This window comes from Felis catus, chromosome E1, assembly GCF_018350175.1.
Source record: "Felis catus isolate Fca126 chromosome E1, F.catus_Fca126_mat1.0, whole genome shotgun sequence".
Classification (NCBI taxonomy): domain Eukaryota; kingdom Metazoa; phylum Chordata; class Mammalia; order Carnivora; family Felidae; genus Felis; species Felis catus.
The window spans coordinates 58,516,810-59,017,564 of record NC_058381.1 but is presented as its reverse complement, the minus strand read 5'-3'; the positions used below and the strand labels follow the sequence as shown (position 1 = coordinate 59,017,564).

General features: G+C 58.3%; 3 protein-coding genes and 3 long non-coding RNA genes across 21 annotated transcripts in view; 3 read left to right on the top strand and 3 right to left on the bottom strand.

Moving 5' to 3' along the window:
* The window catches only part of LOC111557856, a 44,461-nt gene extending 26,579 nt beyond the window's left edge, over positions 1-17,882 (top strand). The window contains exons 2-4 of the mRNA XM_045044184.1: positions 16,004-16,332; positions 17,148-17,251; positions 17,394-17,882. Of these exons, the coding sequence (XP_044900119.1) occupies positions 16,004-16,332; positions 17,148-17,251; positions 17,394-17,466 (506 nt within the window). The 3' untranslated portion in view covers positions 17,467-17,882. The remainder of the gene's footprint in view (positions 1-16,003; positions 16,333-17,147; positions 17,252-17,393) is intronic.
* Positions 17,883-25,871: 7,989 nt separating this feature from the next.
* Positions 25,872-474,236, top strand: RBFOX3 (RNA binding fox-1 homolog 3). Of its 9 annotated transcripts, none has more exons than XM_019818344.3 (15): positions 25,872-26,167; positions 161,004-161,163; positions 290,826-290,933; positions 351,055-351,094; positions 452,626-452,880; positions 458,311-458,448; positions 460,414-460,467; positions 461,290-461,382; positions 462,864-462,924; positions 466,069-466,122; positions 466,325-466,457; positions 466,942-467,104; positions 468,015-468,076; positions 469,177-469,255; positions 470,898-471,191. In XM_019818344.3, exons 5-15 carry the CDS (start codon positions 452,659-452,661, stop codon positions 470,940-470,942), a joined length of 1,104 nt encoding a protein of 367 aa, XP_019673903.1. In that variant the 5' UTR covers positions 25,872-26,167; positions 161,004-161,163; positions 290,826-290,933; positions 351,055-351,094; positions 452,626-452,658; the 3' UTR covers positions 470,943-471,191. The 9 variants fall into 9 exon arrangements, with proteins under 9 accessions (XP_019673903.1, XP_023099975.1, XP_023099976.1 ...); XM_023244207.2 differs by lacking the exon at positions 25,872-26,167 and adding an exon at positions 56,617-56,757; XM_023244208.2 differs by lacking the exons at positions 25,872-26,167; positions 351,055-351,094 and adding an exon at positions 56,617-56,757.
* On the bottom strand, positions 200,343-203,894 carry LOC109494494. The gene is made up of 3 exons (XR_002738139.2): positions 203,707-203,894; positions 201,183-201,298; positions 200,343-200,445 (listed from the first exon to the last, which is right to left on the bottom strand). It is a non-coding gene; the product is annotated as an uncharacterized LOC109494494 (long non-coding RNA).
* On the bottom strand, positions 439,856-472,783 carry LOC109494493. Its single transcript, XR_002738136.2, has 8 exons — positions 472,706-472,783; positions 457,131-458,927; positions 453,921-455,000; positions 450,946-452,358; positions 448,096-448,240; positions 446,847-447,029; positions 446,114-446,697; positions 439,856-444,042 (listed from the first exon to the last, which is right to left on the bottom strand). It is a non-coding gene; the product is annotated as an uncharacterized LOC109494493 (long non-coding RNA).
* A 2,656-nt stretch (positions 474,237-476,892) lies between the features above and the next one.
* Positions 476,893-486,151, bottom strand: ENGASE (endo-beta-N-acetylglucosaminidase). Of its 8 annotated transcripts, none has more exons than XM_045045280.1 (14): positions 485,856-486,151; positions 484,251-484,318; positions 483,897-484,098; positions 482,985-483,055; positions 482,097-482,254; positions 481,400-481,548; positions 480,946-481,111; positions 479,945-480,048; positions 479,520-479,628; positions 479,159-479,349; positions 478,469-478,617; positions 477,897-478,117; positions 477,491-477,605; positions 476,893-477,368 (listed from the first exon to the last, which is right to left on the bottom strand). In XM_045045280.1, the coding sequence occupies exons 1-14, from the start codon at positions 485,960-485,962 to the stop codon at positions 476,911-476,913; spliced, it is 2,268 nt and encodes a 755-aa protein (XP_044901215.1). In that variant the 5' UTR covers positions 485,963-486,151; the 3' UTR covers positions 476,893-476,910. The 8 variants fall into 8 exon arrangements, with proteins under 8 accessions (XP_044901215.1, XP_044901214.1, XP_023099965.2 ...); XM_045045279.1 differs by having other exon boundaries at positions 482,985-483,133; positions 485,856-486,147; XM_023244197.2 differs by having other exon boundaries at positions 477,897-478,002; positions 482,985-483,133; positions 485,856-486,142.
* Positions 486,152-486,231: 80 nt separating this feature from the next.
* Positions 486,232-491,917, top strand: LOC109494492. Its single transcript, XR_002738137.2, has 4 exons — positions 486,232-486,600; positions 487,642-487,857; positions 489,168-489,282; positions 491,317-491,917. It is a non-coding gene; the product is annotated as an uncharacterized LOC109494492 (long non-coding RNA).
* Positions 491,918-500,755: the final 8,838 nt, after the last annotated feature.

The following is a 500,755-nucleotide window of genomic DNA, read 5'->3' as shown; positions in this document are numbered from 1 at the left end:
ACATACATGGAGACCAGACCTGGGCCCAACCCACAGTCTGGAGTCAAGCTCAGGTGATACACAGTCTAAGGCAGAGCAAGACCTGCCGAACCCGTCTTTGACCAGCAGAGAGGAGGTCTGCCTGCAGACAATGTCAGAGGGAGAGAAAATTCTTTTGAAAGTCACTGACTTTGGGGGCGGTTTGTTATGCACCATTATGGGAGCAGTAGCTGACTGATGCGCTGGGTCTAGAAGAGGCTGGGTTTTTGAGAAGCTGATGTGGGGGAGAGGAAGGAGGTTGTCCTAAGATGTTGGTGTGGGGGGAATCATACAAAGGCACAGAAGCAAGAAGACAGAAGTCTGAGTGTGAGCTTAGCAGGGAGGCTGGAGAGGGTCTGGGGAGGTGGGAGGGAGAGCTGGAAAAGCACATTGGAAGCGGGCCGTGCAAACGGGGGGTGGTCTCAGAGAAGATCCCCTACCCCTGGGCACTGTCCTTCTCCCCTTATTACGCCCTTTGTATCCAAGCTTTTTCCTGAATTGCCATAGTCCTTGGGAAAGAGGTATTTCCTCTGGGTAACTACAGGAAACCTGGGGAGCCCACTGGAACACCTGGGTGTTTCAGTGAGGGCCTTGACCCCCAGAGGGATATTCTGAGCAGGTCCAGACGCTGGGCTTTCACTTGGTTCTCTTGCTTTCAGCCCTCAGCCCGGCTATAGGGGCCGCATCCAAATGGTCCTTGGGACCCTCCTTCCCAGATGTCCCGGCCAAAAAGCGGTGACACGGAGGCAGGTGCCAGGATCGGCGAGTTGCCTGGTGGGAAGCAAGATGGGCTTGGAAATCTGGACGCGGCTCCTGGAACCCATGATGGTCTGAATAAGAGCCACGATGCGGACGGCACGTGGCCCCAGCAAGAGATTGGGTTCGGGGGGCTGGTTGAGGGCAGGGGGCTGGGGAGAAGGAAGGGCACACAGCTTCTCTTACCACCAGCTTCCCGAGGCTCACGATCCAACCTGAGTATCATGAATCCAACTGACACGGTAAAAAGTTTCCAAATATAAACAGCGCACAGCCCCATCAACATGTTAATTAGGGCTCATTAACTGTGAACAAGCCCCGTGCAGCCTGAGGACGCAGCCTCGGGCGGAGGATGTCTCCGGAACCTTCTGTCCGCCCCCCGGCGACTCAGGCACGCGCCCATCTGTTGGGACCCCTGGGCTGCCCGGCCTTCTGCTGTGGTCGGCCAGCACAGATGCCCTGCACACCCTGTCCTGTTGGGCCTTATTGTTTTGGTAGCTTGGTTTCCGTCCGTGCTGGGGTCTGTGTGCATGACTGACGCGCGAGGAGCCGCTGCCACAGCACAAAATCCATACGACGTCTGCAGGAGTGGTGGTAATGAATTGAAAGAACCGTAGGCTGCTCACGGCCGCAGATCCCAGGTCGCGGCAGGGCCTGGAGCCCAAGGCCCTCGCCAAGCTCGCGTCACCAGATGAGGGCGAAATCTATTTGGAGGGGAAGAGAGGACGAGATTTCTTGCTGCCCTGCCCATTTAAATAGCAGCCGTTAAGATTAACTCCGCTTAGAGCAAAACAAAACAAGAAATCAATGCAGCCCGGATCCGGCTGCCTTTTAATTATTGTTATCGTTATTTGCACCGCTAAACTTGTCATGATCAAAGGTGCCTTCCGGAAGGTTTGGGGCAGCCTGGAAGGTGCTGATGATTGCCATCACTAGGTTAGGTCTGCCGGGGGGCGCGACCAGAGGGCCCAGGCAGAGCTGGGTTGTGTCGGCTCTCAGGACGAGGAGAGGATTTTGCCACACTCCCTTCGGCGCTTTGGTTTTCAAGCCCATTGGGTGCGAGGAGGAGGAGTCAGGGAGAGAGAGCCTGCCTGAAGGGTCCCGGCTGGAGTGGGTGCTGCTGACACCCCACCAGATCTGCCAACCCGCAGTGGTCCCCTCTGTGGAGAAGACCCCCCTCCCCCCCCCCCCCCCCAGGGACCAGCCGAAGACGGGCAGTGCAAAAGGCTGGCCCCAGCCTGAAGTCCCTTCCTGCCTCTCCCTGCCCCATGCATTCTCCTGGGAGCACTCACAGGGGTCACCCACCAGGAACCCCCAGGTCGGCGCTCCTTCTAGAGCACCCGCTGAAGATCCCTGCTGGTGCCTCTATTAGACGTCCTGCCGTCCTGAGACTTTCCAAGCTGCACGCAGGTCTCAGCCCCTCAACAGGTAACGGGTGGGTCACTTCTGAAGGAAGAGGGTTAACAGCCCCAGTGGTTACCCCTGCGGGTTGTGGCTCCCGAACCTTTTGCCCCTTCACCTATGACCTTTCACCTGCCAGCTGTCTTCCCTTTCCCACGGCCTGCCCCATGGGCCTCGGACTCCTCACAGAGACAGCTTCTCCGGCTCCCACAGGTGCCGTGTGGAGGCAAATCTCTGTGTAAAAATACACAATAGTGTGTGTGCATGTGTGTACCCATGTGTTGGTGCATGTGGATGCATGCACACGTGTAGACGTAAGTGTATATCTATGCACACCGCACATGTATATCGTATGCCTTTGTGTATACATGGGCACATGCATTTGGATATATGTACGTGCGCGCACTTCCATGTGTATATCTACACCCATGTGCATGCATACAAATATGCACGTGTGTTTCTATACATTTGTGCACACGCATGTATGTGCACGCCGGTGTGCGTGTGCACATGCGTGCGCGTGTCTACATAGATATGACTGCCATCCACGTGTATATGTGTGTCCTTGTATATATATGTATGTGTGCACCTGCATGTGTATGTATATGGATGTCTATATCTGTGTGTGCATGTGTATATGTGTGTGTGCGTCTATGTGTGTGTGTTTATGTATATATGCATCTATGTGTGTGCCTGTGTATATGTATGTGTGCCACTGTGGATGCGTGTACATGCATGTGTACATCTGTGTGTATATGGATGTGTGCATCTATGTGCGTGCACACCTCTGTGTGTATACAGATGTGTGCATCTATGTAGGTGTGTGCACATATGTGCACACCTCTGTGTGTATATGGATGTGTATATCTCTGTGTACGTGTATGTATACATCTGTGTAGATGTACGTGTGCATATATGCGTACACCTCTGTGTGTATATGCATGTGTACCTCCGTGCCTGTGTGTGTGTATGTATGTGTGCGGTGCACCTCTCTCTGCACACACGTACGTGCAGGTGCACCTGCCAGTCTCCCGGGGCTCTGCTGACCCCTGGCGGATACACCCTCCCACCTTCAGGTCTCACACCTCCGGGCCACCTGCAGTTGCCGCCCTGTCTCCACCCCCGCCCATCACCTCCACCGCAGCGTCCTGTTTATCTCTTCATAGCACTCAGAGGCCCCTGCAGTGACATTACGACTTTTATTGCTGATATGCTCTGTGTCTCCGCAAGGGCTGGTGTTGTTCCCTGTGGGAAGCCAGTGACGGAGCAGGGCCTGGCTCTCCTGAGGTTGGAGTCTGCCCCACCGCCCACGGGCTTCCTCCTTGGCCACAGTGGGAATTTGGGGCCGTCTCCGGCCTGTGTGGCTGTCAGCCTTTTGTGTTCTTTGGGGCTGGTGACCAGGGTCAGACCTCTTCCCCACACAGAGGACGCAAGCTGGCCGGTCAGCATCCTCAGAAACGGCTCTCTGGATGCCACCGAGACGGAAGCCACTTCCAGACGCCCAATGTGGCTGGCCCAGCTGTCTCACCAGGAAATGTTTTCATTGGTGTCTGTTTTATTCCTGGGGGGCGAGGAGGGGCACGGCCTTGGGGCTGCCCGGGAGGAGGGAGCCGGTGGGTGTGGGCTGGCCCTTGGTCCCCCACTGTCCCCTGGGGATGCCCCACCTGAGCTCCAGCTCAGGCTGCCTGCTTTCCCTCCGGGTGGGCCGATGGGGCAGTGAACACCCTGGGGCAGCTGGGTCCTGCAGTGGAGAGAAATCCCTTTCCTTCACTCCCTTCTTGCCAGGAGGATCTTCCGGAGCCGACCGCTCCAGCCCCTGGGATAAACGAACATCTCGAGGATCTGGTCTCCAAAACATCTCTCTCCTGCAGAGGAAGGAGCACAGAAGTGCCGGGGGAAGGATCCTTCGTAGAAGAGCGTGAGAGCCCCAGACGGGGCCTTTGCCTCTCGCTGATGCTAACGAATTTCAAGTCGGCGCGGCAGGATAACGGGGTGCACGTGCACCTGTGTGCGTGCGTGTATCCTGGGTTCCAGGGGCTGAAGTGGCACCCGAGGGCTGGAGCGTCTGTGGGTCCTTGGCAGCTCGTGGTTGGGGGGCCCAGCGGTTGGGCTGGGTGCGTGCCTGGCTGGACAGCTCCCCCTCCCACCTGGCCCTCTTTCTGTCCACAGGCCTGGCTTCCGTCCCCGTCACCACTTACTGTATCGGGGACCTCCCGAGGACTTCCATTTGCAGAGCTGGCTGGACACATTACACAACAAATGGCCGGCAGTGGTGAGTCCCAACTGTGACCTTCGCCCCGGAAAGGAGGCCGCTTGGTTTTGAAGCTGCGTTGAACCCTGTGTCGGCTGAGACCGGCCTTTTCTCCCCCAGCGACGAGATTAAAATGCCTCGAGGCAAAAGTGACAGCTGCCTCTTTATCTTGAAAATGCATGTCAGTGAGGAGCACACTGCCCAGGGCCCCTTTGGGTTGGTGTTAGGCCGCCGCCCCTGTGACCTAACCCCATCGATTTCCCCAATCTGCCTCTGACGAGGCGTGTGCTGCGATCAATATGCGCGCAGTCCTGCGAGTGAAGGCAGAGGGAAGGCAGGGGGCCACGGGCCGGGCCTGCCAGTCATGGGAGCGCCCACCCATCTGGCCAGAGCTGCCCCCCAAAGGCAGGACGGTGAGAAGCAAGGGTCAGCCACACACGGACCACAGGAGCCCAGGGGGCTTCAGGTGGATGCAAAACATAATTCACGCGGGCACCGCTTGGGCCCAGCTCACGTCGCGTCTGGTGTCTCCCTCCCGCCCTTGCCTGCGGGAGGGCTCTTTGCCACCTGAAGGGTCACGTTCAGTCTGCTCCCGGCCTGGGTTTCCACTCAGCCTCGTTACCCCCTGGCTCCGTTCAGTTTGGAGTCTCTGTGCCTTGAACCCAGACCTGGGCCCCCAGTGAATGATTGTTGAATGACCCAGTGAATTTCTGGTGGGACTGTCCTGCCCCCACCGACTGTGTCTGTCCCTATTTGAGCTTCTCTGTCCCTTGTCCCTCGGCCCAGGACATCTGTGTGGGGCATGTACCTGGGTATTTCCATTCGAGGAAACCTTCCTGCACATCCTTCAGAGATCCCCGCCCAAATGTCACCTCCTCCAGGAAGACTTCTGTGGCCTCCAGCTAGAGGGGGTCCTTCCCCCCCACCCCCCTGAGCTCAGGAGGGGCACTGCGTGATCTCAGAGGTGTCCCTTCCAATAATGGCAGCTGCTTCCTTTTTTGTTCTCGCTAAATATTGCAGCGGTGGTGGACTGTCCGTGGCCTCCTCTGGGGAGTTTTTTTTGAGAGGAAGCTGGCTTTCGAAAGCCCCTCATTTCTGTGCCTTGGCTGGAAATACCGCTGCTGTGCCAGGGCTTTGAAGCTAAGTCTTAGATCCGACCTCTTTTCTTCTGGGCGTCCGGGGCCGGGCCTTGGGCGGCTGCCAACCCCTTAACAGCGGGGCGTTTTCCGTGTCGTCTGGCCTCCGATGGCTAGTGGGACCACGGGCTACGCCTCTTCTCCCTGCCCAGCCGTGTCCCCCCAGAGCCAGGCTCCCGGCAGCTCGTGTTCCTCTCCTGCTCGCACCAGCCGTCGGCGGTCCTGGCTGTCCCCGCACAGCCTGCGGTTCTGTGTTGCCTGCTTGACTGCTGGTCTACCAGCTCCGGTTCCGCTGCGCCCTGCTGTCTGGGCCCCATGCGCGTCTCCCCGCGCCCTCTGCCCGGCGCGCCCCCTCCGCTGTCCGCACCTGGCCTGCCTGGGTGCGTCCTCAAGACCGAGCCGAGGAATCGGAATGGCTTCTGGAGCCTCCGCTTGGGCTGTATGTCTTAGACCTCATTTCACCACCTGGGCCCATTTGTCCCCCGTTAAGTCATCAGCATTCAAGGCCCAAGGCTGTGTTTTGTTCCTCTCTGTACTGCCGGCTCCTGGCCCAACCTTTGCTGAGCCCAGCACGGCAGGCTGAGCGGGACCGGCCTCCGGTAGCCCAACACAAGGCCAGATGGCGGGCTGGCTGTGTCCAGGGTGAGGGCGCTCTCCGCCAGGGCAGACGCCTCCCCCTGAGACCGACGCCTCACCCCCACTTAACCAGGCCAGAGGCCACCCCTGGGGTGTGGCCTTGACTGTGCGGGGAGATGTATCAGTCCGTCCTGCTGACCGCCGGACAGGCCGTCCTCAAACACCACTGACTTGCCACACTGCGTGCTCACTTGCGATCACACGGAGTCCAGTGCTGACATCTTCCCCAAGAGGGGCTCAGCGCCAGCTGGCTGTGGAGACAGGGTGGGGACAGTCCGTGGGGGCCGTGGCCACCTCCGTCTGGAAGTGAGGGCACATTCTTCCATTCTTCTTTTGGCCGGAACCAGACATCCAGCCCCAGGGGCATGCCGTGGGGGTGCGGTGGGGAGGGCAGGCCCCATGGAACACCTAGCGCTGGGACAGGCTCGCCGTCTCTGCCACGGGACTTTGGGGTCCTCCTGGGCACTGTACACGACAGCAACGTGCCCCAAACTTGCTAACTTTTAAAGTGAGCACAATAAAGCCATCATGGGGATTAAGGTCATACTGTCAGGAGAGGGGCTGTCGCGAGGCCTGCCACCAGCCACATATTTGCCCGTGGTGGCCCCTCAGAGTTCTACGGTGACAGAAGCACCTGAAAGAGGCGTCCGTGACAGCTCAGGACACTGTCCTGCTCGGCCAGAGCCCCCGTCCCTCCTGTTTACTGCTGCTTCAGAAGTGGGGGTCGAAAGCCAGAAAATTCACGAATGCCAAGTGCGTGTAGGCACTCAAGCCCAGGGTCCCGCACGTGGCTGCTGCGTGACCTCTTTTTGCCCGAGCGACTGTCCAGGGCTGTCAAATAAAGAAGGGCCGAGGCCTAGCAGAGCCGGAAGGGGCGGCACCCAATTTACAGTTGAGCAAAGAGAGGCCCGAGGACTTGCCTGAATCAGAGCAGGACCGGGGCTCTGACCCCGCTTTCCGGCTTCCAGGCCCTCCCTCTGGGCTCTGCTCCAGGCCTCCTTCCCAGTGAAGAGGTGTCTTACCGCCAGCTCAGGGCGTGTCAGCAGGATGAAAAAGTCTATGCAGGACATTCCCGTGTGCTTGTGTGGCAGAAGCTATCAGGAAAGGGGAGCCTGGGTGGTTCAGTCAGTTGAGCACCCGACTCTTGATTTCGGCTCAGGCCATGATCCCAGGATTGTGGGATCGAGCCCCGCATCGGGCTCTGTGCTGAGCGCGGAGACCACTTAAGATTCTCTCTCCTCCCCCCAGCCTTCCTCTGCCCCCTCCCTTGCTCTCTCTCCCTCAAATGAAAAACAGGGGCGCCTGGGTGGCTCAGTCGGTTAAATGTCCGACTTCGGCTCAGGTCATGATCTCACGGTTCGTGAGTTTGAGCCCCGTGTCGGGCTCTGGGCTGACAGCTCGGAGCCTGGAGCCTGCTTCCGATTCTGTGTCTCCTTCTCTCTCTGCCCCTCCCCTGCTCACGCTCTCTCTTCCAAAAATAAATAAACATTAAAAAAAAAATCTATCAGGAAATGATAAGAAAAATCGATAAAAGGAGACGTAAGAATGGGGGTGGTGTCTCAGGAGCAAAAACAAGTCTTGGGTATCCTCGTTGATTAAGGAGAGAGTGCAGCCGAAACCTGGGGGCTTGCACAGAGTCCTGTCTCACCTGAAGATGAAAATAACTAAATGTGCAAGCTAGATCGAGAAGTGTGCGTGGTCCCCGCAGCAGTCAAAAGGTGGGAGAGGCCAGCGTCCACTGATGGATGAATACACAACATGGGGAACAGCCACGCAGTAGACTATTATTCGGCCTTGAAAAGGAAGGAGATTCTGACACCTGCTACAACATGGATGGACCTTGAAGTTATGATGTGGAGTGAAATAGTCCAATTGCAAAAGGATGAATATTCTAAGATTCCACCTGTATGAGTTCCCTGGAGTCGTCAGATTCATGGACGGAAAGTAGGATGGTGGGAGCCAGAGGCTGGGGGAGAAGGCTGGGCGGTCAGTGTTTACCGGACAGAGTTTCATTTTGGGAAGATAAGGAAGTTCTGCGGATGGACGGTAGGATGTCTGCACAAGAATGGGAATGTCCTAGGTGCCACCGAATTGCACACTCACAAATGGTTAAAGTGCTCAGTGCTATGTGTATTTTACTACAATTAAAAAAAAAAAAAAAGAAAAGAAGTGTGTGTGTTTCTGTCGGTTTCCATGTCTTTGTCATGCTTTCTCCGCTTCCGGCTGGGGTGTTTCTGGTGGCACCAGGAGTCCCGAAGGCAAATGCTGAGGCTTTTTAAGGTTGGCAAGGTTGCGTGTCAGGGCGGGCCTACCTCCCTTGGTAGAGGGCACCTTTCCCTGACCCTAAGACTTTCTGGATTTCAGGTTTCATGCTTCTGTTCTCTCCCACGCTTAGTGCTCAGCACAAGGCTATAAGGGAGTTCTGGATGGTTGTGCATAAACCCAAACTTACAGAAGGTGCACTGGGGATGATCGACCAAGGTCATCCTACCGTTTCTACTCCTGCAAAGATTTGCTGCAGAGTTAACTTCTTATAGGGAAACTTCAAGTGCAGTTCACTCTGAGCTGGGTCCACGTGAAAGTCAGGCTTTCTTTTTGGTTGAGGGTTGAGGGTTGGGGGAGGCTGCACGCATCCTTTACTGAGAGCGAGTTCCCCCTGGAACTGTATCCTGCTTTCACAATAAAACAAAACCAGGCAGTCAGCGTTGTGGGAGGGGCGGGCAAACTGGTGAGGAATGGGGAGAGGGTGACCTGGGGCATCAGGTGCTTGCGAGATCTGCTCTGAGTGCAAAGCCCTCCTACACTCACATCTCAGAAGTCCTTGGCAAGGTCTGGGCCCCCACAAAGGACGTGGGAGGGAGACGGCCTCAGCCCAGGATGACTTCATTGTGGAGACAGAAACTAATTCCTCTCTAAGTGGAAAAAGGCTCTTTAGCTGCATTAAGAGGCTGAAATCTGATGAAAAGGCGAATAGATTCAATCTTCCTTGCACCAGTGGCCTGAGACTTCATCAGACTCAAACCGATTAGAAAAATTCACATTGAAAGCATCGTTTATAATAGACCAAAATCATAGAAAACATTTGGCCTGGAGGGAGGAAGGGAGAACATTTCCACCCAAGCCATAATCTTTCATTGCCTCCCCCCGCCTCCTTTATGGGGTCTGACAGCCCTGTCTCCTCCCCAGGACTAATCATTAGACTAATTAGTGGCTAATCAATGTTTAATTAAAACTCAGCCATTAATTACAGGAAGTGCCATGGCAACTTGGGAATAAACTGTGGTTGCAAGAGGGATCTGATTTCCATAAGCACGGCCGGTGACCAAGGAAGAAAACTTTCCTTCTTGCTCCTGTCGGTGCTTCTTTGCACTCTGGCTTGGCTGGATCTGGAGGTCTGGAGAGGGGATAAGAGAATGCGTGGGGAGCGGGATGGATCGATCCAAGCATCTTGGCTTCTGGCCCGTTACCCAGTTTCCCCACCCACTCCACGGGCCCTTTCCTCACGGTTCTGGCATTGCTTTTCCCACATCCTGCATTTAACCTATTTTTCTCTGAAAATCCCTTATTGGGTGTCTACACACTTGTATTTAAATTTTTTTTTTCAACGTTTATTTATTTTTGGGACAGAGACAGAGCATGAACGGGGGAGGGGCAGAGAGAGAGGGAGACACAGAATCGGAAACAGGCTCCAGGCTCTGAGCCATCAGCCCAGAGCCCGATGCGGGGCTCGAACTCACGGACCATGAGATCGTGACCTGGTTGAAGTCGGACGCTTAACCGACTGCGCCACCCAGGCGCCCCTACACACTTGTATTTAGACTGACGCTCACAGCTGTTACTGTAAACTACAAGGTCCTGTATCAGTGGTTCTCAACCCTGGCTGCAAGAGAGGTTACAAAAATTTGAATAGAAGGCTAGACAAATGGCCCAATGAAGAGAGCAGAGAGCCCAGAAACAGGCCCAGCACATATGGGCAAACAACACATGATAGAAGACAAAGGTGGCCCTGCTGCAGACGTGGCACGGGTGACCTTGGCTATAAACGGTGCTGGGTCAATTGGATAGCCACCTGAAAAAACAGGAAGCATGATCCCTACCTCACACCATACATGGAAATCAATTCTACCTTCTAGAAGATGATATAGAAGAAAATTTGGAATATTTTCATGATACAAAGGAAAAGATGGACAAATGGGGTTATATTAAAACTAAAGGGGTCTGTTCACCAAAGGTCACCGTTAAGAGAGTGGAAAGGCAAACACGAAGCAGGAGAAGACATTGCAATAGATATGACTTAAAAAAAGGGGCTCGTAGAAACCCGGGTAAGAGACTTGAACAAGTACTTCACAAAGTGCCTTACTAGGCATCAGGGAAATGCAAACTGAGATGCCACTATGACCCACCAGGGTGACTAAAATGAGTAAATTGGTGACCCCAGGGGCTGGTGAAGACAGAGGACGATGGCAACCTTCACATGTTGCTGGTAGAAGCGTGAGCAGGAACAGCTGCTTTGGAAAACTGTTCAACAGGATCTGCTGAAGCTGAACATATGGCGGCCCCGGGGCCCCACGGCTCCGCCCCCAGACACCCATTGGTGGAAATCCACGCACACGTGCACCAAGACACACACACACCAAGAGTGGGCACGGCACCATCATCCTTCATAGCTCCAGATGGGAAGGAACCCAAATGTCTTTCGACAGGAGCGTGGCTGAATAAAACTGTGGTGCATTCATACAACGGAATACATAACAGAGTTTCTACACTCAGTGGACCTCACAAAAATAATGTGGCAGGAAAGGACCCAGGCACAAAATTGGGGATAGACTGTTCTATTCCACTCAGACTTTAGGATCAGGCCAGACACAATGGTAATTATCTTTGGGAATGAAGAAGGGCAGGGGAGAACGGGGGGCCACCTGTGGGTCTGTGATATTCTATTTCTTTTTTTAAAGTTTACTTATTTATCTCAAGAGAGAGAAAGAGCAGGACAGGGGCAGAGGGAGAGGGAGAGACAGAATCCCAAGCGGGTTCCACGCTGTCAGCACAGAGCCCAAAACAGGGCTCCATCTCACGAACTGTGAGATCATGACCTGAGCTGAAATCAAGAGTCAAATGCTTAACCGACTGAGCCACCCAGGTGCCCCTGTGATATTCTACTTCTTGGCCTCAGTGATGGGTACATGGATGGATGGTCCACTTTGTGACTATTCATTGAGCACACACTTCTGATTTGTGCACTTTGGGACACAGGTGTCATTTTCTTAAAGAAAAAAGCAATAACAAATTAAGGCCTGGCTCCAGGCCAGAATAATTAGGTCGGGGTCCCTGGGGAGCCGGGGGTGCAGGTAACAGGAGGTTTCCGAGGGGTTCAGGTGACTCTGATGTGTACCGGGGCTCCCCACCCAACCTGGCTTGTGTGGCCAAACTTGCTCACCCCTGCCCTTCTCATTTCTGTCCCTTGAACGTGCCCGGTGCTCTCTGGCACCAAATCATTTGCTGTCTCCTGCCAGGCCCCCTCAAAGCACCCCCTAAAGTCACTCCCCTGACCTGTCTACCTAAAATGGGCCCCTCGTCCCGGCCACTTCCTGTTCCATCATTCTGTTTGTTTACTCTTCTTGTGGTACGACGTCCAATACTCATCTGATTCCATTTCGCTTGCATCTTCCTGGATTTCGCGGGAGACCTTCTCTTCCCACCTCCCTGGCAGTTAGGTTGGGGCCCGTGAGTTGTGGACAGAAGAGACACACGCCACCTCCAGACCTTGCCACAGAACCTCTTGTGGGATGGCCCGCACTCTCTATTCCTCTTCTACAGTGACCGAGGCGACCACCTCTGTTAGCTGAAGAGCCCAGGACGTGAGGAGCCTGGATCCTGGAGTCCCCGATGGGAGGAGAGTCGCAGAGAGGGGCCATGCTGATTGTAGGTGAGAAACGATCTTTCGGTTAAGCTCTGAGCTTTCAGGGTTTACTTGTGCCTGCGGCGGAGCAGAGACGGTCTTGACTTGGATAGCAGTTACTGCAGCCTGAGATTACCTTGTGGAATTTCTTGTCTATAGGTTTCCTTTCTGTCTCTTTGTCTAGAACAAGCACTCCTGTTTACAGCTTCATGTCTAGGCCCAGAGCATGATTCAGTATCAAGAGGACTCTGGAGACAGGGGTGATGCTCTCAGGGGAGGAGGGGGATGCAGGAGAGAGTGCAGGTCTCGGGTTCACGTCCCTCTGTGATCTGTAGTTTCTCCATCCGTAACAGTGCCTACGGCGCAGGCTTGTGGGAAGGACCACGTGAAATCCTTGCCTACGGGCCACCTAGCATGGTGCATGGTGGAGGGTCGGCAGGTACCTCTCCCTCGGATTGCAGATGCAGGAGAGCAGGAAGCAGACAGGGGACTTGAAGCCTCGAGTCAAGTTTGCTCGGCCAGCATCTGTGTTCAGTGGTGGGGCGGCTGCACCTTCAGCTGGGAGTGGCCTGGAGGTAGGCTCATCGCTGGGTGGGCTCAGGGAGAGGTGCCGGGGCACTCTGTCCCCACCCCGGGCGGTGCAGGGTGATGTGATGTTCCCTGTTGGGCGACTGGCCCTGGGCGCACCTGGAGGTCACAGCAGGGCAGCCTGTGAATCCTTGGGTCCCCTGTCTGCCTCCCCTTTCATGTTGTGCTGCTTCGGTGCCCTCCAGCTCCGTCTTCTACCCGTGTCCCGGCCCAGGCTCACCTGTCTGCAGATTCACCCTGGTGACACTGCTGAGTTTCACCTTTCCTGGGACACCTGCATTTTTAGAGATGACTCTGGAGATTGCAGAGCCTTTGTACTGAGCAGAAGACCAAGTGGTAATGAAGGGCATGCAAGGGCTTTTCACACGGTGCCACCTGGGAGGGGCAGGGGGCAGTACCCATCCAGGTAAGAATAGTAGGAACAGCGGGCCAGGGAGAGCTCCAGTCCAGGGGGTTCTAATCCTTCTGTACCAAAGCCCTTTGGCATCTGGTGAAGCCAGCAGATCCTTCTCGGAGAAATAGTCTTAAATCCATGAAAGAAATTTCCGAGGGTTATAGTATTAAAATATAATGATCAAGATATTTTAAAAAACAAGGCATTGTTGTATGTGCTTTTTTTGTTGAAGAGAAATTCTTACAACGTAAAATGAACCATTTAATTTTATCTTTTTAAGACTAAAATTTAAAAAAAAATTTATTTTATTTTTACTTATTTAAAAGTTTTAGAAATGTTTATTTATTTTTGAGAGAGAGAGACACACAGAGCATGAGCAGGGGAGGGGCAAACAGAGAGAGGGAGACAGAGTCCGAAGCAGGCCCCAGGCTCCGAGCTGTCAGCACAGAGCCCGGCTTGAACTCATGAATCGTGAGATCATGACTGGAGCCGAAGTTGGATGCTTAACCAATTGAGCCACCCAGGTGCCCCTAATTTAATTTTATTTTAGAGAGAGAGAGGGAGAGAGCACAATGGGGGAGAGGGGCAAAGGGAGAGAGAGAGAGAGAGAGAGAGAGAGAGAGAGAATCTCCAGCCAGCTCTGTGTTCAGCAAGGAGCCTGAGGCGGGGCTCAGTCCCACGACTGTGAGATCATGACCTGAGCTGAAACCAAGAGCTAGACTTTCAACCGACTGAGCCCTTCAAATGAACCATTTTAAAGCACACGACTCAGTGGCATTTAGTGTCTTCACAATATTGTGCAAGCACCCCTACTCGTGGTTCCACTGCGGCTGCCTGAGCCCCATGAGCGGGTCTCCCCCACTCCTCTCTTCTCCCGGAACTGCCAGTCTTTCTCCATGGACCCACCCATTGGACTTCTGTGACTGGGTTCTTCCACTGAGCGTCATGTTGACAAGGTTTAGCCACGAGGGAGCAGGTATCAGAACTTCCTTCCTTTACGTCCAAATACGATTCTGTTGCGCTCTCCATGTTCCCTGACTGATAGATAATATGGGTTGTTTCTACCTTTTGGCTATTAAATGTGCTTCTTTTTGAATGTGTTAACTCGCACGGTGGGCTGGTGGGTCTAAGAAACACCTACGTCTAGAAATAACGACCAGGGAGAGTGATATTTTGCTATGCGTGCGCCACCTGGCAGGTGCCATGGAAATACCCACGATTCCACTGGGTGGGGGCCTCCACCCGTGATTGGGACATTGAAACATTGAACAAGCAGAGGGGTGTGTGGGAAGGAATGTGCTGTTTCCTGATCAAGTTCCCAGACCTTCTCATTTCTCCCCAGGTTCGGAGCCCCCGGTCTCGCCTGACTCACCCATTCTTGTGAGAAAGGATCGGAGCCCCGCGCAGCTGGGACCAGGACCAGGGCCAGGGCCGTGGGGTTTCTGGCTTCTCTGGCTCAGCAAGACCCAAGTGTTTCGGCCGGGGGGCCACTGAGCGTCTGGCAGTGTGTCCTGATCTGGGTCATGGGCGTGAAGGTCAGCGCGCGGTGGGGACGTGCCTCCGGTGCCCCGTGCACCCACCCTCCCAGCCTCCTAGCCACCAGGCCTCCCGCCCCTCCTGCCCCCCACCAGCCCTGCCCTCCAGGCTGCCTCTCACTCCTCCTGCTCCTCTGGGGAGACGGAAGGTGTGAGGGCGGCTGTGGGTGACCCCGTGCACGCTGTCCTTTCTTGCTTTGCCCTGATGCTTTTTTAAAAAGTTGCAGCTGCGGGGTGAGAAAGAGGGAGCCTGTACTCTTCCACCGTGAAAAGGAACGAAGCCCTGATGACATCCTATGGCAGGGACGGACCTGGAAACGTGCTCCGAGAGAGAGAGAGAGAGACCAGACACAACGGGACACGTGGGGTGTGACTGCAGTTCCGTGAGATGTCCAGAACAGGCGGATGCGTGGGGACAGAGAGCAGAGCCCTGTTGCCAGGGATTGGGGAGGCGGGGAGGGAACGGCCCCTAGAGGGGTCGGGCCTCCTTCTGGGGGTGATGAGAAGGTTCCGGAGTGACACAGAGGTGCTGTCTGCACAGCACCGTGAGTGCGCTAAGTACACTTCAAAATAGTTAATTTTATGTGGGTTTGACCTAAATTGACAACCCCACCCCCGTAGCCCCGCATTTCCCCTGGGCTGCTGGGAGAAGTGAGCCGGACGACCGCTGTTCAAAACCCACCGACCCGCGGTTGGCCGCCCCGAGGTGACCTCCCTGCTCCGTGTGGGATCCGGGGTCCTGCGGGTGCTGGGAACGCTTCCCTCTCCTTCCGGTTTTCATCCGAGGCCAAGAGCTGGCCGAGCGGCTGTATCACCGTGCACGTGTGAGTCAGGAAGCAGAGAAGGGAGAGACTCCGGCCTCCCTTCTAAGACCTCCCCTGTCTGTAATGAGTTCCGTGACTCCTTCCTTGTGGCAGTAGCTTCTCAGCTGAGGAAAAACTCATGAGCAAAGTAAGTCCGTCCCCTGCGCTGCCTGGGTCGGGGCCACTGAAACGGAAGGGTCTCGTCTGTTATTTTTACAGGAGGACAAAATGTTCTCACCCCTTTCCCCCCCTCCTCGGAATTGTGAGCTCATGTGGTCTTGGGGGAGTCTGTCCAGAAGACACCACCTGTGTCCTGAGAGACACCAGGGGCCCCACTGAGATGTGCCCCTTGGTGTCCTCCCGACAGAGCCCCCGGAACACTCTGGGAAGCAGCCATTCTGATCGCTCACCAGACGCGGGTCTCACAGCAACCCCATGTTCTTTCCTCAAGGGGCAAGGCTGGTTTTTCTGGTGACGTCCATGCCGGCAGAATGCTGTGGGCGCTCGGGGTCCAGGTCTGTTCTCTATGGGCTTCTGGAATCTAGCCAGAGTGGGTATGTGTGGTCCGAGCGCTGAGAGTGCTGAGTATGTGGGGTGGGGACAGGGGTGCTTGCAGGCTTAGAGACCCCCTACAGTCTGCCCCCTACCCCTACCCCCGAGCTCCTAGAACAGACTGCCGGGAACCAGGTCAGAGGTTTCCAGGGCTCTGTGCATGTGCTCCCCGTGCCCTCCCACCCTCCTCCCATCCTCCTCACCAACAGGTACTGCATCATTTTCAAACGGGGACCTGGGATTCTCTTATCCTTCTATCCATTTGATGCCTTAATTCACCGCGTGCTTGCGGAGTTCCCGTTCTGTGCCAGGCACTGGGGGGACAGCGGGGGCGAGGCAGACCCCCTCCTGCTGTTGTACCAGGTGAGGCGGAGGGGACCCCCCAGCCGCAGCACTGTTGTGGTGGGCACAGTGGGGGGAGCTAGGAAGCAGGTGAGGGGGGCTGTGCCCTCACGAGGTGTCAGGGGCCCCGTCTCTGCAGAGGGGACCTCTAGCTGACACCGGACGGATGGCTGGGTGTTGGACACAAGAGTGGGGAGCAGCTGGAGAGACCGCCAGGCATGAAGACGTGTGAAAGGCAGGAAGCACATCCCCAGGGACGGGGGCAGCTAAGGGCTGGGTGTGATGATCAGAGTTGCCTTCGGCAAAGGTGACCCTCTGCCCAGAATAGGACAGGGGGGATGGGCAAGCCAGAACAGGTGTTGACAAACAGCCGTGGGCTGTTTTTGTCCTCAAAGCTTTATGGAACCCAGCTGTGCTCATTAGTTTACCTCTTGCCAATGGCTGCCTTCTAGAAGTGGAATCAACGAACCAGAGGCTACTGGTCCACAGTGCCTGACATGTTTACGCCGACCTTTTACAGAAAGCACTTGCGGACTGCTCTGTTACAAAGCTGCCTTAGTTTGGGGTGTTCTGGAAGCAGAGATGAGATAGGTGTGGGCACGGCTCTGATGGCGATAGGTGCAGGGCATGGGCCGATGGGACCTGGGGCTGGATGGGGTCAGGCAGGGAGACAGTGGACGTGAGCAGTGCTGACAGAGACCCTGCTTTGAGGGAAGCAGTTCAGGTCCGGGCAGGCCTTGACCACCTGACAGTTCCAGAACCTTCTTTTTGTTTCTTCATGAGACCGGCTCCTTGTCTCCGCAGCTGAATCATGCTCCACGGATCTTCCCTTCCAGGACTCGCTGATGAAACTGAGAGGTGTCTTCACCTTTCTCCTAAACGTGACGTGGGGTGATGAGAACCCATGGTTCCCGGGAGCACCTGTCTCTATGAGCAACAGGTTTGTCTCCCCAGTCTGGAAGATGGCAGTCTACCTAATTCCTAACTCTGCCCTGCAAGCTCACATTCTGTCGGTCCACCAGGACGTGGCACCGTGGGCAGTGAGCTGTGGCTTTAATGTTGGCGGTTCTGTGTCAATACAGGCATAGCGCATCTGCAGGCAACGTTGTACCCGTCTGTCCGGATCGCCACTGGAAATCACACGCCAGAAGCTGAGCCTGGGCCGGTAGGCGGGTCGGGGTTCCTCCGCACAGAATGACTCTTGCCGAGCGCACGGCCTGGAGCTCTCCCTCCTGAACCCGAGACCCGGCTGGGGACACCCAGACGGTCATCTCAGGCTGGAGGAAACCCAGCGGGGCTCTGTTTTCTGAATTCCTGGGGTCCCTTCACTTGTAAAAAACGCCTTCACTGAGATGTGATTCCCACTCACACAAGTCACCTGTGGCAAGCGCACAATTCAGTGGTTTTGGTGTACTCGCGGGTGGTGCCGGCATCGCTCCGGCGAGTTTCAGAACGTTGACGGTGAAGGGTGTCATCATCGCCCCATTCCCCCAGCCTCCGGCCACCGCTGATCTGCTTTGTCTACAGGTTTCCCTGTTCTGGGCGTTTCACATAAATGGCGTCGTCTAGCACGTGGCCTTTTGAGACTGGCTTCTTAGACTCGGTCTCGCGTCCTCCAGGTTCATCCGTGTCGTGCCGGCGTCAGTGCTCCCTTCCTTGTTACGGTCAAATAATACTCCACTTCAGCTGCCCCTTCACTTCTGATGACCGTCACGTTGGCACCTGCTGCACCAGCAGCTGCGTAAAACGGGGGGCTGGCGCACGTTTTCTAGAAGAGGCCAGATGGTAAGTAATTTCAGCTCCATGGGCCAGGCGGCCTCTGCTGCACCTGGTCAGCTCTGCCGCTGTGGCTTGGAAGTGGCTGCTTGAATCTGGGTGTCCGTAGTGTGCACTGTCACGCTCTCCAGCCCCTGGCCCCACCTGCCCCAGGGTCGGTAACCCACCTCCTTGGGAGTGTGCCCTCCCTTCCTGGCACACGCGTCCTAGTGAGACAACCACCGAAAGTGTAACGTGTCTGCTGGCGGCCAGAGCCCTGGAGAGACAGTGGACGGGGCCAGGGCCCTGAGTGTGCTGGGGTGCCTGTGGGCACATGTGGGTGCACGTGTGCGTGCATGGATGCTACTTTACAAGTGGGTTGGGAAAGGCGGCTGGGCAGATGACAGGGAACCCCTGCAGGGGCCAAGGGGCTGGCCTGGCGCTGGAGGAGCCTGTGGTCGGCACGGTAGGGGCAGGTGGAACAGGACCAAGGGGGCTGGCTGGGCAGAGCTGTGCAGGATACGGTGCAAAGGGCCTGGGGAGCATAGAGCCGAGGGAACACATTGGGTTGTCCCGTCTTCCTTGTGCGGCTGTGGGCCAGACACTTCACCTCTCTGAGCCTGACTTTTCCCGTGGGCTCCTCGCACCCCGGGATCGTTGCAAAGTTGAAATCAGGCAGCAGTCGTGCCAGGCACACGGTCAGTGTAGGTCTCCACAACCGGTAACGAGAACACTGCCCGCTGCCTGTGGAGGGTAGGGAAGGCCCCCACCCCAGGGATAGGATGCCCACCTCAAGGACCTTCCCAGTAACTAATCTCTCCTTCCTTTGGATAACTACTAATCTTGGAATTATCATTCCTTTCTGGGTTCTAGGAGGTTCTTTGTTCTGGGATGTAACATAATACAGATCTGCGTTTCTTTAACTAGGGCCTTGGGCCCTTAGGACTAGGTGGGTTTTGGGATTCCAGCTTGTCTGGGTTTTAGGAAGATACCGCAATGTGTCTACATTTCGTGAAAGGCTCAGTGGGTCTGGGGTGGCACTTTGCACCACAGGTGAGCATTTCTGAAACAAAAGCATGGCCTGTCTGTTGGAGGAGGTCACGAGAGAATGTGACCACTGGTTGGTCCACAAGCTGGCCCTGGACAATCAGAGGCTCCTCCTGTCCCCTGAGCTTGGAACGTATGTTCCATCCACTGTCCTGCTGTTCCCACTGCGAGCCGTCTGCAAGGACGCAGCCCTGAGAGAGGAAGGTGTAGCTGAGACCTTCTGGACAGTGGATGTGACCGAACTCAGTTACGGCCTCTCCATAAACTTCTACAATTCTGGTGGTGGATGCCAAGCTGTGCTTGTCCTGTGGTGCCCAAGACCCGCCTCATTGTAAGTCTCCTTGCTTCTTAGGCTGGCACCTACCTATCTGAGCAGCCTCCCTCTTCTCCCAGCTCCCCCAGCCCCCTGGCACGGGCCTGTTTCAGATTTCCTCCGGGAAGGCTCCCAGGGCGCAAACCAACACAATCCCAATCAACGAAGGGAGTGACGGCCTCCTGTCCATTCAGGTGGGGTTTTGGTGGTCTCGGCTCACACTGAGAACCTTCTATGTGCCAGTCACTGGGGTTTTTATACATTGCTTCATCATATCTGCTAGTCACTCCTGGGGGTGGGTACACGGTTACTGCCCTGGGCACTGGGTCCCAAGGTCAGCTGGCTGGGGAGATGAGGAGTGGGACCGTGAGCCTGGAGTCTGTCTCCAGGGCACCTCCAGCTCTCCTTCTGTCCCCTTGCCTGCTGCGGGGACACGACCTCACCTTCCTCATTCTGGTTGAGGCGCAGGGCTTGGCCTCCAGCCCTGGGGCCAGCACCAGGTACTGAGCAGCCTCAGCAGAGCCAACATTTGACGTGTGTGCTGAGCGTTTCCTGATGGCGGCCTGGCTGGGAAGCTGAGCACTCAGGCCCCTGCTGACGCCATGGTCAAAATCGTCTTAGAACTTCTGGTTCAGAATTCCACTTGGATTCTACAGCTCATTCTTTGTTTTATGGACCTTCTACGGAGTCAGATCAGTCCTTGGAGGTAGGCCTGCTGTGTGCAAACAGCCAGGAAGCATTATCTATATCATGTTGCTTCAGAGAGAGGTGGGTAGGCAGAGGTTGCTGATAAAGCCATGAGGCCCGCATTCCTGTTGTGGCTTTTAAATGGGCCCTGAAGCCCCCTGGAAAAGAGGTGTCCTCAGATGTTTTAAATAGGTGTCACTAAACAACAAAGTGCTCTGCAGGACAAAATTCTACTCCATGTCTGAGTCCAGTGCCTTTTATTTGAAAATTGGGGCATTTAGTTATGGCTGGAGCTCGTGCACTGGGATGAACCTGTTTCCATACAGGGAGGGGCTTGTGCCTGGGGTGGGGTGGCCGTGCCCATGTTTATTAGAGCTCCAATCTGAGCCAAAGACTTTGGGGTTAGATCTGTAAAGTTTCCAATTTTTTCACAAAAAGTTTAGGCATATGGAATGAGCCTTTTATTTTTTTTTTAATGTTTATTTATTTGAGAAAGAGAGAGAGAGACAGAGAGAGAGAGAGTGCATACATGAGCAAGTGGGGAAGGGGCAGAGGGAGAGAGAGAGAGGGAGAGAGAGAGAGTCTCAACCAGACTTCACACTCAGTGCAGAGCTGGATGTGGGGCTTGATCCTACAAGCTTCAGATCTTGACCTGAGCTGATATGGAGAGTTGGACGCTCAACCAACTGAGCCACCCGGATGCCCCTGGGGTGAGCCTTCTAGACATGCCATAGTCCATGTGGCTTTTCTGATGCCCCTCTCAAGGGTTTTAGGCATGTATGGAACGAATTTTCCCAGTGCCTTTGTTTCCTCTCCCTCCACTCTGTCCTCATGCCAGGTCATTGTTCTGGAAGACTCTTGTCACTGGGCACAGTCTTTGGACAGTGGTCCTGAGGGGCTCAGGTGCTCTGGCTACACAGAGAACACGTCCTGGGTGGGAGTCCTGGCTGTGCTGGTTAGGACCCACAGATGTGGGCTCGCACGACACCTCTGGGGCTGTTTACAAGTCTGTACAGGAAGTGCTCTGGGTCAGGAACCTGGGAGTTCTTTGCAAGCTCTACAACCCCACCATTCCGTCTTTGTTTCTTGCCCTTGCTTATCCCCTCGGCAAAACTGTTAGCCTGCTCTGGATTACCTACTGTGTGAAGCTGAAAAGAAAAAGAGCAGTATTTATTTCAAATTCACACCGTTCAGATGGTCTACTCATTTATACGAGCCACATACGGGACTTGAACGAATTGGCGAGACCTTCCTGTACAGGTACCCCAATGTTTATTTTTGAGAAACTAAAGTAACTGGAAACAAATCAAGGTGTAGGACAGATAGTTTTAAAAGTCAAACGGTGTCCCAAGGTTGCAGAAAACACCCACAGCCTCCCCTCTCCCCACCTCCGCTCACATTCTTATCTGCCCTTAGCAGTTTCTTCCAGAACTTACCTCCTTAGTTCAGGCTGCTGTAACAAATTATCATAGACAAGGGTGGCTTCAACAACAAACATTTGTTTTTCACAGTTCTGGATGCTGGGAAATCCTCGATCAAGGGACTGACAGATCCTGTGTCTGGTGAGGGCCTGCTTCCTGGCTAGGATCTTTCTTTTAGATCAGATTTTTAACTTACTTACACCCCTCCCTCCCTCTCTTCTCTCTTCTTTCTTTCTTTCTTTCTTTCTTTCTTTCTTTCTTTCTTTCTTTCTTTCTTTCTTTCTCTCTCTCTCTCTTTCTCCTTCCTTCCTTCCTTCCTTCCTTCCTTCCTTCCTTCCTTCCTTCCTTCCTTCCTTCCTTCCTTCCTTCAGTAATCTCTATACCCAATGTGGGTCTTGAACTCACAATCCTGAGATCAAGAGTCACACACTCCACTGACTGAGCCAGCCAGGCATTCCTCCCTTCCACCTCTTTTTTAAGTTCTTATACCTCTTTTTGATATTCTTCCAGCTTCTCCAAATAGTATCTCAATTTTTGGTTAAATCTACATACAGATTTTCTTTATTATGATTATCATAACTACAGCTTTTTTGTTTTGGTACTTTTTGTTTATTCTAGAATTAATCATCGCTTAGGCTTAGGTACACCTTCCAACATGCCTTTCCATGCCAGCTTCCACCTGGTCAGGCCTGTCAGTTTATCGGCCCTCTTTTCTCCTTGGAGACGTTGTTCTGGAACCGTCGGACTCTTGCCCTGTCATGCAGGTACCCTCCAGACTGCTACCTGGTTCTGGTCCAGAACTTTATTTTACTCACTCCTGTGATGGAGTTCATGCTTCCTGGATCTTGCAGCTTTATCTGTTTGTTTCCTACCTAGTCTTAGTGGAGTTCATTCTTCTCTAATATCTTCAGATGCCTTCTTCTCATGTTCAGTTCACAGTCGGCTTGAGTATGGACTCCTAGTTTTGAAATTATTTTTACCTAGAATTTCGAAGGCATTTTTCCCACTGAATTCTGGTTTCCATGCTGCTATTGAGAAGTCTGATGCCATTCAGATTTTTGATCCTATTTTATGACCTAATTTTCCTCTCTCTGAAAGCTTTTATCCTTGGTGTTCTGAAATGCCATAAAAGTACGCCTTTGTTCTTTTATTGTTTGGAAACTTGGTGTGCCCTTCAGTTTTGGGAAAGTTTCTGGTATTATTTCTTTGATAATTTTATTCTCTTGATTTTCTCTGTGTTCTCGTTCTTAAATTCCTATTTGTCAGATGATGGATCTCCTGGCTTCATCACCTAACTCTAATTAGAAAAAACATCTCCCATTGTCCATTTCCTTCACTTTCGGTTCTGTTTTCTGGAAAACTTTCTTAGCTTTATTTTCTGGTGCTTCTACTGACTTCAGATTTACGTTCTTATGTTTGTAACTTCCGGGCATTTTTTGTCTCTGATTGTTTCTTCTTGTTTCATCCATGCCTTGCCTTTCTTCATCTCAGGGAAGATAAACCTTTGTGGTTTTCTTCTCTTTGCAAAGTATGTACTTATACTAGTTATCAGTACTACATAGCAGATTACACCCGGACATACTTTTGTGGCTTAAAACAACATTTCCTGTCTTACAGTTTCTGTGGGCCAGGAATCTGGTAGGACCTAGCTGGGTGGTTCCGGCCCAGGATCTCTCCTGAGTTTGCGGTCAATGTATCAGCTAGGAACGGAGTGACTTAAGGCACGGATAGAGACGAGGATCTGCTCCGAAGCTCAGTCACGTGGTTGGTGGCTGGAGGCCTCCACTCATCACCACATGGGCCTTTCCATATGGCTGCCTGACATGGCAGTGGGCTTCCTCCAAAAGTGAGCGATCAGGGAGGGAGAGAGAGAGTACTAAGATAGAAGCTGCAATGTTTTTAATAATCTAATCTCAGAGAGAACGATCGTCTCTTTGGCCGTATTATATCAGTCATGCCGGCCAACCTTGGCAGGGGTTGGGGACCACACAGAGCATGAGGACCAGGAGGGAGCCAACCCGCAGGAGGCTGGCTGCCACAGCACTGGCTCTGAATGTCACCCATTTGTTGTTTTGGTTTCTGTTGTTCACCCTGGAGACTTTTCTCAAATACCTGGTGACCTCTGTCTGTCCCAACACACTTAAGAGTGAAGCGCGCAAGCTGATTGGAGGCTGTGTGTACGTGCCTGTGTGGGGAGCTTGTAGACTGTCTCTATATTTGGGTTCTTCCCAAATTGAGGATTTGACGGCAGGAAATTTATTTAGGAGGTGAAAGACACCCCAGTTGGGTAGTGGGTTGTGGAACACAGAAGGGAAGGCTAACAAGAAAGGGTGCGTTACGAGACCAACCACTGCTGCATGTGTTTGGAACTCGATCCTGCGGAGAACTCTGAGAAATGGGGCGAAACACACCCCTCAGGACTACCCCACCTGCATGATGATGGAGCAGGGGCATTTATGCCCTGTTCTGAATCACTGGTTGAGGACTATGGGGGAGGGTAAAGTCAGGACCTGTCCACCTGCTACAAGAGGGCAGAGCAGTGTTCTGAGGTTTCAGGGGAACCTGCAGACACGAGATACAGGTACCACTGTTGGATTCTAAAGGAGCGCTCAGGAGTGGATGAGGTCTGAGCACTGACACCGGCCATGGGCTTCACCGCAGGGAAAGACAGACGGCTTGCTTTTTACTTCGACTCCCAAATGTCAGTATATTTGTAAATCTTTCCTCTGGAGGACGTTTTAGTCTCTGCAGAGAAGGAGCCTCTGATCTCTTGCCTAGGGTGGGGTTGAGGTCCGGCTTCTGGTGTTCTGGAGCTGGCAGGGGGGTTGGCTGGGTGGGGCTGTTGCTCTCAACATGGACACTTCTATTCAAGCCTCTTCTTGTTTGACACTGTGCCCGACCCCACTCTCCATGAGCTGATATCCCTGAGTCTGGGTCTGTCTTGTTCACTCCCCCAAGAATGAGCCTCAGGTCACCCCTAGAGGTGTGGGTGGAGGGGGGGAACCTCATTGTATGGAGCTTGGGCAAGGTCCCCGGGACTCCACTGGACCTTGCCACACCTGTGCCTCACCGCGGCCTTCCAAGTATTCAATTTCCACGATTTGGGGAAGTTCTTTGGACACACACCAGCGAGGTTCCCCACCCCCCCCCCCGCCCCCAACCTGCAGGTCATGACCTTTGTCTCGGTCCCTGGCCAGGTCACCCAGCTCTCTCGGCCTCCCGACGTCCTCATGCTGGGGACTGCATGTCTCTCATTCGGTGTGTTTCTGCTTTTCCACCTCCTTGTTTAGGGGACCGTTGACATAAGGCATCGGAAAAGTCTCAGTCCCCCATTTCAGTATCTATCAGTCACTCACAAAAAGTTCTTTCAGTCCTTGGGAACTTGCAGTGACATTTCCCTTAGAAAACTTGTTTTCAATAAAACGGCTAGTCAACGCAGAATTAGACCGGCTCTTCCGCGTTAATAAACCCAGACGTCTCATGTCTTCACCCCAGTCAAGACTTACCCCTCACTAGCGCCAAGTCCAATGTAGGCTGCGCCGCCCCCATCCGACCCGTGGCTAAGCCATGCGTAGTGCCACTCCGCGGTGGCCACGGCGGGGCACACTGGGGTCGCCGTGGTGTGAGCGGGTGCACTTCAAGGGCCGGGGCCTGAACTGCCCACAACCCACCCGCCACGCGGTTCCTAGCGGCGCGGTAGGGCGGCTGGGAAACCATGAGGACGCAGGCGCACTCGGAGAGCACGAGGCTCCGCCCTGCGGTGAGGGCGGCTGGGAAACCACGATGCCGCATGCGTACTTGGAGAGCACAGGACTCCGTCCTGCCGCGAGGGAAGCTGGGAAACGACGACGACTCGGGTGCGTGTGAAGAGAAAGCGGCCCCGCCCTGCCGCCAGGGAGGCTGGGATACCGCGAGGACGCATGCGTGCTTGGAGAGCACAGGGCTCCGTCCTGCCGCGAGGGAAGCTGGGAAACGACGACGACTCGGGTGCGTGTGAAGAGAAAGCGGCCCCGCCCTGCCGCCAGGGAGGCTGGGATACCGCGAGGACGCATGCGTGCTTGGAGAGCCGGGCCAGAGCCCGCGCGGAACCCGCGGGTCAGGTCACCGCCTTCGGGGTGTCTTCCAGCCTCGGAATCAGGAAGGGCGCCGACCCGGAGGAGGTAGATGGGCCTGTGGCGGGGCCACGGCGGGCCTCCTCTGCTGGCACGCCTCCTCCACGGCCTACAGGGTGCGCCTGGCGTCGTTTTGCCGCTCAGGGTTTGCGGAGCTCAGAAAGCAGAACGGATACCGCGGCCGCCTAATTTTTCGGTGACCTGCCGCGGGGAGGACGGGGAACACTCGGCGAGTCCTGACTGTCGGCCTGGGCTGCTGGCGAGATCTCCGTCACTGCCCGCGACCCCCACACCGGGCTGCCCTGCGGGTCTGTTCGTGGGTCCGTCTTGGCCACGAGAAGAGCTCGCCTCGCGTGTCCCCAGCGACGCTCACCAGCCCATCCAGTGAGTCTCATGGTGTCCTGGGATGCTTCCTGTTGCCGACTCTGAGGCCTGCGTCTCCTGTAGGACCAGCTCTGCCGACCACCGCCGCACCTCCTGCATTTAGCTCCGACCTGTGCAGACAGCCAAGGCAGGGACAGGTAAGGCCTGAGTGACACTCGTGTGTTTTAACGGTTGCGGGCTTGCTGGGTGGGCAGTCACTGAGCGATGGCACCAGGACACGGGGGAGGAGGGTGTGTGCGTCGTCACGCAGGCTCCGTGGGCCTCTTGGGGCGCTGTCATTGGCTCACAGTTCTGCGCCGTGGGAAGGACAGCCCTAGCCAAGATGTTGTGGGACCGTCCCTCCGAACGGGTGTCTGGCTGGCCTGCGAGTTTGAGGGTGGAGACACCCTGTCCCCCCTCTGTGGACCTAGGCACCGATGCCCGCACTAGCTCTCAGACCTTGGCATGACAGAGGATTCTGTGGGTACGGGCAGTCTCTGGGGCATTGTGGGGTGGGGAGATGCCCAGGAGAGCCCAGTGGTTGGGGCCGGAGGGAAGTAGTGGACGAGGCGGTGGCCGTTATACTGTTGTGTTGGTAACACGTGTGCTGACTGTGGCTCGTGAAGACTGCCTCATACTGAATACGATTTGGGGGCAGGGTCAGTTGGGAGTTCATGATCATTGAGCCTCGTGCACTGCCCTTTCCTTCTTCATTGCCCTCCCCACCGTCCCCACAGCTGAGTGTGGGCTCCCCGGACCTTCTGTGGGTTTGGGGAGGGGCTCTTACTGTTCCAACAGCGGAACAGTGAACGGAGCGTGCAAACCCGCGTTCCTTTTGCGATTTGCATGTGCACGGTCGTCCAAACATGTGGAAGCGAGGAAACTGCTACAGAGCCTTCTACTTTTTTTGTTCAACGGCTTCGTCAAAATATAATCCACATACCCTGCGACTCGTTGTCTGAAATGTGCGGCTGAGTGGCTTCTGGAATGCTCACATAGCTGTGCAAGGACGCCTGCAGTAGAACAGTAGAACTTCCATTGCCACTAAGGGAAACCTCATATGCTCTAGCTATGACCCCCATGTCCCCCTCTCCCAGGGAGCTGCCCATCTGTTTTCTATCTCTGGATTGGCCTTTTCTAGACATTTCCCATCTGGGAGGTGGTCCCCAGATTTCTCATCTCAGTTTCCTGAAAGGAATATGGGGGTGGTCTTCTCTCCTCTCTTAGCCTTGCTAGTCTTGCACTGGGAGCCCCCCCCCCCCCCCCGATGAAGGAGCTAGGCAGGAGTTAGGGATAGGGCAGGGTGGGGCCAGGTGATTGGCGAGTAGGGTGGAGGGTTGAGATCAGGGTGAATGAACCCCGGAGGCCACCAGGCCCTGGTCGGTGCCGGTGTCTGTCAGCCCAGTTCAGTCGGGGAGGCAGGGCCCGTGAGCTGGGTGGTGTGTGTGGCCTGTGCCCATTGGGTGCCCTCAGGGGATGCCTACATGACCCGGGGTTCCCCCGGCTGGGAGTTAGGGCACTGACTACAGAGTTCCCAGTGTCTGATAGTGACAGCGCGGGGGGAGGCGGCTATGTTTAGAAATAATTACTCTGTCTTGTGCAGAGGTATTAAGGCATCCTCTCTGGCAGTTGTGGGAATTAGCTCGAGGCATCCCTGTGCAGCATCCCTCGAGCAGCAGTGACTGTTGCTGGCTTGTCACAGACATGGGCCACGTGGAGGCAGGGAGAGGGACAGGGAAGCTGGTGGCTGTGGGAGAGGGGAAGCTGTCCACGCTCAGAGGAACGTGTTATCCTAAGAGCCTTTACCACGGATGTGTGTGTAGCTGCTCCACAGGTGGACACCCCAGAGGGACTCTGACCAAAGCCATTCATCACGCACATGTTTATTAAAGGCGCCTGATGGCCGGACCCAGTTCTAGGCGCTGGGGCTACAGCCCAGCTGTGAGCAAAGTCCTTGCTCCCATTCTAGTGGGGGAGGACGAGTAACACACACACAGAGCAGGTGAAAACAAAGCCGGTGCATGTCAGGCGGCACTTGTGCAAGCCCTGAGTGAGGCCAGCGGGTGACCTGGGGCAGAGTGTTCCAGGAGCTGGATCGGCATGTGCCAAGGCCCTGTGGCAGGAGGGAGGGGCAGCAAGGGGGCTGGAGTGGAACCAGACGTGTGAGAAGTTGTCAGAGGGGAGCAAGTGGCCAGATTGGGTTTAACTCTTGGATCACAGAACTTTCTGTTTTCACGTCTTCCCCTTAATCTCAGGTGTAGCTGGCACGTAGTAAAAGGCTCTGATCTTAAGCCTCTAGTTTGATGAGTTTTGCCCCTTTATGGTCTCCCTGCCTCCCCCCCGCAGCCAGGCGCCCTCGGACCTGATTTCCAGCACCAGGCAGTATGTTATGTTCTAGAACCTTACGCATGTGGATGCGCACAGTGGGCAGTCTTCGGCACCTGGATTCGTTCGCTCTGTGGAGTGTACCTGAGATCCATCCACATTGCTGTGTGTGTCAGACGCGTGCCTCTGTTTCAATACCGAATGGCGTTCCGTACGACAGATGGGCCACGGCTTCTTTACCCATCTTCGCGCTGACGGACGCTTGCTCGTTGCCAGGTTTGGGCAGGTTTGAGTCAAGCCGCTGTGCACGTTCCCACACACGCATCTCTGGCCTTTTCTCTGGGGGAGGGGAGGTGGCTCTTGGAGGGTTTTGAGTGGAGGGGGTTCCTGATCTGACCTGGGTTGGGCTCTGGCTGCTGGGTTGAGAGTAGGACGCAGGGGCAGGTGGAGGCGGGGCCCTCTGCCCAGCACCCCTGCAGGTACGTGATGTAGGTTGAAGCACGTCGGCACGTGGGCCTCAGGCCTTCCCTCTCAGTTCGGGGATTCGGGGATCTGAATGCTCATGAGTGGTCTAGAGAAGCCAGGGAGGAGTCCTTCATTTATTCCTGGAGTGTGAGTGACTCCCCCCTTCCTCCAAATCACAGCCCTGCGTCCCTGCGGGGCCACCACACTTACGCCAGGGTTGCTCTGGAGGAGCAGAGGGCCCCGTGCGCAGGTCAGGACTGTTATGCATCGGGCCACGTGCCCCTCGTTAACCCCTGCAAGGTGAATGCCATCTGCTACGGTCGGAACGTGTGTGCCCCCCAAACTCGTGCTGAGATCCTAACCCCCAGGGTGATGGTATTAGGAGAGGGGATTTGGGGAGGGGCTTAGGTCATGACAGCGGAGCTCTCATGAATGGGATTAGTGTCCTTAAGTGAGAGACCCCAGAAGGCTCCCCCATCCCTCCCGTCCTGCAAGGACACAGCAAGAAGACGTTGGCTATGACCCAGGAAGCGAGCACCCATCAACACCGAATCTGGCGGCACCTCGATCTAGGATTTTGAGCTTCCAGAACGGTGAGAGTCGTTGTCTGATGTTTATAGGCCCACCCAATTTATGGTGTCCTGTTACAGCACCTGAGCAGACTGAGACACTATCCTTGGTAACTGACTGCAGGCTTCACGCAAGACATGAAGGGAGGAGGGGTCCGTGCTGTTCTGTGGACCCCTGCCTCTGGGGACAGGGCCACGTGCCTGGATATTAAAGGATGGTCTGGGCCTGCTGGGGCTCCCCGGCGGACCCGGAGGACAGGCTGCAGGCTCTTTGCCTGGAGGTGGCTGTGTTTCGGGAAGAAACACTGGTCTTTGCTGGAGAAGAAAGGCGGGGATGATGAACATGGGCCGCCAGCACTGTCACGTGAGGGCCTTGTGTTCTCTCTGCAGCATCCAGAGCAGAGGGGGGTGGGCTTGGGGGCAGAGGGCAGGTCCTGCTCCTGGGGGTCTGTCGATGCTGCTGGTTCCTTGTAGGAGAGCACTGTGCTCGGGCCCCTACAAGGCCCGGGGCGCGGCTGAGATGCGGAGCATGGCATTTGTAGGGGGACCGGAGAACCAGGGCTGGGGTGAGGGGCTCCCTGGGGCTCTGGGTATGAAAAGAGCCTCCCTCCACCTGCTGTCTGCTGGCATCTTTGTCTGTAGCCTGCTTTGTCTCGCGCCTATGAGTCTCCCCTCTGACTCAGTTTCACTCTTGACAGGCTGGTTGGCCTGGGGTTTCATGAGGTTTTACACACCCCACCCCAGGTGAATAACGGGGACTTTTCATCCTCGTGTTTTCTGGCAACACCTTCGAGGGAGCCACCAGTTTCTACACAACATCTGAGATCTGCAAACTCTGTTTTTAAGTACAGCCCAGGCTCGGAACACGTGACAAAATATGGAGGCTGAGTTGCCTAAGAAACAAATCAAATTGTGCATTTTGGGTACGTGAAAAGCCAGGTGGAGGTTTCTTTTTACAGGCAGGAGGTGGGGGGAGCAGGGAGGAAAGATACCAAAAGCACCAGCAGTGAGAGAGCAGAGGGGAGCAGAGAAGCTGAGGGAGGGGGAGCAGCTCTGGATGAAAGGGGCAGATGTAGGGAGACGGCTTTCGTGGGAGGAGCAGGGACCAGTCTAGGTGGACGCCTCTCGCCACCGTGCACAGACCTCTCACCTCTGCATCGCGTGTCGTGGTGCTGGGCCTTGCCGGGGCATCTCGCGGTTCCTTCCGCCTCGCCCCATCTGCCCGCCTGCTGGGGACCCCTCCCCAGTTAGCGAGGCTTTGTCACAACAGGCCAGTTTCAGCGGGGGCTACCCTCCCTCCCGGCCTCCCTTCACCCCTGCCTAGGTGGCGCTGCATCCTTCATAAAGGAGGTCATCGTGGTCCATGCGGGCCGGATAATGTCGGGGGGCAGGGAAAGCAAAATGCCCAGTGCCTGGGACCCCAAGAAGTAAGAAAGAGCGGAGGCAGCGTCAGAGAGCTAAGCGGGGTGGGAGAGCCATGGGCACCCTTTGCCTGCCCCTGGGGTCACCCTGCTCCTGGAAGGTGTTCCCAGCGTCCTTGGCTCACCCCACGGCAGGAGAGCTGGACGTCGTGACCGGGTGAGGGGGCAGCGGAACGGGTGAGGCTGAATCGGGCAGGGCTGCCTGGCAGCCTGGCAGAGCGGCTGGTGAGTTCCGACCCTCGTGCAGAGGCTGCGTGAGGGAGGAGCAGGCTTCCAGTCCCTTGAACTGATTTTGTGCCAGTTACAGAGAATTCCTAGTGCTCGCAGTGTGAGCTCTGGGCGTGCATGGGGCTTGCACTAGCGCTTTCTCTGGCCGTTTCAGTTGTGGTTTTCTCCTGTACGCATCTGTGCAAATTCGGGAACAGGAAGAGGTTTTCTTTGGTGCATATTCCTTGCAAAGGAAGGGGTGGTTTGGAACTAGTGACTTATTTGTGTGTTCTTTCTGTCTGTCTCGGCTGTGGTGATGGCAGAGATTCCCATTTTCTTTCTTACTGACCTGAAACAGAGTCCCGCCCCCACTGCCCAGCAGAAAAGTCCGTCAGGAACGCAGCGTCTCACAGACTCGACCCCCTCCCTCCCTGCCTAGGGTGGCAGGTACTAGAATTTTACTCCTTAACAGTTTCCTGTCCCAACTGGTATGTGGGCCGTGAGCCTGTGCAGGACAAGGATCCAAAAAAAATTGCTCTGGAGTCTGATTCTTTTTTTTTTTTAATTTTTTTTTTTTTTTAACGTTTATTTGTTTTTGAGAGAGACGGACAGAGCTTGAGAGGGGGAGGGGCAGAGAGAGAGGGAGACACAGAATCTGAAGCAGGCTCCAGACTCTGAGCCGTCAGCACAGAGCCCGACGCGGGGCTTGAACCCACGGACCGTGAGATCATGACCTGAGCCGAAGTCGGCCGCTTAACTGACTGAGCCACCCAGGCGCCCCTGGAGTCTGATTCTTTATTTATGTCCCCAAAATGCCAGGTGGGGCCAGCCCAGCTCACAAAGTGGGACTCTGAGTAGAAAGAATTTAACCTTGCCCAAAGACGGGTCAGCCCCTGCACCCCTAGGGGGTAATCTCTAAGCCCTTGGAAAGTCTAGGTCTTGGTTTGCCCGGGGGAGGGGGGAGCTTGGGCCACACCAACGCTGTGACAAAAGGTGGAGTTTCGGGGCATGGCATCATGTGACGTGGGCAGGGGCTTTGGGTCACAGGGTATCAGCTTTTGCTCCAGAGGTCAGCCATGTGGGCACTGAACCATGTGTCTCTGTGGCAGACCCTGGTAAAGACTGTGGGCACTGAGGCGTGGGGGTCTTCCCTGGTGGGCAGTGCTCTGTGCTTGTAGTCACACGTGCCGCGGGGAGCTGACGCTGTGCTGGCCCCAGCGGGACAGGGCCGCGGAGATTGTGTGTGGAATCACCCTGCGTTCACTTCTTCCCTCGGTTGACTTTAATTTGTATGCTGTCCCCGCGATAAACCGTCCTCGTGAGCGTATCAGCTTTTGTGAGCTCCGCGTGTCCTTCTAGCAAATTATCAAACCCCAGGGTGGTCTCCTCACTTGCACTTGGCGTCAGAAGTGAGGGTGGTCAGGGCACCTGGGTGGCTCAGTCGATTAAGCATCTGACTCTTGATTTTGGCTCAGGTTGTGATCTCACGGTTCGTGTGGTTGAGCCCCATGTCGGGCTCTGTGCTGACGGCGTGGAGCCTCCTTGGGCTCTTCCCTTTCCGTCTCTCTCGGCCCCTCCCCTGCTCATGCCTCTCTCTCTCCCTCTCTCTCTGTCTCAAAATAAACATAAAAAAAAGAAGTGAGGATCTTCTGGGGACTACTCCTGACCTCACGTGGGCATTACTGCAGGTCCCCTGCGGTCTCTGCACCCCTGGCTTATCCTGGACTAGGTAGCTCTCCATCTGGTCTCCCCGTCCTCACACTGTAGCTGGCGTGAGCTTCTGCAACAAGCAATCCTTCTGTGTCTGCCTGTGGAAACTCTCCACTGGTTGCGTTTGCTCAGACTCTAAAGCTTGTTCGGGAGCAAAAACCTCAGCGTAATGTGGCTTGTGCTGACCCGTCCCGTCAGCCCTGGCCTACCACCTCCAGAGCTGTCCCCGGCCCCCTTTGATTTGTAGAGCATACCCGAGCTCTTACCTCGGGAAGGCTCCCGAGGGCCTCAGAGAGGTGTCCCTGCTCGTTTGCCATCTCACCACCTGTTCGTGGCCTTCCCAGCACCCCCTCAGCGTGGACTCACACACTTGCATTGTTCCCTTACGTCTCTGTCTTCCGCATTTTCCGTGTTGGCCATTCCCCAAAGGTGGGAACCTTGGGGGTTTTATTTGCAGCTGTAGACCCTGTACCTAGATCTCAAGCCTCCACATGTTGGTTCAAGAGACCCTCCACCACTGCCACCACACAGCAAAATCCCCATACCACTAGCTGGTTCCCCAGGCCCCTTGATCAGACTCCCTCAGAACCTGGTCCCAAGCGTGCTCCCGGGGGTCCTGCTCCGTCTTCCGGCTGCTTGGGGGTCCAGTAGCTTTCCTTCCCCTTTCCTGGCCGGGTTATGCAGTGACTTAACCTGGTCACAGGCTGAGAGGCCAGGAGGGCAGGTGAAGGCAGATCCCGGGTTCAGCACATGTTGTCTTGTGGGGGGAGAGAGCTCTGCATTGTCTTCAAGCAGAGAGAAGGTGCACTTTTGTATGCATCTATTTTTGGTGTTTGTGCTCTGTGGGGTTCTTGCTGTTCCTTTGTTGTACTCTGGAGCTCTGTCACAGCTATTTTCATCAGCGTGTGGTGGTTTTTTTCCTTGTTTTTACTGTTTTTTTGTGGGGAAAACGAGCACTGAGACCTTACTAGTCCGCCATCTTGCAGACATCATTGAGACCTTTCTCCCCTCGGTTGGCCAAACACGTGATCGATCTTGGCGAACATTCTGTGTACAGTTGAAAAGAATGAGTATCTGAAAAATATAGCGTTTTATAAATGTTAATTCGGTCAAGGTGGTTAATGGCATTGTCAGATCTTGTATTTCTTTACTGATTTTTGGATGACTTGTTTTATCAGTTGCTGAGGGAGGGGTCTTAGGATATCCAACTATAGCTGTGGATCTCCCCCTTTAATTCTTTCTGTTTTGCCCATTATTTTGAGGTTCTGCTGCTAGCCCTACCTGCTCCTGAGTTTTATACTTTCCCAACAGATTAGGTACCTTTTGTCATTATGCAGAGTCACTTTTTAGCTCTGTTAACACCCTTTGTCTTCAAATCTAGTTAATCTGTGATTAATATAAACTTGATATAGCTGTTTTACATTTACTGTTTGCATATTTTTGACCATATTTTACTTTGAGTCCGGGTCCATCTCTGCAGTTGACAATCTCTGCCTTTTCACTGGAGTAAGGTTTAGTACATTTACATCTAGTGTAATTGTTATGGCCAGCATTAACTCTCTTATTTGACTGTTTGCTTTCTGTTTGAGTTCTCTGGTTCTTGTCCATTTGTACCTCCTTTTCTGCCTTCATTGTGGTTACTTTTGCTTGCATTCATGTTCCATTTTAATTTGTGTGTTGACTTTGTACCTTGTCTGTTGCACTGTTTTTAGTGGTTGCTCTAGGGGTTACACTAATGATGTTTAAAGCCATGGACCCAATAATGCGAGAAGTGACATCTTTCCTGTTTAGAAGGGATGATGTCCCCAGATTGAGTCCCTGGACACTTCCATGTCTGGAGCTTTGGGAGATGAGAAACTAGCAAGGTGCCTGAGGAGGCATCCTAGAGGGAAGGTGGTGTCCCAGAGGCCTAGAAAGGAGAGGCCTTCAAGGAGCAAGTGGGCTAATGGCCATGTCCACTTTGTCAGAGGGACTAGCCATGTTGGAGGGCGGCAGTGGTGACCATGACAGGTTTTTATGCAGAAGAGCGGCATTAGACTTGCTTAGAATCACTTTAGGAGAACACAGGCAGGCATGAAATGGGACCAGCACATGCAGACAACTCTTTCAAGGGATCTTCCTGCTAGGGGGAGGAGAGAGTCAGTGCAGTCTGGAAGACTGGCAGGGAGGGCCTCAGTGTCGCTGTTGCTGGCAGATTTTACAGCTTCTTTCTGTGCTCGTGGGAGTGACTCAGAATATGACAAAAAACACATTACAGAACCCAAACCACGTCTGTACACATACTCAGGTACACGCATAAACTAAGTTTGGGTAGATAAAACCCCAAGTGTTACCAGTGGTTGAGTTTCAATTCTGGGATTATGAATGGTTTTTTAGACCTGTGTCTATTTGAAAAATCCATACTTTACGCTTTTTTTCCCCTGAAAGAAGCTCATTTAACATTAGCCATAAAAAAGTGAAGTGGAAAAGATAATTAAGTTTACCGAGAAAACCCGAACATAGCCTTCTCATTTCCCTTAAAACCACTTTTTTTCTTTGAAAACAAATCAAAACTGTGGCAAAAAATTCAAAAAAGTATAGAAAAGTTGAAAAGCAGAAAAAGGTTCCTGGCTGACCCTCTCCTTTAAGTCCCTCTCATCAGTTACGTATATGGTTCTGGAACTTGCTGTTTCGGTGACAGTTCTTTTGTGGAGGTAGTGATGTACCCGCACATACAGCTTCCCTTGTTCAAAAACAAGATGGCATAATATGCGTCCATATGGGCGCCTCCTAATTTATTCCCCAGCAGGTGGCGCCCCCCCCCCCGCCCCTAACGCTATTGCTGCTGTGACGATGTTGCACTTAACGTGTGGCGTGTACGCACTGTGAACATAGATCAGCGGGAAAGAGTCCTACGGGTGGAACCAAAGGTACGTGTGACCAAAAACTAGTCAACTTCCCCGATAGCCCCTCCAACAGGTTTTACCGATTTAGTTGCATCTGCCGTGTATCAGAGGGGGTCTTTTTACTCCTTCCTTTTTGAATGCTGGCTATTTTAAATATTTTTGCCAGCCTGACGCTTAGTAACGGTGCTGTTAGTTAAATTTCTGTAGTTACGAGCAAGTGGAACATGTCTTCCTATGCTCGGGAACCGTTTACATCTTTCCACGCGGTTGTTTCCCTGTGGGTTGTTTGTCCTGCACTTACTGGTTTGCCTGAACTTTTTATTTGTGAAGGAAATCCATCATTTGGGAGTTGTTGACAAATAAAAAGTTCTGACGAATCAGTAAGTAAAGGACAGCCAGGGACCTTTTTAGTTAGAAGCCTTTTCCTTTTTTGGCTTCTGTGTTTTACCTCATATTTAATTATTTCAAGATAACTTTAAGAGTTTTTTTTTTTTTTTTTATAACTTTAAGAGTTTTAAGGTAACTGATTATGTCACTGTGTCTAGCGAAAGTGACTCGGCCTCAGTTTTCTCTGGCTTCACGGTCTGTGCTCAGGGAAACGGTCTGGGGGGAGGCAGGGAGGGCGTGTGGCCTCGCCTGGCCTCGCCTGGCCAGAGAAGCCCCTGGACGCCAGGCTCTAGGCTTTCTGGGCTCCTTTCCAGCCACCGTCTCCAGCCTCCAAGAGGGCAGAACCTGCAGGTTGCCATGTTGGTGCCTTTGAGGACTGGCTTCTCGTTCCAGGGCCTGTGCGTGCGGGCCGAGCCTCAGGGCCCCCAGGAAGCCTTCCTGGAGCCCTCCAACCCTTGGCCACGGCCCCCGCCCCCGAGCTCCGGGCTTGTCTCATCCCCGCCTCACAGTTTACACCTGAATTACAGCAGAGAATTTGGGGAGACCCTGCAGATCACCTGTGTCGGTGTCACTTTTATAGTCGAGGAAACGGGTGAAGTCGGGGAGGTGTAGACAGTAAAGGGCAGGGTGAGAGTCCTGGGTGTCACATCTCTTTGTGCCCAACACTGACCCGTCTTACGGCTTCTGTCCTCTGGGGGTCTGCTGCCCTCGTGTTTCTTGTTACCTGTGCTGATTGGAACACAGTGGGTGCTTTGTGAACCCTCGGGGCTGGGTCCAGTGAGCCTAGAAGCCACATTGGACGTGAGTTTGAGTCTGCCTTGGGGTGGGAGTGGGGTTCGCTCTGCTGCCGGCTCGTCAGCACCCGCAGGGAGCGGGGGCACTCCCACCTTTCCTTCCTGCTGTGGCCCCGGGGGTGAGCTGGGCAGGGGCTGATCCACGGTCACGTGCAAGGGGGTCTGTGGTTCCCCACTGAAGACAGAGCTCAAAGCAGCATTCCTGGGAATGCGGGAGAGGCATGGCGGTCCTTCTGGATTCAGGGGCTCCTCTGACTGATGCCCGAAGGCGGCTAGCCGGGTGAGCTTGGTGCCGCAGAGGCTGAGCCCCGAAGGCAGATGGGCGAAGGCTAACAGAGAGAAATTGGCTCAAGGGTTATTTCATGGGGTTTTAGGAGCTTGGATGGGGGCTACAGACTTGCCTCGTCTTTAGTGTGAACAGGAAGCTAAGTGGGAGAGACGATGAAAGAAAACAACAAAATACCTGTCTCAGGGTTCTGTTCGTCTAAGGGGGGTGGTTTGGGGGGCCACCATCAGGAAACTCCTTGTGTCCAGGTGGAGGGTCAGAAGATGGGAGAGGGAGCCTCAGCTGAACCCCGAGAGCTGATTCTGATGCAGCATGGAAACCTCAATTGGACTCACCTGGCATTCGGTTTATTGACTTTTAATTAGAGTTATAAAGCATGTGCCTGGTCTCCAGCCCCTGGAGTGTGAGGCAGACAGTCACTTACATATATGTGTATGTACACACACACACACACACACACACACACACACACACACACACACATCACTGCCGAAGTTTCATTGAGGCCAGGGCTCTCCCTGAAGGCTGGTTGTAGTACTTGCTGGGCCTGCATTTGATCTGGTGCCTCCTTTGTGCTCCACACTTCTCTGCTGGGAGCCCTGGGGCCAGGCAGCAACGGGGTGGCCCTCTGCGTGTCTAAGACTGGGCACCCCGGGGCGGGAGCTGCTGTGGCCTCTGCCTATCCCCCCAGTCCACACAGTCTGCTTCCTTCGAGGTGGCTTACCAGGGCCGGCGGATGCTGTCTGTGTGCCGGGGGGCCGCTTGGCCGAGAGGCTGCAGTCACTGACACTCAGTGGCCCTGATCTGTCCTCTGCCTCCCGCCCCAGTATGTGAGGACACTCGCTTGCACTGGGAGAGATTAGGTCAGCCGGTAGGGAGGACCAGAGAGGGGTGTGTGTGTGTGAGACGGCAATGACTCTCCCAGGCCAGCTCTGCCCCATTAGTGAGTTCCAAGGGATTCTCTTTCTGATTAAGCTGGGTGAAGTGAGCTGTCCTGTTTTGCACTTGGAGGCTTGGACCCCTCCTCACCGTGGCCAGCCCCACTCTTGGCTGGAGTGTCCCATCAGGAAGTGATCCTCCCCTCCTCACTGGGGAGAGTGTTGGCTTCCCTTCCCCCTGCCCTGTCCCTCCCCTTCTGCCTGCAGGGGTCCACACAGCTGGCCTTGGGGTTGGTGGAGCACAGTCCCCTTGGCTGGTGGCAGCCCCAGCCCGCTGTCCCTACGGCCACACAGTCCCTTCTGCTCCCCTGCTTGTGCTGCACCCAGAATGCCACGACCCCGAGCGCGTGCCCTGGCGGGGACTGAGGCTGACTCCCGGCCTGGGGCCCCCCGCCAGCAAGCCCGCAGGGAGAGGTCTGGTGTCAGCTGCTCGTCAGAGGTCTGGGGTTGGGCCCTGGTGACTGGGTGAGAGCGTGGGGCGTGGCTCCTGCAGGCTCGGCTTCTCAGAGGGCCTTGTGATGGTCTCTGGGCAGCACCCCAAAGGGCCAGACTCGGGTATCTCAGGGACTTGGTACAGGTGCCCACTCGCCTCCCTCGTCCGCCTTGGGGCTCAGAGGCGTTTGGATCCTGCGTCCCTGGGAGTACGTTGCCTTCCGGACCCTCCTGCCTGACGTGTGGCTTGGCCAGCGATGACACTGGTTACAGGAAGGGGGGCGCAGGAGGGCAGACTCTGGGGACCCACAGGGGTCATGGGTAGGGCGTCATGTCGCTGTAAGGGGTGGCCGTGGGGGCCTGTGGAAGGTGGGAGCAGAGCCGCTTAGGATTATGAGGAGCATCTCGCCCCTCGGCCCACTCCTGGTTCCTCTCCATTCCCTCTGCTTCCATAGCAGCACGTCCCCATGTGGCTCCATTTCCTCCCACGGGCTGGGACACGGACCCCAGCTCGCATGGGCCCCCGTGACAGAGAGCCCACCCACGACGGATCAAGGCCATCCATGCTTTCAAATATTAAATCTGTTCGGAATATTAAATAATTTCCTCTTCAATGATTCCAGTAAATTTAATTAGTGCTGTTCTCCCAATAGAGTTGTCTCCTGGCTTCTGAAAACCTCCTGGCTTCACGAGGAAGGGGGCTCAGACTCCTGTGCTCTGCGCAGCTGCACTGTCTCCCCCGACGGCCCCTTGGGCGTCTTCAGCCGCTGGGTCCCTGTGCTGGGTGGGAGTGGCCAGGTGACACGGAGCTCTATCCATCCTCTGATGGCTGTCCGCAAAGCGGGGCAGCAAGCACTTACGGGGGTCTAAGCGGAGTTTGGTTCCTTGGGCCCTTGTGGGCTGGGGGGGGGGGGTCACAGACAGCCTGTGGTCTCCATCCTGGACTCGCTCGTGTTCTCTCAGATGGCTCAGGCTGGGGGAAGCCCCCTGCCACGTCTGGAGCCAGCCCTGAAGGCCTGGGTTATTTAGACTCTCAGAGACTCCGTTTCCTTATCTGCAAGCTGGGGGCAACGATGCCAACCTCACAGCATTATTTTTTGAAGATTAAATGAGAAAATGCACATTTGGTGCCTAGCACGAAGTAGGAATTTGATAAGTATTATTTATTTCATTCTCTTTCTCTCACGAATCACAAGCTTTAAAAATACATATTTTGGGGATGAAACTTCCAGAACTTTAGTTCAGAATAATAACCCTTGGGGCACCTGGGTGGCTCAGTGGGTTCAGCATCCGACTTTGGCTCAGGTCATGATCTCACGGTTTGTGGGTTCGAGCCCCGCGTCGGGCGCTGTGCTGACAGCTCGGAGCCTGGAGCTGCTTTGGATTCTGTGTCTCCCTGTCTCCCTTTCTGTCTGCCCCTCCCCTGCTCACGCTCTGTCTCAAAAATACATAAACATTAAAAAAAAAAAAATAACAACCCTGGGCACGGGCCTTCTGAAAAGAGCCCCAAGGAGGGCCGTGATGGTCCCTGAGCCCTGAGGGCACACAGAGAGCTCCCCGCGGCGTGGCAGCAGCAAATCAATTTCAAGCCTGATCTGAAAGGAACGTGGGGGAAGTTGGATCTGCGGGACATCGCCGGACGTTTCCTTCGAGAATAAAGAAAGCTGTCCCTCGGTCGCTCCTCTGCAGTGATGTTTTGAGTCTGGCTACCAAGCAACAAATAAAAACAACGGCAGCAAAGACACATCTCCCTGATTAGCCCAGTGATGGATTTGCATAATCAGCGCCGGGTCAAGCCAGCTCAGGCGAGGTGCGGCTGGCAGCCGGCGTGTGCTCCCCGGGGCACTCCGTCAGCTTCCCGGTCAGAGGCAGGAGAACCTTCCGACCCTGCAGGCGGCTCCCCGCATTTATCAGGGCTGCTTTCATTCTTCCTCCTCCTGCAAGCTGGCGCTCCGGCCTCTGTAACGTGTCTAATCGAATTAGAAAAACGCTCCTTATGTTTTTCTTGATTACAAACACAATTCAGATCCAAGGTGGGAGACTTAGTGTAGACAGGAAAGTTCAAGAACAAATAACAAAATCACCCAGCGCCCATCTGCAGAGGGAATCGCTGCCAGCCCTGGAGGGTGAGTCCTTCTAGCCTGTTCTGGAGGCTGAAGGCATATAATTGGCCCTGTATGGCACAGTCGGGTTTATAGACCTTTTCATTTGATGGTTTACGAACACTTCGCCACGGCATTCAATATTCTTCCACAATAGGATTTTTAATGAGTGCACAAATTATTTACTGACCCCCTGGAGCTGGACATTCAGCCTGTTATCAGTCTTTTGATGCCATGAGCTGCAAATATTCTAGTACATAAATCTTTGGAGATAAATCTTTGCGTTTGCTCCTGAGTTTCTCCTTAGGGTAAATTCCTACAAGTGGAATTGCTGAGTTAAAGGTTAAACACAATTTGAAAGCTTTTGATCCAAGCGCCAGTCTGCCCTCCAGGAGGATTACCCAGCTTCGGATCCCACCAGCCAGCGTGCGAAGAGGGTCATTTCCCAGCAGAAGGGCTGGATGCAATCAGCAGCTTCAAAATCCAGCTGGTGGAAAAAACGGAAGTGTGTTTTTGTTTAGATTCGCATTGCTTTGGTGACTGGTGAGATTAGACACTTTGCTACCTTGGGGTCCTCTTAAAGTCGTCTTTTGTGAGTTGCTGGCTTTGGTCTCGTCCTGCACACATGTCCCTGTCTTAGGCGTGTACAGATGGCTAAGAGAGGGGCACCGGGGTAGTTCAAGTCGGTTGAGCCTCTAACTCTTGATTTCGGCTCAGGTCATGATCTCACGGTTCTTGGGTTTGAGCCCTGCATCTGGCTCTGTGCTGACAGTGCGGAGCCTGCTTGGGATTCTCTCTCTCTGCCCTTACCCTGTTTGCGCACGCTCTCTCAAAATAAACTTAAAAAAAAAAAGGCGCTGGAGAGACAGGTGGCCATGCTAGCCAGCATGGGAGCACAAGTGGAAATCCTCGTGGAGGGTGGCAGGGCCACTCCGTGGGTGGAATATTTCTTCACGTTCTTCTCAAAGTGCTTAGCACGTGGCGTTGTCATTTAGCTGTTTACTCCTCTGCATTTCCAGCTCATCACCCAGCTCCTGGGTGTCCGGGTTGAACCTTTTCATGCCCGTGTGTCACTGCCTGACCCAGAGCTGGACACTGGGAAGGTGCTCGAGGGGTACTTGTTCAATACATGGATGAATGAGGACCCCACGTGGGGAATTTCTTGGGGTAGAAGGCAGCTTAGGATTTTGCCCGTTCCTTCAAGCGACACTCTTGGAATGTCCCCCGAGTGTTGATGGGGTAAGTGGCGAAACCAAGAGCACAAGGACAGTGTGACAATCCCGTTCTGAAAGCACTCGTGCTCCTGACATAAAAAGCATGAGGGGACTAGGGAGCGTCTCCCTAGTGGGTACAGGGTCTCCTTTTGGGATGATGGAGACGTTCTGGAACCAGATAGGGTGATGGTGGCACAACATTGTGAACGTTCTAGATGCTACTGAATTGTGTACGTTAAAATGGTTAATTCTGGGGCGCCTGGGTGGCTCCGTCGGTTGAGCGTCCGACTTTGGCTCAGGTCATGATCTCGCGGTTCGTGGGTTCGAGCCCCGTGTCGAGCTCTGTGCCGACGGCTCGGGGCCTGGAGCCCGCTTCGAATTCTGTGTCTCCCTCTCTCTGTGCCCCTCCTCAGGTCAGGCTCTGTCTCTGTCTCTCTGTCAAAAATAAATACACATTAAAAAAATAAAACATCAAATGGCTAATTCTATGTTATGTGAATTTCACCTCAATTCAAAAAAAAAAAAAAAAAGGGACAGGGCTGTCCTCGCTGGCCCTGCTGCCAGCCACTTCAGCCTGGTCATCACTGCCTGGGACTCTGCCGCCTGCGACGCAGCAGAGTGGGGGACGCACCCACCTCCAGGCTGCTGTGTCTGCCCTGAGGTCACGGGTCAGCCCCGGCCCCACTGTCGAGGGGAGCGTATGGGGGCAGGACAAGCTGGGTCTGCCGAAAGCTGAGCAGGGGCCACGTCTGGGCCGGGTGTCAGTATGAGGTCCAAAGTGCTCGGCCAGGGTCGGTAGTCCCTCAGCCTGTCCTTGTCTGGGGCCACCAGGACCCTCCTGGTGGGTGGGACGGGGACGGGGGCTGGCCACGGAAAGGTCACTAGGTTCTTTTTGGAGCTGGGCAGGGGGAGGTACATCTGCAGGGGGCTTCTAAATGCTCAAATTCCCCGGTTCTTGGGGACTGGGTACAGCCGGGACCCTGGGGCAGGGGCAGGCCCGAGAACAAGGTTCTCTCCAGGGAGAAACTGCCTGAGGGGTAATGGTGAAGCCAACTAGAGGGGCCGGGGTTTCAGGGCCCCAGGGCCCCAGGTTCGACTTCGAAAGTTTGTAGCTTGCGAGCCATACCCTCCCTCCCTGACCCGCACCCCCCCCCCCCCCCCCCCAGCCCAGCAGGACTTGGCAGTGGAACTCCTGGAAGGAAGTAGGGAGGAGACGCAGACTAGCTGACTGGAGAACGAGGCAGAGAGCTAGTCTGGAGGAGAGTGGACTTCCTGTAGGAGGAGTGCAGGGAGGCAGCTCACCTCTCCTCCCACTGCCCCGAGGGTCAGTGTATCACACAGAGCTGTGGGGTCTGCCTCCTGGAGACGGGCTGGGGGCTTGTGGGGTCTGTCCCCAACCCTCAGCAGAGGAGAAAGTGGAGTCCTGAAGGTGTGAAGGTCATGATCCTGCCCCGCAGGTGTCTAGGCTGGGCTGGGTACCTAGGCCCTCTGTCCCCCCGCCTTGGACTGTCGCTCTCTCCCTGGGAGGTCACCTTCTGATTTCCTGGAAGCTGGCCGCGTGGGTTAGGAGCCTTGTAGCTGTGCTTGGTGAACAGTCCCTGTAAGTGGGCATCTCATTTGCAGTGTTATTTTTGTCACAGGGGACATCTGTTGTGGATGTCTCCAGGGGGCCAGCTGCCTTGAAGATGCATGTGGGGGACACGGAGGGGGCACTGGTCCAGAGAACCTGGGAGCTCAGGGCCACCATGGGGACAAAAGAGACCCAGCATGGCAGAGGGAGTGCCCCCGCACAGGCGCTGGTGGGGCGTCCGCTTGGCCCGGCCTCGTTGCGCGGCTGGGCAGTCAGATGGCCTGTCCTGGCCGTAGGTGTTCTGTTTTGTCCATGGTACATCGGTGCTCCCCGCCCCAGCCTGTCCTGCAGCTCCGGGCAGAGGCTCGATGCTGGGATGAGGCAGAAACGCGGTGCTAGTTAGGATGTGGACAGGGCTCCAAACAGAGCCTTCACGAGGTTAGAAGGGACTGTCCAGAGGGAGGTGGCCGAGTTCCCGGAGGTCACCTGGAGACCCAGTCTCTTCTCTTGGGGTCCCCGCCCTTAGGGTGCTGCCTTCACACGCTTGGTCTCAGAGGGCTCCCCTTTGTTTGTGTCCCAAGCCTCTGGTAGAGGGATTGGGAGGTGAGAGCGGGGTTGGGGGTCTCCCCCCCTCCCTTAAGGTCCTGACCCACAAGCTGTAGGTACCACTTTTTACATCCCATTGGCCCACATGTAGTCACGTGATCAGGCCTAGCTGCAAGGGAGGCTGGGAGGTTTGTCCCTGTCTCAGACACTAGGGAACCCGCTAAATATCAGGGCCCATCACATGACATGAGCACCTGCTGTTGCATGGGGGGAGACGTCTCCTAAGCCCTCCCGGAGGGTGGTGATCCTAAGGGACTGCCCATGTTCACACTAAGTAGGCCCTGGGGGCTGTTCCCCCAGGCCACGAATTTGGTGATTCCCCTGCGCTCTTGTTCTGTTCACCGCAGTGAACTATTTCCCACTGACAGTTGATTCGCTTGCCTTTTGCCTGAACAACCACAAAAAGGTAAGCAGTCTTTAGCCGCCCAAACACCCCTCCGCTCCCCAAAGTTAGGTTCTCTGCCGGTGATCGCGATGCTCTCTGCTGTAACCGGAGGCCACAGCAGTCCCGTCTCTGCAGGTTTGTGTGGGCGAGCGCAAGCCCCATGCCCGTCTACCCAGCTCGTTTCTAAAACGAGAGCACGTGTCCTTACGTTCACGGCAGCCTTGTCGGTGAGAGCGCGAGCTGGAAATCGCTCAGGTGTACATCCGTAACGGCCAAGCCGATCGTGGGATGTCCGCGCGGCGGGGCGCCACTCCGCAGCCGCGAGGAGTGAAGTGCGGGTCCACGCGGCAGCACGCCTGCCTCTCTGGGCAGTTACGCTAAGTGGAAGAAGCCGGACCACAGAAGAGAGCCTTGCTGAGTAGCGGTATTTATGCAAAATCCCAGAGAACGCAAAGCGATCTGGAGTGACAGGAGACAGGTCGGTGGTTGGCTGGGTGGTGGCGGGGAGGCAGAGAGGGGTGCGAGAGAGAGAGACCGCGACCTGCGGGGGGAAGCTTTCCGGGTGATACAGGCCACCTGCCTTCACCGTCTGGATTGTGGGGATGGTGTCACGGGTCCGTCCACACGTCAGAACTTATAAACTCCACCCTTTCAACCCGTGCGGTGTGCCGTATGGCAGTGAGCGCTCAGTAAGGGCTGAGGGAGCTCCTGGGGGGGGGGGGTCGGGTCTCTTCCCCCCCCCCCCCCCCCCCCCCCGTACTCATCCCGTTCATGAGGCTTGTGATCTCATCTCCTCCCGAGGGCCCTACCGCCTGGCGCCATCACCTTGGGGGCTAGGATTCAACCTGTAAATGTGCGGGGGGGGCACACATTTCCTCCACTGCACCGTGTAAGTGCTCGGGGCCAGCATCTGGCCCCTCCTCCTCCACATGCCGAGGCATCCATCGTGGGCTTGGTCCTTCCCAGAGGGGACTCCCTGCAGCTGGATGTACGTGCCAGGCTTGGCCCTGCGCTGGGCATCCAGATGCCGTGAGCTCCCTGGAGACTGTCTGGCAAGTTGTCCACCTGCTGGTGGGAGGCTCCCCGATCTGGGCTGGCGTTTGTGTGTCTGCGTGCTCCCTTGAACAGCGGGTACCCCTGGCCAGACGGGCTCGTGGTTCTGGGGGAGCTGGGCACTGCCTGTTCTGCTCCGACTCGTGCCATGGCCACGGTCTCGGGCTGCAAGTAGCGTGCCACCTGCTCTTTGACAAAAGGAGGGTAACTCGTGGCCCACCCACCAGACAGTGTGCGCAGCAGTGTCCTGGGGCTGCCGGAACAAAGTTCCACAAGCCAGGCGTCTTCACTCAGCAGAAGCAGATCCTGGCCCGGGTGTCGAGGCCGGGGGTCTGATGAGTAGGCCCGGCCCCCTCTGTAGGCTCAGGGAGGGCCTTTCGTTCCCTCTACTGTCTGTGGAGTTGGCAGCCAGTCCCGGCTTGGGGCTGTGTCACCCCACTACCCGCCTCGGTGGCACATGGCCTTCTGCTCTGTATCTGTCCTCATATGGCTCCCGATGTGGATCTGGCCCTGGTCCCCCTTCTTATAAGAACACCAGTCGCACTGGGTTACGGGCCACCCTGCTTGACCTCATCTTAACTTGATTACATCTGCAAAGACCCTGTATCCAAACAAGGTCACGTTCTGGGCTCCAGGGGGATTGGGACTTGGATGGCATCGTTTGGGCGCACGTTCAGCCCACAGCAGTACGTATCCCACTGTACTGTAGGTAAGGGGTTACACGCCCACGTCGTCCACGAGACAGGGGTGCCCAATCCTTCACGACACAGTTACCGGCCTCCCACATATCCTGCTCCTGCCCGTCCTGTGTGAGATCCCGGGAAAGCCCCATCCTGTCTGGTCCTCAGTTTATTCATCTGTAAAAGGGGTGACCAAAGCACCTGCTCGGGGGTGTTTGTGGGGAGTTCATGAGGTAAAATGCCGGCACAAGGGTACTGTTAGGAAAACACGTATGAGTGGAACGGGAGAGTCCAGTGCAGGACTCCGCAGGCCTGGCCCAGGGGCAGGGGCACTGTCCTCTTCGGTGAGGAGAGGCCGCGGAGGAGTCTGCCAGGAAGGGCAGGCTGTGAGTGGGGTGTTGGGGGCACCCCTGCTTTAGGTGTGCAGGAATGAAGGGCTATGAGCTGAGTGTCCGGGCTGCGGCCAAGACATGGGGTTGGGAGGACGAGGCACAAAGCATAGAGGGGGCAGGGGGTGCGGTGGTGGAGTGGGGGCAGGGGTGCTGGGGTCGCGGGCCGTGGAGGGAGAAGCAGGGACACACACAGGTGACGTGAATTCATGTGCTGCAGCCCTACCCCCGGGCACGTCAGGACGCACTTGTATTCGGAGATGGGGCCTCGGAAGAGGCAGCTGGGTTAAAGGCGGTCACGTGGTGGGTGGGACCTAATCCAGTCTGCCTCTTCCTTAGGAGAAGAGGTCAGGACGCACATGGGGGGTGGGGGCACTTCTGTTTGGAAGACGGCCATCTGCAAGCCCGGGAGGGAGGGAGGCGGCCGTCTGTGAGCCCGGGAGGGAGGCCTCAAGAGAACCAGCCCTGTTTGCACCTTTGTCCCAGACCTCCAGCCTCCAGATGGAAACAAGCGCCTGTGGTTCAAGCCACCAGCCTGTGGCGCTTTGCCGCGGTGGCCCCGGGACACTAGTGTGCAGGGCAGGAGTCAGTGTGGGCCGGCTTTCCGTGATGGACGCCTTCTCCACAGCCCTCTGGAGCTGGAGGGAGGCGGCCCTAGCCCCCGGCGGCTGGTCAGGCAGACGGAGACCTGCGGAGCCGAGAGCCTGGCTGGCGAGGGTGCCCAGTGGCTGCCACCTTGCTGGTGACGTGATGGGGTCGTGTTCGCAGAGGAGCCTGGGAACAGTGCAGTGGGATGAAGTGCATCAGTGAGGCCACAGTGTAAGCTGTCTTCTTGTGGAAGATCTCCAACCAGGGAGAATGAAGTTCAAAGTAAGCATGGATTCAAAGGCAAGAATGGTTCCGTCTTCTCCTCCCTGTGCCCTCGGGCAGCTCCTGGGCCATGTCCTGTCTTGTAGGATGAAGATAGTCTTGTGTGGGTGTGGGAAGCCACGTGGCAGCAGCGGGCGCCCACGGGAGCGGCACGGCACACAGCCACCCATGCTTTGTACGCACGGGAGCGCATCATGACCGGGGGACGTGGGCTGCACTTGGCCTCAACAGGACACTGGGTCGTGCCCCAGTGAAACTGACCCTGACCTGTCTCAGTGGCACCTGACGATGCCACCCACAGCTGCCGCTGAGAAATTCTCGGAATCACGAGGAGATAAAGAACGTGTCCCTTTGTGAGGTGATGGATGTTAATCTAGCTTGTTGTGGCGATCGCTGTATATAGGAATATCAAGCCACCGTTTCGTGTGTCTACAGCTAATACGGTGTCCTATGTCAGTTGTATCTCGGTGAAACTGAAGAAATAAAAGAAATTCATGGAGTAGCAAAGGTCTGAATTTTCCATTAAGGAGTTTGTTATATTCTAAACTTGAAGGATAAAAGCCATCCGGAATGATTTAGTGAAGCTTTCTTTCTACGTTCGCTGCTACGATTTAATAGCTGTACCCTTAAAAAGTACAGAGCCATGGCCACCCACCGGCTCTGCTCACCCCCCTCCCCCAGCGTTTCTCGCCAGCCTCGGTCAGGCTCTTCCTTCCTGCTTTCAACCCAGGGATGATATGAACTGATGGACAGGCTGATGTGTCAGATGACAGAGCCAGATAGGTGGGCTGTGGATTAAATTTAACAGGAGTCCTGAGGAAGCCCTCCCCGCCACCGTCCCCCCCCCCCCCGCCCCGCTCCGCATACGTTTGAACGTATGTACAGAGCAACGGGGCAGAAGAAATGGGCTTCAAATGAGATGGCCCATTGCAGCAACTATTAGGAACGTGTCGCCTCTTTGCCATTCAACTGCTGTGGGGCTAGATCTGGGTTCTGGGTATGTTCTGGGGCCTCCAGACGCTCGTGCAAAATTCCAGGGTGGTAGTTAGGGTGGGGAGAGGTCATTTGAAAAGCAGCTGTGGGACCGCGTGCGTACCTCTTTGCATGTGTGCACCTGTGTGTATGCTTGTGTGCATCTCTGTGCACATGCCCGTGTGCACCTGTGCATGTCTGTGTCTACCTGTGTGCATATATGTGTGCACCTGTGGGTGCCTATGTCCACCTGTGGGATCCTGGGTGCATCTGTGTGCTGTGTGTGTCAGTATGCACACCTTTGTGCACCTGTGTGCATGCCTTTGTGCACCCGTGTATGCCTGTGTGTGCCTGTGTGCATCTGTGTGCACCTGTGGGCATCTGTGTGCTGTGTGTTCTGGTGTTCACACCTGTGTGTATCTGTGTGCACCTGTAAGCATCTGTGTGCACCTGTGGTCATCTGTGTGTGCGTCTGCGTGTACCTGTGGGCATCTGTGTGCACCTGTGGTCATCTGTGTGTGCGTCTGCGTGTACCTGTGGGCATCTGTGTGCACCTGTGTGTACCTGTGTGAATGCCTGTGTGCATCTGTGTGTACTTGTGTGCACCTGTGGGCATCTGTGTGGTGTGTGCACCTGTGTGCACACCTGTGCGCTGGGCTTGACAGTGTAGGAAGGAGTCATGATCACTCTTCCCTGTTCCTCGTCGCTCCAGGAGGCAGAGGTGAACCCCCAGCCAGACAGCGAGCACGCGCAGTGGGTCTGAGGTCAGCATTGGAAGAATATTTTCCAGTAGGTACAGGTCCTCCCCTCGGCAGGGGGAGGGGGGAGTCCGTCCTGGGAGGTGGTGCTCAGGCCGAGCGAGGTGACACCCTGTTGGAGGGTTGTAAGGTAAGAGAGTTTCCCACAGAGGGAGGGGCTGGATCAGATGATGGCCGGCGCCTGCCTGCTCGGAAGCTTGTCTCGTTTCATTATTGATCCCCTGGACATGGTGTCTGTCAAAATTCTTGGTCGCCCAGCACCTCAGGAGGGGGCCTTCCCAGGAAGTAGGGTTTTTGAGGACATAGCTGGTTAGGATGAGTCGTTCTGGATTAGGTGGGGCCTAAACTCAATGTCATGCCCTTGTAAGAGGGGGGCGCACAGAGGAGGCCACGTGGAGACAGAGGCAGAGGGGAGGTGATGTTGCCACAAGCCAAGGAGCCCCAAGAGTGGCCAGCAGGCCCCCGAAGCTGGGAGGTGGCCTGGAACGGCCTCTCACCAGAGCCCTGAGAGATGGTGCGGCCCTGCTGACACGCAGATTTGGGACTTCTGGCCTCCAGGGCTGTGAGAGAAGACGTCTCTGTGGTCTTATGCCCCTGACGTTGGGTTCTGGCAGCCCCGGGACCCTGGCGCTGCTGCTGAGGCCCGGGGCACTCCCCGCGTGTCACGCAAGGAGGACACTCCCTCAGTCCCGCCCTCTCCTGCTCTGGAGACTTCAGCATCAAATGGGAAAGCCTTGTCATTTTTCACGATGCCACGTTTCCCGCCTTTTTCTGTTGAAAGTGTTTTACACGCCCAGTCAATGTTTCAATACCCACGAACCCCGCAACGTGATTGCTGTTCGTGCTGTGGGAAGAGTGCCGGAGCCTTGGGAGCACAGAGCCGGATGTGCCCATGACTCAGTGTTTTCCAGCCCTGGCTCCCCTTCTCAGCCCGTCTCCTGCCACGCAGCCGTCTTTCATCTGCCTCCAGCCTCCTGAACTTGCTTCCCTTCACCTCTTGCTGGAGGTGATGAAGAACATGGGGGGGGGTGTCCGATAAAATTCAGGTGTTTTGCCTACACAGTGCTACACACGTGGCTCTTGGGGAACACGGGGAAATCAGATTGATTTTCCAGGGTGCGTCCAGGTGTCTCGCGTCCTGTGGACACCCGGCGTCTTCTCTGTCCCCCGGAGAATCTGTCTGTCCAGGCGGACGCGTGCGCCTTCAGCTTGGGCAGCTCGCGCCTTCTCTCTGTTCGTGTCTGCTCAGATTCGGCTGAGCACATCCACACAAAAGGGACAAGAGTGCTACTTCTGTGGAACAAGCTTAGCACAGACCTTCTTCCCACAGGATTGCCTGGGGTTGCCTAGCAATCTGACAGCACTCTGCCTCGGCAGACACACGACTCGGATGGATTTTTCCTATTTTTAATTTGTTTTCTGGGTGGGTATTATTGTGCGATCACAGGCTGAGCTCAAAGATATGGCGTGCGTCCCACTCGAAACGAGTCGGTCTAGGAAGATGGGGAGGGACCGACTGGTCCTCAAACGGACTTCGGCATCTGTTCTAGGAGGCTCTCTGCTCCAGCCGCCGCCCCGGTTATGAAAGTTGGGTGGCACCTGGGGTCGCTGTGCCCTGTGCCCCTCGCACAGTCCCCAGGCCATCTCGGCTCTCCAGAAGCAGCTGCGTTATCAAGCAGGGTGACGAGAGAAGTATGTGCAATGTGGACACAGGACCCTGAGCTGTCTGGATCTCCCTCTGACATTTCCCATCCACGTGGGAGGAGACATGGCATGATTTGCAAGGGGTTCGCCCTCCTCTCGAGAAGATAAATGTCAGAACTGCAAGCAACCGGGTACTGATATAGAGCTGCACATTCTTAAATAAAATATCAAGTCTGGAAGTGTGTGTGTGACATTGGAGATACACCTACCTGCTCCCCTGCATGTGATGTGGGAGGTGCGGTGGGGGCGGGGGGTAGCCCTGCTCCCAGACTCCGAGGCCGGGTTGAGGGTCCAGGGCTTCCGCGCAGGTTCCCCGACAGCCTGGCTGCTCTGAGCCTCAGTTTCCTCCAACGTGACAGGAGGGGACTGTACGAAATGACCTCTAGAGCTGCTTCCAGTCGGAAATGCCATGAAGACATCTGGGACAGGAAGCCGGGGAAGGGGTAAGATCGTGGAGGAAAATAACGTGAACTGGAGATTGAGTCTCGGGGAAAGCTGGCATTTGGGGAGCAGTGAGGGAAGCAAGCGGCAGGAAGGAGGAGGGAAGAGCAGGAGAGCTTGCTGTCGCGCGGGATGAGGAGGAAGTTTCCAGAAAGGGAGTGGACAGCAGGGCCACCTGCCTTGAATGATCAAGCGCACTCAGGGTGGAGCGCGGGCTGGTCTGGGGACTCCCATCCCTGGTGGCCCTGGGAGAGGCATTCTGTGGGGTGCTGGGAGCAGGTGGGAACTGTCATCCATAACGGGGAGAGGGTGGCGGGAGCCGTGGGGAGAGAGCAGCGTCTCTGGATGGCGCTCACAGCCCGGGTGGGACCTGATCTGCGTTCAGGCCGGTGGGTGAAGGCCCCTAGAGCAGGAAAGATGGGAGAGGCGGAGGCATGAGAGGGCTGGACAGAGAAAGCAGGAGGGGCTCTGGGAGGAAAGGCAGAAGGGGAGGAAGTCTGAGCTCTCCCTGCCCAGGGACAAAGACGGTGCGGTCGACCGCCAGGAGCAAGGGTGGGCGGGTGGTGGCTCAGGTGTGCAGCCGGCCCAGCTGGCGTGGCCGGTGCTGTGGCTCCACGTGGGATGAGGGCCTCTCCACCCCCTGCGGCCAGAGGCCAGGATCTGGCCTCTGTGACTTCACTGGTTAAGTCAGTACTTGGAGTCTCTGACCCCCCAGGTTTCACCGTGATCTAGATTTCCTGGGGCCTGGGAGACACAACCCCCCGGAGCCCCCACAGAACATAAGCTTTTGCACGTCTGCCCCGCACGCAGGAATGTTAGTGGGTTGTTTCCCAGCCCCTGTGGGGCAGTCCCTGTGGGCCGGCCATGAATTCAGGCAGACACTTCTTCAGGATCCACAGCGCTGCTCAGACCGTGGCCCAGATGGGAAACCCTGCGTAGCCAGCAGTGGGGTGCGGGGGTGGGGAAACGGAAGCACTGTGTATTTATAGGTAATATAAATATGGTGTGGAGAGGGGAGAGAGGAGAGGGAGGAGGGGCCTCCCTAGCAAGGAAGTTATCGTTGCCTTAAGTGGCCTTACCATTTGCTCCGCTGGATGAAAAGACTCACCCAGGAAGCCCGGTGACAGGCTCCACCAGCACGCCAGCTGGTCATCTGCGGCTCTGACAAGGTCATGAAAGACCGACAAGGAAAAGAAGTCCCCGACACCCTGTTTTCCTCCCACCCTTCCCTCCTTCCGTGCGAAGTGGTCGCTCTAAAGGGCCACGGTGTCCTTTCTGCCGTGGCCGCTTCAGCTGTTGGTCTGGGATGGAGGGTCGGGGAGAAAGAAGACAAGGGGAGTGGTTTGGGGGTCCCAGTGTGGCCTCGGGCTGAGTTTATAAGAGCCCTTCTTAGGGAGTCAGTGAAGGCACCATGGCGTCTGTTCTAGGAGGCTCTTGGCAAGGCCGCGAGGGCTTCCCGGGGGACGGAGGGCCCACCCCAGATGGGGTGTCCAGCAGGTTGGAGGGGGAGGATAGGCTGATCTGCATTTTCTGCCTCACCGGGGCCACCCTCCTGTTTCTAAGAGGTCACTACCGAGGGATGAAACGAGTGCCTTCAGCTCATACAGGTGGCAGAGCTTGGACAGGAGAGCAGGGGCCCCATCAGGACCTGGCCCAGGCAGGCCAGGGACAGACCTGAACCTGGGCGGGGAGCGTTTGGAGTTAAACGGGCAGCATGATGCTAGAGGCATTTTTAAAATGTTTATTCTTTTGAGAGAGGGAGAGAGAGACAGGGTGCAAATTGGGGAGGGGCAGAGGGAGAAACAGAGAGAGAGAATCCGAAGCAGGCTCCGTGCTGTCAGCACAGCACTGACGCGGGGCTTGAACTCACACACCACGAGATTATGGCCTGAGCCGAAATCCAGAGTCGGACTCTCAACCGACTGAGCCCCCCAGGCGCCTCACGCGTCCAGAGACGTTTTGGTGAGCACAGCCCTCGACGTGTGTGTTGCTTCCATTTGGACCGCCACCACCCTGCTCTACTCTGACGGCTCCCCTCCCACGACCTTCCTCGTCTCTCCTGTACACGGCCCTCCTCTCTCCCTTTTCCTGGAGCCGTTGGCTCATCTGCCCCCACCCCATCCGCTTTCAGGCTTTCCTCCCCTGTTTTGTTGGAGCACACCCTCTAGTAGCTTCCTGAGAAACGGCGCGTAGGGAATAAACGTGTTTGAGACCTTGCGTGCGTAAGCGTCTTTATTTTAATCTCACGTTTGGTTGTTAATCTGGCTGAGGAAGGGATCCTAGGCCAGGAGGGCTTTCCCGTTGGCACCGCCTCATCTGTCAGCTTCTGCTCTTGAGACCCGCTGAGGCCCCTTCTCGTCTGGGCTCCTTTCTACGGGACCTGGAGACTTGGGGGGGTGTGTCTTTGTCCTTAGGGCTGTGCTTTCCGCGTTCATAGGCCTTCCTGTGGGTCAGTTTCCATCCGCTGTGCTAAGAACTCGGAAACTCTTCTCTAGGGAAATTTGCCTGGTGGCGTCCTCTAAGTGCCTTCCCTCGAAGGGCGTCCTACTCTCGGTGCGTGGGTGCCCGTCTTCTCTGCTGCCTCTGAGGACATTCAAGTGGCCGATTCTGATCCTTTCTCCTCTTTGTTTCCTCAAAGTTGCCCCCTCCCACCCATCCTGGGTTATTTGGTGGCTGTTCTCTGTACGGTTTTCCTACGTGTCTGGTAATGGGGGGGGTCTACTCATATTTAGGGGAGGGGGCTGCAGAGCCCATGGGAAGCTCTGAGGGCCGGGTAGGCGTGTCCACTGGGGCTTTCCTGGAGGAAGGCTGGTCTGCTCTGTGCCGGGAAACAGCAAGTTTATGTCTTTAGGTTTTCCCTAAAACCTGCGGGAGGAGAAAGGGGCTCTCCTGGCCTTGCCTGCGGGATGGGGTGCTCTGGGGGCCGAGCGGGGCTCCCCGCCTCTGGAGTACAGGATGCCTCTCTGGCCCCAGAGCCCCTGCTTCATTCTCCTCAGGGGATTGCCATTCTAGTCTCAGAGGTAAGTCTCCTTTCGTTTTGTCCCTAATTATTATCGCAAAGGACCATTCTCAGTTCCTCCTCCCTGTTCTTGCTTAAGAAAACCCAAAAAACAAAAAGTCTCCAAGTCAGAGGTTTGTAAAATCCTCTTGGGTGATATCCCAAGATGGACAGCCTCCTAGGTGCTCCTGATGAGAGGACATACAGATGGGTCCTGATGCCCTTTTCTGGCCAGATCCCTAGTTTGATGGCAGCTGCGGCCAGCAGGATTGTTCCCTGGGGCTCGAGGCCAGCCTCGCTGGGGCCTGTCCCCAAGGGGGGATCCCGGTGTGCAGGTCCTGTGGCCGAAGCGGCCACAGATGCCGACTTCGGCCCACACACAAGGGGCTGAGCACCGGCTGGAGCTTGGGAGCAAGATTTGGTGCTGTCTTCAGAGGGCTTTTCTGGAATGATCCGGAAGAGCGGCCTATAAGGAGTTGTGCCTTGCCTGTGAAGGAAGAGGCCTAGCCTGTAAGGAGACAGTCGGGTGATGGGGAGTGGGTGGGCCCAGCCACAAGTTGGAGGCCACGGAAGCCTGGACCATCCGACAGCAGAGGACAGACGGAGCCAGTTAGGTCTTTCCAGCAGGGATGTGCCATTTTAAATATGGGGGCCGGGGAAAGTTCAGTCAACCAAGCAGCTACCTTGCTGGTGGACAAGGCATTTATCCGGCGGTTAGCTGTAGGCCGAGCAGCCCACTCGAAATTGTATAGCACGATCCCCACTGGCCAAGACAGATCAATGATGCAGACAGGCTGGAGGGCCAGAAATTAAAAGCATTAAGCTTGTAAGTAGACAGTAGCCACTTGTCTTGGACACTGTCTGTCTTCACCCTGCAGGGAAGGCAGCTGGCCGCTCGGAGCCCCGGCCATGCAGGAACACAGAGTTCACATCCCTCCCTTCACTGCCTCTGCGTCTTCTAGGCTCCTAGCAAACCCCAGACTCCATGACATGCTTTCTCCTCACGCAGAGAAGCAGGACAGTCAGGTGCAAGGAGGAATCATGGTTCCAGCAGCAGCATCCAGAAGTAACAGCGACCTGGGACGGGCTCTTCGTTTGTTTTTAGATGGAGAACATCTTTGAAGTTACAGCTCCCCCTCCCCCCCCTCCACCCTGTGGCATTCTGGGCCCAGCATCTGTTTTTCCCTTAGAAATGAGAGCAAGGCCCTGCCCAGCGCTGTGGGTCTGTTTGGAACAGTGGGGGGCCTACTGCCTGCCTTTGGTGCTGACCTTCCTGACCCCCAAGGGTCTCATCCCGCTGCCCCACAGGATCCCCACTCCACTGGCCCTTTGCTTTGGCTTTCCATCTCCCCTCCCAGCCCCTAAACCAGAGCTCCTTCGCTGGGGTTGGGAGAGGGGGCTGGGGTGGTGGGGCGGGGACAGGACTGCCTGTTCTTCTGATTTTAGGTGCAACCTAAGCTGACCTGTGACAGTGACAGCCCCACTTCTCCAGCCAGGGCAGAAATGTTTACATAGGTTGGGTTGGCCAGTCTGGACAAACACCCCAGCAGTGACCCTGTGTGGCCCCTCCACTCTCCATCCAGAGAGAGTGGCAAGGCCGGGGATTTCAGGCCTGTGGGCAAAGAGGAAGAGGAGGCAAGGCAATGCAGACCAGCGGCAGAGGAGTGTGTGTGGGTGGGGGGGGTGGGGGGGCATTCTCTCCCCCTGCCTGAGTTGCATTTCTGGGGCGCCCCAGTGTTGTCCTTTCTGGGCCACGGCCAGGGAGGTGGGAGGGCAGGGGTCCTCATAGGAGCTGCCTGCCCCCGAGATCGCCAGGAGGGAGGGAGAGGGGGAGGGAGGAAAGGCGGGGCCAGGGCCGGTGGGCGGCGCTCACGGGGACCCCAGCAGCTCGGGGCTCCCGGGACCCCTGCGCCTCGCCCACTTCTTCCTTTCGGGGGCTCCTCGGGGGCCGGCGCTGCGGGCCGCCAGGGTGCGTCGGGCCTCCCCGCCCCGCTGCTGTCCCCGGCCGCGCGGCCGCCCGAGCCCCCTCCCTCGCCGCGCGCTGCGCGCTCCGCCCGAGCCGCCGCCGCCGCCGCCGCCGCCGCCGCCGCCGCCGCCGCCGCCGCGTGCTCCCGCTGTCTCCTCGCTCCAGCCGAGCGAGCCGGAGGAACTGGGGAGAGGGAGAGAGCGAAAGGGGGAGGAGAGAGAGGCGAGAGGAGAGAGAGGAGGGAGGGAGGGAGGGGTACAGAGGGAGGGAGAGAGAGAGACAGAGAGAGAGAGAGAGAGAGAGAGAGAGAGAGAGAGAGAAGGAGGAGGCGGCGGCGGCGAAGAAGAGCGAGTGCGGAGCGCCGAGCCGCGGGGCTGCTCCGGAGCCGGCGGAACCTCTTCGGATAGCCGCCCCGGCCCCGGCCCCGGCCCCGGCCCCAGCCGCTCGCGTGGTCGGAGGAGACGCGGCCGCCGCCGCCCGAGCCCGGCCCCGCGTGCCACTCGCCGCCGGCTCGCGGTGCCCACGCGGCCCCGGGACGCCGCTGCCCCCGCTCGGCGGCCGGGATGCAGCCGGGGCATGGCCGCCGGGCCCCCGTCACCTGCCGCGGGGAGCGCTGAGCCCGTGAGTAGCCCGACCCTCGCCGCCCGCGCATCGCCCTGCGGCGGCGGTCATTACCTTCGCGTGGAGAGGGCTGGGGGCCGGGCGGGGGGTGGGGGTGGTGGTGAGCGCGGCCCGGGGAGGGGCTCGCGAGACCCCGCAGAGGGAGGCGGGGCTGCAGTGCGCTGCCGGGGACCGTCCCGAAGGCGCGCGGGGAGGGGTGGTGCCCTCGGGGTCAGGGGTCTCCGCGCGGGGTCTGGGCTCCCTGGCTCCTTCCCGGGCTGGGGTCGGGACACGTGGCCCAGCCGGAGGCCGGAGGGGCGGATTTGTGAATGGGAAGGCCCCGGGGTCGGGCTCCATGGAGACGCAGGGGAGTCCCGCGCGCTGTGTGGCGGTGGTGGTGGCGGCGGCGGCGGCGGCACAATGCCCGGCGCGGGGAAGTCCCCAGCGGGGGGGGGGGGGCGCCGAGGCGCACGGAGATCCCGGCCCGGCGGGGCGCGTCCCGGAGGGCGGCCGGAGCCCGCTCGGGTGGGAGCAGAGGTTAGCGACCCCGTGGGGTGCAGTCCCCTTCTCCCCCGGCACCCAGGCCGCGGGAGCCCAGCCCGAGTCCTCGGGGGGTGGGGGCTTCACGGGAGGAGTTGACCCAAAGGAGTTGTGGGAAGGAAGGGGCTCCCACGGCTCCCTAAAGAGGACCCGGGCCGCCGCGCTGTGTGCGCGAGGGTAGGCAGAGGAGGGGAGGGGTGGGGGCGAGCAGCGCGCCGGGCCCTCCAGGGGGCGGGCTGGGGGCGCTCCCGGCGGAGTCTCCAGAGGAGTCAGGGAGGCTCCAAGCCGAACCGAGTCTGCTTCTCCCCAGCCTTGGCCGCTCCCCCGGGGGCCAGCGCAGCCCGGCTGCAGAAGCCGGAGCCGGGGCGGCGGGGCATACCCCTGGCCCAAACTTTCTGCCCCGGCGGCTCTGGGGCCAGTGGCGCTCCTCCCTTTGGGAGGGTTGTCTCCGCGGGGCCCCGGACGCGGCCCGAGGCCCAAGGTCGCATCCACTGCCGGGCGCGGAGCCTCCCCGGCATCTCCGCAGTACGCGCGCTGACAGGGGCCCTCACCCAGTCGGAGAGAGGACGAGGGGGCGGCACCTGGCGCGGAGGGACGTTGGGACCCCGTCCGTCCCAGAGTGGCCCTGGGATCCAGAGTGTCACGTGGGGTGGAGGGTGTCTCTGGGAGTCTGGAACTCCGGCCCCGCCAGCTAGCGCGGGGTCCTGCGGGGTGGGGAGAAACTCCTCCGTGACAGCTTTCCAGCCTTTCCGAGGGACTAGGTTTATTTTTTAATGGCCACTTTTAAAAAGGACTCCCGCGGCGCCGCACTTACTGACGCGCGAAACACCTGGCAGCGGAGGCAAAGGAAAGGGGCCGAAGGAACCGTCCCCCAGGAGAGACCTCCTTGTCCCCTCCTCACCTAGGGGTGAAGTCCAGCCTCTGCCTGCGCCAGGTTGCTAATTTCCTGTTGAGACACCCGCTTGGCTCAGGGACGCCCTGGGCGCCCACCGGGGAGCCCAGGGCACTTAGCACCGAGCAGGTACCAGGCTCATGGAGTCAGGTCGAACGTAATGAGGTCTTTCAGTCGGAAGACAGCTTTGGTTTTATTGGCCTGCAAAAAACAAATACGTAAATAAATAAAAAATAAGTAGAAGTATAAACATGACAGCAGTACCTGCTCATTAAGTGTGCATAGTGGATCTGGGCGGATGTCTTAATTAGGCGGCGTTGTTAATGGGGATATTACACTAATTAAAACTAGACCCTCCAGGTGAGCGAAAATTGTGGAGGGAGAGGGAGAAAAGTTGCACTGAGAGCGCTGCCGATGAAAGCAGGGTGCCTGCGGATAGGGGGAGTGCCCCCGGTGGGGGCTTCGGGGGCAGCGTCAGGGGCGGAGGGGCACCTTCTGAGCACCAGTTAGGCGAACCCGCTCTCTCCGCCTCCACCAGGGAGCGTTTAGCTGCCTCCAGAGCCGAGGACCAAGGCTGCCGCCCCCGTTCGTCCCCGGGGACTGGAGGCCTCCCTGCGTGGGCACCGACTCGCGGCACACTCCTGGGAGCGACGCTTAACCCCTCGTTCTCCTGCTGGGAGATTCTGGGAGGGCGACAGCGTGGGTGACGTGGGAAACCCTGGGGTTTAGGGAGCAGAGGTGAAGCGAACGGGGTGCACCCAGGCCTGGGCCTGGTGAGGCAGCTGCGTGTGAGGGGGAGGTCTGCCAGCGGTGTATAGGCTTTTGCGTTGGAGCTGTTGGGGCTTTCTGGCACGAGGCGCCCCTTTCCAACAGCGATTCCCTTCCTGCATAAAAAGATGACTTAAATGATTTATCTGATCCCCCCGCCAGAGGCCTGGGGCTTAGAGAGACCGCCATCCACTCCTGGGCCTTGGGTTGTCTCAGGACGCTGGGAGAGAAGCTGGGAGTCCAGGAAGTACCCCCCTCCTGCCCCTCCCCCTCCCGCCTGGCCTCTCTGTGCTGGGCCTTCATTGTGAATGCCCCTCACCCAGTGCCCTCGGGCAGGAGCAGCGTAGAGCTGGGTGTATTCACTGACCTTCTGCAGGGGCCAGAGGCCAAGCTGGAGGGAAGGAGCGGGGAGGCCTGGGCGGCCCCCTACTACCTAGGGCGCAGCGGGTGTGCAGCCGGCGGCAGCACCAAGGACAGGGCCCGGGGCGCGCTGCCTGCGCTCCTGAGCTCCCGCCTCTTGACATGTCCTGGGGCCGCTGGGGGCGCTGCCGCTGGAGCTCGCCCTCACCCTGCTAGGGGGAAGGGGAGGGCTCCTGAGGCTCGGGCAGAGCCAGGGGAGCCCAGGGCCAGCGAAGAGGCAGATTTCGGGAGGAGGCAGGTGGGAGGACTCCTGGGTGCCATTCCAGAGTGGGCCTTCTGTGGTGTTCCTGCCACTTACTCAACTTGAAGCGTTGCCAATGGCTTGTGGGAGAAAAGGAGAGAAATGATAGAGCTCTTTGCTATCTGGGATATACAAGATATGGCAGCAGCCAGAAAAAAAAAATTGTATCCCAGTTGTGGATCCTTGCCAGCCTGGTATAGAGCTCAGGCCTGTCTCTCCCTTGCAGACTTCTTTCCAGAGCCCCCTCCCCCCCCAACCATGGCCCGAGGCTCCTTTATTCTGTGATGTGTACAAGTTGCTTTTACGGTTCTGACCGTGGTTGATGTATCCCCACCTCCTCCTTTACATGCGTGCTATTGGGTGCCTGCTCGTGGACCCAGCAGCGAAGGAGTGTACGAATGAAGGCAGCTCCTATCCCACCCAGAAGTATCGGGGGTGCGGCGGGGGGACAGTGTAACGGGCCTGGAGGAGCGTGCGGGGGCAGGGGTGTCTCTGTGACCATGGAGTGACAGTGCCGAGCTCGAAACTGAAATGTTATTTTTCAGCAGTTGCAACGTGGGGCTCACCTCCTCCAGCCCGGCTGTCCGCCTGCCTGCAATTTTTGGTCAGTCATCTCTCTGTATTTATTTATTTCCACACTCCTTCTTGATACTCTGTTATAAAGACAAATGGAACCTGACACACAGCTGGCATTTGGTGAGGAATTTTTTGTTTTTAAACAAGTGAAGGGGAAAAACCATCTTGAAACTTTCCCCCTTGAACAGAGATGCTCCTTCCTGGGCACCTGCCTTTCCCTAAATCCCTTTTCTTCCGCACAAGGTGCCGGCTTTATGAACACATTCCATTTGCACCTCTGTCTTTTTGATTAGCTGCAATATCTCCCCACGTTCTTTTATGAAGCAGCTCACTATTTTCACAGCTGCGTGAAACACGCAGGCAACCGAAACATCTTATTTTCTGCAGCCTCTCTGAAGTGGGTTTCTCTCTGAACCGTCGCTGCCTCTTTTATTGATAACGTTTTGGTTCCATCTCCCCCGCCTTTTTTTCTTACTGTCTGTCTGTCTGTCTGTCTCTCCTCCCCTTTTCACGTCTTTGTTTCTCCCCCCCACCCCCGTACTTTCTGACTGGTGCAGGCACTCATAAGTGACTTTCTCCTGGCATTACCTGTGAGAGTCGAGGACAGCTTTCCATCAGCAGCTGGATGGTGGTAATGATTGAGTCCGTGGTGGGGTCTGTTCTTTGTGGGGGACCCGCAGACGGAAGGATGAACAACCTCGCGCCAAGAACTGCTTTGGCTTAAAAAACAGACATTTCAGAGAGCAGTGCACCGCGTGAACGACTCTGCTGTGGCAGCTTCTCAACACATGAGCCGCCACCAAATCGTGCCTTAGGAGGTGACTTGAGATGTTAAAGGACATAAAACGTGTTACTTTATTTGAAAGTGTTTCCTTCAGTGAGGGGCGGGGGGAACTCAGCATCCAAATTGCGTTTTGGAAAGCACTGCCTGTCTAGGTGAGCAGAACCGAATGCTCTCACTCAGGAGCAGGGTAGGCCACCACGAGGGATGGACGAGGGATGGTGAGCCGGCAGGGTCCTCAGGGCCTGGGAAACACCGTCAGTTTTTATTTTACGTTATTTTATTTCATTTTTTAAATTTACTTATTGGGGGGGGGGCATGAGCAGGGAGTGGCAGAGAGAGAAGGAGACACAGAATCCGAAGCAGGCTCCGGGGTCTGAGCTGTCGGCACAGAGCCCGACGCGGGGCTTGAACCCACGGACCGTGAGATCATGACCTGAGCTGAAGTCGGATGCTTAACTGACTGAGCCACCCAGGTGCCCCCTATTTTATTTTATTTTATTTTATTTTATTTTATTTTATTTTACTTATTTAAAAAAAAATTTTTTTAATGTTTATTCATTTTGGGAGACAGAGAGAGCATGAACGGGGGAGGGTCAGAGAGAGGGAGACACAGAATCCGAAACAGACTCCAGGCTCTGAGCTGTCAGCACAAAGCCCAATGTGGGGATCGAACTCACGGAACTGTGAGATCGTGACCTGAGCCGAAGTCGGCCGCTTAACCGACTGAGCCACCCAGGCGCCCCCCAATTTTATTTTAAATTGGGGGCCGAAAGACGTGCTCAGCTGTGTGACAGGGACGTCTTCCTTTGAGTCTAGTCTCCACTCCTGTGTAGCTCAAGGCTGGTACCTGCTGATCTCACTGGAGGTGGGTGGGTTGTAACTTGGTCGCATTAACTTCATGTTTGGGGGGGGGGTGGGGTCTTTAGAGGCTGTGGTGTTCTCTGAGGTTCAAGAGCAAAGCAACTCTTGTTGCAAGATTTACTTTTTAAGGTTTAATATTTAAAGCCAGGGCATATTCTCAGCAGAAAACAAAATGAGGGAGAACGTATGTGTTTTTAGCACCTATTGATTTGGTTAGTGGCTGTACTGAGATCTTCCTCCCAAGGTTCTAGAAGGATAGAGCCAGGGAGAAGTGAGTGCACCGTGGCTCGCCGTGCCGGGCTCCGTGTCACCTCCACCCCTGTCATCAGTGCTGTGTGTGCAGGTGTCTCTGCCAGGTGTCTGCTGAATGCTGTGGGGAGTGAGCCAACCCTCTGGTCCAGTATATACTGCACTGTGACTGGGAACCAGGACAAGAGGCAGGTGCTCAGGGATGTCTGTTGCACCCTTTTAGAAAACAGCCCCACTCCCAGGTGAGGGAACTACCTGGGGACAGACACCTGCTACCGGCCAGACCCTGCGCGGTTCCATCAAGTTCCTTCTGGGGGACCAGACAGGTCATAACTTGCATCTTTGGCACGTAAGAGAGGAGAATCTGTGTGCCCTTATTTCTCTGAGACATCTTACTGTCACTTCAAAATTCTCCTTCCACCAAAACAAAAAAGCAGAAAGTAACATAGTCCCCTCCAAAAGATCCCCTCTCACGGGGCTGCCAGTACAGTTGTGTGGGTAGTGCACTGCACAAGCCTAGGGCACATTTGGAGCTCTACCTGTGAATAGGTGGAACACTGCAGCCCTGCTCACCAATCAATGGCTTCTTGTCTGTGACATCAAATGAGCCTGGGAGGTGACGATGACAGGGAGGGTGACCCTCTGGGGCTGGGGCACTTCTCCTGACCCCCTTGCAGTTTGTGTCTTTGGGCTCCAGGTGACTGGGGATTCCTGGGTTCGGTATCATGTCTCAGGATAGTTTTCCTTCAGGCCAGGATAACGAGAGCACAGAGAAGCACATCGTTCTCAGCGCTGAAGCCTCTGTGTGTAAAAACAGGAGCCTCTGGGAAAAGCCAAAGAACACGCGATGTACTTGTATTAAAAAGGTGGATTCAACTGGATATTTAAAGAGGGACGAACACCCAGGTACAGGTAGAAATAGTTTGGGGTGCCCGGGTGTCTTAGTCGGTTAAGAGTCTGACTCCTGCTCAGGTAGTGATCACACTGTTCGTGAGTTTGAGCCCCGCGTCGGACTCTGTGCTGACAGCATGGAGCCTGCTGGGGACTCTCTCCCTCTCTCTCTGCCCCTTCTCCCGCTTGTGCGCATGCTTTTGCTGTCTGAACGTGTATAAAGAAGCTTACAAAACAATGTTTAAAAGCGTAATTTCTCACTAAACCAACGGTTTAAAACCCTTACTGAACATAAATTAGAAGTGTCTCTACTGGATTAAGTTCTGGAATCTTCTGGAAGTTTCCTTTTAGGGATTGGGTGCCCGGCATTGCTCCCTGGTCTGTACACGGGAGTTGCTGGGCACCTGCAAACAGAAGCTCCTGCCGGGGACTTCTCCCCGACCACGTGTTTGTTTTCTTTTCTGTTGGCAGTAGCAAGAAGGGCTTTGTAGGCTCCTGTCTGCCGCAGGAGGCGTGAAGGCGTTTTCCAGTGGTTCACGTGACATGGCCACGCGCACGGGGTTGCCCTGTTTCCCATTGCCTTGGGGCCCGAGAAGAAAAAGGAAAACCGGGATGCCTCTGTTCTGGCTCCTCGTGGGCTCCCCCAGTGCCTGCTGACTCATGCTCACAGCCTGGCCTCTCCCCGGGGGTCCAGTCTGAACCCTCCGTCAGTCTCCTTGTTAACAGGGACTCCCTGAGATTGGACATCACTGCCTCCTCCCATCAGCCGAACCCCCAGGACACATGCTTTTAGATGCACGTTCAGATGCAGCACAACTTGTGAACAAAGCTCGTTACCTTTCTGGAGGCCTTTCTGGAGGCAGCGGCACTGCTGGTCAGCGCGAGCGCCCGCAGGGCCGGCACGGGGGGGGGGGGTGGGCAGCGTGGGGCGGGTAGCTGACCGCGGCGTGCCGTGGGGAGGGCATACGGCCTTCTCCCCCCTGCGGGTGGGGCAGGTCCTCACACCTGTTTACTCAGCCGAGCAGCAGGGAGGTGGGACGTACAACCAGCTGGCACTTAGTAGGCACACAGCAGCCGGTGGCGAGCGCGGGCCTTTCTGGTGCCGCCGGCCTGTTACAGGAGCGAGTGTCTTGTCCAGGTCAAGGACACTGCACTGTTTCCTGTCGCCGTGAGGAGACGACATGGTTTTAAAATGGTTCCAGGTAGGGTTGCAGGTGCCAGGGTGGAAATGAGGCTTGGCGTCTCTCTGGTCATTTCTTGCTTGGGCGGCCAGGAGGGGCCCCCCGGAGGAGCCGGGCAGCTCATGTCGTCAGGAGCAGGCCAGGCGGAGGTCCTGTCGGTGGGGCTGTGGACCCAGGGATCACCGTCGCCAGGGCGCTGGGAGAGGGGAGGCTCGCCTGCTGGCGGTGGATTGCCTCGGGCCGCCTCCCCCCACCTCCACTTCCTGGGGGGCAATCTCAAGGACCGCAGTTGGGGGGGTGCGGCACCTGGGCTCTTTGCTTTTGCAGGAATGGCCTTGGATTGCTGGGCTGGGGGGGCCTAGGTCATTGCCAGCTGGGTTTCCATGCGGGGTGGGAAAGAAGAAGAACCTTGGCCTCGCCCCCGCCACCAGAGCCCTCTGAACCTGTAGGTTGCCACCGTGGCACTTACTCTCAGACAGAGGGATTCTCTTCCTTCTCTGCGTTCGGTGTGGAGATGAGTGAAAACCGAAACATGGTGTTGCAGAAACCATTAGCAGTAAACATAAAGTGTGCTTGTCTTTCTGGAATCTTGACTCTTCCTCATTGAAGGGACCACAGTGGTGCCATTAGGCATGGCTGGGGCCCCCACCGCAGGGACAGTCGAGGCGGAGCCGGGGCCCAGGGGGCTGCTTACACAGGCCTCCTGTAGACCGGGGACGGGGCTGCGGTTCACCGACTTCCCCGCTGCGCTCCCTGAGCTGCTCATAATGGACTGGATAGCACTCGCTGCCTGCCCCGTAGGGGTGCCATCCGTGGGCACATTAGTCAAGTGTTTTGGAATCTTAGCAGAAAAGAGAAGAGCTGGGGAAAACTCACAAGGTGAGAATTAATATTTTCAGCGCTGTAATATTATAAGCGGCACTCGCAGTCAGCGGATGCCAGGGTGCGTATTACCGCGAGTCTGCTCTTGGCTGAAGGGAGGGACACGGAAGCTGGACAGTGGCCTGACCTTTGTTTGGTGGGGCGGCCCGTTACCCTGCTCCTCACCGCGAAAGCCCTTCTGCAGGTGTCAGGGACGACTTTCCAGCGTGACTGGAAGCGAGTGCATTTTTCTTTCCCGCCACAGACCTCTCCTAGGACAGTTAAGTAGAGCCCCGTAGAATCCTTATTCTTTGGACTCTTCCGGCACTCCATGACCACGGCTGGGATCTTTCTACAAGTTCTCCCTTGAGTTGGAAAATGCATGTCTGGTGCTGTATGGGCGTTGACAGTGTTGCAGTGATCAGCATTTGCTTTCCTGACTTGGCCGTGCTTAAGCATGTAAAACCAATGTTGCGTGGGTTCTACCCCCGCCCCCCCCCCCCGCCCCCGACTTGGGTGGAAATCTCATTTTAAAAGTAGAAGTGTCTGCACAGAACAGATGGGTACAAATAAAACCAGGTCATTGACAATAGTATCTGTATTTACGTGTTAAAAATGCAGCACGGGGTCTCTGCCCCCCTCCCCGTGTTATTCTTTCTTGGCTGTGTGTCGACATCCAGATCAGCTAAGGAAGGATCCCCCCCCCCAACCCCCGCCGTATTCTCTCCCCCATCACGGACACAATAATATGTTTTTCTCAGATCCTAAGACGAAAACTCCCAAGACCAGACTTGGGAAATTTGGGCCCCCGAGGATGATTTTTCCGAAAGTAATAAGCGCTGGAAATGAGGGCTGTAAGGGAAGTCTTTGGGTAATAATCGTAACTGTGATGTGCACTGCCTTGAGATGCTTTAATACACACCAGAATTACAGAAGAATTAAGTCTGCTGGAAGGGGAAGGAAGTGTGCTCTGGGCCCCAGGCCAGGTCTTCTGTCCCCACGCCGCCCCTGGGGCTCTGAGCCTGTGGCCTGCCCCCGTCTCTTATGGGGAGGCCCCTGTGCCCCCGGCCAGGGTCAGTTGCACACACGGTGCAGATGGAAGAGAGAAATAGAATTCCCGCCCCAGTGGGTTCCTTTCAGGGCTGTGCTGTTTTCCAGCAAGGGGTGCGAACGCGGAGACTTCCCCAGCTTCTGGCCCCGCTTTAGTGGAGTCGGGCTGCCTGAGAGCTGGGGCGGGAGGGCGTGGCCCGGGGCACCCCCATGCACACCGCACCTTATGGCGGTCGGGGTGAGTCTTCTGCAGTGCTCCCCCCCTTAGGCGCAGGCAGAGCACGTGGCCTTACGTGTTCTTCTGCCCATCCCTCTCTCCCCCTCCCTGACCCCACAGCCTCTTTCTCTTCCTCCTGCTCCCCCTGCCTCCTGCCCCCCTCCACCTTCAGAGCTAGCAGGCTTCTCCGGTGGGATGTGGGGGGCGGGGGGGGGTGTCGTACGGCAGGTCCAGCGGCGCTGAGCTCACAGCAGCCGTGAGGAAAGATTTACGGTTCCTCCCTGCCCTGCTGGAGGGACAATTAAAGCCACGCACGGCTGGAGGAGAGCGGTGTCATTAAGAGTCAGGACGGTCAGAATAAATCAGTCACCTCCAGTCAGATGGCTGGGCTGGACTGCTTGCTGGGGCCTTTACGGTGGGAGCCCCCTCGGGGGTGGGTTTGAAGGCTCCAGGACGGGCCGTTGAGGGATCTGACGTGCTCCGAGCACCATAGCATTTGGGTCCCCAGGATCCCAGGGGTCTTCTCCCAGATGGGGGGGTGTGCCGGGGGGCCCCAGGGGCTGATTCTGGGTGACACGCTTGCAGGCTGTTTGTCCCCTCAGCAGCCGGCACCCGTGAGAGCCGCAGACTGGAATGTTCCGTCGGAGTAGCGGACGCCAACCTGAAGGCAGAGTGCGTGTGTGCGTGTCCGCACAGCCGGTGTGTGCACGGATGCACGCGTGCCCACGCGCATCAAGGACACCGGCGGGCCCCACGCCTGTCTCCCAGCCCACAGCCCCTTGCAGGCTGCCAGGCCCGGGCGCGGGGGGCCGGCCAAGCCCAGCGGCCGTCCTCCTTCATTTGTTCTGTGTCTTACTTCAGCGCCTCCGAGACTGGCAGGTTCCTCAAGGAAACTTTGTCTCTGTGGAAATGAGGTGCCAAGGGCTGCTCGGCCCTCCTCCTGGCTAATTGCTGATACGGTCCCGCGTGGGAGCCCCGTCACTCCTAGAAGCGCGCTTTATCCCGTGCTTGCCCGCCCGCTCCCGCCTCCCCACCGGGGTCTGCTTTCCAAGCCGGTGCCGGAGCCGCTCGGCGTGAGACGCGGGCGGTGGCATTAGTGGGTATTCAGCCGGCCAGCACGCCGGGCCTTTCGTTGACTCGGATACTACAATTATGCGCACCGAAACGCTGAGAGGGCCGTGTGGGATTTTTCTGCCTTTAAAAAACTACTCCTTTTTTTCACAGCCGTGTGCCCAGCCCGTCGGCACCACGGCTGTGACACGGAGCCTCGCAGTGGCCGTCAAGAGCCCTTCAGCGCACCTGTCTTGCGCGTGTAATAAACGAGACGCGAGCTACGGCCCGTGCCCCGGGCGGGGCTGCACCTCTGTTCCGCTCCGAGGGGCTGTGCCCGCAATCAGGGCGGCTTCTGGCGGAGCCGCACGGCCTCCCGCCGTGACTTACCACGCCGGCGCAGCGGCCCCTGAACCAGCAGAGGTGTGCGTGCGTGTGTGCGTGTGCAGGCGTGACACGTGAGGACGTCCCTCGGCATCGAAAGCCTGCTCCCGTTGGCTTCGTGGGGAAGGGCTGGTGCCCAGGGCAGTGGTTCCCCTTTGCCCCCTGCTGAGGCCAGCTGGGCCCGTGGAGGGCACCCGGCGTTTCTGAGCGTGGGCGAGCATGTGCTTTTTTAGGGAGAATGGTGTTTACACGCAGGCACGCTGGCCCTTTGTGCACGCGTGTGCATGCGTGCGTGTGGATTGCGAGCGAGGTTGGGATCTTGCGCGGGTGGCCTCACCCTCTCCCCACAGTGGGACGTGTGTGAATGGTGTCCTGGGGCCCGATGGGGACCCAGAGGGACTGGATGGCCAATGTCAAGACTCCTGGGGGGAGGGGCAGGTGCAGGGGGGGCATTGCAATACACAAGGGAGGTGCTGGCTCGAGGTCACCCCATGGAGAGCAACCCTTCCCAAGGACAGAGCCCACTGACTGGTGACTGGTGCTCAGACGTGATGCGTGCTTTCCCCTCGGAAGGTAATTGAATGTCTGGAGGCAGCTCCTGCCTTGGACGCTTACCCAAAACATTCATAAAAGTGTTATTCAGGGACCTTGTTATCTCGAAGAAGAAGGAAAGAAGCCACCCCACCTCAGCACCAAATAACAACCAACAACTCACAAACTTTTTTTTTTTTTTTTAACTTCCCCAAAGTTGCCATGGTTACCTGCGTGCGTGGTTCCCAGGTCTCCCGCTCTAAGTGGATCGGCTTGGAGCACGCACCAAAGCCTCCGTGCTGGGCCTCTGTGGTGTGTTCACCCATCTGAAGAGGCTGTCTGTGTCCCAGGATGGAGGGAAGGAGCTGGGACACCATAGAGATTTTCCAAGACCACAGAATGTGATATTCTAATGTAACGCTTCTGAGCTACTGGAGACAGAATTTGTCTCCCACGCTAAAATAATTATAGCTGGGAGAACAGAGAATACATCATTGCAGGTCCTTAACAGCGAGGAGCGTGTGTGTGTGTGTGTGTGTGTGTGTGTGTGTGTGTGTGCGCGCGCGCTTCAGCCCCTGCATAGGCTCTGGCTTCTTCGAGGAGCACACACGTGTGCCTGGCCATGTGTGTAAGGGCAGCCATAACCTGAAGCACCCCTGCACCTGTTGCTTGGATAGCGCATGCACAGATGGTGAATTTCTGCAGGGGGTTTTTGGGGAGAACTGATAGGGAAGGTGGGGAAAGGGTGGATCAAAGTGGGGGAAAGAAGCCAGGCAAGATTCCTTCTGGCCAGGCACTCATGTGCCCTCTGAGAGAAGGGCCCTCAGCGTGGGGAGAGGCACCGTTCTGCTACCTGCCGGCTCAGCCTGTGTGTCCAGAACACCAGCAAGATAGGAAGGAGACCAGGCTGTAGCTGAACATCGCCCTGACATCGCGCACCTTGGGGTCTGGCCGCCTTTCTCCCCTGGAACGGATGGAATGGCCATCTGCTTGTGTGCTGGGGGCCCTGGGGCCCTCTGCTCCCTGCCGGCCGTGTTCTCCCAGGAAGGCGGGAGGCAGCCGGGGTTGTGTGTGGGCACTCAACGAGCAAGAGTGGACACGGGGGCTAGGATTGGGCAGTGAAGTCTGGGTGTTGGGGGTTGTAGTGACCGATGAGGGCCCTGGTGCCAGACCACACGGCTAAAGCTTAGCACTGGGGACCCCAGAGGGCTCATTTTCAGCCGGGTCTCTGGTTTCCCTGCCTTTAGCCTGGCAGAGAGCGGAAGATGCTGTGCACGTGCACGGGGGTGGGGGTGGGGGGCAGCGCCTCTCTCCCCTCATTCCAGTGGCTGCCTGTGTGACTTGGGTGTGGCTGGGCCGGCACGGCCCCTTGCAGAAGCCGACTCCCCGCTTCGTGCCGGCCTCACTTTCCCACGGATGAGAGGCGGTCTCAGACTCCGGCATTGCACGTGTGGTCACGTCGTGAGCCCGTGGTTTAAGGGCCAGATGTTTTCTGAGGTTGAGTGAGGCCAGGAGCCCTGGGGTCTCCTCATGAAGTCCTTACATATGTGTGGCTGGCAGTGGCGTGCCAAGGCCAGGGGTGACCCCCATTTATCCCGGAGCATCCTAGGAGCTGCTTGGCTGGTCAGGTAGATGGTGAAGGCAAGTGGGGAGGTTCTAGATCCTTCCATGAGCCCAGGGCAGAGCTGCGTGTAGGGCCCCATCCAAGGTGGGTGGGCGTTCCTGATGCTCACGTGCTTGTGCACAGTGGATGTGAAGAATTGCCCTCCAAGCCCCTTTTTGAGGCTCCCTCTGCCCCAGTCTTCCTGACACGTGTCTGGGAGTCGTAATTGGCACTGATGAAGAATGAGAAATGACAGATCCCTGTAGGTGTTTGCACATCTGTCTCCCATATTAGATCGTAAATGCTTCGAAGGCAGGGACCCCGTTTTCTGCACAGCGCATAGGATGGCTGTCTACTCACGGTAGGTTTTCAGTCCATGTTTGTGGGCATTCTGACAGCTGGCGGGGGTGGTCCTGGCGCCTTTGAGCCCTCCATCCTGGCCGGGCCGGCTGGCGAGGGGCCCAGGAGGGTTTCTGGGCCCTGTGCTTTCTGTCGCTACCGGCCCCGTGGAGTCTTGCTGGTGTGGGGAGCTATGCAGGAGGCTGGGGCCCCACTCTGTGTCCCAGGGCCTGGGGGTGGGGAGTTTGCGGGGCGGGGGGGGGGCAGCGGCTGCCAGAGGGACCTGCTGATCTGTAGGAAACGCTTCGGAGGCTCCTGGCCTGCAGAGGCCTGGAGAGGAAGCAGGCCCTGTACTGCCCCTGGGTTGGCAAGAGTGAGGCGGTGCCCTGGGGGTTGGGCTGTGCTTCCAGCTATATCAGCTTCCTTCCCGTCGCCGGCGGTGAACCTTGGACCGTGTGCCACTGCCTCCCTAGAACCGGGGTCGGCTGCCAAAGAGAGCAGAATGCCTCTGCAAGGGGTGGGGGTGCTCCGATGCGCCTTCGAGCTGCCCCTCTTTGCTGGGCTGGGGGTGAGGAACAGATGTGAGGGAGGCAAAATTCCTCAGAATGTGCTGGACTGTTCTAGAAGACGGCGGGCTATTCTGGAAGACAGCCCGCGACTCCTCTAGGTGCATGACCCTGGGGCTGGCTGTGTCCTTTGGAGGGCAATGTAGCCATCCACAGGGGCGTCAGCTCGTGATTATTGATGCTAATGGAAAACAGAAGTGAAATGGATAATTCAAGATGGCAGACGAATCAATATTATTTATATTTAGCTTGTGAATATGCTGCATATTTCTCTGCTGGCAGATTGGTCTTCACAATTATATTTTGCGGAATCCAAGAATCTGCTGTCCGTGGGCCAAGGGCTGCCACCTTGCTCCCCCCTAGGAGGGTTGTTGGAACACACGAGGACCCCGCGTGACTTGGCGGCCAGTGCAGAGTGAAGTGCCAGCCTGTCCCGCCTTGTGCCACCCTCTCCCCGCTGCACGGTGGGCACACTGCCTCTCCCAGTCCCCCCACTGCTAACAGACCCCTGCAGAAAGGGGTGGGCTGGGCACACAGTGGGTTTTATGCAGCTGCTTTAGACGAGTAGGGAAGGGTGTATCCACAGCCCGTCACAGCCGGGACAGGGGAACAGTCGTTGTAACACGAGTAGACGCACACGTCCTGTCTTCATCGTGTCCACACACTTGCAGGGTGGATGGCTGGGCGCTTGGGACGGGAGGCCCGGTGAGGCAAGCAGGCCTCTGTGCGCGTGGAGGGCTGATCTGGCAAGCCCCCTCCTGTGTGCCCTGGACCGTGCAGCACATCCCATGTCCTCTGTGGGACCCAGGAAGGCCGTGCGGCCCCCACCCCCACGTCAGCACCTCAGCCTGGGCACCACTGTTTTTTTTTTTTATAAAATAAAGACCTTTGATTTCTTTTTTTTTTTTTTATTTTTTTAACGTTTAATTATATCAGAGTGTGAGTGGGGGAGGGGCAGAGAGCGAGGGAGACACAGAATCCCAAGCAGGCTCCAGGCTCTGAGCTGTCAGCACAGGACCCGACGCAGGGCTCGAACTCACAAACTGCAAGATCATGACCTGAGCTGAAGTTCGACGCTCAACCGACCGAGCCGCCCAGGTGCCCCAAAGACCATTGATTTCTAAGGTGCCTTACATTAGACACTGTATTGATTTCGATTTTATATTTAAGCTATTGGCCGAACTCACGCTGCCCTCCCGGAAGAGCACTGTGGGGTCCTGCGGGCTCAGGGACAGGAGCAGGGGCCAAGAGGCTTGCTGACTGCACGAGGCATGTCTCCTTAACACTCAGGGCCCCCCGGGGTGGTCTGCGTGTTCACTGTGCCTGTCCGGGCTCCTGTGGTGCCTTGATTAAATGCCCCACACGAATGACTGGTTTCCCAGGTTGACATGAGGGAGGAGAATGGGTCTTTGAGAGGGGCTGGTGGTTGATGACAAGGAAAACAGGCTTCCAGAGAACATCTTGGGATCTGGAGTTGTTCTCTGTCCTTGTGCAGCTCCCCCCCACCCCCAGCTCCACATGTGGTGCCTTCTAGAATGAAGGCCTTGCTCCTGGACTCACACCCTCAGTCTCCAAAAGGCCCCCCAGGCTTTAGGAGCACTCTGGCACACCTCAGCTGTTAGCTCTTGGATTCCGTCTGCTTCTGGCCTCACGCAGGAGGAAAGGGGCACAGCCGCTCGTGTCCCCGGCACCTAGTAGGTGCTTCATAAACATTGCAGCAGTGCATTGATGGGGCCTGTCCTTCTGTCCGGAGAATGCAGGTAGAAATGAGCCTCGTGTTCCTAAGCCGCATCTCTCCCTCCAAAGCCCCAAACCTTGACACTCCTAACTCAGGAAGGAGGAGGAGGGAGAGAGAGTTTGATTGACGGGTTCCCGGGGGTCCAGACCCACCCGTGTGCCTCTCCCCTGAGTGGGTTTGGTTTCTGTCCTGGAGCCTGCTGGCCCCGTTCTTCTATTTCCTCTGCTGGCCCTCAGGACCGGAGCAGCCTGGCAGGAGAGCACGTGCTGGGCCAGAGCAGATGACCGGCTGGCCAGGGCGGAGCCTGGACCCGCGCCCGGCGCGGCGGGCGGATCCTAGCGCTGCCCCTTCCTCCTCTTGTCGTTTACAAACCAAGAGACAAAAATAAAGCGAACACTGGTACGAGACGCAGTCGTATCATAGAGTTATCTAAAGCAGTCAGGCCGCTCTGGTTCCCAGAAATGAGATTAGTTTAGAATTCCATCACATTAAGGGAGGATTCCGTCTCCCTGCCCCTTCCTCTTTCTGACCCTCTCTCTCTTACTGCCCCCCCGCCCTCCCACCGGCCGATGAAAGATTTTCTGGTGGTGTTAAGGAGATGTGACCTGATTCTGTAATAAAGAGGAGGCTTATTAGAATTAAGGCCTAACAGCGTTAAAAAGCAATCTTTGCAAGATTGAGGCCACGGGGGAATTGTAAATTCTCGGCAAAGACCTCATTGAAGGATTGGAATAAAAACTTGACATGCGTGTGCGGGCATGCACACATGAAGGCATCCTCAAAAAACAAAAGCAGCTTAGTTAAAAAAAAAAAAAAAAGCAAAGTGGGAGGAGGAGAGAAGTGTGGGCATCTGGGGAAGGATGGGGGGGGGGTGCGTCTCTGTCCCTGGTCTGATGTGGGGAACTCCTGGGTGGACGCGGGCCTGTGCCCCTCCTCCCTCTGCCAGGCTCCAAGCAGTTATGTTTCCTCTGTGGTTGTTACTGCCTCTCAGCGGGCCGTGTTTTGGGGTCTGCTTGGGCAGGGTTGCGGGGGGACTTGGGAGCGGGTGTGCAGGGTGGTCGGTGGGGTGTGTGTGGCTCCTCCTGGGCAAGGAGGGGCGAGGGGCGGAGAACAACACGGCCCTGGGCTTAATTCCAAGGCCATGCTGTCAGTGGAGGAGACCGTTCTGGATATGCCGAGGGACATCTACCTCCTGTCTTAGTCCTTTGGGGCGGCCGCAACAGGGCACCACGGGCTGGGAGTCTTAGAAATAGCACACGGTGATTTCCCACAGTTGTGGAGGCTGGGAGTTCACGATCAAGGTGCCAGCTGTAGTCTGGTGAGGGCCCCCCCTTGTTCATAGAGGGCTGGTTTCTCCCTGCTCTTCTCACACGTGGCAGGAGGGGCGAGGGAGCTCCCCGAGGTCCCTTTTCTAAGGGCTCTAATCCCATTCCTGAGGGCTGCACCTTTGTGACCTTTCACCTCCCTGAAGCCCCACCTTCTGACACCATCACCCTGGGGGTTAGATTTCAAGCTACGATTTTGGTGGGGGGGGGGGGGCGGGGACACTTACCAAGGGTCTTGCGGTGATCTCATGGTGGGGTACTTGAAAAGCTGGTGCTCAGGGTTCGGGCTGGGGGCCGGGGGTGGGGGGAAGGCACATGTTCCCCTGGAAATAGACAACCACCTTGTTTTGGGCCTGTTGGGACCACCTCGGGATGCCTGTCCCTTGGGGCCTCTGGGCTCAGCTCTCATTGGCCACCGCTGGTCAGCTCCCCTGCCTCAGCCACCCCCGAGCTTCTCTGCCCCCAGGCTTTCTCCCAGGGGGAGAGGGGCTCCTTCAGGCTGCTAACAGAGCAAATGAGGTGTGGCGAGATAACGCGCCCAGGTGGCCCTCCACCTCAGGAGACAGGTTTGGCGGGAATGCCACCCCCACCCCAGCCTCCCACCGTCCAGGGGTGGGGCTCCTCCACAGGTTCCCCCCGAAGGTGCCCTGTGGATTGAGCCCCAGTGGCCCACACGGAGTGACGGGTTCAATAATACTGTAAAAGGAAGCGCACACACACACACACACACACACGCGCGCGCGCGCGCGCACACGCACCGCCCCCCCCCAACACCTTCCATCGTGCTCTTAGGCTCCTGACCCTTTTCTCCAGCTTCCTGGGATCACCCCCAACCAAGTGACTTACATCCCAGCCCTGTCCAGGCTGCGTATCAGGGGCTGCAGGTTAATGCAATGGCTCCACTGCTGTTCAGGCCTGAATTGGGTGGGTGGGTGGGGGAACGGAGCAGGGCACGGGCCTTTACAGGGATTCACTGTTTCCATCCCCTGGGGCCACACCAGGCACATGAAGTAGGTACCCCATAAGCTTTTGTGGACTGGTGAGTGTGCACACGGGTGTCCTTGCCTCTGTGATGCATGGAATCCCTGGGGGCTCTTCCTTTCGGTGCCAGGACTGGTCATGTGGATGGTATCCACCCCCATCCTTAAGAATTCTAGAAGACAAAGTGTTGTGACCCATACCTGGAAGACCAGCAAAGCCCCCAGAGCAGGTGGGTTCCTTCCCGCAGGCACTCCCAAAGCCTTGGCCCCTGGCTTCCCTGCCCCCATGATGGACATCCCTCCATGGCTGTCAGCCCCTGGGGCCCCGGGCAGGTGTCTCTCTTGGTTGCGCCCTTCATGGCAGGACTTCCTCCCCAGTCCTGGATCCTTGTCCTGGGACAGCGAGGTGGGGAGGTGGGGACAGCCAGGCCTGGGCCAGGCCAATGTGTACTGAAAACACAGCTGGTGGAAGGGACAGGGGACAGCAGTGCCCTTGGAAGCCCAGCGGTGCCTTTGGAAGTGGCTTGTCTTCAGAAGCTGTTCACGGCCTACTTTGTGCTCCTGGGGGGCGGGACCCCCGGCATCTCTGGCAAGTTGGCTCCAGTCTTGAGTGCCTCTGCTCCTAAGAGGTTTATTGGAGATTTCCGTGAGGTTTGGGGTGGGGTCTGTACTAGTCCCCTTCTGTGACATGGGTCACATTAGAGCCTCTCTCCCAGGCTGCCCTGGTGTCCCTGTGTCCATCCTTCTTTCGGTGAGAAAGGGGCCACCGGACGCCAGGGAATGGAGTTGGGACATCCAGGCGAGACATTTGCCAGGTGCCATTACCTGCCTCACCGTGAGCGGTGTGCGCCTGAAATGACCTTCATCAGTGTCCTTGACCTTCAGCTTTCTCTCCTGGGGGAGGCGCTCCATTCTCGTGGCCCCAGGAGAGGTGGCCTGCCTCAGGCCAATGTTCTAGCCCCAGAGGATCACCAGGGAAGGCAGTTTGCATTTGAGGCCATTAAAAAGATAGCGAGGGGGTTGGGAAGGAAATAACAGCCCCAAACTTGGCAACAAATAGACGGCAATTTTTGGAAGCTTATCTGTGTGAAGAATGCTCTGCAGGAATATTCATTTGCCTCTTAAACAAAGGGCAATTATGTGCAATCCTGTGCCTTTGTGGGCTTCCCAAGAAGGACTCACTGGAGACTCCTTTACAGTCAGAGTGTGGCTGTCCCCACAGGGGCCTGTCATCTGGGGTCCTTCCTCCCCGCCTCGGTCAGCGATCAGGAGTGAGGAATGTGTGTGTTGGGGGACAGTGCAGGGGGAGGGAGATTAGAGGGGGGCAGGTTGGGGCAAAGGGGGGGCAGATAGAACAGGAAACAGCCCCAGATACGTGGGTTTCTCTTTGGAGGTCCTACAGCCTGGGGGCTGCTGTGCCCCCCCCCCCCCATCTTTCAGGAAATGCACAGGGAGGGGTTGCCGGCTAGGGGTCGAGGGTGCTTTCCTGTGGCCCTCCTCCTCCTCCTTCCTTCCTTTTTTTTTTTTTTTTTTTTTTTTTTGTAATCTGAGGACTTCATTCTCCAAAAGCTGTCACTTTACATAAGCCTCTCCGTGAAGCACATCTATTCTCACTGGCATATCAAACACTGGTGTCCACCCTGGAACTGACTGCCTGCCCCCCACGGGTGCTGGGGCCTTAGGCCTGGAAAGGCAGACACCCTCGTGTGTGCAGGGTTGTGCAGGGACTGAGCAGGGCGCCCAGTGCCCGTAGCCTGTCCCATCCATCCCCACCGCCTTCCTCAGGCCCCTTGTGGGGTATCCCTGGTGCCTCCAGACTAGCCCTGACCAGCGTGTGCGGCTCGCACACCCTCCTAGGGGACGGGCACCTGGGGGAAGGGAAGAATTGTGTCCCCAGAAAAAGTTAGGTTGGAATCCTAACCCCCAGGACGTCAGAACCTGGCCTTCTTTGGAAATGGGGTCTTTACAGGGATGGAGTTAAAATGAGGTCATAAGGACCAGCCCTGATCCAGTATGACCGCTGTCCTTACCAGAGGGGACACTCGGAGGCAGACGTGCACACAGCCAGCTTGGGAGCCACCAAGCTCAGGACTGGGTTTCGGGGTGGAGTCCTGGCCGGGCGTTCACTTCTGGTGGGGGTGGGAGTGGGGCAGATCCTACTAGACCAAATAGAAACCTAGCTTGCAGATTCCTTTCTGATTCAGGGGCGGTTGATAAGCCCATCAACTATTAACTTATTTTCCTGACCGGGAAGGCCCTGTGCTTGTCACTTGGGGCGGCCCAAAGGATCACCAAGCCTGCCCTCAGGAAGTCTCCAGTCCCAAGTGGCAGGATGAAACCCCCGAGGTCTTCTTGCAGTAGAGTTCCCCCGAGGTGGGGGGAGTGAAAGACCCGTCGCCAAGGGGAACATTACTGTGGGCTCAAGAGCCAGATCTGGATACCTTCCCCACAGCCCTGCCACCTACAAACTCCTACTCGTGCTTCAAGACCCAGCTCAAGTGTCCCCTTCTTCCGTGACTCATCCCTGCCCTGATTCCTCCAGGGGCTTCTTTGTCTGGTCTCGTCTCCTGCCTCCAAGTGTGTCCTGTGATTTCCTGGCAACATATCCTGTTCCTCCTCTGGGTTCTCAGCCTCTTTTCTATGGCCACATTTCTCAAGGTGTGGTCCCTGGACCCCCTGCATCTGAAACACCGTGTTTCTTGAAAAATGCAGGTTCCCAGGCCAGGCTCCACCCTTGGCCAACAGAGTCTGAGGTCACCAGCTGCTGAGGAGCTCCCATCCCGAAGCAGTGCTGAGCCTGGAGGGCGGGGTTAGGTGGTGTCCAGGCGGGCTTCCGAGGCATTGCACCTGCCCAGGTGCATGGGCACCTGCCCAGGCTGGGCAACTCTGCTGGTTGGTGGATGCCAGCGTTCTCCTGGTCATGACATTGCCGTTACATCCTCTTCTCGCCCCAAACAGAAGGATGGGCCCATTAATGTGGCCGGTAAATCAGATGGCTCCAAGTTAGGATGAAAATGCAGAACCCCTGTGGGTGCCTCTTGCAAAGAGCTGCAGGGTAGTGGGGGTGCCTGGGTGGCTCGGTCGGTTAAGCATCTGACTTTGGCTCAGGTCACAGTCTCACCGTTCGTGAGCTTGAGCCCCGCGTCGGGCTCTGTGCCGACAGCTCGGAGCCTGGAGCCTGCTTCGGATTCTGTGTCTCCCTCTCTGTCTCCCCGTCTCCATTTGCATCCTGTCTGTCTCTCTCTCAAAAATAATTAAACTTTAAAACACCCCCAAAACTGTAGGGTAGAGGTCTTGGGATCGGGCTGTCACTGACATGCCATCTGACATGCCATGGGGTGTCCCACACCTCTGGTCCTGCACCCCTCACAAGGATGCTCTGCGCATCACAGATGATGGTGAGTGTGCAGGGCAGTGACTCACGACGTCAGCACTGTTCCCTCCTCCTATGCCGTTTCCACATTCTCAGGGCTGGAGGGGGTCTTGGCAAATCGATGCGCCAAAGGGTGGGTGTCCTGGGTCTCTGTTGTCTGTTGTTCTCCCGTGCATGCACCTGCCACGGGATTTTTGGGGCTGGCCAGTTGTTTGAGTCGGTTTCAGACGGCCTTGCCAGGGCCAGCTTTTCCATCTGCAACAGCAAAAGGAAAAAAAAAATTTTTTTTTTAACCTCCAGCATGGAATTTTCCCAGTTATTTTAAATAAGTTTCATTTATTTGTGCCTGGCATTCAGATAAGAATTACCAGCCTCGCACAGATGCAAATTCAGAGTCATAAAAGGAATATTGACACCAATTGCAACCACACATCACCATCTCTCATGCGATCAAATGCCCTGGCTGCCGTCAGAGCAAAATGGAGCATTTGAAAAGCCGCAAGAGAACACGCTCTCCCGCAAACAAAACACGCCTCTCTGGAGAAACCCAGGACAAGATGCTTCTGAGAACTTTGCAGGGGCCGTCCAACATTACATTTCTGATTGCAAATATAGTAAAAAAAAAAAAAAAAAAAAAAAAAAAATAAGTTAAAGTAAAAGACCTCACCAAGTAAATCAGTTCTAAGCCCTACCAGAATGAATTTAGCTGCAGGTCTGCATCGGGTTTTATCCAGTACTGAGAAGCAGGATGAGGTTGTAGAGCGTCCTCGTGCCCTTAGGGGGAAGCATGTATTAGTTAGCTAGTGTTACATAACAAACAAGTCCCCAAACGCGGGACAGTGAGACGGCAGTTGTTTCTTCTTGCTGATGAGTCTGTGGGTCAGCTGGGCATCTGTGCTGATCTGGGCCATGCTTGGTTGATCTCATTCAGGCTCACTCATGCATCTGTGGTCAGCTGGCCGGTGGGCTGGAGGCCGGCTGGACTGGCAACTGGTTTCTATTTCATGTGGGTTTTCATCCTCCAGAAGGCTAACTCAGGCTGCGTTCCAGGTGAGCAAAGCCTCCCGAGGCCCATGGCTGGAGCTAGCACACCACTTCTTCCGGGGCGTCTTTTGGCCAAAGTGGCAGGAGGCCAGCCCCAATTCCAGGGGTGAGGAAATATACCTGGCCGGTTTGTGGGCGGGGCTATAAGTTCCCCTTGCAAAGGGGGTGTTTACTTGGAGGTGTGAGCAATCAGGGGCATGTTTGCAGTCGGTCTACCCAGGATGGAACCCTGGCCCTGGGAATCAGCCCAGTCTTGAAGGCATGGCCTGGGCAGCGGGAAGGCTGGTCTGCAGGCGTTTGGGTTTGGCAGTGGGGGGATCGGCACCCCCGAGACACATGGACACTCAGTGTGGAGGATCGCGTCCAAGCAGGTCTCCCTGTCCAGTAGCAGCTCACTTCTCAACCCTCCACTGAACCTGCCCTAACATCAGCGTTCCCTTCTCAGGACCTGCTGCCCTCAGCCGTCCACGCCGCACTCACTTCCCAGTCTCGTCCTCTCCACAAGCCCTGGGCTGTTGGGGGCTCCTTGTACCTTGACCCTCTCCCCCTGCTGTCCCTGCGCTGGGATCTTGACACTGTCAGCCACCACCCTGCGTGGTCCTCTCCTGCATTACGTCTGAACGCCGGGGCCTTTTCCTGTGTCCTTTTCAGACTTGACAGGTCTAGACATTTAGGCCTTCCTCCCCCAGATCTGGTCCTCTCCCATTTCAGAGGATGACACCTTTGTCCCCCCCCAGTTGTGCAGGCCGATGCCCTGTGACTTATCCATCATCATCTCTCTCTCTGTCTCTCCAGTTCTGTTTGCTTCTCTCCTTTCCCAGAGACCCGGCCTTCTCTAGCCTTGACCGTATCCATCGTCTCCCACCTGCCTTGATGACAGGCTTTGGCTGCAGAGTGGGAAGTGGGTTGGGGGTGGGGTGGGCAGAGCATCTTTGAAAAATGCAAATCTGATCATACTGATTCATGGCTTAAATGCTTAAATGGTTTCCCCCGTTTCTCGGGATAAAGAGGAAAATCCTTAACCTTCTTGTTGACCTCAGCAGCCACCCCTGGAGCCACCCTTCTTCCTGGTCTTGCAGCTCCTTGGAGAGGCTGCACTCTTTGGTGCCCCAGGGCTTTTGCACAGACGGTTCCCTCTGCTTGTAGTGCTCACCTTCCTCTCCCTCTTTACCTTGTCATTAATCCCAACCCAGTCTTGCAACGTCACTTCCTTCAGGAAGCATTCCTCACCTGCCCCCACCCAGAGGTCCCGGTCAGCTTTTCCTGTACCCCTTATAGATCTCCTTGTAGCTCTGACCACAGCTGCAGTGCAGTCACTGCGTAATTTCACATCCATCTTCCCTCTGTAAGGCCAGGGGTCCTTGTCTTTATTGTGTCTCCAGAACCCAATGCGGGGTCTGCTCCCGAAAGGCTCAGCAACTGGTCGAGGTCAGTGAATGAATGTGTCCGGGACTTCCACACTTGCCGGCTCAGTGGGTCCCCAAAACAACCCAGGGGGATGGGCATCATTGGCCCCACTTGACAGAGAGGAAACTGAGCTCAGGAGGGTCAGGGTCACAGGGCGAGTGAGAGAGGTCGAATCCAGGCTCCTCTGATAGCGGCTGGAGGCTGGAAGTCTGAAAGGCACGCGGCTCCTCTAGACCATTGCCTTTTGGTGGATGTTACAGACCGGGGCGTTTGCAGCCAGGGTGGCCACAGCTGTGCAAGCAGCGGCATGCGGTGATGGCGTGGGCCGTGGTGAAGGTCCCCTGCTGGAGAATGGCAGAGTTCCGGAATGATCCACCGGTCGCTAAGTGCCACATGCCAGGCAAATCCTACCCCAGCTCCCTGTGCCTCTGGTTTTCCAGAAGAAGCTGTGTATAGGTTTGTGTTATTTTCTGATTATTATTTTTAAAGCCCCGCCGGGGAGTCCCTTTCCCATAGATGTTATGGATTCAGAGGACATCTCTGCCAACTGCCTGTGTTGAGGATGTGGAGGAGGCGTGTCGGTGTGCAGATTCTGTGGCCCAGAGGGGGCCCCGGGACGGCTGTCGGGTGCTAGCCTTCACCTCGTGCCTCCGGGGAAGGGGGCAGTCCTGTGTGTACACACCCTGAGTTAGCCACCTTCCTACCTGTGGCCACACAGAGGAGGAAATGCAGGTGCCTGAAGCCCAGGGGGCCTCAGGCTGGGGAAGCGAGCGTTCTGCTCACACGGTTTGCTGTGTACCTGGCCATCTGCCTGCCTGGCATTCCCTACGAACCAGGAGTTATCTGAGGATAGGACTTGCGCCTGGCACTCCCCAGACTCCTGATTTCCCCGGGCTTTGTGGTTGCCCTGGCATCGCCGAAACACCCGGTGGGTGAGGGAGACGAGAGGGAGGCACCCCAAGTGGCCCTTTCTGTAGAACAAGTTCCCCCCGCCCCCGCCCCCTCCAGCCATTCGCCTCCTGCCCACTGGTAAGCCGGCCAGTTCCCAGTCCCGGAAAGTGAGGACACTCTGGGGCCAGGTGGAGGGCCGCAGGATCCCGAGCCGAGCGGATGCTTATTTTTAGGAGCCTGTGGGCACTGCCGCCCATGCTGGGTCTACGCAGCGGTCCCCACAGACCCATCCCCTGTGCCAGCAGCGGTCCAGAGCCACTCTTGTGCCAGGGGATCCAGGCCGGCCACCGGTCAGAGCTGTGACGCAGAGGATCCTTCGGCCCGATGCTGCTTTGGTCCAGAGAGCACCATGCTCCCGTCTCCCTGAGGCCGGTCTCCCCCTGCCTTTCCCCAGCCCCTGCCTCCCCTTCTCTGGGTTTCCAGGGAGGAGGCGGGTTGACCAGCTGCTGTGGGAGCAGGAGCCAATTCTGAAAGAGGCAGAAATGATAAGGCACAAGATGTGTGTGCCAGCAAGGGGGATCTTAATTGGCAAACCACGTGCCCGTCGCTTTTAACACTGTACTTTCAGAGACTTCTGCCTTTGTCAGGGGACCTTGGCCCTTGAAATACAAGAGATCCCCCGCCCCCCCATATAATAACATTAGAGTTAATGGTTTTTAATTGAGTTCATTTCCTCAAGTTGGAGGATAAGTTTTTCGGTCATCTGCTCAGAGACCGTCTCGGACGATCCTCCTTTGCCCCGTAGGACATTTCCTTGCCCAGCCGAGTCCCCTCCGGCAGGCGGTCGTCCCTCACCTTCTTCCGTCTTCGGGGGCCCTGCGGCTCCCCTGCTGAGGGAACCCTGTGTGCAGTGCCGGGTTTCTCTGGCCACCCCACACCCCACTGGGTTCTCGGATGTGTTTCTCACTCCCTGCTTTTCTGTCCTAGCCGGAATTGCTGGGAAGCCTGACTGCCGGGGTGTTTCAGCCTTGGGCATGGGAAGATGGGCATGTTCTGCACCGGCTCTCTCGGCCCTCAAAACAAGGTCATCTCTAGGGTTTTGAGTCAGAAGCTGTTCTGGGGCCTCAGGGGGGCGGGGACCTTCCCGTCAGAGTGAAGAGCGCGGATGGTGCTTTTCTGCCACCCGCTCCCAGTGTGAGGGTTCCGCAGTCACGGGGCCCCCCTCCGTCCCCTTTGGGCCTGTGTGGCCTGGATTGGGGCTTCTGTGAATGCCACTTTAGTGACGGAGAAGAGGATGCTGGCGTGGATCACTTTGTGGCCAGGTGAGAGGAGGTGAGAGGCACCTGAGGTCAGAGTTGGGGGCATCTGAGCCAGGCAGGGTTCTCCAGAGACACGGGACCAGGAGTACAACTCTAGAGCCCCACCCCCGCGCCTGCCTGCCTCTCCACCCTCACCCCTGCCTCCCTCCCTATCCCCACCCCCACCCCTAATTCCCTCTGCATCTGCACCCCCACCCCTACCTCCTTCTCTATCCCCACCCCACCCCTACCTCCCTGTCCATCTCCACCCCCCACCTCCCTCTCCACCCCCCACCTCCCTCTCCACCCCCACCCCTGCCTCCTTCTCTGTCCCCACCCCCACCCCTACCTCCCTGTCCATCTCCACCCCCCACCTCCCTCTCCACCCCCCACCTCCCTCTCCACCCCCACCCCTGCCTCCTTCTCTGTCCCCACCCCCACCCCTACGTCCATCTCTATCCCTACCCCTACTTCCCTCTCCATCTTTATCCCCACCCCCACCTCTGTCTCCACCCCACCCCCACACAATCCATATCTGTATAATCTATATCATTACCCATATCAAGAGATTTATTTTATTTTTGAAAGATTTTATTTTTTAAGTACTCTCTGCACCCAATGTGGGGCTTGAACACCGCCCCCCCCAAGATCAAGAAGCACGTGCTCTACTGACTGAGCCAGCCAGGCGCCCCAAGACATTTATTTTATTTTAAGGAATTTGCTCACTTGATTTTGGGGGCTGGGAAGTCTAGAATTCCTCTGGTGGGCTGGCGGCTTGGTCAAGATTGATGCCGCGGCCTTGAGCCATGTGGCTGGGGCTCATCCCTTTCCCTGAAGTTGGAAGGACCCCACCCCATCTTGGTATGAAGGGGAGGCACCCCACTTCTCTAGCTTTTCAGCCTCACTTAGTTTGCATTTTTCAAAGGGTGAGTGATGGAGGTGCAACCGCTGTTTCCTTTTCTGGTGCAACTCTAACCCATTTCTCTACGAAAGTCGGTAATCTTTTTCAAAAGTAAATCTGATCTTGTTATCCTGCATTAGAAACCCCTCCAAGGGCTCCCACAGTTTCGGGAAGATGGCTCAAGCTCCCTAAGGCCCGCCCGCCCGCATCCCCTGCACCTCAAGCCTCTTCCCTGCATTTCCCAGACTCCAGCTCCCTGTCCCCCTCCTGGGCCTGCACCTCACCCTCACCCCTCACAGCCTCAGGGCCTCTGCCAGCCTGGTTCCCTGTGTCCCCGTCCTGCATACCGTCACCCCCAGCATCTACTCATTCAGAGCGTGGAACTCAAGACCCCTTCCTCTGCTGTCCTCACAGCCTTTGCAGATCTTCACAGCTGTACCACAGCGACTGATGGTTTGGGGAGCTGTTTAAAGAGCCACCTGTCTCATTAGAGCAGTGGTTCTTGCCCTGGGTGCTTTCCAGAGCAGGCCAAGACCTCAGGCGAGAGGTCAGAGCTTCTGTGGGTGGGACGTGGGTTTTCAGAACCTCTCCGGAGACACCAGTGTGCAAACTTGGCACCCGGCACATCACTCAGTGTGTGTGTGTGTGTGTGTGTGTGTGTGTGTGTGTGTGTGTGTGTGTGTGTGTGTGGCGGGGGGGGGGTTGGGTGTGGATTTCAGGTCAGAGCATCTGCCCACCTGAGAGCCAGCTGGAGATGCAGCCTCCAAGCCCCGCCCAAGCCCGCTGACTCAGCATCTGCCCCTTCTCAGGATCCCCGTGTGGTTTTGGGGACACATGCCAGTCTGAGAAGGACTCAGCTGACTGTCCTGCTCACCCCTGTTTTTCCAGCACCCACACGGTAGCTGCTTCATAAATTCTTGGGAAATGAACGCATGAATGATTTTAAACAACTGTTCGCCCCCAGTCCCTCCTTTTGGGTCCCTTTCTCGCTCACTCTGTTCCCTGAAAGTGCTTATTCTCATGGAGAGCAGGTCCCCCGCCCCCCACGCCATTTCTTCACAAGCTGGGGCTGCTGGAGCTGGTGTTTCTTTTCTCTGCCTGGTTTCCCACCCCCGCAGGCTTGTTTGTTCCTAGAGAATGTTGTCCTTGGCCCGGGGAGGGGGGTTGGGGGGGGGGGAGGAGATGCGGCCTTTCTCCAGCTGGTGCACGTTCCCCTTCGCTCTGGTTTGGCTTCTCCTGCTGGCAGATTCATAAAGAAAACCAGAACCAGGATGGGGATGGGAGTCAGGTGATGTGTGGGGGAGGGGGGAGGGAAAGAACATTCCAGAGGAAGATGGGAAGGCGGAAATAATCCCTTAGACTCGAGGTGAGGTTTCTGAACACATCCAGGCTGAATCCTTGCTGTGGAAAATCCCAGATGTGGTCCTCTCTGCGGTGGTCACTCACACGGGGGATGTGGTCCTCTCTGCCGTGGTCACTCACACGGGGTGGCCACAGCTGTGGGATGCAAGAGCCCGGCCTGTTAAAGGCACAGGTGCCTCTTCCCACCTCACCTGCTGGGGCGGACCTGGTGCAGAGCATTAAAGGCTTCTCCTCTCCCTCTGCGGGAGGCCCCCAGAGGCAGCCAAGCCTCAGGCCGCACCTCAGACTGCATTGCCCCAGGCAGGGGTGTGGCCAGTATGCTGCCGCCCCTGCCAGACCCCCCTGCCAGCCAGGCCTCCCTCACCTTCCTTTGTTCCTGGCGTCTGTCTCTGTCTCTCCTTTTCACCTGCCTCAGCCACTAGGGAGGGCTCATGGTGCCTCCGCACCCTTCCCAGAGCTCCTGACAACCCTCCGGGAGGGACGGAGGGGAGGGTGAACTCCAGGTGGCCCGGCCTGCCCTGCAAGAGCCTTCAGTGGAGACAAGTCAGAAGTAAAGGGGGAAGTCAGCCAGGAACCGTGGAGGAAGAGGCCACGTGCCATGGGGGTGAAGGGTGCCACATAAAATCCAGAATGCCCAGGTCAACTTGAATTTCGGATAAGCGATACTTGTTTAGATGATCAATATCATGTAAGTGTCATATGGGACATACTTCCTCTAGAGCGTGTTGTGTGTGCGCGCATGTGTCTGTGGAGTTCAAACAGAGCGGGCCGTGTTGTATTTTCATTTGCTGTGTTGGCTACTCTGCAGGGGGGTGGGTGCGGGGTGGGGAGGGTGTGGGGACAGCACACTGTTGGTGAGGGAGGTGCGCCGTTGGTGAGCTCTTTGCTTTCCCTACATTCCCCTCATCATTCCAGGCCTCTGAGCTGACGTGAGGAAGGGGGCCAGAAACACCCATGTCTGGAAACCGCGGGCACTAGAGTATGACAGGCTGACGTCCCTCGTCCCCTGTTAACACCGAAGAAAACCACCAGACGGCAGGCAGGGCGGTGGGCGCCCACTGTAGACCGCCTCCTGAGGAAGGGGTCCCAGGCTGCCAGGGTCTTCGAGCTTGATCAAGCCCCGCCCCTGCCAGACCCCATCCCCACCTCCCAGACTGGATGTGGCTGAATGCCTTCAGGGCCCCCAGGAAGGGGTGGTGGGCTCGTCACACGTGGGAGGGGCCCATGGGGGGTGGCAGTGGCCTCTGTGTCCTAGGAGGCCTTTGATTGATTAAATTAAGGATTGAAGCAGGTAGCTGATATGATCAGATTTGCTTTGTCCGAATGGCATTCTTTGGCAGGAAGAATGGGCTGGACGTGTGGAAGTGGATGTGGATGTTATTGGCCACGCCCACCTCTTGTCCCAGCTCCTGTAGGTGTGGGGTACTAGGGCGTTGGATGTTTGCTGCTGCCCCGGGGAGGGTGGCCGTGCGGGGCCCTGGGGCTCATTCTGTCTGCTGGGAGCTGGGCGGGGGTGTGGGATCTCCACTCTCCCTGGGCCTCCGTGAGTTTTGGTTTCTTTTGGGGGCAGAAATGGAGCCAGGCAGCCTGGGGAGCAAGGGGTCCTTGGGTCAGTCCATGAGGGGCTGAGGAAGAAGCCAGGCTCTGCATGGCCAGTCCGTGTTTGTCCATCCTTGGCCGTGTTTCCTGAACCTGGATGAACCACCAGCTTTCCCCTAACAGCAGGAGGCAAGAGAGGCAAGGGCTGTGCTGGCGACTTAGAACTTTACGTTACAGGGGCACCCCGGTTGGTTAAGCGTCGACTTCAGCTCAGGTCATGATCTCACAGGCCATGAGTTCGAGCGCCGCATCGGGCTCTGGGCTGACAGCTCCGAGCCTGGAGCCTGCTTCGGATTCTGTGTCTCCCTGTCTCTTTGCCCCTCCCCCACTCATGCTCTGTCTCTCTCTCAAAAATAGACATTAAAAAAAAATTTAAAAAAAGGACTGTATGTCACAGATTTAAGACTCGAGGCATAATGCAGCCTGATAGAGTTATTCTAGTACACGCCAGTGTCAGTCGGGGTTTCTGGGATGGTAGAGAGAGCAGGGAAGCCCAGTGCGGGGGTGGGGCGGGGGTGGGGGAGCACCTGCTCTGTGATTTGCATGAAGGTGTCTGGCCTGGGTGGGGGGGATGAAGGGGGCTAGCAGAGGGGGCGGGGCAAGGCCTTGCAGGGGTCTTGATGGAGCTGAGTCCAGCCTCCCTGGGGCTGGTTCCACAGCGAGGGTCACACTCCACTTCTTGTTTCAAGACACACACGCATGAACTCCGCTGGTTTTCCTATTTTGGGGTGTGTATTTAGAAACCATAATGCTGCCCACTTCTTGAGAGAACTCAGAGATGCCTGGAGACCCCAAGATGCCTTAAGACTCTCTGGTAGGGGCGCCTGGCTGGCTCGGTTAAGCGTCGACTTTGGCTCAGGTCATGATCTCGCGGTCAGTGAGTTCGGGCCCCGCGTCGGGCTCTGTGCCGGCAGCTCGGAGCCTGGAGCCTGCTTCGGATTCTGTGTCTCCCTCTCTCTCTGACCCACCCCTGCTCACGTGTGCGCGCGCTCTCGCTCTCTCTCTCTCTCTCTCTCTCTCTCTCTCTCTCAAAAATAAATAATAAAACATTTTAAAAAATTAAAAAAAAAAAAAGAATCTTGGGTACCTGACCAGATCATCAGTCCAGAAGGTAAGATAGGACTAGTGAGAAGCATCCTTTTTTTCAGTGGGTCCGTGACAGCCAGGCGCAGGCAGGGGTGTGGGGTGGGATTACCGTCACCACCTAGTGCAGTGACTTCATCCCAGAGCTTCCGGCTCTGTTCGCTCACCTGCCTCTGTGTCATAGAAAGTATTCTCCTGGCACCTCCTTGCCATCCCCACCCCCAGGGTCCCTCCTAGTCCATCCGCTAGAGTCGCTTGTCTGTGATTTACAGCTTTCTCCATCCTTCCTGAGACACAGCATCCTATTTTTTAAAAACCCACAAGCCACGCAAAGCAGCCAGGCCCGCAGGTCCACTCCTGGGAGCTATGAGGTCCACACCAGGGGTGCCCAGCCCTGGCTGGTCCCCAGAGCCATCGGGGAGCCCAGGACAAGCATGGGCTGCAGGGCTCCTCACCTGTGGGGTAGGAGTCTTGGGTGGGGCCTGGAAAGTGTCACTTTGAAAGTGCTGTCCTGTTGGTTCTGAGGGGCAGGAGGGCTTGGGAGTCAGTGGCAATCATTGCTGTTGGTGGAAACATCACTCACACAGAAAACCTGAGATGCAGGGGCTCTTGACCACTCAGAAATTCTTAAACTGCCTGTGCCAGTCGATTAGGGGGAAGATGTGTCAAGGAGTAGTGATGGCATCTGCTTGTCCATCTGTCCATCCATCCATCCAACTATTGAGCCTTCCTTCCCTCCTTCCTTCCTCCCTTCCCTGCTTCCTTCCTTCCCTCCTTCCTTCCCTGCTTCCTTCCTTCCCTCCTTCCTTCCCTGCTTCCTTCCTTCCCTTCCCTTCCCTTCCCTTCCCTTCCCTTCCCTTCCCTTCCCTTCCCTTCCATCCTTCCATCCTTCCATCCTTCCATCCTTCCATCCCTCCATCCTTCCACCCTTCCATCCTTCCATCCTTCCATCCATCTGTCCTTCCATCCATCTGTCCTTCCATCCATCCATCATTTCTTCCATCCATTTATCCATCCATCATTTCTTCCATCCATCCATCCATCCATCCATCCATCCATCCATCCATCCATTTCTTCCATCCATCTGTCCATCCATCCATCATTTCTTCCGTCTGTCCATCCATCCATCCACCACTTCTTCCATCTATCTGTCCGTCCATCCATCCATCATTTCTTTCATCCATCCATCCGTCCATGCGTCCATTTCTTCCATCCATCCATCCATCCATCCATCCATCCATCCATCCATCATTTCTTTCATCCATCCATTCATCCATCATTTCTTCCATCCATCCATCCATCCATCCATCCATCCATCCATCCATCCATCTGTCCATCCATCATTTCTTCCATCCATCTGCCCGTCCATCCATCCATCATTTCTTCCATCCATCCATCCATCATTTCTTCCATCCATCTGCCCGTCCATCCATCCATCATTTCTTCCATCCATCCATCCATCCATCCATCCAACTATTGAGCCTGCCTGCCTTCCTTCCTTCCTTCCTTCCTTCCTTCCTTCCTTCCCTTTCCTTCCTTCTTCCCTTCCCTTCCCTTCCCTTCCCTTCCCTTCCCTTCCCTTCCCTCCATCTGTCCTTCCCTCCATCTGTCCTTCCATCCATCTGTCCTTCCATCCATCCATCATTTCTTCCATCCATCTGTCCATCCATCCATCATTTCTTCTGTCTGTCCATCCATCCATCCATCCACCACTTCTTCCATCTATCCGTCCATCCATCCATCCATCATTTCTTCCATCCATCCATCCGTCCATCCGTCCATTTCTTCCATCCATCCATCCATCCATCATTTCTTTCATCCATCCATCCATCCATTATTTCTTCCATCCATCTGTCCATCCATCCATCCATCCATCCATCCATCCATCCGTCATTTCTTCCATCCATCCATCTGTTCGTCTGTCTATCATTTCTTCCATCCATTCATTCATCCATCCATCTATCCATCCATCCATCCATCCATCCATCCATCATTTCTTCCATCCATCCATCTATCCATCTATCCATCCATCATTTCTTCCATCCATCCATCTGTCCATCCATCATTTCTTCCATCCATCTGCCCGTCCATCCATCCATCCATCCATCCATCCATCCATCCATCCATCCATCATTTCTTCCATCCATCTGTCCATCCATCCATCCATCCATCATTTCTTCCATCCATCCATCCGTTCATCTGTCCATCATTTCTTCCATCTGTCCATCCATCCATCCATCCATCCATCCATCCATCATTTCTTCCATCCATCCATCCGTCCATCCATCATTTCTTCCATCCATCCATCTGTCCATCCATCATTTCTTCCATCCATCTGCCTGTCCATCCATCATTTCTTCCATCCGTCCATCCATCCATCCATCCATCCATCCATCCATCATTTCTTCCATCTGTCATTTCTTCCATCTGTCCATCCATCCATCCATCCATCATTTCTTCCATCTGTCCGTCCATCCATCCATCCATCCATCCATCCATCCATCCATCCATCCATCCATCCATTTCTTCCATCCATCCATCCATCCATCCATCCATCATTTCTTCCATCTGTCCATCCATCCATCCATCCATCCATCCATCATTTCTTCCATCTGTCCATCCATCCATCCATCCATCCATCCATCCATCCATCCATCATTTCTTCCATTCATTTATCCGTTTGTCATTTGTTTCTTCCATCCATCCATCCATCCATCCATCCATCCATCCATCCATCCATCCATTTCTTCCATCATCCATCCGTCCGTCTGTCCATCATTTCTTCCTTCCATCCATCCATCCATCCATCCATCCATCCATCCATCCAGACAACCTCAGAAGTTCACCTTGACCACCGGAATTTCTTACATCTGGAGCAGTGTTTGCAGCAGTCACCCCTAAGAACAGCAAATGGGATAAATGCAGGTTGGTGGATTCAGGAGAAATCTGCTGGCATATCCCCAAAGGACCTGAAAGCAGGGTCTTGGACACATTTGCACACCCATGTCCACAGCTGCTTGAGTCACGACAGTGAAAGGTGGAAACGACCCAGTTGTCCATCGATGAATGAAGGGGTGAACAAGATGTGTATAATGGTATTTAGCCAGGAATGAAATTTCAACACCTGTGACAACACGGATGAACCTTGAAAACACGGCGCTGAGTGAAATAAGCCAGGCACAAGAGGCCAAAACTGGATTCCATTTACGTGAACCGTCTAGAGTAGGCTGATCGATACAGACAGAAAGTAGATCCACGGGGGCCGGGGCCCTGGGGCACAGTGAGGTTCCTGGTTGTCCTCAGGGGCCAGTGTGTGGCCAGGGCGGCTGAGGAGAAGCCTCTGTTGCTCCCTGGGCCAGCCCTGCCCCCTGTGGCTTCGCGCAGGACTGGGGGGTCTGGCAGGCTTGCTTCAGGCGGTGGTTGAACACTGGGGCTCAGGATCCTGGCTTAGTGGCTGCTGCCATCAGAGGGAGCGCTTTGATGGGCCAGAGGCGGGAGTCAGCTTCCTGTCCCTGCACGGGGTGGACACGGCTCCTGCTTCTGTCCAGCCTTGATGAGGAGGAGTGGCCTCTTGGGACTGGAGGGCGTGTGGTGTGGGCAGCTGCCGTGAGCGTGAGCAGAGACGTTGAGGAAACAGGCCTTCAGCCCGGCTTTCGCTGCAGTGGGAGGCGGGGAAGGCGGGAAAGCTTTGGTTCTGGACACCATTGCAAAGAAGTGGAGAGTTTGTCGTTTGAACACATGTGCTCGCATGAAGTATTGGAATTGGGGCCCCAGGGCTGCTTCACGGGGGCCGTGGTTCCTTGTTTCCAGGCTGAGGGGTGGCCCTCCTGCTCCTTGTGTGTGTCGCCCAGTGGGGGGGGCTAGCAGCCGTGGTGGAGGGGTCTGCTGGGGACATGGGCCTCCTTCCCTCCCATGGGCACAGCACAAGTGCACACGGTGTGACTGTCATTCAGAGGAGGGTCCATGCCGTCCCGGGAGCATCCGGGCCTTTGCATCATTGATTTGGTCTGCAAACCACAGAGGGAAAGATCAAGCACGTTCTTACATCTGAATTTCAAGTTGAGTTTTAATTTCTGAATTCATCGAATTGGAAGAAAAGTGGAATTTCTCTGTAGACTCGACTCAGCCAGCCCTGCCTCGAAGTGAGCCCAGAGCCCAGAGATGGAGTCCCTCGGGGACACGGTGTGACGGCCCCGGCTGCCACGCCGTGCTGGCTTTCTCCGCCGGACCTCGAGGTGGGCACGTGTAGTGGCCTCGTTTTGTAAAGAAGGAAACGGAGGCACAGACGAGCCAGGTAGTTTCAGTGAGAGGAAGCACAAGCCATTAACCGGTCTCTGAGCTGCCACGTGTCCCGTCCGGTGCCCGGTGACCCGTGGGTATGTGGACCACGGACGCTGCTTCTGACGCGTGGCACACACAGGCTGCTGCCCTTGGGGTCGAGGACAGGCCCGCACGCGGGTCAGCGTCTTGGCTAGGGTGCCCTGCGGGCCCGCAGGGCTTCACTTTTGCAGGCAGATTCTGTCCGTCTCAGGGAGAGACCGGCCCCCTCAGTGCTCTGGCTTTCAAGCAGCAGCGTGGCTGCAAGTGTGAGACGGAAGGCCTGGGCTTCCGGGTCCGGCCCTCGGCTCTGCCGTGGACCTCAGCCTCTTCCATCCGGGCCTCCGGCCCGCATGGCGCACGAGTGGGTGGGGGGCTGGGGCCAGCACTGCTCCTTCCCGGTGCTCCCGCGTGCGCCGGAGAGGCTCGCTGGAGCGCAGGGGGGTGGTGACGGAGCAGGTGCTGCTGAGGACCCCTGGCTCTGGCCACCTCTTCTGGTGGGCAAGTGGGAGATCCCAGACACGCGTGGCCAGGCTTCACTGTGGCTTGTGACACCTTTTCACGTGTCTTTGTCCAAAATGGTCATAATTGGTTGAACAACAAATGGAAGCTGATGAGCAGGTGGATGAAACGTGGAAGGAGGTTTCTAGTGATGGGCCGTGGGGCTGTATCGTCACCCTCTTCCTGCTTACCGTGGTGGTCGATGAGTCACATGGGGAAGGTGGCAGACTTACTCAATTCGGAGGTAACGCGAAGCTGGGAGCAAGGGTGGGCGCGTTTCATAGGCAGACTCAGGATCTAAATACATCTCAGCAGTCAGAATGATGGGTCGAATCTAGCAAGCTGCAGTTCAGTGGGAATAAATTTTATTCCCACTATTTTATTTGGGTCCAAACGGTCAAGCTTTCCAAGTCTGTGGTGGGTGAGACTAAGGGTTAAGTGGGGGCAAATACAAGACTTAGGCAGCCATAGTGTGAGCCAGCAGTGTGTTAGGGCTGCATCAAAAATTAGAGTGGTCTTATGTTGCATTAATAGAAGTACTGTTTCCAGAAGAAAGGAGGAGACTCTTTCTTAGGTAGCGCATTGGTGGGGTCTTGTCTTCTGATCTTTATGCCCTACTTTAAAAATGACTTTGAGGAGCTGAGTGGGCTTCCAAAACGAATTCCACAGCCAAAAAAAAAAATGTGCTAAAATTCATCCTTTGCTACTTAAAAGATTTGTGTGTGTGTGTGTGTGTGTGTGTGTGTGTGTGTGTGTATGATTATAGTAAATATTTTCTCTTTGTGAAAAATAGAAAAAGCACAAAAAAGTATAATAATGGAAACAAAAATTAGCCATAATCTTAATCTTCCTACCTAGAGATAACCATTTTGACGTCTTGGTATATTTCCTATCAGTCTTTTTAGAGATATACACTTTAAAATAAAATGAGGGTGGCGTTTATATATAGTCTGTATGCTGTACTCATTCGATATTATGTGGTGAGCACCATTCTATTTTTAAGCATCCACCAAAACCACGATCTGCAGGGACTGCTGACCAGTCTGTTGCACGGATTGTCCTGCAAATTCGTAATTTGTTTCCTCCTTCCCAGGCTGTTGGCTCGTCCGGTTGTTTCCAGTTTTTTCCATGTTATAAATAATCCTGTGATTAAGTTCCTTGTTCATAAATCTTGGTCTGTGCCTCTGATTATTTCTGTGGGATCAGTTCCTAGAAGTAGAATTCTGGGTTCAAGAGATGCAAAACATTTGTCAGGCTCTTGAAGTATTTTGCTCCGTGGTCCTGTGGGAAGTTTGTCCCCTCTGTAACGTGTCCATCAGCCCATGCCGGCAAGCCAGGGGGCCAGCTGTGCTGTCACCTTCAGAAGCGATCTCGCCTACTTTGGTGGCTGGAGATGTTACCGTGCCTGGGTTTCATTTGCACGTCCTTGATTTCTGGAAAGGCCGAGCTGCCCTTTGGTGGTCCTCGCCTGTCTGTCTGGTTGATGCTGTGCAGACGCCCGGCTCTTGCCATATCAGAGCACACCTCGCTCACAGCCCGGCCAACACGAGGCGAGGTCTCCCGATAGCAGGGACCGTGCCCCTTCACTTGGCCCAAAGCACCCAAGGAAGCCTGGCTTGAGGATAAGGGAAAGTCAGACCGGGGCCACCCCGCCGGGAGCCAGAGGGCTTTGGGCTGCAGTCGGGTCAGGGCAAGAGCCAGAACCAGCCTGCCTGGTCGAAATGCTGGCTGTCACCCCTCGCCTGGGTGACCTTGGGCAAGTTACGGACCTCGAGGAAGCCGGGGTCCTGCGTCTGTACTGGGGCTGAGGGTCACGGCGGGGCCGCAGAGATGAGGCACGTGAGTGTTAGGTGGGGCTTGGGCACCTGGTTGGTGATCATTAAAAAAAAATTTTTTTTAATGTTTATTTATTTTTGAGAGAGAGAGAGGGAGGGAGGGAGGGAGACGGGGCGTGGGCAGGGGACGAGCAGAGAGAGAGGGAGACACAGAATCTGAAGCGGACTCCAGGCCGTCAACACAGAGCCCGACACGGGGCTCGAACTCACGGACCGCGAGATCATGACCTGAGCCGAAGTCGGACGCCCGACCGACTGAGCCCCCCAGGCGTCCGGTCGGTTCTCATTTACCCTCAGGTGTTTTTCTCCCGAGTATCTTTTCTGTTTCCGTTGTCCATGTGAAGAGAGCTTTTGTGGGTGATGACAGAACTCACTTCCCCCCTCCCGTCCTCTGCTTGGCCTGCCAGGTATTTCGTCAGCGCCCCCTCTGTGTTGGAGAGCAAGTGCTGGACGGACAGACCGAGAAAAGACGCGCTCTCTGACCCGAATTCCAGGCCAGCGGGGGATTCGGACGGGCAGCTGAAGAATGTACTGGTTTAGCTTCCAGAGGAAAAAAGTGCGAAAAACGAGTGCGCTTTGCAAAAGAAGACCTGCTCCATTCGTCTTCTGTGTGGAAAGGCAATTAATCGCACCAGTAACCAAATCCTTACCAACTCGAACGACAGGGCACCCCTTTCCCTGTATCGGTAGCAAAGATGGGGAAAATGCTCAGTGCGGCACTTGCCATGGAATCAGGTGTCCTCTGTGGGTCAGAGAGATGAGTAGCCAGTCTGGTTCTCAGATGGCACGGAGAGCTGATGGCCGTGGGGGTGTCGGTAGCAGTGCGCTGGGCAGAAGCGTGGCCTTGCGTTTCCTGCCCCCACCCGGCCATAGTTTCTGACGGGGACCGTCTCTGCTCCACGGATGAGTCAGCCTTTGGCCCCGTTCATTCTCTTCCTTCTCCCCGAACGTTTCTTGGAGATGTCGATTTTTTTCCCAAAGACCCATTGACTACGTTTCCCACATTTTAAAGCATCTTTTTGTTGCGGTGGTTTTCGTGGGCTATTGATCTCGTCAGCTTGTTTTCCGAGCTCCGTTCCATTTCAGACGTTCTTAAAGGGAACTTCGGGACAAGTGAGGGCCTTCTGGCTCCCCTCCGCCCCCGCCCTGCGCTACCACGTCTGGGCCCCCGCGGAGGCAGTGGGCGTGCGCCGGTTGGCACAGGACCTCACCTTCAGGTTCTAATCTGAGCTGTGATTTCCCCAGGCAGGTGGGGAGGCTGGCATCCAGCAGAGCCAGGCTCTGCAGACGGGGGGGGGGAGTGCAGCTCTGTTGGGTCTTTGCTGCTGGAACACTGGGGTGGGGTGAGCCCCTCGCTCGGGCTCCTTCCCCCTTGATCTCATCACAGGGGTCCCCGATCCTATCACCCAGTGGCTGGGAGGAGAGGAGCTGTGGATGGAAGGCAGTAGGACTGTGGCCCCTTCCCCAGTCCCCCTCTCCCCAGCCGGCTTGTGGCCCATCCTCCTTGGACTTTCTCCGGCGCCCCCAGACACCCAGGCGGCAGCGACGCTGGGCGGTGCTTGTGCTGGGTGTGTATTTTCAGAAGCTGCGGGGGACGACGTGTGTATAAAATTAGCATTGCCTTGTTGGCCCCTTTCAGACTAATTCGGAGCGAAATGTTTTAGCAATGGTGGGCCGATTCTATCAGGGGAACAAGAACTAATTAAATTCTCCCTGACCATCAAGCAGTAAATTATTTATGTCCAGACAGATGCCATCTAATCTCCAGCATCCAGCTCATCTCAACATACATCCGACTTGATTTTTCAAGGGGAGAAGAAGAAAGAAAAGGCTCAAATATGCAAGACGGGAGCTAGGCGTTGGGGAGAGCCGCAGAGCCCTGGCCTGGAGGCGCCACGCTTCCCGCGCTGCAGGGGAGACCGAGGCTGTGGGGGAGACCAAGGCTGTGGGCGACGGCTCAGGGCTTCCCGTCTTGGTTCCCGGCAGCCATGGGCCCACACCATTCCTTGCACATGGGAACGGGAAAAAGAAGTCAACCACCCATTCGATGCGTCTTTGTTTAACTTGATCTCAGCTGTTTGGGGAAGAATTAATTTCACTAGTGAATCTGCTAATACACATCACAAAGACTTACTGATCCGCCCCTCCGTGGCCTTTGGTGGCTGCATCTGGGGATGGAGTGATTAGCTTGGCCCCACGTGGTGGCCGTGCTGCCCACTGCCACCTCCTTTGTTGCTCTTCGACGGCAGGAGGGCATCTAGGGTGCATCTCGGAATTCATGGAATCAGGCACGGACACCCCCCCGCCCCACTCCCCAGACCAGGGGACAGCGCTTTGCTGGACTGGTCCTGACTGTTCCTGCTGGGTGTGGGTGGGGACGGGAGACTGGGTTAGGATTTTGGGACCCAAGGGAAGGGCTCTTCCCTGAGTTGGGCGGAGGCTGGGCCCTCTGCCCTGAGCATTGCAGTGGACTTGAGGCCCACTGCTTTTCAAAGCAGTCACCCTAGGGGGCTTTAAACCAAAGCATCTGAGATACCTCTTTGGTGCACTGAATTATGGAGTCATCATCCTTTGAAGATAGAGCTGTTTTGGGGAACAGCCCAGAGCCACCTGGCTCTGTCTGGTGGGCTGCTGGCTTCACCTCTGGTTAGATATGTGGCCTTGGGCAGGCTCCTTAATCCCTGTGAACTTCAGTTTCCCAGTCTGTGAAGTGGGACCAATCATCCTTCCCACCTCAGAGGGCAGCTGGGTGGAGAAAATGAGCAGGTGCATAAAGGCCTCGGCACAGGTCCGAGCTCAGTAAGGACCCCGCCACGGTCAGTGAGCGGACAGGGTCGTTGTGCTCAGGAAAGGGGTGTGCTCTGGCCCTCTGGGGTGACGTTGCCATGGGCAGCACTGGCTGGAAGTCACAGATTTGGTGATTGGTGCCAAAGCCACGCGTTATGGTCACTTGATGTCCCCAGACGGAACAGGTGCCAGGCGGTCAGTAGCCTCTCGTGAGCTGCCTGCTGTCCCTTGTGAACACAGTGAGGCACTGACCATTTCTCAAGTGTCTGTCCTGGCTGGGGCTGGGGCTACAGTCCGAAGAAAGTGAGTGGCTGCCCTCTCAAAGCATCCCACCGGGAGAAGGAGGGTGCCTCACCCTTTGCGGGGTAGAGAACAAAGCACAAGCACCCCACACGTGTTCACTGCTGCGCAGTTTACAGAGTACCTCTGCGTATAGTCTTTTGTTTAACCCTTGAGGGAGCTGAGTGAGAGTTTCTGGCCTCCTGGGCTTCCTTTAGCATCTCCTGTGCTTTGCTCGGGCTCAGAGACCCTCTAGCCACTGGTCAGTCCTACTCCTTTCTTCACTGGGTCTCTGGGGGCTGGGATCTCAAAGAGTGATGGTTGGGACCAGTCCTGGGATGGATGTTTAAAGAATTGCTGAAGATGTAGCAGGGGCCCATCCATCCATCCATCCATCCATCCATCCATCCATCAATCCATCCATCATCCACCCATCCATCCATCCGTCCATCCACTATCTGCCCATCCATCCATCTGTCCGTCCGCCCATCCACCATCCATCCATATCCATCTGTCCATCCATCCATCCATCCATCTATCCTCACCCATCCTACAAATAATAAGCATCTTATATATGTAGTGTTTTAGGCAGCAGAGAGATAACAGTGAAAAAAACAAGACAAACTCCTTGTCCCCAAGGAGGTCACTTCCAGTAAGAACAGGAGCCATTTGCTAGAGAGTAGAAGTCATTCGAGTGCCACAGCCCGTTTGAGACTTGGGGAAAACTATTGCCTCCCAGGCCTGAGACCAGCCCTGCCAGGCCTCCTGGGGGTTTCATGGTGAGAGGCTTCCTCCGGCCACTCTGCCCCCACCTGCCGAGTGCACGGCCACCGGGTGGGGGCTGGCTGCATCAGGGTTCGTGGCTGTGTTGAACCTGATTCGGCCTCTTGGCCTCGGCCCCGCTCCTGGGGAAGCTGCTGCTTGCTCCTGCCCTTCCTGATGCCTGCACACCTGCCCTGCCCTGGCAGCTCCCCCTTTCCATCCACCCTTTGCCAGTGCCCTTCCTGTGTGGGCCTGGCCCAGCCCCCTGTAGCCCCTGTGCTCTGCTCCATGGCCCCCACGCACTGGGTGGTGGGAACGTGTGCTTGACTGGCTGACTAACCCAGGCCCCACAAGGCAGCACCAAATGGCTGCTCCAGTAAATTTCCAAATGCGTCCGGGGCTGACAGCTTCGTTCCTTTCGCTAGCGATGAATGGGCTGAACAGGGAGGCCTCTGCACTGATCACGCGGCCTGAGTCGGCCTTCTGGCCACGCTTCCTGTTGCCGGGTGGGCCTCGCCTCCACCCCAGCCGGAAGAGAGTCTGGTGGGCCTTGGCCTGACAGTGCGGCTCTAGGAAGAGTGTGTGCCCCTGACTGTCCTGGCTGGTGATCCGCAGAGCTCCCTGACCTTCCTGAGCCTGTCACGGGCGGGAGAGCACCGGGTATTGCAAGGGCTCTCGGGACCCCTGGCCCTGCTGTCCTCCTGTGAGCACTGAGGCCCCTCGGAGTGAGCGAGGCCTCCTGGAACGGCACCCGCGCCCCAACACCCCAGTCTGTCTGGCCAGGACTCCCATGGTCACCCGACATGGCCGCTGTCCTCCGTCCTGGGTTCTCAGGAAAGATCTGCTTCAGGCTGGGGTGGTTTTTTTCGTTTTTCTTTTTCCTCAGACTGGGACATTTGCACTTTTATCCAAACCAAATCTCAGTTTACTTGGGAGTCACTTATCTTCTCTCTTCAGGTCATTTCTGCCACCTCCCCTGACCCAGCCCACCACACCGCGGCTGGCCCCCTGCTGCTCTCCTGGGGGGATCTTCCTCACTCGGCTTCCAGATCATCAGCTCGGATATTGAGCAAAATCGGGGCCTCGAGGTGGCCTAGGCAGCCTCCCTGGAGACGCCCCCTCCTGCGTGGTTTGCTGGTGTTTCCCATCAGCCTTTGGTGGTGGTTTTCACACCTGCCTTCGGCCCGTGGCAGTGTTGATCCAGAGTCCATCGAGTCCAGATTTGCAAAGAAAGTGTCTCCAGATTTCTTCAAAAATGCTCCGCCAACGGTCGCTAACTTAGCAGTAGTGCAGGTGACGGTGCACAGGTGGTCAGAGGCCACGACTCATCTCCCGGGCCCCGCACCGGTGGGGGCTCCTGCAACCCCCAGGGTGTTGTCTCCTAAGAAACGTCGTGGGGAGGGGGCATGGCGTGGTCAGACTTGTCTTCCCTGTGTGTCCGGGACGGCCCGCCTTGGTGTCCGCCCCCTGCACTGAGTAGGGGCGAATGCACCACATGGAGGCGGGGAGTTGGGGCGCGGGGGCCGCGCGGCCCGGGTTCACCGAGGGGCCGGTGCTATCTGTCCCGTCTCTGTCTCCTGGTGGGGCTCTCCGAGGAGGACCGAGGCGGGCACACCGGGCTTGGCACCGCGGGAGCCCCGGTTGAATGGCAGCCCCCCCCCCCCCCTCCCCGCAGATGCAGAGCCCTCGCTCACAGCCCTCTGCTGGGCAGCCTGCGCCCGCGGAAGGAAATGAATCGGCCGGGATTGCCACCTCAAGGCGTTTATTTATGTGCTGCACGCTTTTCAGATGTTTTCTTATTTTGCTTTTTGTCAGTAAATATTTCACCCACCCTTTCTTTCTTGCTCATATTTTTTTCATGCTCACCAAGATCTGAAATTAGCACGAGCCCTTTAAGCTGCCATTAATTTCATCTCATCCCTAATTTGTACACTTAATTTCCTCTCCCCAGCCCCGGGGATGTGTTTACAACTGCTGCTCCCGTCACTCACTTTTGCTGAACTCTGCTCGGGCTGCCCCCGGGTCCCCTGCAGGCCTCCCCCCTGGGCCGCCCTTGCCGTGCTCCCTTGCGCCGACGCGTCCAGCGTGCTCTTGCCTCCCCTCCGGGGCCCCGTGCTCGGTGCTCTGCGAGGCCGGGTGGGGCGGCTCCCCCCTCCCCCTGCCCCGAGTGCAGTCCCTACTTTCTGTGCCTTGTGTAGACGTGTCCCTCCCGTGTTCATTGCTTCGGGTTCCACGTTGGGCCCCACACGGCGTGGGTGAGGGGACAGCAGGGAGGAACGGGAATGAATGTGGAGGAGAAGGGCCCATCTAGTCCCTGCGGGGCTGACAGCAGGTGTGAGGCGTCTTGCACGCTGTTCTCCCGCTCTGGTGCCCGCCTTCCCCGCTGGTAAAGTCCTGCGACTGTGGACGATCTTGAGGATCCTTTCTTGCTCTGAAATGTTGTGGTCCTTCTGTTTCTTCGGCTCCGTGGGCCTGCCTTTATTTGTTTTCCGAATTGAGCCTGTTTTCTCACTCTGTGAGGGTGTCGGGTGTCGGGGGTATCGTGATCGTCGCAGTTGTGGACGATGTCCACACATTATTGCGGCCGTGGCCACCACACCATCCTCACCACCGCCATCACCTTCCTAGAGGCCGGACGTTGTGCTTAGTCTATATCTGTGATCCCGTGTAATTTTTACAGCAGTCCTGTGGGGGGTGTGGGTATTTTCTCTCCATTTTAGAGATGAGACACGGGAGATGCACAGAAGTTTCGTTATTTGCCGCGGGTCCCACAGCTAGTAGTGGCAGATCTGGATTCGGACTCCCGTCTGTCTGACACCACAGCCTGTGCTCTAACCACTGTGCCATGTGGGCTCTCTCTGTTCCCCACAGGCTTGTCTCCTTTGCCCTTCGTTATCAGCACCCAGGGGCATCGGCTTTGGGTCTGTGAAGCCGCGTTCTGTGGGTCTGCAGTGATGTGAAGCGGGGAAGTCCTTTACTTCTCTAAGCTCTGGTTTCCTGCCCTGTGAGTGGAGAAGAGCAAGACCCACCTCACGGAGGTGGACAAGAGTAGGTAAAATGGTGCTTCCCAGGCATCCAGCACAGTGCCTGGAACCGATGAATACTCCAATGTGGGTTTTACAATTGCAGCTGTCGTATATCACAAGATGATCAGTCGCTCCGTGTTTTCTGTAAGCTTCTACTGACGACCTTTGATGTGTCAGCCCCTGTGTTGGGTGCTGGACATCCAGAGCTAAGTAAGGTAGCCTCCCTGACCTTGAGCAACCCACTCCATTGGGGAGGACAAACTGTCGACAAATACAACACCGGAGGGTCGGGCTCACAAGGGGGTGTGCAAAGCACCCACAAATGAAGGGCCCTGGTTGGATGTGAGGGCAAGTGTGCACAGAGGAAATTCATAGCCTTAAGTACACAGTCAGTAAAAGAGAGAAAGTTAAAAATAAATGAATTAAAAAAAAAATAAATGAATTAAGTATAAGACTCAAACAGGAAGAGGACAAAAGAATAATAAGCTGAAGGAGAGAAGAAGGAAGGGCATTAATGAAGTTCATGGATAACGAACTAGTCACAGAAGAGCAAATGGGGCTAATAAATAGAAAGCTGTTTTTTTCTTTTCTTTTTTTTTTAAAGTGAATAGCTGAACTGCTAACTAGGTTAGAACGGAAGAAAGCACAAGAAACACAAAATAAGAAGCGGGAGAGATGTAATTTACCAAACCTGACCAAGTTCCATGGCAGACAGTTTTTAAGCTACTCCCACACAGAGAAGGATGTCCGGGTGGTTCCCCCGGAGAATCTAACCCACACCTTCGAAGAGCAGGTACTTCCAGTGCTAATTAAACTGTTCCACACAGCAAATAAAAAGAAAGGAAACATCTATGTAATTTTCACAAAGTGAGAATAACAACGTTTTTCAATCTGGAAAAGATTGTACAAAAATAAAACTGCAGACCAGTCTCACTTATGAATACTGATGCAAAATTCTAAATAAAATATTAGGAAATAGAATCCAAGCCTCATTTGAAAATAATAAAATCCTATATCCGTTTGGAGTTTATGCCAGGAATTCAAGAATGGTTCCATATTAAGAAGTACACAATCGATCATTTCAATCAACGTAAAGAGAATTATCGTATGACTGTCTTTTTTGGTACCGAAAAGACATTTGACCGAAGTCAACGTCCATGCTTGAAACACTTACTAGGAATTGACGGATACTTCTGATACTTCCTTAACATGACTAAATGTAATCGTGTCCAAAATCCATTCTTTTTCTTGATGTGGAAACAGCAAAGCAAGGACACAGCAAGGATGCCTACTGTCACCACTGCCGTCAATTTCATGTTGTAGTAGGAGCGTCGGCCGATGCGATCAGACAAGAGAAAGACAGGAGAAGAGTAAATGTTGAGAAGCAGGGAATAAAAGTATCAATCTTCTGTAGATGGTATAATCGTGTGTTTGGCAAAGCCAAAGGAATCAATGAAAATGCAGATAACCAATAATAACTTAAATACAAATACAGAGGTAGAAAAGGTCCCTATTGAGAATGACAAACCAAAACACCTGGGAATAAACTTAATAAAAAAATGTTCAAAATGCATATATAACAAACATACAATGCTCTTGAAGGACATGTTATACCTGAATAAACTCCCAAGTGGAGTTTTAAAGTCCACTTTAAATCCGAACATTTAAAGTCATTCATTCAGCAAATATTTCTTGAAGGCTTTTCACATACTGGGTCCTGTTCTGGTCCTAGAGATAGAGCAGTGAGCAAACAAGATAGAAATTGCTGCCTGCATAGAGCTTGCATTCCAGGTGGGAAAGAAGCAGTAAACGAAACAAATAGTAAGATGGTATATTTTAGAAAGTAACACTTCTTACAGCAAAATATACAGCTGGAGGTGTGTGGGGAATGGTGGAATTGCAGTGTTAAGTTGGGGGGATCACGGAAGGCCTTGCTCAGACCTGATGGTTGCAGTGTTCCTTAAGATGGTTTAACGTCTCACATCCCAAAGTAACTTGTAAGCTCAGCGCGTTCCCCAGCACATACGGGCTTATGGTGAGAACTCAATAAATTAATCTGTTTAAATTTTCAAATCTTGAAGATTTGAACATTTGTTTTAATATGCCAAATTCCCTGTATCGAATCTTAGCCTTCCCAGGTCTTCCTGTCCTGTACCTGCAAACCCTTGTTTTTCTAGGATGGAAAACTTTCTAAACTTTTACAAACACTTACAAACATTTATGTAGAAATGTGGTCCCTGCAACCAGGATCCTCAGCATCACCTAAGGGTTTGTTAGAAGTACAAATATTTGAGTCCTACCCTAGACCTACCTGAATTTCGGGATCTGCCTTTTAACACGATTTTTGAGTGCCTTGTGTGGACATTAAAATTGAGAAGCATTTGCCTGTAAGCCTCAGGCTTTGCAGGTTTCCTTCTTGTTCGATGAAATGAGGGGCTAGACAAAAATGGAACTGCCCTGCCCCTGTCGGTCTTAGCTTCTCACAAAGTCAGGCTCCCCAACTGCCCTTGTGTGGCCCGTATTCCCAGCCACTCTTGGAGGACGTGCAGTGGTATGTTGCAAAACTCTAGAACTGTGCTGTCCAATATGGTAGCCACCAGCTGCGTGTGACTATTTGAATAAAATTAAATATTTAGTTACTCAATCACACTGGCCGCACTTTAGGTGCTCAACAGCCATATGTGGTTAGCGGATACCATATTGGATGGCACAGGTATGGAATATTCTTGCCATTACAGAAATTTCCATTGGGGAGCACAGATCTAGAGCATACCGGGTGTTAGATTTTGAGAGATTTTGAGTTACAAGATCGTGTCCTCAGTGCTTTGGATTCTGAACTCCATTTTGTTTCCTTTGATGTCAATATCCACCTGTCTGCCCGTTGGTCCATCTGTCCATCCACTTAGCCAGTCAGTCATTCTGCCAATGATTGTGGCATGAAGTGCTACTTTAATGAATATTTATTGAATAAATCACGGCATGGAAGGTCTACCTGTCCTCAGCCCCGAGCTGGGTATCTGACGTGTAAGTGCCTCGCTTCCTGGCCATAAGCATGTGGGCTTGCATTTGGAACTTTCTACCGTGACCTCTGGGAGCCCAGTTTCCTGTATTAGTTTGGCTTTCCTTGCACCAAATGCACTCACTCCACCACTCCCCCTGGCCAGCTTGTTAACAGGCTGACTCCCCAGGAAGAGGTCTGGCTCCAGGAAGCTGCCTCTCCTACAAGGGTAGACCCTACCAGTCAAGCCTTCATGGGGACGCTCCTGGGCATGGGGTGCCCCCTGACCCCTTGTTTTCTTGGGCCCAGCTGACCTCTTCGGCTTAGACCTGCCTGGCCCGTTTTTTCTGGCATAGAGTTTTCCTAGCGTAGACCCCAGGAGATAGAGAAGGAAGGTCTGAATGGAGAAGGTTCAAGTGGGGGTACGTGAGTGCTCTAGGTGGGTGCCCAGCATGGATGGTCACGGGGCCATGTTGTGCCCCGAAGGGTTGGTTTTCTGCAGAGTGTGTGTGTGTGTGGTCTTCTCAGAACACTGGGGCTTTTTAGGCAAGCTGCTTCATCGGTTATGTCACCGCGCCCGGAAAATTCTTACTTTTTATGATGATTCAGCCCCTCTTATTTTAAAGTTAGCTCTGCTCGAGCAGAGTCTGCACCCGCAGCTGCACGGCCTCCCCAGCCCTGGTGTGTGACTGCGCGGGGAAGGCAACGTTCACCTCCTCCCGACACCCCGACCCCTCCTGGGGGGACGTCGGCTTCCTCTCTCCTTTCTCTCGTCTCATCCCTCTCTTGGGGAGTCCTGTCCCCCGGCACAAGCAAAGCCTCCGGCCCGCCCTGCCAAGGCCCCCCATGTCCCTGGGGTGTCCCCAAGCCTCCTACCGCCCCAGCTCAACACGGACACAAAGGGTTACTGTGATCTTAGATTCTTCTGGTTGGTCTAATGCTGGTGTCACACAGATCACTCCCCAGTCTCCACAGAAACCTGAGTTCTGCCTGCCCCCCTGTCCCCTTCTGCTCACGGCTGAGGGCTGCGTGGGGTCCCCCAGCTCTGGAGGAGTGGGCACCAGCCAGCCCACTGTGGAGCTGAGTGTTAGAGGCCCCCACCTGTGGGGCCGAGCCCGGCCGTCCTCATGGCCTTCCGGGATCTCCCTCAGGACTTCCAACGTAAAACACGCTTGTACCTTCTAGAACCCAGAGGCACCTGTGAACACCCGAGGCTTTGCTTTCTTCCTCTCCTCAGCCCTCACGGAGGGTAGGCGAAGGGTGGCCTGGCCACAGGTGGTGGCAGTTCCCCTCTGGGCATAAGGGACTCCGGGCAGTGCTGTCCGTCCCTGTCCTGAGCCTCGGTTTCTCCGGTTTCTCCGTCTGCACAACAGTGCTAATAATTGCGCCACCTCATGGCCTGGAGGAAAGGAAGAAAGGAGGTAATGCAAACGGCGCCTCTGCGGTCAATCCGTATTTGTTACTGCAACAATGATTATTGTCCCCAGTAGGCTAATGATGGCTCTTACTAGCTCACAGGGTTTTTACGAGGATAAAATGAAATGCCACGAGGAAGCACTCGTATATTCATTTCGCAAATATTTGTCGGGCACCTACTGGTGCGGGGCCCTGACGTAGGCACTGAGGCTCCATCAGTAAACACAAGAGAGGTGCGGATGGGAGCAGCCTATCCCCAAGCCTAGAGGGGCCCAGGGGAGTCCTGGGGTGTCGTGCTGGAAGAAGAAACTGGGCGTCGCCTACTTTACAGAGGAGCAACTTGGGGCCACAGAGGCCTGAGCAGCAGAGCCAAGCAGGCCTCTTCCCCAGCAGCTCAGATGGTCTGTGCCAGCAACGCGGGCACACCCGGCATCCCCAGGGCTTTGCGGGTGGTGACAAAGCCCTGACACCAGGCTGTGCAGACCCTCGCGAGAGGGCAGGAAGCCGCCGTCACCCAGGCAGGATACCTGCTTGGACCTCTGAGCTGTGGGAGTCACAGAAGCCTTTCTTCTCTGGGGGGGTGTGGGAGAGGTGGGGAGTGCAGGGGGAGGCAGGCGAGAGTGTGCTCCTGGCAGGCGGGCGGCCTCAGGTCCTGGGGTCCTGGCTGCATCCGTGACCACCTCTGAAGCAACGTCTGCTGAGAGTCCCTCCTAGGGCTGGCGGAACACCAGGCAGCGGCCACCAGCGCTGAGCGAGGCTCCGCCTGGGAACTTGGTATTTCTAGAAGATTTGAGGACACGCAAAGGAATGTTCCGAGTGGCTCCAGGCGGTTCCCCCCAAATTGCAGGAGGAGGGAAGCTGGTTTTCCTCCAGGGGCGGGAGAGGCCGCCAGCTTCATGGGAGCTTCAGGGGACGTGGGGACACTGGACGCCCTGGCACCGGGGCCTGTTCTGGGGAGCGGGCTATGGGAGGCCTCCCGAGTCTCCCGCCCCCCTCCCCTCTGCTTTCCTCTGTCGGCTTGGCACGCGCAGTTGGCGCTGGTCAGGTAGCTGCTGAGTGGGATAAACAGACCTTCGTCCCCCCGTTTCTCCCGGGGCATGACCTCACACAGCGAGGCCCGCACACTCCCCGCCCGTGCTCGGGGCACCTGTGTGTTTTGGCAGGTGGACCGAGCCCCTGTTCCGAGGAGAGAGGAGGAGATGACCCGACCCGGGCTTGGCTCCTGGAGGTCCCGTCCCGGGGCCTCGCCTTTATTCCCTCCCTGAAGCAGCAGAGTTTTAATAGAACGGGGAGTGGGAGGGATACGTTTAGCTCTGAGCCCCTGGGCAGCCGGGGCGCCCCTTTCCCTGTTCCGTCGTGGTGCCGTGTGGTTCTCCGTCACGCACGGAAGCTGTCGGCCTGCTGGTGCCCCCGGCGGGCTCTCTGCCCGTCCCTACGTGGGGAGGGCAGTGCCCAGCATGCACTGTCCCCTCTCGGCCCCGAGCAGGATGCCCGCCCCGTAGAGGGCCCCGGCTACGAGGACGGGGCGGCCGGGTGCCAGCAGGTGGGAGGGATGCTTGCCATGCTCTTGGTGCGCCTGGGAGGGCGTGGTGGGGTTGTGGACGGGCCATCAGTCATCTGTCTTTAGAAAGTCTTGGGGGGCTTGGCGCGGACAGAACTCAGCGTGCAGACAGGCCCACGTTTGGGCACTTTGTGGGGCCTCGGTGACGGCATTTCGTCTGAGACAGCCTGTTTGCCCCCTTGCATGAGTAGGGACGGCCGTCGTGTGGCCAAGAGGCGGGTGCCCTGTGAAACACTCAGCGGGTCCTCCTCAGACACGCCCTTTCTTTCTGGGGCCGATGAACCGGGTCCCTGTGTTTCGGCAGGAGGGCAGCCTGGGCCCCCTGCTCTCCCGTGCCGTCCTCAGAATTGTCCACGATGGGTTCACGTGGTATGACTCACAGCGCGGTGGCAACAGGTGAGAACGTAGGTCCGGGGAGACAAAAACCTGCCGGGATCCAGACCGCAGCCGGGACCTCCCCGAATCCACCTGTAACCACTCCCAAATGATTTGCTCTGCCCTTGTCATTATGCCCGTGTGCAAAACGTGGATTTACCTGAGTCGTAGCACAATAATAGTTCTGCATGTAGTATACATACATGTACGCACACATACACTGTCTTTCCAGTTACGTGGGGACACTCAAAGGGGACCCTTTCGAGCCCCACTAAGAGCCTCAGAAGACGATGCAGTGAGCCGAGTGTGCGTGCGTGCGTGTGCGTGAGTGTGCCCCCAGAGACTGAACCAGACTCTAGGCAGCAGCTGGGTGTGGGAGCGGGGACCCGGGTGGTGAGGGCACAGGGAGCTGGAACCACAGTCCGAGAAGTGAGGCTGAATTGGATAATAGGAATAGACAGCTTCTCTTGGGGAAGGAATGAGAGATTTCCCTCTTGTTTTTGTGGACGTGTCTGGAAGGGAAGGCAGGCTTCGGCGATGGGCTGGCTGGAAGGACACGGGGAGCCTCGGGTTCAACGGTGCTGAGCTGTCTGGAGTAGAGAAAGTCTATCGGGGGGTGGTGGTGCAGAGTCTCAGGGCAGCTGGGGGGCCCTGCTGTGCTCCCCCCACCCCGTCGGGAGAGGCTCCTGTGAGGCAGATCTGGGCTGGTCTGAAGACCCCAAACCAAACATCGTCCCTCCGTCTTTTCTGGTAGCTGTGCCCCTTTGGAGGGAAGGGAGTGAGGACAAGGCAGGGGGTCCCAAGCTGTCCCCCCTCCAGCTGCTTCCTGGCTCTGAATTCCAACACCTGTCATCACAGGCTCGAGGTGGGAGCACCGTGGCCAGGACCTGCCACCGGGCGACGGTGGTCATCCCTATTTCTTCAAAAATGAGAAATAGCAAAGGTGATCTCAGCAATGGAGGTGAAAAGCCGGGACATCCCTCGTCTGCTCCTTTCCTGCGTTTCTGCCCCCTCAGGATTCGTTACTGTTTTTCTAGAACAAGAAAGAAAGACTTTTACTTGTAGGAGCCTTTTTTTTCCCCCTTTCTTTCTTTTTTTTTGGCCCTTAATGATGCGGTGGGTGGTAGTGGTAGCATGTTTTTATTTTATGTTATTTTTTACCCTTTGCCGCTCTGGGGGAGGGTGACAGTGTTTGAGTTTGGGGTGCGGCTGTGGGGGAAGCGTTCTCTTGGAGAGGAACGCTAGGAGCAGATGTTACACCCCCACGTCTAGAAGGTGGGGGGAGTCTGAGGCGGCAGCTGCTTGGGGTGAGGGAGGACTCGAGTTATGTAAGGGCATCGAGGGGGTGGCTGGGGGCGCAGACGGAGCCCGAGGATGCAGGCTGGTGTCCTCCTCCGGGCTCTCGAGGAAGGCGGCCGGGTGCCGTCTGCCGGGAGCCGGGGGGCCGAGTGGCGGCGGCGGGTCGGGCGTGCAGGTGGGTGTCAGCACATCAGGGTCACGGGGCAGGTGGGAGGCATAGAGGGTGGAGGATTCTGCAGGAGGAGCAAGCTTCTGGAAGCCTTCGGGAGGACTCCCCCTTTCCCTCCATGCCTCTCTGTATCCCTGCTCCTCCGCGGCCCGTTCTCCAGACGACTGCCCGGCAACGGAGGAGACAGACCTCCCAATTGCCCATATGTCCTGCACGCCTCCTTCCCTCCCCGCTTCCCGCCCCAGCAGCCATCACCACGTGACAACAGAGCGCACACGGTGGAGGGTGAGGCCGGCCCCGAGCCTCACCACGCTCCAAGGGCAGCCTCGGGTACCTTCCCCTGGTATGAGAAAGGTCTGACCCACAAGGTAGGACGAAACCCTGAGCGGGTCACTGTAACGGTGACCGGCCAGCCAGGGGACAGCTTTGTCATCTGCTCGTAGAGCCACAGGGAGGATGCGGCCAGGGCACGTGTGGACCTGACCTCCACCTTAGCATGCGGGAAGGAGCCTGTAAATGCAGGCCGGGGTCAGGATGCTGTTTGAGCCCCTCTGTCCCACGATGCCCTCGGCGAGCTCCCCCTTCCTGGTCCTCCAGCTACCCCCCACGACCACTTTCTCAGGCTGCTTGGGCGCCCCTGCCTTTGCTGGATCACCCCGCGTCCCTTTCTTGCCCCCTCCTGCAGACTCTGGCCGGGCGGGGGGTGGGGGGTGGGGGGGGGTGGTCTCTCCTGGTCGACCAGTCGCTCGGAATTTTCACTGGGCAAGCATCATGCGGTGCCGTGGGATCCCAGCCCTGTCTGCACTAATGAGCTAATGGGCTTTGTACCTGGTAAGACCACGGGGCCGGCACGTGCTCGGCATGCTTAATCCTCAGCTGGTTTTACCTTCCTCTGTGTGCGTTTATCTGCCTGTTTACTTCCTCCCCTTGGAGGCCCCGGTGAAGGCGGCGAGGTGAAGGTGGCGAGAGGGGTCCTGATTTTGCTCTGTCGTGAGTGGCCAGAGTGAGAAGTAGAGAATCCGGTTTCCGTCGGGTTCCAAGCAGGTTCTCTGGGTCAGAAGGGGAGCTCCACCCCCCCCCCCCCCAGGGGCCGATAAACGATCTTTCGGTGTCCCAGTCCTCGTTGGCTCGACGTGTGGTTTTGGGCGGCCCCAGCCGAGCCTCACGGAGCCGTGGAGAGGGCGCACAGCGCATCACCTGGGGGTGTAAGGCGACTTGTTCCCGACACACAGGGCGCTCGCGAAGTCTGGGGACGGTGAGTCTTCGTCGTGGGCTCACGGTGATTTTGCAGAGTCAGTGGTTGTGAAGGTTGCAGAGATGCATTTCTGAGCGGTGGGCTTCTCCCTCCGCTGGCCAGCTGCTGAGTGCCAGGCTCCGTGCGGCCACGTGATTGTCTTTGAGGCTTCGGGTGGTTGTGAATGGCACAGTCGTGACACGAGGGGATTCTGTTCCTGCCTCGTCCAGGAGGGTGGCCGCCAGCCATACACGAGTCCTTAGCACCCAAAACGTGTGGGGTCTGAGTGGAGACGGCCTGTGAGTTTAAGTGTACGTGGGGTCTCCAAGACTGAGCACACAGACAAAGCATGTAAAATATCCCCTGAGTAATTTCTTATGTGGATTACATATTGACAAAGTAATATTTTAGATACAGTGGGTTACATAAAATATATTATTAAAATTCATTTCACTTGTTTTTCTTTTTCTTTTCTTTCCTTTTTTTTAAATTAAAAATCTTTTAAACTGTGGCTACTAGGAACTTTAAACTGGCCAGGTGCCTGGGTGGCTCAGTCGGTTGAGTGTCTAACTCCTGATTTTGGCTCATGTCTCCATCTCACGGTTCGTGGGATCGAGCCCCATGTTGGGCTCTGCACTGACAGTGTGGAGCCTACTTGGGATTCTCTCTTTCTTCCTGTCTCTGCCCCTCCCCGCTCCCCCTCAAAATAAATAAATAAACTTCAAAAAAAAAAAAAAGGTTCAATGTGTCTGGCCCATGTGTCTGGCATGATTTTTCTTTTTCTTTTTCTTTTTTTTTGGCATGATATTTCTGTTGGGCCAGGCTGGTCAGAACTGCAGTCACCCCTAACCTTGACTTCCTTCTCTGCGAGGACAGAGGTTCCTCCCGATGTAACCCAGGCTGACACTCGGGAAGCTGACGACCTTCCTCCTCTTCTGTGTTCACAACACCAGGGAGCCCCTCTCGAGTCTAGAAAGGGTAACTCAGGAAGTCAGAGCAGCTGATTTTGTGAGAGGTCCCAAGCTGTCTGTCTCCAGGTTGGTCCCAGCTCGACACCATTGGAGTTTTTGGGGAAACACTCTTGAGCTTTGTAAATATCCATTAAAAAAATAAGTAAACCCACTATTTTGCCAACCTTCACAAGGGAGTTTCTAAAAAGCCTCTCGCAGAGAGGTCTAGGGTGTCATACACTTAAAAAAAAAAAAAGTACACGCACGGAGAGTTTGAAGGCAGCGGGGAATGTTTTTGTTTCTGGAAAAAGAAACGCTAAGGTGTGTGGCAGGCCTGGAGGCACCGCGTTCGAGCATCAGGAAGCCCTGACAGGAGGCGGAAGAGAGAATCCAGGGGACTTTTGGAGAGGAGGAGGAGGACGGGTCAGCGTGGGGACCGCAAAGCTTCCACCGCAAAGTTTCTGCCGCAAAGCTGCCACCACGGCGGGGCCTGGGGCTCCGGGGGCCGGGTTTCCTGCTGCCGGGTGTGCAGAGCCTCTGTGGCTTCGCGCAGCCCGGGGCGCCCGGGTCTTGTGGGAGAACCCGCATCCGATCCCCTGTCCCCGGTCTCTGGAGAAGCTGGAGCACGGAGGCCGGGCAGACCCGCCGCGCCTGCTGAGGGCCGAGGCCCCAGAGCCGCCGGCGTTCTGCGCACGGCGCTTGCTGGTGCGTCGTGAGGCCCTCTTATTTTTTATTTTGCCATTTTTGACACTGTCCTTCAGTTCCTCTTCCACGCTCCCCGTTAAGCTGTTAAATCACTCCATTTATTTAGTGGGAGCGTTTCTGAGAGCTCATTTTTATCTTGGTGAAAACCAGGCTTGCTCATGGGCACATAATGAAATTGCATAAATATACCCTTAGCTTGGAATCTAATTTATTTTTCCTGTTCATTATGGGGTAGAAGGCCATTATGAAATGTATAACTTTTTTTTTTCTTTCTTTTTTTTTTTTTTTTTCTCCAGTGCTGGAATTGAAAGGCTGGGGCTTGGGCTCGTTTTATTCTGATGATTTCGTCCTGATTCAATTTAAAGCTGGTTAGAGCTCAAACACGGCAGCGTAATTGACAAAGATCAGTGTGGGTTGTAATGCTAATGTTTCGTCTGTGGCTTCCGAGGCTCCACGGGCATGCTGGGTTAAACAACCTTTCCAGCATGAGGGTACCTGGGCCTACAGAGCTGCGGGGCCTCGAGCAGGGGGCCCGGGAGCTTTCCGTGGCCAGTGGTCACATTCTCCAGCTGCGGGCAAGGCTGGGCGCTCGAAAGTGGGATCCGAGTGGTCCACGCTGAATGGGAGGGCGGGGGGCACAACCGACCCCAAACCCAGAAAGGGTTAGGAATCCCTTCGGGAGCACCCACCTGACCACTGCTTGTGCAGCCGAGGGCACTGAAGCTTAAGCTGTCTGAGCAACCCCACAACCTGGCCGAGGGCTCCTGGGCTCCAGCCTCCTGTCCTTGGCCCCGGTCACCTCATTGTGACAGCGAAGGAATAATGGGAAATGAGATCCAAATATAGGCTGCCTTTGGAAGCGGCGGCTTGAGCCGCTCTGTATGAGGTTTGGTGCACCGTGTGCTCCGTGCTGGGAAGGAGGGACACGGAAGGAGCTCCTGGCAGCTGCAGGAGGTCACGAGATGCTGACCTTGGCTACGAAGTGGGGCGTGACCCTGAATAGCAAACGGGCCAGGAGCTGGATGCTGCACGCCTTGAAGAGGGGTGCCGTCCTCCCTGCCCGGTGCGCCTGGAGCTCTGCTAATTGATCTCCCCGAGTTTGCGGACTGCCTTCCCTGTGCCTGGTACCACCAGGCTCAGACGTAGAATCCGAGAGGCGGGATCCTGCTGTAGGCGCTCACGTCTCCCCGGCAGGGTGCGTTTGGTTTCCATCCTGACTCTCAGATGGGAACCATACCGGCCACCACGTGCAGGTCAAAAGGAGATCCAAGTCAAAGAGTGTTCTCCTGGAGGGTGGCGAGTGACGATCAGAACACGTGTGTGTGTGTGCGCACGTGGTCCCCGGGAGGAAGACATCATCACGGATACGGCAGGTTTCCCCGGCAGCTAGAGGAAACGGGTTTAAATCTGGCTTGTGGAGATGGGGGGGGGGGATTCATTCCTTCTTTCTCCCTCCCCTGTAATTAGGGTTGCCAGATACACCTGGGATGCCCAGTTAACTTTGAATTTCAGATGAACAGCAAAGAACTTTTTGTAGAAGTTTGTGCCAAATACTTTACGGGACATATTTCTTTTCTTTTTTTTTTTTTTTTTAATGTTTTTATTTATTTTTGAGACAGAGACAGAGCATGAGCAGGGGAGGGGCAGAGAGAGAGGGAGACACAGAATCCGAAGCAGGCTCCAGGCTCTGAGCTGTCAGCACAGAGCCCGCCGTGGGGCTCGAACTCACAGAGTGTGAGATCGTGACCTGAGCTGAACCAGGATGCTTAACCGACTGAGCCACCCAGGTGCCTACGGGACATATTTCTATTAAAACTCTTCTGGGGGCGCCTGGGTGGCTCAGTCGGTTGAGCATCCGACTTCCACTCAGGTCATGATCTCACGGTCCGTGAGTTTGAGCCCCGCGTCGGGCTCTGTGCTGACCGCTCAGAGCCTGGAGCCTGTTTCAGATTCTGTGTCTCCCTCTCTCTCTGACCCTCCCCCGTTCATGCTCTGTCTCTCTCTGTCTCAAAAATAAATAAATGTTAAAAAAAAAAATTAAAAAAAAAAAAACAAAACTCTTCTGAAATCCAACTTAACTGGGTGTCCTGGGCTTCCATTCGCTAAACCTGGCAGGCCCACCTGTGACAGCACGGGCGGTAGAAAGGCTTTATTTCAAAATCATTTTCTTAGTCATTTAAAAAATTCAGCCACATGAATTTTAAAAGCCGTTGTGTATTCATTGTATCAGCTCTTCTAAGACCAAAGCCTCTAAAGTGGAATGAACAGTCTGCTTAGCTCCTCTCCATGACCTCTGACCTCTGCTAGCAGGTGAAGGTGCGTCTGCAGACCCTCCCCCTCTGCTCACACTGTCCCTCGTGTGTGTGTGTGTGTGTGTGTGTGTGTGTGTGTGTGCGCGCGCACGCGCACACACATGCATCGCTCCTGGCACTTTCTGCCTTTTTGGAGAAAGTCCCAGGTAGAAGTAATGGGACGAAAGGTGTGTATATCTTGAATTTTAGGAACCACAGCAGGATTGCCTTACAGAGTTGATGGGATCTACAGATGTCTCCATACTATGTGGGTGTCCTTCAAGCTACACCCATACCAATATCAGTTATTATTATTTCTTAAAGTCTTTGTCACTTGGAGGTAAAGATATCATTTTAATGTATATTTCTCCAACTTGAGAAAAGTTTGAGTGTCTTTCCTCTGTGTTTATTGCATTTAGCCCTCTGCGAGCTGTCTGTTCATACACTTTGTATTGCCAGGGAGGCTTTTTCTTAGTCACTTCTGGCTGCTTTTTATACGGGGGGGGGGGGGCACCCTCGTGCTCTATCACGTACAGTCTTGGGCTTGTTTCCGGACCACCTGTGGTCGAACCATCCATCACCTGGTCTCGGTGGCTCAGACCTGACCTGCTCACCATGGTGGTTTTCTGGGTCTCACGGCACTGTGGACCTCCAGACCCCACAAGGGCACTGAGAGCCTGCCGGCCTTCTCGTCTTGACATTCTTGGGTCTCAAGGAACCGCATGTGACTGGAGAGCCTCCGTTAGCACTTGTCCACCCTGGTGCTGCCCTGAAGACGAGGCTGTCCAGGATGGCCTTCAAAACCTGCCCACCTTTATTAACTTGCTTTCTCTGCACCTATGGCAAGCTTCACCCTGGAGGAGGGCACCGGGCCCTGGGAGGAAGGAAGGCAGGGGGATATGCTGTATATACCACTGAGGGTATCTGGCTGTGACCGTGGTCCTCCCTTGCAACTGGGGCCAAATTCACCCTGTAACAGGGAGTGACAGGGGCTCCCAGGGAGAGCGGGGAGAGAAGGGCAGGCCCTGGTCCCCCTGTTCCACTCAGCCATTCATTCCTTTCCATTCGTTTGTGCGTGCATTCATTCATTCATTCATTCATTCATTCATTCAGCAAGACTTTGCCAAGTTCCTACCGTGTACCAGGCACGCACACAGACTGGTCCCTGCCATCAGGGAGCTGTCAGCCTCTGGGAGAAGCCTGTCCTTGGGGGTCACGGGCAAGTCTTGAGCCCCCACTTCTACTAGGTTTTTCCGGGGCACCAGCGGTTGGTTCTGTGTCTCGATTTAGGAGAGCTAGTGGCTAGCCCACAAGCAGGGTTGTGAAGGGACTCACATCCATGAGACGGGTGGGCTTTGGAAGACACGGGAGCCTTGGAGGGCGGCACGGTGGGCCGGGGGTGGGGGACCTGCTGTGCATGAATCTGTGCTCTGTGTATTTGAAGGTGTGTCCTGTGGAGAAGGGAGTAGGTTTGTCCTTTTGTGTCCAAAGGCAGAAGCAGGGCCTGTGGGTGCAGGCTCTAGGGAAACAGAATCTGTTGCTCCGGCGAGGGCCTGAGTCCTGTGGAGCTCCTCTCAGGGCCCTGGCCCCTGCCCCCTGGGAGGAACCCCTTGGTTTTGGCCCCAGGATTTCTCCGGGGTTCTCTCCAACCCCACAGCTGCTTCCTTTGGGTCTTCTTGGAGTTGGCTCCAACTCTGGCCCCCAAGGCCTCTTCGTGCTCTGGGTTCATTTTTCCCTGCGGGAGAAGTCTGCTAACACGGTCAAGCGTGTGAGCGCGGAGCCCAGGCCGCTCTGCCCACGCCTCGTCCCATGAGCGTCCCGGTGGGGCGCTCCGGGGCATCTCGAGGACTTTGTACTTCACCTCCACTGTCACCGTGAGACCAGCAGAAAGCCTGTGCCTCCAGCAGGCCCCGTGGAGTCTGAGGGACGCGTCTCCCTGCCGGCAGAGCAGACGTGAATCCCGTGGGGCCGTCCGTGGGTTCGGTTCCCCACTCTTCCCACCTCTGCCTGCGGCCACCCCTGGGCCTCTCCCCCGGGGACGGCATGACAAAGTCCAGATGACTATGGTTTTAGTGTCGAAACTATCTCAGACCTCCCACCCGCGGCCTTCACCTGCCAGGCCTCCGGGACACAACACCACAGCCTGGGCAGCTTCAGCGATGGGAAGATACTTGTTCCCCGTCCAAGGCAGGAAGCCTGAGATCAGGGAGGGGGCTCCTTTCTGGCTTGTGCACGGATGTCTGCTGGCTGTGGCCTCACGTGGCGGAGAGCTCGTGAGCGCTGATGTCTCATCTTACAGGGGCACTAATCCCACCACAGGGGCCCCACCCTCACAACCTCATCTACCCTGATCACCTCCCAAAGTTCCGTCTCCAGGTACCCCTCATGCTGAGGGTTCGGGCCTCACTGTATGAATTTGGGGGCAGGGGACACAAATGCCCCGTCCATAACCCTGCAGTGAAAAGGAAGTCAGTCCTTCAGAACTTGGACGCGGTTTCCTTCTGAAGACATCACCAGCTGAGGAGAGCTCTCTCTCTGAGTGTCGTGTCCTCAAATCATAAGACACTCTTGCTTCTTTGATGTTGCCGAGTTTGGATTAAAGAGGGAAAAAAGGTGGTTTTTTTCAAATCCTATCTTTCTGTAATCGTATAGCTGATTTGTTTACAAAGGACGTTTTCCTTATTTAGTGCTTCGTCGAAATACCCTGTGTTTTAAAATTTGCCTCTCCTGCCCTCGGCTATCATTTACTGTTCTTTGCCTAATTCAGCTATTAAAAAAATGATGTTGTGGAAGAATACCTAGTGAATTGGTAGGAGACATAGTTAAATGGGAAAAAGTTACAAAATGGATTGTACAGTATGAGCCCACTTGGTACCAAAAATATATATTCTGTGCAGAGGAAAGTCTGGGAGGGTATATATGCTGAAAATGTTAACAGGAGTTATTTCGGGTTAGTGGGATTATGGGTTATTTTAAATTTCCTTCTTTTTGCATATGTGTAGTTTCTAAATTTTCTGCAGTAAATATGTATTACTTTTATAATAAGGACAGAATTATAACCAGGGATCTTGCCAAGGGCTGCTCAGACTCCCTGACCAGAGGGGGCCCCGGGGGGAGGGGGCGGGCCCTCCTGTGTTGTTCCCGTGGCGTGCTCACCCTGGGGTCCCTTGGAGCGTACACCGGGAGTGTCCCTTCCCCTGCGATCCTGGGCTGGGCAGAGCTGAGGCTGATTTTCTCTTGTGTGGAAATGCCCCCTACCCCCGTGACCCCTCCCTGGAGGCGGGTTTATCACCACCCTCCCAGGGCCGCTAGTCCTCTCCTCTGCCCATGCCAGCCAGTGGGAGTGTTGGGGGCGTGTCTGGGCGTGTCCAGGGCGTGGCTAGGTGGTCCAGTTGCGTCTTGGGTGTGTCCGGGGCGTGGCCTGAGCTATCCCGTGGGCGTACCCACCCTCCTGACGATGTGGGGAGCTTGGACCCCGTTCCTGGTATGTGGGAGGAAGGCTTGGTCCCCTGTGCCCACTGGTGGGTGGGAAGGATGGAGACCTCGGCCTGTCCCATCCTGCGGATGTCCTACAAGGGAAACAAAGAACAGGGGCTACACAGTAGAATAGAAATAGCATGGTGGGTGGAACCTCAGCTCTGCCACAGATTAGTTCCCAGACACCCCTCTGAGCCTCAGCCTCCCTCGCCTGGAAAACGTGGGGGATGCTGGGAGATGAAATAAGGAGGGTCAGGTGTCTTATGTGGAGCGGGAGACACGGCAGTGCTGAGCAAATACCCCTCCTGTTTCTTTAAGGGACATGTCATCCGGCTGGGGACCCCCCACATGTACACCAAGGGGACCCACAGGTAGAGCTTCTGCATGCGTGTCAGTTGATGTTCAACTCCTGCTCAGAGCTGTTTCAGTAGGATTCATCCTCTCCCCGAGACAGACAGACAGACAGACAGACAGACAGACACACACACACACACACACACACACGTTTTCATAGTCACCTGATCAAGCCAGGAGCAGGAACAGGTTCTGGGATCCAGGCTCCCATCCAGGTGATTGATAGAAGTCACCCCACGACTGTGTGCCCTATGCCCTCTTTCCAGCAGCATCCAGACTGGGGACGGAGGCCAGGACCCCAGGATTATTCCTGGCTGGTCTGTCCTTAGAGCAGCCGCAAGAACGGGAAGGAGGCTCCGTATTCTCCTGAAAGTGTGGGCCTCCTTCACTGGCCTAGGCCACCTTCTCCTCTTCTGACTCCAGTCCACTGGCTCTGGACCTCGGACCTGTCCACCTCTCTCCGTGTCCTCGGCGCCAGCACTCCCCGCCTCACCGCCTGACCCTTGCTCCTGCGTCTGTCCTCCCGAGAGGCGTCTTTCTACACAGACGTCTGCTTATGTTGGCTCCTGCCTCCCCCCCTGCTCTGTGCTGGCCAAGGGCTGTGCACGTTCCGGCCTGGCTCTGCCACAGGCCACCCCCACCCTGCCTTCGGGAGGTCACAGCAGGGAAACTGAGCCGGCCCTCTCCCACCCTCCCCCACTCCCGCTCTCAGATCCGCTAGACAGGCAGAGGACCCCGTGGTGGTGGACTTGGAGAAGCGGATGGGAGATGGGGGGGGGGGGACTTCTGGTGACACCTTTCTGAAGGAAATCAGGCGGGGTCTAAGGAAGCGCTCGCTGAACAGGGCACCGAACCGTTCACATCAGGTCTGCCCTGCTTCCTGGAAACCCAGGCCCTGACAGCAAAACGCGGGCGTGAGCGTTCAGATCACATGGGGACCCGCTCGAATTGGTGTTTGCTCAAGCCCGTCCCCGGTGGAGGGGAGCCGTGAAGGCCAGCCGCTGGCCAGGAGGGAAGCATGTCTGAGATGAAGGTGAATCACTGAGAACACGATAGGATTTACAAAAATTGGTTTGACACAAATTTTCAGGAATCCATCTGGGCTCCGTGAGAGGTAGAGTTATTCCCTTTTCTAGGTTCCCGGGAAGCTTATGTTCTGGGGAAACTGGGTGTATCTGCTGCTAAAAGGGGCTTTATTTTTAGCCACATGCGAGAAAGGGAAGGGAGGGGGCACAGGGGTGGGGGCTGAGGCCCCCTGGGGAGGGGATGCTGGTGTAGGGGGGTGGTCCTCGGGGCTGCGGGCGGGACTGGCCTCAGGGGCTGTTACCTTTTTACTGCTGGGAAAGCCAGTCCCTTCCTCGAGCTCCTGCGTGGGCTGGGCGGTGATGGCTGGGGGGGCGGGGGGGGGGGCAGCGGGTCTTCCTGCCCCCTCCCCCACCCGGTACGCTAAGCCAAACAGCAGAGCAACCAGCCATCACGCGCTCTAAATTTACAGGGCGCTCTCGTCCTTCACCGCTTGCTCAAAAGTAAAGCTGTCTGCCACGAGCAGAATGCCAGAGCTGGTGCGGAGCGTGGCAGCCGCCAACCTCCCGGCCCCACCTGCTCGCCTGTGCCTCCCTCTGGTGCACACGCCGCAGCCCCCTCACCCCCATGGGGCCCCTTGTCAGGGTGGAGAGTTTGCAGCAGGAGCCCCTTCCCCCCCCGGCCGCAGGCGTGGTCTGGTGGGGACTGAGAAACAGGGTCGGGGGGCTTGGAAAGGACCATGGTGCTTCTCTCTGCGGCACCTGCCGAGAAGGAGCATGCGGGTGCTCCTTCGCTCGGCGGGGGGTGCTGGGGCAGGGCAAGAGCCTGCTAAGTCCTGCCTCTGCCACCGCCCCCAGCCCCCAACTCAGACCACTGCGGTCTGCCGAAAATGGGCCCTCTTTGGAAGCGCAACCGGCCTCGGAGGAGGTGCTCCCCAAGCCGAGCAAGGCCACAGCCTCCGGGTCGCCCCAGCACTCTGCACACGCCTCACCGGGTCGCACTGTTTTGTGATTCCCTGTCTGGGCTTCATACCCCGCAGGCCGGGAGAGGGCCTCACTTGCCTCTGAAGCCCCGGGGCCCACACAGGCCGGCACAGGATGACGATGTGAATGAAGGCACCCCTGGGACACCCCGCCATCCACTCTGGCCTCTCCTGCTCTGGCTTGCGGGGCTGGTTTGCCTCTTGGCAGGATTCCACCACAACCTCCAAATAAAATATTGGCAACTCGGGCCCAGGTGAGCAGGCCCCGTGTGCCGGGCTGAGGCACGAAGCCGGAGAAGGCGGGCTTGGTTCCTGGCCGTGCACGCTTCGTGCTCTGGTGCAGGGGCCGGACATGCCCACGGTGTTGGGAGAGTGAGCGCCGGGGGCTGCGTTCCCAGAGGGCTTAGGGCCGGAGCGATGACAGGGTGAGTGAGGAATGTGGTGTCGGGAAACCAGCATTCTGAGCTGTCACCTCCCCTCTCCTCTGAAACACACGCTCAGAGCAGTGGCACGCCTCAGCCCTCCGTGGCAGGCCGGGCTGCTGGCTTCTCGATGCACAAGACCCAAGGGAAGAGGGCCAGAGCCCGGGACCCCTGCCCCTTTGCAGACGGAAGGTTGTGGACAGAACAACAAAGTGGGATTCGGCGAAGGGGTCTAGGCAGGCTCCGTGGGTGGGACCGTCGGACCCCCAGGGCCAAGAACCCTTGGGGTAGGGGTCCCCGGCTGGCTGTTGAGCATCACCCTCATTAGCCGGTTGGATGGTCGGTGGTAGGTAGTAGTTTCTCCCTAACTTCTTGATTTTGACTTAAGGGTGTTTTGGCCACTTGGGTCTTTATCTTCATTCTGGAATTCTCTTAGTTTGGCTCCCTGTCCTGAATCACATGGGGAACATTCTCCCACTCCATGGCGTGTTCCCTTCTCCGAAACACAGGTCTGAACTGGGTCATCAGTGCAGGTGCTCACCCTAGCTTGGCCTCCTGAGTTCACCAAGTGCCCTCGCTGTGTCGGCTTGTTGAGGTTTTTCTCCGGGGCAGGTAAAGGAACACTGCTGGCCTGTGCCTCCTGCTCCACGGGGTACACGCAATGTCTTTGCCTCCCATTCAAAAAAATCCCCCTATTCAGGGGCGCCTGAGTAGCTCAGTCGGTTAAGCGTCCGACTTTGGCTCAGGTCATGATCTCATGGTCCATGAGTTTAAGCCCCGCATTGGTCTCTGTGCTGACAGCTCCGAGCCTGGAGTCTGCTTCACATTCTGTGTCTCCCTCTTTTTCTGTGTCCCTTCCCCCCCACACGCTGTCTCTCAAAAATGAATAAACATTAAAAAAATGTTTTTGAATAATAAAAAAAAATCCCCCTATCCAGGCCTTGTATCAGTTCACACCAGCTCCCATACGGTTGGGCTGTTTAGAGCAGGGGTTTGCAAACCTGCCCTGTCGAGGGCCAGGTTAGTCAGTATTTTAGGGCCGGAAGGTCCCTCAACTTGGACGCCGGCAGGAAAGCCGCCACAGAGGATACATGAGGAGTGAACGTGGCTGAGTTCCAGCAACACTTTGTTTTCAGGAACAGGTGGTGAGCTGGGTTTAGTGCCTCATCTGTAGCTCGCTGCCCTGTTCCAGAGTTTCCAGGGATGCCTGCCTCCCCCCCTTTTGGGGATGAGCTGTGTTCTGGCTGTCTGTCCATTTCTCCCTCTTCTCCAACACTCCTCCGTGGCTCCCTGCGCCGGGAACCACCCCAGATGTGCAGGAGCATCACCTCCGGTGTGGGGGAGGGGGGGTTGTCTGCAGGTCCGGCTCACTGTCTCCTCTGCGGGGTCCCTCTTCTTACACAGACTTGGGTCCTCTACCGGTCTGCGGCCAGTTGCCTCCCCTTGACCGTGCACTAAGCCCCCACCTCCCTGTCTCGGGCCACCTTGGTGCCCACGGCCCAGTGCACTTCAGCATTGGCGTCCTCCTGCATCGGGCGCCTCACTGGTGGCCAGCTCGCCCCCCCCACCCCAGCTCCGTCTCTGTGCGTGAATTCCACTGGGCACTCCTGAGCCTCTCCTGCGAGCCGGAGAGCTGCTTCCCTGGGCTTTGGAAGGCAGGTTCTAAGTGACAACTCTCTGGCTTCTCTTCCCCTCTTACTGGAAGTCGGACTTTGCTTCCTGAGTCTCCGGCCCAGGCCCACAGCAAGGGCCAGACCCTTGCAGCATCTTGTCAAAGCGAAAGGAAAATGAGCTTTGCTCTTAAGCATTTTATTTGGAAATAACTGTAGGCTCACAGGGAGTTGAAAAATCAGGGCATGAAATCCTGGGCGCCCCTCACTGGGGTGAGAGTGAGCTTTGGTGGCGTGAGTGTCCTTGGGCATCACGTGAGGTCTCAGATGAAGTAGGATGGGGTTGATGCTGAGGGACGTTTCACACACACCCGCACCTGCTCACTGTGCTGCCTGGGGGCAGTGACTTTGCACTCCTGCCTCTGCCGTGCCAGGTTATTTGTTGAGCACCTGCCCTGAGGCACTGAGGCAGGGTCTGGGGGCACAGTGGGCAGCGAAAAAAGACACCATCCCAGGGACACCACTGCCGGTAAAGTCAAAGGTGGGAAGGAGAGGCCCTGGGGACATCATCCTGTCTGCAGCAGGGAACAGAGCCTGCCGTGGGTATCAGCGGGACGGCTTCCACCCCCCGCCGCTGAAATCTCTAGAGGGGAATCCGTCCTCGCCCCTCCTGGCTTCTGGTGGCTACGAGCAGTCCGTGGGGCCCCTTGGCTTGTGGCCACCTCACTCTAGCCTCAGGCCCTGTTGTCACGCGGCCTCCTCCCTGTGTGTCTCTGTGTCCTCTCTTCTTGTAAGGACACCCGTCACTTTGGATTAAATGCCCACCCCTGCTCCCACATGACCTCCTCTTAACTTACATCTTAATCACGTCTGCAAAGACTCTATTTTCAAATCAGGCTGCATTCAGAGGGGCCAAGGGTTAGGACTTCATCGTATCTTTTCTTTTAGTGGGGGAGGTGGGGACGCAGTTCAACCCGAGGCAGACGCTGAGCGAGCAGACAAGGGCGGGTGGGTGGCAGGATCACATGTGCCGCTCGGCTGGGGCCCCACCGCTCCCCCCCGCCCTCCTTGGAGCCCCTCCTGGCCTGTTGGAGTGAGGGGCTGCCTGCGGCCAGCTCACAGGGAGGCAGTAACGGGCACACCCCTCTATCGTAGCTGCCCCGGGGCACAATAATATTGTATTTATTTACAAAAATAAAGTTGTATCTTCTGCTGCATGTACCGCTTCCCCGAAAACAGGTTATTAAGGGGAAGTGGGGACCATCGGAAGCAGATGGAGGTGCCCTCGATTTGCATAAGGTGCCATTTGCGTGGCTCAGAAGCCCCTGTGGCAGCCGTAACGTAGAGAAATACACATACGTAAGCCCTCGGTTGGGAAACAGAGGCCCACCGATCAGCCACGGAAATAGATGTGAGAGAGACCGAGCTGGCAGGAGGGGGAGGCGGGGGGAGGGCTCGGACGGGAGAGGACAAAAAGCAAATCTGGCGGTCCCCCCAGTGTCAGGATTTCGGGGCTGATGGGTTTTATGTGTGCGACGGCAGGATGGGTGTTTCCACCAGACCTGGCTTTTCTTCGCTCTCCCAGAAGGGCGATTGTGGAAAGAAAGAGGGAAGAAAAAGAAGGTCACGGTTGCCGGCAAGCTGGCTTGACGATCCTGGAGGGAAGGAGGTGGTGTGAGCTCTCTGAGTCCCCAGGTGCGGATGGGGGACGAGGCGGAGGGGCAGACCCGTGCACAGAGGAGGCCAGGAGCGGGGTGGATAGAAGACGTGGTCCTGGAGGGAGGGAGAGGGTGGACTTAGGATGTGCGGGGTGGGGGCAGGAGAGAGGCCTGACCTCGGGGCGGCCGCCGGTGGTGGGGCGGGCAGGCGCCCTGTGAGTCTGCCGGCTGTGGAGTCCTCCTGGGTCCGGTCCCCCGAAGCCTTGCTGGCTGCAGGGCTGGGCCCGTGCCACATGGAAGCAAATCCCTGTCTGCACGAAGCCCTCTGCAGAGAACAAGGCCTGCTCAGTACCTCTGGGCCCTGACCGCTTAAATTCTATGTGCCGGGGCCGCAGGGTTGAGAAGCAGCGTCTGTTCCGCGTGCAGCCACTGGGACCTGGCTTGCCAGGACAGAACCGCCCCCCGACCTCCCCTCCCTCCTGCCGAGGCCGCCCTGCCATTTGCCACTCCCGGCGTCCTCTGCCTCGAACACCCTGTACTCTCTGCAGGTCAGATGCTTATTTTACAAGCCCGTTCAGCAGTGGTGCTGGGGGCCATCTCTCGGCTGGGCATTTAGGCCACTGTCCTGTCATCCGTCGCTTGCTTGGTGCCTGTCGATGAGAGCGATAGTGCCTGTATGACGCCCTGGGACTTAATACCTGGGGAAGTCCCCTGCCCGCTAACCCACTGACCGAGGAGGCAGCTGGATGCCCCCCGTAGGGGTATGATCCCCTCCGTGGTACTGAGTTGTGGCTGAGGACACTGGCCAGGGGGCAGCTCTCCCCGGCCCCTGAGCTCTGGGGGACATGTGGCTGGTTCTTCTGATGGACTGTGATGCCTCCTGACGCTTTCCGGCAAGCACTTGAGTGTGGGGGGTGTAGCCCAGGTCCCGAGGGAGGCTGAATGATGCCAGGAGCCACGAGACAGCAGAGACCCAGCCTGGGGTCAGCCGTGGCCCCAGTGCCTGCGTGGAGGCCAGCCTCGATGGATGTGAGGTGGAAAGGCAGGAGCTTCAGCAGCTGGCATGTCCTGATGAGTCCAACCACTTTGCTTGGGCTTCTCTACGAGGCTGCAGGTCATTGGTGTCTGTCCTGGGTGGGGGAAGGGCTCAGTGTTTGGCCAGTTCTCTCAAGAGATTGGGTCAAAACTCTAAGTAAACATGGGTTTTGCCTCTCCTGACTTGAAATGTATACACTCAGGGTGTCTACTCAGACAAGAAAAGAGATTCCCATTACAAAAACCCGAGCTTAGGGGCGCCTGGGTGTCTCAGTCGGTTGAGCGTCCGACTTCGGCTCAGGTCGTGATCTCACGGTTCGTGAGTTCAAGCCCCACGTCGGGCTCTGTGCTGACAGCTCAGAGCCTAGAGCCCGCTTCAGATTCTGTGTCTCCCTCTCTCTACCCTTCCCCTGCTCACACTCTGTGTCTCTCTGTCTCTCAATAATAAATAAACGTTAAAAAAAATTTAAACAAAAACCCGAGCTTAGAAAACCGATAATGACCAAGAGCATAATACACTTCCCACAGAATCCCAGCCACGTGCCTGTAGACGTGGAGCTCCTGGCAAACATGAACACCTCAGTTCCACGGCCACGTCCGAGATCACACGGAATTCGAGCCACAGGTGGACTGCTCCGTGGGGGGTGGGAGTGCGCTCAGCAAAGCTCGGCAGTGCAGATGTGAGCCGGGCATCGCCCGCTGCCAGGGCTCCTCCTGGAAGGCGGGGGGTCGCTGTCCCAGAAACGGGGACTGTGGGCTCTCACTTTCCGGTGCGCTCATCTGGAACTTGGTGAATCCAAGTCCAGAAGTTCTAAGTCAACACGACCAGGGGCCGCCGTGCGGGGTGGAGATCCTCGTCTTCTGGCTCCTGGGTTTGAGGCCGCCAGCGGCTCCCGCCACCAGATGCAGCCGGCACTTAGCTCACGGCGATCTCCCCCCACTCCACTCCCGCCCCAGGACATTTGGCCGAATCTGCAGACATCTTTAGTTGTCACAGCTTGGGATGGCAGTGGTGCTCCAGCATCTAGACAGAGGCCAGGGACCCTGCGGGACACCTGACAATGCCCAGGACGGGCCCTGCCTTAGAGAATGATCCGCCCCAAATGCCATTAGTGCTGAGGCTGAGAAACCCTGACTCGAGGGGGCGCCCGCCTGGGCCCTTTCCATGCCAAAACCACTTGCAGAACAGGCTTGAAGCGTGTGGTGGGCGCTTGTCTAATGGTGAATCACGTGCAAGAATCCTTGTCGTCCGAGTCTGCCTCGATCCTCAGCACGTGGCTCCTGGGGGCCCTCTGAGGGGGTCACTCCTCTGCTCTGAGGCACCAGGCTAACTGGGACTGTCTTCGCGGTCGCTCCCCAGCAGAGGTGATCGCCTCCAGGCGCGACGCCCCGAGCTTGGTCCAGACTGCACGCGGCTGGCGGCAGCCGTCTGGGACAGGCGTTCTGCACCCTGCCGGGGCCGGGAAGTAGCCTGAACCACTTGAAGCGGACATCCCGGGGAGTTTCTGGAGTGTCGCTGCACGGAACTGGGGGGGGCCGGTCTCCGTGGCGACCTTGAGAGCAGAGGTGTTCTGGGGTCGTCGTCTGAAAGGCTGGAGCCCGGAGCTCAGGCGGAGGAGAGGCTCCTCCGTTGGAGGCCCAGGAAGCCGCTTGCCCCCGTTGATGCTGAGACCGGCTGTAAACGTGGGTTCTAGGGAAAGGGCCCCGCACCCACAGCTTGTGTGCCGCGTGTTAGCAAGCCTGTCCAGACGTCACTTTGTGCGGTACTTTTCTGTCAAACTCACTTTATCCAGATGGGGAGCAGAACCATTTTATTAGCTCAGAACTTTCTGGAATCCCGAGTCCCCCCTCCCCCCACCCCCTCCCTAACAGGCGTGGAAGGGCCCTGATCACAGAATGAGGGCCTGGGGATCATTTGCTCCAACTCCCTGTTTTTTGTTTTTTGTGTTTTTTTAAATGTTGATTCATTTTTGAGAGAGAGACAGACAGAGTGTGAGCGGGGGAGTGGCAGAGAGAGAGGGAGACACAGAATCTGAAGCAGGCTCCAGGCTCTGAGCTGTCAGCGCAGAGCCTGAACTCATGAACTGTGAGATCATGACCTGAGCCGAAGTCAGATGCTCAACCAACTGAGCCACCCAGGTGCCCCATCCAACCCCCGGTTTTAACGATGGGGAAACAGAGGACCAGAAGGGAAAGCAGACAGGGAGTGACAAGAGCAGGACCCACGTCCCAGCCTTTAGTCTCCCAGGACAGTGCCTTCTGCACCCGAGGGTACGGCTCTGTGACGTCTTAGGGGTGCCCGGCCGTTTATTTGATGGCCCCGAGGCCGGGAGGTGAGGAGGGGGTAGGGCTGTGAACTGTGGGAGGCGAGTGGCCCGGCTGCAGGGCTTCTGTGATTCCTTCCAGGACGAAGGACACTCAGTAGCACTGGCTAGTTCGGAAGGTCCGACTTGGGTTAGTTCTGCATTTCATCAATTGTATTTGATGTGCGCGCTCCGGGCTTCCTCGCCCCGCTGGCGGGCAGCTGTCGCAGCCCTGGTCATGCTCCTGGCATTTGGGCATCGGCCCAGGGCTCAGCGCCTCCCTGTCGGATGAGCGAGTGCATTCCTTGATCACACCTCTGCGCAGCTCTCAGGGGCGCCGGACTTTCTGAAGAGACAAGCTCAGTGATGAGAACACTGGCCTTTTGACCAAAATGTGATGGACTGAAGGTGGCCGGCCTCCAGTTCGTACACCGAAATTGTCACCCCAAGGTGACAGTAATTGGAGGTGTTGGAGGTGGAGCTTTGGGGAGGTGAGAGGTCACGAGGGTGGAGCCCTCATGAATGGGACTAGTGGCCTTATAAAAGGAGCTCAGGGGGTTGACTGGGCGGCCCAGTCGGTTAAGCGTCTGACTTCATTCAGCTCAGGTCATGATCTCAAGGTTCGTGGGTTCGAGCCCCGTGTCGGGCTCTGTGCTGACCGCTCAGAGCCTGGAGTCTGCTTCTGATTCTGTGTCTCCCTCTACCTTTTCCCCACTCATGTTCTGTCTCTCTCTCTCTCTCTCTCAAAAATAAATAAAAATTTAAAAAATAAAAGGGACCCCAGGGAGCTCCCTTGCCCCTTTCTCCCTGTGAGGACGCAGCGGGAACACAGCCGTCAGGGAACCAGGAGGCCCTCACTGGACTCCGGATCTGCCCGCCCTCCTGACCCCAGACTCCCAGCCTCCACGACGGGGAAATCAAGCCCCCAGTTGAGGGCATTTCTGCCGTAGCAGGGCAGGGGGGCGCCAAGACAGGGGTGTGAGAAGAGTCAAGGGCGCATCGGTGCCGACATTTGGGGATGTCTCCGAGAGCACAGCATGACCTTTTCTTCCTCCCAACCCGTTGCCAGCCATCTGAACATGTGGGACCCCACCAGGGTTTGGGGCTGCCTGGTGACATCGAGTCAAGGTTACGTCCTATCATACTCGAATACTCTTAAACTTTTAAAAAATTGTGGTAAAATACACGTAACACGAAACTTACTTTCCTAACCACTTTTACGTGCACCAGTCAGGGGCATTAAGTACATTCACACTGTTGTGCAGCCGTCCCCACCAGAACACTGCCATCGTCCTGAACTGAAACTCTGTCCCCGTTAAACTTCAACTCCCCCTCCCTCCCCTCCCCCACCCCTGGTGCCCCACCATCCCACTTTCCATCTCTGTGAATGTGTTGACTCCAGGGACCTCACGGAAGTGGAATCCTACCCGCTTTGTCCTCTGGGGACTGGCTGACTCCACTCAGCACGTCCTTAGGGTCCACCATGTTGTAGCCGGTGTCAGGACGTCCTTTGTGTTAAAGGCTGAACCATATTCTGCTGCCTTACAGCTGGCTCGTCTGTTCATCTGTCCACGGACACTGGCTTGCTTCCTCCTCTCGGATACTGTGAGTAATGCTGCTGTGAATGTGGTGTGTAAGTCTCCCGAGATCCTACTTGCGTTACGCTGGGTCTGTACCCAACAGTGAAATCGCCGGACAAGACGCTTGAACTTGTCATTACCATCTGTTATTTCCGTGTCCCCCCCCCCCCCCCAATGTGATGTGGGAGATACGAAGACAGGACGCTGCTCTGTCCCTGTTCCCACAGCCCTGTAGGGGGGAAGCTCCTGCCCCGGGGCCTGAGGGGCCTGCTGGGCCTTCTTCTCTCTCTGCTCAGTCACATCCGACATCCGTGTCTGGGTTCCGCCTCTGTCCCCGAGGAGCACACGGCTGGAAGTCTTCCGGTGATGGCGTCCCAGCTTCTCCGAGTGGAGGGGTTGGAAGATCGCGGTCTCACCGTGAAGAAGCTAGTTGAGGTGGCCACCAGGTGGCCACGGCCCTTCCTGCTCTACACGCCCCCTGTCACCGGCTCAGACATTCGCCGAGTACCTCCTAGAAGTCACTCTTCTGGGGGCTGTGGGAAGGCAGAAATGTGTAAGACAGTTCTTGGCCTCAGGCAGCTCAATGTTTAATGACAGAGAACACGTGTGCCCAAAAAGCAATGCCGGGGAGACGTTGGCAAGGGCTGGGGCGCACCGAGGTGAGCTGGGGAGCTGGCATGCCAAGTGGCTGTCGGGAGCAGGTGGGATTTGGATGTGCAAGCACGGGTCGTCGGATTGTTCCCGAGACCAACGGAACCGTCACTCGAGAGACTCCTCATATAGCGTATCTCCTCTTTTGGATAAACGTCATCGGTGGTTCTCCCCTTTACTGTAGATGAGACCCAGCATCTCCAAGGCGGACCCCTGGAACCTCTCTGGGAAGGAGAGGCTGTGCGTGTGTGCACGTGTAGGTGTGTGCATGCGTGTGCATGTGTGTGTGCCTGCACGTGTGTCTGGGTGGGAAGACTGTACCTGAAGATGACCGAAGATCTCTTAAGGCACCAAAACGTGTCCTGAAAATAGTTGGAGGGAACAGATGGGTAAAAGGTAACTTGCGGGGGGTGTCTCAGCCGGCTCGGGCTGCTCTAACAAGAACGCCGTAGACAGGCGGCTTAAACAACAAACATCTATTTCTTGCCGTGCTGGGAAGTCCAAGGTCAAGGTGCCAGCAGATTCGGTGTCTGGTGACGGCCCTCTGCCTGGCTTGCAGACTTCTTGCCGTGTCCTCCCCTGGTGGAGAGACGTCACCTCTTCTTACCCGGGCACTGACCCCATCATGCGGGCTCTGCCTCCAAGTACGGCCATATGAATCTGGGGGGGGACACACACTTGGTGCATAGCAGGTGGCCCTACAGGGCTTCTCGCCCTAATGTCAGCACACAGTGTCGGGAACTCGTAGCTACGAGGAATGGCCGTTGAGGAGGGAGAGACCCTTTACACTCAGATTTGGGTCATGGCCGTGCAGCGCCTCTGTGGTCGGAACAGTTTCCAGAACAGGCGTTGGGAGAGTGGACAGGAGCGCGAGGGCCTCCAGACTCCGTTTTCAGCATCGGAGGCACACACACGTTTTAGGAGCATTTCGTGTGTCCACGCTCCTTCTCTCTGGTCACCCTCCGTCGTGTCCTAGGCCGATCCCTACCTCCTCCCTGTGGCTGAGGTCAGGGCTCCTGCCCTGCTCTGGGAGCAGTAACTTCCTGGGAACACTCAGACGTCTACTTCGCCATAAAAGGGATCTGTCAGGCTATACGGTTAAAGGTTAAACTGTATAGAATTTTTAACGACTGGAAGTAATTCACTTATTTATATTAGCAGAAAAAAGTACATTGAGGACACGTAAATATAGGACTGTATAAAAATACGCCTCGCTCAAGGTGTTCTTTCTGTAGTGGCTCCTGCTGGAGTGTGAGGAGTTATAAACCGGAGAGTGCCCATATATCCTGGGATGCCACTTCGGGAAATACGGGGCAGAGATCTTGCTAAAAATGCCCGGTGCAAGGATGCTCGTGTCCGCAGGGGCGGTGGGGATGCCGGAGACGGCCCGAAGGCCCCCGAGCGGGAAAGTAGTCAAACCTGCCACGTGGACTGTGTGGCCGTCGAGGATGACAAATACACTGATAGTATATTTGCAGAGAATAGTCTTTTGAACTAACATCCGCGTATAGCCGCGTAATGTGAAACAGATTCCCAGCAGTTGGGAGCGCAGGTCGGTGGCGGTGGAGCCGCATTGGCCTCTGCTCCAGCGGTTTCTGTCGGAGTGGCTGCTGCAGTCCGCGGAGGTGAGGTGTCGGGGGCAGTAAGTGGGTCTGCCAGGAGAGGAGGTGGTGTGGAGCAGGAGGAACCCCCGCGCTCGCCCCCCCAAGGAACGTGCGGGTGGCAAGGCCAGGGGCCCGTCCCCTTGGCGGTCGTCGGCCTCGTGGCCTCCTGTTCCTTTCCCCTTCGTGAGCGGAGGGAGCTGGGGGTCTCCGGGCACGTGCCAGCTCCGTGGATCTCCGGTTCGGGGCAGGAGGGCTGAGCTGACTTGTTTGCCCACCATCTGGGGGAGCTGCCCCTTTGAGCTGCGCCCAGGACAGCTGCTCTTCGGTGCTGTGCTGCTATTTCAGCAAATCCTGACCTGGGCTCACTCCCGCATATCTGAGGGGAAGGCGCTGAGCGTGTGTGTGTGCTGTGTGCACCATGTGTGCGAGCACGTGTGTGTGTGCGTGCACCTGTGTGAGCATGCATACATGTGTGCACATGCATGTATCTGTGTGTGTGCTCGTGTGCCTATATGTGTGTGCACCTGTGTGTGCACACACCTGCACCAGTGCATATATGTGTGCACGCACACGTATCTGTGTGTGTACCCGTGCACATGCATGTGTGTGCATGTGTGTATGTGTATACATGTGTCTCTGTGTGGGCCTGTGCACATGTACGTGCATTAGTGTGGGAGTCTGCACCAACCAGCCCAGATGGAAGTCTGGGTGAGCAGCAGGTCCCCGGCTGTCCCTGTTTTGAGGGGGGACAGGCTGGGTCTTTTTTGAGGGCCTCTCCTCTCTGTGTGCCCGGAGACTCGGCCCAGATGAGGACGAGGCTCTGACGGTTAGGGACGGGGTCCGCTTCATCCATGTTCCACCTGCAGAGCCACACGGGGCCCGGCTCTTGACCTGAAGTTCCTTTGTCATCTTGACATCTGAGCAGGGGCCTTGCGCTCTCACCTTGTTCTGAGGACTACGGTTTGGTAGCCGGTCCTGGTGGGAACCCCCCCCACCGTCCCCCGTCCCCGGTCGGGGCTAGAAGCCCCGCGTGGAAGACGCCTTGCCGTGTGCTCTCTCTGCAGCCTCGGAGGGAGCCCACCGCCAATCCCGCCCTCACACCCGGCCAGCCGAGGCCAAGTGGCAGGTGCTGGCCCCTTTGTGGCCCGGTGCCTGCTGCCCCCGGGCCCAGGTGCCAGGCTCAAGTGGCAGAGGACATTAATCACTCTCAGGCCGGCGTCCCCGTGCTGGAGGCGGGGCTGGAGGGAACCGGCTGCCCGGTCGGCATCTGGGGCAGGGAGGACAGTGCGGAGAGCGTGTGTCTGCATCAAGGAGCGAGTGCTGGGCTTTTCGTTTGTACTCCTGGCTCCTGCCCCCGGGCCCCCTGCATGCGCACGTGGAGGGGGCAGTTCGGTTCGCTCTGGCGCGAGGCTGCACCCTGTCTCAGCCCAGCACGCTCTTCTTCACCCCCACTGCCGTCCTGGAGACAGAAGGCCTTCTTGGCAGCCGCCCTGCTCCTCCCCCGTCTCTGGCTGATGGGGACCAGCCCTGGTGCCCGTGTCGCTTGGCCTGCCCAGGGCAGAGCCTGCTTGTCCTTTGTGTTGACACGCTGCCCAGGGAGCCCCTCTCCTGGGGGAGGAGGTGAGAACAAAGGCTGAGGAGAGGTAGGCCCTGACCCGGGGCGGGGGGACCTGTCCCAGCCTGCCTCCCCATGGGCCCGCATGGCCTTGGGCAGCTCCCTTAGCGCTGGTCTCGTTATCCTTGACTGCACGGGAGAGTTTGGGAGCCGGCATTTCTAATATGCCCTGTGTGCCACTGTAGTGCAGGGGTCCCCGAGACCACCCACAGGCTCCGTGATTCACCCTGAAGGGCTCCCAGAGCTCAGCAAAGCCGTATACTCCCATGAGGACGGCCCATTACAGCAGAAGGACACAGCTGGAGATCAGCAGAGGGAAGAGGTGCGTGGGGCCAGGGCTGGGTCCAGAGAGACCAGGCGTGAGCATCCGGGTGTCCTCTCCCCGTGGGGCTGTGAGGACCGGGCTCGGTTCTCCCAGAACGATGCGCGACAGCACGCACAGAGTGCTGCCACCAGGGACGCACGCCTGAGCCTTGGTGCCGGAGTTGTTATCACGTCTCTGTCAGGACTGACCGCCCACGAGGCTGACCTCAGTCTGCAGCCCCTGCAGGGTCCCGCAGGTACCGCGCAAACCCAAGGCCCCTGCGTAAACACGCTGTGCTCAGAGGTGACCTCCCAGAAGCCGGGGGCAAGGGCCAAGGCTTTTGGGGGGCAAGGCTAACCCTTGGCTGTACAGGCCCCAGTGTGACTGTGACAGCGCAGATGGGAGAAATAAATGGGAAGCCGATCCAGGGGAGAGAGGGCCATCTCCTGTGCCTAGCACGTGGCGACCGTGTGCAGGGATGGCGGCTGGGTGCAGAAGGGGCTGGGCCTCAGGGCATTGGCTCCTCTCAGTCCCTTCCATTGTGTTCCCTGGGCCTGACCCTGGGTATCTTGGCCCTGACCCTGGGCAGGCTGGGCTGTGAGGTCAGGGGCCATTCTGGAATGAGCAGGCAGAGGGAACTGCTAGGCACACCCTGGCTTGCCCGTAACCTGGTTAGTCTCTCCTTGCTTTTGCTTTCCCGTCCGGCCGTCCCCGGGCACCTGCCTGGGTGCACGGTACCCGCCTCTGCTCAGTGAGCAAACCCTGGGGTGGCAGTGGGGTGCGTGAGCTCCCAGGGACAGACCCATCTGCCAAGAGGGCCGTGCTCCCTACAGGAGAGGAGCGCTGTGGCCTTTGTTCCTGGCTGCTTCACGCCAAGCGTGGAGCTCAGCCTTCCCCCAACTCCCGAACTCTTTGGTGGGGAGGGTCTGTTTTGGGGGTCTGGTGCCCCCAGGTCTTTGGGGGACCTGCCAGCCCTGGCCTTCCCTTGGCGCTTCCTGAGCACGGCCGCCTGCAGACGCTTCTCCCGAGGCCAGCTCCCTCCTCCCGGGCGCGGCTGCCGTTTGCCCCGGCCCCCGTTTGGGGGAGATGTCCCATTTGTGCCATTTCCACCCTGCGACAATGGGAAAATAATTTTCCGAATTGTTTCTCTTGAAAGCAGGGAGCCAGGAGCCTGACTCACCGGGCCTGGTGCCAGCCTCGTGGCTCCTCTGTGCTTTGTATGTTCTGGGCGCTTTCCTGTCGTCCGCTCACTTAACTCTCAAGGTGGTTCTGGGAGGCAGGCGAGGGAGGCAGCGTCACCTGCAACTTGTAGATAGGGAAACTGAGGCCTGGTTGGTTCTTGCAGCTCAGCGTTCTGGGGCATCTTTCCTCCGAGCCCTGCCCCTCTGCTGCTGGAAAGGACCCCGGTGATCAAGCCGATTCACCCACAAACCGCCAGGCCCCAGCCCCTGCTGGCCTCCGGGGACCCTTCTGGCAGGTTTTCCCGCCTGAGCACGAGTCCCGAATAGGAGCCTCACACGCACCCCTCTGTCCTGAGGAAGGGAGACCCCGGCCAGGCCATCCTGTGGGCTGCAGGCAGGCAGGCGGCCCCTCTTTCCCTGGCCTCTCCCTTCTCACTAACAGCCCTCACCCCGCATTTCTCCAGCTGCCGTAGGAGATTTTATATAGTCAGTTGGTGCACTTTAACGAGTGATAGATCACTTTCATTGCTTTGCCTCGTGATTAATTTCCCATAATAGTCCTCTCTCACGCCAAGGCGAGAAGAGGAGAGAGAGAAAAAACCTACATGATCCACTTTGTGCTCGGAGTATAAATGAATTAGATTTAATTTCTGTTTAATTGTTTCCATAGCTCAACCTCTGCTGACTTCACAGGGTAATTTATTTTGCAGTCTTGGGGAAAAGGAGGCGGGAGGGAGGCCGGAGCCGAGTGGTCTGCCCGTGGACACTGTTTAATTACACCTGATAGCCTTATCTCCCTGTAATTATTGGAGCCTCCTCGGGCTTGCCGGCTGCCTCCCGCCTGCACCAAGGATCAATTCCCGGCCAGACCTCGGGCCGGCTGCCTTCAAGGAGGCCAGGGATCCGCGGGGAGCATGGTGTTGAGTCAGGCGCAGCAGACAGCGTTCCCGAAGTTGCTGGTGGGAAGGAAGGACAGAGGATGGCGTGTCTTCAGAAGTGGAAATTTCCTGATGTTACCGTTGACATTATGAAGGCAGCGGTTCCCCCGGCGCGCTGACACGCGGCTCGTCTCGGCGCTCCCTCCTCAGAGACGTGGGGCTGCGGTGGGGTGGGGTGGGGTGGGGTCCTGCCCCGCCTGGGAAGGAGGTCCGGAGCCCCACTTCCCTCCGGAGCCCAGCACACGCGCTTTCTTTCTCTTCTGCCGTTTCTTGTGGTGAAACGCACGCGACCTGACGTTTACCACTTTGGCGGTTCTTAATTGTACACGTCGGAGGCATGGGGCACGTTCACGCTGCCGCGCGCCCATCGTCACCATCTATTTCCAGAGCTTTTCCGTCTTCCCGGACTGAAACTCTGTCCCCCGGGACCAGTAACACCCCCCCCCCCCCGCCCCCCGCCCCCCGCCCCCCAGCCCCGGGCAGCCCCCTCTTCTACTGTCTGCAGATGTGATGACTCCAGAGGCCTCATACAAGTGGGATCACCCTGTTCTTGTATTTGTCCTGTTGTCACTGGCTTCTCTCGCTCCACAGAACGTCCTCAAGGTCCATCCATGTTGTAGCAGGCGGCAGGATGTGGCTCCTGCTTCTGGCTGATCCTCTGTCGTGTGGGCAGTCCACGTTCGGTTTGTCCTTTCGTGGGTGATGGACGCTGGCTGTTCCAGCGTGTCTTCTGAGAGTGCTTTCGGAAGGGTCTTCGGTCCGGGGTCCGCGGCCCCGTGTAGCTGGTCGAAGCTTCCCATCCAAGTTACCAGAGCCTCTCCTGGCTGTGTTCTCTCTGCCACTCAGGCCTGATCTCTGCAGTCAGCCAGGCAGGAGGGCCATCTTGGTCCCTGTCTGCGGATAGCCTCTGACTTTGGGGCTTCAACAGAGCCACGGCCACGGGTCTCCCCAGTGCCGTGGGCCAGCACCCACTCTTGCCGGGCTTGAGTATTCACGATACAGCTCTTTTGGAGCTGCTCCATTCCTTCAGTCATGACGGACCCATCAAGAGAGGATAGGACCTCCATTTTGGTGGGGGGGTGGATCTGAGGTCAAGGAGATCAGGGGTCTGGTCGGAGTCCTTCCAGAAGGGTTTGTGCCAAGCCCTGAGCCCACATCTTCTGGATGCAAATGCCTTCCATGTTTCTGTCAGCTGGCACTGCCTGGGTGGAATCAACAAACCCACCGTGCCGGAAACATCCACGTGGCCGGGAACACTGCCGTGCAGCACTCCACACGTCCGAGCCCTGGGCATCTGGACAGGCGCACGATGCTGATGGGGACTCAGTGGGTGCCCGGCCCTGGTCAGGGGCTCGTAGTGGCGGCTGGGGGAACCGCAGGACCTGGAATGGGACCGGTCACTCCGATACCAGATCGCTGCTTCTGTGTTTCAGTGTCTGTTGTCCCTGGCCGACATCCAAGCTTACGATGAGCAGAATGTGCCTCACTTGTACCCCGGAGCCTGGCACACAGGCGGAGCTTACGAAATGCCACAGGCCAGACGCAAGTGGAAGGTGTAGGTCCTGCTTGTTGTGACTCGGTGGCATTAACTCTGAGAACAAAGGGAGACGGGGGCAGGGCTTGGTGTTCAGATCGAGCTGTGCAGGCTCCAGGCTTGCGGGGGACGTTGGGTGAAGGAGGGCAGAGCCGGGAGGTCCCCAGGGAGAGGCATGCTTAGGTGCGCTGAGAAACCTGCCCTCTGTTCCCAGCAAGGACGGCCATGTCCCTCATGAACGATTCCTCTCAGATGCCCATCTCAGGTGGACTGTCCTCTGTGCACGGGCTGTTCCTTCCGTTTTATTCCCACTGTGTGTGGCCAGGGAGACGGCTCAAGGATAAACCTCACGGGCTGCACTCGGGGAGGCAGGACAGACACACCCAGGGAGAGGGTGAGAGGTGTGCTTTGTGCCCAAGGGTGGAGCTGGGGGGGGGGGGTCACCAGGGAAGGCGGGGCCCGGGGAGGGGTAGCGTGGCTGGCGGGCTTGCTTCTCCTCGATTCAATGCCTGTCCCTTCTCACTTTGTGTCGTAAACCCCGTGGGGATGGCAGTATTTCAGGCAATGGAAATAGTTCATTTTTCTTCATTTGTTGTGTTGAACGTTTGTCGTGCCCAGGGAATGCTGGCTGGCCAGAGCTCGCTCACTCTGTTGTCCTAGGAAGTGTTCTTGGCTGCGGGCACGCGGGACCTCGGGTTAGGTCCTGGAGTGGGCGCCTTGGCAAAACCTGGGTTTCTGGCGGGAGCGTCCGCGGTGTGCGTGTGCAGTTGTGTGAAGGGGTGGTTCTAGAACCTGCCTCACGGGCCAGCGTGAGGCCAGAGTGTGAGCAGTCATCCGGGCCAGTGCTGAGCGTGCCATGTGCCCTGTTGGTGTGGCGCCTTCCAGATGCAAGTTTTAGATGTGCGCCCCTGACGGTTCGTGCTCCTGGGGAGGCTGGGGTGAGCTGGCCTCCAGGCGCCTGGATGTGGGGACTCCGGGTGGTCAGCGGATCCAGCACGTTGGCCGCATTCCGACGGCCTCTGAGGGCTTCCTCTGCCTTGTTCAGGTTGGAGGTGGAGGAAGCATGTCCTGGGCAGATCTAGGCAGATTTTAGCCCAGTCTAGGGACCCCAGGGAGTGTAGGGCCCCTCCTCACTGCCCTTCAGGAAGGACCAAAATACCAAAAATAACCGGGGAGGAGACTGAGTGGTCTGGCTGAGGTCACGGGCCCACCCACGGACCAGTTGTGGTGTCCATAAGGATTAGAGGGCGTTTTGGTTAGAACAGAAGAAACGGTAATTTGCCAGCAGCAGGGGTGACCTGGTTACCAGACGAAGACGGGCAGTCACAGGAGACCAGCCAGAGCGTGAGCCCGGATGGACACAGAAGGAACCCCCTCACGGCAGGCATGGCAGCGGGTGCTGGCTCCGTGGAGATTCGAGAAGTGCCGGGCATGCATGTTGTGTGCTTTCTTCGAGGTGGGAGTGCCTGTCCTCCCCGTGGACCGCGGAGGAAACCGAAGCTCAGGGAAATCACGTGGCTCACATGGCCGGCCTGAGGTCACGTGGCTGGCATGCAGCTGCTCTGGGTCGTGAACCTAAGACCCGGCCCTTGGCCACCCTGCCGTGTGCCCCTGTGCCCTGAAGATTGCGGCGTGGCCCTGGCGGCCGTGGGCAGCGGTGCCGCCGTGTATCCAGGTGTGTGCTCCCTGGCCGCCACAGCGGTGCCCGCAGCAGTGGCACATACGGCTCAGCACAGAGGCCCCAGCTGACTTCAGGCTTCATCTGGGGTCACTTCCTCTCTCGTGCCTTCCCTGCCCCGGCCTCCGTCCCACGTGGACAGACCCCGTGACTCCCACCGTCCTCCCTGGGCAGGTCTGGCCCCCGGAGCAGGTCCTTCCTCTGCAAGGCTGAGAGCCTCTCGGGCAGCAATTTGTCCCCAGGTTGTCCTCGTGTCCTAGCACCTGACACAGGACGGCTTAATACCTGAATGGGTAACGTGGCCCACTGTGCGTCACCCCTCGACACACACTTGTGCTATTTCATCCGCGAGGGTCTGGATGGGATGGGAACATCCGTGTGCCCGCAAATACCCCACTCGCCCAAGGGCCCCTCAGCCTTCCCTTTCCCCCTGCACCCCCAGCCCCAGGCCCCTCTGCTTCCTCTGCCGCCTGAACCCTCCTGGTGGGAGCCTTTGCCCGTAAGCAGGGTCGCGTGTTACCCGGGGAGGGGCGAGGGGAGGGGCAGCCACAGATCCACAAGGTTTGATGAGGAGGCTGAATCTTTGGGCTCCTTACACGCGTGCCCCGTCTGGACTTGGCCTTCGTCTGCCTCTCCTCTCCTTGGGGAGCCGCTGCCCAGGAGCCTCCTCCGGCCTGGGAGAGGTAGAGCGAGGCCCACCCCTCCCCTGGGGCTCCCGGCCTCCCCCGCCCCCCCACTCCCCCGCGCCTGGCCAGCATGGTCACCGCCAAGAGGAAAAGGCTCAGTGACGGATGCCAGGGAAACGTCCCCACTCTCATCCCCTCCCATTAATCACAGGCTACCGGGGCGCCAGGCGCCTGTTTAAGACGCACCGCTGGTTGGAGGTGAGCGCAGGCACACCCAACCTCCGCTGTTAATCTGCTCCCGAGACAGGCTACCGGCCTGCTAATCACTTGCTGTAATTACAGCCCCAACTTTGCACGGGGAATGCTAATTGATACGTTGATGGAGGGGCTGTGCACGCACGGCGTCCTTCTCCCGTGGCCCCCAAATGCCAAGGTCACGGGATTTGGCAGGGCTGATGGTGCATAGAAACGAGCACGGAGGGTGGAGTGGCCGGCTGCCAGCAGCGGCCACGTGCCTTGCCCCTGCCACGTGCGCTGCATGCTTACCAGGCGGGGGCGGGGGCGGGGGCGGGGGCGGGGGCGGGGGCGGGTACAAGGTGGTCCACACTGGAGAGTGAGGGCGGGGCCGGGCAGGCTGGGGCTCCCGGCTTCAGAGCTGAGGCGTCCAGGTGGGGAGGCCCTCCTGGCTGCCTGTGCCATGGCCGTGGTCATCCTGCCTGTGGGACGGGCTTGGCGGCTTTTTTCCACGCACCCCTGTCCAGCCAGGCAGTTCTGCTGCTCCTTGCGCCGCTGGGAACTCGGCTGGCCGGTGGTAGAGCCGACCTCTGGTTGTCCCGAGCTGTGTGAGGCCACTCTGGCCACCACCTGGGGCCAGCAGGTAATTTTACGGATGCCCCTTCCATGGATTCCCGCCGTTAGGTTTGTTTCTCTGCCGTTGTAAAAGGAACATATGCTTGTAGAAAATAATCTGTTTTCAGGCTTTCATGCTCTTCAGTAGGATGGGAAGGGTTTTTGCTGATTGCCTACTGCAGTGCTCATCGTGACAGTGGGGGAAACTGAGGCTCAGAGAGGGACGGAGCGGCCAGCCCAGGGTCCCTGGGCCAGTGGGAACCCTTCTGGGACCTGGCTCCTGCTTCCTCCGGGACCCTCCCGCCTTGGCCTGGAGCTGCCCACCCTCTTGGCCGTAACCTTAGATTCTGGCTCGGGTGGCCGTGCGGGGCCTGAGCAATGACCCGGGTGGTGGTGGGGTGTGGACGAGCCCCATGAGGCCTCTTGGTGGTGAGGCGCCTGTCTTGGCCAGGACGCTCCTTAGCGTAAAGGAAGCTGGCGGGTAGTTGGGGCGGGGAGCCAGGCTTGCGGTGCATAGGAACATCTTCTTAATCTGCATGTGGCCCTTTAGGGTCCACAGGGGCCTGGGGCCCGGTTGAGGGCATAGGAAGGACTAGGGGGGCCCTCTCTGTCCCCAGGTCATCTCTGCAGGTCTTGTGTGTGTCCTGCGTGAAACTAGAGGGGCCGAGCCCTGTCCTCCCCTACACTGCCGGTTGGACGTCCTCTGACCCTCTTCTGTGTCCCGGCCTCCACAGGACCCTTTGCCCCTCGCCCCAGAGGCGACCCCTGCAGCTTTGTGGCACCGTGGTTGAGCAGCCATCGGCGCCTGGCCTGGTAGGCCTCACCTGAGAATCAGCCAGACGCTTTTACAACCACCGCCTGCTTCCCGGGACTCTGCGTAGGTTGGTCTGGGGAGGGTCTGGGCGCAAGCACCCCAGGTGTTTGGGTGTGCGGGCAGGGCAGCGCCCGGATGTGGGCTGAGGCCCGGTGATCTGAGGCTGCTGCGGAAGGTTTAAAGCTGTGGTGCCGAGGGAGGGGTAGGGGGACACTGCCCAGAGACCCTGCCACGGCGGGTCCCCTCGCCACTCTGCCCCCGCTGTGCCGCTGCAGGCCTCACGGAGGGCTGGCTGGGCAGGGTGGGGGTGCCCGCCTCCACCCAGCACGGTCATTAAAACCCCAGTCAGCTTCGGCAGAGCCAGAGCAGTGCTGTGAGGCCCGCGGAACAGAACGCAGAACGCTGCGGCGGGGTTACTGCGGAGAGGGGCAGGGAACAGACAGGGAAGGAGGGAGCTGAGGAGAATAACAAAAAGGGAGCCGGTGGAGGGCTAGAAGGGCACAGCAGCCCCTCCCAACAGAGGCAGAGGAGCCCCTCCCGACAGAGGCAGGGGAGCCCCCTCCCCCCTCCCAACAGAGGGAGGGGAGCCCCCTCCCCCTTCCCAACAGAGGCAGGGGAGCCCCCTCTCCCTCCCACCCAGAGGCAGGGGAGCCCCTTCCCAACAGAGGCAAGGGAGCCCCCTCCCAACAGAGGCAGGGGAGCCCCCTCCCTCTCCCAACAGAGGCACAGCAGCCCCCTCTGTCCTCCCACCCAGAGGTAGGGGAGCCCCCTCCCATCCCAAAGGACAGAGGGAAGGCAGGCACAGGAGGTCTGGGGCCAGTACTGGCTGGCTCAGGATGCCCCTGAACCCTAAAGTGGCCCCAAGTCGGAAACTTCTAGCAAGGAATGTTCCCCACCTGCCCCGGCCAAGTGATCACCCCACCGAGGGTCCCTTTCACCCTGGAATTTGCTCCTGGGATGGACTGCACACCCCAGTGGTGGCTCCAGTACTGCCCACCCCCATACCCCCTGCCCCGTGGAGCCCTGATGTGCCAGGTCAGAACCCCATCGTGGTGGCCCCAAGGAATGGCCAAAGGTCAAGGTCCACCAGCATCAGGAGTGTGGAGCCCAGGCCACTGAGGCCGGTGCTGTGGGGAGGGGACCCCGAGATGGGCAGGGGCCACTGCCTCTTCCCCATGTGAGACTCCAGGCAGCGTGGGCGTGTCAGAGCTCTGACATGTGTCTGTTTCCCCAGCTCTTGTTCTTTGGGGGACATCTTGAGAAAGGGGGTCTGTTTGCAGTAGGAGAGAAAGGGGCTGGCTGGCTTGAAACAAGAAATGAGGCCCTGGAAGCAAACTCTTGTGACTTTAAACAAGAAGGGACAAGAAGCGGGTAGGGCAGAGAGGTCACCTCCAGAGCCCACGGCTGCTCCCTGGTCATTCACCTCCCGCGGCTCTGCCTGGGCTCCACCCTGGCCTCCACCGCTGCCAGCCTCCTCTGCTCTGTCCTGCCCCAGTGCCCAGCAGAGAGCAAACACCCAGGGATGCTAGCTAGCATCCCCTGGGTGGGGGGGCTTCTCGGGCAGCTGCTTGATAGCCAGCGACAGCCCAGAATGCCAGTCAGGCTCAGCCTTCACTGTAGGCCTCCTGTGATGATGTGGCCAGTGGAAAAGTCGAGAGACATCAGCCCTTGTATGTCCCAGGCCCTGGGGAAAGGGTTACCCGCCTCCCTGGGCAGCATCGGAAATGGTCATCATGCTTTTCTGCCCTCCCCTCCTGGTCCATTTCTCCTCTGTGACCTGATGCTTTCGTTCTGCCAAGATTCGCTGAGCTGGCAGATGGGATCCCCGCCCCTGCACCCAGCTGCCCAACCTGTAACAGACAGGACAGAGCGAGGGGCAGGGTCCGGCTCAGTGCCCCTGTCCTCAACATGGCCTTTCTCTTACTGGCTGGGGCTCAGGTCTTTGATTCCTGGCTGAGATGCTCTGTGGGCGCCGCTGGGACGTGAGGCTGAGTGGCCCCCAGCTTGGGAAGTTTGACAGCGCTCGGAACCCCAGGAGGGGCTGGGACGTGGAGGTCACCTGAGCCAGCTTCCTGCCCAGCGGGCACCTGCTTCCCAGCTCCCCGTGACAGATGGCCACGCAGCGGCTCCTAGAACGTTCCCGGGATTCATGATTGAGTGGCCCCGGGAGCCAGGCGACAACTGAGAGGGCCGTGCCTTCTCCACATCTCCAGAAGGGTCCTGCAGTGCAGCCGGGCAGGACTCTGGCACCTTGGGTCCCTCCCAGGGCTCTCCACCCTCCTCCTGCCACCCCCTCCGGGTCCCCCTCTGCTCTCATGTGGAGGCACCTGAGAATTCCTTTAGCCGCACAGGGCCTGCGGGAGCTTAGTGTGTGTTTTCTCGTTCTTTCTTCCGCAGCCTGGGAATGTTAGCGAGTCTGCCATATGCATTCATGAGTGTGGTGGGATGAGAGTGGGGGACAGGGTGGGGGGCTGGCGTGGAGTCGGTCCGCTGCCCCCTGTGGGCCGTTGTGACCTGGCGGTGGGGGTTGGGCTGGTGTGCACTGAAACAGTGCACTGAAACAGTGGCGACGGGCATGCTACTGGCGGGTGCTAACAGAGCACCCTGGGTGGTGCCCGGGTGTAACCCCCTCCCCCGCCCCCGGCTGCCCCTCCTGGACAGCTTCGGGACTGCTCTCTCCGTGTAGAAATGCACTTCTCCGCCTGCCCTGCTCTCAGATGCCCGGGCTGGGGGTGCCTCAGCTCGCCGGGCGTTGGCCCATACTGGGCCCATACCGGGCACCTCCCCAAGAACCATCTCCTTGTGGCAAACGGCCAGCTTTGTCACCAGGGAAGGAATGCATCAGATGCAACTAATGGGGTCGAATCTAACCCCACCCCCACACGCGTGTGCACTCTGGCATATGGTTTGGGCGTGGTTGGCTGAATAGCGGGCGCCCGAGAGGCAGCCAGGCCCTAATCCCCAGCGCCTGCGAGTGTGACCTCACGTGGCAGAGACGCCCCGTGCCGATGTGAAGGGAAGGATCTGGAGGTGGGGGGAGTGTCCTCGGTTACTCAGGTGGGCCTGAAATACAGTCACGAGTGTCCTTATGAGAGGAGGCAGGGGGAGATGTGATCCACACAGGAGCATAGAGGCCGTGTGATGGCAGGGGCCGCTCTGTGGCCCCGTGAACCCCGCAGCGCCGCTGAGCCACCAGAACGGGGAGGAAGCAGGCTGTGGACTCTTCCCTGGAGCCTCTGGGGGGAGCAGGGCCCCACCACACCTTGATTTCAGGCCCCGTGATGCTGCCTTCTGACCTCTGGCCTCCTCTGCGAGAGAATAGACTTGGGTTGTCCCGAGCCACCCGGCGTGGGTTCGTCTGTGGCAGTCGCTCGTCCGGTGTCCTAACAAACCACACCACCCCGAAGGCAGGCGAGTTACAGCGGACGTGGCAGTCCTCTCTGGTGGCCGCTCTCTTGACTGTGAACGAGTCAGTCACGGATGGTTTCCTCTTGTTCCCCCTCTGCAGGTTTTGAAATGGGGACATGTCATGCTATCAAAGCTTTAGTGACCTGGCAGTGACACATGCAGGCAGCCCCTGATGGGGTAGCTGCAGGTGAGGTCCAGGCCGGGGAGCCCCTCCCACTGCCCCGCGGGCCCCAGTCCTGGGAGCTCTGTCACGGGACGGCACTCAGGAGCTCCAGGTGAGGGGCCTGGCCAGCCACAGCCTCCACTCCTCTTTCCTCGACTGGAGCCACGAAGGCGGGTACGCAGTGAGGGGTCGGGAGAGCAAAGGGAGCTGCTGGTGCTACCTCTGGGTGAAGGGTTTTGCGTCCCTGTCACGCCCCAGGAGGCCCCTGCTGAGCCCCCGCTGGATCCCCTAAGGCCAGCACCTTCTTTCCGAGAGCTCCCATTCTAGCGGCTGGCTATGAATGAGTTTGTGCGAGCCAGGCAGGGGACCTCCTGCTGGTTGGCTCCCAGGAGAGGGCGTCCCTCCCTGCTCCCTCTCCCCCGATTTTCCTGGTGGATCACTGCAAACACAGCAGGACCCCCATCTTCGCGGCCGCGGGCCTGCAGGCGTGGACTGGCACCGTCTAATGTGGCCTCCGTGACCACGCCAGGCTGCTGGGGCTGGAAGCGTGGAGGGTTTGGGCTGAGATGTGCCGCACGGGATCCTGAAGACTGAGTGTAGGACAAAGAAGGTAAAACCTCTCCGCGATCACTTTTGTATGGGTTATGTATTGAGACGATCGTATATTGAATATAGTGTGTTGGATTTAAAAATCATAAAAGTCACTTTTGCTTGTTCCTTTTAATTTTTTCTTTTTAAGAGTTTCAGGCGCTACTGACTGAGCTAGCCGGGCAGTTTAATTTTTTCTTTTTAAATATGGCTATCGGGGGCTCCTGGGTGGCTCAGTCGGTTCAGCGTCTGACTTTGGCTCAGGTCGTGATCTCGCGGTTCGTGAGTTCGAGCCCCATGTTGGGCTCTGTGCTGACCGCTCAGAGCCTGGAGCCTGCTTCAGATTCTGTGTCTCCCTCTCTCTCTGGCCCTCCCCTGCTCGCGCTCTGTCTCTGTCTCTCGAAAATAAATAAACGTTAAACAATTTTTTTTAAATATTACTTTCTTATCGGGGTCATTGGTAAATCACTATGATGTCACCTTGCATTTTTGTGATGGTTGTACGTTATCGTGGTAAGATACACGTAACATAAAATTTACTCCCTTAACTGTGTTTAAGTGCGTGGTTCAGGGGCATTAAGTGCATTCACACCATGTGCAAACTGTCTCTGGAACTTTTTCATCTTCCCAGAGCAAAGCTCTGTCCCAATTAAACAACAGCTCCCTGCTCCCCTCCCCCCAGCCCCTGGCGCCCACCACCCTACTTTCTGTCTGTGCATTTGATGACTCTAGGTGCCCCGTAAAAGTGGAATCACACAGTGCCTGTCCTTCGTGTCTGGCTCATTCTGCGGAGCGTAATGTCCTCAGGGTTCATCCGTGTTGCCAGAATATCGTTTAACGTTGTCAGAGCCCCTTCGTGTAGCTAACCTCACGCTGTTCTCTCACATCCTGTAGATAGGCTTATTCGTCCCATTTTGCTGATGAAGGCACTGAGGCTCATCATCCAGGCTCACTGGGACAGGCTTAGTGGTCACATGGCCTGACAATGGGGCCATGACTCTGATTCTCCGACCTCCTCCACGCTCTGTCCACTTCGCCCTGGCCGGGTGACACTGGCCTGTCCACAGCTTTGCCATCGCGACCCACTCCGCTATTTTAATAATGACTGTCACACAAGTGGAAAATAAAATCAGTTGTGGAAGAAAACCGTCTCGTTTTAAGTATCTCCCCCTGTCTCCCTCTCCCCCCTCCCTCGAGATGAGGCAGAGAGGTTTCTAAGAATAACTACAAGTGATGGGACAGGTCAGTTTATAAATACTGCATCACCTGAGATGATGGGTCCAATTTGAAGCCTGTTGACAGTGAGGCTTTGAAGGATGGGTTCCAGGCGGGGTGCGTGCGTGCACACGGAATACAAATCAATAATTTATAAGGAGAAGGGCATGTTATGCAAATTCAGGGTATGGGCGTCGTGTCTGCAACAGTTAAATGCTGGGATGTCACCGGGGGGAGGGGGCTGAGCTGCGGGGAATCTGCAGCCCCTCAGCTCTTAAATCCTCTTGGCTCTCGACCTGAAGCCGGCACGGGAGGGGACCCGGCAATGAGAGTAGTCTGTCCCCCGTGGGTCCGGTTTCCGGGAGCTGTTGGACATCTCTGTTCTTTGGAAGCTGTGAAGGTTCCACAGGCAGGAAGGAGGGCTGGAGCACCTCAGATGCCCTTCTGAGGTGTGGCCAGAGGCTCCTGGTATGAGTGGGAGGAAGAGCCCAGGACCCTTCGCCAGCCAGGGCAGCTGTGGCAGCAGCCTGAGCCCCACCCACTTAACTGGTTAATCTGTCTGCAGGGCACCTCTTGCCGGCCGGTGCATGTTGCTTAACCAACCTCATTACTCTTGTGCATTTAGCCGCTCGGAGGAAGATAATACCCTTCAGGTTTGACCCAATTTTAGTTTTTGTTGTCATAACCATGGAAAATTGACCTCTGAGCCCCTCGGCAGCAGGACTGAATGGGTAGTGATTTACGGCAAGTGTGTGTGTGGGGTCCCTGATGTGCTGGCGGCGGGGAGCGGGGAGAGGGGGGCGGTTCTGCCAGCCCTGATCTCCACTTAGCAGCACTTTCCATGACAAATTCTCATCCTTCCCACCGTCTGAGAGCCCACGCCCTGGAGATTCTGAAAACCACGTTACTTTGATTTCAAAAGTAGGTGGATAGACGGGTGTACAGAGAGGCAGATCCCTAGCACTGGTGTCCGCATTGCCAGGATGTGGACAGGACAGCTGCCCTTCCCTCCGTGGGAATGACGGTCATCCTCCTCCTGGGCTGTGATCTGTGATGTCACTTCCTGTTTCTGATGGGGAAGCAGGGGCTGCAGGCAGGGAATTCATGTGGATTGCCTGCAGAAGTCTCTCCTTTTCTGACTCATAGGGGAAACATAACTAGAAGTCACATGATGCCTTTTGGTACAGAGAAAGGAGAAGGGGGATAGGAAATTGAAGCAGGAAGGGGTGTATCAGTTTGCTGTGCTGCATAACAAGCCACTCCCAAATCAGTTGCTTCAAACACCAACCATTTCCTTTTATTTTTCGTAAGCCCGTGGGTCCATTGGAATCAGCAGAAGGACTTCGTGGTTCTGCTCTAGACTGGGTTGAGTGCGGCAGCCCTGCTCCCTGTGCCCTTCACCCCGCCCTGGGACCAGGAGCCCAACCATGGCAATGGCAGAGGCACAAGAGAATGAGTAAAAACATGCAAGTCTTCTTCTGGGCTAAGCTTCGAAATGGCTCACCATTTCTTCAGCCTCATCCTTTGGCCAGATAAGTCACATGACTGAGCCCAGATTAACGTAGGGTGAAAAAGACGCTTTGTCTCTGTAGTAGGAAAAAAGCGCAGTCATGTGGCAAAGGGCATGAAGCCAGGGAGGACTAGAGTCTCATTGATGCACGCCACCACGGTTGGTGAGGAGAGCTGCCTGAAACTGCTCCTGCTGACAGACGTGATGGAAGCCGTTGTATATTTAGTGTTTACCATGGAACAGTCGCTCAACTACGTGTTCTGTGTACATGGTCCTATTTGTTTTTTATAGTAACCTGATAAGAAAGTTGTTGTTACCCACTTAATAGGTGGGAAAGGTTAAGTAACTTGCTCAGGGACAGTGACAGGGCAGCCAGGATTTCCATCCAGGATTTCCATCCAGGTTTATGTGACTTCCAAGCCCAGGCTCAAAGACACTCCACCCCTCAGTCTTTGTAGTGCCACCTCCCGGCCCTTGCTCCTGTTCTGGACCTTCTCCTCCCCTTACTGGGTTTATTTTGTGGATGGGTGAATGCGTGGATAGGTGGATGGGTGGATGGATGGATGGATGGATGATGAGTGGATAGGTGGGTGGATGGGTGGATGGATGGATGGATGATGACTGGGTAGGTGGATGGGTGGGTGGTTGAATGGGTGATGGGTGGGTGGATGGATGGGTGATGGGTGGATGGATGGATGGATGAATGGGTAGGTGGATGGTTGAATGGATGATGGGTGGGTGGGTGGATGAATGGATGAATAGGTTGGTGGGTGAACGGATCAATAGACAGAAGAGGAACAAATGGATGGATGGCAGATGGACAGATGGATGGGTAGACAAATGAAGTCGATGTCTCCAGTGACCACAGCTTCTTTCTGATGTGTACTTCTCGTTTCGCCATGCCATTCTTCTTCCGGGGAGGTCTTCCTTCCTCGTGGAGCTCTACGTGAGCCAAAACTCATCTGCTGGGTAGTAAGAATGCCACCCAAAGGACCTCAGAAGGAAAAATCTGGTCCCAGGAAGGCAGATTTCATGGCCAGGGTCACTCAGGGAGAGCAGACTGGAGACCACAGCAGTGTCCAAATCAGCCTAGGCTTGTGTAGAAAGGCCAGACCTTGGTCTATGTTCCTCACTCAGAAGACAGGGCAGGAGGTGGGCAGAAGAGCCCCTTGCGAGTTAGGAGTGAGGACGCTGGCTGTGAGGGCCCTTGCTTCCCCGTCCCGCTTGTCTCCCTCTGCTCTCGTCTGTCCCTCAGCATCAACAGTGAGTCCAGCCGTGAGCCTTCTGAGCCCTCCTGCACACTGACTTCACCGTCTGCTGCTTCCAGGGAGGCCTGTCCAAGGCCAGGGCGCACTTGCTGCCAGACCGAGAGTCGGGGGGCCTCTGCGGTGCTGGAGCAGCCGGTCTTGCCCCGGGGAGATCTTGGGCAGATTCTGCTGTCGCCAGTGTGTTCCGGAGGGGAGGGGCAACAGCTGCGGGCATGCCCCGCCCGTGGTGTTCGCTGCCGCCGACCCCCTGCGTGGTGTGTCCCTTCCTCCCTGATCCTGACCAGCAGAGGCCCGACGTAGATCCTAGTCCCTGCCCCACGCGCGCAAGGCAGCCAGTCGGGCGTCTGGGATGAAGACGCTTCCTGTCTTGTTGTGTTTCCTCCCTTTCTCTTCTTCCTGCAAGAGAGCTGACCGAGGCTTTGGGTGGCACGCTGGCGGCTGTCGCCTTCCTCCCACTGCTGGTGGAAACCCCCTGGGGCAGGTGTCTCAGCCTGAGCGTGGGACACATGCAGTATCATTACACTGATTATTGCCTCTTCCCAGACGTATTGATCGGGCTTCTGTCTCTGACTCTGGCCAACCGAAAGGCTCTGCAGCCCATCAGAGCCTTAGGGACTGAGAGAGTGGCTTTGACTCAAGATGTATTATCAGCCCAGGAAGTGATTTTTTTTTTTAATTGAAAAATTGAGAGTAATTTACATATTGTGAAACGTGTGGCTCTTCGTACAGTCCAAGCAGTTTTGACAAGCGTGTGCACCCAAATAACCCTCACCTACATGGAGATGTGGAACATTCCCACATCTCCAGAAGGTTTCTTGATCTGGTAGGGGGTGCCAGAGTACCTGAGTGGGATGATGCTGTACAGGTAGGTGAATGAAGGCTTGGGCTTCAGCCTTACCAGGACTCTCATGATGGCCTCGACCAATGCAGAGCCACGAGAACCCAGCTCCTTTGAGCTAACAGACTGGTGGAGAGAGGGCAGCAAAGGGACAACCAGCCAGGAGAGAGGTCCAGGGCAGAAAAAGGGCCCGCAAGGGCATTGGCGCATTCCTCTGCTTCCACGCAGATCACACTCAGGTCTCCCAGGAAGAGGCCCCATCTCACATGGCAGGCACTGTTCTCGAGAGTACCCAGACCCACACAGGGCAGATAGACACCGAGTGTTCATGTGACAGTGTTGCTGAGCACCTGAGACCGTGGGTGGGAAGCTCAGAGGTGGACGTCGCTGTGCCTCAGGTTGCCAAGGAAAAGGGACGTGCGACGCCTTGTCCTGGGCAGGGGTTTAATGCCACGTCCTGCCAAGAAATCCTTTTGTGCACTGTTTCTGCCCCACATCCCTCTCGCTGCGTCCTGTTCGTGTTTGCCTCCTGTGCTCAGGGCAGGTGGGGACAGCCGAAGACCAGTGCCCACACCAGGACCAGGACAGGGTTCTCCTGGTGGCTAGAATTTTCCCAGATCAGGGCCCTTGGGGAATTCTCTCGGGATGGTTGTGCCATGCAAACGTTGTCACAGCAGTTGACCCCATGTATATATAAATGTTTATTTTTGAGAGACAGAGAGAGAGAGACAGAATGAGCGGAGGAGGGGCAGAGAGAGACAGAATGTGAAGCAGACTCCAAACTCTGAGCTGTCAGCACAGAGCCCGACGTGGGGCTCGAACCCACAGACCACGAGGTCATGACCTGAGCTGAAGTTGGATGCTTAACCGACTGAGCCACCCAGGCGCCCCTGCAGAATATATTTTTAAAGCACGTTACTGGTTCAAGTTCTTCTCCCGTGCTCAGGCTGGAGCTGTGTGCGCTGTGCCCAGGGAGGGAGGTGCGGCCTTGGAAGGGAACATTTGAAAAACTTGCCTGACCGACTACATCTGTGTGTGTGTGTGTGCAGCCGGATGGAGGTCCGGGGCCAGTTCTGGGACCCCAGGCCCCAAAGAGACCTCTGTGTCTGCAACACAGGGCCAAGGAACGCGTCCCCGCGCAGGCGCCCTGGCTGTCTTGACCCAGAGGCACCAAGGCCCACCCTGAACCCCTCCCACCACCAGCCCCGCAGGTGTCCTGAAGGGACAGCCCTGCCGGCCCCCAGGCCCCGTGTTCCCAGGGAGGGCATCCAGGAGTTTCTACCCTGCCCTCCCCATTTCTCTCCACTGCCTAAAAGTTAGAATCCTGTTAAGGTCGCGATTCCCTACATTCGTGACGTAAAGTCAGTCTCGGAGAAGACTTGGGCCGTTCAGCATCAAAATCCTATTACCGGATGCCGCGTTTCCCGTGCGAAGATACCTGGCGGCTGGGAGATCAGTGCGAACGAGCTTCTGAGTGCGGCCGCTGTGCTATCTGCCCGGCCCAGGCGGCTGGGGAGCCCGCCCCTCGCCCACCCTGTGCCCCGCCCCCTCTTCTCTGCACTTCTCCTCCCCCCCACCCCCCGCCCCGCCACCACCTTCTAGGTGGCTTCCTAAGGCCTCACGGTGCCAGCAGAGAGAACCAACTAGAAAGTCCCTGTCCTCGGCCGTGGTGACTTCCTTTCCCTGGTGCTACCCAGGAGGGTGTCTGTGAGCCGGGTGCCTGGCCTGCAGAGGTGCCACAGAGGCGGAAGCAAGGGGATGGGAGGTGCTGAGGAGGGGCTGAGACCCCGTCCTGGGCACGGGGCTGTGCCAAGGTTACCCGGGAAGCACGTGTGGGGGTTCACTCTGGGGGACGTGCTCTACCGCAAAGCTCTGTGGACAGACAGCCAGGGCTGACGGAGGAGGCTTATGGGGTCCACTCTAGGTTCTTTCCCCGCGCCCTCCTGTCCGGCTGGTGAAGATCACGCCCTCCAGCTCTGTGACCCCTGGTGGGTTCCAGACCCTGCCCTCTGGCTGTCTTTGTGAGAATCCGCCTGCCCCCCGCCCGCCGGCAGGGCAGGACTGACTCCTCACTTGGCCTTGTGACGCCTTCAGGCCGGGGCCACCTTTTCTCTTGCCACCTGCCCTCAGCTGGCCAGGCAGTTGGTCTGAGCCCCCCCCTTCAAACTGCCACTCTGCTGCTCCTTCTTCTCGAAGCTGGTCACACCCCAGCCGGCTCCCACCCTCCCTGTGACCACAGCGCTCTGTGCGGCCCTGCACAGCGCCCAGTGAAGTGTATTGTAATTAGTGTTTAAATCATGGCAGTGTGCACCCACGCTCCTGGCCAGGCCCGAGTGCTTTGCAGGTGAGGAGCAAAAGGGGGCCTGTCACCGCCTGTCTGGCGGGAGTGGTCCCCTCATGCGGGAGCCCGGGGTCTCTTGGGTAGGGGCACAAGGTAGGGGGACATCAGTCTCCAGGCCTCACCCCTGGGACAGCCCCATCCGGCTGCCTGCTTCCCCACTAGACTCTCAACCCGAGGGCCCGTGTGAGATGCACCCTCGGTCTCCCCCAGCCCAGCACGGGGCGTGGCACAGCCTCCCCACGTTTGTTGACAAGGGTGGGAAGAGCCCGTCTGGGTCACCCTCAGGGTCTTTGCTCTTGCCTCCCCTCTCCCAGCTTTGCTTCCCTTCCCAGCCAAGGCTGTGGGCCGTGGAGGGGGCCGTGGGAAGGGATGGTGTGTCCACCGGGTAACCTGGGCCACTAGGTGAGACTCAGGGTTTTGGTCTTTCCATTCGTTTATTCATTCACTTTTCATTCATCCAGCAAATATTTGAGGACCTTGTATGGCGGGCGCTGGGTCTACGGTGGTGAACAGAACAGGTATCCGGCCCTCAAAGGCCGTGATTGAGTAAAGGAGCAAATTAAAATGTAATTACAGGGGCACCTGGGTGGCTCAGTCGGTTAGCCGCTGACTTCAGTTCAGGTCATGATCTTGCATTCCGTGAGTTCGAGCCCCACGCCGGGCTCTGTGCTGACAGCTCGGAGCCTGGAGCCTGCTTCAGATTCTGTGTCTCCTTCTCTCTCTGCCCCTCTGCCTCTCCTGCGCTCTGTCTCTTTCAAAAATAAATAAACATTTAAAAAAAAATGTAATTACAGTTTACAGCAAGTACCACAAGGGAAGAGTGACGTCGGGTGGGGACGATGTCCGGTCGGGTCAGGCCTCTCGCTGGGGACGTGATCTCCACTTGAGGCTGAGAGGAGCTGGGGGGGTGGGGGCGGGGTCCTACAAGGACGTAGCGGGCGAGAAGGGCTCCCTTGGGGGACAGGGGACCACTGGGTCCCTTAGAAATCTGGTCCCTGCTGGACACTTTTGAAACTCTGGATACCTTCTCTTCCTGGGGTTTCTGTGGTGTTTCGCAGCCTGTCTCCCTTCTCTGTGGGGCCCCTTATTCCTCTGCACAGGCCTCCCCTACCCCAGCCCTGCCTCCCAGCGTGTCCCTCATCACCTGTCCTGTCCTCTGCACCCAGCCTGTCCTCTCACTGGGTGTTGCTGTTCGTGCCCTGGGGTTTGGCCACCGTCTGCATCGATATTTGTTGTAACCCCTGCGTCAGGTGTCTGTTGATCTAATGGTGATACCAAACCTTAGTGGCTTCAAACAGCAGTCACCTCTTAGCCCACAGTTTTGGGGGGTTCAGGAGCCTGGGAGTCTCAGCAGCTAAGGTCTTTAGCTCAGGGTCTTTCACGGGGTTCTGGTCAGCATGCTGGCTGTCAGAGTGAGGCCCCAGTTCCTGCCCTGCGGATGGATCTCTCCATGTGGCCGCTCAAGGGTCCCCACGACGTGCCGGTCAGCTTCCGCCAGCATGAGAGCAGACGATGTCATTTATGGCATGATCTCAGAACTGGGGGGCCGTCACTTCTGCTGCTGTGTCCAGCCCCCGGCACAAGGTAGGAGGGGACTGCGCCAGAGGACAGGAGGTGAGGATCGTAGGGGCCATCCTGGAGACGGGTGCCCCAATCCCCAAAGCAGGTGGACTGTCTCCTAAGCCCTACATCCTGGCACCCACCTGCCAACCACCCCCCCCCCCCCGCCACCAGATGTCCCAGGGACCCTTCAAACACAACACATCCAAATCTGAACCCAACCCCACAAGACTTGGGAAATCATATTATGTAATTGTTAATATATGCCGAGCTGTCCAGAATAACTCGGGGTCTGCACGTAACCATATAACAAACTCCATCATCAGCCCAGCTGAAGCCCCCCGAGTCTTTCCCGTCACCCTCGCTGGTCTCCATCCGCCTTATGTGAGTCTCCGTTTCTCATTTGCTCACCAGCGGTAGGCTCCAGATTGAGACTCCTGCCTTGGTTTTTACGCCTTCTACCCCGTCCACACAGGCACCAGAGAGAGCTGCTTAAGACACAAATCTGCATAGTTTCCTGCTTAAAATTCTTCAAGTGGCCGTTGAAAGTCCTTGGCTTGGTGTTCAAGGTGCTTCATGATCTGGATTCTGACTTACACGGCTGGTCTCATCTTCTCATTCGTCCAGTCCCGGACCCGGAAAACATCTCCCTGCCTCTCTTGGTGGCTCCCTACCTGCTAGCTCACCAGATCCGCCCCTCAGTCTTTAAGACTCCCTCTGGGGTGGGCCACCTCGTCCGGGAAGCAAGAACACCCACTCGGGATGAGCGAGGTGCCTCTCTCTAAGGTTTCCACATACCCTTTGCCTCCGTCACTGATGCTTTATCTGTGACGTGTTTACTGAGCACCTATTTTGTGCCAGGCCCTGTTACAGCTGCACCCAGGAGATCTGCCCTGTGGAGCTTGAGGTCTCTGCACGAGCCCTTATCCCACCTCTGCTGGGATTTCTTGTCACGCCGCCCTCTGCATTGCCATCCCCTTGGGGATGGGCCCGTGAGCTGTTCTCATCTGTGTCCCCAGCTTCTATCACAGGAGGGACTCAGTGGATTTTCAGCGCTGGAATGGTGCTTTGGGGGAAGGGCCAGACCGCAGGAACCGGCCGCCTTAAAGTTCCCTGGGTGTCTGAAGCAGGTGTCTCTGGCTCGATCATTGATTCCTGGACACAGGCACCCAGGCTGATTCGGTGAGGGAGGCAGGGAAAACGCACAGGAGCGCCTAAGAACACTTTGGACCGTGCCCTGGGCCGCTTCTTGTCATCGACAATTTTTGCACAACCCAGCCGTGCAGCTGGGCTGGAGTTCTGTCGCATTTTGGGGACACTTCTGGTCTGGGGCCTGGCCTCATGTCAGGGGTTCTGGGCCCCCAGTGTCAGCCCTGCTGTCACTCGGGTCACACAGCCCCCAGCCTTTCCTGCTTTCCCCGACCTTGGGGAAAATTGCTTCCCGAATTACACCCCTCCATTTCACAAGCTTTAAACACAGAGCCGGAGGACACATGAGTTACATAAGGGCCTCCTCATTCCCGTTGGAGATGTTGAATAATGTAGCATTTCAGCAATACCTAAAGGTGCACTGTTATTATTAAAACACACTGGTGTTAAAAAGAAGAAGGAGAAGAAGTGTAGCCACGTAAAATTGTCACAGACGCCAGAATAATAAAACCCAGATGATGATGATGATGATGATTGTTATTTTTGGCCGGAGACAGGATTTCCCAAGCCATGAGGGGAGTCAGGCACGAAGCTGCTTTCTGGCTTGAAAATGGAGGGAGGAGCCTCATTTATTCCGAATATTCTGTATCCCTTATAATCTTTACTATGGGAACAAAGTGCCATGTGGTGTTCTCCCCGCTAAAGACACAGCAAATTCTGCTTTCTTAGCGGGAGTCTTGTGCTAAGCTCGGAGCTTGGTTGTTGGCTTGTGTCTGGGAGAAGCGGAGACCGAGGGGGGTCGGGGAGGTGAGAGATTGCACGGGCACGTGCCAGCACCCGTGATCGGTGCCAGGGAGGGACCGGGGACAGAAGCCGGGAGAAGGGGGCACGCGTGCTTGGCGAGGGGTAATGGCTTCGGAGAGAAGTGAGGGCAGGACGTAGTGCCTGGCCTGCCGGCTGCAGTGCCCAGGGCGTGGTGAGGGCTCCGTGCCCTACTGAACGGCGTGGTCGGTGGGTCAGGTGGCTCTGCTGGGTCTGGATGTTTTGGTGTTTGTTTTGTTTTGTTTTGTTTTAAACGAACACCAAATCCTTTGTCGTTACTTTGAACTTGCCACGTTTTATCAAAGTGCAGCTGATGTGTAACTTTGCATGAGTTTAAGGTGCGCAGCTTGGTGATTGGTTGTACGTACAGATTGCGACGTGGGCGCCACACCCATCCCCTCACACATTCACACGCCTGTCTTCTCGTGATGGAGAGTTTTGAGGTCTCCTCTCTCGGCGACCTTCACGAACATGACACCGCGTTGTGGAGCAGGGTTGCAGCGCTGTGCGGGATTCACCTGGCGGTGGGAAGCGGGCCCCTGTTGGCCAGCCCCGCCCCTGCCTCTGGGAACCACCAAGCCACCAACCTGTTTGCTGTTTCTCTGGCAAATCCTCGCGGTTCCTCCCGATTTCCTTTACTTCCCGCCAGGCGGAACTGGTCGGCAATGAAATGAGCCAGCAAAGGTGTGGTTTTGGGGAGAAAGGCCCCGTTCTGAGGCGGGCAAGCTGAGTCCCCTGGGATTCGCAGCTGCCCTTTCCTGAGTCTCTCTGGGACGGGGAACAAGAATGTAGGTGCGTGTCTGGGGCGATTGGTGTCTTTATTACAGCAGATAGAACAGCGCGTGCGGGCTCGGACGTAGGAGGCTGTTCACGCGAGTCTGCAGAGGAAAGGATCGGGGACGTTCAGCTGGTCCCCCGTCACACAGCGTGTACGTGGTGGGGCCGGAGGAGAACTTGCTGCCCGCCCCGGGGCCCTAGAGCCTCCCGGGGAAGTTGCGGGCTGTGTCCGAGAGCCGGGTGGTCTGTGCCTTGTCCCCAAGCAGGTGAGAAATGGCTCTGAGTTCACGTCCTGAACTTGCAGGGCCTCGTCTGCCCAGACGTGGCCCGTGGGCCAGCAGCAGGCCCAGGGAGGGGACGTCAAATGAGGGGCAGTGACACGCCTGTGTTCCTCATCTTGAATCCCATACGTAAAGCCACTTCCCCAGATGATCCTGATTGGAAAGGACTGTTGCCGTCCCCAGCCTGCCCGTAGGTCCCCAAGTGCAGGTGAGTCTCTCTCTTCGGAGATGGGGGAAACAAGCCAGAAGGGATGCTTTCCTGCTGGGCCCCTCTCCGCATGGGAAGCGGTAAGTGTGAGGGGTCTCTCGTGGGCTCAGCTGTTCACACGCAGAGAGAGAAGGCATCGCCACTCACCCCCACCTCTGGGTATCAGAGACCATCCTGCTGACTCACCCGAAGGGATGGTGGTTACTTCCGCTTGTCGGTTTGGGAATTTTACAGAAAAGGTTCGCCCGTTGCACACGGTTCACATAGATGTGGCTCCTCCTTCCTTTCGTTGTTCGTTTCGCAAGCACCTGCTCAGTGTCAGCACCGTGCCGGGTAGGCACGGTGGTGAGAAAGACCAACCAACGTCTGTCCTCATGGGACCACGTTTAGTCTAGACCATGATGGTGATGATGGTGATGATGTTGGTGAGTGAGGAGGATGATGGTGGTGATGATGATTTGGCCAGGTTCTCCCTCTCCCTTCGGTCCCTCCCCCCCTTCCCTCCCCATCCCTTCTGGACCGACACAGTCCAGCCCTGCAGTGTGCAGAGGACAGGGCCCTCAGAGAGGAATGGAAGGGCCGACTGCCCAGTACTCATAGGACTGGCGTCTGCAGGGTGGCCAGAGGACCTTATCATCCACAGTCTCTTCCAGCAGGAACCCCTGCGGGGGCCACTGCCTATTTGCGTGTTGGCTTATTTTTGCAGAAGATACTTTTTCAGAAGTGCCAGTGTTTATTTTTCCATCTTCTCTCCCTAACGGCAAGAATCCCAATAGGAGGCCATTTGGGGCCAGGGCACCAAAGGCAGCCCCAGCCTCCTGCCCCCTTGGGAGCAGAGCTGGGAGCCTGGCAGGACGCCCAGGAGACTTTAATTGGCGGCAGAGGTGGGGGAAGGGGTGGGAATGGCTTGGACAGACCTTCCCTGAGACTGCGCCTTCCCAGCCAGCTCCCTGCCCCTGCCCTTGCCCTTGCCCTTGGTAGGACCACGCCTGGTATTTTCCAGCTCCAGGCCCTTCTCCGGTGTCATATCCTTCTGGGGCCCCCACCACCTGTGTCCAGCCTTCTGGGGAAACTTAAGTCTCTGTCCACCCCCAAAGGAATTTTGAGGGCTTCCCCAGCTAAAGCAAGGGGATTGAATCCTGAAGAAGCCGGTCGAGAGGATGGGGAAGAGTCCCGACCCTGGGGTTCTGGGCTGTCGGGGGCCTCAGAGTCCCCCACCCCCTACAGCACGAGGCACAAGGACATTGACGTTGATGGTCAGCAGTTGGAGGCTCCCTGCCTGCCTCTGGCCCCCAGGCTACACTCTGGCAGAGGTTAGAGCCGCGGGTACCTGGCACCGTGTTTGGCATGCGGTGGGGCACAGTGAATGTGGTTCCGAGGAGGGGGAAGACGCAGCTCTCTCCCCTGCTGGGTTTGGGACAACAGGCTGTGGCCTTGACCCTGGGCTTCAGCTGGACAGGCCAGAGCCGCCATGCGCTGTGAGCCCCACGGGCCTTCTCATCTCCCTTCCTTCTCCCTTTTCCCGGAGCTGGCCTTGGGGCCTTGGGGGACCTCATGGCAACTTACTTGCCTGGCCTTTTGTCTCTTACCTTCATCTGTTCTGTGAAGAAGGAGGTGGGGCCAGTCCCTCTCCCTGGCAGCTGGGGAGCTGGGGCACCGCACTGGGGTGGGTCCTGTGTCCCTGAAAATCCGGGGGCCGGGGCCCCAGCGTCTGCACCATGGGCAACGGATGGTGTCTCCTGCGGAGTGGGGAGAACATGCAGTGGCCATCAGGGACAAGCTGTTAAACGGTGGCCCATTTAAGAAAGCAAAGTGGGGCGCCTGGGTGGCTCAGCTGGTTGAGCGTCCGGCCTCGGCTCAGGTCATGATCTCGGGGTTTGTGGGTTCGAGCCCCGTATCGGGTTCTGTGCTGACGGCTCAGCCTGGAGCCTGCTTTGGATTCTGTGTCTCCCTCTCTCTCTGCCCCTCCCCTGCTCACACACTCTCTCTCTCTCAAAAATAAACATTAAAAAAAAAAAAAGGGAAAAGGAAACAAAGGGCAACTGTACCAATGATGAGGCCAAGGCCTGGCCGAGGTAGGGCTGCTCACTGGGCTATTCGTCCCTACCCCTGTCCAGTCTCCGTGAGCCCACAGCCCATGCTCCCCCGTCTTAGCAAGCACACAGCCCAGCAACATGAAGTAACCTCTTCTCTCTGGGCCTGCGGGGCTCCCGAGGTGGGCGTGCAGAGTCTGGGTACGGGGTGCACAGCTCAGCATGCGAGTGGGGGATGGGGGGTGAGGCATCACCCTGGAGAAGGTGGCCCGGATTTCAGGAATTGTACGTAGCAATCAGTGTGGGGCCAGAGGGGTTTGGGGTCTCTCTGGATTCCTCTACTGCCCCTCTCCCCTTCCCGTCTTTGCTCCCTGTCCCTTGTCACCTTTCCACCTTTCCGTCTTGGGTTTACCTGCCAGGGGCACTGTCCACGTCTCCACCTTGCTCCCGTTCCAGGGGGTCTGGTGCAGAATGAACTCCAGCCCTCGCCTTTTGTGCCCGCTGCTGAGAATCAAGCATTTGGTTCTAAGACAAGCCTGCCTACCTGCCTTCTCCGCCCCACCAGCTTGGGTCACCACCTGGAGCCTCCTGTACCTGGGGCCCTCTGCGTCCACCTGGCTCCTTTTACCTGGGCCCTGCCCCCAGCCGTCTCTGTCACTGCATTTAGCACTGACCTAGAACAACAGATCACACACTTGGCTTTTCCCACTGAAAAGTGGCCTCACAGAGCTCGGGGCTGTGTTCCGTTCCCTCCGATGCCCAGCTCCCGGTGCCGTGCGTGGCCTGGGCGGTCACTGCAAAGCCACGTGGTGCCTGGGCATCACTCTGGAAGCTTGGCCCTGCCGTTGGGGATGTGGGTGGTTCTCCTTTTAAGTGACTGGACTTTAGGAAGAGAAACAAACTGGTAGTCTTTCCTTTCTTAAAGCTCCGTCGTGGGGTTTCTGGGGACATGCCGGTGGGAGTCTCTCCACTGAGGCGGGCTGGGGGGAGCCCCTCCTGGCCGGCCTGACTCAGGACTCTGCCCCAGAGCCGGTCCCTCGGGGCTGGCCAGAGAGGATGTCCCCAGCGGTGTTTCTGTCTTGCCTGCTGATGGCACGCACACAGGGTTGAGTGAATTAAGCCAGGAAAGGACTTTTGAGGCCCAGGTGCCCCCCCCCCATCCGAAACAGCAGCCACCAGCCCCCTTGTGTTTCCTGGGAATTCGGGCTCCAGGGAGACAGTGGTCACTCTTGTACAGAAGCCTGAACGTGTGCGTGGAGGAGAATAAGGGGGGGGGGGGGTTCGTTCGTTCGTTCATTCGTTCGTTCGTTCATTCATTCATTCATTCATCCATCCCCCTGACAAATACCGAGTGAGCTCCGACCGGGTGCCAGGCACATCCCAGGCACTGGGGTCCCAAGTGCTCGCCCTCGGGGTGCTTGCATTTCAGGGTGGTGCATCTGTGGGGTGGCAGCTGTGAAGTCCTGGGGGAAACTCGGGGGGCGAAGGAGGAGGGAATGCCAAGGGGATGGCCGTCAGTTTTGATAGGGTGTGCTGCTTGGGGCTGGCCACCTTACCACACATCCCCAGGCCGGGAGGGGCGATCCACGCAGTTACGCAGTTATGTAGGTGCACAGGCGTGGTGCAGGGGGAGGCGCTCTCGTGCGCGGGGCAGCCAGGAGGCCTGGGACTGCAGGAGGTGCAGGCGCTGCGAGGGTCCCGTGGGCAGAGCGGAATTCACCTGGAAGCTGTGCACCCATGGCCCCAGCGAGACCCTGCAGCGTTATTTTTGGCTTTGTCACCTGAGACAGCCCTCCCCCCGCCCCCGCCACCCACCCCCCGCCGCCGAATCATGTAAGCGTCAGGGTCCCCAAACCTGGCGTCGCCTGGCTTGTAGGTCACTGTAGCAGCTCTGGGTGTTTCCTCCCAATGACAAAGGACACGGTTGGAGAGTGGCACCACCTTTCAAAAAGAGAGGGACAAGGGAGTTTCAGGAACGATAGCAGTGATGGGCCCTGGACTTTGCAGTGGGTGAGGCACGAAGTGATGGAACGGGCGAGACCGGACGGGGTGGGGTCAGCATTGGGGGGCGAGGGGGGGAGGGGGGCCAGATATCATTTAGGGGGCATCGCAGCGGGAGGGCTGATGGAGCAGCAGGGGCAGCCCAGCTGCCCTTTGGCGATAGGGTCCCAACGCTTTGTCTTCAGACAGGTTCCCCTCGCGTTCCCCTGGGGTGTGACCTCAGGCAGCCACCCGTTGCCTCAGTTGCCGTGTGGCACCCCCTCTTCTCTTGTTTGCTAACACCCGTGCTCCTTTGATGTCAAAAAGAAGATGTTTGCTTCAAAGGCATTTAAATCTTTTCCTTTTCTTTTCCTTCAGGTTGAGAATCTGTCTCTGAGAACCTGAAACTTTTCCTGCCGATACGCCGCCCGCCCGTATTTCCCAGCAGCCTTCCACCCCAGAACGTTCCAGAAAGAATCCCACAGGGAGGGGGTCACCTCCCTGCTGCAGCCAAACAGACCTCACCCACCACTACCAGGTAAGGCGCCGCCGGCCACCACACCGATCCTTCAGGGAGGAGGTTGCACTTGTGATTGAGAAACATCTTATTGACCCGAGGGGATTGCCGGCTGGGGACTTTTCTGCTTGCTCGTCTTTCGTGGCCTCAGGGTCGGGATGGGGAGCATTGGGGCAGATGCCCAGGAATGTGCTGGCTTGGGTTGGTAAGGAGTGCCTGCTATCTGTGACCTGAAACGTGTCAGCCTGGCGGCAGAGTTATCATCCCAGGAAGGAAGGTGGGCGGGGCGCAGCGTCTACCGTCTGGGTTCAGCGCAGACTGCTGTGGAGGCCGAGGTCGGGTCTGACCTTCCCCTGCCCAGATTTCCCTGCAGCCCGGCCAGCGGCTCTGGTGTCCCCACCTGGCTCCCGAGGGGACCGGACGATTGCTCCATGACACTTCAGCTGTACCAGGAGCTCACCCCATGACCCCAGGGTTAGCGGGTTAGCGGGTTAGCGAAAGACCGCCCCGCAGGCTCCGGGCCTGTCCCACCTCAGACGCCAGCCACAAGTCTTGGGGGCCACTTGCACTTCTGATGGACCAGCTACAAATTCCCGTGACCCTCCGTGTTGATAATCTGCTAGACTGCTAGACTGCTAATCTGCTAGACTGACTCTCAGAACTTAAGAGCCACACTCACGGTTGCGTTTCCGTAATAAGGGACACCCGTAGATGGGACGAAGTCTGCCCTCACCCTGCAGGGTCAGGACAGCTCACCCTCCCGGCACATCCACGTGCTCTCCCCTCACAAAGCTGCCTGAGCTGGGAGTGTCCAGAGTTTTACCGGAGTCCTATTATGTCATTGGCCCCAAGACTGGACTCTGTCCCCTGTCCCTCTCTCCCCTGAGCGGGGAAGTGAAAGCTCCAGCTCTCCAATCAGGGTCCCTCTGCCTAAGGACTCAAGAGTCACCCAGTCAGCGTGAAGTCGGGTGTGGGCATAACAGAGGACATTCCCATCCCTCGGGAGTTCCAAAGGTTTTAGAGGTTACCTCCCAGGAACCAGGGACAAAAACCAGGCACGTTATTACATCACCACGAAGATCAGTGCAGCCCGGTCCCCACTAAGAAACTGCATACAACTGGAGGGTGGGGCTCATCCAAGGCCGGGCAGGAGGGACTTGGGCCCTGCATGGCAGTCCGCCTCTGTGCTGACCCTTTTCTGGGCGGAGCAAACGATGCCCATAGGAATTCTGGGCAAAGAGCCGAGGACACAGGCTGGTGTCTCCAGTACCCGTTTCGCGTGCACGCCATCAGCTTCTGCATAAGGTACAGGAGCCTTGCCAGGTCCGCACTGCTGCCTTTCTTCCCACGATCCAAATGGGCTCTCCCCTCTGCCTCGGGGTGTCTGGGGGCCCTCTTTTGCCTAGGGTTGATCGTGTACCGACTGGTCCGTGTGCTGTCATTGAACCATACTCGCTGACTCTGTTGTGGAGGCTGCAGCTTGGTGGCGACAAAGCCAAGTCCTTGCCGTGTGTCCTCCGCTGGGGACGAGTTGCACATCTCACATCAGGTAGCGATAAGGCTGTGAAGAAGGGTGGTCAGAGGCAATCGAGGATGGTAGAGGCTGCTGTTCTCATAGGGCAGTCCGGGCAGGCCCTGGAGGCTGATGGGGGTGAGGGAGGGAACCAGCCGAGCCCTGGGAAGAGCAGTTCAGACAGAGGGCCTGGCAAGTGCAAAGGCCCTGAGGCATGTTGGAGAAGTAGCAAGAAAGTTGGTCTGCCGGGGTCCAGCGGGGAGCGGGGTGGGAGGAGATAGGGCAGACGGTGTAGGGCCTACCTGCAGAAACTTTTAGGCCAGGGGTGAGGACTTGGGGTTTAGTCTTAAAGATGGTAGGAACCGCTGTCCGACTTCGGCTCAGGTCATGATCTTGCAGTTCGTGAGTGGGAGCCCCGCGTCGGGCTCTGTGCTGACAGCTCAGGGCCTAGAGCCTGCTTCAGATTCTGTGTCTCCCTCTCTCTCTGCTCCTCCCCTGCTCATGCTCTGTCTGTATCTCTCTCTCTCTGTTTCAAAAATAAGTTAAACAGTAAGAAATTTGAAAATAAAAGATGGCAGGAGCCACTGAAGGCCTCTGAGCAAGGGGTTGAATCAGCAGACTCGAGTTGTGTGCAGATGACATTGCCTTCTGTGTGGGGAGTGGATGGGGAAGGAGGTCAGGGCAGAAGCAAGGCCACCATAAGGAGGTTCCTGCTTGTCCCGGGGGGGGGGGGGGCTATGCCACGGACCCAGGATGTGAAGGGTGGGTCTGGGGATGTGTTTGAGATGAGAATTTTCAACAACCACCTTTCTGCACGGAAATGATTCTGTCACATCACTGCTAGACCTTCGGGGACCCCTTAGAAAGCCTGCGAAGGGAAGTCATATACTGCAGCTGTGCTGGGCAGGGGAGCCAGGCCATGGGACCGTTCCAAAAGTCTCGATCCCATGGACCTTCGGAATCCTTCGGGATTGGGGGTCCCCTCAGTGCTACCATAAAACCACCCATAGTGGACGCACAGCTTGGGGCTGACCTCATTGCGGGCCAAGCCACCCTGGGGTCATGCACCGTCCCCTAAATCTCAGGATCCTGGGTCTAAGCAAGTGCCCGTGGTACTGCCCCAGGGAAAGAGCAGTAGAGTGCAGACCTCCTGTGGGCAGGTGACCCTGAGAAGATGCTTTTCCTTGAAGGTGATTGCAGGGCCCAGCTTTGGGTGAAAAGGTAAATTCTTGGGGGTGTCAAAGCCAAATGCACCAGACTGGCCGGTCCCGGCTGGCAGGTCTGGGAAACTCGGGGCTCAGTGGGGCCTGTGCAAGTCCCTTTGGGCCTGGAGCTGCGTCTCCCCTCGTTGATGCCAAGGCACACTCTGACATCGTGAAATGGGCGATGTGCTTTGGAGTCTCCTTCCTCCCCGGGGGGAGGCGGGGGGTGGGTCAAGGGGAAAGAAAGCACCAGGGGAGACTCGCGTGTCCCTGTTGTGCCGAGCAGTTTGAAGCCTGCAGAGGAAGCTGGGCTGTGTTCTGCCTTTTAGTCCACTTCAGGCGACTGGTGGGTCTCCGAAGGGAGAGGCCAGGCCCACGGAGCGGTGGTCTGGCGTGCCAGCCGCTGTTCTCGAGGGGACCCAGACAGGCCCTCCGGAGGGAGCCAGGCCCACCCCCGGGCCCCCAGTGCGCCGAGCTCTGATGTCTGGAAGGAAAATCGGGAGAGGCAGCAGGCATCCCGATCCCTCCCCCTCTCAGAGGCCCCCCGTCCGTGATTTCATGACGCCCGGTGGAGCGTGCCCCGGCCTCCGCTGGCAGGAGGAGAGCCAGCTGGGGGATGGAGGTTTGGGGGAAGCCAGTGAGGGGGAGAGGGTGTGAGGCGCTCCCGCACGCCTTCCACGGTGGTCGCCGGGGTCAGTCATGGGCAAGGTCAGTGCAGGCGTGAACCCGAAGGAGCCCGTGCTGCATCGCGTGGGGCTGGTCCATCCCCTGGGGCTGCGGGGCCATTTAGTGCACGCAGCTCCCCATCACTGCAGGGGCGTCCTTGCGTGCGGGGAGGGGACACCTCTTCTGCCTTGGAAAGCGTCCCATGGATTAGATCCCATTTTAAGGCTCATCCTTCCGATGTGGATTCAGTTTGGGTTTTACTGTGTAATAAATGCTGAGTCCCTATTGAAAACATGGGTGGAAATTAACCTGCTACAAAATGAGATTCGTTTCTTGCGTGCAGTGGTGGAGGCCTGGGGCAGATCGGTGCTTCAGGTCACTGGGGAGGGAGCCCGCTTACCAGTGACCTGGCGAAACTCACGGTGGGCATCTTGGCTCTTGTGTCCGGCCCTCTCCCCTCCCCCTTGCCGTTCTCTGAATCCTTCGGAACCACAACCACCCGGCCTCCGTCTGTGTGTCAGGCTCCTCCTCCTCCAGATGCTTTTGGACCGGGGTGGGGGGGCGGGGCTTGTTCTGGAAGCCGAGAGGACACGATAAGGCCCTCTGCCCTGACCTCTGGCCCTTCAGAGGCTGCCCCTGAAACCTGCAGGGGAGGAGACGGTCCAGCCAGAGCTCACGCTTCCTGCTCAAGAAGAAAGGCTTTGGCCCGGCCAGAGGTACCGCTTCGACTCCTTTAAACACGGCCACACGAGGGGGCGCATGTGCCCGAGAGCAGGGGCTGCTGCGCTCGTGTTGGGGCAGAGGGCAAACGTGTCATAACTGTGCAGCTGGTGCACGTCGGGCGTTGCCCCCTTCAGCACGAGAACCCGTCTGTCTACCCCGGCCGCCCCCCCCCCCGCCTTGGGGACGGACCCCGGAGCTGCAACATGCAACTTCCCATAAATCATCCCCGAATGGGCGCGCTTCCTGTGCCATCCATCACGCCCCGTCTCTTGTCTGCTTGTTTTTAAAAGCTGTTAAACTGGAATCCATCACATGGCATCCTCGGGGGGCCAAGCAGAAGCAGAGGCTGCCCGCATCAGCAATATTAATGCACACAGAGCTTTCTAGAGCATCGAGGCAAATATCTCCCCCGTGGTGGGGAGAGGGAGAGCATGGCTTTATCTAGTTACGCCAGAAGCTAATGGGATGTTTTTCTGACACTTGGAGTTGGTACATTCCTGCCACGCATGAGGAGGTCCTGGTGCTGCTGGTGGAGCTGGTAATGCCACCTGAACGGTGCCGTGGTGTTTCCGCCTTCTCGCAGGGGCACCTGACTTCCTCCTGTACCCGACAGTTGCTCTCGAAGATGGTAGCTTGAGCCAATCTGTGGAGACATGGATCCTTCTAGGAACATCCGTGGTTCCTCTTTCTTTCATGGCTAAATGTTTTTGGAAAGGAGGATCCGGGAAGGGTGTCGAGATCAGCTTTAATCCTTGTTTCTGGAACAGGTTCCGGGCATGTGCCCTTGAGGAAGGGAGAGGAGGGGGACCTGGAGCCCTCCCTCCTGCCTCCCCTACTCCCCTCCCCTTCCTCCATGGTTTAGCCGTGGCTGGAATCTTCCTGGCTGTCCTTAGCATCCGTGGAATGAACTCGTGCGGCTCTGTCTCTGGGAGCCCCTGTGTCTGTCCCAGACAGATCTCACAAACCTGGGGGCAGCAGGGATGTCTCATCCCACCTACATTTGGCTTCCCCGCTTTCCTTTCCTTTGCCCCATTTGTGTTGGTTGAAGGATAAACCTACTACTGTGGGCACTGGTGAGACATTTGTAAAACAGCAGAAGAGCAGGACAGTGTTTTGTCCTGGTGGCTTTGGAGCCCTGTGAGTGAGATGCCCTGGGTAGGTGGGGGGGGGTCTGGATGGGTCCTGGACAGGCGCCTGGTGGGAGCATTGCCCTCCCTCCGCCCCAGGAGCGGTCCAATTAGAGCCCATTAGTCACTCAGTGTGTTGGAGCATTTAGAACAATTCAAGGTGAGAAGAGTTTCCAGATGCAGCCTCAGTGCTGGTGCTGGAAGGCAGGCTCTGCTGTTCCTCCCCAGATGGCAGTCGTCTGGAGAGCCCGCAGCCCTCTCGCGGGAGCGGGCCTGGTCCCCGCGGCCCCAGAGCCCGCAGTCTCGGGAGGGTGAACCCTGAGGCGGCCCTGGGGCTGCCCTGACCCGGGAGCACAGCCTGGGGGTGGGGATTAAAACAGCAGAAACAGATCCTGTCACAGTGCTGGGGGCTGGGTGTCAAGGTGTCAGCGGGGCCGCACCCCCTCCCCCAGATGCTGGTGGCTGCCGGCAGTGCTTGGTGCTCCCTGGCTGGTAAACCCATCGTGTCATCCTCTGCCTCCATCACCACGTGGCTTCTCCTCCGCTCTGTGCCTGCCTGGCCCTGTGCCTTCGCGTGGTGATGCCCTCTGTGCGTTGTGCGCTGCAAATCTCCCTCGTCCGGTGAGGACACTGGCCGTTGGGTCGGGGCCACCCCATTCCAGTAGGACCTCCTCTCATCTTCACCCTCGACCACATCTGCAAAGACCCTCTTTTCAAATGAGGTCACATGCATGGGTTCTGGGGGTCAGAGGGACAAGATTCTACCTACTACATCTCCCAAGACTGCTGGGAGGAAGGTGAGCCCAGGCACCGAGCTGTCCCCCCACTGCCTCTGGCCCCATGGATTCCACTCAGACACTAGGATTCTCACCAGTTCTTTTATTGTTATTTATTTTAACGTTCATTTATTTTTGAGAGAGAGAGAGAGACAGAACATGAGCAGGGGAGGGGCAGAGAGAGAGAGGGAGACCCAGAATCCGAAGCAGCTCCAGGCTCTGAGCGGTCGGGACAGAGCCCGATGCGGGGCTCGAACTCGTGAACCGCGAGATCATGACCAGAGCCGAAGTCAGGCGCTCAACCGACTGAGCCACCCAGGCGCCCCTCGTCTGTCCTTTTAAAGACGATGATGCCTGTAGGCCAGTCAGGAAGTGAAGGCCAGCATGACCCTGAGCTGTAAGACGAGCCTTCTCAATGCAACCCTTCCCCAAGCTTACAGATCCTCCTTAACGACAGCAGGAGGCACCGGCACCCCGTGGTCATCGGCTGGGAGCCTTTCTTGTGTCCCCGACTTGCTCTTCTCCACCCACCTCCCGCCGTCCCACTGTTGACAGCGGTCTTGAGAACAGAAACCAAGAATTAAAAGGCCAGCCTCCCCCTCCCCCCAAATCTAGGCCTGAAAATGAACCGTTTTCGGTCCAGGTCTGGGTCACACGGTTTTGTTTTGCTGGCGAGGGTCTCCCTGCAGGAAGGAGGCGGGTGGGAGAAGGTGAGGGGGGAAAACCCGGGGGAGCCAGTGGGACCCTGTACGCGGTCGGGCTACAGTTGTGGAACATGCTGGCTCGGAAGACCAAGGAGGCCGGCAGGGCCCGGGAGGAATAAAGCCAAGCTGACAGTCGCAGAAGTGAGAATCCGGAAGCGGGGGGGGGGGCCTACAAGGACACTAGAGAGAGGGCCAAACGGCGCCGGGGACAAGGAGGAACACACGCGGAAGACAGAGCCTGGGGACAAGCTGTCCTGATGTTTACAGATGGAAAAGTCAAACGTGGGTGAGGTGGCCTCCTGGGAAAACTTTTGTTCCTGATGGTGGCTCATTGTCTTCCCGTGAGAGGCTGAGCATCCGGATAAGGGCCGTGTCTCCAGGCTGAGCTGGGAAATGGTTGTTGCCGTCAACAGGTGCACGGAGGGGAGGCAGGGACCATCTTCATGCCCCAGGATGCTTGTCAACACACGTGGGCACGCAGGACCCGAAGGGTCCTGTCACCCAGAGTTGCTGTGTGCAACGTGTGACTTAAAGATGTCCCAGGCGGAGCCACACGCCGGTCCCATGTCACCGATTCTGGGTTCAAACTGGGTTATGACGCCGGGGGCCATGAGGGTTTGTGGGTCACTGTTTTTGCTGATCCCGCTGCCCAGCGGGCACCCATCTGGTTCCGTGGGACCCTCACTTTGTTTCTCTGCATGGACACGCAGGCTGGCAGTGAACGGACAAACGGACAAGCAAGGGTTTTTATGGTCTGGGAGAAAACTCTTTCTTTTAATCCAGTCTGCAAGGATACATTAACTATCCCTAGGCCTGGCGCTTTCAAAGACATCTGTGTTCTGTGGGGCAAAGAGCAGACAAGGAGGGTCAGCAAATGTCTCAGGAAGAAAAATTAACCTAGAGGTAGAGGTGGGGACTGGCCCAGCTTTCGTGTTGGGTGTGCGCGTGTAGGAGAGAAGGCACAGGCAGGACAGAGTCCGTTCTCTCTGCTTCCGTGGGGCGGGAGAGGAGGTAGAGATTGGACAGATGGCGTTTCTGAGTGACCTTGTGTCGCCGAGCACTGCTGAGTACCGCCGGCTGGAGGTGCAGGAGGCTCGTGGGGTGTGACCACCCGCAGCTACCAGTGGGGGTTCATCAGGATGTCAGCGTTACCGAAGGCCCTGGAAGCCATCAGAAGATAAGCCCAAGTTCAAGGAAGATCAAACAGCACTGTCCTGGAACAGCTTCACGAGGGAGGCCTGGAGAGTCTGACGTATCGATGGCGTGGAGACCAGTCGGGCGGGTGTCCTGGGGTGACACGTGCACGCGGACTCTCCATCCGAGGTTCCCGTTGCTAGGTTGACATGTGTCATCCTTGTGAATCCTCGTGACAACCCAGTGAGCTGAGTTCCCACCAGGAAACTGAGCCACAGATGAAGGATTAGCCCGGGGTCGTCCAGACTTGGAACCCACGTGGCTCTCTGGGGACAGCACTGGCTCAGGACGCCTGTCTGGAATGATCCAAATCAGAGCTACTCGGGGCGCCTGGGGGGGGCTCAGTCGATTCAGCGTCTGACTTAGGCTCAGGTCATGATCTCATGGTCCGTGGGCTCCAGCCCCGTGTCAGGCTCTGTGCTGACAGCTCGGAGCCTGGAGCCTGCTTCCGATTCTGTGTCTCCCTCTCTGTCCCTCCCCCACTCATGCTCTCACTCTCTCTCTCTCTCTCTCTCAAAAATAAATAATACAACGTTAAAAAAATAATAAATAAGATACTTAAAAATAGACATAGTGTAAATAGTCAGCAGTAAGGGAATAACGAAACTATAGTCCATCAAATCCACAAAAGATTATAGTCTTGGGCACCTGGGTGGCTCAGTCGGTTAAGCATCCGACTTCAGCTCAGGTCATGATCTTGCATTTCATGAGTTCGAGCCCCACATCGGGCTCTGGGCCGACGGCTCGGAGCCCGGAGCCTGCTTGGGATTCTGTGTCTCTCTTTCTCTCCGCCCCTCCCCCGCTGGCACTCTGTCTCTGTCTGTCTCTCACAAATAAACGTTGAAAAAAATTTACAAACCAGAGAGCTACTCAAGGTGAGGTCTGTGGACAGAGCCTACCCTTGAGCCACTGCCCCTGGTCCCTGGAAGATGAGGGCAGGGCCTGGGAATAAGCACGGGGAGTCGTTTATGAGAGTGACTTCATAGCTCGTGGATCCATCCGTGAGAAATTGGGCTTTGTATCTTGTCTTTTTTATTCCGTGTTTCCCAGTAATCCCTTTCGAATGGCGTCTCCGTTCCTTACGTACAGAGCCCTTCATCACAGGTGCTTTGAGCAGGCCTGACTGGAGAGGGTACCCGTCACATCTCAAATAGGCTGTGACATGGGCCAGCACGCCCAGAGCGGGGTCCTGCTTCGAGAACGTGCCTCGGTGACGTCGGATGTGCGGGGGACTCTACTGTGCTGAGGCTGCCGTAACAAAGACCACAGCCCGGGTGGCCTCGCAGTTCTGGAGGCTGCATGTCCAGGATCCAGGTGGTGGCCGGGGTGGTCGCTCCCGAGGTCTCTGTTCTGGGCTCGCAGCCGGCCACCTTCTCCCTGTGTCCTCACAGGGTCGTCCCCCTGTGCGTGTCTGTGTCCTGATCTCCTCTTCCAAAAGAACACCAGCCACGGGTGGGTTAATGTAATGACCTCTAAAAGCCCCGTCTCCAGATATGATCACATTCTGAGGTGCTGCTGGGGCTTAGGGCTTGAACATGTGAGTTTTGAGGATACGCGGTTCAGCCTATAACAGAAGGGTACGTAAGAATTTCCTGTACTGTTTTTGGAATTTCTTGTGAATCGTAAATGATCTGAAAACAGTAGTTTTTTTTTAAGGGTACGCATCTCTCTCCCCAAACAGCATGGCCACTGTGTTTGTCTCCACAGGGTCCCTGAAGGCCTGCCCATCGTCCTCGGTTTGGGGGAACGGCTCCCTGGGAGGGATACCAGGTTGGCATGGCCCTGGCCTCACCCTCTCTGCTTTCTGTCCTCAGGTGCTGTCCCTCCCCCCGTGCAGAGGGCACCTGGGAGGCGTGCGCAGCGGGCTCTGGGGCTGCCCTCCTTCATTCTCTGCCCATGGAGGTTCTCTTGGGTCCCTGTCTCCCCTCCTCTGCTCGTCCCCGTTCCTCTTGGGTTTTAAGGGCACCAGCTTCTGCTGCTGCCTTGTTCCACCCCCCCCCCCCTCCCAGCTCTGCACGCGGTCGGTTTCCCGAAAGGCTTTCCATAGAACGTCCCGGATACAGCGTTTGGACGGTGGTTTAGTTGTACCTCTTGGAATGCTCTCCCCTAACTCTGGGAACAGTTGAATCATGGGTCACATGTGGCCCTCTGGGTGTGACGGAGGAACCACCAGATGGGGCTGTGACAGCAGACCTGCGTCTGCACACCTTTCCTCTGTGGCAGACCCTGTCCATTCCCCACTAGGCAGCGTGTACAGACGACTTACCCGTGTGTCCACCAGTCTGTGCATCCACTCGTCCACCCTTGTACCTTTCATCCATCCAAGTACGTATGTATCCATCCATCCATCCATCCATCCATCCACCCATCCGTTCTTCCGTGTGTCTCTTACGCGTATACGTACGTGTGTGGGTGTCTGTTCATCTGTCTGTCCGTCTGCCCATCCCCTCTTTTTCTCTGGAAGCCTTTGTTTATTTTCATTGCTCGTTATTACTAATATTGCAAAGATGATTTTGAAAACTTCATCCGTTCTTGATCTTATCGGGGTGGTCAGGGCAGACGGTCACAGTTGTGTTTCTTTGCCGAGCTGAGGCTTATGCAGCTCTCGGGACTCGGCGAACGCACGAGGGCAGGAAAGCTAAGAGGTGGGAAAGGAGAAGAGGAAGGAGGAAAGCCAGGAAGGGATGTGGAACTATGCCGGAGGAACCTTGTGGAGTGACGGTCGGGACTGAGGGGGGGCCTGTGACATCTGACTCTGACTTCCACGGTCTGGCCCCCGCCCCCTGGAACCTGTCCTGCCCCCCGCCTGTGTCCTGGCTGTCCCACCCACATTATTGCCTCTCTGTGGGCTCCTGTTCCCCCCTCCCCCGCCTTCCCACAGCTGGTCCTTCTGGCCAAGTGCAACTTCCATGGCTCCACGACGGCTTCGGACGGGGCAGAGCCGGGCCTGGGCTGCGGGAGAAATCGGAGGCTCAGAGAACAGGATGGGGGAGGCCAGGGGGAGGGAGGACAGACTCTGGAGACCCCGCTCAAGGTCTCCACCCAGGAGCACTCCCAAGACCTTAGTGGAGAGAAAGACTGAATTTTGAGAAAAGAGAGTAATGAGCCCGGTTAAAGTGGCCCACAGGACACAGAGCCTGGCATGGGCCGGATCTGGATGAAGTCCCACTAGATCCTGACGACTGGCTGCCACGGAGCCTGGGGCGGGGGGAGCGATGTGGGGCACAGGTACCACCACCCGCCTTCGCAGCTGGGGAACAGCCAGGAGCGGGAGCTGCCTGGTGGGGTTTGCAATCCTTCCTTTTCCAGACAGGCTGGCCACGGCGTCCAGCTGGGACACACTTCACGGACAGCATGTGGCTGTGTCCCCAGCATCCTCCCTGTTTTTATCAGGCCCTGAGCACAGTGGCCTTCTTAAAAGAAGAATAAATTGGCAACACGGCGTGAGATTTTCCCGCCTCTCCTTCTCCGTCTCTTCCCTCCGTGAGCCCAGCTCGCTGTTTTCTGTTCATCACCTAAGACCTCTGGCAAAGACACCTTGCTTTGGGGAACTAAAGACGGGGAGAGGGGTGACCCACGGCTCTCTTAACCACATGCCACAACAGACCTGCCATGCATCTTGTATACACATCTCCTGCGGCGTGAAGGTGGGCCTGGGCCGCAGTTCACAGACCCTGTTTCTACACCGTCGGGATGTGGTCAACACGGGTTGTGACCCCACCTGCCAGCTTGGAGCCCCGGAGGCCCTCCTTCCCACCTGGGGACGTCGATCCTCAAGGCAAAGGGAGCCTGGGCCTCACTCATTGGCCGCGAGACACCCCTTTTTGCTAGGATACGCTGACCCCTCAAACCAGTCCCTGGGCCTCGTAGCAGCCACGGCTGGCAACAGCACCCGTGTCCAGGAGAAAAATGAGCAAATTCGCTTGCTTTCTTTGGGGTGTGCGTGTGGGCGTGTGGAAGGGCTTTCAGGAAAATCCTCGTTCCCGGTTACAGAATAGGCTGATATTCCGAGCCCACCTTCTGGAAGCGTGGAGGGCCCTCAGGCTGCTGGCAGGGCGTCACCTGTGGTATGTCATCAGCATCTTGAATCACTGCAGACCACTCTGCAGTTCTCCCCCGTCTCCCAGGAGCGTTCCAGATCACCGAGGTCTGGGGAAGTACATGATGTCTCAACCCAGTGCTGGCCCGAGGGACCCAGGGCTAGGGGATGGAGAACAGCCACCAGCGCATGGTCCCACCCGACCCCTGGCCTGCTACACAAGGGCACCTGGGGCTGGAACATTCCAGAACTGCAGAGCATCTCCGCACAAGCACTTAGGGCAGGGAGACTTCTGGACCACCCCTCAGATTTGCAGACGGAGCAGTCTCCTGGGCTGAAGGATTTGGCCGGGTTGTTTCTGCGAGGCTCAGAGAGAGGTTGCCAGCCCCTGCAAACCCAGAGCTCAAAGGAGTGTCTGCTCCCTGCAGGAGTTCTATTCGGGTGACCCGACCCTCACGGTGCAGAGCCAGCGACCCCGTGTCCACCCCTGGGGCGGGCAGACAAGAGGCCGTGGGGGAGGCCGGAGCCCGGCCTCCCACTGAGGGATTCCCCAACCTCTTTCCTCGATGTGGGTCCAGGGGCAGGTCCTGGAGAGGCTGGGGGTGGTCAAGGTTGGATCCTTCTGGATGAGGGCTGGCCCCCCCTGGCTACTCCTCGTGTGGTGAAGGCACAGACCCGCCTAGTTATCATGCAGGGAGTGTTGTGCTTGAAGAAATTTAGATGTATTTTTTTTTTTTTTTTTGCGTGTGCTTGCATGTAAATGTGGGTAGGTGCTGTCCTGATTGATGGCAATTAGCATTTTCTAACGGGAACAGATGTTCCGATTGCCAGGAGGCTGGTACCTAACGCCCACGCTGCCATCTGCTCGCCGGGCAGGGCCGGAGGAAGCGCCCCGGCCCGCGGCCCCGCAGCCCCGTAGCCCTCCACGGCGGCGTGCACTCAGGATCGTGTGAGATTGTTTCTGGAGGGGGGACGCGGGGGGAGAGAAATAATAATAAAGATGTTTCCGGGGTTATAAATAGTCCATGCCGTGTGTGACGGGATGGAACTCTCTCTGGTTAGCAGCTCGGCGCACTGCGTGAACGGTGGGAGTGGGGAAGGGACACATAATGTCAGCCCCGCGTCGCGTCGGTGAGGGACGGCCTCGGAGGCCACGGTGGAGGGTCACGGCGCCGTGAACCGGTTCAGGGTTCGGAAGACCAGAGGGAGGATGGAGGTGATGGCGGTGACGGGGAAGGGGACGAGGAAGAAGGGGGGCTCCGCTCAGGGCTTGCTCGGGACCGGCAGCCGGACGGCAGCGTGGAGGGAGGGGCCACGCCGTGCTGTCCCACGTGCCGGCCGGCGGCCTCCCCGACTGGCTGAGGCTCCAGCCCTTCCACCTGGGAGACGGGGGAAGCTTCCCTGGGCTCCTGCGAGGACTCGGGGTGAGTCCCACATAGCGTGGCCTTGGGCCCGGCGCGTCGCTGGGGCCGGCTGGCACTGGCGACCTGGTGCCCGGCTGTCCGAGGGGCCCCGGAAGGGGGGCCCTGGCCTCAGCGTGCTTGGCTCCTGGCCTTCTCCCCTCGGCCAACCCAGATGGCTCCTTGTGTTCTCCCGGTAGCTGGCAGAAACGTACTCTCTTTCTTGCTTTCTTGCTTTCTTTTTCTTGTTTCCTTTTTGGCTTCTTAAAGCAAAACAGTTTGTTTGTTTGCTATAAAAAGAGCCGCCTCCCTTCCCTCCCCCCCCCCCCCCCGGGTGGCAGTCACCAGCTTGCAGTGGGCTCCCCCCACCCCAGTCTGCAGCCAGCACGCTCCTCCTGAGGCAGATGTCTGCGGGGGAATCTGTTGCCTGTCCCCAGGCCGCCCCAACACACGTACCAGGCTTTGATGGGGGGCCCGGGCGGCCCAGCAGCCTCCTCTGTGGGCTGAGGTCCGCGGCCCCGCTACGCTCCTTTCCTGCTCTCGTACCCGTTCTCGGCCTTGGCGGGTGTCTTCCCCAAGCCGCGGACCGTGCAGGGCGCACAGGGCGGGCGCGGAGGCCCGTCCGCCACAGACGGTCCCTTCTTCTGCAGGCGGTCGCTGACGTCTCCCCGGCACCGTGCCTGCTGCTTTGGAAGCGCTCTGGACGAGAGGAAAGAGACTCGTCCCGCCCGTGGCGCAGGGGGAGCGAGGGGCTTGCGGCGCGTCACCGGCGACGAGCCCTCCCCACCTGGGCCCAGCAGGGCGGTGGCAAACCTCCCTCCGGTAGTCGGAGGCTGCCGGGGCCTCAGCGTTGAAGCCAGGAGGAGTTCGTATCTAAAGGGTGGCCCTGGGAAACGGTGTCCTTGTCGCCGATGGTGCCACTGGCTGTGGGACGGTGGCGGGAATAGTGGTGGCCTTCGTGCCTCCAGAGGAGGCGGGGGTCAGACCGCCCCTGCCTGCGGGCTGTAGAACCTCCGGGCCGCCACTGGGTCAGGTCTTGGCCTCGTCTTAGGAACACAGCCTCTCCACATTTGTCACTCGGTGTCCCCGCTTTTACTCGGCGTCGAAGTCCTGCTTCTTCTTCTCTGTGGACTTCTCAGCCGGCCCTGTGGACATTTGGGAGGAGACTGGAGAGCATCCCTGGCCTCCACCCCTCCACCTGCTAGATGCTGCAGCACCCTTCCCACCTGGTGTGACAGGCCCCCCTGACACGCACCCCCCCCCCCTTGGGGGAGGGGTAATTGCCTCCATCGGGACCCACTGTTGATTTATGTTAGAGTGACTCCATTTCTGACGCTAACATTGGGGGGTTACCGTGTACCAGACACGCTATAAGCCTTTGTAGGCGTTCACACCTTGTCACAGCGCCACGAGGGAGTGGCTGTTATTATTTGCACCCCACAGAAGAGGAACCCTGGGTTCAGAGAGGCCCGGGGACCTGCCCAAAGTCACGCGACTGGTAGAGGGTGGAGCCGGGGTTCAGGGTGTGGCGGACTGACCCCCAGCCTGTGTGCTGGCATTCATCCCTCTATTGTCACTGATCTGTCACCAGGCGGTGGGCTGTGTGTAGCAGCTTGGGAGCCCTTGCTGGATAAAAAGGCAGAAACCTCTCCCCTCGTAAGAAGGTACCCTCTAGAAAGAGGAGGCAGATCATGAACATGGTAAATTATTTGGAATGTTAGCAAGTCTATCAGTTTCCTGGGGCTCCTGTAACAAACTTACCACAGTCTGGAGGGCTTCATACAACACGTCTAGTGGTCTTACAGTGGTGGAGGCCAGAAGTCCGAGGTCCGGTGCGGGCAGGGTTGGCTCCTTCTGGAGGCTCCGAGGGAGGATCTGCTCCGGGCCTGTCTCCCAGCCTCTGGGGGCCACTGGTAGTCTGCAGTGTGCAGCGTCGTGCCTCCGTGTCTTTACGTGGCCTTCTCCCCGTGTCTGCATCCAGATCCCCCTCTCCACTCTCTTATAAAGACACAAGCCATTGCACTTAGGGCCTGCCCTAAAGCTGGGATCTTAAGATCCATAGCTAATTCAATCAGCATAGACCCTTTTTCCAAATCAGGTCACATCCTGAGGTTCTGGGTGGACGTGAGGTTTGGGGGGGGGGTGTGCCATTCAAGCCACTAGAGCAAGTTCTGCTTGCCATGGGCGTGCCCAAGCTGTGTGCTCGTGATGGGGGGTGTATGCAGCGTAGACATGGGCTGTGGTTTTTCAGTGGTGAAGCTCCCCCTGGAAATGCCACCAGGGCTCAGAGAAGGAGGGACTGTTTGGAGAGGTGGCCTGTTCTCTCCACTCTCGCCTTTCCCAGCTCGGCTGGCTCTCCCTGGGAGGCAGGGGGACGTGCGCATCGTGAAACTGGACAGCGCCCATCTCGCCCGTCCCCGCCTCCCCGTCTGGCAGCCACCATTTTGTTCTCTGTGTTTATGGGTCCGTATCTGCCTTTTGTTTGCTTTGTTTTTTAGATTCCACCTATAAGTGAGATCCTGTAGTGTTTTTCTTTCCCTGATGTATTTCACTTAGCATCATACTCTCTGGGTCCATCCACGTTGTCACAAATGACACGACCTCCTTTTTCATGGCTGCGTCATATCCCGTTGCGCACACACGTGCCACATGTTCTTTATCCATTCATCTGTCGATGGACACGTTGGGGGCTTCCACATCTGGCCTGTTGTAAATAATGCTGCAGTAAACATGGGGTGCACATACCCTTTTGAGTTAGTGTTTTAGTTTTCTCCAGGTAGATGCCCAGTGGTGGAGTTACTGGGTCGTATGGTGTTTCCATTTTTAGGTTTTTGAGAAGCCTCCGCACTGTTCTCCTCTCTTACTCATTCTTCACCGAGTCCCAGGCCACCCGTGGTATTTGTGCAGTGAGAGGATGTGTCAGCCACCATGCTAGGTCCCGGGGCTCCCAGGCAAACAGGATGTGTTTCTGCCCCTGGGGAGCCTGCTGCCTCATGCAGGAGATAGTCATGCCGTAGCCTATCTGTCCTTTGTGCCAAGGACAGAGCTATGGAGAGGTACAGTAGATGCTTTGGGGGCCCACTGGAAGGGCTTTTCAGCTGGGTCTTGAAGGATGCGTTGGAGTTTTCTGGGGGGAGAGAGAGGTGGATAGAGAACCGCATACAGAGAAAAGGCATGGAGGTAAGAAAGGGCACAGCTTTTTAAGAGGGTGACAGAGGCTGGCTGGAGCGTGGGAGGTAAGGCTGGGTGGCTGGCGTCTTGGTACGGCAGTCCCGTGTGCCCTACCTGGGGAGCGGCAGCTGGACCTGATGCTGGTGGTTTCTGGGGAGCAGACCGTGGCAGTCGTGTGGGAAGGATGGACCACTGTCCTTTTGGGAAGTTGCTGCCGGGGTTGGGACAGAGGGGATGGAGCTTTGGGCTCAAGTGGGAGCAGGAGACTCCGAGGCTTTCAAATTGAGGTAAAGTTTACATAACATGATGTCAACTGTCCGTCATTTCAAAGTCAGAGTTGGTGGCACTTAGAGCCTTCGTGGTGTTTGTGGTGCAGCCATCACCTCCGCCTGGCCCCAGAAGGCTTTCTTCATCCCAGGGGGACCCTGGGATCAGCAGGGCCCATCGGCAGCCACCCCTCAGTGCTGGCAAGTGTTCTGTCTCCACGGGTTCACGTACTCTGGACATTTCACATAAATGGGGCCAGCATGCCTTTCGGAGCATGTAGTGCATGTCAACTCTTCATTTCTCTGCGTAGCTGAGCAACTCAGATGGTCCCTGACTTCCGATGGTCCGACGTGACGATTTTTCGACTTTGTGAGGGTGTGAAAGCCACATGCGTTCAGTAGAAACCCTCCTCGGGATTTGGAACTCGGATCTCCTCCCGGGCTGGTGACACGTGGTCCGGTCCTCGGTCGTGATGCTGGGCAGGGAGCCCGGCCGCCGGTGAGCCGGCGATCACCGGGGTCGGCAGCCGGTTCGGTGACAGCCATCCTGTCCCCACAGAGCCAGTGTTTGTCACCTTCCGCGCGGCATTCAGCAAGTCACACGTATCGTAAGATAGGCTTTGTGCAGGATGCTTTCGCCCAGCTGTAGGCTAACGTGAGCGTCCTGAGCGCGTCGAGGCTGGGCTGAGCTGTGGCGGTAGGTCAGGTGCGTGGCGTCCGTTTTCGACTTAGGCTGTTTTCAATTTATGGCGGGTTTAGTGGGGCGTAACCTCATCGCAAGTTGAGGAAGATCCCTATTCCATTGTATGAATTGACCACATTTTGTTTATCCATCTGTATGTTGATGGACAATTGGCTGCCATGAAGCACCAGAATTTGGGGGCAGATTCCGGCACAGAAAGCCTGTTTGCTGCATGAGGAGATAAAACTGTGGCCCTGAATCCCATAACCCTCCTCCTTAAGTCCCCTCCACACCACCAGAATCTGGATGTCCCACTTTCACGGAACAGGTGTCCCGGTATCTGCCGTGTGTTGAGGGCTCTTACTCTCAGACCTTAGGAGCTGGTGACCAGGAGTCTCCAGAGTGTGTGGGACATGACCCTCTCAGAATGCAGAACAGCCCCACCCCTCACCAGTGTCCCCCAGCCCAGAGCTCCAACTGCCTCCACACCATCAACCCCTGTGAGCTCTGACTGCACCGGGATCCCCAGGACTCCCGGCTCCTGGAGAGACACAGAGTCTGGCGTTCGAGGTGGGTGGATGGCAGAGCCCTAACCGCTCGGCCCGGTTGTCCCCCTCCAGCTGCCCCTGTGTCCCATATGCCCCAGACAAGACGGGAACGAATACTCAGACAGCCAGCTTCAGAACCCTGTGATGCCGCAGAGGTGACACCACTGACCCGTGAGCCCCGTGAGTGGGTCGGGCGTGTGGGATGTGGTGGGAGAGGTCCTGGGGACTTAAAACCTGGGTGCAGGCCTTGGAGGCACCGAGGGGAGGCGTTCGGCTGGGTCTGGGGGCTGCAGAGACCGTGCAGTCGGGAGATGGGGGTCCTCTCTGGCGGTGGGGCGGGCTGCACGGGGCCCTGGTGCTGTGGTGCCCAGGGAATCCGTGACTCTCACCTCCCGATGAATTCTCTGTGCATTCGGGGATCAGCGTGAGTGGCCCCGCCTTCTCCTCCCCTCCAGCCCCTCTTGATGCTGTCACATTGGGCATCAAGACGCCCGTCAGAAACCATGGGGATTTGTTCGCTAGTATGTTGCTTATCTCCACCCTCCGGACCCGGCCTCCTGAGGACAGGGCCCGGCCACCCTTGTGTGCAGACTGTGTTTAGAGCACCCTGTTTGAGAGCAGGGCCCGACTGAGTTCTCGGCTGCCCAGCACTGTTGCTGTCTGGGGCGACGGTAATTCCTCCCCTGGGCTTCCTTCCTGGGGCCCGTTCTGCTTAGGGGCAGGCTTCTGCAGGGCTGGGGGTTGAGGGTTTGGTCGGCTGGGCAGGGGAAGGCAGTGTTCTCAGATGAGAGAGGAGGGGCCGGGCAGGAGCTGCCCCAGGCGGGACAAGCCCTCTCCCTCCCTCTCTCAGCTGGCCTTTCTCTGAAGGCAGGACCGGGTGGACCAGGAGAATGGTGCGTCCTGGCTTGGGGTGAGTGGGTGTCACCTCTTAGGGGCGGCTGACCCTCTGAGCGCAAGGGCTAGGGGGTCAGAGGGTGCACAGGGGCTGAGGGGTGTGAGGCTGGCAGCTGAGAACTGCCCTCCTGGATGGCCGGTGGTGGTCGAGAGCTGTCGGTTTCCTGCCCCAGGACCCGGGCGCCCCCTCCCCGGGGCATGTGGCCTGCTGTCCACCCAGGGCTTCTGGGATGGTGGACCCGAGCCCTTGGGGACTGAGTCAAGTCGCTGGTCCCCATCCGCCACGGTTCAAGGCCCTCACCGCACCCCTTCCCCTCTTACGAAGCTGCTGTTTGTTCCAGGTGCTGGGGGACGGGTGGAGTGCGTCGTGATAGTGATGGTGGATCTCAGCCCCCCGGGCACCCTGGCACTGGGCTCCGTGCACCTCAGGGCCCTGGAGGGACAGCGTCTGCGGCTGTGACAGCAGTTCCCAAGACGCAGTCAGGAGAGGTGCAGCCTCGAGGGAGGGGAGGCTCTGGATCTTTGTTGTTGCAGGGGCACCGACACGTCTGCACACATCCGCACACGTCCACACACATCAGCACACACGTCCACACACATCAGCACACACGTCCATACACGTCAGCACGCGTTCACGCACATTAGCACACCTCTTCACCGTGCAAACACTTCCACACATACACACACCTGCGCACATTCGCATGTGCCCCGCACGCGTCCTCACGTTTCTGCACCCCCTGCCCACTTTCTTGCAGCGTCCCGTGGCCCCACGTCCCGTCTGTGACCTCAGTACAGGTGCAGGCTTCCCAGCATCAAGGACATAGCGGGAGGCCTCCCCACCCTCCCGGTCCTCCTTCTCTTTTCAACACCCCCGCCTCCTGCCAGCCTCCCGTGGGCTGTCCCTGCCCCCTTCCTGCTGAGCCCAGGATGAGGGGGGTGGTCCTGCTGAGATGCCGGCCCTTCTCCTCCCTGCTGGCCACACGGCTCCCGGTCACGAGGGAGGCAAAGCACACGGCCCCAGGATGCTCCAGAAGTGGCTGGTTGTCTGTGCCTCGGACCGTTGCAGAAACTTACTCGGGTCCTCGAACAACCCCGCGAAGCACCCCCCCGTTATCACCCCCACTTTACAGACGGCACATCTGAGACCCAGAAGATAGCGTGACTTGCTCAAAGCTGCCCACCTCCCGGGGAGCTGGGATGCCCGGCCCAGCTCAGTGCTCCTGTCCCCATGCGCAACCCCCACCCCCACCCCCACCCCCACAGGGATGTAAGAGGAGGCTCTCTTAGCTCCGTGGGGCTGGGAGTGCGGGCCCCAGGTGCCCCTGTGGTCTGCTGATGGCATGGCCCCTACCAGGTTGGGGGGGACGTCTGGGCACAGAGGGAGGGGTCCCCCGTGGCAGGTGTCGATGCCGGGCTTACGTATTAACACACGCTATCGTGCCATCCCCGTGACAATCAGATGACGTGGGTGACGTTCTTGAGACCTGTTTTCAGATGGTGGAGGGAAGGTTTGGGGATCAGACGGCTTGCCCAGGGTCTCACGGCAAGTGAGCGGCAGAGCAGGGATGTGAACTCGGGTGTCCCGTAGGTGCCTCCTGAGTCGGGTGTAATGGCCTGTGATGGCCGCAGGGACCTCATTAGAGGACGGTTTCCCTCTCGCCGGGTTTGATCCTAGGGTACGCCTCACCCCTGGTTCGGGTCCCCCGGTTGAGTTGCAGTCAAGGTGAGAAGGTTGGTCTCCCCAGAGGATTTGAACACCCACCGCGCCAGCTTCCTCCCCGTCCCCCAGATGACGTTTCTGCGTGCTTGTCTCTGGCCTCCAAACACAGTGAAGGTGACAGCTTCTTCCCAGCCCGTCTCTGCCTGTGACTGTTGCCACACTGACAGTCCCCCCCGCTTCGGGTTGACTCTAATGGCTGAGCAGAATAAATTAGCATAAAACAGTTAAAACCCAATTTCCTAATACCTTTTTTACTCATTTACTACCCAGGTGTTTGGATTCAATTTCTCGCAAATGACACCTGAACATCATTACAGCCTCCACTAATTGTGCATTTCGGTAGCAAATAGTCCTAATGACACCAGGCAGGCAGCGGGAAGGGTCTAGCCTATCTGTGGGCGGAAACTCCTGGGGGGAGACACAGCCTCGGGCTCAGGCGGGGCCCCTTGTGCTGGGGGCGGCGGAGTTGGGGGGCCTCGGAGGAGGCTGTCCCAGCCTCCCGCCCAAGACCACCAGCCCTCACTTGGCAAAGCCCACTTGGGGCTTTCCTTACAGTAGGTTCCACTTGTCAAATTTTCTTCCCTCTTAGGATCTGTCTTTTCGAACACGGGCGTTGACACTAGTCTTGATTACATGTGAAAACAGCGCCTCGTCCAAAGTGGTTTCCCCGGCGGGTCTCCTGGAGCTCTGTTGTTCACCAGCCCGGCACCTGGGCTATGGCAAGTTGCTGACAGCTGTAGCCTGGTCCTTTTCTCCCTCAGATGCACCTGGGATTCCTCTTGGAATTTTGGGGTGGTCCATTTTCCTGGACGCAGTACCCCGGGACCCAGTCCCTGGGGTGGGATGAGCACATCGGCATCGACGGCTTGGGACTGCCTCTCCCTGGCCTGTTTGCTACAGTCCCAGAGTCACTCCTGTTCCAGGCCCAGGCCTCCCGTCTCGGCCTGAAGAGTCACCTGCTCGCGACTGGAGCAGGAGCCGTCTCTCTCCCAGCCCCGCCCTCGGTTGGACAGGGAGGGTGCACAGTGTGGCACACCCCAGTGGGCTTTCACGTCCCTTGCGTCTGTGCTCAGGAGTGTTCCCGCACACGCACGCTGTCTGCGTTGTTGTGAGGCCCGCACAGCTTTTGGAAACTTCCGGCTCTGGTTTTTTTCCTCCTGCCTTCCTGCAGGCCTATTACTTGCTTTTGGGGTTGGCGTTTACTGCGCTAATGTCTTCCCCTCCTGGTGGGAAACGAGATAGCTGCGATTAGCCTAATGAGTGATTAATTAACAGGCGGGCGGGCTGGATCGCGGGGATGTGCTGACCCTGCTGCAGACCGGCAGGGCTGGGGCGGCCCGTCGTGGCCACTCTTGCCCAGATGCCCTCGGCTGCCACCGTGCACGAGCCCGAGGCTGTGTGTACGCCCGCGGGCACAGGCTGTTGGAGGTCTGGGGCCACTGCCCACCTGGCGTCCAGAAGCAGTGTCCACCAAGGGAGGTGCCCCGTGGGGTCTACACTGGCCACATGCAAACAGCGTGCACGTGTGTGTGTGTACGTGTGTGCGCGTGCACGCGCTTCCAATAAGCACGCGGGAATATTCACCCGTGATTGAATGATGAAAATGATCTTAATTGGCAATTATGCAAAATTTTGAAATATCTCTGGGTGGAAAAGATCGGAGGCTTCGGGATGGTTTTTGTTTCATAAATTGGGCTGGAGTGCATGGGGTGGGGTGGCTGGAGGGCTTGGGAAATTCTTGCTGACTTCCCTGAGATGGATTGAGCGCCACCATCACTGGAGATAGAGAGGGGCTGCCGCTGGCAGAGGTTGGAGGCCGGGGTGGCGGGCTCCAGCTCCAGGGAGGAGCATGGTGGGCGGGCGGGAGGAGGGAGACGGGCGGTGAGTGACAGGTCCCCACTGCCTTCTCTGGGCTGTGTTCTGTTCTGCTCCTACTGTAATTAAATGTTAATTTCCTTCATGGGAGCGAAAGGAAGCCCAGTGCCAGGATGGATCCGGGGCCTCCTCCCCTGCCTCCCAGCGTGGGACCAGCGTCGGGAGGTTTTGTTTTGCTCTCCCCCCTCAGGGAAGGCTGGGAGAAGGGCCCGGGCTTCTGGGTAACACCCCCCACCTCACCGTCCCGCAAAGCGGCCCCGCCCCAGTGGCTGAGGCAGGGGGACTCAACAGTGACCGCAGTGGGACCATGGCTGCCGGCGCCCGGAGCGTCCTCCTGAGCCGGTCCTCCGCCAGACTCCCATCGTGCTGGCCTTCTTTCCTGCCTCAGAGCCTCCACGAGGGGCACCTTGGCGGCCGCTGTCCCTTAGGCAGGGGCTGCCAACCCAGCGGAGAGGGTGGCAAGACCAGGTTCCTGTACTGACCCTGCTGCCCTGGGCACAGCTTTAAGTGGAAGTGCTTCACCCCAACCCTCGAGTATGTCTGTGCCAGTGTCCTGGGGCTGCCATTAACAGTAACCTCAGAACAATGGAAATGGAGTCTGTCACAGCTCTGGAGGCTGGAAGCCTGAGATTTGAGGTGCCTGAAGCGAAGGTTTGGGGAGGATCCTTCCCGCCTCCCAGCTTCTCGAGGCCCAGGCGCCCCTTGGCTTGTGGCCTTGTCCCTCCATCTCTGCCTCTGTCGTCATGTGACCTTCTCTGTGCGTCCTTCTCTTCTTCTGTTTCTTATAAAGATGCTGGCCATTGGATCTCATGCTGCTCTAGACTCATGTTCCAAAATGAGGTCACAGTCTAAGAGTCCAGGGGTAACACTTGGACGTGTCCCTTTGAGGAACGTAATTCAATCTCCTGTAATGTCCAGAGGCTTCAGTTTAGGTCCTGTGTCCAAATCGTGTCCCCCCCGCACCCCCCCTTCCTGTAGCTGCACCTGACCCGTGATAGGGCTCATCCCGACTGTGCCAGGGGACGCTCCGACGGGCAGCACAGCACAGAACAGAGGGAAGCCTTCCAACTGCTTCCCCACTGCCTGCAAGCAACTCCCCACGAGTCACAGGTGGGGGAGCCGGGGTGGTGGCTGAGCCAGTCTCGGGGCACCCAGCCCTGGGTTGAGCCCTTCTCCCCTTCCTGACTCGGGCAACTTCCCTGCACCTCACTTGGCCCTCCCGTACAGTGGAGATGCGCGGCAGCTCCTGCCCTGCCCGGCAGACGGGAGGAGGGACGGTGCCAGCATGACCTCTGTGTTCCCACCAGTAGACACGGCCGCCCGTGGGGCGGGGCTGAGGCTGGAAGTTTAATTTCCCTGCAGCTTGGAGCCCCAGCCCTGAAATCTGCTCGAGGGCGTCTCAGAAGCTGACCGAGTCGGGAGCTGCACCCGCTTGCAGAGCCCCCCCTAGACTGAAGCACCCTGGAAGCAGGTGTCCCAGTCGGGCTGGGTTATGTTTCCTGCCGACAGGTTCACTCTCTCGCCGCACACACGGGAGGCAGTGGCTGCACATCCATGCTGGTTCTGAGAGGATGTGGAGGTGAAAGGGAGGGGTCTTAAGGGGAGCTTTGGCCTTGGGTCCTGGGGTGCGGTGAGGTGTGTAGGACCCCAGGGTGGGACAACACCGCTCCGCTCCTCCCGCTCCCCACGACTCTGGACCAGGGATCTGCCATTCTGCTGCCTGGAGAAGAAAGAAGGAAACCTGTCCTGGGCTTGGAGCTGGGAGAGAAGCCTCTGGAGCCTTCTGGAAGTATGGGATTCTGTGTCCTGGAAGTAGTGGGATAGATGAGACCGCGCTGACCTCGCAGGCTCTCAACGGGGTGAGCGCTCTCTGCTCGGCCGGCTGGCCAGGTGGTTGAGGCTTCCAGGGACTCAGGAAGCTGTCACCTCTTGGGACTTCCCTCCAAGGGCGGGGTTTCTAAACCTAAACCCTGTCGATGGTTGGAGCAGAGAGTTCTTTGTGCGAGGGCTGTCCTGTCACTGGGGGATGTTCAGTCGCATCCCTGGTCTCTGCCCGCTGGATGCCAGTCTCCCAGTCATGACGCCCCGAAACGTCTCCAGGCATTGCCAAGCATCACCTGGGGGTGAAACTGATCTGGAATGCTCCACGTGTGGACAGGATTCAGGCTTGCCTCCCATGCCTCTACCTGGACCCAGACTGTGTGTCTGTGAAGGCAGGACCGGCCGTGTGGGGGAATGTTCTGTGTGGGCCCTGAGCTGGCGCAGATCTGGAGGGAAACCGCGGGGGAGAGGGGTGTGGGGAAGGGCGGTCCCGAAAGGCAGGCTGTCAGCGATGGTGAGGCCACTCTGTGTGGGCCGTGTGCTGGGGAAGCAGAGGCGGCCCTCCCAGCTCTGCAGGGGGTGGGGGGGGGTGGCTAGTGATTAGCAGAGAAAGGAGTCTGTGAGCCCTAGGGCACCTCTCTGAAGGCCAAGCCCATCCATCCTTCATCGAGGCTGCTTCCGTTTAGAAAACGCGTTTTGGGAACTCTGCTCCAGGGTCCTGGGCTTCATTTGGCTTTCCCTCGGGACGTTGGGACCTCTTTTCAAGAAAACGCACTCCCTAACAGACCCGAGGCCAGTGGAAGCACATGCACACAAAACAGCCTGTGCACGAACGTTCGTAGCAGCGTCGTCACAATCACCAAAAGGTGGAAACCGCCCGGCGTCTGTCAGCGGCTGGAGGGATAAACCAAATGTGGCCTGTCCGTGCAGTTGGAATAGTACTTGGCCTTGAAAAAGGGACGGGGCTCGGGGCGCCTGGGTGGCACAGTCGGTTAAGCGTCCGACTTCAGCCAGGTCACCATCTCGCAGTCCGTGAGTTCGAGCCCCGCGTCAGGCTCTGGGCTGATGGCTCGGAGCCTGGAGCCTGTAGCCTGTTTCCGATTCTGTGTCTCCCTCTCTCTCTGCCCCTCCCCCGTTCATGCTGTGTCTCTCTCTGTCCCAAAAATAAATAAAAAAAGTTGGAAAAAAAAAAAGAAAAAGGGACGGGGCTCTTACACCTGCTACGACACAGGTGGACCTCGAGAATGTGATGCTGAGTGAAAGCAGCCAGACACAAAAGGCCATGTGTCCTAGGGTTCCGCTGACATGAAATGTCCAGGACGGTGAATCCAGAGACAGAGAGAGGATGGATGGCTGCCAGCACTGGTCGGGATGGGGGAGCGGGGAAGGACTGTGAATGAGCACAGGATTTCTTTTGGGGTGATGAAAACGTTCTTTGTGTATTTTAGATATTTTGCGGTATCTGTAGATACCGTTTGGGAGCCAATACAGGCCCATAAAATACAAACCCAGACACAGGGCTTATGAAGAACAGGTCTGGGCCGTGCTTTAAAGGAGGAAGACAGGTCACAACAGGGGACAGTGGGGAAGCCTGGGAAGCTTGGGCGCTTGTGGGGAGGCGGGAAGGGGGGGATGGGCACAGAGGGCTTTGGTTGTGCCGCTCAGGGCGGACCGTGCACGTAGGGCCAGTGCTGACCAGCACACCGTGGGTGCCGTGTTCAGCCCATCCGCTCCATGGGTGTGGATGCATGTCACAAGGGAAGTGAGTTCAGAGCTGGTGACATGTGCCCGGCCATTCCCTGGCCTTGTTGAGCTCGGAAAATATCCTGTGAAGAAGTGTGAACTAGAAGGGATGGCTCAACATGAGTGTGATGACACACAGGCCATGGGAGAGGTGACAGGGTGGGCGTGTCCCAGCTGGTCCCAGCCCTGGTCCCACTGTGAGGTCACAGAAACCGATCAGCCCCGAGGGCCGGCCCGGAATCTGCCAGGCAAGCCTGGGATGGGTCTGGTCTGCAGTCGGCTTCTCATCGTCCCTGGGTTCCTTCTGTCTCTGTCACCTACAGTGACGCGCCCGCCGACTCCCTACTTGCGACAGCACTGCAGGGGCAGAGTGGGGGCTGCCTCCGAGCCCAGGATCCTCCCATCGCGTCTCGGAGGCAGGCTGTGAGGACTAACGGTTAGTGCCTGGCAAGTGGTGAGCAAACGCTCCGTGCTTCTGTTCTTGCTGCTGTCGCTCTAGGCTGCCCTGCGGCCTGGGGAGGCCGGGCCTGTCCCTGCGGTCATCCCTGGCGGGTCACCCAGGTCCCGGTCTTGCACTGCCCATGGGCCTGTTCGTCCATGCTCCCTTCCTCGTCTTGAACACGGTGGAGCCAGAGGCCACAGGGTGGCCCACAGACGATGGAAGAGGCTTATGTTTCCAGATGCACAGCGAGCGTGTGCATGTACCGCTACATGTACGTGGAGAAATAAAACTGGCGGTCACTTTACCAGCAGAAATGGGCTTATTCCAGAATAGCAGAGAATTGCATTCCTTGGCACGCAAGCTACAGGAGAACCACAGGCAAGTTTCTGAGAAAAACGCAGAGGAAGCTCTTTTATAGAGGAAAGGAGGATGCAGGGGCGGGGAGGGCTGTTGTAAACAGAAAGTCCATTGGAGTAAACTGGGAGTTGGAAGTATGGTGGCTTCTCATTGGCTGAACTGTGACCGTCTCTCATTGGCTGAGCCGTTGCCAGGGGCCGGTGGAAACCTTCCTCCCACTTGCTGGGGTATCCACCTACAAGGTGCTCTCTCTTCTCCGGTTGGGTCTGCAGTTAACAGCAAGTGATAGGGAGTGAGCTCCCCCTGCCACCGGACTGCATTCTGGCCGAGGCTTCCCTTTGTTAATTTTCGCAGTGAGTGTGCGTGTGTGAGCACGAGTGAGGGTGGGCGAGTGGCAAGCACACACACACAACACACACACACACATCCATCCTTGGCCTGGCTGCACCAGCTCAGGCAGGGGTCCGGCCCAGCAGCTTGTTGGGTCGGCACAGAGCAGAGGGCAGCAGAGGTCAGGGGAGGGTGGTTCAAGAGGGGTTAGGCGGCCCCTCTCCCCTAATCTGTGGTTCTCTCCGGATGGCGGGTGCCCGGGACTCTGGCCTCCAGGCAGCCGGAGACACTCCACAATGCCAGGCTGCCTGTCTGTCCCTGCCGGCCTGCTTTGGGGGGTCCAGCAGCTGTCAGGACCGAGAGCACGTGGAGGCCCTGTCAGTGAGATCTCCCCCCGTGGCTGTGTGGTCCTTCGGCCGGAGGCCAGCAAGTGGGGCTCTGCGAGTCCTGATGATGGTTAGAAAGCAAACCCTTCAGGTCCCGACCTCCTGGGACCCAGATTTGGTGGGGGGCGTCCCCCTCGCTTCCCCACCCTCTCCCGAGTGGCTGCCCCCCTCCACCCCACCCTCAACGTGTGTCTGGTTCCCACACCCCATCTGATCAGCCAGCGTGCTGTTCTCTGGCTCTGTCCCCCGGCACTGTCGGCGCCTCCCAATGAGGTCCGAAGGCCCTGCCTTTGGTTTTGTCCTTTAAATGTGCGTTTTGCTATGAAATATTAACAACAGCAGCCAGGGCCACTTGGAGTACTTACCATATGCTTCTAACTGCTGAATCCTGTCTCCTGCACCTGCCCTTCCCTCCCGCTGCCCTCCCCCTGCACTTCCCCTCCCCTCCTACTGCTCTCCCCTCCCCTCCCTACCCCCTGCACTTCTCCCCTCCTCCCTTCCCCTGCTCCCTCTCGCCCTGCTCCCCCATTGCACATCTTTTCCCCTCCCCCTGCACCTCCCCTCCACTTGCCCCCCCACTTCCCCTTCTCTCCCCCCTGCCCTTCCTCTGCTCTCCCCTCCCGTGCCTTCCCCCTGCACTTCGCCTCTTCCCTCCCCTCCCCCTGCCCTCCTCCTCCTCTCCCCCTGCCCTCCTCCTCCTCCTCCTCTCCTGTCCTCTCTGTGTGCCCGGAGCAGGAGGAAGGGGTGGGGGAGGTTCCTGCAGCTGTTGCTGAAGGCTGGGTGAGGGTCTTTTCCACCACACCCTCCCAAACCCGGGGCTCAGTTCTGACAGCTGATGGGGCACTGGGCAGGCGAGGCTCTCAAAGGCACCCCTTCCACCCCTTGGAGAACAGCATCTTGTCTTTGCTTGGAAGCTTCCGCAGATCCCCAAGTGAGTGGTTCCCACAGATGGGCTGAGGGGCAGATGGGGGCGGCAGGTGGGCCTGCCCTGGCTGTGGGCCAGGATTTCCGTGGCCAGTGGCCAAGGTGGGACCCGGGCTCCTGACCTCGCGATCCGTCCTTCACCACTGCCGTCTGTTTCGCATCAACGTGAGTCTCTGTACCGTGTCACGGAGCAGCTACCGTGATCTGGGCACTGGGCTAGGGGTGGAATCGGACAGCTCCTGGTCCTGAGCGGTCCCGGACCAGCGCTGCTGTGAGGAATCACCAAGAACAACAGAAGTTTGCTCTCTCCTTCCCTGTTCTGGAGGCCCGAAGTCCGCGTGCAGGTGTGGGCAGGCTCGGCTCCTTCTGGAGGCTCTGAGGGAGGGTCCGCTTCTGTCCCAGGCCTCCGTCCGGGTGCCGGTGGCTGCCGACGGTGCTTGGTGCCGGCACACGTCACTCCCATCTCTGCCTCGGCCTTCACGCAGCCGTCTCCGTGTTTCTCTGTGTCTCCTGTATGTCTCTTAGAATCCACCGCCATTGGATTTCAGGCCCACCGCAATCCAGGAGATTTCACCTTGATCCTTATTTTAATTACATACACAGGAGCTTTTTTCCAAATAAGGTCACATTCTGAGTTTCTGGTGGACATGAACTTTGGTGGGCGGATGCTGTCTAACCCACCACAGACCCGCAGGCCCCGAGAGGGAGTGCACCGGGCTGCAGCCCGACCGAGGCAGGCGCCCCGTCTGGAGCCCTGCTCAGCCCTCCACGCCATGCTGCTCGTGGGTGCAGATCTGCCTCCTGCACCTACAGCTCTTTCCCGGACTGCGTCTCTTCCTCCACAGTCCTTCCTCCGACGTCCCCTCCTGGCATCCTGGTCCCGTCTGCCCTTCTGTGTCCCTAGTGTGTGTGTGACCCGAGGAGAAGCTGCATGGGGTCTGGAGCCAGCTGTGGGGACAGTCCCAGCCTGTGCCCCAGCTGCAACCCGCCGTGGACGCCTCGAATCTGGTCTCAGCTCGCCTTGCAGGGGCTGCGTGCGAAGAGAAGTGCTAAGGCCCTTCCCGGGGTTGGTGGGAGAGCGGGACGCTCTGAGGGAGAAAACGCTTGGCTGAATGAAGGCGGTGAACGGACACAGGGATCTGGACCCTGGCAGTGGGGGGCGGGGGTGGCCCTTCCGCTGTCGTCCGTGGGAAGGGGGTCCAGGGTGAAGAGGCTGAAGCAGCGGTTGTGCTGGGGAAAGCAGAGCCGCCAGCCTCCCGGCCACATCAACGGGTGGGGGCCGGGGAATGCGGTCCAGGGATCAAACGTGAGTTGGCTGCAGATTCCTTGGTGAAAAGTGACGTCCCCTGGGGAGGGCCGGTAATCAAAGTATGAGGACGGAGCTGCTCCGATGGCGGTCAGCGGAGGGCGCCGAAGAGCTTCCTGCCCTGACCCTGGAGAGCCCAGGCGGAAAGATCCAGGCATGGCAGATGGGGCCCCAGCTGGCGGGCAGGTCAGGCAGGAAGTGGGGTCTGCCCAGGTCCGTGTGCCCCGGGCAAGTCCCCACCTCTCAGGTCCCTCATGTGCCAGATGGAGACTCTGAGGCTCCCGCCTTTCCAGAGTTACAGGGTCAGGAAATGGGAAGGAGACACCACTTGTGGAAAGGCTCGGGAAGCATTAGAAACGCCTGGCAGTGTTAAGGCTCACCCTCGGCTCACCGCTGCTTCTACAGACGGCTGCTACTAGCTCGTGATTACAGGCAAACAGCGCACATAGGTCCGGCCGTAAATCAGGCAGACGTTAGCTTCGTCCCGTGATTCCAGCGCACCCGGCAGAGACCCACCTGGGAGGCCTGGCTGTGGCCGGTGGGTGCTATCGCTAGGTGCTTGGGAGACGGTCCACCTGGGGCGTGTGGGGCTCAGGCTCCCCGTGGTCCGCTGGGGACGCACCCCCCGACCCCCCAAGCCTTTCCCTTGTCCTCCTTTGCTGCTGCTGTTCCAGCTTTACTGTCCCCGCTCACATGCCTTTTCTCACTCCTGGACACTCTACCTTACTCATGTCAGACTCAAGGTCACCGGAGACTAAGCTGGGCTGGAAGGAGAGCTCAGGCTCAGTCTGTGCCTCCTCGCTGGCCAGGCAGGCGCGTGTGTGCACATGCATATGCGTGTACAGACCTGCACGCACACGCTCACACACGTGCGTGCATGTGCACCCAAAACACGTATGTGTGTGTGCAAGTAGCGTGCTGAGAGCATCGTGGGTTTGTAGCTGTGTGCTGACACACATGTGCTCGTTCACACGTATGCACACCCGTGTGTTCACTGGGTGTTTGTGCGCGCTTGTGCACAGAGGGCAGAGAGCCCAGACCTCCTGGACACCTCGCAGAACCCTGGGCCCGCCCCCTGCCAGCTGCCACTGCCCATTGGATGGAGCCCTTGGGGGAAGTTACTGGACATCTGGGCAAAGCAGAGCAGAAATGAAATAACCGCCAGATTTGCAGCATGTTACCTGTTTTTATTAAAAATCAATGACACAATAGAGCGATTCCACTCTATCTTACTTAAACAATATCCACTGCGTGGGAGCCGGGAGGCGGGAGGGGGCCCTGGGGCCGGAGGGGGGCCATCTGGGGGGGGAGGCCGCCGGCTCTGTGAGCTGCTCTGTTTCCAGCCGCGCGCCCCCTCCATAAAATAACCGGCTCATCTCGGCCCCATCAGAGCCGGGATTTACTGCCGGGCCCACGATTGCCTGCCACACGCCTCTCTCGGTTTTATTCCCGCTATTTATCATGCCGGGCCCTGCCTCAGCGCCGGAGGGACAGTTAATCAAGGCAGACTTTCTACCTTGTCATCCGGGATTCTGCTGGCAGAAAATGTGAACCATAAAATTAAAATCACGGGAAGTCTGGAATTTGCAAGGAAGCTGGTGGTTTGGGGAGGAGGAGAAGAAAGAGATTTCCCCAGCTCCCTGCCCCGCATCCGGACACACCAAAACACTGAGCTGCGGGGACTCATGGCCCACATTCATTTCCCCTGCAGGCGAGTTCCCAGGCAGTGCCCTGCAGACCTCACCCCACCCCTTGCCTTCCTTCCCCTGCTGCCACTCTGCTCCTGCCCCGATATCCCTCCCTTCTGGAGGAGGTGCGGGTGAGAGTCCTGGCTGTACAAGAGAGTCAGGAAGTGGGCACCCTGGGGATTAATGACGATGTCTGACCCGGAGTCCGGAGGGAGACCGTGCAGGTCCCACCAGACAGGCGGCCTCCCCTGGCACCCGGATGAGCCTCCTGGCCAGCCTGTCCCCCTGCCCACCCCTTACTGTCCTGGGCCAGGTGGGGGAGGGGGGGAAACGGGAGGCCCCAGGGAGGAGAGGAGCCCACATCTGTGTAGCCTGGCTGTGCTGCGACATGGGGCGAATTTTCCAGCTGTTTCCAGAGATCCCAGAGAACCAGATTAGCATTTTGAGCTGGAGTAGGCAGAGCGCCTCTGCTCCGTGAGGCTGGAGCCATGCACAGGGGGCCTTGGCTCATCGTTTAATCTTAGAGAGCAGGGGAAATGGATTGCTTCCAGATCCTTCTAGACCTTTCTGTGGAAAACGGGCAGATTTTATTCCCTTTTTAATTTTATTATGTGGAGGAGCCGGCTGGGGCTGGGAAGGGGGAAGAGAGAGACAGAACATATAAAACCCAGTGCCTGCGGGCTGGCTGGGCCTGTGGGTTTAGAGCGGTCCCAGGGGCCAGCATAGTGGGAGCTCCACGGGCACGCGCCCCGTCCAGCAGCACAGAAGGGGGCTGTGTTGCTCTTAAACATAAAGTCCCTATAGCTCCACGTGAGCCCTGGTGGGCGTCGGGGTGTGGGCGCGGGCGTGTGTGCACGCGGGCGCGGGCATGTGTCTCCCCAGGCCTGCTTGTTGCAGAAGGTGTGACGGCGCTAGAATAAATGGTTTTCCAGATCCCCGGAGGACAGCGCAATCAGGCCGAATGTCTTCCAAAGACCCCCTGTTCCGGGAGAGAGGGGGTGCTGCCCAGTGCCTGCCTCTAGTGGGCATGTTGGGGGAGCCTTGTGTTTGGGAACGGGGTCCCCTGATTCCGGGCTGCCTGGGAGGCTCCCTAGTACCAGCCCTTCGTGACCCCAGAGCCTGGCGTCAGGGCCGCGTGATGGAGGGTGACAGCGATTTGCAGCTGCAGTTCAGAGGTGCCCTGGGCTTTCCCGCTCCGGCACGGCCTTCCTGCACTCATTATTTATTTAATCATCTCTTTATGATTCTGGAAGAGCCAGGGGAAGGAAGGGGATGGGGGAGGGGTCAGGCAGAACGACCCTGTCGTGCCTCTCACCCCTGATGGAGCCTTGAAAGAACAATGTTCGCATGGGCAGCTGTCAGTCACGGTCATCTGTCTCTGAGGTCGCAGGAACCAGCCAAGGTCACGGCAGGCCTCCCAGGAGTGGGGGCGGGGGGGCAGCGGGGCAGTGCAGGGAATCCAGAGGGCAGCTGGGGTAGGGGCTGGAGGTAACACAGGCACAAAAGTGAAAAGTCAACTTCAGGTTGGACTTGGCTGTCTGGGGCCCCCCACTTCTAACAGAGTTGGTCCCTGGGGCAGAAGAAGCTGGACCCGCAAGGATCCCCTTCTCCTGCCCCCTGCACCACCCCCCAGCCCCCACAGGAGGCAAAAGCACCACCAGGGCCCTGGGTGAGAGGGGGGTTACAGCAAGAGTCAGCTCTCAGGACAGAGGCCGGTTGACGAGCCTGGACCTCCATCCCGAGACCTCCCCTCCATGAGCTCTGTCTGAGCTGAGGTAGCTTCCTCTGCATAGCCCTGCCCTGCATGACCCCGACCCCGTCTCCCGGGTCCTCTGCTCTGGCCACATGGAGATGGGCTTCGAGGCTGCCCTCTGCCACCAGGCCTCTGTGCCTCTGCCCGGTCCCACCCCGACCCCGGGCCTCTCCAGGCCCGCCCAAGGCCGCTCCCCACTGCACGTGTGCACACACACACACACACACACACACACACGTGCACGTGCACATTTCAGAATATCCCGCCCTCCCTTGTCTGTCATGCAAGAGGACTGATGGACAGCCTTAGGGCAGCTACTCATGGACCGGCCTTCCCTACCAGCCACGGCCCTCCGCGGCACTCCCTGTGCATCTCTGCGGTGCCGACACGTGGCAGATGCCTGTCGGCTGCCTGATGAGTGAGTGGTTCCTGGCATTTCTAGAAGGACCCATCTGCTGTGTGTCCCCACCCAGCACGGAGAGCTCCATGGGGACCCCCCCCCCCCCAGGGAAGCCGGGATCCCATCCTGCTCTTATGCAGATGGCAGGGGGAGGAGCCTGGGGAGGGGGCGATCACCAGGGGAAAGCATAGCCATCACTTTTGTGCTGTAGAGCCCCCGAGACCCCTAGACGTCCCCCAGTGACGTTTTCTTGGATTTGGAATGCATTATGTGATTTAGCTGTTGTTATAGATTTACCTTCCTAATTATGTTTGGCTTAGAACAATGTTAAAATTGTTTTGCATTCCCTGGGTACACAGAGCCCGGGCGTGGGAGGAGGTGGCTGGGGATGCGCGAGGTGGCAGGGAGAAGATACTCAGGATGTAAGGGCTGCAGGGATGAGCCACGTGCCGGTAATGAAGAATTGTCTGTGCAGAGAGCGCCTGCAGACAAACGGCCATGAGCTCCTGTGGCTGCTGACACCCAGCAGAGCGGGAGGCGGCTGGGAGCAGGTCTGGAGCGCCAGGGCCTGAGCCCAGATGACCAGCGTCTGTCCGTGCCTGCTGTGTGCCAGCCCCTGCTCTGAGGATTGTCCTTGAATTGACTCACTCGACCCCACAACCACGCTGATGGGGTGCGTACCGTTGTCTTTCTCCTCTTTGCAGAGGGGTAAACTGAGGCCCAGAGAGGGGAAGCCACTGGCCTGAGGTCCCAAAGGAGACGTGTGGCCCCCAGCCAGGTGTGCATCCTCTGTGTTAGGCCCTCTCCAGCCAGGTGGAGGTTCTGAACTAGGAGCGTCCGCAGGCGACCAGAGACGGGCAGAGGCGCAGGGCGCGGCTTACTCACACGAGGCCCCTGGGAGAGGTTTCTTCTTCCTTCCCTCCCGGGCCTGGGAAGTGGAGACCGTCCCATTTGCAGAAGTCGGTTATTTTCAGGGGTGCACTCCCCCCCGCCCTTGCTGCATGAGAGTCTGCTGCTACTGATGCCCTCTGAGGGTTCGCTGCTTCCCCCAGGGCTCCAGCACTCAGCCCTTACCTGAACCCCCCGCGGCCCCAAAGCCCGTTTCCCCATCGGTGTTCCCAAGCAAGACAGAGCTCTCCCTAAAGTTCAGATTCATATGGATTTGAAGCAACATGAATTTAACCCTCTCTTTCCTAAGTAAGATACAGAACGTATCTGGTCCCCCTTGCCCTCTTGGCTAATCCTCTCTTCGAAGTCAGACAGCCAGACCCCTGGGTGCTGAGGACCACGGAGAGCCCCACGCTGTTCCCAGCTTCCTGGATCTGGACGTTCCGGAGAGCGTCAGACGGGAGCTGGGCTCAGAGAGATGGAGGTGAGCTGTTACTCTTTCGTGGGCTTGTCTGCAAAGCCGAGGCTTCACTGCCCCTTTTCTCCCAGCTCTGGCCACGTTTGTTATTTCTGAGTGGACCAGGCTGCTTAGCGCCCCTTCTGATTCCACGTTGTCCAGAAATTAGCACAGTTTCACTGTCGGCCTGGTCTCTGTGGCCAGATGCCTGTTCTTCGTCAGTACTGAAGTCTTTGCATTTTGCAGGCAGATCTGGTCCTGCACTAAGGAGCTTGGTCCAGGTCCTTTCCAGAGGACCTGGAGGCGATGCTGGGGTTTCTCCCCTCCCCGCCCGTCGAATCCCCAAACCCGCTCACAGCACCCCAGCGGACAGGCAGGAGAGGTGCTGCTGAGATGCTCCCCTCTGATTGTGAAGGCAGCACTGAGGATTTTGAAACTCCTCGGGGACAAGAGCACGCCTCTCCATGTTCTCTGCCTGCGTTCCGTCTACCTGGAAGCCGTGGCTGATGTAACTCAGCTGGAGCGTTTAGGGGTGTCGGGCATGGGGGGAGGCACATTATCAGGAAGAGGAGTTAGTGAGCTTTTATGTCCTACTATGATGTAAATGTTGGGATTTTTACCCTGTCCTAGAGTCCAGAAAGAGCTGATTTGCTTCCAGCAGTTCCAGATGTTTCCATCTTGGAAGTTGAGGGGCGTGGGTCCGCCAGGTCCTCATCATTTGTAACAGTCAGCTCTTGCCGCGTAACAACTACCCCATAAGTCAGAGTATTTAAACGGTTTTAATTCGTAATCGTCGATCCTCATTATTCGTGGATTCTGTATTTGTGAATTTGTTGTCTCGCTAACATTTATTTGTAACCCACAAATCAGTACTAATGGCACTTTTGTGGTCATTCGCGGGCACACGCAGAGCCAGTGTGGGTGCTCCCAGCTGAGGCAGGACAAGATGACACTCTGCCTTCTTGTTTTCGACTCTCATTCTGGAGACCAATAGTCTACTTAGTGCCAGAGTTTTTGCATTTTTTTTTTGTGATTTTGCTGTTTAGAGTGGCCCCCAGCATAGCGCTGAGGTGCCGTCTGGTGGCCAGAAACCCCGGCAGGCCGCGATGTGCTCTGTGGGAAAATGCGGGTGTTCGATAGGCTTCATCCAGGTACCAGCAGGCATTGTAGCACTGTTGGCGGTGAGTTCGATGTTAATGAATTGGCAACACATATTAAATAAGATAGCTTTAGCCAGAAGCACACATACAATAGGCTTATGTATTGGTGGGCTGACAAAAACGTTGTGAGAGTCCCCTCCGCTAGGAGCACTCGTTCAGTATTCTCCAGTTCAAGGTTAGTGACGACTTTCTGGACCATGACCCCAGGAACCCGCAGAACCGACCGCGTTTTGCTCATGCATCTGCGGGTTGGGCTGGTATCGGCTCATCTGGGCGCTTCTCCTTCAAGCTGGGGGTTGGCCAAGCGTGGCTACTTGCTCTGCGGGGGGCTCATTCTGGGTCCTAGCTGCCGAGCTGCAGCTTCCCGTGGGCAGTGTTGCTGCCCATGGCACAGGCACAGACGGGCACACAGGCCCCTTCAGAGCCTCTGCTTGAATCACACGTGCTGACCTCCCATTGGTCAAAGCAAGTCACGTGGCCAAGCCCAGGCGCAGGAGGTGGGGGGGAAGTAGGCGGGTTTCTACCGGAAGTGCTGCAAAGTCACATGACAGGGCAGGGCCGCCCGCCTGTGAACCTTTGGGACCATCCCCGATACTCTGCATAGGGAGGGTCTCCACGCCAGTTGATCCCAAACCTGGGTAGCTGGGATGGGGGTGGGGATGTGGCAAAGGAGTCCTGTCCCAGCGGCGGGTGGCCGGGGAGAAGAAGGCGTGGTGAGGCACCTGCTCCTCCCTCTCCCGGTGGCACCTGGGTGTCCTGCTCTCTGTCCGTGGAAGCACAGCCCAACAGGCAGGCGTGCGGACCTCGCCAACACCAACAGGTCGGAGGTGTCCGTCTCCCGCGCGGGTGACCTGGGGCGGGCCCTGGGAGGCGCGGAGAAGGAGGCAGGCTAGTTAATGCAGGGGGCTGTAGTGGGGACAGCAAGAGAGGAAATCCCGGATGCCGCGGTGGTGTTCTAAATGTCTTATTTAATGACATCCTTTATACGCTTAGCAAGTTAAGCGTGAAGTACAGATCTGTAGGGAGCCAGCCTTGCCAGTGGTGGGGCTTGTCCTACAGACCTACTTGTCCTACTAAGAAGAGGAGCCGGGCAGAATTTCTAGGATCCTTCCAATTAGGTCTCCTTTTGAAAGCTTGTGCCACACTCGCTCTTTTGTTTTTTTTCCTTCCCCTGCCTCAGGGCATTTCCCTGGTTCCTCATCAGTAAACGAATCTGTTCCCTTCACATCTGGGACGCGGGGCCTTTGATACCGGGATTCGTGGGAAGGAAGGAAGAATAATTAACAAATCAATTAATTATCCTTTATTTCCACTTCAAACAAATAAGGTAGTTTTTTTTTTTTTTTTTTTTTTAGCCAAACAGGTTACGCGTGGATAAAGGGTCATTAGTGACCATTTAAAATGAACATGTGTGTGCAGACTCCCCACCGTCCTAGATGCCCGACACGCATATGACTAGCTCCTTCTATGAGCTGAGCTGGCTCCGGTGGCCTAGCCCAAGAAGCGAAGCTCCATGTAGATGTTTACTTCTGTGAACCCAAAACGAAGCAAAAAGCCCACTGAACGAGCGATTCCACTTCCGCAAAAGAATCGGAAGCAGGGTCCTGAGGAGATACGTGCACATCCATGTACGTGGTGGGACTGCTCACGCTCTCCAAAAGGCGGGAGCAACCCAAGTGTCCGTCAGTGGATGAAGGGATAAACAAAACGTGGTCCACCCACACAGTAGAATATTGTTCAGTCTTAGAAGGGAAGGAAATTCGGATGCCCGCTACATAGATGGACCTTGACGACCTCTGCCGAGGGGTCAGCCAGTCCCAACAGGACAGGTGCTATAGGATCCCACTTACACGAGGTCCCTAGACTCGTCGAGTTCACAGAGACAGCTGTAGAGTGGTGGGGGCTGGGAGGCTGGGGTGATGGCTGCACAAGAACGTGAATGTACTTGAGCCGGGCGCTAACACATGGTTACGATGGTCGTGTGCTGGTGAGTCGACAAAACACTGACTAGAGGCATGTAGGACCGAAACCCCGTGTTTGCTCAGGACGGTGTTTCAGTGTTTGCTAATTCAGTGATTGCCGCGACTTTGTGATGTCTAAGTTCCATGAATGATGAGAATCGCCCGCATCGTTTGAATGCGTTCCATTTCATGCTCTCTGTGTGTGTCTTCGGGGGCCCTGAATCCCCCCTTCACGTTCCTGTGCTGACACTCGTGATCACGGGCTCAGGCCTGAGTTCTCATACTTTGCTGTAAAGAGTGGTTCACTGATTTGATCTGGGAAATTTCAAGCTGTCCTTCTGGCTGCAGATCTCAAGTCATTTCTGATCTTTGACACGTGCCCGCCATGTTTCCGGCAAAAGTGAGTCAGTAGGCTGATGCCCACAGGCACCAATCTGAACCTCGTGCTCTGGGCGTGTGTCGGCACATCAGCGCTGACCTCGTGCCCCGTGTTCTTATGAGGAGTCTGTTGGCAGATGAAAAATAATATTTGTTGAGAATAGAATAGGGTAAATCATATTTATACTTTACTCTAGGAACAAAAGTACTTTCCAAAGCATATTTGATTTTGAAATCACCTTTCTGATTAAGAGTCCCTTAAAAAGCACAGTTAAATAAACTACGGGTTGGAAAGGCTCCTTAGTGTAGACATGGTTTTCCATCTGTTAGTGGGTTGAACGGTTTTAGGCACGACACGTTTGAGCCGCCATCGTCCACTTTTCTCTTACCTGTTTTTTTTTTTTTTTTTCTTCTTCTTCTCGGGAGACATTTCAGACAGGCTCATGCTCTTGATTCTTTCCTGCCATTGCAAAACCAGTGCCCCCCCCCCCCCAGCAGCCAGGCTGAAATCAAACACCTTCTCGGAAGCCAGAGGCGCCCCTGGCATCCCAGTAGCAGAGGGGGGAAGCCCGATTGGTGCACGTGTCTCCAGGGAGCAGGTGGAGCACCAAAGATGACATCCCCAGGCCACCTCCTAGACCATCCGGTGGGATGTGGGGTGAGGGAGGCCCAACCTGTGCCCCCCTTCCTTCTGGATTCACAGAATTCCCGGGTCAAGGCTGAATATTCGTGCACAAGGCCGGGGGGTGATCAGAGGTGTGGGTACATAGATCAAAGGCCGTGTTTAATTTTTAAACTGTCTGTTTCCCCTTAAAAGAAAGAAAGAAATGAAGGTATCACAGGGGCTGGAGTCAAACCCTGGCCCCCACTCACAAAGTACGTGACCCCAACAAGACCTAGACTCTCCCAGCCTCGGTCTGTCCTCTGTGCACATGGTCCCCGTGTGGCGGTCTGTCCTCTGTGCACGGGGTCCCTGTGTGGCAAGGCTGCAGGAGGGAGGGCCAGTGCCCACGTGGCTCAAGCAGGTACCCGACAGGAGGCTGTTGTGCAGGGGGCACAGCTGAGGAGGGTGTGGGGTGGGGTGCCGGGAGGCCGTCTCCACCGGTCCAGGCCGGGCACCTCAGGTCCCTGGCTCGTGGGGACCTAGCCTCGCGGCCACAGGCAGCCCACTCCACCCGTCGCTTCTGAGTAAGGTACAGGCCCAGACTTCTGGGTTCTCTCTCTGGGCCTCCGTGTCTTTGCCACCGGCCTCACCTTGCTGCACCCCTTTCCCATGTCCCCCTCTGTCCCTGTCCCCAGAGGGGATGGTCTGGGGGGAGGATGGGACTCCGGACTGTCCGAGAGCCTTCCGCATGGAGTGGAGCTGGGTGTGGATACACGGTGGCCACTGGTCACCGTTCCTGGAGCGGGCGCGTGGACGTGTGTGCGTGTGTGTATGTGTGCATAGGCACGAGGGGCTGTTGGCCTCCACAGCAGAAGGGGACCGTCACTGGGGGGAGAGTCTTGGGGGAGCTGCTGGCAGGTGGAGGCGGAAGGTGGGACAGACCTGGTGGCAACTCGGGACATTCGAGCGTTTCTTGGTTCCAGGGCAGCAAGCTGGGGCGGACGGGAAGCATCATCTACCTGGATGGGTCCAGCACATCACTGGTCACGTCAAGGGTCCTGTGGATGATAATGCCACCACATTCAGAAGGAACATGGTCTCATTGGAGAGGCTTTTTGTGAGCCTCTGGGTGTGGTGGGTAGGGGACTGAGCCCCATGTGGGGACAAGTGGACAGTCGGGGCCAGCTTGGGATGGACCCAGATGCCGGCCAAGGAGCTGGATGCGAGAGGCAGGCTGTGGGCAGCCACCGGCCTGGAGGGTGGCTCTCAGGTGACGAGGGGGTGTGCATGCTCCTCCCCTGCCTCACACGGTGACAGGTGTCCCCAGGCGTCCCCTCCGGCTCAGCAGGGGCTCCTGCGGAAACCGTGGCTCCCAGGTGTGACTGTGGACACGGGTGGTTTATGGGGCTATCCCCGTGGGGGCCAGGCACCTACAAGGGCAGAGGGGGAGGGGAGGAGGGCAGCTGTGCCGTGGCCGCCGTTCTTCAGGCTGCGGGGACAGGTGGTCTGGACGCCCACTGTCAGGGGAGGAGGGGTGCGGTGCCGCGGCCAGGGGCCACCGGACACAGTGGTCTCATGGTGGCCACGTCAGGTGAAGTGCCAGCCGCAGCCAGCAGGCGGGGCCCAGCCGACGGCCACCTGTGTGGGACAGTTTGGAGAAACAGCAGCCTCACAGAAGCGTGTGCGTGTGTGTGTAAAAGTGAGTGTGAGGGCATGTGGCCGTGAGGCAGCCACGTGTCCCCACCTGGCCTTTGTGCGTGCTTGGGGGGAGCTCGGTGCTCTCTAGGGTCTCTTCCTACAAGGACACTAATCCTCCTGGGTCGGGGCCCCGCCCGTTTCCTCAGTCAACTTGAATTACCTTCCCAAAGGCCCGTCTCCAAATGGTTACCCTGGGAGTTGGGCATCAAAGCGTGAGTTTTGGGGGGACACAGTTGAGTCCGCGGCCGATGGGGACGGAGGGAGAGGAGCCGGGGGAGCCGGGGGGTCCCGGCTCAGGGCCCCCAGGCAGGCGGGGGAACAGCCACCTGCGGTTCTGAAACAGGCAGAGGCTCCAGTGTCCCCCTGTCTGACCTGTCCCGGCGCTGAGTGCTGGGCCTGGGGACCCTCTTCCGGGTCGTATGTCTGTCTACCTGACAGCTCCCAGGACAGGTGTGTGCAGCGGGGAGGAGCCGTCTGTGGCCGTTGGGGGCACCACCCGAGCCACGGTGTTCCCTGCACGCCGCCAGGGCCGCAGACCCAACGCGGAGGGCGGACAGGGTTGAGGGGGGGTGGGGCGTGGGGCACAGGGGCTGGGCTGGCGTCTCGACCACATCGGCAAGGAGGACGCCCGATGGTTTTATAAGGCAACTGCGTGTCTGCCGCGGCTGCCCCAACAAGTCCTGGGGCTGCGGGCGACCCAGGCTGCTCCCGCTGCTCCCCCACACGGCCTCCTCTGCCTCCCCGTCTTCAGGGGGGTTCTCGTGACCCATCGCCGCCCTCCCTGACCACCCCCTTCCCCCTGGGGCTCACCAGCCCAGAGCAAGGCGGGTGCTAAAGCGTGAATAAGGCCCCTGCTGGCCTCTGCTCTGCTCCCCGCTCCCTCCCCGCTTCCCTCTCTGGGTGCCCCATCTCCGCAGGGCTGATGGAGGGCACACCCTCCCTCCCAATGTCATCTGGGTGGGACTCTAATAAAGGTCTGGGCGCAGCTGGCTCCATGTCTAACTCAGCGCCCGAAGGTGGCCGTGGCCTTTGATGGATACGTGACAGGCATAACCCTTGGCAGAATGGCGTCTGGACAGCTCGCTCCCTGCACAAAGTCCCCGCTGGGCGGGGGGCAGGGGGGTGGTCCCAGAAGGGAGGGGGCCCAGGAGAGCCCTCTGCCTGAGGTCCAGGACAAGCCCTGATGAACAAGATCACTTGGTTCCACATCAAGGTGCTTTCTTCCTGCTTCCTTTATTTTTATTTTTTCATTTCTCCAGCCCTACAGGGTGGGGGGCACCTGTGGTTCTGTGGGGAGCAGCTGAAACTGTCGGGGGGGGGGTGTGGGGGGAGTGTTGCTGAGGGCATGTGGTGGCCACGGAGGGAGAAGCACGGAGGGCTGAGCCTGGGGTCTTCCCGACTTTATCTCCCCGGGTGTTTTCCTCACTTCCCTCCCTTCCTCTCTCTTCCTCTGGCCCCCCCTCCCCCCCCCCCCCCCCCCGCCGCCCAACACGGCCCCAGATGGAGGAGGAGGAGGCCACGCTTCCTCGCTGGGTCTGTGTGGGATGCGTGGGGCTTGGAAGTTCTTGGGATCCCCCCTTGCCGGGGTGATGAGCCCACATTTCCCACGTCCTCGACATCAGTGGCCTCCCTGGTCTGTTTCCCAGGGCCAGCCGTGTGTGCTTGGCCGTGATGTCGCTGGACGGGTGTGGCCTGCAGGCCTCGAGAGGCCTCAGGGGCTTGGCCAGCAGGGTGGGGCCCTGGGTCTGCAGGAGCTGAGGGGCCTCACCATGTGAGAAGCAGCCGTCCACACTAGACCGTCCTCGCTTCTGACACCAGCTTCAAGTTCAAGGAGCCCCAAAACCACTCTCAGGTTGCATAATTTGCTGGAAGGACTCACAGAACTCCGAGAAGTTGTACTCACGGTTAGGGTTCCTGACAGCTGAAAAATACGCCTTAAATTCAGCCAGTGGAAGAGACGTGTGGGGTGTGGTCCTGGAAAGTGTGACTGTGGGGCGGGGTGGGGGGGGGCGGGTCCACTCTGATTTCCTGGCCTTGCCCCAGAATTGCTGTGTGCTTGGAGACCCCCTCCCGGAGACCTCCCTGAGAGGCCGGGCCCCTCCTCCTGACAGGCAGGAGAGGGCCTGGAAGGGCTGGGATCAAGAAGTCCAAGGGGGCTCTCCATGCCTCCCAGGGGACCCTGCCAAGGCCTTCCTGGGGGCACAGGCTCTCCCTCCCTTCTCACAGACCCCCAGCTTATGGAGGCGTATGATAACGGGAGTCCCTGACCCAGCGCTGCGAGTATGTTCCGAAAAACCTATAGATGAACAGGTATTTTTAAAAACGGCAGTATATTTAAAATGCGCCCGGGATCTTTCCATTTTCACATTAAGAGAAACTTTGTGAAGTGAATCATCAGCCAATTGGTGTCTTTTAAACATCAGATTTGCCTAAAAGGAGACACACCTGCTAATCTTGTATCACTCGTGATTCTACTACAAGAAAGGATTTTGGGGGTGCCAGGGGCATCCAAACTTGCACAAAGTAACCATGCCTTAGAATTCCTTGGTGCTTTGGTATTTTTCCAGAATGCTTTTGTGTTTGTCAACACATCTGACTCCCACAATGGCTCTCTGAGGGGGCCTGCGGGGGGTAGGGTTGGGAGCTAAGTGGCTTTTCCCCTGGTGGAGATAAAGGCTCTGAGGGTCAGAAATTAAGGGGCGTCCCCAAGATCACGGTGTGTAAGGTGGCAGAGCTCCATGCATCGTGTGCCAGGAGGCCCCAGGGTGCCTCTACATTTCATGCACACACACATGCATACATGCACGTGTATTTACACATGCATGTGCACCTACACATATGCACGCACACGAGCACACATGCACATGCATATATGTGCACTTACACACATGCATGCTCTTACACAATGCATACACATGAGCACACATGCATACATGCATGCACACGAGCATACATGCACATGTACATGTGCGCTTACAGGCACACACCCACACACGCACATGAATACATGCATGTGCACTCATGTACATCTACACACATGCACACGAGCATACACGCACATGTACACATACGTGTGCACTTGCACACACCCACACATGCACCTACACTTACACATGCATGCACACCTACACAGTGCGCACGTGTGCACACATGCATGCACATGGCCACACATATACTTGCATGCACACACACGAGCGCACATGCATATATGTGCACTTACACACATGCGTGCGCTCACACAATGTATGCACACGAGCATACGTGCACACATACATGTGCACTTACAGGCACACATCCGCACATGCATACATGCATGTGCACTCATGCACATATACACACATGCACACGAGCATACACGCACATGCACACACACGTGTGCACTTGCACAGAGGCATACACCTCTGTACGTACGTACACTTATACATGCACGCACACCTGCACAGTGCACACGTGCGCACACATGCATGCACACGGTCACACATACACTCGCATGCATGCACGCGAGCACACGTGCACATGAGCACACATGCACGCACACGTTCACATACAGGCATCCATTGTTAATAGCTAGCAAATCCTTGTTGCCTCTGATGCATTTCTGAAGTTCCAGTTTGACCTTCTACGTCTGCATAAAACCTTCAGACACACAGGTCTTGACCGTGGTGGATCTCTGGTGTGTCCTTAGCTTTCTGGAAATCCCTCCGATGGCCATTTGCAGGAGGAGGATTGGCTCACGGCAGATGGGAGGTTGGTGGCAGCGTCCTGTGCTCTTGGGGGTGCCTGCTGTGTTTGCTTTCACTGTGGATCATTCAAGGTGTAGACAGGACTGCATCCTCTCACCAGGGGAGGCCTCCCGGGGAGGGGAGATCATCCCAGGAGCAGTCAGAGGGACAGAAGAGTCGTTCATAGCAGCATACGGCTGGAACACAGGGTTGCACACGCACACGTGCACACATGTGACAGTGCAGCCCACAGACACAGGGAGGTAGCGTGAGGGGGAGGGAGACTGAGGGAGGGGCTCAGCTGCCTCAGGGACGCTCCCACTAATGCACAGCGTCCGGGGGCCTCGGGATGCGGCTCTTGTCTCGAGCTTGGCCCACCCGGTCCCTCGGCACCAACAGCCATATCACCCCCAGTGAGTGAGGGCTCGTGGAATCTATTTGTCCCGCAGACTGTGGTATAATTGCTGCACATTAAAGACGGTTGCGTTTGAACCGGGCTGTGACCCAAGCTGGGTCAGCACAGACAAAGCTACATCGCCTTTAACCTGTCACACCCCTGTGCCCCTGTCGGGCCAGGTGTCCGCCCTGCCACTCGCCCACCCCCCCCCCCCCCGCCCAGGTCAGACCCCACGCTCACTTCGCGGGTGCGGACTTCTCTTGCACATCTCCTTCTGAGCAGAGTGCAATGCCACCGAGACTTCGGGGACGCTGAGGGCACTTGGCACAGGCCCCACTCACCTCCCTCTGTGTTGGTTCTGGTCTGGCCCCTCGGAGGCTCTCTCTGGATCTTCCTGGCTGAGAAGCAGCCTGGAGCTGGGCTGGTGGACCGAGCCGCATGCCCGGCCACCCCCGTGTGCACGGGGGACTGTGCACGGCACCTGGCTCACACACACGGCATGTCACTTGATCGCACCGGGTGAGCAGCACTGGCCAGCTTGCCGTCCAGATGCTTCTATTGCAAGATCGGCTGGGCATAGCCCGGATCCTTCTCTATGAGGTTGCTTTAGGAGATTATCTGATGGGGAAGAAGTGGGCAGCAGGTACCTTTCTTTCACTGTAGAAAGAACTCGGCTGACTTTTCGTGTGAAGAACAGGAGTGTGTGTGTTGGGGAGAGTGGGTGCGTGTAAAGAGGGAGACACCCAGCTGGATGAAGTGTGGGGCATCCCAGAGACTCTTCTACTTTTTAAAAAACTGGTAAAAAAAAAATGTGTAACATATAAGTTAGCATTTTCACCATTTTTAAGTGGACAGTTCAGTGGCCTTAAATACATTCACGCTGTTGTGCGTCCATCACCATCATCCGTCTCCAGAACTTTCTTCATCTTGCCAAACTGCCACTCTGTCCCCATTAAACACCAGCTCCCTGTGCCCCCTCCCCCAGCCCCTGGACTCCCCCCCTCCCCCCACCCCACATCCCCCAGCCCCTGGACTCCCCGCCCCTGCCTTCCCCCACCCTACATCCCCCAGCCCCTGGACTCCCCCTGCCTCCCCCCACCCCACATCCCCCCAGCCCCTGGACTCCCCCCCCCACATCCCCCAGCCCCTGGACTCCCCCCCCCCCACCCCACATCCCCCAGCCCCTGGACTCCCCTCCCCTCCCCCCCACCCCACATCTCCCAGCCCTTGGACTCCCCCCCCTCCTCCCCCCACCCCACATCCCCCAGCCCCTGGACCCCCCCCCCACCTGCACCCACTCCACATCCTACTTTTCTGTCCCTACAGAGGTGGGTGGAGCCAGCAGCGAGTGGGGAACTCTCCCTGGGATCTGCAGTGTGGCCCCCTCTGCCCCCGGCACACGCACGCTTGCTCTATGCGGAGACCCCTCTGTCGCCCGTTCCAGACCGTGCATCCCGCCCTCTGTGGGTACAGTTCTGTGGGCTAGGGGTTTGCCTCTTTGGAACCCACCTGGGCTTTCAAGCAGGTGCGGCCTGAGCTACCCAGCGGTTTCAGAAATCACCGGAGCGCCCAGATTCCGGTCCCTGCTGGCGACATTGCAGCCTGGCAGCCGTGTTGGTGGTGGTTTATTCGCCGGCTGGAGGCGGTGGCAGAGGAGGCTTCCCCTGCACGTGGGCAGCTGCAGAAATCGGCTTGGGAGCCCTCTGGGGACAGAAGGTAGGACAGTGCCAGCCTCTCCTGAGGCCCTAGCTCCGTCACAGCCCCTCTGCCAGGCCAGCCGGTGGCCCAGCGGCTCCTCCTAGTCGTGGGTATTTAGGAGATGGCCGGGCAAAATGGACAGATGCCACCCTGCCGTTGCCCTCGGGACCCTCGGGACCCCCGGGACCCACCTGTTCCGTCGTGCCCTCTCTGGGGCTGTGCTTACCCTCAGCCCAGCCAAGACCAGCTTCTGTCTGCATCCTTGGGATCCACGGCACAGCCTCGGAGCAGACAGGTAGATGGACAGACGGATGGGCAGACCGGGCGGGACGGAAGGGGTTAACCGTGACGTCAACACGCAGCCCATGCACGGCCCACCCTCAAGTGCACATTGAAACGAGCCCCGAAGGGGGGGGCTTCGCTTGGAAAGTTCCATGCTGATCCATCTTCCGTGGGAAGGAGGAGATTATTCACCATTAAAAAGTAATAATAACGGTGTGGAGGCACTCAGCTGTACGTTACCCAGAAAGACGGGGGTAGGGTGGCGAGCTATTTTTAATGGTCTCCACGGTGACAGAGACTTTGTTTATGGTTTTTTTAGTCTTTCGTTCCTCGGCGAGGCGATTGCTGATTTGCGTCTTGTTAGAAAACGCTGCTGGCGAGCCCCTGGTGTGCACAGGAATAGGGCCCCGAGGGCGCTTGGGAAGGGGGCCCGGGCAGATCCCCGGGCCGAGGCTGCCCAGACCCAGCCTGCGTGACCTCCCTGCCCCGTCCCCTGCCCGCCCCCGCAGGGGGGTGCCGCCTCGCCCGCCCCTTTGCACGGCCTCCGCACGCCCCTCTCTGCCGACCACACCCGCTCCCCAGAGCCCCTGGCCACCTGCTCAGGGCAGCTGGGCGGGTCCCAGCGCCTCCCCCTGCAGCCCACGTGGGGCCAGCGGGGCCGCTTGCCGAGGGCTCGGGGCCCAGGGCCGCCGGCTGTGCCGCAGATGGCACGGCAGCTGTGTGCCCCGCGGAAGCCAACTCGAGCGGCTGCTGGCCAGGCCCCAGAAGGAAGGCGCGGGCCGGGCACGCAGGTGTGAGCGCTTCCTGGGCTGGGGCCCAAGTGGGCTCGCTGCTGGCTGCCCACCGCCCAGGTGTGGGCCCGAGAGAGGGAAAGAAGGGAACTGCCGTTCGGTCTCTGGGGTCGTGGGTCGGCCGGCACCGAGAGCGTTCTTCCCCCCGGCCTTGGACTTGCTAGTCTGGTGAACACCTGCCTCCCAGGGGCCATCGGCCACGGAGAGGACGGAGCTCACTGGCCTCACAGCCGGGGGCGGCGGGGCCTTCTGGCGCCTTCCTACGGGTTCGTGTTGTACGCCGTCCAAGGACCCCCGGTGGTGGGCGTCATTTTGTGCTGCTGTCCCTCCCCCCCCACACCCCCCCCCACACCCCGTCACACCACGACTGATGGGAGGCACGGGGTTCAGAATGCCTCGTGGCTGCAGCAGGTGTCGAAGGAGAAGCAGACCCTGCTGGCCTCCCGCTCGGACCAGGCACCGGCAGGGCAGCTTGGACACAAAGTCGGGAACCTGAGAGAACGTGGCCTTCACAGCCCCCAGCTGCTTCGTAATGTGGGGAGGACATCTTGCGGGGACCGTGAGGAACAAGCAGGCGGCCCCCACCGACGAGGGTGACCTGGGTGGGCCGGGGGTTTTTGTTCTGGTCTCTCTCACCTTTCAAAATATTCCATCTGTGGGTGATGCTTTCAGGCAATTCTCCCTCCCCTGTTTTCTTTCCTTTTTTTTTTTTTTTTTAATTTTTTAAATGTTTATTTCTTTTTAGAGGAGAGAGAGAGAGCACAGCAGGGGAGGGGCAGAGAGAGAAGGAGACACAGAATCCGAAGCAGGCTCCGGGTTCCGAGTTGCCGGCACAGAGCCCTACACGGGGCGCGAACTCATGAACTGTGAGATCGTGACCTGAGCCGGAGTCAGACGCTCAACCGACTGAGCCCCCCAGGCGCCCCTGTCACTCCCATTTTCTTAAAAATCAGCAGAGGCCTTCGGGAAAATGCCCAATTTCCTTTTCCCTGAGAGAGGCTGGAAGATAGGCAGGGGAGGCCGAATGTGACGGGGAAAATCTGACGGGGTTGGGGGGTCAGGGGCCTCGGGGGTCCGCCACACGGTCGGCAGAGATCACATCACACACACTCACCTGTACATGCGGACACACACGCATGTACACGCATCGCACTCGTGCATGCACATATACACACACACGTCCACATTCTCATTTAATTGTCCCCACCGGGAGCATTCATTCACTCGTCTGCTCAGCAGACACCCCCTGAGTATGCAGCCACTGCTCCGTGAGGCCCGGATCTGGCTTATCCATCGGCCTGGCGCACTGTAGGGACTCAGTAACTATTTGTTGGGTGAATAAGTGAATGAGTGAATGAATGCTCTGCGTCAAAGCACCGTGGGAAGTAGACACAAGGCTGACTCTGGTGCTGTCCTCATGGATTTGCAGCCCTGTCGGGAGGGTAAGGATGGGCGGGAGCAGCCTTGCAAACCAGCAGGCAGAGGAAGAGGGACCGGGTGAGGGGGGCCATAAGGAGGGACGCCTCATCTAGCCTGGAGGGAGGTCAGAGGGACCCTGGAGCTGGCGCCTGTAAACTGGGTTGACTCCACGGGAAGAATGTTCCCCTGCTCAGGAAGCAGTACATGCAAAGGTCCTGGGCCCAGGAGAGCCTGGCTGCGGGGGTAACTATAGTCAATTCAAGAAGAGGATGTGGTGGGTTTGGGCACCTGCGTTTTCACCAGTGCTGTGCTATCACCCTGCTCCCCTCACCTGGATGCCTTCAGGGCACCTCAGTAGGTTGAGAAGCTAGGACAGACACATAGAAAGCAATTCAGGGGCAGGACAGTAATATATAAACATCACATGAGCGTTCAATAAGCCACCACTTACTGAGGACCGACGCTGCCGGGCGGTGGGCACAGGGCGGTGCCCGGGGGCACAGGAAGACATGCCCTGGCGGTGGTTATTACCCCTGCTCTTCTCTGGGGGGAGGGAACCGGCCCGCGCCAGAGGCGCAGTGGGCAATAGTGACTGCCCTGCCCTGGGGGGCTCAGAGGGGCCCACAGGCCAACTGAGGCGGGAGGGGCCGTGTGTGGGGGTCGGGGGCGGCTCCAGGCAGGAGACACCGCTTCATCTGGGCTTGGTGTTAGTGCCCTGCTTCCCCGCGACAGGTCACCCGCCACCCGCGCGTCCCCGGCCTTGGCCACGAGATGCACCCGCAGGGCCGGCCCGCCCGGTCTGGGGAGGACGCGCTGCGGGCTCCGGGTCTCGAGCCCACCTGCTCCGGGCGCGTAGCCACGGCCCTTCCCGGCTCCCTGCCCGTGCACGCCCTCTCTCGCTTAGACTTTTCCATACGGGCGCGAGGCATCACGCCAGCTGCCCCCTGCGTGTCACTTACGGATTTTGGAAGGTCGAGTACGTCGGGAGTCCGCTGGCAGCCGCCTTACGCACCACGAGAGTAACAACAAGCAGTAACTATTTGTTGGGAGGGCGCGGAGCAGGCGGAGCGTTTGCCACGTCGCGTGGCCGGCGGGAACGCAAAACGGTGCGCTGTTCCCCAGAAAGGCGAAAACACCGGAGTGCCGCGTGGCCCAGCAGCTCCCCTCCCGGATAGAGACCTTCTCAAAACCCAGAACAGACGCTCCAGGCGATGGGCGGCATCGTGTTCGTGGCAGCACCGTCCACGGCGTCCAGGGGGCGGGCAGCCCGAGGGTCCGTCGCGGCTGAACGATGAACCGCGTGTCCGTGTGTCGGCGCGGTGGGACGGGGGCCGGCCGTCGGAAGGGGTGGAGTCCTTCCTGCCGCCACCGGAGGGACCTCGAAAGTCCCTGCTAAGCAGGAGGGCCACGTACGGGGTGCTTCCATTTATGCGGGGTGTCCCAAGAGGCCAGTTCATGGGGTGGAAGGGAGAGTAGGGGGGACTAGGCTGGGGGCTGGGCGGCGGTCGGGGGGCAGATAATGGAGAAAATTGCTTAAAAGGTTAGGGATCTTGGGGCGCCTGGGTGGCGCAGTTGGTTGAGTATCTGACTTTGGCTCAGGTCTCGATCTCACGGTTTAAGGGTTCGAGCCCCAGGTCGAGCTCTGAGCTGGTAGTGCAAGCCTGCTTGGGATTCATTCTCTCTCGGTCTTTCCCTCTCTCTCCCCCTCTCTCTCTCTGCCCTCCCACGACACACACTCTTTCTCTCGCTCTCAAAATAAATAAACTTTAAAATAAAAAGCTTAAGGGGCGCCTGGGTGGCTCAGTCGGTTAAGCGTCCGACTTCAGCTCGGGTCACGATCTCGCGGTCCGTGAGTTCGAGCCCCACGTCGGGCTCTGTGCCGACAGCTCAGAGCTTGGAGCCTGCTTCAGATTCTGTGTCTCCCTCTCTCTCTGCCCCTCCCCCATTTGCGCGCTCTCTCTCTCTCTCTCTCTCTCTCTCTCTCTCTCTGTGTCTCTCAAAATAAACACAAAAAATACATGGTAAGGGATCTTATTGTGGAGTGATGGAAACGTACCAGATAGGGGCGGTGTTGCACGACATTGTAAATGTACTAAATGCCACCCAACTGTCTGCTTTAAAACAGTTAAATTTGTGTTATGTGTCATTTCACCTCAGTAAGTTTAAAAAAAAGAAAAAAGAATTACTTGACAGGAGAGACCATTAACTCAAGAAAAATGATGGTGATTATTTTATCAGTTCAGGTTAACCTGTTGTTTCAATTCTGGTTGCTATCCAGATGAGTTAGGGGCTCGCTCGGCTACCTTGGTGTGCGTCCAGGGGTCCTGGGTCCGGGAGCCAGAGCAGGAGCTGACACGGCCCGCGGAGGGCACCGGCACGCTCGGGGGCAGGAGGGGCAGGAGCCCCGGACATTCTGGGCTTCCCCACACTGCGTGGCTTCCTCCTGTGGTCTGCCTGGTGGACTAGCCTCGTCATCCTTCTGAGCTGACCTGTTGGGGCACATCTCTCCACGGTGAGAGTGTCCATTTGGAAGTCGCCGGTGCCACTGGGTGCTCACTGGGGCCGTCGCTCTGCCCACGTGCAGCCGGCATGGCAGCTGACCCTCGGTGGCCTCCTGACACCGCTAGGTCACAGACGGGGCAACAGAGACCTCGGGGACATGGGCACCTCCTCGGGTCTCAGAGCCACGGGTTGGAAGCTGGCCACAACACGCTGGCTGCCAGAGCCCACGCCGTGGACAAGCTGGTCCCTGCCGCTCCAACCAGCCATGGTCCCCGGAGGAGGAGCCACTGTCTGCCCTCTGCCCCTAGCCCCGTGCCTGGCGCACAGTGGGCAGTCACGCGATGTCGGCGACCAGGGGAACGAGTCCCCATCGCCCGTATTCTTACCAGACAAAAGCCTGCATTCAGAGCTCCTTCCGTGAGCCCCCTTGGGGGAAGCGCCCCTGCTTCCCCTGCAGCCCGACAGGGCCCTCCCTCCTCCATGTCGCCCAGTCCCAAGGGGACCCCCTGTTCCCCAAACAACCCTTGCCTTCTGATTCACATCCGAGCGAATGTGGGGCCTGACCGATGTCCCACCTTGTGAGCGAGTATGTGTGTTTCTGTCCTGTCTCCAGCAGAATCACATAATTCTGTGAGCGCAGGGGGACCAGCTGGCCGAGCATTTCACAGTACAGACGTGCATCAGAGGAAAAGTGGAAGCTCCTGTCCCTCTCCCTGCCCCCTCCCCCCCCCAGGGGTGACCTCACAACCACAGGGCGAAGGTCCAAGACCTTTCTTACGTTGCTGAGGAATTTATTCGTTCCCTCGAGAGGTTTGTGTTGTGGCTATTACTAAACGCACACAGGTGTGTGCGGAGGTAGGTACGCGTAAGCAGGTCTGGGACTCACCTTGCACCTCGATGGTGGCTCCGGAGCGCCCTCCTGTGGAAGTTCACGCTCATCCGTCTGCCTTGTTAGCTCGTGGGCGCTGGAAGACGGTCTCCTGTCTCTTTGCCCCCCTCACAACGCCCGGCATATTGCCCCGCACATGGTGGGTACTCAGCAAACATTCGGTATTGTCGGGTTGTCTCAGCTCAGGCTGCGTTAACAGAATACCGCAGACCGGGGGCCCATACAGCACACGACTGTTCTCACGATCACGGGGCCGGCTGATCGGGTTTCTGGCGAGAGCCGCCTTCCTGGCTTGTGAACAGCTGCCTTCTTGCTGTGTGCTCACACAGCAGAGAGAGCTCTGGGGCCCCTTCCTAGGAGGACACGGATCCCTTCACGAGACCTCAGGACCTCATCAAACTGTAACCCCCGCCCTAGGCCGCACCTCCAGATGCCATCATATGTGGACTTGGAGGCGGTGGGGGCACAGACATTCCAACATTCAGTCCACAGTATTGGTGTCAGCCCTTCCACGGAGGGGGCGGTCCACGTAAGCAAATGTGTTGTGTCCCCAGGAAGTGAGGGCGTCTGTTAATTGTCCCCGACCTTATGCAGATCCTGGGGCATGTCTCCCTTTCCGAAATTCCCAACAATTAGAAGTGATTTACTGGAGGGAGAAACAAGGCAGCTGGGGGGACGGGTCCTCACTGGTCCCGGAGGTGCTTGGCTGTCCTCCCTGGACAAAGAAGCCAGGGTGTAGGAGGGGGGCAGTTGGAATGGAACGGGCCAGCCCTAAGAAGTGGACATGACCTGGAGCAAGGTTAGCCGCCCCCCTCCCCTGCACAGTGGAGCCATGGTGTGGGGGCCTGGGGGCTGATCCCATTCCCGGAGGAGCTGGGAGAAGAAGTCAGGTGGGGTTTGCCTTCCTCTTGTTTATAGCCATTAAAGAAACACAGATTGCAAAGAAAGAATGAGAAGATAATTTCTAACAACAACAGAAAAGAAACCAAGAATCTTCATGGTAGCTCTAGCCAGACATGGAAACAACCCAAGTGTCCATCAGCAGGGGCGTCGATAAATAAACTGCGGGACAGTCAGGGAATATTACATGGCAGTGAAAAAGGAGTGACTGCCCCCTTAGGACCTGGAAGAACATGGATGAGCCTCAAAAACAGTTTATAGAAAGAAGCCAGATGGAGAAGAGCCAGATGGCTCCATTTACAAGAAGTTCTAGAAGAGACCAGACTAATCCGCGGTGGAGAAAAGCAAAAACCGTGTTTTCCCCAGGGAAGGAGTGGGGAGACTTCCTTGGGGGGGGGGGGGTCAAGGTCAGCATCTTGGCAGGTGAGGGCTGACAGGTGTGTGCATTTGCCAAACTCATCCAGTAGGACACTTGAGATTTGTGCATCTCATTGTAGATTTCTATCTCAAAAGAACAAGAAGGAACTGTAAACAAATGCTGAGCTGTGGTTAGTGACGAACGTCCTGTAGCATCTGTGGGGAAGCGTACGTACGTCTGCAGCTTACGCGCAAAGTCATCAGAAGTAATGAAGTCGGCTGAAGGGTGGCCGCGGGGTGGAGACGGGCAGCTCTTTGGTACAGCAGGTGTAGTAAAAACGTCAGGGGCGGAATCGAGGTGGTAGGTAGACGGTGTCCCTCCCAAACACCTTCAGCTTTTCCGTGTGTTTGAAAATGTTTATGATAAGAGGATGCCTGGGGGGCTCAGCCAGTTAAGCGTCCGACTTCGGCTCAGGTCGTGATCTCACGGTTCGTGGGTTCGAGCCCCGCGTCGGGCTCTGAGCTGACAACTCGGAGCAGCCACCGGACCCTCCAACAAGCAAACCTCACGGGTGGGTGGGCGAGGGTCCTGCTTTCCACCGGACAGAGGCAAGGCCCAAGGGAGGTCTGGTTGGGGCTCCAGGTGAGGCAGAAGGGAGCCTCTTTCTTCCACATCCCCGCTCTGTGCTCTCAGGCCATGGTGGGAGGAGCAGGGGGTAAGGGGTGCATCCTGGCGGGGCGTCAGCCCTCTACACAACAGAGTGGCCCGAGCGTGGCCAGGGCAGCCCCGCGGCATCCTGCTTGCATCCCGTGTTGGCTCCGAGGGGCTGAGTACACTGCACCTGCATTAGAGCCGGAAGGTTCGCTGGATCCAACCCAGGGCCACGTGACCCCGGAGCAAAGTCCCCACCACTCGGCCCTTAGCCCCCTCTGCTCATGCGACTGTCCCCTCGTACAGACGAGGCAGCAGAGAGCCAAAGAAAGGCAACCGCGTTCACAGCTGAAACCGCCCCGGAGCCCAGCGGCCAGGCCCCCCGACCCGCTTTCCCTGTGCAGCTCGTGTGGGGTCCCCATCAGCCCGTGTGGCTCCTCCTGCCCTGCGCACCCCCCACGCCCACCCCGGACCGGCCAGAGCCCTCAGCCCCTCTGTCGCGAGCAAACAAGCAGCCCACTCCCCTGACTTCACGAGGCTCCCGGTTTAATTAGGTTTTCCAGTTTTCCTGCCTGTCCTGGGCCAATCACTCCTTAAAACAGCCGAGAATTCATTTGCACCTGCTGTCAGAAAGCAGCTCTCCCCAGTCAGGAAAATAATTAAGCCATCATCACACCTCAGGGGTAATGAGCCACCATTTCTCATTCAGTTTGCAGGTCCTTTGTTTTCCTCGCACTGGCAAAGGAGGTGTGAGCTAGATTTGAGTCACTGCCAAGTGGACCTGCTTCCCCTGCGCCCCCCTCCCCTCACCCCTCTCCGGAGACCCCGCTTCTCCCTGAGTGCGCGGCTGGCACGGCAGCCTCTGAGGACTCGGGGCTCTCGTCGGGGCCCCTCCTGCTCTTTCTCAGGCAGCGGACTCCCAGACAACAGGGAGGGCGTCGCCGGAAGGAGACCGTAGGAGTCTCTTACAGCGCCATAATGGATGACCCCTCGCTGGGCGGCTTAAACCACAAGATGTATCATCTCGCGGTTCTGGAGGCCAGAATTCTGAAATCAAGGAGTCACAGGGCTGCGCTCCCTCTGCCTCTTGCAGTTCCTGAGGTGGCTGGCCGTTCTTGGCGATCCTTGGTGATCCTTGGCATTCTTTGCTGATTCTTGTTGATTCTTGGCAATCCTTGGGGATCCTTGGGGATCCTTGGGGATCCTTGGTGATCCTTGGCAATGCTTGCTGATCCTTGGCGATCCTTAGTGATTCTTGCTGATCCTTGGCGATCCTTGGTGATTCTTGCTGATCCTTGGCGATCCTTGCTGATCCTTGGTAGTCCTTAGTGATCCTTGCTGATCCTTGGCAGTCCTTGGCTTGTAGACACATCTCTCCATCTCTGCCTGTGTGGTCATGTGGCCTTCTCTCTGCCTGTCACATCTCCCTCTCCTTTTTCTGTCCCTGTTACTGGATGTAAGGTCCATCCTAATCCATGATGATTTCGTCTGGAGCTGCTTACCTTAATTATATCCGTAAAGACTCTACGTCCAAATTAGATCCCATCCACAGGTCCCAGGGGTTAGGACATGGTGGGGGTGAGGGGGCACAACTCAACCCACTATGGGAGCCAAAACTGTTCTCTTTCAGGTTGTTATGTTCACCAAGTGCTCCCACACCTGAATACCTCCAGACTCTTCATCTGTAACACCCAGCAACCTGGACCCTTTCTCATGACCACCTCCTTTTGAGATAGGCAGGCCAGCAGTTTGGGGACCTGGGACTGGCATATCAAGCCACTGCATCTGGGGCTGGTTTTCAGCCCCACAACGATGTCTGAATGGGCACTGTCCACTGGGCCAGATGCCGTGGGGCTCACAGATGGAGCGTCCCATCTGGAAGGTGACAGATCCGTCATGGAGCAGACTCCACAGTGCCCAGACCCAGGGCACTAGGACTGGAAGGTGGGATTAAGACAGGCTGGGGAGGGGGTCGTATCAGGTGTCTGCCCCTTTAAAAGGGACAGAAAAGGAAACTATGTCCCTTTCTCCCATTTTCTCTCCCTCCTCTGCCCCCAAGCACAGGGTGTCTGATGGGAATGCACGTAGCATGCTTCGGGGCACTTGTGGGTTCCCCCAGAGGGGCAGATCATGCCTGGTGACCCTGAGCCTCACCCCCTAGGAAGACAGGCTGGCCGGAGACCCTGGGACGTGTCTGCCGGGAAGGGAGGGTGTGGGAACGCGCCCTTGCAGGCACAGAGGCCCTGAATCACACCGTTAATAAACACGAAGATAATGTTTGTCTCGTTGACTCTCTTAAGGTGGTATCCTCCAGTGAGTGAGGGATTGAATGATTTCACGTGACCATGGTTCACGGAAGAGTGTTCTCTTCGGGAATGACTGGTTTTTCCTGCCTTTTCCTTTCTCCATTAGGGTTGAACTGAACCACCTGCGGAGGGCGGTAGTACCCATGTTCTGCCACCTGGTGGCGCAGGCCAGCCACCTGCTCGCAGGGAGGAAGGTTCCCAGGCTTTATCTTTCTGTGGGAACCTTCCCTGGACGTCACGGCCCCTCCAGCCCTTGCCATCCTAGAACTGGTTCCTGGGGTGACCCCGATCTGGCTGTCTGTTGCGAAAGCAGCATTTCGAGAGGCTTCACGGCTGCAGATGTAAGAATGGGTACATCAGGTTTCTGTTTTGGAGGAGGTTTTTTTTGCTGTTTTGTTTTAAGTGTGGTTTTCTGTCTTGTTTCCTTGGTATTGGGGAGACCACCCCCTCCACGCGGAGCGTCCAGTGGCTTCGGTGGGTGGGGGGGGTCTGGCCCAGCTCAGAGAGTGCAGGTCTTTGGTTTTGGCCTCAAAGGCCTCCGGGTGACCCGCGCAGGTCAGGGTGGTGATGGGGGCCGGCAGGGGTCCTGGGAGAGGCCCCACCCCCAGTGCACAGTGGGGTCACCACTCAGCACAGGGACTGAGAGCATCCTGACGCGCTGCTTCCCATGTATCTGCCTCGTCCTCCCGGGCCTCCCCACTTCCGTTGTTCTGTCCCGGCCTTCTGATGTCTTTTGACCTCCCTTCGTCCCTGGTGCCCACCCACTCACCCCAGCCACACCACGGGCAGCCCCCCAGGTCGGCAGGCTGAGTTTCAGGGCCCTGGTTTGTCTCTCCACGTGGACCTTCCCCGCCCAGAGAACCCTGCTCCCACCCGACGCCACCCGTGACCCATCAGTTGTGGACTCCATCCTGTGTCTGTGGGTGACACTGAGGGGCACTGAGTCTGGAGGTCTCCGGACTCTTTCTGAGCGCCGGTGAGCTCTTTCTGTGTTCCGGAAGCTGGAGCTGGTTTGTCTTGCGTCAGATAGAGAAGGACAACTTCGCGTGTTGTCCAGGGCGGAGCCACCAGGCCCGTGGGCCCGAAAAGGGGAGGCGGGAATGTGATGAGCACTCAGGGGATGAAGGTAGGCTTTCATCGTGGACGTGGTTAGCACTTGAGTGTTTTTCCCACAAAGGTAGAAGTGGACTCTGCCTTTCTCCTTTCTGTCTCCTGGGGGCGCCCGGCCTGCTGAGCACGGGCACGGCTGTGGTGGGGGGACTGTGCCCGATGTAAGGGCTCCCCCTGAACCACTGCTCCCAAGAGACAGAGCCCAACACAACCCTTCACAAGACCCTCAGGGAAACCAAACAAAAACCCCCGTGTTCTGCTCAGAAACGTAAGGGCCGAGAGGCTGAAGAGGCAGGTGCGTAGCTGAGTGAGCTCGGGCAAGTACCCAGAATGTCTCTGTGCCTCTGTTTCCCCATTTGTGAAATGGGGCAGTATTACCTATTGTTTGTATCCTGGGGCTGCCTTACCAGGTGCCGCGCACGGGGCACGGGAAACAGTAGGAATTAACCCTCTCATAGTCCGGAGGCCAGAAGGCTGAGAGCAGAGTGTCATAGGTCCTGGTCCCTCTGAGACCCCGAAAGAACCTTCCTTGCCTCCCCGCTGCTGGTGATCCTTGACTTGTGCCGTATCATCCAGTGCCCACCTCTGTCTCCGTGTGGCGGCCTTCTCCCCAGGTCTCTGTCTTCACATGGGGTCTCCCCCTCTTACAAGGTCACCAGTCACATTGGATCAGGGCCACCCTACTGACCTCATCTTAACCAGGTTACACCTGCAAAGACCCTATTTCCCAACAAGGTGACGTTCGCGGGGACCAGGGGCTGGGACTTCAGCATATCTTTTGGGGGACACAGTCTGACCTTCAGCGTCCACTGCACGAGTTGTTGTGGGCCGGTTAACGCGTCTGTGTGTGGACAGTGGCCGGAACCGTCCTGGCCCTTGGTAAACACCATGTGGGGACAGCTGTAGTATTGTGGTTGTTTTACGGGTTGGCGTTTCTCTTGGGAGCTCGGGCTCTGCACTGTTGGCGTCTGGGGCTGGGTCACCCTCAGTGGTGGGCGTCCCAGGCACCCTGTAAGGGTGTCATGCAATATCCCTGGCCTCCACTCACTAAATGCCCACATGTGACAGGCAAGACTTTCCCCAGATCGGGGACGCCTGGCTGGTCCAGTCGGTTGAGCGTCCTACTTCAGCTCAGGTCATGATCTCACGGTCTGTGGGTTCGAGCCCCGCATCGGGCTCTGGGCTGATGGCTCAGAGCCTGGAACCTGCTTCGGATTCTGTGTCTCCCTGTCTCTCTGTCCCTCCCCCGCTCATACTCTATCAAAAATAAATATGCATTAAAAATTAAAAAAAAAAAAAAAAAGAGTTTCCCCAGACGTTGCCAGATGTTTCCCGATGGTGTCGTGGTTCCTGGCTGAGAACCACTGACGTGGCCTGTGTGGCATGAGGACAGGTAACTGTAATAAGTGCAGTCACGTGGCCTCCTCATGGGCTTTACCCATCAGTCCATAGTTGGTTTCCAGACCCTGGCCCTCCAGCTTCTTCCGCTGTTCCAGTATTGCTGTGCAGACCAGTCAGATGAGGCCCCCATCTGGGCCAGGAATCCCTTAGTGCCGGAAGCTCCAATCCTTGCTGGGGGCTCAGGAACATTCCGGAAGCCCTCCTTGTACAGAACAGGACCCCCAGGGCCCGGCAGGAGGGGGCAGCTCTCGGTGCTACCACATTTTCTCTTCCGTCTGCCAAGCTGTAGACTGGTGGTAACGGCTCAGCTACCAGACCGCACTGGGGCCACGAGAAGGCCCCCGAGCCTTATCCTTATCTTCAGACATGCGTGGTAGCATCCGCACACGCGTGTCAGTACAAAGAGTTGGCAGGTCCGAGAGCGTGAATGCCCTGACAGTCTGAGACTGGCCGGGTGCTCGTGGGCTGGGACGTTCGCCTTCCTAGCCCAGGGCCCCGGTGCTGTCCCAGCTCCGGGCTCCACCCACAGTGCCCCAGGTTGCTCCGTGCTGGCCTTGAACCCCAGGGCGGAGGGGCCATTCCTAGTGCCCGTGTCCGCTCCACGGAACAGGGAGCCTCCTGCGGACACAGAGGGTCGCAGAGCCCCAGAGGCCCCCCTCCCCAGACACAGAGGGTCCCAGAGGCTCCCCTCCCCAGACACAGAGAGTCCCAGAGGCCCCCCTCCCCAGACACAGAGGGTCCCAGAGGCCCCCCTCCCCAGACACAGAGGTTCCCAGAGCCTGAGAGGCCCCCCTCCCCAGACACAGAGGTTCCCAGAGCCCTGGAGGCCCCCCTCCCCAGGTGACGTCCACTAGGAAGCTGGTTTTCCTCAACAGCTGGACCAGTTCTAAAGGACAAGGTACACGGGACGTGTCCAGGTACATCCCTGACTCAGACCTTGTGACCGACTGACCAGCTGGACGCTTACCCTTGCCCTAGAGAGGGTTTGATGACAAAACTAACTGGAAATGTGATTTCAGTGGCCTCATCGAAACGCCGCCAGGCATCAAACCTCCTTTTAGAGGAACGGCAGTGGTTTGTCTGCATGTGGACAGCGAGGTAGGAACGGAAGGCCTGTCCGGCCCCTGCACCGCCTGCACCGGCTGTGACACGGCTCCTGGACCCCGAGAGTACGCATGTGCATTCCTGCAAACTGCTCCATGATCCACCCCTCCGGATGCGTCTTCCTGGCAGCCAGGGAGCGTTTCCCTGAGCCCGGCGCTGCTGTCTCTCTGTCCTGTCGGCCTGGGCACATCCCTGCCGTGAAGGGGGCTCGTTCTTGCCCACACCTCCCTGGCCGAGCTGACACATCGCACCCGGGGCCAGCTTCTCGGGTGTGGCCCTGTGCACACACCCAAGGACCTGCCCTGGGGTTAACGGTCTGCTGTCCATCTGGAAATTCTAGATAATGTTTTAACCAGGCTCTGCTTTCTCCATCTCTGGGTCCCTCCAGTTCTGTGGCCGGTCTCCTGCCCCAGCCTGGGACTGAGGCCTGGGGCCGGCTGACCCACCACAGCCCTGCGTGGCGTCTGTCTCCAGCATCTGTGAGGACTGACGGGGGGTTTGGAGAGGGCCCGCGTGGGGTCAGGACAGACTGCACTCGGGAAGTTGTGGCCAGTCCTCCTGTCCCTGGCATAAACCCCCAGTTGGGCTGCAACCACTGTGAGGGAGATGGAAGTTCATGGGGCCGCGTCTCTCCTCCGCAGGATGAGGCCGTCCAGGAAAGGCAGGAGCCAGAGGGACCGCAGGGGAGGCCGGGGTGCGGACGCATGGTGTTTCCAGAAAGGGTGTTTTCTTTCTGTCCACTGGAGGCCAGCGGCTGGACCAGGAGGTGGGAGGCAGGTCTGGGAGGAGGGAGCCGGGGTCCTGAGCTCAGCCCACAGTCCCCCTCCCGGTGACGCGGGACCCAGTGCTGGAGCAGGAAGCCGGAGACTGGCAAAGCTGCGGGCACCTCTTTAGTGCACCGTGCCCGGGTTCCTGCCGCCGAGCCCCAGCCACGGGTGGGGTCTGGATGGTCCCCGTGGTTTATGGAACAGCCACACCCACAGCCAGCCGAGACCCAGGCCTGGGGCACCAGCCCCCACGTTCTTGTGCCAGCTCAGACATTCGTGTGTGGGCTTCCGGCAAAGCACTGCCACCCTGTGCCTCAGTGTCCCCCTCCGTGAAATGGGAGGGCGGCACTCCCACCGCCCAGGTTGGGGAGTCCACCCACGTCAGCTTTTGGGCCAGTGTCAGGTGCCTACTGATGGCTGAGAGTCAGCTGTCGGTTGTGACGGCCCCACTCTCCACTGTAAACTGTGGTTCTGGGCTCTTGTGTGGGCACCGAGGCTGGCTCAGGGGAGTGGACCCCGGGGTGAGGCTCACCTGTAGAAATAGCAATGCTGAGTGCGGCTCACAGACGTGACAGGGTGTACGTGCAGGTTCCTAGGATGTGGGCGTCCTCAGTCCTTGTGGCCGTGGAATGACCTGCCCCTTAGAAGTGGCCTTTGGGGGGGCGCCTGGGTGGCTCAGTTGGTTGAGCGTCCGACTGCGTCTCAGGTCACGATCTCACAGTTCACGAGTTCGAGCCTGGCGTTGGGCTCTGTGCTGACAGCTCAGAGCCTGGAACCTGCTTCTGTCTCCCTCTCTCTCTGCCCCTCCCCTGCTCAGGCTTGTGCTCTCTTGCTCTCTCTCTCAAAAATAAATACTTTTAAAAAATAATAATTAAAAAAAAAAAAGTAAGTGGCCTGTTAATGGCAGGCAGCGCAGGGCTTTGCCCCAGGCAGAGTCACCACACGCTTGTCCCTCAGCCGGACGGTGCCAGGACCACACATGCTCTGGTGGCCCCGCCAGCTCTGTGCCAGCCCTCGGTGGCACCTGGTGTCAGCCCATGATGGTTGGCAACAAAAAATAAATAAATAAACAGAAAGACCCTAGTGTTTCAGCCCCTGTGGTTTGCAGAGCTTGGGGCCCGGGTGCAGGGTCGATGCAGGGATCAGTTAAAGCTCTGTGTCGAAAGGCCCTGAGCCCTGTGAATGGAGACCACTGTGGTGCTACTGAGATGGCTTGTCCAGCCCCAAGAATACTCCAGAATGTTGTGCTGCCCTGGCTTCACCTCATTGCTTTACAGCATCACCTGAAATTCGCCTCCTCCTTGGGATGTTTGTACTTGGCCCTTCCATGTGTCTCCTCCCCCCCCCCCAACCTCCTTCTCCAAGAAGAAGGGACCTTCTCTCCCCTCACCTACCGTGGGTCACTCCCTTAGTGACCGGGACAGCCCCCTGGGTGGAAAGCCCCACTGTTTAGAATGGCCGTGTGTGCAAAGTGACTCGGAAAGAAAACTCCAGTGTGACCTGAGGCTTCCAGACGCGGCCATCTGTGTATACTGGACAGGTTTCCAGTTTGTCCTCTGGCTGGAAGGGCTGTGTCCGCTCCCTGCCTGACGGTCTCAGAGTGGACGGTGGCGGATGGGCCGAGCACTGCAGCGAGAGCCTGGGTGGGTGTCTCAGCAGGCTGGTGTGGGGAACCAGACCAACCCACTTGCCCTCAGAGGGCCCGGTGAGCCCACGGCCCCCCGCGGTGGAAATGGATTCCACTGGGTTTCAGCCTTAGGGTCCCTTCTGCATCGCAGGGGTGTCCGAGTGACTTCTCTCCGGCAAAGCCAGCTTGTGATCTTCTCCCCAGACCCAGGCGTGGTCCTTTCCCCCAGATGCTGGAGGGCGCCTGAGCCCACAGGCTGAGGAGTCAGATTTTTGTGACCATCAGCGTCCAGTGCGCTCTGGCGCTGGCAGGAGCCGATGACGTCCCTCCAGCCGGCTCCGAGCACTGCCGGACGGCGCCACTAGGTGGCACCAGTGACCACGGCAAAGGGACAGTGCATCCTTCGGGGACGCAGGCTGCGGGATGCCGGGATTTTGTCCTGTAGCAAACAAGTGGGGGCGTCCTTGGTGGAAGAGCCCCCCCCCCCGTTGCCTCTTTGCTGCTGGCAGGTGGTGTCATACGTGGTACTGGGACTGGATTGTGAAACCCCCAAATCAGTCTCGGAAACGGTTTTGGGGCCTTTGAGGAAAATGTGGAGCCGCTGGTGTCACAGCTCGTGGCGTGCTCCGGGTTACACGCCGCACTGGTAGTACCGCGTGGTGTTCTGACTTCGGGGAAGGGAGGTGTGTGTGCTCGTTGCTTCCTACCTGCTCATGGTGAGTGTCTGTTGAGGTCGATGAGGAAGAATGGTTTCTTCCCGGAAACCCTGGCGGAATAATAACGAATCGGCCCGCACAGGCTGGGTTATGCTCAGTGGGTGAGGTTCCGCAACAGGTGTGTGTATTTGTGACTCACGCTGCCTGGCGGGTCAGCCGGGGCGACCCTGCATTTCTGTCCCCGGGGCCCAGGCTCCTGGTCCGCCCGCGGGCTGCCAGCCGGAGGAACGGAGGAACGAGGGAGGGTGGTGCAGTGCACACGGGCTGGGAAAACTCCCATCGGAGAGGACACGCCTCCCCTGCCTTCCCATTGGCAGGCTGGTCACGTGACCGCGCGGCGGGGGCGGTCCTACCCTGGGCCGGGGGAGAGGGGTCCGAAGACTGAGGCTGTGCTCTTCGCTAAGGGGGAGTGAGGCCCTGGTGGGCGGTAGCGGACCCTAGGTGCTGGTCAGCAAAAGGACCACGGGCTGCACGCGATGGTCGCTAGGCCGTGGTGGGGAGCGATGCCACGCAAGTCCCTTCCTCTCGAAAGCCACCTGCCACCTGCAGAGTGAGCTTGGGACCCAAAAAACCGGGGGCTTCCAGGGGGCTTCCGTTGGGTCCCTTCTCTTAGGTCCAGGAAGGAGGCGTGCCGTCCTGAACACCCCAGGGGCCCCCGTTGCTCTACATAATCCCCTGTCCCCACCCCCCACGACAGAAACACGCATGCGCAGGCGCACACACACACACACACACACACACACACACACACACACACGTGTGCATGCACACCTCACCGTCTCGGCCTCATTTGCGCGTTCATCCGCCCCTGGATGGTTAGCATGGAGCCTGCGCAAAAGAGGTGGCGTTGCTCTCTCGCTAGGCAGACAAGCCCCGCATTTGACGTGTCAGGTAACAAGGCGAGGGAGGTATTAGAACGATATTTGAGATTCTTAATAATGTTTTAGTGATAGGTAACTATCCCGAGGAGGGAACTGCGGCTCGGAGGACTCGGTAGCCTGCCCCAGCTCTCCCCAGTCGTGCGAGGGGGCGTGCTGGATTTAAAACCCTCCTCCGTTCCCTCCCTTGGATGCTGCATGTGGTCAGGGGTCCGGTGAGCGGCGTCCTGGGACACCGGTGTGGGTGTGGTTATGGGGAGCAGGATGGATGGATAGATGGACACGGCGTTGGAGGGACTTCCGGGCACTTTCCAGGGTTGTCAGTCAGCACAGAATCCTGCAGGCTGCGGAAGCTTGGAAGTCTCTAGATTCACTCCTGTTCCCACTGCTGGACTTTGGCTGCAGCAGCTCCTGTGGGTCCTCTAGGGAGACGGGGAGCTCGTGGCTCTGCAGCAGCTGATGGGCGGACGGTGACTCGAAGTGTTCCAAGTCCTCCTCCTCCTAAGCCAGCATCTGCCCCACTCTAGAAGCACACGGAGAACGTGTGTTCGCAGCCCTTCCGTATTTGAAAATGGCCTCCCACCTCCCCTGGGTCTCCTGTCCTCCAGAGCTGTCTTCTTCTGGGCCTTAGAGGAAACCAGTCCAGGCTGATGAATTTGAGCAGCTGTTCCCAAGGTGTGGTCCCTGGACCGGCGGCATCAACCCCACCCAGGAACTTACTAGAAATGCAATGCGGCTGTTCCCACCCAGGCCCCCCCACATGCTGGTCCGCATCTGAGCTCCAGGGATGCTGTTTTGTGCTCACCTGTGTCCTAATAGCCCCTGGGGATGCTGGTGACGGTTCTTGCTGAGACCCAGCGAGCCAGGAGGCAGGTGGTCTTTTACTATTACTATTGTGATAATAAATGTTTAGTAACAAGGCTTCTCCAAACAGAAAAGGAGAAGAGCTGATTTGTAACATTTGCCCGTTCCCGTGGCGTAAATCCTCCCTCCACAGCTGGTGGAATTGGGGCCACCCACGTGCCGTCAGGTGTCACAAAAAGTTCCTGAAAGTATAAACCAATTCCAGCGCCCTGTGACAGAGGAGACCCCAAAGTAGCCCCAGAGACAATCCGGAGGAGAATTCGGGCCCCAGTGCAGTCTGGGACGGGATTCGAGGGCTGTGTCCCCGGGGGACACCTGGCTGCTGCTTGTTCGGGCACCTTATCTGGGGGTACTCAAGCCTTTGTGTTTCCGCTGCAGATTCCTGCATGTGTCCCCCACCCACAGACCTCTTGGGACCCCCAAGTTGAGCAACACAAGGGTCTCTCTCCTGTTTGAGGCGGGGAGCCCCAGACTCCGGGTTTGGTTCCCCCAGACCACCTCGGCACCCACCCTGCCTTCTCCGTGTGGCACTGAGTTCTCGGGGCGCGTGTGCTCGACGTGAGCGTGGGGCACGGATGTGCAGAGACAGGGAGCCAGGGTGGCTGGGGCCTCCCCTCTGCCCTCTGCTGGGGTCGGGACAGAATCCCGGAGGCGCCCACCTCCCTCACCCGGGCTGCCTCTTCCTCACTGTGGAGTGGGCTTTAGGGGAATCATGCCCGTCTGATGCCTGTGAGGGTAGGAAGGACAAAGGCTGGGCAAGGGACAGGCCCAGACAGGGGCAGGAGGGGGCGTGTGTGATCCGAGGAGGATCTCCAGTATGTTTACTCTCTCACCCCTCGGGGGCTCCAGGCCTCCCCTTTCCCTCTTGGGGGACTCTTCTCACAAAGGAGACACAGAGAGAGAGAAAGGGGGAACAGTCCTGCAGAGGTGGTGGAGAGTCTGAGAGAGGAGGGCAGGGGCCGGCCTGGAGCCCAGCTCTGGGAGGGGCAGAACGAGCCTCTGTCAGGCTCCCCAGCCAGGAGGTAAGGATGGTCACCGTCAGTGTTTCCCAGACCAGGCTGGGACTGTGCCCTCCCTGACCCCGGGACGCTGGTCCCCTGGCACGTGTGTGAACACACACACAGGGCGGCCTGACCTCCCCCCGGACAGGGTTGGGAACACACACCCATCAAGGTGGTCTGTCCACGCCTCCTCCGGTCTGCACACGCCCGTGCCCCTCTGAAACGCTTATTGCCAAAGGCCAAGGAGGCGTAGAGGTTCTCTAGCACTAAAGGGATTAGAAGACCAGTGGCCAGGAAGAGTAGAAGGGGGTTAAGGCAGGGCAGGTGATGCGGGCTTGCAGATGGGTGGGGTGACGGGGAGAGTGGCTGGGGGCAGAGCAGGTGGGACCAGCTTGAACCCTGGCCTGACTTTCAGACCTTCTCTTTGAAAAAATGACCGGGGGCATCCGGGTAGGGCAGTCAGTTGAGCGTCTGACTTCAACTCAGATCACCATCTCAGGGTTTGTGAGTTCGAGCCCCGCACCGGGCTCTCTGCTGTCAGCACAGAGCCCGCTTCGGATCCTCTGTCCCCCTCTCTCTGTGCCCCTCCCTGACTCAGGCTCTCCCTCTCTCAAGGGTAAATAAACATTAAAAAGAATGCCTGGTCTGGTGATGGAGGCGGAGCCTGTGGGTGGAGGCGGGCACCTGAGCACAGCCGGAACCCCCTTTACTGTGTTCTTGAAGAAACAGGAAAGAGGCTCCGTGAGTTAGGGAGGGTCCTTCCCCAAGTGCTGGTTCTAGCATACTCCTTCCTCCCTGGAGTGCTTCTGGGACCCCGGGAAGACCCCATTCCTGAGCCCTCAAGCCCTTCTGGGGCACAGCTCTCCCCGAGCCACAGCCCTGGTCACGGCCTGAGAACTGGGATGGGGCCCAGGGTCCAGGCCCCCCGGGCCGTGCACTCACAGTGCTGGCCAACACACACACACGCATAACTACATCACACATATGCACATGTATGTACACACACACAGTGCACACTCACGCTCCTAAATGCACCCACACCCTCGTAGACACCCACCCCACGTGTGTATGCACGCACAACACAGGTACCGTGTACGCATGGATATACAGGGGTGCTCGGTGCATACAAGCCAGTGCGACCCCGCCCCCAGGTGCAGGTTGGGAAGGACCAGGCTCATTCTTTACACCCAGGTGCCTGGACCCCTGGGTGCGGTGATGCGTTTTAAGAGAACACAGTTCAGAAGAGCTTTCTGGAGCTCAGTTTGTATCAGCCCGGCCAGGAAGCCATCCTTGGTGTCGGCCCCAAGTCCTGCGCTAGGCAGCAGTCCCGGCGGGGCCTCTGGGGCCCGGGCAGCAGCCCCCACCCCAGGCTCTTTGGACGCTGAGGCTGCTTTCCGTTTGCCAGGCTCCCGCAAGACTGTTCCCACAACACGTGTGCCCCCGTGTGTTTACGCTCACGTCTGGGAGTTGCTGGTAAGATGGGATTGATTGATTGTGTTTTGAGGATGCTGGGGGTTCTGTGGTGAAAAGCACACAGATACACAAACCCTGTGATAGGTTGTGTAAAACCCTAAGGGGGCTCCCGTGTGGCTCAGTCGGTCAAACATTCGACTCTTGATTTCGGCTCAGGTCACGATCTCACAGTTCGTGAGTTTGAGCCCCGTGTCGGGCTCTGAGCTGACAGTGTAGAGCCTGCTTGGGATTCTGTTTCTGCCTCTCTCAATGCCCCTCCCCACTCAGAATAAATAAATAAACTTAAAAATATTTTTTAAAAGCCCCAAAATAAGGGGTGCCTGGGTGGCTCAGTCGGTGAGCATCCGACTTCGGCTCGGGTCGTGATCTCGCGGTTTGTGAGTTTGGGCCCCGCGTCAGGCTCCGTGCTGACAGCTCAGAGCTTGGATCCTGCCTCTGATTCTGTGTCTCCCTCTCTCTCTGCCCTGCCCCATTCATGCTCTATTGTCTCTGTCTTAAAAAATAAATAAAACATTAAAAAAAATAAAAACAAAAGCCCCAAATAAACTGTTCCTTCTGTGTGAACAAGTGCTCATTACCGAATGTTGCCCAGGGACAACCGTGTGCATCAGCCTGGGTGTGACCGGATCTGGCTTGGACAGTGGGACCCCCTTAAGAAACTTCTGGAACTCAAGGGGGGCCTTGGGGTCCCAGGACCCACTGTCCTCGGGGAGCCTTTGAGCCCCTGGGTCCTGGAGGCACTTGCTGGGGGTTGAGGAAGTAGTTTTAAAAATCGTAAAAAACACTAAAAGCAGAATTTCTGCCTTCAGGGATCAATCTTCCCGTCCTGATTTCCCTTCTTTTTCCCCCAAGTGGACGCTTGCCCTAAACCGTGGGATCCTGGCGCGTCCGTGGGTCGTGAGCAGGTGTGTGTGCCTCCTTCGGCGGCCTTGTAGGTGGGGCTGCGGGGCTGGGGGTGGGGCCGGGTGGCCTCTGGAGCCCCTGCCTGGGCTGAGATGTGCTCACCTCCGTTACTTAGATCTCGAGACACAGCGAGGGCTCTGGTGTCGGATGGACCCGCGCGGGGGTCCCAGCTTCGCCACTCACCAGCCCTGACTTTCTCCCCCTCACATGCCGTCTCTGGTCTGTCCCTGGAAGGGGGACCGCCCACCCAGAGCGTGTCGGGTGGGCGGAGGGGCCGTGCGTGTGATGGAAGCTTACAAGTGTCTGTGTTGGGGGCAGGCTCAGCCCGCAGTGCTGACCTCAGCCAGGAGTGGCTGGCTAAGGCCCCCTGTCTTCTTAGAGGCTTGTCTGCGTCTGTGTCCTGCGCCCTCCCCGACCGAGATGGCTCCAGGCTCCTTCATGAGATCCTGTAGGCACCGACGTTCTTCCTCCGTTGACCTTTACGACTCACACCTGACTGGGAACTGGCCGGCAGTGGACCCCAGACCCTGTGCGTCGCAGTCACCCCCGGCCCCTGCTCCTGGTGCTTGTGTTCGATCTGCCCGCCCTGCCGTGCCCCTGGAGAGCTCCCCCTCTGGGCCCTGCCCTCTTCTGGCTTCCCTCCCACACGTGCTTCGCTTCTCTGAACAAGCTGCTGATGTGTGAGGCAGGTGGGCTGAAAAGGCCTGGGCGTTCCTGTGACTCTCGGGGTTTGTGAGGGCCTGGCAGGGGCTGGGGAAGTACTGTGCCTGCACAGGGCTCCCTGGCCTCTGAACTGGGCCCTGGAAGGTGATCCGAGGGCGGAGGGGCTCCGAGGGCCACCCTGCGGCCTTGGACAGCCTCCACTGGGGATTTGGGTAGAGCAGCCAGCACGTGGGTCCCCTGTCTTGCTTTGAAATAGTCCCCAGGAAAAGCTTTATGCTACCGCACTGTGGCCGACGACAGCTGGCCTGGTGTGGGCATAGTGCACCTGCACGGTGGGGTGACCTGGCTGGGTGCCCTGTCTGCTGAGCTGCTGTCAGGTACATAAGGCTGTGGTCTTCTGGCCCCTGGCCATCTGTGGCCTTCCTGTGGCACCTGGTCATGTGATTTCCTTGGCCCACTGATGGGCAGGCCACGCTGGGCCTGAGTAGGGGCTGGCGGTACCCCTGGCTTCAGATTCCTGCCCCAGCAGGCAGGGCAGAAGGTGACCTCTCCGTCGTGCTGGAGACGGACCCACTCCTGTCTCTCATCAGTCTCCCTGCACGACCACAAGAACGCTTGCCCTGCCAGGACGCGACTTCCTGGCAAGGCTGTTGGGGTCAGGGCGGTGTGGACAAGCGTCTGGTGAGTGGACTCGTCCTGTCCCTAAGAACGTCCCGCTCAGCAGACCCACAGTTAGCGCCTGGAAACACCGCCTCCCAGGGCAGTCCGCTTCCTTCTTCCCTCGCCCTACCTGGGATCCCTGTGACAGAGGGGATCAGGAATCCCCCAGCCCAGCCCGGCCCCCAGCGCCCCCAAAAGGAGAGAGCCCCCCTCCAGTCGGCCGGGTTTGGCCACTGCCCTCTGGCCACGACCACTTTGCAAGGGGCCTTCTCTGTCTTCTGAATCCTGCCTTGACGCTACACGTCTTACGCAGGGGCCCCCAGGGCAGGGGCGACTGCGTGTCTGATACGAGAGCCCCCACTGGCCTTGCCGCGGCTTCTCCAAGCCGGCGTGGGCTGTTCTGAGCACCAAGGGGCAGGTGCTGCTGAGCCCCAGGGCCCTACGGCCGACCAAGTCCCTTGGCACTCACAGACTCTAAAACCACGTATTCCAGACCTTTCCTGGCGGCCCCGGAAAGTCTCCAGGAGCCCCCAGGCCATCCTATGCTCTGATTCCTCAAGGAGCACTTTTCACAAGTTGGGGCAGGAGCCAGCCATCTGGGTGGGATTCCTCCAGGGAAGTGTGTTCCTTCAGCAGTGAAATTTCATCAGCAGTAATTAATTCTCTGTTGAGAAAGCCCACGGTTTTGTGCTGGAAGGGGAGAAAAAGTGTCTGAATCTTTGATCAAACAAGTCTGTGCTGAAGGCTGGATACAGTTAACTACTTTCTACTGGTGTATGGCTGCCGGCCAAGGCAGGAGGCGGAGGGCACCCCCCCCCCCCCCCCCGCTCCTCACCCCACCGCCTGGGGAGGGCGGGGACGTGGCCAGGGATGTTAGCCCTTCTGGCCTTGGCTGTCATGGGGGAAAGCTGAGAGCCCACAATGCGGGGCTTTAGGGAGGGGATAGGCGAAGGAGGGGATCTGTGGGCCTCGGGCCTCGGGAGGCTCTGTGACTCTGCACTGTCTCCTACTCCTTGAACCCAGCCATTTCCATCAAATTCTCTGTTGTGGTCTCAGGACGGATAGTAATCAGATCCTGGAGCCCAGCTCTCGTGAAGACTGCTGTATTGATTCTACACTCTGGCTGTGTGTGTGTGTGTGTGTGTGTGTGTGTGTGTGTGTGTGTGTGTGTTTGCGAGAGAGATCACCTGATTTAGATATGTGTCCACACAGGGGCACGTGGGTGACTCAGTTGATTAAGTGTCCAACTTCGGCTCAGGTCATGATCTCAAGGTTTGTGGGCTCGAGCCCCAAGTTAGGTTCTGTGCTGACAGCTCAGAGCCTGGAGTCTGCTTCAGATTCTGTGTCTCCCTTTCTCTGTCCTTCCCCTGCTTGCTTTCTCTCTGTCTCTTTCAAAAACAGATAAACATTAAAAAAAAAATGTGCCCATAGCACACAGTCCTCAAAATGTGGTCCCAAAGTTAAAGCCAATCATTAAGGTAATTTAAAGCAGCCACTTTAAAGCCTTCCTGGGCTATCCACCTTTCTGTGAGCTCAGAATGACCCTGCCTGCCCCTCCCCCCCCCCCCCCCCCCCCGCCTCTGACCTGACATCTGCCAGCAGATGTCTGGGGAACCTGCGTCCGGGTGGCAGCCACCCATGTCCCCTGTGCGTCGGACTGCAAGCAGCACATGGCAGGGATTGCCAAGGACTGCTTCTGGCAAACGGCTTTGGAAGCTGTTTACAAGGATGCTGGCCCGGAAGCCTCAGGATGCAGGCATGATTGTGGTTCGGGCCGCTTGGGAAAGGTCGTCGGTGAGGAGAAAGGGTGCTCGTGGCTGCATGGGGTTCAGATCCACCAGCAAGCAAGTCTGAGATCAAGCAAAATCATGCAAGTTTGTGTGCCCTTGGGAAAGCGCAATTTTTTTTTTTTTTTTTTTTTTTTTTTGGCCATTCTCAGGTTAAGATTCAGGCAGTTCTGTAACTTGATTGGTGAGACACAGACAGGAAAGTCTGAGCCCCCGGCCCTGTGTGGTCCAAAGCATACGAAAGGCCAGACAGAAGAGGCTGTCGTCTGGAGAGCTGGCGCCCATCAGCAGCAAATATCTGAACGCCTGTTGCACAAAATGCGGCTCCTTCGGCGCGACCGGCTGGCTCTTACCATTGCCGGCAGCAGAGGAGCCTTGAGAGAAACCGAATCTGGTGGCAGAGCGTGTCCAGACCAACCCCAGCAAGCGCTCGTGTCGGTTGGGTCCCTGTGTGTGCACAGGGATCTTTCCGGGTCCTTCCTGGCTGTCACTTGGCAACTTTTCCGGTGAGGATGGTGACCGGAAGTGGACCGGGCTGTGCGTGGGGACGCGTCAGTGACCGTTTGATGATCTGACACCGAAGTCGGCTCTGGGTTCACTTTCTTGGTGCTCGGTGGGCCCCGCCTTTGGACTCTTGTTCCTTCCCATCTGCGTGTCCAAATAGCCTCCTGTTAGTGCCGCGGAGACCCGGGAGGGAGGAGCAGGTTTGGAGGCAGGAAAGGAAGCCCCCTGAGACCTGCTTGGGGGACTTCCAGTGGCTGGGGGACGCCCCCAAGGCTGGAACATGGAAGAGGACGGGAACAGTTCCCTTAGAAGGAGAGTCCAGCCCCACCCCACCCCCACCCCCACCCTCGAGCGGAGTGTAGGATGGTTCGTTTGCTCGCGCACGGAGCGCTCAGAAAGCGCTGCACCCACCGGTGACAGCGCCGAACCCCAGTGCCCGCCTGCCCCCTCCAGGATCTCACGGCCCATCATGCACCACCCAGCACAGCAGCACGCCACTGCGGCCTCGGGGCACCCCGAGTGCAGCGGGTGGGGCCGAGGGGCGTTGTGAGCGCAGACCGCACGCTGAATATAAAGACTGCAGGAGGGAAGGACGGAAGCCTCTTTCTCCTCCTCAATAGAGTTCATGTGGGTTCCGTGTTGAAATGATAACGTTCAGGTCGCACTGAGCTAAAGGAAAAAAATCATTAGCGTTGATTCCACCTGTTTCTTTCTACCTCTTTGACGTGACCGCTAGAAAGGTTCAGGTTACACACGTGGCTCACAATCGTTGTGTCTCCACACGACAGCGCTGGCCCGGGAGCAGAGGCACACGTGGCTGGCGATGACCGTAGGTCCTGGAGAAATGACCCACAAGGCACAGTGTCAGTGGTGTGCAGAAGGTGTGGGAGGCGTGGGGTGTCTGGAGGGCACGTGGGCAAGGCTGGGGGTCCTGATTCTGCTGAAAGTCGCTGGAGAACCGTAGTCTGTCGCCAGGGCAGTGCGTCGAAAATTCCCAGCCCCACGAGTTCCCGCCTCCTTCCCCGGATGCCTGTGTCCTCTCCTATGTGCAAAGGACGGATCCCCATCTGCACCTGCCCTCAGTGCCCCTGCTCAGAGTGGCCCCTGGACATCACGGGGGGCCGGGGGGGGGGGCGTGCAGAGCTCTCCCAGGCCGGGAGGGCGGCAGCTTGGGGCCTTGGTCAGCAGTCCAGGTGAGGGGCCCTCATTGTGAATGCACAGCTGTCAGCGCCATCAAGGGAGCCCTGGATAAAGTGTGCCCGTGAAGAAGATAATTGAAAATCAAAAAAGACTTTGTTAATTTGATTAGGCAGAGCCGTAGTTGAATTGTTCTTCATCAAAAGAGATTTAATTTTGACATGCAATTAAATCCTTCTGCTGTAAGATCTGCCCCGTGTGCTGGAGATGGGCCTAGCAGGCTGGGGGAGGGGCCGGCTGGGGGGCTACAGATACGAGGATTTGGGGCGAAGACGGAAGCCGTGGCGATGGGGTTGGGAAGAGAGGGAGGGGCTTCAGCAGGTGGAGGCAATGAAACGGCGGAGCTGGGGCGCGTGGGGGCGCAGGGAGGGGGCTTTGCCAAGAGGAAGGAGAGGGTGGGCCCTCGCAAGGCACGTCCCAGATGTTGCACAGGCTCGTGCTTGCCGAAAGCACCATTCCTTCGTTCTTAGGTGGGTCAGTGAGGGGGTCTGGTCACATACAGGAGCCAGGATGGCTCCTTGGTGGCCCGAAATCAGGAAGTGTCCGGGAGCTACGCCGGGGTCTGGGATTCTATCTCAGACGGCGGCTGACAGCTCCTTCTGGGATTTGAGGGGGCCGAGCCGAGCGGCCCCCAGCCCCCGAGGCCCCCCATCAGGGCAGCGGGAGCCGACATCCAGCTCCTGTCCGCCACCCCAGCCAGGTCCCTGCTCACATGCCCCCGTGTTCGTTCACACATCCCAGGCTGGGGCACATATCCCCAGTTACAACGACAGTGGGGTCTGTCTGCTTGGAAAAGTCACCCAAGCTCCTTGCAGAGAATCCAGAAAATGGAGGGAAGCGTAATGGCGAATCCCCCGTCAGTTGTCAGGATTTTAAGACAAGACAAACAGAGAAGTGTAGACGTAGAACGCTGGCTCTCCCGGGGCCGTGCCTCACGGAGTCTCGTCCGGTCAGCTCTGGAAAGTGGGGTTTTGTCCCCCGTGCAGCGCTGCTGGCCGGGGCATCAGTGAGTGGAGGGTACAGACCCCCCTACCGGGACCCAGGGGGCTACAGATGAATCCACGAACATGCATCACGGTCCCCAGGAAGCGTGCCATGGGGGTGGGGGTGGGGCGGCTGTCACTGCATGGGGATGCTGGTTGCGGGAGCGAGGGTGGTCGGCACAGGTGGGTTTGGGGTACCTGCCGGTGAAATGCTTCCCGCATCGCAGAAGTCGGGCCCTCTAGGACCCGCTCCCCCAGCCGGAGCTTGGGAGGGCCAGGTCTGGAGTGATATCTGAGGCCCTTTGGCCCGGGGGCAGGGTGCAGAGGCCAGTGGCCTGTGAAGATGTCAGGGCTCTCCCCGTCGACAGGAGCTGCTGTGGGAGAAGGGCCAGCCTCCCCCTCCCATCCGGGGTTACCTCCAACAAGAATCAATACGTTGTAATTAGCAAATGTTATCTATTAGGCACGGGCCCAGAGAAACTTGGGGTAATTGCGGAAAAAGCTGTATTAACACAACCACAGAGTCTGGACGGGGAGGTGCTGGTGGAGGGGACGGGGCTGCGGAAGGGAGGCTTCTCTTCCTAGGGTCCCTGCCTCCCCGCTGGTGGATAGTGCGCAGAGAGCCAGGCTTCCTGCTTTGCACACCGGTGCAAGTCTACACGGTCCCAAAGGCGTGGCCGTGGGCCCTGTCCTGGTGCATCCGACGCCTTGGCAAATGTGGTATTGTCCGGGGCAGGCCTCTGTCCGACTCATGGATTACGAGTGAAATCTCCCTGTTGGATCTTTTGCACCTGATTCTCTTGTGCTAGCAACGCTTTTGGAAGGGAACCAGCCTTCTTCACCCTCCTCAGCCCCAAGCCGCCCGTATCATCCCGGGCCAGCAGGATGGAGTCTTGTGCTCCGGGTGGTGACGGGCTGAGCCCCTAAGCGAGGCATGCTGCATTGCAGGGCTCCGGGCTTGGGGCAGGTCCGAGGGGGCCTCTGGCTGACTCTCTCACTCCCCGCGCTCACGAGGCCACATGAACACTTGTGGGCCCCAGACACACCTGCCTTCAGAGGCTCCTTCTTCCATAAAAAAATACTAAAAGTTATCTTTTATGACTGCTGTTAGTATAAGACGATGTGTTAATATTCTATAGTAGGACGTTATCCTCAACCTAAAAGTTCATTTATTTCTTCCAGTTTTAAGAGAAATTGAAACATTTTCTTGGGTCCTGGCGGCACACCTCCTGGGCCTGATGGCGAAGTGTCCTGCCCTCCCTCAGGGGCGTTGGAGATCAGCCACGGCCCAGTGCCACGGAATTTGTAGAACACAGCCCAGCAGCCTCTGACCGGCATGGCAGTGACCCCGGGCTCTGGACAGCAGAGGGTGCGCGGTTCAGGGTGAAAGGGGGAGCCCCCAGTGCCTTCTTCACACAAGTCCCCTGCGGGGAAGCCTCTGGCTTCTCCTGCAGACCCCCCACAGAGATCAGGAGCATAGGGACAAGCAGGGGGAGCTCGAGGGGCTCTGAGACCCCCTGCATGTCAGTGCAGTCACACAGATGCTGGGTGCCCCCCGTGTCCCCCAGTTCCTGTCTGGTTTTTGAAGCTTCCTCCTCAGCCTGGTGCAGTTAAAGGCCTGAACACGAAGGGGACAGTCCCACCTTCCAAGCCCAGCTCTGCCTCTTGACGTCCCAACCAGGACCCCTGAGCCTCTGCTTCCTTACCTGTAAAATGGGTGCATGGGAGCCATGGTGGGCACGTCCCATGGCTCGGAGACGCCGTGGCTGAGCACAGTGGGTGTGTGCGGGCAATACGGGCACGCAGTGCATGGTGGCCTTGGTGGTCACAGCTTGGGGCTTGACATATGTGGGAAAAGGCAGTGATTTGCCAGTTCGGGGTTTTCTGGCATTCTTTCTGTTGGGCCCCACTGTCCGTGACAGTGACAGGGTATTTCATTGCCACATAATATCTAGGCAAAGGCCATGACTTGGGGTGTGTGTTGTGTGTCTCTGCATGTCCCCGTGTACCCGTATCCCTACGCGCACAAGCAAAGCCAGCCAGGTGGTGGAGGTCTGAGCAATGCCACAGAGTTAGCCTCCTTAGGGAGATGACTTTTTGGAAGGAGGGGGAATATTTTGTGCCTGGTCGAGGGTTATTTTTCCCCCTGTAGTTTCTTGAAAACTATGAGGAAAATAACACAAAATGCCCCAAACGTGACCTGACCGTTTGGGGAAGGCACGGCGGCCACTGCCACGGAAGCCTGGAGGGCAGGAGCGGGGCAGCAGGTGCTTAGGTTTGGGGGCGGGGCTGGACCGGAGAGAGGAGGGTGTGGGGAGTCGGGGCACTGAGGCCACGAGAAAGCTCCCCCACCGCAGGGTCCGGCCACGTGGACCTGTGGCAGGTGTGCAGAGAGGAAGGCGGCCTCTTTTGCTGCGTGCTGGGGCCGTCCCTGTGGTGGAGGGACAGGAAGGCAGTGGCACAGAGGGAAGGGAGGCCATGGTCCTGCTCTGAGCTGCGCCCTCCCCACCCGCTGAAGATGACGTCCTCACAAGTAGGGTCGTGTCCTTCCCCCTGGCACCTCCATCCCTCCCCTCCTCCCCTCCCCTCCCCTCGTCCCCTCAGGGAGACTGGACGAGCACGCTGCGGGCAGGGCCGCCGAGGCCCCGGGCGGGTCCATTTGTTCACAGCACAGTGTTACTGGTCTTACGGAACTTTGGGAAGGAACCCAGCTCCACACTTGGCTCTATGTGTATGTCGGGGACGGGGCTCCCGCCGTGTCCCCAGACTGAGCCGGGGGGTCCTGCCGGTCCTGGCGCTGGTCCTGGCCGGCCCCTGCTGCCTGTGTCCCATTCAGGCCTCCTCGCTGGCTCGCTGCTGCCGCGGTGGCTCAGAGGCAGCCTCGGGAACGGAAACTCTGTCTTGCTCTCCTCCCCAAATAAAATGTGGGGGCGCAGCCCCTCGTCCCATCCGGGAGGCTCCCTGGGAGTCCCTGGGGCCCGTGGGTGGCGGCCAGCAAGGAGGGCTGTTGGGGGGGAACCTCGCCCTGAGGCGGGGGAGGGGGGGTGAGCTCTGGGCACTTGGACTGCAGGTCTAGGGATCGCCAGGAACGATCGTGGTGAACACGTTTTGTGGCTCAGTCTGTGCTGGGTGTGGCTCCAAGCATTTACACAGAACAACTCACTCACCCCTCACGCACACTGTGAAGGAAGCACAACTGTTGCCCCTTTTCTGGTCAAGGAAACGGAGGCCCAGGGAGGTCAAGTAACTTGCCCGGGGTCAGGGCTGAAACCCAGACGTCTGGCTGCAGAGTCCAGCTTGGAACCACTGTGACACCCTCGGAAGCATCATTTTGTCACGGGACCAGGCGTCTTGCCTGGCGCGGCTTAAGGGGTCGCATGACCCTTCATCCGACAGACGTGTGATCCTACGTCGAACTGGGAGCCACGTGTGCCCTTTATGGCTTCCGGGCAGGTGGCCTCGGCCGAGAGCCCCACCCGTCCGCACCGCGTGTTCACTTTGCCCACTTGCCCAGATGGCGGGAGACCTTTCGTACACCTGCCTGCTTCACCCAGGACAAGACAGCAGTGTGTGTGGGCGTGTGCGGTTGTGTGTTCGGGTGTGATGTGCGAGTGTCACGAGCACGTGAGTGCGTGCGAGTGTAGGTGTGATGTGTGAATGAGTGTGGCGTGAGTGTGCCCCCACGTGTATATGAGCATATAAGTGTGTTTGACGTATGAGTGACGTGTAAGTGTGTGTGTGTCATGTGTGTAGGAGCGTGCGTGTGACGTGAATGTGTACGAGTGTGTGTGGTGTATGGGCGTGTATGAGCGTGTGATGTATGCGTGTGTATGAGTGTGTGGTGCGCGTGTGCGTGTGTGAGTTCTGCCTCCCCACCTGGGCGGGGCCCGTCCACCCCCACTGCCCTTCACCCCACTCCCGAAAGTCTAGCCGGGTGGGTGGATCCGGATCGAGGCTTGTCGACCCACTGCCCGGGAGCGACTGTCCTCCAGCGTCCCCTGTCATCTCCTCGGGGAAAACGTGTCTGGATCAAATGCCTGGAGTCTGGGGGGCTGTGTCTCAGGCTCCCTGGGAGGTCACGTTATCAGGAACACAGGTGACTCTCCGTGGCATGGAGCTGGTGTGTGTGTGGCAGCGGGGGGGGGGGGGTCCGGGGGCCCGCAGGGAGGGGACACCAGCTTCAGGAACTCACACGGGCGTCCCCTTTCAGGCTGTGAAATGCCCGGACCACCCTCAGGCTGCAGTTCAAACCTAGAACCGCCTCATCATCCTGAGCTGAGGATTGGTTCGAACCAGAGCCCCCCCCTTCCTCTGACCCGCTTCCTGAAAACTTGGCCGACGACACCGTTCTGAGGGTGCGCAGAGCAGAGTGGGGCAGGGTAGCCGCCGACCCTGCTGTTTCTCATTCTGTGGCTTTGGGCAAGCTGCCTCCCCCGAACCCCCTTCCTGCAGGCACTGACCCTGTTCCTGGCCCCGCCCTCATGACTAAGCCCCTCCCAAAGCCCCCCTCCCCGATACCATCCCCTTGTGGGTTAGGGATTCAACATCCCCATTTTGCGGGTGCGGCATGAACACTCAGTGTGGCACCCGTTCCCACCGCACCTGTGGCCCGTCCTGCTCGTCTCCAGTCTGGTCCCCTGCACCCCACACCCACCTGTGGGTGAGCAGATGCCCCTTGCCCAGCACTTCCTTTTCTCAAGAGCATGGGAAGGACGTCGCCATTCCTTCCCCGCCCGGGTCAGTGGAAGGCAGTGCCCAAGAAAACGTAGGTGGCCCGGTGTCCTGGAGCCCTCCTGTGGGCGGCTGGGTGGGGCCGGTCCACCCTGACTGAGCCCGTGGGGTGCTGGAGGCCCCCCCGGGAACAGTAGCCTGAACCAGGCCTGGCCCTGGAGCACCGGTTAAACAGAGGCAACAGGACAGGGGGGTGGGGGGAGCAGCGCTGTCTGGAGGGGCCACTTGGGGTTGACCACGCAGAGGGGCACCATCGAGCGCTGTCGCTGATGCCCGTCGAGGACCTGCCCCGTGCCAGGCACCAAGCCAAGTGTCCTGCAAAATGTTCCCCGAGCCAGGTCTGTGGGTTTTCGTTGGTCCACGCATCTCCTGGGCCACTTAAGAGCTTCGAGTGCATTATCGTCGCTTCTGCGTGAATTGAGGAAACCCTTTCCTCTGGGGCAGCGAAATCCCCAAATCTTGCTGGTTTGAGGCCACGGAAGCTCGCTTCTCAGGCGAAGTCCCAAAAGGCTGCTCCGAACGAGGGCGAGGGGCTGTGTTCCAAGCGTCCTTCTGGCCTCTCTGCTTTGTGGGGTCTGTTGTGTTTGACTCGTGGCTTCCACATTTTCCGGAAGAGGAGGGGGCGTGGGGTTCTGTCAGGGCCGGCCTCCCACCCATGCTCCAGTGGCGGCCTTGACCCAAGGGCTGGCGGGCGCCAGGAGGCTGAGGAGAGGTCCTGCTGTCCCCATTCCCTCCTTTCGATGTGGCGTCTCTCTCTGTGACGCCGGGGAAAGCCGTCCGGAATCAAAGCACTTAACTGACTGGTTCAGGAGGACCGTGGAGCTTAGAGACAGAGGTCAGCTTTGTCTGCAAGCGCCTCACCTGGCAGGGAGCAGGAAGACAGAGGCAGGACACCCCCTGGGTGACTGTCAGAGGGCAGCTTCCTGTGTGGTGTGAAGCCACAAGGTACTCACGGCCCTTCGGATGCCCTGGGTTGAAGGGACTGTCACAGTGCCCTGTGACCCGGGCAGGGAGAAGCCCTCCCCCATCACTGTCCTCACACAGGGGGGAGGGGAAGTGTCAGCTGGCCCCGGCAGCCCTCCCACTCCCATGCTCCCCTTTCCCCCCACCCCCACCCCTGCCTCCGCGCCCATGGCCTCCCACCGGGATTACCTGCACCAGGAGCACCCGGCGTGCCTGTCACCCCTTCCCCGGAGCCGCCAGTCTCTGTGCAGAAAGCGCCAGGTTCTGTGAACTGAGCACCTGAGTCACTTCCTCAAGATTTTCCCGAAGAAGCAGGTGTGAGTATGCGTGTGTGCATCTGTGTGTTAGCGCATGTCTGTGGGTGTGCGAATGTGCGTGCATGGGAGTCTCAGTGTGTGGGTAAAGGAGAGTTAGCGGTAGACAGGCTGTCGACACGGGCCGCCAGTGTCCAGGCCACAGGCGCTAATCCTATAAGCAGAGAGCAAGGCCCCAGCACAGGGTCCTGACGTCCTACGGGGACAGAAGACACCGTGCGGTGGCAGAGTGATCTTGCGAGCTCGGTTTCCTTGGGAAACGTGTCTGGGAGACTGCACTCCTCAGATGTAGGAGCCCCATCTCTGCTACTTCCCTGGGGATCGCTCTGTTGCCCCCGACAGGAGATCGTGGGGTGATGAGAGAGCGCACGCTGTCACCAAGGGGCAGGAAGCATCAGGAAGGGCATTTACCCCCCGGCCCCCTCCTCTGTGCAGCCAGTGAGACCCCAGGGATCAGACCGTCTCGCTGGATCAAGACCCTTCTCTTTGCTGGGACCGCAGATGCCACCCAATTGAAGGGATGGCTCCCTCAGTCCTGGAGGGCCCAATCGTTGTCCACGCCCAAGACCACAGGCCATTTGCACTGACACGGAGGCATCCGCTTTTCACACAGCTTTCCTCCAGGAGCAGAAGTGGGGACAGGAGGGATGAGGCCAGGAGACAAAGACTCAGATGCTCACTCAGATGCTACAGACCAACCTACATCCTTGGGGTCAGGCACTCTCGCCCCAGGCCAGAGAAGGAGCCCCGGGCCAGGGCACACCTGGAACCTCTCAGGTGGGGAGGTGGGAGACACAGGACAGCCACAACACAGTGTGACACACTTGGTCCCCAACAGTCACGAGTGGGGACAGAGCCAACCCACGCTGGCCGTGGTGGGCGTGCTGCCCGGGAAAGAGTTATTAAAGGTAAGAGGACCTCGGCTGTGCCCCCGAAACACACCTCTGGGTTTTGGGGTGGTGCTCAGAGGGGCTGTCTCCGTGGCCGTGCAGGGTGACTGGGACAGGGCCGCGTTACATGGCAACGTGCCTGGTAAGCGGGACCCCTCTGAACCCTCCCCCGGTGGGTCCGGGGCTGTCCGATGGGCCAAACCACTGCAGAGCTTGCCGGCTCCCTGGTCCCCACCCCGGACACCGTGGTGCCGCTGACACCGGGGCCGGGAGCTGGAGGCCCCTCCGGCTTCAGCGCTCCGTCTCCTTATAGGAGACTCAGCCCTGCCAGGGATTAGGGTGGGTGTGGGGAGGAGGAGAGGGGTCCTGAACAGCCCCCCACCCCTACGCATGTGGAGCCCTTGCAGAGAAGAGAGTCCGCGAGTAACAGCATCCACGAGAACGTGTGTCCCCACACTGTCCCCACACCTCTTCATCTCGTTAGGAGGAAATGAACACAGATGGCACTGTGGCTGACCTTCCCGTGTGCCGAGAATCTCCTGTAAGAATTTCGGGAGCCCCTGTGCCTTCATCGCTGTTTGTCCTAGGCTGAATTTAATTCCCTTCCCCTGAACGCACACGAAGGCGGGCCCGGGGCTCCTCAGACGGCGGGCGGGAGGGAGCAGTCCACCCCGGGCGATTGCTTGCTTGTCTGGGATCATCTCTCTGCCTGCACCCGGCACGGATGGCTGAAGGGTTTCCATGTTCCTGGCGTGTCCCGGGAGCCCTCTGGCGCAGCTCCTGCGTGGCACCGTGCCCTCGAAGACCTGCCTGTGCCGCCTGCTGGCCGTGTCTTCCCTTTGCCCGACTTCACACAGGGTGCCGGTGGCCCCGTTCTCTCCTCCCCTGCATCCCGCGGCAGGTTGTGGAGGGACGTTTCGGAATTTCTCGCTCTGCGTGCGTCTTACCTTTGCTGCCTGAGCTCCAGGGCCAGGGAGAGGGCTTCCTTCCATTTCCCGTGCATCTCCACTCTCTCGCTCATCGCCCTTCCAGCAGCTGCAGCCAGGGCTCACGTTTGGGGATCAGTAAATGCTGATCTGGCCCAGTAAATGCGAGTCTGGCCGACACGATTAGCGTTTTGAACAAGAATCAAGCGTTGGGCTGAGGTCAGGGCACCTGAGGGGGAGGAGGAAGAGGAGGCGGAGGGTAGGGGGCAGGAGGAGGAGTGAGGAGAGGGGAGTGGAGGGAGAGAGAGGGACGAGGAGAAGGCACCCCCCAGCAAGGACCAGGGTGGACAGCCCGGGCTCTGGCCCGGTCCCGGCTGGTGCCCGTGGACGGAAGCTTCCGGCTCCGCGTCCATGTTCCGTTCAGTGCTGGCGCCTTCCCCATTTGTCCTCCGCTAATTGAGCAGATGCCGGGCTGGTTGTTGCGGCGGCCGGCATCGGCTGCGTGTGACGGGAGCATCAATAAAGCCTCGCGTGTTAGGCGGCCGGCTCGCACGCTGGCAGACGGCTGGAGCTGGAAAGTGGCACTCTATTCATGATGCTTTGATTTCTCGGGCTCTGGGGACACTGACTTTGATAGATTGAGATGTGGTCCTGGCACCACACACCATAAAATAACAGCTCACTCCCAGAGCAGACGCACCCCCCCCCCCGCCCCGTTCCTTTAAAATTAAATAGATACTTTTAAAATAAATAAACAAAGCTTGGGGAGGATATAAAGCCGCAGCCGCAGATGTTAACAGTTCGGGGAGCCGGTGCCCGGTGGTGCCGTCGGTCACACGGGACGTGTCCGCTTTGCCGAGGATGGTGGCCGCCCACCCGCCAGGGAGACGAGCTCGGGGGGGCCGGTCGTGGCTCGGACTGCAGGCTGGTTACGGGCCGACGCGCCGGTCCGCATCAGAGCTGTGCTGTGGCAGCTTCTCTGCGCGTGATGCTCACGGCCTCTGTGGTGCGAGAGGGTGGTACGCGGGGAGGGCCCGGTCTCTGTGGTCACTGGGCCACCCGCAGGTGCACGCCTGCTCCTGGCCGGGCCCAGCCTCCTTGCCTCCGCGAGGGGCTGGGGTGCCCTCCTCCCCCCCCACCCCCAGTTTTGCGGACTCTAAATCAGGTAGCAGCTGTAAGTGTAGACTGTGGACTGTGAGGCCAAACTATTTAATCTGCGTTGTCAGTGTGGGGAAGATCTATCCCTTCAGTTTTATTTCTTCAGAAGGTGTTATCAAATGTGCTGGTGATTCATGTGTAGGAAATGTATCCCGTTACATTTTTCACCTGCCAGGAGCCGGCATCAGCGGGTTCTTCTGGTCCCCCCACTTGCCGTAATCCATTTATCTGGTGCGCGTGGGGGCCGCTGCCGGAGCACCGCTGGAATTAAGTATGAATTAAATGTACCATTAAAATAAAGCGTTATCACGGGCATCTGATGAGTTTTCTTCTTTAGCAGTTCTGCATTTCGTGGTGTTTGATGTCCAGACAGCTTCCTACTTCCTTTCCTCCGTGGATTTTCGGTTAGGAGTGAGCGTGTCCCATTCCTCGACATCGGAGGGGGTGCTACATCTCCCGGCGTTACAGCTGCCGCTCTTGGTTCTGCTGGAGTGAATGTTTCGTTCAGAATGAAACTCGAAAAAGCCAAAGTGATTTTTTTTTTTAAGGGAGTTAAAAAGAACAAGGAGCTAAGATTTCCCCCCCCCCCCCCCCCTTCTCAGAAATACTGCATGTGTGTGCTCGTCCAGAGCAGAAATCAAGGCGTTCGGGGCAGATGGCCTTCATCCAGGTTCAGTGGAAACCCAGAGACAAGGCTCCCCCATCGTTAAATCCGCTTAATTCGGCCAGGACCCCAGGCCCGCCGGGTGCCGCCTGGATCGGCAGAATCTCGTTTTTGTCTTTTTTTTTTTTTTTAATGTTTATAGTCTCGCTTTCCACTCCGTGCTTCCCCTAGACCCCGAGAGGTCGGATGTCCTGGGCCCGGGATGCCCACCTCCACGCTGGCCTACCTGAGCCATCAGCCACCAGCACGGGAGCCCAGAGCCTGGGTTTACTCGTCCCACCGCCAGTGGGCACCGTGGCTGACTTTGTGCCCGGAGGAGGGCGAGGAGGGACGGAGCAGAGAAGGCTGGCACAGCCCACCCCCACAGAGCCCTCGCTCCAGGCGCAGGGTTATTGAAAGCAACGAGCGAATGATCTCAGGGCCGCGTGCTGTCCCGGGAGTCTGTGAGGACGGTGGCTGGGGGGCGGCTGTGACCACTTCCTACGGGGATGGGACGGGCTGTCTCGGGGCACCTGGAGGACGCAGTGGAGTGGCACGTGCACAGGGCAGAGGAAAGAGCCAGGGCAAAGGCCGGGGGGTGGCGGAGGGAGGAGCCCAAGCGGAGTGTGTGTGCAGGAGGTGGGGCCAGAGGAGCCCCTGGGGTGTGTTGAAGGGTGACAGGGGCTGATTCGCCCTCCTCGTGAGGGCCCAGGCTGCGGGCGGGCGTTGGCTGAAGGGGCAGGAGGCTGTGTCCAAGGGCTCTGAAGGCACCTCTGGGATACCTGACAGTCCCAGGACGATCATGACTCCTGGATTTTCCCTGAACGTCGGGGTGAGTGCAGGTGCTATTTGTGGGGACCCCTGGGGGAGCCTGGGCAGGAGCAGGGAAGAGGAAACAGAAAGTCTCATTCTGGACACATCAGGCTGGAGAGGCCCGTGGGGCCCCCGTCAGATGCCAGGAAGGTGGGGGACGGAAGAGGCTGGAAGTCAGTGTGGGGGGTGGTGGCCAAGGCGGGCAGAGCAGCCAGTGCTGGGAGACCCCTCCACTTCCCAGAGGACGGACCACAGCTTCCTGGCTATCGCAGGAACCCTTCTCAGCGCCCGGTCCCTCGGCCCCTCTCAGAGGACCAGAGGCCGCATCTGGGGGCCAGAGTTGATGACACGTGACTTTGCACGGCCCTCCCAGCCCACCCGTGGCCTGGGTGAGTCCCCTCCTCCGCACTCGTAACTACACGCAGTTCTCAAGTGCGCTGCCGTGCGGTCTCAGCGCCACAACTGTCCGCATCTGCGGCAGGAACGGAGGGCTCTCTGATGCTCCCCTGTCAGCTCAGAGGCGCCTCCTCCGAGCTGCTCCGACGCGAAGCAGGGCGCGGGGCACTTTCCCACACGCTGGGACAGCCAACATCAGCCAGCTCGGTGGCCTCGGCAGGTGGCGAAGTCCTCGGTACCTCCTACCCTGGACTCAAAGGTCGCGAGGGGCCGCCCTGCAGCAGGCCGGCTCTCGCTTTCCAGGAGAATCAGGTATTTCAAGCCTCGTAAAGAGGCCTCTGGGCACCTCCGCCTGCAGGACATAAAAGGCCCCCATTCCCCCCCCCCATCGGCGTCCACACGGCTCCAGCTGGCGAGCTTTGGCGCTCAGCGCGGCCTGGCAGCGGCCCCACAGCCCAGCTCCAGGCCCGGCGCAGGTGGCTCCCCACGCCCGCCCCTCCCGTCCCCTGGCGGCCATCCTCTCCCTGCGCCTCGAGCTCTCAAAGACGCCACCTTCCCCACCGTCCTCATCAAACTCGGGGCTGGGGATCCCGGCCAAGGCCCGGAGCGCCTCATTCACACGGGTGAAGAGCTGACGATTCTGGCTTCAGAAAGATGCGGAGGGAGAGGCTCGTGTTGCCTCTGCAAAACCAAGGAAAGTTCTCCAGGGCGCCCCGCCCCCGCTCGATGACCCCAGCCTGTGGCAGGATTCGAACTCCGTTGGCTCCCCGCCTCGTCGCCACCGGACTGTCCACGGAGAAGCCACGCGGGTCCTCTCAGAGGGAGTGACGCGTTCCCGGCCGCGCTGGTGCTCTCGTGACTGGGTAGAGACACGGTAGGCAGGGAACATTCGTCCAAGGCAGCTGCATTATTTACAGAGAGGTTCGGGGAATCTCGGAGGAGAGCCAACACTGCTTGCATATTAAAATGGAAATGGCAATTAACTACCAAAATAAGACGTTTTTATAACGTTTTTATTGAAGTTTTAATGAACAAATAAACAGAAATCTGCATATGCCTTGTGAGCCATATAAAAATGACTAAATCAAGACGGAACGGCAAGACCCAGCGACTCCTCAACTTCCTCTGCTCCTCCGAATAAATAAATCAGCGCACCCGGTTCTGCCTGCCAGCGTGCACGCGGCCGTAGGCCCAAGGCCAGTGAGACAGCGAGGGGACAGAGTGGGGAAGGGGCAGGTGCGTCCCTCACAGGTGCCCCAGCGGCTCTGTGCGTGGTCGGTGAGCTTCTGGGTGCCTCCAAGCTGTGGCCCAGGGGGCCACGCAGACGCCCAGGGCAGAACAGGGTCCAGGGGAGCTCGGGACATCCTCCTGACTGCATTACGCGAGGGGCCTTCCGAGGAGGTATCTTCTAATTACCTTGGGGATATTTGATCCAAAAGGATGTGGGGATCTCTGCACACAGAAGGCAGAGGGGAAAGTCACGGGTGGGAGCTCAGTGAGCCATTTGTTGGCCGAGCCTCCAGTTAGCGTCATGGGCAACTTTGCCGGGGGGTGGGTCAGTGCACAGACCCACAGAGAGCGGGCCACGGGGGGGAAGGAGGGCAGAGGTGCTGTCCCAGGGTAGTGTCTGGATGGTGGGTCCGGTGGGGGGAAAGCTCCCAGTCACCCTCTTCCAAACCTGAGGGGCCAAATGAGGGTCCTTTCTTTTCTTTTCTTATGTTTATATATTTACTTTTTGAGAGAGAGGGAGCGTGCCAGAGAGGGGCAGAGAGAGACGGAGAGAGAAATCCCAAGCAGGCTCTAGGCTGTCAGCACAGAGCCCGATACGGGGCTCAGACCCACGAACCGTGAGATCGTGACCCGAGTCGAAACCAAGAGTCGGATGCTTAACCAACGGAGCCCCCCCAGGCACCCCTGACGGTCTTTTCTGACCTGTATAACTCATTTCCTTTCCTTCGATGAGAAATGGACTCCTCCCGTCAAAAGCTGACATTCTCCTGTGTCGGCTGGAAGGGGGCTGTCTGCTCCCAGCAATTAGTCCCGATACACAATATGCAGATTGGCTTACAGTCACATCTCCATTTTATCACAACTAATTTAAAACTCGTATTGTCACTCCCCTCCCCCCCCCCACATAATTTAATCTGGTTCTTTAAAAAAAAAAAAACTCAAGGAATTTGATCCAGAGCAATTTTTCTCAATTAAAATTTGTGATTACATTTCTGAGTTTCCACAGCAGAGTTCGGGGGGGGGGGGGGGGGCGCGGTAGAGTGTGATATAATTTAACTTCTCCTAAATTGCTGACACCAGTAACCCTATAAATTAACAGATGGTGGAGGGAAATCTCCTGGCTTCTTCCTTGCTGTTTTGTAATGGTTTGATTTTGTAATAGGGGTTTTGAGTCCAGGCCAGGAATCCCTCAACTGGCAGGGGTGAGAGCTTATTCTGTTTCGTCTCTGAAGCTGGCTGCGTGGATTTTAGTCCAAGGAAGGACGCAGAATCAGGAGAAGTGGCCATGCGGACGTCCCTGGCCGGCGGGGACACCCTTGCGGAACCTGACCCCTGGGAGCCCCGGGCTGGGCACTGGACAGCGCTGGACGGGAAGTGCCCGTTGTGCCTGATTCGGTGGCTGGGTTACATCCTGACCCAGCCGGGCACAGCGCCCCCTACGGGACAAGGCGGCCTCCTGGACATTTTCTCAGCCTCCAAGCTCACTGCTGTCACCCACGATTTGCCTTTGTTGGCTTGTTTTAATATCTGGGAAGTTCTTACGGCTTCGACAGTGTGTCTACCCACACGCCCCTTTGAGATTATCGATACCCTTCAGTGTTGAGCTCCTTTAGCTCGACATGGTTTTTCCCCAGTATCTATCTATCTATCTATCTATCTATCTATCTATCTATCTATCTCTTTTTTTTAATTTAAATTCGAGTTAGTTAACATAAGCTAAGTGAGTCTTGGCTTCAGGAGTAGAACCCACAGCTTGGCGCGTTTTAAATGCTTCATTAAGGTGCATTGGAGATCGGGAAGGATGACAAAAGGTGAGACACCCAGTCATCAGGACACTGGCTGCCAGTTTGAAAAAAATAAAGAAATAAAAAGGAGGCTGAAGAGCTGGAGGTAGTTGATGGGTGCACCTGGCAACACCAGCCCTGCCCGGGCCCAGCCTTGCCAGGCCCGCCTTGGTCGGGATGGAGAGGTGGGCTTCCCCTGTCTGTCGAGAAGTGTCAGCCAGGCCGTTCAAATCCGGTTGGCCTGCCTGTATGCGGAGGGCGGCAGGCAGCGATGCGGCGGGATGTGGTCAGGTGTGAGCCCCATCCTGTCAGGGCTAACTCCTCACCTCCGACAAGATACGCTGTTTAGAATTCGGGGGGCAGGGCGTGGGGAAGGTAAGTCGCCAGATAAAATCTAGGACACCCAGCTGCATTGGAATCTCAGATAAACAGCGAATAATTTTTAGTGTAGGTATGTCCCCTGTTACATTTGGGACATACTTACACTAAGAGTTATTTGTTGTTTACCTGAAATTCACATTTACCTGGACATCCTGCATTTTTACTTGCCAAATCTGGCCCGTAGAGGGGGGGGTGCTGGCAGTCAGCCAAGCGAGCCCTCGCCCCTTGCCCTGAGCATCTTGGGATCATCTTTAAGAGGTAGATTCAGGGTGCCTTCAAGTCCACCTCTCCCCCAAATGATTTCCTCACTCTCCGAGTCAAGTTGCTGTGAGGAAGGAATAGGTGATGTACCCAGCCTGGTGCCGGCCCGAAAGAGACAGACCCATTTCCGAGAGTGTCCTGTGGGGCTCTGTCCCTGTCTGGGCGAGGTGTGCGGTGTTCTCGGCAGGCGTGGAGGGTGGGGGGCGGGGGGTCTGCTCTGTGCCAAACCGCTCGTAGCTCCAGCCGACTATTTCCCATCTACTCCGTGCAGGCCGACAGCTCCGTGGTGGAAGCTGTACGTGGGCTTGGGACTCAGAAAAGGGAGCCAGCCGTGTAGACTACAGGGATCAAAGCCAGTTCCAGGGAAGAAGCAGGATTTTGAGGATTCTGAGGATTTGGGGTTGGGAGGGAAGGGCTGGGTAAATGGGTGTGAGGAACAGTCTTCCAAACAGTGGACCTTCCCAGTGGAGTCAGAACTTCCCCTCCTTGTCTGTTCTGACATCCCAGATTAAAAAAAAAACAAAACAAAACAAAACAAGAAACAAAACAGCTTGTTTGGAATCTGCCAAGTGGAAATTACTAAAATGCAGAAGGAAAAACCCTCGATTCAACGACCTTTGAAATGAAATCAGTTGAGGGGCACCTGGGTGGCTCAGTCGGTTGAGCCTCTGACTTCGGCCCAGGTCACGATCTCGTGGTTCATGGGTTCGAGCCCGCGTCGGGCTCTGTGCTGTGACGGCTCAGAGCCTGGAGCCTGCTTCCGATTCTGTGTCTCCCTCTCTCTCTGCCCCTCCTCTGCTCGTGCTCTGTCTCTCTCTCTCTCAAAAATGAATAAACATTAAAAAAATTTTTTTTAGTGAAATGAGTTGATAAACACTTTTATTGAATCAGAAAACAGCAAGTTAAAATAAAACTATCTAGTTAAGAAAATATTTTTCTCTTTTAAAAAATTCACCAAAGTGCTTCATTCTCCCCTCCTCCCCCCTTTTAATTCTTTTTAAATTCAGCACAGGGAAGGCAATCATCTCTTGCGGATTTTTAAATATCTGAATCAGGCTTTTTGCGCCCTGGCGAGTGTTCTGCTTCATTTTGGTCAGTTTGCAAGTCACCCTTTCTTTTGTCCGAAGGCACGTACGTGCAAACGCATGCATACACCCTGCCCCACTGCTTGTGTTTATAGCCTGCCCACCCTCTCCTCTCAGGAAATGTGCACACCTGCGTGCTAGAGCAGTGGCCACGGCCCCTGGGGAGGTGTGGAAGTGTCTGGGGCCCGGGGCCCAGGGCCCAGCTGGGACTGTCACGGGGGCGCGCCTGCTCCAGACGTGCAATTGACAGGTCTGCCCAGGTGGACACTTGAGAAAATAGCTTCACAAGCCAGAGGCAAGTGGCCGAGGGGGTCCCATGTCAGTGTGATGAAGGTTTGGGGTGATGGTGGGGTGGTCCGGAGCCGATGGCCAAGAAAGAATTCTTGAAGTTGTCTTTGGGGCAAAAAGATGATTTTGTTAAAGCACGGGGACAGGACCCACGGGCAGGAAGGAACTGCACCGGGGTTCCGATGGGTCGCTCATTGTATCCCCTCGGGTTGGGAGGGGGTCAGGGACAGAGTAAGTCTCTAAGGTGTTTTGGAAGCAAGGCTTCCAGGACCTTGAGGGGCTAGCTGTTGCTAGGAAAATGACATTTATCACCATTTAATAAAACCTCAGTCATGAGACTGACTCGTATGTACATCCCACATGTACATCCCATATACATTAGATGTATATGGGAGCCATAAGCTTGCAGTGGGATTGCCAGCATACATCTTGGGGCCGTCGAGATAAAGGAAGTTGACTTACAGGGTCCTCGAGGTTGGGATAATGTTAAGCCGAGATTCCCTTTTGCCCCCAGCGGAGTGTCACCGTCAAGGCCGCCGAGCTCCTAGAGGGCGGTTACTCTGCTTGTTTCAAGGGCTGCAGGCAGTAAGGGAATTTAGTTTTTCATTTGCCTTAGTTTCCCACCTCACCATGGCGAGCACTTAAGCCCTGTTCCTTTGTTCTTGGGTAGCCAGGAGTGTCTGGGAACATCACACATATTCTACCTGGGGTGGGAGTGTGCCGTTAGCCTGTACTCGGGCCTCAGCTTCTCCCTCACTCCTTCAAGTGCAGCTGGGAGCCTGGGTGGCCCGGCTCAAATGGACTCGGCCGTACCCTTTCAACACCGTCTAGCTGGGAAGAGAAATCCTCCCACCAGTTCTCCCCTCCGTCTCTTCTGCAACCTTCATTTCTTTGTTTACACGTCAGGAAACGAATTGCTGTTTCCCAACAGTTATTTAAACCCACCACTCTACTATGTCTTTTTATGGCGGCGTTAAAGTTACAGAAACTTTCCTATTTAGAGTGAGAAACACGGATCCTGCCGGAGAGGCACCCTCGGCCACGCTCCCCAGTCTCCCGCCCGGGTGTGGGCCTGCGGGCATCGCTGTTCCCGGGAGAACACGAGCCCCCAGGAACAGGCGGGACATCCCGGCGGCAGATGGGGCGGGTGTCTCCCTCACTTGCCTTCCGAGAGTCAAGAACCAAGGAGGCTGGAGTTTAGACCTCAGTTGGGGTGGATGCCCCAGAGCCGTACCCCCAGGGTTCTGCTGCAGTTTGGTGTAGGAGGGAGGAGTTCGTAAAGACTCGGTGCTGCTTGGAGCTGGGGACGGGCCAGGATGTCAGGCTATGGGAAGTTACCCAAGTCACACGTTACATAATTGTGTTCTGCCTCTTGTCAGATGCTGAGCAGAGCTGGAATTTTCCTTGCACTTACAAGAAATATAAGTTAAAAAAAAAGTTCATCAAGGGACTCGGGAAATATTCAGCTTCTGACTTCCCACTGCAGCTTGTTGGAATCGGCGGTCCGGGGGCTGCCGCTTCCCAGCCAGCGGTCCCTACGAGCTGCAGAAGGGCCCCACCGCCCCTGCGGTCGCCACGCCTCCTGGCTTCTGTTCCAGCCTAGGGACAGGGGTGTGGTCAGCCCAGGCAGAGAGGAGGTGCTTGCCTGGTGACATCGGTGGGACTCGTGCCAGGGGGCTGCACAGAACTCCACCTGCTTTGCAAACAACACACCTCCAGGAAGTGCTCGCTCCGTGCGTTCAGGAGAACTGCCCGCCCAAGTTCAGAGTCTAACTTCTGCCCTTCCTTGTGAGTCCTGGGTTACGTTGCCCTGCCGCGCCCTGCCATTTCTGAGTCATAGCCCTGCGCATTTCCACCTGAAAGACCCGCTCTGTCCATCACAGCGTCCTGTTTCAGACCGTGTGAAAGCATGTGACGGAGTGAATGACCCCGTTTGGGGACATGAAGAGACGAGGCCAGCCGGGAAGAGCCCTCATCAGAGGGGCGGGCTGTTAGCAATAACACCCATTAATAATCCTGCGGCGGGGGAGGGGAGCAAGCCATTAGGGTGACAGCAAGCCCAATGCAGCTCTCTATTAAACGAGCTAATTATATCCTTTCGAAGGATCAAGGATACCTTGCAAAAATGCAGTGCGTGTTAAGCTACTTGCAGTCTTACGGAACTAAAAATAATTACAATAATGATTAACGGCGCAATGTGGAAATTAACCCCGCTGTGGGGGGCAGGGGCGGGGCTCCTCTGCCTGAGCGTCTGCACGTTCTGGAGAGAACTGTCCAGGACGGAGGCCCCCTCTCCTGACCGGCCCCGAGAGCAGAAGCGACGGGTGTCCCTCATGCTGGTTTGGCCAGCTGGCTGCTTTTCCGCCTTTATTTCCGTGCTCTTCTGCAGACCCCTTGTCAGCAGCCTCTCTCCTCTGGCCCCGCTGCGTGAGGCTGTCGGGAACACGTCCGTGAGGTTCCCTCTAAGGGAAACTTCCAAACGCCATGAGTGAAAAGGCAGAGTTACGGAGACAGAACGGGACCAGTGGCTGCCAGGGGCTTGGGGGAGGAAGGATCGATGGACAGGAAGCCTGGAGTGTATTTAGGGCAGTGAAACCCTCCGTGTGATACCGTAATGACGGACGCGTGTCCTCATCTGTGTGTCCAAGCCCACAGAACATACAGCACCAAGATGACCCTGTTGTAAACTGTGGGCTCTGGGTGATGGCGACGTGTGTGTGGAGGTTTGCAGGTTGTAACGAATGTGCCTTCCGGGGCGATGTGGACAGCGAGGGAGGCTGTGCGTGAGTGGGGGCAGGGGGTGCATGGAAAACTCTCTGTACCTTCCTCCCAGTCTTGCTGCAAACTTAAAACAGCTCAAACAACGAAGTCTATTTTAAAGACACACACCCTGAGACACCACGTCATACCCGCGAGGGTGACCACAATCCTTGGATGTCACGGGTGGGAATGCAAAATGGTGCAGCTGCCATGGAAAACAGTTTGATGCTTCCTCAGAAAGCTAGACGTAGAATTACCATCTGACCCAGCAATTCCACTTGTAGGCATAGACCAACTCCAGAAAATTGAAAACAGGGACTTGGACGGATCCCTGTACCGAAACGCTCCCGGCAACATTATCCACAGTAGCTGGAAGGTGGAACCAACCCGTGTCCGTCAGTAGCTGAGTGGATAGATAAGACGTGGTGTGTCCATACAAGGAGGGATCATTTGGCCGTAAAACATGAAGCTCTGATACGTCCGTCCTGCCCGAACCTTAAAAACATTGTATTAAGTGAAACAGCTAACACAAAAGGTCACATATTGTATAATTCCATTTATGTGAAGTGTTCGAACAGGCAAACCACTAGAGACAATACAAAAACTACTTAGAGGCTGCCGAGGCGGGAGGGGGAGGGGGAGAGGAGTTCAGAAAAGGGGAAAACAGGCACAGGCGGGGCGAGGACTGGCGGGAGACGCACACGTGGCCATGACCAAGTGCAGAGGGAGCTTCTTTCTTCACAGCCAGTGCTCCGATGCCCCCACTCCGCCATGCCACACCTCAGGGCAGCCCGCCTTGACCCTTGGTCTGGCCCAGCCTTGTTAGCGGCTCCCCCAGGAGGGAGCTCCCGGCCTGGAGAAAACCCCCGGGCGGTGAGCACACACGTGCCCCTTAGGGCCAGCATGGTGGGACAGGCCATACAGGTTTGCCCAGAACAGAGGGGTTTCCAGGATGAGGACTTTCAGTGCTAAAATCAGGATAGTCCTGGTCAAACCAGGACAAGACGGTCACCCTATCAATAAATACCTGTTAAGTGAGACAGCCTTTTTTTTTTTTTTTTTTTTTTTTAGTTTATTTATTTTGAGAGAGAGAGAGAGTGAGCACAAGCAGGAGAGGAACAGAGAGAGAAGGAAAGACAGAATTCCAAGTGGGAACCGCACTATTAGCACAGAGCCGGGCGAGGGGCTCAAACTCATAAACGGTGAGATCATGAGCTGAAACCAAGCGTCAGATGCTCAACTGACTGAGCCACCCAGGGGCCCCATGAAAGAGCCTTTTAATCTCAGAATCGTTAGCCCTGTTGTGGGAGGTGTCAGCCAGGGTCCACCCAGCCAAAGGGAGAACACTGGAGGTGTTTCAGAGACACGGTTTCATCCGGAGAACCAGTTTCACAGATAGGGAAGAGTCAGACAGCCAAGCCGGACGGTCCAGAGATGAGGGTCAGCAGGACCACGAACACCCCGGGACTGGGGAGACAGCTGGGGGGTTCCAGAGCCTGGAACCTGTCAGCACTGCCTGTCAGGAGGGCCTGCCCAGTGGGGCTGGGGCAGGGAGGATGCAGGGCCCAGCAGTGCCCCACAGAGGACGTAATCCCCTCTCTCCCCTCCCCCATGCCTGTGCCTCCATTGGCCCATCCGCAAGCAGGGGCCATGGCTTCTCTACCCCGAGTGGAGTGGGGCAGGGAGCAAGGGCTGGAGCCTCCAGGACAGGAAATGCCTGCGGCTGGGCCTGGAGCAGGGGTGGGGGGCACCAGGCAGCAAACGTGGGCCCGCGGGGCAGCCCCTCCATCCTTGGGGTCTCAGCTTCCCCAAGGCCCTGACGGAGGTGGACGTTGCTGATTTACACAGCACACCCTGAGTCAGGGCCGTGCTGAGCACTGAGGGTAGAGCAGGAGAGACACTAATCAGGGGCTGTCTTCAGGAGGGGGCTTGGCCTGGTGGGATGGACAGACATCAGACAAACTGTCCCACAAATAGACACACCAAACAGAGGTAAACACAGCCAAGGAGAGGCGTGGGGGCACTCGGGGGTGTCATGGGGCGTGCCTACACTGGGGGGGGGGCATCTCTGAGAAAGGGAAATTTCGGCAGAGACCTGAAGGGTGGGTAGGAGTTGGGGGAAGTCAGGGAGGAGGAGGGTGACAGGGACAGGAAGTAGTAGCTTCATGGCCCCAAGGCAGTTGGAGGCACTAAGACCCCAGAAGGCCGGGTGGTGGACAGAGTGGGAGGAGAGAGAGCGTGGCAGGACCATGTCTGGCCGTGCAGCCCACGGCGCAGTGGAAGGTGTGAGGGGCTGAGCAGGGAGCGGCAAGGCTGGGACTGCATGTTGGAAGATCAGCCTGGCTGCTCTGGCTGTTGGAACACCCACTGAGGTGGCAAGGGGGAGGCAACGATACAGCTCAGGGAACCTGCAGTGGTGAGGGCAAGAGAGGCCCAAGTCTCCAGTGCTGGGGTGACAATGAAACCAAGAGATGGAAAGCACCGGACTCGCTGGTGAATTGGATGCGGGGGGAGAGGGCGGGGAGTGGCAAGGCTAGCCTTCCATTCCAGTGACGTGACCAACCAGGTGCCTGGGGACGCCTATTACCCGGATGAAAGACGCCCAGGGAAAAGCAGAAGTTCTCGGAGTGGGGAGGTCATGGGTTCTGCTTTGGGCATGTAACATTTGAAGTGTTGGGTTGGTGCTGATGCTCAACTAGCAACACCTCCGGGCCCCCTGTACCACAGTCATCCCCAGGGAACAATAGAAAGAAACCAAGGAGATGAGGGGTAGAAGGAGAGACGGGGTTTGGTCGGTGTGTGTGGGGCAGTGGCTGGCATGGGGCAGGGGTGGCCAGGCACAGCTGTGGGAGAACATGAAGCAGACTGTGGAGGTCTGTTCTGACCTATCTTGGCTCCTGCCACCATTGTCTTGGGACAAACTGGCCACACCCACACCTGTGCCTGTGCCCCCACCTGTGACTCTGCAGAAGTGTTCTCTCTGCAGAGCAGCAGAGAGCCTTGTGCTTATGGGCAGCCAAACAAAGCAGGTGTGGACCACCTGAACTCAGCAGTTGCAGACTACTAGGAGATCACACTAGTATAAGACGGGGGGGGAGGGGGTCCCCTCTTAATGCTGCCTCTCCCTGGAGGGGGAAGGTGAAGCTGTGATCCAGGTGGGGGAGTTCGGTGGGGTGAAGGGTGATTGAATATGATATTCCAGAGCCTTCACACCGAGAGCGCGTCCACCCACCACCCCTCAATTCACGTGGGCTCCACGGGCTGGCCTTCCTCCAGACGCCTTGCAAGGCCGAGCAGCAGATTTCTACCAGAGGGAAATGAGCTCACAGGCAAAAGAGCAAGACATTTGAGATGCACAAGCATTAAAAAAAAAAAAAAAAAGCAACAAACTGGGTTACAGATTATTCCAGATTCCACCAGATGCAGGAATATTGGAACAGAGAGACTGATTTTAAAAATCAGCTTAATAAACATAACTAAACGAGAGGAATGTTGTGAGCCAACGTGAGATGAGAACAAGAAAACACAGAAAAGAATCCAGCAGAAGTATTAGGTATTAGAATACATCCATTGAGATAAAAAGCACAAGGCAAGGGATAAAATACTAGAATAAATACAGCTGAGGAGTGAATTCATGAATTGGAGGACCAGGAAAGAGAAGGAAGGGAAAAGAAAGCGCGAGAGAAAGGCTAGAACACAAGGAGGAAAGAAGGTAAGGTGCTAACAGCTGAGTAATAGCAAATCCTATAAAGAGAGAAAAATTAAAACATAGGGGAGGATATTTTTGAAGAAAATGTTGGAAGGAAAATCTTTGGGATTAAAAAAAAAAGGACAAGGGGCCCCCGATTGAAAAGGTCTTGGAGTACCAAAGAGGAGAAATAAGGGGGTAAAAAAAAAAAAAATCAAACCTACATACTTACAATGCAATTTAAAAATAATAGAGATAAAGGGTGAGTTTGAAAAGTTTCCAGAGAGGAAAAGATCACAAAGAACGAGAATCGTGTGGACTTTGGGATTTTCAACAGCAACACTAGATGCAAGAGGTGGTTATTTTCAAAGTACAGAAGGCAAAAGAAGTCAGAACATAGAGTTTTATATGCAGCCTGATTGCCATTCGAATGTGAAGGCATAGTAAGATTTCCCATTTTATGTTGCCCTAGAGAGGAAGAAAAAGAAACTAGACGTTAGGACTGGAAGGGAAGGAAAATATGTTATCTTCAGATGATGTCATCATTTACATAGACAATCCCAAAGAATCTACAGAAAATCTTTTAAAAATTGGAGTTTAGAAAGCTGGGTGATATAATATTGATATACAAAAATTAGTTACGTTCTGTAGAGCAGTAGCAAAACACTAGAAAACATAACAAGGAGATCCCATTTATACAAGTATCATAAAATGTCAAATACATAGGAATACTCTTTTCTAATGTTTAAGACTTCTATAGGCACACTTACAAACATTTATGAAGTGCAAGTAAAGAAGCTCTAATAAATAGGAAGATTTTATATCATTAACATACCATTTTCCTTATATTGATCCACATTGTACTCAATGCAATTCTGGTCAATGTCCAAACAGAGCTTACCAGGGAACTTGGCAAGATGATGATACAGAAGAGTAGGGACCATGAATAGCCAGGACCCTACTAAAGAGAAGGGCACAGAGAAGGTATTTCCTACTGCATATCCAGGCTCATTATGAAACTATAACAGTTATGACTGTGTGGTGGTATCACAAGGATTGACCAATTGACTGGTTTCCAGAATTCCCGGAAATAGATCCAAGCACGTAGGGAACTTTGGTTTATAATAAAGTAGCGGGGCGCCTGGGTGGCGCAGTCAGTTAAGCGTCCGACTTCAGCCAGGTCACGATCTCGCGGTCCGTGAGTTCGAGCCCCGCGTCGGGCTCTGGGCTGATGGCTCGGAGCCTGGAGCCTGTTTCCGATTCTGTGTCTCCCTCTCTCTCTGCCCCTCCCCCGTTCATGCTCTGTCTCTCTCTGTCCCAAAAATAAATAAATGTTGAAAAAAAATTAAAAAAAAAATCTTTTATAATAAAGTAGCATTTCAAATCACTGGTGAAAGGAAGGGCTGCTTAACAAAGTGATCTGGAAAAAAAAATAGTGTTGTCACCCATATAAACAGTATGACACCGGATCCCTACCTCACACCATATTTTGAAAATCAACATAGTGTATTTTGGATGAAGGAGTTAAATGTCAGCAATCTCTCAGAGGAAAATATAGGTGGATCTTGGGTTGGGGAAAAAATTCTTAAGCAAAACACAAAAAGTGAGCATAAAAAAATGATTTGAGTATGTTAAAAATAAGGAAAAGTTAAGAGCATTTTTAAAATCAATATATCGAATCATTTTTTGAAAGCTGTTTAAAAACTGGAAGAAAATATTAGCAATATACGTAACTGATGAAAGATTAGTATCAAGAACATTGAAAGAAATCCTACAAATCAAGAAGTAGAAAGCATCCCAACAGAGAAAAGGGTAGAAGGCAGGCAGAAATTTCATACTAAAGGAAACACGTGACTAATAAGCCCAAAGAGATGTTCATCCCCATTGATGAGCTGGGAAATGCAAATCAAGGCCATAATGCGTAGCATTTAACCTCCATTTGAGTGGCAAAAATCAAAAAGCCTGACAAATTCAGGTGTCAGAAAGGACGAGGGTCATCAGGCTTCCTATTTCTTGTGGGAGAGCGTAAGTTCATGCACTTCCTTTGGAAGAAAGAAGGTTTGATATTATGTCCTGAATTTGAGCATTCACATCCCGTCTGACCCTGCGGTTGTACTCCCCCATCTGTAGTAAGAGAAACTCTTGCACATGCTGAGCGGTGAGAGTGGTATTACTGTTCTAACAGCAGAAACCTGGACACAACCACAAAGCCCATCAGTGAGTGAACATTCATACCTGTTTTCCTCAATGAAATATTGTACAGAAATCAAGACAGCTGAACTCCAGCAGCGTGCAACTGTATGGATGAATCCAAGTTTTAAAAAGAAAACACGAAGTCCCAAAACATTACTTTCGGCATCATGTTATTTTTATAAAGTGAAAAGCAGTGGGAATTAAAAAAAAATTTTTTTTTCAACGTTTATTTATTTTTGGGACAGAGAGAGACAGAGCATGAACAGAGGAGGGGCAGAGAGAGAGGGAGACACAGAATCGGAAACAGGCTCCAGGCTCTGAGCCATCAGCCCAGAGCCCGACGTGGGGCTTGAACACACAGACCACGAGATCGTGACCTGGCTGAAGTCGGACGCTTAACCGACTGCGCCACCCAGGCGCCCCAGCAGTGGGAATTTTTAAAAGACAGTTTGGCAAAATAGATTTAAAAAAAAATGACCCAACTATATGCAGTCTGCAAGAAACTCACGTCAAACAGTTGAACGTAAACCAAAGGGAAAGGAAGCAAGCATTAACTAAAAAATAGGAATAGCAATATTTTTATTGGCAATTGTTACTATAAAGCCGACTTCAGAATAAAGCAAATCAACAGAGACAAAACAAAAAGCAAATAAAAATCCCACACTGCATAATGATAGAAAGGAAGCTATGACACACCGGCACAGCAGTCCTAAAAGTATGTGCACCAAACCACAAAGCTTCATAATACACAAAAGAAACTATGATGGAAGAACCAACCATCAACCGACAAAATCCAATAGCCGTTTGTAGAACACTGAGTCTTGACAACAAAAGAATATACATTCTTTTCAAATGGGAACATTCACCAAGATAGACCCTGTCCTTGGTGATGAAATAAACCTTGATAAATGTAAAGGAATTGAAGTCACACAGAGTATGTGCTATGATGATAATGGTGAGGGAAGGCAGCTGCAATACAGATCTGAGGTCCAGCATCGAAAGTGAGTCAGGAAAAACAGAGTAGACGAGCTCTAGAGACACTCGGCTGGGAAGGAGAATAGAGAGAGGGCAGCAGCTCTGGCAGGGAAGGGGAGTTGGCAGAGATGTTTGGTCCTCCTTGTGGGTGTTGGTGCTTTGAGATGGGAATCACTGGAGCGCGTTCCAAAGAATGGGGGATCCGTCTAAGGATGCACCCATCTCAGGATGCACCCGGGGAGCTCAGGGATCCTTTCATTTATCCACACTCAAACTAGCCAGCTGAAAATACCCAAGACTCAAGGTATTTTTTTTTAATGCACGTGCACATCTACATTAGGTCCTGACCCTTGGAAGTCTGGGGGAGGGGCTGTTAGCCTGAGGACCCCGAGCACAGAACCATCTGGAGTGGCCCGTGTAGCTCTCTGAACCAAATTTAAAAAACCCCTTGGAGATTTGACTTGCTATTTCTCTAAGTGTGTTCTTTTTACATAGAAACTAACCAGCCAGGGGCATTTCACATCACCACCTAAATGGGCTGCGTCCAGGAGGAGCAGGTCTAATTCCATGGCCCTGCCCAGGGCAGCAACACTGTGGCGGGGCATCTCGACAGTAGCTAGGAATGCAGACTGTGTGTCCAAATCTCCTTTCTCTGTGGCTTTAGGCTGACCCTTAACTTCCCTGAGCCTCAGCTTCCTCATCTGTAAGATGGACGGCTAGTACCTGTCTCGTGGGGTTGTGGGGGGTGGTTAACGAGATCATATTCTTTGTTCTCTGTCTGGCAGACAATATGCCTCCCACCACATGAAGCCTTTATTATTAGGGGTCAGTGTGGAGCAAACCCAAGTGACACGGGGGCCCATGGGGAACCCAGGGAGAGAGGCAGACGTCCTTCTTCTAGTGGGATCTTGCCCAAGAAACTGAGTCACATTTTCTTCCCCCGGTTTTGAAAGAGTCACTGAACTTCTGTGCTGTCACCGGGGATGACCACAGTCTGGGTCCCACTTAATTAAGAGATGGCCGGGCCAGGCCTCTGCTGAAGGACAAGCCATAGTGAATCACCAGCAAATGCCTGGCGGAGTTTTTATTGACTAAGTTCTTCTAAGCCCCTTCTTGATTTCTGAAAAGAAAGAAAGCAGAGGGGGAAAAAAAAAAAACCCTCAGCATTCTTCAGTGTGAAATACAGTATCGCCTGCCAGCTTCTTTGTTTTATTTATTTTTTCTCTTCTCTCTCTCTTCCTTCCTCCCTCCCGTCTTTCCTATTTGTTCTTTAATAAAACTTGAAACATCATATAAAGTAATCTACATTTTAAATGCACTTAGAAGCATTACCAGAGAAATATGGCAATCCTATTGTAAAGAGAATCATTTGTCCCTAAGTTCCCTTGCTTGTAAGTGTGGATTTTCTTATTTGGAGTTTGCTTAAAGCCGTATTTAGCTTTTATTTATTTTTAATGTATCGGATTGTCTTCTCCGCGACCCTCTCGGGGATTTTGGAATCTGCACACCCGTCCCTCGCAGTGCCTTTACACACAGCCAGGTCAGCGTCCCCTGTGGGTTCCTTCTGGTCAGCCTCTGACCCTTTATGCACAGACTGACATCCCTTGTCCTGTTGGCCAGCACGTGCTGGTGTCAGCCCGCTCGGATGTGGACGCAGTGGAAGCCACGGGCAGGGATTAGCTGGGGGAGAAATCGGTGCTCACGTCACCCTCCTGCTCACTGTATTACCTTGCCCAGCAAGTGAAGGCTCCAGCGTTTAATCAGTAGAGAAGAGGGTCCAGCTCTGACCAACATCCACTAGCCGAAAGGAGAAAAAAACAAAAACAAAAATAAATGCCCAACAAAATACAAATAAATTTCTCTAAAAGTGCAGTCGTTGGGAAAAAGAAAAGGCAGTTCGTCAGGTTGACATCAGAGGAATTGCAGCTCACCCTGACAAGCCGCAAAGGCTAATGTTTTATTCACCAGGCCTGAAAAATAACTTCCCAACGAGGGCCCCATAAATAAACCAGTGCGATGGATATTACAAGAAATGAAAACTGATAAAGCAAGAGCCCTAAACACGAGCTGCACATCAGGTTAGGGAAGTGCGTGGTTCTCTGCCTCTAACACCTGGTGACGGGTTTGCAAAGCCACCCGCTCAACGGGCTGCAGGGAGGGGGCCGAGCACTGAGGACCCGTCTCCCCAGCTCTAGAGGCCAAGGGCGAAATTTTCCAAATGAATCCCATTTCTTTCATCTCTTTTCGTATTAGGATGTCACCTGCATGCACTGATACAGATATTTCCATACATTAGGAGCCACTGGCTGCAAATCGTTTTTCCCGTGGCCCTGGCTGGGGGTTTTCAGGAGAGCATTGCTTATGAGAGCAGACAGGTCCTCCACTCCTCGTCCTATTAAGACCATTATGCAAAGAGCCCGGAACCCAAGGAGGGATCAAGGAAGAGGCTGTATCCTGGGCTCTGGCCCCCACGCCCCGAGGCGCAGCGGCCACTTTTCCCGCAGAGACGAGGATCCTTAATGCTCCATCTGCACAGCCCAGGCGGCCCACGGGACTGCCCGGGAGGACCAGGGCAGAGGTGCTCCATCCATACCCAGCCCCTGATCCCCACCCTGCCACTTTGCCCTAGTCGCTGGACGAGAGGAGCAAGTACCCCTAGTCACATTAGCTACACAGGAGGAGGGCAGAACTTGCAGACAGATTTATTAACAACGAGAGGGCGCGGAGAGAGTTTGATACTTAACGGTACAAAGAGGTTAAAAAAAAAAAACACTGCAAAAGAAGATTGCAAATAGGGGAACTTTTATTTGGGCATTTCTGTGTACACACACACGTGCACTCACAGTTACATGAGCACACACCTGAATCCCCGTGTGTGTAAGTGCGCCCGTGCCCGCACAAGCCTGCGTTCCCGCGCGCATAGCTGTGCAATGCCTGTGTTTCTCGCTGTGCTGGCCTGAACGCTCTCCCACAAAAACGGAGATACCATTAACCATTTCTTTAAATGACTCTTGGGGGAGTCAACTGCCAAAATCAAGAGGCTCTCATCACGCTTGTTGGAGTCCGGAGCCTGACTGCAGGTGTAGCTGTTTCTCTGCAGTGTAGACAAGGAGCTGAATCCAGGGCTCTGCCATTTGAAAAGCTTTTCGGACAGGAAGTTGTGGTGTTCGGGGCACTTTTTTTTTTTCCATTTAAATGTTGCAGTTGTTTATAAGTACACCTTCCCCGGCCTCCCCTGGCACACTGACTCTGAGGAATCTGCTCACATGGTTATATCAGCGGAATCCACATGTTTGTTACAGATGCTTTCATCTTTTTCTCCTGTTTTTTTTTTTTTTCCATTCATCACATAATGTCAGGTCACCATGGAAAACCACAAGCACTCACGTCTCCGGGTTTCTGGGTGCTGGGACTGTGTCCGGAGCACCAGGAGCCACATCCCTGTCAAACACTTGGTTCCCTTTTCAGATGTGATGGGACGTGCCGTGGAGTCTCATGCCCCATCCAGCTGGGGGGTGGGAAGGGGGGCACGTGCCATTGTCACACCAACTCTAAACCTCAGGGGGTGGGGGGTGGGTCAGGTTCCAGCCCAGTGAGCCCAGCCCCATGTGGAAGGACACAGATAAGATTTAATTTCTGGGAGATGGGGCTGTGGAGTTCAGCCGCTCGCTGCTTGGCTCCCAGCGTAGATTCTGGCGTGTTCAAAAGCGTAGCATCGGCGGGGAGGGGAGGGAGGTACGAAAGCCCGTGGGAGGAAGGGGGGTGGTGGGACGGGTCCTGCTGCACCTCTTGCTGTCAGCTGCGGTGCTCCCTACTGCTCCCTTACAGCAGTGCCTAGAATGGTCAGGGACGGAGAGGACACTCACACTCACCCAATCCAGTCTTCTTATTTCATGCATGAAAAAATTTGACTCAAGAAGGGAGGACACTTGAGTGAATTGTCTGAGGTCACACAGGATTTGGGCAAAACCAGGATCCAGCCCCCAGCTTTCAGGCCAACCCTTGTGCTATTGTAGGCTGGGTTCCCCTAGGACCCTGCTTCTTACAGCATGGTGCCCAGAGTGGCAGCGGCAGAACCATCTGGAAATGTGTTTAAAATGCAAATTCTTGGGACGCTTGGGTGGCTCTGTCAGTTAGGTGTCCGACTTCGGGTCAGGTCATGATCTTGCGTTTTCTGAGTTTGGGCCCCGCGTCGGGCTCTGTGCTGACAGCTCGGAGCCTGGAGCCTGCTTCAGATTCTGTGTCTCCCTCTCTCTCTGCCCCTCCTCCGCTCATTCATTCATTCTCTCTCTCTCTCTCTCTCTCTCTCTCTCTCTCTCTCTCTCTCTTTCTCAAAAATAAATAAAAATGTTAATTTTTTTTAAATGCAAATTCTCAGACCCCACTGCAGACCTACTGAATCAGAAACTCTGTGGGCTTGGCCCAGCAGTCTGGGGTTTAATCGACCTTCCAGGTGATGCTGCGGAGGGTCTGTGATTCTAGCAAGTTTCCAGGTGGTGCTGGTGCATTGGTCCAGGGACCTCACTTTAAGAGTTGGTGCCCTAGACCAGTGGTTTTCCAAACGTGCTAGAAGCTATACAACCAAAACCTTGTAAATACCTGTGGGTTAAGCAAAGGGAGAGTAGAAAAAGGGCAAAGCAAGTATTAGCTGGCTCTTTATTTGTATCCAGGGCTCAAGGGGAAAATTACAGTCACGCAGAAAGGTGTCCTCCAAAACGTAAAGCCAAGCACACCTCAGTCTCCTTTTCCTTTGATGGTATTGAAATGCTTAGGGACGTGTGTAGCCATTTTAATACCAGAAGGATGGTGTAGTATGCTCATGAATTCCACTCGTACATAGTATATTCAGACTTCCCCAGTGAAGATAGTCGGCTGAAAACCAGTGCAGATGAAGAGCACCTTTTAAATATATGAAGTTTCGGGGCACCTGGGTGGCTCAGTTGGTTAAGTGTCTGACTTTGGCTCAGGTCATGATCTCACGGTTCGTAAGTCCCAGCCCCGCATCGGGCTCTGTGCTGACAGTTCAGAGCCTGGAGCCTGCTTCGGATTCTGTGTCTCCCTCTCTGTCTCTTCCCTCTCTGGTGCTTTGTCTTTCTGTCTCTCTCCTTCAAAAAACATTTTTAAAAAATTAAAAAAAAAAAGGGGGCATGTGCTGAGTCCTATTACCAAAGGGCGTGTGCAGAAAGCTCAGATTGGAGAAGTCCGTTCCCCATCTGTCATTGATCGATCAGAGAACTTTTAGAAATGTGTGTGTTAGTTTTAGAAATTCCTCATTAGAGGGGCGCTGGGTGGCTCAGGTCATGGTTTCGCGGTTCGTGAGTTCAAGCCCCGCGTCAGGCTCTGTGCCGACAGCTCGGAGCCTGGAGCCTGCTTCGGATTCTGTGCCTCCCTCTCTCTGACCCTCCCCTGCTTGCGCTGTGTCTCTCTGTGTCTCTCAAAAATGAATAAAAACGTTTAATAAATAAATAAATAAAGTTTGTGGGGATGTAACAGTGGGGGTGGGGCTAGAGGGGGTGAGTTATGATGGACTCACACGCAACTCTGGAAAAGCCGTTTCATGGGTGCTTTCTTCCACCTCACCATAATCTCCCTGAAATTCCACGGAAGGAGAGAAATTTCACAAACTACAGTAATGAAAGTGTCACAGGACTCTTCCTGTCTAATAAATAGTCTCTGCTTGCTGCAGCACCATGGACAGCTACAAACCCAGCATCTTACTCCTTGCTGCCCTCACTGTAGAACCTCACTTCCTTCCATCTGAAAGTCTCTGGGGGGGGGCGGGCCAGCAAACACGTGAAAGAGATGTGGAAATTTAGCAAGGAGGCATACGCAATTGCCAGTTTCTTTTCTTTTAGAGGTAGGCTGTGGGTAAGAAGTGTGCGCTTGTGTGTGTGCGCCCCGCTCCAGCTGGGCTGTCCAGGATTCTGCACCATGAGCCTTGGAGCCGTGGAAGGGGAAGGAGGCATTCCGGAGATAACCAGGGACGCCGAAGGGAGGCTCCTTAGGACCTGTGGCTGTGTCCCAGCTGTTACTCAGTTTTTGCCAAGGAAGCAGTCTTTCCTGTAAAAGTTCTAGCCCTGAGCCTGATCTTGGGAGGCGCTGGGATGATGCAGGACTTCCCTGTGGTGTGAGAGCCAGGACTGTTGAAATATGAGCTCTTCACTTCTTTATTGCACCTTTTTAATTGCCTCCTGAAGGCCATCAGCCAACAATAAAAGCCCCAAAGCCCCAGAGAATTTTCTGTTGTTATCCATTATGTGTGTCTCCTCGTTGAGAGCCACATCCCTGTCGAGGTCCTGGTGAATGAGCTGCCTCTCCAGGTAGACAGTTTCTGACCCAGCTGGGCTGGGAGAAAGGAGGTATGGGATCCACCTGAGGACCAAACTCTTCTATGTGCAAAGGCAAAGTCAAAGGGCCAACTTGGAGGAGAGAGGACAGGGCTAGGGGCCTTATCTTTGGAGGAGAAAGTCTACCCTTGGAAGCCTGGAGACCCGAGTGTGAGGTGCTTTGTGCTGTTGTCTCCATGTGCTGCTGGATGGGGAGGGGGCTTCAGTTTTTGGAACCTCTGTTGTCCCATCTGGGAAACTGGGATTCAAAAGAACAGAAAGAGGGGTGCCTGGGTGGTTCAGTCGGTTAAACATCTGACTTCGGCTCAGGTCATGATCTCGTGGTTCATGAGTTTGATCCCCACATTGGGCTCTGTGCTGACAGCTCAGAGCCTGGAGCCTGCTTCAGATTCTGTGTCTCCCTCTCTCTCAGCCCCTCCCCCGCTCATATTCTGTCTCTGTCTCTGTCTCTCTCTCTCTCTCAAAAATAAATAAACATTAGGGGTGCCTGGGTGGCTCAGTTGGTTGAGCGTCCTCCTTCGGCTTAGGTCACAATCTCATGGCTCGTGAGTTCGAGCCCCGCATCGGGCTCTGTGCCGACAGCTCGGAGCCTGGAGCCTGCTTTGGATTCTGTGTCTGCCTCTCTCTCTGCCCCTCCCCAGCTCACATTCTGTCTGTCTCTCTCTCAAAAATGAATAAACATTTTTAAAAACTTAAAAAAATAAAAATAAAAGGACAGAAGATGTTCTAGGAGAAAATGAAGGAATGATGTGATGCTGTCTGAACTCACAGATAAGGGTGATGGGGAGGAAGGTGTCGCTATGATATGGTACAGGTATATCACCAGGTGTTAAAAATCGTGTGTCTTGTCTTTTCTATAAGAACCAGTTGGATAGTATAACAGTGAGAACCTGGGTGGGATTTTTGGAAAATCCCAATACAGGACAGAAAAATCAAAGTTCCAGGTATGTGCTGCAGGCAACAGGAAGTCGGGGATGGGAAGATTGCCTAGTGTGTGGCAATCAGGGAAGTTTGGGGGTCCAAGTCTGAGACTTGGACAAAGAGAGGGCAGAAGCGTGTGCTCCCATGGGAAGAGAGGGTTCCAGGTGAGGACGAGGTCCTACGAGCACGAGCACAGGTGAGCAGTCGGGAGATGGCAGAGGCAGTGCCTGCCTGGTGTCCCTGGAGGTAACACGGGAGCAGGAAGCAGGAGCCAGAGCCGGGAGGCTCTGAGCTCTGTGCCGAGGACAGCGGACAGGAGACTGTGCATGCGTCAGGGTGAGGCTGAGCCCGGAGACCAGGCACTGATGGAGTCCTGAGTCACATCTGACCAGGTGTATAACCTCTCGGAGCCTCCGTCTCCACTGTAAGACGAGAGCGGTGATAATAGCATCTGCCTGTGGGTTGGTGTGAGGGCCAAATGAGATAACACAATACAGTGCTTGGCCCAGGGCCTGGCGTATATTAAAGTGAGTAACAACAGTAAACCATGCATCTGAAAACACACACACACACACACACACACACACACACACACACACACACACACGATAACTTATATCTAGGCCCCCATCAGGGTAAGAGGGAAATCCCATGCAGTGGTCCCCCAGAGTCTGTCCTCACCACCTCCCCCTTGGTCACAAACAGGGGTCTTCATCTGTTTTGTTCGTAAGTGAAGCATACACGTATTGAACACCTACCGTGTGCACCAGAAAGATGAGAATCTGGACCCAGCCGTCCCCATCCACCAGGACCCCATCCACTCCAGGAGAGCTGCCCCTGCCCAGCCCTCCGCTCTGGCATCTGGACCCAGAGCACACACAGCAGGGCACCAATAACTCTGGGAGCCCTGAGGAGGGACCCGCCAGCAGCCTTGGAGGCCAGGTGACATCGGAGCCAGTTTTCAGAGGACAAGTGAGAGCTCACCAGCAGAGAATATTCTAGATGGATGGAAACGTCCGAGGCTCAGTGGGTCAGAGGAGCCCAGCTTGTTGGAGGAACACTAGTACGTCTGTATAGGGTGGGCTGGGAGGGCTGGTAAGAAACAAGGCGCTCGTTGTATGTGGGGCATAGCTCCGCGTGGTTTACTCGCGTGCATCTTTAATAAGCTCACAACCACCCCCAGAGGCGAGTCCGTTGTTGCCCCCATTTTACAGATGAGGAAATCAAGGCTGGAAAGATGTGTTGGGGCCAGATTGTGATGGGCTTGGAGCTTGTCTGGAGAGCTGTGAGTCCCACAGGGCTCTTAAACCCGTGGGGTTAACAGATGGGTTCCTGTTGGTCCGTGAGCCTCCAGAAATGATGGCACCATTTAGTGCCTGTGCATGTATGTGCTTTTGCTAGGTAGAGGCCTCTTGAGGGTACCCCAAAGGTTAAGAAGCCCATCTGTATGTAATGGGGAGGCCCTGGAGGTTTTCAAGCAGTGGGTACAGGATCTGACCACTGAATATGCCCTTCGAAGATGCCAGGCACCACGCCGGAAGCAGGGAGCATGGCTGGATAGACAGAGAACAGAGAGGTGTGGCACCAGCAGTCACAGTGACCCTTGTGCATGAGGAGGGGGGAGAAGGTGGAGGTTCAAGTGACACGAGCTTGTGGTCTGGATGCCACGGATGCTGGTGATGCCATTGCCTGGGACAGGAATGCAGGGGGAGAATTAAGTGTGGATGAGGTCACCTTGGGCATGTCTCCAGGTGGAAATGTCTCCTGGGAAACTGACAGCACGAATCTCAGGAGAGAGGAAGGAGATCCAGGGGTGGGGGGAAAGTTGTGATTTTGGAAGAGGTTGAAGATGTGGGAAAGGAGGGAGGCCCTAGAGAAGGGTGGTGGGCAGAAGCGGGATCATGTGGGAAGACAAATCAAGGGCTGCACGATCGACAGCAGAGAGAGACGGGGCAGGACCGAAGGTGGGCTCGCCCATGAGGAGACCGTCGGTGACATGGGAAGTTTCAAAGGGGAGTGGGGAAGGGGAGCAGGGGTCCAGTTCCCAGCAGAGATGGGTGTGGAGTTAGAGGTAGAGGAAAGAGAGGAGACACCCGAGCGGCAGGGAGGGAGGGAAGGTCCCAGGAAGGGGGTCTCTGGAGGATGTGGAGACTGAGTGCACTTGTAGGTTGAGGAGGCAGAGCCAGGAACACCGGGAGAGAGAGAGGGGGCAGGGAGGGAAGGGAGGGAGTCCAGGAGGGGTAGAGGGACGGATGGTGTGGTCTCTGGGGAGACCCACAGCGTGTTTCCTATCAGAGCCCGCCTTCGGGACTCATGGCATGTTCTGGTGACAAGGATCTCTCTTCTTCTTGTTCTGTTCCCCACCCCCACCCACTGGCCACTTCTGTCCCAGAACCAGGAGACGACAGAGGCAGCTGGGTGGTGCTTCGGCTGGGTGGTCCCGAGCAGGACTGCTGCCTGCAGCCTCCTAGGCGATGATTTTGCCCCCCTGCTCCCTTCCTGTATGCTGCGCTCGGTCTCTGTTTTTTTTTCTCTTTTTTCTGGTGTAAAAATAATGGCTTTGGATGACATAACACCAGGTATTGATTTAAGGGATGAGAATTGAACAGTTCTGTGTCTCTGGAACAAAAGACAGCGAAGCTATCACCGCTCACGATGCCCGGTGAGGCCAGCATGGGCTTCGGGATGAGAGGAACCAGGGCGACAACTTCCTAGAAAGTGAAAATACTTTAGGAAGACAGAAAACGTGCTTTCCGACTCCTTGATGATGGGCGCCACCCTGTTGAGGCCATTAGATGATTGTCCACGTCCTGGTGGGGTTTCTGGGAGTCATTTTTCCCCTGGGAGGGTTTGCAGTCTCTCCGTGTCTCTCTGTCTCTGGCCTGTGTCTCCGGTTTCTGGCTGTGTCTCTCTGCTTTGCCTGTCTTTGTCTCTGTCTCTCTATCTCTGTCCCTGTCTCTCTCTGTTTCTGTCTCTGTCTCTGTCTCTCTCTCTTGCTCTCTCTCTCTTTCTGTTTCTTTCTGTCTCTGTCTGTCTCTTGTCTCTCTGTCTTTCTTTTTCTCTGATTTGGTCTATCTCGCTGGCTCTGGCTCTCTGTCTTTATCTATCTCTGTCCCTGTCCCTCTTTTTCTGTCTCTGTCTCTGTCTCTCTCTAGCTCTCTCTCTGTCTCTCTGTTCCTTTCTCTGTCTCTCTTTTTTTCTTTCTCTCTGATTTGGTCTATCTCTCTGCCCCTGTCTCTCTGTCTCTGTCTCTCTCCCCTTCCTCATTCCTTCCCCCGACCCCCCTCCCCATTTTAGCTTATCGACTCTGGTGTGCAGGTTGGACCCTGTAACTGGCCTCTTTCCCCAGCACCCTGGGGCTCCGTACTTCCTCCCTTCCCCCCCCCTCCCCACCCGGGCAGGGTATTGATTTATCACAAAGCACCTCCCTGACAGCTGTGCTCAGCCTGATCCTGCCTTGCTCAGCAGCATAAAAAAATAAGAGCTACAAATGTCTCCTTCCCCTCCTCGGGCTCAAATTCCAGGCCTGAATGGCTGGACTGATTTCCAGTTTGGAGACAGAACCCAAACCCAGACAGTCGCGGATGAGAATGAGGAGGTGGCTTGGGGGGATGGGCCTCAGGTGACTGTTGTCCCCTTGCCCCCTGCGCGCCGGGGGCCAGAAGCTTCCGGAGCTGCCTGTGAGTGGGGGGTGGGAAGGGGTATCTCATCAAACCCACAACCCTGTCTGGGCGTGTGATTGCTCAGACCGGACGTAGAACTGAAAACAGAGTTGTCCGAGATGGGCAGAGTGACTGGCAGTCGTGAGCTGGGTGTCACTGCGGAGGCGACCGGGCCAGGCTGGGAAGGGCTCTTTGCACCAATGTGCCTGGACCCTCCTGGCTTCCACGGCCACTGGGAAGAATGAGGTGACACGGGATTCTGTGATCTTCCCTGTGAAGCCCCCAAGGGAGAGGGACTTTGGCTGGGAGGTGTGGGGTCTCACTCCAGCGTGTCGACGGGCAGGGGGCGGGTGTCATACCAACAGTGGTGCGGCACAGTGCCCGTTCAAAAAGAACGTGACACCCTGCCTGCCTTCCGGGAGCTTCCACTCGCTTTGGGGATCAGACCCTGCAGTTTGTGAAAAGGTCCCTTAATAACGCTGAGTGGGTGCGTGGTGGTGCCTCAAGGAGCTTCTCCGGGGTCGCGGGAAAGGGACAGTCTCTGGGACCGGGGAGACACCTGTATTGGGCCTGCAGGGCCAGCTTGGGGCGCACCTTGAAGGCCACCCCAAGAACGATGCCTCTGTCTGGAAGCGGCAAAGCCCCCAGGGGCTCTGGGGCACGAAGGACTCGGGGATGCTGGGTGACGTGGACAGACAGCACAGGCAGGGGCCTGAGTGACAGAGGACAGAGAAGCCAGCCGGGCCACCGTGGGGACCTCCAAGGTCCAGCCGAGAGGAGGACGGTGGGCTTGAGAGACCGTGAAGATGCCAGTAAAAGACGAGCATGACAGCAAGGCTTCCAGTCGTGAAACCTGGAGAGGGTGACGTCACTAACAGCAGAGGGCACGCGTTGCTTTTTGCACATGCTGAGTCCCCTGGGACGGGGCGGGAGGCCACCGAGGGACGTGCTCAGAAGACAGTTGGAAGTAGAGGCTTGGGGGCTGGGGGCTACATGTAACCTTGAAACTCTTTCAAAACTTTAAATAATATATACATAAGCGTGCAGGGTTTTTAATAAGACACACACTCATGAAAAAAACCCCTAAACCCTACATTGAAGTAACACAGGAACCCAAGAGGCAGCTTGAGTCTGAACAGAACAAAGTGACCAGCGACTGTCCCAGAGGTCAGGGGCCCCAGTAGGCAGGGGCGCGGGATCTTCAGGCCCAGGGAAGACCCCCCCAGGCGAACGCCTACCATGTGACTTCGTGACCAAAAAACCCACACGGTGGCCACGCCCCCCTGGGACTGGGCACCCGGGTCTGAGAATAGGAGCTGGCTGGAGTCGGGGGTGGGGAGAGGGACGTGCGACATCTCCCAGGAGCCTTCCTCCGCCCTGAAATCCTGTGTAACAGGAACGAGGAAGTGCATCTAAAGCTGGACGCCCCTGTCTGTCTAAAGAATCCATGGAAACAATTCAAGCTTCTGCAGAGTTCAGAAGAAGAGTTCAGAAGAAACATGCCTGCTTATGATCAGGTGTGCATGCGGTCATGCACACCCGTGCACACGCACAGTTCTGGCATCTGATGGCCCACTTTTTTTCAGGGAAAACTTTGCTCATTAGCTGCAGACGGAGAGGACAGTCACAGCCCCCTCCCCCCCGAGGTGGTCACAGGTGGGTGAGGGGGTCTTCAGGCTCTGGCTTGGGTGTGTGACCAGAGACACTGCTGGCGTGAGCAATCTTTTCCACTCTGGAAGTCAGGACGAGAGGTCAGGGGTGAAGGGTCCAAAGGCCCGAGAAGGAGCCAGAATCCCCTGGAACCATGCTTGCCGCTTCTCCAAAAGAGGGACCCAAGTGAAAAGGCACAGGAGGTGGGAAGCCATAGACAGAGCCTTCTAGCAAGGGGGCAACTCTAGACCAGAAGCGGACGGGGGCTCTTGGGCGTTTGTTCTGATTCCCTGTTTCCCAAAGATGCACCCCAGGGAGGCCGTGGGGCCAGCCAGGCTTGCTGGGCTTTGTGAGAGAGAACGGGGCACAGACCACAGGATGTTCTTTAGAGCCCCCATGGGGCCTGCAAACCTTCTTGCAAGGGGAAGGAGGAGAGGACGTCAGGTTTGGAATAACTGCTGGCTTATATAGTGAGGTGGTAACGAAGGAAGTTCTCAGAGGTGATTTGAGTTTATGGCGTGACCGTATAATATCGTCGGCAGTAATTTTTACAGTGTGAGAAAAGGCATGGAGAATGAGGCCCTCACCTCCCCCCTCCCTGCAGGAGAACAGGACTGCCTGCGGGAGTTTGGCTGGGGTGGAGGGCAGGTTTGGGGAAATGGCCCTTTATAAGGAGCCCCTGGGACGGCCGTAATGGACACGACATTATATCAAGCATTAATGAAGATAATGGTAGTAATGAAGCAGGAGGAGAATTGGTTTCCATGGGGAGCAGAGTTGGGCCACAAATAATGGGGGTCCATAAATTCTCCTGCGTCTGAAGTGGGGAGAGCTCTGTGGGAAGGTCAGAGCTGGTGTGAATGTGCCCTGGAGAGAGACCTTCTCCCTGTAGCGATGGTGCCTTGGGGGCCAGGGTCTGGGGTATAATAGGTGGGCGTGGGCAAGCTCTGTCCCCTGCCCAGCTCCCCTGCTCCCTCTCTGCTGTGTGGTTCCTTCCCTGCACTCATGTTCTTGACCTCCCCTCTGCTCTCCTGCAGCCAACGCCAGGGGCACCTGCTGATTCAGCTCTCTGCCCACCCTGCTCTCCCCCACTCCTCCCACTCCCCGTCCCACATGTGGCAGCCGCCAGGGCCGGGAGCCTGAGCCCTCTTCTGCCTAGCTCCCTCCAGGTGCCCTGTCCTCCATCCCTGGCCAGCCACAGTTATCCCCATGCTGCTCCGTCCAAGCCGAGAATTTAATTTCTCAAAGTGCAGGCACTGGCCATTCATCAAGTCCATGCTGTTTTCACAGGGAAGCCAGATGTCTCAGGCTGCAGAGGGATACACCCACTTCCGTGGCTGGGGTACCAGCAGTTTGCTCAGGTTTCAAAGCTCTAGAACTTGAGGGTCCTGTTAACTAACACCTAGCCTCAGCCTGCACCTAATGGGGTCAGGCAGTGTGAGGCCCTGAGGCTGTTCTGGGCAGCTCACCATCCAGAACTGGGCTTTTGAAAACAGTGGCCCTTTAAACTTCAATGAATTACAATGAAAATGAAATATAATTAAACACCTCGTTCCTCAGGTGCACTGGCCACCTTTCAAGTGCTCACAGACCACATGGGCTAGAAGCTATAGAACTGCATGGCTCAGCCAGAGGCCATACCCCTGGTCACACTGGTCCGGAGGCAGACCCTCTGTCAGATCTGCTGTGACGGACGGTGTGGCCTGCATGGGGCCGACCCTGTGCCTGGAGAGCTCCGTGGAGTGGCTGACTCTTTGGGACAACAGGTCTAGGGGAAGGCTGTATATGAAAGGGGCGCTCACCAGCAAACTCTCCTGCTCACCAGTCTGACCTCATTCCCTACCCAGCACGCATTCCCCTTCCCTGCTCCAAACACGTGGAGATAGCATGCCACGGTCGCTCCCTGTGTTTGCGTCGCCAAGGCAGCCCTCCCACCCTCCTTCGTCCCCTGACTACGTTCCCTGCCCTGAAGACCCAGCTCAGCTCAGGTGTGACCTGGCTGCTGCCCCATGTGGGGCAGGGTCCTGTCCTCAAAGCCCACATGGATGACTGGGTGAGGGAACAAATGAGTGACTAGGGCAGAGTGGACGTGACAAGAACAGAACGTTCTTCCAGGTGAAAAATCCACCGGTGAGCTCCCAGGGTGAGACAAGCAGAAGCGTAGTTGAAAAACAAACAAGCAAAGATTAAAAACAACAAGAGAATGATCTGCTGAACCTTTGCTGTTCTCAGCTGCAACCTGATCACATTCCAGTCAAGACCTGACTCAGGACACTCGTCAGCTGGGTCACTAACGCTGACCTGGGCATCTGCTCCCGGCTTCGCCATCTTGGAGGATGGCAGGGTCCTGGCAGGAGGGAGTCTCTCCCTGAGTTTCAGGATCTTTGATCAGAGTCCTAGGGCTTGTATGCAGGGGTGAGTCCTCAAGGGCTCTGACAGTGAGCTGGGTGACAACATCCTGGAGGGGTGTGGACCCAGGAAAGGGCGGAATTAGGGAGAGAAGATCAGGAATTACAGAGGGAGAGCCTGAAAGAGGGCCGGTCCCCATGGAGGGGAATTCTCTAGAGCGGCCATGCTCAGAGCTGCCCCCTGGGAAGGCAAGCAGATCCTGAACACAGAGCCAGGAGACGTGGACTTGGTCCTAGCTGGACTGCTGGTTAACTGTGTGGCCTTAAGAAAACCACTTAATCCCTCCAGGCCTTAGTTTCTCCATCTTTAAAGTGGGAGTTAAAATACCTGCTTTTCCCTATACAGTGGTCAGATTAGGTGAGTGCCAGGAGGAGGCATCCTTTAGGAGAGGCACCAGAAAAGCAGAGGCCTCTCGGCTTCTGGCAGGAACGGGTTCTGCATCATCGTCTGGGCCCGCGGCAGTGGGCTGGTGAGGGTTGGATGGACCTGGGCTGCAAACCTGGCTCTGTTGTGCACCTCCATGAGCCTTAGTTCTCTCTCCCATAAAATAGGAATCAGATTAAAGTGAATCGGTGTGCAGAAGGTATCCAGCTCAGTCAGTGCCTGCCCTGGGGCTGGTGTGTCCTCTCCTCTGTGCACATGAATACGAAACTGCATAGCCTACCGGAAAAATCCAGATATTTTCGCTGCATCCCTCTGCTTCCTGGTTGTCAGTAAATCTCCACTAGATCTTTGCAGAGGCTGAGAAGGGAGGGAGAAGCTGGCACCTCCTATCTTCTTTCTCAACACGAGTTGCAAGAAATCAGGAGCCGTGGTGTGACTGGGGCACCAGGAAATGCTGGTGGGAACGTGCTTCGCCGGGCCCAGGGTACCTCCACCAGCTGCCCCACCCCTGGCGTCCTGACATCCTACCCCACCCAACACCTTTGATGGATGTGCTCTGGGCAAAAAAAACAAACAAACAAACAAAAAAAATTCCAAACACCCGCCCCAGAAATACGTAATTGATCTCCCCCCCCCCCCCCCGCCAGCTCTTAACCTGGGCTTTTCGGGAGGAGAAAAGATGCCTGATTAGAATATCTCTGAAGAGGGCACTGAGTTATAGTAACGGACACTCTTCTAGCTGTCTCTCCCACTCATAAATACATCCCCCTCCGAAAGTGCAGATGGTCCATAATCGTCCATCATGCTGGAGTTCAGCACCGGACAGCTCCCGGGTGGGTTTTTCCTACGAGGCTCCTTTTTCTGCAAGCTAAAGGGAACTGTGACTCCACACAGCCGGTCCCTGTGATGGAGTGTGAGCAGTCCAGCCGTCAGGAGTGATTTAGGAGGGAACGAACAATAAATATCCGAGAGGTTGGAGCTCAGAGCAGGGAGGCAAAGAAGTCGGGGGTGGGGGGCTGAGGCTCTGCTGCAGCTGTACTTACATTTTTGTTGTTCTGTTTATTGATTTTTAAAAATGTTTATTTTAATTTCGAGGGACAGCAGGTGGTAGCGTCCCAGGTGGCTCCTGAGTGACCTTTCTAAGGAACCCGTTCTTTGCCCCCATCCCAAGGGCGAGGGGAGGGGTGAAGGCAAGGGGACGTTCGGTTGGGGGGAGTGTAAGTGGCTGGGTAGCTGGCATTCAGGGATAAGTAAGCGCCCCGCAGTCTTACTGGCATCACTGGACAAGTCCCTCTGAGGTTAATTAAAGCTGTATCTTCTGATGAGGTGGCCCAAGTCATGCCCCAGATTCCTACCACACATCGGTCCGGGAAGGCCCAACCCAACAGGCTGCCCAGACCCACCTGTGGAATCCCCAGGGATGAGCCCGTCACTCTGTCTTCCCAGGGGAGGCTCAAGTGAGAACAGCTCACCTGTGGCCATTTCTTGTTCATCCCAGCTTCTTCCTCCGGCTGCTCCTCCCCTGTGCTGGGGCTCGCACACAGCAGGAATGGGGGGTGGGGGATGCTGTTGCTGAGGTGGAGGGGGTGGCTCGGGCCTCAGCATTACTGAAAGGCTTCGACATTGTGTACAAAGAGCCATGGAGCCTGCGAGTTGGACGTATTCAAACTCCGCGTTTCTGCAGCCCTTCCTTCTTTGATACCCAGGGAGCCTTCAGTCTCTGGCCTGTCCTCTCTGTGCACACGGCCAGAGGGCCGTCCTTGGGACCATGACCCCACCTTGGGCTGTGGGCAGCGTTTCCTGGCCTCCCGGCCCTCCCTGCTTTTCTCTCCCTGTCCAGAGGCAGGGGAGGTGAGGCTGGCTTGGAGAGCGGTGGACGAGGGGCTGCGGCCTACAGGTGCAGGCCTCGCTCTGCCAGGTGGTGCCTCAGAGCTGTGCTGCAGCGGGAAGGCTGCCTGCTCCCGCTCTCCACACCCCCACTCCCAGGGCCTGCCTCCCTCCACCAGGATCAGGCTCCTCTCAACTCCAGATGGGGGTGAGGCTTTCAGAGCGGCAGAACCAGGGGTCACAGGCAGACGCCTGCAGGTTCATCCACAGACGTGCTTGCCGGAGTCGGCTGCCTACCCCCCACTGGAGGGGCTGCCGAACCTCATGCTCTTCCCCCAAGAAAGAGGAGCCGCCAAGGGGAAAGCCTGGTGCCTCACTAACCCTTGGAAATGGAGTTCACCTCGGAGGCTTCCTGGGGCCCCTGGGGTCTCCCTGGGAACTAAAGCGATACTCTCCACTCATTTACCAGATGTCAGCCAGCTCCAGGGCCACTGGCAGGATCGCTCTGGAAGCAGAGGAAGTCACACGCCTCCTGGGTGTGACGGGCACACGAGCTCCAAAGCCAGCTTCTTCCGAGCCGCCTGCAGGGGCCCTGAGAGGGTGGCAGGAAGGCTGCCCACCACCTGCCGATCCCGGGCCCGACCCACCTACCAACACCTCGTGGGCAGAAGGTGCAGAAGGGGCGAGCTGTGCAACGAGCAAGCAGTGTCCCCACTGCGAGGTCCCGGCAAGCACCGGGCTGCCCCCTCCCCCACCCCTTACAGATGCACTTGAATGATTCAACCCCTCCTAGAAGGGGCACCTAAAGATGTGCCAACAGCCCGGAAATGCACCATCCTGAGTTCTCATCCCGCCTCGCCAGCTTGACAGCAAAGCGTCTGTCTGAACAATTGGTTTTCCTTCTCAGTTTGCATCTGCGCGTGAACGAAGGCTTGCTTCGGGCTCAGCGTTGGCGCATCGCTCCACGCACCACCGGCCACGGGCGGAACACGCCTCCCTCGCCAGCTCTCAGCAAGCGGGCATCTCTGGCTGGTGTGGAAGAGCGCTGAGCAGGGTCACCGCCGCCCCTGCAATCCTGGCCACCTCGAGCACAGGACAGTGAGGAGCGAGCTGAGCTGCCCACGACAGGGAGGCTTCGGGGGAGGGCCCAGGTGGGCAGGCAGGTGCGGCCACGAGGTGCCCGCTGTCTGTTGGCGGCCTTGCAGCGGCCATCACAGGCCCTCCTCCTGGCTGCAGAATGTGCCACCCTCACCGTCACCAGCATACGAGATTAGGGAAGCGGCGCTTAAGGGCCCAATTCACAACCCCGTTGACATCTGGCAACCAGTCTCCATCCCAGGGAAAACCGCCCTGGGGCCCACGACGAGCGTGGGAGGGTATCCATCTGTGGCAGCAGTGACAACGCAAACACAGAGACACGCTGGTTCCTGGAAATCGACTCTCTGCACCCACGGAGCTGCTTTGGGATGTCCCGGCCCGGTGTTTCTCTTCCCGAGGTCTGGATGTCACGGAAAACAACGGCACATCCTCTGCTGTCGCATACCTGTGCTGTGTGCCTTCCACACGTGTTGTTTCTAATCCCGGTGACAAGGGGATTGGGGTGTGCCTGAGGGTTAGGGGCCCGAGCCCCACTTCCGGGGAAGGGGTTCGGGCCTGCCTGGCTGCCGGCCCCTCACCTCCCTTCCTCCAGCCTGCACCCTACGTCCAGCCAGCGTAGATGGACCCCGGTGACCCGGTGAGCGTGGGGCCGGCGTCCAGAGCCCGGTGCCAGCCAATCCCGTTGCCTCTGCGAAGGCTTTGCAGGTGAGCTGTGTATACAGTTGGCACTAGAGCTGGGAAGGGGGCTTCCTGGCGAGGGACTTTGAAAACCCCCTTTGAGGACCCCAGACAGCTCTGGATATTCCGTCCCCAGAAGGTGCACGTGTGTGCACCCAGGTGCAGCTGGCGGCTTCGCGCACCTTGGACCCTGCTCAGGAACACCTGTGTGGGCGGCCGGGTACCTGCGCGCATATTTTCCCCACCCCGACCCTGGGGCGTCACGCTCAGCGGCCACCGCCTTAGGGTGCTGTGTGACGCGTGCTTCATCTCTGGGGGGAGACGAGGTCCTCTTAGAAGCCAGGCCCTTAGCTTTTCCACCCACCGCCCCCAGCCGGATACGCTCCGCGTGGGCAAGAGATAGGAGGCAAACTAACTTTTATTAAGGGCTCCGTGCTGGGAACTTTGCCTGGGCACGCTGCCTGGGCCATCTCGTTTAATGGCTTGGCACGTTCTTCCCAGCCCTTCAGCATTACGGTCTCGGTGAGACCATAACCTCCCCGCCTTCGCTCCGCCGCCGGGATGTCCCGCAGACCCGCCCTCCCTCCCTTCTGTGGTTGGCGTGCCCCGCTTCTGCCCCCGTATCCATCCCTGCTTCCCAAGCACAGCTCGGATTCCTCCCTTGTATCTCTCTATCTGAACCCACGTGTTTCTTTACCCCAACATTTTTCTGGGTTGCTTTTTGCCTTTCTTTTAAATAACCAGAGACACGCATGTGAAGCTGAGGTCAAGTCACAGAAGGTCAGTTTTAGCTCCTGAATTAGAATATGGAATATAGGCTCACAGTGCTCAGCCCCATCTCTGTGCTCGGTAAGCACTCAGGAGTTCTGTTCTTCCCTTCTCAGCTCCCTCTCTCCCTCCGCCTCTGGCTTGCCTCCTCTGAGGACAAGATGTGCAGTAGAGGCCCACACACAGTGCCCGGTGCCTCGAAGCACGCTTGTGTCCCGCTCAGCCGAGTGGGTGTGTCGAGCCAGGGTTTGGAGGAGGCAGGGGCCCAGGGTGTGGCTCAGGGGCTCTGCTGGGTGCCCCCCTCCCCCCCCCCCCCGAGACCTAGCGAGAGACTGTCCCAGCTACCTTGTTGTTTGCTCTCTTTCCCTGACATTGAGGACTTGGCATTTCACACAGGAAGGACGCAGGGTGGGGCCCCCAAGGTCTCTGCACCTTTGTAGATGGGCATTCGCCATTCCAGGACCACAGGGACGGTCTGTGCTCTGGGTTCCAGGGCCTCCTGAGCACAATAAGATTTTAAGCTGCCCTGAGCTTTCAGCCCGTTTGCGTCCGAAAAACAAAGGCCCTTAGTGAAATCCGTGAGCAGCGTTTCGTGGCACGCGGACGTCGGCCGTGGGTGCTGCTGGACGGTGGGGGTTTCCTCTCCTGGGACCCCAGCGCATCCGCACACGGCCTCCCCCGGCTGCACCGCCAGCTACCTGCAGGAGCCACCGTAGCCGTCAGGGCAGCTCTTGGCAGAATGCGCCAAATTCTCTGAAGGTGCCGAGAAGGTGGCCCCTGGGGAGCTTGAAGAATCCGTCTCGGCAGCGGCTGGAGCCACACTGTGGTAGGAGAAGTGGGCGGCTCCTCAGAGGCTCTTGTGCTGCAAAGGGCAGTTCTGCCCCCAGGGTTAGAGGGAAAGACACATCCCACCGAACAGGCAGGCAGAGCTCACAGCTGCGAGGCACAGTATTTTTGTGTCAAAGCCTCTACTGGGCAACTCAGCGAAGGGCGGAAGGCAGCTGTTCTCCAAACCCACCGAGGGCAGGATGTGGGGAATGACCTCAGGGCTCATCGTGAAGGATCTGGGGTAGATCAGAGGAAGGACTTTTCCTGGCAGCGAGGTTGGCTAAACGTGGGGAAGGTTTGCCAAGAGAGGTGGGGGGGGGGGGGGGGTCATGGAGAGCTCTTTGCTGGGAAGCATTTAAAATAGCACCAAGTGTCACAGCTGAGGACCAAGAGGGGTCCTGCCTGAAGGCAGGAGAAGGGACTGAGCAAGCATCGCAAGTGTGTTCTCCAAGCAGGAAGAGCTGGGAGTTGCTGGACCACTGGGGCACACGGGGCCCTGCTTCTGGCCGGGGCGGCTGCCCCCGTGATGGGCTGGGCTGCCAGCAGCGCCCTCCTCGTCCTGTGAGGCCCTGGACGTGGGGCCAGAGTCAGCACCAGGAGGGACTCTGTGCCGAGGGAATCCCAGCCACGCCCCCTAGAGGCCACATTTGCAGTGGACGCCCCCAGCCAGCCTGGGCCGCTCTCTCTCTTTCTCTCTCTCTCTTTCTAGAGGGGACTCTCAGGACTTTCAGCGAGCTCCAAAACCGGGCACAGAGCTCTGGGGCAATCACTGCTCAGCCGGGCTGGCCGGAGTTTTGCAGGAGGAGCTGGACTGGAGGTGGAGAGCCTCTCCTGTTGTCCTTCCCCTTCTGCGGAGGACACGGGGCCCCTGGGTTCCCTCCTTTCTTTTGGTGACGCAGTGTGACTTCTCTTCCTTCCTGGCTCCAATATGTCAAAACTTTGTGGCAGGAAAGAAACGCAGGGAAAGCCATCTGGGAAGTAGGTCACCTAAAAACAACAACCTGACTGTAATTGAATTAGCTCCTTACAGGGCTGTCTCCAGAAGAGCCCAAATCCAGCGGCGGCCTCCTCCCCCTGCAACCTCCTCTCCATCCCCTCCCCCCACACCTTCCCTCCTTACACGGGGAATTTCAACATGCAACCCTTGGCACAAATTATTCCAATAAAACCCCATCAGGCAGATAATGACAACATCACGACGTGAGCAGGCGTCACCGAGGAAGCCAAGAGGTGAAGGTGGTGGATGTGGAAATAAGGGGGCGTTTGCTGTTGTGTGGCTTTAGCAGACCCCTCCCCCCCCACACACACACACCCGCCGTCTGGTTTGCACTCCGCGGTTTCGTTTTCCGGATTCTGACAGTTGATGGGTGCTGTCCTCCGTTGGAGTTTTGGGTGATCCACTCGAGCCTCGTCCGTTCCGCTGGTGGCTTCCTGGATCCCAGGCGGACTCCACGTGGCCACTGGGTCAGCAGGTACAGCCCGGGTCATCCAGACCCTCACTGGCAAGAGGAATTCGCCACAGCCCTTGCAAGGGCCCCGGCCGACAGCGCTCGGAAGGTCCCGTCCACTCACAGACTTTGCCAACAGCCAGCAAGTGGTTCATGGCACGAAGGCTGATGGTGGGCTACGAGTTTTTCCATTCCGTGAGACTATCGCTCGTGAAAGAGGAGGGAAACAAGAAACTTCTAGAAAGGACACAGTGGCAAGCTTAACTTCTGTTCCTAGAAACACCATGAGACCAGCCAGTAAAGACACACAAGTTAGCGTCTGTTGTGAGGACTGTCTGCCGTGTAAATAAAGGGCAGGATTTGTCCGTCAGCTCCAGTCTCTTTCCCTGCCGAGACGGCAGCCCACGGAGATAACGAGATGTCACCGTGTGACTCGCCTTGGTCTCCTCAAAGATTGGGATCTTTTCTTTTTTCCTTTTTTTTTTTTTTTTTAAGATCGCACTTCTAACCACATGGCAAGTGTCCACACCACCTACTGGTTGTCTGGAAAGCAGCTAGTTAAGAAGGGGCAGTCAGCGGTCAAGGACACCTTGCTAGTTTTCAGACAGTCTCGGGTCTACCTTCTCAACTCCCAGACGGCACAGATACTGTCCCCTTCTAGGCGTCCAGAGGAGAAAAATCCTCTTTTCGAGGACACCCGGCCACACACCCCGATCCATTTTTCGTACTTGCTCAGGACTTGATCGCCAACAGATCACTCGGGGTGGATCCGAACCGCCCACCGTCTGAACCGCAGCCAGACGTGCTCACTCCCACCCCAGCCTGGCCGGGCCCCGACCACCAATGTGTCAGCGTCCTTGTTCTCAAGTTGGCATGGGCCTGGGCCAACGCTTCAAACGCCGTCCACTGACTTGACTGCAGAATCAATAACAACTTCCTTCCGGCCATTTCGTTTGGAAATAAGCATCTGAGATTTGATGCATTGGGTCTGGTTTGGTGGAAAGAGTGCAGACTTTGGAACTCAAATGACCTGGGTCTGCATTTCAGCCAGGCTGCATGCTGACCACGCGGCCTTTGACAAGTGACAGCCCGGAGCCCCAGTCTTTCTGTCTGCAGGCTGGGGGCTGCAGTAGGAGTGGGGGGTGGTGCAGAGGGGTTCAAGGAGGGGGCGGAGCACCAGACCCCCAGTCGGTCCTCATAAAGTGTTAGCTCCCTTCCTTTCTTTGAAGGGTGTGCCTGTGTGTGTGTGTGTGTGTGTGTGTGTGTGTGTGTGTGTGTGTGCATTTCGTGTTGAGGCTGAGCAATCAGACAGCTAGGGTTGCCGACTAAAACTACACGGCCCCTGCCTAAATTCTACCTTGAGATAAACCATGCATAAGTACGTCTAAGTAGCACAAGTACATCCCAAATGTTGCACGGTCCATACTTATACCAAAAGTTGTAAAACATTATTTGCTGTTTATCTGAAATTGCAAATTCAGCCGGGCATCCGGTAATTCTGTTTGCTAAATCTGGCAAGCCTGGCTGGAACAAGGTTTGTTTTTTCGGTTGTAAAGTTTGATTGACAGAAGCAGGTGTGCTTATGGGGACTGTGGCCACGGTGGCCTTGGGGGCAGGGACTGTGTGAGGAAGAGCCCCAGGCTGTGAGCCCCAGCCCTCCAAGCGTGACTCCCGACTCCCGACTTCCGTGTGGCCTGGTGCCTTCTTTCCCCTTCTCCTTGTGGAGATCCTTCCATGGCGTCAGGCAGAACTCTGAGCCGCAGGCAGTCCTGGCTGGGAGCGAAGGTGACAGCCACAGCCTTGGCCCAGTGGAGCTGCCCACAGGTAAGGGGTTGACCCCGAGCCCGCACGGACCTACACAGCCCTGGAGAGAGCCTGCTGCTCACAGAGCGACGGCTACTCGCTGACCTGGGCACGGTGCAGCGTTCTCTCGAAACCTCGTCCGTTCGTTTCACGGGTGACGTTGGATCTTCCCGAAACAGGACCCAGCAGAGCTCAGGGCAGCTGCTAGACCCCTGCAGACCTGCCACACTCCCATGAACCCCGTGTACATTCTCCGCCCCAGCGCCCCGACCCTCAGGCACTGCTAAGCTGCCCCTCCCCTCGCCCACTCAGCACCACCTCCAGCCCCCTCCAGTGTTTACGTGGCCAGGTATACCCCTGTCCTTCCGTCCCACTCGGCGGGTGCTGTGGGTCCTGGCCGATGATGCTAGTGGCGGCGGCAGAGGGAGACCAGTAGGAAATGGAACCGCTTTCCTCCCCCAAAGACCCTCCGAGCTCTGCTGGCAGACCCAATCCCTCATAGAGAGCGCTGTTTTTGGTCCAATCTCATTTGTGCTGAGGTTCCCTCCAGGGTTAGCTCGGGAGACGTCTCCCACTGGCCTCTTCCGAGGGGCCTTATTTACCAGAATCCCCTTGGTGCGGCATTTAACATCTCCATTAACATTTCGTGCATCTTGCTCATCGCGCGCCATGGGCCCTCAGAGACCGCCGGGGTGGCGGGCGCGCAGCAGCCCACAGAAACGCCAGGCTTATTTTAATTGGTTTGAAACTGTCGCTGTCGGCCACAGAGGGGTCCCTTTCCTTGAGTAATGACCTGGAATTTGATCATGCAGCTTTTATTAGCTTGTAACACCGAACGTGGAACCATGCGAGATCAGAGCAAGAGCCAGGCACACATCTGCCCTCCGCGGCGCACTCGAGCTGGGCACACATCTGCCCTCCGCAGCACGCTCGAGAAGGTGCACCAGCCACACAGGACCCGCGTACGTGGGAAAGTGCTGCCCAGTAGATGGCAGATGGTGCTTCTGGGGGGAGAGCGCCTCGAATGAGTTTCTGACATTCCAGGAACGAGTATCTCCTGCACACCCGTGGACCTGCCAGGAGGCACCTAGGAGTCAGCCGCCGGTGGCAAAACCACGGTCCCCTCAATTGGGGGAAGGGAAAGGTGGGCTAATAACATGTCTACGCATTCTCACTTAATGCTCGGGTTTCCTTGTCTGCCTGAAGGCGTCCGCTTGCCAGAGATAGGAAGCTTTGCTCAGAAGACCGTCACCCCGGGCCCCAGGGCATCGTGACTTTTCCTTGCATTTGTTGAGCAGAGGAAGCACCAGTGGTCCAGAGTCTAGAATGTTCCAGCACATGGTTCCCTCCCCACACCCTGGCCCTCCCTTTGCAGCGCACGAGACTTCTGTCGGCTCAGCCTGGTTGTAAGGAAAACGTTCGCGGACAGTTGAGGGAGCAATTCTAGATTAGCTCATCGTCCGTTAAATGGAGGGAGAGTGGCAAGGAAAATCTGGTGCCTTCCGTCCATCAGTCTGGCCCTCCCAGCCACCGGCGAGTCTGTGGAGTCGGAGTGCATGAGGGCTGCCCTCCTGGCCGTGTGCCACTCATGTGGCATCAGTATCTCTCACTCCCTCAAGGGGCTCACGATCCAAGCACCCTCATCCAAAGAAAATTTGGAGAATTGTGATAATTAAGGCAAAATATAATAACTGTGTTCCTCCACCCTCAATTAACAACAGTTAACATGTAGCTATATTGCGTTGTCTTTTTTTTTTAGGTTTGTTTATTTATTTGAGAGAGAGAGAGAGAGACAGAGAGAGAGAGAGAGAGAGAATTCCAAGCAGGTTCTGAGCTGTCAGTGTGGAGCCAGACTCAGGGCTCAATCCCATGAACCATGAAATCACGACCTGAGCCGAAATCAAGAGTCTGACGCTTAACAGACTGAGCCACCCAGGCGCCCCTACATCGTCTTTTAAAATAAGATAAAAACAGAGAGGGAGGCACACCGTAAGAGACTCTTAAATACAGAGAACAAACTGAGGGCTGCTGGAGGGGAGTTGGGTGGGGGGAGGGGCTAAAAGGGGGATGGGCATTAAGGAGGGCACCTGTTGGGATGAGCACTGGGTGTTGTTTGTAAGTGACTGGATTCTACTCCTGAGAGCAATACTACACTGTATGTTAACTAACTTGAGTTAAAAAAGTAAATTAAAAAAATAAAAATGAAGGAAGCAGTGTAGACAGGTTCGATCCCCTCTGCCCGCTCCCAGCCTCATCCCGTGCCCCCCAAACACTCGCACCCAGGAATAGATTCAGCATCCGCTGTTTTTGTCCTTTGGAGAAAACATTTACACACACATGACCGTGAACACTAAATAGATAGTTTTCTATGTCTTTTTAAAGTGCACATACGTGACATCCTTCTGGAAACTGCTGCACTCATTCCGCGTGGTGTTTTCATGGCTCCTTCCCACGGACGTGGGTGTTTCCGACCCATTCCCTTTACCTGCTGTGTGGACACCTGCCTTAGGAATCGGCCACTCTGTCTTTATCTGCCCTTTCCTTGATGGATACTTGGTTGTCAGCACTCCACTGGGGGCAGCGCTACCCAGCGGGGCCCGGAGCCTGTCTCCATGTGTCCAGGAGATGTGTGTGCACCTGGGCAGTGAGTGGCTGGGTCTCAGAAAGTTCCGGGCCCTGGTCCCAGCTCTCCGACGTGTCTGGACCTACCTGTGCTGCCGTGCTGTCCTCAGCGGCCCTGGGATTGCCAGTGTGTCTGCGCGTGTCCACTCAGGCACTGAAAGACAGCACCTTGCCGCGTCTGAGTCCCCAGTGCCTGTCCGTCTTTCCTCCGTGTGTCCGCGAGCTGGACTTGAGCGGTCTGTATCTTGGAGAGGTTTAGGGCAAGAAGTGAAACCCATATACTTGTAAAAAAGAGAGAGAAAGAGAGGAGGGAAGGAGGGAAGGAGAAAGAAAACCGTTCACCAGCGTTTGGGCCCCCACTGCCTGGACCCCACTTCACGAGCGACCCTGACCCGCAGCCTCCACGGTGACAGGCTGAGCAGCTGTGTTCAGGGCCTGACCCTTTGCTGCCCTCGGAGGCTCTCTGGCCATCAGAGCCCTCCGCTGCTGGAGATGGGAGAACGGGCAGGGGCGTCCCCTGGGCTGGGGGCGTCTGCAGGGCTGGAGACCTGGTGGGGGGGGCGGGTGCTGCAGCCACAGGCCCCCAGGGGTTTCCCACAGGAGGCACAGGCACCCGGCCAGTGGTGCAAGCATACGGGCAGCCACACTCAGGCCAAATCCACACTCCACGTGGCATCTCCAGGGGCAAAGAGAGGCCGGCCATGCCCTCCCTGCCCCGAAGGTGTTGCTGGACCCTCCCAAGCCAGGCCAGGCCTCTCTGCTCCTCCCATACCCAGGGCGTCTGGGGCGAGGACCCCAGCTGGGAAGAGAGAGGTGAACGGGCCCAGGACGTGAAGACAAAGTGAGCGAGTGATGCGTAGCAGCCCGTGCACCACCTTGCCGTTGCTCTGTCCCCAGACTCGTGCTTTGGAAGTGCAGGGCCCCCCGTCCCCTCTCTGGCGCTGCTGAATCGGCCCCTGGAGCTGCCCACCCTACCCTCTTCCATGAGCCTGCCCCAGTGGGCTTTGGAGGGTTTCCCAGGGCTGTGCATAAGGGTCTTAGCTGTGAGGGAGCTCATAGTGCAGATGGGGAAACCCAGTCACCCAGAGGCCCACCGTAGCAAGAGCCAGGACAGGGTGCCATCACAAGGCATCTCATGCCAGATTCCCTGGGCTCAGGTCCAGGCCAGTGTGTGGTTGTTTCCCTGTAGAGTTACTGGAAGGGTCACATAGCCATAAGAAGGTTCCGGGTGCCCTCATTGCCCTAAGCCCCCAGTCCTGTCTCTCCCGCTGCCTCTTCCCCAGGGAGGAGTGTGTGCTCGGGCTCGGGCTCGAGGAGGACAAGACCACGGCAACCACGCAGTTTGTTAACCCAATAAAATCTCAAGTTCATGAGCAGGAGGGTTTCCTGGCCTGAGCCTGACATGCTACTTGGGACGGGTGGCATGCCCCCATCCCGGGAAGGGTCCTGTCACCCAAGAGCCAGTTGCCATCCACCCTCCAGGTGGGTCTGGCTGTCCGCCCTCTGCCCGCCGCACCCTGTCCCCATCAGAGGTCCTCAGGCCATGCCCTGTGGTGTCTTCTCCACCCAGCCTAGACTCAGGATGCTTGTTCTCTGTGTCACTGAGAATCCCCAGTCCCTCTTCTTAAAGATCGGCTCTGTTCCTGTCTCCCTTACATTCTCCCTCCTTCTCTGTCTCCTGGGACTTTTCCTGGTGTGCCTAATTCCCGGGGGCCGCTTCGGCTTCTGGGACGCGGCCCCACCTCGCTGCACACACACGACCCTACCAATCGATTCCAAAAGCAATTCGTCACAGTACAGTGGTGCTGGTAACTGTGGCATTTTGCTTTGTGGTTATTGATACATCATCGGGACTGAGAAGCACTGCTGGGGGGGGAGGGGGGCAGCACTGGGCGGGGCACAGCGGACAGGGTGTGGAGACAACTGTCCTGCAAATGCCAGGGAGCCCCGCTCTGGCAGGGGGCCGGGGGGGGGCAGATTGTGAGACTCAAGAGGAAGCTGGTGCCAGGGGCTGGGACATCAGCTCACAAGAGACTCAGGGTCAGTGCGTTCCTGGGCTCGTGACCCTGCATTCCTTGCCCCCAAGGGATGGCTGGCCCCTTGCTGCCTCCTCTGCCCTTTCCACATCATCGAGGGGCCCAACTCCTCTGGAAGTGCAAGCTGGAAAGACCCCAGAGGCGCTGAATCAGCCGTGGTTCTCCCGAGAAACAGGACCAATGGGAACTGTTTATCTGTCCATCCATCCATGCATCCACCCATCCATCTGTCTGTCCATCCAGCCATCCAGCCATCCATCTGTCCGTCCATCCACCCATCCGTCTGTCCATCCTTCCAGCCATCTAGCCATCCATCTGTCCATCCGTCCATCCATCCATCCACCCATCCGTCTGTCCGTCCATCCATCCATCCGTCCATCCATGCATGCAGCCAGCCATCCATCTGTCCATCCATCCATCCATCCATCCACCCATCCATCCACCCATCCACCCATCCATCTCTCCATCCATCCAGCCATCCGTCTGTCCATCCGTCCGTCCGTACGTACATCCGTCTGTCTGTCCGTCCATCCATCCATCTATCCAGCCATCCATCTGTCCGTCCATCCATTCACCCATCCATCTGTCCAGCCATCCAGCCATCCATCTGTCCATCCGTCCATCCATCCATCCATCCATCCACCTATCCGTCTGTCCATCCATCCATCCGTCCGTCCGTCTGTCTGTCCGTCCATCCATGCAGCCATCCACCCATCTGTCCATCCATCCATCCATCCATCCATCTCTCCATCCATCCAGCCATCCGTCTGTCCATCCATCCTTCCATCCATTTATTCATCTCTCCCTTCCCCCCTCCATCCATCTTTCTATCAATATACTTGTCTTATCTATATCTATATCATCTACAACTATATTTGTATCTACCTATGCCTATACGATATACATGATATAGATAGATAGATAGATAGATAGATAGATAGATAGATAGATAGATAGATAAAGAGAAGAGATTTGTTTCAAGGAATTGGCTGGTTGTGGTGAGCCAGCAGGTTTTGATGAGCGAGGGTGAAGATCTAGATAAACTGTAAGGTCTGTACCTTGCAGCCAGACCCCATGGGCTGTGGGCCCCCTTCCCCACGGGTCCCAGAGCCTGTCTGATATTGTGCGTCTCACTGCAAGAGAGCAGCAGGGCTGTGAGTGGCTGGGAGCCTCGAGGTGGCGAGCAGGGACGCTTTGTTATAACTTCTCCCAGCCCGATGCTCCTTGGTTGCAGCGTTGAAACGATGCCGTTCCCATGACACTCTGTCCTGTGATATTTTTAATCAAGAGCGCGGGAGAGCGTGTGTCTGATGCACTCCAGATATTCAGAGATTGAAAATGGTTTTGTTCTCGTGTTTTCTTTTCTAAATGCAGCGTTAAGTCAGAACGGCCAGAGGAAGATTCTGCCAGCATCTCCCTTGAGCTGGTCTGCAGACCCCCTCGGCTGGGAACCTGTCCCAGGAGCTCTCCGTCGGCAAACAGGTGCGCATCCCCTCACGTCAAATTTTCTGCTCCACCCGGAGCTGGTTCCTGGATCCAGGTTCCTGGATCGGGGCTTCTCGGGGGCCCAGGGGCTGGGAGTGGCTGTCTCTGTGGGCGGCAGCGTGGCACTTCGGCAATGTGTCAGCGTGGCGTCAGCTGGGGGAGCCGTGGTTGGTAGAGAGGAGGGTCTGCCCCTCCCCCCGCCGCTTGGTTCCTGAACCCTTCCGTGTTTCCTACCTGCCCTTACTCCGTCCCGTTACTAAAATGCAAATCAGCGAGTGCATAATAGATAATTAATAGACTGATCAGCCAGCAAGGGAGGTAAGTAGATAAATAATTTTAATCATCCTTGGGTTGCCCATAAATTCCCTCACTGCCTTTTTATTAAACTCTCTGTTTACAGGAGTCATTTATATTGCATGCCATTTTGCAAATCCCTTCCTTGGCATCTCCCACCAGGTCTGACCTGGAGTGGGGGCACCTTGTGACAGCCAGGGTCTTTCCCCGGCAGGGCCGGGCGCTGGCACAGGTTTCGAGAAGCTCTGCCCAGGGAGCAGGGGTGGGGGGCGACAGGGAAGACTGTGCTCAGCTCCCCGAGGCCTGCCCTCTGCTCCCCAATGTGGCCGCAGCCTATATTTAGACAGACTCAGAAACCTTTATTATGCTTGGCACCTGTGCCATAGGTATGAGCTCACTCTCCTCCCCAGGGATGGCCTCCACCTATTAATAGCTTTGGCTGAGGCTTCCTCGCTGCTCCGAGTGCCAAGAGAGAAAGTGGGTTAATAAATATAAAAGAAAACTCCCTTAAGAGGGCCTGGGGCCAAACTCTCGCCCAGACTCTCCAAGACTGGTGGCTGATGGGGCCCAGAGGGGTCCAGGGTTCCCTTTACCCAGCCTCTCCTCCTCCGACCAGTGGTCCGATGCCTGGTTGGCAGGTGTGAGGACCAGCGTTGGAGCAGTGCTCTGGGTTTCCAGGGAGCTGGGATGGTTGGAGCACAGGTGGGCAAGGCCGTCACACAGGTGGGGCGGAGGAAGGGGTTCAGATGTGACCTGGGTGCATCTGGTGGCTAAAGGAGATGGGGTGCATCTTGGCTCTCCTGCCTCCCCCTTCCCACCTCTACCATTTCTCTGTTGGTTTTCGCTGGTGACCTTGTGCACCTACAGCATGGAAGAGAAGGGGGGAGTGGCCCTTGGGGTGGTCACTGAACAAGACGAGTCTCTCCTCGCCTTCTCCCCCATTCCCCGGGTCTGCAGCAAGGATAGTTTAGCCTGAGTTAGAAACACCTGTGAAAACAGAGTGGCATCCCAGGGAACAGAGCAGGGAGGGGACGGGGAAGCTCCCTAAAGACAGGTGTGCCCAGGGTCAGCTCCCAGCCGAATTTCAAAGTGTCCACGGCCGGCACTCTGCACAGACGCACAGGCTGCCCCTGGGCGAGGGAGTCCTCATCTGACACTGCAGAGTGCCCTCGGGCCAGGGAATGGTTCTGTCCCTGTCTTGTTCATTCTCAGCCTGGTACTTAGGAGACACTCCTAGGATTCATCCTCCTGCGGGTGGGAGGTCACTGCCACCCTGCTCCTTGGCGGCAGCCAAGGCTCCCACCTGGGGACAGGCAGCCTCCTGCGGCTGCCTAGGCCGGACGCCGGGGTCCACCTGACAGCTGGATGGCCAGCTGGGCTCACACCTGCCGGTCACGTCTCCTCCTTGGAGGGCAGCTGTTTGCCCAGGGCAGAGAGGGATTTCAGGCTGAACAGGTGGAAAGGCCTTTTTAAGTTGCACTCGGTGGAATTCGAGCCTGAAAAACGGCCCAGTGGAGGCTCCCTGCCCTTTCAGGAGTTTATTTAGCTCAGAGCCGCACGCCCGCCCTGCCGCCTCCCCGGCCCACACACTGGCTGAGTGGGAGGGAGAGACCGGCCAGGGAAGAGGCAGAAAGAGCTGACGGGGCAGATTTTCCAAACGCTTCTTCCCTCTGCTCAGTTCAGGGCAGGCTGGAGGGGCGGCCACTGAGCCCGCTTTCATTGCGTTCTGTCTGAGGCAGGCGGACAGGGGGACAGGACTGTGCCTTTCGTTAGGACTTGGGGGCACTGGGAACGTACGTGTTCGCGGAACCCAAGAGTGAGCCCTGTCGCGACAGCTCAGCGTCTCTGGCATCTCAGGTCATTCGGTGGACGTTTTTAGGGCCTCTTGTCCGTTTCTGCTTTGGGGGGACTTGGGGCAGGTGGAAAGGGAAGATAATGAATGAAGACCGGAGCACGTCGGTCGTCCAGCCAGTGGTGGACACCACAGCCAGGCTCCTTGCTCTCTGGGACGCGCTGGTCCATGGGAAGGACTCTGGTGGGGAGGGGATGCCCCCTCGCTCCAATAAGAGGCCCCCAAGTCCGCAGGGTGTTGACATCCACTGCTGTGGTTGAGCCCCTCACACATCCCCACTGCAGATGAGGCCCCGGGGGGCAGGAAAGGAGGGGCCGCGACTGGAATTCACACCTTCTGGGGCTTCTGACCCTTGGTCAGTGTGTGAAGCACAGAAGTGGTTTGCCCGTGGACCACCTTGAAGCAGCCGTGGCCAACTTGCCTCCTTGGGCAAGAGGTTCGTGCAGAACAGAGAGTGGGGCCTCTGGGCTGGGCACCCCGGGCCCCAGGAGGCTGAGTGAGGGTGTCATCACTGGGGCTTGCCTGTGTCCTTGGTTCATAGTCTACACTGGACGCCTTCGTGAGGTTGAGCTGCAGTATTTGCCTGTGTGCACACGTGTGCGTGAGATGGTGGGGGGGGGGGGGGGGCTCCAAGCAGACTTTCTGTCTTAAAAATTCCTCCCTAACCTGAAATATAAGGAAAATAGGAAGAAGGTGATGCTCTGGCCCTGTTGGTGTCAAAGTAGTAAGTCATACTGTGTCACGTTATGTCACACCCTTAGAATGCCATGGGACGTCCGAGCCGGGAGGGCCCCGGGGACCATCTTGTCCAGCTCCTTCCTTTTTGGGCCAGGCAGGAGACTGGGCTCTGAGAGGCCCAGGGCTTCCCCCAAGGCTCGCAGCTGGTAGTGGAGGCTGTTCTCCCGCATCCTCCTCAGGACCCTCGAGGGGTGGCGTCCCTGTTTCAGCTGTCATTGCACTGAAGGTGACTCTTCCAGGGATCAGTGGTCTCGTGCCCCTGGTCCGCCTGACCTGCCTGTCGGGGCCGGGCAGGTGGAGGTATGTACCTTCGGTGCCGTCATCAGGCTGGCCCCTGGCTTCCTAAGTACAGAGTGTCCAAGCAGTGCGGGCGTGACCTGTCCCGGGAGAGGGCGTGACAGAGGAGCCAAAGGAAAGAGCTGAGGGCTTTGCTTGTCCCACAGACAGGGACGGGTGGATCGAGCTCCTGCCCCCACAACATGATTCCAGACCTCAGGTGCCAGCGGCACCTTCGGGGAAGGGCAATCGCAGAGATGAATCCGGAAGGGCGGCTCTTTGGTTTGTCTTCCTCCTCTGGGGCTAGGGAGGTCTCAAGGCCGTCCTTAGGATCGATGCTTTTCTTTTTAAATAAAAATGAGCTCATGGTACCTTTTCGTTAGTACATAAACAAGGCATGTTCGTCGTAGAAAAGTACAGACGAGAAAGCAAACGTATAATCCGACTGTCAGAAATTACAGAAATACGATCACAGTCTGTCCATTGTTTGGTAACCCGGGTTTTTTCTGGCTGTTTCAGCCTAACAGCATCTTCAGGAGCGTACTTCTAGGTGGATTGTCACCTCGCTTTTAATGCATGCACACTGCTTCATTACACAGAGGTGTCATCATTCACTTACCCAACCCCCCAGGTATGCTTCCGACTACTCTGACAGGCATTAGCCTCTGACCCCGCTTCCAGAATTCTCTGGCACACCTCAAGAAACCGGAAGATTAATTTCCCAAATAGGAATCAGGAGATGATTATTCACATTCCAAAGGAGTCTGCAAACACATCCTCCAAGAGCTTCTTTGATGAATGGGCTCCCCCGGGGCATCCAGACGTGCTCCCGTGTGTGGGATCCCGGTCCACATCCAGCTGCGTGGAGGGTGGCCCCCGTGGCCTCACGCTCCCACCCCTTCCTTCATGGAGGCCTTTCCCGGGTCCGCAGAGCGCATGTGGGCATGTGCACAAACCAGCACGCGCACACCCGCACCCACGCACGCACATACACACACAACGTCTGGAAGCCTGTCCCGTGATGGGCTGAAAGGTGATGATAATTTAATTCATCGTTAATCACATCGTTATCAGGTGGTCTGCCCCTGGCAACCATTCCCGGGGAATAAACTGTCATCTCTCTCTAAAAGATAAAGGGAAGTCAGCATTCATGAGGTGAGGCAGGTCAGGGCCCCCAGGCCGTGTGACTTATTATTTAATGAGACAGAGACATCTCAGAGGAGGAGAGACTTCAGGGGACTTTTAATAAAACCAGATCTGAAAACCCCACATCCCAGCCTGCAAGCCAGCGTCCACGGGGGGGCGTGTATGGTGGAGTCGCCATCTGGGAAGCGGGGCTGTAAGTTCCCCTAAACGCGTCTTTTCCCTGATAAGCCGTCTGCACCCACATAAGAGCAAAGGCCCACCCACGGGAGAACGGTGCCCACGGGCAAGGCATTAGTGCGTGTTCATATGACCGTATACCCAACCGTCCGTAAACACATTTCTGGTATATTTGTGTTCAATTTCAGAATACCTAAATTATACTTGGGTTTATATTTAATCATGTATATAAACATAAACATAAATATGAATATATATATATACATATACACACACCCACTTAATGTCTATATTTTTAAAATAACTTACTGACTTGAAATTCATAAGATTACCAGCTAAAGTGAACAATTCAGTGGCACTTGGCACAGCCACGATGTACAGCCACCTCCCCTGTCTGGGTCCCAGACATTCCCATCACCCTGAAAAGACCCCTCACTCAGGTGTATTTAAAAAAAAAAAATTTGGGGGGCGCCTGGGTGGCGCAGTCGTTTAAGCGTCCGACTTCAGCCAGCTCAATCTCGCGGTCCGTGAGTTCGAGCCCCGCGTCGGGCTCTGGGCTGATGGCTCAGAGCCTGGAGCCTGTTTCCGATTCTGTGTCTCCCTCTCTCTCTGCCCCTCCTCCGTTCATGCTCTGTCTCTCTCTGTCCCAAAAATAAATAAAAACGTTGAAAAAAAAAATTTTTTTTTTAACGCTTATTTGTGAGAGAGAGATAGAGCGCAATTGGGGGAGGGGCAGAGAAAGAGAGGGAGACACAGAATCCGACGCGGGGCTCGAACTCACGAGCGGTGAGATCATGACCTGAGCCAAAGTCAGATGCTTAACCGACTGAGCCGCCCAGGCACCCCCCACTCGGGTGTATTTTTATTAATGTTTAGTTACTTTGTTTTGAAAGGTGCCCTACCTACCACCAGCCCTCCCCCTCCCTCCCCTAAAACCAACAACTTGATAAAAGCTGGGCAACTTCAACAACGTATGGAGTCTGGGACTGGACATCATTCATTCATTCACTCGTTCTTTCGGGACGTATTTATGGGGTACCTGATGGTTTGAACCCTGGCCCTGTGTCTTATTAGCGATCTCAGGCAGTTACTTAACCTGCAACATCTGAGCTCCTTACCTGTAAATCGGGACAATAACATTCTTCTCGAAAGGCTCTCAACAGGATGGAGGAAATATTAATTGTATGTGAAGGAGCTGGGACAGTGCCCGGCGTGTGGTGAGGGCTCCGTGTACGTATGCCTCTTTTGAAATTTTATTTTTAATCATGGTAAAATACACAGAACACAGTTTAGCATCCTAACCGTGTTGGAACTCTTTCCATCTTATAAAACTGAAACTCTGTCCCCATCAGACTCTAACTCTCCCTCCCACTCCCCCGGCGCCCACCGTCCTGCTGTCTGTCTCTGGATTTGAGACCCCAGGGACCTCACACGTGTGGAACCGTACGGTGCTTGTCCTTCTGTATCTGGCTGACGTCACTCAGCGTCATGTCCTCCGGCTGCCTCCATGCTGTGGCGGGTGTCAGGAATTCCTTGCTGTTGATGGCCGAGTGATACTTAGGGATGGACCCGCCTCGTGTTCGCCCGCCCTCCATCACGGACTCCAGGTGGCTCCTGCCTCTTGGTGCCATGGGCCACGCTGCTCTGTGTAGGTGTGCCTTTTTATTCATCTGTCTTGACATGATGGAAACCGAACGGATTTGGAAACTCACTTACCAGGGAGGCTCTCCTGTTCCCCGCCTCACATCCCCGCCACCCACCCACCTGCAGAAGACAGGCCTTGAGACTGCAGGACTGAAACCCCATCAGGGAGCCCCTCTGTGTCAGTCTGTTCGGGGCACATCTTTGCAGCTCTCTGTCTGGAAAATAAATATGCCCAGTGGGAGGCGATTCTCCCGCTGACTTTGGATGAGGCTCGTGGGCCCGTGGCACCCGGGAGACTTCGCCTCCTATTAGCTGCCCACCCAGCTAGCTTCCACGTCCCGACAGACGATGCGGAGAGGCAGAGGTCCAGAATGACTGAGCGGGGTACACATGCTGCTACAGCCTTGTCTTGAGATAGTGGGGGATGGGTGAGCAGGGACCCACAGAGCCCCTGGGGGCTCCCCCAGGCTCCCCTCTGAAGGAGGTGTCTCCTGGCCTGACTCCCAGGGTCGCTCCCTGGGGCCTGAGTGCTCAGCCTGGGGGGTGGGCGGGACGAGGAAGGGGTGGTCCAGAGGCCCACAGGGTGTCTGGAGCCCAGGGCAGCAGAGAAGAGAGGCTTGTCTTCCCCAAGTAAATGCCGGAACCGGGGGCCGTGTTTCATCCTGACAACCCTGAGTCCCCTGTGTGGGATTCTGCCTGTAAATGCTGTGCGGCCACAAAGGTGGGACTTTCTGGGAAGGAAACGCTGAAATGTCAGGCCGTTCTCTCCTGAGACCCATTAATCTCTTCTGGAAACACAAAGCAAGATCAGTCCCCACTTCAGTCACCAAGCTCCCTGGCGCTGAGTCACAGGGGGTTTCTGGTGTTTCCTTCCGAGCCTGAAACGCGGGCCTAGAGACTAAGACACCTCGAGGAGTCGGTCACAACAGGCAGATCAGTGAGAGCGGCGTCACAACAACAACGTAGCTTTCGCCCAAAGTGCTTCCTTCACCGGTTCTGGCGGAGACGCGGGGCGCTGACCCGGGGCACTGACCGAGCATCTGGTGGGTTGTTCCCGTTATTCATGTTTTAGGCCCATTTTACCCACATGTGGATTCTCCCCTCTTTCGGGATCCCCCACCCCCACCCCGCCCCGAAGGTGTAAAAGTTTTTATCTCACTTTTAAGAAAGGAGGGATATTTTTGTTATAAATCAGAGCTGCCTTTTAGCAGGATCGGGTCTTCTGTTCTGGAGTGATGTCACCGGCTTTTCTTTTCGATTTGCCCCATCACTACTGGATTCCTGGTGCTCCCGGAGGAACACTGAGCTGGCAGGGCCTGTGTTCGTGAACTCGGGCTGCTGTCACCAAGTGTCAGCCTGGACGGCTTCAGCAACACCATATTTCCTCACAGTCCCAGAGGCTGGACGTCCAAGGTCAGGGAGGCAGCAGGGGTGGTTTCTCTGGAGCCTTCTTCTGGGTCTCGCAGACGGCCGTCTTCTCTCTATGTCTTCACATGATCGTCCCTCTGTGCACGTCTGTGTCCTAATCTCTTCTTAGAAAGACACCAGTCACACTGGATGCAGGCCCACCCTTGTGACCTCATTTTAACTTAACCACTTCTTGAAAGACCCATTCCCAGATACAGGCACATCCCACATAGTGCTGGAGGGTTAGGGCTTCGACATGTGAATCTGGGGGACCCAATTCAGCCTGTGACAGAGCTGCCCAGCATCGTGCCTGGGTGAGCTGGGCCCTGTCCCCCGGGTTTGCTTTAGGAATGACGTTCCGCTCCAAGTCCTCCTGTGTCCTCGGTCCTGCACGTGGCCTTTTATCCGTTAGCTTACTTCCCATGCCCACCCTGTCTCCCCACGTCCAGCTGCATCCGCTGCGGGGGAGAGTTTCAACCCTGCTGAATCTGAACGAGCCTCTCCAGTTCCAGACCTTTGTCCTCCTGCCTGCGAGCCTTGCCATCAGCAGGATGCTGGTGTTCAAGTGCAGCCGCCCCGCCTCTGATCGATCCACAGCACCAAGACAGTCTGTTTACTTCTGTCTCTCCTGCCATCAAGGTCAATACCGTGTGGCCTCTGATGGGGTTGGTTGTCGCCCGCACAGAAGACCTCCATCCCTGTCCATATCAGCCCCCGGCCCGTTCCCCACAGCCCACACTCAGGGTGCGTGACTGTGGGGCAGAGACAGGACGGGCAGTCTCTATTCCTCCTGATCTGCCCGGCGGCGTGTGCCCGGTTCCGCAAAGGGCTGACCGGGTGATGAGAGAACCTTCTCAAGGCCGTCTGTCAACTGAAACCTTGCCTTGTGCTCTGTGCCTTTGCCCACACTGTTCCCTTGTGCAGAGAGCCCTTGTCTCCCTGCAGAGCCCTTTGTCCTCTGATATTCCACCAGGACATCACCTCCGTGAAGCCAGCTTGGCACACCCCCGTTCACATCCCTGCTGTTCGGGCCTCATTTGGCCCTGGGCTCACCAGCCACAGAGCAGTGCCGGCCTGTCTTCTCCAGCAGGACAGGGGCTCCTAGAAGCAGAGATTTGTTCAATCTCACCCTTGCCCCACCCCCCCCCTCCCGCCCCTCACACACACATTCACAGTCCCTGTCACGGTTTTGGCACCCAGGAAACCGCCAGTGGAATGTAGCCGTGGCTCCTTGGCTGTATGGTGCCACTCAGTGGTGCACTGCCTGAGACGCTAATCCTCAGCCTCTCTTCCTGCCCCCAGAAGACATTTCCAGTGTCCCGGGCTGCCTTAGTATGCCTCCCGCACCTTCCCTCCACTGTTGGTTTGCTGTAACACTGCTGAGTCAAGTGCCCTAACCCAGATGCATTTTGTATCTGCCTGGTGGTGAGCTCTCCACTGGGAGAAGCTTCCGGAAGGAGGCACTAACACCCGTTAATATCTTCCCAGGCTCGTGCTTTGTTTTGTAATTCGTATGCTCATTGGGTTTGTTTGTTTTCAGTTTGACCATTCCCATACAGCAGAACAGACAAACGGGCTTTTCTACTCAACTTCAGAACAGTTTCTAAGGAGCAGTTGGGGTGGGGCGGGCAGGGCTGCTGAGGTACCCTGTCAGCTTCTGTGGTCCCTGGAGTCTCTGCACGGGGCATGTCTGTTGTGACTAAAACATGACTCAGGGCTGGCCCCCCACATCCTGAAAAGGACACCCCATCATGTCCTGTGGCCACCCTGCTCTGTGGCCACAGTGCCGGGTGACAGCTCTTCCGGTCTCCATGTGTTTATCTGCCATCACTGCATTCCTCGTGGAGGCCACAGCCCCACCTGCTCCCAAAGACCCCCAGAGTTGCTGGAGATGATTGGGAAGGGTCCCACTGATACCATGGGGATGCCCCCAGGAAGTCACATGGCCCTGGAGAGGCAGGTTCCACCTGCTGGTGCAAGGGAGGACCATCCCGGCCCTGAGGTTCTCCTTCATCTCCAACTGGTCAGCTCCCAGGCAGGTGAAGGTCACCTGGACCGTGGGGGGCTGGATCCCGCAGGGGCTATGGAAAGTGCGACAGCTAAAATCTCTGAGAGGCAGTCCAGAGTGTCAGAGGTCTGCTGGGGGCCGTCGTCATTCCTCTCTGGTGTGATCCTAGTCCTGCGGAGCGCCACATGAGGAAGGCAGCAGGCCTCGGAGGGCACTTTAAGAAAATGAACAAATAGAGCCACTAGCCAAGATCAGGAAAGAACCACAGCCAGCGGGGGAGGGCAGGAGAGGGAGGAGTGGAGGGGAGGGGGAGAAGTAGGGAAAGACGGAGGAGGGGAGCAGGGGGAGGAAGGGGGAGGAGGAGAGAGGGGGAAGAGGGCCATAGCAGGTGGCTGTGGAAGAACGCCACCCAGTCTGGGCACGGACTCTTCTGTCAGGTGCCTTCCTGGGAGCCCAGCCCCCTAGGTAGGGGACGCAGGGAGGACCACTGTCCTCCAGGTCAAGAGCTGTACCCTTTCTTCAGCGTATTCCTTTTCCTGACATTCTCATTATCATTTTTGCACGTGTATCTAATATAAAGTCTGCCCATAAAGTAATGAAACACGGCTTGATTCTGGCAAATGATGTGATTATTACATAATGAGATTAAGTGCCCTGAACCAATACGAAAATCCAAATCAGATTGTGTGTGTGAGTGTGTGTGTGACATTGGTAGGTCTTTTTTTGTTGTTGTTGGGTGTGTGTGTGGGGGGGGTAAAATTAAAAAAAAATTTTTTTTGCTGATAGCTGGTCATTTTTTAAAAGTTCTTTTGTATTTTCTTTCTGAGTCCGCACGTCTGCACACTGAGCCCCCATAAATTCTGAGCTGTGGAATCTGGCTGTGTCAGCAGTCTGCGAAATGAATTGATATTAAGTGCAACAAAAGTCTCTCTAATTCGCCTCGTGTCTGCCTCTGCCCTCCTGCAGCCCCTTCTCGACTGCCCCCCCCAACCTAGCCCCCCACAAGCTGTAATTGAAAAGGGGAAGAACGGAGATGGCCATCAGCACTAGGAATGATACTGGTTTGTCTAGTACGTAAAACGTCTTGAAGTCTTAATTTAGGAAGAGCTGCACTTTCCCACCGCCCTGCTACACACAGAGGACACTCCCTAAGATGCCCCTGCACTCCATACTCCCCGGCACCCCCAGAAAGCGCTGTCACACAGGCCACACGTAGACATGCCGGCCATCTTCACACTCTCTGCAGCACACTTGGCCAGGACACAGGGGCGCCACATCGGCCCCTGAACTGTGCCCCGACAGCTGCTTGGCCCACAGGTCCCTGTGGGAGGCACTCGGCATATGATGCAGTGAGGAGTCTGGGAGGAGACGACAGGGCAAGAAACTGAGTGTGAAGTGGCAAGAATGAGTGGCTGAAGCTCAGGGAAAAAGAAATGACACAAAACATAGACCGGCAACTTCTACTCCTTCAGTCAGCACCTTGCCTGGCTCATGCTCAGACCCCACAGTTTGGAGCTTGGGGTCAGGCAGTGCTTATCCAGGGCTGCCGGTGGGAAGCCCCTCCCCCTCTCCTGAGCTGGAAGTCACTTGCTGGAAAGGAATTGGCTCCCACCCAAAATGCACAGAGAGGCCAAGGCAGCAGGCACCCTCCTTGCCTCCCTCCCTCCCTCCCGTTGCCAGGTTATGCATTAATTTTTTTTCCTCCTGCCCTCCCCACAAAGCGAATCTTGATTTAAGAAATCGGACCTGGCAGCTGTATCTCGTCCTTAACATGCTCCAGTTGCCAGGATCTGGAAAAATCTGCTGTGGGCAGGCAGGATTGCCTCCAAATGCATTTCTAGCATGGTGGATTTTAGTGAGCACACACCCGGCAGAATTTATCTGCATCCTGCACGTCTCATTGGCCCTAGCCCCTGGTGCCAGATAAAACCGGAGCCTCTGAGAGGATCCCCAAGTCTGAGCACACCCCATGGCGGTCATCCCCTCTCACGGAGCCTCTGACGTGGACCAGGCGCCATCGGAAAGGCGAACTGGGCTGTGAGCAAAGCTTCTGCACGTCTTTGTCTCGGTAGAAGGTCAGGCTGTTTGAACTGGGCGCTGAGCTCTTCGTATCCACCTCCGGGGAAGAAATCTCTTCCTCCTGATGAAGAAAATCTGGGAAGTTATTCAAATTCAGGTTTGGTGGGGAAATGAATTAAAACAAGTGACAAGCAATCATGTTTCGAATTTGATGAAGGCAGATCAGCCATGGCACGAGCCTACACAAGCACTAGCTGCTGTCTCCAGGTGACAGATGAGTGCCATGTGTTTCTAGGCAAGGAGCGCAGAGAGGCCCTGTCACCATTTCTAATAAATTTTAACTCCCAGGAACTTGGGAGGTGATTGGTAGCTCAAGGCACCTGCCGGCCACTGTCCGTGGTGCTGAACCCCATGCCCTCCCACGGCACCTCTGTCTATCCCTGTTTCCCTGAGAAGCAAAGGCACCAGCTACAGTAGGGCGCAGATACTTGGTGCTAGGACTTGATGATAGGTGTGCCCAATCTAATCTGAGAGACTGCCCTCTGGTCCAGGACTCTGCCAAGGGGTTTCAAAGGCGGAGAAGCTGTTAGGAAAAAGCAGCCATTTTTTGAAGGCCAGTACAAAGCTGGCTCAGTTTGCCTGTGTTCCCAACCGTATGAGGGCAGCCATGTGGCCACAGTTGGAGAACCTAGTGGCCTGAAGTGTCAACATTTACCTGTCCCAGTAGCTGGTTGGGTGACCACGTGTGAGTCTGTGTCATTGCTTCCCAGGGTCTACCCAACCCCATGCCGGCTGAGGGTTCTCTCTTGGCCCTGTTTCATTTCCCCACCCCATAACATCTGCTGGCACTGAACTGCTAACCGGGGGAATCCCTGAAAGCCCTTCCTGTGTGTCTCATCTCATTTGGGGACCACACCATTGACACAGGGCAGATCTTCACTTGTTTGGCACCGCCTCCCAAAGCAGCAGATTAACGAAAGACAGACCGACACGGTGAGAGCAGCAGACAAGAAGCTGGGGAAATTCCTGCTGGCTCCCGTGTGACCTTGGACAGGTCACTACCTCCCCACATTCTCAGTTTGCTCACCTGTAAAATGGAGAGATGAGATCTTCCCCGCCAACCTTAAGACTGTTGGAAGGATCAAATGAGACAATATCTTTAAGTGGCTTTGAAAAACTGTGGAATATAGTGTAAATGTAAGGCGTTAATAATAACAGCCGTGTAAAAGAGAAGAGGCTTCTGAGACCTCCATCTCTGATGTTCCAGCCAAGCAGGCGCTTCAGAGGCCTCCTTTGGTCAGGAGGGTGGGGAGGGAGTAGATATAAAACTCCACAAAGCCAAAGCAAGGCCTCGGGGAGGAATGGTCTTTTATTCCAACTCCCACAAGAAAGGACGGATTCCAAAATGAAGTCTGTTTGCTTCTTACTTTCCTAAATAGAAAGGGAACGGGTGATTCCCCCGCCCCCAAATGCAGCTTCACGTTGGCGGAATCAGAATACAATATAGTCAGAGGTCTCTGGTGGCAGGACCAAGCAGAAGAAAGAAGGCAAAAGGATCTGTTCGAAGCATTTGGCATACTGCTGTTCTCTCATTATCCAGCAAGAGCAGCCCAGCGTTACCCTCTGCGGCATCGAACAGGGGCAGTACGTGATGAGAGAGAGAGAGAGAGAGAGAGAGTATGTGTGTGTGTGTCTACAGTGCCAAGCCTACGTGTCAGCATAAATATGTTATCATTACAGACTAACGTTTTAATTCCTTCCTTCAACTGCTGTTTTTTAGCACCTTCTATGTGCTGGGGCCGTGCCAGGGGCTGGTGACAGCCTCTGCGTCCTCTGTTGCTTTCGTGCAGTGGGGCACGGACAGTCAAAATAGAGCATAACGAGTACTCTCTGGCTCTGTGAAGGGTACGCGCCGATCTCCCTCCCTCCCCTCTGTCACACCTGTAGAAGCTCCTTAGGTCCTGTCCTCCGGTGTGTGCCCTGGTGTCCTTGGAACTCATGGCTTCCTCCAGCTTTTAGACAACCCCTCCCCCCTTAGCACCTTGGCACGACTATTGGCGGGTTCATAACAACACAGAGCAATCCCCCAAAATATCGGTCACCGACGCAAGCCTCAGAATCAGGGATCCAAACTTGGTGGTGGGGCTCCAGTGCCTGGCTGTGGGGGTTCTAAGTTACAGCATATCTCATTAGGTTGTGGGAGCTAGCTATGGTCCAAGCCACATCTCCAGCCCAGGAGTGGGGCTGGGCATTGCTCTTGGTAAAGTTTTCACATCAGACTTTCTAAGTCACATGCTGTCCCAGTTTCCCCCAGCCAGCCTGCAAAGGCTATCCGCTTTCTTCCTACTGAACACAGAGGAACCACATGCGGCCATCCAGAAAGGCTCTGGGAGTGGCCAGGGGGAAAGGGCTGGGTTCCTACTGTGATCCATGAGTGCGGGGACTCTCCCACACTGCTGCGGGTCCCTGAGAACAGAGATCAGAGGAGGGAGACTTCAGAGAAAGCCCGGTGTTGGGTCCTGCCTGCCCAGGCCGTGAGCCACAGAGGCTCTGCAGGTCCTGTCACTGATGCAGTGTGGGGCTATTAGGTTCGAGGGGCTGTGCCAACGATACAGGGCTCTGGGCTGTGCCCTCAGCCCCACTCCTCCTGCCTGGAGGAGGAGGAGCGTCCCCGAGCAGGAGCTTTTGCGAGGCACTTCAGTAAATTCCCACACCCCAGGCAGAGCACTGCAGATACCTCCAGTATTTGATTACAAATCCATGCGGGGCCAGCTAACCGAATGCAACCCCACAGCAAGTTTCTTATCTCCCACACTCCAACTCAGCCGATGAAGTTGTCCCAGAATGCAAAACGTGTCGCTGTACAGGGGGCCGCGGCTCTTTCCCTATGCCCAGGGCACACACAAAACAGAAAACAGCCACACAAAGGAACTCCAGTGACTGTGTGCTTTACTACCCGGCCATCAGAGCTGACATTCATGCTATTAATTTAGAGCACATTATTTCTTCTCTATTAACTTGCACTCGTTTGGGACCAGCTTAAGAGCCCCTTTCCTTACATGCAGGCTGGCATCGCATCACGGTCCTTCACTCTCCTGGGCCTCACCACCTCCCAGACACTTGGCTTCTCATCGCCTCCAGTCCCCGGAGGGGGGGAGGAGAGCTTAGGCACGTGAATCCCTCCAGAAACGCAGGAAGCCCTGAGCTGATCCGGCAGCCAAAGAGCCTGCCTCGCCCCAACATGGATCCCCATCCAGACCCACCGGCCGTTTCTGGAAGAAGATGGCCAGCCTTGTCAAGGGCGCAGTGGCCAGAGCTGAGGGCATGGGGAAATCGATTTTGCATGTATGGTGGAGCCTTTCCATCCACCCGTCACCAAACCCAGAGGAGAGGCCTCCGGAAGTGAGATGACGTGCACATAATCCGTGCTGGTCCATCCACCTTGTCGAAAACTCTAGCTTCTCCGCTTTTGGGCAAACCTTACTCCTAGACATCAACTATATCTCTTGGGCCTGGCCTCAGAAGGCCCTTGGCGAGGGTCATTTGCGTCAATCTTAGATTCCGTTTGCTGGCCGCTTGTGCTCGGGACCTGTCCCTTGACGGTGTCCAGGATGAGCACCACAACAGCCAGCATGCGTGGGACCCACCTGTCCTTACAGGCACTAGCCTGCTTCCCTCACATGCTGTGCAGAGGCGGGGTTAGAGCGGTCCCTGGCCACCCCCAGCCCAGGGTTATTAGTTATTTTTAGCAATCAATGTTATTGATGCTGTGTTCACTAGAGAAAGTCACCAGAGAGCTGTCCTTCCAACTCATTACATTTAGAGTTGAACTATCCCCTTTTTATATAAATCCTGACACATAAAGATAAAATACACCACTTTCTGGGGGAAGCTCTGAACCAGAGGCTAAGAGCTGGGAGGCAGATTTAAAGATGAGTCCAAAAGAGGAGACCCTGGAGGCCTGTTCCCCTGAGCCAGGAAGCTGTGCCGGGGGTCACGGTCGCTTCCCTGGGAAGGGAGAAGGCAGGGAACAGAAAAGACAGGTGCTCTGGCAGGGGGGGACTCAACTCTGGGTGGCCAAGAGCACAGGCAGGGGCTGCTGTGGTCAGCTTGCCCGCTAGCTAGTGAGGCCCAGCAGGGCCGCTGCATCTCAGTGCCCAGTGGTCAGCAGAACTGGTCCCAGCCTCACCGGCCACCTCTAGGGGAGACACAAGGCCTGGTCCTCAAGAACATTCTACATACCTCTCCATGCCTTGCCGTCAGCTTCTCAGCCTTGATGGGACAAAGCCTCGGGCCAACAAGGGCTCAGGAATGACTGTCCGCACACACTGAAAGCCATCAGTTTGGGCTTGAGACCACAGGGGCCGGGAGAAGTCCCTTTCTATGCCACAGACGGGGTTTCTCTGGGCGCACGATGGGCGGTACAAGGCTGGAGACTTTACACGTCCTGGCTACGTAATCTCCCAGATGGGAAAGCGATAGGAGCTGCCCATGATTGATTTAACCTGGTTCCCATGTGGGCCGCACCCTCCCCCACCTGCCCCCCCCCCCCGCCTTTGCCCCGCTGCTTGTCCAGATCACCGTGCGGCTTCCACTGCGCCCACACCCGCCGGCTCCGTTTCCAGCACAAGCCGCTTCCTTCTCTCTCAGGGCTCGTGCCTTCTGTCAGGTGTTCCTTGTGTGTGGAACACACTGGCTCTTCCGTTCTCCTCTGATGAACTCGGATCAGGGAAGGCGTAGGGTCAGATACGTCGATTTGGGGGTCATCATACATTAGGGGAGCTGAAGCATGGGGCGGATACAATACGCCAGGGGCGTGTAGCCGTAGACTGGGAAGGTCAGCCAAGGGAATGCCAGGCCCGGGAAGGCCAAAGGAGCAAGGAGCCGTGGGCTGCAGGGAGGGTGGGGGACAGACGCAGGCGCAGAGCCTCAGGAATGAGGGAGTGCTCCGCGATGGGGGAGGCGCTGTAAGTGAGGGCGGAGACCCGTGTGTCTCATTTTGCAGCTGGGGAGTCTCGGGACGGCAGCGTGACTGGGGTGGGGGGGCCAGAAGCCAGGCTGCAGGGCCTCTGGGGGAGAGGGGTGGAGGACAGGGGTTCTGGAGCCACACTTTTGGGAAGTTGGGTCTGGAGAGGGGAAGACGGGCTGGGAGGACTCTCTTTGGCTGGCAGACAGGGGTGTGTCTCCTGCCCCCGTGGCCTCTCCGTGCTTTCCGGGCATCTGTTTCTCTATCAGCCCTCTTCGGAGTCCTGGGGGTATCTTTTCCTTTCCACCATGAGTGCTTAGTGGCCTCCAACACCTGTCAGGCCCCATTCTAGGTGCTGAGGGTTCAGGAGCTCCCGTGGCACAGACAGCGGACAGGCTGTAGGGAAGAAAGTCGTATGCCAGGCGGGAGGAAGGCAGGGGCAGAGGAAGGCAGAGGAAGTAAGGAGGTGAGCAGGCCTCCCCAAGACAGTGACATTTGAACAACGACCCAAAGGTGGAACAGCAAGGACTCCAGAATGAGGGAGGGGCTGGGCCAGATGGGGCAGGGCCTCCTGAGGGCTCTGCCTTTGCGTTGAGTGTGGTGGGAGTCGGGGGAGGGTTTTCTAGAAAGGCTGCCCCACCATGCCTTCCGTTACACCTGCTGCCTGGTTCCGAGTAGGCGGTGCGTTGTGGGCCAGATCAGAAGCAGCCTGACCGGGAAGGAAAGTTTTGCCCGGCCTGCGGTGGTCCCAGTAGAGGGGACGAAGGGTGGAATTCGAGATCTGTTTAAAGGTGGACCCCTGAGTACACGCTGATGGGTCGGGTGCGGGGTGTGAGAGAAAGGCACAAGTCTCAGACAACCCCACCAGAAGTCACACGGGGAAACAGGGAAGCAGCAGGTGGGGCAGGTTGGCGCTCAGGGACGTGCTTTTAGACGTGTTGAGTGTGGGATGCTTGCCGGCGGGAGCTTGAGTAGACAGGTGGACACATCCGTCTGGGGTCCCGGCACGGACACTCGCCCTGGTGCCTCGCGGGGCCCAGCAGGGAGGACTTGAACATACCTTGGAATGAACGCGTGTTCAGCGGTGGAGTGTCCGAACGTTCCCACTGTGGGCCTAGCCCATCTCTCCGTCCGCGCCACCCCACCTCCTGCAGCCTTCGGCAGCTTAGCCTGGCGGACGGCCTGGGGCAGCACAGGGCTTAACAGAAACCAGACTGAATCTCAAGATCCCCAGGAAACACAAGGGATCTGGCAACATGGGATCCGAGGACGCTGCGTCCAGACCCAGTTCCGAGCCGAGCATTCCGAACAAGTTTGCTAGGACACTGACGTCACGGTAGCATACAGCTCCTCCCTGTTCTGGCCTTGCTGCCCCTGCGCACACCCATCCCTCCATCCCCTCCCAGATGCAGGCAGGCATGGGGTGCCATGGGCACAGGGTCATTACCTTCGTCTTGCTCCTGCTTGCCCTGAAACCCTCCTGCCGTGGTTGCTCAGCTCACTGCGGCGAACGCCCACCCACCCCAGAAAGCTCAAGTGTTTGCAGACGCGTGCAGAGCCTCCTGATTCCTTAAGACAGGGATGTCACCGAGTGTAGTCAACATGTGCATGCAAACCCCAATTGCTGAAATCCTGTGGGCAGGGGTGAGGAGAAGCCATCAGAGGCAAAAGAACACACAGGTCCCCCGTCCCTCCCCACGGCCAGACAGAAACACGCAGAAGGGCCGGAAGCGGGCAGAGCGGCTGCCACAGGCCCACCCCTCCTCTACACCCCTGTGTATTTCCCTAATCTCTCCAGGGTAGTCCTTGTTTCAACCCGATTTTTCGAAAGTTTATTGAAGTGAAATTCACAAAACCTAAAGTTAGTCGTTTCCAAGTGAACGTTTCAGTGGCATTTAGTAGCTCTGTCTGTCGCCCCGACAGGGTGCCCCGTTCCCAGGCGGCAGCCACCCCCAGCTTTCCCCTCCCCCAGCCCCTGCCGACCACCAGTCTGTGACCCATCCCTGTGGATTTAAGGGTTTGGGACATTCCCCAAAAATGGAATCCTAGCATAGGTGGTGGCCTTTCATGCAGCGAGGTTCCCAAGGCCCATCTAGGCTGTGCTTTGTTCCTGTTTCCATGCCGAGTAATATCGCACCGTGAGGATACACCGGGTTTCGTTCATCCACTTACCTGCGGAGGGACGTGTGGGCTGTTCCCGCCTTCCGGGCCGTTGTGTTCATATCTGCTGCTGTGCGCGTGCGTGCAGGACTGTTCTCCTCCAAGCGCACTCAACACCAGCGTGTGTGGTGGGAAAGGGGATGTGGAGGTGTCTCTCCTGTCCCCACAGCAAGCCACGGTCTGAGGGAGAATTCTGGGGCCCCGCTCACAGCGTGCAGTGGGATCGTCACCTCCCACAGCTGTGTGCCCCGACATCAGGGGAAGGACACACAGGTTAGCGCTCACGGCCATAAGCTCAGAGCTCCAAGGAGACCCCAGTGGTCAGCATGGCCCTGCACACCAGGAAGCTTCCCAGAGGGAATCTGCTCCTCCCCGAACACTGTGGTGTCTGACCGTGGGGGAAGGATGTTCTCTTCTTTCTTTTTGCTTCCCCACGCCAGCCACCCCAGTGGCACCAGCTGCCAGCACAGAGCCCACCTGAGAATCTGAGTCTCAGGGCAGGGCAGGACCCTGGCTGCCCGGCGGGGCCCAGGTGCCTGCCATTGAACCAGTCTCCCATCGGTGGTGGGCCTGGCCCTGCCCAGGGCCCGGCTGAGGGTCCCACCCTGTGGATTTTGCCGAGCATGTCACAGGCCCCCCCCCCGGGGGAGCAGAGAGGGAGAACACTGAGCTGAAGACACAGAGGGTGTCCCGGGCCCCCCTGCTGACCCAGCCCCTCTCCGTCTCTCCCTCCCCTCCCCCACTCAATGCAAACCTAATCGAGAGGAAAAATAAATCGCTTGAAACTCAATTTCCTTCTCTCTTTGCACAGACACTCCACGTTCAGGGTCTCCTGCAGGTTGGGAAATTCGGTTTGGCTAGAGGTGAGGGGAGCTCCTTGCTCTCCAGCTAGAAGGGTCTCCTGCCAGTTCTCCATCCTGGGAGCCAAAAGGCAGGGACCCCTCAGCTTTAGTGTGGGGGTCCCGGGCACACCAGTGCACCGGGGTCCAGAGGCCTATTGTCCACTTGATGGAACGCAGCCCTTGCTCTACAGAATGGACCATCAGAGGTCTCCCGGCAACGGATGTCCTCATTCGTGTACATGTGTTGTCCCCACAGCGGGGCCCGCGTGACGGAGCGGGAAGCCCGTCCCCAGGCCCGCATCACACACGCTTTCTCAGGCTTTGCGTCCAAGGCAGAGGACAGATGTGTGCCTTCAGGACTGGCCGGGACGCTGTTTCCATGATGCCTGTGACCTAACCGGGCTCCCGCCGGTATCTGCAGGGCAATGAGCCAGACAGCATGTGCTCAGGGGACCCTCTGTGCCAGGCACACCGACCCCCAGGTGGAGCCAGTCAGCCGGTGGGCATCCTCGTCCTCTTCACGTCGGCACCCTTTCCTTTCCTCAGCGCCCAGGGAGAGGACCAGAAGGCCGCGGATTCCCCCGGCAGGGAGTTAGCGAAAGGCCGTGAGGATGTGGCTCCCTCGGGGCGGCTGGCGAGGCAGGAAGTGGCGACGTATTAAGCTCTATCACATATCAGGAGGAAACCAGCCCAGGGATGTGCAAACTCACTGCGCAGCTAATGAGTATCGGGAGCAGGGCGTTAAGCACCTCCCTTGCAGCTCAGTCTGCTCCACGGGCTTTGCCCACCGTTGGGAACACGCTGCAGAAGGAGGGGCGAGTTGGGTATTGACACGGGGCGGCAGGAGGCCAGCTGTCTCCTTTCTGGGCAGGATTGCAGCTGGCGGCTGGGGGCCACGGGAAATGTGGGTGCGAGAGGGGGTCAGGGCCCCACTCAGCTGTGTCGAAGCCATGCAGCTGTGAAGCCAGGGGCTGCCAGGCTCCCAAGAGGTGGGACGTTCTAGAAAGTTCCAAGTGACCGCTAAGGCACAGGAGCCAACCAGGAGGGTCCCCTCAAGCAGAGAGGTGAGACAGGGCCCTTTATCGGCAATGGCTGCCAGCTTCTCATCAGCACCTGGCTTCCAGGAGGGCGTCTGGCTGGCCCGTCGATCTTCCATATAGGACAGACGTGCCCACCTGAACAGAACCCCAAGCACAAAAGTGCGGCCTCACCAAAGCAGACAGAGGAGCGGAACGCGTGTTTAGGGGCCTCGCCTATGAGTCTCCGGGAAACCACAAGGACTCACAGCGCGGTTCCTTTAGGATCAGCTTCTCTGACACATTTAAATATTTGTTTACACGTTGTTACCTACTTGGTGGAGTGGCTCTGGGGCAGAAACAATTTTCTGCTGGAGTATGTGGAGCCCCTGCTAATGGAAGACAATCAGAAATGAAGATGAAGCCTCCTGGGATCTTCTGGGATGCGTTTTTGTGAACTAGCACAGTAGCTGTCCGCGTGGGCCAGGAGAGGGCACTGGGAGCTCTGTGGGCACCTTTGCTATGCCCTGGTTATCCACTTGGCTGGGTCAGAAAGGCGGGGCACCAGATTCGCCATGTGGAGGGGGGAGGGAGTTCAGGCCCCGCAGCAGGGTTGGCTGGACCTCTCTGCCCAGTGCCCACCTGGCGACAGGTGCCCTGCTAGCACCTCCTGGGCCCTCTGCCACCCCCGAGGGGCAGCCGGTGCCTCTTCCACCTCGTAACGGGAACGCTGAGACTCAGGGAGCGAGACCGTGTCACTGGCTTCGCACGGACAGAACTACCTGGGCGGGGTTTCAAATCCAAGACCGTCTGCAAAGCTTGGGCTCTCTCTGCAACCGCTTCTCTCCTTCGGAGCACCCAGGGTGAAAGAGGCTTGAGGGCCCCCGGCCTGCCACCTCTCGGGTCCCTACGTGACCCCTTGTCCTGTAGGACAGCGCTGAGTGAGGAGGCCTGCGTCTACCGGCAAACCCGTTTCCAGCCATCTCCTTGTGGACGCTATAAGCCATCCCCTCCCACGGGGGTCCCGACTTGATCGCCAGACTGGATCGTCACTCCTGTGACGATGGCTGCTGTTTTTGGAGCAAGACATTCGGATTATGGATTGGGGGGTAGTAAGACATTCCAGAAAGGTGTTAAATGTCATAAGCCAGACTTTCTTTACCTAATATTTTGTAAGCCCCAGACTGCTCTCAGACCTTATGCGCGGTTCTCCAGGCAGTGCTGTGTTGGAACACAGGACTGTTCACATTAGGCACCTGCCCACGGAAATGTGTAGACAAAAGTCACCCGGCTTTCGAACGCACGGCCACCTCTAAGCACACAAGTGAAGGGAACAATACGATCTCTTAAAACGGAAATATTTCTGTTTTGAAACATTCAGTTCTAGGAGCCGGATTGATACCCAAGGCCACGACCGGCCTGACATCAGATGCCATTGCCGTGGGGACCCTGATGCATGCAGGGGCTCCCGGCGACCGTGGGGGCAGAAGTGCGCCCCCATGCCGGGTCTCCACGGACTCCCGGCCAATTTCAGCACCTACAACCAGTCACCTGGATCCGGCGCGTTTCCTAAGCCAGACGGCATGCACACGTGAACCGTGGGAACAGGGAAACGTTCCTCTATTCCATTTATTCTAGAAGCTCTGAAAACAAAACCAGGAGAGGAAAGCAAACACTGCTATCGGTGGCTGCTCCCCACCCACGTGGCCAGGCACCGATGACTTTGGCAGGGTTTTCCTCCCACCCCGCCTCGGTTCCTTTCCCGAGAACGGAAACTTTCCACGCCTGCCCCGAAAGCAGAGGCGCTTGGATTGCGTGGGGCGGGGACTGTTGCTCCCACAGCCAAAATAAAACAAGAGCCATCGGCTGGGTGGCTCTGACTTCAGGAGGCTGGTGCCGGCGAGCGGCAGGTGGCTTCTCGAGGTCTCCTGTCCCAGCCCCCGCAGGGCCAGAAACAAGGGCAGCCTGGCCCCCGCACACTTGGACCCGCCCTTGCAGCCCAGACGGCGGATGGCTGGGCCTGGGGCAGGCGGGCGATGGTTCCCACCGAGGTCCCCGGGGAAGCCTGCCGCCTGGTCCAGGCAGCCTCCCCCCAGAGAGTGTGCGGCATGCACCCCAGCAGAGAGGGTCTCTGCCTCCAGTGCCCCCCCCCCAACACACACACACACAGTCCCCTTTCCTCTGCTCTGGTGCAGACAACTGCTTCGCAGCCCGGCTTTCAGCTAAATAAACATGAAGTGCATCGAGCCAGCAGCTCAGGCTGGGTCCAAGCCACTGGTCCAATTCACTCTTGTCATTTTTCATTCCGAATGAAATTAAGCTCCCGAGAGCAGAAAAGAACCCTTTTCTAAAAAGGAAATGCATCAGCGAGTCCCTTAGGGGGAAAACGTTTTGACATGGAAGTTTTCCTGTACTTTATTCAGCCAACACAGCCAGGCTGTCTCTCTCGGCACCGCCCCCCCCCCCACTCTTGTCTTGTCTCACGGCTGTGTTTTCAGTCAACAGGAAAGCCCCACCACCGCCCCCGCCCGCTGTGCCCCAGACCCGTGCCTGTGTCTCCCCAGCCCTCCCCAGAGCTGCCCGGGTCAGTAATAAGCTGCAGACCATTTGGTCAGCACCTATCTCCAGAAGCAAATAAAACTTCAGCCCAATACAGCAGCCTCTGAATTAATGTCATTCTCCTGTCGTCCGCACGCCCGCCCTCCCGCCAGTGTTTTCTTTCCAGATATATTTGTCTCAGCAAAGTCCGCCGACCAGCTCGACAATGATCACGTTAATGGGTTGTGCCTATGTTGACGCGTCTGTTTTCAGCCTAATGGCGGTTTGTGTCCCCGAGGGCTGCCCCTCCGCCGGGGTCTCTGAGCACCCAGTGCCAGTACCAGGAGAGCTTGGCCAAGGGAAAGACCATGCACACACCCACTTAAACAACAATAGCACCCTCAAGGCCACTTACTGATCTTAGCACCTCTTGATGTGTTATAAGCCCTTGAGGACCGCGGGGTTAAATCCATGCACCATCGGGTGTGAACCCCAGCAAGATCCCCCGGTGCCGTTCACGGGGTAGGACGTGCTGGCCGTGTAGGGCCGTGAGTGCCAACACAACACCCAAAGGGCAGTGGGGCCATCCCAACGCGGCCACGTGCCAGCGCCCAGCCCTCCCGTGCCCAGGACATCGGGAGGGTTCTCATTACAGTGCCGCGTGGCCCCCCGACTCGGCGAGGCCCTGCTCGTTCCACGGGCAGAGAGACTTTGACTTTGAAGGTGATAGGAAGTCCCCAGGCCACACAGCTGCTCTGTGCCAGGGGCTGGAGTCCAGGTGTATCTGGCTGCAGAGGTCCTACCTGCCCACAGCAGAGGACAGTGGGCATCTTTCCAACAGCCCTTCTGCCTCGCTCACAGGCTTGGTTCACGGCCTGTGCTCTTCCACTCCCGATTTCTGGAAGGTTCTGCCTGGAATGTTCCAAGTTCTGCATGATGGACGGCAAAGCCACGCCCCACATGCCCACAGCTTTTCTGGAACAGAAATGTGAGGACCCCACCCACAGATGGCCGGCCCTAGCTTCGTGCCCTGTCCCTGGCCTCAGGAGGAGGACACATGGACGGACACGCATTCCTCCACATATGGACAAGTGTGGACACACAGCGTGGCATCCAGAGAAACCCCCAGCCCTCGCGCCTCTCCCACCCATTTGTGCAACCGTGGCCTTCATTTCAGTGCACTCTGAACACCCAGCCAGCAGCATGAGTATGATTCCTCCAAAGGTGTCCCCTGGAGGGGCCGAGCAAGTCCAAAGGGCTCGGGACGTGTGTGAAGCTCCGCTGGGAAGGGCCTGCGGACGTGGTTCGGAGGGTCTGTTGTCCCTGCCTCTGCGTGGGTGTGTGAGTGTGTCCTGTGGCCGCCTGGCCTGCGGGGACCTGAGTACCCGTGTCCCCTCTTGGGCGTGTCATTGCCGGGCCTGCTCACGCATGACACTCAACAGAACCTGCGTGTTTCCTTCTTGGTGCCTCGATGGTTTTCTCATGGGGTTGTGGGTACACGCGTGCACACATGTGGCACACGCGTGTGTGAGCGTGTGACTTCTGTCTACACCCGCAGCTGTTGCTGTGGTCTTCCTGCGTGGGCAGGGTGGTCTTTCCTCTGCCCTCCCCCCCCCCCCACTGCTGCTTTAATGCCCAGGATACAGCCAGGAGCTCCAGGGAGCTAGGGAGGGAAGCAGACACCCCCAGGGCCCATTCGCGCGCCCACCCAGCTTCGCGGCAGAGGCGGGCGCGTACTCGAGGGATCATGTGCCAGCCGTGGCCACCTGGAAGCCCACGTCCCCGGCTGCCGGCGCCACCACTCACGTCCAGGCCTCTGGGTGTGGGGTCTAAGACGCCGGTGTTGTGACACGAGCCGCGCCCTCGGTTTGGCGACGAAATCGCTTGCCGTACTCCCAGCTGCACCCGTAACTGGGATTACGTGCGTCCCCAGCACCCCCTGGGCGCCAAGCCCGGCCCTCCCCTCTGCGCATGCCTCAGCCTGCGGGGCTGCGCAGACCTGACCCTAAACCGCAGACGCTCACCCCCCACAGCTCTGGAGGCTGGAGGCCCTGGGGACCGAGGCGAGGGCAGGTTGGTTTCTGGTGACGCCCGTCTTTGTGGCTTGCAGACGGCCGCCTCCTCGCGGTACCCTCTCCTCGATGTGTGCTTGGAGACAGAGACGGGGCTCTTCTGTGTCTCTTCCTCTTCTCACGAGGATGCTGATCTAATCAGACCAGGGCCCCACGCTGCTGACCTCACCGAACCGGAATTACCCCCTAACGGCTCCCCCCCACCCAGATACAGTTGGGGGTTAGGGCTTCAACATACGACTCGGGGTGGGAGGGCACGGGTCAGCCGCTAACGACCCCTTTTCTGGGTCGCTCCGCCAGCAACCTCGGCCAACCGCCCACCTCCGCAGCCAGTTTCCCCTGGACCCGCGTCTCCTCTCTTGAACTGGGGCCGCAGAGACCTCTGGTTGTTCCTCGCTGGACAATGCTGGACACAGCTGTTCTGCGTCCCTCTCCTGTGGGGGCGGGCACGCGGAGCCCAGAGTGCCCCCCCCCCGCCCCGTGGTGGGCTTAGACCCCCAAGAGAACCTGCCTCGCTGGTTGTGGGGGTGGGTTTGCTTTCCTGAGCAAGTATCAGCTGGACAGGACAGGGTGGCGGGCCACGGCTGGCCAGAAGCAACGCTCCCGGGTCACTTGGAGTGTCACGTGGTGGCTCGTTCATTCTGTCGCCTGACGTTCACCAAACACCCACCGTGCACCCAGCTCCGGGGGACCCTCACTCACCCCCCCGAGCTGTGGTCCCAGCACACGGAGGAGGAGCCTCAAAAAGGTGTGAGGTGAGGGCCGTTCAGCGAATACTCAGTGCCTGCCCTGCACCAGGTCCCGTGTCCCCATGGCGCCCAGGCTGCACAAGTAGAAACACACATCCCTGCCAGGCTGATCCCGAGAAGCCGAGCCCAGCTTCCGAGCCCGCCTCACCCCACCACCAGCCCCTCCCTGCCCTCCCCCGCCCTCAACTAGTCACAGGCAGGACCGGGTCCCACAGACTGGGCTTTCAGCCCAGCTCTGCCGCCTAACGGCCCGTTGGCTGAAGCCCCTCCAAGCCTGCGTTCCCTCACCTGTCAGGTGGGCACGTAAGCAGCCCACATCTCAGGCGGGAGTTCGGGAAGCGCGAGGACACAGAGAATGTGCCATGAAGGCAGCTGGCACTCGATCAAAATCAGATGCCTCCGTCACTTCCTCCAGTAGCTGACAGTGTCCGGAGGGAGTCCAGCTGCTGGCCCTGCGCTTACTGGCCCCGTCCCCTCCATCTTTCCACTCCATCCCCGGTCACCACGTCTCTATCCGGCACCGTGTGCCCCGGTACGTCAGCCGGGCAGACACAGGCCGCTTGCCCCAGGGATGTGGCCGCATCCTTCGTCCAGAGCAGGGACAGGAGGGTTAACTCGGTCGTGCCTCCGACGGGAGGGCGGTGGGTGGCAGAGCTCCAGGCTGAGGTGTGGCTCTGGCCAGTGCTGGGCGAGCTCAGCAGCACAGAGGCCGGGGACCCAGCTCACCCCACTGGGTGGGCAGCTTCCTGGCGGGATCCTGCTGGGCAGAGGCTCCTGCCAGCCTAAAGCAGCCAAGAGGTGGGGTCAGGAAGTGCTTGACTTGAAAGCCCACCTCCTGGGAACAGGTATTATGTGACAGGCACGTGAGCCACCGCCCTAGACAGCGGTGATGCGAGCAGCACAGCCCTGGGGGCCTTTCCCCTCTACCGGGTACCAGGAGCTGGGCCCTCAGCTTTTCCGAGGGAGAAGATGGAGATTCTCCTCTGGTGCGGTTTCTGCAGGCAGCCTGGCACTGTGGGGCCGGGGACAGCTGTCAGGGGCTTGGGGGACAGGGCCACGGAGGCCCGCCTTCCAACACAGGAAACGCAGGCCCGGGGATCAGCAGAGGGGACAAAGCCCCCTGGCCTGTAGCCAGCCCGCGTCTCAGGTTGTCTGGGACACTCCCAGTCTCGGACGTGGCCACACACACCTGAAATGCGGGGGTTTTGTGCGTATCTGTAGTCTGAGCTATCCTGGGGTTTAGAAGCCTGCCCCCTGCCAGTGCAGCTCTTGGGATTTTGCTTGGGGAGAAACCCTGGAGCCCTCGTGGGCCGCCGGGCCCAGAACCCCACTGAGACAGCCGCCCGCCTCCTGGACCGTGGGGTGCAAGCAGGGCCCGCGGGCCACCGAGTGGACGGTGCCAGGGTGTTGATTGGCACGCGGCGTCCCCTGAGCCCACCTTCCTCTGCTCTCCTCTACAAGCAAGCTTGTATCGCCGGCCACCGACCTCCACCCTGGCCGGCCCCCTCCCCACGCGTGTCCCTCAACCGCCACTGACCAAGTGGGGTTTCTGGGCTCCCACGGTGGGCCGCCTGCCCACCAGGCAGCGAGCCTGGACGGCTCGGGCAAAGGTCCCCAGCGGCGTGCCCTCTCCTTGGCACACCCCGTCAGTTCCAGCGGCATCGGTCGGGCTAATTTACGGTGTTTCGGGGAGCTGAACGTGGGAATGTCTTCTGGCCTTTAAATTAGTCATGAGGTCGGATCCCGCCAGCACAATTAGAACCCTCTGCTAATGATTATTTATGGAGTTTGGAATGCGTATTAACCTGATTGTATTAAATATTAAACGAAATCGTAATACTCGTTTCTGTATTTACAGTACAAGGTACAAGATGAGCTGCAGGCCCCCAGCCCCCACGTGGAACCCTTGCTGGCCCCAGTGTGTCGAAGGATTCGAGCAGAGCCAGGCAGTGTGGTGGGGCGGGGCAGCGGCGGGGTCGGGGTGGGGGGGGGAACCCGATCCTAAACTCCAGCGCCGTCGAGTGGGCGGGCAGCTCGGGGAGCCAGGAGGCGTGCACCTGGAAAGGCAAGGCAGCGCGGCCTGCACTTCTGGCCCCTGCGGTCCCCGGAGGCATGTGAGGCTCAGTCTGCCCAGCGCCCACCCGCTGCCCACACCATCCCGCAGAAACGCCCTGAGCTGGCATCCCGCTTTCAGCTACACCGAAGAGGCAGGTCGGAAGCCCAGAGCTCATCACAGACAGTGCTGGCGCCGGATGTGGTGGCCGTGGGGCCGCGGGTTCTAGAGCTGCACGGACCTGCATGCGGGTCCCGCCCCGTCCCCTCCCCGGCCCCGCGATCGAGGGCAAGTCAGTCCTCCCCAGCTTACTCACCCGTAAGAGGGCGACAGCCATTCCTACCCCAGTGCGCTGTGGCCAGGAGGGTGAGTCCTGGATGCTCTGGGCGAGCCTGGCGAGTCAGACGGTCAAGAAACTCTGCTTTTTTTTTTTGGAGATAGAATTCACACGCCGTACGATTCACCCGCTTAAGGTGCACAGCACGAGGCTCGTCAGCACAGCCACAGACTTGCACAACCCTCACCACCCTCAATTTAGGACACTGTCATCACCCCAGGGAGAGACCCTGTGCCCGTCAGTATCCCCCTGCACATTTCCCCCACTCTCCCCCCTCCCCCAGCCCCAAGCAACCACTAATCTTCCCGTCTCTGTGGATTTGACCTTTGTGGACATCTCACATCAGCGGAGTCATTTTCTCCGTGGTCTTTTGTGCCTGGCTTCTCTCACGTAAGATGGTGTTTCAAGCCCGTCGGTGATGGAGCAGGTGTCCACTGTGTGGACGCCCCACGCGCCCTGTGTCCCCTCGCCAGCCGGTGACCTTTGGGTTTGCTTCCGCTTTCTGTCTGTGGAGAACAGTGCTGCTGTGCACATGCGTGTACCTGTTTGGACGTATGTTTTCTCTTGGGCCACCTCTCCTGTTCTAGGGACAAGCAAACCGAAGGCCACCCCTTTCCTGGCCACCACCCCCCCACACGCACCCGTCTTGTCGTTCTCCGAATTCGCTCTTCGCTTCTAACCCAAACTCTCGATGTGTCCTCGCTTACGTGGTATTAATAGGGGTGGGGGTGGGGCACGGCCCCCCAACAAGGGCTTAAGCTATTCAGCGATGGCTGATGGGGCACCTGCTCATCCACTCACACCCGCAGACAGTTGGGCAAGTCCCTGGAGAGAGCCAGCCCCCGCCCGCAGGAAGGACGGCTGCCCATCCTTCCATCCCTTCTCCCATTTCAAGGAGCACAGGCTCCGTGGTCAGCACTGCACAGGGGCTGGGAGGTGGCAGAGCGATGGGGAGACAGGCAGGGTCCCCGAGTTCACGGAGCAGGTAGTCTGGGGGGTGGGAGCAATCGGTCCACAAATTAACTAATGGGACACCCCGCTGTGCAGAGGGCAGAGCAGTTGTGGAAGGCCTGGGCCACGCTTCAGCTCTGAGACCTCGGTGCCCGGTGACATCCGGGGACAGAGCCTGCTGGGCTTCAGGGCAGGGGGTGTGAGGGTCGAGGGGAGGAAGGAGCCGGGCTGGTGAGGGGACCTGGCAAGGGAGGAGGGAGCTCTAGGAGGAAACTGTAGAGGTGGGGAGAGGGCACGAGGCCAGGCGGGGGTGAGGCAGAGACAGAGGAGGTGTAGGGCGGGGCGTAAGGCGGGGTATAAGCCGAGTATAGGGTGGGATATAAGGTGGGGCGTCACCCTCACAGCTGGCAGATCAAGGAGCATCCGTGAGAGCCCAGAGGAGACATGACACACGGTGGCCTGGATGCAGAAGGAAGGGGACTGAGGCCGTGTTTTGGGGAAGCCCTGAGACTTGCCCGAGGAGGGTTGGGGGTCGGGGGGAGGGGAGACGGAGGAGAATTGGGAGTTGGCTCCTGGGCTCTGAGCTGAGCAACGGGGTGGATGGCGAGCCACATCTCGGGACGGGGACAAGTGGGGGACAAGCAGATTGGGGCACCAGACGTGCGGAGACGCCCGCTAACTGTGCCCCAGCCCGTGTGGAGTGAAGAGACCCGAAGCCACGCTGACCATGTAGGCACTTCCCAGGCTCCCCGAGCCCCGTGGTGGTGGGGGTCCCCCTCAGGAGGAGAGAGGCCGGCCCTTGCCCCCCACACACGGGAGCCCAGCTCCCAGCCTCCACCTCTAGGGCTCCACCCCGTCCCCTGAAGGGGAGAGAAGAGAGGGGTGCTTCCTGCCCGCCAGGCCCCACTCCCTTAACCTCCGCGGCCACCGCAGGAGCAGGGAACCATTTCCCCATCTTGCAGACGAGGAAACTGAGGCAGTGAGGTCCAGACGCCTGCACCTGGCCACAGCATGGTAACCCCCCGCGGCTTTCTGGTGTCTGCAGCCCAGAGGCAGGGGTGCATCAAGAGAAGGGTTCGTGGGTGGGTGACCACACCCAGACAGATGGACGCTGATGGCGGGGACGGGCCAGCAGGGGGCCTTCGCCCAGCCGGCTGCGTGGGCAGGGTCAGCACCTGCCCCTGCCCTAGCTCAGCGGTCCTGCTGACCCCTGACCATCTCTATGTGTGGCCGCCATGGGGCTGGACGCTAATCTGGGCGATACCTGTGCTGAGGCACCGACTCTGGAAGGGATGTGCCCACAGGAAAGCGGTGTGGCCAATGGCAGAGGACAGAAGTGTGTGGCCCTCAGCCCCTGGTCCCTGTGGGTGGCTCTCCAAGCCGGCTGTAGAGAAGTCAATCCGAATCACAGAAGGGAGGCTCGGAGAACATTCTGGGCTCCCTGCAGCCAGGGAGCCCTTGTCCCCCATCCAGCTGGAGGCTAGTTCCCAGCCCCAGTGAGTCAGGGGACCTTGGTGCAGGCAGAGGCCATCGGTCACCAACCTGTTCTTCAACCCCAACCCCCCCCCCCGGTGTGTGTCAGTCCTACCCGCTTCCCATTCCTTGGAAGCAGAGCCCCTCAGAATGTGGGAGCACTTTTCATTCCCATCTGGGTCAGGACTTCCTTCCACTGTCCCTGCTCTCTCGGAGCTTCGGGGATGGGTCTAGAGAAAGGGGGGCACAGGGACAGGCAGAAGAGGGGACTCCAGCTCATGGGAAGGACAGAGGGCGGGGCAGAGCTAGGGATGGGGTGTGAACCCCGATTTCCTGCAGCCAGGCCTCCCCCCATAGCCCAGGGCTGGACTCCGCCCAGAAACAAGTCAGGTGACAGAGTCAGCTGCCGGATCCCCAGCTGAACAAAATGCCCACGTGGACACGTTTCCCAGCAAGAGGAAAGGCTGTGGGTGAGGCTCTCAGGGAGAGGACGGAGGAGGTTCGGGAAGGGGCCCCTGGAGGGTCGGGGACCGGGGGGGCTCGGGGGACTCAGCCGAGGGCCGCCTGCCTGGGAGAGAACGCTAGTGGCCATTCCCAGCATCGTGCTGCGACAGTAAGTGATGATACTGCCAGTGTGTCACCTGTGAAGGTCAGGGGTCAGCTCAGCTCAGCTCTGCGGGCTGCCCCAGGGACAGGACAGCGAGGCCCAGGTAAAGCCTTCCTGCGCACGTGACAAGAGGGTCTCGCCAGAGGCCGCGCGGGGAGGCCAACAGGCATTTAACAAGCGGCTGTGGAGTAGATGCTGATCCTGGGCCGTCTCTCTCCTCAGGGGCCCGGCTCGGCCCACCCCACAGGCCGGGGGACTCCCTCGGCTTCCTTCTGTGGCCTGGGGGCTGTCGGGAGGACAAGAAGAGGCAGTTGTGAGAAGCAGGCCCGCCTGGTTGGTGGCTGGGGTGGGCTCTGTGCTGGGCTGGGGCTCCTGAGCCTCCAGGCCCCCTTCCTCCCGTGGGGTCGTGATGGGATGGACCCCTTCTCCTGGACCTGACACTTCTAGGGGGCTCTGCACCCTTTTGTGACCTGTGTCCTTACCGTTTCTCGTGAGGAAACAGGAGTCCCGGGGAGGCCTGGTGATCTCCCCGGGGGCCCAGCAAAGCAGCCTCGGGGGCAGAGCTTTTGGGCGGAGTGGGGTGGAGAGGAGGAGGGAGATTAGGAGAAGGCCTTGGCTGGGGGAGACAAGGACCAGGCCTTCCCGGGGTACACAGGGGGTTCGGAGGGGTCTGATGGCAGGAGGGAAGCCCCACTCGTGGAGAGGGATGGTGGGCATGGGGAGGGGCAGGGGTCCCGGCAGAGCACCTCAGGGCCCCAACCCTGGCTCAACTCTCTTTTGTCACCGTCTTGAAAGTCTTTGAACACAGGGCCACTTTGTCATTCTGCACGGGTCCCCGCAAATCAAGTCGGTGCTGGGTTTTGACGTCCCGAAAACAGTGAGCCCGAATCCCAGCCCCGACGTGCTGTTGCGTGACCTTGACAGATGACTTAACCTTCATGCCTCGTTACCTAACCTGCGAAATGGGATGAGGGTGGTGCACAGAGGACACTCGGCGTGAGGAGCCATCACGGTCATTCGATGGGCGAGGGCCGTTGTCTCCGCGCCTTTGACTTGTGGGTTCGCCTCACAAAGTAGCAGAGCTGACCCCCCACCGTCCTTGGGCCCCACCCCCTCCTTCTGCCCCTGCATCCCCGGGGTGCCCGGAGGGGTTGGGTGCTACGTCCTGACACAGAGCCCTGTTGCAAGACTCTCGCGGCCGGGGGTGGGGGGATGAGGGGTGGCAATGCTCATCCCAGCCCCAGGGCAGAGGGGATGAAGGGCAGGGAGGCACTCTAACAACTGGGGAAGCAAGGGGGGGGGTGGCTGGGTTTGGGGGGAGGGCGGTGGGATCAGCCCCGGAGCTTAGAGGGGTGTGTGGGACCCCCAGTGGCAGGTCCAACACACAAGGGGATGTGACTCTGAGCCCCAGGGGTGGGGGGGTGGGGGAGTTCCGTAGACTTCCATCTGGAAGCCCTCAGAAGCATGACGGGTGGTCCTGTGAGTGCAGACAGGAAAGCTCAGAGTTTCCTTCCCCCAAGGAACCTCCCACGTCTGGGGCAACAGAGGCAGGTGGCAAAGAGACGAGGAAAAGAAGCCAAGGTCGGGAGGCGCTCGGGCAGGAGGGGGCTCGGGCAGGAGGGGGACAGTGGCAGACAGGGACTCGAGGGTCCAGCACTGAGGGAACAGCAGTGGCCCCATGAGAGCAGGGGCGTGGGAGGGGCAGAGAGCGCCCTCCCTTCCCCCATGGACACACAGACACAGTGCTGACCAGGCTGCGAGGAGGGACCGTGGGGCCACAGCTAGGGGTCACCTTGCCGGGCACCTGGTGCTCTTATCTTTACATGCTAATGACAAGGAGTGTGACAGCCTGGGGGGGTGGGCAGCTGGGAAGGACCCTGGGCACCCCCCAAAGGAGGGAGGACAGACGGGGAGTTGACGGCTCCTATTTTCTCCTTGGAGCAGGAGGTGAGGACAGCTGGGACAAGTCAGGTGTCAGAGGTTGGGGCAGAACAGAGGAGGCATCACACGGTCCCCATGGAAACTGGGAGAAGGAACCCAGCTGGACAGCCGACCACGGCAACAGACGGGAATAGGGCCTCTGTCCTGGGGTGCGGGCCTCCCGTTGTTCGCAGTCTGGAGGCAGTGGGGAGGGCGGGGGGCACGTACTGCATGCCGTGGGGTCAAGGACAACGTGTGGGTTTGGAGGACTGAATCGGAGGTCTGTATGAGCGTCCTGGGGCCGCCATAGCAAAGTACTACCAACCAGGGGCTTCAAACAACAGAAACCTCTTCTCTCGTGGTTCTGGGGGCCACAGATCCAAAAGCAGGGTGTCAGCCGGGCCTCGCTTTCTCCAAAGGTCAGGGAAGGGTCCTTCCTTGCTTCTTCCAGCCTCGGGGGCTTCTGAACTTGTAGCCACATCTGTCGGGTCTCTGCCTCTGTCTTCACACGGCCGTCTCGCCCAGGAGAGCCTGCGTCTCTGCACAAATCTGCCCTTGTAAGGACCCCAGTCACCGGATTTAGGGCCACCCTCATCCAGTAGGACCTCACCACATCCGCAAAGACCCCCGTTTCCAAATAAGACCATGTGCTGACGTTCTAGGTGGATGTTATTCACCCCAGAAGGGCATCTAGGCTGGACGGGAAAGGGGTGTGAAGACAGGCAGGGAGGGGGAGGCCATCGGATGGGTCGTCACAGTGGCTGGAGTCGGCCAGGCCGTGCGTGCGACCTGGTGCCCAGGAGGGGGGGGACGTGCAGCGGGCACACCTGCTGACCCCACAGGCCGGGATGCGGGACGCGGGATGTGGGCAGCCAGCCCCAAGCTGGATGAGAGACCAGAAGTTGGTCTCAGAGGAGGGGATCAAACTTGACCTTTTTTTTTTTTTTTTAATGTTTTATATCACATTTTTTTAATGTTTATTTATTTTGAGAGAGACGGAACATGAGCAGGGGAGGGGCAGAGAGAGAGGCAGACAGAACCCAAAGCAGGGTCCAGGCACCGAGCTGTCAGCACAGAGCCGGACGCGGGGCTGGAACTCACAGACCACAGATCATGACCTGGGCGCAAGTGGGAGGCTTAATCAACCGAGCCACCGAGGTGCCTCTGACCTTTGTGACCCAGAGGGCAGGGCTGGGACCCTGGGGAAAGGCAGAGGTCAGTCGTGGCCAAGGGAGAACTTTGTAATGGTGGGGGGAGTCTCCAGGACCGGGGTGGGAGGGGAGACACAGGGGGCGGGGGAGTGCTGGCATCGTCACAAAGGTCAGGTGGGGTCGGCCAGGGCCGGGCTGGAGGACGGGTGAGACCCTGCCGACCCTGAGCATTCACACGCCACCCTGGATGCTGGTGCAGGGAATCCGGGCTTTTCGGGAACAGAGGGACAAGATGGGTGTCAGGCTAGAGGAGAGAGGAGGGTGAAAACTCCTGCAGAAAACGAAACGTTCACGAGACCAAGAGCGTCTGTGCATGTGCAGGTGAGGCCTGGGGCGGGGGGCGGCAGCACACGGGGTGCTGGCAGTCGATACAGGTGGGCCCAGAGCCATAGAGCACTGAAGCCAGAGCTGTGTGCTCGCTCCCACACTCGGCGCTCCCCAGATCTTTCCTGGGCTTCTCCGCGGCCCAGGGGGTTCGCTCTCCCGGAAGGACAGTGGCAGCTGGGTTCTGACCAGCAAGACGGAGGGGTCCCCGCAGCTTCCCCCCCAGGGTGACGGGTGAACAGGTGCTCACGGCGTTTGACCCTGGAGGTCGTCTGTCCCAGCCCCATCAGCTAGGAGACGGCGAGGCCCACAGGGCTAAGTGACTCACCCAACACTGGGCGACCCCAGACTCAGAGCTGAGGCTGGGGCCCGTCCCCTGCAGACACCAGCCAAACCTCAAAGACACTAGTCCTTCTGACTGAGCAGCTATAAATTCACAGGTTCCCATGACCCCTCAGTTCTGTAACTTGCTAGAATGTCACATAAACTCAAGAAAGCCCTATACTGGGGCGCCTGAGCAGCTCAGTTGGTTAAGTGTCTGACTTTGATTCAGGTCATGACTCCAGGGTCCATGAGTTCAAGCCCCGCGTCGGGCTCTGTGCTGACCGCTCGGAGCCTGGAGCCGGCTTCGGATTCTGTGTCTCCCTCTCTCCCTGCCCCTCCCCCACTCATGCTTACTCGCGCGCGCGCGCGCGCTCTCTCTCTTTCTCTCTCTCTCTCAATTAAGCATTAAAAAAAGAACAAGAAAGAAATCCCTATACATAACAATTAGTTTCATTATAAAGGGCATGCCTAGGACAAGACCCCAGGGGGAGCTGGGAACTTCCACGCCCACCCCCCGTGGAATCAGGCACGTCACGGTCCCAGCACATCCGTGTACTCACTTACTGGGAAGCTGCCCCAGCCTCGGTGCCCAGAGTTTCCATGAGGGATTCATTACGTAGGCATGATCGATTAAATCCTTGGCCACTTGATTGAACTCAACCTCCAGCCCCCATCGGGGACCAGGACCTGGTCTGGTCCAGGCTTCCAACCACTGATCAGGAGGTGGGTGGTCTGCCCCCATTCTGAAGCCACCTGAGCGTGACAGAGACCCTCCTGTCACTCAGGAAATTCCAGGGTTGGGAAGCCCTTTGCCAGGACCCCCTTTGGGGCTGATTAGCAAGGGACCTCCTTAACTGTTTCAAGGGTGTTCCTGCCGCCGGACGGTGGCCCGGTCTTCAGGTTGAAAGGAAAGCCGTCACTTGCAGAAGGGGGGCGGGGGCACGCCCACAGAAGCTTGCAGACAGCTTCACCTCCCCGGTCACGGGCAGGCAGCCCTGTCGGGAAAGCTGTCCCGGTGTGAGGGTGTTACTGTCCCAGCCATTTGTGTAGTGACAGCCTGAGGAGCAAATCGAAACTCCTGAGCGAGCCGGACGCTGAGCCACGGGCCGTGTCGACTCGAACTGTCTCGGGCCCCACTCCAAGCCGGTTCCGAGCCACCTGTGCACAGTCACCTGCAGCCTCTGGTACGCACGACCTGCCCAGAGCTGGCAGGCTCTTCCCTGCCCGGGGCTGTCGGGAAGCAGTTTATAAGCTTACCTGCGAAATCCCAGCCCAGTAAATCTCCGGAATGGGAGCAGATTCACCTAATGGAATTAAAAAGTATAAAATAGCGGTGATCTTGAAAGGGATTCGGAAACTAAGCCCCTTCTGGAAATTGGAAAGTCGCTAACATCAGCCGGGGAGACCCTGGGAATTACAGACCTGTATGCCCAGAGGTAATGAGGTCAAACCGCTCCACATATCTGATTGGAAATCGGGCTCTCCCACTCACCAGAGCGCTCTGAAAAAGTGAATCAAATGGCAGGCATCCCGGCAACCCGGTGGACATAATTTACCTGGGTTTTCAAAAAGCTTTGATGAGTCCTGCCTGAGAGCCGATCAGGCCAGAGGAACAGGGACAGGACGGTCACACTGCCAATGACGCACTCGTCGGTGAGAGGCCCCGGGTCCTGGGTCCAGCGGCTCCTGAAGACAGTTCACTGTGGACCCCCAGGGCCGGCTCTCGGGAGGAAACCGGCGTTAAATGAAAAACCTTCAGGGCGATCTCGTGAGGTCTGGTTTCCTTGGGAGCATTTGTACTGGCAAAGAGGCAGCGAGGGGTTTTGTTCTCCGGAACTGTTTGCCTCCTGCCTTTGATGGTCTGAGATGCGGGTGGGGATGGCATCTGCCCACCGAGCCCCCCAACCGAGCCAGCGCCGGGCGCGGCTCCTGCTGAGAAGGTGGCAGAAAGTCAGCTCTGGACAGAGCCCGCACCGACTGCTTTCTGGGAAAGTTCAGTGCTGTTTTTATGCACTGCCACAACTCTGCCTTCTTCTGGACTGAGGGTCCCCGGAGCAGCAGTGACGACCGGGTGGCTAAGGCCCTTCCCCACACCTCCGTCTGGGCAGATTCCTCCAAAGGGGCCTCGGCCAGGGGGAAACCCCACGGAGGCAGCGGCTCCCGCCTGTCCTCAGAGGTGCCCATAGTCTGTGTTTTCTGAGGGCCCAGGGAGCACGACAGAAAGAACCAGGTAGAGTGGCCTCGGGGAGGTTCGAGGGAAAGGTGTCCTGCCGGGAGCAAGCTGCAGACCCGAGCGTGTACATGCCTGTCCTGTGGCTGCTGTGACAACTCACCACAAACCAGGGGGCCAGAAGCATGTTCTCGTACAGCCTGGAATTACAGCGTCAGCAGGACCGCCCTCCTCCGAAGACTACAGGCGAGGACCCTTCCTGCCTGTCCCAGCTGCTGCTGGTGGCTCCAAGTGTCAGTGGAGCCCAGTGTCCCTTATAAGGACATCTGTCATTGGATTTAAGACCCACCCTGAAGTTAGGATGATCTCGTCTCCAGATCTGCAACTTACACCATCTGCGAAGACCCTTTCTCCAAATACAAGGTGACGTTCACAGGTTCTGGGGGTTAGGGCACGGAGATACCTTTGTGGGGGACACAGTCCGCCCCCCTAATAGGGTGCAAGCATGATTCAGCCAACAAATGCTGCCCCTGTGTGCCAGTCACCGCTCTAGGCACTGGGGATTTGGGCCCTAGATCTCCTGGCGCTGTGGTTCCAGGCAGGGGTTGTGGGGGCATTGAGCGTCCTTTGTCGGCCTTCCGGGCGACTCTCGGCCGGCCAGCCTAGAGAGAAAGCAAGGGGAGCTCGCGCAGAGTCGAAGCAGCCTTCTGCCTCCAGCCTCTTCTCCTGGAAGCTCCTTACAGAGCTGCGTCAGAGCAGGGCCAGCTTCTCCAGCCGGGCCTCCGCGACAGGTGAACACCTGCCCCGGGAGAGAAGGCACAGCGTCAGCAGAAAGTCCGCGTGCCTTTCCAGCGCGCTCCAAACAAATAACATAAATTCAAAGTGCTACAGAATTTACAAAGCGCCTGTAAAGTACCAACCTTCGCTTGGACTGCTCCTTACAAGTACTGGCCTCCTTCCAAGATGCTGTGCTGGAGGAAAGGAATGGAATCATGGAAACATTCACCTTTTTGCTGCAGGTTCCACTCTGGCCTGAGCGTGTCCAGGACCGTCGCCCTTCTGCAGCCAGACGACAGGCCTCCAGCGCCCAGAGAAGGAGGGATCACTGAGCTTCTCAGAGCCCTCGGGATGCTGGAATGCCTCACTAGCCCCGGATGTGTCACCCTCCCTGAGCTGAAGGCCCCAAACCCGGCTCAGCCAAGTGACGGCCACCAGGAACAGCCAAGGGCGAATTCTTGGGGGTGCTGGCCGATGCTTACCTTTACTGGCCTTACCTGTCGAACTCATCGGCTGCTCCTTTAGCAGCGAGACCACCGGAAACAAAGGGAGGAGAAGGTCACCAGAGCAGGTGATTGGCGGCCAAGGGTCTAGGCTTCCCCCACACTCATGGCCGAGGACATACGGGTCGGTTTCCACCCAGTGGGAAGGAAAAGAGTGATTCTGTTAAAGCGGTCATGGCCTGGCCTGTCTCGTGCCCCAGGCAGGGATACGTTCCAGCGCCGTGCAGGGGGAGTGGGCCAGGGACAGATACCAGCTCCCCTCCATGGCCCTCCCGATAAGCCCGCGGAGACTGGCCACAGATCTTTCCACCTCTGCCTGTGGTCCACCTCCCACGAATGAAACCATGATTAAGAGGTCCTACCCTCTGAGCAGACAGCAGCACTGACCTAATTTAGGACCCTAATCAATTTGCCCCCGTGTGATTAATTGAGATCTTCCCATTGATTTTCCTTCAGAGAACAGCCGAGGTGGAATTCAGAGAGAAATGTCCGAGAGCTTGTACGACCCCGCAGCAGGGAACCAAGATAGGGGGGGCCGTGTCCCCACCACGTCTGCGCACGGGCCAGCCGTAGGTGTCCTTCCCCTCTGGGGTCTCCCCCGCAGCCACTGTGGGAGCTCAGCAGACTCAGGTCAGGGGTTGGGGAGCCTCCAGGGCAGGACTGAGGCTCGGTTACCACACTCCAGGTGTGGTCAGGCTGTGGCTTCACCACGTAATTTATAATTCTTACAAAGCCATGACCCAGGAGGAGCCCTTCCAGAGTGGTTATTTCGGTTGAGAATTCGGCCCTGGCAGACAAAGGAATTTCAAAGTAACTCAAAGTTGGAGTACTGTGAATGCTGGAACCCCCAGCAATACTGTGTAAACACAGCAGGTGTTCTGATGCCCTCCTCCCCCCGCCGCCGCTTTCCAGGCCGCGTCAGAAACTAAGACCCTGACGGAGGAGGAGGGGAAATTGGGAGGGGCAGCCACTCTGGGGACCTCTGTCTGAGCCAGGAAGCCTGGGGGGGGGGGGTGTATGTGCAGACTTTGAGCCCAGCCTGATCCCTTGACCGGGGTGGCCGTGGGGATCGGATAAAATGAAACGGTTTAGAACAGAATAGAATTCTGCTCCCCACCTGCGTGGTGTTTGAGCCAGACTCTGCATGGTCCCATCTCCAGCCGCATCCGCATCCGCATCCGCATCCGCATCACCTGGGGCACGGGCCTCACTTGGGACCTGGTGAGAAACGCAGACGCTCCGCCGCCCGCACCGCCCCCCAGGCCTGCTGAAGCGAATCTCCATTCTAGGAGATTCCTAGGAGACCCGTGTGCACACAGCAGCGTGGAAAGCACGGTCCTGGAGGACCCTCTGTGGAATCTGGTTGGCATTTCTGCCTGCAACTTGTTTCCAGGCCTCTCTGCTGTTCAGGACACCATTTTGCCAGGGGCAGAGGGGAAGGAAGGGAGGAAGGGAGGAAGGGAAAAGAAAGGAAAGGAAGGGAGGAAGGACGGGAAGGAAGGAAGGAAGGGGGAGGGGAGGAGGGAGGAATTCTGTGCATATTGTTTCATGGGTGCTCGTACTTCCTCCTTCACTTACTCAAATATTTATGGAGTGTCAGCTCTGAATCAGGCCCTGTCCTGGGCTCCAGAGACACATAAGTATCCACATCAGTGGACAAAACATAAAAATCTCTTGTAAAGTTTACATTGCTCTAGGGGAGACGGACAGTCAACAGAATACACAAATATGCATGCCGTGTTGTGCCTGAAGGAGCTAAGAGCCTGCAGGAGTGTGGGGGGCGGGGGGGTGAGGGAGATGTGGGGGGCGGGCAGTGAGTTGTGGTTTTAATCCAGGCGAGAAAATATATTTGAGCAAAGACCCCCTAAGAAGTGGGATTTGGCTGGAGCAGGTGCAAAGGCCCTGGGGTAGAGTGTGCCTGGAGAGCTCCACAGCCAGCAAGAAGGCCAGTGCAGCCTATGGAAAGTGCGGGAGGGTGGTGAGGTCTGGGGGTGAACAGACCAGAGCAGGTGGGGCATCAGAGCTGGGGAAGGACTTTGAGGTTCATTCTGAGCGTGAATCTATGATGCAGACTGAAAATCTCTCTCATGTCCTGGTTCTCCCTACTCAGTGGCTGCCCCGCTGGCCATTTGTCCTCTTCCACGTGGTCAGGGCATTGGACACCCCTCAGGCTCAGGTGACAGCAAGCTGGCCCCAGCTGGGCTGTATCCTGTGCCACAGGTGTGACATGACCAGGCCTCTCTGGGCAGAGCACTGGCCTCTGGGTGCTAGCTTTGGCCTTGGCAGGTGGTGATACCTTCGGAGCCTGGCTACCAGCTGACCTCCTCTTGCTCTCGGAAGCAGCCACTGGGCACCTCTGACTCTGTTTAGCACCCACCACGGGGCCACATCCTTCCTTCCCAGGGGTGCTAGCTCTGAGGTGCTGAGGGAAGATCAGGCCCATGTGGGAGTTCCATAAGGGACACGCGGCACGCGGGAGCTGAGGCCTCCAATGGCACTAGGTCTCCTGGGGGAGGCTGGGAGGTGCAGGACACCAGGCACATTGGGCCCACTTTGTGGGGAGGGGTCCCCCAAAGAAGCTGAGCCTCAGCAGAGGAGAAGGACCCCCCAGGACTGACTCTGGCCAGGGGTGGGGGGAGGGAGGCATGCAGGCTGGACAAGGCAGGTTCCCACCCTGACCCTCACCCTGCACGTCCTTACCTGGTGATTAAACAAGCAGGCCGGTGGGTCGGGCCAGGCCCTGGGGTGGCGGAGTGGGCGCTACCTTGGTGTTCTGCCACGCGGAGGGCTCCTCACCCTGCTCACCTCCCAGAGAGTGACAGCAGGAAGGGGCCGAGTCCAGGCGCCCGTCACCCGCTGTGTGCGCAGTGTCCTCACCTGTCAAATGGGTATGATGCTCAGCCCCGCCTCGTAGGGCCTTCCAGAGGGTGAAGGGAGAGCCAGCTCTGCAAAGCACGCAGATGGGCGCTGAGCCCACGGGGCCGCGATCGGCCCTGATGAGCAGGTGCAGGGAGGCTAGGTGGTTTGCTCGGGGGCTCAGTTTGAGCCCCCTTCTTCTGGTCCTTGCTCTGGAGCTCTGTCCAGAGAGCAGACCCGGGGGTGCCTTGCTCTCAGGCCCAGGCTGACCTTCAGAATGCACCCCCAGGCCCACCCACCCCCAGGGCACCGGCAGGGGCACGATGGGTGATGGGTCTGTCTCACCTGCTGGCTCATTGCCCAGCCTCAGATGCTCCCAGTGCAGCCACAGGGTTGAGGTCGGGGGACTCTGGCTCCCCTCGTCACGTCCGGCAGCAACTTGTGCAGCTGGCGGCCGTCCTCCCGCTAATGAGCTCCTTGGAGCTGGCAGCTATTGGCCAAAGCCCTTGTGAGTTGGCCCCAAGGCTGCTCCATTTGGAAGGTTTGCTCTCCCCTCCCGAAGCCTGCGGCCACTCAGGCCACCTGCCCCGCTGACTCTTGGCCCCACACCTGCAGACTTGCGGGCCGCCACGGGGCCCTGGAGGGCCCAGACTGATGTGTGTGGAGCCGTCAGAGTTGGGCTCTTAACAAATGCCCTGTTGCCAGAGTGCACAGATTGTCTGGGCTTGGAGGTCACGGCTCCAAGAGGCACTCGGGGACTGTGCGGTCGGGGCAGCACAGGGCTCACCGCTGCGCCTGGGTCCTGGCCTCTCCTCGGTTCCTGGGGAGCCCGGGATCGCCACTTCAGCACAGGGAGACGTCTAGCGTGTCCCTGCTCTGCCCCCTTTCGGCCCCTCCCGGGCAGCTGGGCACTCCCCCTCGGGCTGCAAAGCAGCCTCTCTCCTTGGCCCCTGGAAGTTCCCCTCTTCCCCTTCCTCCACGAGTCGCCTCCCACATGAGACTTACTTGCAACCTGTCCGCTTCTCAGAAACGTAGGAGTGGAGGCTCTTTCCAGGTTGCAGCCCCTCCCCTGCTGCTACCTTTCCCATGTGCCTCTGCGTTCAGGCAGGTGCCCGCCTCCCAGAGGGACTGGACACCCAGAACATCCCTCAGGGCAAGGTGGCGGTGGCGGGTCCCGCCCTATGGACTCCGCCCAGCAGTCTCCTCAACCCCCGGGGAGCGCGGCTCCTGGGGCAGAGTCCCAAGACGCATCAGGTCGAGCGTGGGGGGAGAGAACGGTGCAACCGTGGAGAAGCGGCCTTTGGTGGGCACGGCTGCCCCACTCTCTCCGCGCCCGCACACGCGTCACCCTGCTGCGCGGCATTTCCAAGGGAAAGAGAATTTTGACGTTTCTGGTTTGGAGCTGTTCTTGGCGGTGGAATCACAAAGCCAGCTGCGGCCGCAGACAGAGCGGCCTCCCTCCGTCGCGAAGCCGGGAACACGGGTCTTTGGGGCTACATCTGCTGGGACGTGTCTTTGAACCTGGCATGCAACAGCTCCCCCACCCCGGGGTAGGTTTAGGCAGCCCAGCCGCGGTGTAATCTCCCACAGCCCTGGGTGCCTCAGCCTCACCCCCAAAGCGTCTGCCCATCTCCTGCTCAGTACGGGAGCACCCGGAGCCCTGCCCATCCTCTCTTGGCCCCCAGAACCCGTAGCTCCTTGTCATCTGTCTGGGTCTGCCCCTGAGGGCGCCTGGCGTCATTCTAGCTTGGGAAAATGACACCCCATTTCCCCAGTGACCCCAGTGAGCCGGGGCTGGCCTAGCACATGCTTGGTGCCCAGTGAACATGGTGTTGTAAGGGCAGCTGCCCACCCAGCGGTTTCGAGTGAGGGAGGTTCCGCCCTGTACTCTTGAGTGGGGTGTGAGGCGCAGGGATACCGTGTCAGGCTCTCCGTCACCGAGAGAACGTCACCGCCGGCCGCTCCCGGGGCACCAGGTCCGATCCCAGAGCCGCGCCGGACCAGCGCCGAACCACAGAGCAAACACCCGTCCTGCTGCGTAGTCTCTAAACATACTAATAAGGGCTCTCCCTGAAAATGTCCAGAAGCGATCGTGGGCTTGTGTTGAGGAACCCGGAATCTGTTTTCAGCAAGACAGGAAAACAGAGAAAAAGAGGGTTCAGAAGGCTCTGATGTAAGAAGCTGAAACACGTGCCCTCGTTGCGTTTTCTTTTCTGAACTTGGGTGTCTTTCCCTGACCCTGCGGGGTCTCTGGCTCTTCAGCCCCCCGCCCCCCTGGCTGATAAACCAGAGGGCTCTGCCCGTGGTGCTTGCGGCTCGAGAGCCCTGCCCGATGCCCCCTCTTCTGCTGCTTGGAGGTTTGCAGGCGACGGAGGCCACGCTCGGGACCTTCAGGACTTCACCTGCCAGCGTGAGCTGAAAGCCACACCTTGCATGGATTTCTCTAGAACCGGGCAGTCCTCCTGAGGCTCGGGGCTCGGGGGAGCAGCCTGTTGGGAGCGGCCGAGGGCTCGCCGGAGACCATCGGCGTCTCCGGAGGCCCGAGGACAGTCACCTCCCCGGGGTCTGGGGTTGCCGAGTTTTGGTTTCCTGATGACTCCCCTCTCGCGGTGGAAAGAGGCAAATCAACCGTCAGGCTGGCGGTGTGGCGCTGGGCGGCCAGGCAGGAGAGACAGGGGACAGAGTCTGCTGGTCCCCCCCCCTCCCTTGCTTCCGCCCCCGTGGAGAACTTTTGTTCCTCTTCCTTCGGACGAAGGGGCAAGATGACTGGGTGTCTTCCGCATAAAGACTCTCTCCTTCCCACAGCGATGGTTCTGCGATTTACATTAAGGGCTGTAACGGGTCGGAGTAAATGGAGCAGGTTTGCAATTAGTTTTCAAAGTACTTATCTCATTAAAGTAAATGAATTATTGATTTAGTGACACTCATGCTTTTAGTGAATGGCATGGTGCCACCCTCGCGCTGTGCCTGGCTCTCAGAACCGGTGGCCGGCACAAGCAAACTTGCTTTGTGTAGGGATTTTTTTTTTTAATTTTAATATTTCCTTCTCATTATTTAGCTTTGTAATTAAAGTGGATTCACATGAGAAATGAAGGGTCGGTTTATGGGAATACAAGCTCCAGAGACTCGCCTCCCTTCAGGGAAAAGGTTGAGGACGGTGGGGGCTGGGCACCCCTTGGGGGGTGCGGTGGTCAAAACGGACCCCCGTTGCGGGTCCTCAGCAAACCCCTTCTCTCTGGACCGTGCAAGTGCACACGGCGGGAGGGAGCTCCCCAATTTCCTAAACGACGGTGACCGAGAGTGTGCAGGCTGGCGGGGGCCTGTCCCCCCGCCCAGGTGGGAAGAGCCCGGGCAACAGAGAGAGCACAGCTGACCCCGTCCTTGGCTCCGGCAGCAGAAGGTGCAGGAGACCCGGCCCAAAGCAGAGGATGAAGGTCTCGGTGCCGCCCCCAGCCCACCGCTGTCCCCAGGATGCGCAGGCCGGGGGGAGGGGAAATGCGGGGACACCGTCCCTGAGCCGCAGCACCCCTAGGATGGAAACTCGCAGGCCGGAGGCCGAGCCAGGTACCGGCTGCTGAACAGCTGTGGCCCCTGCCCATCCCGATGCTGACTCGGCATCTCCCGGAGCCTCCCCCAGGAGAAGGGACCGCCAGGGGAAGACAGAGTACCCCATTAAAGCTGCTGGCTGCCTGCAATTTTCACCCTCGGTTCAAATTAACATGGCCTTGCCCCTGAGTACAGCCGCCGGGGACAGCGCTCCAGAGTGAAGAATGGGGGAGCAGGACTGCGTCCCTGGGAGCAGCTGCGGCAGGACAGGGACTGGCTGGCATGCAGGTGTCCCTCGCGGTGTCACCGTGTCCGGACCCCGGCTGGGCAGGGCCTCCTTCGGGTGGGCGCTGCTTCGGCAGAGGGCCCCTGGGAGCGAGGGATGCTCCTTACCTCCCGCCACCAACGGGCAGGGCTGTGAACCAGGAGGGATCAGTGCTGGGCAGCAGCGGGCCTCCTGCAGACCTCAGGGTCCCTGCCCGCCCGATGTCAGGACCCCTGAGCCCCTCCTGGAGTGTCACACGCTCGAGAACCTCAGCCTTGCGGAAGGACTCCTAGGAGCCTCCTGGCCTGGGTGTTGGGGACCCAACAGTACACAGGTCCTCCTGGCATGGCTGCATACCCAGCCCAGGTGTCTGGGCCACTTCCTTTAGCTACGGATTGACTCAGAAGTCCTGACACACGCTGGGCAGAAGGCTCCTTCCCGAGCCTGTGCTCAGCGGGCTGGTGGGAGAAAGGAAAGAGCCTGGGTTTGGGAATCCAAGTGGATCCACAAGTGGGCTTCTCATCCATTTACTGCTCCCGTGTGACCTCATGCAGCGTGTTCGGCCTCTCTGAGCTTCGTTGACCATGAGGCCCATCCCTCCCGGCCCCCTCCTCGTCTACTGTAGCTGGGAGCATTAAAGATGTACGAGCATGTAAACCTTCCGGGGCAGTGCCCGGCACACAGTGGGCACTGGGCAAGCAGCCGGGAGCCTCCCGTGCTCGGCCACGCCGCCAGGCTTCCGAACCAGCGGCCGCCTCGCCAGCTGGACACAGACGGCCCGGGCTGTGATCTGAAACTCCAGAGCAGCAAACCACGGCTGTCTCGCTTACTGGCTCAAATGTGGCTTTTAAATACGTATCTTCCTTTGTGATTTAAAAAAAAAAAAAAAAAAAAAAAAAAAAAAAAAAAATTCATTTAATTAAAAATGTTGACATTGTGCCTGGACACCCCGCCAGAGAAAGTGGCTATAAATTAAACATTAAATCTTTAATGGTCCATAAAGAAATATTCGTTTCTGGTTATGTATATACGGGCTATAAATAGATAAAGAGAGGGCTTTTTTTTTCATCTGGGAGGCAGACTTCTTTTTTTAACCTCTGCTGGATAATCTTGTTAAGTGAATGTAATTAAATGTCGAATTTATCTGTGTCCTCCCCCTGGCTTTGCTGGGGGAGGGGGAGAGGGGGTACTCAGGGGAGGAGGGGGTGGCCCCACCGGCTTTAACCCCCGTTTGGGAGATGCCGGCAGGTGTCCTCCTCCAAGACGTCTGTGGGCACCAGGTGCCGCTTGGGCCCGCCCAGGCATCTTCTGTCACGTGTCCTTTCTTCCTGCCCAAATTGCCTCCTTCCGGTGGGGTCAATAGCCTGGGGCTCCGTCCGGAGGACCGGGGGCTTTGCAGAGCTCCGGGCCCCGCAGAGCAGCGCAGGCCCAGGCTGGCGTCCCAGGAACGGGATTTAGAAAACCTTCCTCCCTTCTGTGAGGAAGGAGCCCTGAGGAGGGGGCTCAGGGGGGCCCTCTGAGACCTTCAGTTCCCCTCTGGGAATCCGCTCCTCTTGGGTCATGCCGGGTTGGCCCGGTGGGGAGGCTGGACGCGTGCCCCGTTCCCTGCAGACATTAAGGCTTGTGAAGGCCGGAAGGGAGAGGGAAGAGAGACAGACAGAGAGACTGGCTGGAAATGGCAAACAGAGGCGGGACTGTGTGCTTCCGGCCTTTCCCCTGAGAAGAGGGTGTTCGTTTCCAGTCGTTGAGCCGCCACTGGGTTAAGGGTCCGGACCTTCCTGAGGCTGCGGGCAGCTGCCGAGGTGTCCGACGGGGCTGAGTTTGTGATGCAGCATTCGGCGTGGACTCACAGAGGGCCGGTCCAGGGGTGCACAGAGCTCTGGGGAGCAGGGGGCTCTCGCCGAGTGACTTGAGTGCTTAAGTGTGCTAAGGAGCAAACAGACGCATGAGGTGTTGTGGAGGGAGGGCAGGTAGAAGCCAGTCGGGGAGGAACAGGGAGAGTGAGTACCCTGAGTCTCTGAGCCTGGGGTGCTGGCTCAGCACCGAGGACCTTCCCAGTTCTCTGTCCCACCCACTGAGTTGGCCGTGACCCTGACGTGGGAAACCGGGTGGCCATGTCCAGAAGGGACCTGGATGGACTGGGCTAGAAACCTCGATGTAGGGGTCCATGGAGGGTGGACAGTGGCTGGAACCAGGATACAGAGAAGCGCGTCGGGGGTTGGGGGGGCAGTCAGGCGCTGCTCGGAAGAGAAGGGGCAAAGGGAGGGAAGCCCAGAGGCACCGCCACTCTGGAGGCTGGCCAGCAGCTGGGGGGCACGGAGAGCCAGGGAAGGCTGTCCAAGGAGCCCGCAGGGGATCCCTCCTGTGAACCTCAGCTCTGCTCTGTTGTTTCTGTAAATCAGACGTCGTCCGGGTCAGGCAAAGCTGTGAACCTCACCCCAACACATCCGTCTGCTGAAGCAAATACTCGACCGGCGTTGCCCAAACACGGAAGCCAGAAGCCCGTCTGCCCACACCTTGTGCTCTGCTAATTCAGCCGTCCTCGTTAGGGGCCCCTCCCCTAACAAAAGTCATTTTTGTAATTATTACTGAGAGTCCTGCCCATTAGCCCCGGGGGCTCAGGAATGCGCGCATAAAACATTCACAATTTATCATGTTTCCCGTCTCAGCAAAGACTTTCTGCGTGAGCAGAGGACAGCCACTATCTATTATTAAATAAACAGAACTGTCGATACCGGCGCAATCTGCAAATTAACCGCCTGTCAGTGTGGGTTAGTCGCAGGCAGATGCTTGCCGGGACATGGGTATGATGGGAGGCCACTTGCACTCTTCACTTCTGAGGCCCTTTCCAGCAGAAGACTCCAGACTTGGTAAAGTGAGCAGAGATGTGTTAATCCCAAAAGGGAATCACGGAGCGGTAATCATCTTTTTGAGGTGGCCGTGGTCGTGGCCGTCAGGCTGAGCTCAGCCTGGAAGCTGCACCACGACTCACTCCTCGTGCCCTTGGGGAAGCACTCAGCTCCCCCCTCTCCCCCAAGAACCAGCTCCCCCTACAAGAGCTGAGACCCTGGAGGAGAGACCAGCAGGTGCTTTAAGGGGACCCAGGATTTGGGGCGCCTGGGTGGCTCAGTCTGTTAAGCGTCTGACTTCGGCTCAGGTCATGATCTTGCGGTTCGTGGGTTCCAGCCCCGCGTCGGGCTCTGTGCTGACAGCTCAGAGCCTGGAATCTGCTTCAGATTCTGTGTCTTCCCCTCTCTCTGTCCCTCCCTTGCTCTCTCTCTCTCTCTCTCTCTAATATAAACAAACATTAAAAAATTTTTAAAGAGACCCAGGATTTGTTTAATCAGGCACACAGACACAGAAATGACGGTTGTACAGATTGTTATGTACTCACTGTTGCCTAGAAGCAGGAGGTACCCCTCATGGGAAACACCAGGCTGGGTCAAGAGGCAGAGGGAGCAGGAAAATGCGGGCACGAGCCTCTGCTGTGGTTTCCATGGGAAGGACCAGTGTGGCAGGTGCACAGGCACAGGACAGGCTAGTTGAATCATCGCACTGGGCTCCAGAACATGAGGACTGTGGTCTGGTGCCGGCCCTGGGGAGACGAGGGCAGGGGGAGGTGGCCCCGAGTGGATGGAGGCTCCTCCCTTTGGCTGGTTTGCACGTTAAAGCCACAGTCCTTCAGGAATTAGCCTTCAGGGTCCCTTCAGGGTCAGGGTCAGATAGGCCCCAAAGTCAAATCATCAGGACCCAGAAGACCAGAGGCCTGGTTATGCAGCAGGGGTGGAGCAGAACAGAGGGAGGCTGTTGAAAGTGGGCTTTGCCTTGTTCCCAGCACCTGCCCCACCCCAGCCCGCAGCCCCAGCACAAACGGGGGCTTTGGAGACCCAAGCACACCTGCTGGACCAGGTGGCAGTGATGGTGCCGAGTGCCCAGGCTCCGTGGTGGTTCCAGAAGTGGGTTTGCGGGGCTCAGGTGGCTTAGGGGTCTCAGGAGTCCTTTGTCAGCTGCGGGAAGAGGCTGGAGGCTTGTGACATTGCTAATCCAGGGGAGGGGGCCTTGCCGTGGCTGGGCCAGCAGGAAGACCCCTCCCCAGCCTGCCAGTGGCAGGTCCCCGCTCACAGGAAGGACCCGGCGGGCAGGGGTCCACCACTGCGGAAGACGAGGCAGTGGTCATGGTCGCCCAGATAGCCGGTCAAGCCTGCAGAGCCCTGAGCCTGGACGAGAAGGCCTACAGAGCTGGGTCTCGAGGCTAATAAGGCCGGACGCTGAATTGCTCTGTGTGTCAGCACCCGACCAGCCCTTTCCAGCCTCATCCCCCCAAAGAACGTGACAGTGACACTTCTGCCACCTGAGGCCACCGGCCACTGCCGGCGTGGCCACCTGGAGAAGCCTCAGCTTCCCCACCTGTACGCGGGGACGGGGCACCCATCCGGCAGCCCTTTGGGGAGGATTTATGACGATTTGTGCAACGTGCTCCCTAAACCACAGAGAACACAGTGCAGACTCCATACGTGAAATGTGTTCGCTTGAAACGTGTTGCCTCCAGGGTAAACCTGCTCGTGTGGGGGGCGTGGTGCTCTTTCTGGACAGAGGAGACCCTGGGTGCAGGTGAAGCCCACTGAAGTCTCCTAGACTCCCACTCTCCGAGGTGGAAGGAGCCGTCAGCCTGGGCATCACTTTGGGGCCCCTTCTGGGGGTTTGTTGCAAACTTCCCTCCCTCCCCTGTGGTCGGGGACTGGGGGCTGGGGGCGGGGGAGAGCCGCACCCTCCCCTTCCGCTTTGGGTGAAACTCAGCCAGGGTCGGCTGCAAGCTCAGTGAGCAGGTCTGCCATTATTGCCCGTTGTCGTCGATGGCTGTCTCCTCCCAGCCACGGGCACCGAGGGGTGGGTACTATCTTCACCCCACTTACAGGAGAGTAAACCGAGGCACTTGGAGGCTGAGCACTTGCCAAAGGTCTAACGAGCACACCAGGCCTGGCCCTACTGTGCGCGCCCAGCACCGCCGGGATCTTCTCTTCCCTGTGGGACGTTGGAGAAGGCTGCAGCCACCCCATCCCCTGATTTTTCCCGAGATGGAAATCTCTGCCTTGTGTCCCTCTGTTCCTACGAGTGACTTTCTACTTGTTGCCTCACATTGGAACAGCGTGTCTCCCGCTTTACAGAAGCCAGTGGGCGGGGGGGGGGGGGGGCACAGGGGGCAGACTGAGGGGGCGTGGTCCTGGACGGTCCCAGGGCCCGCGGGCGCCGTGCCCTCCGCAGACGGCTTTCCTAGCACCCAGCTTTCGGCACTCTCAACCCATCACCTTCTTTTGTTTTTTGTAAGTGGGTTGATGGAGACAGATTTCTGAAAGTCTTAGAGGAATGAACAGGTTGGTTTCTTAGGGGATTTGCTCAGGAAATGAGATTTTGCCCGTCTCCCAAAGGAGAAAGGGCATGTCTAAATTATTGATAGAAAGCATGCCTCGTCTAAGAGGCCAGCACACGGGTCGTCTGCGTGTTGAATGGCGCTGTCCGCCCTTTGCGTCGTCCCAGCTCCCGGGCCCGTCTCCGCCACCCTCCCCATCCCCCGCTGGCACTGCTCACGGACACAAGCGGGCAGCACCAACCCCACGCATCCCACCCACCGCTTCCGCCCAGGGGCCATGAGTTCTCAGCCTGGACCTGCCTCGCTCCGTAGAGAGAAGCCGTGCATCTTCAGGTTCCACTGTGCCCCTTCAGGGCACCTGCAGGGCGTGCTGGACGGGCCTTGCGAACTCACTGGCACCAGAGACCCATCCCCACCATGGCTTTGAACCCAGCCCGGGCTGACTGTCCGCACTCAAGAGCCAGCTTTTAAAGAAACAGAGGGGACGGGCGCCAAGACACCGCAGCCAAGTGGGGACTGGACGGCCGCCCAGACATGGCCATCACTGAACTGCATTTCAGCTGAGTGTTGAAGGGAACATGGCGTGCGGCGCCCAGCTCCCCGGGGAGCGGCACAGACGGGGCCTCTGCTGCCCTTCGGGTTGCGTTAGGAAGAAGAAAAGCCTGGTCGGCGTAATCAGACACCGGCATATGCCAGCGTGGCCAGGAAACCAGGCCGGCAAAGGTGTGCAGGGCCCGCAGCCCCAGCGCCCCCCGGGGGGCGGGGACGTCCTCCTCCTCGCGCGTCGCCGTGCCCCTCCTGCCGGCCTCGATAAATACCGTTGGAGACTGGGCGGTTGGGAGACGGGGTGCCCTCTCCAGGCGGTGCACGGCCCCCTGTGGCCTCAGGAATGACTGGGAGACCACCAGCCGGCCATCGCGTGCAGCTTTTATCCCCATCGTGTTGTGTAGACCATTTTGTACCATTTGCATAACAACAGGAAATAAGATGGAAGTGTGTCCATAGATAGAAGTCAAGATCAGAGGGCGGAAAAGACAGGACAGGAAAATACAGCTGCGGGGCTTTGAGATTCAATTAGCAAGGCTCAGGCACAGTTTTTTGTTGTCGTTTCCTGAACTTGCAGGCGGCCAGACCGGAAACACGGCCAACTGTATGATTGTCTTCAAACCCACATGCTCACCGACAGATGAATGGAGGACCAAAATGTGGTCCCTCCACACGACAGAATATTATTCGGCTGTAAAAAGGAAGGAAACTGTAACACCTGCTACCACACGGACCGAGCACGGGAACCTTACGTTACGTGGAGTCAGACAGTCACAAAAAGACAAACACCATGTGACTCCGCTCACGTGAGGTCCCCGGGGTTGTCAGATTCACAGAGACAGAAAGTAGAATAGAGATTTCCAGGGGCTGGGGTCGGGACAGGGGACGGGGAGTTAGTGTTTAATGGGGACAGAGTCTCAGCCTGGGATGATGGCAACGTTCCGGAGGTGGGTGGAAGGATGGATGGCACGTATGTCATGCCACTGGACTGCACTTAAAAATGGCTAAAATTGTAAATTTTGTTATATATATTTTACCACAGTAAAAAAAAAAAAAAAAATGCGAACAACCCCTCCCCCCCCAAAAAAATCCCAAAACACATTTTTTTAAACAGTAGATTCAAAATACCCCTAGGGGAATAACAGTTCTCCTGAGGTCCTTCTCTCTAAAAGGTGATTTCTCAGGGTCCGGTTGTGTGACACCAGTGAGGTGAGCGTCCCAGGAGTTGGCATGTCAGGAATAATGTCGGGGGGGGGGGGTCACCGAGGGGGAAGAAAGGGTTGCCATGGCCGGAACAGGGCTGTGCCCTGGCTGCTGTAAGGCATTTGAAGGCCGGAAGATTATTGTCCTGGGGCTGTTGACACAAATCACCACACCCTGAGGGCTTAAAACCAGGGATCTTTAGTCTCTCACAGCCTGGGGGCCAGCAGACCCCAGCCAGGGACTCTAGGGGAAGAATCCTTCCCGCCTCTTCCAGCGCCTGGTGGCTGAGACTTGTGCTTGGCTTGTGGCCGTGTCCCTGCAGCTTTGACTCCGTCGTCCCACGGCCTGTCCCCTGTGCCTGGTGTCTTCCCCTTCCTGGTCCCCAGAGGGACACTCATTGCAGCTAGAGCCCCCCTAATCCAGGGCGGCCCCACCTTGACCCTTAAGTACACCTGCAAAGACCCTGTTCCCAAATAAGGGAATCCCGTTCTGGGGTTCCAGGTGGACATGTGTCTCTGGGGGATGTGATTCCACCCGATACAGCTGGCATCTTGTCCGCGCGCCATCGGCCCGTGGGGTCCTGCAGACTCATCGAAACAACCCGATGCTGGACTGGTCAGCGGGGGTGCCTACTGAAAGCCCTTCAGGAAGAAGCTGAACGCCCGCCCGCCTGCCTCCTCTCCAGGGCTCGGGGGCCCAGGGAAGTTTCCGTGCCCACAGCAGAGTCTCTGGACTCTGTCAACCTTGGGGAGGTTCCCTCTCTGGGCCTCAGTTTCCACCTCTGGCCCACCCGGGGCAAGAGGGTGATACTCAGTAGTGCCTGTGGACACCGTGGATGCTATAAATGCCACTCGGCTGCGGGTGTCACCTGTCCTGTGACGAGTGAGCCCCCTTCACTTCCCAGATCCGTGCTGAGTTCAGCCAAGCACAGAAGCTTCTTCCCCCACGGCCCCTCCCAGCGAGGGCAAGGTGCCCGCAGACCCCATCCCCCCAGATCTAGCAGGAGTGATAGGAGTGATGTGATGACGGTATCCAGGGCCGTGCAGAGCTCCGGGCCACTGGGCTGGGCCTGGCGAGCCCAACACAGCCAGGGGAGCCCGCTGGCCACAGCAGGTCAGAGGAAGGTAGGGCCTGGGTGACAGGTGGGAGGGTGTACGCACAGGCAGAGCTGCTCTGCTCGCGTCCTGGGACCAGCAGACTCACTACTCAGCCGGGTGGGCTTTACCCGTGTGCACTCGGTGAGTGTCAGCAGCGGATCAGTATCGCAGGGGCCGGACTGGGACAGGACTTCCGGCCTGAGGGCACACACCTTGTAGCGGGGGCTCTGGCGGGTAGGCCCTGAGCCCCGCCAGGCTTCCTGGGAGAGGGATCCAGGCTGCTGCCACACAGAGTGACCGTACCCCTGCCCTGCCCTGAGGGGGCCGTTCAGGGGCTGGCCCCACCCTGAGGCCTGTGTGGGCTGTGGGCTCAAAACTCCGATGGCCAGAACCTGCTAGAACTTCCCAGTCCCTCCCAGAGTGGCTTGAGGCCTCTGAGATGTGAGCCAGCGCCCTCCCCTCCCCTCCTCTCTCCTCTCCTCTCCAAAGGTGAATTTCTTTTCAGAAGGAAAAAAAAAAAACCCTTTAAATTGAAGTGGCTCTAACATCATGATCTCCATCATCAAAAGTCATGTTTAAGCCACCCACAGTTAATTTTTTATTTATAAAATTGCGCCCTTCACCTCCAATTCCCCTTAGAGAGAGAGAGAGAGTACAAAATGGGCCATTTAATAAAATCCCGGGTAACATGACAGGAGTCACGGAGGACAGGCAGGCCTCCCGGAGCCCCCCCGAGCCCCCCCCTCTCCAGGAAGGCAGGTGCACCCCCTGGGGTGGGCAGGGGGCCCCCCCGAGGCCCTTCCCGCCACCCGCAGCTGCACCCCTGCAACACATTCAACACCAGTGGCGTCTGTCCTGTGAAAAAGCCAGTGCTGTCCCTGCACGTGGGGAAAACACAGAAGGAGAAAAGCAAACCAAAGCGGGCCCGCCATGCATCCCGGACTGAATGAGTGTGTCCCCCAAGTGCTCCGGCTGACCTCCTGCCCCCCCACCGTGACGGCACCAGGGGGCCTTTGGGAGGTGAACAGGGTCAGATGAGACCACGAGGCTGGGATTACGGTCCTTGTAAGAAGACGCGAGAGCTCGCTGGGTGCGCGCCAGGTGAGGACAGCGGGAAGACAGGAAGCAGGCTCCGGCCGGGACCCGAATGGGCCCGCACCCTGACCCTGGACCTCCCTGCCTCCGGCGCTGCTCAAGCCGCCCGGGCCGGGGCATTTTGTTACGTGCGCCATGTTCTGGCAGAAAGACCCCCTGTTCCTGCTGCAGACATCGGAGCCTCCTCCTGCAAAAACGGGTCTGTTGTCGGGGGCGCCCGGGGGGCTCAGTCACTTAGGCGTCTGACTCTTGATTTCAGCTCCGGTCATGATCGTGGGGTGGGGGGATCCAGCCCCGTGTCAGGCTCTGCGCTGAATGTGGAGCCTGCTTGGGATTCTGTCTGCCTCCCTCTCTCTCACTCTCTCAAATATATAAAGAAAGGACATTTTCAAAACGGGGTCTGTCGTCACCGGCAGCGTCCTTGGCCCCGTCAGCATGGGCAAACATTTCCCTCCTGGACCCACCCCAGGGAGAGGCCGCTCCCCACCCCCCCCAACCCCCACCCCCCCCCCACCCCGAGCAAAGGCACCTGCAGCTGACTCTTGCCCCTGGAGCTGAGGAGCACAGGTGTTCCAGAATGACAGGCGGTCCGAGCACCCTTCCCCGGAAGCGAGGAGGCTGGGACGAAGGTGGAGCGGACCGCGATGAACATCCGAGCGCCCCTCCCTCACCCGGCCGTCGGGGAGAACATCGCCCACCTCGTGGCGCTCATTCGGGGCTTGTACCGCGCACTCCGTGTCCGGTGCGTCGTCGATGCTCAATGTGTAAGACCCAAGACGGTGACTAGAAAGGCACCTTTAGCGAAGAGGAGTCCCAGCCGGTCACGAACCCGTGTTCCGCCTCCTCCGCATCCTTCCGTTTCCTGCCCAGCGGGGAGTCCACGGCAAACGAAGGGCCGTCGCGAGTGGGCAGGGTCTGTGCTTCAACCTGAGGGGCGCGTGTCTGGCAAATTGTTTGGCACGATCCACACTAAAACCTGGTTTTATTAACGGACATGTGTTCTTTTCATGACAAGGGCAATACCCGTGAGTCGGAGTTTAATTTCTGAAGGACAAAACGTGTTATGTACCAAAGGAAGCAGGGACACAGGGGTCACCTGTGCCATTTGGATGGAGGAGGAGAATTGGGGAGGGAAGCCCACGCGGGGTTGGCGTGGAGGGGACTAGACGGAGGCTGGGGCGAGGCTGTGCTCTGGGAGCTGGTGGCTGCAGGGAGGTCCAAGCAGGCAGGGAGATGGGGAAGGGTCTCCGTGGGTGGGTGAATCGCGTCCATGACAGGGATCCCCCAGAGCAAAGATCACTCTAGAAGGACCCAGTCCCTTCTTCTCTTTTTAATGTTTATTTATTTTAGAGAGAGAGAGAAAGAGCGCAAGCTAGGGAGGGGCAGACAGAGAGGGAGACACAGAATCCGAAGCAGGCTCCAGGCTCTGAGCTGTCAGCACAGAGCCCGACGTGGGGCTTGAACCCACGAACCGCGAGATCATTGAGCCGAAGTTGGACGCTTAACTGACTAAACCACCCAGGTGCCCCCCAATCCCTTCTTCTAAACGGTAGTGCAGTTCAGGTCCCTGGAGGCAAATGCTTACTGGCTAGTTCGTTCGTTCGTTCGTTCGTTCGTTCATTCACTCAGCAGACGTCCACTGCCTCCCTGGGGGGCAGCCCCGAGCCCAGCTCTGCAGGTGGGGTTTGAAGTCAAGTGCGTGCGGGAGGCCGTGCCGGACAGTGGGAGTTCCCACGCCTACGGGTGGGGGGGGGCAGTCTATGCCCCCCTCCCCCGCCTGGCAGAGTCACCACCGTCTCATGGCTCCGCAGACATGGTGTGGAGGCCGTCGCAGTGGGGGTGGGCTGGGCGAGGACCCTCCGAGTTCGGTGAATGCGTCTCGCTCTGTTTGGACTCTGCAGAAGGGGCTTTCCACAGACGCACGTGGGGAAGTCAGCACCCCTGGCCTGAGGAGCTGTGCTCCTCTAGGAACCTGATCATCCAGGCAAAAATCACCATAATTGATTATCCCGCTGAGCGGCGGACAGCAGTGTTTGCTAACAGAGACGGCCCGGGCGTCATCAAGCAAGGCTCCGGGGGGGCCTCCCTCCCTCTCCGTCCCTCGCCCCCAGGACGGGTGGTAGGGCGGGGTGGGCGACGTGCTAGAGTAGAGGCGGGTGGGGAGCCCCTGCTCGTCCCAGAAATGCAAGGCAGGCCCCGCCCTTGTCTGGCTCACACCTGGAGTGTGGCCGGACCACAGCAGGAGTCGGTTTAAATTGGGGGCCGCTTCCCTTTCACGCCGCGTGGCGTGGGGGAGAGCTCATTCCCCCCCACAGAGGACAAGGAAGGGCCTGGCCTGCAGCTCAGGGAAGTCAGGGCTGCCCTCTGTGTGCCATGGACGCTGGAGGCATCAGGCTCAGCGGGCCCTCCAACCATCCCTCTGGTTCTGAATTTTTCAAAAACACAGAGGCTCTTTGGAGATGGACGCGGGTCCCAGCCTCTGAGTCTCCCGATGGGGACGCGACAGGTGTAATGCCGGTGCTCATACTACATGGTTTTTGCTTTGCCCAAACGAGGACACTCGGGACAGTGAGAGGCATTTAGGGGAACTCGGAGACTGTTCGAGGAGCCTGGAGGTCAAGGCTGGCGGGTAAGGATGGGACTGCCTTGCCCGCCCTGACCTGTGCTGGTGTTGCCTGTTGCAGATCCCGGGGCCCAGCGCCCCCGGCACTTAGAGGAAATCTGTGGGTTGGGCACAGAGCCTGGAGAGCAGAGGATCCAGAGGGAGGCGTGGGAGTTGTCGGGTGGGAGGGACGCAGGGCGGGCAAGGCGGGGTCCTGTACCCCAGACCCTCCGACTGCGGGGCGGGGAGGCAGACTCCTCTCACCCAGCTCCCGTGCCGTGCACTTGGCCCAGACCCGCGCTCTGGGCTGTTTGCTCACCGGGGCTGGATGGATTGGATTAAATGGAACTAAATTGAATCGGGAGGAAAACTCACTTTAAGAAACCGAGAAAAAAGTCAACAATAAGAAAACCCCCAAATCAACTGAAGGCAGTGGTTGATGCGAGTGGATTGATTCAATCCATCTCATTTTGTGACGACGCCTTCATCTGGCGGGGCCTTCCGATCACGCCTGCCCCTCCTCAGAGTCCCTCCGTGAGCCGCGTGTGCAAACGCGGCAGAAGTGGCTTTTGCCACCGTGCCGGAGAGGGAGCGCGCCAATCGGCAACCAGGCTGCGGCCGGGCCGCCTCAACGCCCGTTTCCCCACCATGTGAGCCCCACCTTGGCCCACAGCCCTCTCTGCTGAGGCGGGGGGCCCTGGGGGGAGGTGGGGGGAGACCGCCCACGAAACGCAGCCGTGGTGATCGTCACCAGCTCCAACAGCATGTCAGGCGGGCTCTGTGCAGCTAAGTGTTCACTGCCCGCCGAGAAGGGCACCTTCCTCTAGCGGGTGAGAGGGAACGTGGGCAGTGGGAGCCTGCCCCCCAGGAAACCAGCCGTCCCGGTGACTGGGGGTGCCGCTGCTTTGCCCATTCGCGCATTTCCTCATGTGAAAAGGGAGGATAGAACAGTGCGCCCTCCTTCGGGTTATGAGGGCTGAGTGAGGCTATAGTTGTCTGTATTTGCTCTTCAGGACCATGTTGACGATGGTAAACGACAGTGATTTTTTCCATCTCAAGAAAGAGGCCCCGTCTGGGTGCCTTTGGATTCTAGAAGCTTTTCGCTTGCTTTTTTTTTTTTTCTGGTTTATGATAAGTTTAAAACACACACACACACACACACACACACACACACACACACACACAGGGGAGAAGGGAAGGGGGAGGGACTGTTTAATGAGTATACAGTTTCCTTTCAGGGTGACAGAGAGTTCTAGAACCAGATACTGGTTGCACAACCATGTGAATGTACCTAATGCCACTGGCTTGTACACTGTAAAGTGGTTAAGATGATGAATTTTACAAGTATTTTGCCACAATTTAAAAAGATGTGCACTGGGATGCCTGGGTGGCTCAGTTGGTTGAGCGTCCGACTTTGGCTCAGGTCGTGATCTCACGGTTCGTGGGTTCGAGCCCCATGTGGGGCTTTGTGCTGGCAGCTCGGAGCCTGGAGCCTGTTTCCGATTCTGTGTCTCCCTCTCTCTCTGCCCCTCCCCCACTCATGCTCTGTCTCTGTCTGTCTCAGAAATAAATAAACATTAAAAAAAATGGTTAAGATGTGGGGGCGCCTGGGTGGCTCAGTCGGTTAAGCATCCATCTTCGGCTCAGGTCATGATCTCACAGTTTGTGGGTTCGAGCCCCACGTCAGGCTCTGTGCTGACACAGCCCAGAGCCTGGAGCCTGCTTCGGATTCTGTGTCTCCCTCTCTCTCTCTGCCCCTCCCTGCTCATGCTCAGTCTCTCTCTCTCTCTCTCTCTCAAAAGTAAATAAACATTAAAAACATAGAAATTAAAAAAGTAACAAGATGTACACAATCCGTACACATATAATTATGCAACACAAGGAGCAGCTGGCTGGTCTCCATCTGTGGAGTGTGCAGCTCTTGAACTCGGGGTTGTAAGTTCGAGCCCCATGTTGGGTGGAGAGCTTACTTAAGAATAAAAATCTTTAAAAAAAACTCTGAAACTTTATTGATATAAATAAGGAAAATTTATGTCCGGAAGAAGCACATAGTGGACACATGCACACCCCTCATTTCTTTTTTTTTTTCCGATTTTTTAAATATTTATTCATTTTTGAGAGAGAGAGAGAGACACAGCACAAGCAGGGGAGGGAGACACAGCATCCAAAAGCAGCACAGCCCTCGTTTCTAATCTCTGAAGGCAGGATTAGGGGTCCAGACACACTTGTGCGGTCCCCCGGCCCCCAAGCTCAGCTTTGTGACTTTAGGCAAGCGCCTTGGTCTCTGTGGCCCCAGGCCCCGGACCGCAAAATGAGTAAATACATGGCCCCTGCTAGTCTGGCTGGGCCACCTCTACTGATGGAAGCTCCTGGAAACATCACACAATTCCACACAACGTGTAGTCACTGCTGAAATCGTGTGTTTGTGGGATTTAGAATGCTCCTACCTCCCTTGCTACTTTGACTGATATTAAAATAGATCTACCCGCCGTGAGTGACATCGGAGGTGGGAAGAGATCCGTGCAGAGTGACCGGGGGCGGGGGGCGGGGGGAGGTCCCGGTTTGGGATTAAATGCCTCCATCAGTCGGCAAAGTCTCTGTGTGCAGGTAACCTCAGAACCAGGTGCTGGGGGAGGGGGGAAAGAAGAGGAAAGGGAAACTCAGAGTTTGGGGCGAGCGGAAGAGAGAGAGAAAACGCACGAGAGTGTCCCCAGAGTTACACAGAAGACGGGTTAGGAAAATCTGGACCCCAGGCCCACGGCGTTCTGTTTTCCGTTGTCTTCGTTAAACCGGACGTGGGCTCCCGGCCACGCTGCAGGGGCACGCGGCACAGGGGCTTCTCCTGGGCAGGTCTCCTTGGCTCCCGGGGAGGCAGCGCTCCCTCCTCCAGACCTGACTAGTCAGTGAGCAAATAGCAGCCAGCAACCAGATGCGCGGTGGCGACATTGATTGTAATTCTCTCTCCTCTCTCTTTTTCTTTTCTTAGAGAGCCCACAGTGCCTCGGGAAAAATTGGCTGAATAAAAGGTATAAAGACTTTCTTTTTTTTTTTTTTTTTTTTTTCCTGAATAGTTTTTGACAGATGTGAGCATGTTGAACGTCTTGGGTGCTGCTGCTGCTGAATGCCAGGGGTTTCCGGGGCTTCCTGCTCACTGGAGGGAGGGGGCTGGGGGGGTGGGCAGAGAATGGAGAGTTTGGCTTGCTTCGCACTCGATGGCGTGTCCTCTCTTGTCCCCCAAAGCGCCAGCCCGAGTTGTGCTGGGAAGGCAGGTGTGGGGACCAGAGGAGCCAGAAGGAAAATGAGGGGACAGGAGTGTGTTTATGGGTGACATTGCTTAGCAGCTGTCACCAGCCAGAGAAACAGTCCCTCCTCCCCCCTCCTTTGCTCTGCCCCCACCCCCGACCCCAGGTACTTGGGGCACAGGTGCGCGTTCCCCTGGCCTTCGGAGCCTGGGGTGCTGCATGTCCCCGCGTGGCCCGGTCTCCTCGGGGAGGGGGCCACAGAATCAGCTCAGGTCCCAGCGGTGACCCTCGTGGGGGGGACCGGACCCTCCTGACCCCAATCCCCGGTCCATGACCCCAGCCCTCGGTCTGCGCACTCCTTGCAGCCAGACCTCCCATCACCCGCCTGCAGCCGATCTCCTTCGAAGGTTCGCTTGTAGAATTTGACTTAGCAGAAAATGCTATCGTAGGTGTGATGTATTATCTGTTGTGAACAGATTAGAGAGTGCAGGTCCGCCTTGTGTTTGTAACCCTGGGCTCCCCGCTGGCTTCCTCGGGGTTGGGGGCAGTGCTCCTGGGTCTCAGGCCTTGTGCCCAAGATAGCCCAGCGTTTTCCGCAGATCCAAAAGGCAAAACAAAGCTGTTCGGTGGCAGGGTCTGATGTCCGCCTGAGCCAAACACCGGAACCTCCTTTCGGTGGTCTCTTTTGTATTGTTTTTACCCCCAAGTACACGCTGGCCTCAAAAGTGGGCACTGTCCAAATGGCCAGGGGGCTGTGTCCTAGAAGCCGGTCACCGCAGGGCCACCCGGGTTCGTGGAAAGGGCAGTCCTGGCCCCGCTCACTGGTGGGACGGGGACAGTGAGGCAGAGCTCAAGGCTCCTGTTCCCGTGCATGACAGGGTCCCCTGGGAGGGGCCGGGGGCTGTCCATCAGCGTCCGATGCAGTTCGACTGGGGGGAGGCGAAGAAAGTGTGCCGGCGTGGGCCTCGTGCTCTCATCGGCGAGGTCTCCCCCTCGCAAGGCAGAGCCTCCCGGACGTGCCATTTTGTAAACCGAGTCTTACTTTACAGGGAGACGACCAAAGGAGTCCTCAGGTGAATCTGTGTGTAGGTCAAGGAATCCTAAGGGGTGACACGGCGATTTGTCTGCCTCGTAAGCTCAGGTTTTTACACGTTTGTTTTTTGAACAGCTTTACCCAGGTCTGCGCGCACAATCGACTACGCGTGTTAGAGTGTGCAATTTGATTAAGTTCTGACACCCGTTTGTACCCCTGACGTCGTCATTACGGTCAAGATACTGGACGTATCCATCAGTCTCCTTCGGAGGATGTATCTTTTGTCTCTTCCTCCGTGCTCTCCAGTCCCCTTTCCCGGCAAACACTGATCTGCGTGAGTCCCGTCGCTCTAGAACGGTGTGTATTCCCTACGTTCTAGACAGATAAAATCATACCGTATGCGTTCCTTCTTGTTGCAGGATAAGTATTCTGAGACTCCCCCAGGTCAGGGTGTGTGTGAATAGCTGATGCCTTTTTGTTGCCGAGCGGCGTTCCATGCTGTGAGTTCACTATAGCGTGTTTTCTCCGTTCACCCCTGGAAAGACACCAAGCTTTTTGGTTATTATGCATTATTCCCGTACAAGTGTTTGTGAGACACATGCCTTCTTTTCTCTCGGGTAGAACACCCACGAGCGAAATGACTAGAGTTCATGGTGAGCCTGTGTTTCGCTTTTTAAGTAAACGTCAAAGTGTTTTTCCCAAGTGGTTGGACCGTTTCGCCTGCCCGCCGGCCACGTGCGGGAATTACACCCATCTCTCCAACACTTGTCGATTATTCTACATCCTCTCCAACACTTGGTGCCGTTGGCTGTGGTAATTTTCGCCATTGTGATGGGCATTGGGGTGGTGTCTCGTCGTGGTTTCGTTTGCATTTCCCTGCTGATGAGTGATGCTGGACATCTTTCCATGTGGTTGGTTGACGTCCATCATCTTCAGTGAAGTGTCTTTTCCAACCTTTGCCTGTTTTTTTTAATTGGGTAGTTGTCTCCGTACTGTTGCGTTTGGGGGGGTTCTTTATATATACTGAATACAAGTCCCTTACAGATGCATGCTGTGCAGGCATTTCCTCCTAACTGATCTGTCTTTCTACTCGCGTAACAGTGTCTTTGGAAGAGCTGGCGTTTTAAATTTTGATAAATTCCAGTCTATCCATTTGTTCTTACGATCATACTTACGATGTTGTATCTGAGAAAGCTTAGCCTGACCCTGGGTCACAAAGATTTTCTTCTCCTGTACTTTCTTTAGACATTTTGTGGATGTTAGATTTTATGTTTAGGTTTCTGGTTTATCTTGAGTTCCTTCCTGCGTGTGGTACAAGGTATGGGTTGAGGGTCATTTTTCTGAACTGAAGCTGTGCATTGATTTCAATATTACTTATTAAAAGACCATCCTTTCTCCTTTGAGTTGCCTTTGCAACCTTGTCAAAAATCTGTTGTCATATGGACCTGATCCCTTTGATCTATATGTAGTCTGTCTTGGTGCCATTGCACACTGTCATGACTATCATAACTTTATAATAAATCTTGAAATCAGGCGATGTTAACCCTCCAACTTTGTTCTTGTTTTTCAAAGTTGTATTGGCTACTCTAGGCCCCTTAAATTTCCATATGGATGGCATTGAATCTATAGATCACTTGGCTGGCCGGGGAGGGGGGTGGGATTATTAACATCTTAACCATATGGAGTCTTCTGCCTCATAAACAAGTTATGCCCCCCCATTTATTTAAGACTTCTTTAACTTCTCTCAACAGTGGTTTGTACTTTTCAGCCGGCGGGTCTTACACAACTTTTGTCAAACTTACCCTAAGTATTTCATATTTTTTATGGCTACTTTAAATGGTATTTTTCCTTCAGTTTCTGACTTTTGCTAGTGTGTAGTCATTTTTTTTAAACTGTGTGTATGTTGACCTTGAGTTCCACATCTTTATCGAACTTACCTGCCAGTTCTAGTAGCTTTTTTGTGGATTTCATCATATTTTCTGCAGACGATCACAGTGATACAGATGATCCATTGACAAAGACAAGTTTACTTTTTCCTCTCCAATCTTGATGTCTTTACTCGTTGCTGTTGCTTTGTTTTTGCTCCACCAGCTAGAACCTCTAGGACACCGTTGAATAGAAGTGTCATGAGAATAAACACCCTTGTTTTGTTCCTGATCGTAAAGGGAAAGTAATTCTTCTACTAATTGTCATGTTAGCTGTAGGTTTTTCATAGGTTCCCTTTCATTCCGCGTCTATCGCCAGCGTGCTGAGAGTTTTTATCGGTTTTTATTAAGAAAGGATGTTGGGGCGCCTAGGTGGCACAGTCGGTTAAGCATCCAACTTCAGCCAGGTCACGATCTCGCGGTCCGGGAGTTCGAGCCCCGCGTCAGGCTCTGGGCTGATGGCTCAGAGCCTGGAGCCTGTTTCCGATTCTGTGTCTCCCTCTCTCTCTGCCCCTCCCCCGTTCATGCTCTGTCTCTCTCTGTCCCAAAAATAAATAAACGTTGAAAAAAAAAATTAAAAAAAAAAAAGGATGTTGAGTTTTCTTAAACTCTTTTCTTGTGTCTATTGAAATGATGGGTGCTTTTTCAGTTTGTGAATCAGATGAATTAGATTTCCAAACTTGAAACGAGTCGATCACTCACTATTTTTTAAGTTCATTTATTTATTTTGAGAGAGGGAGAGAGAGTGAGGAAGGGGCAGAGAGAGAGAGAGAGAGAGAGAGAGAGAGAGAATCCCAAGCAGTCCCTTCCCCATTAGCATGGAGCCCGATGCGGGGCTTGAACTCATGAACTGTGAGACCGTGACCTGAGCTGAAGTAGGAAATTTCACTGACTGAGCCACCCAGGCACCCCTGTTTTCCGATTTTTCTTTATTTCCTTTTTTCTTTTTTGTTTGCTGTCTTTTGAACAGAGTTTCTAAAATTATTGTGTTCCATTTTATTTCCATTACTGACCTATTAGTTATCGCTCTTTGTTTTGTTATATTGACGGTTGCTTTAGAGTTTATGAGTTTTTTAAGCTGGTTCCCACCTACCTTCAAATGATTGTTAACCCACTTGACATACAGTATAAGCATACTTCCATTTCTCCATCCTGGCCTTATATACATATGTTATAAGCCTTGCAACATAATGCTATTTGTATTTCTTTGTTTAGACAGTAAGTCGTATTTTAAAGAGATTTAAGTGATAAGAAAAAAGCTCTCCTGTGTTTATCCATATAGCTACCATTTCTGGTGGTCTCCATTCCTTTGTGTGGATCCATATTTCCATCTAGTGTCATTTCCCTTCTCTCCGAAGGACTCCCTTCAGTATTTCTTACATACGGCACCAACCTGCCGGTGGTAAATTCTTTCAGTGTTTGTGTATCTGAAAAAGTCTTTATTTCAACTTCATTTGGGAAGACATTTTTGCAGGGTGCAGAGGTCTGGGTTGACAGGTGCTTTTTCTTCCAGTGCTGCAAAGGCTCAGGGCCTTCACAGCTCCCGTGGTCTCAAAGCCTGCTCATTTTCATCTTTGTTCCTCGGTACAGAATGTGTCCTGTTTCCCTGGCTCCTTCTAACATTTTCTCCTGCAGTGTTTAATCTGCCATTAATTTCATCCGGTGTATTTTTTTTTTTTTCACATCAGATGTTGTAGTTCATATTCTACAGGTTGAATTTGCACGTTTTCCAATATCTTACATGTCTCTACTTACTTTCTGGAACACGTGGAATATAGTTATAATTGTTTTAACGCCCTTGTCTGCTAATTCCAACATATGTGTCAGTTCCAGGTCAGTTTCGAATGATTGATTTTTTTTTCTCCTCATTTCCCGTGTGCCTGGTAATCTTTGACTGGCTGCTGGACATTGTAAATTCTACCTTGCGGGGTGCTGGCTACTTCTATTCCTATAAATATCCTCGAGTTTTATTCTGGGATGCAGTTAAATTACTCAGAAGCAGTTTGATCCCTTCCTCTCAGATCTTACTGCTAAGGTTTGCTGGATGGGCCCGAGGCATGGTTAGTCCCCATCAAGTGATCCCACTGCCAAGGCAAGGTCGTCTGAGCGTTCTGCCCGTTGCTCCATGAACCGGGAAGGGCTCCAGTGAGGCTGGTGGGGACACACACGTTTCCTGGCCCCGTGTGCATGCTGAGCACGGTTTCCCCTAACCGTTCACGTGGTTCTTTCCTCAGCCTCGGGGCTTTTCCTCAAATGCACGGGATGATCAGTACTCGGCTGGACACTCACGGGGACCCTCTCTGGTTCTCCAGGGTCTCCCTCTGTCCAGTTCCCCGCTCTCCAGCCCCCTGTTTTGCAACTCCAGCCACCTTGGTGTCCCTGGACTCTCAGCCCTGACTCCTCAGCTCAGGGAGCCCACCGGGCTCCACTTGTGGTCCCTGAGTCTTAGCCTAGAAGTTCTGCACACAGTGAGCCATGGGGGGCTCCCCTCACTGGTTGCCCGCCTCTCAGGGATCACTGTCCTTGCCGATGGACAGGACAGTGTGTGGTCCTGTGTCTTGAAAGCCGTTCCTGAGTTGTTTGCCACTGTGCCTGGTGGGAGAGTAACTCAGTCCCCGTTCCTCCATCTTGACTGGAAGTGGAAACGTTCTCCCGTCTGAACTCAGATCCTGTCACATGTGGTCTGGAGACGCCCATGCGCACACACATGCAGGCAGCCCCAGGGACACACGGGTCCGTTGCCAGCCCTCATCCCCATTTCCCTCCTCAGCCAGCCCTGGTTGGAGGCTCGTGGGAACACGTGGTCCGAGCATACAGACCAGCGCTGTTGTTCCGTTTGTCTTGAGATTGGCCTCCTTCTCCTCAATGCAGAGGAATCCGCAGCAGTAGGAGCGTAGCTCTTGAAAGATGGTTGCAGAGTGCTCTTCGTGGAGCCTCTTTTCCGGAACGCTTTGATGGTAAAGAATAAGGGAGGGGGAACAATGCCTCCAAGGCTCTCAAAGCCTCGGTGGTAGGGGAGGTCAGAAACCCGGAGAGAAGGGAACCAGTGCCTCCCAGCAGCCCCGCCGCCTCTCCAAGGAAGCGTGCCACAGAGCACTGGGGACAGAGTCCTCTTTGCCCTAACAAGAGAAACCAAGCAGGGAGGAGGACCCATCCGAGGCCCAGGCTATTCATTCTTCTGAATGCCAGTCCCCTCACCCACCCTCTGCCAACCCGGGTGTGGACAGAGCCACGTTCTTTATCTGTGCACGGCACTTTCCGGCCTTTGAGGGCCTCAGACTGTTGTCAGCACATTCGACCCGTGTTACCCCGTTTGACCCTCCCAGCAGGGTCCATCTTATGGATGGGGAAACTGAGGCCGAGGACGGGCAAATGATCTGCCCAGGCTCATGCTGCAGTGGCTGAGGCAAGACCACAGCCCTGACTATCCAGGCTTCGTTTCATGCTGAGAATTTTCCTTGAGCAAAGTTGAGGTTCCCAGTAAGAGTGTGGGTTTCTTAAACTGAGTGTCTGAGCTTCCATCACAGGTGCCTACACTTGTCATGCCACAGGAGCCAACTGACCAGCATGGGACACAGACTCCACCCTCCACCCCCCATCTCCGGCCCATGAGGGCTCTCCTCTCCTTCGAGAAAGCATTCTCATTGTCAGGGTGGTTAGCTCTCTAGTTTCATGGGACTACAAAGCTCCTCACTCATTATAGAGCTTTTCTGGGAGTATCAGATGCTCGGAGCTCTCTGATATGCACGCACATGTGTGTTTGGACTAGTGCATCAGTTAGGCTGTACGGTGGAAAGAAAAGGGTAGGGGGAGATGCCCAAAAATGTTGACCACAAAGCGTTCACCCAAACCCACGGCCGTTTCTGACTCCGCTAAGGCCAAAGCTGCATCACATGAGCAACAGGAGAACCGCGTGCCAGAAAATTCCCAAGTCCTGTGTCACAGGGACTGAAAAGGGTCCCCGATGCCTCCCTTGACCTTCAGGATGTATCCAGCTGGGTGGCTTTGTGCTACCCGCAAAAGAGGCAGGACACTAAATATTTGAGAGGGGAGCGGGTAGGGTGACAGAAAGAAGAGCCTGTGTACTCGCGCGTGTTTGTGCGGAAGTATGAAAACCCCGAGTCTGTGTTTTCCCCAGGGTATTAATTACAGTTGGAAAGGAGGCTTGTCCGGGCGTGTTCCGCTTGGGCAGAGTAATTTATCATCCGGTTTCAGGGAGCGGGAGGCAGGTCACGGTGCAGAGAGCAAGACACACATCTCTCTCTCTGACTTCACAGCCGCCCCACCTGCTCCAGGGTGACGGCTGTGCCCAAGGCACATGTCCGGGGACGCACAGAGGGCTCTCCAGGGGAGAGAGGGGAGCCTCGGCATGATCCTCCTAAGACAGAAGCCGTGATGGGAGAGGCCCGTGCAAGTCCAGCCACTTGGACGTGTGCCTTTGATGGAGGGAAGGCCAGCCTGGCTGCCCACACTGATGCCTTTTGATCCTGTCGGCCCTCACTGCGACTGACAGGAGGACAGGTGGTCTCCGTGGGGGTGGTCTGAACAGAAGGCGGATTTTGTTCCCATCGATGGCTAAAATCAGCGTCGGTGACCGTTCGCCCCTCAGTAGAGTAGAGGTCGCTAACGGTGCGATGGTTGTGATTTGGGACCTCCCTGGCCTCGGCGACGTGGCTGGAGAGGAGAAATCAGCACAGAGGACCTGGCCACGCCTCCCTCTGCCTCTGGGTCCTCCCGCCCTCACCTGGGCACCGGGACCACCCCCTGCATCCCTCCAGCTGCTCAGGATGCTTTGCTGGCACTTTGCTTCTGTCCTCTGACCCACCCCACGGCCCACAGGGGCTCCTGCCTCCCACTGCTGCAGGTGGACAGCAGACCCTGGAGTCCGCAGCGCCCTCACATTTGCGTTAAGCAGTTTAGGAATGGTTTTTCTGAAAAGTTACGAATTTACGTAGTAATAAGTACTCATTTATGATTAGGTCACCTCTCCACGCCACCCTCCCCCTCGCACCCCAGCCGGCAGACGACCAGCAGGGCCCCACTCCCACGCCTGATCTTCCCATGAAGGGACAGGCCCAGTGCAGCACCAGTGACCCGGTCAGCGCAGGTGCCGTGAGCACCTACTATGCGCCAGGCACCGTGCTAGGTGCCGGGGGTACGCCGAACCAATCAGACCGATACTCCGTCAAATGGTCGCTTCCTCCGGGGGGGCCTCCTTGGTTTCTGACCTCGCCGGGGCCGCCTCCGGCAGGTCTGTGGGAACAAAGGGAAAACCACCGAAAAGCGGAGGCCCACCTCGCGTCTGTGGATGTTCCCTTGCTCTGCTGTTCGGCCTGCAGCCTCCGTCTCTCAGGACTTCGTTATTCCTCTGCCGGCACTCGGCACACAGGGCTGGCGGTCTGTGCCAGGACCGAGAAATCTCCACGGCTCCTTTGTCAGGTGTCCAGCCTGCCAGCTCGCTGGCACTTGCAGATGAGCTGGAGGGAGAGGGGGCGGGGGGGGGGGCGGACGGAGGAGCGAGGGCGGGAGCAGAGTGAGGCCGCGAGGTCACCGCCCAGGATGCCCGGTAGGCTCCCCCAGGCCGGCCGGGTCCCAGGGCCCCCTGAACACCCTGGCGGAGTCTGAGTTCTTCTCCGGTGTCACGGCGAATGTGTTCGCTCTCCTCCCCCTCCCCAGTGTCACACCTGCTTTCCCCTCGTCCACAGGCCTGCAAATCCCCGTAATTGGGTCTGGAATGGCGGCCGTGTGTCAAACAGCCCTAGGCACCAGGCCCTTTCCCCCGGTGATTCTTCAGCCCCATCACCATCCAGAAAGGTGAATGCGGTTGTCCTCACTTTGCCAGAAAGGAAACTGAGGCTCAGAGAGGTTTAGTAACCTGCTCAAAGGCACACAGTGAGTCAGCAGAGCTGGAACGGGAGCCCAGGTCCTAGTGACACCAGACCCGGGGCCCTCCCGCCCCAGCAGCCTGTCAGTTTGTGCCTGGTGTCGTCAGAGACACAGCACATGTTCTCTCGGTCAAGGTTGGGAGGAGAAGAGAGGACTGCTCGTCAGGCCAAGAAGTCATCCCTGCTCCCCAGAGGGCACTGGCTCTAAAGAAATCTTCAGGATGGCTGGAGGATCTCGCATATTCCTCCTTAGACACCAGGTCCTCCCCGTCTTTTTAAAGAATGTACTACTAGGGGTGATGGGGGTGCTTTTAAAGTCTAAGTTGGACTGTGCCCCTCCCCCAGCGCTCACATCCTCCAACGGCTCCCAGTTCTCTTGGAGAAAGGCCAAGTCTTCACAATACCCTCCCGTGTAAGACCTCATGTGATCTGGCCCCATCACTCCTCTGACCACCTCTCCTACTGCTCCCCCTCGTTCTCATGACTCCAGCTCCCGGGCCACCTGGCCCATTCTCTGAAGAGCCAGGCACATCCTATGACAGCCTTAGCCTGTACTCCCACTCCTAGGAGAGCCTCGGGGCTCTTTTCCTCGACTCCTCCAGATTGGACTAAGGATCACTTCCCCACTTAGGTCCAGCCTGACCATCCCCTCTTCTAATCAAGGACAGGATAACAGTATGGTTGGTTGGCTGCTCTCAGAATTGTCTGAATGACTACCTCTGAAGAATGCTGGCTCCTGAGATGTCCCTAGAGGGTGGGCCACCGGCCTCTGTTCTCAACCCCACCCTAGTGATGATTTTTATCAGTGATTCACATAAGCATGTGATAGGCATGATGACCAGGTTCTAGTTAATCTGAAGCTGAGAGGAATAAGTAACAGTTTGCCTGGTCTACTGGCTGGGAGCAGAGAGGAAATTTAACTACGTTTAATCATCAATGTAAAGGGCGGCTGAGTGGCTCAGACAGTTACACGTCCAACTTGAGCTCAGGTCATGAGCTTGCGGTTCACGAGTTCCAGCCCTGCATCGGGCTCTGTGCTGACAGCTCAGAGCCTGGAGCCTGCTTCGGATTCTGTGTCTCCCTCTGTCTCTCTCTCTCTCTCTCTCTGTCTCTCTCTCTCTCTCTGCCCTTCCCCTGCTCGCGCACTGTCCTCTCGAAGATAAATAAACATTAAAAAAAAATGTTTTTAAAGAATTAGTGTAAAATCTTGCTCCTGGGTCCAAAACTACTAAACAGATGAGTATAAGAGGAAGGAGACTTAGGGGTTCTAACTGATGGTGAGTTCGGTATAATTAAGGGGACTGTCCAGTCCGCTCGGACTACCGCAGACCGGGTGGCCTGAGACACGGCTCCAGAGGCTGGAGTCCGAGACCCCAGGTCTGGTGCAGTCAGGTCCCGTGAAGGCATCTGCCAAACCGCAGACCATCGTACCCTCACGTGGCGGGCAGCTGAGGCAGGAAGCAAGCTCTCTTGTGACTCATCCAACTGTAATCACCCCCCAAACACCCCCGCAAACACCACCGCGCAGAGAGGTGACGTTCAACATACGACTTTAGATAACGTTGCAGGGGGGACGCGTTCAGGACAGTGACCAATAACTTAGCATCCAAACTGAGGGCGTGACTAACACTCACGGTGCGAACCAGGAGTGTCCCGGGCTCACGGGAGGGTGTGGTCACCCTAAGCATCAACGGCTGCCCTCAGAAGCCCGTTTTGTTGGGATTGCATGAGAAGAGGCACGTTCCCGGAGGACCGAGTTGGTCGGCTGGAGGCTCCGTGGAATGTCGGGTTCCCCTTGGAGGTGGCTGCCGTGAGCCACGGGGGACCGTTCAAGGGACATCCCGTAGGGGTGAGAGCTGTTTGCTCAGAGGAGGCGAGTTGGGGCAGCCAGCTGGTGTGCCTCCGACATCTGAGGGCCGTCCTGCAGAAGACAAGGGGGGCCTCAGACCCACTAAGGTCCATGAGACCAGTCCTGGGGGGCAGATCTCGGGGGGCTGCATGAAGGACAGCTTTCCAGGGAAGACAGCCGGGCAGTGATGGGTGGGCCACCTCCGTTCCCTCCTCATCCTCAGGGGCCTGCAGAGGCGTTTCTGTGTCGGGAGGGGACAGCCCGGTGACTTCTCGGGCCTTCGCCAGAGGCGGTGCTCAGTGGCCAGCACGTGTCACTGTGTGGGAAGCCCCCCTTTCAGTGAGGACGCAGGGAGAGGGCCGGCAGGCGGGAGGGAGGCTGAGGTCAAGCCTGCCCTCCCTGCTTCCTTCTGCTGTCCCCCCCCACCGTCTGCTCAGCTCCTCTCACCCCCCCCCCAATGCTGAGGTGGGTTTTCCCTTCCTAAACCCTCCCTCCTGCTGCTGAATTATTGAAAGTGTCGTTGGCTTTATTGCCGTGCTGGAGGGGCACTGCCGCAGAGCCGCAGAGCTTGGAATGTGCCCACGGTCCGGAGATTCGCGGCGGCCCTTAGCATCCCCTGCCTGGGCCCCCGGGTGGGGGGAGCTGCTCCCAGCCCCTCCCCTCGCCCTTCCCCCATCATTGAATCCCAGTGGCTGGCCTTCCAACCGGAGGATGCTGTGTCCATGCCGCCCGCCTGGAGGGCCGTGGATTGAGTTTGTGGCAGATGTGACCGCCCAGCCCAGGTGCGGAGCCACGTCTCCGTGCGGGGCCCAGAGATGTCCCCCAGCAGCTGACCAGCTGAACGCCTCCAGGGCATGTGTGGAAGAGGCCTGCCGGGGGCGGGGGCGGGGGTGGCACTCTGATGTACGTTTATGGGGAAGGGTTGGCGTGGAGGCGTGGCTGTGCGTGCACAGTATACACACGCGTGTGTGCAGAGAGGGACCCGTGCGCTGGGGGGGGGTGTGCATGCACACCTGTACCTGCAGCTCCTTGTGTGCACATGGCTCCTCCGTTTCCACGTGTGCACACGGGTGTGGGCTTTTACAGCAGGCATCCTGGAGGTTAACTCAGCAACAGGCCCTGTTGGTGAGATGTCGCCGTCTGAGCCACTTTCCAGAAAGGGCGATGGTGTGGCCGCCCCAGGGTTCGGAGGATGCCAGGAGACACGTGGCTCGTTCGGGGAAGCCGCTGTCAGCACGGTCAGGCTCCCCGGGCTGGACCAGCATGCGAGAAAGGGCGAGCAGTCAAAGCGCTTACAGGGACGGACTTCCCCACTCGCTCCCCAGAGGTGTGGTGTGCAAAGTCCAGCACTGGAGCCCCAAACTCTCCCTCGGACACTGGCTGGGAGACCCGGACAGGAGAGGTGACCGCTGCTGTCTCTCCACGAGGAGGCCCCCCTCCACCCCCGCTGAAGGCAGCGCAGCCTTGAAATTCTTCAAGTTCTCTCCCCTCAGCCCCCTTTCAGGGGCACCTGCTGTGTGCCCAGCTCCTCGCCAGCTGGCCTGGCTAGACAGGCGTGGCAGAGCCCCCCTGACCCCCCCAGGAGCCTCCCGTCTGCGCAGGGCAGAGGCAGCAAGTCCAAACTCAATGACGAGGCCACGTGAGCGGGCTGGATGCCATGGAAAGTAAGGACGGGGGCTCGAGACCATCTGCAGTGGGCAGTGTGGTCTCTGGGAGCTTTCTGAGCCCAAAGCCCAGCTCCACAGGCCTCTCTGGACACACCCAGAGGAAACGTGACCAGGTGGCAGCCTGGAGCTGTGTCCACAGGGCGTGGCTGTTCATCTGCCTCGGCCAGGAGCTGGAGAAAGAGGCTGGGTGTGGGCACTGCTCACTCACTGTCGCTGGAGCTCTGGCCTTTTGAAAAGCAGAGGGGGCCAGACCTTCCTCAAGCCACAGGGAGGCAGGGGACCCGTTCGGCTCCGACGTCTTGCTCCTGGGTCGCTCACCCTCCAGTGGTACAAGCGTGCTTTTTTTGCGTGTCATTTGACTGTTGATCATTTGGTCAATCTCCTCTGATCTTTGAAACAGCCTGGGAGCAGGGATGGTGCTGTCACCCTGGCTTAGCTCAGAGCTGAGCTGGAAATGGCAGAGCCGGGTTTGCTGGCCCTTGGGCCTCTGGACCCTCTGGCCAGGCCCGCTGCTTGGCTTGGGCCGGCCCCTAAGTGCTGGCGCGCCCCCAGGGGCCTGAGAAGACCGTTAGACCTGCTGCAGATCAGGCAGCGGGTCCCCGGGGAATCTGGTCTCCTCTGACTGCGTTCCCGACCCCCAGTGTTTGCAGCTTGTGAAGGGTTCTGGAAACAAAGAGTGCAGTGTAAGCACACACACCCCCCCCCCCAGCCCCTTCCCCGTGCCCAGCATCCTGCCAATCCCAGGAGCCTAAGGTCTGATACCATTCTCTCCAACCTGGCGCCCCCCTTAGGCTCACCCAGCCGGGGAGCCATAGGCCGGGCCTCGGACGGTAGCCAGGGTGCTGGGCCAGAGGCTCTCGGCCACCAAACTCCTCCTCTTCCTTCCCCGTCCAGCCCTCCTCCTGCTCAGCCAGGCCTTCTTGGGGTGGGGGTGATGAGGCACGGATGGGGTGGTCCCCACTGAGGCCAGTCACGAACCTCCCTGTGCCCCCCACCTTCCCAAAGCTGGCCTTCGCGGAGCGGGAGGTGCTGCTTCTGACAACCCCGGGCCAAAAGCCACCCTGCGGGCAGAAGTGCTGAGCTGTCAAGGGTGGATCTTGTCCTCTCCTGGCCCGAAGGCACCAGCACACACGTCCCTCTCTCGGCCACCACCCCTCGCCCAGCTGGTATCACTCTCCAGTGCGTCGGAACCCCGACCCCATACGCAGCTTCTAGGCCTCAGTTTCCCTAATTGGAAGAGACCTTAAGAACTGTAGCAAGATTGATTGGCTTCCTTTTTCTCCTCCTTTCTATCCTTCAAAGAGGGGGCGGTGGCCTGGGTGGAGAGGCCCAGGTCCCTAGGTGGCCTGTGGCCCACAGAGGGCACTGGCCTGAAGTGATAGACAGAGGAGCAGGGATCCCAGGGGGGCTGGATGCCGAGGCCTCTAGGCCAGCAGCATAAGGGTGAACGGGGAAGGCAGCGTGGAAAACAGGTGGGACAGATGTGGGCACTGCACATGGGGGCGGCCCCACCCCCCAGCACCCCTGCCCTGTGGCACCTGCTCCAACACATCACTCCACTGGGCTGGCCTCATCTCTGCACGCCGCCAGGGATGGGGAGGCCGCCGCGTGTGCAGTGGAAGCCGTTCTCCCCCTCCCCCCTCCCCGCCCCCTCCCAGACTTGGGGCTGGGGGTGGGGCAGGCCTCCCCTCTCTGTCCCTGCCAGCTCCCATCTTGTCACCCTCTGAAGCCGAGAGGGAACTTCGGATGACACTAACAGCTGCGCTTTCCCCTCTCCCGACGGTGACCCTCCCCTTCCGCCCCCCCACTTGTCCAACCTCAGGAAAGGTCCCCCTTCGGGGATCCAGTTGTTAGGCTGGGGGAGATTGCGCGCCCCCTCCCCCCGCCCAGGGAACCTCCCGGGGCCCCTGCAGGGGCGCTCCACCCGGACAGACGCCAGGGCCCGCACGGAGCTGAACACCCGGAGAAATAAACTAGGGGAGGAGGCGGGGGGAGAGGACTGGCGGCCAGCACAGCGACAGGGAGGCAGAGAGGAGAACGGCACTTCTTAACCCCGCGGCAAGTGCCCGCTGGACTGAGTGTGCCGGGAGCGGAGCGGATGCGGCCTCCGCCACCCGGTGGGCCTCCTCCCGCCTCCGCCAGCCTGCCTGCTTTGGAGCCAGGGGTCCGAAATGATGTATTTCTGGGTATGTACCAAGCGTGTCCCGCTGGGTTGCGTTCTCGGCTCCGGCAGACCTGGGGCTGAGATGCTGAGAAGCGCACAGAGCCTCCCCCCACCTCCCAGCGCCTGAAGGGGCCCCTCCGCGCCTCTCCCCAGTGCCCAGACGGGGAGTGCTGGGCTCAGGGGTGACCCCAGCCACCGCCAAGTGCTGCCTGTGGGGTGGAGGGGGCGGGGTGGGGGGAGCTGGGCGGAGACTCTGAACCCCCTGCATGGGGTGCACTGTCTGTCCCCCTCCCCCCACCTCCCAGCCCGGCCCTGGGGGAAAGCGGGTCCCCAGCGCAAACTTCAGGTGGTTCCCAAGACCACGCACACCCAGCCCCGCATCTTCTGGGCTCCTGCCTCCGTCCCCTTCTCCCTGAGCTACAAAATCAACTGGGGAACTGGATCTTGGAAAGAACGGTGGGGAAATAAACGTGAGCCCTCAGCCAACACCCCAGGGCTCTGAGCCAGGAAACCCAGGAAGCTCCCCCAACCCAGCACACCCACTCCCTCCCCCCTTGGCTGGCCATGCACCTCTTGGCGAAGGAAATGACCGTCCGTGGCAGAGATCAGAGTGGGGGTCTCAGCCAGCCCTAGGAAAGGGTCCGTGGGGAGGCAAGGCAGGAAGGGCCCCCACTGCAGGGCAAGGAGAAACACATCCTTCCAGTTAAGTGGGACTGAACTGGGAGGAGAGGCCTGGTGTATACATGTGCACGTACATGCATGGGTGCACCAGAATATTTTTCACATGCTCTCTGGCCTCCAGGCTCCCGTGGACGTGGTCTGGAAATGTCTGTGAACTGTGTGCTTTCCTCCTGAGGGAGAAATTTTCCCCTGGGCCCAGCCCAGTGGCTCCAGACTGAGCACTTCCCAGGCTGTGAGCTTCCCCGAATCTCTCTCGGCCTTTCTTCCAGGCCGCTCAGCCTGTCCAGCAGCTTCCTCCTCCCAGGCTACAGCCCATCCCCGACTCCCCAGGGAAGCTCTCAAGGGTCCAGGGGACCTCACTGGGTGGGACTGAACTGGGAACAGGGGCCACGGGGCTCACTCTGGGCGGCAGGACCGGAGGTCGGGCAGGGAGTCCGCAAAAGAGGCCAGGCAGCCACAGGGGAGGGAAGCAGTGGCCACTGGGGGTCAGGACAGCTGTGGTCAAGCTCTGCTGAGTCCTGCAGACCCCATTCCCGCTCCAGGCAGAATTGGGGCCAGGGTGAGCCCAGAGGCTCTGTGGCTGCATCCTTTGCAAAGGCCGTTGGTTCTGCTGAAAGTGCCCTGACTTTCCCACCCACGAGTCCCCAGGCTTTTGTCTGTTCTGCAAATCCCCCCTCCTTCTTCAAGGCCGGCCTCAGGGAGCACCACCCAAGGGACACTGTCCCTGAACCTGCAGGCAGAACAGATTTGTCTCTGCATCTTGGCCCTCAGCAGCACCAGCCTGGCATATGTGAGCTGGCCCCCGGTCCCTCTTGTGGGCAGGGAGTCCCTTCAGAGCCTGGCAAGGGTGGGTGATGCTCCCGGGTGGCGGGGTGGCGGGCAGGGCGGGCACTCTGCCGGCTCCTCGGGGGTCCTGCCTCCCAGGACGCCCTCCCTCTGCCCACACAGTCTGTTTTTTGCCCACACTCTCTGGCAGGCCCTGGGGACATGCGAGAGTTTGTTCCCTTCCTGAATCTTTGAGGCTATTTTAGGACAGGGGTGGAGCCTGACCGGGAGACCCCCCCCCCCCATCTCATCTTCCCAGGCCAGACTCCACTTCCAGGCAGGGGTCTGACGCCGTTGCGACAGGCAGGACCCTCCTCTGAATCTCCTGTTGTGGATCCGCCTCCCTGAGCCATGCCACCCACCCTAGTTTGCGAGACGGCACCCAAACCCCCAAGTCCTGAGTCCGCACCCCCCAGCCCCACACATTCCCTGCCATTCATATGCTCCGCACACTCGATGCATCGAAGATGCTCATTTCTGCTTTTCCTTCTTCATCCTACGGATCACAGGAGGGTCCCCACCCACCAAAGTCTCCGTGACTAACTCTTAGCGACCCCCACTCCCTGCACAAGCCAGCCCTGTGGGCTCTGCCATTTCACTCGGCCCCCTTCCCCACTGCCCCGGGCCCAGCCCCCGCCCGTGTCATGCCCTCGTGCCCCAGAAGGTCAGGTCTCACTTTCTTAGCCTGGAGCACAAAGTTCTTTCCCATCTGGACTGCTTAGTCCCGGCCTCAGCTCCCACAGCTCCTTCACCTTGCCAGGACCCCTGTGGCCCAGCCAGGCGGAGCTGCTCCCCTCCCCAGCCACGTTCCCCCTCAAGCACCCGCCGCATCCTGCCCCCCATCGGCTGGTTTCTCCCTTCCCTTCAGGGTCAGCCTGCTTGGAGGGAGACATGAGGGGCTGCAGCATGTCAGCATGCCAGGGAGCTCAGATGTCACCACCTCTAGGAAGCCTTCCATGACCACCCCCACCGCGAGGTGGTGTTCCTTCCTCTGCACCCCCATGCACTGATCTAAGGGTGTCATCATTACCCATATACTCTGCCATCTCCCCTCCCCCAGCTGCCCCTCCAGGACCCTGACTGGGTCTTGCTCAGCCCTTTCTAGTGCACACAGCGTGACTGCCACTTGTCCAGGGCTCTGGAAGCTTTGTGCGCTAGAATGAAGGGGCTAGAAGGCCCCTTCCAAGGGGCAGGGTGGGGCCTGGCCACAGAGGGTCCTCTGAAGACCCGTCCAACCTTCCGTCCCCAGCTGGCCTTGACCTGAGGGTCACCAGCTGACCCCGTGGCTTCCCATGCTCTGCACACAGTGTTTCAAGAGGACATTGGAAGTATTGTCGCGCCCAGTTTGAAGTTGACAAAGTTGCAGCCCACAGTCCGTCGTGAAGGGAGCTAATGATGAGCCGGGGCCGGGGGCCTGGCTGCGGTAAAGCAGGGGTTGGGAGCAGAAGGGACCCGCCATTCCTGGCCCTTCCAGCCTGGCCATGGGGGGCTCCCCCCGTGAAGTTCACCACCGCTCTGTGAGAGAGGCCCGCCGCCTGCTTTGGGGGCATCTCTCTGCCTTTGGGCATCTGAGTGGGGACTCCAACTGGAGTCGGGCTGCCACCGAGGGGGCAGACAGAGGGGGCTGGAGTGGAGGCGCCACTGGCCTAACCTGGGATCCGGTGTTGCTGCTAAGCAGCTGTGTGACTTCAGGGACTCACCAAACCTCTCTGAGCTCCAGGTGGCTGGTGCGGGGAATAGGTCCCGATGCCACTGTGCAGGTCGGATAAGAATCAGAGACGGGCCACGTGTTTTGTGCGCGTCACAGAGGGAGGAGGCACGGGGCGGCCCCAGGACAGCGAGACATTCTGTTGCTCTCACCCACCTGGGCTCTGCTCCAGGCCACGTCTCTTCCTTACCCCAAAGCTCCCTCTGGCCTCACTGCTGTGGGACAAAGTCCACACCAGCTGTCGGGCCTGTGCTGCTGGTGGCCTGGGTCCCCCACACCCTTCAGGACGTGTAAGGAGGAAGCTCAGGCTGACCAGCGTGCCCAGTGTCCCTTAGCTGCCAGTGGCAGAGCCAGGAACTGGCTTCAACCGGTTCTCCCAGTCTGTCCCCAAAAGCCTTCCTGCACTCGCCTGCCTCGGGGCATGTGCTCCTGTGGCGTCTCCCCTCCTACCCCTTCCCGGTCCACGTCTGCTGTCCCACCCCGTGCACCCAGCGGGACCCACGCTGTCCACCCTAAGCCCTGACCTTCGATCCTCTCTTATGCTTGGCACCCCCAGACTGGGAGCTCCGTGTGGGCAGATCATGTGTCTGCACTGCTGTTCTCACTGAGCCCTGGCAAAGGACGAGCTCAGCAAACACTTGTGAACGGATGCTGAATGGGTAGAGGACAGATGAATGGATGGATGGATGGATGATGAGTAGATAAAAAGAGGACGGACGGATGGACGGACAGATGGGGAAAAGAAGTAAGGGGGGAGGGGGGAAGGGGGGGGTTGGTGGTGACCCGTCTCTGAGGAGCAGGGTGCCTTCCGTAGCGGAAGTTGAGCAGGGGTACTTTCCAGAGCCTCCTGCGTAGGTCACAGGCCTGAGGCCAGAGGTGCAGAGTGACTTGGTGGTTGACGGGGCTGCGGCCCAAGCTTGCGGCGAGCCAGCCGCCAGCCTCTCCTCCCACCGCTGCCGGGCCCGGCTCCAAGGGGCCCAGAAACAGCTGCGCGCCAGGTTAGGGTCCAGGAACTTCAGCGGCTGGGAGCTGCCAGACCTCAGGCCAGCAGGCTCCTCGGACAGACGGAGGGGCAGACAGATGGCCTAGGGAGGCGCTGGCCCAGGGTGTGTGAGCACCCGGGTGGGGGCGTGGCATCGGCCGCTGCCCTGGAGGAGGAGGAGGAGCAGGGACCTGGGGAAGAGGGATGTCCCCAGCCTCGGGTTGGGTAGCAGGAGAGGCTGGGGGTGGGGAGGCCGGTGGGTGGCTTCATAATTGACTGGCAACAGGCAGAGACGCCAAAGCGAAAGTCTCCAAATTACCAGTAATTGCGGGAGAAATAAAGAGCAAACAGGGCGAGCTGAATGAGGTTTTCTATAAATATTATGTTTTTTAAAGTTTGCCCTGGAGTAATAGAAGCTGTTTAAGCGCTAATATCCTGTCTGTGCATTTAAAAAGCCTTATAATGAGGATTTAGTGTCTTCCTTTCCTGAGGCCTGGGATCTGGGGGCCCCTGGGTCTCTGGCCCCCTTTCCTGGGTGGCTCGGGATGAGCACCCCCGGGAGTCTGAGAACCTGAGCCGACCTGGCTTCAGCACCCCCCGGGCAGAAGCAGGTGCCCTCCCTGCTCTGCCCACCCCCGCCCCCAGGGTGTTCGTGGGCCTCTGGGTCCCTTCCCCTCCCCCCCCTCCTTCTGACCAGCGAGGCCACAGCAACGTTCTCTGGGCCCGAACCCCTTTTGTCAAGACTGAGCCACTTTCGTTCATTTCGTCAAGGCCGGCAGCCCCAGGGTCGCCCGGACCTGCAGGGTCTTGTCTAATTAATGAGGGGATATGGGCGCTCCTGGATGAGCCACCGACAGGACCGTGTCTGGCTTTATTGAAACCATTAAGCAAAGCGTTCGTCCACGCCAGCAACAACTGTGCGGGCGTTTTCCAGTGGTGAGCGAGAATACGGTAGGAGACGGGCCCCCTGCATCGCCCGAGAGGCGGCTCCGGCAGGGCCCAGGCCCGGTCAGGAGAGCTCTGGTGAGGAGCCCCCGAGGGAGCTCCGTCTTAGGCCATCAGAGAGGAGACGCAGTCCCTCGATTTCAGTTCTCTGCCGGCCTCTGGTGTGCGGGGACGGAGTGGGGCTCGCAGGCTGACTCTGGCGTTGTGCCTGGAGGACACGCGTCCGTCTAGCGGCCCCTGGCACCACTTACAGGAGCAGAAATGGGCCAGGTTGCCGTGGCATTCGTGGACTGTGCCTTGCGAGGCAGGCAGCGCCCACGTGGAAGATGCCCCCTCGTCCACGGTTCCCGATCCCAGGCAGTGAGTGCCAGGTGCAGACAGGTGGGCGGAGGAGGGCCCCCGGGCCTGCGGTGGCGGGGCGGGGAGGGGGGGGTTGCTGCTACAAAGTCTGGTTGTGACACCCCAGCAGCCCTTCTGCCCACGGCGACAAATGTTCCCGCTGTTGCTGGGGTGGAAGGCAGGAGGGGGGATCTTCTAGCCCATGAGCACCTGTCGGCAACACCAGTTGCCTGTTGACACGGTCTCCTGGGTGCGAGGTGGCTGTAATGAAACCTCAGCGCCCCCGTGGCGGAAGGAGTCTGGAACCTCACAAAACAGCAAGGACACGCGTAAACCAAGGAGGGAGGGGAGCGGACCCCAATCACAGGCAAGCCCGCTGGCTGCAGGGTCCTGGGGAGGGCCCAGCCCTTGTCTTCTGCCGTCGTTTCGTCCTGCCCAGTTGGGCAGTCGCTACACGCAGGGCCCTGGGAAGAGTTGCAGGTAAACAGTTTGGGACTTGATGCTCTTGGGAAAGGACCAAACTGATGGGTGGAGACAAAGGTGCCTGGTGCGGTTGAGTCTGGTGGCCCTTGGCCTTGCTCCCCTCCCCACATCCTTCCCCTTCCTGGGAGATACAGGCAGGGAGATGTACCCCACCTGCCCCGGCCACCCCCCAGCCCCAGTCTGGTCACAGGAGAAGGGGATGCTGTCCGGATCAGGGCTGAGGTGACATCCACGTCCAGGTCCCGAGCAAGTGGCAGGGAGCCGGGGGCAGGCGGATCTTCTCCCGTTTCTACCCCTGTCCCATCCACACCCTTCCCAGCCTCCTCCACAACTGAGAACTGGGGACTGTTGGAGATACTTGTGGCTCCCAAAGAGGAGGGAAGCAGGGACCATAATGGTAGCCACGCTCCACAGGGCTGAGGAGGAGGGTGTCTGGATTTTCTGCTGAAAGAAGCAGGTTCTCTGAAATCTAATCTCTGCAGCTAATGAAGAATGGGGAGTTGAGTGGGCAAGTGTGGGTCAGGGAGCTAGGGCGGCTGCAGGCAGGAGGCAGGACCTGGCTTCCAAGAGCAGGCTGACAAAGCAGGGGTCACCAGGAGGGAAGAATTGGGAGCAGAAGCCAGGCTGCGGGGGAGAAGGGAGGAGCGCCCAGGGTGGGCTCAGCGGCGAAGAGTGGGGAGTGGGCAGGGCCTCCTGGGGTGTAGACCCCTCAGCTGGGGGATACGAGGAGAGAGGGCGTGACACACCTCAGTCAGGCGCCAGAGGACCCCCGTGCGCATCTTCAGGGAGCCCGGGGCCTTGAGAGTCTTGGAGAATGGAGAACAGAGACCCCGGGCCCTCCACCCCGGGGCCATTTTTCTGCCATCCTGTCCCCGACGTGGTTAAGGATCTTCAGGTGAGGCCGTGCCCCTGGGTGTTTGTCAGTTCCTCAAATGCAACAGAACTCAAGCAAGCCGGGAGGGATGCTGGCTGGTTGTCTCTGAAGGCCGCAGGGCACCAGCCCCTCCCTCCCCCCCAGTCCGGCCTCCCCACGCCCAACCGTGAGCTTGCTACAACGTGGACACCCTACATGGGTGCTGAGCACCCTGAGTGGACATCAGGGTTTCACAGAGCACAAGGCAAGCACCGTGAAGTATTTTTGAGGCGAGCCTGGCTATGTGAGCTGCCCCTGGTTCTGGCGAAGGCATTTTGAGACGCCACACCCAAGGGTGGGAAGTACATACGGGCAGCAGGGAGTCAGAACTGGGGAGTGGCCAAGGCACAGCCCTGCCGGAGTCTGAGGACTCTTGTTTCGGGGCGCCTGTGGCTGAAGCCCCCCCCCCCAACCCGCCCCGGGGATCTGACCCCGGGAACACGGCACCTGCTGCCTGGGTGGTGCGCAGGGGTTCTCCTGAGCCGCTGACTGGCCCCGATGCCCCCTCCTCCGGGCTGCACGCCAGCGTTCACCCGGAGCCGATGCATCTGCTTGGCCGAAACCAGGGTCCTGCTAGCTGCGATTTCAAAACTTAATTATGGAAAGAAGTTGGGATGAAGGGCCTTCCGCTTGTCTTCCTCCGCAGTCGCCCGTCAGCAGCCGGGATGTGGAGCATCCCACTCGCGGCTCCGGAGGGCGAGCAGGGAAATGCGGCCGGCGTTGGTGGGGTCAGAGTGGGGCTGCGACGTGCTGGGATGAGCTGGGATGAGCGTCTTGGTGCAGCCCCGTCCCTCCCCCACGCCTGACGCCCACAGTCCCCACGGGGGACCATACGACCCCCTTGCGCGCACAGCTCCACCTGCCGGGAAACCTCCTTCCCAGAGCTGCCTGTCACCGAGCCCTCTGAGCCCTGCTCCTAATGTGCACATTGGGCGTGTGGGCTGGTTGAAGGCCTGAGGAAGGGCCGGACAACCTCCAAAAGTCAGTGTCCGGAAGCCCAGGCTGTGCGCTGCAGCCCTCGTCCATCCCTGCACACCCCCAGTGGGCACGGGATGCAGGTGACGGGGCAGGTGGACGTTCACGCATCACCCACCTCGGCCCTGCTTCCTGAAAGGTAGCCTGGCATCATGTAACGAGAACAGCCGACCCTTTGACTCCGTAATCCCGCTCCCGGGACCATGTCCTCGGGAAATAACTCAAAGGAGGAAAAAAGCTTGAAGTGCCAGGATATTTATAGCAGCGGAAGCAGCCCCACCGGCTGGATCCTACCTGTCCGGCGGTCAGGTAATAGTTAAGCGAATTACGCAGCAACCACTCGATGGGATATTATGCGGCCTTTACACCTGGCACACAGGAAGACTCGATACAGGGAAGGTGTCTTTGAAATATCATTAAGTGAAAAAGTAGGACACCTGATTCCAACTAGGTAAAAATTATAATTACACAGAGATAAAGCTCAGACGAGGCCACAGAGAAATGGAGGCGGCGGGGTTCAGATGAAGCGGTCGGGAGGGTCTGACTCTGAAAAGAAATTGGAGGAAATAAATAAAAATTAACAGAAGAAGAATCTCCCTCGAAGCCCCCAGCCCCATGTGCTCTGGGGGGAGCCGCGTCCGTCTGTCCCATTTGCTGCTGGGGGGAGTCACGTCCATCTGCCCGTTTGCTGCGGGGGGTGGGGGGGCCACGTCCGTCTGTCCCCTTAGCTGCCAGGGGGAGCCGCGTCTGTCTGTCCGTTTTCTGTCGGGGGAGGAAGAGCCACATCCGTCTGTCCCATTACAGCACCCCCCTTGCACCATGGAAATGCTGTCCTTTTATGGCCAGTGTGAGCCCAGCACACAACACCTCTGGCTGTGTGCCCACAGGCCACTTCCTGGCATACACTTACGGAGCAGGTGCAGTGTGGACACTTGTGTGGGACACCGGGAACATGAGTGGAGCGAGTCCCTGTGCTCACAGGTGTGATGTGCAAACGCAGAGCGAGGACATCCCCCAACCCTGGCGGGGGGAGTGGTGTCACAGAGTGGTCCCTGCAGGAGGGACACCCGTAGCCAGGTGGCCTGGGCAAAAGAAGAAGGGAAAGACGGTGCAGACAGCAGCCTGAGGCAGGACGCAGGGTGATGTCTCACCTGGTGGCCGGCAGGAGCAAAGGGAGACGAGCAAGCCCAAATGTGGGGACATGGCCATGGACAGCTCTCGCTCAGGCACCAGGAAGGGGCATCCCTCCCTCGAGGCTACTCGATTCTGCTCGCCTGGGATTGACATTCCATGAGAAGGCCAATGGCTGACTGTGTTTTCGGACAAAGACACCACGAGGAGGAACCAGCCAGAAGCTGGAAATTGCCCAGAAAGGGAAGTCAGGCAGTGGTTGGAGACCCCAATGGAAAGGAAGCCAGTGCCTCTGTCTCTTACCCGTCTCGCTGCCCCCAGCCCCTGGACGCCACTGAGCCTGAGGCTCACCCCTGCTTGCTGTCGGCTGGGCTGATGAGGATGTGTGGCGGCACTCAGGCCGGCGGAAGGGACCGGAGCCGTGGTGCCGGGCCCGAGTCCTGTCTCGAGAGCCGCAGCGCAGGGCCTACAGATGGGGACCCTCGCCTGCCAGGCAGCGCCTGGGCTCCTCTGTGCCCGCGTGGTTACGGCGGCACTGGCAGAGGTTAGAGCAGATTTTCTGCAGAAACAAGGCTTTCGCCGGAGCTGCAGGACGGAGACGGGATAAGAACCGAGGGGAGACACCAAGCCCAGGCACAGCGGCCACGTCACCTCCCACAGGCGGGGCTTCCACGGCCGCGGCTCCCACGGCTGCTGACTTGTAGCCCACGTTGTTTACAGAGAGAGGCAAGACGTTGATTAATTGCACAACTAAAGAATCGTTTCCTTGATGCAGGGGCAAGACTGGCTAGATTTGAAGGAGCTGAAGATGGAAAGGGAGAGGGAACAGGGTGAGAGAGAGAGAGCACTCACGGGGTGCCTGGGGGCCCAGGATGCGCTGGGAGGAAGTTCCACAAAGGCCGGTGCTCCCCCAAGGGCAGCACTGAGACTGGACAGATTGACCCCCCTACAAAGAGACTTCCTGGCTCAGGACCCGCGGCCGCAAGGGAGAGGCACCCAGGCAGGTCTGGGAGAGGGGGCTTTCATCCAGAGCACGAGCCCAGTCACCAGGAATGGCCTGGGAAGCGTCCCAGCTGAGTTCGCGAGGCACAATGACCGGCCCCATGTCAGGAGCAGTCAGGCCTCGCTAAGAGCTGGTGTCAGGAAGGCACAGCTCCCAGGGCATGTCTGACCAGATACGGACTCTGGCCTTAGTCCGTGAGTGGGGGGTGAACCGAGGGCCCTCTCAGATCCAGCAATAATCTTAAATACACAAGGAAAAAGGTTTTAACTCCGTGCCTATCACTGTGACGTGGGAGGGAGCCATGGTAATGACCAACCCTGATGTGCAAGATCGTTAGGTCACAGATGATAATCTTATTCATACTTGGCTCTGTTTTCTTAATTAAAAAAAAAACCTACTGATTATAATAATAAGAAGTACTTTTAGTCCAACAAATATTCATGAATAATGAACACCCTTAGGGAGATTGGAGAAGAAAAGTCATGTGGCTCTTTTTTCTTGAGGTGAGAAACTCTGGATTTCAAATCTCGGCTGTCTTAGTCTAGATTTTTTGCCCCCCAAAGCGGAGCCTGAGACAAGGTCATGTGTGCAGGAGGCGTATTTGGGGACGTGATCCAAAGGCAAGGGGGCTGGAAAGACTGAAACAGGGAGGGAGGGAGGCCGATCCAGGGGTGGATTATTGAGTTGAGTACAGGGCACAGGGGGAGAGGCCTCAACCCCAGTAGGACTTCCTTGAGGAGCCATGTTAGAGGCACCTCCAAACTGTCCTCACGGTGGGCAGAAGGGAGTTACAACCAGCCACCAGACACCATAGCCCACTGGGAGGGTTGTGCCACAAGCTGTTAACTTGCAGGTACCTGCAGGTTTGCTCATGCGTCGCTTTCTGCAGACCTCGCACGTGATGGTAGCCTGGGGTGGCGGGGGGGACAGAGGTGTGTAAGGCAAGGGGCCATCAGGTTATACCTGGGGACCACTGGTGGCGGCAGCAAAGGCTAGAGCAGAGAGCAGACCGGAGGGGAGGTGGAGATGGTCCAGGATGCGAGAAACATGTGAGTCGGTCCACTTCTTGAGCAACACCCCCACATCCCATCCAGTCCGTCACAGACCCTTCAAGGGGGCAGCCAGCCCCAACCACCCTTAGGAGTCAGCGCTGTGTGTCTCCTTTGGAGCTGAGCCAGAGACACGTCACCACGTCCTTATTCACCACGGCACACCTCTAGCACCTTTGGGACGTTGTGCTGAGTCCTGGATCTGGACCCCTCTTGCTCCGATAGACGCTAATATACGCTGGCTCCACGTCCAAAGAGGACATTAAATCCATTCCCCCTTCTTGGTGGGAGGAGCAAAGGGCATGACACCTTGCCTTTACGTAAACTTCAAGGTGAGGTTCTCTAAAAACTTCACTGATGTGGTAAGTCATGGATCTTCTAGAGTTCAGCTCTCACCCCCGACACACGTATGTCCTCCCGGGGCATCACGCTTACCTCTTCCTGCCCATCTGACCCAGTGAGCATCGTGTCCTCAACGTGGTGGACGAACGTGATGTACTCTGCAGTGTCAAAATGACCCAGGACCCTGCAGGTGTCGTGATAAAGGAAACAGAGTAATTATAGCCCTGTGGCAAGTCGATAGATGTGTGTCGCCGTGCTTCCTGTATAAAAGGAGAGAGCTTTTGTCACCCCTCTTTACCGATAGATTAGGAAGAACACGTTTTTCGTATCAGTGACGGTGTACCAAGTGATGGAGGCGGTGTTGGTCAGTCCCGGTGATGAGCACGTCGCAGTCTGTGTTTGGAGACTTGGTTACATGCATGCTAGCCCGCCACCCTCCACCGTGATTCATCTGGTCCTTACTGGGGAATTGGGACCTCCACCCTTGCCTTCTTCAACTCACTGATAGTGGATCTAATCTGCCAAGTTTTCCTGTGCAGGGTCGGGGGAGGGGGGTCCCCAGGGGTTGTCACAAACCTAATTGGCACCAGCGATGGGCCCCTTAGCCATGTCTGATTTTTGACCACCCAGCTCTAGGCTCCCTTCCAGAGGGACTGCCTTAGCTTGGTTCCCCCCGGACACTGGGCTCTGAAAGAAGTTATGTTTGGGGAACTGCACAGGAGTGGGGGGCACCGGGGATAATAAACAGGGAAGGAGGGAGAACCAATCCGAGGGCCTGTCCTTGAACTGATCGCCAGTGTGGGAAACCGGAGTGGTCCCGAGAGGGAGCTTATGAAGAGCCAGGGATGAACCCATCTGAGGGATGGAAGAGGGAGAATTATCCTCTGGTCAGGGGCTGCTCCACGCAGCCCGAGTGCCCTGCAGTCCCAGGTTTGTCCGTGCAGCACGATGGCTGAGTGGGGCTGTGGGGGGGGAGCCTGGGTGGCCCTGTTGAGCTGGAGAGCAGAGTCAAAGATGTGCAGTGTGCTAAGGGGAGATGCCGCCGGATCGCAGCCACGCGCAGCTGGCTGCCGTGGGAAAACTGAAGTGAAAAAGTGGGTGGGAGGTGGGGCATGGGAGGTGTCTGACGCCTGGGCTCAAGTTGGGAGGCCTTGGGCAAGTCCCCTCACTCGTCCCGTGGGTAGCACTGGATGATTAGTAGCCATTCTCAAGGGGGCGTGAGAATCACGCAAGGTGGTAGCGGCAAACTATACAGTTGTGTCCCTAGCGTAAGAGATTTACAGTCCTTGTGCATGAAGGCATCACCTTGCACGCAGCCTCAGTTTCCCGGGGCTGCCCCTCCCTCTGATAGTGCTCTGAAGGAACCTGGGGAGGCTTATCCACTTTCACTGGGAAGAGAGGTCCCTGTAGCTTAGACAGCAGGAGGCAGCACATCACATCTCACACGCACCCCAGGGTTTGGGCTCCTCCCTCCGGAGTCCTCCCCCATCTGGCCCCTGCCCCCACTCCACCCCCTGTGCCAGGGAAGCCTTGTCAGTGCCTCCAAGAGCACCCAGGGGACCGAGGGCATTCTCCCAGTAATGACTGCTGCTATTTCAGAGACGTGTGTCATCACCCCAGGATTGTGACAGCTCAGTGAAGCAGGCAGGGGAGGAGGACGAGACAGTCTCTGTTGAGAGGAGGTGGCGTTGGCTGGAAGTGGAGCATCTGGGTCGTCTGCTGCAGGGGAGGAGGTGCCGAGGGGGTCTGAAAGTTGAAGAAGAGTTTTAAGGAAGTTTGCCCGAGTCTGCCCCGGGCTCTCCGTCAGTCTCCCCCAGCCTCCAGTGGAGTCAGAAAGTGTGGGGGGAAAGGAAGCATGTGGGAAGGGGTGAGGAGGCAGAGAGATGAGCACAGCCCTGGGGGAGCATGGAGGGACAGGGGCGGGAGGAGTTTATAATTGCAAAAATGTGATCCTCTTGTGGAAGCGTTGTACCTGCTCTAGAAAATGATGGAAATCTCTGGAGAGGATGGACAGAAATCATCAGTGGCCCCGAAAGTCCGAAGAGCCTGCACACCAACAGGTGTGTTCAGGACCAGGGACAGCAGCCTGGGCATCTTGAGAAGCCTGTTTGGCTCCCAATCCCTGGAAACCCCACCTGTGCTCTCCGTGGGACACTTGGTTCCCTGCAGCGGGCAGAGTTAGCCATCACTGGTGCAGCGGGAAGCAAGATACCCTAATGCCTCCCCTCTTCCACTTCTCCCGCTCCATACACCTCCCCACATCCCCCTCTCCCGGCCCCTTGACTTTGGAGCCAAAAAGGGCAGCTGCATCCCAACTGGGAAGGCAGGAGAGTGTGCTCCTGGGTGGAAAGAAGGGCTCCTTGTTAGGACAACACTTCTCAGGGGCTCCTCTGTGGCTCTGCTCACGGCTGAATTGGATCAAGATGGTTTTGCATAGCACTTTGGTTTTACGTAGCACTCTGTGCCTTCATTTTGTGATGTTTAAAGAAAAAAAAAAAAACTAGGAGAGGATGGGAAGAGAGGAGAAGTGGAGCCTCAAGGAGAACCGAGGGCTGGAATGGGCACGTCTTGAGGGACTCAGGGCATGGCTGCTGGCCCAGCTGCCCACTTCCAGAGACGCCTAAGGATGCATGGGTTTCTTTGGTCTTGGCCTCCCCCACATGGCCTCTGCGGCTTGTCTCTGCATAAGGCAGGGGTTTGGGGGCTCGGACCCATTCACCAGGTCAGTTTTTTGGGGGGTAAGGGGGTTTGTCCCTTTCCCCTAACAAAAATTTGCTCTCTGTGCAAAGTTCCCTTTTGGTTGTTTTGTTGTTGAGTTGATGTGTGGGTTTTTGCCAGCCCAGCAAAGCTTTCTTGGCTTCAGCAACTCCCTGTGGACGTGCCCCGTGAAACCTCATGGTCCAGCTCACTGCCCCCCTCCCTCGTACAGCGAGAGCCAGATGGTGTGGAGTCACAGAGCTCTGCTCCCTCCCTGCCACCTCCTGGGTACACCTCTGCCCCCTCTTGGCTTTCTGCTGAGGCAACTCCTGCTGTTTATGTCCCGTGCCCGATTGTGGCTCCATCGCTGGGGCTTGTTTCCTCCTTTTCTTATATTTACCCCCAGATTGGGGGGCAGCATTAGTGACATGGCCGACCGCCATAAGGGGGCTTTGGGTCTCCCGCTGGAACCTCATCCTCTGACCCACTGGGATTGGCCATGGCCAAGAGCACGTCCTGGGTGCTTGCCACTCTCCAAGGGCCCTCCGGTGCCTCTCTCCATTTCCAGCTGACTGACAGCTTGAGCACAAACCATGAGGCTGCTTTGTTTACGATTTGGACACAATGCTTTGGCCATTTGCCATCTCGCTGAGCCTTGGGCAATAGTCAGGGTACTCTTCTCCCCATTTGACAGAGAAGGGACGCTTTGTAGGATTGTCCAGTAGAACTTTCTACAGCCATGGAAATGTTTCATCTTTGCATTCAATACACTAGCCACTAGCCACGTGTGACCACTGAGCACTTGAAATGTGGTAGTGCAATGGAAGAACTACAGGTTCACTTTTATTTAATTTCAATTGAGGCTTTAGAGACTTACTTAAGAATATCTACTTACTTTCAGAACAGGGACTAAACCAAGCTGTTCTGACTCACCTGTTCCCACCCAGAGGTCACTGGCATCTCAAAGTCTGTTGCTGGCTTCAGACACTCCAGATGTCTGGCCTTCACCTCTTCCTTGACTCTCACCGGGGCTAATTTCCCTCTCTAGAGAGGAAAGGTCTGTAGCTCAGTGTGGTGGGGCCCCCAGGTACTCCTGCTGTGATTCTGATGTCCACCCTGGCTGGGGGGAGGGCACAAGAAGTGAGAGCTATTGGCTCGATGGGTCAGAGCGGGTGGGAAGCCGGTCTGAGGGGCGTGGCTTGCTTCCCACCAGCTTACGGGGGAGGGGGTGTCCCCCAGAGCGGCTGGCGCTTGACTGAAGCCACTAGGTTCCTTTTCTTTTTTTCTTAAGTTTATTTATTTATTTTGAGACGTAAGAGAGTGAGCAGGGGAGGGGCAGAGAGAGAGGGAGAGAGAGGGAGAGGAGACAGGGCGTGGACAGGGCAGAAGCTCTCCAGAAGCGGCAGCCACTCAGGGAGCTTGCCTTCTGGTCTGGTCCAGCGCCAAGAATGACCAAGGCTGCCCCCATGACACTTGCAGGGCGACAGCTCACCCCACACTCTCCCGTCACAGAACAAGGCCCCCAGATGTTGAAATCATGCGGCATACTGAGAAATCAGCAGCGCGCAGCCAAGTCATGGATACACGTGGTCTTGGTGGCCTCGTGGAGGCTCAAGACCCGCCCCGACCCCCCTGCCTGGAGATCTCTCTGTTGGGGCACAAGTATGGGAAGAGAGGATACGGAAAGACAGTTCGTTGTGTTTTCTCCTCCCCTTCCTGCTTTACAAAGAGACACGGGATGGCCATGAGGAGGGGTGTCCAGTTAGATACAACCCCTTTGGCCACCAAGACTCAGGATTCTAGAGGAAAGGAGGGTCCCCGTGCCCCGGCTGCCTGGAAGATATGTCTGTTGAAAAAGATATCTGTTTCCTGGTTTGCCCTGGGGAGAAGAGTGCTCGAAATAGCACCGTTGGAGGAAGGCGTGGGGAGTGAAAGAGACACACACACCGAGACAGAAAGTCAGAGAGAGAGAGAGACAGAGAGATAAGCCCAGAGAGAGACCGAGAACAAAACGTGGCCACCCCTCCACGGGAGGGCTGCAAGTCTGCACACGTATCATCTCTGCTTCTGCTTCTGTGGGAGAGAAACGCAGCTCATGGGATCCAGCGTGGCCCCCATGTCTCCACACTGCCCGCCCCTGCCCAACCCCCCACGTGGGCTGAAGCCTTGAAGCAGAAACCAAGGTATCATCCATCGTCCTCCTGGGCTGAGCAGACATCAAGAAGGAGCCCTGACATCCATTGCTTCGTTTCCAGCAGGTGTCGGTCCCCGCGGCCCCAGGGGGTGGTCTGCGGCTGGTCTCCACCTGGTGGCCCCAGCATATTTCTCGGGCACACCCTTCACCACCAACCAGCGTGAGTTCTGAGAATGCAAACAAGTTTGAGCATAAGCCAGAACAAACAGTAATTAGGAAGGTAAATCCAATGCAGAAGTAAGCAGAATGCATTTCAAATTCAAATAAGAATATTTGTGGACTCTCTGCTCTTTCTGAATTATCAGTGGAACGTTCCACTCCATTTGCACAGATAATTGAGAGTTAACTGTACTTTCTGTACCAAGGCCTGGGAGATGACCGGGGCAAGTTTGGTCCATCTAGGTAGAGAGAGAGGAAATTCATCTGGCCACTGCGGAGGGAAGGGACCTAGAACAAAGCCTGGCTTTTGGAGGCACTCAACAGATATTTGTTGAATTAATCGGCGTGATTTATTGAGTATGTACCACATGCCAGCTCCTGTGTATACAGAACGTCTTTGAATGTCCACAACCTTTGAGGGAGAGACGGCTGCCCCATTTTTATAGATGCAGGTCAGTAAAACTCAAGCCTTTGGGCCACCTGCTCTGAGTCACATGGCTGGTCAGGGCAGAAGTGGGCTTGTCTCCAGGTCGGGGTGACTCCCAAGCCCGAGTGTGCATCACTTCCTACTGGTGGAGGGTTCTAGAAGGACTGAGGCTGTGTGTGTGTGTGTGTGTGTGTGTGTGTGTGTGTGTGTGTGTGGCAGGAGGCAGGAGACATGGGGTTTCAGTTTTCCTACAAGCTCAGCTCTGCTTCTGCTCCTCAGAGGGAGAAGGGGGCAGTGACTCAGACCCCACGTCTCGGGCTCCACCCCCCACCCTGGGATACTCTCTCCCGTCTGTTTCAAGAGAAGGGCTCCGTTTCTTCTCCATTCCGTGAAGTGGGGAGAATGAGATGTACCCTCCTACCTCCTTCTCCCTGCCTTCCTGGGGGCCGGGGTGTGGAGTGAAGCTGAGGGTGTTCTGGGTGCCCGAGAACCCATCTGTCCAAAACACTAGGATGATGACGATAATTATCGCCATGCCCAGTATCCCTGGAATGGAATTTCCAAGTCCCCTCATTCTATGCTGGAGAAGAAAAATCAATACACTCCCCCAGGAGCCGAATGCAGACAGGTCCAGCCGTGTGGGAGCTGGCTGCTGGGACGCCTTCTCCCAGTGCAGGTCGGGAAGCAGATGTGCCAGCCGTGAGCTAAGCCCCAAAGCCGAGCAGTGCCTGGGGTGTGCATTTCCTCGTCCTGTCCTGGGCAGGAGGGGGACCAAGAAGGAAAGCCACCGCTGGCTGCTGGGCGTGGGAAGCTGCGGTGGTAAAGTGTAACAACCACCCAGTCCCAGACAGCAGGACTGAGCCAGCGGATGGCTTAAATAGAGCAAACCCCACTGCTGGACCTCTGTGCTTGGGGTGGAACAGTCAGCGTGTGCTTCCTGCCAGCACCGACTTGTGTTTTCCGGGCCCCGCCACGAGAAGGGACCCCGCTCACTGGCCCCACCACGGGCCAGACGCTGTCACAGGCGGTGGTGACAAGGAAGAGAGGGCAGATGCAGCGCTGAAGATCTGGTGCCCCCGCTCGAGACCCGTGCTGCCCAGGCACATGCGTCCGTGTCTCACCTTCCTGCAGCCACGTTTAAAAAGCGACAAGAGACCGGTGCGATTCATGTTAACAATATACTTGACTGAACCCGACCTGCCCAAAACATTCCTGTTTCGGCGCATAACCAGCTGCACCAGTTTTCATTCTTTTTGTGGGGCAAAGCCTTTGGCATCCAGCTTGTGTTTTGCACGGGGGCGGGGGGGGGGGGAGCTAGTGGCTCTGGCGTTAGACAGTGAGATGATGTGCACCTAACTTCCCGGCAGAACTCCCTTTCTCAGAACGAGGCTTTCCTTATTGGAAGCCCCCTTGGGCCACCTGGCGCCCGGGATCCTATAGAGAAGCCAAGAGGAGAATGCAGTTCAAGTCCATTCCCGCCACAGCAGGTGTAGGAACGAAGGTTGCGTGCACCGTCTGGAATATGCACAAAGTTGGTGTCTTCCTGAGAAAGGGATCTCTCTGATTTTTCTCTTACCAGTTTTTTGGTTCTTTTTTTTTTTTTTTTTTTTTTTGCAAGGAGAATTGATCCGGCAGACGGAAAGAACACCAGGTTTTTTCCAGCGCGGCCTTCTGTCTCAATGATCCTTTTCGCTCTGCTGGTGATGATGGTTCCTTCTCCTTCGTATTCTCTCCCGCCTTCTCCAAACCAGGCTGGGAGGCATCAGGGCTGCGCTCTCCAGCCCAGAGCACCTACTTACCCCCACTGATGTCTGGCCACCTTCCTGTGTGCCAGTTTGAGCGACTGTCCTTTTAAACTGCCTCCAAACAGGCAGTGAAGCAGCTATTTTGTCCTCCAGAGAAGAACCCAGCCAGCTCAAGCCTCCATTGACCCTCTCCACGGCATTTACTCTCCCAAATACAATTCCAATACAGTAAAGATTCTTGTCTCCCAGCGTGGATTTCCAATTACCCACACTCGGCCAAGTGGCAGCCACTTCATTATAATTCTGTAATTGCCATATAGAATTCCTATAAATTTGCTGTTAATTTTTAACCACTGCATCCTTCTCTTAGAAAGTGTAACAATAATTTGAAAATCCATAGACGATATTTTTAAGTGGATAGAGGCAGAGTGGGGGGAATAAATCCAGTGGGGGCTAGGTCTGGAGAAAAATCCTACGTACATGCAAACGTTTTTTCCTAATATATGGCGTGTTGGTGGCAGCGGGGATTGATCAGAGTCTGATCCAGGAAGATCCTGCTCTTAAATGAGAATGGCTTTGCACACGGGCTTCTTCTTCGTTCTCAGGCGCATTCCCTGCCCCCACTGGGAGGTAATTTACAAGCCCGGCTTCCGAGTGTAATCTTCCCGCATTGTACTGCTCCACGGTGCCTCCCCGAATTGCAACACGGACCAGGTCTATGAAAGATGCTTTGGAGGAACCGCCCCCCCCCCACCGCCGCCCCCCACCAAGCAAGTGAAGACCCAGGTGCTAAGCAGAGAAATTAGCCTGCCTTTCAGGAGATGCTAACGAGGCAAGTTGGGAGGGGATGGGGTTGAGCCAGGGAGGAAATTGCAGAAAGGCCCTGCAGAAGCCACAGGCACCAGGGACTAGCAGGGAGACAGATCAGGTAGTCCTAACTAAGAGCAGCCGGCTTCTCTGCAGTGTGGGGGGGGAGGGGGGCTCAGGTGGTCAGAAGATGAGACAGCCTAAAGAGAGAGAGACTGCACCCGTAAGAATGCGCAGGGTCTCAAGGGGGTCTCACTGGCTGGGGAGGATGTTTTGGTAAAAGGTGCTCTCAGCGGGGCTAGCGACCAGCCACCTCCAGCGAAACAGTGAGGTCATTTACAGCCATCAGCACCTTGGCTCAGGAAGGCAGGTTGGACGCCCTGGTCTGGCTGGAGTTGTCCCTGGTCTGCAGGTCCAGTGAAGAGCCCTTCCAGCTCTCCTTCCCAGCTGCCAAGTCTAGTCCCCGTCCCCACTCTTAGAGAAGGGGGATATTGGCTCCAGGCTGGGAGGGTTATCAGGCGGCAGCAGCGATGAGAAATTGGGCCACGGAGCGATTTGAAGGTCCCAGTGTTTGATCTATTGCGGGGCTGGCTCCTTGTGGCTTTGCTGCCCCCGAGTTTGGTGACCTGAGAGAATTAAAGCTGCCTTAAATACAGTCTCTGTTGGCTGTATATTAATCAAGCAGGAATCAAAAGTCACAGCATCCTAGGGAAGTAAGAAAAGGCACAGACGGCTCCCTCTCTCCTAATGCAGCAACTCTCAGCGGGAGGAAAGCCTGGGAGCTGCTAAGACAGCACAGGCCCTCAGCCTGCCAGCTTTCCCCAAACCTCCCTGCCAGTGAATTCTCAGAAACCTCGTGTCTTGGAACTGGAAGGTTGTGTAGATGCCAGACGGTGCTGGACCCCAGTGCCACAGGAGATGGGGAATGAGGAGGGCTTTTCCCCCAGGTGTGGCAGGGAGCAGAAGCAGGGAGGGCCAGCAGGGGAGGGGGCCCCAGAAGAGCCTCACACCTGAGGCCCCCGTACCTCCACCGGAGATGTCCTGCTTCTCCTGCTCTTGGCAACCTTTAGGGAACCTAATGAGACAGGCAGCGTGCACTGCCCCTTCCTCTGCTACATTGTACTCACAGTGGGCAACAATTCATACAACTTTCCGGGTGTGTTTAGAGCCGCTGGGCGCGGCTGACACTAGCTAGGGTCCTGCCTGCCCTTCCCTCCTCCTTGTCCGGGCTCACTCCCCTCCAAGCCTGGGGAGGGACCCCAGATTGGGCTTCTTTTATGCTGGCGTGTGGGGAAGAGAGTCTGTAGGTAAGACTCTGTTCCTTTGCTTCCCGGCAGACGGGCCTGTCCTCACCCCTGTGCATCCTGGGACACGCTCAGCTCCCATGAGGCTTCCATGAAAACCCTCCCCGCCTCCCACCACCAGTCACCTCCCTGCTCCATCACCTCAGCTCCTGTCTGCAGCTTGGCACTGGCCGCCTGACACAGTGCACCCGCCTCCCCTGGGCCATGCGCTTTGCCAGGACAGCACTGCCTCTCTGGGCCTTTGCTGCCTTGGGCTCCTAATGAGCTTTTAATGAGCTGATGCTTTGGCTTTAAGGGGCACAAGGGGGCAGAGGGAGAGTGGAATGCCAGCCTCCTCACATTCTGCTTTCTGAGGCCTTGAGGTTGCTTTTTAACTAGCTGAGTGCTAGGGCTGGGGCTGCAGGCAGATGCTTGATTAGGTCTTGCGGACTCGTTCAGAGTTGGGAGGACCTGACTTTCACAGTCCTTGGGCCCTGGGTGACTCCGTAGCCATCACTCCCTCTTTACAGGGCTTCACTGCATCTGTCCTTTTGTGGCCTCTCTGCACCCAAGGCTGGACGAAGGGGCAATGGTGTCTTTGTCGAGTAAGATTTATTTTAACTGATGGCAAAGTGAAGAGGCAAACTATTTTAATTGCTGTCTATATAAAGAGGCAGGAAACACAAGCCTGGGCCCTTGCCGCCTCTCTCCCGGGCAGCCCGGCCCCATCCGCTGTGGATGAAGGAACAAACCTTGACCCCCTTCCCATGGCTGTCTGCTTAGCGGCCCCCGATGCCTTGTTTCCCCAGCTCAGTCCTAACTGAACTTGACACAGATTCATGCTGGCCACAGCCATGGGAGATTCCCAAAGTGCCGCCCACGCCGTGTGCGCGGTGCTCCCTTCTCAGCACCTGAAGCGTGCCGTGCTGCCATTGGGGACCCCTTCCCTGGAGCACACAGCCTTGTTCTACAAGTTCTGGTGGGTGACCCCCCGCCCCTCCTGGGAGTTAGAGTAGGGGACAGTGGCCTCGGCTGCTGGTCCAACCTCCCCCTTGGCCCTCCTTCAAGGCTTTTTGCCTTTGAATAAAATTAAAGTGGAAAGGTTTGTTGGAGACACAAGGCAGAATTTCTTGACAGTCCGGGTGATAAAAATCTGAATGGACTCCCCAGAGAGATGTCAGGGTCTCCCTCAGTGGAGTGCTTCAAGAAAAAAATTTCCAATGAAAAGACAGCGCCTGTCCCTGAAGGCTGCAGTGACTGCCAGCTAGAAGGCAGAGGACTGGACTGTATGATTCTGAATTGCCTCCTGGCTCCATTGACCTAACCTTGTGAGCCCTCTTTTCCTTTCCGGCAAAGGAGGGTGAGCTGAGAGCAAGGGGCTGGAGCTGTCCGTGGTGCTGAAGGGCAGCCATTGGGGTGCGGAGGGTGATTTTAGTGCTTTACCTGGGTGGGCTCCGTGGAGCAGTGAGTTATGCAGGGTTTCCTTTGCCCCGCAACCTCTGACAGTGATAAACCTGTAACACGAACCCTGCCCTGGCTGTTGTTGGTCATGTCTGTCCTGGGCACCCAGCCATCCAAGGGCATTTCATTGGTGGGCAGTAAAGAGCTAGAATCTTCACCTCCAAGCTAATACGCAGACTTGCCGTGCCTCTCAGGACTCTTTCTTCTCTGTGACCATTTTTGGTGTTGGCACAGGGCACCAAGGAGACATGCACAGATTTAGGTAGGACGGGAAGACTCCCCGTGGCAGGCCAAGCTCAGAGCGCGGGACGAGGATGTAGGAAACCAAGCGTCTCGTGGCAGATCAGCTAGGAACCCCGTGGAAGGTCTGCCTCTGTCCAACAGCCGCTTCTCTCCTTGGCTTGATCATAGGGTTCAGCAACCCTACTGAGTTCTGGCGACCTCCTGCCTAATGAGAAAGAGGAAATTTGAGATAATTGCTGTGCAGCCTGAGCAGTGGTGTGATTAGTAAATGCCCAAGCTATTGCAAATGACGATTACATTAACAGATTTGGTTTGGGGTTGATCCTGTTAGGAGAGAGAGCCAAGTGCTAATGATGGGGACACTCACAGAATCACGTGAGCCAAGCACAGTTGTAGGAAAGAGGCGAGAGGTTCTTGAGAATCTGCAAGCCAGCAGGCTTCATTTCCAGCCTAAACCCTGCCTCCAGCTAGTTGTGTGACCTTGGGCCACCTCTGTGACCCTAGAAGTGCCACTGTAGACCACATGGGCATTATCATACCTTCCCTGTCTACTTTGTGAGGATCCAGTGAAATGAGACAACGTTAAGGGGTGTTGAAAAAGTTGAGAAAGCGCTGAGCAAATGCGAGGTATTGTTATGGCTGGGAATCAATAATGACAGCCAATCGCCATTTTTTCCCCCTTGGACACTCTCGTTCCTGGGATGTTTAAGCAAACATTTCAGGTTCTTGAAGCTTTCTATCAGAGACAGAAATAAAAATTCCGCTCCCCTTCCTCCTCTGGCTTGTGTGGGATTCTGGGGCCAATCCCCTGAATGGTGGCTTGGCCACAGCTGGCACCATAGAGCACAGGTCCGTTTCTCCCGAGCGCTCTCAGCCCGTTCTGCCTCCTTGCCAGGAGCTCATGGCCCAGATGCAGCAGGAGCCTGCAAAGAGCTTCTCAGAGCTGCAGCTGCCGAGGCCTCTTACCCACCAAGCCCCAAGGTAGAGCTTCACAGCACTGGCTGCTTTCAGATGTTCTCGTTGCTCTGTGATGAGCTCTCTCCCCCGCTCCCGAAGAGGAGAAGGCACGAGTCCTGGGGGCTCATTCAAAATAAATAAAGCTTGGCAATAGTCCTGAGTGGAAAGAGCAGAGCCGCACGGCACCCACAGCCCCTTTTCTGAGCGCGTTCCTCTGGCTCCCGGGCCCCGAGGGGAGGGGAACTTGCCAAAGAAAGATGTGCTTATAACTGCAACCCCGTGCAACTTCTGGCTTTGCCTGTATATCTCGAGTGTGCCCTTTGCTTTCAGTCTTCCTATATTTATTCTGTTTAATTTTGCCGGGACAGGGTCGTAAGTGAGACGATGGGCAAGCGCCTCTTAATTAAACAGATAAATAAACTTCCTTTGCACGCTGGTTTCTACTCTTGCTGCAGTCTGCTGGGACCAGGGGGGCAGCACCAGTGGGTGTGAAGGGGGTGCTGCTGGGCTGGAAGGTGGGTGCTGGCCCTGGCAGCCCGGAGCGGGCCTGGCCTGGCTTCCCCTCTGCATTGCCGAATGCTCCGTGGCTCAGAGGTGCGGAGGGGCCCACGGGCGGGGAGCATCCCCAGCAACCCCTGCTCGCAGGCCTGGCTGCAAAGAGGAGGCTCTGGCCGGTGTGAGTGGGCCCTCTGCTGGACACCTCCAGTGTGGCCTCGTCAGCCAGGGCAGCTCACTCCCAACCTGGCCAGGAGCAGTCCCCTTAGTCACAGGGGCTGACCACCACCGCCCCCCCCCCCAGTTCCTCTGCTCTTCTGGGTGAATTGGACACGTGGACGAGGCAGAAAATGCTCCCCCCATCCCAAAGTAAGGAAGCAAGCCGTCGCCTTTGGGGATCTGAGGGCTTCCCACGTTTTACATGAAGACAAAGGGCCTCCTGTCCTCAACCTGACATCTTCCCAGTGGTGTCTCTTGGAGGCGCCCCCAGCAGCCGGGGGCTTTCCCCTGACTCCAGTCCAGTTCCCTCAGCCGTGGAATTGGGGTGTGATCCCCCTGGAAGAGCGCTCAGCTGGTTGGTTCCCATGGAAGAGGCTTCTTGAGTCACCCCACCCTCCCTTGCACCCACAACGCTCCCTGAGCCATGCCCACCCGAGCCCACCCTACCGGGGAGATGCCACGTACGGTTCTGCTGCTCCCGCCTCCTCGCCCCCACCTCCGGTGCTCATGCCCAAGCCTGTGCCAAATACCCCGACGTTGGGGCAGGGAGATCTGGCTCTGCTAGAGCACGGAGCACGCTGTCTCTGTCGATTATGGCCCCGCTGCAACCGGAGACGGTGAGCTCACCCCTTGTCCTGGCATGCCTTTGCCAAGCTCCAGGCTGTCCTCCCGGCGTAGGTGACGGCCGAGGACGCCAGCCTGGGCACTCAGAAGGGGAGAGAGGGGCAGGCCCATAGTAACGCAGCCCCCTACCCAACCTCCCTTAAAGGGATTGCGAGACTTCTCGTTTCCTGCTGGGACGTGCCTGACGGACGGCCCTGGGAATTCCCAAAGGATGGGACAAGCGTCACGGGCAGCACTGCACCGGATCATTTGACCACAGAGTCGTGCCCACCTTTTGTTAGAAACACGGGCCATCTTGAATTCTTTTGTGGCGTACCCTTCCCCAGGGAGACTCCAAGTCCCCATTTCACAGAGGTGCACACCAAAGAGACTGAGGGTGTTTGCAAGGCTATGTGGGCCTGGGTCTCCCAGAAAGTGCGGGAAAGACAGGAGGGCTTCCTCCAGGGAAGGTGACACGGGGTGGGGGGTGGGGCAGGAAGGAGCCAGGAGATCTCCAAAGCCTTGGAACCATCCGGACCTTTTGAGGTGCCTCCTTGCCTGATATTTATAGTGGTGCCCAGGAGCGTAGAAATAATTACGGTTCAGTTCCTGCCTCCCTAACAAGGGCTTTCTCAGATTCAGGGCGAATGGGATATTTTTTTCCTTGGCTTTTTTTTTAAAGTAGTGAATATTAGCACTGGATTGACAGCCTTTCCCAGCGCGCAGCCTCCCTTCACCCCAGAAGCGGGGGTAGCAGAGCCCCGGGGCCCCGGGCCTCGCCCACCCACCACTCAGGAGGCACCGGGGGCTCTGGAGGGCTGGGAGGAGTCCAGGGGACCTGAACAGTGTTGCACGTCACTGTCTAGGCCCCGGAGGAGGGCAGGGTTCCTGACCGTCGGGATGGCCCAGACTCAGACTCAGAGTCACCATCGATGTGTTCTGTGCCACCGGGGTGCTCCCGGGAGCACTGCTGGAGGAGCACAGGCCACTCTCCTCCTTTCTCCCCCAGCCTGTGGAGAAAAGGTCTCGCCAACCCCAGGGGCTCTGGTTTCTTGTAACAGCTTCACCCAGGCTTCTCAGGGCCTGTGTTTCCAAGCCCCTCCGGCCACCGTGGCCCACTCAGCATCAGGATAAGCCTTGAGGTGGGGGTGACAGGGCAGGGACAAGGGCACTCATCCCTGCCAGGTGCCATTGCAGGCATTGGGGCGATCCTGTGACCCAGCCAGCAAATGTCCTGTTCTCCTAACACTCAACTCTTGAGGGGGAGACCAGATGGGCTAAATATTCAGCGGCCTGACCGCCCCCCACAAAGACAACGCCCAGTGGACAGAGGCCTGTCTCAGTTTGTCAGCTAAAAACTGGCTCAAAGTGGAAGCCACAAGCCCGTGGCACAGCTCAAGAGGTGGTGGGCACACCAGCCCCCTGTCCTGAGAAATAAGCCAGACACACAACATTGTTCAAATCCTTCTTCTGGAGGCTTTTAAGATTCTGTTTTGCTGTTCTCGGTCTCCCTGGAGCCCGGGTGTGATTAGCTGGCTGATGGAGGCAGGTGTCCAGACATGCTCCCCGGGTCTGACACTCTCTGGAGGTGAGGCTTGAAGCCAGGTGGCTGGGCTGAAAGGCCCCGCAGATGACCAGGTGCAAGAGTGCCCGAAACCATCCCGGCGCCACGGCTGGCATTCGTGGGGCCAACCACTGAGCTCAGGGGTCCCTCTAGGTAAAACTTCCCTGACCCAACCCCAAGTCTAAGCTCACCCCAGACCTGAGCTCCCACTTTCCTGGGCTGTCACAGGTCTTAAGCCCAATAAGCTGTAGTCTTGGCTTGCTTTCCCCACCAGACGGTACACTCACTCCTGGGCAGAGAATTTTGGTTCTGTAGCCCCAGCGCCTGGCGCAATGCCTGTCTGCACATAGTGGGTTCTCGATAAGGGAAAGCAGGAGAGGCAGCCCACAAACGGTGCCTCCTATGTGTTGGGCAATGATTAGGACACACTCTCAAATCCTCTATGGGGAGGGAGAAAGCCTCGATCTCAGTAGATGCTTGGTAGCAAAGGCAAATGAACGAGTGAATGATTCCCATGGAGAGTGGATGTGGAGCCCAGGGCTGGGGGGTGAACGCCACACAGATGCCCCAGATTCCTGAATGTCCTCCAGGGAACGAGCCGCTTGGGAGGCGACAACAGGGGAGAGGGGAGTCTCCTGAAACAGGAGGGCAGGACAGCAGGACTTGGGAGGCAAGGGGCCCGCAGGGCCGCCCCTGCTCTTGCAGCCAGGGCCACTCTGGGGTGCCAGCCTCCACAGGACAGCCCTCTACAAGGTGTCCCCTCGCAAATGCTATACCCGGCCAGGTCCCCTCCCTCAGATGCCCCAGACCTCAGCGCCAGCCACGCCGCCACTGTCTCAGGCCGTTGGGGAGCCTCGTCCGGGAGACGAGCCAATAACCATCCAGCCCAAAGGCAGGGGGCTACCTCTGCAAGTCCACAGCCACGCCTGGGAACCCCACCCGTGGGAGGATCACGGAGTAGGACTCCGGAAAAGGGTCAGGCAAGCGCAACTGCTTGGCGGGGGCCGGCTCTCCCCACGGCAGTCCCTTCCTCTCTGCCCCTTCTGCTATCTGCCTGCCTTCCAGACACTGTACCCCTCTCCTTCTAAGGAAGGGACTGTGCAGGCTGCTTTGAGACATGAGGTGTCCAAGGGGCACACACCTGCCTGCCTTGTTCAAGCCGAGCTTGCTCCAGACAGTGCCTGGAGGCAGCCCATCCTCAGCCCATCCTTGTCCCCTCGTCCCTGCTTCCTCCTAAGTGACCCTCACGGACACGTCCTGCAGTGAGCACCGTTAAGACGTGTCCTCGGACATCATCCACCCAACCTCTGGGGCAGGTGCGGAAATGCAAGCCCAGAGAGGACACGCGGCTTCCCTGAAGTCACAGAGCGTGCGAAGGGGCCTCCGTTTGCTTCTCAGGCTGGTGGTCATCCCCTCCCAAGGTGGTCCTGGCCCTTCCTCTCTCCAGAGTAGGGGCTCACTCTCAGAAGTGCAAGGGAATCACGGGTGCCTTTGGGTAAGACAGGTGAGTCCAGAATTGGTGCTGGATATTTGGGATTCTCCCCTTGCCCAGGGGAGCATGCGTAAGTGGGGCCAGTGGTTAGTCAGGTGTATCTCCCTGCCGTCTCGACCTCGAACGGTGACAAGCAGCAGACGGTCCCTCACGGCCAGGTTCACCTGTGGCTTGTCCTGGTTAACTGAGCCTGGCCAGGGGCATCTGTCCAGTGTAAACTAGTGTGGCAGGCCCGTGGGGGTGTGTGTGGCTGGTGAACTACAGATTTATGTACACACACACACGCACACACACACACACCTGTGACAGGGATGCTGCAGGGGACAATCAGGACCCGTGCCAGGCAGGGACTGGGTTCAGAGGTGGGTACATGTGCTCTCTTGCTGCATTGTGCGCGCACACCGAGTCCAGCGTGTTTGGGGATGGGGAGGGAAGGATGCGTTGTGAACAGTGCCCCTTGTCCCCCCTCCCCCCCCCCCATTAAATATCCACGAGACCATGTGCCTGTGGCAGGCCTACGGTGTAAATGGGGTCTGGGGGCCAAGGGGAGGGCGGGAGAAGCCCCCTGGGGCTCCAGCTGGGTTTCCAAGCTCTGGGCAGCCGAGAAGCCTTCCCCGCTCGGAAGCCTCTGCGTAGATGCCCTCATTACATCACCGACATCCCCGCCACGGAGCCGGCCTCGCTTATGAGAGGCGCCTCTCTGAACGCCAAGCAGGACGAAGCGCCTTCCGGTCGGGCCGCAGAGCCGCTCCTGTCCGCAGCGGCCGGCGGACACAGCGAGGCCGGAGGGAGATTCCAGACCCCGACCCCGCGGCGGGGGGTGGGGGGGGTGGGGGGGGAGAGTGGGCGGCCGCCGGATTCGCGGAGGAGGAGGGCCGCGGAGGGGCCCGGGGGGAGGGCGCCGGCGGGCGAGGGGTTAAGTGTGGGATCAGCTGTCGCGCCGTCGTTCCGGATTCTCTTCCCTCGGTGCGGGGCTCTGTTTGATGTTGGAGTACGCCAGGGGCTCCCCCTCCCACCGCTACACACGCGCGCACACGCGCGCACTCACACGCACACGCGCCACTCTTTGCAGACAGGGCTCCGGTGGCTCCAAAGTGACGGGCGCCGGCTCCCCCGCTGCCCTCACCCCTTCTCTCGCGCACACAGCCTACCGGGCCGTGTTCTCGCGCGCGCTCTCCTCAGCACCCCCGCCCGGGCAGGGGAGCACCGGGCAGTAGCGCGCCGCTCGCCGTCCATGCCTCCCTCTTGAGGAGCGCCGCGCGGGGGAGGGGAGGGCCGAGGAGGAAGAGGAGGAGGAGGAGGAGGAGGAGACCGAGAGGGCGCCCGGGAGGCTGGGCGCGCGCACACACCGAGGGACGCGCGGAGGGTGCGAGCCGCGCAGCGAGCGCAGAGCTGCCTCCGGCCGCCGGGCGCCCCCCTGCCGCCCCATGCTGTGCTCCATGGCGAACTCGGGCTGCCTCCTGCTGTCCAACTCCGGCAGCATGCTCCCGCACTCCGTGCCCTGCCCGCCCGCCTTCCTCTACCTCCAACAGGTAAGCTGCCCCCGGCCCGGCGCGGCCCCCCGCCCGGCGCACGTGCGCCCCGCGCCGCCGCCCACCCCGCGCTCGGCCGCCTCCGCGCCGCCGCCGGGGCCCCGCTGCGCTCCCCGCGTCATGGCGCCGGGGCCCGGCGGGGGGAGCGGCGGCCGAGCGCGGGGTCGCCCGGGGCGCGCGCGGCGCCGGGCGGGGGGCCGGAGTTTGGGGCGTCGCTCGCAACTTTTCCGAAGGCGCGGGAGGGGGCGGCGGGCGGAGTCTCGGGGGAAGCCGGAGGGGAGGGGGCGGGGGTTCTCGTCGCCGCGGTCACTTTGGGGAACTTCGCGCCGGGCCGCGGGGGGCGCGAGGGCGGGGGACGGGGGACCCCCCCCCCACCTCTCCCCGGCCGCGTCGGGAAAGCCGGGGGGCCGCGCGGAGGCGGGGGCGGCGGGGGCGACGGCGGGGGCGCCGAGCTCTGCTGCAGCGGGGAGCGCGAGCGGGCCTCGGGGGAGACGGGCCACCCGCCTGGTGGGGCCGGCGAGGGAGGCCCGGGAGCTCCGGCCGGGGAGGGGGCTGGGGCCAGACTTTTGCAATCTGCTGGGCTGCGCAGGAAGCTCCGGCTGGTGAGGGGGGCAGAAAGCCAGAGCGACTCTGAGCCCCCAAAATCCCCAGGACGCTCCAGGGGAGGTGAGCGCAGAGCATCAGCTACTGCCTGCCCGCCTGCCGTGGTGTGCCGGGGCGGGGGGTCCTGCGATCCCACCCAATGCGGAATCGGTGCGGTCCCAGGCCTGCATTGGAGACGGAGAGGGGCCTTCCTCGCCTCCCCCAGGCCCCTTGGTCTCTCCGGGCTGCTGTTCCCAGTCCCAGCCCAGCCAGAGCCGACTGGGGGCTGCAGTAGCCTGCCTCACCCACCGTGGCCGCCCACACCTCGGGGCCTGTCCTTCCTCCTGGCACTGTGGGGCTGCCTTTTTTTTATCTGTAGCACCCTGAACCTCTGCTTGGGCCTGCAGGGGCGGGGGCGGCTGCCTGCTTGAAGAGGCCTGGGGCTTGAAGGGAGAAGCCCGGTGAGGCCTGGAGAGCTTCGGGCTGGCTGTCCTGGGGCCTGCACATCCCAGCGGGAGGGCTCCCTTAGGACCAGGTGTGCACCTTGGGCTGGGTGTGGAGGTGGGAGGCAGAAGGTAGTCGGTGTCATGGCAGTGCTGATGGTCAGGGTCAGGCCAGGCCTAATAGCCTTAAGTGACCATGTACTCCCGCCGTCTCTCCCATGTATGCATTTGAAGAGAGGAGCCCAGAAGTGTGTGTTTCTTGGAGACGATGACAGGCTCCAGGTGGAGCTGGGCCTTTGGATGGTGGGTTCTTGTCTTTCTGTGCCCCTTGGGCTCTCCAGAGAGCCAAGAAAGAAGGGACCATGGCAGGTGGCTCAGGAGGAGCCGTGGACACAGCAGGCAGAGACGGGGCCCTCAGAGCTGAGCCAGGTCAGTCAGCCCCTGGACTGCTGGGTACTCAGGTCAGCCCCTTACTAGGATCCACGCGGCGGGGATCGCCGAACACGTCAGCAACTGCAGAGGAAGGGCCGGGGGACTGCCTGAAGGTGAGGGCAAAGGGCAGCCGGAGTGGCCTGGGATCCAGAGACCTTGGCCCTTGATCCCACCCTCCGTAGGACCACCTGTGACATCTGGGCAGTCCTGGGCACAGCTCAATAGCCACAAAAACTGCTGAGGGGACCCCTTTGCCCCCAGGCAGGCAGGTGTCCAAGCCCGAGCCGTGGCCGACTCCCGAAATTCTCCATCGTCACGTGAGTTGCACGCAGTCAGGGTGGACCCGGGAGGTCAGCCTTCCAGGGCATCCCAAATTTCCATGAGTACAGCAATTGCTTGGGGGTCTCTGGGGTGGGGCCCAGGAATCTGCATTTCTAACAAGCTCACGGGTGAAGTCACGGGGCAGACCACTCAGGTAGCAAGCATCTGTACCACCCTCCATGGCCACCGGAACGTATGCCCTGGGCTGCTAGAAGGGACTCCAGCCCCCTCTGCAGACAGCAGGATTGGAGGCTATTCCAGGGCTTATTGGCTGTGTTAAGCAAGTCAGGTCCCCTCTCTGAACCTCAGGATCTTCCTCGGAGAAAGCGTCCTGTCCTCCCAGGCTGAATGGGAGGGTTGAGTTAGGATGAAGTACCAGCCAGCCTCTGGAAAATGCCAGATGTTGGCATCATCTTGATGGAGTCAGACGCGTGCTCGTAGTTGGGGTGAGCGTGCCAGCAGGACCAGTGAGGAAGGCACTCGGATTCTTCCAGGGCTGGGTGACTGCGTCCCCAACTAACGGCATTTGGAACTTTCTGTAGGGGCGGCGGGAAAGCAAGAAGATGCCGATGAGCCGTAGCCATTCCGAGTGGGTGTCAGCCATGAGCAGAATTGCTTCTGGGAAAGCCAGAGCGTGCCCACTGGGGCCAAGCTCCGAAGTACCCTGTTTCCTATGAGGCATTTCCGCAGCGGGTGGCCGTGTGTCTCCGTGGGCCGGGGAAGATCTTAATGCAGCCGTTTCCGGGCTATCTTTGGGGGCACACGTTAATAGGAGCTCACGCAGGTCTGGTGGTCCAGGGCCAATGCAAGACAAAAAATGACGCTTAGTTGGAGACCCTGCTTGTCCCAAACCACGTTGGGAGTGAGACAGAGCCTCCTGTGCCCCCTGGAAGTGGAGGCCATGTGAGGAGGGGGCCTGGGGCGGCCCCTGGCCCGGCGGCCCCTGGCCGGGTGTCCAGAATCCAAGCTCGCCTCCCCCGCAGCCCCACCGAGGAGTTGCAGGTCTGCATGAGTGAGCCTTGGTGCCGCATGTAGGCTGTGTGTTCAGTCTCGGCAGCACGTTTGATAACAGGAGCAGGAGCAAATACGTGAAATCAAGCAAGACAAGAGACGTGGTTTGCGGCGCATTAAGATACAGCATTTAAACGGGCAAGCGTCGGAAACATACCGTCTTTCAAACTTGAAATTAGAACGTAAAACCTCAACCAGCAGAATGCCGTTCTCTGTTAACGTGGCAAGCTCTTCCCGCTGCACGGGCTGGACCCCAAGTGTGCAGAGGACGGGCCGCGTCCCCTCTGGGACGCAGTGACTCTGTAATTCATTAGAGATGCTCGTTGCCGGGCATCCTTTCTCGCAGCGTCTCGGTGGTGCTGATATTTATTTGTCAGAGTTCCGACTGTCCGCTGGACAAACTTCAGGTCCCCCAGCACCGGGAGAAACCCGGCTGCAGCTGGGCTCTGGCATTCGCTAAGAGCCTAGCCTAGCAGCCCCGGGCAGCGGCTGTGTCCCCACCTGCCCGGCCCGCCACCGGGCCCTCGATTTCCCACAGGGCGGCCCAGAGCCCTGGTCCCCCTACATCTGGCCCCACCTAGGGATCCTGGGGTGCTGTCATCCATGGTGCATTGCGGCCAGCCCGGCAAGGGGTGAGGTCAATACCAGTCACCTTTCAGAGCAAGAAGGAGCTTGTCTAGAAATCTAGAACATTAGCAACACTCCCTGTGAGGCCCTTGTCTGGGCTCCAGTAGAAGAAAGTTGTAAAGAATGGGGGGGGGACCCCTGTGCCACAAAATGGGATTTTGTCACAGTAATTACTTCTTACTAAGCTGCAGTGCCCTATAGAGGAATCTTATCACCATATCCGATTGCAAAGCCGGGAACTCGCTCTGGGGGAGAGATACAGGCGCCTTAAGTTTCGTAGGAGGGAGCGCCGGCGACCGAGAGGAGGGGCCGTGCCGGCAGGATGCTGGCTGGTCCCACGGACAGCAGCCCCTGGAGACCGCGAGCACTGGGGCCTTCCTGCGGGCCGCGTTTGGAGCTCTGTTGATCTCATCATCCTTCTGTTCTTAATCAAGATGAAATCACAGATGGCCTTGCGTGCCCTCGACAACACTGGCAATCACCGGAAGTTTCCGTGGAGGATGTGGCGTTTCCACGCAGCTTCCAGTGTGAGGCAGGCCGCGTCTTGGTGTTGTTGACAAGATGCGTTCCCTCGGGGTGTGGAACCCAAAGACTTCTAGAGGGGGGGTGGTCAGGGAATCCTGGGGTCTATTTGAGATTCATTAGGAAGCTCTTCTATTAATAATCAGTGGGGGGGGGGGGTTGGTAGCGGACCCGCTAACGCAGGAATTCTTAGTAGGTTTAATTACCGTAGCAAAGGGGACGCCCCTTCTGACACAGTCCGAGCACGCCTGACGGCTGTCTCCGTTCCCTGGGCAGTTGGCCTGTCGCCTTGGTGTGATTCCAGGAACCCCCGTCTGAGACACGTTTGCTCCAGGTGGCAGAACGTGCCCGTGGGTACGCCCCGGCCAACGGGAGGGGCAGGCACTGAACAGAAGCGCGTCCGCGTCTTGGGCAATGCACGTGACCCACGTCTGCTCTGTTGCTGTCCCCTGGTCATGGCTTCTGTGGCTTCTTACCCACTCTTCCCTCTGGCGGCTCACACTTGCTGTGGAGTCTGCTGAGCGTATGTGCGTGTTTTACAGTTGGGGAAACTGAGGCACGTGGAGGCCAGGTGATGTGCTGACTCATAAAGCCACTGACCAGCAGAGCCTGGCTTCGACCCCAGAAGCCTCGGGCTGGGGGGATATCGAGGACCGAGGAGGTCCTGCCCTCTGACCGCTTCCTGGCCACGCGCGAGACAGAAGTGACCCGACGGGAGCCCTCACACGGCGTGAACTCTCATCTTGCCCACAGACTTGTCGCCATCAGCGTTCCGGAGGTTCCCGTTGGGTTGGGGAGAGCGCAAGTGGCCTAGTTCGTTGCATCTTGCTCTGCGGGCACGTGGGTTTCTCCGAAGAGCGTTGAGTGGGGAGCTCTGTGCGCTGGGCGGATGATGGGCACAGGAGCCAGGTGGGCAGGTGGCCCACAGCGGGCAGGTCCAGCCCTGGGCACAAGTGGAGGGCGCTCCACGGAGGAGAGACCGGGTGCTGGGCATTCAGACCCAGCGGAGCACGAAGTCTGCACAGAGCGGCCGCGGACCCCCTACTGCCCTGCGCGGCGCCTCTGCCCAGCGGTGGGGGCGCGTGGGGCATCTTCCAAGCCAGTGCGTCGCGATGTGGACAGATGTGCGTGTCTCGGGGCCCGGAGGGCTGGGCGTGGTCCCGGAAGCAGGTGGGGAGTGGCCGACCCTTCTCGGGACAGCGTTTGCGGGATTTTCCAATTCCATCAAGGAGGCCTGCGCCCGTCTCTCACAGCTACGGCGGGAGACTGAGGTTCAAATGGCGTACCCTGTTTCCCGGAATCAGAAGTGAAGGGTTGGCTTGGCCATCATCCTCCCTGCCTTTGGGGACCCCCAGTGAGTCTGAGGAGTGGGTCCCCCCTGTACTGAGGTTCCAGGTCCTTATCGAGTACAGAGAAGCCACGTGCTGACGGTCCCACACCAGGACCTGAGTTTGTGGGCTTTCCTGGCCCGTCTGGCTGGCAGGGCCGGGGAGCAAGCATGGTGGGGCACGGGGCTAAGCAGGCCACAGCGGGCGTGCTGGGAGGTCAGCAGAGGGCAGGGAAGGACACTGCAGCAGGGCCGACTCTGCCCGCGGCCTGTCCCCTCCCCTGGCATGGCCCAGAGCCTGTGCCCACGACACCAGCCGGGCAGGTGCTCAGCCATAGAGCTTGGGAATCACATGTGGCCGCCGTCCTTGCGGGAGGTGAGGCTGAGGTCCAGGCCCACATGCTCTCTGGTCCTGGGGACAGTCACCTGAAGGTGGCTCAGAGTGGAATGTGGGGCTCCAGGGAGAGAGCAGGAGCCCACAGCGCCTCAGGCCAGCCCTGGGACAGGGCCTGCGGGCCTTGACTCCTAACTCAGCCGGCAGTGGGCCTGTGGGCAGGGTCCAAAGCTCCTGGTGGTGTGGGATCAAGGGACCCTCGAGGGCCTCTGTGACCAGGGGGTTGATTCTAACCCAGGTACCAAGAAGCGGCAGCTGCCGACAGGGCTCCCTTACTCCCCAAGGCCAGGGCTTGACCAGCCGACCCGGCCTCTGGGGTCCCCGTGAGGCTGCACATGGCTGTCCCCGCTTGCCATCGGCCTCTGTCCTCCTAGCCCTCTCTCCGTGCTTCCTGAGACTGGCCTCCAGCCTTTGTCATCCGCCTTCGTGTCCATTCTCGCTTCCAGAATTTTCCGTGCTTCTGAGCCTCTCCCCCTTCTTCCTTCCCGGCCTACTTCCTCTCCCTTCCCATATTCGTTTTCCCTGTTTCTCCCCTTCACCCGTGTCTTCTTCCCCCGAGGGATTCTCGCCCCCTCCCATCTTCTGAACCCTGGCCAGCCTGCATGACCCCCTCCGGGCCCCGCCATAGCCTGCCGGCCCACGGGCAGATCGCTACGTGGTTCCATCAGGGGCTGTGCAGCCTGGAGCTGCACCGGCTGCGGGCTTCTGTGTCGCCGGTGCGGCAGGTGTGGTCCGTGGTGTCTGGGTGCCCGGGGAGAGCGAGCTCGGTTCTGAAGGAGCCCCGCTGGGGCTGCAGCCGGGGGGCTCACAGGAGGCCTGGGGAGGCTCTGGGGCCAGCCGGGCCCAGCCCACCTGCGGCAGCCTCGAGAGCCAGTGGAAGCAAGTCCTGTCCTCCCGCAGGTTAGGAGCTCCGAGGGGCCATCAAGGTCTTTGTAGCTTCTGGGCCCCTGAGCGGCTCAGAGAGTCGGCAGAGGAGGAGGAGGGCGGCACCCCCAGGGCGTCCACGAATTATCCACGGGGCAGCTGTTGGTACCAGGCGCTACAGTAGGGCCCTGGGGGGACAGTTGGAAACAAAGCCCCCCGCCCCCAGTCCTGTGCCCCCTGGGGTCACGGGCTCGACTCAGTCACAACAGAGGAGTTCTAAGAGTGGCCAGCACGTGTCCCCCCGAACGTGGCCACGAGGGCACGTGCGGGGTCCACCCCGGTGGGCAGAGAGGGGGCCAGCCGAGGTCTTCCCTGCCAGGCCCAGGCTTCTGTGTCTCCAAGGTGGGATTTTGCTTTGTCTTTCCTTCCCCTCCGGAGGGCTGCGGGGGCTGCAGAGACTCCTGCTTCTTGACCCCCTCCCGGTCCATACGTGCCCCATCGTCACCATCCCAGGCATGCTGTCCAGCCTCTTAGTCACCCCGAGGAGGCGGCTTCAGTGTGTCCGGCGGGCGGGCGTGCGGGCGCAGGTATCAGACCGCAGTGCTCGTGCGCGGCGTGCGTGGGAGCGTGTGGTCGTAGGCAGGCGTCGCGAAGGCAGAAGGAAGCCGCTGTGACGATGAAAACTGCCCCTTCTCTGCCCCACCGCGGGGAACCTACCACCCAGCGTTTGGGGGCGTCCCGGAGGGAAGTTCCCCTCGTCCCTCTGCCTCCACGCTGGGCCGCCTGGCTGAGAGAGGGGCCCTGCTCCCTCGTTCCTCGGTGGCTTCCTTTGTTCTCCTGCTTCTCCTGGTGGAGACGAGCAGGTCGGGAATTGAGAAGGAACTTCAGCAAGCTGTTAAGGGGAACCAGAAGGAAGCAAGCAAAAGAAACACGCAAGTTCCTGAGCCCCTGAGCGAATGCATCACCCTGGCGATGCATCTGGGGTCGGGGGAGTCACTAAGACGTCATTGAGGCCAACCCCTTCCCTCCGGTTCAGCTTCCGCGTGTGGTGGGTGCAGATCTCGGACTGTGTATGAGGAGGGGAGGTCCCACGACCTCTAGTGTCCCCGTCCCACTAGACGGGGAGCCAAGCGAGAACTCACTGCCGTCGCCAGCCACACGGGGAAGTGCCGGGGTGAAGCCTGGAGTGAAAACCAGGGCCAGGTCTGATTTCTGCTCTGCACAACCCGCCGTCCTCCTCCTGAGCCTCAGGTTCTCATCCGTAAAGCAGCACAGCCACCAGCGAGGGCTGCCTGGCGTGGGAGGTGGGGTTAGAAATGGAGAGCCTGTGCCTGGGGATTTGTTCCGTTTTTGGTGGGAAGGGCACTGCCGAACCAGGCGTGTTTATGGATGATCGGTCAGGAGGATGAGCAGAAGGCATTCCAGGCTCAGACAGGATCTCGAGAGGCTGACGGTCCTGGAAGGTCAGCAGGCGGGCACATCAGGAAGGACAGACCTGGACAGGACCAGAGGGTGGGAAGGGGCGGTGGCTTTAAAGCAAAATCTCTGGGGCACCTGAGTGGGTCAGTCGGTTGGGCGTCTGACTTCGGCTCAGGTTATGACCTCACAGTTCATGAGCTCGAGCCCCGCGTCGGGCTCTGGGCTGACGGCTCAGAGCCTGGAGCCTGCTTCGGATTCTGTGTCTCCCTCTCTCTGCCCACCCCCCCCCCCCGGCTTGTTCTCTCTCCCCCCCTCTCTCTCTCTCAAAAGTAAATTTCAAAAAATTAAAAAAATAATAAAGGAAAATCTCAAAGGACATTTCTAAGTGTAATTTCCCATTCGTTGTCTTTGGAAGTGATGAGTTCCCTGTCACCGGAGGCATTCAACAGAGGCTGGGTGACTCACGTGTCTCAGAGGCTCTAGAACAATGCTGTCCGGTGCAAATATGGAGCCAGCTGGTAGGAAAGTCTACAGTTTATGGTAGCCACTTAGAAGTGAGAAGCAGCAGATGAGATGAATTTCGGTAGTGCGTTTTGCTTAACCCCGTACGTCGCAGAAAATCACCGCCACGTGTGATCGGTGTGAAGTAAGTTACTGACGAGGTGGTTTGCGTTTTTCATTTTGCGCTAAGTCTTTGCAGTCCGGTACACGTACATCACACACCTGTTGGGACTAGCCACGTCTCTACGGCCCCGTGCTCGTGTGGGGCCGTGGCTAACAGACTGCGCCGATCCGGAACGTTTCCATCGTCGCAGAAAGTGCCGCTGGACAACACAGAACTCGGTCGGCCTCGCTGCTCAAAGCCTGGTCTTTGGACCAGCAGCGCAGGGAGCCAGCTAGAAATGCAGCCTCCTCCGTCAGAATCGGCATGGGACGGAAGGCCTGGGGGAGTCACGCCGCTCTAGAGCTCGGCGTGTCTCAGGGTAAGGACAGGGTGGCCTCGGGATCTGTGACCGCAGGTCTGAGTCCCATCGCGCCCTCCAGCCTGCTCGTGCCCGTCTACACACGCTCTGTGTTCCTAACAAAGTCCCCACCTGCCCGCGGCAGAGTGGAAAAAGCAAAACTCTAAATGGTGTGATTTTTCTGCCCATAAGCATAAATCTGCTTTTGTGTATAAAATGCCCGTTTTAGTTAAGTGACAGCGAGACCTGCTGTTTCCACCCCCCCCCTCTCTTTTTGATGTCCTTATTTGGTAAAAAATAAAAGGCCAGCCGCTGAAATCAATCTCCCCCTTTCTCCCCTTAAAGAAAAAATACATCGGGGGCGCCTGGGTGACTCAGTCGGTTGGGCGTCTGACTTCGGCTCAGGTCACGATCTCGCAGTCCGCGAGTTCGAGCCCCGCGTCGGGCTCTGGGCTGATGGCTCAGAGCCTGGAGCCTGCTTCGGATCCTGTGTCTCCCTCTGTCTCTGCCCCTCCCCCGCTCATGCTCTGTCCCTCTCTCTCTGTCAGAAATAAATATTTTTTAAAAATTTTAAAAAAGTACATCATACTAAGTGGTCCTGTTCAAAAGTCTGGAAGCCAGCGACCTACGGGAGAAACCGCTGAGCCCGATCCACCCCCTGCCCCCGCCTGTTTTTATAAAAAAGTTCTGCTGGAATGCGGCCACGCTCATTGTTTACGTGCCGTCTGCGGCCGCCTTCGCAGAGCAGAACGCTTGCAACACAGACCATATGGCCCGCAAAGTGCCAAGTATTCGCTGCAAAAGTTTGCCAACCCCTGACCCGGAGCAGGACTGTCCGCGGACGTTCAGTGGGAGCCACCCGGGGCACCGAGGTTTCCAGCAGCTGCGTTTACCAAAGTTGCGAAGAAACAGATGAAATCCACTTGAGGGATCTAGTTGATTTCACCCGGTTGGTGGCAATAGCTAATAGCTAATCGGTGGCAATAGCTAATCGACGTAAACGTGACCGAGATACTTGGCATTCTTCCTTCACGCTAAATCTTCGACGTCCACTCTGTATTTTTTGCTCATGGCACGTTGCTCATCGGACCAGCCACGTTTCAGATGCCCAGCAGCCACATGTGGCCGGTGGCTGCTGTGGGGGGCAGCGCAGGTCTGGAAGGAAGGAGGCCGGTTCCAGCGGGCGATCTGGGGAGGCGGCTCACAGCAGCCGGGCTCTGCCGCGGGTATCAGTGGTGAATCTAGACCATCTCAGAGGGAGAGAGACAGAGGGGCGAGTGCGTTCAGGCCAGCTTCCTCGACTGCCTGGAACCTGGAGCGCAAGGGAGAGAGTGACAGTGGGGGGTGTGTTTAGGTCTTGGGGGAGAAACTTGGGCTTTTCTCAGTAGGCAGCAGGGAACCGTGAAAGGCCTCGAGCAGGGCCACGACATGATCGGATCTGCAGGCGACGAAGGTGAGTCTGGGACGGAAAAATGAGGCTACAAGCCAGGGCAAGAGATAACGGGGCCTGACCCAGGGGTGGGCCGTGGGGACAGGGATACGGTGGGCTCGGTGAGGAAGATTTTGCATGTCCCCCGTGCACGCGGGCTGTGGAGAAGGAGGGTCCCTGTGGCATTGGTGGTTTTTCTGGCTTGAGGTTGGTGCTGATGCGTGGTTGGGTGGGCCGTTCCTGTGGCCGTGGCCCTGACCCCGGTTTGTGCGCTCAGCCCCGGGGCCCTTGCTCCTTGGCGGACAGAGGCCTTTCCCCGCCAGCCCCGGACTCCCCCCTCCCCCTGCAAGCTCCAGACTGGGCTGCACGTCCCAGAGGAGGACCCTCAGGCCCTGCCCCCTCTTCTGGCCTCCTTTCCAGCCCGTTCAGCTGGACCGGAGAGGGTACACCGGACAGATGTGAAGGCCTGACTGTATGCTTTTGGCAACTTAACTAACCCTTCATCTCTCATTCTCCCTTGACATCTGGTCTGAGCCCGGCTGCAACCCGGGCGGCCCCCCGAATCCTGCCCTCAGACATGCTTCAAAGCTTATTTGCAAGGTAGATGGGACCACCCAGCGCCTCGCTCCAGAGAGGCGGCGGCCCCACCCTGCAGCCCCAGCGTCCCCACCGGGGAAGTACATGGCAGGGGCTGGGGGCCAGGCGGCAGGCGGCCTCCTAAGACAGGCTCCTGTGTGGAAGGTGACGGGAGCCAGAGCATCTGAGGGAGGGGCAGAGAGGGTCCCGAGTAGAGAATGCTCACCTCCGCGCCACCTGGGGAGGCCTCACAGTTGAGGGGCCGGGGCGGTTCCAGGCATGGGGTCTGGTGGGGGGGGGAGAACAGGCCGACGAGTCAGGGGCAGCCGGAGCCGGGCTGGGGGTGCACCTGGCCAGCTGGCGGGAGGGCGTGTGGCTCTCACCAGGACTGCCAGTCCCCAGACGCCCGCCTGACATGCTCTCGTGGTCTTCAAGACGCGGCTGTCTCTCGTGAGACCTTTCTTGACTGTCACTAAGCCACCCCACACGCCTCCGTCCCCCCCCCCCCCCCCCCCGTCTCTCACCTTCCCCTGCTGTAGTTTTCTTCATAGCCTTTATGGACACCTGATCCGTTTTATGCTGTAGCTGTGTGTTTTGTTCACTGCCGGTTCCCCGGCACCTAGAACAGAGCCTGGCACGTGGAAGGTACTCAGTGAACCTGCGTGATTAAGACCCTGCCCCTGGCGGCCTCGGGGACCCGGTGGCCTGCCCTGTGCAGCCAGCCAGGCACCTGCTCCAAGCCCGTGCGCAGCAGCAGGGAGGTGACGAAGCTGGGGCGGGGTCTGCCCTCCCAGCCCCTTGCAGGGGTTCCAAAGCTCAAGGGGCAGGAATGTTCTGGAGGCAAGCAAGCGTGGCTCATCTCCACCACCCACCGTTTTTCCTGTCACCGTGTGGTCTCTTTTTAATGAGACAGAACCCGTATCGTAAACACACCCGTGCGAAGTGCGCAGCCCCCTGGTTTCCATACGCTCATGAGGCTCTGCAGTCATCGCCGGTGTCTGACTCCAGAACGTTTCTGTCCCCTAGGCTTTAAGCAGCCGGTGCCCTGGCCCTGCCCCTTGCCCCTGGGCAGCCCCCAGGCTGCTGCTCTCTCTGGGCCTACCTCCTCTGCACATGGCACACTAACAGAGCCCTACCGTCTGGGGCCCTCTGCTTCTTGGGCTCTGCAGCGGGGGCGGGGGGGGGGCGCCTGCAGTGGGGAGCGGTAGGGCCCTGCCCTCGAGGGCTTGCACGGTGTGGGGGGAGCGGTTTCTCGGTCCTGGGCTGGGTGTGACCCGAGGCGCCACCCTCAGCTGGCCCCCAGAGGGGCCTCGTGGGAGAGGTTCACCCACCCGCCCTGCACAGGATGGGTGAGTGCGTGGGCTTGGGAGCAAGAGGCGGGGGAGGCTTGGAGGGGGCCCCTGAACTTCCCCAATTCGGTCTCCTTATTGGTATTCTAGCATCTCGGTCCGAGCCTTGGCCCTGCCTAGTGTGCGTGGGAAATCGTCCGGTTTTTTCTGACGAAGCCCAGACAGGGGATGCCCATCGAGCGAGTGCCTGGGCCAGAGGGGACGTGTGTGCCCGTCTCTGAGCTCCAAGGGCCAGCCGGCCGCTCAGACTCCCGCAGCCCCAGCACCGTGCAGGGGCCCCTTGGCAGAGGCGGGGCAGGGGCCCGGGCGGCCGTTTCAGAGGTGTCCTGGGGCCAGCAGGCAGCCTGGCGAGAGCGTGTGCGTGTGTGATGCGGTGGTCTCCAGGGACGGCCCGTGTGACACGGCCGCAGCATGGCTGAGGACTGGGGACTGGGGAGAGGGCAGAGCGAGTGGCTCTCCGGGCTGGTATGTGTATCTGCGTGATGCAGGGCCCAGGGCAGGCGCTAGGACAGGGGGAGCGGGGAGGATGAGCCAGCAAGCGGCCTTCGTCCCTGCCGGGCCACCGTCTCTGTCCCAGTGCCCAGAGCCTCCTGCAGAGTCCTCAGTGTCCCAAAGTCGGGCCTCCCCGGGCGGGCCGGGCCTCTGGCCTCAGTTTCCTCATGGGTTCGTGGGCCGTCTGTGCCTCCTTCCGTCACATCCGGTGGGGGGATAGTGGCCGGTGCAGCCCCGGTGGCCAGTCCCAGGCCGGGGATGGCGGATGCTGTGGCCTCTTTAAAGCTGCGGATACAGTCAGTCCAGAATAGGAATCGCTAAAACAAGGTCACTAAGTGTGTAGTTTATCTTAAATATTTCCGTGTAGCAAATTAACAGTTTAAACCTGGGCTGGAGCAAATGCGGTGCGATTATGCCCTTCACAAGTCGATGACAGTGATTATCTTCATGCAGAAGTGAAGGCGTACATGGGAGGCCTGACCTCCTGCTCCTCACCCTGTGCAGCCTCCCAGTGGGCCCCGGGGGCGCCAGGGCTCCCAAGGAGCTGGGGGACAGAGCGGCCGGGGCCCTGGGGGCTGCATGTCACAGTGGGCCGTGTGCCCAGAGACTTCGGGGCGGTGGAGTCTCTCGTGGCGGCTTTGTTGTTACCCAGCTCCCATAAATCCGGGACTGACCACGGCCCCTGGCTCTCCACCCCCCACCTGGCCCTGTGGCTCGCAGCCAGCCGGGGACCCCCACCCTCTTCAGTTGTGCGTCTTCTCCCTCCCTCCTCCTTGGGGGGTTGGAAATTGCTAGAACCTTGTAGGCTCTGTGCTGCCCCTGGGAGTGGGGGGACTGGAATGGACCCTAAGAGGATCCAGCAGCCGAGAGAGACAGCTTCCCGTGGCCCCTCTGGCATCTCCGGCCGCCCTCTGGCTCCAGGTGGGCCAGGACCCTGGGTGGGGCCGACTGGGAAGATGTGGAGCAAGAAATCCAGGCGGGAGATAGCACAGGTGCACCAGGGAAACTGAGGCACCCACCCAGGGGCCCTCCCCCTGGGGTCGCAGGCAGACCCTGCCCCAGGCCGTTTGCAGGCTTGGGGTGAGGGCTGAGGATGCCAGCACAGGGTGGCTGGGAGGTCAGGAGACTGCGGCTTAGGGCCCTGGTGCCCTTTCTGTAAGGTGGGGCTCAGGGCCCCTGCCATGCCTGCGATGGGCGAGAAAGGGCTGCGCGTCCCACGGGAGGCTGCAAGGGGGCCGTGCATCACTGCCAGACCCGCATGCGCAGTGAGGTGCTGGGACGTTCACACCCTTCCAGATCAGCGCCGCCGCAGAGGGGGCCTGATGGAGACCCCGGAGGGCAGGTGCGACCCCAGAGGGCAGGCGAGGTCTCCAGCCGCGTGCCTGATAGAGAGGGCCTGTCGCAGACCCCGCGGAGCAGGTGGGGGGAGGATGTCCTCAAGCCTCGTACCTGGCCCGGCATGCTCTTCCTTGAGTTTTCCCAGCAGCCCAGCCCAGAGGCCATCAGCCCATTTTACAGAAGAGAAAACCTGAGGCACAGAGAGACCAAGGTGGGGGTGGCGTGCCCGTCTTAGGGAGACGGAGCTGACCCTGAGGCACCTCCTGCAGAGCCCCCCGCTCCCCCTGGTTTCCACGCAGTCACTTGTTTGAGGGCGTTTCTCCCGGAGAGCAGGGACTCCAGGCTTCTGCCCCTTGGTGGTTTTGAGTCTAACTTGCCTGCCGTGACCTTCGCCCACCGTAGGGTGTATGGTGGGTGACTTTTAATAAACGTGTGGCTGTACGACCATCGCTGCCAAAGGACAGAAGTCATCACCTGAGAAGTTCTTTGCTGGCTTCCTTTGTTTTGATTCCCTCGCGCACCTGGCTTGGGGGCAGCCCTGGCGGGCGGGGTGGGTGGGGTCCACACCGCTGACACTTCCGTCCGCTGCATCGTGTGCTCAGGAACGCACCGTCGGGGCCTCCCGCCCTGGACCTCAGTGCTGGCTGTCCAGCGTCACTGTCCCCGAAGCTGTGCCCTAGCTCAGGACCCTCCTGAAGCCCCTCTACCTCCTTGCACAGATCAGCTCCCCCTGGGTGGCTCAGGGCCCCCCCCCCCCCCCCCGCCATCTGTGGCTCACAGCTAAACCTTCTTAATTCTTTTGATCTTGGTTCAGAAATCAACCCCTCCAGCCATTCCGCTGCTGCTTTGCTGGGTCTACAGCCCGCGTGGGAGCCCTGGGCGGTCGACACCTCGTAGCGGGCTCCCCTGCCGCCTGCCCGAGCCTCCTGTCCTGAGCGCTGCCCCCACTGCGGGCCTGATGGCCGGCACCCTCCTCCCCGGGGCTGTGCTGGGTGGGAGCCCCCAGAAACGCAGAAATGTGGGCCCAAGCCTGGGTCATGCGTGGAGCTGGGTCTCCTGTGTCCTTTCAGGGGTCCGGGCTTGCCCGGCTCCCGCCCCATGAGGGATGGGGAAGGGGATGGGAGGGGACGAGGCAAAGACAGATTGGTCACCCATCACGCTTGGGTCCCCATCACGGCTGTGGGCAGTGCCCGGTACAGAACCCTGCAGTGTTCACGCACGTCCCCGGGACTCAGTAAACCCAGGGTCTGCGGGTCATTGTTCCCTCCCAGCCAGGGGGGCGGGCGCCAGGCCCCCAAACTAGGACTCAGCCCCTCGAGACCGTCTGACCTCACCTAAGGTGTGCAAACTCACAGACCCCAGGAGAGGGGGGCATCCAGACCCTGGTGCAAGTAAAGCCTGAAGTCAAACCAGAGAGCAGGGTCAGACAGCGCCCCGGCCGATGCCCAAGGAGCCGGCTCGCAGGACAGGAAGAGGAACTGTGTGTGAGTCCCTCCCATCAGCCTGGCCAGGCCCTCCGTGCAGGAATCCACGCCTGCGAGCTCTGCCTCCGTGCGGCCACCCGCCGTCTGCACCCCCTTCCAGAGGGAGGGGACCCCACCGCGCCAGCCCCCTTCCAGGCTCCCCCGGCTCCGTCTGAGAACCAGAGGAAGTAAGGAGCCGGCAGTTCATTTGCGAGCTGCATTGTGTTGGGGGCTCTTAATTAGACCTAATTAGACTAATTAACTTTCAAATGAGAAACTTGGATTTTTTCTCTTCTCTCCATTGCCTCCTCTTTGTTTCCCTTTTGGAAAATGAAACAAAGATAAATATTTGAACGGCTCGAGACCGCCTGGGCGGGGAGGAGCCAGCCCGGGGCGTCGGGGTGGACGGCAGGGGTACAGCCCTTCGGCCCTGCGGCCCCCCTCCCGCCTCGGTCTGGCTGTGTCTGCTCTGGGGCCTGGGCGCTTCCCTCTTCCCTGGGAAGACCGGGGTGTGGCCGGGTCTCTCCTTGGCAGATGGTGCCCGTTTTGTTCCTGGCGCCAGAAGTGGGGGGTGAGCAAGATGCGGGGTCCCGTGGGGGACGCGGGCGCAGGGGGAACTCGGGGCGTGCCCGGTCCCCTGCCCCCCAGCCCAGCTGCTCCAAACCCCCCCCCCCCACCCAGGTGAGGCTCAGAGCAGGGCTCCATCCACAGCCCGGAGAACCCGCTGTCTTTGCGGCGTCCTCTGCCCTGTAGGCCACCAGCGAAGCCACTGTCATTGGCAAAGGTGGCCCTTCCTAGATGCACCCAAAGGTGTTTGTTCCGAAGCAGCTTCCTTCCTGCCACTGGGAACGGAGACCCTCGCCCCCACGCTGAAGGGGAAAGTGCTGCCCACCCTGGGGAGGGGGTCTGACCAGGCGGAGGGTACCTTCGTCCTCCTCCCCCTGAGAGAGGCCCCACGGCCTCCCGATTCTCCCTGCAGACCAGCACCTGCATCTGGGGGAATTGGAGTATTAATGGAATAACCCCAGAAAGCGTTGGGCCTGGGGCCACGCTCGGGGAGTCCCGATGCCGTGAGCCGTCCTGTCTCCCCAGCACCCCCTGGATGTGGCTGCAGCATCCTGCCCCAGGGCCCCCCGCCTCCCCCGACACCTGCAGCCCCGAGAGCCCATGGGTAACCTGAGGATCGCAGCAAAGCCCACCCCCTCCCAGAGGGCCTGGGACTTGCGGCCGTTCTTTCCAGAACCAGCCAGGGAAGAAGTGCCACCACCAACACCTCCGGGCTTCTTCATTGATTTCCCCTCTGCCTCAGTCCCAGCTGCCGGGGTCACGGCCCCAAGGTGGGCCCTGCCAGCCGAGGGGAGCAGGAAGCTGCTTCTGCTGACACTCTAGAACTTGCTCAGGGCAGGGGGCACATCCCACCCCCGTCAGAGCCGGCCGCCTGCCTTGCGCGCCCCCCCCCCCAACGTTTGCCAGGCTCAGCATAAGGGGCAGACTTTGGACTCCCAAGCAGGCCTGGGCAGGGTGGGCTGCAGCAGGCTTGTCTGGACACCATCTGGCCAGGAGCCGCCCAAAGCACCTGGGCACAGAGAAGCCACACGCAGGGAGACGGTGCTGCACCTGCTGGTCCCTGGCAGGGGCCCCGACAGCACGAGGCACCCTGTCTGCACGGCTTTTGCACCAGCCAGAGGCAGGAAGCTGGCCGGCACAGGCAGGCCACGGGGGCCTTCCTCCGGGGCTCCCCACCCAGGCAGCTTGGAGCCCACAGTATGTGGGCACAGGTGGAGAGGGAACTTGGGCCCCGCGGGTGGCTGGGCCAGCCACCTTCCTGTCTTTCAAATCCCACCCTCTGGCTCTCAGCTTCCAGGGACTTGTTCTCTTGGCTGGGTCTTCCCAGAAGGATGTTCTCCTGGATGACAGCTCCCTGAAAACAGAGGGTCTGGCTCAGAGTCAGAAAGGGGGTGTGCAGGATGCCTCCGGGCCCTCCACGCCCCTCCCCTCCCACAGGCGGCCCAGCCTACAGACTTGCATCCCTGCTCTGGGATCCAGGGCTTCTCGGCACTTGGCACGGACACCTCCTGTTGATGCCCAGGGCACCGAGGGTCCGAGAGGGCTGAGCCAGGTGGCCTCCCTCCCCTAGAAAGGCCCCTGGCCCGCAGAGTTCAGGGCCAGCCTGCCGCTCCGTGTTTCCCGGGCCAGCTCACGGAATGCCTTGTCCCCGGGGTGCGTGGGCTCCACGGAGGGGCCGGCTGGACCAGGGGCAGGGCGGGTGTGCGGTGGGAGGAGTGGGCTGCACAGGAGGGGAAGCTGCTTCTCTCTCCCACAGCTGGAGCCTCTCTGTTTGGGGGTGGGAGGTGGCATGGGGACCAGCAGTTTCAGTCCCCAGCTGTCACTGTCTCTCCCCCAGGCAGCCCCCGCTGTGCCCGCACTTGCTCAGGAGTGTCCCTGCAAGCTCTCCTGCACCGACCCGGGTCCCCGCGGCAACTTCCTCCGGGCTCCAGGTGGCACGGAGAGGTGGGCGGGGTGCTCTGACACACCGAAGTTTGGGAACCGCCAGATGCAGAAAGTGTGCTCTGGGGCTCTTCCAGCCCAGCCACCTGCGTTCTCCCTGTGCTCTGCTCCCCGCCTTCCTCCAGCGCTGTCCCCATGCGTCTGCCCTGGCCAGCGGCCCTCTGCCTGCCCGCCTGTCTGTCCCCTCCACCCCCTGCCGACCCCTGGCCTCCGCCCGCAACACCCCAGGGCTTTGTTAGCACAACTTAGTTCAAATGTCTGATTAGTCCTTAGGAGATCGAGGGGTCAATTTCCCACAGCCTCTTCCTCTCCATTTAACTAATTTAACTGCACGATTGTTACAAATTTCATTTTATTATAGCCCTGCTCCTCAGTCCAATTGAATTACTAAAATCTCATTTTCTCAGAAGTGCTGAATATGTAATTAGAGGAAAAATGATGCTCCCGTCTGCCTATTAGGGTGGTTCATGCATGTGTGACATGTGACATGTGACGGCCACACAGACGTCCTGTGTGCAGTGCGCCTGGGCCACAGGCGGGGCTGGGTCTCACCAGGGTGGGGGGTGGGGGGGCGGGTGAGCGCGTCCGGTGTCCGCACCTGGAGGGACGGGCCCCCCTGCGTCGGTCGGTTCCGGGAGGAACACAGAACGCGTGTGCGCGGCCGGGCCCGTCCTCGCAAGAGGGGAAAGCACATTAACTCCCCGATTACAGACTAAACAGTATCTGTGGGCCGTTGTAATTAAGGGGAAATTCAATTCCACGCTAATGCCCCATCATGCCAGGCTCGGCGAGGTGAGGCTGGGAGTGTGCGGCTGGCCCAATGGGACGCGGGGTTACAGGGGGCGGGAGCGCGCCCAAGCTCTGTCCTCCCTCTGCCGCAGCAGGGGCAGTGGGGGAGGAGGGCGGGCAGCTACTTCCTGACCTGCCTGGTCCCCCCTCTCCGCCTCCGAGGGGCCTGCCGTCCTGGTGGCTGGGCCAGCTCCGGTGGCTGTGTGTTTCATGCTGTGGCCACGGCCCCCATCACAGGAGGCCCTGGTCCCCACAGAGGGTGCCTGGGTGGGAGGGGTCGCACCGGAAGGGCATGGCCGGGGGAGGCGGGGGGGGGGGGGTTCTGCCTAAACCTGAAGCTGTAGGAGCAAAGCTGAAGCTTTGGGGAGAAAGGCCTTTGACCCCCACGTGCCCCAGAGGGATATCGTGGTGCAGGAGGACTCCTCTCATGTCCCAGAGGGGTAACGTCACGCCAGGCCCTGGAGCAGGCCGGTCTGTAGAGATGGGACAGGATTGGGGTACGTGCCAGAGCCGCGAGGCCTTCCCCGGCCTCTTTCTAGGTCTGTGGGGTTTGTTGACAGCAAAGGAGCATCTTGGGGTTCCTCAGTGTCCCCCCACCTCACCCTCAACCTGCATTCTGGGCTCCGAAACACCAACGCCCGTAAGTCTTGCTGCTGTGACGTGGCTTCTCCTTGCCCCAGTCTGGACCCTTCCTCTGCTCACTCCTACACATCCTTCAAGGCCCCAGCCGAGCCCCCTCCTCCAGGGAGCCTCCCTGAGTGCCCAGGCCGGGTGTCCCCGTGATAGCCAGCCTGTATTCTCTGTCCTGCCATAGTTTCAGGTTATCTTCAGGAGGGCTTGTATGTCTAGCTCTAAATTCTCTCCTGGCTCAAGAGATGTGTTCTTTATAAAAAGATGAACAGGAACGAGTGAATCTCAACTCTTCTGCCTGGGCCGAGTCTCCCGGTGTTCTCCGAGCATTCTCTGGCTGAGAGCAGTGGCACAGGGGGCATGGGGCCTGGCTCCAGGCTGAGGGGCCAGCCAGGAGAGCAGCCTCCGCTTACAGCCCTTCACCCCAGGATCGCCCAGACGTCAGAGCTGGGGCCTTGGCCTTCCGGGACAGCCGGGACCCCACCCGGAAAAGCCCGAGGGCCTGTCCTGCAGCCTGAGGCCTGTGTGTCTCCTCTGTGCCCGCAGGCTCAGACTCTGCGCCAGTTCGGGTGCCCATGTGGCCCCGGGTCTGCCGCTCCGGTGTGTCGGGGCAGTTGGGGTCCACGGGGCCAGCTGTGGCTCCGAGCCACCCGCCTCGCCTGGCGTCGGGGGAGCACCCCGCGTGGCTCTTTCCTCCGAGCCTGGAGCCATATCGCGTTCCCTAATCCGCGGCTTTAACTGCTCGCCTCGGATCAGGGCCGAATTCCCCAGGGCCGGAGCCAGACGCTCGCTTCTCGCTCAAGCGCAGTGCCTAGAATGTCAGCCTGCGGGCCGCCCGCCTTCCTCCCCCAGGCCAGGGAGGTCGTGGGGGCCGTGCTGCAGTGGGGACCCCCTCGTGGTCATGCAGTGGTTCTGGTCGGTTCTTCTTCGGGGAGGCTGCAGCGGTGACCCCTCGTGACCGTCTCCCACCACTGTCGGGTGTGAACGAGTTGCCCCCAGGCTGTGCAGCGTGGGCTCCGGGGTCCTGGAGGGCAGGCAGCGTCTCCTCCCGTCTGCTGGCTGGCCTGCCGTTTTCTGGTTCCACAGAGAACTCCAGGCGAGAAGCCCGCCCTCCCAGTGCCCCAGGCCCCTGTCTTTGCCTTGAACAGCACAGCTCAGCTCTGTGCCCCAAGCGTGTCCCAGGCCATGATCGCCCCACCCCCAATATCCACACTCCTGGGGCAGAGAGCGGGGCGGGGGCGGGGCCCAGGGAGACCCTCCCCATACTTCCAGCCCCGCTGTCCACCAGCACCGGCAGGCCTGGGCTGCTGGCTCCTCCTGCACGTGGTGGGTTTCCTGCACCTCTGCCCGAACCCCTCGAGGCCGGCCCCCTGGATCCGTGTCCTTCCCGCCCCGCCCCGCCCCTGCGAGCGAGGCCCAGCGAGCGATAGAGGGTCAGCCGCAGATCTGGGGTGCAGCCGCACAGGTACACGGCCCTTCGCCTCGATGCCCGTGGCAGGGTGCTCAGGGCTGGACCCCCTCTGTCCGTGCTAAGGTCTCCCTTGTCTCAGCCACAGCTAGCTGCAGCCCTGTCCCTGGGGTCTGCCCAGGGCCCTGCAGTGAATGGAAGGGGTCAGGTCCTCTGTGCCAAGATGACTCTGGAGCAGCTGGTCACCCTGCCTCGCTCTCCTCCGCTGCCCCTTCCCCTCCCCTCTCCCCTCCCCCCTCCCCCCATGCCTGAAGCCAGCCAGCAGCCGGCACTGCCCCCAGCCCGGTCTTCTCTTCCATCGCGCTCGAACTGCATCCCGTGCCCGTGATCCTGGAGTCTCGGGCTCCCTGCTGGCCCCGTCGTGAGCGTGTGCTGAGGGTCAGGAGATGTCCAGCACGGCAGACAGAGTGGACACCGGGGGGACGTGGCCGTGGCCATGTTAGAAGAGGTGTTGCTCTTGGCCTGGCCTGGCCCAAGGGCCTGGGGCTGTCAGGGTGGGTCCCAGGAGCCGTGTCCTGGTACTTGCCTCCTGGGACCCTCTCTGTCTGGGACACACAGCTCCTGCCACCACACCGGCGTCCGGCATGCACCGACTGCCCGGTCTCTCTGACCTAGATGCCAGTTCCCTGGGTTCAGCTGAAACAAGGTTGTTATTTTCCCGAAGGAATTTTGCTTTGAGACTAAAGGGAGAGCCGGAGGAAGCTTGGGAGCGGCTGCCGGCCGGTTTCCAGAGCCCAGCCTTGTTCTGGTGGTGTGATGGTGGGTCATTGCCATCAGACCTGCAGAGTAGGTGAGGAGGGACCGCCCTGGCAGCCCAGGTCAGCCGGCCCGGTTCCCACAGCACTCAGCATCAATCCAGGGGCCACCCAGCAGAGCCGCCCAAGCGCTGTGCCCGGACTCCCACCGCCCACCTGCTGCAGAGACGCCCCCCCGCCCCCCTAGTTCCTGTGTGGCCTCAGCAGAGAGGTCACTTGTCACTCCCTGGCGCCTGGCTGTGAGAGCACTGAGTACACGGCAGGTGCTCAAGCAGTGTCTCCAGGACTTAACCCTGCGCTCCCTTTGCCCCCGAAGATCCTTTCTGCCCGTGGACTCAGTCCAGTGCATCGTTAGCCACGGCAGCTGGGGGCGGGTAGGCTGATCCCCCAGCAGTGACGAGGAGAGACCCCCACCTGTCCCACAGGCCTGTCCAGGGGGACGCATGGGTCTGAGTGCCAGGCGGCTCCTTGTCCCTGGGGCTGCCCTCTGCTTCCTGGGCAAATCCCCACCTTTGACGGTCAGGGCTGAGCTTGAGAGGGGGGACAGCTGTCGGCCAGACACGGGAGAAAGTGAGGAACTGGGGCCTGAACCGCATCCGTATTCACACTCTTCCCTCCAGGCCCCTCCCCGTCACGCTGGCCAGTGTTTGGGAAAAGGCTCTTCCAGCCCCTCGCCGGGACCCCAGCCCTGCATGCACTGTCAGCAGCCCCAGCCACCGCCCCCTCTCCACACCTGCCTCCTGCATGGGTCTGCCTACAGTCCCCTCTCCCTGGGTGTCCCCCTGGGGACGTGCAGACTCACCAGGCACGTGGCCACGGTCCACGGGATGGAGAAGCCTTCCACCATCGCCGTGGCCCCTTGCCGAAGTTAGACACGTGGGTGCCTGTCCCCGGGGACCAGAGTAGCACCCAGGGGCCCTAGGTCAGGAATGCTTGAGGAGAAGCCCCTGTGTGGCCTGGGCCAGGCCCCTTGCCACCTAAACTGCATAATCCCGCGGGGCGGTGCCTGTGGCCGGGCCTTTACCGGAAGCACACCCCTGTCCCCCAGCGGAGCCCACAGGAGCCTTCGTTTACATTTCACCCTCTCCTGGGAGAAAACAGCGCAGAGCCTGAGCCTGGGCCGTGGCGCCCTGCTCCCCTTTTCCTGTTAGGGGGGTGCTGTTTGGGCCAGGCCAGGTACTGAGGTCTCCTGGCCCTGGAAATGGGGAGCAGTGCAGTAACCACGTAGCAAACACGTACACAGAGCCCCACGCTCTCAGCGTCTTTTAACTCCCCCGCCCTCCCCATAGCCCTGCTTTGGTGGGCACGTTCTTGTCCCATTTCCCAGTAGAGGAAAGCTCGGGGCAGCAGGCACGTGCCTGAGGTGGTCTGGTTGTGGCCCCAGACGGGGCGGTGTAGACGACAGACATGTCTCCCGTCTCGGTCCCGGAGGCTGGAAATCCGAGATCCAGGTGTGGACACAGGTGCTTCTTCTCAGGCCTCTTTCCCTGGGCTTGGAGGCGGCCGTCTTCTCTCTGTGTCCCGCCCTGGTTGTCCCTCGGTGCACATCTCCTCTTCCTGTAAGGACACGGCCGTGTGGGTTTAGGGCCATTCCTATCTCCCCATGTAATCGAATTACGTCTTTAACGACCCTCTCTCCAAATACAGCCACTTTCTGAGGTGCTGAGGGCTGGGGCTTTTAATACACACGCTTATGGGTGGGGGGGCATGATTCGGCCCAACCCCATCTTGCACCACCATTCAGCTCAGTCACCCCCTTGAACCACGGCTCCATCATGGGATTGTTCATAGTCAGCAATAACTGTGACAGCCGGCCAGGTCTGGGTGGCCAGGGGATGGGCTTCCCTTGGTCATCATGGCCACAGTGGGCCAAGCTGGACAGAAGACGGCTGCCCTCAGCCTCCAGGGGGTGGTGGGATGGACGGTCTGGACCGGTGACAGCCGCCTGGAAGGGACTCCCTGGCCCCCGCTACCCCCCACACACACACACACACTGTTTTCCCACAGCCAGGAAGCAGGCGTACCCGGGGTCCTGTGTGTTGAGCTCTTTGGGACTCGGGGAGACCTGACCCTGGCCCAGCCTCATCCATCAGATCTGCAGACTTCACCACGCGGGTCCCTCAGGGACACCACTAAATGGCACGAGCTTCTCACTTTGCTTTATCGGCCCATGTGGGACCAGCCGTCCGCATTTTCAGCGGGTCCTCTCCAGGGGTCCCGACGCAGGTGCGCCTCTGCCTGCAGCGAGGAGAAACGCCGTGGTCAGTGTTTGCGGAATGGGTGTGTGGACAGCAAGCAGACATTTGGTGGCCTCTCGGAGCCCAGAAAGGAGAAGGGGCAGGCCTGGTGGCAGAGGGGAGGGGTGGCTGTCGGCCAAGGGCCAGCAGAGAGGCTCTCGGCCAGGACTCCGTGACTGCCAAGCCGCAAAGGCCAGCTGCATACTGGTCACTGCCCAGGTCCCCAGGCCAGCCCAGGACAGAAGCAGAGACAGAGTGGGAGGAAGACAGACAGACCGACGGGGGGGTGGGGGGAGGGGTCTGAGAGCGGGAGAGCACGTCAAGACTGGGGACGAGATGGAGAGAGGCGAGGGGAGATGTCCGTGAGCAGAGCGGGGTGACCCTCCGGCCCCTCCCCCGCCTCCCTGGCCCACGCCCGGCGGAGGCTGCAGACGAGACATTGTGGCTCTGTGGTTCGCCAGGGATGAGATTCATTCTCACCCGGTGACCAGAGTGGAGGCAGACGCTGCCGGCCAAGGGCACAGAGTCCCCGCTCCCCTCCAAGTGCCCCGTGCTCCCAGACTCCTGCTGAAGGGCCGGTTCCCATCCACACAAGCCAGAGGGCTCCAGCGGGCCCGGAGCACCCCCGTCCTCCTGGCTAGCTCAGGGGCCAGAAAACCCAGCCTGGAAAAGACCAGTGCATACGTAGGTCAGGCTTACAAGCCACGCGGCCCCGTTTAGGCTCATAGCTCTGCCGCTGAGTGTGCGAGTGAGTGGGTGGGGCCGGGTTCCAATAAAGGTTTATTTACACAAACAAGCAGTGGGCCAGATTTGCCACATGGGCCATAGTTTATCAACCCCTGGTCCAGCTGAGTGTGGTACCCTAGGCCTGCCCGGCTATAAAAGCAGAAAAGTGTCAGGGGACAGGGCCAGGGAAACCCCGTCACTAAGCCAGTCAGCTCAGAAGAGGGCCTCCCTGCACGTGGCAGGACATGGGGCCTCCAGACCTCTGGGGTCCCTATCCCTTGCAACAGGGGGCCTCCCAAGCAGGGGCTCTTCCTCAGCGTGGGGCCCGGAGAAACCCGGGTCGGTGGTCTGGGTGGGACAAGAATGGAGACCCGGGGCAGCCACGGTGGGCCCCCGAAACCTGAGCCCTGGCCCGGGAGACAGACACCTGGGCGTCAGAGGCCAGAGAACACTTTCTCCTTTCGCCGGATGATCTCTGCAGCCCGGAGCTCATCTCCGATCCCAGGATATGTCTCAGAGCCAGAAAGCCAGCCAGGCATACCCTCCCTCCCGGGACCTTGCACACGGTCCCAAGCGGGCCAGTCCTCAGAAGAGCGGCCAAATCAGACCCATGGCCAGAGGAGGCCAAGGCCTGACTCTGGCATCCCACCCAGATGCGGGAGGCCCCCTGACTGATGCCGACCCAGAGGGGCCGGAGCGGGGTGGGGGGGGCTGCATTTGGGGCCTCTTTGGCAGAAGCAGGTCAAAATCCCCTAGAGGCGCCGGCTGCTCTGTGCCCGGGAGGCGGCCAGTGCTGAATCGGCACCGGGGCCTTGGCCTGAAACCCGAACCCTCGGTGGCTCAGAGGGGAGAGGCACGGGCAGGGAGCCATCGGGACAGGAGGGTGCCTGGGGAGCCTCTGCCGTCTCCTTCCAAGTTCTGGAGCCCTCGGGGCTCCCACAGCCCACTGACCATGCCTCCACCCCCCACGCGGGAGCTGGCGCGTCCCCCGCCCCTTCTCTTCCTCACCGTGTCCAGACAGTTGGCTTCCTTATCCCTGTGCTCCGGAGCGACAGGGTCCGGGAGCGTCCTCCCCACCGCACTCCTTCCCTGCCCCCATGCTCTGGCCCTCCTGGTCCTGCTGCCTCTGTTGTACAACATTATCATTTCATAATACTCTGAAATATACATGAAGTTGGCTGAATGCAGACAAAATTGCACCATTTACTGCATGAATATTTCATGCTGGCTTCGCTCCGAGGTGTCCGTCTGATGGAGCTGGGAGCCTGCTGCCCTGGACCTGCCTGCCCATCCGCCTCCTGCCCGAAAGCGAGCGGTGCCAGCCGCTGCTTTGCCAGAGACCGAGGGTGCTGAGGGGGGGTCCCGTGGTCGCCGGGGGAACCGCCGGGGCTTGGGGGCGGGGGCCGGGTCCCCAGCCGCTCTGTAGCAGCCACACCCCCACGATGTGGGCTGGGCGTCCGGAAGAGAATCTTAGCGAGGCGGAGAGCCCCGGGCGGAGGGCGGGAACCGCAGGGCACCCCGTGTGCTCCAGCACCGGCTGCTTTTCCCACAGCGGCCATGGCGGGGAGGCTACCGCTTCACATCTCCCGGCCTGGCGCTCTGGGAGCCTGCCACCTCCGCCTCCCGTTCCGCCAACTCCCGAGTCCGGGCTGCTGCTGCGCCAGGGGCCCCGGAGGGCCGAGGAATAGGACCCTCTGGGCTGGGAGGGCGGGAGAGGCGCCCCGTATATGAATGTGTGTGTGTGTGTGTGTGTGTGTGTGTGTGTGTGTGTGTACCTGCCCCCCCACTCCTTTGCCCACAGCCTCCCTCACCAAAGCAAGGACAGGCTGGTGGGACAGGTGCCACCAACTTCGACCTGGCCTCACCCCGGGCTCCCGGCCACGTGGCAACTCTGAAGAGGCCCCAGGCACCTGCTCTGGGCACTGTGGTGTCCTTTCCCATCACCTCTGCCTTAGACCACCTCCTCGCCCAGGTTTGAGTCCCTTAATACAGGCACCAGACTTCCTCCCCCACTCTCCCCTCTACCCATCTGATTACCGATTCGTTATTGAGTGCCTACTGTGTGCCAAGCAACGTGACAGCACAGGGGATGCATCAGAGAATGAGATGCACGCGGTCCCTGCCGTCGCGGGCCTGCGGTCTCCTGCGGCACAGAGAAGGCAGAGAAACTAAGAAAATACTTGCAGGTTGGCCTCCGTGCTGGAAAACGGGGTCCTGGGCCGGAGGGTAACAGTGGGACCCACTTGAGGCAAGGTGGACGTGAAGGACATCTCAGGGGTGGTGTTTAAGCTCAGAGACCGACGGAAGCTGGACGTGGAGAGACTGAGGGGAACAGCATTATAGGCACAGGGAATGGCGCGTGTGGAGGCCCTGAGGCAAAAGGGAGTTCGGTGTGTCCAAAGAATGGCTGGAGCCTGGTGTGCAAGGCAGGGTTGGAGAAGGAGGCAGGGGCACAAGCAGCGGGGCCTTGTGGGCCTGCGTGTGCATTTTTTCAAAGAGGAAAATAAGAAATGAGATCAAGAGGTTTTAGGGAGTGGAGAGACGCGGCCCAGCGTGTGCTCTGTTTTACCTCCAACTCCCCAGCTGCTGCGGGAGCGGGACTCAGGCGCGTCTCCCTCGTGCTGGGATACTCGGGGTCTGCAGTTGTCATCTGAGGGTGAAGCTGATCGTTCTGCACAGGACAGGCGGCCCAAGGTGAGGCCCAGCCTGAGGGTTCTCGTTGAGGGGCAGGGGTGAGGTGGGAGAGGGCAGGGCTGCAACAGGAGGTGCAGAAGTCAACTTCCACAGTCCCAAGTGGGCAGAGACACGCAGGCCTGTCGCCAAACCCCAGGGAGGAGGGGGAAGTCGGGTGCCGGGAGGAGGGTTCTGGGACCGAGGAGGAGGGGGAAGCGGGGGGGAGGGTTCTGGGACCGAGGAGGAGGGGGAAGCCGGGGGGAGGGTTCTGGGACTGCAGAGTGATTCTTTTCTGTTTTCCTTTCCCGTGTCTGTGTTTGTGCAACAAGTAAAGATTGTCAGGGAACAAGAGAGTGCCGGATGGGACGTTTGCTGTGTGTCGTTGGGCAACCCCTCTGCCTCCCTGGGCTCCGCTAAATGCCAAGCGCTGGCCCATAGTGATTCCCAAGGACCTGTCAGCCTTAGCCTCTTCTGTCGTCCTGCAGCCCCCAGCCCCGCTCAGGGAGCATTTCTAGCACGCTGGGCTCACACCCACGACCACCCCCACCAGCTCCAAAATGGGCTTCTCATGGAGAAACAATTTCCCAGCCTGGAGAACTTGGAAGTTCTGTCAGCTGGGCCAGAGACTCCCTTCAGCGCCTTCTAGAAGGCCACGTGTTTTTGGCCTCCCTGCCCATACCCTCGGCCCTCGGCGTATCTAGGCTGGAATAAAGTGCTGGGACACAGGGTGGCGGTCAGTGTGTCCTGCTTGTGGCCTTTCTCGAGCCCGCCGTGCCCAACACGGCACCCCCAGGCTGCTCCAGGACCTGGGGTGTCCACAGTTCTGCATGGTGGGAGGGACGCAGGGCAGAGGCAGCACCTAGGACCAGGGTGGGGCACGGCAGGACTGGGGACGTGGGGGGAAGAGAGACCCCCCCACAGCGGGCAGATACCCCTCCCTGCACTTCTGGGAGTGAACAGCCGGCAGGTGGGCTGCCGATCATGGGTACCCGCAGGCACCCCCCAACGGCACCGGAAAAGGGAACATCCCTCAGCACGCCCAGGGTTGCAGAGTAATGGGCAGTAAAGACGCCAAGTAAGGAATGGGCAAATGCGGTCAAGCCTGGGAAGCCAGGATCCGTTGTCTTGCACAGAGACGGTGGGGCTGAGCCCCCGGCATCGCCTGGCACCCTGCTCCGCCCTCTCCCTTTATCACCCAGACGCCGTTTTCACACCCCTCCCACAGCCCCCCTGCCTCACCTCTGCTTGCTCTCGCTGGGCCCTGGCACACTTCCTCCCCCTTCCTTCCCCGCTCCGTGTCCTTCCGGGGTGCCCCCTGCCTCTCCCCTCCCCAGGGCTTTTTTTGGGGGGGAGGGTAGCTCCCTCTCACGGCATACCTCACCTCTCGTGCCTCGTGTGCACCTGCAGATGTTAAACACAGAAGGGGCGCTCTCGTCCCCAGTTGGGGGTGGTCCCGGGCCCAGCTGGAAGGCGCCTCCCTGCCCCGGCCCCTCCACCATGGTGGGGGCCGGCCCCCCGGCCCTGTGGCTGTCGCCCCGGCTCCTTCTCACTGGCCAGCCGCTGGTGCAGTGCTTTGATATATCTGGAGGCAGCTTCTATATGTGCCGAACCACGTCCGCCACCGCCCGGCTCCAGTGTGGCTGAGCTGGGGGTGTCTGGGAGGGGTCTGTGCAGCCCACGGGGCCTGGGCACGGCTGGGGATGCTACAGGAACAGAGCCCTCTGGGTCTGGGGGCCCCACGGGCCCATGGCCTGCCGCCCCTGACCTTCTGGGCACCGCCAGACTCCCAGCCAAGACCCTCCGTAGTCCCCCAGGTGTTTGGGGGAAGCTGCCCCAGATTTGGGGGCCAGTGGGTTAGAACAGAGTCCTCTGGCCTCCCAGCCTCCCTGCCCCTCCTGCTTCCCCATTTCTGTGTGTTACCCACCCTGGAGGAGGCAGCAGCCAGCGGGGGTCTGTGAAAGCCCACGCATGGCTCCTCTCTTCCTCCTTCCCCTTCCCCTCCCGGTGCCCCTGCTCTCTGCCAGGAAGCCCCTTCCCCAAGCTCTCCGGGACTCCAAGCCCCACCCCTGCCCACCAGCCTCTCCTGACCGCCTGTGCCACCAGAGTGCGTGTCCTGTCCCTCTCTGTGTCCCCCACGAGCCCTCCCAGGGCAGGGTGAGAGGGCAGCCCAGGGCAGGCACCGGCAGGCACAGTCCACACACCTGCACCCGGATTCCTCATCTGTGTTACGGGGGGGGGGGGGGGGGGGGATGGGCAGCATGAGGTCAAGTCCAGATTTGTGCAAGGTGACTGCATGATTGATGCCCACCCCCTCCCCCCCGTCAAGACTTTATTGTTCTGAGTGTTCAGGTGCCCAGCTGAGCAGACGGACAAATGTGGCCTCGAGAGGTGGCCCAGCCTGGGAGAGCAGTGGGGTGGCAGTGGTTCCCCACTGGCTCTGTGTGTGACAGGCAGAGGCCAGGCACTTTGCAGGGACAGGTCTCCCTGGGGCAGTGGCATGAGAGGAGTGAGCAAGGCTTCACTCTCCCCACTGTGCAGATGGGGACACTGAGGCTCCGAGAGGGAGGATAATGGGCCCGAGGCCCCCCCGGCATCCACTCGGCTGGCTGTGAGTCCGTCCATCCTCCATGCCCCTGCCCCTGTCGGCCTTCATCTGCGCTCTGGAAGGTGGGGGCTGGCTGATGATGTGGGCAGTGGGGGATCGGTAGGGGAATGAGGACAGAGGAGGTCCGTCCCTGTAATGTCAGGCTTGGCCCTGCCCCAAGGGGGGGCCACCTGTCCCGAACTCGGTGGTGGCCCCAGACCTCAGAGAAGGAGTGCCATCGTGGCCCCGGGGGTGGGGGTGGGCTGGCCAAGGGGATCAGCTGCCTCCTGTTGGTTCTGAGCAGTGGGCACAGGGCACAGGAGTGTTGTTGAGTCACCCAAGGAGCTGCCGTTTGGGCTGGGGAACCTGTCTCGGGTGAACAGGAGGGAAGATGGAGTGACTTGGGGGCTGACACCGTGTGCCCCAAACTGAAAGAGCCAGGCCCCACCTCTCCTGCCTGCCCCCTGCCCCCTGTCCCCTGTCTCCGGCAGCCCTCCTCCCGGGCTTCTCCCTCCCGCCTCACCCCACCCCCCCGCCCCTGGCCCTGCCCCCACCTCCGCCTGCCTGTGTCCTCGATGCCCAGACGTGCAGGGGCCACAGCAGCCCCGTTGTGTCCCTTGATCAGAGTGAGTGAGTGCCCTGCCCTAGCGGAGACACCCTGGACGCTCCAGCCAGGAACCTCTGCAGACCCCGTGCCTCGGTCTCCCCGGGCTGTGGCTGTTGCTCCAAATTCTGGCCAGCAGGCCAGCCGCCACCCACTGCTTCTGCCGCACCTCAGACTCTCTTATCCTGACCGTAAGGGCTGGTCCTGGCCACCCCTCCCCCAGAGGCCACCAAGTTCCCGGGGGCCCCTCTTTGCCCCCAAGCCAACGTGCCCCGTACCCCTGCTTCCCCCGGCACGTAACAGGAGTCCCTAATACAGGCAGGAACGTTCTGCTTGCAATGCCTGTACTTCCAGAGAGGAAGGAGCTGCCCGCCTCTGTCCCCTTGCTCCTGGCCTGCAGAGATGCCCGATGGTGGATGGCGGCCGAGCCACCACCCCGTTCGCCCTGCAGGGCTGGCCTCTCCCGGGGAGCAGCCCGACCCCACGCAGTGTCCCGGGGTTGGGGGCGCATCGGGGTGGGCGAAGGCTCCAGCAACCACTCAGGCCACCCCCAGAGGGCATCGGCACTGCCCCGGCTGGCGGGGAGGGAGGCCTGTGTGTGGTCCTGCGGGAGGAATTTTCCACCGACGCCCCCAAGTCACACTTCCCAGCGCCTCACACGCCTCGCTGCCTCCAGCTCCGTGCAGCCAGCCTGAGTCCCTCCTGCTGCAGCCAAGCCCTGTCCCATCCAGCCCCCTCCCTCCCCCAGGACTGGCCCTCTGTCTTCACACCGAGCAAGTGAGGTGAGGTGCGGGGAGGGCCCTCCTCGCAGCCGCCAAGAGGGTGTGGGGGGCTGGGCCAGACCTGAGCCCAGCCTGCACCTGCCCCCTCCTCCCCGCCAGCTCCCCCCACCCCCGGCATCCCGGCTCCCTACAGCTGGACCGAGCCAGGGAGGGGCCGTGAAGCTGCCTCCCATGCTCTACTAATCCCAGATGGATGTTTCCACCTCCTTCCCTGCGTTCGCTAATTTGGAAACACCATCCCCAGTGTAACTCCAGCAATAATAACGAAGCCGTCACATTCCCTGGCAGCCGGCTGGAGTCTCTCTCTCTCGGGGCCGCGGGACCCTCAAGGCCCTGGAAGGTCTCTATAAGCTTAAAGGTGGCCTGCCATCAGTTGGTGGCTACAGGCTGGGTATTTGAGCCTCATGCCCCCAAAGCCCAGGGCAGCACGGGGATTTTATTATTAGTGTTTCTGGAAAGAATTGTGTTCCGGCCTCTTACATTCCTGGAGAAAACCCCAGACTGTCTCCCTCCGCCCACCATGGAGCCAATTCCGTGGCACGGCGGGGGAGGAAGGGCGGGTCTCAGCCTTTGCTGTCCTCTGGAGAGAGTTCAGACTTAACCGCGCAGACCCTTGGAAGGTGCCGGAAGCACCTTTGGGGACGGCTCAGACCCCTGAGTCTGAGCTCCCGGGACAGTCTTGCGTTCATGATCGCCTCCAGTTGGCCGACTCCTTGCTCACGTCGGTGACTGTGACTAGATTTCCCCCTCAGCCACCTGTCAGGTAGCCTTGTTTTGGGACTAGGCAGTGATAGCCCAGAGGGGCTAGGCAGCCCCCAGAAGGGGTCCAGCGGCCGAGGGGCAGAGGCAGGATGTGAGCCACTGCTGGGCCGTGCAGCACATGTTTCTTCCCCTCCGGTGGCCCCACCCTCGTCTCAGCATCCTCTGGGTGAGCAGTTTCGCTGTAGGGTCTGCCGGTCTGCGGTGTTAGCTCAGCTCCCATCCCCCTGGGCCACAGCAGCAGAGAGCAGGACAGCATTAGCTTCTAGAAACGTCCAGACCCAGACCAGCCTGAGACCTGGAAGGAACTTCTGAGTGAGGCGGTGCAGTTGTGAGGCTCCGCAGGGACCCCGGCAGGAGACCGGACTCCAGATCTGCGGGGCGGCACGGCCGGGACGTGTGGGGCACACGTGGGGAGGAGCCTTGGCGGCCACGGCTCCCGGGCCGAGAACAGCCGCGTCGCCCTGGCGTCCCGTCCTGGGCCCCCATCCCTCCCCCGGCCCAGGATGAGCCCCGGCGTCCCGGGCGAGGAGGCAGATCCAGGTGACACGGGTGGAGGTGTGAGCCACAGACACTGCCCGGCACCTGGGCCGCAGGCTCACGCACAGCCGTGTCCACCCCGGGCCCCGGCCCGGCTCCCACCCGAGCCGCAGCGACAGCTGCTTGGTATGGATGGTGCGGCATTTTGGGTAATGAAATATTCACAGGTCAGTGATTCCTTGAGAAATGATGGGGATCAGTCAATTCCTTTACAGGAAGTAATTTTCTTCCCGTTCGCAGCCTCTGCCGCGTGTTGACGATCATTAGCATGAGAAGAGGGGCCAGATCGAAGGCACTTGTCAGAGCTCAGGACCAGCTGCCGCCTCGTCACAGGCTGCCCAGCCAGGAGCCTGGGCGGGGAGCACAGGGAGCAGGTGGGGGGCCCCCCCCGGCTGGCTCACGGCGGGGGTGGAGGGGGCCGGCTCGTGGCCCCGAACACCCCGCCATCCTGAGCCAACCGCCCTCCAGTAGCCCCAGACCCCAGGTTGGGGGCCGGCCTCTTTCCCGCTTGGGTTACAGATCACAGCCCTGATGTTGGCAAGTTGCTCGTCGCCTGTGCGCCTCGGCCTCCCCTCCTGTGAAATGGGCCGATGTGGGTCGAAACAGGGTTGTGAATTCACCCGAGGCATCTGCAGAAGTCGGCACCGACCTGAGGTCCTTGTTTCTCTGAAAGGCCACGCACACATTGCCCTCCCCCTTGTGGCCCCAGATCCCAATGCGCCTGGTTGTTTCCACCAAACCCGCGGCCGCCACTGCTGCCACCCCCACCCCCACCCCGGCGTCCGTGACCACAGCTGCTGCTGACGTGGGCCTTCCTGTCTCCGAGGTTGGAGACGTGTCCAGGTTCTTAGTTCAGGTTGGATGTGCGCTGGCACCGATGTCCACAGTCAGACGACAGGCGCGAGCCCATCGCTGGGCGCCGGGCCTGGGGTGACCGGGGTGACCGGGGTGGGGGGCGAGGCCTCCCGCTCACACGCCGGTTTTCGGCTTTGGCTCGTTTCCTCTGTAAAAGATCAGAAGCAAAGGCTCAGGCCACCGGGTGTGTCCGGGAGCCAGGCAGGGGCCCGTGTTCATCGCGCTTCACTAAAAGCGGAAGGGACAGTGGTGCTGATGCCTCACGCCCTGCCCCGCGGCTGGCAGCAGGGTCTGCCCGCTGCGCTGGGGGCACTGCCCGCCTGCCCCCTTCTATGTGGGGAGAGAGAGCTGGGAGGGGAGAAGCCCACTGCATCCCGGCACGGCTGCTCTCACACACCAGACGTCGGCGAGCAGCATGACCCTTAGAACGAGCCCTCCCCGCTGAGGGAGGGGCCGGGACTGCCCCTGGGGACCTTCGCCAGGAGAGCCTGGGACTTGGGGACGGCAGCCGCACTGGGCCCTATCCACATGCTGAGGTGCCCCGGCTCAGCACCAGATGCTGTCACACACACACACACACACACACACACACACACACACACACACACCCCAGCGGTCACCCTGCGAGCAGACCCGCCCACTCCGCGTGTCGGTGCTGGGATCGACGCCCCCTCCCGGCCAGGGAGTGGGCCTGAGGATCGCAATTGCCTGCCGGTGGGAGAGTGGTCAGGAGACCCCTCTGCTGTCCCCCCGTTGGGCATGAGACAGGCCGCCTGCTCTGCAAACAGCTGGGCACCGAAGGGCTATGCCCGGAAGCAGGCGGTCACTTACCAAGGGCCTGATTTTGAGACACGACAACTCCGGGACGGGAAGAGTGGGGGCTCAGCCAGAGCCTAAAGCTGATGGGGGGCCAGGCCCTGGATCATGAGTTTAAGTCCCTCCAGCACAAGCCCCTGCTGGGAAGCCATGGCCAACTTTGCAAGGCAGTGGTCCCCTGAGCCCCTCCTGCAGGAAGTTCCCTATGCTTAGTGTCCGAGGAACCGACCCATGGCTTCTGTGCAGGGGCTTGTGCTGGAGTTAAGTCCGTGCCATTGAGGGCCGAGTCACCAAGTGTCCCCAGACTGGGTTTACTGCTCTGCTTCAGCACGGGGTCCCCTGTGGCTGTGGACCCAGGTACCAAGTGAAAGCAGCTGTTTACAGCCTTCCAACTGTGCCCGCAGGGGACATCTGTCGACGCCTTGAGAGCTGAGATTTCTGTAGTTCGGGGATGCTGCTGGCATCTGGGGTGGGGGGGAGTGGGGGCTGGTGCTGGGGGCCAGGGGTGCTGCTCAACCCCCTGTAGTGCCCAGGACACCCCTCAACACAGAGGATGACTCAGCCCCACATGTCAGTGGTGACCCGAGCTAACGTGATAGGAGGGCAAGCCCAGGTGACAGGGGCCTAGACGGGCGTCCCCAAACCACACCTGGCCCAAGACAAACGGGAGGGTGGGGGCCGAGCACCTCTGGCCACCACCCCATGGAGGGCCGGTGCCGAGCAGGCCTCTGCGGGCCCCGAGGAGGGAGTATCCGGGCCCTGCTTGCAGGAGGCAGGGCGGCTGGGGGCTGGGGCTGAGGAGTCCGTGCCCACAAGGCCACCTCCAGCCAGTCATTGTCCAAGCCAGTGCTTCTCAAGCTCAGTTGCACCTGAGAATCCCCTGGGCGGCCTTAAAAACCCCTATGCCTGGGCTGCACCCCAAACCAAAGACACCAGAGCCTCCAGGGGTGGGATGCAGGCACTGGCATTTTTTTTAAAAAAAACCTCCAAGGTGATTTCAGTGTGTGCAACCACGTTTGAGAACCGCCCCCCCCCCACCACCCCAGTCCACGCACAGACAGCTGGGACCTTGTCTGAAATGCAGAAGGTCAGGGCTGCCCCACGCCGCGGAATCAGATTCTCGGCAAGACCCCGGCGGAGGCGGATGAAGCTTCAGGGGTGAGACGGCAGCTTCTGTGCTGGGGCCCTGCCCACGCTCGGAGCTTGGCAGACAGGATCTGTGCCCCCGCCCCACGCACACTGTGGGTTTCTGAGCTGCTTCCCGCAGCCGTGTGCGTGTTTCCCCCACTGTACTGGGACAGGTAGCCCCTCAGGGCTCCAGGCTGTGTTCAGCGATGCTCTGCTCAGAGCCCCGAGGGGTTATTCCGGATCCACCTGCTTCCCAGAGTGCCAGATGGGCTCATCTCCTGCCTCAGAGCCCGGTAACAGCTCGGAGGTGGGCAGACAGCAGCTCCCCTGCCCGTTTGATGGACCAGGCTTGGGGGCCTGGCCTGGCCGAGAAGCACAGGGAGAGGGACCTGTGCCCTCCTGCACACTCAGCACTCCCTGACTACTCTTTCTGTCCAGGGAGCAGGCTCAGCCAGGCCCTGTCACTTAGCGACGGGGGTGTCGTGAGCAGAAGGAGCCACAGGCAGGCAGCCTGCTCTCCTTCCCCAGGTGTGGGCCAGCCAGGCCTTGAATCTCACGAGGTGTCTGGTGGTCCGGCCTCCCCTCGTGACTGTCCTTGGGTGGAGGGAAGGGGGCAGCGTGCAGGCAGACCGTCCGTCCGGGTGGGTGGACAGTCCCACAGGACCCTGGGGAGCGCCCTGTGCTGTGTGCCTGGCAGTGGGCCCAGGAGCCGTGGGTCGGGTCCTCGGACACTAAGCATAGGGAACTTCCCGCAGGAGGGGCTCAGGGGACCACTGCCTTTCAAAGTTGGCCGTGGCTTCCCAGCAGGGGCTTGTGCTGGAGGGTGACCGCCCCCGTTTCCCATCCCTGGTGAGCCCCCGTGCCTGGCTGTGAGTCGGTCACCAGGCTGAGCGGGTCCCCTGTGGGCTGGAACGGAGGTGTGCCTGGTGCGAGAGGACCCTGGCTCTGGCAGCTGAGGCCCGGCCTGCATCTGGGACCAGCTCTGTGAGGTCAAGATGGCAACATGCCCGAGAGGAGACCCCAGGCTGCGGCCGGGGCACCCAGCAGTGGCTAGGAAGTGGAGAAGAACATCGGTCACTGGGAGAAGGCAAAAGAGGCACCTGAGACCCAGTTCGTAGGACACACCCCCCCCCCAGGACAGCACAGTTAAAGGCCAGAGTCCTGGGTGACCCAGATGCTGCGCCCACAGGCCGGGGTGAGCTCTAGGCAGCCTGTGCAGGGCAGAGGCCAGCGTGCACAGAGAGCAGAGTAAGCCCAGCGCAGGTCAGGTGAGGGTCCCTTTTCGCGGATGTGAGGCTCTCCACGGCGCAGGCGGAGCGACCCCACCCCAGGGGCCCGAGTGCACCTCAGAGCCCCCTTCGCCCCCGGAAGACAAAGTTGGGGGAATTGTGTCCTCTTTCGCCCACTGGCGATGGGAGGTGTGCAGGCGAGAGCACGGGGACGGGACCTCTTCGCTCCAGGTCGTGCCCCATGCCCCACCCCCCCGTCCCATGTCCACCTCCTGTGTCGTGTTGTCCCCGGGACTGGACTCCGTGAAACATCAGGAAGGGCCCGGTGCAGGGGTGCCGGGGAGGGGGCAGCCCTCCCTGGGACCCTCTCGTCTCCCATCCTCAGGCCTGCCCCTCCCCCAGAGAGCCCAGACCCCGACACCCCCGCCCCCACTTCGTGAGAGCCCCAGGCGTGAGTCACCCCCCACCTCGGGCCAGTGTGCGTGGAGAAGCAGGCTCTCCGCCAGCCCCCTCCCCACCCGCTCGAGGCCACCTTGCCCTCAGAAGCCCACGGCGATGAGGTTACAGCCCCAGCGAGGGGCGATCCCCTGGCCTGGTCAGCCCTGCTGTGGTCAGCAGGGTGGGGAAGGGGCATCCACAGCGAAGGGGCACCTTCGAATAGAAATCCCATCAGTGTTCAGCCATGGGCAACAGGGCCGGTTCAAAGAATACATTCAATTAAAAATTGGTTTTTCAGTGTGATCTCAGTCATAATGAACCACCGCGAGACCCCGTCCAGCTCCTCGGACAGTGCGGCCCCCACGCCCTGGCCCAGCCCTCCCGGCTCCCTGGCCTCCACTCCCTTCGTGGGGGAGATGACAGAGTCAGGGGGCCGGGGAGGGGCTCACCCTTCACCACATTTGGGAATAACTACAAAAGAGGTGCACGGGGGGACTTTGTTCAGTGAAGGCATCACCGTGGCAAATCTGTCTTTATTTGTGGCACGAGGTTGTGTGTTCCGTGCGGCTCGTTAAAACCTGCAGTATTTAATCCCCCTTGATGCAGACAGTATCTCAAAGCATCGTAAGGTGAAGAACCCTACCGTTTTCCCTCCCGCTCTCCCCACGGACTCAAAGACACCAGGGCAAGAGCCTGGGCCCCAGGGCCCCCCCCTTTCTTAGGGGCTCCCTTCTGGCTGGTCCCTGCGATCCTCCTTCTTCCTCTGAGGTCAGGTAGGGGGAGACAGAGCCGGTTCTCCAAAGCTCCCTGGGGCATCTGGGCCGCGGGATTGTTAATAAACATGCTCATTTTCTGCAGCTCGGCTCAGAGTTTGGGGCCCTCAGGTGACACAGCACTGTGCTGTCCACTTACCTGCATTAACACAACCTGCCCAGGCTCTGTTCCCTTACCTGTCTTACAACAAGGAAACAGAAGCCAGGAGCGGCGAGGGACCCTCAGCTACACAGGACTGCTGGACACAGGGGCATGACTGTATTTTCTATACGTTTATCAAATATTTATACGTAAATATGTATTTTATATTTGCATATATTTGGACCTCAGAATGCCCAGCCCTCCTGTTTGTTCTTCCTTCCTGACCCCCACCTCCTGGTTTGCTGTGTGACCTCAGGCCCCATACTCACCATCTCTGAGTGTCTGTAAAAAGAAACCCAACCCTGGCTGCTTGTGATGTGATTGCGAGTTCAGAATCAGAGGCTCCGGGAGACACCCTTTTGGCCCCCCAGGCAGGTCCCTTGCCTGTGCTCCAGCCTGCGGCCTCCTTGGCTCTGCTCTCCAGGTGACTCCTGGGGGCAGACGGGGCTCCCAGCTGGCCCCAGCTTTCTGCCCTTAAGCCTTCGACGGCCCTGACTCCAGCTTCCCTGGCTTGCGTGGGTTTTTCGTTTTGTTACGATTCTCGTTACACCAGTGGAAGATGCGTCTAATTCTCCTTACGGGTCACTAAAGAACAGAGTGTCTGTCCCCTCCCAAGCCTACCCAGCCCCCCAGTGGTCGCTGTTCTGGGGACTCACAGTCTCATCCTGTCTTGCCAGGCCCCTGTGTTTGTCTGCATTCACGGCTGATTTGAGCCACCCTGCCGGGCCCTGGGGTCCCCCACACCCCGAGTTCAGAGCTGCGTCCCAGCTGGTTGCAGCCGGGCACCAGGAAATGTCCAGGGCCTGACTCACTCCAGAACCCTTCCTTCACTGCGTTGGTCCCTCCCTCTGTCCTCCTGGCCCTCAGCATGGTTGCAGCTCCCACTACCCAGGAGGTGGGGGGTCCTGGGGTCCTGTATCACTCAGCTAAAGGCCCTCAGCATTGCCTAGAAGGACCCATGGCCAGCCGCCCCCAGCCCCACTCAGCATGGTGTCTGTCTGTGGTTCCCCAAGACCCCTGCCTCGGGTAGGCCTTGGGCGGGAAAAGAATTCTGGGTCAGGGCAGTGTGGGAGACAGCAGGTTCTACGCAATTAAACACATCAGTTAAACTCCTCTCTTTCCCACTGGGGCCTCCTCTAGAACATTCCAGAAGCCTAAAGTTCCATAGCACACGACCTAGAAAGTGCTGGTCCAGGGAAAATGGCGTGGGCCGGGGTGGGCTGGTGTCTGCTGCACCGTGCAGCACCTCTGGGAGCTGTGGGACCTCAGCCCTGCCTCTTTGAGCCTCAGTTTCCCCATCTGCAAAAATGAGGATGGTAATATTCCCAGGGCCGTTGTGAGCTTTACAGCTAAAGTAGGTGAACGTGGACCACCGATGGTGCACACGGGCATCTGGAAACAGACGCGTGGCTGGCACCCGGCTGGCGGGTAGGCTCCACGCTGGCTGTGGGGGTTCCTGGGGAAGCCGCGGGAGGGGCTTGACATGGCTTTGCTTGGGCTTCACCCTCCAGGGCCGGCGCCTGGGGCTCAGAGAGGTGGGATGAGACTGGCCCTGGGCACAGAGACGGGAGGCCCTGCCGTGCGTAACCCAGATGACGCCCCAGCCCGTTTCCTCGTCTGAGAAATAGAGACGTGCCTCTCGGGGGTGGTGAGGAACCTACTAAGATAACGGGCGGGAAGGTTCTGGTAGGCGGATGACCTGTGTGTGGCCATCAGAGCCGGGTGGCCAGCGCCGTCCTCGAGGATGCCAGGACCCTCCAGGACAGAGAAGCCTGGCGGGGCACGGAACTTGGAGAGCGTGCCGGGGACCCTGGCAGAGCTGCGCTCGAGCCTGCCCTGTCCCTTGCCAGCAGGGGGACCGTGGCACTTTATTCGGCTTCCTTATCAGTATCGCGGGGATAGTGACACCCACTTTGTGCAGCTGGAATGAGGAGTCGGTAAGACATCCTCGCCAGACACGGGCGGTGTGACTTCCCCCCCGGGCATGTCTCTGCAGCGCTCCGTCCCGCCCCAGCCACAGCCTCTCCAGGCTGGCACGTGGTCCCGGGGGGTCCCCTCTGCGCCTGTGGGAACGTCTGCTTCTCTCAGCTGGTGGTCAGGACCAGGTCCTGGTCCTAAAGAACTGCCCTGTCCTGTCCCACCCGTAGAGGAGTCGGAAGGACGGGCTGTCCCCCCTCCCTGGCTGTTCGCCCCCCTCCCTGGCTGTGGCACAGTGGCCCCTGACTGCCCAGCCTCGTGGGTGTGGAGTCCGGCGTCCTCGTCAGCAGCAGAAGATAAATGTTTTTAATTCAAAGAGCTTTTCATGAGCCAATGAAAGGGAGTAAATCATCCTTCTGGGCCCCGAAGCCCAGAGCTAGTGCCTGGTCACAGTGGGGTAGGCAGCCAGGCAGGGCCACTTGGACAAACGGTGGACCCGGGGACGTGGTCCTCCGGTGCGCCGGGCACCCCAGCTGGCTCTTCTCCCGTGGCGGGGCGGGAGGGGTCGTCCTGACACCTGCTCGCTAGGGTTTGGGTGCGCGTGCAGTGTGCGTGGGAGACGTGAACGTGGACGTGTGTGTGAGCGGTGAGGTGCGTGTGCCGTGTGCGTGCGCCACCCAGGTGTGTGACACACTCACACGGGGTGCTCAGGTGCACGCGTGTGCAGGCGCCGCCGCCCGTGGGAGCGCGAACCGCCGGGTGCCCGCGTGGCTGTGCCCGCGGCAGCGGGGGGGTGCGGGGCTGTGCCCCCAGCCGCGTGTGCGAGCACGCATGTGCACGCGGCTTCTGGAGAAGAAATGTTTAAAGATGGAGTTGTCAGCCCCGAGTTGACAGGCGCAATCAGCAAAGTGCAGCGTCGGCAGGAACGGCCGCGCTCCCTCAATTACCCGGGAGGAAACGGCCCCTCTTGTGCTGAGGAGGCAGAGTGTGGCTGGAATAAAGCAAGTGAAGCAGACCCAAAAACTTCATTAATTAAAGAAACTCATTAATGAGGGACATTTAATCAGCCGAAGATTGGATCCAGGCTTGCCTCTTCCATGAGCCAGGCGCCAAACGGGAAGAGAAGCCGGCCTGCCTCCTCCGCCCGCCCGCGCCCTCCCCTGCGCGCCCCGGGGCCGGTCCGGGCGCCAGCAGCAAGGAGGGGAGGTGCCGAGGAGGCCTGGGTGGCGGGACCGCTTCTGGGGACAGCCTGCGCCCGGGCAGGTGGACCGGGGACCGCGACGCATGTGTGTGGGTGGGTGGGTGGGTGCTGTATGCACGGTCCCCTGGACGCATGTTCACGCCACGGGGGTGGCATTCGGGGGTCAGAGGCGCTGACCTGAGGGTGGTCTTGCCCCCGCCTGGGGACGTCTTCGGTTGTCACTACTGGGCAGCACCTTGGTCGGGGGGTGGGGGGGGAGCGCAGGGATGCTGTTAAACATTCTGGGGCACCCAGGACGGCCCCACAGCAGAGGGCACCAGCAGTGCCGGGGCTGAGAAGCCGTGCTCCCGGCTGTGCGGGAGATGTGCCTGGGAAGTAGGGGTGCGTGCAGCTGCGGGCATGGGTACGGTGCGTGCACGAGGGAGAGTGGGCGCGGCCGTGGATGGGTCTCCGTGCCCTGACCGCCGGCACGCGGAACAGGGCACGTGGCACCTCTGGGGACGTGAGGGGACGGAGGGGCAGTGTTCGGAGGCCTGGGGCTGGGCATACAGGGCCCAGGCCGCTCAAGGCCATCCCAGGGCCCCTGGGAAAGTCCCTGAGTTGAAGTGTATGTAGAGAATCGTGCCCTGGGGGTCAGGGCTATGGGGAGAATGGCCCTGGCCTGGGGCAGCTGTGTCCCGGGAAGCACCTGACTCACAGGGCACCACTCTCGGGTGACAGCACTGTGGGCGCTGTCCCCGCAGGTTCCCCACGTCCAGCTGCCCGGTGAACAGAGCTTGAGCAAGAAAGGCAGAGACCTGGGACACGTTGAGCTGCGCTGGGCGGCCCTGTCAAGGGGCTGTGGGCAGAACAGGTGCTCAGAGGTGCAAACAGGTGAAGGGGAGATGCTGCCCCCGAGGGCCTGGACGGTGGACCACGATGTGCCACCCACGCACCCACAGCCTCAGGGAGTCAGGGCCCTGGAGGCCTCCGGTCCTCCTCTGGATGTGCCAAGGGTCCCCACCTCGCCATCTACAGGGTCAGGTGGGGTCACGCCCACGTAATTCTCAGAAGAGGACACTCAGAGTCCCTCCTGAATCTGGTGGAATCCCTGCTGCCTCCTCGGGCTCTGCCCCCTTTTCCTCAAGGGTGGCCTGGGACTCACGAGCAAGCCCCCCACCCTATGCTCTTCCCTGGGCACCTGTTCTAGACCTACTCTGTTCTGGCAGAGCTGGTGCCCGCCCACAGCCGCTGGCAAGCAAGTGGCTGCCCAGACCCAGGGGGTGGGAGTGCCCCCTCCCCAGCTCCGGGTCACCAGGACCCAGACCTCGCGTCTCTAGGGGAAACAGTGCCTCCAGCAGAGCACAGGACTCGTCCAGGGTCCGCTCCGCCGTGTGCTGGCCTGGAAACTCCTCCCTGGTTTGCAGAGCATCAGCCCAGGCCAGCAGACCCCAGCTGGGGACCAGCAGGCCCAGCAGGTCGGGCTCAAGCTCGGTCAGGGCACCGACAGAGACTGAGGGTCCCTTCTGTGGGACGTGTGGGGTTTGTGATCCGCAGTGGCGATTCTCCTGGGTCACGGATTCTGAGTTGGCAGGGCAGGAGGGTGAGAATCTGCATTCGTAACTGCTCCAGGCCACGCGACGCTGCTGGTCTGCTGATGTTACTTCCAGGACCTCCCTGTGTCCAGCCGTAAAGAGCCACATAACCTGTCGTGTGTGGCCACACGTGACCAGGCACGAGCCCCCATGGGTTCTGTCCCCACCACATCCCCCCTCCCGGAGACACTGCACCGACCCCCAACTCCCACACGTCGCCATGGAAGAAGGGTCACCATGCGAATTACCCCAACCGCGGATGAACCACAATCCTCAAACCAGACCCCCGGCGTGTGTTTGACTGCGGGGCGTATTATGTAATCTTTGTTGCCAGGAAATTTACCTTCCTAATTACATTTTGCCAATTTTCATTTGAGTCTGCCTTCCCCGAGCTCACAGAAGCTAGGAGAAGGGCACGTGGGAGGGTGAGGGGGGTGTCTAGGACCCGAGGCCACTGGGCACAGACCCTGGGCTACACCCAAGGAAGGGTCTTGCCCACCACCCCCTCCCAGCCACCCACCCACCCTCCATCCACACCCCAACTGCCCACCTCATGTCTGGGCCACCGTGCTTAATATCCTGTTCCACTTGCTAGATGAAGACCACGGGCCATTAATAATGCTAATATCGCTTAATGAATATGCAGGGAACAGGCACAGGGATGCCGCTGTGGATGCAGAGGGCTGTCCCTAGGGACGCAGAGCCAGATGCCCCGCACTGTCAAGGGGAGTGGCCCAGGACACTTGTTAATGTGTTCTCGGTGGGGGGGCGGGGGGGGGTTGTCGGTGGTCCTCCTTCTGGGGGTCACCTTGTCAACTGTCCTATAGGTTTGTCTTCACGAGGCCCCGGCAGGGAGCTTTGGCCCAGACAGTGTTCTCTCCACCCCACTGAGTAGGAGCCTGGTGTCCGCTGAGAGTGGAGATCACGGGGTTAGGCTTGGAAGGCTTCCCAGAGGAGGTGTTTGAACGCTTGGAGGACAGGGGTGTAGGGTGCTCACCCACTCTTCTCACCAGTGAAAGGGGGAGGAACAGCGGACACAGCACCTTCTTGGGGCCTGCACACCACCTTCTAGTAGCTGTTTTTGTCCCTACACCTGTACAGTCTGAAGAGGGTCCCTGTGCCCAGAAGGCTTTGCTCTCCCAGTGCCTGGTGGGGGCGGAAGGGGGAGGCTCCGCGAAGGTGACGGACGGTACCCCCAGTTCTGCCGCCAGCAGCCCTGGCATGCCTGGCGATCTGGCCTCACGCACGGTCTCCTGTAGACCGAGAGACCCCCCACCTGTCCCCACGGGGGAGCACCCGGCGCCTGTAGATGGTTCTTTGTGGCGCATGCCCACACACGTACACACACAAAGCTGCGGGTTCAGAGCACAGCAGAGCCCCGGGGGCGTGCGTGAAGTCGGGTAAGGACCGCTGCTCGCTGGGGGCAGTCTCTCAGCTCCCTGGCCGACACCCGCGGCAGTGCTCGGGCCCCCACTGCCTGCCCTCCCGCAGAGACCCCACCTGGGCTTGGTGCCCGAGGCAGACCCCAGCCTGGGCGGTCCCTGCCCAGCCCAGCAGCCCCGAGGTCTGCACAGACCCAGGAGTTGGGACCGGTGGGTGGTGTTTCCTTCTGACTTGATGGACAATCCGGGGTGAACCTGCTTCCCAGCAACCCCCCCCCCTCCACCCACCTCTCGCTCTCTGCTTTCCAAGCCCCATCAGCCAGACGTCTCCTCACTGATTTCCCCAGGCAGGAGGGGAGCTTGGTGGAGGTGTAGCTGAGGGGAGAAGGGATTTACGGAGCCACATTATTTATGATTTGTATGCAGTGGGCTTGGAGGGAATTACGGCTTAATCGCGCAAAAATCCGTCCCCTCGCCTGGGGCTTTTCCGCCGAGCGGGTTGGGGCTGAGTCTGGGCTGAGTGGCTGCGGGCTCTGGCCGCGGGGCCGGCTCCGTTCCAGGGGGTGGAGGTGTGGCACCTCTTGGCCCCATCGGGGGTCCATCAGGACCAGAAGTTCTCAGTTTCTTGTTCTTGGAACCCCTGAGCATCTGGGGAGGCACTAGGACCCCTTGTCACAAGATGGTCTTACACGCCTGAAGCACACGGGTTTACAAGGAAAACTCTTCATTGAAATACACTTAGCAAAAGAGAGAAAACCGTGACGCCCTATCCGAGGCCTCTTTTCTGCCACGTCAAATAAGCAGGCCCAGGGCCGGGTGTGCTCGCCACCCTAGCCGCTGGAGTTGGGGTGAGCACAGGGATCACCCGGGAAGGACCTGCGGTTTCTGCCGGTGGCGGCCAGGTTCTCGGGCGGTGCTCACGGCCTGGGCCTGCAGCCCCATTTGTGGGCGGGGCCGTGCCCGCGGCTCAGCGGGGAGACGGGAGGCTGGTGGGGTACTTTTCTGTCCACGAGAGCAGGTGCCCCGGACAGCACGCGGGGCGCGCCCGGCACACTCACGGGGCACACGGAGCTTGCACTGAGCGCACACACACGGCAAGGGGCACGCGGGGCACCCTCGGAGCTGCTTTGCACACGCCAGGCTGGCCCGGCCGCATCCTGCTCCGGCACCGCGTTCGCTCTGGCCGGCACCACCAGCTTTCATGGCGAATGCGCAGAAATTGGGCCATGGCAGGGAGACGAGAACAAACGTCTCCAGGCCTCCCAGCCTCGGAGGCAGGGTGCCCGGGATGCCGCGGGGGGTGGGGGGCACCGGCACTCGTGCTGAGGGCTCATCGGGAATCCAGGCTGGGCCCCCACGTAAGCCTCATGTGTTCTGTGTGGTTGGGGGTAGGGCTCCTCACTCAGACCTCGCAGGTTACGGGGTGACCTGGCCCCATCGCCCACCTGCAGCCTCCAAAGCGCCAATGAGGCAGAGGCTTGAGGCCCTACTGGGAAATGAGAGGCTGTGGACACAGGACGAGGAGACACAAATGGGGGGGGCGGGGGACCCGTGATTCTGGTGGAGTGGAGGGCAGGTGGAGGGGCCAGCAGGAACGCAGCGAGGCCCGCGCCGAGTCGCCCAGGGGCGTAGCCGGACTCCAGGTTGTAAACTTGCCAGTGCGTCAGGGTCCTGCCCATCTGGGGGGGCTCTGCCTGCCTTTCCCCCAAAGTGTCTCCCGGTCCCGGGGTGGGAGCAGACACACGGAGCGCCCTGCGTGTTCTGGGGCATCGGGGCGGCCTGGGCACCAGACTCCTCGCGGAGAAGGAAGGAGGAAAGGAGGAGAGGCCGCCGAGAGCCAGCCTAACGGTCCCTGAATGCGATGACGTGGAGTATGATGCGCCATCCGACAGCCCTAATTGATAAAAGACACGAAAGCAGCTGCCAGGGCACAGACGGGTTGGATGGAGCGGTGGGGGGAGCGGTCGCTCAGGTGGATTCGTGCCCCCAGCCTCCCACCCAGCAAGCAGCGCTGCCCCCCCCTTCTCCCTGGCCCGCCGACCCCTGGTCTCCCAGCAGCCCCTGCCCCAGCCCTGCACAGAGCCCCGTCACACATAGCACCGTGTCCCTGGCCCTCCCACACCTCCTCTTGCTCAGACCAGGGAGGTGAATCGGGAGCCCGACCGGGGCGGCCCCCTCTCCCGCCCCAGGGTCTCTGGAGTCGTCCCCGCAAGCCCCGCGTTCAGACGCTTCTTGCTGGTAGTTTTACGCCACGGAAACCGTAGACGCCACAGAGCAGGGCTCCCCCCCCCACCACACGCACCCACCACGGAGCCAGTTGCTAAGACCGAGGTGGGGACGGGAGGGCCCGGGGCTGAGCCCTCTGAGCACCAGAGGGAAGCGTCCAGCCCAGAGGTGGGCTCTCAGGACGGGCTCAGGAAACCCTGGCCGGCGGCTCGGTTAGAATGGTGTCTGGGAAGCAGGCTCAGCGAGCGGCAGAACAGGCCTCCTGAGTCTTGGGACGGGGAACGAGCACCACGGGCCTCCGACCCTCTTCCAGGCAGTGGGTGGAGGGCACACCCTCTTCTGCTCCTATTCAGACAACAGTCCGTGCCGGTCTGGCAGCATCCAGTGGCTCTGAGTCAGCTGGGCCTGGGCCCGGATCCCAGCTCTGCAACGTGCTGGCTGTGTGCACGCGGGCAGGCAACTTCTGGAGGAGGCCAGCTCACAGGTCGTCTGACCGTCACACGAAACGGCACGTTGTTACTCCTAAGCCCAGTGCCGGGCTCTCGAAAACCCTCAACCAGTGGCTGTCACTCCCACAATCCCCCGCGTTACTGAGCATTTACCAAGCACTTGCTGTGTGCCTGAACTGTGTCAGGGGCTCACTTCTCGTGAAGAGCTCTGGCCCTCAGGGTTCTCCTGGTCTGGAGCTCCACACCCTCCCCCCAACCCCTACCGCAGAGATTCTAGAACGTTCTAGAATACTAGAACGTTCTAGAATAGAATTCTAGAATGCTAAGGCATCACCCTGCCCATCCGGGTTGCCTGTTCTGTGATAGCAGCCCAGCTGTGCCCTGAGGCGTGCCCCAGCATGACCTGCTTAGACAATCCTCACCCCGAAGTCTCTGGCCTTAAGGTGCTCACCAGCAAGGACTCCCCACCACTGCCTCCCACCGCACACCTCTGGAATAACATCTTGAACTTGGGGAGGGAGGCATGAGCGTGTCCAGGAGCGAAGCCTCTGCTGTGAATCTGCTGGATGGGGTGCAAGGGGGCCCAGTGGGGTCTCGGCAGGAGATGGGGGCTGGCCCTGCCCCCCAGGGCTCCCAGGCTCACCCTCTCACTGCTAGGACCCAGCTTTCCCGGGGTGCCTGGGCTGGCTGGAGTGCCTCTGTTCCCGCCTGGCAAGGATGCTCTCCTGCCAGTGCCTGAGCCCCAAAAGTTGGGGTCAGAAGCCCGTGAGCCATGAAGATGGCCTGTTTTGGGGTAAGGATGCAACTGAGTCAGAGGGCAAGAACCTGCGAGAGAGAAAGCCATGTGCTGTGGCTGTCCACCCCGTTGGCCCCCGTGCCAGTGACCCCGGCTGAATCCTGGAGCAGCCTCTTGTTTCTCCCTGGGATCGCTGTTGGGACTGTTTATTTCCATTTCTGTGCCCCCCGCCGTGTGCGTGGGGAGCCCCTCTGTGAGTCACCAGCCGCCTCCGGGCCAGGCCCCTGCTCTCAGTTGGTGGCCCAGGATGGGAAGGTTAACCTGAGCCAACCGCCATGGAGACGCTAATTGGCTGCCCCTGAAAATCACATCATGCATTTCAAATTTAGCTAATGCCCAGGGGGCCTCCACAGGGGTGTCTGCTCCCTGAGACGGCCCGTGCTCACTGGTGCGCCCCAGGCACCCAGAACCTGGCAGCCGGTGGGTCCTCGTGCGTATCCGGCAGTGGTGTTCCTGCTCTCCATAGCTCACCCTCCCGCCCCGTCTGCATTCACCACCTCCCCGCTGCCGACTTCCTCCTCAGCCGAGCGGGTAGAACATCCTCCAGGGTCCCTTTCTGAGATCCCGGTTGTCCCTGGAGGCAGGGCCGGGCTCCACCATCCTTGGAAATATCCAGAAAAGCAGATACTCCTGCCCAGCGCTCTTTGAATCACAGCAGGACCTCTCTGCCAGAACCAAGCATCATGGTGGCAGGAATGCTAAAAGAGTCCTGACGCGGGGGCTTGCCGGGACAAGAGTCAGTGGGCACCCGTCCCCTTGACGTCATCCTGCACCCGGCTTCGTCCCCGTGCCTTCCCATACTTTCGTCGTCTTTTTCCCCAAAACTTCACTTTCCGGTGATTGGCACATTAAGAAAACAGGAAGGTCCCCTCCGAGAAGACAACGAAATGTGTTAGTGATTTTCCTCTATGCCCCGAGGGACGCTCTTCTCCACCCCTTTCCTGTCTGTCACCCACCCTGAGCGTCCGCATGCTTTCCCACGGTTCATGGCGTTGTCCCGAGTGGTCCCCTTGCTCCGTGACACTCCCTCCCGTGGCCCCCATACCAGACCCCCCTGCACCTGGGAAAGGGAAGGTGCTGTAGCCGTGGCGACAGTCCAGGACGCCGGCCTGGGTTCAGGCACGGCTCCTCGCCTGCCTTCTCTCACCCATAAGACAGGAGCAACCACAGCACGTTCCTGGACGTGCACCGGGAGCAACAGTGGCAGGTGTAGCCGTGTGGATTCTCCGCTCCTTGGAGCGTCAGCCACGGGAGCGTGAGTCCGTGGACTGCAGGGGTGCAGGCCCCGAGGCTGAGCCGGGTGCTGGGTGGAAGTTTCCAGAAGGCAGGTTTCAGCTCAGTGCGTGGAGGAGCTTTCTGGCAGAGCTGTTCCAAGACCAAAGGAGCCTTCGCGTTGGTAGCGAGCAGAACCCAGTGGGGGCGCCTGGCAGGGAGGCGGAGACGGGAGGGTCCCAGTTTGCCCGGCGGGCAGGTTGGGTGTCACCCGCGGTCGGGGATGGGGCCACCGCCTCATGTGTGCGTGCCTGGGTTGGGGGCCGGGGGACGGGGGACACAGGGCCATCCCACCTCCAGGCTGGGAGGTCAGAGCCGTGAGGTCCCCTGGCTCAGTTGTCACTGAAGGCCCCTGAGACTTGGGTGCTACTTCCTGCCTCCTGGAGGCCAGCCCAAGCCTGACTTTTCTCCTCTCTCGGGAGCTGGGGGACGGGCCAGGAGTGCTCACAAAGGGCTCTCTGGACAGGTGTCCTCTGGAAACCAGCCCTCCTATTTTCCTGGCCCTGGGAATCATCCCATGCTGTGTGCCTCTGGATGAGCAGGCTATGGCCGGGGCTTGGGAAGTTGACGTCTGTCTGCCCCGTTGTGGTTCCAGCCACATGTGCAGAGACATCTCCAAGACCCGGTCCCCTGCCCACTTCCCCGCTGGCCTCTGCCACGTCCACCTCCACACTGCGAGTGCCCCAGACCTCCTGCTCGCTCGTCACGTGGCCTGTGGCCGCAGGGTCCCCTCTATGAAACGTAGCTTGTGACCCCCAACTCTTAGGTCACCAGGAAGTCACTGAGTTTGCAGGGCCCCAAGGGCAGGCCCTGCTCACCACCGGGATGTGCCCTGGTGCCAGGCAGGCAGTGGAGCTCAGCAGACGCTGGTGACTTGGGGACATATGGGTGTGCGTGGCACGGCTGTGAGGGTGGGGGTCCGACACCTGACGGGCAGGGGGCCGTGGTACAGAGTGGGGTGGGCACGCTACGCCCTAATAGTTTGGTCCACGCCAGGGCCATTCTGCCATTCTGCCTCGCCCCCTCCTCCGCCCTGTCTGGGAGCCAGCTTTGCCCAGGGGTGGAGAAATGGCTCATTGCCCAGCCTGTGCCGCCAGTCTCCCGGCCGCAGCCTGGCCTGCGGGCCCGGGGCCTGCGGCGCCCTCCTTCCTGGGGTGAGGAGTCCAAGAGGCAATTAGCCTGATTGTCCTGGAGGGACTGTGAGCGGAGGAGCCAGAGGGACTGCAGAGAGAAGGTCTGGGGGGCGGGGGGGGGCGCCATTGGCTGCCACTGACCCCTTCCCCTTCCCCCAACGACCCTGCTCCCCAAGCATCCCACCAGTCCATCCGTTCACACGCACGGGGACCTTCACCCCAGCAGGACGGGAACGCACCGGCCGGGGGACCTGGGAATTCAGGCTGGGACAGAGGATGCTTTGGGCCAGTGGGATGGGCAGAGATACCTGGGGGGACCTTAGCTCTAGATCCTAAAGATGAAGGTTCCTCCCTGCCAGCCCCTGCCTCCAGGCAGACAGGACGCCGTCCTCTTCCACAGACCAAGAGGTAAGGCTGAGCCTGGTGTCACTTAGCAGCTGAGGATCCTGGTGCCACGGGCAGCCCCTTGGGGAGCAGGGGCCAAGACCAGGCAGCTCAGCGGCGAGGCGTCCTCGAGAGGACCCACCTCCCTGTAGAGACGCCCGCCTGGTCCTTCAGCAGAGCACGTCATCAGGATCCAGGAGGGAGTAGCTGGTTCCCTCCCTCGCCATGGGGAAATTCCACGTGAGACTGTTGCCAGCAGTGTCGGGAGGGTGGACAGAGGGGGAGTGTCGGGGAGCACGCAGGACCCCAGCGCTGACGGTGACCGAGCCGCCGCCACCTCGGGACGGGGTGAGGAGGGAGCAGCCAGTGGACCCGAGGAGGGGGGAGGGTCACCCTCCAGAGGAGGTCCAGGCCCCCTTGGCCCAGGTCACAGCCAGCCCGAGACAGCCTCCCGGGGAGGGAGCCAGGGACTAAATACCCTGGACGCGCTCTCCTCTGGGCGGACACCAGAGGGCACAGGTGCAGCCCACGCTTGTCACCTCTCGGGCGAGGGGAGAGCCAGGCTGGCTGGACAGATGGCGGACCCAAGGTGAAGTCACTCACAGAGCCCCGGCCCCACCCTCAAGGCCAGCCACACGGGACATCTGCTCCCCTCGGCTCCCCTTTGCCAGATGCAGGAACATCGATCTTTCTGGAACTTCTCACCTTCCATCCAGCCTCTGGTAGTGTCTTCTGGGCATGGCTGGCTCCTGCTGGGCCAGAAGCTCCTCGCGGACACAGCCTGCGCCTCGTTCCCGTTCAAACGCAGGCTCGGAGGAGGGGCTCCGTAAAGCTGCTCGGGCCGCACTTAACTCTGGCTTTGCAGACAGTCGTGCTCGGTACCGCTTCTCTGCCGGGACGTGGGCCCCAGGGTCTTAACAGCCAGCTCTCCGGGGACAGACCCAGCCCTGAAGGGTGGCACTTGCCAGTTCGTGGGGTGTGGATGCTCCCACCCTGGCCGATCTCACGCTGCCAAGGTGAGGTCACCAAACGTGGAGTTGGAAAACGATGTTCCGGGTCAGCACTCGTGTACTCGTGAGCCGGCAGCAGCTGGAAGGGGCGGGTTCCAGCCCAGCACCGGGCAGGCCACCACCCTCCGCCTGCAGACTCGCCTCGGGCCGTCCCCCCCTCGCATCTGGAGTGAGCACACGTGCAGCGGAGGGTGTGGGACGGGAGGACTCTGTGTGCTCACCTGCTCCGGAACCCCCGGCAGGTGCCCTGGTCTCTGCCTCCGTGCCTCCACTCCCTCTCTGTAAACGTGGCGATCGAAATACCCGCCCCGCAGAATTGAGAACGTGAGATGCGGAGCACGGCCCAGGCTGTCCGCCCCCCACTTTCCCACGGAGCCCGGCCCCCAGGCTTGTTATGGGGACTCCGTGCAGTGGCACTGGGGACACACTTAGCTCTGTTGGTGACCGCTGTCACGACACGTTCGCTCGTCCGCGAGGTGCGCCTCTGTCACAGTCCTACTGTGTGTCCTCACGCTCTGGGTGCAGGAGATGATTCGGCAACAGGTGAGGTCTGCCTGGAGACGACGTCCTGGGGCGGGAGGCAGACCGTACATGATGGCCACGTCAGGACTCTGAGACAGAGAAGGGCAAAGCCAGGTCAGGGGATGCAGAGTGCAAAGCGGGGGCTTCCCTGAGAACATGACCCTGAAGGAGGGGAGACCTCCCATGGGGTGTGCGGTGAACGGTGTCCCTGCGGAAGGAACAGCCAGTGCAAATTCCTCGAGGCCAGAACTGGATGTTTAAGGGACAGCAGGGACCCTTGTGATCAGCAGAGAACAAGCGAGGACAGTGAAGCAGGACGTGAGGACCCAAGATTAGGGGGTCCAGGTCAGGCAGGGCCAACAGGCCACGTCGGAACTCTGGATTTTACTCGGAGAGGACGGACTGTAGGGGTGGGGGCAGAAGCAGGGAGACGGGAACGTCGTGGGGGCCGGACCCAGGTGGGAGCAGTGAGTTGGTCAAGGTGGTTGGGTTCTGGGCACGTGTTGAAGGTGCAGCCGACAGGACTTCCTGCTTGATCGTTTGCAGTGGACAGAAAGGTGTCACCCCAGGTGTAGGGCTGAGCCCTGGCCTGTGGGCAGGGGTGTTTCCTGAGATGCGGAAGACCTCAAGAGGGGCAGTTTGATGGGGACCATGGGGAGGGGGAGGTCAAGCTCGACTCGTGCGTATGAGGCGTGCAGACCGCGGAATTTTGGGGGAGAGCCCGGGATGGAGATAGAACTTGGGGTTGGCCCACATACAGCTGCTATTTTAAAGTTGAGACTGAGAACCTTGAGGCAGTGAAGATAGCCACAGAAGAGAGGGTCCAAGGACTGGGCTTTGGGGACCTCTAGCATCTACAGGTTGGGGAGAGGGGAGGAGACAGTAATGCAGATGTAGAAGGAACTTCCAACGAAGCCAGGGAACGAACAGAGTGTGGCTTGACCAGACCGAGAGAGGACAGTGTCTCTGGAGAGAGGAGCGGTCAGCACCTCCAGTGCTGCCGAGGGATGAGGCCCAGCGAGGCTTTCAGCATGGCAGACGTGGGAACCTTGACGAAGGTGGTTTCGGGAAACGGTGCCGGGAAAGCCAGTTGGGAGTGGGGCTGAGAAAGTGTGGGAGTAAAGGGACTGGGGGCCAGAGGTCCAGGCGGCTCACTCAAGAGACTCTGCGGGGAAGCAGTGAATCCGGGGTGTAGGCTGACGAGGCTGCGGGGTCCAGGGGGTTCTCCCATTCCGGTCACGGGAGGGATTGCAGTGGGTCACCAGAACCGTGAGCACGTGTTGGTGAGAAGGGCTGGGCTCTAGGATAGGAGGCAGGCAGGCCAACAGGTGAGTGTGGACGTTTATCGCCAAGAGCGAGGGTAGCGGAGAAGGGAGGGTTGAGGAGGGTAAGTTAACTGGTCCCCCAGAGCTGAGCGACAGCTGAGTGGCCATGCCAGGCCTGCTTCTATCAGGGGTCAGTGAACTTAAGTGAATCGTTCAGGGTGATCTTCTGTTTTTCTCCCGCGGTGTGGGCCATGGAGTACAGTGGGCAGAGCTGGATCTTACTGGTTTTATCAGGCTAATGTGATGACACGAGAGAGGAAAAGGGAGTGGGATAATAACTGTCCAGCTACTCATCCATTCACCTGTCCACCCATCCATCCATCCATCTGTCCATCCATCCATCCATCTTTCCACCCATCCATTCATCTGTCCATCTGTCTTTCCACCCATCCATTCATACATCCATCCAGTCATCCATCCGTTTGTCCATCCATCCATCTGTCTGTCCATCCATCCATCTGTCCGTCCATCCATCCATCCAGCTTTCCACCCATCCATTCATACATCCATCCAGTCATCCATCCGTTTGTCCATCCATCCATCTGTCCGTCCATCCATCCATCTGTCCGTCCATCCATCCATCCAGCTTTCCACCCATCCATTCATACATCCATCCAGTCATCCATCCGTTTGTCCATCCATCCATCTGTCCGTCCATCCATCCATCTGTCCGTCCATCCATCCATCCAGCTTTCCACCCATCCATTCATACATCCATCCAGTCATCCATCTGTCTGTCCATCCATCTGTCCATCTATCCATCCATCTTTCCACCCATCCATTCATACATCCATCCAGTCATCCACCCGTCTGTCCATCATCCATCTGTCCGTCCATCTGTCCGTCCATCCATCTTTCCACCCATCCATTCATCCATTGATCCATCCATCCATCTTTCCACCCATCCTTTTATCCACCCATCCTATCCTCTGTCCATCCATCCATCTTTCCATCCTTCTATCCACTCATCCATCTATTCACCTATCCATCCGCCCATTCATCTACCTATTTGTCCATTGGTCCGTCCATTCATCCCTCCATCCACCTATCCATCCATCCACCCGCCCACCCATCCGATGTGCATTGAGACTCTTCCGAGTGCGGTGAAGTGCTGTGCTGAGTGCAGGGACGCGGGAGCAGAGAATGAGTGAGTTGCCCTCGTGCTCTGGGAATTTCCAGTCCCCTGGGGAGCCAGACATGTTCACAGGCTGCTCTGAAATGCCGCCGGCTGAGACGAGCCCCCAGCCCAGCAGGAGGACTCTGCTCGGCTCATGCCTCAGAGCCAAGCCTCTCCTTGACTCTGGCCCCAGCAGACCAAGAAAGAAGGACGAAAAAGAACGTGGTGACACTGGCCATGCTGCCCTCTTTGGGTCAGGCATTTACGAGCCCCGAGGGTGCACCTGGTACCCCCTGCTTTCCCATCAAGTCCGGCCCGAGGGCCCTCAGCCTGAACTGTACATCAGCACCTCCTGGGCCAGTTTGGATGTAAATTGACTCAGACGCCCTGGGGAGGGGTCCAGGCGTGGGGTGTGCAGCCAGGGTGAGAGCCACTCGCTTGACCGCAACCACCTCCAGCGCGGGTGTGGGGGAGACACAAGGCAGGGCTGGTGAGGATCTCCCCAAGACCCCCCGAGTCACAGTCGCCAGCCTTTATGCTGCACTTCCTCTGTCCGGGCGCCGTGACGACCTCTTGCAGATTGAGGGAACTTGTCAAAGAGGATGGATGGTCCCCCAGGGCCACCCAGGGGCTAAGAGGGAGCCCTGCCTGTGTAGCCCAGGCTCTGAACTCTGTCACTCAGCTGTAAAACCTCACCCCCCGCAGAGACACCCCCGCGAAGGGCCACAGTTGTGCGTGGAGGGGCAGAGGCATAGGTTTGAGGGCCGGGCAGCCTGCGCTGCCTTCCCAGCTCCTGCCATGGCAGCCTGACCCGTCACTTAGCCCTTGTGCCTCAGTTTTATCGGCTGGGAAATGGGGAGCGCTGTTCGCCTTGTGGGTTGGAGGGGGATTAAGTGAGTTAATGTCTGCAAAGCAGAGAGCACCATGTTCTCAGACGTGCTGATTTATTGTCCTGTGCTAAATGGCCCAAATGCCACCTCCTGCCCACCCAGACGCCTCCGGACCCCGGCACTCAGTAACCACAAACATGCTGCCTGGTGTCCCGCCTTTGTGTCCAGCCCGGGGAGCCACTGCAGTGTGGGGCGGGGACGGGGCAGGGGTGGGGGGGAACGACGGGGCGTCTGCTGTCACTCAGTCCCGAGGGGACCCAGGGAAGAGGGCGGTGGGGAGAGGTGGGGGTGGGGTGAGAAGGCACGCAGGGGAGAAGAGCCCCTCCTTCCCGGGCCTTGGAGGAGGTAGGGAAGCGGGGACACCGGGAAGATGTTAGTGAAGGTTCTGATCAAATATTTATCAGTTAATTGATCTCTGGAGGCTTCTGACAGTGCCCTCCCCTTACCCTGGCCATCTCCTCTTCCTCCTGCCCCCTCCCGCTCCCCTCACCCCTTGTCCTGACCTCCAACCCTCCCTGGCCTCCTCCAACCCTCCACCTCCCCTCACCTGACCCTTCCCCACCCTGAGCCCACCCCCTCCCCCGCCAGCACATCTGCTCACAGCAGGTAGCGGGACCTCACGGGCTACTTTGGAGCGGTGAGGGGGGATGTCCAGCGAAGGGCGTGCACTCACAAGTGTACGTGTGTGCATGCACACGCGTGTTCCCCTCCTGCTCTCTGGAACTCCGGCACTGCCCGGGCTTCAGTCTCTGCAGACAGAGGTGGGACCCGGCAGCTTTGCACAGGAGGAGGACAGGACTTTCGGCTCCTCACCATCGGGGCCATCGGCGCTCAGCAGGGTCACCCCAGGAGTTAGGGGTAGTGGGCGCTGAGAAGGGAGGCTGGCACTGGGTGGGGGGGGTGCTGGCAGAGAGTGGGCCCCCAGCCCCCCACTAGCAGGGAGGTGGGCAGGTGGACGGGGCCCCGGCCGGAAGACAGAACACCCAGCCCGGGGCGTTCGCGCGTTCGTCAACACCCTCCTGAGGCCAGGGCACCTCACGCTCTGGGTAATTGTCCGAATTTACCCCCGCTCCGGATTGCAGTCTGAACGGGCCGGCCTGCCCATCCCGCCTGACTCTCCGCCACGGGCCCTGGGCCTGGCGCCCCCACAGTTATGGGTGAATGAGTATAACCGATGAAGGACGGGGCAGAGGAGCACCTATCTCATACAGGGGGAGGGGTGGACAAGGAAACAAGCCTCGAAACCCGCCACGGTCGGTCGGCGTGACAGGGGCAACATGGGAGTGCACGGGGCTCCTCCCCAGGGAGACATCAGGAAAGTACCGTAAGTCTGTGCAGGGGTCCTTCCGCGCCGGGGGGCGGGATTCTCAGAGATGGCATTCTCTCCCCTGGGGACACCCTCAGAAGGCCAGAGAGTGTCTCGCCTGCTCAGAGGGGCTGCTGAAAGCCCGCCCTCCCCACCACCTCCCCTCTGACAGCCTGAGGACCCCAGTCCCTTCTCTGGGCCCCTTCCTCCCAGGGCCACATCAGGGGCTCCCACAGGTGCCCAGGTTGCAGTGGGAGGTCTGGGGTGAGGGCGAGACCTTGCACTGCTGATAAGATCCCAGGTGATGCTGCTGGGTCCAGGCTCCCCATTTGAAGACCCCTCTGCTCTGCCGGGATCCTGCCCAGGGCCTGGGGCAGCAGCCCTGCAAGGGTGGGGTGGGGTCTTCTGGAGATGTGCTCAGGGGTTGTCATCGAGACAGAGCCAGAACCTTCCGTGCCCCACAGACCACACCTCACCATCAGGGCCATCAGGGGGGCCGTGTGGTGCGGACTCCGAGTTCTGTGGGATCAACTCTGATCACCTTCTGGGCAGAGGTTCTTCTTCACCTCCTTTACCAATGGGAAAATCAAGGCTGAAAGCCTTCCTCGGGGAGGAGGGTGTGGGTGTGGCGCTAAGGATAACGAGAGAGAGTTCTGTGTCTTGTCTGGATCAGTGGGATGGCGTCACGAAAGGTCACCGCTGGCTGATGCTGGGTACAGGGTGCACGACGTCACGTGGGGTCCTTTCCTACGGTTTCCTGTGACTTTAGTGGCCTCAGGTCTGACAACGACAAGTGTGTGCATGAGTGGTCTCGAGCCCTAAGCTCCCCAGACACCTGCCGCCCCGGCAGTCCCCTCTAATGGCTCAGATCTGGAGCCCCGTGTCGGGGAGTCCACCACCCAGGGGGCCTGGGCAATGCAGAGGGGCCACGGGAGCTTCTGGAACCCGCCCCCCTCCGCCCCGTTCAGCCCGTGAACTCTCACAAGGAAGGTGGGCAGGGACGGGGCCCGCCAACGGTCTAACCAGCCACTCTCTTTCCCCCCACAGGGCAATCAGGACGCCACGGCTCCGCCTGAAGCGATGGCCCAGCCCTACCCCCCCGCCCAGTACCCCCCTCCGCCACAGAACGGCATCCCCGCCGAGTACGCGCCACCCCCTCCGCACCCCACGCAGGAGTACTCGGGCCAGACCCCGGTCCCCCCGGAGCACGGCATGACCCTGTACACACCAGCACAGACCCACCCCGAGCAGCCGGGCCCCGAGGCCAGCACGCAGCCCATCGCTGGGGCCCAGACTGTGCCGGTAAGGGGGCCCCTGGAGCCCGGAGCCTCGGCGGGGGGGGGCACGCCCACCCAGAGGGGAGGCTCGGCAGGGCCGTGCGGGCCAGCAGGTCAGGGGCCGGGAGGGGCCTCGTGCTGGGGAGCCAGGTCCTTGCCCCCCGGGGAAGGGGCTTTCAGCCTCGGACACCGAGGGTCTCTGTCACACCAAGGCCAGGCACCTTGGGTGGGCAGTGACCCCGCAGCCGGTCAAGGCCCGGGCCCGGGTGTCTGTGCAGGCAGGGACGGGGCGGCGGGAGAGGAGGCCTGGGGCCCCTCGCGTGTCTCGGGTTGCGGGCACGGCGATCGTTTCTAATCGCTCGTAATCTACCCGCCCGGCTGCCCTCCAATCAGAGAGCCTTGATTATGTGGTCGTAATGCGGCTCCGAGGAGAAAGTGCTGAGCCGGCCGCTTCTCAGACATTCCCTGACAGCGAAGGATTGTGGCCGGGAGCGAGCGGCCGGCCTGGGGGGGTGGGCGTCCCACGAGGGCAGCCCCCTCCCGGGGACCAGCCTGAATGAACCCCGCCTGCTCCAGCCCTTCCCCGGCCCTCCCAAGTGCCTCCTCCAGGCGCCCGCCCCTGCCCGCCCCAGGGCGTTGGGGGCATCCGGCTGTCCCTGCTGGCTCCCTCCCAGTGCTGGCTGGCAGGGGTTGGGCAGGAGGCCAGCACGCCCTGTGCCGCCCGGGAGGGGCCCCGCCCTGGCAGCGTCCCGATGGGCGCCCCTGCCCTGCGCTCCCTCAGCCCTCCCCCTGCTCCAGCCTGGCTGCCGGGGGTGAGGGGGCACCGTGTGGATCCAGATACTACCCACCTTCCCTGTGTGGGCGCACCTGCCCGCTGGGCTGGCCCCGACCCTCGTCTGGGGCCCAGCCGCTGCCCCTCCTCCCCGTGCGGACTGCCACCAGCCTGAGTCAACTTGACCACTCCCTGCGTCCCCACGTCCCATGGGCGCCACCCCCCCCCCCCAGGGTTCCTACAGAGGGAAAAGGCGACACCCGCGGGTCCTGGAACCCGGAGCTGACACGTACTTCTGGGGCCGCTCTGTCTGCTTCTGCTTCCTGAAACCTACGAGGGGGTGTGCTCACACCAGAGCCAGAGAGAGGGGCCTTTCTGTGCACTGTCAGTGCTGGCAGATGGGCCCGTTCTGATGGGAAAGCATGTGTCCGGCCAAACCTCCCGCGACGTGACCTCCTCGTGAGCAGACACTGAGGCCCGGGAATTTGCCCTGGGAGCAAGTACAAGAGACAGGATGGCCAGACGGGCAGATGCCTCGGAGTGGGGGGCCAACCACACAAACCTGCACGGCAGACACCAGCCAGGGGGCCTGCTTGACATCCTGCATCACCAGATGAGGCCTAACGGGGGAAAGCATGAAGTCTTCCTTCACTGGGCAGACGGTTGTGGGGGGCACGCACTGAGCCAGCATTGGGGGCACACGGAAGAAATGACCACCCTGCCCCGCGGTGGCCACCGGCTCCCACCAGTCAAGGACGTAAAAGTCAACAGGGGGCCAGTCATGGGACAGAGTATGGGTCGTGGAAGGGGCTCAGGAGTCCCAGAAAGGATTCGTGCCGAGAGGTGAGCATCTCACTTCCCAGGCCGAGAGCCTCCCAAGGAGAGCTCCCGGGCCTGGTGAATGGGGAGCCTTGACCTTCCTTCGGTCGGCTCGGGTCTCTCCAAGTCCCTGCAAGGGGGTCAGGGTCCGTAGGTCTTCCGTCCAGGGATACGGAGGAGGAGCGACCGGGACTCATCATGCCCCGGGGCCACCTGAGCCCTGCAGAGGACCTGAAGACACCCAGGCAAAGAGCTGGGCCACCGCTGGAGGCCAGGAGCACTCAGCCCCTGGAGTGTCTCCACAGGCAGAGGCTGCCCACCTTGGGAGGAGAGGAGATCTTACTCTGAGATTCCGCTAGCCACCTTCTTCTTTCCAGAGAAGCTGCCCAGAGCTCCCAGCTGAAGCCTGAACACCTCTGTGCTGGGTCACACATCCCATCCTTGTGGGCGGGGTCCTCCGCTCACCACAGCCTCCTCTCTGTCCTCCCCAGCCAGCAGGTGCCACGCTAGCAGGAGCTGTGGCCTTCGGTCCCCTGCGTGCTTCGCTCCTGGAGCTTTAAGCAAAAGGAAAAGGGTGGACTTTGGTCGCAGCGCAGAGGGGAGGAGCAGATGTATCCCCCCCCCCCGGTCCCCCCCAGCCCGGGGAGACTCCGCCGCGTGCCGCCACCACGCTGGCAGGGTGCCGACAGACAAGGCCATCCGTCAGCATCAGTGCAACAGGTGCAGTGGCCGGCAGAGAGCTTAGAACGTTCCGTGGCCCAGAGTCCGCAGTGGGAGCACACGGCTCTGCCCAAGGAGGGGGCTGCCCCTTACGACGAAGAAGACGTCGCAAACAGATGGCTTGAGGCTACCCACCCGTGGAGAACGCCTCCTCCCAGGCCAGCTTGCCAGGTCCTTGCCTGCTGCCTGAGTGCCCGCCAGGCCGCTGGCCCCCACTAGGGTCTCTCTAGGCCTCTCTCTGTGCTGAGTGACCTCGGGGAGCCCCAGGTGAAGGGGCTGCAGGCTCTGGGGATGGAGGTGCCCTGGGTGGCATGTGGACCCTGCCTCTAACCCACCAGGGGTCAGCTCCTGGCCTTGAGTGATGGCTAAGGTGACACGGAGAAGAACAAGGACGCTGTGGCCAGACGGGGCAGGAGGGAGGCCGGTGGGGAGGTGGTCACTGTTGCTTCATTCTTCCCTGCCTTGGAGCCCTGGGGCCAAAGATTGCTTTAAAAGCGACAGGAAAGAAATGGGGAGTCCCAGGGAAAGGCAGCACAGCCCGGCCCACCCCCCACCGCATCCCCCTCCCCACCGGGGACACTCGCCCACCTTACTGTCTTACAGCCACTGAACCCGTTCACCTGCCTCTGCGTGTAGCTGCGCTCGGGTGAGGGGGCTCCTTTCTTGCTTGTGCCCTGGCCCCACTCACGATTCATCCCGCATGACCCCCCCCCGACGCCCCATTCCCCCTCCTGGCCCTCAGCTGGCTCCCCTTAAAGGCCTCTACGGTGAGGCCCGGAGGAGGCCCCCGGACCGTGGAGGCTCACAGTGGGCTCAGCCCTGCTATGAGGACAGGCCCAGGGTAGAGACTCAGTCCAGGAAGGCCGCAGGCGCCTCACTTCGTCAGCGCCCTCCCGCGCCCCTCCACTGTGTGCCCAGGGCTCCCCCGCTCCTTTGGGTGAGAGCTGGCTAAGCTGACCGCTGCCCTCTGCTGGTTCCAAGCCGGCATTACATGCCCCTCCCCGGCCGAATCCCCAAATTTAGGGGGATTCCGTTAGTCACCCGTACCCAGGAGCAACTGAGGGCACGGCTGCGTGACGTGCACTGGGTGGGGCTGGAGTGACAGAGGGCGCTGGGCCCACCCTGACCAGTGCACGGAAAGAGCCACACTTTGTCGTAACCAGAAAGCGGGAGAGTCAGCGGGTACACGGCCGGCCCTGCTCTGATTCAGGGGCACCCACGAGCCTCTGGAGGACTAGCGCAGGCTTGCTGTCTGCACAGCAGAGTGGGACCAAGGGAGGAGGACAACTGGGGGGGGGGGCGGGCCGGACTGTTGGGCATTTGCAGGTCCCTAGCTGGGCAGGAGGAGCCCCCGGGTGCCCCCCAGCACCCCCCAGGTGCCCAAAGGCAGCTGCCAGACGTTGCTCCCGCAGACCTGCCACCCACCCCCCCATCCGGATGCCTCAGCAGACTGGCTCCTGGGGCTGCTTGGTGGCCCCCAGGCCCAGGCGCCGCCATCACCTACGGCCCCACCCTCGGACACACGTCACTCTTGCCAGCCCGATAGGAGGGCTCAGAGAACGCACACTCAGCAGAATGGGGCCCACCGCTCGTGGGATGGCCTCCCTGGGTCACACCGTCCCCAGGTGAACAGGAGGACGGTGGCTTCAAACCACACCTGGGATCGCACACCGTGTGCTGCAGACCCGAGTGCGAGGGACCAGCGGCCCCGGAGCTGATGACGTCCACCCCCCTCGCCTGTGGCACCCTGGCGCCCGGCCAGAGGCCTCCTGGCCGAGTGCCGAAGCAGGGCAGCGGCCCCCTCCTTCCAGAAAGGATGAACGGTTGGCCATTGAGGGCAGCCACTCAGGAGCCCACAGACAGACCTCTGGCCACTAGCCGTCGCCTTGGACGAGGCTCTGACTCTCAGGCTCCGTTTCCTCAGCCGGGAGGAAGCCTCGGGCACAGGGCCTCCCCCTGCTCACCTGTCCGGACTCCGGGAGGCCTGTGGTAGCGGCCAGCGCCCCCTCGATTGCCGGCAAGGAAGCCCGGCAGAAAGGGAACCAGCGAAGCGGCAGTTCTCGGAGGCCCGTGGGAAGCGGTGTCCGGGCGGCTCTCTGCACCCCGACCGTCGCCGCTGCTCAGCTGTCCGTGCTCCTCCAGCCGTGAGCGAGGCCGCGGCCACCAGCACCTCCACTCTTGCGAAGTCCAGCCTGGGCCTCGGGGGACCCTCCCCCTGCGCTCCCTCCGGGCAGAGGGAAGCTCAGGGCGCCCCTCGCGCCTCCAGCCAAGGTCCCGTCCGAGGCGCAGACCCCGGACAAGGACGCAAGGCCACGCAGAGTGCCGGGGACGCGACCCCAAGAAAGCCTTGGCATCCCTGCGGGGCACCTGGGGACACAGTGGAGCCCCCGGGGTGGGTGCCACCCACCGTGTCTGTCGCTGGCTGATAGCTGCCCCTGGACACTCCCACTCGCCTCGCCGGAGAGCTGAGCCACAGTGAGACTCGGGTCGGTCACCTGCTCGCCCACCGGGCACACGTCGATGGAGCCCAGGCCGCATGCCGTCGGCACCGTGCTTCGGCAGGGACGGAACCAGGCTGGGGGCTGGCCTGCTGGTGTGCTGGTGGCCTGTCCCTGCGGAGGGTCTGGGTGCTGCACAGCACGGGGGCTAGGATGAGGGGCAGCACCTCGCGGGCACGCGTGCCTGGGGGCGGGTTCTGACATCTCCCCGGCTTCTCATCAGGCCTAGGAAGCCAGAAGGTCCCCGTGCTCCCAGAACTTGGGTTGTGTGGGGTAAGGGAGAACCCTTGACTTTGAGGGTCAGGATAGTCGGTGCAGCCGAGGGACCGCTAAGGTCAGACCTGTGTGCTCAGGGCTGAGCCAGGAGGTGACAGCGCACCCGGCCAGGGTCACTGGCCCCACGTTGGCGTCTGTGGTGTCGGGCACAGCCACGTGCAGAGGCCTGGAGGGCGGGCCTCGGAGGTCAAGGTGCCGCCGGGCCGCACCTAGTGAGAACCGCCTGCCCGGCCCCCCTGTGGCCCCCAGCCCCAGGATGGGGAGGCCCAGGGAGTTGGAGGGTCCGGCCTTCAGAGCCTCCGCTCCGGACGGGACGGGACGGGACGGGGGCCGAGAGGGGTACCTCACAGCCCGGGTCCTCTCCCCGCAGCAGACAGACGAGGCGGCACAGACGGACAGCCAGCCGCTCCACTCCTCCGACCACACAGAGAAGCAGCAGCCCAAGCGGCTACACGTCTCCAACATCCCCTTCCGGTTCAGGGACCCCGACCTGCGGCAAATGTTCGGGGTGAGTGCCTGCGGCCCCTCCGTGCCGGCTCTCCCGACGCGGGGTCCCCTGGGTCCAGCTCTGACCTGAGCCTGCAGGGTGGAAAGAAGGGGTGGCAGCCAGACACGCAGCACCTCCACGCCCCACCCCCACCCCCACTTCCCCCGTCCTCGGCGCTTCTCAGAGGCCCCTCGAGGCCCAAAGGTTATCAGGCGCCCGCTAGGTTATCACTCCTCAGTCCCCGCGGTCTGACAGGAGGGGACCACCACCCTTCAGAGGGCACCGGGAGGGGCAGCTCGGCCTCCTGGCCCCACGAGGCCCAGCAGCCGACCAGCCCTGCCTCTCCTGTATGCCCGAGGGCTGAGCACTCACCCTCTCTGGGCCCGTGTCCTTGGGGCTCCGGGCAGACGCTCAAACCGTGGGAAGCAAGCACGCGCCACCGTCCTTCTGGATTCCCCCAGTTGGTTCCAGCAGGGCGGGCCTCCAGTCTCGTGGCGACTCTGTTGGGCCGCTTGACTTGAGTGCCGGCACCAGCCAGGCCATCCGTCCCAAACAGCGCAGCCACGGAACCCCGGGGGCCTGGCCCGCGTTTCTTCCCGCGCCTCCGCCCTCACCCCAAACCCTCTTTCCCACCGCCAGCACTGTGCCCGCCCCCACCCCTGAACCCTAGCCCCGCCTTCACGCCACGCCCCCTCCCCCCCCCCACCCAGATGGGATTTGCCAAAGGGGAGGTGCCATGAGGGGGGACTCAGGATGGACCCGGCACCCACACTTGGCCCCAAGTAGCCACTCCCCTTCTTGGAGGCCAGGCCCCATCGGATTGGGGGCTTAGACACAGTGAGGGGCCTCTGGGATGTGGAATCATCAGGATTCTGCCCCACTCGGCCTGGGCCCCGGCAGCTGCCAACCCCTTTGATCCTGGGGGTCCCCAGTTAAAGCGGCCGCTGTACAAAGCTCGCCCTGACCTCGGTCCCCAGGTCACGTCCCATCCCTCTTCCCCATACAGCGGACGCCTACTGGTGTCAGCTGGCCTGTCCCCTCACCAGGGTGTCAGCTCGCCCGTCCCCTCACCAGAGCGTAAGATCACCTGTCCTCGTCCCCGCTCCAGGGCGTCGACTCGCCTGTCCCCTGTCCCCTCACCACAGCATCAGCCCACCTGTCCCCGCACGAGGACAGGCAGCACCAGCCCTGTTCCAGCCTTCGTCAGAGTTGAGATTGCATTGCTGTCCTCTTCCGTGTCACGTCACTGCTCCTTTGACACCCTAGTCCCAGTGTTGTGGGATGAGGGGATGCCCATCGCCTACACATACCAGAGGCCTCGGAAGGGCCCCCCCGGGACCTGGTCTCGGGGATTTGGCCTTCACAGGTTCGTGGTCTCCTGCGACAGTGAGAGAGACAGGGCTGCCCCGGGGGATTCTGGGCCGGTGATGGGGCAGGAAGGGGGCAGCCAGAGCATCCGGGCCTGCCTGGCCGGTATGTCCCAGTCAAGTAGAGTTTGGGATCGGTTCTGTCCTGCACCCCACACAGCCCGGCCCCAAACAGCACAGGTCGCTGGCAGCACAGGTCTGTCCATAGCACTTTGTCTCTTCTGAGGGCTTCTGCCCATCGGCTTTTGGGAAGGACCTATCTGTAGCCCTTTACCCTCTAGTGTGAATGAGAGGTGGCTATCGGTAACTGGGGGCAGGTCCCGGCAGGGAGAGGAGAGCGACTCCAACCGCGCTGCACCCTTCCCTGGTCCTCGGCCCCCACGCGGGTCTCAGGCAGGGAATGCGCGCTCCGTGAGAATGTGGGGAGGCGTCTCCTGTCCCCCCACCAGGCTACACCTAGAGCCCCTCCTACTCCCTGCAGGAGGCTGGGGGCGGGGAGGGGGGCTCGGGCCAGACCCGGGCAGCAGGCGAGGGTCTCCTGAGAAGCGGGCGAGCCGGCCGGCCGGCAGTCTTAACCCATCCTCCCTTGTCTCCCCACCCCCCCTCTCTGTCTCTGCAGCAATTCGGAAAAATTTTAGACGTGGAGATCATTTTTAACGAGCGGGGCTCCAAGGTGGGTGCCGCCCAGAGGCCGCCACCATTACAGCGCCGGCTGTAGGTCCCGCCAGGCTAACGTGTGAAATGTGCGTTTCCTTCCTGGAGAGCTTCGAGCCCGAGGACCCCTGAGCTACACGGGTGCTTGTATTCCCCGCTCCTCCGCCCCCCCGCCCCCCCACCCCGCTGTCTGTGTCGTTGCTGCAGCTGCGATGCTTTCTGTCTGAGCTGCCGGGACCTCTCTGTCCGCGCCCCCGCTGAGCCCCGGGTCCCCAGCCGCCTAGCCGCCCCGCCAGGGGGCCGCCGGCCTGCCTGGGAGCTGGCCCCGAGGCCGGTGGGCACGGCCGCAGGGTGGGCAAAGACAGGCCCTGCTCCCTGCTCAGGGAAGAGAAGACCCCCCATCCAGGCTCCTAGGGTGATGGGGGGTGGGGCTGCCCCCAGGAGGTCCTGAAACCCAGCTTTGCCCCCCAGGTGGCATTAGGGTGACACAGTCCTGGCCCCTGGCCGGGTTGGCCTCTCTTTCATGGCTTTGGCCTGTCCTCTCGGAGGCGCCAGGCGGTCAGCTCAGGCCGGGCTCAGGCCAGGCTGGCAGCTGCCCCCGCCTGGGGCCGGACCCTTCCTGGGCATCCTGCCGGTGGTACCAGAACAGACCTCTGGGCTGCCGACCTCTCCTTCAACTCACCTGACTCAGTCCCTCTCTCTCTCTCTCTCTCTCTCTCCCCCTCTCTCTCTCCCCCCGCCCATCTTTCTCTCTCCCCCTCCCTCTCTCTCCCTCCCCACTCCTCCTTTTTTTTCCTTTCTCTCATCCTTTCTCTCCGTGTCTGTCCTTCTCCGCTCACAGGGTTTTGGGTTTGTAACTTTTGAAACTAGCTCAGATGCTGACCGAGCCCGGGAGAAGCTGAATGGGACGATCGTAGAGGGACGGAAAATTGAGGTGCTCAGATAAGTGTGCTGCGCAGGGCGCGCCCTTGAGAAACGCCACTGTCACCCAGGTCCCCCACCCCAGCCCCGCGGCCACCCTGCAGAGAGCCGGGCCAGGGTCCCCAGGGCAGGGAGACGGGGCGGGGGGCAGAGCCCAGCCCATCTCCTGCCACCCCTCGTGGGCCTACGCTTCAGGCCCACCCAAGGGCCCCCTCCCTCTGCTTTCTGGAAGAGGCCCCCCAACTGTGGGAGTCAGCCAGACACTGGGAGGAGCCCCCAGAACAACACGTTTGAGGCTGGCCAGCTCTAAGCACCACAGCCAACCCAGTCTGTCCCCCAGTGGGGAGGTGCTGTTAATCCCCTCCCTCCGGGGAGAAGCAGCTGTCCCCTGTCCTCCCCCTCCCCAGCTGCCAGGGCCTGGAAAGGGACCTAGCCCAGAGGAGCGGCAGAGAGAGGAGACCACGGGTCCCCTTCGGCCCCCCTCACCCCTTCCCTGGTGGGCTGCCCATCCCCCTCGCCAGTGCTGCGGCCTGGGAGCTGGGCTCCTGGACAGGCAGGGCAGCGGGGGGTAGCCAGGGAGGGGAGGGGTCCGCAGCGAGTGTAAAGTCCGTGGGAAGAGAAGCGGCAGGGCCTGGGGGGGCGAGGGGTTCCAGAAGCGGCAGCCCTGCGGGCACCGACCTCGGCCAGGCTCCGGGGCAGCACCCGGTGGGCACCGGGGGATGCAGCCCCAGGCCCAGGGGCTCACACAGGACATGGGGAGGCAGTGTGGCCCCGACTCCTCTCTTGAGTTCCACCAGCCGCCCTATCCTCGGTCTCCTTCCACAGAGGCCGAGCCCCACCCTCCCTACACCCCAGTCGGGCCCCTGCAGGGACTCAGATGCCTGGAGTTAGGACCCACCCCCTCGGCGCCCGCTTGCCCCCTCTCCCGTCGGCCTTGCCCTCGAGGGACACACGTGTCCCATCAGGAACTCTCCGCCGGCCTCAGGGGAATGGGGTGTTACCCACCCCCCCCCCCGACAAGAGGGGTGCCCATGGTTAGGAAGGCCTCAGCAGCCACCGAGGGCACAGAATGTCTTGGGGGCCGGTCTGCTAAGTTGGGCTGAGAGCACTTTGTGGAGAGTCCACCAGCCAGCTTCTCCAGTGGCCTCGGGTTGCCGGAGAGAGAGGCTGGGGCTTGGTCTGCGGGCGCGGCGTGTGGAAGGCAAGGAAGGGCCAGTGGGCCGGACGTGGTGCCTGAGCCGGGCGCCGGGAGCCGTGGTGGCCCAGGCTCGCTGGAGTGGGGGCAGCACGGTGGGGAGGGAAGGCCTGGGAGGAGGGCCAGCCAGGGTGTGGGGCCAGGCTGGCCGCAGATGCTGTCCCGGGCCTTCTCCTAGCCCCCGGGCCCTCGGTGCGGCTGTGCAGGAGCGGTGCAGAGCAGGACTGGGGTGGCCGGACGCTTGCAGGGAGCCCAGTGCCCTGCACACCCTCACCTTCTCCTCCCTTCTCTCCGGGCAGGTCAATAACGCCACAGCCCGCGTCATGACCAACAAGAAGACTGCGAACCCCTACACTAACGGTAAGGGCCCCAGGGCTTCTGGGAGGCTGCAGGAGCCCACCTCCCCGGATGCTGAGCGCCCCCTCGTGTCCCAGCTCCGCCGGGTCAGAAGGGGACAGATGGGCCGGAGCAGGAGGAGAGCTGGGGCCGGATGCCCGGGCCTTCCCAAGCACGGGACACCCCAGGGACAGGCCCCGGGCACAGTGGGCGGTGGCCACTGTTAGTTATTTTCCAAGCGGTGAGGCGGGGCCCGGGCTAGAGACGCTCCCTAGTGAGGGAGTGTGACGATAATTCGGATAGTCCTCCATCCGGGCCTTGGGGACCCAAGTGTCGCCAAGGGGGTCTCCCCAAGGGAAGCCTTACGGGCACATAATGCTCACCAACTCAGTGGTCTTGCGCACCCACACACCTGACTCTAAGCAGAAGCAGCCAGTCTACCCTGAAGACAGAACCGCCGAGGCTGAGGGGAGGGGTGGCCCTCGACGCTTCGCGTCTTCACCCCGCCGGCCAAGGCGGACTGGTTTGGGCGCAGCTGGCAGTGCGCTGGGGCCCGCTCGACTTCGTGCCCGTGCCGGTGAGCGGTAGCCTGCTGTCAGGATGAGTCTCCCTGCAAGGTGGGGGCTTGACGTCTCACCCCCCAGCAGGGGCAGAGTGACCAAGCCACCCCCCCAGCGCTCTTGTCCCTGTGTGATTGGCCACCCACGGAGTCAGGTGACAGGTCAGCAAGGGTCAGGGCGCTGGGGGGGTGGGATCTGCCGCGTATGACCCACGAGCGGGGCCTCCGGGAGCAAGGCAGGGGTCTGGCTGAGCCACATTTAGACTAGATTATGGCTCCCACCCTGCTTTTTGGAGGACTGTCAAAGCTCACATTTTTTAAAGAAATTCGGGACACCCGCCTTTGCCAGCGTCCCGAGCTCCTGCCGAATGCTTGACACGGTAAGGCACAGTGGTAGGTGTGTTTGGCAGGTCAGGACGATCATCGGGGGCCCGTCGCCCCCATCACCTGGGAACCACACCCCCTGCTCTCCAGCCAGAGCCGGGAGCGTCGGGAAGCATGGAATCCAGAACGGAGTCCATCCCTGAATGACCACGTTCCTAGCCCGGGATGGGCGCGGAACCCACAGTGGTCTCACGACAGGGAACGGTGAGATGCTCACTGCCAAGGTTTGACCTGAGCATCCTCGCCGGCCTGAGCAAGAAGGACGTGGGCTGCGGTCCGCGGGCCCCAGGTTCTCTGTGGGTCGAAACGGAAGCCCAGCACGTGGGCTCTGGCGGCCTGGGTATGTGGCTTGCCTTCGCCTGAACCCTCCAGAGAATCCATCGAATTCAGAAATTCATCGGCTGCGGGGCGGGGGGCCGAAGTGTCCACTGCAGGAACCAAACTCACCAGGTTTGACCAGGCGTTAAGACTATTTACAGAAGAAACAAAGGAGTCACCCAGGGGGACCTCAGGCTGCCTCTGTCATCTGGGGTCCCAGACAGTGAAACGGGACCGGCAGCGACAGGAGGAGGCATCAGAAAGCCAGAGTGACAGACAAAGATGCCCAAGATTGCAGAACTGAAGGACCCACGGGAGCCCCGAGGACGGAGCCTCAGCGGGAGGGTGGGCTTGGGTCACTGGCCCCAGGACTCCGCTCCATCGTGGTTCTTACTAAGAAGACTCAGTTCCTGGGACGAGTTCTTTTTGGGAGATGAAACATTTCTTCCCTCCTGATCTGGGATTTAGAGAAGATTCCAGAGTCTCAGCAGTAACATTCAGACACAGAATGGACCCCCGGGAGGAACAAGGCCCCAGACACTCCCGGCCGCCCACCCAGCAGTGGGGATGTTAGAATCTGGGTTGGAGGCCCACAGGTAGGGTCTGACACTGATGGCCTGGTCTCGTCCTTCACCACGCTCTCCAGAGGCATGTTGCTAGCTGGCCAGTGGGTACGGGTCCCTTCTGTCCCTCCTCACAAAGCCAAGCGGGATAGGGAGCCGGGCTGTCAGGACATACTGCCAAGATAAGACCAGGTACAGCCAGGCGGTCAGGGGCTGGGCTCGGTCAAAGACACCATGCCGTGCCCATGGTATCTGAACGAGCACCTGGGGCCAGAACCCACTCAAAGCTGGCTGCCGTCCACCCCTCGGACCCTCCGATGGAAGCGGGCTTCACTCCTACACATGGGTCCCTGGTGGGAGGGGAAGACTGGTCTAGAAGCGGAGGGCCCTGAGCCAGTCCACCTGCAGAGAGGGACAGGTGGGTGCAGATTCGCTGGAGGCCAGGGAACAGCCAGGAATGTGGGCTGGGTCTGGATCTGGCTCCGCCACTCCCCCCGGGCTCTGGGATGTGAGGCTGCCCTTCCTTCCTCCCGGAGCCTCCGCTAGCTCGTCTGTAAAATGCGAGGGTGTGACACTTGGGTGGGTTTAGAACAGTGTGGTGCGCGGTGAGGTGCTCCGGAAATGTTAGTTGTCCTTCTTAGTACCTCCAGTCCAGAGGCCCTTCCTCCTCAGGAAGCCCTTCCCCTGGCTGCTCCGGGGAAAGACAGACCCAGGACGGTCGGGGCGGGACTCAGCCGTGGGGACGGAGAACTCCACCCCAGGACAGGGGCTTTGGGACAGGAGGTGGCAGGAGGCCGTGGCAGAAGCCACGCCCCCTCACGGCAGCCTCTGGCCCTCCTGGAAGGCAGCCCGGCCCCCACCGGAGACCGCGCTCCCGTGACTGGGCCCCATCATGTGCCGAAGCGCAGGTGGGCCGGACCCCTCGCCCCAGCTGTGGGCCCGCAGAAGTTGACAGAAGTGTTCCAGTTTCCCTTCCTAGTTCTCTCCTGCAGAGACTGCAGACTCCAAGCTGCCGGAGCTGGTGCCCCGCCCCCCTCCGCAGGGCAGTCCCAGGGGCGGGCTGGGGAGGGCCACAACTTGAAAACAATCAGGAGGACACCCAGGCAGGGGGGTCGGGAGAGACTTGGTCCCTGTTATCTAGGGACCAGAAGGTCAGAGCCGGTGAGCCTGCAACATCCCCAGAGGGGCCCGGGGTCTCCTCTCCCCGCCCTGACCGCGGAGGGAGGTGGGCCGGCCTCCCGCCGGGCTGCAGAGGCCACGCCTAAGGTGGGAGGATCCCAGGATAGGGTGAGGTGGGGAGAGAACGGGGGAAACGGTGACTGGGTTTCTTTGCTTCTCTTCTAGGCTGGAAGCTAAACCCCGTGGTGGGCGCAGTCTATGGGCCTGAATTCTATGCAGGTACAGGCTAGAGCGGTCACTCTGGGCGGAGCCAGGCTGGTGGGGGTGTGGCCGGTGGGTGGGTGTGGCCAGGAAGGGGCGTGGCCGTGCGGGCGTGGTTGGGCGGTGCCGGGCTAGCTGTGGCGGCTCACTGGCCGGCTTGTTTCGACCTGGCCTCAGGCTTTCCCTCTCACTGCCTTTTCTCTGGCCCCCTTTCCTACAGTGACGGGGTTCCCCTACCCCACCACGGGCACGGCCGTAGCCTACAGGGGCGCGCACCTACGGGGTCGGGGCCGGGCCGTGTATAATACGTTTCGGGCTGCGCCGCCCCCGCCCCCCATCCCAACTTATGGAGCGTGAGTACCTGGGGAGGCACTTGGGAGGGAGGCATGGGGGTAAGCCCAGGGCGCGTGGAGGGGGGGGGGGGAGGCCCTGGGCAGCCGGAGGGGCTAAGCAGCCTTTCCAGAACTGCGGGAAGGTGGGGGGGAGGGGGTGTCGGGAACCCCCAGACCTTTGCACTGCAGTCGCCTCCATATCAGTACCCCAACCCGATCGTGCCATGGGCGCCAAGGCTCACTGGCATTTGGGGGACATTTAGAGCCCCGGCGCCTTGCCAGCTGATTTAATGGGATGGTGGTTGGCCCTTGAGCTCAGCGAGGGCCTGCTCGAAGCCCTCCCTGGACCATTTCCCCGGGGCCCAGTGCCCTCTGCCTGGATGGGGGGACAGCTGCCTGGGCTGGGGTGGGGGGAGGGTAAGCAACAGGGGCCGCGGGGCCCCTGGCTTTGTGGGAGAGAGGAACTGACCAGCAAGGGTGTTACTCTATTGTTATACCAAAACAGGGCACTGGAGCAAACGCTTGTTAAAATGCCAGTCCCATGGGCAGGGCTGGCACCCTGCCCCCTCCCTCCTCAGCAGACGCCGGAGCCGGCCTGCCCACCACTCTCTTGTCCGTTTGCTTCCAGGGTCGTGTATCAGGACGGCTTTTATGGTGCTGAGATTTATGTAAGTGCGGTCCGGAGGGGAGGGCGGGGTGGGGCTTGTCCAGGCCTTCAGCTGATTTCCAGGGTCTTCCCCTCCCCCACTCCATCCCACTTCATCCTCGGAACCCCGGAGGGTGAGAGTGCCAGGGCAGTGGGTCCCTGGGGACCTCGGCACAGCGGAGCCTGGGCTGTCTGTGCTCATGTCTTCTCCAGTCCCCAGGGCGTTTGGGTGATGGGGGCAGGGGCGACTCTCCCGTATCCCTAACTGCATTGGGGTCACCGAGTGAGCCCCGGTGGGTACCCCATGTCCCGTACAGAGGCCCAGAGAGAGACCAGGAGGCAGGGGCTCGAGGGCAGACCCCTTGGTGGGTTCCTGTGGCTTCTCTCTCCCTTCGTGGGGCTGCCCCTGCTGCTTCCTCTAGCCCAGAGCCCCAGCTGACAACCCCTTCTCACGCACCTACCCAGCTCAACACGAGACCTTGCTTCCATCGTGGGCATTTGCCCATAATCCAACAGTCCCTTTGTGCCAGGGCCGAGACGTGATCCGGGTTTGCCCTTGACCTTTCCCAGTATCTGGGATGGCACCCAGTCACCCATGGGTTCTCCACACCCACGGGCATCAAAATCAGGGGCCCACTGGACTGCTAGCAGGTCTGTGGGCACTTAACATGTGTCAAGGCCACGAACACAGCCAGGCACGTAATTGGTACCCACCAGTGTGTTGAATGGGGAAGTGAACAGACACCCCTGCCTCACCTCAGCCCGGCCCACTTGATAATCTGTGGTCCTTAGGTCTCCATTAGGCCAGAAGCGAGGTGCCCCCAGGCCTGCACCCACCAGCCAGTCCTCACCTGGCTGAAAGGGGAAGGTTGACAGGCCACGTCAGCCCCGCTAAGCCTCTGTGCCATCTCTCCCTCCCCCTTACCCTGCAGGGGGGCTATGCAGCCTACAGATACGCTCAGCCTGCAGCAGCAGCCGCGGCCTATAGCGACAGGTATGGCTGGGGCCGTGGTCGGGATAAAGACAGACGATGGGGTAACAGGGTCCCTGCAGGGCTGGGCTCAGACAGACGGGAAGACTTCACTACTGCTTGGGCCTGGGGCAGCTCCCCCTGGCGGCGGCACAGAATCTGGACAGAGGAGAGCAGGTCCGAGACCCCTGAGCCAGCGGGCCCCCCCCCCCCCCCCGCACCGGTTTCTTCAGTCCCTTCCTGCCCTGGAGGCCCCGGAGTGGGAAGGGTACTCAGGAGGCTGTGTTTCTGCCCGTGGGCGCGCCTCCGATCCTTCTTGGGGCTTCAGGGTCTGAGGCCCTTTAGCTCAGAGAAGGAGAGGCAGCAGCTTGGGCTCCCAGGGGCCGTGGCGAGACCAGGTGGACAGTGTGGCCATCTGAGAGCAGCCGGCCCTCTGCCCAGTGGCGGGCACACCCAGGGGCTGGGGGGTGGCTCTGTGTTTGGAGGCAGGTCCCCCAGGGGTGTGGCCTAGCCTAGCACATGGGCACTTGGTCCATTGGGCACAGAGTTCCTGCTTAGGGGAGCCTGGCATGCACGTGGTGGGTGCCGGCCTGGGGACCACCTGACTGTCCCTCCTGGTGGCACCCGGGGACCCGCACCTTTCTCGAAGCTTCTCGCTGCATCTCACGTGTGGGTTTTGTCCGGTGCACGGCAGGCCCTTCGGCCCAGCCCTGTCCTACAAGAAGGTGGCATTTCACACGCAGAATTAAGTTGAGAGGAAGGCCATCAGGGAGACACAGGGCCATGTCCCCCCCCCGTCCCCCCTCCCTGCTCTGAGCACTCTGCCCCCTTTCTTTCCGGGGATCGAGGTTTCTCTTCCCTCCACCCCAGCTCTGTGAGGACTCCTGTTTCCTTCCACGAGGTCCCTGGTAGAACAGCCTGCCCCTCGTCAGGGTCAGCACACGCTGGAAGAGCCGAGAGGAGGGTGGCCAGCTGTGTTCCAGACGCTTCCTTCTCAACAGGCAGAGAGGATGGCGAGGAGGGAGGGGGGGCCTGGTGGGCGGGACCACACTGGAGGAGGTGGGGGGCCCGTTGCCACCCCTCACCTGCCCCCATCACCCCCCCACACCTCCCTCTCTCCCCAGTTACGGCAGAGTCTATGCGGCCACCGACCCCTACCACCACACCATCGGCCCCCCAGCGACCTACAGCATCGGAACCATGGTAAGGAGCAGGGGCGCCGCCTGGCCTTAGGCGCTGGCCGTTGACAGGCTGGGGTGGGCAGGCCCTGAGGACAATGCCCCAGACCTCTGACCAGCGCCTGGGAGGACCAAGGCCTGGATTGGGAGTCTGGGGGAGGACTTGCCCCTTTGAGCCCCCGGGGGACTTCGAGGGAGGCAGGTCCAGTGAGGACGTCTGGCCCTCTGGGGAGCATCCTGGTCCGCCCACTCTGCCCAGTCTTCTGAGGCTCCAGAGGCTCGTGGGGGTGTGTCCGCCACCGTCCCCCTGTGTCCTGTCACTGCGCTTTTCCTCACGTCAAGGAGAGGGACAGGGGCTGCCCCCCACTTCCCACCCAGACCCGTCGGCGGCCCTGGGGCCAGCGCTCTCCCGGCACCCACCCCCCCACGCACTCCCGGCCGGCTCTCGGCACGAGAGGTGTGCAGGCCAGTGTGTCTGTGTGTGTGTGTGTGTATGGCCAGCTGTCGACACATGCAGCCCAGCTCACTCTGTACCCCGAAACCTGCTTCCAGTGGTCACCTGCCTCCTGTGCCCACCCACCCCCGGCCCTGGGGGGTGTTGATGTCGGTTTTTAGCTAGCTTGGCATCCAGCATCAAAGATGAACACATTTTTCGGGGGGTAAGGAGGGAGGAGGTTCGGAGCCAGTACGGATACGTTGTTCCATCTTCCTTGGTCTTGATTACTTCCTCCCCATTTTTGTTCTGCCTTTGATTTTTTGACAAGTTCCCCGCATCCCAGGCAGCCTGCAGTGACAGCTAGCAGCCACAGGGGGCAGCAGCAGGCCTCTTGGGGGCCGGCCCCTCCCCGGACAGAGGCCCCAAAAGTGCGCTCTGCGGGTCCCTCGGCTCCAGGCTCAGCTCAGGGCGCCCCCCAGCATGCAGCTGCTGGCTAAAAGCTTTCGTTGATTCACAGAGGGGCCCCTCTTATGTTCTCATCTTTGCCTGTAAGATTTTCTTTTTTTCCCCTCTGGCGCTTGCCGCTCCCACTTCCTGTTGAAATTGGTTGGTGGGGAGGAGGTTCCTGTGGAGACCTCCCTGACCCAGCGCAGCCCAGGGACACAGGAGCCGGAGCATCCAGGACCCGTCCTCCTCAGCCGGATGCAGGGCCAGGCCCAAGCGAGGCCCTGGTGGAAGAGGAGGGACCCCAGGGACCCCCTACAGCTCGGAGGAGCTGGGCGAGCAGCCACAGCCTCTCCTGGTGGAGCCGAGGCCTGGGGAACCCTGACAGAGGAAATCCGTCCACCCGCCAGAGCCCCCAAGGGGCTCTGAGGAGGTGGGGCCCTCGCTCAGACCTCCCCCGACCCATTAAAGAGAGAGGGGCCCCGGGAGGGCCAGGCCCGAGCCTAGAGAGTCGTCAAGAGACTTCTCAAACCTCCTTGTCCCGGAGTGCCGGGGCTGATGACCCCAGCAGCCTCCTGGCCCCCAGGCCACCACCACGACAGAACGAAGCCCAGGCCCCCCCCCCGCTGCCATGGTAACTGGTACCCACTCTCCCCAAGGCCAGCCTTAAAAACATGGGACTTAGCGATTTCTTTTTGGTTTTCCTTATTTTTTTTTTTCTTTTTGCTTTTTCCCCCCCTACCACAAGGCGGTACTGATTGGCTGTTTGTCATCTTTGATGTTGCAGGCTAGCCTCTGCCGAGGAGGGTACAGCCGCTTCACCCCCTACTAGCAAGAGGGCCCAGCCCCTAGCAGCATTCACACTGACTGCCCAGTACACACCACACCCAGCAGGCCAAAACCAGGCACAGCCACCGGGAGGACAGTGCGCCCCCCCCAGTCAGCGGCACGCGACGCTAAAGTCCATAGGTTTTTCCTCCAGCCAGCTGGTGTCCCTGCCCCTCACCATGGCGTGTGTGTCTTTGACCCTGGTTACCCCTGTGTGTCTGAAACCTTGCTTCCTATTTTGACTTTGTTGACGTTGTGACCCCCAAGCCATTTCAGGTACGGTATGCACACAGTGGGAGGGGCTAGGCTGGGCACGAGACCCCCTCCCCCTCCCTGAGAGCTGGCAGTAGAGCCCGCCAGGGCGACACCCACTCCCCATCATCCCCCGGGGTCTGTGGAGCCACAGGAGACCCCCCCCCCTGCCAGCGGCCAGCAGGGGGCCACAGCCACTGCCCCTCCCCTGGGGTTCAGGGAGGGACGCGGGGACGGTGCCCCCTTCCCACCTTCACCTAGTCACAGGAGTAGCCGTCTCTGCCCCCCTCACCCCCGTCCGGCTGAAACTAACATTTCTGATTGAAGTTTATTGACGTTTCCTGCCGAAGCAGTCACAAGCACACGTGCAAGGCGGAAACTGCCGTGGCCACACCAGCCTCGGGGCTGCTGAGCCTCTGTTGTAAGAAAGGAAAATCTAGGAAGAAATTCCCCTGCACCCTGCCACCCCACACGCACGCACGCACAAAGCCATCGGCCCTGCAGGGCCCCAGGGGTCGCCCTCAGCCCGCCCGCGGTGACTTCTGGCTGCAGGCTCTCCCAGCCCCCACCCCGCTCTGCCAGGCCCCGGGGATGGCACCTTGGCCCCGCCGGACTTGGGGTCCCGGCCAGCCCGGCACCTGTGTTGGTATTCGGGCTACGGCACCCTTCCCCTCCCCCGGGCTTGGAGACATCTTTTTGCCAGGGTCCATTTTAGGAGGGGGGAGCAGGTCGGGAGCAGGGGGAGGCCCATCGCGGGCCTTCCTGGCGGAACAGCACTCGGTGCCAGCCTCCCCTCTAGAAAGGTCCCAGGACCGTGTGGGGTCCGGGGAGGAGAGCCTGGCTGGGGCTGCCGGTAATCCTGAGACAGCCCCGGTAGCTTCTGGAGGAGGCTGCGCGGTCAGGACCTGCCTCCGTTACAGGAGAAAGTGTCTCGGGCCGGGGAATCCCTGGTGCCCTGACGCGCCAGAGTTGGGCTTCCGGGCGCGGCCAGCCAGCGGGTGTGGGTTCCCCGCCAGCCAGGGCACACCGGGTCCCGGCTGGTGGAGTGGCCGGATCGTGTCCTGGGCGCCGGGCCCTCTCTTCCCACTGCCCAGAGCCCCTCCTTCTCAGCCGCCTGGGTCCGGGCCCCTCGTGGCCTGTGCTGTGCTGTCCACCCACCATGCCCTCTGTCTTCAGCCGGGGGAGCCAGCTGGGCCCCCCCCCCCCCCCCGCCCAGCTCAGCCCTAGCAGAGCCCGCAGGCTGTGCGTGCCAGCCAGCTTCACTGTGCTCTCTGCTCCTGCGGCCCCCCCCCCCTTCTTCCCACTGCCAGCCCATACTCTCTGCCCTGGAGAACGAGGTCTGCTTTAAAGTCAGCTCACGGAGGATGATGGGTTCCCGGAAGCGGGGGCGGGGGGTGGGGGACAGGCTGCAGCAGGGGGGAGGCGCTAGGACCTTGGGGCCCGGGGCCCGGCACCCGTCCGCCCGCCCTGCGCCCTGCGCCCTGCGCGGGCCGCTGGGGCTGGTCCCGTCCTCACCGCACGCCTGGCAGTTGCTTCTGTGAAACTGCAAGTCCTTTCTGTTTCTGTTGTAGTGAAAGCTTCCACCGTTTCCTTCTTGGACCATGAAGGGCAAAAACAAAAAACAAAAACAAAACAAAACAAAAAAAAAACAAAAAAAATCACAAAACAAAAAACAAAACAAAAAAAGATGTTAAGATCCAAGCAGCAACAAAACCAACCAAACCGAGAAGCATCCACCACGTCCGAGTCGCGCGTGGCAGCGCACATCGCAGCGAGGGAGCACGTCCGGCGGGCACCGCGCCCAGGAGAGCGCCCGGGCCCCCGCCCCTCCCCGGCCACGGCGCTGGCGGGATGGGGAGAGCAGGAGGGGAAGGGGCCTCGTTTTCTACCAAGTCTTCCTTTCCGGCCCCCCACTCCCAGGGCACGTGGGGCCCAGCGGAGGAACGGGCCACAGGCCTGCGCAGGGGAGAGCGGCCAGCGGGACCTGACCTTGTCGCCGACCGAGCCGGTGGAGGGGACGGCTGGGCTGGGCTGGGCGCGGGGGGCGGCCACTCATTCCCGGGGTCTCTCTGGCTCCAGCCCGTGCCCGTCACCCTCACGTCCAGCTGTCTAGGCCCCAGCTCACCCACTCTGCCATGCCGCCAGTGCCCACATCCCAGCGAAGGCGTTTGCAGGCCACCAGAGCCGGTCCGACCAGCAGCCCTGGGGCCCGACCCCAACACCAAGGAAGGGCTGACATGGTTCCAGAACTGTGGGGCGCCCAGGCCCCCCAGTCCGGTGAGGGGGCTCCCGGGCAGCCTGGACAGGATCATTCCCCTTACCTAAGAGCATCGGGAGGGTAAGGGCCCCGGGGCTGAGGACACGCTCTGGCTCTGGCCGGTTCCTGTTCCCTTTCTGGAGGCGGCCCTGGGCCTGGTCTGTGGGAGGGAAGGCAGGCCTCATGCCGCCTGCTGGACCGGGCCCTCCTCACGGCTGCCCCGCAGGGGAGCAGAGGGCGGGCGGGCCAGTGCAGCACGGTGAGGTCCGGAGTCAGGGTGCCGAGGGGCTGGACGGCCAGGCCAGAGCAGGGAGAGCGAGGGGTGGGGAAAGGCCCAGAGGGGTGCCCGGGTCCGGTCCCAGGGTGGCTGGAGAGAGCAGACCCTGGCAGCAGGGAGGAGGCCCCGGCCAGGCAGGGATAGCTGGAGTAGGGAACAGCAAAAAATAACAAACCTAGGCTCCCAACATGGCTCCACTGTCTCATGAAACGTAAAAATTAAAAAAAAAAAAAACAAAAAAAAAAACCACCTCACTTTATATATTCAGCATCAGCTCCTGAAGTGAGCCCCTTTTCTATTCCTGTTGTACAGAGCCCCGCCCCGCCCCTCCCGTCCAGAGCCCCCTCTTCTTGCGGCAGCTCCGCCCCTGGCCCCGCCCTCCCGGCCCCCCAGGACTGCAGCCGAGCCCCAGGCTTCCTTTCTTACCATTCTGTATGCTTCCAAGGTGTGACCATTCAAATCAACAGTATTATTATTAAGATTATTAATAAAGATTTCTTTCTTCAAACCAGGACGACGCTTTTTGATTTGGCAGCTCCCGGGCGGGGCGCGGAGGGTGGAGGGCCGGCCGGGAGGAGCCCCGCGGCCCGGGAGGGGAGTCCGAACACCTTTCTGGGCCAGAGGGCACAGCCCCCGCCCTCCGCACTCCTTTCCCGACCCGACCCAGAACAAGCCGGAGGCAGGGCTCACGCGTACCCCTGGAGCCTCGCCTTGTCCCCGCTGCGGTAATGCTTGTAACGTTTCGAGCACATTCCGGGGGAGACCGCCACCGGGGCCCCTTCCCAGTGAGCAGAGGCTACCTCACACCGGCGCCTGGCCGGGCCAGCCAAGTGCGAGCGGGAGAGGGTAGGGGGCTGGGGGCGCCTGGGGAGGAGGGCCCTCAGATCCCAAGCGCGCCCCGGGCTCTACCGGTGTGATGGGCGATGGGCAGAGCCCCGGTCCCGCGCTTCAAGGAGAGCCCCGGGGGCGGGGGAGGGGAAGGGGGCGCCCCTGGAAGGCTGGGGCGCAGAGCCCTGCCATCCTCCCCACCCCCGAAGAGGGAGCAGGACCGGAAGGAAAGCACAGGTCAAATCAAGAGCTGAGAAGCCTTGGGCGTGGGGGGCTGGGCCAGAGTCCAAAAGCAAGGTTGCCCCACCCACCACTCAGCTCACCAACTTGAATTCCTCCTGTTTTCACGCAGAACAATTTATTTGAGAGCTATTACACCCACCGCAGGGGCACAGGCTGAAATGCCAACATACTAAGTTTCCTGCCCAGAGCCTCTGCTGTCTGCAGGCCGGGGACGGAGCTCCCGGGGAGCTGGGGTTGCGTGGTCTCTCGCTTCTAATCGCCTGCCCCCCAGACTGTGAGAAGGTCATGGCCGCTATAAATTTTCCCTCCTTCTCTGCATAAAACATTTGGGGGAACCAGCAATTAAAGCAGCAAACAGGCCTCGTGAATGAAGAGCTGGACGTCACAGCAGGCGGTCGGCTTCGGGGCACCTGGGGCTCCCCCCCCCCCCCGCTGGGGACGCAGGGAGCAGGCCAGGAGCCTCCACCCCGGTTCCCCGGGGCACGAAGCAGGAGAGGCTCAAAGCGCTCCAGGGATAGTTCCAAACCGCGAACACGCTCGTGTGAGCAGCTCCGAGTGGCTCAGGTCCTTCCCACCAGTCTGCTGAGCCGTCCAGCTCCGCAGGGACAACCAGGGGTCGTGGGTGGCCTGCGCTTCCCAGCTGGTCAGTGGAGTCACCATCCTGTTCCACATGAAGCACTTCCTCCTCGGCCGGGCAAACCCATTCCCCACCGGGGGGCTGAGCTGGGTAGGCCACGCACGGGACTCGGAGAGTAAAACTTTGTTCCTCTGTCTCACCGGCAAGGGGGCACGTGGGTGCCTGGGCAAACGTCAGCCCCGAAGGAGACCCCCTTTGCTGTCCTGCTGGCCGAGTTTACCAAGGCCACCCCGACACCCCTCTGAACCCCCGGCTGAGGCGGTGTGGCTGTACTGCTGCCTGGTGGCCTCTCTCCTCCCTACAGCGTGGGACCAAGTCCGTGGACCCCTGGCCTTGGACCCGAGGCCACCCCTTAGGTGTGACCCCCTGGCTGGGACTGTCTGGCCCTTGGGACCGCTCCACCTCTCATAGCACGGGTGGAGGACAAATGGGCAAGTGACCCCCAACGTTGGCCCTGGGCAGCCCCAGGGTGAGACCCCGGGAGTGACACTGCTCTGGCCCAAGAGAGGAGCCGGGCAAGGCCACGGGGTGGAGAGCCCACCCCTAGGAAGTCAGCACAGTGGCCCAGCGACCGACAGGGGAGCTGTGTGACTGCAGGAGCCATCTCTGGCTCCCTCACCCCCTCCCCTCCTTCCCATGCAGAGCCACTGGCAGAGGGAAGGAAGGTGCTAGAAGACAGAGGAGGCAAGAGAGGAAGGGGGCCCAGTGAAGAGAGTCCTCGAAGGGCCTTTGCTAACACTTCTCAAGGGGCCATAGCGTGGCCCACCCTGGGAGAGGCTGAGGCAGGCGGATGTGATGGAACAGGGCAGCCAGAGCACCCACGGACAGGCTGGGGCCGGGCTGCAGGCCGAGGGCCTTCCTGGGCCTCCCGGGCTGCCCCAGGGGCCCAGAGGACGACGTCTGTGCAAGCTTCGCCAGGACCAACAACCCGGGAGAGACACAGCAGGACCCGGGGCCCGTGAGATGCCCCACAGGTGGCCCCAGCTCACGGGGACAGCGAACTGGGAAAGCCGCAACACAGGATGGTCTGGACTGGGGCAGCCCACCTGGCCCGGGGGCAGGTATGACCTGGTGCCAGCCCGGCCAGGGGCTCAGTCCTCGGCACCCTCCCCCCACTCCGCCCTCAGCCCTCACCCTGGGAATCGCCCCTGGGCTGCTAGAGGCCACCACCTGCCTCCTTCAAGCCTGGTGAGCGTAAGCGTCTCTCGGCCCAATGGGAAGCAGCCTTCGCGGACGGACGGGACTCACTTTCCCCAGTTGTCACTTGCAGAACCGTATTCCACAGAGGAGACGGAACGGAGCTCCTTCACCCCAGGAAATCGCCCACCCAGCAAACGGACCTTTCGGGTTTCCGATTAGCAACGTCCCCCACAAGAAAGCCCCAGCCCGCAGCCTCCCAGGGGCCTGTGGTCGTCCGCACGCTTCGCGGGGCCCGGCGCAGAAGCAGCCGTAGCCTCGAGGCCGGGAGGGTCTGTGCTTTAATGCTCGCTCACGTGTGGGGCCCGGAGTAGAGCAGGGCCGCCCGGCCCCACTCGGCCTTCGGCACCAGAAATCCCTCCCTGGAGACGGGCTCCACCAGGAACTCCACGCGGCCGTCCGTGCCTGGCCCCGCGGCTGCCACCGCCAGGTCCACCACGCGATACTGGTTGACAAATGCCAGGCCCAGGAGCGCGGGCTTCTCCGGCCCCGGGGGCCCCTCCGCAGGAGAGCCGGTCGCTCTGCAGCAGTGGATGCGGAAGCATCGGACGTGAGACAGGGGGTAGGACCAGTGCAGAGCACAGCTGAGCCGGAGCCGGGCCGGGCGCTCCTCCTCCTCCTCCTCCTCCTCCTCCTCCTCCTCCTCCTCCTCGGGGGCGGCCCGCTGCCAGCGCACCCGGGAGACACTGACGGCCTGCACCCGGGGCAGAGGGCTGAGCAGGCTGTTGGCATCCACCACCTGGCAGGAAGGAGAAGGCTCAGCCCGCGGGGGCCCTCACCCCTCCGGCCCGCGAGCCGCGGGCGCAGGCGGGGCTCGGCTGCAGGCGGCACCCCCCTCCTCTGCAAGGGCGCCCGCCTCACCTGGAGCTCTCCCAGGCGGCAGACAAAGGCCTCCTGCTCCCGGCTGCCGGGAGGCCGCGAGAAGCTGACCCAGAGGTCCTGCAGGACGCAGCCCCGAAGGTTCACCTCGTAGCAGCTGGGGGAGGCAACCGGAGGCCGGTCACAAGGAGCCCACCTCAGCCCAGCGCCCTCCAGGCCGGCCGCTCCGAGGCCCCGAGCCACGTCGGGAAGGGAGACCCGTCCCAAAGCGGTCCCTGTGGTCAGCGGGAGACCCCAGCCGTGAGGCATGACCGTGACGGTTCCCAGCAGCGTTCCTGGGTTTGTGTCACGGGGCCGCCTGAACCCCTCCGGTTCTGGGGCTCCTCGGGTGCCCCCCACCACGTGGCCATCCCCTGCCGGAGTCTCGACAGGAAGAAAAGGCACTCACCGCTGGACCCAGCCCCCGCTGAGCTGCTGGCCGCAGTGGCCCACCCATCTGGCCAGCTTGGTGGGGGGCACCCGGAGGGGGCGGGGGCTGTGCCTGGAGCTCACTTCTGCTGCGGGAGGAGACCCAGAACGTGAGAATGAGGAGAGTCCAAAGGAAACCACACGGGGAGGCGCCTCTTCTGGAGGCCAGAAGGCTCCCTGGTGGCACCAGGCGCCCAGGGCCTGCCCAAACAGGGTGAGGCCCTCGGGGGAAGAACAGGGCGCACAGCCCCCACACCCCCAGGCCCCACAGACGTCCTCCTTCTCAGTGCCATGGCTGGCAGGAGGCCTGATCCCCACGTCTCCGTGGGAACAGAGACCCAGTCCCGCACGGCACGCTGTGCTGCCCAGTGGGGGCCGTGGGCCGCAGGCTCTGGCTGGCTGGGGAGTCTCCCTGTCAGGCCTGGACCACAGCAGAGGCGGGACCTGCCTGCCTCCGCCCACCCCGGTGCACTTTCTAGACCCCCCTTCCCTGAGGCGTCCCCTGAAACAGAGGAGGCCTTCAAGAGGCAGGGGCCAACCCTACCCCCTCACCACTCAACGTCGAGATGCCACCGACGTGACAGCTGCCCGCGTCCCCGGTGGTGAGCTCCAACGCCACCCCAACATCCGAAGGCCCTTCAAGCTTATACACCATGGACAGGAAAATTTTGGGGGGCACCGGGACGTGCAGGGAGAACAGCCTGTGGGAGGAGGCCAGCGATGAGGGGCCACGGCGTAACCGCGGAGACGCCGCAGCTGGCTCCGGCTCACGCCCGCCAGCCTCTCCCCGCAGGACCCGGGAGCCGGGGCAGCACAGGGCGTGCGCTCTGGTCCCGCCCGAGGCTGGGGACGGCCCTCCCCCCATCCTTCCGTGACCCAAAGATCTCGGTTCTGCGACTCCACAGGAACGAGAAGCGGTCGGACTCGGCTACGGCGAGCAGGGCGGTGGCCGGGTGGGGGGCGGGGGGGAGGGGGGGGACGGGAGCTGCTCTGCGGGGCCAGGTTCGGTTTTGCGAGGCGAGGAGGTGCCGGGGTGGTTTGTGCAGCCAGTTCGCGCTGCCGCCCCACCCGCTCAAAGACGCTTGAGACGGAGAACCGGAGAACCGTACGTAAAAACCACCCGGTTCTGTCTGTCCTCATCCCGGCTGCTGCCGCCCAGCCGCCCGACAGGGGTGGGGGTTCGCGATCGGCAGGGGTGGGGGGAAGCGGATGACCCCACAGGTCTCATCCCCACCCGCCTACCTCACAGCCACGTGCCCGACCTCGGGCGGGATCACCCCGCGGATGAGCAGGGAGCTGCCCCCGTTCCAGGCGTCCTCCAGGCAGCAGTGCGTCTTCACCCAGCCCTGCCCGTCCCCTTCCGGCCTGTGCTCTGCAAACAGGGGCTGGATTTCCTGGGCGCTCGGGTGGTACCAGGGCCCCACCGCCTCCTCCTGCAGGACGAGGCCACGTCAGAGGGGGGGGGGGGGCTGGGGGCCCAGGGGGCACCGTGTACACGGGGGGACGGGGAAGCGCAGCACGGCCATCCCTCGCACGCCCCGAGCCCCCCACCTGTCCCAGGGCACACCAAAGGTGACGCGGCCCAACCGGGAGCCCCACGCACCTGGCCGTAGCACACTCTTCGAGTCCCCATGCCCAGGCAGAACGAAGTGACAAAGGGCAGAGAGCAGATGCTGTGTGGGGGCAGGTAGCGTCCCAGCAAGCCCCAGAACCTGCAGAGACAGCCTGGACTCGCTCTCTGCGACCCGAGGCCCCCCGCATCCCTCCCAGAGTGGCCACGGCTGTCTGCGGGAGCGGCCCCTCGGGGACCCCAGGTTCCACCCTTGCCGCTTAACTGGTCGCCAGGACCCTCCCGCCCGCAAGCACCCCAGGTAGCTGACTTCTCTCGAGCTGAGCCCCTCCCCCTGCCCGGTGTGCCCTGGGAAGGTCAGTGGAGAGCAAGGCCTGAGCTACCCGGAGACACCCTCGAAATTGCCGGAGCCCCCATCCGGCCATCACTACGCCCCTGGGCCGCGGGACAGGACTCACTTGTCCTGGTTCTGGAAGAAATCCCTCTTCTCCAAACACTCGTACACCCAGCCAGGGGCAAAGAGAGCGGCCGAGAATCCGTGCTTCCGGATCAGCTCCAGCGACTAGGGAGACAGCAGTCAGGGGACGCCCCTTCCCCGAGAGCGCGACGCCTCCCTCCCAGCTCCGAGGGGGCCTTCGAACTCAGTCCCCGTCGTTCCTCAGCCCACCAGCAGAGGCCGCTGCAGCAGTGCCGGGAAGGAAGGCTCTGGGCCGGCAGGGGGCTGCAGGGGGGGCGGCTCTCACATGCTGCCTCTCCCGCGCCGTACCTGTCATCACGTTATCAGACTCGCAGCGGGTGGAGAGGATCTTCGGTTATTGGATTAATTTATTCACTTAGAGCTTAATTAATGAGCAAGAACATCCCCGTGGCACTGGGGACGGGGCGGGACTGACAGCCCGGGAGACAAGCTGACTCCCTACTTATCCCACACCAGGAGCTCAGCCCCAGCAACCCCTCCCCTCTCTCCTCACTGCTGCCTTGCCAGAAAAACCTCTCTAGCTATTAAGCCAGCAATTCCCCACACCGCTCTTCTGCCTGGGTCCTTAGCCCTGAGCTGCCGGAGAAAGACCCCCCAGCTCCCTGCCAGGGTCCCCCCCGGCCCACCCAGTGGCTCAAACTGCCGACTCAGTGCCCTTCCGGAGCACACGGTCCCGACAGACGTAAAAGCGAGTCAGAGACTCGGGTCGGAGGTCCGAACGGCGCTTCTGCCCATCAACACCCAACACAAGTACCACCCGAGCACAAGAAGGGGCTGGAAGTTAGGATTTCGGGGCTCGGCTTGGCCTCGGGGCAGGTCACCGGTGTTCCCCGGTCCTCAGTTTCCCCACTCTGGGAAGAAGGTCGCCTCTGTTTCCCTCGAGTGCAGGTGGGAACGGAAGGTCCACAAGAAAACCAGGCCCACGGAAGGCATGCCAGCCACCGCCCCCGCCCCACCCCCGGCCCCGAGGGCCACCCCCACCTTGTGGGTGTCGAACTGGCCCCCGACAACGTTGCCCCGGGCGAACACGTCCACTCCCACGTACACGTCGGCCCGGCGCTCGCCGGCCTGTGCTACCATTCTGTCCAGATGCTCCTCCCGCCAGTTGTAGTTAGTGAAGAAGCCGTGGCAGGAGTCGAAGAAGATCCTGGGAGGTGGCGGGGACTGGCCGTGAGGCCCGGACCCGGAGGCACGGGGGCCGCCCACGCTGGACCTCCCCATCCCTCGCCTCCACTCATAACCCACAGCCGGGGCTGCCTCCAGGCCCAGGACGGAGGCTGCCCCGCACAGCGGGGACCCCCGGCACAGTGCCAGCTGGGCCCCCCGTCGCTCTCTCCCCTCCCGCTCCCCCCCCGGGGCGGCCGAGTGCGCCAGGCCTCCGGGAGACACGCGGCACTGCCAGCGACCCCTCCACCCAGGGGGCCGCCCGGCTCACCGGTTCTGTTCATTGAGCTCGTTCTGCCACTTGACCTGCCCGCTGCTCACCACGCTGTCGTACCAGAGCACCAGGCCCCCCGGGACCTGCCGACAGAGCTGCGTGCTCAGGTACCGGAGGAAAGGGGGCACGTTCCCCACCGCGGCCGGCTGGAGAGGGGTGAAGAGAAGGCCCTCGGTGAGGCCCAGGGACGTCAGGCAGAAGTGCCCACACAGGACGTAGAGGAGGACACTTCACCCCAGAAGCAAACGGATGGACACGCACCAAAGAAGCCACGGTCCCAGGAGCCCCTCCGCCCCACAGCCACCGAAGGGCGGGTGCAGCCACCTGTCCTCTAACTCTCCTCCCTTCCTGAGGCAGGAAGGATAACGGGCACGGCCACCAAGAAAAGATTAAAGGCCACGAGAGGGGAGGCTGGCGGGAAGGGAAGCCACGCGCGGGGCCCAAGAAAAGCAGACGGAGGAGGAGAGGGGTCTCCTTGAAGGAGAACACGGAGCTCGGCCAACCCAGGTTTCTGGACACAGCGCCAGGGAAGGTTCTGCGTCGCTTCGAAGGAACGGGGATGCGTGGGGCCGGCTCCCGCCGCCGTGACGGGGAGCCGGCCGCAGTGCGGGCCCCGCCAGGCCTAGCTAGGGAAGCGGCAGGGGGACAGCGCCTGCGACAGGGCTGGGCAGGCACCGGAGAAGGTCGTGCTCACACTCAGAGAGCTCTCGATGTTGATGAGCCAGCCATCAAAACGGAAAAACTGGGCGATCAGGACGAGCTGATCGGCCACCGCCTGGTAGGAGCGCTCGTCCCCGGCCAGAAAGGCTTCACAGAGCCGCCCACCTTCTTTCCACTCGGCGATGAAAGTCCCTGCCGGGACAGAGAGAGACGAGGTCAGGCGAACCCAGCAGTTAGCAAAGCGCGGTTCCTGCCACAGTACATCAGCGTGGCCTTCAAGCCAGACATTCAACTTCTCGGCTGTCCCCGGACAACTAGGGAACCAAACGCCCTGGGGGCAGGGCCCAGCAGTCAGTGGTAAACAAGCCAATGCATGTTTCAGAAAGTTTGAGAAGCCTCACTCCATCCAGGGACCGGCCGGCCACCTGTGGCCTGCAGACCACCTATTTTTATAAACGAAGGTTGTCGTTTCGTTTTGTATTGTTTTGTTAAGTTTATTTACTCATGTTGAGAGGGGAGGGAGGGATGGGGGCGGAGAGGGAGAGAGAAAGTCCCAAGCAGGCCCCACGCCGTCAGCGCAGAGCCCGACACGGGGCTCGAACTCGTAAACCGCGAGATCGCGACCTGAGCCAAAATCAAGAGGCGGACGCTCAACCGACTGAGCCCTCCGGGCGCGGAACACAGCCATGCCCACCGGTCTGCCCGCCGCATATGGCTGTGTTGTCTGTCTAGCAATTGTGAGAGTGGCCCCGTGGCCGGCCCCTTCCGGAAGTCCGCCTCGGCCGGTCCTGACCTATCGAGGCGGCCCCAGGCGCCGAGCTCTACTCGCTCAGAAGCAAAGGCCTAGCCTTTTCGCCCCCGCGACACCTGGCAGGTGTGCGACCGAGCCTGGCTGAGCGGGAGGCGAGCCCCGGGATCTTACCCAGCACACAGACCCCGTGCCTGTGGGCGGCGTTGGTCCAGCCCACGGGGGGGATGGTCACCAGGTGATGGCTGAAGTACACAAAGATGTCAATACACTGCCAGTGGTAGAAGCAATAGGGATTTTGCGCCGCCGAGCCCTGAATGAACCTGCGTGAGAAACACAGCAGTCGGGACCCGGGACACGGGGACCCCAGAGCGAAAAGAGACTAGCGAGGCCCCAAGGGAAGATCCTCTTCAGTCGCGGCCAGTGATGCCGAGAGCTCGCTGCGCACAGTGTAGACGCTGGGTCGAGTGAGAAACAGAACGACACCTCAGTCCTTATCTCGGGAGGTCTTAAGGGAAACGTGTTCACCGGGCCGCGCAGGCAGTCACCCCCGGACCCCACGGCGGTTTTGAGCCTCCACAAACCCAGACAAGACAGAGGAAAGGAGAAGGGAAGGCCTCACGCAAAAGCTCCAGGCGCCTGGTGTCCCCCACGCTAGTCCCTTGACGGTTCCTCCAGGATGGTCTCCGTGCACGTAAGGTCGGGCGGGTAACCACATGAGCCGCGCCCGAGACGTCACCACCTGCCTCGGCCTGTCCCTTGGTGGCCGACTCTGACTCAAGCCTGCCCACCTATCGTCCCGTCCAAGAGTATTTTATAGACGTTTAAGACCCCTGAGCGCACCGCCGGCGACTCTGGAGGAAGCGTCCCTGGCTGGGGGAGGGGCGGAGTAGGACACTCAGAGCGGTGGGCCGAGCGCGGAGTCAGAGCCAAAGGGACGGGCTCCGGGCCCGGCGGTCTGGTCCAGAGGCCCGGCTCCTGGCTGTCTCTGCCACACCATCCCTCCCTCCTTCCCCTCCATCCGGTCCCACAGAAGGGAAACACGCAACAAATTTAACGTCAGGTGATGTCCTCGCAAAGCCTTACTTGTCATCCAGGTATCCGCCCATCATGTCATGGCACAGCAATGTCCGGGGCCTCTGGCTGCTCAGAGGGGGCTGCCGACACTTGAGGGGTTCCAGGGCCACATTAAAGCTGTCCTCCGCATCGGGCGTCCACGCCAAGAGTTCCTCCAGCGAAGGTAAGTAAAAGCTGACGGGCTTGGTGGTGTCCTTGTCATAATATCTAGCTGGTCAGACGAGGGAACAGTGAGGAATCGATGGATTAGCAGAGACGCTCTGACAATAACCGAGCGAGAACGGAGACCAGGAAGGGGCGGGCCTGCCCCGAAGCCCCAGGGGTGAACTCGGAGACGGCGTTCAGAGCCTCGGTCCTTCTCACCTGGCAGAGGATCCCGGGTAAAACTGACCACTTCACGAAAGACTGCTTCTTCTTGTTCCTCCTCGATTCTAAGCAAGGAAGAAGTTAAAAAAAAATTTTTAAGTAAAAGGGTAAAGAAAAACAACACTGAGAAGCACACGGACTAGGCTCCATCCAGACGTGTGGAGGGGAGGCGGTGCTATTCTCTGACTTAGGGTTTGAATACAAGCTACGGGAATACGTATAAAGAGGCCAGTAGGCACTGATGTTCCTGCTGTCGGAAGAACAGCCCATCCTCTGTACCAACCACCCAGACATCACCCTGCAGGACCAAAGTCGTGCTTCGCAGAGTCCACGGGTTCGTGGCCAAGGGCCAGGAAACCTCACAGAACTAGAGTTTCAGGGCCCCAGAGAGCAGGGCCACACTTCCTCCCCAGTCCACGTTTCCGTGGGTATGTTCTATGGATGCCACACTAACTCCCCAGCTGCCGTGGAGGATTCTAACAGAAAAAAAAAAGGGGCACTTTCAGTACGTGAAGTTGGAAAAGCCTGGATAAAACCAAATTAGCTTTTTTTTTTTTTTAATGTTCATTTTTGAGAGAGAGACAGAGTGTGAGCGGACAAGGGGTAGAGAGAGGGAGACACAGAATCTGCAGCAGGCTCCAGGCTCCGAGCTGTCGGCACAGAGCCCGACACGGGGCTCGAACCCACGAACTGTGAGATCGCGACCTGAGTCGAAGTCGGACGTTTAACCGACTGAGCCACCCAGGCGCCCCCAAATTAGCTTTCTTTTAAAAACAATTATTGTCATCAGAATACAAGAAGGCACGGCCAGCTACCATTTATTGGCCGTGGGCTTCAAAGCGGAAGTTGTCTAAACCTACCAACATCCATGGCCTCTTCTTTGTGACTTTCTTAGGAGACCCTGAGACCTGCCAGGCAAGTGGATGGGATGACACATTCAAGTCTCATTAAAGTGGATGTGCTAAGTGCTTGGGAAGTGCTCCCTTGCGAATTTCCTCCCATCGCTGTGCTCTTCCCTCTCTCTCCCTTGATGATTGCTCGGTCCTTCAGCTTGTCTCCCCCAATACCCCCACTCCAGCAACTGTCAGAACACCTGTTGGTCTGTACCAGAGCGTGAGGCATCTCAACATTCCCATGCAGGAGCAAAAGCGTCCCCACCAGCGGGCAGCCGCTTGCACTCCATCCCTGTTCCGTCTGAAACACCCCTGGTCTCCTTTTGGGTTTAACACGAAGCTAGGGATGCTGTTTCCAAGAAGGCCATAGAGGGGTGCTCCTAACGTCCCCCCAGGTGAGCAAAGGTCCCAACAAAGAACCAAGCATGGGCGCCGAAGGACACGTCCATCCATTCCGTGCCTCAGCCTTTGCCCACTCCGTTCCCTCGTCTGGAACACCCTTCTTCCCATTCGCCACCTGCTCCCTAAAGACTCGGTGCAGATATCCCCGCGCCAGGCACCACCCCCTTCCTGTCCAGCAAGGGTACGAATGACACCAGCCGGCCTCCTCCGCGAGGACCCACGGCCGACGGCGGTGGGCGAGGGCGAGGACACACAAGCTTCCCGCCCACAGCACCGCCAATGGCGGCCCCGCCGGACCCCCGCCCACCTCCTCCGCTGCCACCGGCGCACAGGCCGCCGCTTCCGCTGCTCCTCCCGCGTCGCGTGCGCCCCAAGCCGCGCAGCCGCCCGGGTCCTAGGCCCCGCGGTCTCCATCACCACGCCGCGCCCGCCGCCACGGCCGGCCTCCGGCCAATCGCAGGCCTGGATCAGACCCCGCCTCTGAACACCGACCAATCGCTGGCCTGGATCCGGCCCCGCCTTCGTCCGCTAACCAGTAGCAAGCCAGGGCCCGCCCCCCGCCCCCGCCCAATGGGGTTACTGCGCCGTACGGCTGTTCCGCCCCACCAGTCCGCAGGACTTCCAGCTCGGGCTCTGGGCTCGCCCCTGAGCGGTGGGGACTTTGTAGTCGGAGGACGGCCTGGGGCGGGGCCTCGGCGGAGGGCGGGGCCACGGCGAAGCGCGAGGGCGGATCCGTGGCGGCGCTGGGGCCGGCTTTTGGACACCTCGTATTGTCTCGCTCCGTTCCCCCCAGCCCCATTTTGCAGACGAGCAACGTCCCGAAGGTCCCAAAGTCAGTAAACTGCAGCAGTGAGAGCCGAGCTCGGTTCGTCTAAGATAATTTTCAGGAAAACGTGAAATCCTAATTCTCATTCGGGTTTTAAGTAGGGAGAAATGATAAAGGCTTTATTTCTACTCCTTAATCAGAGAAGCAAGCAGCCAGACGTTACAACCAGTTCAAAGAGAATAGAAAAGGAGACCCGTTTATAGATGAGGCGCATTGAAATGGACACGTAAGTAGAGACAGAACTAGTTTTTCTGCAGGGTGGGGTTGGGGGCGGGGATCCCTGAGCTCCCCGAGAGACAGTCTACACCTAGTGAAAGAGAGCAAGGCTGGGGTCAGATGACTGCTTGGATGTGTTCCACTGAGGCATGGATATTTTTCTACACCCCGAATCTGCACTCTGCAGTAGGTAGGGCTCCCAAGCTCACAGGGCCTGAGGGTTTCTCAGAGGAGGCACGTTCCCAGCATCTTGAGCACTGTTCACAGTAAAAGTGGTGGAAGGAGATCTGAGCAGGAAGAAGTGTAGTGCGGCATGAGGAATCCATGAGCACCTGGCCCCCGCGGTCCCAAACAGACCAGGCTCAGGCAGTAACCGCTGAACAGAATCCAAAGACCGAGAAACAAGTAGTGGGGAAACAAGAAAGGAATTTATTTCAGGGAGGCCAGCACCGGGAAGACAGCAGACTATCCGCTCAAAGACTGTCTCCAAAGTGCTGAAAAGACTTCCAGGTTGATATAAGGAAAATGTGGGACAAAGGTCGGTGGATATGTGCAAGTGGGCAGCGGAGGTCAGGCGGATCACTGTCTTGGGGTCAATCATGCGGGGTCAGGCAGATCACTGTCTTGGGGTCAATCATGCAGGGTCAGGCAGATCACTGTCTTGGGGTCAATCATGCAGGGTCAGGCGGATCACTGTCTTGGGGTCAATCATGCAGGGTCTTGCCGACTCAGGGCAGTTCTTGATGCTTGAGGGGGGTAGTTTTCTGTTCCCACCACGGGATGCTTTGCCCGAAGGATCTGTTGCCCGAGTTAAGAGATAAGCTGGAAGAACTTAATCGGAGGTCAGAATGGAAGTAGTGACGTCCTGTTTCAGAAGCAGGAAGTTCAAGGAGGCCAGACGCAGGGCTGGGGCCTGCAGGGCCAAGCGTGGGCCAGCCTGAGGCTCTCCTCTCCCAGCTGCTGACACCGCTGTGTGCAGCTGGGAGTGTCCAGCGCTGGGCTGCAGCTGCTCCCAAGCCAAGTTGAGTGGGCCTCTTTACCGTGGTTGCAGACTTTGAACTTGATGAGGCCCCAAGCATCCATAAACCTTGAGCACGGCGTGATGATTCAAGCTGTGGAATTTGAGCCCGGGCCACACTGCCGGGAGGACAGGCCATCGTGGAGCAGGGGACAGCGATCCACGGGGAGGACAGAGATTGCAAAGTGCTGGGGAGTTCGCCAGGAGAAGGGGGAGCAGGGCCACAAAAGTCACTCCAGCTGTGATCAGGTGAGCACAGAGGATATGAAGTCTGTGGTCCGTACTTAACCAGTTGTTCCCAAGCACTTACCCGCAGCTTAGTGATAAATGTAAATAAATAAGCTTTTTGTCGTAACAATTAAAACATAGTTCTTAGAGATACATTAAACAGCCCTTAGGTAATGCTCAGTCTCTGCGGGGAAAATATGCCCAGGCCTCTCTCTTCTGCCCCTCTGCACAGCATTAGCCTCTGGTCTAGACAGACAGGGGACAGTCAGGTCTTGTGACCTCTGTGTCGGCCCCTGCTTGCTGCCTTCCCGGCTGACCCTCGTGGCTCCTGACCTCTCTGGGGATCAGGACGAGCCTGGAGGTCCCCGTGTCTGCCTTGAGGTCACACTGCTCCCTGCTGGGGCTCTAGACCTCGCTGAGATCTGGCTGGGCCCCCTAGAACCCTAACCCTTGTAGGATTTCCAGATAAAATACAGGATGTGTTCCCCTGCATGTGGCCAGCCTGTGTGCCTCCCTCTGTGGACACAGTCACTCCAATGACACTAAAATGGCATACCCAGACTGCCTGCCCTTGCCCGGCCCCTACACAAACATTACATTCGCTTTCCCCTTTTAAAAATTGAAAGTGCTCTAGAGAAAATTAACGTTCCTTTTAACCCCCCTCCCTCCTGGTTTCCTGGCCTCCCCTTGTCCTTCAGAGATGCCTCAGTGTCCTACTGAGGACATCATCAGCTAGGCCTCTTTCCTTCGAGATGTTTTAAAACATCTGGGGCTGTTGGGTGGCTCAGTCAGTTGGGCGTCTGACTTTGGCTCAGGTCATGATCTCGCGGTTCACGGTTCGTGAGTTCAAGCCCTGGTGTCAGGCTCTGTGCTGACAGCTCAGAGGCCTGGAGCCTGCTTCCGATTCTGTGTCTCCCTCTCTCTCTCTGCCCCTGCCCCCATTCATGCTCACGCTCTCTCTCTCTCCCTCTCAAAAATAAATAAACATTAAAAAAATAATAAAATACTTCCAGTAGTAGCTGGAACTATAGAACATTGTTTGTGTCTTATAAAATAGCATCATGTTGTACAGATTACTCTGTATCTTGCTTTTTTTCACCCAGCAATCCTTTTGAAATCGAACCATGTTGAATTACATGGCTCTAACATGTCCGATTTTACTGTTATTTAATACGCTGTCGCTTTAACACATCACCGGCCGCTTTCCAACCTGCCCACCTGTGGCCACTTAAACAGAAGCATTTGTTTGCTTTTATTTTTTGAATGTTAAAATGAACATCTTTGTATAAATCTTCTGGGACACCCATAGGCTATTTTTTTTTCTTTTTCAGGTAAAAACACAGGAGTCGAGTTGCGAGCGGTGATCACGTGCGCATTGTCATACTTTACCCTCGCTAATGAGCTGGTCCAAAGGGCCTCTCGCGTTGACACGCTTCCGTGCACCCGGTATGTATGTGTTGCCCCCCAACCTCTTAGCCCTGATATTATTTAACTCGGATTTTCTGCTCACCCGATGGATGCACCTAGCAGTCTCTTTTTTATTTATTTATTTATTTTTTACTTTTTTTTTTTTTTTTTGAGAGCGAGACAGAGCACAAGGGCAGGGAGAGAGGGAGACACGGAGTCCGAAGCAGGCTCCAGGCTCTGAGCCATCAGCACAGAGCCCGACGCAGGGCTCGAACTCACAAACCGTGAGATCATGACCTGAGCCAAAGTTGGACAGATGCTTAACTGACTGAGCCACCCAGGCACCCCAAATATAGTTGTGGTGTGTGTGTGTGTGTGTGTGTGTGTGTGTGTGTTGCAGATATATAACTTCCAGATGCCATTGGAGGTAGGTCTTTAACATTTTATTTTCCTTTTTGGTTGTTGGTCTGTTCAGATATTTCTTTCTTCCTGGGCCAATTTTGCTAATAAATGTTTTCCTGGAAAAGTGTCCTTTTCATGAGGTTTTTCAAATGCGGGGTATTAAGTCCTTCCTGATCCTATTTTTTAATCTCTTGGTTATGCCCTCTCTTTAATTCCAATGTTGTTTATTTGTGTTTCCTTTTTTTTTTTCTTGATGCTTTTTGCTGAAGGACTGTTTTATTAGTCTTTGCAAAACACAAGTGCTTGGGTTTGTTCTATTTTTTGTTTGTTTGTTTTCTGTTTCCCTAATCTCCGCTTTTATTTTATTTCCTCTTATTTTCTTTGGATTTCTTTTGTCATTCTTTTTCTGGCTTCAAACGTGGACAGTTTGGTTCACTTAGTTTTAAATCCTTCTTGTGTTTATATAAATACAGCAAGGGAGGGGCGCCTGGGTGGCTCAGTCGGCTGAGCGCCCGACTTTGGCTCAGGTCATGGTCCCCTGGTTTGTGGGTTCAAGCCCTGTATCGGGGTCTGTGCTGACAGCTCAGAGCCTAGAGCCTGCTTCGGATTCAGAGCCTGTGTCTCCCTCTCTCTCTCTCTGCCCCTCCCCTGCTCATGCTCTGTCTCTCTCTCTCTCAAAAATAAATAAACATTAAAAAAAATTTTTTTTTTGAATGCAGCAAGGGAATCCATGTGTCTCCGAGAGTGAAATTGCACTGGAGCCCACAGGTTTTGATATGTGGCACTGACATTTCCATTCAGTTCTAAATACTTCACAATCTCTGTTAGCTCCTCTCTACCCCGTCCAAAATGGTCCTTAATTTTGCTACAGGAGACTTCATCAGTCTGGTCTGTTATGATTAGTACTTTTGTGTCCTTTTCAAAACGTATTTCCCTACCCTGAAGGCATGAACGTATGGAATGCCCCATCATAGTGTTTTCTAGAAGCTCTGTTGCTTTGCCGTTCACCTTCAGCTCTGCATCTCGGGCTGCATTCATTTGTGTTTACGATGTGAGGGAGGAGGACGCGTTTTTATTTTTTATCATGTGGATCCCCAGTCATTCTGTGGTTTTTGGAAAGACCACCTTCATCCAGTGCTCTGCAGAGCTCCTCTCTGGAAAATCAGTGTCCGTGCATGCTTGAGTCTGTTTGGGGCTCTGCGATGCTGTGATTTTGCAATAATGTGTATTTGGTCTTCATTTCTGGCACAGAGCTCCTAAACCCTTGGAATATTCCCTAAATGATAAGAGCCATTAAAGTATCTTTTGTTAATCCCAACAAGCCCCTTTCAACCACACCAGAGTTTATGCCAGTGAGGAGACTTCTGGAAAGCCTCTAAGCATAGAGGCTGGTTTGACAGGGAACCAACCTGGATCAGAGAGTGGGAACTTTCAGGACCGTCCCCACCGCCTCCTGGGAGGGGAAAGGAACTGAGATGGAGTTCATCACCAGGGGCCAATGATTTAATCAACCGTGCTTGTGTTACGAAGGCTCTGGAAAAACCCCTGAGCTACAGGATTGGGAGAGCTTCCCGGCTGGCGAGCCCATGGAGGTGCTGGGAGGGTGGCACGTCCCCCAGGGAGCCCATGGAAGATCCGTGTCCCTTACCCTGCCTTATGCGTCTCTTCCAGCTGGGTGTTTGTTCCTGAGCCATGAACTTCTAGATCGTAAGTGTCGTGTACATCCCGGGCTGCCCTGGTGTTTGCTTCTCAGAGGGCAAGAAGCAACAGGCTGTCCATAGACTGAGACTTTATATCGTCTGAATAATACTGTGTAGTTCTCCACACAGACATCCTACACACCTACTGATAGATTTGCTCCTGTAGGTAAATGGCGGGTGGAAGTGGCATTTTGGATGGGTTACAGGTGGTTATGGGTGGCTGCAAATTCACTTCCTCTCCTCCCAACAAAGGAGGGAGTCTATTACCCACTCCTTCTCTGGGCTGACCGGTGGTTAAGTAGCTGTGGGAGGGCTTCTCGGTCTAGGTCTCCAGAGGTCTTGGAGATTCCGCGCCTGCCCTCTCAGCCCCTGTGCTGAGAGCACCGTGCTGTAAAGAAGCCTGGCACTCACGTGAGGCTGACAGCCACCCTGCCATCCTGAGGCCCACAGAAGCGCCCAGCCAACCTGCAGACTCATGGGAAACAACGAAGTGTGCGTCTTTCAGGATACTGAGTTTTTTAGGTGGTTTGTTATCTTACGATGGATAATGCATCCAGCATTTTTATTCAGAGAGCGGGGGGGGGGGGGGGGCGGGGGCAGAGGGAGAGGAAGAGAGAATCCCAAGCAGGCTCAACACTGGCAGCATAGAACCTAACGCGGGGCTCGATCTCACAAACTGTGAGATCGTGACCTGAGCGGAAATCAAGAGCCAGACGCTCACCCGACGAAGCCACCCGGGCGCCCTTATTTACTTTGTTAAAATATTTATTTATTGGGGCGCCTGGGTGGTTCAGCCAGTTAAGTGTCCAACCTCACCTCGGGTCATGATCTCGCGATTCATGAGTTCGAGTCCCGCGTTGGGCTCTCTGCTGTCAGCACAGAGCCCGCTTCAGACCCTCTGTCTCCCTCTCTCTGTTGTACTTCCTCCACTCATGCTCGCGCACTCGCTCTCTCTCTCTCTCTCTCAAAAATAAACATTTAAAAAATAAATAAAGTAAAATAAATTATTTATAAATGGGGCTCGAACTCACGAACCCGAGGTCAAGAGTCACACGCTTCCCCGACTGAGCCAGCCAGGTACCCCCTCCAGCATTTGTTTTTAAATTTCATGTTCAGCTTGTTGCTGGTACAGTGATCGTTGTGTATCGACCCTACACCCATCAACTACTAATTCTAATCATCGTCTACAGCTTCTTTTGGATCTTCCGTGTAACTTACCAGCTGCAAAGAATGGCAATTTTATTCCTTCATTTCATAAATCCTTACATCTCGTATTTCCTTTCCTTTCCTTACCACACTGGCCAAGACCCCCAAAGCAATGCCGAGTAGGTGCCATCACCCATCACCGAGTCCTTGCCTTTGGCCCCAGGGCCCGAGAAAGAGCTTGCCACCCTCCGCCTCTAGGGACAGTGTTAGAGGACTGTCCGCAGACCTGCTTTGTCCAGCAAGGGAACCTGTCTTCTGTACCACGTTTACAAAACTTTTCCATCCGAAATGGAGATGATTTCTAGAAGCCTTGAAGTGGTGATATGACTTTCATTCTTTACTTTGTTAAGGTGGTAAAACACATTGGCTTGATGACGTTCTGCAAGGCTGCCTTCCCGAATAAACCCAGTGGGCTTGGACAGGTCACTGTCCCTCTGTAAACCGTTGGCTTCGGTTTACAGGCACGTTGTGGAAGATTCTCCCTCCTGCGTTCGTGTGTGGCACCCGCCGCACTCTCCCTCTCCCGCGGTGTTCTCCCAGGTGTTGGCATCAGCATTATGATCACCTCAGTAAACAAGGTGGAGAATGTGCCCTTTTCTCTTTTCTGGGAGAGTTTGTGCAAGGTTAAGGCTGCTGCTCCATAAATGTTTGGTAAAAGTTTACTCATCATGGGGCGCCTGGGTGGCGCAGTCGGTTAAGCGTCCGACTTCAGCCAGGTCACGATCTCGCGGTCCGGGAGTTCGAGCCCCGCGTCAGGCTCTGGGCTGATGGCTCAGAGCCTGGAGCCTGTTTCCGATTCTGTGTCTCCCTCTCTCTCTGCCCTTCCCCCATTCATGCTCTGTCTCTCTCTGTCCCAAAAATAAATAAACGTTGAAAAAATTAAAAAAAAAAAAAAGTTTACTCATCAAACAATCTGAGCCTAGAGGTTTATTCTTTTTTTTTTTAAATTTTTTTTTAATGTTCGCTTATTTTGGAGAGAGAAAGAGTGGGGGAGGGGCAGAGAGAGAGGGAGACACAGAATGGGAAGCAGGCTCCAGGCTCCGAGCTGTCAGCACAGAGCCCGACGTGGGGCTTGAACCCACAGGCTGTGAGATCATGACCCGAGCCGAAGTCAGATGCTTAGCTGACTGAGCCACCTAGGTGCCCCTATTCTTTTTTTTTTAATGTTTATTTATTTATTTTGAGAGACAGAGTACATGAGTGGGGCAGGGGCAGAGAGAGGGAGAGAGAATCCCAAGCAGGCCCCACATTGTCAGCACAGAACCTGATGCGGTGGTCAGTCCCACGAACCGTGAGATCGTGACCTGGGCAGAAATCAAGAGTCGGAGGCTCAAGTGACTGAGCCACTCACACCCCCCTGTTAAAAGCTTTTTAGTTACAGGGGCCCCTGGGTGGCTCAGTCAGCTGAGCATCCGACTTCGGCTCAGGTCATGATCTCGAGGCCTGTGAGTTCAAGCCCCGTGTCGGGCTCTGTGCTGACAGCTCGGAGCCTGGAGCCTGTTTACGATTCTGTGTCTCCCTCTCTCTGACCCTCCCCCGTTCATGCTCTGTCTCTCTCTGTCTCAAAAGTAAATAAACGTTAAAAAAAAAAAATTAAAAAAAAAAACACTTTGATTTCTATGTCTCCCTCTCTCTCTGCCCCTCCCCCGCTCATGCTCTGTCTCTGTCTCTCAAAAATAAATAAACATTAAAAAAATTTTTTTTGTAAAAAAAAGCTTTTTAATTACAGATTCTATTCGATTCTTCTAAGACTGTTCAGATCTTCCCGTCCTTCCTGCATCACCACTGGGAATTGTGTTTTTGGAAACAGAAAAATGCTCATCTCATCCCATCCCGTATTTCAGACGCATCACCATGAAGTTATTCCTAACACTCACGGACTGTTTTCCGTGTCTATAGCATCTGGGGTGATGTTTGTTTCTTTTCCTACTTCATTATGTTCTTCCTTGTATCTTTGTTGTTTCTTTTCTTACTTTCTTTGGGTTAATTTGCCCCTCTTTCCCTAAGTCCTTAAAGGGATGCTCATCTCATTGATTTTCAGCCTTTCTTCCTGTATTGATACTTCAGCAAAAGCTGGACGTTAAGCCTCGCTTTAGTATATCCCACGGGTTTTGATACATAGTGGGGGTGATTTCCATTTTAATTAATTTCAAAATATTTTCTCATTTTGTTACGATTCACTCGTTTTTTTTAATCCATCGGTTATTTGGAAGGATATTTCCTAACTCCCAAACATATAATTTGCTTTTTGTTATTGATTTTTGGCATAATTGAATTATATACTTGGGTATACACTGAATACGCACAGAGAAAATACCGTGTATGATTCAGTCCTTTGAAAGTAAAACTCACTTTATGGCTGAGATGTTTTTAAAAACAGGCCATGCGCTCGCCTGAAAGGACTGTATTTTGCAGTTGGTGTTCTATAAATGACCGTTAAGTTAGATTTTCTAATTCTATTTCTCCAATCCTCTATTTATTGATTTTTTTAAAGAATATGATTATTCTATCAGTTGCTGAGAGGGGCGTGTTAACATTTCCCACTATGATTCGGCATTTGGCTTTCCTGTTCCTGTGCCTTGATGTATTTTTGAGGCTATGTTATTAGGCACGTATAGACTTTAAATTTACCTTCTCTCGTCCTGGTGAATTGACTGAGTGGTGATCTTGAGATGCCTGCTTTCTAGTAAGCTTTATGCTTTAACGTCTGACATTATAGTTCTTTTATATATATATAATGTTTATTTATTTTGAGAGAGAGAGCATGAGCCGGGGGAGGGAGAGAGAGAGAGAGAGAGAGAGAGAGGGAGAGAGAGAATCCCAAGCTGTGAGCACGGAGCTCGACGAAGGGCTCGATCTCACAAACTGTGAGATCATGACCTGAGCTGAGATCGAGAGTCGGGTGCTTAACCAACTGAGCCACCCAGGCGCCCCAACTGAGTGCTTTTTAAAATTCCATCCCCGGGGCGCCTGGGTGGCTCGGTCGGTTGGGCGTCCGACTTCGGCTCAGGTCATGATCTCGCGGTCTGTGAGTTTGAGCCCCGCGTCGGGCTCTGTGCTGACAGCTCAGAGCCTGGAGCCTGTTTCAGATTCTGTGTCTCCCTCTCTCTGACCCTCCCCCGTTCATGCTCTGTTTCTCTCTGTCTCAAAAATAAATAAACGTTAAAAAAAATTTTTTTTAATAAAATTCCATCCCCTTCCATTAGCTTGGATGTTACACCCCTTTTACTACGATTTACTGGTTATTCAAGAGATTACTGCACACATCCTTCATTTATCCGAGTCAAATATTATGTTACTTTTACTTATTTCCAAGCCAACGTATGGATGGCAGAACACCTAAAACTCTACATGCCCCTAGATCCATTATTTGCGCATGATCGAGCTACCTAGACTAGTTCAACAACCATCTTCTTATCACACTCACAGATTCCGTGGGGTTTAGGAACTTGGGAAGAGCACAGAGGGGACCTCTGGCCTCTGCTATCACATAGGAAACTCCGTTCAACATGTTGAGGGGCTTCCAAATTGTTTTCCGAGACTTTATTTTTTTAATATATACAGGCAATATCTGTTTAGAATTACCACCCAGTTTACCATGTTTGTTAGCTCATTCGCGTCTGCATTCCTGACCTTCCCTCTGGGATCACTTTCACTTCATGTGGGTTTGCCAGGGGTAATTGGTCCCACGTTTTGTTTGCTTGAAACCGTCTTCGTTTTGTTATATCATCCTGGGGAATAGAACTTTAGATCAAAAAGCTATCGTCTTCCAGCCTTTTAAATGTACCATCCCGCTCTCCTTCGGCTTCCTTTCCTTCTGTTGAGAGGACATTGTCAGGTTCATTACTGCTCCTTGGAAAGACAACAGTTCCCCCCCTTCGTGTTAAGATTTCCTCTTTGCCTTTGGTTTGCAATGGTTTCCCCACCCTGTCCGTGCAGGGCGCGCCCTTGTTTTCATTCATCCCGCGGGGGATTCGCTGCGCTTCTGGAATCTGTGCCTTAGCGGCTTTCCTCGATCAGGTGACGTGCTCAGCCGTTGTCTTCTCAATATCGTTTCTCTTGTGTTCTTTCCTTTCTCCTTCTGGGACTCCAGCTGCACATACGTTGGGGTCTCCTTCTGGAACTCCAGTTCCCTGTCCTCCCTGTACAGACATGTTCCCCATTCTGTAGCCCCCATGCCCTCATCTCTCCGTGCCTCTTTCTGAATATCTTTTTCTGATTTATCTTCTAAGTCACCGATTTTTCTCTTCGGCATACAACATGCTGGTGCCCTCGGCCACGGGGCTCTTCATGGTGGCACCTGGTTTTTTTCTCCCCCCACTTCTGGAGTTCCCAGTTGATTCGTTCATGTTCGTTAGTTATCACGAGTTGCAAGTTCTCCGCCACAACTCCCGGTCTTTATCTCCTCAAATGCGGCGAGAACGGCTGTTTCCATCTCTGATTGTGATAACGCTAATGGGGTTCTTCCTCCCCACGCGGAAAGCGTGCTGTACTCACCTGTCGGATGTCTTAGTAAGGACAGTCTCAAACTGAACGGACAGCTCACTTGATGGCTATCTCGATTGAGCGGTTGGCCCTTTTTCTTATCTCTAGGCACGGAGGTTTCCGAGTTATCGCGAGTGTGCAAACTTCTCCTCCTGCTTGTGGCGATCTCTAAAGTGGAAATTTCTTGTCCTCGCCTGACCATCCGCGTAAAGAGCAGTGGGCCCCGCTCCATTCCGCCCCAGGAGGAGCCGGCTAGCAGGGCCAGCTGATGGAGGGCGTCTGAGGTCGCTTCGCCTCTCCAAGCCCTGCTCCAGCTGCGAGGGGACATCGGAGAGAAAGGCACGGTCCTCAATTAGCTGTTCCTTGTGGAATGCTTCCCTTGGCACCTGTGTCAGCCTCCCACGTTTGAGTGACCTCATCCAACAGTTGGTTCCAAAGTCCTTGTTAAGTCATGCTCTCGGGAGAGCTAAAACCCTGACCGTCCCATCCCATCTCATGAACCTGGACCCTGACCCCATCCTGGGCCAAGCCCAGAATAGTGAGACTGGCTCTGAAGGTTACCCGCCTAGGGCTCCAGGGTTTCCCGGGGCCCGAACAGAGAAGGGCAAGCCTTCCAGCGTGTGCACAGGCGCGCGCTTATAACTACTGAGATCTGATTTACGCAGCACACAATCTGCCCGTCACGAGTGCGCAGTTCAGCGGTTTCAGCGTCCTCACGGAGCTGCGTAACCACCACCGTCGTCCCTTTTGGAACGTTCTCATCACCCCAAAAAGAGAACCCTGTACCTGTTAGCAGTCACCCCCTTCCCCAAACCTCAGCCCCTGCAAACCTCTAAACCTATTTTCCATCTCTCCGGATTTGCCAATTCAGGACATTTCCCACACTTGGGATCATAGAACGTGTGGTCTTTTGTGACTGGCTCTCTTCACTTAGCGTCGTCATTATATAGCAGGTGTCACTGCCCCCTTCCTTTTTACAGCCGACTACTCTTCTGTTGTGTGGACAGACCACATTCTGTCCATTTATTCATCACCTGATGGGCATTTGGTTTGTTTCTACTTTGTTTTGAGTAATGCTGCCGAGGACCTTTATCTACAATATTTTCATTTCTTTTGGGTACACACCTAGGCGTGGGATTGCTGGGTCACCTGTAGCTGTCTGTTTAATATTCTGAGGAAGCGCAAGACTGTTTTCCAAAGAGGCTGCACCATTTTACACCCCTGCCAGCCGCGTAAGGGGGTGACAGCCTCTCTACGTCCTTGCCAACGTTTGTCACTATGATGACAACCATCTTGTTGGCTGTGAACTTGTATCTCACTGTGGTTTTGACTTGCATTTCCCTGGGGGCCAGTGATACTGAGCATCTTTTCACGTACTTACTGGTCATTTGTAAATCTTCTTTGAGAAATGTTTATTGAGACCCTTTGCCTATTTTTTTTTTATTTTAGAGAGAGAGAGGCAAGTGGGGGAGAGGGATAGAGGAAAAGAGAGAGATACAGAGAGAGAGAGAATCTGACGCAGGCCCCATGCTCAGCAGGGCTCGATCCCACAACGCTGGGATCATGACCTGAGCTGAAGTCAAAAGTTGGACGCTCAGCCAGCTGAGCCACCCATGAGCCCCCCTTTGCATATTTTTTACTTGGTTTTCTTTTTTTGTGTGTTTATTTATTTTTGAGAAAGAGAGAGAGAGAGAGTGGGGGAGGGGCAGAGAGAGGGGGAGACAGAGGATCCGAAGTGGGCTCAGCGCTGACAGCAGAGGCCCCAGTATGGGGCTCGAAGTCACGAACTGCCAGACCGTGACCTGAGCCGGAGTCAGATGGCCAACCGACTGAGCCACGTAGGTGCCACAGTTTGGTTTTCTTTTAATTATTGAGTGGCAAGAGTTCTTTATATGTTCCAGATAGAAGTCCCTTATCAGATCTATGGTTTACAAATATTTTCTCCCGTTTCGTGCTGTCACTTTCTCAGTCATGTCCTTTGAAGCCCAGAATTTTACATCTTGATGATATTCTGATTTATCTATTTTTCCTTGTGTTGCTTGGGGTTTGGTATCACATCTAGGAAACTACTGCCTAATACAAGGTTGGGATCATTTACAGCCATACTGTTTTCTAAGAATTTCATAGTTTTAGCTCTTCTATTGAGGTCTTTGATTCACTTCGAGTTAATTTTTGTATACGGTGTGAGGTAGGGGTCCCGCTCTTTTCTTTGCATCTGGAAGCGTCTTGTTTTATTTTATTATTTTCTGTAACCTTGTGAGTTTTCTTTTAATGATCTGGGCAAGAAGGGCTCGTTTTATTCCAGTTACTGTGGCCCCCAAAAGAAGAGTTGGCCATCATACCATTGTGTTCCCATAGCGAACACCACAGAAACCCGTCCCTGGGTGCAAACGCGCGCCCACACACACGCACACGCAATAACCCCATGGGATGGGATGTGTACGCCTCACGGCTCCCACCCCTGGCTACAGAAGCTCCTGAAAGTTGTAGCATAAACAGTTCTCCCCTTTGGCGGAGTCATCAGCTGTTTCTAAGTCCTTTTGCTAAAACATTAGTATTTGTTTTGCGACTGAATTTATCAAGTCTTTTCCAGGAATGGTTAGCCAAGTCCTTACTAGCTGAGGTCAGGGCACAGGGCAAGGAGCCCATGCAAAGTAAGTTGCTTGGGGAGGGAGTCATATGGGGCAGATGACTAGGTGCCAAGCATCCACTGCTGAGGAGGCTACATCTGTATCACACCACAGTTAACACCCCAGAAAAGTCCTCCGGAAGGCAAGTACCCTATCTTATTCGTCATGGCGTCCCAGCACCTAGCACATGGGCAGCCACAAAGCAGGCAGGGTAAATATTTGGAGAGTCAGAAGTGCAAACAGGAAGGGAACAGAACAATAGAAGGACAGGAGCAGCAAGGACTGGGTGTGGGGAGAGCTCAGAGAGAGAGAGAGAGAGAGCATTGCGCGGGCTCTGGAGCAAATGCCACCTCATCCCCCGCGTTGGCTTGGCGGGCGGTAGAGCAGGTGTTCCGCGCTCCGTGTCCCTGGAGAGAGGGCAAGCGGTGGGCACCTGGAGGGAGCTGGCCTCTTCTCTCCGTGCGTCTTCAGGAGATAGCCTCCCCGCTGCGTAGACGGCACTTCCTTCTATATGGATGGCCTCGGCGGGGTGGAGGTGGGGGCCTGCCCACAGCCGAGCAGGAGCTGATCCCAGGACCAGGCAGAGGAAGGACACCAGCCCTGCTGGCACCAGAGGGAGCAAAGGCAGCTCCGGCACTGCCTGCTGGCCGCCGTCGGATAAGGGCTCTGGCCGCTAACCCAGTTGGCAAGCGACGGAGAGAAGAAGCATCCACTCTTCAGTGCTGGAGCATAAGGGAAGCTGTTGGTGGGTGTATTCAAGCCAGCAGGTCATTGTATTGGGTTAAATCATGCCCCCCCCCCCCAAGAGGTACGTCCAAGTTCTAACCCCTGATTCCCGTGAATGTGAAGAGGTCATTAAGTTAAGGATCTTGAGAGGAGATCATCTTGGGTGTAGGGTGGGCCCTAAATCCGGTGACTGGTATCTTAATGAGGGAAAGGAGAGGGAGGTCCGAGAGGCCCAAGAAAGAAGACAGAGACGGGCAGAGACCGGGGTGACACAGCCACACACCACGGAATGCCGGGGACCACCAGAAGCTGAAGGGTCCTCCCCTACGGGCATGGGAGGAAAAGCGACCCCGTCAACACCTT

Coding starts and splice junctions, on each gene's coding strand:
- RBFOX3 (XM_023244202.2), top strand. CDS start 394,983: ATGCTGTGCTCCATGGCGAACTCGGGCTGCCTCCTGCTGTCCAACTCC. Junction 462,925..466,068: donor TGCGAACCCCTACACTAACG/GTAAGGGCCCCA, acceptor CTTCTCTTCTAG/GCTGGAAGCTAAACCCCGTG. Junction 466,458..466,941: donor CCCATCCCAACTTATGGAGC/GTGAGTACCTGG, acceptor ATACCAAAACAG/GGCACTGGAGCAAACGCTTG.
- ENGASE (XM_045045279.1), bottom strand. CDS start 485,962: ATGGAGACCGCGGGGCCTAGGACCCGGGCGGCTGCGCGGCTTGGGGCG. Junction 478,618..479,158: donor GTCGGGCACGTGGCTGTGAG/GTAGGCGGGTGG, acceptor CTCCTCCCACAG/GCTGTTCTCCCTGCACGTCC. Junction 477,369..477,490: donor GCCGCCTGGGAGAGCTCCAG/GTGAGGCGGGCG, acceptor CCTTCCTGCCAG/GTGGTGGATGCCAACAGCCT.